Genomic DNA, 576,716 nt, shown 5'->3' on the forward strand with positions numbered 1-576,716 from the left:
TCGTATAATATGCTCCCTGTTGTTATAATGAAATTGTTTCACAGCAGAACTGTCAAACCGTGCGTCAATAAATTCTCTCATAAAAAAAAATTAACTTTATTGACATCGCGATAATTTTGTATTTCCGAGCAGTGTGAGAAAAGGAATATTTATTAATTGACTCATGCCATATACATAATATATCCGCTGTATTATATAACAAACATATGTATAACTAACATAAACTTGTTATGCCTACTACTAGGTTAGGTCGAGTTAGTAAGTCTTTTGTTGGGCGATGTATATGCTTCTACAATATGATCCCAGAAAATGTACAAAACAAATGTGTTACGAAATTTAAAAGAATTGTTAAAAAACGTTTGTGTGGGAAAGGTTATTATAGCATAAACGATTTTCTTAATGACACCACGGACTGGGAATAAAGCGAACATCCTCAGGCTCTTTAATTAAAAATGTTTATTGTACGATATTACATTGTAATCCATATTTTATATTTAAAAAAAAAAGCCTGCTGAGTTTCTTGCGCCCATTCTTCTCAGGTGTGAGGCAGTCTCTTTTGAATGGGTGGTAGATTTTGACGTTCAATAAGTGATTTTAAATCCTATGTTGAATAAAAATATTTGAATTTGAATTTGAATTGTAAGCGCTGAATTTTTAGTTAGTGTATGATCGAGATTATTGCTATATTGTATTTATGGAATCAGTATCATAATAGCTAAATAGGTAAATGTATACACTTCTATAATAAAGTCCCAGCCACTGTTCAGGCATTATCTATAAATAAATTTAAAATATTTTTATAAAAAAATGGCTCTGTCGTAAATCCTATTACTCCACTGCTGAATATCCAAACGATCGGACAGCCTGGGACTAGATTGTGATTATTTTATAGCGATAGAAATGACTGTACAATATTGTATAATTTTATTGAAAAGAGCGCAAAAAAAGAATGCTGGGAGAGTTTCTTGCGCCGCTTTTTCTCTCTCAGAGCGCCATTTGTTTCCGAAGCGGTAGTAGTATCTAGTAGTTATTAGAAATGACTTCAAAAAGAATTCTAAAGGAATCAATTTTAATAAAATAAATGCCTTTTTATGCCTGCCTTTTTTAGTAGAATTACTCTCATTATATAAATATACACGTCCAATAAATTTATCAATTTACCCGATATCCGTAAATATGTCACTTATTAACTTTGGATGTTCAAAGTGTTAACTTTGTCAACCTCCTGGGCAACTTACAACCAGAGTAGGTACCTTAATTTGGTCTATTATTAATAATTTGACACCCAATTATTAGATTATTTTAGTTTAGTAGGTATTTATATTAGATCATGTTTAATTAGATTAAACACACACACATACTCACGCCTTGTTCCCGTCGGGGTAGGCAGAGACAATAGAATGCCATTTGCTTCTATCCTTACAAACCTCACGCGCTTCCTCTACATTCATTACTCTTTTCATACATGCTCGCCGGTTGCGGGAGCTTCCGACCTCTCCTTTTCTCAAAACGTCCCCAATTTGATCGCCGAATGTTCTACGAGGTCTCCCGCGACCGACTTGCCGACACACACTTGCCTTATATATTTGATGCGTCATTCTTTCTTCACTCATTCGCTCCACGTGTCCAAACCATTTAAGCATTCCTTTCAGTCCTTGTCACAACATCCTCTTTCAAACCACAGCGCGCTCGTATTACCGCATTCGGAATTCTATCAGTCAGTCTTACCCCACACATACTACGCAGTGATCGCATCTCAACTGCGTTAATTCTGCTTTCATGCTTCTTCTGCCATACCCAACTCTCACTTCCATACATTAACGTGGCGACAAGCACTCCATTATATACAGCCATTCGCGCTTCTATTGGCACATTCAGACCGTTCATTAAGGCATGCAGCGCTCCATTCACACAATTTCCCGCAGTCACTCTCCTTTCAATATCACCTTCATATCTTCCGTCTCTTGTAAACATGCTACCCGAATATACGAATTCTGTAACTAGATTACATTAACTAATTATGCGATTACTGGATAATTGTCGAAACGTATTCATAATTCATTAGGTATATGAAATGTCACAATTTATGTAACAAATAAATTTAGCTACAATGACTCTCTAACTAAATTTCATATGATCTTAAAATTATATTTTAAAGAATGATAATAAATTAATTACTAATTTTTATATAGAGTTTGTTGCATAATATTAAATAACTATTTGAATTAATTAATTAATGAATTCTTTATTAATACTAAAAACAAACCTCACAGAATAAAAAAGTAAAAAAGACTTACAGAGGTAAAAGAAAAATAAATAACAACAATTAACATAAAAAATTACAAAAAGTTAAAAAAATATAAATAAATGTTTAATATTATAGTGATTATCTCAATTTAAAAGTACTGTGTATCAGTTATTGCTATCAAAAGTAGCTGACTCAGCGTCATGTTGCATTGGTATAACATCAAAACAGTGCTGATTTTCAGCAGACCCCTGGTGACCCATTGAGTAACTACTATTGTTAAAAATATATTTTTTTTATTAAAGGTTCCATTAATATTTCTTTTTAAAAGACAATAATTTTAAATTTGGTACTAATAATAATCATGGTTATATCATACGAACTTGTTATTAAAAAATATTTTAAAAGTAAAGTAATATTAATGGTCTCCTAATATATATATATTAATGTCCTCATTTAAAATTAGTATTAATGTTATACTAAAATACCGTCAGTTTTGATTTTGAGTGAGGTTCTCACGACGGCGAACAGCGTGGCGTTGAAGAGCACGGTTCCATCCGAGTTGAGTGGCATGTTCATGGAGACGAGCCTCTTGCACGCCACCCGGTGAGGACACAGCTTACCAAAACCTGCAACCATTGCAAAAGTTGGGCGGTTTTTGGTAGGGGAAAATCTTATGGGTTCGCATCACTGACATGCTCATGTCTGGCGCGATAAATAAATAATGAAAAAAATAAATAAAAATATATGTAGTCAGACACTTTTTGGATGGGTGAAATCTCGAGAGTTCGCGTCACCGAAACGCTTAAATCAGTGTATCTGTAGCTATACGGCTGACGTATTGTGCAATATTATTGCTATGTATATCTGTGTGTGAGTGAAATTAAATGGATTTAGTGAAAAGAAATGCGTATATACTGTGCATTGTTGAAATAGTGTTTTTGTTTGATTAATATATTATTCAGAATAAGTTTTAAATACATAAATAAATTGAAATTCATATTTTCATTACTTTTAAACATTATGACATTTCAAATTTTAATACTAAAAGGTCTAAGATTTTACTTCTATCAGCACTCTCTGCAACTCCCAATTTTTGATAATATGTTCACAAATGGTGAGAGATTATTATGGCCTGAGTTTTATCAGGACCTTTTTATTTGCGCCAGATGCCTCCACAGAAAACGTATCTGCCGTTATTAATCGAACAATAGGAGTTCCGCTTAGGAGTTTCACAATACCATCTGTCATAATATTATGACATTTCATGTGTAAATTATTATGAGTGCGTTACTTTATTGCACTCTTTAGCCTGAGCTAGAAGTGGCGAAAATCACTTAAAAATAAAAATCGTATTTACAAATTCAAGTTCTTCAAATGCGGCATATTTTCAAAGGCCCATAACGTTTATGTTTTTTATCTGTAGTTGCAGCATGTGGTATGATTAATTATCTATTCCTATTCAAGTATGGAAAATACAATTCGGACTGTGTTATAATAATATTATTTACTTTGGTGCCAATCGCTGACAAAAAATTATTGTGAACAATTAAAGTTCACTTTAAGTTTATTGCTCATAAAACTATTCGTAATTGAGATATTTTAATTCTTCTAAATTTATACAATTCTTATTATTGGTAATTTATAAATTCCAATTTATATTATGATATATAGAATACCTTGTACTATACTTACCTAGAGGCGGGCTAATTTTTCGTAATAAAGTAACTACATCCAAATGTTTTATACGACCTTTTGCGTCTGGATCGTATTCGCTCCATAGCCTAAAAAGTTATGCAAAAAATTGTAAGTACTTGTGGAAAGATCAAAAGAAAAAATTGGAGAAACATATTATATATTAGTTTATTTTAAATTTAATTAAATGTATATTATTATAGAATTAGATTAAATATTTTCAAGGTATAGAAATTTCTCAAGTTACAATACCTAATAAATTCATCTAAGTGATGAGGCCCTAATATTGACCAGTCCCTGGTAAGGTAGTCAAAGTTGTCCATTATAACTGCGACAAACAAATTTATAATCTGAAATTCGAGAGAGAATCAATTAGTGTTGTTTTTTTAATTTTTATAACAATACAGTTTTAATAATATATATTTTTTTTATTATTAGTTAATCAGATCAAAAGGCATGCTGCTTTATTTCATTTATATAGGTTCTGTGCCAGTTCCAACCAGGTCTTATTATAAGCATCCACATCAGGACGCCATCGTTTTCGGGGTCTGCCTGAACGTCTATGCTCGTCCTGAGGCACCTTATTGTCTTGTAATGCTCCTAATTTTTTGAAATACTTAATTTTTTTATCGTTGATTAAATCATCGTCGTTAACAGCCTAATTTGTCGACAGCAGAGGACGTGTCTTTTCTCACGTCCCAATTGGATTTGTCATCTGGGTATACAGTACCGACTATTTTTCAGCAAAGTGTCCACTGTGACCTCAATAAGCTACCAGATTCATGGTAGCTGGGACTAATAAAAGGGCACTTATGATCTCCCTTTGTGTTATCACTTGCTACAATGCTTACCACGAGCTTGCCGCCGTTTTTTTGGTATTATTATACCAGAATAGAACAAAATATGTCTTTACGTCTACAAATATTCTTCATTCATTCTGTTTATTTCTGGTAGGTTGTTGAAGTAGTAAACACTAAGTATTTCGGACCAAGCATAATATTATCTTCCTTCAACATTATCTCAGAAAATGTTCAAAATATTACATTTGTATCGAAATATACTGTTAAAATACACCTGACTTTTAATAACTTCTCAGTCGGTCTGAACGAAGAAGCAGCCAAGGTTTTTATAACTTATGTATGTATGCAATGTAATAATACTGACAGAGGCTGAAATGTCGTTTCAGTTCTCTCTATTCATCCAATCAGAGCGCCTTTTATTTACCAATCGGTAACTGACAACAAAAATTATTCTGATGGAATCAATGTTGAAAAATCAAAAATTTTATCGGTCTTAAAATAACTAGTTAGCAAGGAGAATATAAATACAACTCACAAGAAAGGAACAAAGCACGTAAAAGGATATAAAGTAGGGGAAGGCCAGCACGCTCCCACAGGAGCCTGTGTCTTCGGTGTCCTCGCCTTCGTCGCTGTAGTTGTCGTCGCAGCGAACGTCGGGCTCCGGGGACACGCCCATCATTATGTCTTGCCACGCTTCGCCTATTACGTCACCACAATTTATTGAAGTTATACTTCTTTAGGCAAATTATGAAAAAATGATAAGAGTAAAATTTTAAGATGCGCGCGCATCACTGTAACACAAAAGTAACAGGTTGAAGTTGGTTCCTAAAATTTCCTGACGTTTGCGTCATTCGTTTTTTTTTATTACTTCGTCCATTATACAGGTAAAGGTTTTAAATCCGTACAGCCGTATTCATTATTTAATAATTAATTGTCAAAGCCATCGTTGCAAGATTTTTACAAAATTGTTCTTTATGAAAACGTAGAATAGCACGAGGAATAAATCATTTTAATGATTTTTGCTTCGTTATGCCAAAGACGTATAACTTCTTGCGTGCATATAATATAAGTACACACACACTTTTTTATATTGTTTATTGCGAAAAAGTGATACACACACACCTATACAGAGTAGGGATGGATAACTTATCAAACTATATATATATATATATATATATATTTTATAATACCGCTATCTTTTTTATCGAAAGGCGAGCACTTCGTTCACCTGACCACTGCCACTTAGAATGCTGACTTTGTAAAGCGCAAAATTCTGAGCGGCATCGCAATCGCGCTTATTACTTTGGGACATAAGATGTTAATTCTCAGTAGCCCCCTAATTTTACTATTGCTTGCTCCCTTCAAAATGAAACACAAAAATGTTTTTAAACCACTGCTTGATGGCAAAGAAAGGAGCCGTTGTAATCCATCTGGCCGATATATTTGGCAAGACGAAACAAACATACCTGTAGCAGAACGAAACAACACAAGGATAGCCTGGGGGAATGTCTGAAAGTGGTTATTTCTTGTTATCGGCGTGTCGTCATCTATTGCTATTTTACCAAACACCTGAAATGAAACAGGAACTTGTTTTAATTTAAATACTACAAATCAAAATACTATGAAGCGGTATTTTAAAATCTTCCCAAATCGGCAGAGCCCCAGGGAACTAGATTTATCAGATCTCATTTTGTTTAGAAGATGGTTTATTTTGCATGGTCTTATAGCTTGTTTCAGTAGCTTTCTGATACATTCACTCAAATCATCCAAATTATAAGCAATCTATTGCTACTCGTAAAATAATACACATTAACAGAACGCTGCGCGAGCGCCAAAATCGCGCCGATCTGAAACATATCCAAAGCGCGCCAGAAACAGGCGTATTTTCTTAAGAAGTGGGACATCTCAAGACGATATCAGTTCAGTTTAGTTAAACTGGATAGTATAATTAGTAAAGTAAATCCTGTAGATGAAACCATAACTGGAGAGTTGAATAAACGTACAAAGATTTATGGAGGATGCATATTAAAAAAATATGTTTATTTAGCGTTATATTACAGAAGACATTTAAAGCTAAATCATTGACTCATTTTATAGTTGGCACATTAATTAAAAAGATTCATAGTATTTTCTTTGATTAAAGCGAGTGTTACACATTTAAATAAAACACTTTTAAAGGATTAAAACGCGTGTAATTGTAACGGTAACCCCTGAAAACGAGATTTGGAAAGGTCTTGAAACTTCGGGTTAGCTAAAATAAAAATGTAACTTTTACGCAAACATCTGATGTAAAACCATAACAATTACACGCATTTTTATCCTTTAAAAGTGTTTTATATAAATACAAAGATTCATTAACAGTTGTATGACGCTTATACTGAAAAACTAGCTGCTGCTTGCGACGTCGCCTCCGTGGACGATATAATATTACGCCTGTATCTAACGTGATAATATAGATATAGAAATTAGAAGGGTGGACTATCCTCTATATTATTCAGCTTAATATTAAATTATTGTAAGAAGGAAATCGCAGATGGAACTGTTCCATTAAATATTTTTTTGGAAAATGTTTTAATATTTTATGGACTTAATTTTACTGACTTAAGCTACAAAATTAAAACGAAATACTATAAATTACCTGCATTCCAACGACAGCATAAATGAAAAACAGCATCAGGATAAGTAGGGCTACATAGGGCAAAGCTTGGAAGGATTTGATGAATGTCCACAGTAGCGTTCTGATGCCCTCTCCCCTTGAGAGAAGTTTCACGAGTCTCATAACACGGAACAGACGAAAGAAGTTTATTGAAGGTATTGAGCTTTCCTGCGAAAAATTAACTCTGATTAATGAGTTACCATGTTACAGATTCTTTGTTGTAAGTTTGTAAGAAATGTTTTGTATTAAATTAGTATTTAAAAATCTTGTTATGAGATTTTTTAATCAATTGTGATGGCGACAGATTTGTAAGTGATCGTTAAAATTTACATTACCGTGATGCTTCTTCATTTCTCTTTCTCTTATTATATATATTTCTCTTATTATTTTTTAATTGGGTACTCTAAATTACAAATTGAACCTTTATAAGAAAATTTTCTAAATGTAAAATACCCTTTTGAGGATCATAATTATTCTGGAATTTTAAAAAATATTTAGCTTTTGCAAATGTAGAAATCAAGATTATTGCATCAAAACTTTTCTACTTAGCTGTTTCAGTTTTGTTTTGTACATTTTTATAATTTAACTTCTCACATGTTTGTAACACAAGTGTTTCTATATATCTATCATATTGTTAAGCAATAGCATGTTTTCTAGCTGCAGTATTTATACCAGCTACTCGTATATGCTTGTGTTCGAGTGTTTGTGCTTTGTTCGAGTGGTTGTGCTTATCCGATATATCTACAATAAAGTTACTGTCCCATTTTTACATCTAAAGCTTGAAGATGAACAACAGCTAAAGCCTGCCTTCATTAGTAACATAAATATAGATTTGAGATTAAGAAGGAAGAAAGGACACTTAAACATTTAATATTATATATTCTTGTTAAAAATGGTAATTTGAAATAAAACCACTTACATTGAGAACTAGTACTGTAATGATGAGGAAACATCAATATTTAGAAATAGTTATATTTCAAACTTTCAAATAATTATGCAACTTGGCCAAATTATGTAAATCAACAATAAAATTTTCGAATTCGTATGGGATATAACTAATAATATGTACTGATTGCGTGTTAGGGTGTACATAATAAAGAGGTTTTAATGGCCAAGTTTCGTATTTATTAACTTACCTTAACAACATGCGTTCTTGCAAGTCCACTTCCCTGAAATCAACAGCCACCTTCAATCGCAGTAACTACAATAATTATTACAACATCTAAAGTATAAAATGCAATATTACTAGCTGTTGTTATAACAACATCGATATGTCCATGCGGGACAGTAACATGTCTTGAAGTGAATTGGTCTCTTAATATTTGTTTATTCTAGAGATCTCAGATATTTTATATTTTAACAATGGAGTTGTTTGAATTTGTTTACAGCAGTTTAAATCAAATACAAATAAAACAACATGTACTAGTGTTATTTCCAATTAGGTGCATTTGTCTTTATAAATTTAAATTTCTACTTGTTTTGCAATATTATGATTAGTTCTTGCGGGTTGCATTTTATTTGATAAGACCATTTCACAAAGAAGACGAATACGTGTTAGCTAAAGTGTAGATCTATTGTGCAGAGTGCGATTACCTGATTTTTAAGTTCGTTTACTTGAGATACAACGATGTCGATGATGCTACCTAGTACGATGATGAAGTCAAATGTGTTCCACGCGTCCCCAAAATAGTTCTAGAAAATGAAACAGAGATTGTATAATTATCAGAAATCATATTTGTTTATCATGCGGCAATAGGCATGATGCACTGACCTGTATAAATACCACTGGACTGGCTGTTCCATATGTTTGACAGTAACTTTTTTGTGCCAGTTTGAAGCGCCGCTCGCGAGGGTCTAGAGAACTAATAATGACGTATAATACAAATAGCTGCGAAGGAACGTACAATACTCTGAAGTACTTTTTGCATTTTGAATTAATTTCGTTAATTTTCCATGTTATTTATACTTCAAGAATCAATCGAATAAAGAAGACAATTAAGTTTCCCACCATCTATCGATGTTCGCTGAGGTCCTCATCACTAGTTTTAGTACCGCAGACTCTCGCTACATGACCAATAGCTCCAAAATGGCGAATATTTTGATATTACAGGCACCAAAGCACTTCGAAAGCCGCCATTCCAGTGGTATATAGAAGAGGTCAGTGGCATGATGATAGATTTTGTCATCTACTACGTTCATAAGTTTAGCAAACAACTTTATTTCAGTAATAAAATAAACTGTAATGCAAATTAATGTAATTTTATGGATCATACTTTTGTTACCAAGGAAAATGTGCGTAGGTGCCATTGTGACTCATTTTGACGAAACGTCTCAGACATCAATAACAACGCGTTACATTTGCTATGCATTTTTCAAGTGATGCATTGATGATAATTGAGGCGTGACGTATTTTATACTTTTTATTATATTGTATATCCTATAATATACTTAATTTAATTTTATAAAACTGAGTATTTTTTTTTCATATATATTTTTCTTGAAACCATTCATTCTTATAATTATTACTAATACCATCATCCCCATTGAGTTATTATCGGTAGCTTTATAAATTAATTTATTATGACCAAAATATACTTACTTTGAACCTAAAAGCGGCGAGCTTGAAGATAAATTCAAGCGCAAACACCGCAGTAAAGATCATATTGAGCAGATCAAGAGCTTTGCTGTACTCGGCGGGCTGGTTGTGGTACTTCATAGCAAGGGTGATTGTGTTGATCATGATGAGGACAAAGATGGCGTATTCAAACGGTTGAGATGTCACGAACCACCACACTTTGTATTGTATGCGATGCTTCGGTATATATCTGTACAATGAAAATTAATACACCCGCGTTACTTATTAATATCCATCTATCATCATCATCATCAGCGCGAAGACATCTACTGCTGGACAAAGGCCTCTCCCAAAGATTTCCACGACGATCGGTCCTGCGCCAACGTATTACGGTGATCATGACCAGATCGTCGGTCCATCTTGTGGGGGCCTACCAACACTGCATCTTCCGATACGTGGTCGCCATTCGAGAACTTAACTGTCCGAACGGCCATCTGTCTGTCGAACTATGTGCCCTGCCCACTGCCACTTCAGTTCCGCAATAATTTGGGCTATGTCGGTTACTTTGGTTCTCCTACGGATCTCCTCATTTCTTATTCCTTAAAACTATCAACCACCTTAAAGCCACCCCCCCCCCTTCCACCAGAATATGACAGCGGTACTCAAAGAGATTTTACCCCAGGTGGGTACCGGATCCACCAGAGTCGGAAAATCCCTCCCTAAGCATTCTCGCTCAAACTGCCCGTCGTATTCTGGGGAGGGCACAGAACCGCGCATGTCCGAGGACAAACGAGGCCGTAAGGTGTTGCAAGAGTATGTGGGCGGCGGTGATCACTTAACACCGGGTGACCCGTACGCTAGTCTGTCCTCCTAATCTTTGAAAAAACCGCACTGTAGAATATATTAATAAAACTTTGCTAAATATATAAAAATGACAGAATATAGTAATATTTGCCTCATTAGAACAGTGAGTTTATTAAGACATATAGAATACCGATTTCGAAAATAAATATTTACTAATAATCGCCAAAATAATTCTTTTTGGGAAATAAGTTTTGGAAGTTGATCCCAATCAACATTTAATCCCTATAAGGGAAGTGATTCGAGGGTCAACGACGAAAAGATCAACCTTTTCGTCGGGAGTGAAATTAAATCTTTGACTCTTTCTTGTACGAGATATGACATTGACAAACTCACCTTCTAATTGGTTTTGCTTTCAGTGCGAATTCAATACAGTTCCTTTGATTTTTATCTAATTCACAATTTTTATATTCTTGTTCCCCTTCATTTTGGAATGTTACTATGACGAAACCGACGAAAATATTAACCTAAAAAAAATAAAACGTGTATGAAGATACTTACATAAACTTGTTTTGTGTTTTGTGATTTTAAACATGATTTATGAGAAACTTACCATAAAGAAGGCAATTATAATTATGTAAATAATATAGTACGCAGCTACTATTGGACGGAAGTTAGTAATGGGGCCTCGATCTTCGGCATTCGAGTCTATTGACACGTATAACAACCTGAAAGTAGTTACTTTTCTTAAATTATTTCCTATATTTTTTTTTATTTCAAGAGAGAGAGCGTCGTAAATATGTCAGTCTCGATGAGCCTTACATCTTTGTGCCGTTTGGTGTCGAGACACTTGGCCCGTGGGCCCCGAGGCGCGGAGAATGTACAAAGTACTATCTTCTCACCTCAATAGGGGTACAAGCAACCAAGCTGCCAGCGCTTGGGCGCTGCCAGCTATTTCGGTCAGCGTATCAGCCTAGCTATCCAACGTGGAAATGCTGGCAGTATTCTTGGTATGCTTCCCCGTAGTGATAGTTTTAATTTTATGCAATCATAGTATTGTAAATAATATAATTAGAAGATTTGTTTTGTTTGAATAAATTAACTTTTATTTATTAAATGTTTCTGAATGTAATATAAAATAATTATATGTCTTTTCGGATTGAGTCATGGTTGGCAACTCAAAATAGCCTTCCTAACTGAATGGAAGGGGAGGGCCTATGAAAATATGTGCCTAGTTTTAAGTGTACAGATTGGCGTACAGCAAAGAAGCGTCACCTTTGAAACTCAAACCTTGACCAAGTTTTACGCTTAGGGGAAATGAGAAACAGATGTTAAAATATAACTGACGGAAATTTTATCCTCATTAACTAGACGATTGCCAGTGGTGGAAATATATATATCCTGCCTTCGTCGTAGAAGGCGGTGGAGCGTCTTAAAGCTAGTGCCTGGGTTGTGTATGTGTTGGTGTTGGTCGAAAGATCATTCTTCAGTCTGATGATGGATATTGTGTTTCGTTATGTTTGTCTTATTGTCGGTGTTCCGTTCGCGATGGCGCATTTCCAGTTCGGTAATGTGATTGATTCCCTCAACAAAATGTTATAAAAAAATTAAGAAAGTCAGAACTAACTATATCTACAACGCGACTTCTTCCGCGTGGAATTCGGTACGAAAAGTAACAAACACTTTGTCCATACTATATAATATTTCTAACTAACCCGACAGACGTTGTTCTGTACATAATAAATAAAATACTGTTTTTTTATGAATTTATCAATAATATTTTGTAATATCAAGAACTATTTCTTAAAATATGCTCCCAGTTGTTATACTTAATGCAATTTTTTGACAGCAGAGCAGAATTCTCTTAAAGAAAATATGTCCATACAAAACAAATATTGGAAATAAAAATAATTATGGGTCCTAAATTTAAATAAAAGCTATCCTTTCTCTAAAGTTAGACAAAACTGCACTCCATGTAATAATCCCCATTAAAATCCGTTCATTAGTTTAGGAATTCACTGAAAACAAACATCAGGACACTGGATTTATATATATTAAGATTAATACAAGGATCTAAATCCTTACAGAATCATCATTGTAACAAGAGTAACAGTTAAACAGAGTCACAGTTGTTCTTTTAATATTTAATACAGCTAATCGAAGCGATACTAACAAAAATGTTTAATAAATCTAATTGATATAGCAAATAATCATACCCTGGCCATCCTTCAAATGTAGAAACGGTAAAGAGAGTTAACATCCCTTTCATAACATTATCAAAATGAAAGTCATTTCTCTTCCACTCTCTATCTTTCACTACATAATTACGATTCTCAAACACTAAGAAGGTTCCCCTGAAATAAAAAAGTGTTATGATATCCATTGACGGATTAGTACTTAACTGGTAGACAACTGTGCGATACTTACTGGCATTCATCTTTTGTCATTTTAGAAATATCGTTACATTTATAAAATTTACCCTGAAAGAAACTTATGTCATCAGTACTGTAATTGTTAACACATCATATTATAAAATTTTATTACTTTAATAAAATTAGGCGTTATTGCAGAAATTTAATGAGTACTATTTAAAATGTTATGATGATGATGTTCCGCCTTTACACGAGGAGCTGTTGACTCGCCAAACGCTGGAACAAGAGTGAACACGTCGTGTCGAAGTGATTTTGTGAACTATTTATAAAGATCATCATTTATAACATTTTAAATTTAATTTTGTTGTTTTTGATTCATGCACAATTATTGCTGATATCATATACTGATATATATATAATTATCAATATTGCAATTATGCTGAGAGCTCCATTTAACAAAATTTTATTAATCGGTACCTGTTTCATGCAAATATTAATATTAAATATATGTAGAATAAATAATAGCGGCCTTACATATTAATTTGGTATAAAGTAATACCTGAGAATAAATCAAGAATATGCAAAATGTTTACAAATAGACATATTGCTTGTGATTGGTTTATTTGGACGTATAACGTTTCCCGCGTTTATTTGCAAGGCTGCTTGACATTCGGATCACGTCAGAATTATCATTGTATTGACAGTGCTGTCATCGATAGTCAACATTTTGCATATTCTTGGCTTATTCTTTTGTACAACTTTAGATTAAGGATTGGTCTCTTGCGTTCCAACTAGATACCGCACCACTTAAGTACAATAGTTTGTTTTTTTCTGCAACTATTAGACACTTATGTGCGTGGCATCTTGACTCTCAATGGCATCTTTAAAATAATAACATAACGCTTTGTGTTATTTTACATTGAAATTAATAAAATACAAAATACTAACTGATGATATGTAATTCCAGTGTCTTTTTTATTTCTTATAGTATTTTTTTACAAAGTTTTACTACGCAACCCGGCATTTTAGTTTCAATTATTAGCAAAGTTTAACATAACATATGGCACGTCAACGTCACACATTGTCGAGACTGGCTCGAGTACGCCCATTTGGGCGAAGTAAAAGTTGCCGGACTTTGCGACTACGCCTGCGGTATCTAGTTAGAGCAGGAATATAACTTTTTATCAAGTTTATTTGTTTAAAGGCGTGCAGTTACAATAAGCATATTCCAATAGATTTGATAACAATCTTACCTTAAATAACTGAACACCAACGACGGCGAACATAAATTGAAGTAAATATGTAACTAGCATTATATTACCTATCGTCTTAATAGCTACTATCACACATTTCACCACATACTGTTACAGGAATATTAGATGGGCATACGTTACCAGGGCAAAGGGAATCCAATCCGGGTAGCACGCGGCATCGGGACATAAGGGGAAAAGCAATCGACTCATTACACGGGCTTAAACCAGGACTATATTAACACAGGGGGCACAAATAGCAGCTACATATGTTGGTTACAGTACTTTGTTAGATTTTTTGTGAAAAATCTACTAAAACGCCAAGGTAGGGGGTTGGTTATGGCTGTGATTTCAATGGGATTTATTAGTCAGCTGCTATGTTCTATCCGGAGCTTTCAATACTACACCTTTGGGTCACACCGCAGAGTTAATTCCATGCTCCTTTTTAGCGCCAAAGCAGTTTGTTTCAAATGTTTTAATTTACTACAGTTTAACGTAACTCTATATTATGTATTATTAATAAAAGCGAAGTAAAGTTATTCCAAGTTTAAAACTTTATATCTAATCTTAGCTTTATCAGTATAGAATTACATGACAAGGAGAAGTTATTTTAAACTTGGAGTAATTTTATACCGCATTTATTAATAACACATTATAAGGGCATACGTCCAAAATATATTTAAACTGCATTGGCTGGATTAAGGTGTGTTAGCAAGTGCGCAAAACCGTCCAAACGCAATTCACTTAAGCGCCATGTACAATTTTTTTTTTCTTTTTTATCACTTGACTTAAAATATTTTAATGTAAAGCTTCAGTAAAATTGATTACAAATGTAACAAGCTTCATTTTATGGAAGTACGTCACACACAGTCGTACCTTCACTACTTTTTTTTTAATAATTTGAATCGTTGCACATGACGAAAAACCGTATCGTTTTGAAAGTATGCCCTTTGCATTTTGATATAGAAAATATAATTTAATTGCTAATAGTATTAAATCTTTTTAGATATTATTCAGATATTAGATTTTTGGAGTAGGAAAATGAGAAGCCTACAAGAAAATGAAAACACACACAAAATTAATATGCTTCAAACAGTCAGGACCAGCAATATTAAAAACACACAAGTAGAATAAATAAACAAATAAGTAGTGGAAGAAGTTTTTTAGTTATAGTGTAACATTAGAAATACCCAAAGGTGTATGTTGTGGGAAGGTTTGAAGTGACCGTTTCACACAAAAGGCAACGTGTAACTTGATTGTATCCAGTTTGTAGGAAGTGCCCCCTACCTTGAACATTTGAACTCCCATCACAGCAAACATGAACTGTAGTAATGACGTTACCAACAATATGTTGCCAATGGTTTTGATCGCAACGATCACGCATTGAACAACGTGCTATAAGATAAAAAATATTTCAGAAACATTGTTATGTAAACTAAAACTATTATTTTATAATGAATGATATTAATATACAGGCTGTCCCATAGTTATGGGACATGAAGGGAAAGTACCTTAAATATCGAAGATAGGCTATTATACTGAAAGAAGACTTTATGTTATTTTTAAAAGTTAGTAATTCTGCATTCAAAGATTTTCTAAAAATTACTTGCCTCGTCTGGGAATCGAACCGACTTAAATGCAAAAAAAATACACCGCTACTTTTATGATGCCAATCGAAAGAATGGCCAAAAACTAATAACTCTTCTCAAGTAACATAGTATTTTCAAAGAAAGTAGACAATTTAGTGGGTATTTTTTTGTAAATTAATTAATTAAATGCTCAAAATGTGATCCCTTTTGTCTTACGCAAATCGCCAATCTTTTAATGGGTCCGCTGCCTGTTGATTTTCTTATCATTTAATGGTGAATACTCGATATGATATGGCACAATTCTGTTTGTAACTCGCCCACGTTCTCTTATCGTTTTTTGTATAGCATATCTTTCACGTATCCCCAAAAGAAGAAATCTAATGGTGTAAGGTCCGGGGATCTGGCCGGCAATTTAATCGGTCCATTCGTACCAATCCAAGTAGGAAAACGTTCATTTAACGTTGTTCCTTTCTTTTAAAATACTATGTTACTTAAGAAGAGTTATTAGTTTTTGGCCATTCTTTCGATTGGCATTATAAAAGTAGGGGTGTTTTTTTTTTACATTTCAGTCGGTTCGATTCCCCGACGAGGCAAGAAATTTTTAGAAAATCTTTGAATGCAGAATTACTAACTTTTAAAAATAACATAAAGTCTTCTTTCAGTAAAATAGCCTATCTTCGATATTTCAGGTACTTTCCCTTCATGTCCCATAACTTTGGGACATCCTGTATATTTTATTTATAACATTTGTTATTTTTTTAAAGTGATAAACCTCACTTCTGGGATTAATTACACAAATTATATTTGAAAACAAAATTTATGAACGATGCGGGACTCGAACCTTCGACCTTCGCGTTCCGTGCGAGAGGTGCATATTTTTTTTATTTGAATTTTGTGTTTGTTATTATTAATTTTTGCTTTAGTGGTAATTGGCAAATTGAAGACTTAATGATTCTATTATCGGAAATTATGCTTCATGTTTTCAAAATTAAAGTTAATTTAAATTTAAAAATAATTTAATTATAATTATTTTTTTATATTATTTTTATTTAAAATCGCTAATAAAATGCTTGCATAATATCTTTATTTATTACAGTGTGTATTTTTATTTATCAATTTACATAAATTTTTTGGCTGACTCATGTAAGGCATGAAGTATTTGACGGTTGAGTATTTTTGTTTATTGAAACTAAAATAATTTGTAAAACGATAAATCTGTAAATGTTGATTTATAAGAGTGGTAAAATATTTCTTGTCACTTCTTCCTATTAAGGCTCAACTTTTTTCATAGAGATGGTAACTGGTAAAAAGAATATATTTTGGCATTCATAAGTGTCGATTTGATTTAAAGCTGAAGGTTTTCGTGGCAACATTTCACGGTCCTTCGCTGAAAAGGATTTTCTGTAACTGATGAACAAGTTACTATCCGAAGTGCTTCAATAGAACTGCAACATCGCTTCTGCCTTTGAAATGAAAAATAAATGCTTCTAAATGATTTATTATGAATAAAATTGATTTATTCAAAGGGCAGAAACTTTTCATAATAATTTTCTAAATCTTATTAAATAAGGATTTTTCCAACATATAATAAAATTTATTCCAATATATCTAATATTTCATTATTTAATTTCCTAAACTTGCGATGGACTAGCAAAATAATTAAAATAAAATATAAATACCCTAACAGCAAATGAAATTTACGAATATAATAACAAAAAAAATATCATGAATTCGATTATTTAGGGTCCGAAGCAACATGATTTCATTTTAAACATAAATATTGAAGTAACATCATCATAAAAATAATATTGTGGAACTGACCTTAAGACCTTTGGCCCTATTGATGGCCCTAAGCGGCCTCAGCACCCTGAACACTCGCAAAATCTTCACCACAGATATACTACCAGACCTGTCAACATACCACAATAGAAAAGTCAGACACTCACATAAAGAGTTTTGCTGACGAAAATATACCTTGAAATTATATGAGGTGTCTGAGAGAAGTGTGAGAAATGTACTAAAATATGGCAACAATGCCGGAGCATCAACGATTCGTCTCGTGGTACTACAACATAACAGTACATCGATACTTCAACGTACCCAACGGGATATGCAGAAGAAACAGTGTAGGGGTTAGCACACAGCCTTGGGGCAATCCAGCGTTCACGGGCTTCGGGTTCGAACAATAATCGTCGACAACGACTGTATGCTGCGCCCAGTGAAGAAGCTGGAGGTCCACTTGCATAAACTATGATGAAATGATGGAAGTTTTGAGGGATTGAAGTTGTACCATACACGATCAAAGGCCTCCGCTATATCCAGGTTAACTGCTAGGCCTTCTCCCTGTTTTCGATAACCACCGCCCTGTGTTAGGTATATCAGAAGATTGCCTGCCGACCAACCATGGTGAAAGCCATACTGTCGGTCGTTGATCAACTGGTGACCCTCTAGATATACCAAGAGCTGGGGTTAATTTTGCTCTCCATGATTTTGTATCCTGTAGTTTGCCGGCTCTGAATTGACTCATTTTTTGGATCGGATGGAAAAGGGCTAACTTCCATGAGTCAGGGACTACGATTTCCCTATTATTATGATCAACTGGCCGTCCGTCTGCGTCCGTGTGCGTATTGTATCTCATAAACCACTATAGTCAGTAATAAACCATGATGAATATTGGATATAAACCTATTTACAAAATAAGACAGACCGTGTTAGTGACTTACTTAAAGCTCATAGAGATAAGTGAGACGCAAACGACGAGCATGTCGAGTACGTTGAAGGCGGAGCGGAGGAAGGCACCCTCGTGCAGCACCAGGCCGTACGTGATCAGCTTCAGGAACAGCTCCAAGGTGAATATGCCCGTGAAGAATATGTCGAACTGACTCAGGAGCTGTGTAATTATTATTTACTATTTTAAACTTTCACACAATTTTGTAATTATAGTTCTGTACTATTTTTTTTTAAGTTAAGTCCCGAACTAGGCAATGGCCTTACAACAATACATTTAATACAAACCAGGATTTTAAATACATTTCAAGATCTATGACTTTTATAGTCATCGTACAAATGTTTGGACCATATCGGGGTTTGAAACCAAGACTCCTAACATATATGTCTGAGTTACTAGCCACTGGGCTATGGGGTCATCGTATTTTGAATCTTATTCAGTTGAACCCGAAAGTAGAAATGATGAAGATGAATAATTGAATAGCATAGTATCTCCAATGTGGTCTGCCTATATTGGCTTTTAACATGAAATAGCATTAACGTTTACAATATTTCAATATTTTTTAAGATTTCAGATAATATATCAACATCATGGTCACGGGTAACTGAAATTATCTTTTAGCAAAAAGATAGTAAATGGTAAATGTATAGATCTACCGTCATTTTCATTATTTTACGTTGTCAATTCTTTTTTTATAGTCACTACTAATGGCACAACACATTACACTTATGTATCAGTCGGAGTTTCGAGGAAATTTTACTATAGAAAAGGAGGACAAACTGGCGTACAGGTCACCTGGTGTTAAGTGATCACCGCCGCCCACATTCTCTTGTAACACCAGAGGAATCACAGGAACGTTAAGGAAGGTGTACGCGATTTTTTTTAAGGTACCCATGTCATAGGATTAAAATTGTTCGGTTCCTACACATTGACTAAGACTTATTTTGACAAGGTGCTATGTTAAAAAAATAAAGTCTTACATAGTTCCTGAACCCTTTCTGTGCAGCATCCAGCGGATCCTCTGCCGCCAGCATAGCAGAGGAGAACATGATGCACACCAAAATTATATTCCCGAACGTAGACGAAGATGACATCTTGTAGCAAAATACACGGAACCTGACATTATAAAAAATAATTCAATTGAAGTTTTATAAGGTGGATGTACTAGTGAAAAATAATATAAAATTTTGTAAGATTCAGACTTATTATTGCATGCTTGACTGTTAATAAAATAATTCAAACTCAAAGAAATACAAAATACTCATCAAATAATACTGCTGTTACTTTCAGATGTTAATTGCAAATCGAATTCAAGAAATAGGGATTGAAGTATTAAGTACAAACCAATTTTTGTCACAATCAAATTTTAATAGTATTGATTATCGTCTATAAATGTGGTTTCAGTGTTGATACTTCAATCCCTGCGGTTGAGTAAGCTTCGCACATACTATTGTAAAATAGGAAACGCAAAGAATGAGAAGATAATATTATTTGTAAGCGTGCAAGAAAACAAGATCATAGAAATATTTCAATCCTGCAGCTAAATTAAAACTAGCAGACAGAAATGCTAATTATTTCATAAAAAGACCTACGTCTTATTTCTACAAATTCTACTTAAAATAATTTCATGCTTTCTAAACTGTAACATTTAACAACAGTTGTAGTTATGGTAGTTTATGATGAAAACATTATACAATTTTGAAACCCAGCGAATAACCTCAAACGTTTAAACTGAATACATAGAATGAAAATTAAAGTATTGAATATGCCAATTACACAAAATATAATGTCAAATTCTTTACTAAGTCCATCATGATCAATGAAAGTTATCAGAATTGACTAATTTAGGCCAATTGATAAATATCACAATGTAAATAGAAAAATAATTTCTAACCCTGGTGCTGCTGGTAATAGAAATTCAACAGAAAAGTTATTTTCTTTGCAAAATTTGAATTAAAAACACTACTCAACTTTTTTTGACCATAATAGATAAGGGAATTAAAAAATAAATTAATACATGAAGAGGGAGCTTGGCTACGAACACAAAAATTGATGGGGTATAATTTACAATGAGATACATGATTTCGAATCACCTGTTTGTCGGTGAAAATACGAAGAAACTACTAGCATTCGGTATAGGCGGCGTTTGATTTGGCATATTCAGTTCTGACATCCTTCGAGGTCTAGCAGATACTAACTTGCCCTCTTCTTCTTCATCTTCATCTTTTGTACAAAGATGTCCAAAAATGTTAACTAAGATATCTATTAAATACTAATTTAATCTAAAGTCTATATAGAGTATTTCAATTAGCCTAATATAAAAAATCATTAAGTTGATTATCATAACAGTGCTATATAACGCAATTGCTTCGTGATAAATCGGAACAAAGAGAAATAGAAAAAATAAACGATTTTAAATAAATTTTAATAAAAGATATAGAAGGCATATTATGTGAATATTAAAGTACAAGTGCAGAGTTGAAAGCTATATAAGAAAGCAAGACACAAAAACAAACTAAAAGACAGATATGAAATTAAAAAAGATAACTCCGATCGCGAACCCTAACCTGTTGGTTTTGGAAAATATGAAGAATGAGGTAGCATCGGGAATCGGTTTCGCCGAGTCGTGAATATCTACTTCGGACAGACGGCGGGGCCGAGCGGATGATGTTGTCGGTTTTCTTTTCAGACGGGGCTCGTCTTCGAACTCTGTGTTCACTATTTTTCTATGGTTAGCTTTATATTAGGGTAGGCTCTGATTATTAAAGTAAATATTTTATCAGAAAACATTTTAGCAAAAATTTACTTTCTTAAAAACAACCTATTAATTTTTTTAAAAATAATATAGAAATCATACAAAATGAAGTAAAGTACTAATCAGCTTTGCTCAAACAGACAAGAAATAGTTTCATTGTAGCTTAAGCTTTTAATATGCCAATAAAAACGAATATCTCATTTTTATAATATCTCCAATAGCTACAAAACAGAAGCCTTGCCCCTAAATATTTATTTACTTCATTATTGATTAAGATTTTAAGCATTGTTTTAAATATACACGTACCTATATCATTTCTCTGATGGTTATCCATTATATCAATCTCATTTTGTTCCTGATCATATTCTAATTTTTCCTCAACCTCTTCATCTTCCTTTACCTCCTCTTCTTCGTATATTTCCTCTTGATTTTCTTCTGAACCTCTATCTGAATATTCTCTTTCAGAACTGTCCAAAAAATAATTTTACTACATATACTGTATACTACTAATAAGTTAAAATTATAATATTTCTGTGATTTGCTGAATTATTAGTTATTAAATATTTAATTTTTAAATCATTGATATTTCTTTTCTCTTTAAAGTGTGTTGTAATTTTAAGTGTGCCATAATAGTGCCATTTGGAAGTATACTAACTTCTCGCTAGTGTAAGCGTCTTCATCGTGTATATATTCATCGTCGGTGTCACCTTGTCCACCTTCTTGTTCAATGATGCTACCTTCTTTCTCCTCTGGAGCTTGCTAAAATTGATTGTTAGTGTTAAATTTTTATATAACATACCTGCGAGCCTACCATGAACTATAATTGCGATTCATTTGACGACCTAAATAGAACTTCTTTGCTATTTCATACCACGACATCATTTAAGCGATCGAATTTAGGTTGACGTCATATCAAGTAGGAAATTGAATCGCAAACTGATTTAATTCGTTCATTCATTCGTACCATGAGGTAATATTTCAACATAAACTGGAAAGCTTATGTGTCAAAGTGAGCGATTCGAAAAAGTTGCTACTTCCTTAGAGGAAAGTTAATTGTATTGTTTTAACTTTAACTTTTAAAAAATAGTGAAAACATATAGAAAAGGAAAATATTATTGATGAAAAATAAGATGAGAATACTTTATTGGACTTTTTTGTAAAACAAAATACTGAAAATAAAAAATTGAAAATACTAAAGACGAGGCAGACCGGCTATAGCCCGGGCCCCGGGCTATAGCCTGTTCGCAAGAACGAATAAAAATAAAGAATATATGTGCTTCTGTCAAATCAAACATCAATGGAGGTGCGTTAATAACTCGTTATTTTTACGAAAACACCTAAGCAAACATTTAATTTGTAATTCAATGAACTATATATATTTATATTACTATTAAATAAGTACAAAAAAGGGCTTAATGGTTTATAATTTGACGCTATAATGCGCAATTTTAAAATGTATTTTGAGTATTTTCTACGCAAAAAAACCGCAAAAATCATATCATTTTTTTTAGGTTTCAAAACGTAACGCATATAGTTCGAGTGGGAGTGACAAACTTATGCAACGCCTGTAGAGCGTCATCTCAATCTCACACCGCGGACCACAGACAAATTTATTTCGTTCATTCTTCATAAGGGATCCAAACGCCATTCAGTAAAAGGCACTTCATGGTACGAATTTCAGCGATTCAGTTTTGGTTCCTAAACTGAACTGCATCGGAATCGTTAATTAATAGTTGATGGTAATCCATCTGTTTTGTTACAAACTGCTGATATACTACTTTCGAGAATTATAACTTTATGAGCTAAAAATGCCAAAAGTATTTATGATTGCAATTTTTACTGATAACCCGATAAGTTATAATGAGATCTACTTACACCTTCCTCCTTTTCTATATTTGTGAGAGATTCAGCGTCAGCCAAGTTATCCACGGCGATGGCCAAGAACACATTGAGCAGAATGTCTGTTTCAAGTTCAGGAATAACAACAACTAAAATATCTAGATTAGTCTTAAACATAATATGGTATAAAATTAAAATTTTCATTATCCTTATTATGCAAGCCTCAGGGCTCAATTAAACAATATCACATATTGATTAAATAAAAAAAGGCATTTTGGATCTTTTAAGCTATTGCATAGCTTCTATCGTGGGCCTTGAGCGTGGAGACCGAATCCAGAAATTCCATAACGAAAATAACCTAACACCCCACATACTAGATGTATATAGATATTTCGCCACTGTCATTACAGTTACCGTGGACAGGAAACAGTTACCGGAACAATGGTTATCACATACACTTATTGTGCAGAAAGTCCCAGGTTCGAGCCTGGGGTACGTCCTGATTTTCTTTATTTTTTTTATCACGTTTTTTGATTTTTAGTATTAAGTATTTACATTTCTCCGAATCCAAAATTGGACGCATAATCGCACTTTACTGGAGTACACTGAAGAAGGGTCGAAAATACTTGGTACAAATGGTAATAAATTTCCACTTATTTAGGCTGGCGATTTCAACATCAACTTCGCTGATAAAAAATCAGAGCGGCTGACTACTTTTCTTTCGAAAATATTGAATTTGAAAATGAATAATGATCCACAAGAATCCACAACAAAATATGGGACCACCATTGACGCGGTATTTTCCAGATATTTAGAAGATATCAAGTCTGAAACTTATGTTTCTTATTCCAGTTACTATAAACCTATAGTTTCAATGATAGATATTACTGAATAGCCTACATGTATGGTAAGATAATAAAAAAATTTTGAACAATATTAACTTCTCATTTATTTAATAAAAGAACAAAAATTGTTTGTTTATCGGTCACCACGCTCAAAATGTGTAACTTGAATTGATATCAAAGAAAAAAAAAAGCAAAGAAAAAAAAATACTGCATAGATAAAATAAATAAATAATTATAATTGCATAAGTTGATAAAAAATGCTATGCAATAGCTTTACCGCGGCAGTCCCCGAGTGCCACAAGTCTTTTTACTTCATAAAAGGCTACCACCTTTACTCAGCCATTATTTAATTCCATGCCGATAGTAAATAATGCAGCCGCTATGAAAAACTAGTGCATTGAGGCCTTAATACAAAGTAAACGAAATATAGAGCTACGCAGAGATAATACAACAGTTTCAAAAGAGGAATAGCTCCCATTTTTAGTACAGCGCCGAAGCAGCGCTGTACTAAAAATGTTCACTCCAAAAGCGTAAAATCGTACCGGGGCGTAAGATCAGGTTATTTTCTTACGGCAAAATTTATTATTTTACAAAGGATACAATTACCACAAATAAAGAGTATGATAAAGTAAATACAGGCGACAATCCCGACTGTCCCGACGCCACCGTACGCCTTTATACCTTCATACATCACAGCGTTCCAGTCCTCACCAGTCAGAATCTTTAAACCAAGAAAGTCATTCATTTAAAATACATAATATTATATAATACTAGCTGACCCCGTACACGTTTTTTTTTTTTTTTTTATGGAATAGGAGGACAAACGAGCGTACGGGTCACCTGGTGTTAAGTGATCACCGCCGCCCACACTCTCCTGCAACACCAGAGGAATCACAAGAGCGTTGCCGGCCTTTAAGGAAGGTGTACGCGCTTTTCTTGAAGGTACCCATGTCGTATCGTCCCGGAAACACCGCACACGGAAGCTCATTCCACAGCTTCGTGGTACGAGGAAGAAAGCTCCTTGAAAACCGCACTGTGGAGGACCGCCACACATCCAGATGGTGGGGATGAAATCCTAACTTGTTGCGTGTCGTGCGAAGGTGGAATTCGGCGGCAGGAATCAGGTTGAACAGCTCTTCGGAACACTCCCCGTGATAGATGCGGTAGAAAACACACAATGAAGCGACGTCTCTACGCAACGCCAAATGATCCAGCCAATTCGAGCTGCTCTGCGTTGCACGCGGTCAAATGGATCGAGCTGATACTGGGGTGCGCCAGACCAGAGATGACAGCAATACTCCATGTGAGGCCGGACCTGCGCTTTGTAGAGCGCTAGAATGTGGGCCGGCTTGAAGTATTGCCGTGCTCTATTTATGACGCCCAGTTTCTTTGAAGCCAGTTTGGCTTTGCCCTCCAGATGGCCACGGAATTGGCAATTGCTCGAGATTTCGAGACCCAGTATTCCGATACTAGGCGAGGCTTTAAGGGAAGTGTTCTCGAAGAGCGGTGATACGGCAAATGGGGTTTTTAGTACGTAGTGGTAAACGCGCAAACTTGAGTCTTCTGGGGGTTAAATTGGACAAGGTTCAACTTACCCCATTCCGCGACCTTTTCGAGAGAGGACTCGATAGAAGACACAAGTTTCTCCCGGCACTGGTCGACGTTTTCCCGAGAGAGACCTGCATGGCCCGTGTATACGGCATCACCAGTGCTGTCGTCTGCATAGCAATGCATGTTGGCGGTGTCCAACATATCATTGATATGCAGAAGAAACAGCGTGGGAGATAGCACACAGCCTTGGGGAACTCCAGCGTTCACGGGCTTGGGATTCGAGCAATAACCGTCGATAACGACCTGTATGCTGCGCCCAGTGAGGAAGCTGGAGGTCCACTTGCATAAGCTCTCGGGAAGCCCAAATGATGGAAGTTTTGCGAGGAGCGCCTTGTGCCATACACGATCAAAGGCCTTCGCTATATCCAGACCAACTGCCAGGCCTTCCCCCTTGCTTTCAATAGCCGCCGCCCATCTATGTGTTAGGTATACCAGAAGATCGCCAGTCGACCGACCATTGCGAAAGCCGTACTGCCGGTCGTTGATCAACTGGTGACCCTCAAGGTATACCAAGAGCTGGCGGTTAATTATGCTCTCCATGATTTTGGAGAGTAGGGAGGTAATCGCAATAGGCCTGTAGTTTGCCGGATCCGAACTGTCTCCTTTTTTTGGGATCGGATGGACAAGGGCTGACTTCCATGAATCAGGGACTACGCCTTTTGAATAAGAGTGCCGGAATTAACGCGTTAGCACCGGCGTCAACTCAGGGGCACACGTTCTAAGCACGATTGGAGAAATGCCATCCGGCCCGCTCGACTTCCTGACGTCCAACGAAAACAGAGCTCGCCTAACAGTTTTCTGTCGGAACTGTACTTCAGGCATGGAGCTCTGACACCGCGGGATGGTCGGCGGTGTTTTTCCGTTGTCGTCAAGAGTCGAGTTGGAGGCAAAAAGAGTGCACACGAGATCGGCTTTCTCTTTTGCCGTATGGGCCAGGGTGTCATTCTTCATGTGCAACGGCGGCATGGACGGCTGGTTGAAGTTACCAAGAGCAGCTTTCGACAACGACCAGAACTTGCGTGTTCCGGTCGGGTAACTGGAAAGCTGCTCGCCAATTTTGACGACGTGCTTTGATTTCGCACGGGCGATTTGCCGCTTAAAAAATCTGGAGGCACGGTTATATTTCCTCTTCAGAACTTTGCAGTTCGGATCCTTTGAGCCCAGCGCCGCAACCCAAGTTCGATACGCCTGTTTTTTGCAGTCAGATGCTGCTTTAACTGACGCATCGAACCAGGGCTGTGATCTGCCACCGATCGGTACTACAGAGCTTGGTATAAAAATATCCATGCCCTGCAGTATCACATCGGCTACTGCAACGGCGCAGGCACTAGGATCATCCGAAGGGAAACAAACCCTGCCCCAAGGGTAGGATGCAAAAAAGGAACGCATCCTATCCCAATCTGCTGACTTGTAGTGCCAAACGCGGCGGGTCGCTGGTGGTCTGCGACGTTGGCGTCGGATAGGCACTACACTCCTGACCAGGCAATGGTCGGACGTTCCGAGAGGGGCGTCGACAGAGACCTGGTAACCATCGGGATGTGTAGTCAGCAGAAGATCTAATAAGGACGGCATGTGGCTATCCACATCCGGGAGCCGCGTCGGCGACTCAACCAATTGGGACAGACCATACGCCAATGCAAAATTATGCACAGATCGCCCTGCGTAGTCTGTGGTACGTGATCCAAGCCATTCGGCATTGTGCCCGTTGAAATCACCCAAGACTACAATTTCAGCGGAGGGGATCTGAGCAAGCACGTCATCAAATGCCGCTTGAACGCAGCCCATGAGGTGATCCGTTTCTGCGTTACCACTATGGGACCTGTAGACACACGCATAGATGCGGACGCGGTCCTCTTAATCTACGCGGAGCCAGAGAGTAGACAGGCCCCTACCCTCAAAATTGCCGAGACGGCGACAGCAGATATCCTCCCTAACGTACACACATACCCCGGCATGAGGCATGAAATTATGCTCAATTTTGTACCCGGGGTACGTTAAATATGACGTATCGCTAGGTCGAGATATCTGCGTCTCCGTAAGGAAACACAAGGCCAGCTGCGACGTCTCAAGGTGGTGGTGGACGGCGTTTAAGTTGGAGTGAATTCCCCGGATGTTACAAAAGTCCACATTAAGCGTGGAGCGGGGTGCCGTGGTGTTGCTGCCCTGTTTGTCCTGTGACATACACGGTACTGTGCCCTCCCCATATACGAAGGGCAGCCCGGGGAGGGATTCTCTGGCTCTACAAGAGCCGGTACCCTCCTGGGGTAATTTCTCTTTAAATACCGCTCTCATATTTTGTGGGGGGGGGGGGAATGGCCTCCGGTCCTCGACACTAACCTATGCGAAACATAGCGGCACTAGGCCGCTACTTCACGCCGGTATTCTGTGCGAGTGTGGTAAGTAGCCCGGACGAGTCTGGCCCGATTGTGCTGACGTCATGAGACAGCAGCGTGACTCTCCCACTTTCAAAAAGCCCGTAGTCGCCTCTTACGACACCCTTGGACCTGGGACTACCCTATTCTTTTTACGCCCCGGGGCAGCACACGTTGTATTACTATATAAGTAATAAAAAAATCATTTAATAAAATTTTTGGGGTATAAAAATAGATGGCGACAGATTCTCAAACCTACCAAATATATCGTACATAAAATTTATTGTACTACAATAATCATTATATTCGATTGCCATCTTGCAACTCGATTGCGTATGTGTGGATGGAATAGAATAATATTAAAATTGCGATACAAAAATAGGTGTTGATTACGATCAACATCTATTTTTGTCGGGTGAAAATTTGAAGTTGTATGTATTTTTTAATGCTGAATCATAATAATTAATTAAAAAAATTAGGGGTGGGTGACCCTTATCATGTAGGAGTATGAAAAATAGATGTTTGACGATTCTCAGATCTACCCGACACACGCTTCTCCCCATACCTATAAACTTCATCGATATTATAGTTGTTAAGTGGCCATTTGGCATTTGGACACAGATATAGTTTTAAGAAGAATGAGAGTTCTTCCAGTTTATCGACATGAAATATTTACCATCCCCTACCTGAAATACGGTCAGTAGCGCTTGCCAAAAACAATCGAAGTTGTGTCTGTCCTTTTCTTCCACGGGGTCATAGTTGAATTTCCCGCCGAACACCTGCATGCCCAGCAGTGCGAAGATCATGATGAAGAGGAACAGCAGTAGCAGCAGAGAGGCGATCGATTGAATGGAATTGAGCAGAGAGGCCACCAGGTTGGAGAGTGAGCGCCAATATCTGGTGACAGTATTCATATTAAATTTCCGAGGGGTCATTGTGGTTCCATGTCTAGGAAAAAGGCTCACTTAGTTTTCCGTCAGCTTACCAAGTCGGAAGTCGGAAGTCAGTCTTAAATTCCATAAACTTTTACCGAGACAAGATTGAATTGAAAGAATTGTTGGGAAAAAGATGATTACTCACAAGTACATCTCGTTTAGAAGCGTCAATGGCCAATAGGAACCATTGCTTTGTTGAGCCACGGGGCCCCTGTTCGGTCCTGGCCCACTACGTCCTAAGTGTTTTCGGTTTTTGAATTTATATGGTACAATAGAGTATTGGCAGTGTCTCATGCCATGAGGTATTAATGTATATTGCATGTCTTTCTTTCTCATAAAAGAAAACAAAACCTAAATATTCGCTCGGGTTAAAATTTTCGTAGCGACCTTTTGCCTTTTTACTATGGGTGAAACAATTAGTATTGAATATTCCGAAAATTGAATTTTAATTCGAAGTGTATAACCATATTCTGCTCGAATCACTTCAACACTTTTCATTCCATCACCATTCTTCCATCAGTCAGGTATAAAACTCTTAATGAATACATTTTGTCTAGAAAGGATGGATATTAAAAATTAAGTTTTTGTTTAGGTTGCGTCTAAATTCAAGTGACGTCTCAAATAAGTTTAGATCGTAAACATGTTACCCACTTTTAAAATTAAATGTAGTAACAAAAAATCATTTATTCATTCACATTTTTCAGAATCTACTTCCAGTTTGCCTTGCCCTTATAAGCTGATAGTGGTCCATAATACCATTCAGTATAAACTCACTTGGTAACCTTGAAGACTCTGAGCAGGCGAACGCAACGCAACACGGAGATACCCAGGGGTGGCATCACCTGTGACTTGGTGAGGATCATCTCGCTGATGGAACCGATCACCACGAAGCAGTCGAACCGGTTGAACAGCGACACAAAGTAACCCTGTAAAGTGAAATAAGTGGGCAAAAAAATACACGCGTTTCAATCATTTTATTTCGTCGACGAAGTTTGAGGTCAGAGCTCTTCCTGTATCTTCTACCGGATATACCACGGGAGTGCTCATAGGAGTTTTTAAGGTTTATGCAAAATCCACCCGCATTACGTTGAAATCTGGCATTTCAAAACAACGCGGCTTACTAAAAATTATTGTCTCGCATGGCTTCATTGTGGAATCACCTGCCTGCATATTGCCAATCTGAAACATTTCTTCGCCATTATGCCAAGCTGTCCCAAGATAAGTCATTCTTATCGCCTTATATTGGGACGCGTGAATTGCAATTTCCATACAAACTTCTATCGCTGGTAAGCTATACGTCGTCCCATTGACAGACAGCGTGTACGGATAACGTGAGTTACCGTCGATAAGTTTATTGGGAAAGAAAAGTCAACGATAGATACGATTTTTATCTCAAGTAAGAGATAGACTGTATATTGGGAACGGCCGTTAGACACTAATAATCACTTCCCGTAGGAAAACCCGTGCACTATTTTGTCATCCTATTGCTATAAATCTTCACGACATGATTAGAAAGTAAATTGGTTTGATTTTCACCTGTAGCCCCAGACTGTACATCTTGACGAACATCTCGAGAGTGAAGAGCGCTACAAATATTGCGTTCCCGTACTCTTGGAAATAGTCCAGCCACTCCGGTTGGCTGAAACAGACATCAGTAACAGTTCAGTATTGCATTATTGCTCTGACATTTTTAGTTTGTTTATTAAAATAATGGTACTTAGCAAATTTAATAAAACTATTAAAAACCATACGATACGATAACAATATTAATAGATTAAACCAAAATTTTGTAGATAAATTAATATTACATCCAAAAATTCAGGTATACAGTGGATAGGTCAGATATTCAGAAGCAAGAAAGACAGGATAATGTCTTAGACAAAACAAAAAGAAAAACGGAACACTTCCGAGATAGAAAGATATAAGGGCAACATGTTCAGCATCGAACAGTGATGAAAAGACCTTCTTATCACTCAGAAAGTTCCAAATGTGAAGGCCAACTAGCACGCCAGAAGAAACCGAAAATTGCAGACCATTGAACGGTGAAAAGCTTACAAGCAACTTATAACTATGAGCAAATACAGGGAAAGTGACAAGCTGGACGTAGAAATAATTAATGACTGCCAAACATCAGATTCAGAGACAAAGACTTGTTTCGCTTGGCACAAGAAAGGACGAAATTTGCTAAGCTGACGGCCAACCTCGAGTAGTGGTTTGACGCTTAAATAAAAAGAAGAAGATTATGAAAATTACGACCAGGCTTATTCAAAAAGGTAAAACATACAATATTAACCGCTGCAAACTGATTAAAGCTAAGATAGCCACGTATGATCAGGATTGTAAGTACAGGCTACAATTATGATAGCACTTACTGATGGTGCTCGCTCGCCAGCACCACGGTGTTGAGGAACACGAGCACAATGATGAGCCAGTAGAACGTCTGCGACTTGACAGCACGCCGGCACGCGCGCTTCATACGTCTATTCACCTGCAACATCATGATGACGTTACGTTACTCATGCTATGTGGAAAATATGTTAAAATTATTAAATCTATAGCAAATTAATATTTTGATTAATTAATTATATTAATAATTTCTAAAAAAACACGAGCACACGGTATAACAACACAAATGCAACCCACAAAGTTCAGAAGGTCTGTTTATTTATATTTTACGACTCCCGTCCGTAAAGAATAGTTGAGAATGTTTCAATGATCTTTCTATACTAGTCATTCAATATAATATATTCGTTATATTGCTTTCTCATGCTTTTAGTATGATTCAATACTAAAATTGTGAATCACTCAAAAGTAATGAATTAAAATGCATACATCCCATTATTATTTGAAACATCATTAACAATTAAGTTTTTGTTATTTTTTGCGTGTTTTTATATATGAAGTAAAATTTTAAATTCGTCGTACACTTTACTTTTAACATTACCTTATCAAAGTCCTGTTTCCACAGTTTGCCGACAGACACCTTCTGTTTATCTTCGCTCTCGAGACCCAAGTGATCAGTTGAATCATGCTCATTTGTAATTTGACCTGGAAGATATAAGTATCTTGATTTAGCTAGGACTTAGTAATCAATAGCAACTGCGAACAATTATCAAGTAAAATAGCATGTTGCTTTTAACAAATCATCAACCATTTAACACAACATATTTGAGTGTATAAGTTTGTGAGCTTTTGCGGCGTGCCCTTTGTAAATAGTTAGTGATGAATGAATATAATCTATGACAGGCTTAATATATTTACAATATGTTTAATATTTTGATATAATAAACATTTTTCATTTAAATTGAAAATGATTTTTGCAATGACTACCAGAAAACAACAAATACTTACCATAGTCCCTCTTCTGATCCACGACATCGTGCTGATCGGCAAGCGGCTCCAAATACTCCGCCTGCGTGATCCAGTCCAGGTAGCCCTTGAGGTCTTCCTCCAACTGCTGCTTCTCTCTCAGCTTCTGGAAATCTCCTCTGTTCTTTGCTTTCTCTCTTTCTTTTGAAAATTCTCTGAAAATACATTGGACAAAATCTATTACTTGAAAGAGTTTTGAAGGCTGGTAAAAATCCGTATTTTGAACAGCATGTAGGTAGTAATCGATTTGATGCGCCGCAGTTATCTATTCTCTTTTCAAATTTTTTTGTTATGGCAAGCTATAGTGCAGATGGTCGTGTGAAAATAGAGAGATACCTTTCGTTTTCTGTTGTCTCTTGCGCCGGTTAATAAACAAAATTGTCACTGAACAACACAGTTCGTACGCAATACGTATACATTATATTTTAATACTTCATCATTGGTCAACAACCTAATCGCATCGCATCAAGCTCTCTGTGTAACGCAAATCTTTTCTACAAACACCGAAAGGACAGTAACACGCACTTTAACACCAGGAGTTCGTAGAGACCATCCCTCCTCGGAATCTCAGGTATGTCTGTCTATATTTCGCCATACCTGATTTGCATTTTTAATCTCATATGTTTTCCTACGGACGCGCTAATACATCGACATTATTTCCATTTTTATCTTTGGCAGCAAGTGGTAAGGATACCTAATTTTACAAAACATTCGCTTCCATTATACTTTACTAACTGGCTGGCACACTTTACTCTGTCCAATAAAATGATAATAAAAGTGATGATTTTTATATAAATTTTTAAATAGTACTTGGAAATGCTTAATTAAAGTAAAGAGATAAGAATAATTTGCAAGTTGAGTGGTTATGTAGAAACAAAGATCGACAGAAATTTGTCAAAGTGGTACTTATTAATACTGCAACTTCTTTCAACATCTTAGAAACACATTAAAGAGACAGGTATTGATATAATAAAATAAATACGTACCCAGACAAAACACCGAGGATAAGATTCATAACAAAAAACGCCCCCAGTATGACCATAGATACGAAGTACACCCACTCCCAACTGTTTCCCATTGCGTCCTGAATCTGTGAATAATTTATTTTTACTAACATATAGAAAAAAATACATGAAAATTTATTGAAGTACGCGAAACTTTGCGGAAATTCATAACTGTCCAAATGTATAATGTAGACTCGCCAAACTCTGGCAGGAGACTCAAGATTTTGAGTCCTGAGGATGTCTCGTGTAGAGCGAAACACGTGTCGAATTGTTTAAAGACAAATATTGGCGGAATTAACACTAAAGAAAACTAAAATTTTGATATAATTCATAAAAATTATATGTTGAAGTTACTAAAAAAATCTTGCCCAATTGAGACAGTTGAGAGGGCTAGTTAGATATCATTTTCTTTGGCGTGTAAGCTTTCATATTCTTGCCACTGCTGAAGAGTATATAATATGACCTGCTCTTGGAACACTTGTCTTCGTCGACCTTTTAAACATTTATTTCTTTGATAATAATTGTATTTGTATCTTTAAACATACTATCCACTTTATACGACAGCTCATTCATTATATATATTTGGAAGACAGACAAAATGAGAGAGAGAAACTTATGGATAATGTGTCATTTGGAAATATCGAAGGCATTAGATATTTAGGTTGGCAGATACAGACAAGTAAATAAATAAAGATTATGGCTGAGATATTTTATACAGCTAGATAAGGTCTCTTGCTGTTAGACAACCGATAAAAAAGGCTAGAAATATCAGTTTAGTGTGCGTGATAAGCTACGTCTTACACTCGCGATTTATATGACACTACATGTTAGTGTGAGTGAATTGCTCAAAATAGAGGTTAGTTCTAAACTCAATCTTTTTCGACGTTTTCACAGCTGTCATAGTCTATCTAGACGTATAAATGATCTAAGGTTTATGGTATTAAGATGCTACTCACATTATACATGACATCAGTCCATCCTTCAAGAGTGATGCACTGGAACACGGTGAGCATGGATAGGCCGAAGTTATCAAAGTTGGTGATCCCGAAGTTGGGCCCGATCCACTTCTCGCGGCACTCCATATTGGCACCCAGCTTGGAGCAGTTGAAGCCATTGTCTGAGTCGCAGGGGTGCGGGTTGTCCATGATCTCACCTGGAGTACATTTACAACAGTACTAGAATACTCGCCAATCAAGCATATATAATTGTTTACACTATATTATACAATGTCGTATATTAGCTGTTTAACTACCGCAGATCGTACGTACATTATATTATCATATACTTGGTAATGAGGTAGAATTCATTTATTTGTCGTAGTAACTGCCTAACTAGATCAAATGTTGCATTGTCAACTTATTTTAACGACCCGTTCGAGAGAGATCGTACGTTGATGGTAACTGTATGAAAACATGTACAATGTGTGTATTCTTTAAAAATTCAATATTTTTCATTCGAGAATATACCGTCGGACATATTATGTCACCATCTATTGGGATATCAGTATGTGATTTTATTCTTTTAATTACGAAACTTTAGCGTGAGAGTTATCGGTGGCATTGCTGAACTATTCATAAAATTATTCTGACTAAAGCCTCATAGACACGGACTAGTTAAAACAATAAGGACTCCGCGTCATCTTACATAACAGTGAAGCACCAAAACAAGCCGATTAACGTGTAAATACATATCCCCACGTATACACTTACACTACTACAGGCCAATAGGAGGCCATTATGATCGTATATATTATAATTGTAATCGTCTGAGACAGCTCAGTTTGTGTCTCAATAAAATATTTAAAAAATACCGTCGTGCGTTGTGAAATTGTTAAAAAACAATATTACATAAGTATTTGTGGCCATATATGATTATTTAAGGTAGAAAAATTGTGTAACTAATATCACCCGTAACCGCACACACACTAGCACAACGGTGCTTCACTTGCTAATACCACGTCGCGGAGTCCTTCTTTTTTTACTCGTCCTTGTGCATAGCAAATCAAATGCTGGAACGCATATTGTATTAGCAACACATTCCAAGGAATCCTGTTATAAAAATCATGTCCTAATTTCCAATGCCAAAGGAAAACAAAATGTGGTTGCCCTAATTACAAGTGGAAGTAAACACTTATGGGATTACCCGAAGCGACCTACAAATTTAAGGATGTGGAGCCTAACACCGGTTAGGACGGTATCTAAGATAACAGGACCCTAAGTCAAGGAAAGTTAATAATTTATTTAAAGTTCTCATCATACCTGTTATTCGACTGTAGCAAGACTTGTGCATCTTTCCAGAGAACAGCTCCAAGCCGATGATGGCGTATATTATAATAACAAATATTACTAACAGTGCAATGTGTAGTAGTGGAACCATCGCTTTAAGAATTGAATTTAAAACTATTTGAAGACCTGCAACAAAGATAATAAGGTTAGAAGAAAACTCTACAAAACTACAAATTTCCTATAACGGAAGAGACGAGCAGGACGTTCAGCTTTGTGAGTGCCGTTTAGGATTCTTGAAAATCCCAAAAAAAACTGAGCAGCATTACAATTGCTCTCGTCACCTTGAGACATATGATGTTAAGTCTCATTTACCCATTAAATTCACTAGCTACGGCGCACTTCAGACCGAAAAACAACAATGCTTACACATTACTGTTTCATGACAAAAAAAGGGGCCGTTGTGGTACCCTTAATCTAGCCGGCATCCTGTACAAAGGAGCCTCCTACTGGTAGATAGTCCTCTCTGTTCACCATGTTTGTAAGCAGATCCTGCTTGGGATGATGACTGGTACATCTTGCTAACGGTAATTCTCTTATTAATGTTGTTTTCGTTTATATCCAATAAAAAAACTCCTTTAAATTAATATTAACAGCTATCGTATTTTATAACGTGTTTATGCAATATAAGCAAAGTGCAAATAGAAAATAAAATACTCAAATATTTCGAATTACCCCAGTAAGTCAAAAAGTTGATAGATTTATTTATTTTATGATAATAAAACTCGAACTCAAAACATTTGGATAATTATGGATTTCCGCAAAGTAACGCCTAATTCAAAAATATAATGACACCAAATCATCGAAATTTGGAATTTAAGAATCATAACATTTTAGAGCACCGACACGGAACGCCGGAGGTTGTGGGGTCGAGTCCCGCATCGTTCATAAAATTTTGTTTTTCAAATTTTATTTGTGTATTAATACTAGAAGTGAGGGTTATCACTTTAAAAAAAACATAACATATTGTTTAGATTTACAAGAGCGACATCTCAAGTCAATTTCCTAATATGCAAATATTGGGGTTGAGCAGGTTATCAACTGTAAAGTAGATCCTGTAGATGAAGCCACAACCTGAGAGTTGAACAAAGCAAACAGAATTTTATAACGAAGCGGTACTCGAACGGTTAGCTCAGTTGGTTAGAGCACCGGCACGGAACGCCGGAGGTCGTGGTTTCGAGTCCCGCATCGTTCATAAAATTTTGTTTTTCAAATTTTATTTGCATAACATTTTCATTTCTTTCAAGATCATAGGAACAATACTTACTTGGAACACCAGACACTAATCTTAACGGTCTCAATACCCTGAACGCTCGGAGAGCCTTCACATCGAAGGCATCTTTGAATATACTTGACAATACTGTGCTTACCATACTGAAAATAAACATATCTTATACATCATGTACATATATATAAATCAATAAAAAGTATGCTCAAATAGGATGTAAATACTACGTAATAAGAGGCGGGAGTGCCTGAGTAAAAATTTAAATTTAGTTTAGTATGAAACGTGCAGTAATTTGACATAAGTTTGAAATAGTAGTAATTACAGTATCGCGATTGGCCTCGAAGTATAATACGGCTAAGTTTGAAAGTGAACAGTTGCTTATAACGTCTCCTTTTTTACAAGACATTTCATACAATCGAGTGAATTGCTTTTTTCTTAGAGAGTTTCGCTAGCCTAAGCATGCTCATGTATGAATACAATGTTGTGTTAATATATAAAACCGATCGGAAAAGAACTGAAGACTGTTAAGCGAATATTCGATTTTTAATCACATAAATTACTTTCACGACACTACGTTATAATCTCTCACATATTTTAGTGATGTGTATCGACACAATATGAGTATCTTTATATATACAAGCATTGAACTCCTTCTTGTATTGTTATTAATCGCAATCACAGTCCACAATAGATAAGTCTAGATTCTTTGAGAAGTGATTTTTCGGTAATTGATACGCCCTGCCCATTACGATGCAGTGCCGCTCAGGATTCTTGAGAAACCCAAAAATTCTGAGCTGCACTACAATTGCGCTCGTCACCTTGAGACATAACATTTTGTCTCCCTTGCCCAGTAATTTTATTAGCTGCGGCGCCCTTCAGACCAAAACACAATAATGCTTACACATTACTGCTTCACGGCTGAAATAGGCGCCGTTGTAGTACACATAATCTAGCCAGCATCCTGTGCAAAGTAGTCTCCCATTGGTTGATTGATTATATATCTTTATTTAATTAATAACATGAATTTTACGATTGTGCATTAAAACTGTAAGTTAATTCTTAAATTTACAAATAATAACAATATTAGTGATTTTAATATCTGTATTTTACCCGGTGTTTGGACTAACTGTACTCACCCTATAACAACAATAGTAAAATCGAGCAAATTCCATCCATTCCGCAAGTAGGAACCGGGATGCATTGCGAAGCCGTAAGCTATGATCTTCATCACGCACTCTCCGGTGAAGATCACCAGAAATATGTACTCGATTTTTTCCTGCACACAAATAAACACAGCCATGTTAGAGAGGCATTAATTAGTAAGACGCATTAGCAAAATTTGAAGTTATTATGGAATCCTCAAAACTGTTTCACAGAATTTCAAACAGCGACTCGTCTCCCAGTTTCATTTAAATTATCAACATTCAATTTTGTAATTTTTCCGCTGATCCTTTAAGTTTTTCTGATGTTCTTTTCTGTAAACCTCAACATGGGTGTTGAGAAATTAAAAACAAAATAGAAAAAGAAGCATTCAAATCCGGTTGGTTATTTCTGAGTACGTGTTTAAAAATAATTTATTACTATATAGAAGAGCTATCACTTCCTATAAGTAAAATTTAGTTTGAATTAACATGAACATCATTTAATCTAGAAATTATGGAGTGTTCCTCGTGGACGTCGCGACGGGAAAAACAATCTCTTTTAAAACAAAAAGTTAAAAGTTTATTGTACTTCTGATTTCTGTTATCACTCTCACACAAATTACTTTGCCCCTTACCAGGCATAGTATGTACTATGAGTGCAAGAAAATAATATATTTAATACCATACAGTACATACTCAAACATATTATATAAATAAAGAAAACATCCACGAATCGAAAACAATTATCCATATTCATCACATACATGTTTCCATCGGGACATATGCTTTGGCCGGGATCCAAACCCAGAACCTCTAGGTCAGTGGCTGGCCACCCTGTGTGGTAACTAATCATTGGGTTATATGATTCGTCAATCCCTGTGCATCGGCCACTATATCAGTAATATTTCCCTTGGCCATCAACTAAAATGGCGCGTGTCTGATGAATGCTGAGTTTATTGTTAGAGTGCATCGTAGTGATGTATTTTGGCTCTAATACGACTCATTATTATTAATTTATTTATATCTTCTATGATAAACCAGAACTTTATCATAATAAAGTGTATCTTCATTCTTTTTTTAGTATGATTTCGGTGGTGTTATCCCGAGAATTTGCCGTACATTTCAAGATCAGGCTGGAATTATTAGAAAAAGGGATAGGTTTAGAGCACCAACAATTAAAAGGCTTACATAAAAAGTTTGATAGGATGATTATAAGAGAACAGGCAAATAGAAGTCGTGATTGTTTCATCCTTTGCAAAATAGCACACAAGACAAATGAATTTAAAGAGTAGGTAAATATTGCAACAAATGCAAATATTTTAGACAGAAAATTTCCTTCAAAGTAAATGAAGAATATGAATTTTTAGATGATTTATAATTTCGAATGTAGACCTAATACAAAATAAAGGAAGTGAAGAAAGATGGGCAGGAAATGATTCATAGTGAGAGTGTGGAAAAATGAATGACTCGTGAACTGGATTGTCATATGTGAACGCAAATGAAAGAAATCAGCACACAACATTGGATGACAATGTAGAAGAAGAAATAAATTGGCCAATGATTGGTTCAGATAAAAAACAACATAGTGTACACACACCATTTGACTTAGTTGGAATGTAGGTTATATTTAGACATTTGTTAACAAGAAACACCAAATTCATTAGCAGAATTACCTAAATTTGAAATATTAATATTTTATAAAGAATATTAGCACACGGCTGCCAGAATACATAGGGTAAGTGCTTCGTTATATAGTTGCGTTTTACACTGCAGAATATACAAATATTTTTTTATTTAAATAAAACATATTATACTTAGAAACATCATAGTCAGCGCGTATAGTAAACGTCAGTGAACATGAAAACTTATAGGAATACAAATCACCTTCCACACTTCACGCCGAGTACCAATCCACCTTTCGCTTAAGGTACTGTCGTAAACTATACTCTTGTGTAACTATGTCTATGTCTTCATGTATACCTATATTTTTTATCAAAAAATAGTTTAAACAATTTTTTCTCATGCACATTAAAAGCTTGGAAAACTTAATAAGGTATTGGTACAACACTGATATGAATCAAAGTTGATTTTTATACAACTATGCCCTTTGAAGGAAACCTCATTGTTTTGCAATTGATACAAACGATCATAATTTTCCTGAATTTCTCTAAGTGCTAAAGCTACATCCAGTTTGTTTATCTCGCTACAAGTTCAAACGTCAACACTTCATCTGTAAAATACTGCAAAATCCAAGACGAATTGGTCCAAGATCGCGAGCGGAGTTCATAATATTTAGTAACTCATCTATAATACCAGTCGAGTTACCTATTTCTGAAGAACACAATATACCTATGTTTTTTTTAATAATTTAAATGATACTTACTAAAACCCAATTAGTATAGTTGGAGTCCCCGCTGGGGTACGGCGTGTACACGGCCAGTGCTATGCAGTTTGCAAATATTGTAGTAAGTATCATCCACTCGAATGGTCTGTGCTATGAGTCAAGGTATCTATATATATCAAAAACATACATTTTAACAAATACATAATTAAAATTGACTTCACCATATATCTTTTGGGAGGACAATCATTTTACAAAAATACTTGAATTCATTGAGTTTCAGCTTGTATCTTCTTTTGCGATACAGAAGCTTAAAAATAAATGAATGTTTGGCAAATTGCTAACAATTTCAATTACAAAAATTTTTGTGAGTTGAATGTCGTAGCGTATTGAGAATAGTATGCAAGTGAATCATTCAACGCAGCCATCTACATTATTCTGATTCACCAGTGTTTTTCCCATCAATGACTAAATTGTGCCTCCTAAAAATCTTAAAAAATTTTATAAGCAAAATCTAAAAATACTACGTATCAATTAAACTAAATGTTACAGTTCATTGCCTAATGCGTAAGTATCCCTACTCTGTGCCAATACTAATTAGGAATTAATCAAGTCATAAATAGTTAATTGTAAAACGTTGAATAAATGTTTTAATGGATGTACTAAGTACATTAGCCAAATTGCATGCAGCAAATGCTTCTAAAGAAAAAATCAGATTCTTACAACTGAAGCGAGGTTAGCGCTTAAACGATAGGTCAGATGCATTAATGGTTGAAACGAAGTTAAAGTTGTCTTTTGAATTAATTTAAAGAAAGACGAAGGTAATTAATTACACTTTTTATGTGAGCTATTAATAATGGTGGTCTATTGCTACATCAATCTATTTATCTCTTATAGCGGTTATATTATATTGTTACCAAAAAAAGTGATTGCTGAAAATATTATCTGGCCCTATGAAGAAACTAAGTAAGCCCTAAACTAAGTAACTACAATAACAAGCTCAATCTGTAATTCAATTGCAAATTTAGATTACTTTGACAGGCGAGATCTTAAGCTTATCTCACAAGCTTAACCTGGACGCCGCCTAATTGAGAGTTTATATTGGAAGTGGTGCGCGCGATCTTGCGGGCACGCGCCAGCAGGAGTACCGGACGTGTTACTAACGCCGTTCCCGGACTCCTCCTATCGAGGCTCGGTGGTTTTAGTCGGTTCGATTCCGACAAACCACCCTACCGAAAACCCCGGTGGGTGACGGCCCGTGGGGATTCCACACGTATAAAAAAATGGTCCGTTAATTTCCACACTTAAAGGGCACTTAAAGCTTACTTACTAATTGTGATAGTAATCACGACCATCATGTTCACGAAGAATCCTTACACAAACAATGCATCGAATACACGATAATTTATATTTATACAGTTATTTATTTATTGTAAAATACTCTATTTGATTGAAAAGAGTGGCCGTTGAGTTTCTTATATGTACTTCTCGCGAGCTCAACTTTTTACGAACATATGGTAAATTCAGTAATTTAATAGAAATATTTGTAGTGACGATTCAAAAGCACTTAGTTTAATCCTAATTGAATAAAGTTTATTAGACTTTGACAATGACAGCCGTGATCCCAGAGATAATGTAACAATATCCATTTGTAAAGAGGCAAGATGCGTCACCATTGAATAGCCATGAAGATGCGATACGGAATGCCATTACATATAAATACTATTGTCATTATTGTTCTGTTACCAAACGTTGCGAAAATTGAAATGTTACCAACACGATAGATGCAAAATTAGCTCTCGAGTAACTGGTATAAATCGATTTATCATGCATGGATGATTTCGGCCGCTTCTGGCACGGCGCCATGATACGTTTGGCCGCGTTTGTTAACCCGCCATTGGGATATTTGATTTGTAGGTCAGAAATGCATTGTTCTAGCACCTACCAATTACGTTTATACACGATTGTATTACGTTTCTCATTTACACCTGTGTTCTCAGCTGTCGAGTTGCAAAGGCTGCTGCGAGTATTAGATGAAATTATTTTTCATTTTAACAAAACGAACTCAATCTTCTTTGAGTATTTTGTGTCGAAGATTAATATTGAGTATGTTTCTAAAACAAAGGCGAGTTATAATTAATGTACGACTACGTAAGAATTAAAACTGAAGAATCTTATCTAAGTACATTTCGATTTCAGTGATAAAATTGTACATTATAGTTATGCTAATTATCAGATCTTAATAACTCGTTATAATATTAATTTCTTATTATAATGGGTTCTACTCTTTCTTCTATTGTTGAATATGTAGAAAAAGATAAGCTAAGTTAGTGTTTACTACCTTAAATTATTTATTTACACAAAATATTTTTTCAAGATGCAACTTTTACATTTTGTTATTCTAATGTTTGACTTTTTCTGCACATTTGAGAATGTGGAGAAGATGATTTGAATGTGGTTTTCTTGGCACAATACCTACTGATCTATTATGGCCCAGAATTTGAGCTTGTTTTTAATTTAAGGGTCAATATCCGGACGACCGGGCCTTGCTCAGATTTTTAAGAATGTACAAAATTTGAACAAAAAAAAAACTAATAGGGCATCTGGATTTGAACCGGGGTCGTCTGCTTTCCAAACCACCCAATGTCCCATCTGAGCTATTATAGTCTTATTATAATGATATTGTAGCTGTTCTCATTAAAACACGGATGAAACTACATTATTTAAAATTTTAACCTAGCTAGATCGATTTATCGCCCCCGAAATGCCTTGTATACTAAATTTTATGAAAATCGTTGGAGCCATTTCTGAGATTCAGATTATATATATATTTATTTATTGATTTCTTATTAAGAAATTACATAGTATAGGTAACAAAATTATTGTACATACATAAACTCATTTGAGTTTTACCGTGTACAATAATGTCGTCGGAAGACATATAATATTATTTAAATTTAAAGTTTAATACTTAATTAACTACTTAAATTAAATTACTTTTTTTTAACAACTTAAAACTATATACAAATATTAATTATACAGAAAAGAAAAACAAAACAAAAGCATAAACATTTAGGTGCTAAGAAATTTTATGAACAACATTACAAACTACATAGCTTACAAATACCCTCAATATTAGCACTACAAGTATTGTTGCTTTATATACAGAGTGATATATATATATACAAGAATTGCTCGTTTAAAGATATAAGATTAATGACTATACCGGTATTTATTTATTATTTCGTTCGCAGTTTAATCGTAAATCCTATACCTTCTACTCTACACACACATCCTCCTGTGTTTAATTAACAGTTTTATTACGCGAGGATCGAAACGAGACGAACATAATAGTATAATAGTAATAACCACTTGTCTCATGCGGTGAAATTGTCAGTAAATAACAATAAAATTGAAACTTTGCTCTTTCAAATTAGTGTGCAATGTAGATAAATAAAGAAACAAACATCCTAAGCAAACTAAACATTCATAACTGTTTTTTAATGAATAGTTAATAAGAACTGCTGTAAGACCACGTAAAACACACAAAATATAACGTAGACTTAACAAAAGCTTTCGATATTAATAGCGCTGTGAAGAATGCTTCCACCTGCTGTAGCTCTAACACAAGCCGATATGTCTGTTAGACACAATAACAGTTTCTACTTTCAACGCAATTCTAAACATCAGATATCGAAATAAATTATAAATAATTACTCAAACTACGCACAACTCTAAACTAATATTGCTGATGGTTATATATGATGGCGGTGGAAATAATTACGCTGTGGTTTCAATATGTTTATGACTATACCTCGTTTTATATTTATGGGTGTTTGATATGCGTGGAATACAGCTGCTGTATCTTCTCAACGAAACAGTTATTATTGTTGATTACTGTGATAACATTATAATAGTTTTTTTTTAATTCTACAGAGTTTTAGCTATGTACAGTCTCAATTATCCGAGCTAGAGTAAATATGACAACTTCAAAGTACTTGTAAAAGTTAACTTGAATCCATACTTAATTTGAAATATGCAAATGTGATTTGATTTGTTTATTTGTAACGCTTTCATGCCTTAACTACACAACCGATAACCATGAGACCTTACGCTAACGGTGCCAGGGGTAAACAAAATAACAATCAGGGTAATTAAATTTTACCCCGAAAGTATTTAAGAGTTCCTGCGAGTACGTGACTTTAGCTCCAGTAATTATCATGAATTGCAAAAGAAAGTTATGAAAGGAAAGACTTTTTATGGTTCTCGGAATAGCGTGTAATGGCTATTTATGAAATTCAAGTTGGTTGCCGCACAAAATCCTTACTTATATTATACTAATCATGGTAACAACATGGATACCATTTCCAAGGATATTAGAGATGCAAAGATCGATTTTGAAATTTTATATCCGTAATATGACCGTACGAGTCTACGTTTGTTAAAACTTAAACCTATGTTATAAATGGATCTCCCATTTATAACATAGGTTTAAGTTTACCTACTCTATAAAACTCAAAGCAAACAGGTGCAATAGACAAGAAAATGTTTTGATAGCTAATACCGAAATGGAGTAGATTGGGATCCATTTTCTGGCAGCAGATTCTCGAAGCACAGAGACCACAAAATATTGTAGAGATAAGAACAATAAATAATAAAAAAACAGCGCAATGGCATTTTGCCAGAATATACGTAATTGACATAAATCTTCGGACAGCAATGAGGAAGTAATTTGCTATCTTAAACAATGTGGGAGCTTTTATACAAAATATTAATTATCATTAGTATGAGTTTGAAACAATATTTTGATAATTATTGTATGCCTCAGTTTATGTAACGTAAATGGTGCAGCTGCTGTACATATTTTGGGAATTCTGATTTAAAAAATCTTGACAAGTAATCTCTCTCTTGATGATAACCTGACACTGCCTAAAGAATTCAGAAGAAACCGAAATAAGTGGAAAACTTAATCTTTGCTGAATGGCTGATGAGCGTGTTTGCTTCCGATATTAATACAATATTTGTACTGCAGAAGAGGGCTATTCGCGCTATTTATTACCTAGGCCCTAAAAAATCATTGAAAGCAAAATTCAAAGAAATTAGCATCTTGACTGTTGCTTCTCAATATATTCTTGATTATATAATGTGTGTTCATAGGCGCATAACCATAATGTTCACACCAGGAACAGACATAAGCTTATATTGACTACTACTCGGCTAAGTCAAGTTAGTAAGTCTTTTGTGGGGTGATGTATATGCATTTACAACAAGATCCCAGAAAATGTTCAAACCAAAAGTATTACGTTATTCAAAAGAATTGTTAAGAAACGTTTGTTTGGTAAAAGGTCACCGTAACTGATGACCACAAATTATGTTCGATAACTGGAGTGGACTGCAGTAATAGTTAATTATAAAAAAAAGATGGTGATTCGAATGAGAACCTGTCGGTCAAAGCTAGGCAATGGTAAATAGAAATTTTCATCAACTTTCCTTGAACTCCCACTTAATTGCTCTGGTTTGGATTCCTGGGAGGTGCACGGCACGCAATTGTCGCGGATAAGAGTAGCACAAAGGGTATTGGCGCGAGATATCCAGAACAATATTACTCTGTAAACATATTTTTTTGATGAAAAAAATGCCCGCTGAGTTTGTTGCGCCCATTCTTGTCAGGTATGAGGCATTCGTTTTGGAATGGGTGGTAGTTTTTTGACTTTCAATAAGTAACTTCACATCCTATTTTGAATAAAAATATTTGAATTCGAATATAGTTAACCCGTGGTTTGCCATAGTCTGTACAGTCTGACCAAGACTTTTTTCGGAAGTTCTTATCGTAAAGCATGTGGTAATACCAAACAGATACCTGAAATTGTTTTTTATATTAAGTATTTAGTCTATATTATAAAAATATAATGCATCAATGTAAACAAATATTGGTATTTCTAAATAAATAAATAAATAATAAATTAGCCAATTCTTCATTATGAGGGCAGTTTGGCGCGGTAATTTTTATATATTTAGTTTTCTTGCTATGTAACGATTTTTTTTTTATATGAGAGGGGGCAAACGGGCAAGAGGCTCACGGGATGGGGAGAGGTGAGGCAACCGCCCATGGACATCCGCAACAACAGATGTGTCAAGAAATGCGTTGCCAGCCTTTAAGGTGAGAGTATGCTTTTTTCTTGAAGGTCCCTAAGTCGTATCTGTTCGGGAAGACCGCTGCCGGTAGTTGATTCCACAAAGCGGCTGTGCGAGGCAAGAAATTTCGGACAAAGCGCGGGGTTGTGGAATGCGGATGGTACTTTGCACGTAATGTCCGATGGTGAAATTCAGCCGCTGGAATCAACCCGAACAGCTCCTCTGAGCACTCCCCGTGATAAATGCGGTAGAAGATGCAGAGAGAACCCACATCTCTACGCAATGCTAGAGAATCAAGCCGATTATTATTGACCAGTACATACTCGAAGACCGATAGAACGTTGTTTATTTCAAAATGGGCCGTTTATACCTTGAAAACTGTAAACACACATTAAGACCAGTTAATCATCTCCAACTCAATATACTCTCCCTGTTTACGAAGCCTTGCTAAGTTACTAATTCTCCATTTCGCTCCAAATGTTTTAAGTAACTTTTCCATTTGTTGGCATTTAGCCAGACATTTTCGTATTTTTGTTTGTTGTCGTTATCTTTGGTCTGTGGTCTTTACAGATTTAGAATGTCAGTTTCGAAATATAAAATCAGTCAAGTGTAAGTAGAGCTCGCAAATGAATACTTCCTTACCATCGTGTAAGATGACACAGTATAATTCTAAATACTGTTTTTAATGTATAGGTACTTAATTTTAATTCGCACCCTTTGCGAAATTCGCCTATTAAGTTTTTATTATTTGTTATAAATGTAACAATAATTATTACACACTATTGACTATATCAACTTAAAACCTAAGTATATTTTCTGTTAATATTTGCTTATATTATATTATTATATTTATAATCTTGCCACAATTAATGTTACAGATAAAAATGCATATTTTGTTTTTATCTTTAAAAAAAACTTGTATTTTATAATCGAAATAACACAATCAATTAAATCACTGTTTCTATGGAAAATTTTGTATGTTTATTCTAATAACGAATGGTAAGTCATAAAAATAGAGAAGAGTGACCTATAATCCTTGTGAAATGGGAACGGCTGATAACTTTTTGAGTCTCCTAATTATAAGTCCTTCTGGGTGTATGTTTTGTGTCTATATAGCGATATAAAGTCCTTTAAGTGTTTTCATTATTAACACAATATCTGTAGGTTTATACTAAACTAATAAAAAAATATTTTTTACTCTAATTTAGATTCGCTTACCATTTAATGAGTATTTCAAATTATATGTTTTATTTTGAAATAAAAAGATTTAATACGGTGGAAATTGGATTGGATCGACAAGTTACTGGAACGAAATTATTTTATGTATAAAACAATATTTTCGAAGATCCATCACACAACGTGAATTGTTTCATTAAAAAGGATACTTCCATTCAACAATATCTATGCACAGCTTCCGTAAGGGATTCTTAAGCGTCAGACAAAACAATGCTCTCTTGGCTCTCTCCGGCTGTACTTTGAGGCCGCGACGAGGTGGTTTCCTTGGCGCCACGGGTACCTGGATGAGAGGACCTGTTCCATCTGGCTGTGTGGCTGTAGGTGTTGTTGTGGTTTCTTCAGCCTCTGTACTCATGATGATCTGAAATAAAACAATCCTTTAAATATTTATAAAATATTAAAAATTGTAAGCTATCGAGCAGTGAACCAGGTAGCACATAAGTTAAGTATCTAAAAATATATGTCTATAACTTAGATAATTTATACGTCTAGATAGAGTTTCTGTAAGACAACCCATGAAAATAGGCCAGGTATATTACTTTAGTGTGCGTGACAAACTACGTCTTACATTCGAAATTTTTATGACATTTTGTGGTAGTGCGCTTGCATTGCTCAAAATAGAGAGAGACTCTAAACTCAATTTTTTTCGACTTTTTCACATCTGTCATATCATCTAAGGTTTAAATCATCTTCCCCGTATTAAATTACGCAATTACTGTATTTTTTAAGAGATGATATACAAAGACAGATCATAACAGGGTTATTTTCAATGTTTTTTAATTTTTTGTACTAAATATTTGAGTCAATGTTAGATAATTCTCATTTTCATAGTTTTGTTTTTAAAATATATAGAAATCATAATTTCTGAGACTTATTGGAAACACAAATGGCGATATATTGGCCTCAAGTTTTAGCCTCTTTTTTCTCAGTTACATGACACAACGACCTACAGTCACAATGACACTTGACACTGTTAATAGATCTCTGAGAGTGTAACATGTTTGTGTGACGAAGTTACGATGAGGTAGTTTATACCATAAACTTAGTACCTATACTAGCGTAATAGACAAATTCTCTCCTCATTACGGCGAGACTACCACCAGTAGGAGGCTCCTTTGCACAGAAATTACTGGGCAAATGAGACTTAGCTCAAGGTGACGAGGGCAATTGTATTGCCGCTCAGGAGGTCTACTCGCAAAATTGACAACCATACATTCGGAACGATACGATAATACTCCGAATATATCGCAACTAACCTACTCTAACAAATGTTCGAATTCCTTATCGTTTATCGTTACCATAGACTAATATTATGATTTTTTTACGATGTTAGTGTGAATATACCTAAACATTATCTGTGCTTTGTCGCCGTGAAGTGTCAAAAGTCAAAACATAGTTTAGGCGCTAAGGGCCATGCCAGACTCTGCACCACCAATTTGGTATCATTTACACATAATGTAAATGTTAAAAAAATATGTAATGAATATAATATGACCATTTAAAATTGAATAAATAATACAAAACTCGCGGATAATAAAATGTAAAAAAAAGTAACTCAACCCTTCTCGTCGACTTCCTATTTCTCAGGCGGCCATTTGCATTATTTCTACGCATAAACGATCAACAAAATGACTTAAATAACTAAGTAGTAAAAAACTCCTCTTGAATAGTAAATCACATATAATTATTTTAATAATATTTATTAACTATGTATATTGTATCGCAAATATATCTACACAACTTGAAACGATAATAGCAACGACAGCCTAGAATGGTGTCGTTGAGATTATCGTAAAAGTGAAAGAAATTCGATTATTCGTTTCTGACATTTTCAACTAAGAGTAGGGTTAGGACCGATAATATCGAATAATGTTTCGTTCGTTCAATCATCGTTTCGACATTGAATACGACGTAACTAAGAGTACGATTCGACACGACTAATGCCACGATTTATCGAATATCGATTTTAGGAGTAGGCCCCCAGAATTTTGGGTTTTTCAAGAATCCTGAGCGGCACTGCATTGTCATGGGCAGGGTGTATAAATTACCATCACCTGAACGTCATGCTCGTCTCGTCACATATTTTCATCAAAAAAAAATGTTCATGTGTGCTAGTTTTACAGATGTCAATAGTTAGTGAAGTGTGTGTAGTATTTTGCTTTTAGAGAACCCCTACGACAAATATTTATAAACGGCGTCATATTCACATATACAATATTTTATTTTCTTATTTCTAACCCTTTTTTTTAATGTTTTAATCTTTAGAAAGAAGAGTGTTTACAGCGTATATAAACTGTAATTTTTAGTATTTTAGAGCATAATATGTGCTACGAAAATAACAAAAGTAATATTGATTTATCATTATTTACCTGTGAAATGATTCATCAGTTGGATTGCTACATGTAACAATACAATTTAATAGAGAATACGACACCATTATATATTTTATTTAATATACGTTAAAACGTGGTTAAAACACAGAACAATAAGCCAAAAACGCTAAGTTTTAAAAATTTCAACACGGTCCAATTTGACAGGGGACTAAAATGTTTCAAAACGGTTTCAAGGGGTTCATCTATTCCGTCTCTTTCTCACACCTAGGTTTTTATGTAAGGATAGTTTCACACATTATATACTAAGTTTGTGGTTTATACAGTCATTTATGAACAGGGTCGGCTTAGTTCTCAGCATATATATTTGTTTCAAGTATAATAACAACATAAAACTTGGATCAATTTTAAAATTGATCATTAGGACCGTTAAAATACACATTTCTCAATACCTCAAAGAAGCAAATATTTTAAATATGGATGCTCGTAGACGACTTCATTTAGCCACGCTTCTTTTTGGTATTATTAGGACAAAACGCCAAAATATTTATATAGTAAATTGGAATGGCTAGGTCAGCGCAGCCAGTTAAATTTTGAAACAAGCTCCGCATTCAATGTCCTGTCAGTCCCACTCCATCATTCCGCCTCCTTTAGAGGAAGTTTTAGGTACAGTGCCACCAAGTGCTGGAATGATATACCACCACCGTTTCGCAATCTGAAGACTGTTGGAACTTTCCAGAAAAAAGTTAAAAATCTCATCCTTTTGTCTATTTGAATTATTAAGTATCTGCTCACAAATTGTGTGCATAAGTCCTACATTGTTAGATATATCTTTTTAATAATACATAATGGGATCGAAGTTTTAGTTTGTTTCTGCAAATATTTCTAAAATTGCTATTATTTTAATATTTATGTATGTATGTATATTTATGTAATATTCTGAACAAGTAGAACCTAATTTCAAATTATCATCTTTAAAACTAATATTATGGAACCTTTAATAAAACTAAATTTATTTTTTAACAATAGTAGTTACTCAATGGGTCACCAGGGGTCTGCTGAAAATCAGCACTGTTTTGATATTATACCAATGCAGCATGACTCTGAGTCAGCTCTTTTGATAGCAATAACTGATACACAGTACTTTTAAATTAAGATAATCACTATAATATTATGCATACATTCATTTATTTTTTTATCATTTGTATATTTTTATGCTATAAGTTTTTCATTATTATTTTACCTATAAGTCTTTTTTAGTTGTATTATTCTGTGTGGTTTGTGTTTGTTATTAATAAAGTTTTAATTAATTCATTCAAAATTACAGAACACATAGTCTAAGCTTGTCACATAGTCTCGATTATTTTGTTTCTTCCACAAGAGACACAGTAGGAAGAATAGAAATAATTCTCACATTGAACTACCAATATACTGTATCTGATATGCGATTCAGTTAAGTATTTTATGTATGAAGATAATAATATGCTTTATTGCTTACAAAGAATAACAATACAATAAATGATACTGATATAATTTTACAAATACTTAACCTGCATATTATTTATATCTAGAATTTTTTATTTTATTACATTGTGGAGATGAGTATCTCTCTGACATTCACGGGTAACAGCCACAGATTTAGTGTGAAAATAAATTGAAATTGTATTCATAATATACACGTGCATTTGATAAAGCGAAGAAAAAAACGTGATGCAGTGAATCATTAGCTGTTCAAAATGATTCATTGCTCCACATTTCACGAAATAATATATTAAACTCTGCAATTCCTGATTTGTTCCAAGCGATGAACTTATGACGCAATTAATAGTCGTTCTTAGGTCTAAGTTATATTTATTTTTTATATTTTATTAATTTTAGTACAATTTTTTGATAAATATTCGTTTTATATATGTCTGTTTATATAAATCAAGAAGGGCTTCATCAATTTTAATGACAATTAATTTCAGGCACTAAATATACTAGCTGACCCGGCAAACGTTGTTTTGTCATATAAATTGTATTAATCTTTTCCTTGCTAGTTGAATTCATTAACAATCACATTTCTTTTATATTTTGTATAATTCACACAACAGTTTTATAAATTATAGCCTATTTGTTATTCTGGTGTATAAGCTATATTATTGTAAAGTTTCATCAAAATCTAATCAGTAGATTTTGTGTTAAAGAAGTTCAAACATACATCCAGACATACAAACTTTCACATTTATAATATTAGTAGGATAATAATATAGTAGAACGTGTTATTTATTAAAAATCTGTTCAAAGCATCACAGTGGTCATAAAACCAATCGGAATATTATTTCGTATTTTCACTTAACTTTTACGCTTTAAAACCCATGAAGACGAAATAAATACGAAATGTTACGGGAAGCATGCCACAATATATTTGAAAACCCAAATACAAATCGATTTAGGAATTTCTGAAATTAGTTCGCAGAAACAAACAGATATACCAATAAACCGATAAAAATACTATGAATTTCTTTTAACTCACTTAAAACATGAGTACAATGTTTTTTTGAATAAATATTAAATCGACAGACCAAAATACTTACAATTATATAATATTACATATAAATTTTTGGCACCGTCCTACTTATAAAGTCGCTTCTGCGAATAACATACGCCACGTTTCAAAAGAAATATTTTAAGAATTCATTCAAGTATGATTCATGAACTTTCCAATTCCATTGTCCGTTACTCATGATTTCAGGATGCTTGATATTTATTTTTAGTTTATTATGTATTATGAGTGAATGGATACCAAATATCTAAGTATCGCTATAAGACTGTGTATTCATAAAAAAACCGAAACCTAGCAGTGAAACTTTTTCCATTTTTGGTGCTTTTTAAGACATTTGACGCTTAAAAGGTGGCACAATTCGCGTTTTAACGTGTTAATACACGCTTTTTATTAGCTTCACCTGTATGTATATTTGTTTGTAACCTACAATTGGGTGAAATTTTGACCCAATTTAAACGGCCAGATTTCGTTCAAACTTCGTAGATTTATCGAGGACCGATGGCATTTATTTTATTTCAATTTACAATTTGATAAAATTATTTTATTTCAATTTACAAAATAAGATTTTTGTTAATTTATGTAAATTCTTCATTAAGGCAGGAATTGCTCTTCATTTTAAATTTCAACCATTATGTTTCCAACCAAAGCGTTCTGTTTATTTTTTTTTACTATTATCTTTACTAATATTATAAAGCTGCAGTGTTTGTTTGTTTGTTTGAATGCGCTAATCTCTGGTACTACTGGTCCGATTTGAATGATTCTTTCAGTGTTGGGTAGTCCATTTATCGAGGAAGGCTATAGGCTATGTTTTTTTTTCAAAATTAGGGATCCGGGATAAAATTGTTATTTTGTAATACAAGGTGTAAAATCGAAAACCTATTTTTGCGTGCGCTGCAAAAACTATTGACAATAGAACAAAATGATGTACAGGCTATAATATAGGCAATATTTTATTACTTATAAAACTATCGCGTGAATTATACTTTATATGGCAAAACAACGTTTGCCGGGTCAGCTAGTAATATATAATCCTAAATGTGATTTTGTTACGCTTTTAGCGTAGCGGGGTGTGATGAAATAGTTAATTAAATAATTTAGGTACAGTAGTACCTTTTTCAGAAACACACGAACACTTTATCAGTAGTTTTAATATTATACGTTACACATAGAAGGAGAATATTAAACACATATTCGAACACTGATACAATATAATACAATAATCATAATAAATAAATTAAAATAACATTAAACACATGGAAATACACACGAGATGAGATAACAGATTCAATGGCAAAAATCGAATGACAGATAATATTTAAATACTTGTTTTGTGTACCGAGTATACAGAATGTCCCAAAATTCAACGTCAAACTGAAACCAGACGATAGGCTGGACGGTAAACATCATGAGAAAAATCAGAAAAAATCCATCCCTTGTTCCTCAGTAATTACGGGCATTAAGCAATAAAATCAGATTTTCTTGATTTTTTAACTATTCTTTGGTTATTATGGTTAAGGTGTTTTATTTTTGTCCATTTCAAACGTGTCACCATAATTTTAAATAACATTTCTTTAATCACAATCAAAAATTATTATACAATTACTAGAAATAAGGGATTGCTTGCAACTAATTCTACTAGGCTTCATAAGATACATAATTCATACAATTCATAAGTTCCAACCACTGTTCAGGCATTATCTATAAATAAATTTAAATGTTTTATAAAAAAATGGCTCTGTCGTAAATCCTATTACTACACTGCTGAAAATCTAAATGATCGGACAGCCTGGGGCTAGATTGTGATTATTTTATAGCGATAGAAATGATTGTACAATATTGTATAATTTTATTGAAAAGAGCGCAAAAAAATAATGCTGGGAGAGTTTCTTGCGCCGCTTCTTCTCTCTCAGAGCTCTATTTGTTTCCGAAGCGTTAGTAGTATCTAGTAGTTATTAGAAATGACATCAAAAAGAATTATAAAGGAATCAATTTTGAGAAAATAAATGCCTTTTATGCCAATTGCCCCAAATTTTCTTAGAAATAACACTTTTCGCCGAACTATTAATTCAACGTTTTCAAAATATCTCGACTTTGACAGAGCCTCCTGAAAAAGAAATGTACTAGATTGTCTTGGCAAGTGTCTTAAAAAGTTGGCACCTTTCAACGGAATGCAGAAAATGGTACAACACTTTGCTAAAATGGTTTTGATTCGCATAAACTCTTTGATGGTCCTTAATTTAACGGCAAAATGATGAGAGAGATGGATTGTGGTGATTAATATTTGGGCTTCTGTCCTGTTACGGCATGACATTGAATTTGAGTCCCCAAATTCATGTCAATGATAAAATATTTTTACATCTATCCATCTTCATATCTAATTTCTTGTGTGGGTGTGTATGTCACTGAACTCCTCCTAGACAGCTGGACCGATTTTGATGAATTTTTTTATGTGAGTTCAAGGGGAATCGAGGATGGTTTAGATTCACAATTGAACTACCTCCTAAACGGCTGGACCGATTTTGATGATATTCTTGTGTGTTCCAGTGAATTTGAGATTGGTTTAGATTCTCAATTCCGCCCATATAATAGAATTCTCCTGCTCATGTGTATGTTAGTGAACTGCTCCTAACGGCTGGACCGATTTTTCAAATTTAAAACATGTGTACAGGACAACGTCTGTTGGGTCTACTAGTCTATATATATAAAAATGAATTGCTGTTCGTTAGTCTCGCTAAAACTCGAGAGCGGCTGGACCGATTTGGCTAGTTTTGGTCTTGAATTATTTGTGGAAGTCCAGAGAATGTTTAAAGGTGAATAAATAGGAAAATGCTGCTAAATTAAATAAAAACAACAAATTTGTTTTTCCTTTGATGTGTCCATACATAATTTCTATGAGAAAGTTTATTGACGCACGGTTTGACAGTTCTGCTGTGAAACAATTTCATTACGACAGCAGGGTGCATATTTTACAAAGTAATTTTTGATGTTATGATATATTATTGACAAATTCATATAAAAACATTATTTTATTTGTTATATACAGACCAACGTCTGTCGGGTCAGCTAGTATATGATAAAATACATTGACTGACAAAAGCCATCCTGCGTTTATATTCGCTATTAAAATGAGTATAGTAATATTATTTAATTATCAAGCTGTATAAAGCTTTCAAATTATACTAATGCGATTTAGTGCTAAGTATTAATAAATATTTAATGAATATTTAAATTAGTGTTAAGGTTATGCAAGCTTTCATGTAAGCCGGACATTTCATGAAGATCACAAATTGAAACAAACGAATGAATAAATATTTTTTTAAACAAAGTCTGTCGTTCAATTAATTTGAACTCCACTCTACTTATTAACGAATGAACGAATATTCCAAAGAACAAATGAATTAAGTCCGCCTGAATATTTAAATGTCTTTTATAAAACCTCGATCAATATAAAACTGTCACGGCGGTTATTTTGGACGACAGTTGTTTTCTTTACAACATTCAGCTTAAATTATGACTGCTAATGTCCATTCCACACGCCACCAGTGATACATTTCATTGGTAACGATCTACGTTATACGGCAGAACTACATCGGCCTGCGATATTACCCTGAAATTATTTACAGGGCCGTACTAGCACATCAGAATGTTTTTATTTTTATTCTATTGAACAATATTTTTGAAGTAATACTTCTTTAGGCGCGTTATGAAAAAATTATGAGAGTGAAATTTTAAGATGCGCGCGCATCACTGTTACACAAAAGTAACAGGGTGAAGTTGGGTCCTAAAAATTTCTGACGTTTGCGACATTCGTTATTGAGTGAAACTTCTTTAAATCGTTGTGATTTCAAACTGGATGCAACGGAAAAAACAACGGGTAAGAGACACAAATACAAAAATGTGTAGGATGAAGCCGGCAAAGATGGGACAGAAATATGCATACTATTGAAGTGAAAACTTCTTTATCATCGTTGTGATTTGAAAGTCGATGAAACGAAAAAGCGATAGTAAAAAGAGCAGTCACATCAATTCATAATATTTAGGAAGCATAATACAATGTTTTGGTACCAGGCGATCATAGTTAAAGAAGAGACTGTCTTAAGTATGGCGCGAGTATACCTTAACATATTCTGACTCCAAGCGCACGACGTATTACTACATAGACACCAGGAGAACATATTATATATATATATATATATATATATATATATATATATATATATATATATATATATATATATATATATATGTATATATTAGTGGTGGTAGGAGTGTCTTTCATAGCGGTTGAAATCATGTGTCATCCTAGCAATACGTACCAGGAATTCATATGCAGTTAGAGGTTCATGCACCATGCAGGTTTCACTTCTGACATGTGTACTTTGTACGCACGCAATGTTTTTTTTTGGTTTCTTCGACCATTATTATGATAGGCAAAGAGTTCAAGCCAATAATTAATTGTCAAAGCCATCGCTGCAAGATTTTTACAATATTGTTCTTTCTACAAACGTAGAATAGCACGAGGAATAAATAATTTTAATGATTTTTGCTTCGTTAGGCCAAAGCAGTATAACTTCTTGCGTGCATACATAAGTACACACATACTTTTTTTTATTAATAACATAACATAAATGTAAGGATATAAAATGTTTTGTATAAAATAATTATTGCTAATAAATGTTTAAGTTGAAATATTTAACTATTTATAATTATTATTATGTCGCCACTATTTCAAAAAGCACAAAAAATTTCCTGCACAGTGCGGTTTTCAAGGATCTTTCTTCCACGTATGACCAAGATATGGGATGAGCTTACTTGTGCGGTGTTACCAGGACGATACGACATAGATACCTTCAAAAAAAGCGCGTACACTTTTTTAAAGGGCTGGCAAGCTTCTTGATATTCCTCTCGTATTGCAGGAGAATGTGAGCGGCGGTGATCACTTAACATCAGATGACGGGTCACCTGTTGGTGAGTGATCACGCTCTTTGTTTGTCGTCTCTTCCATAATAAAAATATAATTATATAATTAGTAACATTATATCTATAAGTATGTGCTGGTATTTATTAAAAATTAAAGCTACTGATCAAAAACTTCAGAATCCACTTTTTGATTGTTAACTAATGGAGGCGTAGATGAACAAAACTACGATAATATAAATCAAATTTGATCTAATTTGTACTTGTTACAATGTTATGTTTTATGGGAGCTTATTTTTCGTGGCCTTCGATGCCCTGAGTCCGACCCTGGTATTAAAATATTTTGCTTTTTAAACGAGAGCCATAAAATTTATTGGAAAATTTAAATTATTATACCAATTCATGAACTAAATATTAAAAATATTGTATGTTATCCTAAATTATGTTACGTTATGTTACTAAGCTATGAGAAATAAATAGAGAAATATCTGTGAATTTGAAAGACACCTCATAGATGGCTTATATCTATCTTCACGTTGTTTTTAAGTAATGTGGAGCTCTGAGAAAGAGGAAACAGCGCGAGAAGCTCTTTCGACATTTTTAGGATTTTTGCTTATGGCAAAGCATGACAAAAACTTATAAAGAATCAACAATTTGGTACTGACTTCAAGCCCACTCTAAACAGCATATGCAATGCCAAATGGTATTGCGATCTCTGTATCTTCTTTCGCTTATATCACCACCAACTGAATTTTACTACCGGATATCAGTTAAAATTTCTAAATCACTCCCGCACTATATTCTGGCAATCCACAATTATACATTTCATAAATCATTAGCGCAGTCGCCGGCGAGTGTGTTCTTCTTAGCATTTCACCATCAATTCATTTCATCTTCATCATCATCTCTCTCCTTCCCACAAGCACACAGCCGGTCCGAGGTTCGAGTCTCCTTAGGAGATGCCTCGCGACTGTTGTTGCGTAGTCTTTGCGGCATCCACGGCCCACGACCCAGGTCACTGTAAAAGCCTTCAGGGCTGACAGCATAGTAAAGGTTTTTAGTCGGCCTATCGACTAACCCGCCCTACCCCTAGGGTGTCCGCGTGAGGCGTAAGCGAGTCCGACATATGCGCCCCGTTTCGGAGTCTTCAATACGTATATATATTTTTCTTCTCTCCAAAAAAAAATATGAACCATATTACGCCGGCACACGAAAGCCCAAGCGATACGACAAGCATAACCTCTATAGTCTAGAGCTTATATTAAGGATTGGTCTCCGCTGCGCATCAATTAGATACCGCAGGTGTAATCTCAAAGTGCGGCAACTATTTCTACGCCCAAGTGCGCGTACGCCAGTCTCGAACAATGTGTGACGTTGACGTGCCACATGTTCTGTTAAACTTTGCTAATAATTGAAACTAAAATCCCGGCTTGTATAGTAAATTTTTGTAAAAATAACACTATGTAGCGGCCAAATCCGCTACTTACTTCCGCACCGCCGCTTATGTTCTTGGACCACACGACATCACGCCACATCGTACGATCTATGACGACAGCCTACGTCACGGGTGGTGCGAGCTGCGAACCGGCTGCATCGCGTGCGCGTCCCCGCGCCCGCGCTCCCGCCGCACACCGCGGGCCCTGCGCCCGCCGCCACAGCTAGGCCTCCCGCGCCCGCGCCCCGCGCGTCGCATAAATACCAGAGGCGATCGCCCGCGCCACGCATTTCTGCACATTTATTTACCTCGCGCTCACAGCTTTCCGCTTGCTTTATTTTTGCTTTGTATAGACGCTCATTTCATTCTACATTTTGTAAAGTATTTCTTTTAATTAGTAGTAAATTCAACCTTTCATCTTTGACTCAATCTTTCATTCTTACTTCGCTTCAAACAAATATCATAGCATCCCTAGCTCAGCCAGGGGTAGTCATCGAGAAGTCGTAGGAGTAGAATACGTGCTACAGTGGTGACCCATCCGACAAGTGACACGATGACTGGCGCAGAACAACAACAAAAGGGATTAGGCGGTGGTCCAAGTACAAGTGACGGCGGAAATAACAGTGACGTATTTCGAGTGGGCGTACGGATACCACCCTTTTGGCCCGAGGAACCGGCTGTATGGTTTGCCCAAATTGAAGGTCAGTTCATTTTGTCTAATGTTACAAGTGACTCCACCAAGTTTTATTATGTCATTAGCCAATTAGACCATCAGTACGCAGCAGAAGTCAAAGATATCATTATTTCCCCGCCGGCTACAGACAAATACGAGAAATTAAAGTCGGAACTTATCAAGCGCCTCACAACGTCTAGAGAACGTAAAATTAAACAGTTGTTGATGCATGAAGACCTTGGTGATAGAAAGCCATCTCAATTTTTGCGTCATTTACAAAGCTTAGCAGGGAAGACAATACCAGAAGAGCTTATACGAACTATTTTGTCGAGTCGATTGCCAAATAATTTACAAACAATTGTCGCATTACAGAAGGACAGCGCCCTCGAAACCGTGGCAGATCTGGCGGACCACGTTCATGACATAGCACCGCCCGCAGTCGCTCAGGTAGCCAGATCAGCAACTGAACAGCCAGGTACTGCTTTTGAAATTATGTGTAACAAAGTAACAGAACTGACACGGCAGGTGGAGTCACTAATGCAGAGCCAGCAACGGCAGTCTCGATCCCGCTCCAATGACTTTAGGAACGAATACCGCACGTCACGATCCCGCTCTAATTCCCGATACCGACAGCAACCAGAAGACGATACACAATGCTGGTATCATTTCCAATTTGGCTCGAACGCAAAGAAGTGTGTCAAGCCCTGCACATTTCGTTCGGGAAATGCCAAGGGCAGCCACTAGTGGCCGAACACGTCTGCCCTACATCATCAGGCCGCCTTTTTATCACCGACCTTAACACAAAAGTACAATACCTTATCGACACAGGGTCTGACTTATGCGTTTATCCACGTTCTCGCATTCAAGAACATCGCACGAAGACGCAGTACGAGCTCTTTGCAGCAAACGGTACGGTGATATCAACATTCGGGTACGTTCACTTACAACTCAACCTAGGGTTGCGCCGCGTATTCAGTTGGCGTTTCGTGGTGGCAGACGTCTCCAAACCAATCATTGGCGTCGACTTCCTTAGCTTTTATAACCTGCTCGTCGACTGCCGCAATCACCGCCTGGTCGATGGGGTAACGTCACTGTCCGTCGCCGTACCACGCCAGCACCACAAGGAGGACATCTCATCAGTACGTACAACATCGCCAGGGGACTCGTTGTATAACGACATTGTACGAGAGTTTCCGAACATTACACGCCCAGCTGGTAAGCCAAGTGAACCAAAACACAACACGGTTCACCATATTAGGACGACGCCTGGCCCACCAGTATTTTGCCGCCCTCGTCGGTTAGATCCGGAGAGACTCACCATTGCCAAAAAGGAGTTGGAAGAGATGGTACAAAATGGTACAGCTCGGAGATCAGAGAGCCCCTGGTCCTCAGCACTGCACCTAGCACGTAAGAAAAACGACGGCTGGAGACCTTGTGGGGATTACAGAGCATTGAACGCTCGCACTATTCCAGACCGATACCCTGTGCGGCACATCCAGGACTTTGCGCACCAGCTGGCAGGCAAAAAAGTCTTTTCTACGGTGGACCTCGTTAAAGCATATAATCAGATCCCAGTCCATGCTGACGATATTCCTAAGACTGCCATTACCACGCCTTTCGGATTATTTGAATTCCCTTACATGACATTCGGACTTCGTAATGCTGCACAATCTTTCCAACGTTTTATGGATGAAGCACTTAGAGACCTAGACTTCTGTTTTGGGTACATTGATGACATCCTAATCTTCTCTGAATCTCCATTACAGCACCAGCAACACCTTCGCCAGCTATTTCAACGTTTGACAGATTACGGCATACTGATAAACACAGCGAAATGTGTATTTGGTAAGGATGAAGTAACTTTTCTTGGCTTCACAGTGTCCGCAGCAGGCGTTAAACCTTTGGAGGAGAAGGTCCAGGCAGTTCAAGACTACCCGCCACCCAAGACGGTAAAGGAGTTGAGGCGATTCCTAGGAGTCATCAACTTCTACCGAAGATTCATTCCTGGAGCAGCAGCAATACAAGCACCGCTTAATGCCTTACTAGCTGGACCGAAAACCAAAGGATCACACCCAGTCAACATGACTCTAGAGCTGCTAGAAGCATTTAAAAGATGTAAGTCTAGTCTTTCCCATGCCACACTCCTAGCACATCCAGATACCACAGCAGAGCTGGCGATACAGACTGACGCTTCGGACCACGCTATTGGAGCCGTACTGCAGCAAAGTAAGGGAAACACCTGGCAACCCCTCGCTTTTTTCTCCAGAAAACTCAGCCCTTCCCAAAAAAAGTACAGCCCTTACGACAGGGAATTATTGGCGATTTATGAAGCGATTCGTTATTTCAGATACATGGTTGAAGCGAGGACATTCACCATCTACACTGACCACAAGCCCATTACGTTTGCATTCAGCACTCAACGTGACAGCTGCTCACCTCGTCAGTTCCGGTACTTGGACTTCATCAGTCAATTCAGCACTGATATCAGGTATATCCCTGGGAGGGACAACACAGTAGCTGACAGCATGTCTCGGGTTGAAGAGATGACAACGCCCCTAGATTACCAGTCCCTCGCCCGTGCCCAGGATTCTGATGCTGAACTTCAAAACTTACTCGTAAGTGGGTCAGGCCTAAAATTAGAAAAGGTCATGCTAGAGAACTCTGATATTCAGGTATTCTGCGACACTTCTACTCAATACACCAGACCTTTTGTTACTTCAGCTTTCCGACGTCAGGTATTCAACACGTTACATAGTCTAAGTCATCCCGGAGCAAAAGCCACAGCGCAATTGGTAGCACAACGCTTCGTTTGGCCGGGTATTAAGAAGGACTGTCGACAATGGGCCAAAGAGTGTCAACAATGTCAGCGCAGTAAAATATCTCGCCACACATCAGCTCCATTAGCAAAGTTCACAATGCCTTCAGCTCGCTTCCGTCAGGTCCATATGGACATAATAGGTCCCTTACCTTCTTCTGTTGGTCACAGGTACTGCCTCACCATGATCGACCGCTTCACTCGATGGCCGGAGGCCATGCCCTTGCAGGACATCACTGCAGAATCCTGCGCTGCCGCCTTCGTAACTGGGTGGATTGCGCGGTTCGGTTGCCCCGAGAGCATCATAACCGACCGCGGCCGCCAGTTTGACAGCCAGCTGTTCAAGAGGGTCGCCGCGCTGGTAGGCGCCGACCACCGCACCACAACAGCTTATCATCCCGCAGCAAATGGCCTCGTAGAGAGGCTACACCGTCAGCTCAAGGCCGCTATAACCTGCCACACCAGTGCTCAATGGACGGAGGCATTACCTCTCGTGCTGCTGGGCATACGCAGCGCGTGCAAAGATGACCTGCAGGCGTCTACCGCGGAATTAGTCTACGGCGAGCCACTCCGCTTACCTGGACAGTTCCTTCAGCCCATACGGGACGACCACATCGACGTTACCGACTTCGCCAGCAGACTGAAACAGCACATCACTAAGCTGTCACCAACATCTACGTCATGGCACGGACAACGTACATTCTACGTGCCCAAAGACCTACAGCACTCCACTCACGTGTTCCTGCGCCAGGGTCCTGTAAAACGGCCGCTACAAGCCCCGTACACCGGACCCTACAAGGTACTACGTCGGGGCTCCAAGTCATTTGACATAGAAGTCCAGGGTAAGACGTCAACAGTAACGATCGACCGTCTCAAACCAGCATATATCGCAGATGACAACTTATCAGGAAAAGACACACAAACACAGACTGTACCTACACAAAAGGAAACTACGGAAGAAGAACACATCAGAACTACAAGAAGTGGACGAAGAGTCAAGTTTCCCGACTACTATCACCCGTAGTCACGGTCTCAGTGGGGGAGTACTTGTAGCGGCCAAATCCGCTACTTACTTCCGCACCGCCGCTTATGTTCTTGGACCACACGACATCACGCCACATCGTACGATCTATGACGACAGCCTACGTCACGGGTGGTGCGAGCTGCGAACCGGCTGCATCGCGTGCGCGTCCCCGCGCCCGCGCTCCCGCCGCACACCGCGGGCCCTGCGCCCGCCGCCACAGCTAGGCCTCCCGCGCCCGCGCCCCGCGCGTCGCATAAATACCAGAGGCGATCGCCCGCGCCACGCATTTCTGCACATTTATTTACCTCGCGCTCACAGCTTTCCGCTTGCTTTATTTTTGCTTTGTATAGACGCTCATTTCATTCTACATTTTGTAAAGTATTTCTTTTAATTAGTAGTAAATTCAACCTTTCATCTTTGACTCAATCTTTCATTCTTACTTCGCTTCAAACAAATATCATAGCATCCCTAGCTCAGCCAGGGGTAGTCATCGAGAAGTCGTAGGAGTAGAATACGTGCTACAACTACAAGAAATAAGAAAGGCACTGGGATCATATATTATCATCAGTAAGTATTTTGTATTTTATAAAATATAATAATAATAAAATATTTAATAAACTCCGTCCAAGCTTACGCGTATTACCCGTCCAACGATTTAAAAAGGATCTTTTTACATGGCTTATAGATAAATGTTTTTATTCCATAAATGAAATGTTGACACATTAGGTTCAATTAAATTGACTTTCTATATTAATTCTAGTCTTAAAATAATTACATTTAAAAATAATTATTATAATTTAAATTGACTTAAGTGCTTAAAATATAGAGTTTATTAATGTTAAACCAATTAAAATAATAACTAGAATTTTGTTAATAATAATTTTGCATGCCAGAAATGGCCGATAATATTGATACATGAAATCTATTTACACCCATTGTTACATGTTTTCTAGCAAAGTAAAGGATTTATTTATTTATAAATTCAAAGTAAAGCGAAGCGTAAGTTAGAAAATTTTGAAAGATGCCATCTACCCTCTAGAGTCTAGAGTATAATCTCACGACAAAGCCAGTTAACGTATATCTTGACATCTGGTGTTGCAGATGTGTATGGGCAGTGAATGTGCTCACTATCAAGTTAGCTCTTTGCGTTCTCTGTGTGATCTCCCACCCTAATACAAAAAAATATTTATTTTGATAATATGTTATAATTATTATGATGGTTACTCATTAAATATATTTCATTAATTTGGTACCGATAAAACATATCTATATACCAATATAAAGCTGCAGTGTTTGTTTGTTTGTTTGTTTGTTTGTTTGAACGCGCTAATCTCTGGTACTACTGGTCCGATTTGAATGATTCTTTCAGTGTTGGGTAGTCCATTTATCGAGGAAGGCTATAGGCTTTTTTTTATTAGGGATCCGTAATAAAATTGCTATTTTGTAACACAAGGTGTAAAATCAAAAACCTATTTTTGCGTGCGCTGCAAAAACTATTGACAATAGAACAAAATGGTGTACAATATATATATAGGCAATATTTTATTACTTATAAAACTATCGCGTGAATTATACTTTATATGGCAAAACAACGTTTGCCGGGTCAGCTAGTATTAATAATATATATTGTCTATGCGTTAAATAATAGATGTAGGTAATAGGTCCACAAGGGCGCCTATTTCTGCCGTGAAGCAGCAATGTGTAAGCATTACTGTGTTTCGATCTGAAGGGCGCCGTAATAATGAAATTACTGGGCAAATGAGACTTAACTTATATGTGAAGGTGACGAGCGCAATTGTAGTGCCGCTCAGAGGTTTTGGATTTTTCAAGAATCCTGAGCGGCACTGCATTGTTATGGTCAAGGTGTATCAATTACCATCAGTTGAACGTCCTGCTCGTCTCGTCCCGTACTGGCATAAAAATAATGTTTTACTGCAACATCGCGATAGTTTACTCCATTTAAAATAATTATACAGATAAAATATAAAATTAAAAGTATAATCAACTGGATGTGATCCGTTCCTCTACAGTGGAGATTTCAAGGAACTTTCTGCCACGTACAATCAAAGTGTGGAATGAGCTTCCGCGGTATTTCCGGGATAATACGATATGCGACTATAGCATCACATTTGGAGGTTCACACTTACAATGTTGAATGAACCACACGTTTGCTTCCAGACGCTGCAGTTTGGTCAAATTGATGTATAATTTCGTCTGCTCAGCCATTAGACCAGTGCTGAAGCCTTTGAAAATGATAAAAAGTGAAAAAAAAAATAATAGTAGTATGAAAACCATTGGAAATGGAACAGAATATAACAAAAATGAAAGGAAAATTAAATTACAGGCGATCTGGGTTGGGAAGTGGAAAAGGAGGGGGGGGGATCGATTAAGGGTAAAAAACGGTTTAACTCGACATAATTCACGACGAAATTTGGTGAAAATTTACCTTTTCATGTCCCAAATACACTGTAATTTATTAGAATATAAATATTTATTTTTTCACCTTATTTTGACTTAAATATTTAAACAGAACCCTTATTTCCAATTGAAAATTCACCCGTCAAAATATCAGTTTTTTTCAAAAAAATTGGTCTGTTTTCTGTTCGTCAAAATCTCTTTCCGATAGTGTAAAAAAATATATAAATTACAATGGTAAATATACGGAAAATATAAGCCCATCAAAAGGCATTTCATAGAGAATTAATATATGTTATTTCGTAGCAGCAATAATATGGATTACAATTAATCAAAACTATTTATAATTAATGTAAAAAGGATAATAATTTAGTGTAATGCTATCCATTTTTTTTCATTGTTATTATTTAATTTGAAATGATGACTACCTACTACACTGGCCTGCAAAAGTAAGTATCACGCTTTTCAAATTAAATTTATTTCTTAACTATAGAAGGTAGAGATTTAAGATTAAAAACGTTTTGTTGCAAATTTTATAGGCTTTAATTCTTAGAAACTAAAATTATACATTAGTGTAAAAAAAATCAACTAAAATGTATTACATGTTATTTAATTTTTAATAACTGGTATTGCCTGCTCGAGCTCTGATTACAGCTTCGAGCCGGTTTGGCATACTGAACACTAGGTTTCGGAGCCGATGTTGGGGAATATTCTCCCATTCTTCTACCAGGGCCTGCTTTAGTGCCCTGAGGGTAGTAGGTGGTGGTCTGCGATTTCTGACTAGCCTCCCAGGCGTGTCCAATCGGGTTGAGATCAGGACTTCTTGATGGCCAAGCCATCACGCTGATACCCACCTTCTGAATATACTCTTGTACGATATGAGCCGTGTGTGGCCGGGCATTATCATGCATCAGCATCGATCCATCAACCATATTTGCTAAATACGGCCCTGCATACTCAATGAGAATCTCTTGAGCATATCTTTGCCCAGTGAGGGTGCCATTTTCTATGGCTACTAGCTCTGTGCGACCTTCTGAAGATATGCCAGCCCATACATGTACACTGCCTCCACCGTATTGGACTCTTTCTGAGATGCAGGCTTGAAGGTATCGCTCACCAGGTCACCTGTAAACACTTCGCCTTCCATTAGAAGTGTAAAGGGAGAATCGAGACTCATTTGCAAACAAAATTCTTGACCATTCTTCTTCATCCCACTGCATGCGTTCACGGGCGTATCGCAGTCTCGCTACTCGATGCTGTCTCTCGAGTTTTGCGCCACTCGCTGGTCTTCGGGGTTTCAAATTTGCTTCAGCAAGTCTTCATCTCACTGTACTGTCACTAATGTAGTCCCTCCGGGTCTGAAGAAGCTGTTGCTGGACTTCAACTGCATTTTGGTGGCGATTTCTTAACACAGTGGAAATAATATAACGATCTTTTCGGGCACTGGTACACCTGGGTCTGCCATTACAAGGTCTCCTCAGATGGTGACCAGTTTCTTCGTACCTTCGCTTTACCTTCTGGACCGTTCGTACCGTCACACCCACCATTCTTGCAGTGCGACGCATACTGATGCCTAGTTCCAGAAAAGCCATGATCCTAGCACATTCTTCAACTGAAAGAGACATGATAAATAAATTTTATGTGCTTTTTTTTCATAAATTTTTAAAACAAGACCCATCGTTCTTGAAAAAAATTTAAAACAGAAAGAAAAATGTGAATGGTAAAATTGTAATTCGGAAACGTCCACTTTGAAAAAGGAATGGTTTTGTTTTTGAAGTTTTTTTTCAGCCAATTCTTAAAAGAAGGTTACCGACTATAAAGTTTTTATGTACAAAATTAAATTCTCTTTGGAGTCCTTTTTATTTCGAAAGTATATCTTGTGAACTTAAAACGTTATCCCAATTTTAAAAGTGTGATACTAACTTTTGAAGGCCAGTGTATATTAAGTTGACCCTTGTAACTTGTAACAGGTTTATTATCACTTTTGCTACATAGAAGCGTGTTTATTACCGCATTCTCACTTACGAAAAACATTTATGTTATGTAAAATTTAATTTATGAAATAAAATATTATGTACAAAGTGCCAGAAATCTAGTAATAATATCTAGAAATAGTACAAAACACATAACGGAACGGTTGTTTGAATATTAATGTTGTGTTCCTCGAAACAGTTAATGAATGACTGACAGAGTGACATTCTAATTAGTTAGCGAGCGCGGCCGGTGAAATATTGTCCGTACAAATTCTTTTAAATATTTTACGCGAGTTTGGTTTTATATATGTGCTAACAACTTATGATGTGGATCGTTTCACACGCCTGTCCACATATATTTAATTTTCGTTGACAGTTTCGGATCAAGAGCTCTCTAATCTAGTGTATCTCTGCGTATCGAACCCATATACTATTAAAATATCCTATTAGACATCTCTAACAGAGATACAGCAAGACAGAAAAAGTAAGCGAATCTAAATTCTTACTATAACCAATTTTAATTGACAGGTCGTAAACTGTCAGCCACGCTTGGAAATAACTGCTTAATATTTTGAATACACGTATAATCACTCGCTAACGCAGATATTGTCAACAGATAAATCGTGCTGTTAGGTCCCCTGTACACTAGTATATTAGAGAAGGAGGATTAGCGGGGCCCCCAGCTGTAGACCATCCTACCTCGGAATCTCAGGTATGTCGGCTTATTGTTTAGCCATAACAGATTTGCAATTTTAATAATATATGTTTTCCTACGCGCTAATACAATGAGATGAGTGCCGTGGTTACTAAAGATGCACACGTCTAAAAGGATTACAAAGAAAGAAAGCAAACAGATAGAATGGAAATATTTTTATTCACGATAGGGAGTGACAAAAACAGAACAATTGGTAAACGTCACGAAGTCACCCAATACTTAAAGGGCTATAACATGGGGAGAAGAACTGATATGAAACTCCTAGCCCATCTTTTGAATCATATATCAATCAACTTTAGGTGGCCTGTGGAGAACCCGACAAGAACTATGCATCATTATCCTCTATATAATCGACTATACTATAGTAAGCCTTCTTTATCAAAGAGGCTTTGATATATTCCTTGAATTTGTGCTGAGGTTGCCCTTGAATACTGTCTGGTATTTTATTGTAAAATTGAACACCTGTATAAGGTTAAGGAGCCCTTCATCATCATCATAATTATCATCATCAGCCGGAAGACGTTCACTGCTGGATAAAGGCCTCCTCAAAAGATTTCCACGACGATCGGTCCTGCGCTGCCCTCAGCCAACGTATTCCGGCGATCTTGACCAGATCGTCGGTTCATCTTGTCGGCCTACCAACACTGCATTTCTCCAGTACCTCAGCTGTGAGGAGCGGAAAGCCAGCTCAGCCCATACCTTTAAGCAGTAGACCTGCCAAAGAGAATGGGGCAAAGCTTCCTCCTATCCCCAACAGCCACGGCACGGAGAGTAAGAGCATGAACAAGAAGTGGGGCTCTAAATTCGCCTTCCCTCTTCCCAATCTAGGAGAGCCGAGTGGTTAAGATGACCCGGAAAGGTCTCAACGGTGCAGCCATCAATGAAGAATGAGAAATGGCGCTCTCAAACACATATCAGGATAGTGCGTCAAAAAGGGGAAGCCATAACACCCCCGCAAAAGCCAATACCAAAAAGACGCAGAATTTAGTCTAGCGTGGTTAACCCACGGAACAGCTTCTCATGTGCCGCTAGAACTACAAAAGTAGCTGTTGTGGGGAAGGACCACACTTCGAACAGCCTCACAAAGGAGGAACTAAGTAACATTGAGGAAACGCTGGTACTTGAGATCGTCAAATCTGAAGCTAGTGAGTCCATTAGGTTCAGTGGCATAATCTTCCGATTTGCAATGCGAACGCCTATTATATGGAACGGGGCAGCACCAAAACTAACAGGAGAGGTGAGTCGTTCCTTGAATTTATTCTTAAATGTAATCGAAAAATAGTGAACTTGGAAATACACCAACATTTGACACTACGGTTGAGAAGGAAGTTCTTGATGTGACTATTGCATCGCCTACCCTTTGCAATTAGATCACAAGATGGATGATATCCCCCGAACCCACTTTGCCAGATGACACAATCTTAAGTTTTGAAATTGAGGATCTGTGAGGTGAAAGTAAGAATGTTCATTTGTTTTTTTTTTTCAACAAACAGCGGGCCTACCATGAACTCTTATTGCAATTCAATTGAAAACCTAAAATGAACTGCTTTGCTATTTCGTACCAAGACGTGATTACAGCTATCTAATTTAGGTTGACGTCAAATCAACTGATTAAATTGCAATGATGTCAATTGAATATTGAAAATGATGTCAATTGAACCGAAACTGATTTAGTTCGTTCATTCATTCGTACCATGAGGTAATATTTCAACCTAAACTGGATAGCTTACATGTCAAAGTAAGCGATTAGAAAAAAGTTGCTACATCCTTAGAGGAAAGTGAATTGTATTGTTAATAACTTTTAAAAATAGTGAAAACATACAGAAAAGGAAAATTTTATTGATGAAAGATGAGATGAGAATTCTTTATTGGACTTTTTTGTAAAACAAAATACTGAAGATAAATACCAAAACTGAAAATACTAAAGGCGAGACAGTAAGGGCCCGGGCTATAGCCTGTTCGCAAGAACGAATTAAAAAAAATGTTCTCTGTGCTCCTGTCAAATAAACTATTAATGGAGGTGCGTTCATTACTCGTTATTTGTACGAAAACAACTAAGCAAACATTTAATTTGTAATTCAGAAAACTATATTTATTTATATTACTATTATTTAATAAGTATTAAATATATAATATTATATATATTATATTAATAAGTATTAAAAAGCGCAATTTTTAAATGTATTTATAGTATTTTCTACGCAAAAAAATTTGGGTTTCAAAACGCAACGCATATGGTTCGAGTAAGAGAGACAAACTTACGCAACGACTGTAGAGCATCATCTCTTTCCCACACCACAGACCACAGACAAATTCATTCTTCATAAGCGATCCAAACGCCATTCAATAAAAGGCACTTCATGGTACGAATTTTAGCGATTCAGTTTAGGTACCTAAACTGAACTGCATCGTAATCGCATGGCTTATTAAAAGTTGATGGTAGGCCCTCAGATATCTATTTGCAAGCCAGTTCGAAATTTAAATAAAACTTTGATAAGATACCATCTGGATTGTCATGTTTCACAGTAAAAGATCATTGCACTTTTAAATTACACGAAAGATATGAGTTAACTATGCAATTTATTTGGCCGCAACCGAAATATGGATTTTGATACAACTTTTCCCGACCGCTGCTCATGTCTATTTGGCCAGTACGGTTATCAAAATAATGCCAAATATCCAAGCATGCTTGAGAAAAGATTGTTAATTAACGATTTAAGTGTTGAAATTAACATTACATTTAATGACAAACGAAAAATACATTATATGTTGCCACGGACTAGTAAAAAAATAAGGACTCCGTGTCACCTTACAAAACAGTGTAGCACCAAAACAAGCCGATCAACGTGTAAATACATAGCCCCACGCACACACTTACACTACTACAGGCCGATTGGCGGCCTTTATGAGAATTGTCATCGTCTGTGACAGATCACTTTGCGTCTCAATAAAATATTTTAAAAATGCCGTCGTGCGTTGTGAAAAAGTGTAAAAAGATACTATATATAAGTATTTATGGCCATATAGGATTATTTAAGGGAGAAAAAATTGTGTAACTAGTATCCCCCGTAACCGCACACACACTAGCATAACGGTGCTTCACTTGCTAATATCACGGCGCGGAGTCCTTCTTTTTTTACTAGTCCGATTATGTTGCATAACCTTCTATTTATGTGTATATAATAAAGATTGAAAAGCGATGTAATAAAATGACGTATATAAGTAATTGAAACTCTTAACACGATTGATCGTGCGGATCGCAATCCGATTAAACAAACGAGATCAAACGAGTGCGGAGGAATTACTGTTTATCTTATGAAACACATTTAACGCTTCACAATTGTGTACTTGTAGCAATTCATGCGATACGTGCATGTAATTCAATGTTATGTGTAATTGGTAAAGTACTTTACGTTACTTCCCTTTTCTCTCAGTCTAAATTATTATACGGCAGGTAATTTACTTAAGAATTTACATTAGCTGAGACCTTTCTTAGATTTAATAATTCTGTCAGCCACCAGTGGCTCCTTTGCGCAGGAAGCCGGCTAGATAATGGGTACCATAACGGCCGTGAATTTGAAATTGCTGCCGTGAAGCAGTAATGTGTAAACATTACTGTGTTTTGTTCTGAAGGGCGCCATAGCTAGTGAAACTACTGGGCAAATGAGACTTAACATCTTATGTCTCAAGGTGACGAGCACAATTGTAGTACCGCTCAGAAGTTTGGGTTTTTCAAGAATTCTGAGCGGCACTGCATTGTAATGGGTAGGGCGTATCAATTGCCATCAGCTGAACGTCCTGCTCATCTGGGCCCTTAATCTTAAAAAAAAAATCTCAATCAGCATTTCAGTCGCACTAAAGATCAAACTCAAAAATCAGGGTTTCGTTCTCAACTTCATTATGTTCCAAAACGTCACCGTATATATCGTAAAAAAAATCTGGCAACTGAATGGAAAGGAAATTCTGTGTTGGACTGGTTTAATTTTTTGCTTATAATTGTTGTCGATTTTGTATACAAGACTTATTTTTGCGACATATATGGTAAGTACTTACGTAATTAATTAAGAACTAAAGTAAGAAGTAATCTATCTAAATCTTAGTACTTTTTTGTTTTTTTTTTTTTATGAAAATAAGTTACGAGACGAGCAGGACGTTCAGCTGATGGTAATTGATACGCCCTGCCCATTACAATGCAGTGCCACTCAGGATTCTTGAAAATCCTGATCAGCATTACAGCTGCGCTCGTCACCTTGAGACATAAGATTTTAAGTTTCATTTGCCCAGTAATATATAAAAAATATTCTATGTGCTCACAGTTTCAACATTTAAGGTTTTTTATAATTATTATGAATATTATGTTTTTTTTTTCAAAATTAGGGATCCGTAATAAAATTGCTATTTTGTAACACAAGGTGTAAAATCGAAAACCAATTTTTGCGTGCGCTGCAAAAACTATTGACAATAGAACAAAATGATGTACAGGCTATAATATAGGCAATATTTTATTACTTATAAAACTATCGCGTGAATTATACTTTATATGGCAAAACAACGTTTGCCGTGTCAGCTAGTGTATAGATATATACAAATATACAACCAGTAGAGTAGTTACATATACCTACCTATTTGTACTATTAAGAGTTTGTGTAGCAATCGGATCTCGACCTTTGTAACGTTCACTAAAATAGTAACGCATCTACACAACACATATATACAGCAATGATAAGACAGTTACAGATGGTTTTCATCTCATAAAGCTTTTGTTCGTCGTGGGCCAGATAGCCAGATGTCGATGATTATGTATTCGGAGCCCGTTCCAACTACTCTGTGAGTTTCTACATTGCGATCGAAGATACCAGGTTCTAGCCTAAAATTATGTGTGTGTAATCTTTACGCGCGATTGAAGTAAACCTTGATAAAAATTAACTTTAGGAATTAGTTACAGATACATATATATATTAAATTATATGTACATTAAATTAAACCGTGTTACCAACTAAGCACTCAGGTATTACTGAGGAGCTAGGAGCATTGTTAGATTTTATTTCTCGGATACGCTGACGATATAACTACGTCTTTGAGCAAAGTTGGCATTTTCTCTACCTAAAATAAAAAAATGCCTTTCTTAATATATACTAATATTATTTTATCAAGTGAGATTTTATATATTTTACAAAGTATGCTTTAATAGACCAGTGCCGAAGCCTTTGAAAATGATAAAAAGTGAAACAAAATAATAGAAGGATGAAACCCATTGTAAAAGGACGACTTTTTAGGCTAAAAAACGGTTTATCGATTTCCGGCAAAACTACAAGTCATAATATAAAGAGATCTACAACTTTTGTAATTACACTTTTTTCACATAACCTCAAAATTTAGGTGAAAAATTCAAAAAACCAAGTTCTTGGTTTTTTATTTATATGTTTTTCAAAAAAAAATTTTTTTTTCTACGAAATTTGGTGAAAACTTACCTTATTATGTCCCAAATACACTGTAATTTATTTGATTTACAATATTTATTTTTTCGCCTTATTTTAACTTAATATAAAAAAGCAGCCTAATTTTCAATCGAAAATTCTGACGTCAAAATATCAGCTTTTTTCAAAAAGTTTGGGGGCTTTTTGTTCGTTGTAATATCTACTTTCTGATGGTGTAAAAAAATATAAATTACAATTGTAAATGTTCGGAAAATTTAAGTCCAACAAAAGGCATTTCATAAAGAATTCATATCTGTTGTTTCGTAGCAGCAAAAATATGGATTAGAAAATCAATAAAATTGAAAAAAAAAGGTTAATTTAACACTGAATCATTATCCATTAAACTTCTTTAGTCGCGCCTAAAGAAGTTTTCCTTCAAAAATCTCCCGTTTTCCGTCAGTATAATCAGTTACAATGCTTATACAAAATTAATATCGGTTAGCCTAGATTTATACACTCGAAGTTGAAAGTTCAAAAAATTGCAGTTATTACAAAAATTACAAAATACCCGCCGTGCTTATTAAGTAATAATTGTTTTCTTTATAAAATGATATACAGGCGAGTCTAACATACCTAAAAATCCAAAGTTGTTCTGGAATTATGTTGACTCTAAAAGGAACCGTAAACACATACCCGAAAATATGAACTACCAAGGAAACTCATCCAACGTAATTGGGAGACAAAACTTGCGACTACTTCAATGAGTATTTTCACTCACTATCTGTTGAAGGCATCTATAGACGAACTCTCAGCAGTAAACAACTTCAACATGTGATCTATTAATTTTATTCCCGATTTCGTTTTTAAATATTTATGAAACTATGGTAATAAAGGTGCAGGGTATAATGGTATTCACTTTTATTATTGAACTAGTTGACCTGACAGACGTTGTTCTGCACATAATAAATAAAATACTGTTTTTTATGAATTTTCAAAAATATTTCCTAACATCAAGAATCATTTTGTAAAATATTTATAATAAAATCGTTTCACAGCAGAACTGTCAAACCGTGCGTCAATAAAATCTACCATTGAAAATATGTCCATACAAAACAAATATCTTTATATATATATATATATTTCTTGTGTACGTGTGTATGTCACTGAACTCCTCCTAGGCTGGACCGATTCTAATGAAACTTTCTGTGTGTATTGAAGTGGATTCGAGAATGGTTCACAATTGAACTACCTCCTCAACGGCTGGACCGATTTTGATGATATTTTTGTGTGTTCCAGTGAATTTGAGATTGGTGTGTGTCTTCAGGTGGATTCGAGAATGGTTATGATTTACAATTAAACTACCTCCTAAACGGCTGGACCGATTTTGATGATTTTTTTTATTTGTTTCAGTGAATTTGAGATTGGTTTAGATTCTCGATTCCGTCATATAATATAATTCTCCTGCTCATGTGTATTTAAGTGGACTCCTCCCACCGGATGGACCGATTTTTCAAATTTAAGACGTGTGTTCGAAATTTCCGACAGGACAACGTCTGTTGGGTCCACTAGTAATATATGAAAATCAATCGCTGTTCGTTAGTCTCGCTATATCTGAATAAATAGGAAAATGCTGCTAAATTAAATAAAAACAACAAATTTGTTTTTCCTTTGATGTGTCCATACATAATTTCTATGAGAGAATTTATTGACGCATGGTTTGACAGTTCTGCTGTGAAACAATTTCATTACGACAGCAGGGTGCATATTGTACGAAGTAATTTTTGATGTTATGATATATTATTGACAAATTCATATAAAACATTATTTTATTTATTATATACAGAACAACGTCTGTCGGGTCAGCTAGTAGGAAATAAATTAATTATGGGTCCCAAATCGAAATAAAACTAAGACTCAAATTGGACTAAACTGCACTCCATGAAGAATCCCCATTAAAATGCATTCATTAGTTTATGAGTTCACTCGAAACAAACATGAGGACACTGACTGATTTTTATATATTACTACCTGACCCAGCAAATGTTGCATCGCCATCTAAATAAAAAAAATAATTAATTAAAAATTTTGGAGCATAAAAGAGATGACGGCCAATTCTCAGATCTTCCAAATACTAAGGTGTTGATCGTAGACGGGTGAAAATTTGAAGTTGTATGTATTTTCAATGCTGAATCATAATAAAATACCATTTGTCAAAAAAATAATTTGGGATGTTGGCCGATTCTCAGACCTAACCGGTAAACACACCAATTCTCAAAAGAATTTAAGGAACCGTTTCGGAAGAGTAGAGGTAACAAACACCGGGACACGAGAATTTTATATATAAGATAAATGTGCAAAAACAGACAAAGAGCCATAGAGAGGAGTGCGTTGAATTTAAAATAATGAATTGATTATGAAGCTTATTAATAACAGCTATAGCGTTCGAAATATATAGATATAAGAGAGAAAACCAAAATAACTAATGTCACTTATGCTATAACAAAACTTACGGACACATCCCTCAGGGTACAGACAAATGGAGCAAAGGCGTAATAGACTTGTATCCCAAAGGAAACAGGGAGGACAATACAGGAGATGGTCAGGCAAACTAATGACGATAGCAGGTAAGATTTGATTTAGGATAGCTAAAGACAGAAAAGAGTGGAAGAAGTTGGAAAAGGGCCTTTGTCAAAAAACACACAGAAAAATATATAATACTAGCTGACTCGACAGACGTTGTTCTGTAGATAATAAAAAAAATACTGTTTTATAGCAATTTGCCAATAATATTACAAAACATCAAGAATTATTTCGTAAAATATTCTCCCTGGTGTTATAATGAAATTGTTTCACAGCGGGACTGTCAAACCGTGCGTCATTAAATTCTCTCCATACAAGTATGTCCATACAAAACAAATATTGAAAATAAAAATAATTTTGGGTCCCAAATCGGAATAAAAACTATCCTATCTCTCAAGTTGGACCAAACTGCACTCAATGAAGTAATCCCCATTAAAATCTGTTCATTAGTTTAGGAGTCTATCGAGGACAAACAACGTGTCACGTAATTAATATATATTATGATGTTAGTTCTACTATCTGAATAAGGCTTATATGATTATTATAAATGTGCAAAAGTGTTATCCATTCCCTGTCTCAGAAATAAATTCATTATTTTTAAAAAAGGTAATACTTAACTCGTAAGCATACATCCATATTCTGTGGTAATACTCAACTACTAGTCAGAAGCTATCAAGGTATTTTAATTATCCTCACTAGCCAAAATACTGGAAACAAATTGTACTGTCTAGTAAGGTACAGTAGTTAAGCATCATGCTGGGAGAGTTTCTTTCGCCATTTTTCTCTCTCAGAGCGCCATTTGTTTCCGAAGCGGTAGTAGAATCTAGTATATTAGAAATGACATTAAAAAGAATTCTAAAGGAATCAATTTTGAGAAAATAAATGCCTTTGATGCCTTCATCACATTTCTCCACAACAACGCGGCTTCTAATAAGATGAGAAGAGTGTAGATATTATAAGTAGTCTATAAGTTGCGCCTTCGTTTAGCTTCTATGAGATTCAATGTCAATGATAAATTTTTCCAGCTAATCATGTATATCGTTTCTTAAAAACTGTATGTTCTCTGAAATTAAATAGAACATTTAAAACTCTATCTGCTTATTAATCCAAACGATTATCAATGATATAGATAGTACTAAAAGTTCACATCAATCTGTTTCGATAAAATATTCATATAAACGCAGATGAAGCCATAAACAGGCACAGTTAAATAAACATAATTTATAAATTTATGCAATGGTATGATCTAACGAGATGAACGCTGATTACGTTGTCTAGACGATCTGTGTGGAGCTCGGCGCATCGTAGTCCGTGCGTCATGCTCGCGTAAACATTGGCCAAGTGCAAATCTGTGCGTAGATACGGCGGTCAATGTTGGAGATTGCCACAAAACTGTTCTGTGGAGATTGCAATGTTTTCTGATAGATATCAACGAACAATTGTATCTCGCATTGTGCTAAGTTGAATTAGTTTTTAATAGAAGACGAGGACAATGAGCGTACGCGTCTCTGAATCTTAATCAATAACTCATGTCTTAATCAATAGCACATGCTCTATTGCAAGACTTGATAAATTACAGAAGTGTTGTGGCCATTGTAATGGTTGTAAACTCTTTTTAAAAGGTAGCCATTTCTTTAAAGAAAATAATGGACGATATGAGCAGGACGTTCAGCTGATGGGAATTGATACGATCTGCCGATTACAATGCAGTGCCGCTCAGGATTATTGAAAAACCCAAAAATTGTGACCGGCTCGTCACCTTAAGACATAAGATGTCATGTCTCATTTGCCCAGTAATTTCACTAGCTACGGCGCCCTTCAGCCCGAAATACAATTATGCTTACCCATTACTGCTTCACGGCAGAAATAGGCGCCATTGTGGTACCCATCTAGTCGGCATCCTGTGCAAAGGAGCCTCTCACTGATAAAGAATTATAACTTATAACGAATTTAATTGCGGAAGAAGTCGCGGGCAGAAATAGCCATCATATATTATCATGGCCTATCCGATAGACAGCCACATTATCTTACTAACCAGTTGTAAAACGCTATCATTTAACAGACAGATCTACAAAAAAAAATTCAATTGGTGTCAGTGAGTCGTAAAATGTAAATTTATTACGAAATGGTTGAATCCAGTGGGAGGCTCTTTTGTACAGGATGCCGGCTAGATTGTGGTACGGCAACGGCGCCTATTACTGCCGTAAAGCAGCGTTATTGGCTTTCCGCCTGAGGGGTGCCGTAGCTAGTGAAATTACTGAGCAAATGAGACTTAAAATTTTATGTCTCGAGGCGCTATTGTATTGCCGCTCAGAACTTTTGTGTTTTTCAAGAATCCTAATCGGCACTGCATTGTAATGGGCAGGGCGTATCAAATACCATCAACTGAGCGTCCTTTAATTTCAAAAAAAAAATCATAAAAAAAGGTAAAAATAGGCACAACAAACAGATTTACATAGTAAGACAGAAAGATTTTGTGTGCCGTTCTATTGTAATAGATTTTATAACAGAACAAGATCAATCACATTATCTCACATATTATATGACTATAGTAAGTATTAATTTAAAACGCATTGATTCTCTACATAATAACAATTATAATTAAGAAAATTTCACAGTAGAAAAAGAACATGTGACATAAATAACCCCAATTCCTTTACAAAAACACGTATTTTATTTACCTACCATGTCGACTGCAGTTGACAGCAGCTGCGGAAAGATCAGCTCATTTTGTACATGAATTATAATCACATGATATACTATAGATACATTCCTATTTTTATTTTGGAAATAGTACCAATAATACAAAATATCTCTACTTTAATGCGAATACCCAAATTACTTGAAAGTTTCACTCAAATTCAAATATTTTTATTCAGAGTAGGATTCAAAATCACTTATTGAACGTCAAAAACTACCACCCATTCAAAATAGACTGCTTCAGACCTGAGAAGATTAGGCGCAAGAATCTCAAGAAACACATTCTTGTGAAGAAAATAGCAATTAATGAATTTCAAACTTCAAAAACAAGACTTTCTTAGAATTTACCTGCTTTTTATCCCCCTTTTAAGTTAAACTTTCCAACAAACTCACCTCTTATCTAACGCCCAGTACTTCCAAAATGTTATCAATTCCATGCGGCCGTGTCTACACTCTCAACGCCATCAGAGTTCAAGATGGTGTAAAACTTATAACAGGAATATTGGTCTTAAAAGATTTCTGGCTTGGTCCCCTGGAACAAAATAATTTTGAATTACTTTTAACGTTAAGACTATTTTGAGGTTTTGTAGAATTTTGCTCCAGGGAAATAAAAATAGAATGATGTAGGGTCACTTGGTTTTCCATCCATCTGCCATTCAAAACACTTTTTCACTGTCACGAGTTGAAAATAATGCCACATGCTTAAGCCTACGGTCTCTTAAAAAAAATTAAACTTAACTTTGAAGTGAATTACAAGATATTAACATCTTTGTGGCCATTTATCCAGCTTGTTAACTTTCACAATATAACCAATGTCTATTGTGTAATTTCTTGTGAATTCTGTCAATATTGGATACTGGTCTTCGTCATCACACATAAGCGGCAGTACCGCGTTCATAAATTGTATTAAATGAGCGTCACAAAACTTTAACCTAATCTAATAGCTAAGTGGGGTTGTAGTTATTAGTAAAGTACTTATTTCTTTTAGCAAGATATGACAAGTTGATAAAGTGGAAAGGTATATATGAATGGTATATGGGAATGGTCAAGAGGTCATAATGGGCAGCTTACTTCAAACTCAAGTTCGCGTTCAACATGAAAATTAGTGCCGACCAAAAAGCTCGAATTCACGACCAGTGCATCTTGCCCGTGCTTACGTATGAGGCTGAGACTTGGGTTTTTACTAAGGAGATCCTCCGTAAACTTCAGGTGGCTCAAAGGGCAATTGAGAGAAAACTGGTAAGAGTTACACTGAGAGACCGTAAAAGAAACGAATGGGTCAGAGAGCAGAGCAAATTGAGCGATGTAACCAAACGTGTTGCGAAATTGAAATTGGAGTGGGCTGGCCATGTTGCCCGCAAGCATGGCTCGTGGTGCAAGGCAGTGATAGAATGGAGACCGTGGGGTGAGAAACGCCCGAGAGGAATACCGCAGATGCGTTGGTACGACGATATCAAAAGACTTTGTTTGCAACAAAGTGGTTGGAAATAAGCTGAAGGAGGCCTACACCTTAGAGGTTGAAAAAGGCTAAAGAAGAAAGCAGAAGAAGATGACAAGTTGCCATATAAAAAACTCTTGTCTCTCTTGACTAGGCTACTGAAAGTTTTCTGTAAGATTCTGTAAGTTTGTATTTAATGTCGCCAAATATTCGCCTTTATTTTTTTAAAGTCTGACTATGTCTTAAATTTGAATTTGGAATAATCTTTTTTTATGTACCACAAGATTTCATAAATGTGCCATTAATATTCTCAAATGATTAAGACCTCTTTTAGGATTGTATTTTCTAAAGGGCCCTTTAGGAAAAATTGAAACCACCCGTTTTTTATATAAATGAGTTTATTTCGGAATCTTAACAAATCTATCTATATATATAAAAGAGAATGTATGTTTGTATGTTCCCTAATAACTCCTAAACTATTCGACCGATCTCAATGAAATCTTTTGTAATAGATTCGTTGAAGCTCAAGGAAGGTTTACATAATTATAATACATAATTTATGTTGCAAAACAACGTCTGTCAGGTCAGCTAGTCTAAAATAGGAATTGACACTATTCTTCGTTGCCTATCTTGGGTTATTTTAATATTCGTGTTCGGCCTAGAGTGTGACCGGATAATCGTAATTCGTTTAAATTATTATTCATGACATTTTTACCAAAAGAGTCCATTCCATAAAATACAAGCTAGTACCGAATTTGATAAAGCGACAACAAATATCACTCAAGATTCCTTGAAACATCACCTAATATTTACTTGAAAACAAAAGAGATTGTATTTCGTTCATCTATACTAATATTATAAAGCTGCAGTGTTTGTTTGTTTGTTTGTTTGTTTGTTTGAACGCGCTAATCTCTGGTACTACTGGTCCGATTTGAATGATTCTTTCAGTGTTGGGTAGTCCATTTATCGAGGAAGGCTATAGGCTATGTTTTTTTTTCAAAATTAGGGATCCGTAATAAAATTGCTATTTTGTAACACAAGGTGTAAAATCGAAAACCTATTTTTGCGTGCGCTGCAAAAACTATTGACAAAATGATGTACAGGCTATATAACATAGGCAATATTTTATTACTTATAAAACTATCGCGTGAATTATACTTTATATGGCAAAACAACGATTGCCGGGTCAGCTAGTCGTTATCTAGGGTCTTATCACAATAAGGGACTATCCATGGATATATGTTACACATTAACGCTGTAGGCCTTGGCCACATATTGTAAGAACAATAGCGAACGAAAGTTTTTCCTTATCTTTATTCGCATCGTCACATATATTGTTTCTCTTTAACACCAATCGTCATCCCATCCTCCCTATCTTTTAGCCGTTTTGTATCACAGTTTAGTAAGTAAGTAAGTTCACAGTAAAGTGGAATAATATAGCATTTTTTTCTAGTATAAATATATTCTTTAATACGTTTATCTTGACTTGTTTAGTAGGTTTTGTTAATTTCTTAATTTCATTACATTATAGAATGGCTGTTTTATAACTTATACTTATTTTATGTGACTATTTCACACATAATTTAGCATGCGGTATTCACCTTGCCTATGCCGGCTACATTATGGGTACCAAAATGGAGCCTATTGCTGCCGTGAAGTAGTAATGTGTAAGCATTACCGTGTTTCGGTCTGAAGAGCGCCGTAGCTAGTGAAATTACTGAGCAAATGACCTTAACATCTTATGTCTCAAGGTGACGAGCGCCGCTCAGAATTTTTTCGGGTTTATCAAGAATCCTGAGCGGCACTGCATTGTAATGGACAGGCCGTATCAATTACCATTAGCTGAACGTCCTGCTTGTCTCGTCCCTTTTTTTTATAAAATAAAAAGATAACTCAGACAAAACTAATTTAGAAACACGTTTTTGTTTTATTTCCAACTACTTTCAATGGTTAAGATTTTCACGACGGCTTTTGACAAATTAATTATAACAGCTTTTTTATTGAGAATAAAATAGCTTATTCATTGAAACATCATTTCTAATTTTAATAATCATTGTAAATAAATGCTTACACGGAACCTAAACCAAACAACTGTTGATCAGATTCAGCTAATGTAGAAAACTTAGATTGGGGATTGTTGTCCGCTGCGCTCCAACTAGATACCTACCGCAGGCATAATCGAAAAGTGCGGCAACCAATACTAGTGGGTGCACTCGAGCCAGTGGGCCCACCATGTGTACGTTGACGTGCCACTAGTTCTGTTAAACTTTGCTAACAATTGAAACTAAATGGCGAGTTGAGTAGGAAAATATTAAAAAAATAATACTACCAGAAACAAGAAAGACACTGGGATCACATCGGTAAGTAGGTATTTTTTTAATTTCAATGTAAAATAACACGAAGCGTATATAAGTTACGCAATTTGAAAAAATGCCATTGAGTGTCAAAATGCCACGCACACAAGCATCTTTAGAAATACCAATACACACTACAATATAAAGTTGCCGTAGATAGCAAAATAGCAAGTCACTAACCGATAGCTCAAATCAAAATTGTAACTGTTAATGCAATAAAATATATAGCTACCTATCCATAAAGTTGTGGACAGCGTAAGGTGTACGCTGTCCACAGGATATCATCCTTACCATCTGGATGTGTGGCGGTCCTCCACAGTGCGGTTTTCAAGGAGCTCTCTTCCACGTACTACAAAGCTGTGGAATGAGCTTCCTTGTGCGGTGTTTCCGGGACGATACGACATGGGTACTTTCAAAAAAAGCGCGTACACCTTCTTTAAAGGCCGGCAACGCTCTTGTGATTCCTCTGGTGTTGCAAGAGAATGTGGGCGGCGGTGATCACTTAACACCAGGTGACCCGAACGCTCGTATGTCCTCCTATTCCATAAAAAATAACATATATTGTTTTATTGCTCGGATAGCCACGTTAAATAAATAAACACAGGAAGAATCACAGCAGGGAGCTGTGCCACTGAAACAATTCACATTTTAAAGGATAAAAGATTTTTTTTTTAATTCGGGCAGTTGATTTAAGTTTTACCGGGCATATACAATCACAAATTCCTAAATATTTCTTGATAATATTATCATGGACTAGTAATCCATCTCGGTATAACGTCTTATTATTTCTGCCTGAGTGGGAGGTCCCCTCATCAATAAAAACTGCCGCCTCTGCAAGCCGGACTGATAAGATTTAAAAGCAAATTCAACGATCTGTGAGGGCACGCCTCGACGAACTTCAATAATGCTGACGAGTACATAATAAAACATGAGTTTGCAGTTCTTTAAGATATTCCATACTATTACTAAAGCTCATAATATTTCATTTGTATTCAAATTCAAATTCAAAAACACTTTTTTCATGCAGGTCACGGAAATGACACGAATATGAATGTGAAAAAAAAAATATTGTTTCTTATTGAATTTACCGCTACTTCGTAAAGGGTTGAGCTAATGAGAAGAAGTAGCAAGAAACTCATTGCCACTCTTTTAAGTCAAGATTTACATTTTAATTGTTTTACAAATCGTTTCAATTACAATATATGCAAAGTGACGCAAAAAAAATACTCAAATGTCAAAAACTGAAAGGCTTACACGAGTAAGTCAAAAAAAAGTGTAAATTAATACTTATAAACACAAGAGTTATTGAGTATAGTAGATGCATTAATCCACACATACCGTAAATAAATAGAGAGGCATTATGTGAGCATTTCATAAAATAAAATATATAATAACTTTAACTTTAATAATAACAAAAAACACATCAAGCAGACCTCACGGTAACAATATCATCCAGCCACCACGAGTAGCACCCGTTCACGAGCATGACTGAGCATTGTAAAAAGTTAAACTAAATTTAGTTCAAATTCAAATGTTTTTATTTAAAATAGTACGTAACATCACTTAAAGTCAAAACTACCACCCATTTATAAAAAAATGCCTCAGACCTGGGACATTTTTATGATGATCTGTGGTATCATTAAGAAAGTCATTAATGTTATTGCCACACAAGCGTTTTTTAACAACTCTTTTGAATAACGTAACACTTTTGTTTTGAACATTTTCTGGGATCTTGTTGTAAATACATATACGTGGGTAACACTGAAAATTTTTTGAAGTGGCCAGTTAGCATTGCTAATGAAAAGTTTTTTTTAATTTCATTTTTAGAGCTCTTTGGTAACCCAATGTAAGTATATTACATTCATTTGTCATTTGTTTTTATGGGTTAGCGGCAAATATAAGACTCTTGTTACACGTGAAAAAGAACGCGAGAAAATATTCGGTCAATGATTTATTATGACTTTCGTTGTGGGCTGTGTGTGGCACGACAGTTGTGCTAGAAGATAGAAGGACAGTTACTCCAGACTTGGTATGTCAATTGCTGTTTGCCTGTTATCTTGGAAAAAATTCGACAGCAGCGCCCTCAAAGCAGGATCCTCCTTCACCACGACAATGCTTCAGCGCACTCCGCAAAACGGATTGTTGAATATTTGACTATGGCAGGTGTCGAGATAATGAGTCATCCGCCATACAGTCCTGACCTAGCGCTCTGCGACTTTTATTTATTCCCAAGAACTAAAAATAAAATTCTAGGTATTCGCTTTACGAGCCCTGTAGATGCGGTGAAAGCGTACGAAAATGCCATAGAAAGGACCCCTAAGGAAGAATGGGCCCACTGCTTTTCTCAGTGGTTCCATCGAATGCGACGATGTGTAGAGGAACGCAGATTACTTCTAAAAACAATAAAAGTATTGGCAACTTCCTACATTAAACCGTTATTCATTTTCTAAACATTTTCAGTGTTACTAAGTACCCCCCACAAAATACTTATTAACTCGATTTAGCAAATTCACTTATGTGCCTATGAACATACATTACATTATCAATAAAGAAGTAATATTGAGCAGCAACAGTCAATAAATAGACAAACTAACAAAAAAAAGCTGTAAATCGTGATATACATGTTCAAGAAAGACCATTTTTGGGCCCAGTAGTAACAGAAAAAAATATTCTATATTATATTGCGTATTCTTTTTTCTATATTACTTAAATCAAAATGACAAAAAAATGTAAATTTTACACTTACTAAATATAAAAAAAATATTCTTGTGATGTACAATAAATGTTTTTTGTTGGAATCGTGCAATTTATAACATAAAATGGCTGAAGAGGCAAAATTACGAGTAGTTAGTGGGAGACTAAGTAGAGGTAACCATGGTCTACCAGTGGGAGGCTCCTTTGAACCGGATGCCGGCTTGATTATGGGTACCACAACGGCGCCTATTTCTGCCGTGAAGCAGTAATGTGTAATAATATTACTTGTAATAAGTTGGTAGGTACCGAATAGTGACGTGGTTTTTACTTAACTACATAGTAAATATATTATTAGCTCTATGCAATATTATAAAACGTATTTTTGCATATAATTAGTCATGAGATCCTGTATAAATTGATAAATACAAAATATTAGATCAAATAACACAAATTCATTAACATAACCTAACTTTCGTTTAGTGCCAATACCTTGATTATGCAACTGTCAAGAAAAAAAATTTAAACCACTCCTAAACTAATATTTTTATCTAGCTAATGACTCTAATTTAAACATAGTGACGGTTCACAAAAAAAAATTGCGCGTTGATGTAAGAGAGATGGGCAGTCTCCTTTCACCTTAATTTCCAATCAATAAGATAAAAAAATTGTGAAATCGAAAATGTGTATCAAGGCTTGCATGGGAAAAATTTTAGTAAAACTCAGATAGGAACTGGAAGATGTACCTATAAAATATATTACACTAGCTGCCCCGACAGACGTTGTTCTGTAGATAGTAAAAAAACAACTATTTTATATTTCAAAACATCAAAAATTATTTCGTAAATATGCTCCCTGTTGTTAGAATGAAATTGTTTCACAGCGGAACTATCAAACCGTGCGTCACTAAATTCTCTCATAGAAAATATGTCCATACAAAACAAATATTGAAAATAAAAATATTTATGGGTCCCAAATCGAAATAAAAACTACCCTATCTCTCAAGTTGGACCAAACTGCACTCCATGAAGTAATCACCATTAAAATCCGTTCATTAGTTTAGGAGTCCATTGAGGACAAACATTGTGACACGAGATTTATATATATTAAGATTTGAAATTCACTTTAGAAAAAATTTAACAGTACTCATTCAAATCATCATCTACCAGAGTTACGACCTCATTTACGATTACAAATTACTTTCAATCAAAGATTGTTCATCCAAACAGATTACGTAAACGGTCGCTCGATAAAAGCTATCGAAATTGTACAGAGTTATCTAAAAATCATGAAAGGTTTGAGTATAAACAGACACGTGGGATCTATCAGGTGCGTGCTCGATTATCAGTCGGCCATTGTTTAACTAAACGCAGTCAAAGTAAACTGTCGTAAGCACAATAGCCGAGTGCTAGTTCTTCTAACATAAAACATTACCTACCAAGTTGGGATCAATGCTGATATTACATTTTTTTATGAAAATAAGGGACGAGACGAGCAGGACTTAATACGCTGTACCCATTACAATTACAACGCTCAGGATTCTTGAAAAACCCAAAAATTCTGAGCGGCACTACAATTGAGGTCGTCACGTTGAGACATGAGATGTTAAGTCTCATTTGCCCAGTAATTTCACTAGCTACGGCGCCCTTCAGACCGAAACACAGTAAGTCTTGCACATAACTGCTTCACGGCAGATATAGGCACCGTTGTGGTACCCATCTAGCCGGCATCCTGTGCAAAGGAGCCTCCCACTGGTACACTGCCACGAGTTTGAGTTAGACTAATATAGCTTAAGATTAATATTCAAGATTTAGTCTAGCAAGTATTTGAATAATCTTATAAGTATATTATAAAATCTCGGGATCATTTTAAGAATCGAAATGCATAGTCATAATCTTTGTAAGTCAGCCTTCGATGAACTTTTGATCACATCTACTACGACAGAACAGATCGTCTTTTGGCCCTGACACAAAATGAGTTCGGGATTTTGGCTACAAGCGCTGCCTTCTGCGCCGAATGTAACGTTACTTGATAATATAACATTGTCAACATGCGTATCACTCCGGCTACGAATAAAATTAAATGAACCAAATCAATACTGATGTGGCGTGCAAGATGCTCTTGGATGTCGTTGGCTATCCTGCCCCAAAATAAAATCGGCAGGCCGTACTAGTCGTCACGCTAGCATCAATAAAGTCATCCGCAAATTTTCACAAATGTTAAAAAATAGGCATATATTTTCTCCAAATTGATTCCTTTAGAATTCTTTTTGATGTGATTTCTAATAACTACTAGATACTACTACCGCTTCGGAAACAAATGGCGTTCTGAGAGAGAAGAAGCGTCGCAAGAAACTCTTCCAGCATTCTTTTTTTGCGCTGTTTTCAATAAAAATATACAATATTGTACAATCATTTCTATCGCTATAAAATAATCATAATCTAGTCCCAGGCGGTCCGATCATTCAGATATATATATTTATAGATAATGCCTGAACAGTGTCCGGAACTTTATTATAGAAGTGTATACATTTACCCTTAAAGCTATTATGTATCTTATGAAGCCTACTAGAATTAGTTACAAGAAATCCCTTATTTCTAGTGTTATAATAATGAAAATCACTATTAAGAGCAAAAAGGTGACGATTTTTGTGAACGTATATTAAATTTTCATAAATGTACTGACAATGAACAGTCATAATGATTTTTTTCTTTTAATTTTTCTTTGAGAGACTGTCTATAATCTAGCTAATATAAAGCACAAACAGCTCTTGATTAGTGTTGGTTTTTGGTTTCATAATCTTAATCGTAAGTAATAGCTGGTTAATATTAATAACTTCAAACCAGATCTCAGCTCTATTATGCCAATAAAGAGGTTAAACTTACATGACACATTAAAAAACGACGTTTTCAAATATATCGTGGGTAAAATATATCAAGTCTTGCTATAAATACTGAAACAATGAAAAAGCAATTTTCGTAGGAACACTACGTGGACAACCAGAATTTTTTCTGTCACAAATAGAGGAGGTCTCATTGTACATATTAAAAGCCCGGTACACAAACATTTTACTAATACCAAGCGTATGGAGAGTTTTAAAAATTGCATTTGGCTCCATACCTGCTTTGTATAATGCAATCACAGCGATTCGGTTCTCTTTATCACCCCACTCCATTTTAATATCGCAAGATACGTTGTATTGGCGCCAAAATGAGAAAACTCAATGAACAATCATATAAAAATGACAGATTCCAAATTCAAATATAATATTTTGTTTATTTTTAATTGTAACTGTATTTATGGCCAGACTAAATGTATAAAACTGCCGTGTTTATATGCACCCTCAGGGGTGATTTTTTAAACAACATTTAACATAGAAATCAGGTATGTTACACATAACACGAAAATAATAACACAGGTGGACAGAAGTTCCTCATTTTTTGAAGTCTGTTTCAGTCGGTCAATAAAGATATACGGAATTGTAAGCAAACGATATTAAAATGCAATATTGCGCGGTCTCGCTCGACTCGAGAGGCTCGAGACAAGAGGGCGCGAGGTCGGGCCAATCACCCACCTCCCGTCTCCCGTCTCCCGGCACCGCTAGCGAGCCGGCCTGTTGTCGTGTTTCTCTGTACGAGGGTTCGTGAAGTGCTGCTTCATATCAGCTGGAAGAGTGCCTGGATCGGTGCTCGATACATTGTCTATTTGGCTAATTGGTGGAGACGCTTCCATACTGCATCAGTATGTATGTAAAGAATTATGCAGCGCTATTGATTTAAGATATTGTAAGCTTGTTGGTATGTTGCCGTATAAATTACTTTATGGATTTATATTCGAACTTGAACTGAGGAAAATGCGGGAAGCACGCACCGCTGACTACTACGGGCGTAACATGGTTGATTTTTCGATTTTCGACACAAATAATATGTTGCTGATTTTTACGATTAAAAATAAATATTATAATAATAAATATATTCTTTATTTCGACCAACAAAGGATCATAATGTAAACCTAGTGTTAGTACAAGATATCTTAAAATCTAAACCTTCCTAATCTAGGACAGGACCTAGTTGTCAGCACATGTTTCAAACAGCAGTGGTTCAGGTACTGACAATCGAACCTGTGAGAAAATGCCCTCAGAATACCATTGGGGCTAGCCCGGACCCTACTCAACAGGGACGTACACCGCTTACGTATATATACTTATACTAGTGGACCCGACAGACGTTGTCCCGTACACACGTCTTAAATTTGAAAAATCAGTCCAGCCGTTAGGAGGAGTTCACTAACATACACATGTGCAGGAGAATTATATTATATGGACGGATTCTCAATAGAATCTAAATCAATCTCAAATTCACTGGAACACACAAAAAGTCATCAAAATCGGTCTAGCCGTTTAGGAGGTAGTTCAATTGCGAATCTAAACCATTCTCGAATCCAGCTGAAGACACACACCAATCTCAAATTCACTGGAACACACAAAAAAATCATCAAAATAGGTCCAGCCGTTTAGGAGGTAGTTCAATTGTGAATCTAAACCATCCTCGAATCCACCTGAAGAAACACAGAAAGTTTCATCAGAATCGGTCCAGCCGTCTAGGAGGAGTTCAGTGACATACACACGCACACAAGAAATATATATATAAAGATTAAAACCAATCATTAGACCTTTATATAATTACGTTAAGAAGAAAAAAGATTTCGTAGCTAATATTATAAAGTATATTATATTTGAGTTTCTTACTCCTAATTCCCTAACAATTCAATCGATCTTCGAAAAATCCCTCAAACACATTACTGACCACGTTCCCTGTAGGAAACAGAAAATAATATACAGAGTTGGATATAAATATATCCTTTTCTTTTATCCACAAATTCTCAGATTTACTTATAATCATTATTTTTTACGAATAATGGGATGGGATGGCGTTGAATCCCACCCCACTTATTAAAGATGGGTACTATTCGAGAGAACTGCAGTCTACTATACTAATCTTGTGAAACTTGATTCATAGAACCAGAACTTATTTTGAGATAGTATACTTCTGTATAAAATTGCACGACAAATTAGTGTCAGGATGCTCTTAATAAACTCTGCTACTTTTTATACTTACTTAGGGGGTGAAAGGAATGACTGTTCACTGAATGAATTGCTGTTCGTTAGTCTCGCTAAAACTCGAGAACGGCTGGACCGATTTGGCTTATTTTGGTGTTGAATTATTTGTGGAAGTCCAGGGAAGGTTTAAAAGGTGAAAAAAATAGAAAAATGCTGCTACATTAAATAAAAACAACAAATTTGACGGGTCCATACATAATTTCTATGAGAGAATTTATTGACGCACGGTTTGACAGTTCTGCTGGGAAACAATTTCATTACGACAGCAGGGTGCATATTTTACAAAGTAATTTCTGATGTTATGATATATTATTGACAAAATCAAATAAAAACATAATTTTATTTATTATATACAGAACAACGTCTGTCGGATCAGCTAGTTTGTAATTATTTTAACCCCTTAACGACTGCTCGCCTGTGTCATCCGCGGAAGAACTCAAAACTATAATAGAATTATAAACGCAGGGAAAGCTATGTAAATAATTTGACTTCTTCGGTAATTAAGTCACGGCTCTACCGACTAAAACATCCTATAGGCTGTCAGCCCTGTACGCTTTTACAGCGACATAGGGGCCAATGTTGTGTCGTATTTGAGGCCTCCACGGCCCACATCCTATTTGGCTAACTCAAATTAACACCTTATTTCGTGGCAGTAATGTTCAAAGTTTATTGTATACGCTCATTAGAAGTTGGAACGCGAACACGAGGCAAGAACACTTTGTTTAAGCAATTGCAATGTAATTATTTGGCAAAATGATTAAAAACTTCAAGTTAGTTACACAACTTTGATTTAGAGGGTCACTTACTTGAAATGCGACAATCTATTCTTTTAGTTTGGATATACTGTTATTTGGATAGTTTTTCACTAAACACTTTGTCATTGCGTGGCGTTGTATTCAAAGCGCGGTCGAAACGCAACTGAACGAAAACTCTGCCTTATAGACGTAGCGTAGGCAGAGTTTTGCTTCAGACAATTTTTGAGTGTGCCTCTAGTTGTTTATTTTACGTCAATGTTAAGTGCACTAAGTTCTGTGCAACATCGCAATGGCTCTCATTACTTTGACACATATGATGTTAAGTCTAATTAGCCCAGTAATTTCACTATCTAAGCGCCTTTCAAACTGAAACAAAATAATGCTGCTCCACGACGAAAAAAATCGCCGCTGTGGTATCCATATAGCTTCTTGTACAAAGAAGCCTCCTAATCTATACTAATATTATAAAGCTGCAGTGTATGTTTGTTTGAACGCGCTAATCTCTGGTACTACTGGTCCGATTTGAATGATTCTTTCAGTGTTGGGTAGTCCATTTATCGAGGAAGGCTATAGGCTATATTTTTTCAAAATTAGGGATAAAATTGCTATTTTGTAACACAAGGTGTAAAATCGAAAACCTATTTTTGCGTGCGCTGCAAAAACTATTGACAACAGAACAAAATGATGTACAGCCTATAATATAGGCAATATTTTATTACTTATAAAACTATCGCGTGAATTATACTTTATATGGCAAAACAACGTTTGCCGGGTCAGCTAGTGTTAAAATAATAACATTTGATCACACACGCTGACTCAGCAAACGTTGTATTGCCATATTATATAGTAATAAAAAAAAACAATTATTAAATTTTTTGAGGTAAAAAAACAGATGACGTCCGATTTTCAGACCTGCCAAATGTAATACATAAAATTTATCGTACTACAGTTATCATTATATTCGATTGCCATCTTGCAAATCTATTGCGTATCCGTGAATGGAATATAATAATATTGAAATCGCGATACAGAAATAGGTGTTGATCGTAGACGGGTGAAAATTTGAAGTTGTGTGTATTTTTTAAAGCAAAATCATAACAAAACCCTGACCCTAATCATTTAGGGCTATGAAATAGAAGTTGACCAATTCTCAGACCTACCCGATATACACACAAATTTTCAAACAAATTGGTTTAGCCGTTTCAGAGGAATTTGGTAACAAACACCGGGACACGAGAATTTTATATTTAAGACTAGCTGACCCAGCAAACGTTGTATTGCCGATATTAAAATCGCGATACAAAACTAACTGTTGATCGTAGATGGGTGAAAATTTGAAGTTGTATGTATTTTTAATGCTGACTCATAATCAGACAAATTTAAAAAAAAATGTCAAAAAAAATAAAAAATAAATTGGCGTGGACCACCCTTAACATATAGGGGGACGAAAAATAGATGTTGTCCGATTCTCAGACCTACCCAATATGCACTCAAAATTTCTTGAGAATCGGTCAAACTGTTTCGAAGGAGTTTAACAACAAACACCGCGACATGAGAATTTTATATATAAGATTTAAATAAACATGCTATTTTTGAAAGCCATCGTTACTATTGTAACCTTTGTTTACTCGCAATAAGAAAGACTGTTTACTTCCTGACAACAACGCACTCAACCAATATTAATAAGTGACCTATTTGCTTGCTCCAATGGTCCTTCGATCTGCGAACTTCCTCTTGCTTACAGGTGGCGTCTCTATCTGTTTAATTTAATAATTTTTGTTTTGAACATGAGTTGCGCTCTCATAAAGAAAAAGTGTGTGTGTACTTTTATGTATGCACGCAAAAAGTTATACTTATTTGGCCTAACGAATCAAAAATCATTAAAGTGATTTTTTCCTCGTGCTATTCTACGTTTTTAGAAAGAACAATTTCGTAAAAGTCCTGCAAAGATGGCTTTGACAATTAATTATTAAATAATGAATATGGCTGTATGGGCTTGAACCCTTTGCCTGTCCTAATAATGGACGAAGTAGACAAAAAAAAATAAGGAATGTTACAATCGTCAGAATTTTTTAGGAACCAACTTCAACCTGTTACTTTTGTGTTACAGTGATGCGCGCGCATCTTAAAATTCCACTCTCATCACTCTTTCATCGCCTAAAGAAGTATAACTTCAAAAAGGGAACTCTAATCGGATCACTTCGTTATTCACCTGTCCGTCTGTCAAGTCGGGTCAAGTACGGGTCGAAACATCCTACAAGATATGTATGTGGTTTTAAATACTCCTTTAAAAATAACATTTTCTCATTTTCGTGGCGGCCATTTTAATATTCAAGATCTTGAGTTTTATTGTTATTGAAACACACTTTCTTAAAAGCTCTGTACCAAGTATTAAGATTTCCGTACCCGAATATAAATCTGTCGCAATCTGCAAAGAGGCCTTTGGTCTGCTATGAGCTTAAATCGGTTAAAACTTAATATTCAATACGTCTTGTATTTGCCATTTTTTAGTTAATGATTTATAGACAAGTATTTTAATAGGCAAGCAAATTACTATAAGCCTTGAGTAAACATTAAATACTTCATCGAACTTAAAAAGGCACTTTTAATTATTTGTATGTTGCAGTTTTTCTTGCAAACGAATAATTTTTGTGCTAGGTCAATCACTAATATTCTACTTCTCGTTTAGTTTTTACTTGGTCTTGCATTTCGAAAAAATACGACTTTTGGACGAGATGGCTTGCTAGAACTTCTATTTGGCAAAAACACTAAATGGCAGAATTAGCACTTGGCTGTCTTTATTTTATGGAAAAGGAGGACAAACGGGTCACCTGGTGTTAAATGATCAATGCCACCCACATTCTCCTGCAACACCAGCGGAAGCACAGGAGAGTTTCCCGCCTTTTAGGAAGATGTACGCGCTTTTTTTGAAGGTACCCATGTCCTATCGTCCCGGAAGAACGCACAAAGAAGCTCATTCCACATCTTTGTAGTTCGTGGAAGTAAATGTAGCGCTAGGTGGTAAGATGTGTGTCATTATTAGTATGTACAAATATTTGGGTTTTTGAATAATCTTGAGCAGCGCTGCATTTTAATGGGCATGGCGTTTCAATAACCATCAGCTGAACGCCCTGCTCGTCTCGTCCTTAATTTTCATAAAAAAAAAGTAATGGGACAATAAACTCTCCTGGAGTGTTATTCAAGGCAATTTTTTTTGCCTTAAATAACACTCCAATAAAACAAACATCCATTTTCATCATATAAATGCTTGCACCTACCGGTATTCGAACCATATACATATGCTTCATAAGAGATTGAATATATTCTTAATAGGACAAATCATGATCAAATCACAAAATATATTTTCTTCGCAAAAGCTTTCTCTGACCCTTCTTGATTGAGTCTCCAAGCAACAGGGACGATAGAACCTTGTGTCTTGATCTGATTATGAGATTATTATCTCTAACAAAATATTGTTCCAAAAATAATTAAATACGTAATAGAAATATGTTAACAACACGACAAACTTAATACAGCTAAGCTATAAAAGTAAATATTATCTACAATTTCAACTTTTAGAAAATTTTAGTGTATCTATATATACAGGATGTCCCAAAGTTATGGGACATGAAGGGAAAGTACCTTAAATATCGAAGATAGGCTATTTTACTGAAGGAAGACTTTATATTATTTTAAAAGTTAGTACTTCTGCATTCAAAGATTTTCTAAACATTACTTGCCTCGTCTGGGAATCGAACTGAATGAAATGTAAAAAAAATACACCCCTACTTATATAATGCCAATCGAAAGAATGGCCAAAAACTAATAACTCTTCTTAAGTAACATAGTATTTTAAAAGAAAGGAACAACGTAAAATGAACGTTTTCCTACTTGGATTGGTACGAATGGACCGATTAGATGGCCGGCCAGATCCCCGGACCTTACACCATTAGATTTCTACTTTTGGGGATATGTGAAAGATATGCTGTACAAAAAGCGATACGAGAACGTGGGCGAGTTACAAACAGAATAGTGCCATATCATATCGAGTATTCACCATAAAATGATAAGAAAATCAACAGGCAGCGGACTAATTAAAAGATTGGCGATTTGCGTAAGACAAGAGGGATCATTTTGAGCATTTAATTAATTAATTTACAAAAAATACCCACTTAATTGACTACTTTCTTTTAAAATACTATGTTACTTAAGAAGAGTTATTAGTTCTTGGCCATTCTTTCGATTGGCATCATAAGAGTAGGGGTGTTTTTTTTTACATTTAAGTAAGAGTATTCACTCGAATTTTTTTTATTCGCTTACGTAAAATAAAAAATATATACCGGTACATTGAAAATTTTGTAAATTATTCCGTTTAGAGTTAATTCCCGTAATTTTTAAATTCACTTTATCAGTGTTTTGCCAATACCTAGCATAAGCATTCTCAGTAGCTGTTGATTCGCCAATCCCTGGAACGTTAGATCAGCATTCTCATAATCACTCTCGTTCTAAAAAATTATTAGCAATTTCAATAGGATTTCCAGAAAATGACGTCGTAGTTTTATCAATCTGTTACACTGTCTGCACACACTGTTAACAAAAAGACTACATACAGTTTTTTACAATGAAAAGAAGGGACGAGACGAGCAGGACGTTCAGCTGATCGTAATTGATACGTCCTGCCCATTACAATGCAGTGCCGCTCAAGATTATTGAAAAACCCAAAAATTCTGATAGCCACTACAACTGCGCTCGTCATTTTGAGACATAAGATTACCCAGTAATTTCATTAGCTACGGCGCCCTTCAGTCCGAAACACAATAATGTTTACACATTACTGCTTAACGGCAGGAATAGGCGCCGTTGTGATACCCATAATCTAGCCGGCATCCTGTGCAAAGGAGCCTCCCACTGGTGAACCTCCATCAAATATATAAAAATTTTATAAAGTATATACCAAAACCTTCATCGAGAAACCACGCTATCCATTGGTGAAAACACAGGAAAATCGGTGTGGTAGCTTTTGAGATTATCGCGAACAGACAGATAGACAGACGCGGCGGAAGATTTTATAATGTGTAGTGTTGATCGAATAATAGACCCAAGCTCACAGAATTAGTACTTTCTACTTCATATTGTAAGAGTAGCCAACAGTAGCATTGACAAGTGACACAGAATGTATATAATTAATGATCGTCGCGTCCCTGCCGCATCACGTCTTGTTTTCTATCCTACATCGATATATAAATATATATTCATTACTAGCTGACCCGACAGACATTGTTCTGTATATAATAAATAAAATAATGTTTTTATATGAATTTGTCAATAATATATCATAACATCAAAAATTACTTCGTAAAATATGCACCCTGCTGTCGTAATGAAATTGTTTCACAGCAGAACTGTCAAACCGTGCGTCAATAAATTCTCTCATAGAAATTATGTATGGACGCATCAAAGGAAAAACAAATTTGTTGTTTTTATATAATTTAGCAGCATTTTCCTATTTATTATTATTTACTTCCACAAATAATTCAACCAAAATTAGCCAAATCGGTCCAGCCGTTCTCGAGTTTTAGCGAGACTAACGAACAGCAATTCATTTTTATATATATAAGATAGAAGATAGATTATATAATTTGATTCGTAATTATTACAAGCGTGTTTTAAATATATAGTAACATTTTCGCCTTTTTATGCAGTAATGTGTAAATATTAACTGTGTTTCGGTCTGAAGGGCGCTGTAGCTAGTGAAATTACTGGGCAAATGAGAGTTAACATCTTATGTCTCAAGGTGATGAGCGCAATTGTAGTGCCACTCAGAATTTTTGGGTTTTTCAAGAATCCTGAGCGGCACTGCATTGTAATGGTTAGGGCGTATCAATTACCATCACCTGAACGTCCTGCTCGTCTCGTCCCTTTATTTTCATTAAAAAAAAACAATATACACTTCCAATTCCATTGGTAATTAATTTATTACAAGTATTAAATATAAAGTAATCGTATTTTATTATTGAAAGAATTAATTCCCAAATTTCTGATTCCTTATTGTTTCTAATTATAGTTACCTATTCTCTTTGTATCAATCAAGTTATCAAACATTCTATTGACTAAAAAGGTCTTAGTTACCAGGTCATAAAATCCAAAAAAAAAAAATCAAACATTTTACATCAATACAAATTTTATCATTGCAATTTTTATTATGCTTCAAATAAAAATTTGTCAATAATATCGTACATTGATATTATTATTTCAGCGTATTTAATTTCAACTTAGAGTATCGCTACTTAAATTATAATTTGGGCGAGCAAATAACGTACACTCCATAGATAATTATTTATTTTATCAAAACTATAATATTTTTGTTTTCTTAGCTTATTTATAATAATAAATTATTCGCAATTAATATTTAGTATTGCAGTTCTAAACACGCTTCAGTTTTAAAGTTAGTATTGTCTTTTCTACGCGTTACTACATAATAGATGTATTCTTTGGCGTTACCAGCGGCATGCCTTGAATTTTTTAAATGTAAATACACAAGTAGAATATGGTTATACTTACGAGGTACTGTAGGAATAATTAAAACTAAACACACACCCACACACATTTACTATCACTATTTACAAGTCCATCTCATCACAAACACCATATTGCTGTTGTACAGAGAACGCGCGCGAAACAGCTTTATTATCGCGATAATTTAAATATGGAACACGCCTTGAATTTTATTTTTTTATTTTTTACAGAGTCGATGGGCTTGAGACAGGCGGTGTGGAGATAGTAGCGCGCGCATCGAAGGAGTGGAGCCAGTGTTGCCTGCTCCGTACTTATAATTAAATAAATTTAAATATAGCTATTAATATCAACGAGCATTAACTATGTATTTATACATTAATATTTTTTTCTAAAAGTGTATGCTAATTTTAAATATTATTAAATATAATGAATGATATGAAAAGCATTTCATGGACTCAATATTTTTAATTTACACAAAAGAATACTAATCCAATATTAAAACTTATTTATGTGTTGAATAATCCTAAAAAAACTCACAACTGTTTTTTTGTTGACTAATTGCATAAAAATATAACGAAGAAACCGTAATTGTGGTGAGTGAGAGACAACTGAACGTCTTACAATGGCCTGAAAATAATAATAATAATATTGACACACTCTAACACAAATTATCTAAAGCCCCAAACTAGGCATCGCCTGTTCTATGGCCACAAGACAACGATATATTAAATACACTATACATACTTAAACATACATTAATACTTATAAACATCCATGACTCGGAAACAAACATTCATCATATAAATGTTTGCACCTACCGGGATTCGAACCCGGGACCTCTAAGCTCAGTAGGCAGGGTTACTAACCAATGGGCTATAGGTGTCGTCGAATCAAGTTCTATATATTTATATTTGAGCATATAGTTATGGTAAACTAAAACCATATCCAATACAGAAACAAAACCTAAAAATTAAAGTGCCTATAAATATGTATGTATATCTATATATTAAACATATATTTTCATAGATAATTCTTTTTAATTTTTAAATAACCTCATATTTTTATTACAATCCGTTATAGCGCTGTTTTTAACAGATAAGCCTCGTTTATTCACTTAATTTGATCAATTATTGTATTACAACTGATTTCAATTAAAAGAAAAAATAAGACATTCTCCCCAAATTTCGGCAAAAATGTTTCTAGTCTGATTACACCGCGCCACACTTCAGCCTGTAAGAAGGATGCGCGCGCATCTCGCGTCCACAGCTAACATCACTCGACACTATGTGGCCTCATTTTGATGCAATGAATTATTTTGGAAATGGCAACGCACTGCAATACGCACGGTTGTTTTATTTCTCGTTATATTGAACAATGGGAGATTCCGTAAATGATCTGCAATTGGGTCATACTGTATAAACAACCTGTAAACAAATATGTGTGCCGGATACATATTATAATTATTAAATTTTATTGCTTCAAATCATTATTTACACTTACTTTGTTTTAGAAGGTTTTTATTTTGGTTTTGTTTTTAAGTCTTGTTTATTCTAGATTTCAACTTCCATATCCGCCCATTCTCATACCACAATTAATTTAAATTTAAAGTTTAACTGAATGACTCTTGTTGCTACGATTAGAATTGTATATTAAATATATTAATGAATGGTAACTACGCCATTCTACATGAAACGAAATTCTTCTCTGGATACGTCTTATCTTATCTTATGTCTTTAAACGAGCAATTCTTGTATATATATAATCTGAATCTCGGAAACGGCTCCAACGATTTTCATAAAATTTAGTATACGGCGGAATTCGGGGACGATAAATCGATCTAGCTAGGTTTCAATTTTAAAAATGTAGTTTTATCCGTGTTTTAATGAGAAACAGCTACAATAACATTAGAATACAAAGGTAAACCACTATACACAAGACTATAATAGCTCACATGGGACATTGGGTGATCCGGAAAGCAGAAGACCCCGGTTCGAATCCAGGTGACGAATAAGTTTTTGTTTTGTTCAAGTTATGTACATTCTTAAAAATCCGAGAAAGGCTCGGTCGTCCGATATTGATAATTTAAGCTTTACCTATATAGATACATAACGGAATCTATCAACGTAATTTCGCCACATTTAATTCATCCGATTTACATAATTCGGGTCACTTCCTGTTCTTTTGATGCCATTCTTACACAAAAGAAAATGAATGGTCTAAACAAAGATGTTTTAATAGTTAAAGAGAGTTCTTCCTACAACGATATAAAGTTCCCTAGAATGGGTAAATTAAAAGACATCTAAGAGATATAAATCCGTTTTTTTTTTTGAAAATATAAGTATTTAAAAATTTTTCATTTTGGATTAATCTAATAGCGCGTATTTTTTTGGAAGTTGTCTACTAATTTTTTAATTACTATTGAACAAACTCTTAAGCATCTTCTGCTTCAATCATAAGGCAAGTCTTACCCTCTAATGCCATGCGTCACAAATTATTTATCAGAGCATCATCCTCTCCCCTATTATCACCTTTTCCTGGTTTTTGGGAAGTGCACCGCTTGGGGGTGACTATACATAATAGGATCCAAATGGGATGCGACCTAAAGATATAGAGCACATGATGGAAACTGGGACTTTTGGAAGACAAAAGGATATGATGATTTCCTACTTAAATAGACATATTTTAGAAAAGGTCTTTTTGATAAATTGTTAAAACAAGGGTTTATACAGGGTTCGATTTTTGGACCCTTTTTATTACGCATCTAAGTAGAAGACTTACCTGATATAATATAGCCAGGTATAAAGTATTTTGTTCATTTATAAATTTCCAAAGTCAGTAGTATTTCACAATAATTAAATTTAAAGAAATAATAACAACTTCATTAAATATAACTTTTTGTCAGAATATTCAGCTCATATTTTATTATAATTATGTTTTACCCTGCATTGCACGCTAAAGGGAGTGATAAATCACTATCATACTTTATTGCCTCTTTACGTTAGAATTGGCTCATTTTGATCTTTAAAATTCAACACAATATAAATAATTAATAATTGAAATTGATCATCATTAATCAACTTACCAGAGAGAATAAATTCAGCACCTCTTCACAACAGAACTCCCAAAACACTGACGAACACTGAATACTTTCTGAATACTTCGGTAGATAAAAACAATGATTCACATCAGCGAGAATCCCGTCGGAACGAACACGACACTTACACACATTTCTTTATGATTACTCCACTAATTTAAATTTATATAAAGCAAGCACGGCATGCGCGGCTCGCGGCTAAATAGTGATGTTATAAATACACTTCCGTTGTCGATATATTTGGATTGTCAAAGAGCATTAATTACTAGAACTGAACTGAATGCTATTCATAGCGCGATTTAATATCAAAAACTTGCTGAACGGAAAATAATATAACAAACGGGAAATGTTAATTGATTTAATAATAATTATTCTAATTAATATTGTATTAATGTGAATGTGCATTTAATTGTTACCCTTTCAAGAATTAAATATTCAACCTATCATCATGAAATTTTGCACACACGTTGACAAGAGTACATGTATCTATGGTGTATATTGTTCCGAAAACTTAAGGGCTCCGAAATATTAAGACCTCCATTTTTTGTACTAACATTCTTTTTAATAATACAACAGAGCTGTACATACCTGTAAGAAAGCTATTTTGTTCATAAAGTTCATTTTATATTGTTATTATTTTTGTTTAGCTTAGAATGAATAGCTTGTTGGTGTGTCTATAATAAAAAAATAAATAAATATCAAACGCTATATGAATTTAAGCGGCTTTGCGGGTTCAGAACTGGGAATATTACAATTTTTCTGCGCCTGGGTTATGTATTTCTATTTTAATGTTAATATTTAGTTAATTAATGAAACAACGCATAAAGTTCGCAAAAGTCGTATAGTGCGGCTTGTATGTCTGTTTCTGAATTTTTATTTATTATCTATATTTTTTTTATCTTACATAAGACGGGTAATTTAACCCGGTAGACGGGTTCTCTTTCCCAAAATATGCCGAGGTGATTTGTAATGACCAGGTTTCATTTAGTATGAGTTATTTTGTTTGTAATAAAGAGATAATCTGTATAACTTATAACTTTGACGTTAGATAGATACTAAGTACCACATTTACACTAAAATGAGTTCTGAATTTGAATTTGACTTTAAAGTTTAAATAAACATCGATTGCCAGCACATCACTAACGATATAACGGACGATTGTCACCGGGCAGGTGATCTTTGATAGTAATCAAGTAAACCTTCTGAAAAATATATATAGGCTATAAGTATATTACCTTTTGTGTGTTATTTAAGTCTCTCTTATATTTTTCTTAATAAATCCTTACAATTTAACGTCTATTCTATCCCGAACCCCTAGCTCGTAAAATTATAATTACAAAAAATAATAATAAATTGATCACTGAGTTTCTTGTGGCTTCTACTGAACTGAGTCGCGATAGTGAAGCCATAGTCAATGTAGTACATAAGCCTGACAATTCAAAGAGATTACATTAATGTTATTGAATAAATAAATTTTGGGTGATTTTATTTCTAACGCATGACTTGCATTGGTCGGCCTTGGTAAAACATTCAGTTTTATGGATGACAATGCTAGTACTCGTGACAGACTGGTGATGTGGAAACCTGTATGCTAGAGAGGATTTTTTCTTTATTATTGGCCAACTCGAAGCTCCATAAGCATCTACAGAACCTTCCCAAATGAGTAAGATAATATTCACTAGTGGGAGGCTCCACGGCACAGGATGCCGGCTAGATTAAGGGTACCATAACGGCGCCTATTTCTGCCGTGAAGCAGTAATGTGTAAGCATTACTTTGTTTTGATCTAAAGGGCGCCGTAGCTAGTAAAATTACTGGGCAAATGAGACTTAGCATCTTATGTTTTAATGACGAGCGCAGTTGCAGTGCCGCTCAGTATTTTTGGGGTTTTTCAAGAATCCTGAGCGGCACTGCATTGTAATGGGCAGGGCGTATCAATTCCCTTCAGCTGAAAAATCTGCTCGTCTCTTCTCTTATTTTCCAAAAAAAAAACTCCACACTAAACTTTATCAGCTGGTTTATTAAAAAACTAGCAACACCTACTGCAACACCTATTTACGTGTTACATTTTTACCTGACGAACACGGACGAGTAAAAAAATAAGGACTCCGTGTCACGTTACATAACAGTGAGGCACCAAAACAAGCCGGTAAACGTGTAAATATATAGCCCGACGCACACATTTACACTAATACAAGCCGATCGGCCGCCATTATGAGATTTGCCATCGTCTGTGACAGATCAGTTTGCGTCGCAATAAAATATTTTAAGAATGCCGTCGTGGGTTGTGAAAAAGTGTAAAAACAATAATCTAAAAGTATTTGTGGATATATGATTATGTAAGGGAGAAAAAATTGTGTAACTGGTATACCCCGTAACCGTACACACACTAGCATTAAGGTGCTTCACTTGCTAATATCACGGCGCGGAGTCCTTCTTTTTTACTTGTCCGTGCTGACCAACAGTTTTATTTATTTGAAGAGGGTGGCTATTTGACTAGTCTCGGTGAGTCCTAGTAACACCGCGTTCAGAATTGAACTATTGTGTTCGCCACTCATACTTATAGCTCGTTGTCAATCCCCGCCGCCTTTACGAACCGTCTTCTTGACGCGAGTATTACAAACCTGGGAGCAGGATGTAGTCGCCAAAGATGGTGTTACGCTTATGCATTAGTGGACCTCAATCGCAGAGGAGTTGAAGAGGCGTTTCATCAGCCTCTAGGCAAAATCTGCAAGTTTTATCAAAATGACGGTGCTTGTTTAGGCGACAGTGCAGTTAGCATCCTGGTAAGTATGTATAGATGAAATGAACGAGAAATAATGTTAATATTTCTCGTTCATTTCATCAAAATATTATGATAAAATTGTCATAAACTCCACATTACTAATTTAAAATATTCTAGATATATATAACTAGAAACCAGTAAAAGAAAATTTAAAACTAAACTGAAGAAATATTTATTGTGAACAGCCTTAAAATTAAAATTACTTTATTTTTATTATTTTTATCAATATTTGTTATTTACACTTGTATAAAATCAATGTTCTAATAAGCATTAATGTATTACAAGAGACTTGATCCTGCAGACAAACTGTCCAAACAGTTTGCGGAACTATGTTAGCTTTTAAGATTCTTTATGTAAATGATTTATAGTATAAAAAAACAATGTCTAAGATTTACTTTTAATAACAATTAAATTTGTAATTTGCCTGTTACTTTACGTAGATGTCAGTTTTTTTTGCAATTCATTGCAGAAATATTCTATTCATATAAAAAGAGTCGAAGCAAACATTGCAGTTTTGCAAACAACTACCACAGATCACTATACCATTCTTCTGGCACTCTCAAAAATTAATATAAGTTCTCCTGTAAGCAAAACTAAGACAACTCTAAATATTGAACAAGCATTAGAACAACTAAAAAATGCTAATCTCGCAGAACTTTTAAATTGTCACGATCCAGAAATAGCTATTAATAGATTGATATACCTTCTCACTGAAATAATAAGAGATAATACATTGGTTAAGAACATCCCATCAAGATATCGAATAATCAAACCGTGGATTACACCAGGAATTCTGAGATGTATAAGAAATAGAAATCGATTACAACTAAACTTAGTAGAAGTAAATAAAATAATATACACTAGATACAGAAATTACTGTAACAAATTAATAAAAACAATAAAAAAAAAATATGAAAAGGAACTTTTAACAAAAACACTTAAAAATCCTAAATTACTATGGAAAACTATCAAGCAAATCACATACACTAGTAACGAAAAAAATCAGAATATTGAGTTAAACAATTTAAAAGAAACTGTTATAAAATCGGCGGATTATATCAATAAATATTTTATTAATATAGGTAAAGAACTTGCATTGCAAATCAAATCTAAGACTAAACATGTTACCCCCTCTTCTGAAACTCTAACACACTATCCTAACTCAATTGTTCTTCTCCCGACAGATACAGATGAGGTTGCCAGCACACTGATGAATCTAAAATCGAATCGTGCTCCTGGATGGGATAATAACCCAACCTCATTTTTGAAAACAGCTAAAACTGACATCGTACCCATCATTACACATGTAATTAACTTATGCTTTGAAAAAGGTGTGTTCCCTAACGTACTAAATCAGTTACTCTCCCTGTATATAAGGGTGGGGATAGAAGTGCTGTTGGTAACTACAGACCTATCTCATTATTGCCTGTCTTATCCAAAATTTTAGAAAAGCTCATAAATAAAAGACTTCTAAACTATCTAGATAAATTCAATATACTGTCAGAACATCAATATGGTTTTCGACGAGGTAGGTCAACTGAAGATGCAGTATGCGCACTTTCCTCACTAGTTGTTGAGAAAGTTGACAAACATAAAAAATGTATTTCAGTTTTTCTAGATCTCAAGAAAGCTTTTGACACCGTCTCTCTCCCCATTCTTATACATAAACTAGAAGCTATTGGTATTAGAGGAACACAGCTACACCTATTCAGTGAGTATCTTTCTGAACGTAAGCAAAAAGTAAAACTAGGTGACTGCACCAGCGAATACGAGTCAGTATCATACGGCGTACCACAGGGCAGCGTTCTTGGCCCAACCCTATTTTTAATATATATAAATGACTTATGTGATATGAAGCTCAAGAACGCAAACATCTTCTCGTATGCCGATGACACTGCGATAGTATTCACTGGTGACTCGTGGGACAGTGTAGGGAAATATACTGAGGTGGGTTTTCGTGAAATTTACACTTAGTTAAATATGAATCTACTTACTCTAAATGCAGATAAGACCAACTACATGTGCTACAGTTTATATAACGATGCCCAAGATGCTAGAGATTTCAAAATACAAATTCACGACTGCGTTAATATCGTACATTGTAACTGCCCATACATTCAGAAAGTTTTTCAAACTAAATATCTCGGTATCATATTAGATCAGAAACTTTCTTGGCATCCCAAATAGACTACATAATGCAGAGGTTGAGAAAACTAACCTGGATTTTTAAATCATTAAGATACGTAGTACCGAGGGTGCCGGCTGGCCCCAAATTGGAAGACAAAGATCTCCTGAAAGAGATCTATACATCGTTGGTACAAACTGTACTAACGTATTGTATAACGATCTGGGGTGGGGCCACTAAAACAAAATTCCTTGAACTTGAACGAACACAACGTAATCTTATTAAAACAATGTACTTTAAAAAACGCAGATTTCCCACAAATAGCTTATATAAAGAAACTAAAATACCTACAATTAGAAAACTATATATCACAAACACTATTACAAGAAAGCATAAATCCCTCGCTTATGACCCTAAAATCCTGCAAAAAAGAAGAAAACACATTGTGGCAGTAGTTCCTAAGTCAAACTCAACTTTTGCTGATAGACAGTTCAATAAGCGCTCTGCCAAATTATATAATTTAATAAATAAAGAAGTACAGATATATTCAAAAAACATATATGAATGTAAAAAACTTACATCTAACTGGTTAGAACCCAAATCCTATGACTGGGTAGAACAGTTGCTGAGTAGCTAGTTGTGGATGCTACTAGTATATTTATATAAATGAACACACACGCGCGCACACACGCACACACACACACACACACACACACACACACACACACTTGCACACTAAACACTCATTTCCCTTCTTTCCCCTTTCTCTGATCATGTTTATTTTATATATAGTAGTAACGTAACGTATACGTTACGTTATACCATTATAATGGTAGAACTTTCATAAATAGTTTTAAAGTACATATTATTTCATTTGTGTAATTTGCATTGTAATAAAAAAAAGGTCAAAATTATATTTTTATTAGTTAACTTTTACATGTATGAATAACTCTTAATTATAATGTAATTTTGTTTGTTATAAAAAAAGGTTAAAGAGCGGTGACACACAGGCGATAAGCTTAACGGGAGACACCTGCCCCTAGTTTTTAAGTACTTTATTATTATTATTCATTCTTCACATGGAATTGGTATTTTCTTTTTGTTACAACATGTCATTCAAACATGAATCCTCTTTCAAGATGTCTTAAGGAAAAATAAAACTCAAATAAAGGACATTCTTTTTGGCATTCAATCAAAAACCCAGTGTAACATCATCAGAAAAATCAAAAAAACAAACCCGTAAGTATTTAATTATTTAATTGAGATTGTAATTAAATTGTATTATTTAACCATTATAAAAATTATATTTAATTATTAAATATTGTAGTTGTATTGAGAACTGAGATCCCACTTATAAAACATGTTAAGTTTCATAGTATAATATTAATGTACTTACTTCCCCAATATATATAAATCTTGACCCAAATCGATGGTTTTGCAATTATTTGATAATCAACTGATTATTATAATATTATTACAAGCCTAATATTATATCATTTTCACCGGTTGTAGACATAATATAATGTTTACAAAGACTTACAAACTAAGAAAATTATTCCCTTCAGCTTATTAAATACTTCCTTACTTGACGTCTGTGTGATGTACCATCTACGTAGATGGTATTCGAGTCTAGATGATAAAGATATATCTGGACTCTGGAGATACTATTATATAAAGATTTACTTTTCTTATCTGGAGAAGGTATTTTAGCTTAAACGAAACCAAAGCAAAGCACATAACTCGTATTGAATTTAAGATGTTTAAACCTTACATTCAAAGGATCAAAACAGTTGTTTGGATAGTAACAGTTATTCCGAAACGAGGTCTGCAGTAGGAATTTTGCAGGACATGGTGTCAGGATAGGAGGATGGATATCGTGAGCAGTGCTCTCCTGATTTTTACAGCCATCCTTAGTTTCATCAGCGGTGCCAGAAGCTGCACTAGAAAAATTTACATTGCCTGCAGGAAGCCAGCTCCTTGTGGAAAGTAATTCAGGTGAGCTGTTCCTTTAAGTATCAAGAGCGATACAATAAAATTTATACAAAAACAAAAAAATAACGTCTATATAGAAAGTTACAAGGTAACTAATACGAGTAAATAACTAATGCATTTTCAACTGTCGAAGATAAAGAGATTTATTAAGTTTTATCCCCTATTCTTCGGACCTTACAGTTACTTCTTACGTTAAATTTCAATGCTATTTATAAATGGGCTATAGCCCTTGCTAAAATTATCATTAAAATCAGCTTTTCAAAGTAAATTGGTGAACAAAAGTCGAATTTTGAGAGAATGAAATTGCCTTCCTTTTTTGATGTCGGTTGAAGTATATGCCTGATGTAAGAATAGGTTTGAAGTAATTGCGTAGGCGTAAAAAGATAATGATATAAGGCAAGAACGAAGCTTAAGGCAACACACACGCGAGCGGTCCTCCCGCCGGTCTTAAGCGGTGTTCCAGCTGCAGAATGACAGTCGTATACTGTATACTATACTACACTAACTGCGTTACGCGGAAAAGCGGAAAACAGACAGAGACTGGAGAAATTAGATGGCACTTTTTTAGTAACCAAGTTTTATCAAATGAGTTCGTAAACATTCGAGAGTTCACAAACAAAAACAGAATTCTATAGTAAGAGAAGAATTTGTGGGGGTTTTCTCAGTGTACAACCCGAAGTAAAACAATATTTATTAAAATTGTTCTACTTAAACATTGTGCTTTATTAATTTTTTATAATGCTATTAATAGCTGCGAGGGGAATGATAATTGGCAGATACATATTGAGCTATAAACATAAAAACAGCGATAAACCGCAATCCGTGTAGTTTGATGGTCTGCAACAGCATGGATTGTCGCGCTTGGAGAACCGCTTGAAAGTATCAGCCTAAGTGATAGAAATTGGTAACGCTATTTGGAAGAAAAATTACTCACACCGACAGAAACATCGAAATAAAGGAATAGATATTTAAACCATACATCTCTTCATGTTTAAAAAAACTAATTTCATTCAAGGCATTGGAAATACGCATGACAAAGCGAGAAACAAACCAAATACGAAACATAATATTATTCTTTACTTTCGACATCAAATCTCTTTAACGCGACCCTAAGGTGTAACTTCAATAGGGCAGAAATGCGTGAGGCATAAGTAGTTCCATTTAATTGAAATGTCAAATTAAAAAATATTTAAATATATTAATTTTACAAATTATTTATTATTTGTCTTCTGCAGCCTTTTTTCGTGGACTTTATCATTCAAGCTTTTTTCGTATTTAATTTTGTATATTGGCAAATGTTTCTCTAAAATATATCTCTATATGATCTATATCTGTCACCCCGAATATAAAATTATATATTATATAATTGCATAATTAATTATTATACTTTCAACAGATCCAAAAATGGCCAAAGTAAGCTGGGTGTTTCTTTATTTTGTTATATTTGCCCTGTTCTCCATATTTGCCACAACAAGTGCCTGTTGCAAGAAGAAAATACCATGTAGTGGCAGAGCACCCTGTAGACGTGGTCCATACAGAGAATAGACGGAAATAATGAATCCAGAAAAAATCAAAAATGGCAAAAATTTAAACAAGAGCTATTTCAAATAATATAACGATGGATTCTGCAAAGTGCTTGTAACATATATCAGTTAAATAAACGTCTTGAAATAAAACAGGTATTTTGTTTCTACTTGAGTATAATAAATAAAGTTTTAGAAAACTAGATCAGGTTACTGCACAGCAAATTCGAAGCCTTCGCTCGTTTTTTTTAGCCACCACGATAATTCTTGCAAAATGTTTAGCAAACATGACCTTTAAATATTATACTCCATAGTAATACTTACCTTCATATAAGAAAACTATTGATTTGGGTCGAGCTCCACCTTTTCTAGTTTAGTACTTTTTAATGGTTTTTCGATTGATTTCAGATTGGTGGTTGATTCAAATCAATATTTTTCGTTTCAGAAACAAAGCAGCATGTGGATGTAACAGACTGGTGCCACACTTGGATCACTTTCTGATTATTGTGTAGTAGGTATAGTTAATTTTATTTAGGCTTTTTACTATGGGGAGGAGGCCAAAAACACATACATACGGGTCACCTGATGGTATATGGTAATCACCGCAGCCCAGATGATCTAGTAACACCAGAGAAATCACTAGAGCGTTTCCGACCTTATAAAGCACCGAATAAAGATACATATTTTGATTTAGACTATCGTTGTAGAAAACATGCTCTCCTAAGATTATTAAATAATTAAAAGTTTTGGGGTATAAAAATATATGCAACCAATTCTCAGATCTACCAAATATATCGTACTACAATTATTATTGTATTCGATTGCCATCTTGCAACCCTATAGCAGATTTGTTGATGGAACAATAATATAAAAATCGCGATACAAAAATAGTTATACATCGTAGAAGGGTGAAAATTTTAAGTTGTATATATTTTTCAATGCAACTTCATTCATACATCATTCTAACATCATAATAAAATTAAAATAAAAGAATTTTCAAAAAAAAATATTTAGGCGTTATTTTTCATACCCCTAAATGGTAAGGGTCACCCTTAGATGTTGGCCGATTCTCAGACCTACCCGACATGCACACAAAATTTCATACAAATCGGTTCAGCCATTTCAGGGGAGTTTTGTAAGAAACACCGGGACACCGTGAATTTTATATATTCGTTTTTTTTTTTGGAAACAAATACAAATATATCCTTGGATACAAAATAGACATAGTCGGATAGAAATAAGAACATAAGGATATGGTCTCCTTTAACGGTAGTAGTGTTGTACGAAATATATGATTTATGGCCAGGATATCTTTCTTGAGAGTAGGCCGCATATTGAATGTAGCTATTGTATCCATAGATCTATTATACTGAAGTAAAAGTGGGATAGTGCATGATTGTGTCCCTGATCTCTGACGGTGACTTACGGTGATGGTGGCGCCAAGAATACGCTTTTTACACATGGATTGTTAAGGAGCGCATTTGTTTTATAATATTCTAGCTGACCCAGCAAACGTTGTATTGCTGATATTAAAATCGCGATACAAAACTGTTGATCGTAGATGGGTGAAAATTTTAAGTTGTATGTATTTTTTAATGCTGACTCAAAATCAAACAAATTTAAAAAAAAAATCGTGTGGACTACCGTTAGCATTTAGGATGTTAAATGAATTATAAAAATGTAAAATGAATTATACTTATTGCATGCATAATAGGAACTAGGACTTAATGCGAAATTATGAAGGTTAACAACAAGGTGAACAGATACTCAAAGAGTAGATCGAAGCATAACTAATGGCCGTTTTCAATAACCTATCTACCCTTAGTTTAACTTACGGATACAGTGCTGTCACCGTTTAATGACAAGATCTTATATATCTATAGTTATGTCCAATACAGTTATAGTCCAATGCTATCTGTCAATAGGTTATTGAAATGTGAGTAAGCGTAAAAGGATAGATTTGTCTAAGTCTAGTAAGTTAAACTAAGGATAGATAGTGTATTGAAACTGTATTTTACGGCCGTAAATTAGCAAAAGCTGTGACGATATGGTCAAGTAAGTTTGAAAATGATCTCAAAAGAATTTTTACGACAGAAAATTAAGAGTAGCTCAAAAGTAAAGTGCTACATAGAGAAACACCGCACCATATATTTGTACGTAGAAGAAAGATTGTTAACAAGCGCTTAACGAAATATCAATGTATGTGATCGGTGATGTAATGTAAACAAGGCGTGAAAGTTAATTACATAGACTGTATTCAATGTACCATGACTATGTAAATATGATTTTTTTTATGAAAATAAGGCACGAGACGAGCAGGACGTTCAGCTGATGGCAATTGATATGCCCTGCCCATTACAATGCAGTGCCGCTCAGGATTTTTGAAAACCCCAAAAATTCTGAGCTGCACTACAGTTGCGCTCGTAACCTTGAGCCATAGTATGTTAAGTCTCATTTGCCCAGTAATTTTACTAGCTAAGGCGCCCTTCAGACTGAAACAGTAATATTTACACATTACTGCTTCACGACAGATATAGGCGCCGTTGTGGTACCCATAACCTCAATGCTGACTCAAAATCAAACAAATTTAAAAAAAAAATCGTGTGGACTACCGTTAGCATTTAGGATGTTAAATGAATTATAAAAATGTAAAATGAATTATACTTATTGCATGCATAATAGGAACTAGGACTTAATGCGAAATTATGAAGGTTAACAACAAGGTGAACAGATACTCAAAGAGTAGATCGAAGCATAACTAATGGCCGTTTTCAATAACCTATCTACCCTTAGTTTAACTTACGGATACAGTGCTGTCACCGTTTAATGACAAGATCTTATATATCTATAGTTATGTCCAATACAGTTATAGTCCAATGCTATCTGTCAATAGGTTATTGAAATGTGAGTAAGCGTAAAAGGATAGATTTGTCTAAGTCTAGTAAGTTAAACTAAGGATAGATAGTGTATTGAAACTGTATTTTACGGCCGTAAATTAGCAAAAGCTGTGACGATATGGTCAAGTAAGTTTGAAAATGATCTCAAAAGAATTTTTACGACAGAAAATTAAGAGTAGCTCAAAAGTAAAGTGCTACATAGAGAAACACCGCACCATATATTTGTACGTAGAAGAAAGATTGTTAACAAGCGCTTAACGAAATATCAATGTATGTGATCGGTGATGTAATGTAAACAAGGCGTGAAAGTTAATTACATAGACTGTATTCAATGTACCATGACTATGTAAATATGATTTTTTTTATGAAAATAAGGCACGAGACGAGCAGGACGTTCAGCTGATGGCAATTGATATGCCCTGCCCATTACAATGCAGTGCCGCTCAGGATTTTTGAAAACCCCAAAAATTCTGAGCTGCACTACAGTTGCGCTCGTAACCTTGAGCCATAGTATGTTAAGTCTCATTTGCCCAGTAATTTTACTAGCTAAGGCGCCCTTCAGACTGAAACAGTAATATTTACACATTACTGCTTCACGACAGATATAGGCGCCGTTGTGGTACCCATAACCTAGCCGGCATCCTGTGCAAAGCATCCTCTCACTGGTGATCGAGTTTATAAAGCTTATAATTTGACATTACTGCAGCAGACTGAGCAAATGTGAATGGAAGTATCAGAAAAGGTTGGTTTTAGTGGACATTCCGCGGTCGAACCTGAAATATAGGTACCTACACACTGAATTGGAATCTGATGAAGATTATGCATGAAAGGCTTGTTGCAAGAAGTAGCCATTAAAGTCAGGCCGGTGGCATGTGTAATAAATTATTATTAACACCCATGCTTTAAATCCTCTATTAAGGATTCTAAAACAGTTAACGTTTTAATGTTGACAATAGCCAACATTAAAACACCCAATGTCCTAATAACCATTACATCATCCAAACGAGTGTTGTAATGAAATTCAGTACAACATTATATCATCCGTTTTCATTACAACACTCGTTTGTATGATGCAATGTTTACTAGGACTGGCATTTTTAATGTTAGCAGTAAGCTAACTGTTTCAGAATCTCTTATAGAGGATTCATATTATTATGGGTGTAGATAAAGTCTTGTATGCAACTGTTGACAATTAGGTATTAAAACACTCATACGATACTATTATACCATATTCGTGTTTTAATACCCCTTATTACACAACAGTTGCATAAATAACTATTAAGGTGATTCACAAGTAGAGAACATAAGGCGCATTACAGGCTTGCGAGTTGTAAAGCTGGCCCATTGCAGTTCATTAAACATCGTATCATCTGAGATATTCAAATAACATAATCGTAACCCAGGCATGGATAAACCTTCCGTTATCGGCAAGTGCCTCCGCGCCGCGGTATGCCATAGATCGGCGCGATTTAGGCGCGCGCGCAGCGACCTGTTAACGCGTATTATTATTAGGATGATATGAGAGAATGTATAAGAAAGCTATTGAAACAAGCCATACGACCATGAAAAATAAACTTATAGACAAAATGGGGGTTAGAACTTGGTCATGGCGTAGTGTGCCGTACGGCACTTTCGATTTTGGTGTATATGAAAGATCTAGTTCCAAAGGGCACTTCCCGATATTGGAAGGTAAAAGTATCAGATAGCCTTGTGCCACATGGCAATGCTCCTACTAAGGCTTTCGTTTCCAGATCATTGTATCATGCGCACGTGGCGAACTCTGTTCTTATTGACCCTGCTAGCGGTGTTACTGCAATCAGTTGCAGCGTGTAAGAAGACGGTGACCTGCCGCGCTGGTAACGTTCCCTGCAGAAAGTAGAGGTAAATCGATTAATTCAATGTTATTATTGTAATGGACGCGCTTATTATGAATGTCTTACGTTACTCATCAACGCTTGCTTTAAGCTTACTAGATGGTAGTTGAGACCCCCATTATTTATAAGGGTTCCGTATCTGAAAACCGGAACCCTTACAGGATCACTTTGTTTTTCGTCTGTCCATCCGTCAAGATAGGATAATCCTTATCTCAGAGAAATTTGGGGAGAAAGTAAAACCGTCTTATACTATAAGTATAGGGAAAAGTCTGAAAACTATACATCTCTATTTAAATAATAAAAAGGCACGGCGGTCAAATGTGCTTCAAGCTTAAACAGATTTTTAATTATTTTTATGATGTATGGTTTTCGATTTATGACAAATAATGAAAAAAAAGCTTTTCCATTTTCATAAGTATAGATACGGTCCGGCTTTTTACTAGAGATGCAATATTTATTTAACCTTAGAATGGACTACCGTATACACAACCTGACTGCCCAATAATGTTCAAATTCAAATTCAAATATTTTTATTCTAAATAGGATGTCACATCACTTATTGAAAGTCAAAAAACTACCACCCATTCCAAAATAAATGCCTCAGACCTGAGAAGAATGGGCGCAACAAACTCAGCGGGCTTTGTGTAACCAGTTTTCAATTTCTACTGTGTGTTAGCTAGTGGTTTTATATTTACAATACTAAGCACGTAATTCCAAGCGCAGCTGACTCTTTACGACTTATCAATTAAAATTGGCTACAGTCACAATATACTCGCATTCATTTTATATCTTGCTGTATCCGTTAGCGATGTTTTTCTCTCCCGCACTTTGTCTATAAGATAGTAGTACCTGAACGACCGAGCCTTGCTCGGATTTTTAAGAAGGTACAAAACTTGAACAAAAAAAACCTAATAGGACATCTGGATTCGAACCGGTCTTCTGCTTTCGGGGTCAGTCAATGTTCCATCTGAGCTACATAAGTCTTGTATATAGTGGCGAAATTCACCTTTGTATTCTAATGTTATTGTAGTGGTTTCTCATTAAACACAGATAAAACTACATTTTTAAAAATTGAAACCTAGCTAGATCAATTTCACGCCCCCGAAACTACTGTATACTAAAATTTCATTCAAATTGGTGCCGTTCCCGAGATTCAGATTATATACGTATTTATGTACAAGAATTGCTCATTTAAAGATAATATAAGATAATTGTAAGTATATGGATTTTATATTAGTTGTTGTTCCGTGTCAAGACTACAGGGTTTGGTAAACACAAGATTAATTCCGCAAATAATTTATTGCACGTCAAGTCCGCAAGACACTTCTCATTGGGCACCATTAATTTGTTACAAACCGATACAGTTCACCAATAAATAATAATCCCCGCAGTTATATCGCTTGTAGTGTAACAATATTACTAACCGGAGAATAGATCATTTGGAATCATAATCATAACAGAATGGAGTCTCTTATAAAAATATTGACAACCCATATAGCCGAGTGGTAGTGCCTTGCATACTTAGCTAAAGGTCCCGGATTCAAATCCCGGTAGGTGCAAACGTAATTTGACGAATACGGATGTTTTTATGTATTTTTTTTTATTTATTTTTTTATATGAGACGGGGCAAAAGGGCAAGACGCTCACGGGATGGGGGAGGTGAGGCAACCGCCCATGGACATCCGCAACAACAGGTGCGTCAAGTGGAATTCGGCCGCTGGAATCAACCCGAACAGCTCCTCTGAGCACTCCCCGTGATAAATGCGGTAGAAGATGCAGACAGAACCCACATCTCTACGCAATGCTAGAGAATCAAGCCGATTGGAGATGACTTGATCGTCGATGATTCGAGCCGCTCTTCGTTGTACGCGGTCAAATGGAAGAAGCTGGTACTGGGGAGCACCCGCCCCGAGGTGAGAACAGTACTCCATGTGAGGCCGAATTTGCGCCTTATAAAGTTGCAGGCGGTGGCTTTTAGTGAAGTAGTGTCTCGCCTTACTAAGTACACCAAGCTTTTTTGAGGCCAGTAAGTGACCACGGAACTGAACGTCGCTCGATATATCGACGCCAAGTATGCCAATACAGGCTGTGGCAGTTAGAGGAGTGTTCTCGAATCGAGGGGATACGACAAAGGGAGACTTTTTAGTGGTGAACGCACAAAATTTTGTCTTCTTGGGGTTGAATTGGACTAAATTTTGTCGGCCCCATTCCGAGACTTTGCAAAGCATAGTCTCGATTGCAGACACAAGTTTGTTCCGGTTCTCGTCGACGCTATCCCGGGACATGTTGGCACGGTCGGTGTAGGAAGCACACCCTGTGCTGTCGTCCGCATAGCAATGAATATTGCTGATTTGCAGCATATCATTGATATGCAGAAGAAACAAAAAAAAAACTTCAAAAAAAGCGCGTACACCTTCCTTAAAGGCCGGCAACGCTCCTGTGATTCCTCTGGTGTTGCAGGGGAGTGTCGGTGGCGGTGGTCACTTAACAACAGGTGACCCGTACGCTCGTTTGTCCTCCTATTCCACAAAAAAAAAATGCCCGCTCGATTTGTGAATGTCCAAGGTGAGAAGCGCCTTAAGCACGGCGCCATGCCGGATTTTTACCTCCGGCATGTATGACTCGTACCGCGGAATATGCGGTGGTGGTGCACCTTGGTCATCTAGAGTCGAGTTGGACGCGAAGAGGGAGCCCAGGAGATCAGCTTTCTCTTTCGCGTCATGGGCCATCATCCCTGTGCAGTGGCGGAATGGCTGGCTGGCAGAAGTTTCCTTGGACAGCCTTGGCGAGCGACCAGAACGCACGAGTTCCCGAGGGAATGCGTGCAAGTCTGCCAATTCTGCCAATGTGCTTCCACTTCCCGTCAGCAATAACTCTTGTGAAGGACCTGGAGGCATGATTGAAGTGTTTTTTAAGTTCGCTGGAATTTACATCCTTAGATACCACCGCATTGGCCCAAGCCTAGCTAAGATAGCACTCCTGCTTTCGGCAAGAAGCCATTTTGCAGGAGCGGTCAAACCATGGTTGGGACCTGCCACCGATAGGCACAGAGGAGGATGGAATGAAGAGTTCCATACCTTGCAGTACCACATCAGCAACAGCGTCAGCAGCGGCATCTGGATCTCCCAGCGAAAAACAGATTTGCCTCCACGGGGAGGATGCAAAAAAGCACCACATCTCGTCCCACTCTGCTGACCTTTAGTGCCACACGCGGCGACAGCCTAAGGATCGTGGCCGTGTTAGGCGCGTGATTGGCACGGTGCTCCGGATCAGGCAGTGGTCCAACGATCCCAGAGAAGGGTCAACAGAAACTAGGTAGCCGTCCCGATGTGAGGTCAACAGAAGGTCCAACAGTGAAGGTGTATGATCTTGCACATCTGGGATTCGCGTTGGCGCAATAACCAGTTGCGTCGGACCATATGCTAAGGCGAAGTCGTGAACAGATCTCCCTGCATGATCGGTGGTACGTGAGCCTAGCCATTCGGCGTGGTGGGCGTTAAAATCGCCAAGAAACACGATCTCTGCAGTGGGGATCTGCTCCAACACGGAATCTGTAGCCATTTGGATGTGTTCGAGGAGCCGGTCAGTCTCTGCGTTACCGCTATGGGACCTATACAGGCATGCGTAGATTCGCGGATGGTCATCGCAGTCTACACGCAGCCAGATGATGGATAGGTCCTGTCCTTCAAGAAAACTCAGGGGTCGAGAACAGACATCCTCCCTGACGTAAACGCACACTCCAGCCCGTGGTATAAAGGAGTGTTCCAAATTATATCCGGGTATGAGAGGTAAGATGAATCAGCTAAGGAGGATATCTGTGTCTCGATTAAAAAGAGCAGGGCCGGCTTCGCCGTCTCCAGATGAAAGTGGACGGCATTTAAATTTGTGCGAAGCCCCTGATGTTGCAAAAGTCCACAGCGAGTGTGGACGAGGGTGGTTTGAGCCTCCAACTCTGTTTGCCCGAGTCAGCGCAGATTTGCCCCCTCCAGAATACGTGGAGCAGCCTGGGCAACCACTATTAGGTACAGGCCCTAATTGTGGACGCCCAGAGACGGATTCTCCAGGGCTGCATAGCCTGGTACCGTCCTGGAGTAGTCTATTTTTAGTCCGTGCTGCCATTTGTATTTGGGAGGGGGGTGTAGGCCTCCGGATACCCCACTCACCGGACGAAACATAGCGGCATAGCCGCTATTTCACGCCGGTTTCGAGTGGGGGAGTGGTATTTCTCCGGGCGTGCCGGCCCAATTCGGTTGAGTCCGTGAGGACCGAACTTGGCACTACCACTCCGATTGACATATATTTTATATTATTATAAATAAGTATTATAAATAAATCGTTGTCTTGCACCCATAGTACAAGCTATTCCTAGTAAGTAAATACGTAAGTAATATCTTTATTTATTGACAAGGGGGTAATACATTGTAGATATTGTAAATACATTTTAGCTCTCCAAGTCGTGCCCATTATTGAGCATACAATTATTATCACAAAAGAAATTTGAACACATCATTAAATAACGTTAATTTCAATTAATCGCATCATGAAGTAACAATAAGACTGATCACAATATTACAAAAGTCATAGTTAAGTTAAAAATTATGTTCAAATCAAATAAAATCAAAATAATTTATTGCAAGTCACATTTCACATTTTACACTAATGTACCTACATTAGTAGGTAGACAATTTGTGACGCCCTGCAAAGGCGGGCACAGCAATGTTATACATAAAATAAATTACATTTTATATTATTATATAAATTACAATTACAGACTATAATTATAACTAATTCTCACATTTAGTGTAATTAAAAAAATTGCGTAAATCGTAGAAGCATTTTGAAACTAAAAAATTTTTAAGATGTCTTTTAAATAGAGGCTTCTCTTGATTTATAATATCGTTTCGGATGTGATTATAATTTTTTATTGCCATGTGATGAGGGCTCGATGACACTAATGACACATTTGTTTGGGGAATTTTCAATTTGTTTAAATTTCTATTATTTCGCTTGTTATTTGGTAGTGTTGAGTATAAGTCCGAATGTTTTTTAACAAATTTACATGCTTCTAGGATGTAAATTGAAGTAAGAGTAAAATATGGTCTACATGAATCCATCTGCTGAATATTTCTAAAATTCTGATACATTTTTTGTGTTGAATCTCTTATTTCACTACAGTTTCCCCATATTAATATTCCATATGATAATCTAGAATGTGCATATGCATAATAAGCAGCAAGGGCAGATTTGAAATCTGTTACGCGTTTTAGTTGTTTAAAATACGTTGTTCCTAAATACATATTTGTCAATGTTACCTCAAACTTTGTGATTTTCTTTTAAAAATTCACTTATTTTATAATAAGATTTAAATATGCGCTAAATAAATTTTAAGTTAAGGTATGTTTAAACTAGTTTCGGGCATGATAATTTGTGTTAAAATGTGTCAATATATAACTATCAGTGGAATGGAGATAGAGCTGATTCAAGAAGTATTTGTGCTTTTGGTGACTCTCCTGCTCTCATACCTGGAGTCTTGCCTGGCGTGCACGCGTCACCGCTACGTCAACTGCGACGATACCAACCCCATGTGCGCTAACTCCACTAAATAGGTGAGAAAACTTTATGTACTACGATATATGATAATTGCTATATAAACCACTTATTTTATCACAATTTGAGCAATGCCAGGGTGCTGGGAGTAGGTAACCTACGCAAACAATCACTCCGTATGGAAATCATGGAGGTAGGCTCGTAGGGTTAAGCTGGAGGCGCACTTATTAAACGGTGAAACTTTGTTGCTATACGGAAACTAAATACGACGAGACGCTTCGAGAAAAGTGAGATAGTTACTCGCTTCCTTTGTATTCCAATGGTGTAACAAACCGCTTTACAAATGAGCATAAAAATGGTTATGCAAAAATGGCGCGCTGAGAGAGATGACGGCGCAAGAAACTCCAACATTTGTTCTTATTTGCGCAATTTTTATAAATTACAATTTGTGATAACTAAATAGAATTGACGTGGTGAAAGGGATTTACACGGGTTATCCCCGTGTGTTTTTTTAGGGACGAGCAGGACGTTTTACTGATGGTAATTCATACGCGCTGCCCATTTCAATGCAGTGCCGCTCAGGATTCTTGAAAAACCTAATTATTCTGAGCGGCACTACAATTGCGTTCGTCACCTTGAGACATAAGATGTTAAGTCTCATTGCCAATTGAAACACAATAATGCTTCAAGGCAGAAATATATTTTTTTAAATAAAAGATCACCAATTGTTTATTGGCGTGCATTGTTCCAGTAATATGCCTGAAGTCACGGTCTTTGTGCTAGTTTTCCTCCACATCGCGCTGTCAGTCCTGGAGTCATACGGCTGCAGACAGACTAGGAAGCACTGCTTCAACAGCACGTGCAAACCGTGCAACCAGTTTGGAGGTCCAAAAGCGAGGGCTGATAATACACAGGTATGGAATACAAAATTCTCTCTTGGTGGTTGTCAAAGTCAAAATATTTTATTGACATAAAATCAAAAGATTGCTCGTCAACGTCAATACACTATCGTCAATATTTATTACACAAATGCTTAAACATTACATATTTTTAAAATAATGCAATGCAGTAAAACAAAACAAGGTTGAACCATAAAATCCGTACAAAAAACAACTATCACACTATTCAATTCCATATTGTAATATCGTTTACGTAATCTTCAAAACTGTAATAAGCCTTCGAAAGTCTTCGTTTAATAAAAGATTTAAATTTATTTATTGATAATTCATATACATTTTTTGGTAATTTATTGCAAAATTTAATACATGCAAAGGAATTGTTTATTTTACAGAGCCTAGTAGGGTTGTTTTGTTTGTTGTTTCTCCATTACCAGTTATAATTGTGTCTCTGTTGCAACACCGGGATAGAAAAAATAATGTTACCTTTATTGGATGTCTTTTAAATTTGCCTGGGCCACATTTTATGTAACTAATATTACAAATAGTGACAAATAAATATTTAAATTAGTGTTAAGAAACTAAAATGGCGCTGGGCAGGTCATGCAATAAGGGACAGTAAAGGAAAATGGACAAAAAATGGTATTGAATGGTGTCATAGACACGGGAAAAGAAATAGAAGAAAACAAATAATCAGATGGGAAGTTGATTTGAGAATGGTGGCAGGACCCACCTGGAGAAGAACTGCTATGGATAGACAGACATGGAAGGATCTGGAGGAGGCCTATGTCGGAATACAAGCGCACAATGAAGAAACTAGAGAGTAAAACAATTACAGTGTTAATGAACCTACTGTATTTTTTGCAAGTAAAGGCTTTCATTCATTCATTCAATATCAGAGCGAGGAAGGATTTGTATTTTTGTTTGTACAAAACGAAAAACCAATCGATCGATTAAAAAAATACTAGTACAATGATATTATGTGTGTAAATGATACAATAAGTAATAACACGGAATGTATTATATTTTGAAAAATTAAATTACCTGCGTAAATTGCAATAATATAAAATTACCTACGTAATTGTAGCCCATGTCTGCAATACTGTTCACTGCAAAGCGTAACATGTTTCACGTTACACAATTATATTCGGCTAGGACAAAGTAATTGTTAGTCACAAAAAATATATGTTATATTCATAATAAATTATTTTCTTTCAAGATGTAAAAAGCACTCAAATGGCGCTAAAGAATTTTCTAATATGTCTGCTGCTCTTCTTCTTGTGGACCCTCGCAGCTGCCTGCAAACGCAAGAATAACTGCCCCAAGTATTGCTTACCTTGTACCTATAGAGGGCCCATTTTTGAGGTCATCTATCCGAAACAGGTGTGATTTCTGATATTATCATATTAAACAACTGCTTTGTGTAAAACTTTTTATCTAATATATAAAATTCTCGTGTCGCGGTGTTTGTTACCAAACTCCTTCGAAACAGCTGAACCTATTTGTATTTTTTTTATATGGAATAGGAGGACAAACGAGCGTACAGGTCACCTGGTGTTAAGTTATCACCGCCGCCCACATTCTCTCAATTCAGTATAAAATATTTGGGTAGGCCTGAGAATCAGCCAACATCTATTTGTCATACCCCTAAATGAAAAGGGTGACCCACCCCCAATTTTTTTTGACAATTTATTTTATTTTATTATGATTTCACATTAAAAAATAGATACAACTTCAAATTTTCACCCTTCTACAATCAACCCCTGTTTTTAAATTGCGATTTTTATATTAAGTACTCTGTTCCATTAACAGATCCGCGGGTTGCAAGATGGCAATCGAATATAATAATTATTATAGTACGATAAATTTCATGTACAATATATTTGGTAGGTCTGAGAATCGGTCATCATCTATTTTTTTATACTTACCCCAAAAATTTTAATTTATGGTTTTTTTATTACCATATGAGGCAATACAACATTTGCTGGGTCAGCTAGTTATGTATAAAATTAAATACACAAAATCATACACATAATCGTAAAATACAGATATTTTTAGACCAGACTCAACTTATCCAGCTGGAAATAATAGTTTTGCAGCGTTTGGTGTTCAGTGATCCGCCTCTGTATGGTGATAAGTGTGATACATAGTATGGTGTGATCCTTCTTATAAACTCATTGTTATCAAATCAAATCAAATCAAAATCACTTTATTAATGTAGAACATGGAAATGACACTTATGAATGTTTAAAAAAACAGTTTTTTTTTTCTTGTGAATCTACTGCTACTTCGTAAATGGCTTGAGCTGATGAGAAGAGATAGCAAGAAACTCATTGCCACTCTTTTAAATCATGATTAACATTTTTATCGTTTCATTTGTGAAGTGGGTATGTAACTTTTTGTGTGTGTGTGTGTGTATAAGTGTTAGAGTCAAGGACAAGTGTGTTAAGGACTACGTCCGATCCGAATCCGATCCGTACCCGTGAAAATACTGTCCGGTGTAGTCGTAGAACTATTTCAAAGGTTGACGGACAGAAATTGGATGACGGAAGCCGGATCTAGTGCGTTAACTACCATTGAAATAGTTCCACGACTAGATTGTGTTTTCACGGGTACGGATCGGATTGATTCGGATCGGACGTAGTGCGAACGCGTTCTTAGGGTGTGATAATATTGCAAATAAAAGATCGGTGTTGCAAAAGTTCGACTTAAATGAAAATTAATTAAGTTTTATTTGTTTTTTCTTTTTGGAAAGGTCATGATTTTGAAATGTTATTCTTGTTGTGTACTACAAAACTTTAATATGTTTTTTTTTTCAATTTGTATAAGTAATATAAATTCAGTAAAAATTTAATTTTATAAACGCAACAACAACACTACAATATAGTTCTACTAAACCAAATTTTATCAAATAATGCGCATAAATTATTAAATACAATTTGATAAATTTTATTTTAAAAATCAAATAAACTTTATTCAATGAGGCCTAAAATAAGCGCTTTTGAATCGTCACTATAAATATTTCTTTTAAATTACTGAATCTACCCTATGTTCGGAAAAAGTAGAGCTCGTGAGAAGAACATATAAGAAACTCAACAGCCGCTCTTTTCAATCAATAAAGTATTTTACAATGGCTGTTATATACAAAACATATTAGTTTGTAAGGTGCTGAATCCAATATATTAATCGTGTTAATTTAAAGCGTTTTAAATATCAATTATTTCATAAAATGTAATACTCGTAAGAACTGTATAAATAAAAAAATATAAATTATCGTATATTAGATGCATCAACCTTTAGAGCTTGAATTTATTGTTTGTTTAAGGATGCTTCGTGAACATGATGGTCGTGTTTACAGTCACAATTAGTAATCGCATCCAACGAATACAATGATTTATTAACTATTTGAGTAGTTTAGTTTGATTATAGTGTCACAAAATGTTTACAAAAGTAGATGTTCACTAATTTGATTTATATACCTAATACAAACAGAAACAAATTATGCGGTGGTAACCAGTGGCGTAACTATACCATCTTGGGCCCGTGGCAAATTCTTTTGATGATCATTTTAATAAACTTCGAGATTTTGAGCGTACTCAATTACAGGTTGTATATGTCCTACTATTGGCCACCTCTCTTAGGCGAGAGGGAATGGTCTGTACTCCCCACGCTAGCCCAATGCGTATCTATCTTAGACTTCACATCCATCCATAGAACATAATATCTCAATACATTTATCATCTATTCGCTAGCTTTTCGAATCAACATATTTTTGTTTAGGTTGTTTGTAAATTGTATTATAGGCTTTAGTTGTCTCACTTTGGATTTTAAGCAGAAATTAATATAAAAATATACTCTTCAATTCAAATAGGCAAAATACATATAAATATACATATAGTACAGTACTCAGGTACAATGTAAAATATATTTTTGAACTCGCGGCCTCTTGGGCCGGGCCCTCTTCGGTCGGGCATTTTGCCAGCCCTGCCACCCTATCGTTACGCCACTGGTGGTAACCTCTTGTCCACTCCTGCACTCTCCTTTGAATCCAGTATTAGGAAAGTGATTGCTTTCCTTTTCTGCCATTCGGATTCAGTCATTTTATAAGCACTACACAGTATAAAACAAAGTCGATTCCCGCTGTGTCCCTATGTATTGCTTAGATCTATAAAACTACGTAATGGATGCGTTTTTTTACCAGTGCTTATTTACGCAACGATTTTAAGCGATACAGCATTAATCCTTATACAATTAGGTACCTTTATCTACACCCATGCTTTAAATCCTCTATTAAAGATTCTGAAACAGTTAGCTTATTGCCAACATTAAAACACCCAATGTTCTAATAACCATTACATCATCCAAACGAGTGTTGTAATGTTGAACTGAATTTCATAACAACACTCCTATGTTTTTTTTTTTCGATTCCTTCATGCGCAAAGAGTTTCAACAGACAGCCACATTTTTATTGTTCAATGCGTGGTATCTGTATGAATTTCAAAAAAAGAATATTTTCGTTTACCCGCGTTTCACATTACCAGAACGTCGCGCGCCGTAAAAAAATGGGTTATTCGAATCCCCGCCATTTTTCTTTTTTACAAAAAATGAGCGATTCATTTTAAACGCTGCAAAAGAACATTATATTCGAGTAAATTTTATTTATTGCACTATACAAAATGTAAATTACTACTACAATAAATAATTATTGTTTCATTAATACTTAGTTTATTTGTATATAATCAGTAATGAATGATATTAGGTTACTACTAGGACTGATGTTTTAATGTAAGCAGTTCGCTAACTGTTTCAGAATCTTTAAGAGGATTAATATTCTGGGTGTAGTTCACTCATGTGATACTATTATCACATTCCAAATCCACATTCGTGTTTTAATACCCCTTATTACACAACAGTTGCATAAATAACTATAAATGCATTAAATATAAGTATGTAGATAATTATGGCCCTCTACAACATGTAATTTAAGTGAATATTTAAAAGATATTACAGGTTTAAAATGCAGGAACATATCGGTTGCGGCGGTACCGGCCGGTAAAGCATTAGAATGTATAATATCATAGTATTTATGAAGTATCATCAAGTTTTTAAGGTATTGCAGTCTACGAAACTTATTTTTGTACGTTATTGTCGTTTATTGTGAAGATATAAATAGTGGGATCACTTGGAAATGACATTATATTCATTTAATTTATACTATTAACTTTTCACAGAACGAAGTCTATCCGGAATTACAATTTTAGACTTCCAAATCGTGACTACAATTTCGAACAAAATCGTCACACTTGACTTTATAGAAATCAACTAGATGGCGTTGTACTGTATGCATAAAAAACTGCAAGTGAATCATATTTCTTTGTTCCAGAAAAACAAAACAATACTGATTGGATCTTACGAATGAATATAATAAAATATAAAATGTGGAACGTTAATTAATAATAAAGATTTAATACAAAACTACTGGTTTTAATTTAAACTACAAAATTATTTACTAATTAAGCGGATAAGATTTTTTTATGAAAATAAGGGACGCGACGAGCAGGACGTTCAGCTTATGGTTATTGATACGCACTGCCAATTAATGTAATGTAAACAGTGACGCTCAGGACTCTTTGAAAACCCAAAAATTCTGAGCGGCACTACAATTGCGCTCGTCACTTTGAGACGTCAGATGTTAAGTCTCATTTGCCCACAAATTTTACCAGCTACGGTGCCGTTACAGGCGGTTACGGTACCCATAGTCTAGCCGGCATCTTGTGCAAAGGAGCCTCCCATACAAACTATGATTGAACATATGAGTGAATATCTATGAAAAATCTGAAAAGATCAATATATTGTAAGGAATCACACTCGAAATCTACCAACTGTGGAAGCAGATTGTCCTTGAGATGTTATTATAGTCATAGCGTAACATAAGCTCACCGGAAACTGTAGACGTTTAAAATTAATTAGAAAAAAAATATTAGATAAATCTCGGTATGAAAACACTATAATTTGTGTTGGAAACTAAGAAATGCATGGATATCCTATAGGTACGTTACTGAAAGTCAATTTTGAATTTATTTTTATCCATAGAACCTGTTGGAATTAATGAAATATATATTCAATCAAATCAAAATCACTTTATTCATCTAGGTCAAGGAAATGACACTTATGAAAAGACCGCCGTAAGGTTGAAAAACCTAATCCTACTTCAGATTTACAAAAATATTTAAAATGAACTTTAGTCTTTTTGAAACAAATCATACGCCCGTAACCCAATTCTTTTGCTGCCTCTTGATAATGCCACCAGTAAGTTCATATCACGCCTATCCAACACAGTGTTGCCAGATACGAAAGTTGAAAATGCGGTAGCGGTACTTTAAAAATGCGGATTTTCAACAAAAAAAGCGGATCTTCTTGTTTAAACATTATATATTATAGGTACATTGTCGATTGTTCTTTCTTCAGAAGCTTTATTTTTTTATATGTTTATTCATACCAGGACAAGAGATTTTATAAATTAAAGGGAATATGTCAGTGATCATGAAAAAATGTGAATGTTTAAAAGGAATTTTATTCTTATTCCTTATTCGATGGAAAACCCATCCTCAGCATTGTCTCCCGACTCTTCGACCTCTGCTTTTGGAATGTTGTAAATCTGTTTGACAGTCATCTTTGCCAACATGTTTGGAGAACCTTTAAAATTTTTGGAACAGCCTTAATTTTTTGTTACAACCTGGTCCGCCAAATGTACTCCATTGACTGTTGGTGTAATTAGACGATTTCGCTTTTCTGTTTTTATATTATTTATTTTTGAGAATTTCCTCTCATAATCTGCATTTGAAACAGGTACTGACAGAGCTGTGAGCGCGAAGTTAGGAAGATTTGTGAACAGCCGTTCACCAATTTCGTCTTTCACTATTCAATCCATAAGTCACCATTTTATCGGGTACTACTGTTACAACAGTCTTTTCAGATTGGAAGTATTCATTCAATCGAGTTAATTTTCAACTTGTTCAAAGTTGAACATGACATGGAACTAACTAGTCTCAAAAAAGCGGAACCGCGTCAGTTAAAAGCGGAAGGTGGATCCATTATCAAGAAAGCGGTGTAAAAAGTGGAAAAGCGGTACAGCTGGCAACGCTGATCCAACACGACCCTTCTAGAATGAATAACACAGAGTAGTTCTAACTAGAAGTGTTCGTTAATCAATAAACAGTTTTATATTCCTTAACGAACTGTTTTTCTTCAACGAAAAAACCTGTTGAACATCATAAGCTAATAAATTCAATCATTGTCTTCGCCCATAACTCGCAATAAATTGAAGCATAATTCCGACCCTTTTGCACCTATCCCTTTCTCAGTTGCACTAAAACAGCTTAATTCAAAACAGTTGATGAATTCTTGATATTATATTGACGAAATAGCTACTAAGTATAAATTAAATTTGGCAATGTTATTAATATAATATGAACCTGATAAAAACCTAAATTATTAATAAATGCATTAACCGATTTTTCAAAACCCGTTGACGATTTAACAATTTTTTCAACCTATTGACCATTGACAAAAAACAGTTAAATTAAATTAATTTGAAAACCTCAATGCTAATAGTTAATGCATTTAACCGATTTTTCAAAACCCGTTGACGATTTAACAATTTTTTCAACCTGTTGACCATTGACAAAATTCATTGGCTTTATATTGTCTAAAATAAAACACAAAGTAACATAATTCCAATATATTTTATTTACACTCCTTACATATTCATACTAATTAAACATAGAAATAATAATTATAAAAATAATATCTACTAGATCAAAGGCCTAGCGCATGCTGGAGACAATTATTGTATCGATACAAAACATATATACCCTATACAATAAAATCTTAATTAATGTTCATTTCATTTTCGTAATAAGTCTATCCACGCACGCCATACAAGAAGGTATCACATTAGTTTTAAAACTGCTTGTTTAACCTATTTTAACTGTCAAACTAGGCCTTCCTGTCAAACGTCATTTTAACTTGACAGATAGTGAAAAGGTAAGACAGGTGATGAATGACTCTGTAAATATTTACTGCTAATATCAGCCACATTAGAAAGTTTCCTAACGTCTTATATTTTATTCAAAGCCCAATAAATATTCTATAGATCTATATATTCAGCGACATCTAGCGATTTTGGACCAAGCACCACTTTAATTGTACAAAAAGGTCTTCCATTCATCAACCCCGTGGGTTTGAATCACATTGATTTGCTCTGTATAATTAAGTTTAACCTTATGATGACCATGAAAGAGTTTCAAACAAAATATATAAGATCTCATAACCGCGCACCACATATACCCACATACATTTTATATTATAAATACATTTATATAGCAGACAATTCAATTCGACGATATAATATAATACATGCTTCATAATTATATTTTTGTTGAGTAAAATGCTGTAATAAGAAGAACAAAAAAGGTAATGAAAACCACTTTAGTTATTGCTGCAATTTAATTTAAAAATCTTAAGTAACACCACCAAAACCGCTCCAGTACTAATAAAAAAATGCATTTAGTTTTAGCATCGGATAGTTTGTAGGGATTTCGACATTTGATTCGGAGAAACTTTAATACATATTCACAGAAAATATCTACCTACACTAATTACATTTATATTTTTATTATAAGGACAATTATTAAATTTGGCAGTGATCCTACTTGTCAGCTAGTTGGATCCAACACTTAATATTAAAATCGACATTTTTTAACAATATTCCCATTTTGTTTGTTAAAAAGGAATTTAGATAAGTTCTATTTTAACGACCAAAACAGACTTACTTAATATTTATATATATATATAAGGGCGTGTGTACACTGCTATTGTATTCATACAAACACTATAATACAGTGCAATAATGTACACATATTAGAATAGATTTTTTTTATTAACTTACAGCGACCATAATAATTATTGATGATGTAAATAATTAGAAATCATTAATATTTTAATACTTTGAATTGAAACAACCAAAGAGTTATTCCGCCTCTCACAGATTGATGACTAACCTTTGTATGGGAAGAAAATGACACTTAAGCTAAGGATATATCTTATATAATTTATACGTCTAGATAGTCTATTGCTGTTAGAGAACCGATAAAAACAGACCAGGAATATTAGTTTAGTGTGCGTGAATTGCTCAAAATTAGTTCTAAATTCAATTTTTTTCGCCGTTTTTACATATTTCATAGTCTATATAGGCGTATAAGTGATCTAAAGATATAATATAGGTTTTGAAACATAGCAACGTTTAAAAATAACGTTTCAGTGATGTTCTGGAGCGGCGACACGTTTGAGGCTAAAGCAGGTCTCGGATCTCCTTGTGCACGTGGCACAGGAAGTCCACGTATGACGCGCTGCCGTCCACGCCGCGGTCCTCCACCAGGAAGTGCCGCAGCACCGCCTCCAGCTTGTCGTGCTGCCGCATCACCGTCAGCTGCGACACGCGCGATAATAAACAATCATTGAGAGGAAAATTTAAAGAAATTAACATAATATTGACTCCTCAATATACACAATGAGGGAAGTTGCTAGAAACTGTAATAACCCTAATGTTAACACAAGGATAATAAACTAATAATGCCTACTACTTGGCTAAGTCGAGTTAGTTAGTCTATGGGGGGCGTTGTATATGCTCTTACAACAAGACCCTACAAAATGTTCAAAACAAATTCAAAAGAATTGTTAAAAAAAAACGTTTGTATGGTAAAGGTTACAATAACATAAATTACTTTCTGAATGATACCACAGATTGGGAATGGAGCGACAGGCTATTAAATAATAAGTTTAATTGTTCGATACCACGATTTATGAAAAAAAAAAAGAAGCCCGATGAGTTTGTTACGTCATCACATCACAACTTATTTGGAATAAAATATTTGAATTTGATAAACAACACTTAGGCTGGGTTGCATAATAATTAGCTGTTATAGTTAAGGTTTAAGTCAAATTTAACGTTAACAGGAAAGCTGACTTTAACTTAGACTGCGGAATATGTTGCACCATCGTTTTCCTTGACAGAGTTAAAGTTAAAAAGTGAAATATCAAGTAAATATCGAATATTTATTAAAAAACTTTTAACAGGTCGCTATTTAAATATTTAACATTAACAATAGCTTTGACCGACGAAAATTGGACGGTTAAGGTTAAAGTTATGACGTTATCTAAACAATGTCAAATGGTGCAACCCATGTTATTTTTAACCGGTACTTTAACATGCTTGTTGTTGCTATTTAACGTAGTTGGAGCAACCCAGCTTAAGTCGAACAATTACTGACAACTGCAAAATAAACAAACATCTACGTACTACGAGGCATAATGACGAACGAAATCTGTGACCGAGTCGATCAACGTGACTTCATTGTTCGTCTTCTTCCGCATTTATCACGGGCAGAGTTTCGAAGAGATGTTTGACCTGATTTCTGCCGCCCAAATCTACCTTCGCACAAGACAAACTTCGACGTCATCCAGAACGATGTTTCCAGAACTATTAAACACAGGTAGGTCTTCCAAAAAGGCGGCAACGCTCCAGTAATTCCTCTGGTGTAATAAGAGAGTGTGAGGGGCGAGTATCATTTACCATCAGGTGATCCTTACGCCCTTTTGTCCTTTTATTACATAATATAATGTTAAACTATCAATTTATATACCATAGTTCCTATATTATGCTGATATTATATACTCCACAATGTTAGAAACTGATTTTTTTTAATACAACGCAATCAATGAATACGAACACAGCTATATGACAATGACGAGGAAATAAACACTAGAGGAAATTTACCATTGATCTTGCGAGAGATTTTATTAAGGCGCCTCACAAGACAAGATAAACAAAACACATGGAAAATAAATAACTTCAGAAATTGTTTCTTAAATTAGACAGTTATTCCAATCCACACAAAGCCCTTTTATCGTTGTACCCTCAACTCCAGCATGACCCAAGCCCCAAGTCCACCACCAACAAACACTATTAGCATTCAATAATGAGTCTTATATATGAGATGTAAGAACCTTCCAAATACAATGCTTCCATTCCCATTTTTCTAGGATTTAGAAAGCGCTCCCATTGTCGCCATATCACAGTATGACCAACGGCAAAAGTTCACAGTATTTTTGAAAGAAAAATGTCACAATTTCAACTTAAAAACCAACAACACCCCACATTTAAATCCATGACACGATTACCCGTTACCCTCAAACGCAATAAAAATAAAATCATGCGTATCCTGAAAAAGGCTAAATCGTAATTTGAATAAGCACATTTTGCGTGGGAATTCCCAAAGAACCTGGGAATTCCAACCAACTCCTGTGCCCCAGCCAAGCTCAGAAACACCCCCAATAGAACATACATCATCTTTTGCACTGTCTTATGTATCTCCATCAGGTATTCGATATAAGACAAGGTTCCGTCGCAGCCCCGATCCTCGAGCAATAGCTTTCTGAACGCGCCCTCCGCTTTCTCACCCTGCAGTACTACTTGAAGCTAGGTGCGAGAGAGAGAGAGAGAGAGATAAAATGAGCAGCATGCAAATACGACCAACACAATATTATAATGGGCGTGCAATATAATATTAAAGATTATTAATATAAACTGTCTTATTCATAACTACTTAGCGGAGATTTATAACATCGCTAATATACGCTTGTCAAAAAATGGTATTCATAATCGCATATTAGAGTTAAAACGCTCATTATCTCTTCGATAAAGTTGACGTGACTTATAGTAGCTAGAACCCTATTTTAAGCACTCGAACGCAAAAAAAAACATGGCCGACATCGATCAGCTGTTCGCTAAATAATGTGACAAATAGCATCCCGCTCAAAGTTGTTGGATATCCGTCATTGATTGATAATTGACAGATTTCAAAACTTTGAAGTTTGAAATTATTTTGACATCGACGTTTAAAACTGACTAACCATATTGACATTGAAACGATGTCTGTTTCCATTGACAGTTCCTCATTAAATTAATTAAAATCATGTTTTTTTTTGTACGAAATGGCAACATTGCGTACTATAGAGACGTATTAGTTATGGAGGAGATTTATCTAACGAATATGGATAAGGAATTTTATCGAACGTTCGATAGGCTTAAAACACGTTTTAACTTATATAGCTTTATACCTTCGGAAAGCGTTTTATTATGAATAAGGCAGTAAGTATTTAAAGACATGTGTTAAATAATTACAATATTGAATTAATAGTTCTTATGGCATGTTGCTTAAAACAGTTTGTTTGTGTGTGTTGCGCGAATGTAACCACGCCTTAATAAATTATGTGCTACATTGGATACCACAGCGGCGTGTTTATCAGCCGGTAAGCAGTAGTGTACGAGCTATAAGGCTTATAAAATAATATACTCCTACCAAGTATGTGTCCTATTATCTTTTTATATAAATTACGACAGACGTTGTTAGTCCGCTATGAACCCCTAAAGTACTGAGCCGATTTTTTTCTAACTTAGCACACTGTATGAAGTTTGATCCGATTTGAGAGATAGGAAAGTTGTGACTCTTAATATTTTATTTCTGTACGAATAATTCTATGAGATAATTTTTTGACGCATATGGTTGAAAAATAAATAATATAAATTCCTGCAATAGATGAAACAATTTCATAAAGTAACAAAAATCTTATTTTGTAATTGAAAAATGGAATGATTTTATCGAATTAATGTATTGTCATCGGTCCTCGACAAATCTACGAAGTTCAAACGAAATCTGGCCGTTTAAAGTGGGTCAAAATCGCGTTCAAATGAGTCGGTTACAAACAAATATACATACAGGTGAAGCTAATAAAAAGCGCGTAAAAACAGGGTAAAACGAAATAATTATTGTAAGGATTGAAATTTGATATGAAATTTTATAGTTGTGAAGCGAAGTGCACCCACAAGCACGACTATAAACGACTATGGCTGCCGCGTGCTGTATAACAACAACACAACCAGTGGGAGGCTCCTTCGCACAGGAAGCCGGCTTGATTATGGGTACCACAACGGCGCCTATTTCTGCCGTGAAGCAGTAATGTGTAAGCATTACTGTGTTTCGGTCTGAAGGGCGCCGTAGCTAGTGAAATTATTGGGGCTTAAATGAGGCTTAACATCTTATGTCTCAAGGTGATGAGCGCAATTGTAGTGCCGCTCAGAATTTTTGGGTTTTTCGGGAATCCTGAGCGGCACTGCGTTGTAATGGGCATGGCGTATCAATTACCATCAGCTGAACGTCCTGCTCGTCTCGTCCGTTATTATCATAACACAAATAGATTGTTTATTGTTGTTAAGGCCAGAATTAATCCTATAAGGAAACAAAAAGTTTTATCGAAACTACTGTCGATTTTAAAAGTTAAGTTTCCTCTTTCACATATAATAAAAGAAAACTTGAAGTTTAGCGCTTATCACCGACATTAAATAAATGCCGTAAATTCGTCACAGAGGGTGGCTCGATCAAAATGCTAGCTGTGAATTCGAAATGAAGCCCTCATTAATTGCTCAGACTTCAATAAAAAATACATTATATAAGTTTTTATTATACTTATATTAACGATAGACTATTTGACGTTTGAGTATGTTTGTTGCATCACTTTACATATTAATATCCGGACAACCGAGCCTTGCTCGGATTTTCAAGAATGTACAAACTTGAATTTAAAAAAAAACTAATAGGACATCTGGATTCGAACCGGGTCTTCTGCTTTCCGGATCACCCAATGTCCCATCTGAGCTACTATAGTCTTGTATATAGTGTCGAAATTTACCTTTGTATTCTAAAGTTATTGTAGCTGTTTCTCATTAAAACGGATAAAACTACATTTTTTTAAATTGAAACCTAGCTAGATCGATTTATCGCCCCCGAAACCCCCTATATACTAAATTTTATGAAAATCGTTGGAGCCGATTCCGAGATTCCAATTATATATATATATATATATACAAGAATTGCTCATTTAAAGATATAAGATATTGTAATTGAAATGATTTGTAAAACGGTGAAAATGTAAATCTCGATTTAAAAGAGTGGCAATGAGTTTCTTGGTACTTCTTCTCATTAGCTCAACCCTCTACGAAGTAGCGGTAGATTCAATAAGAAAAAAAAAATTTTTTGACACTTATAAGTGTCATTTCCGTGACCTACATGAATGAAGTGATTTTGATTTGATTTGATTGATTTGATTTGACAGAACGTAATACGGGACCAGACTAGGTGCTCCAATGAATTAGGCCGTAACTAAGTAACGTGCGTACATAAGTCCACTAACATTTTTTTTATTACTTAGATAGCGACGAAATTAAAAGACATGTGTTTCGCCCATTAGGAGCTGTAGAACACATTCAAAATTGTTTCATATATCAATAATATATAGAAAATCATGTGCACTAAACTCACAAAGGAATGATAAAGAAAACAAACTACAAATTATGCGTGCGTGTGTTAGTAAAAGACAGTACAAGACGTGTGTTAAAAAATTTACTACTCTACTGAAAGTGTGAAGACCACGAGAAATTAAACCTTTTCTATGTAATTAATAACCGCGAAGTAAAAATTATTCCAATTTTAAAACTTTTTGTCTTTATCTTATTTTTTTTTTCATGGAGAGATAATTTTAAGCTTGGAGAAACTTTTCATTGCGTTTATTAATAAGAAAGATAATAGTTAGTTTAGTGAAAATACTAAGAGTAAACAAAAAAAACACTTTTTTCCTTTGTTTTCTTTTTATCTAATAATCTCCATGTCTGTAGTATCATGATTTGTTTATGACAATAAGGGACGAGACGAGCAGGACGTTCAGATGATGGTAATTGATACGCCTTGCCCATTATAATGCAGTACCGCCCAGGATTCTTGAAAAATCCAAACATTCTGAGCGGCACTACAATTGGGCTCGTCACCTTTAGACATAATGATGTTGAGTCTTATTTGCCCAGTCATTTCAGTAGCTACGGTGCCCTTTAGAGTTCAGATTGAAACATAATAATGCTTACACATGTCTGCTTGATGTGTTAACAAGTGCTACCAACGTCATGAACTACCATAAGATATCCCAATTTATAACTACATTTATTTAACTACTGTTAATATTTAACTACTATTTAATATAACTATCACTATAAATAGCTATAATTGCATATAATATTTAGATCTTTAGTTAACTTAATTCGTGTAAGTTAGTAGGCACTATAGTGCCAACTAAGAGTTGGTAGCATCATCACGGTAGACGGTCATGCCTTATATAACCCAGAGCGCTAAGTTCGAGAAGGCATTACTTATTGAGAATTGTAAGGGGACACTATGCTCAAATTGTAATACTACGTGTGGAAACTTGAAAATGTAGATTTATTACGTGCGTTTAAATTACCAACCCCTTCTACACACATTACTGCTTCACGGTAGAAATAAGCGCAGTCGTGGTAAAATCTAGCCAGGATTGTATAGATAGATATCATCCCCACCATCTGGATGTGTGTCGGTTCTCCACAGTGCGGTTTTCAAGGAGCTTTCTTCCACGTACTACAAAGCTGTGGAATCAGCTACCTTGTGCGGTGTTTCCGAGACGATTCGACATGGGTACCTTCAAAAAAGCGCGTACTCCTTTCTTAAAGGCCGGCAACGCTACTGTGATCACTTAACACCCGGTGACCCGTACGCTCGGTATGTCAGGTCTAGGTATGTAAGGTGTCTCACCCTCATGGCGGAGCGTCGCCTGCGTGTTGCGTCCCGCAGCACGTCCCGCACGGCCTCGCTCGTGTCGTTGTCCCGCGCGGGCAGCTCCGTCACGCTCGTGTCGAGGGCGTGAGGTCCGTCCACTCCGAACACGTCCCTCACCCAGTCACCTGCCGCCTGGGACCCCACCCACACCAGCATGTGCACGCCGTTCTCTGCGCAAAATACAATATTACATTTGTGTGTTTGTTTTAATTAGCAGAATAATAGTAGATTTTACAACGAGTGCACAAAACGAACCATTTTTGTCCGAGACTTTTAGCAGCCCGAGCCGAAGGCCAGGGCTGATAGTAATGTCGTGGATAAATTGGTTTTGTGGACGAGTTATAAACTCTGCTTTTCATTTCGATTGCGAGGAAATAAAACATTAGTAAAACATGGACATTTTTAACAATTTTAGCAAATTTGAAGAAATTAACAAACACACGAAAAAACAAGACCTGTTTCACACCGCTTCTTTTTTAAGCTTACGACATTGATATTAGGCTTGGGCTCCAGACCTATACAGCCTACTATTTAATTAATTTTGTAATACATATATTTTCTATTTATTAAATAACCTACTGTATTTATTTATATTTAATAAAAAAAAAAGACAAAGGAAACGACACTTCAAAGTCCTTACTAAATTTGATTGGATGCTATTACTATTCGATATTATGTGAACAAAAACAATAAATTATGCTATTATAACTATTCAAATGTCTTGGAAATATAATCTAGATGTATTATAAGAATAGCAACTTACCTCATATTGGGTAAAGCTTACAACTTGAAACGAAAAAACATTTTTTTTATATGCCAATTTCCCATAGTCTTTATTCTAATTTGTACAGAATTTAACAGACTTCAAATTAATTCAAAGAAACATAGCACTTTCTTCTTTCTTACGTTAACTTTTATATGCCATTATCTTTGTACAGAATTTAACGGACTTTTATTCTATTATTATTATTAATTTCAAAGGAAAATAGATCTTTCCAATAACAAAATAAGGCAAGATATCGAATGAGATCGTGTGGCTTTCCTTGAATTGCTTGCCGAATTGGACCGGTGGAGCACTAAAAGTTTAATGAATATTTACGTCCAGACGAAATGAGATTTATCTGAATGATACTACAGCAGAATTGAATGTGACAGTCAAACAAACAAAAATATGTTTATTTCGTAGGTAAATTGCATTGCACTTGAAACATGCCATTTTTTTCTTACAGCTCGTTCGGAAGGCAGATTTCCATAGAGAAGAAAGAGCAAGAAACTCTAAGGTTGCTCTTTTCAAAACTGAATATTACAGATTCTTATTTTCAAATTAATTTTACAAATCATTTCAATTACAATATAAACAAAGTGATGCAACAAAATACACAAACGTCAATTACTAAATGCCTTACACAAGTAAGTAAAAAAAAATGTAAATTAATAAGTAAAAAAAGTGTGTGTCAGCTCCGACGCATGACTGAAGTTTACTCCTCAAGAACGATTGTCTTTGAACAGGTCTAAACAAAATCAAGTCCAACGGAGTCGGTTGCAAAACAGACATACAGCAGAAGCTAATAAAATCGTATTACTCAAAAATCAAATAAAACCTTAACGCTCAAAATATGTCAGGAAATGCCCAAACACAACTCCTGTTAAAAACGGAACTCAAAATTCCAATTTTAAAAGGTCCATCAAGTTTGTCACACCTAAATAGGTAGCTTAAGCGTGTATGCTGGCTACACACAGGTATACACACACACACAACTGAAAAGTAAAAGTTGCGCGAGAAATGATGCGCACCAAAAACGTTACTATCCCATTTGATGAGTAGGTTTTACTCTCCATATTTTCTCATACCGGGCGCATTATATGAAGATCGATTGTTAAGGAGTAAACTCCAACTGGTCGGTTGACTCACCCAGCAGGTAGACGCCGCGCTCGTTCATCTTGTCGATGGACGCTCGCAGCGGCGTGGGCTGCTCGTGCGGCAGCGAGTGGAGCGGCAGCAGGCGCGGGTACGTGTACACCACGGACAGACCCACGTCGGCCGTGAGCGCGCGGTACTGGGCGCACGACCGGTCGTCGCACGTCAGGTCGGGCCCTTACACAAATTAAATTTATAATTATTAACAGTCAAATTGACTCAGCATCCTTGTTGATTCGAATACAATTTATAATACCGCGAATCTCCTCTTGTCTTAAAATTATTTATCTATCCCCTTATAAAACCAATACTTTTGTGAGGCAGTTGGTGAAATGGATATATATACAAAAATATAAGAAAATAATAGGCGATCGAATAGGCGAGAAAAAAAAATTATTAACTCCTAACATTTCAATCAATTACGGTAATGTACATCTATTTCTCTCATAATTTCTTTCTACATTATTGTTTGGCCTCATTTATAGATAAAAGTACCTCACGTGGAGTGTTCCAACTTTTATTTATGAAAATAAGGAAGACGAGCAGGACGTTACGCTCTACCCATAACAATGCAGTGCCGCTCGGGATTCTTGAAAAGCCCAAAAATTCTGAGTGGCACTACAATTGCGTTCGTCACCTTGAGACATAAGTTACCCATAATGTAGCCGGTGTCCTGTACAAAGGAGCCAGGAAGTGGTACAACTTACCGCCAGCGATGGCGTCGGATCGCAGCAGACAGCTGGTGTAGAGCGGCAGCAGCTTCATGGACTCTGGCAGCACCAGCTGGCCCACGGACGACGGCGAGGCACAGTGGCGCCGGTACGCGGCCAGCGAGCGAGCACAGCGCCCCGTCAACCCGTCACGGATCGCACGCGGCGGAGTCTCGCGACTGGCCCACACGGCTGAAATATTACAACGCTTTACATTTAACAATATTTCTACGTGCGCGGCTTTTAATATTTGTGATTTGAATGAAGTCTTACTTTTTTTATGGAGGACAAACGAGCGTTCGGGTCACCTATTGTTAAGTAATCACCGCCGCCCACAATCTCTTGCAACACCAGAGGAATCACATGAGCGTTGCCGGCCTTTAAAGAAGGTGTACGCGCTTTTTTTGAAAGTACCCATGTCGTATCGTTCCGGAAACACCGCACAAGGAAGCTCATTCCAAAGCTTTGTAGTACGTGAAAGAGAGCTCCTTGAAAACCGCACTGTGGAGGACCGCCACACATCCAGATGATAAGGATTATATCCTAACTTGTGGCGTGTAGTGAGAAGGTGGAATTCGGCGGCAGGAATCAGGTTAAACAGCTCTTCGGAACACTCCCCGTGATAAATGCGGTAGAAGACACACAATGAACCGACGTCTCTACGCAACGCCAAGTAATCCAGCCGTTCACAGAGCACTGAGACCCCCGACAATTCGAGCTACTCTGCGTTGCACGCGGTCAAATGGATCGAGCTGATACTGAGGTGCGCCAGACCAGAGATGACAGCAATACTCCATATCTGGCCGGACCTGCGCTTTGTACAGCGCTAGTATGTGGGCCGGCTTGAAGTATTGCCGTGCTCTATTAATGACGCCCAGTTTCTTTGAAGCCAATTTGGCTTTGCCTTCCAGATGACCACGAAATTGGCAATCGCTCGAGATTTCGGGACCCAATATTCCGATACTAAGCGAGGCTTTGAGGCAAGTGTTGTCAAAGAGCGGTGATACGACAAATGGGGTTTTTTACCTACCTTTTTTACGCCTGAAACACAGGATTACCTAGTTCAGGCACAGTGTTAAATAGCTTTGAAGTAAGACTTGTATTATAATTCTAATTTTGTAATTTAACAATATTAATAAATAAATTGAATTGAATTGAATAAAACAGCTATTAAATTTATCACTGCGTCTTTAATAACAGCCGCACAATAATTTCATACACAAAATAATATAATAATAATAATAAATAGCCTCATTTATTCCTTAATAAATAGGTACATTCAGATTAATATTCCGAAGACACAACATCATATTCCGTTGTGAAAGAGTGTCCCCGGATCGTTTAAATCTTTATCTACACAAATGCTTTAAATCCTCAATTAAACATTCTGAAACAGTTACCTCATTGCCAACATTAAAATACCCAATGTTCTAATAACCATTACATCATCCAAAAGAGTTTTGTAATGTTGTACTGAATTTCATAACAACACTCCATGTTTTTTTTTCGATCCCTTCATGCGCAAAGAGTTTCAACAGACAGCCACATTCTTATTACTCGGTGCGTGGTATCTATATGAATTCCAAAAAAGAACATTTTCGTTTACATGCGTTCCACACTACCAGAACGTCGCGCGCCGTAAAAAAGTAGGTTATTCGAATCCCCGCCATTTTTCTTCGATATTTTTATTGTTTTGTTTACAAAAAATGTATACTATTTGTATTTTTGTTTGAAGGGCAGCTAGTTGTAATAGGAGCTAGTGAAATTACTGTACTAACATGACTTAAGATTATATCTATTAAGAAGATGGACGCAATCACGGCTATAAAGTATTGGAGGTATCACTTTATAATCAGAGGAAAGTTTTGCTCATCTCGAAATTTCCTGTTATAAAACTTTAAAACAAAATATTGACACAATCGAAACATGTCATTAAAACCTGTACAGTGGTTTTATTTATATCGCGACACGTTATTGTTATCTGAGTATTATTTGACGCGAAAAATTATACCAGTTATTTCTTGGTCCGTCCCCTACCGCGCGTTATAAGTGTAGGGGATATATTATCAGTTGTATATTTTACTATATTTTAAATTTCTTTATTTGCCCTCTTTTATATTCTGTTTGAAATCAAACATCTAAACTAGTCCTAATTGAGATCAAATTATTAATATTATACCAGAATACTAGAAATCAAACATTTTTGGTCCTTCGAGCCGGATCTTCAAACCAATGATGACTTTCAATTAGTCTAATGACATACTCTTTTGTCCTGGTTGTTCATTCACACAAGCACCTCAGCTATGTTTTGGCCAGCGAGCAGCCTGATCATTATATACGACATGTGTACCTTGCTTGGTGAGGAAGTTGACGAGCACGTCGAGCTCTGCGGAGCGGTACACGTCAGCCAGCTGGTGCGCCACGGCCAGCGCCAGGTTGAGCACGCGCAGGCGCCGCTGGCCCGAGCGGTGCGTGTACAGCAGCGCCACCTGGATGTACACACCGTCCTCACTCGTCAACTTGTCGTCGTGCTTTATTTCAACACCTATCGCCTTGTCTGCGTCTGTAACGTACCAACCACTTCCATAACACTTATATCATTCATATTATGTAATATACATATTACCCCTTAAAGTGGCGTTTGAAATCACGGGTCTACATAAAAGTTTGTATTTACAATCATACTGATAGACACTAGATTGTACTTGTGGCTTGCTAGTTTTATAACTATGTAATTGTTATTAAAACTAGGCTCTAGTATATTAATTAGTGTCTTCATCTTAAGCTACCTAACATGTTACAGGTAATAAGAAAGTGTTCTATTATGTTTATTCCAATCAAATAAGTAAACGTACCGACAGCAGCTAGCTCGACGTCAGTGGTGTTGGACATGAAGAAGTGTCCGTAGAAGTCGGTGGCACGCACGCCGGTGGAGGTGCGCACGCGCATCACCGCGTCGTGCGCGTTGTTCCGGCTCACCACGCGCTGAACGTCGCGGCACAGACGCTCGCCGTCGGTATCAGCCTTAAGCGAAACAGAAGGTATAATTAAAATTTCGAAGAAAACCCCATCAGTAGGCTGTCACATTTTAGTGTTATCTAAAAGTTTTACTTTACCTTGTTTGTTGTTGGATTGCGATAACTTCACTGTTATAAAAAAGGCGAGGGCGAAATAAGTCACAAAGGAAGATATCGTTGTACAATTTAAAGCACGATGTTCTCTTTACATACTTTCCTAACAGATACAGTTTTTCTAGTGTTTTTTTTTATTATTGTATTGTAAGGTTATTGTAGGAAAATCTACTCACGAATCGCTATACTGCGCTACTACTGCCATTCACTATCTTATAATTATTGAACTGTGAGGAGAGTCCACTTTTTTTATTGCGATGGCGGAATTGTTTGGTAATATTCTGTTCTATATATACAGGGCTAGCCTTTTATCACAAAGCATCGCTTATAGTGTTTAGCTTGAATTCGAATATCTTGTGCTAAGACTTTGCAACAAAATATAGATAATATAAAAGATAATCAAAGGCGTATACAAGTGTAATAGCGGCAATAATAATATAAAATATAAAAATTTCGGTTTATGAGATACAGGCCGCTGACTGATATAGACATCCTATTGGTTACAATAATGTAGCAGATATTGGGAGGCTCCTTTGCACAGGATGCCGGCTAGATTATGGGTATCACAACGGCGCCTATTTCTGCCGTGATGCAGTAATGTGTGAGCATCATTGTGTTTCGGTCTCAAAGGTTGCCGTAGCTAGTGAAATTACGGGGCAAATGAGACTTAACATCTTATGTCTGAAGGTGACGAGTGCAATTGTAGTGCCGCTCAGAATTTTTGGGTTTTTCCAGAATACTGACTACTTAGCGGCACTGCATTGTAATGGGCAGCGCGTCAAATACCATCAGCTGAACGTCCTGCTCATCTCGTCCCTTATTGTCGTAAAAAAAATATTGATAGGCTCACCGTGAAGTACGTGTACTTGTGCACCTGTCCGCCGGTGAGTCTCGCCAGCTGGCCTACGGTGGCCAGGTCGCCGTATGAGTTATTACAAATGAACAACTCAACACACACGCCGGCCGCCGAGCAGCTCTGACCCAGCTCGTTGTACGCCGTCGTCTGCGGACCTGATCAAACAATCGTATAAAATGCTAACTCTAATAGTTATTTATTTATTTATTGACACACCAACAGCATTACACACACAACATTAAAAATAATTATGGTCTAATAGGTACATAACCTTGTATGAATGCCAGTTACTGGTGCATACACCACTCTCATTGCAAGACATTCATTTAAATACAAAATACAACAACCTACAAATTTAACAAGGATTTTAAGCAAATAATAAAAAATAATAGATACAATATAACGAAGAAATAGTTTGTATGAACAACAACTAACATATTATTATTATTTACGAACAGAAATGTGCGATTAGTAATATAATAATAATATTGACACACTTTTACACATATTATCTTGACCCCAAACTAGGCAAAGCCTGTACTATGGGTACAAGATAACGATATATTTAATACAATATACTTCTAAAAACATATAAATATCTAAGACTCGGAAAAAAACAATCATATTCATCATATAAATGATTGCACCTACCGAGATTCGATCCGGGACTTGACACCTTATGTCTCAAGGTGACAAGCGCAGTTATAGTGCCGCACAGGATTTTTGGGTATTTCAAGAATCCTGAGCGGCACTGCATTGCAATGGGCAAGGGTATCAATTACCATCAGCTGAACATCCTGCTCGTCTCGACCCTTATTTTCATTAAAAAAAAACTCACTTAATATCTGTTTCTCCTTGTCAGTGCCGAGCAGTTTCCTGTCTTCCCTGTTGATCAGTTTCCCCGGCGCGTTGTACGTCGGCAACGACGTGTGGAACACGAGCAGCTGTCCGCTCGTCTCAGCGGCTTTCAACGCCTCCAGTCCTGCCTAACAATCACACAAACTCATATCTAGTACTTACTTGTCAACTAACTTAAAAGGCATAAAAGGCATTTATTTTCTCAAAATTGATTCCTTTAGAATTCGTTTTGATGTGATTTCTAATACACTAGATACTACTACCGCTTCGGAAACAAATGGCGTTTTGAGACAGAAGAAGCGGCGCAAGAAACTCTCCCAGCATTCTTGAATTGCGCTCTTTTTTAATAAAATAAACCATATTGTACTGTCATTGCTTTTGCAATAAAATAATCATAATCTAGTCTCATGTTCTCCGAGTCGGCGAAGCTCAACACCGACAAGAATGACTGAACGCTGTGGACGCCGTTTTTGAATTATATATTTGAGTGAAGTATGTTTGTATGAACAAAATAGCGGTTTTGGTAAATATGAAAACGGCCGTAAAGGCCCTACGCTTATTTGTGGCCATGTATTTCTTTCAATATTTAATGCCATTAAATTTAAATCAAGTAGACATTAGATCGAAGGCGTCTATGTAAAATTAAAAGTTTGAGATCATATTTGTAAATCAAGTACACGTTACATCGAAGGCGTCTATGTAATAGAAATGTTTGAGATCATATTTGTAAATCAAGTACACATTAGATCGAAGGCGTCTATATAAAGAAAAGTTTGAATCATATTTGTAAATCAAGTACACATTAGATCGAAGGCGTCTATGCAAAAGAAAAGTTTGAGATCATATTTGTAAGTCAAGTACACATTAGATCGAAGGCGTTTATGCAAAAGAAAAGTTTGAGATCATATTTGTAAGTCCAGTACACATTAGATCGAAGGCGTCTATGCAAAAGAAAAGTTTGAAATCATATTTGTAAATCAAGTGCACATTAGATCGAAGGCGTCTATGTAAAATAAAAAGTTTGAGATCATATTTGTAAGTCAAGTACACATTAGATCGAAGGCGTCTATGTAAAATAAAAAGTTTGAGATCATATTTGTAAGTCAAGTACACATTAGATCGAAGGCGTCTATGTAAAAGAAAAGTTTGAGATCATATTTGTAAGTCAAGTACACATAAGATCGAAGGCGTTTATAAAAAAGAAAAGTTTGAGATCATATTTGTAAGGCAAGTACACATTAGATCGAAGGCGTCTATGTAAAATAAAAAGTTTGAGATCATATTTGTAAGTCAAGTACACATTAGATCGAAGGCGTCTATGTAAAAAAAAAAGTTTGAGATCATATTTGTAAATCAAGTACACATTAGATTATTGAAGGCGTCTATGCAAAAGAAAAGTTTGAGATTATATTTGTGACGCTTGTACCTGCACGGCGGGTAGCAGCACTATCTCAGTCTGCTTATTGTCGGCGAACTGCGCCGGGATCTGCTGCAGGAGCGCTTCCAGCACGGCGGCGCTGCCTTCCGCATCCACCAGGAACCCTTCAACCAGCGGCACGAACATGTCAGCCACGTCACCCACCGACAGCATCTGTGGCTGCCCTAAACTGCCCTGAAATTAAATTTTATTATACTCTATGTGACTTTATGTTAATACTATGTGTAAGTTACGGAATTTCAACATGATATTTTTTATTTGAATACCTTTATTTATTTACGGTGTGATTCAACTACTGTACTAAATAACTTTTGTTTTGTATTAATTAACATTTACTTTTTTGACTTACTCGTGTAAGGCATTGACTATTTGACGTTTGAGTATGTTTGTTGCATCACTTTACATATTATATTGTAATTGAAATGATTTGTTAAACGATGAAAATGTAAATCTTGATTTAAAAGAGTGGCAATGAGTTTCTTGCTACTTCTTCTGATTATGAGCTCATCAGAAGAACCCTTCACGAAGAAGCAGTAGATTCAATAAGAATCTCAGTAAGAAAATTTTTTTTGACATTCATAAGTGTCATTTCCGTGACCGTGATTTTGATTTGATTTGATATTCATACACTTGCCCGACGTCCAAGTTGCTTGAAAATTAGCACACGTATTAAGGACCGATGACAATTTAATATTTTAATTACTTTGACCTTGTACAAAACGATCCGGGCGAAAAGGCTTTTTAGCATGTCAGTATACTCACTCTATGATGTATACGGATGTTCCGGATATCAGCGGAAATGCAAACAGTACTTTTTTTATGGAAAAGGAGGACAAACGAGTTCACCTGGTGTTAATTGATCACCGCCGCCCACATTCTCTCGCAACACCAGAGGAATCACAGGAGCGTGGCCGGCCTTTAAGAAAGCTCCACGCGCTTTTTTTTAAGGTACCCATGTCGTAACGTCCCGGAAACACCGCATTAGGAAGTTCATTCCACAGATTTGTAGTACGTGGAAGAGAGATCCTTGAAAATCGCACTGTGTAAGACCGCCACACATCCAGATGGTGGGGATGATATCCTAACTAGTGACGTGTCGTGCGAATGTGGAATCCGGCGGCAGGAATCAGGTGACACAGCTCTTCGTAACACTCCCCGTGATAAATGCGGTAGAAGACACACAATGAAGCGATGTCTCTACGCAACGCCAAGTGATCCAGCCATTCACAGAGCACTTGGTCCCCGACAATTCGAGCTACTCTGCGTTGCACGCGGTCAAATGGATCGAGCTGATACTGAGGTGCGCCAGACCAGAGATGACAGCAATACTCCATGTGTGGCCGGACCTGCGCTTTGTACAGCGCTAGAATAGAATTGAAGTATTGCCGTACTCTATTTATGACGCCCAGTTTCTTTCGTATACTCTTTTTTTATAGAGCAGTAAAAAGTATTAAAAAAGCGAAAAAAAGTAGATTATTGATATACAAAAGTATTGTTTTCAAATCTGTATACATTTTTATGAGGTTGACTGTACCAATGTACAATGAAATTTCTTACTTATTAGTGAGCATAGCTTCCTATTGCCCGTAGCAATATGAAAAGGCTGCAAGACTTCTGGGACAGTCTGGGCTGGTTGTAGTAAGCAGACAAACGGACAAGAACAATGGCCCAATCGAGGGTCTGAGTGCGTAAACAGCACAGTCAAACTAACTTCGACAAAACCCCTATGACACAAATTTCCTCTTACCGAAAGTTACCTAAAGATTTTCGTTCTCTTTCATTCGCTACTTATTCTATTTCGTGCTATAGCTGTATTATGCCGTGGTCCTGTCATGGAAGTTCACTCCACAAAGCTGTGGAATGATCTTCCTTATGCGGTGTTTCCGGGACGTTACGACATCTTACCTTCAGGGTACCTTCAAAAAAAGCGCGTGCAGCTTTCTTAAAGGCCGGCAACGCTCCTGTGATTCCCCTGGTTTTGCGTGAAAATGTGGGCGGCGGTGATCAATTAGCACCAGGTGAACCCTATGCTCGTTTGTCCTCCTTTTCCATAAAAAAAAGTACTGTTTGTATTTCCGCTGATATCCGGAACATTTCGGATCGGAGTTGGGTCACAGATCCTCTACAGTATTTAGTTACAAAAGAAACAATTTTACCTTAATGTTGTAGAAGTGTACGGTGGAGCTATATGTGATGAAGCCAACTCGGGTCATGCATTTCTGTGTATTTTCGTCCTTCGGCATTGACTGTAATATAAATATAAAAAGCCTCATTAGGTTTAAAGATATTTATTTCTCATTAAAAACATAATATTGTCACTTACATGAGAACATAAAAATATGATGTAATAATTTATCCGCCGTTCTTTAGATGTTCAGTACATACATATACATTATAGTACTTATTCTTGTTCACAAAATTTATGATTACACACTTTTACAGGTCACTGTCACATAACAAACAATTTCAGACATGTGTTTTATAAAAACTTTGTAACAATATAGTCTGATAACTCACGTTTAAATGTTTTTAGCGACTTAATCTTTTTGAGAGATGAAGGTAGACTATTAAAAAGTTGTGCGCCCTCGTAAATAAACATACGCTTGCCGTAATTTGTTCTTGTCTTAGGTAGTATCAAGTAGCTGGCTATTGATGTTATACTTCTTTAGGGGCGTTATGAAAAAAAATAAAGTGAAATTTCAAGATGCGTTCGCATCACTCTAACACAAAAGTTACAGGGTAAAGTTGATTCCTAAAATTTTCAGAGTTTTGCGACATTCGTTTTTTTTTTTTGGTTTTTTCGACCATTATTAGGATAGGCAAAGGGTTCAAGCCCATACAGCCGTATTCGTTATTTTATTATTAATTGTCAACGCCATCTTTGCAAGATTTTTACAATATTGTTCTTTCTACAAACGTAGAATATTTATTGCTTGAGGGTTATTCTCGAAGTACACAAAAATACGCTCACATCATTGTGTTCGCTATTGTATATTTTGTATCCATATTACATATTGTTAGTTGTACTTCATCCCCACGAAACAGGCAACACCTATTGTAGGGATCAGTATAATATCTAATCTTTGTTGCATCATTTTACATATTATATTGTAATTGAAATGATTTGTAAAGCAATGTAAACATAAATCTTGTTATAAAAGAGTGACAATGAGTTTCTTGCTATTTCTTCTTTACGAAGTAGTAATTCAATAAGAAAAATATTTTTTTTTACATTCATAAGATTACATTCATTCCATGACCTACGTGAATAAACTGATTTTGATTTGATTTGATTTAATCCATCTAAACATAACATTACACTTATTTTTTGGGAATTTGTTCAAAATTTACTTACCTAATTTGTTTACATAAATAGAAAGAAAGATAACTGTGCTTAAATATCGTAAGTGTTAAATAAATAGTTAAATGTTAATATTAATAATTGTAAGAAGGCTCTTCATAAGCACTTCAAAATATGTCCTATGAAGATACAGAAAAATTACTAATAGTGTTAAAATAAACATTATCTATATTTTATTTGTATTAGACATTGTTTACTTATATACTTACCCCCTTATTCAAAATGGTCCGCTAACTTTAAACAGCCGCTTAGGAGTGTTTTTTCTCATTTTGACTTAGGTTAATAGAAGAAGACAGAGTGAGAATTAGCAATGCTTTAAGTTAGCAGACTATTATGAATAAGGGGGTTAACCTGTAGATTAATTTATACCTTTTTACTTTATTAAGTTTTTCTTTTTTGTGATTATTTAGTTTCAATACCAGCTCTTTACGCCTAAAACACAGGATTACCTAGTTCAAGCACAGTGTTAACTAGCCTTTATGTAAGACTTATATTATTATTCGTAATTTGTAATTTAATAATATTTTAATAAATAAAAAAACAACAAGAGTTTACGAGTAGGAGACTTGTGATCACAGCCGCAGTAAGCTATATGTACCTGTATGATATCCATGATGTTGTTACATATGGTGTGTAGCAAACCGCTCTTCACTGAGTTGTAGGACACATCGATCACGAACACAACGGCAGGTGGGTTCGGCAGCGTGTTATTCTGTCCGTACAAAACACAACATTATCAATATATTTTAGTTGTACGGTCAGAAAAAAAATATTTATCTAATTATGTTTTCAATGTTAACAAAGCAGTGCAGAACAATGTGATTTCAGAAAATGAAAATAATAATAATAGAGCGTCGGGCATTTATTGTTGATATCACCGTTCCGTGTGATGATAACCTTGTGAAAGCTGAAATAGACAAATTGTCGAAGTACCTAGACTTAGCACACGAGGTTACTGACACGTGGGATGTTGATTCAACAATAATTGTCCCAATAGTCGTTTCCGTTAACGGTCTTATAGCAAAGAGCCTCGACCATCATTTCAAGAGGCTCTCACTTAATAACTGGATAAAGGGTCAGTTACAGAAAGCAGCTGTTTTGGGCTGGGAAAGGCACGCATCGTGCGGAAGTTCCTCAGTCTGTCGCCCCAACCACCGGCAGAATTGTCGTGAACCAACGCCGGCGGGACTCTATTTTTTATATTTATATTTGTAATATTGTTTTTTATAAATATGTTATATATATAAATGTAGAAAATAAGATGAAATTGTAATAAAGAGAATAATAATATTGACACACTTACACAAGTATCTTGCCCGAAAATAGGCATAGCCTGTGCTATGGGTACAAGACAAAGATATATTTAATACAATATACTTACTCAAACATACATAAATACATGTATCCATGACTCGGAAACAAACAATCCATATTTAAAATAAAATATTTACTATAACAATGTTAATGTGTAAGCTGATTCTAAAAGTTCTACACTCCTAAGGTCTAAGACTCTGTAAGGCTGTACCTCAAAGCCCTAAAGGCTAGACTACTAAATTTTTGAGTTTAAATAAAACACTTTTAAAGGATTAAAACGCGTGTAATTGAAACTGTGTTTTTACATTAGATTTTTACGTGAAAGTTACATTTTTATTTTTGCTAACCCGACGTTTCAATTGACCTTTCCAGATCTCGTTTTCAGGGATACCAGTCCCCCTGGTACTGTAACGTAAGGTAAAAACACAGTTACAATTACAGGCGTTTTAATCCTTTAAAAGTGTTTTATTTAAATGTGTAACACTCGCGTTAATCAAAGAGAATAATAAAATTTTGAATGTGTTACATCTATAACAATCTATCTGTATATATAAAAATGAATTGCTGTTCGTTAGTCTCGCTATAACTCGAGAACGGCTGGACCGATTTGGCTAATTTTGGTCTTGAATTATTTGTGGAAGTCCAGAGAAGGTTTAAAAGGTGAATAAATAGGAAAATGCAGCAAAATTAAATAAAAACATCAAATTTGTTTTTCCTTTGATGTAATTTCTATGAGAGAATTTATTGACGCATGGTTTGACAGTTCTGCTGTGAAACAATTTCATTACGACAGCAGGGTGCATATTTTACGAAGTAATTTTTGATGTTATGATATATTATTGCCAAATTCATATAAAAGCATTATTTTATTTATTATATACAGAACAGCGTCGGGTCAGCTAGTAAAAAATAAAAATCAAGAAGCGAACTCAAAAATACACAATTTCTTTAATGATGACCTTCGTGTGTGCTTCAACTGGAACGACTTTTACAAAAAATATTTTTTTTAACTTTAGCATGCACATTCAACCACGCTGAATATATTTCATAAAATACTCAATTTTATTTATTTGGAGAAATTATTATCAGACAGTAACTACAAGTTTGATTTAGTGTAAAAAAAGTAAGGGAAAAATTAATTTTATGAATCTCATTAAATTTTCGTTCAGCAAGTACAGTTTCCACTGAAGTTTTATTCAGGTTTGACTAAACCTGTGTAGTTCAAATAATAATAAGAATAAAAAAAACATATATTTATACACAATATATTACTTGTTTATTAAAATTTTTCATGTATTCATGTTTTTTTTAAATTGTAGGAAAACTATTTTTTAATAAAAGTATTCTTAAACACATCTACTGTGTGCCTATTTTGCAATGACTCATTCCAGGGATTATGCCTTTTTGAGCCTGTGTATGTTTGTGTGTGTGTGTGTATGTTTGTGAGTGTGTGTGTGTGTGTGTGTGAAGATTATCTCACGATGTTTCTTTCATATTATAAGCGTCAAATAAAAGTAGAATCAGAAAATTTAAAACAAGTTAGTAAGTGGCGATGAGGGGTAACGGCGTAGCGCCTGCGCCAACGAGGCTCTACACTCATTAATTTATTTCATGTTATCTACAGCGTCACAATTTGTATACAGCATTATTGTAATATAGAGTAGAAGAATAAGGTCAAACCTGATTGATTACAGTATACAGGTATTAAACAAAAGAAGTAACATTTATGATGTAACAAACCAGAATAAGGTAACTCACAATTACTATACTAAGCTACAATAGTCATCTATGCAACTGTTGTGTAATAGGGGTGTTTTAATACCTAATTATCAATAGTTGCATACAAGACTTTATCTACATCCATAATATGAATCCTCTATAAAAGATTCTGAAACAAAATGCCGGTTAGCTAGTAACGATTACATCATCCCAACGAGTGTTGTAATGTTGTACTGAATTGCATTACAACACTTGTTTGGATGATATAATGGTTATTAGAACATTGGGTGTTTTAATGTTGGCTAGTAAGCTAACTGCTTTAAAATCTTTAATAGTGGATTTAAAGCATGGGTGTAGATAAAGAATATAAACTTAACTATATAAGGTTACACATATGTGTGTGTGTGTGTGTGTGTGTGTGTGTATGTAAGAGTGTGATTTGTGTATTTCAGGGTGTATTTATCTTTATTATAGGTGCGAGCCAGACCTTGCAGATGCTCATGAGTAAACATTACTTGATCCATACGCTGTGAACCGTGATCCACACTCACCCGGCAGTACTCCTTGGTGGCCACTATCTCGTAGGCGCCTAACGCGAGCTCGGCTGGCGTACGGCCATACTGCTGCATCGTGTTGATATACTGCGTGTACTCCATTGGCACTGCAAGCAACGAACAAACAAACCGTTGAGTGGGTTGTCAACTAGCTCGGCCTCAACAAACAAGGAATGAAGAAGACTCTTCATCGTTCCGTGTTCTTCGCCCGTCTCTAGGAGCAAGGAGTTGGCAACGCGTCAATAGTCATATAGAATATGAATGCGTTGCAGGAAAATGAAGTGGTCACCGCGTACAAGTAGAGGGTGAATGTTTACCTTCTGTGGTAGCCTTGCAGAAGGAGCACTTGAAGTGTCTGCCTGAGTCGATGAACTTCATATTGGGACAGATGTAGGCCTTGCAGCGACTGCAGCGAACGGGGCCCATCGCAGACGAGCCGGTTAGCGCCGCGAAGTCTATCAACGGCGGCTCTTGTTCGCTGCCTACGGTCTCCGCCATTGGGGATATCTGCGAGCGTGGGGAAATATTTAATTAGAGCCATATTATCTGATATTTACCAGTGGGAGGCTCCTAGGTTGCCAACTAGATTATGGGTACCACAAGGGTGCCTATTTCTGCAGTAAAGCAGTAATGTGTAAACATTACGGAGTTTCGGTCTGAAGGGCGCCGTAGCATGTTAAATAACTGGGCAAATGACACAGCATCTTATGTCTCAAGCGACGAACACAATTATAGTGCCGCTCAGAATTTTTGGGTTTTTCAAGAATACTGACTACTGAGCTGGACTGCATTGTAATGGGCAGGGCGTATCAATTACCATCACCTGAACCTCCTGCTCGTCTCGTGACTTACTGTCAAAAAAAAATTAAGAAATGTTTTAGAGCTAGCATTCATTATGCAAACAGATTAGCTATGGAATAACCGTTTCCACATCTGTTTTCTCAGATCAATATAATATGACCGCAATCAAGGACAGAGTAACTAGGAATTTACTTACGGCCGTTTTCAATAACCTATCTATCCTTAGTTTAACTTACTAGAGGTAGACAAATCTATCCTTTTCGCTTACCTACATTTCAATAACCTATCGACAGATAGCATTGGACTATAACTAATAATATAGCTATATTGGACATAACTGTGGATAGATAAAATCTTGTCATTAAACGGTGATAACAATCTATCCGTAATTAGAGATACGTTATTGAAAACGGCCGTAGGTCCTCATTGTCACTTGCCATCAACCGAAATTAAAGAGAAAGTAAAGTATTCATTTAATCATCTCAGAACATTATATACATAGTAAAATTAACAAATTTAAAAATACGGCGTCACGAAAAGGACACCCACTCAGCATTTTTGGAATTGAAATAAGGATCACCCCAATTCCAACACTGATTTTCAGTAGGTACCTACCAAGTCGACCTGTTGACAGCAGCCGTACACAACACGGTTCCTTTATTTATAATAGGTCTTAAAAGTGACCGTCTACAAATATTACAAAAAGAGAAGAAACTAAACTAAATTAGATTGAATTCTAATGGGAGTTTTTTCATAATAAATAGGATATATTTTGCGGTTTTTTTTTATTATTATTATTATTTTTGTGCCTCTAAACACTTTTGTTTCTCTAATAGAAAAGATTAAAGTTTGTTTCAAACTTTTTTGATATTTAATAGGTGGCGGCAAATCGTTCCAGCATTTGGAGGCGTTGCATTTAAAGCTAAATCAAACAATCGCAAGATAATAAACTCACCACCAAGCAGAAGGGAATCGCGGTCTGCTTCAGTAGATCAGCCGTCACCGGCACACTGTACATCGAAGACCTGATGAACCTTGGACCTGCGGGTAGTTTGGTCAATTATCATGCTAATAACCTTTATTTTATATACCCCTGTCACACAGATGGATATCAAATACATTAGGGATCTTGGAAATAAGTTGGCTCTGTTGGTTGGTATTCATTTTTTTTATGGAAAAAGGAGGACAAACGAGAATGGGTCAGCAGGTGTTAAGTGATCACCGCCGCTCAAAGGAATGGAAAGGAATCACAGGACCGTTGCCGGCCTTTAAAGAAGGTGTACGCGCTTTTTTTTGAAGGTACCCATGTCGTATCGTCCCGGAAACACCGCACAAGGAAGCTCATTCGACAACTTTGTAGTACGTGGAAGAAAGCTCCTTGAAAAGCGCACAGTGGAGGACCGCCACACATCCAGATGATGGGGGTGATTTACTAATTTGTATATAATATCAATTTTACAATAAAATACCAGACAGCATACTAGGACTCACTGAGCAATAATTCTAGAAATATATTAAAGCTTCATTGCCAAGGAAGGCTTACTATATAGAGGATAATGGATGCATTGTTATTGTCTGGTTCTGCGCAGGTCACTTAAGATTGTGTAATATTATATTTAACAGGATAGGTTGGTATCTGATTAAAAGATGGGCTCTGAGTTTGTTATCAGTTCATCTCCCCATGACGTTTACCAAGTGTTTGTTTATATTTTATGTTATTGTTTCTCGTATGGTAACTGGTGATGGTAATGGTAGCTTCTTGGAACTTAGCTTGGCTTTGCTTACTAGTGCTATAATAATTTACTAGTTCTTCTTAATAACTAAAGAAAACACTATCATGGCATATCATCATTAAATTAACATTTCATTCAATCCAACATTATTAAAAAATTGCGTTTCCTATACACTCTTCTTAAACATTAATCATTTTTTTCTATGGAATAGGAGAACAAACGAGCGTACGGGTCACCTGGTGTCAACGGATCACCGCCGCCCACAATCTTTTTCAACACCAGAGGAATCACAGGAGCGTTGCCGGCCTTTAAGGAAGGAGTACGCGTTTTTTTTAAGGGTACCCATGTCGTATCGTCCCTTTATCGTTCATATCGTTATAATGGTATTTTACATATATATTATAGCTTAGATCTAAGCGTTGAGTTTTGTCATAGACAGCTCTACCGCGTGTAATTTTAAATAAATGTGACCATTCATTTTGGGCTTAAAACCTAAAATACCGGACAACGAAAAAAAATATTTTCAAACTATTAAGAATATTGTTAATAATAACTTCTTTATTGCCATACCAAACATTACAAAAATAAATTGAATAATTAGGCTACGCGATAACGGGCGATAGCGCCCTTACGGGTCACACATCACTAACAGCCGTTCCCAATATTCATTCTATCTCTTACTTGATATAAAAATCGTAACTATCGTTGACTTTTCTGTCCCAATAAACTTATCGACGGTAACACACCCTATCCGTGCACGGTGTCTGTCAATGGGACGACGTATAGCTTACCAGTGATATAAAGTTTGTATAGAAATTGCAATTCACGCGTCCCAATATAAGGCGATAAGAATGACTTATCGGGTATACTGGGACAGCTTCAGAATATTGACAGCTAATTACTGACACTAGATGGTAGTAATTAATCTCTATTTGTAGATAGTATATTGGGAACGGCCGTAAACAAACACCCATTCACAACCGGCGTAACGGACAATCCTAAGTACAGGGGCTGTCTAGCCGAGGATGAAATGGTCACTCATATAATCATAGAATGTGCTGGGGTCGCCAAACAACGAGCTAAAACTTTAGTAAATACAAGGTCGCTCCAGGAAGTCTGCGAACACCCCAGGAGTGTTCTAGATTTAATGAAAGAGCTAGGCTGGTTGGAATGACTAGCCAACACTGCACGCAAAATGGACCCAACTTAACCGTCTAATTGCGGAAACAGGAGCCCCTTACCAATACCAATAGGAAAAGGCTCAGCTTCATCTGACATGGTTTCATGGATTTATGTTTCCATGCAGCACTGTTTTTCAGCCATCCCCTCCTCCCTCAGATGTTGAGTGGGAGTGGATCTATTATGGCTCCCAGATTATTGGTTCTTGTTACCCTTGCAAGTGTATGTAAATGTGTGTTTGTGTGTGTGTGTTTGTTGTATAACATTATAGTGTAAATATTGTCCTTATCATTTGTTACTATAGCACTAAAAGAGTGGAACCGATACTTTAGCTGTTATAAGACATTTTTGTATTGCTATTCTCCCCATTTTGCCAACAATATTTTTACATCAATTAATGTGACCATTTCTTTTTCTTTGAAAAATGTATGAAAATATGCAACCTTCATTTCCTATTAGCATATACAGTATTGGGCTTAGAGTTAGTATATAGTATGAAATGTGAAAAAAAATGTGTCTCCTTTGTTCGTCTTCCGAAAAGACTTTTTTTACTGGATTTTTCCCCTTACTATTCCATACTAAGTCGGTGCGTGTGCCGGTTGTCTACAATACTCACTAGCATTTCCCCTGTCGTCAACGATGAAGTCTGTAGTGACGAGCGGCGGTACCAGCCCCTTGTCGTTGGTGACGAACACACCGCCGCGGTTCTGCTGGTCATCTAGCATCACTTGGATCTGCAATCCATTGAAGAATTGTTCACTATCATCAACGGTGTTTTACACTAAGATAACACAAGCATCATTGATGACATATGATCAGCCAGCACTTTATTAAGAATACGTCACCGCTTGAGTTATGTTTCTACAGATCGTCTATGGTGGACTCACTTCGGCATTGTGCGTAACTCACCCAACACTACGATTTCAGTTGAGGAGATCTGTTCAAGCACGCCACTAAGCGCCGATTGAACATAATGTATTAGACAATCCTTCCCTGATTATTTTTTATGGAAGAGGACAAAATTGAGCGCATGTGTCACCTGACGTTAAGTGATCACGGACGCCCATATTCTGCCGCAATACTAGAAGTTTTAGGCAAGAGTTCACGATTTAGTTAACCATGTCATATCGTCCTGTAAAGGAAACTAATTCCGTTCAGTTTGGTTGTACATGGAAGAAAATTCCTTCCATCCATATTGTGTGGATAGCATACAAGTTTGTGGCGTATCGTACATTACCAATTGGACCTGTAAATATAAATATCTCAATTATACCCAGGGTATTTTAAGTATCTGTTGTCGCTTGGGCGAGATATCTGCTTCTTCGTGAGGATGGTTACTCTATTATCAAGATCGTGGTGGACGGTACACGACCCTCACATAAAACAGTCCTTGGGGTGATCTTACGACACCTATAGCCTGGGTCGAACCTATTGATTTATTCCCCTAAGAAAATAAAGAAATGTAGAGCAGTACGTACCGGGCTCGGCATCTGGTCCGGGTCAAGTTTCTTCTGTGGCGGCTGTTGGTATTGCTGCCCGTAGCCGGCCTGCTGCGCGGGGAACGGGGGGGGATAGCCCGAACCGGGCGCGTAGCCCTGCTGCTGGCCCGCCACTCCTGAACAATGATTGGGGAATAAATGTATAATGGAGTATAACGATGGAAGAAACAAGGCAGGCATTCAATATTCTGACTGCTACAGCCCCATAAACAGTTTTATTGACAATGCAAAAACTCTGCCTAAAAATATCTAATAAAAGGAAACTATTCCGAAAAATTACATTAAATTAATTATTACTGGCAACATAAGCATTCTTACTATTTAATGAACATCATACGAACTTTGTACTTAATTTTACTGTTGCTGCGTGAAATAAAATTGATATTGAGTTATGCTTTAATACCTTTAAAAGGTTATTTATTCACCTGGGTACTGTGCATTTGAAGGCGGTCCATTATAACCACTTTGATTCTGTGCAGGATACTGTGGTTGTTGGGACAGCGGCGGCGGCATGTGTGGCATGCCGGGTAGAGACGGACTGTATTGATTGTATTGTGATGATGGAGGCATCCCTGGTTGTTGATGCAATCCAGGCTGCTGATGCATCCCTGGTTGAGGAGGCATTCCTGGTTGTGGCGGCATCCCTGGTTGAGGAGGCATTCCTGGTTGTGGCGGCATCCCTAGTTGAGGAGGCATCCCTGGTTGAGGAGGCATTCCTGGTTGAGGAGGCATTCCTGGTTGTGGCGGCATCCCTGGTTGAGGAGGCATTCCTTGTTGTGGCTGCATCCCTGGTTGAGAAGGCATCCCTTGTTGACGAGGCATTCCTGGTTGCGGTGGTAACCCCGGTTGAGGAGGCATTCCTGGTTGTGGGGGCATTCTAGTCTGCTGATGCAGTACTGGTTGAGGGGGCATTCCTGGTTGCGAGGGCATTCCTGGTTGCTGTGCCATTCGTTGTTGCAGTGGCATTCCTGGTTGTGGCGGCATTCCTTGTTGAGATGGTGTTGCTCGTTGAGGATGCAACCCTGGTATAGGGGGCAGACCTGATTGATTTGCCTTGGGTGGCATGTTGGCTTGAGGCGCATTCATAACAGGCTGTTGTATCAGTTGTTGAGGCATTCCTTGCTGTGAAGCCATCCCTGACTGAGGAAACATTCCTTGTTGTTGAGACATTGCCAGCTGTTGTGGCATTCCCGGTTTCATTCCCGTTTGTTGGGATGGCATGCCTTGATGAAGTGACTGTTGCTGAGGAGGCATTCCCGTTTGTGGTAGCATTCCTGGAGGCCTATTCAATCCTGGTTGAGATACTTCTCCTGATTGAGGAGCTGGCACAGATGGTGATTGCTGAAGCATATTTGGTTGATTTAATTGTGGAGGTAAGCCACTTTTCTGCATTGCAGGTTGCATACTAGGCTGAGAATGTGGGGGTAATGCTTGAGTGTAGTTTCCTGAATGTAGGCCTTGCTGTTCTGATGAAGGCATAGAATTTGCTTGGCTCTGCTGTCCCAACTGAGCTGCTTGTTTAGAAGCAGATGGTGGCCCAAACATAGCACTTGCCTGTGAAAACTGATTTTGATTTAGACCAGGTGTAGATTCACGACTTAATTGTCCAGGTCCTTGCTGTTGCATTCCACCTTGATTAGATTGGTTTTGACCAGGAATCTGTGGCATTCTCGACACATGCTCTGATTTATTAGCTATGTCAGGTTGATTTACAAAACCTGGTGAAGGTGATGGTTTTGAACTATGTGTTGAGTTATCTAAGCCAGGTCCTTGAGGTCCAGATGCAGATAATGGTGGCATTTGGCTATTTGTAGGGTGAAATTGCTGAGGAGCATCACCAATTGAAGGTCTACCAGGTTGCATTTGTTTAAAACCCGGTGGAACTTGCGCATTAAAATTTGAAGTTGGAGGAAACTGGCCAGGTGGAAGTTGAGATGATGGAATACTTTGGAAGCCTGGAGGACCATTTAATGTCATATTCTGCATTTTCTGGTTCATATCATTTTCTAGAGGTTTTCCCATGGGTCCACTTGGTGGCATTTGACTATATATATTGGCATTTGGAACCCCATTGTATTCTTGTGATGATGGAGGGAACCCCAAGGGATTACTTGGTGCATTGTTGTTTTGCCCAGGCGGAGAATATTGTGGATTCATCATACTGACTAATGGCACTGAATCTGCAATAAACAGAATAATGAATAATTAGATTTTAATCTTTTTATCATGAAATGGAATTTTAATGAAAGCTGGGTAAAGTCTCCTCCTCTTAACGACCACAGTCAGTTTATTTCTCCCCAAACAATAGCAAAACAATTTATAGACATAATCTTAAAATACCCTTTAGATCTTTCCAAATTTCTGAATTGACTTGACAGAGAAAATAAATTTTACATTTTAAAATTAAAAGAAACCAGTCCAGTGTCCTAATGTTGCACTTTCAGCAACAAAATGACAATTTATGTACAACATACAATTAATAGAAATAACATAGTATGAATTTATCTCAATCTGTTATAACAACATCAAACTTATATTAAGTTGTTAGTATCTTATAACAACACAAAAATATCAAATCACCCTACTTTCCAATTCTCTTGCGTTTTCTATACATTTTAAAAAATAATAAAAGTAATGTTAGTAGTGAGGTTTTCCTTTGATTTGCTAAAAAACTGTGGATAACAATCAGTGTTTTTTAATCAAGCCATGTCATATGCATTTACTTTGCTAAGCTCTGTTCATCTAAAAGCTAGTAAAGTTCCATGTTTGCATTGTGATACTTCATATATTTTCATGAGATTTGGTACATACTTTTATTTATAGAGTACTTTAAATATTTTTTCTTTAATAATAATATATAAATATTTATATTAACCGAAATATTTAACTGAATACATTGCTGGATGTATACAGTTAGCGCATGAGTTGAATACAGTCAGGGCCTGAGGTAAAGGGAGAGAGCATCTCCCGCAGATGTCCGTACGCCTCGACTCGCCCGCCTACAGTGTAGTGTTGTGCCGTGATTGACAATTATCGTACGCGGATGTTATCCCGGTATGTGCTGAGGTGGCCAACCAACGGGCAAAAATCTTAGTAAATACAACGTCACTCCAGAAAATTCCAGGAGTGTTCTGGACTTCTGGAGCTGGGCTGGTTGGAATGACTGGCCAACACTGCACGTAAAATGAACCCAACTGTGCGGTCTAATTGCGGAACCTGGAGCTCCTTACCTATACCAATCGTACACTTACCGTGTTGTTGCATTAAAAATGAGTAAAATATTGTTTTCATCATTTTAACCTAGTGTAAAATGGTAAAAAATTATTTTATTCACACACTCTTGATTATGGTCATCAATTATAAGTAGGTCACAGCACTATCATATTCCTGAACTCTGCATTCAACTTGTGCGCTATCTGTAGGTGTTTCATTCTTCATAATTAATAAAACATTACATATTTGTAGTGTATGTGATTTCACTATAGCCTAGAAACCTCAGCTAAAAGTTCATTGTCAAAGTCAACATACTTGTTGCAGTGTATGTGAGTGAGAGAGAAGGAAGCATTATGTCATCTCTAGTGCATGTGCGGTCATGATTCAGTCAGTCTGCTGTGAGCGACGGAAGTGATTAAGTGTGTATGTCTAAGAGCCGATAATATTGAAGGATATGCTACTATATTAACATCATCTTATCAGTAGAAGAAAAATCTCTTCGATACCTTTTCTGTATAGAGTGATAAAGTCCTGTATAGATTAGCCTCAAATTATAACATGAATGGTCAAACAAAACACCTTAATTCATTTTATTAGCTTAATAGTTAGATAAGGTATAACTATTTAACTTATATTGCAAATTACTTTTTAAAACATTTAAAAATTGCAATGATTTATTTTAATGATATTATAATTAAATTATAATCAAAAAGACAATAAGACAAACTAAAAATTCTAAGATTATTACTAAAGCAGGGAGCACAAAGTGTATAAGTGTGGTATACACATCAACAATCCAAAGTACAGCCCGTTCAAAATAACTTAATGATCTTAATAAGATATATGAAAAGCATGAGTAGTACAAACTGATTAATCTATACTAATATTATAAAGCTGCAGTGTTTGTTTGTTTGAACGCGCTAATCTCTGGTACTACTGGTCCGATTTGAATGATTCTTTCAGTGTTGGGTAGTCCATTTATCGAGGAAGGCTATAGGCTATGTTTTTTTTTGAAAATTAGGGATCCGTAATAAAATTGCTATTTTGTAACACAAGGTGTAAAATCGAAAACCTATTTTTGGGTGCGCTGCAAAAACTATTGACAATAGAACAAAATGATGTACAGGCTATAATATAGGCAATATTATATTACTTATAAAACTATCGCGTGAATTATACTTTATATGGCAAAACAATGTTTGCCGGGTCAGCTAGTAATTATATACGGAGTCTTAGATTATCTATGTCTAGATACCCTCTTGCTGTTAGACAACTGATGAAAACATGCCAGGAATATTAGTTTAGTGTGTGTGAGAAGCTATGTTTTACACTCGCGATTTGTATGAAATTTTGTGTTAGCGGTTGTGAATTGCTCTAAATAGAGGTTTTCAACATTTTCACAGCTACCATAGTATATATAGACATAATAATCTTAATATATATATTTCTTGTGTGTGTGTGTATCACTGAACACCTCCTAGACGGCTGGACCGATTTTGATGAAACTTTCTGTGTGTCTTCAGGTGGATTCGAGGAAGGTTTAGATTCGCAATTGAACTACCTCCTAAACGGCTGGACCGATTTTGATGATATTTTTGTGTGTTCCAGTGAATTTGAGATTGTTGTGTGTTCAGGTGGATTCGAGAATGGTTTAGATTCACAATTAAACTACCTCCAAAACGACTGGAATGATTTTGATGATTTTTTTGTTTGTTTCAATGAATTTGAGATTGGTTTAGATTCTCAATTCCGTCCATATTACATAATTCTCCTGCTCATGTGTATGTTAGTGAACTCCTCCTAACGGCTGGACCGATTTTTCAAATTTAAGATGTGTGTACAGGACAACGTCTGTTGGGGTCCACTAGTATATATAGATAAAAAAAAGAGAATGTATGTTTGTATGTTCCCTAATAACTCCTAAACTATTCAACTGATCTCAATGAAATTTTTTGTAATAGATTCATTGAAGCTCAAGGAAGGTTTACATATATAATTTATACGGCAAAACAACATTTGCTAGGTCAGCTAGTGATCTATGTGTATATATGGAGTATTTTGGAATATACATATGGAATCCAATCCAGGATATTATTTTAGTTGATACTGTCTTTGTTATGTATAAGAACAGTGTTAATTGTTCTTGGTTTTGGCTATACATTTAATTCTTATAAATTTAATTAAAATAAATAACTCCAGCTCAGACAGAAAAGAAATTTAATTGTATAGATCTCAAATGTGACTATACTAAAAAGTAAAATAATGTAAATTTATGCCATATCAAATAAAAATACCAACACTTATCCATTGTCGCTACATCTTATCTTTTTGTTTAATATTCCTGACATCTATCAAAATTACTAGCTATGGTAATAATAAAGCAATGCATAATTTTAACGGCTGCCTTTAATAAAACTACAGTAAACTAAGATCGGAATTCCCAATTACAATTTTCAAGAGGTTTAATGTTAGTAGGAATGTGTAATTATAAAATAATGGAGGGAATGCTGTAATAATTTTTATTTAAAATAATAGGTATAAGCATATAATTTTCTTAATATATTTTTGATGTAATTCCCATCAATATGCCTGCTCATTTTATGTTTATTGTTAAAAATTACTTAGAGAGTATTTAATAATCTTATTCCTGTGCTCACACTGAGTCGGTGTGTGTGAGGAATTATGTGTCTATAAAAGACGTTATGTCTAGGGATGATATGGATAAGTTTTATCATAAACACTTTTTAATTGTGGAACGAATGAAGCATTCTGATACAATGATAAATAAGTTTAAAAACATAGAGGGTCAAAATTTAGTTGAATTCGATAAAGCGTAGAAAGATAGATATTTATGTGCCGTAAAATTTATTTTATGATTTCATTACCTATAGCGTATGCGTATTAAGTGTTGAATAGTTATTGATAATCAAGTCAAATTTTTGGTTGATTTTTACCGAAAAAAACTATCTAACAAGAAAATACACTAACTACTTTGACAGCTGTACTCTAAAAAGAAAAACTGCTTAAAGTATATATTAAATAACAGTAGTCTGTGAATTTACAGCTATGAGAAATTTAAAGGAATTAATACTTACGCTTATTAAGTTGTATTTTAATAAATTATCACAATAAAAATATAAACAAGACCCACAATTTAGTTCGGGCCACGTATACTGACTGACAGATTTGTACTTTGACAGATCACAAGCCTATGTGGAACTTTTCCAACTGTCAACAGTTTGCGTAGAATGAAACGGACTGGAACATTATTTTTCTAAAATATTTTAATCAGTCCATATGAAATACGTACAGTAATATTCTTTTAAACTACGTAATCACGTTATATAAACCAATTAATCAATGAGGTAAAAATATCGAAGTATTTGTGAATTCCATAGATAAATACATAGCGCAACTGTATAAAGAAAACGTAAGCTTCTGACTTTTAACATCATTAGCGAGTACGTCACCAAGCATAAACTTTGACAAGTTTGAATATTTACGCTAAGATTTAAATACGCATAATAATCTATATCTATATCTATTCTATATAATATATAAAAATGAATTGCTGTTCGTTAGTCTCGCTAAAACTCGAGAATGGCTGGACCGATTTGGCTAATTTTGGTGTTGAATTATTTGTGGAAGTCCAGAGAAGGTTTAAAAGGTGAATAAATATTAAAATGCTCGGAATTATATAAAAACAACGATTTTGAATTTTCTTTGTTGAGTCATCAAATCAAATTAAAATAATAGTTTAAAATGAATAACTAATTAGATCATAACTGTGTGTGTCTGTCAATATCAAATTGAAACCTTATAAATAGCCAGTATTTCAGGAAAAATCGAAAATAATAACACTTATAATTTCATGCATACCGAGTATTTTTTTACTTGTTTTAATAAAAAAAAGGGTTCCCTATGTTTGTTATAAATTTATTATATACAAAAGTTTAGGTCTTTTATTTATCAATTGAGGCAGTACAAAGGCTGCCGGGCCAACTACTAGCTGTGTGTGTATTAATATTATGCTATCATCATAAATCATAATCACTGCCAAATTCAACTTAACTGCACACTGACAATGAAGAGGAGTACAAACTTAAAGTTAATCTGATAAAATAATGTATAAAATGTCTAAATCAAATTTCTTCTTATTCTCTGATGTTAAATCAATTATTGCTTCATCATTTCCAGAATAATGATTTACATCTTACCAAAGAATTTGGTGTTACCCAGAGTCGCTCAACAACTCGTGGTTATGCAGGTGATAACATGCATAATAATGTATTTAAGGCTTCTCGTCCCGCGATGCGCTCGGCAAATAAGGCTTTCGATTAGATATATTGAGGTAAATTTCACCATTAGTTACATGTTAGAAATATAGCATTTGACGTGAATGAAAAAAGTCTTCTGGATCAATCTTTAATATGGGGATTGTACAGGGTACACTTTAAGACCTTTTCTATTTTTTTATATCTATTAATACATAGTAATAATTATCTATTAGAGCTTATAATTTATCCTCCTCAATAAAGATAATAATCGAGTTTCGTTGTCTGCTGATGATACATATTTAAGGATGTAAGTCAATGTAAATTGGTATCCAACAAATAACGATTTAAACAATGCTCTTAGGAGAGTTGTACATTATATATTTTATGGAAGAGGAGGACAAGCGAGCATACGCGACCTGATGTTAAATAATCGCCGCATAAGCGTAGCCATAAGCTGCAGAAAGCTACTTGAAAATCGCACTGTGGATCCAGATTTAGAGTATAATATCTAATAAATGGCTTGTGATATGAAGGGCTAAATCGGCATCAGAAATAAAGTCAAATAGCTCTCCGGAACACTCTCACGCAAAGAAGCGACGGCTCTGCGTAATGCTCGTGATGGAGCGAGCTGTTTAGGGAGCACCGGATCACCGACTATAACCTTCATGGCCGGGAGAATATTATACGATGTAGCTAGGACTGTCACTGGCACAACAATGCATGTTGGAGACATACAACATATCATTGATATGCATAAGAAACCGTATAGGAGATAGTACACAGCCTAGGTGTAGGACGAATGTAGCATTTTTATTATTATAACGGGTACCCACGATATATATTTTATTTGCGGAGAGAAGTTCCTAACAAATTCCTGCCTTCTTTGCCTCCGCAGTTCCGGCGTGACCACATTTCATGTATTTGGATCGAAATATCGGCTTCAAATAAATAAAATATCTCATACTACCAACTAAAACAAAACTTTGTGTATTAATTATACGAGTACTTTCAGACTAAGACAGAACAGAAAAGTACATAGTACATTATACATAACATACAAACTAACTACTGTATTTGGAAGAAGTAATAAACATGTCTTGAATTTTCATATAAAATGCGAAGTAACTTTTCCCCAACCTATTTTAATATAAAATTTTAAATATAATTGCTTTTTCATCATAAAACGAAAAATTAGTTGAATTTCATATTGTCTGGTACTTAGATTAAGGATTGGTCTCCGCTGCGCTCCAACTAGATACCGCACTACGGTAAGATACTGTAGGGTTTGGTACTATTGGAGCTTCATGAGTTTTCACTTCTATCGTGTCCGTTTTTTATGGAATGTCAGGATAGACAAAAGTACATATAATCTGATTGAAATTAATGACCACCGCCTATACTGTATATTAATTAATATTAAAATTATTAATTATGTACAATTTATGTTAACAAATGACAGTAATGAAGTGTACGATGATGATAATAAATTATTAACGCTTATCGTTCAATATGTGGAATACAATTGCAGTCTGAAGGAAGGTTGGTTTCTTCGCTCTGAATTCAGGGCGTCGCGGCGCACGCCATCTGCGCATGTCAGAATAAATATTAACCTTATAGTGTTGTGCATTGTTTTTGTCGATACTTACAACAACACAATATTTTATTAATTTTGTTAAGATTTCTACAATAACTTATGAAAAATTGTCTCCGTTTTGAAGTCGATTAATAACACATAAAACACATTTCTGAAAGGCAGGCATATGCATGTAATTTTTTGGTATATTTATTTATTCGTCATATACGATCTACAATTGCAACAAGAACATATACGAATGTGTTTCAATTACAAATGCAAGTGCGTCATCTAAAAGTTTCAACAAGATAGATCTGAGGAAGAAAGTCTTTCGTTGGGTGATATATAATATGTTTTTTCGACATGATTCCAGAAAATGTATAACACAATTTAAATAATATGTTATGTTTTTAAAGTGATCACCCTCACTTCTAGGATTAATACACAAATAAAATTTGAAAAACAAAATTTTATAAACGATGCGGGATACGAACCCACGACCTCCGGCGTTCCGTGCCGGTGCTCTAACCAACTGAGCTAACCGTTCGAGTACCGCCTCGTTATAAAATTCTGTTTGCTTTGTTCAATTCTCATGTTGTGGCTTCATCTACAGGATCTACATTACAGTTGATAACCTGCTCAACCCCAATATGTGCATATTAAGAAATTGACTTGAGATGTCGCTCTTGTAAATCTAAACAATATGTTATGTTTTTAAAGTGATAACCCTCACTTCTAGGATTAATACACAAATAAAATTTTGCTTTTCAAATTTTATTTGTGTATAAAACAATTTGTGTTACGAAATTCAAAAGAATTGACAAAAAGCGTCTATGTTATATAGGTTACTTTAACATAATAAATAACTTTTTTAATAATTTCACACATTGGTAATGGATCGCCTTTGGGCTATTTAATTAACAAAATTTAATGTAATGATATTCTATTTAAAAGTAAAGCCTGCTGAGTTTTGCCTTTTGAGTTGATTTTTGAATATTTGAATTTAAAAATCCACCACCACCAGGAACGCTGCCAAATATACATACCCAATCATATAAAATAAAATACACAAACGCAATGATATTTTTGTTGCTCTAATCTCGTTTTAATACTACTGGTAGGTATACACGCCATATATACTATTCTATTAGAGAGAAAATTTAATTTTATATATGTCTGTTTGTATTAACCCGAAAACAACTCATTTTAAGCATTGTTTCACAATTCTGAATTGCATAATAAGTATACAAGGCAAAGGGCTTTACTTACCATATAAAAATAACGATGTAATTTACAAGAATTTCCTGTTAAAAATGAACAAATTTACTTCATAACTTTTTTATAAAACTCAGATTGAGCGAATTCAGTGCGAGTGACTAGAATTTATCAAAAAGATGTGTTTTAATCAAGTAAGGAGCTAACTTCTGTAAGTGACACTTTCGGGTGAACCTTGCGGTCGTAAATCGATAAAGTGGTGCGGAGTAGATGAAAGTCCGTAGGGTGCTTTTTATGGAAGACTAGGGCACCCGTGATAATCGCCGCTCATATTCTCCTGCAACACCAAAGGAATCACAGGAGCGTTGCCGGCCTTTAAGAAGAGTGTACGCATTTTTTTGAAAGCAACCATGTCGTATCATCCTGGAAACATCGCGAAAGGAAAATATTTCCATAGTTTTGTTGAACTAGGATAAAGTTCCTAATAAACCACACTTGTGATAATATCCAAGTTTATGGTGTACCGTTTGGTGTCATTTGGATTCAGGTGAAACAGGCCTTTCGAACACTCCACTTGAGAAATACAATAGACGACTCACAACGTTTATATAGCACTGGATCCTCGATAATTCAAGCAGCATTATTATTAAATATATTAGCGTAAACTAGGGTTATTTACTTATACTTACTCCAGACAAGAGCTCTGAGAGCAATACTGCAATGGAGTCCAGTGGCTGGACCTACTCTTTGTAGGGTGCTATAATTTGGGCTGCTAGGCTGAGATGGTTTGGACATGTCGAGAGAATGAAAGAAAAACGATTGACGAAGAAAGTGTATAAGGCCAGTGTGAATGTAAATGTTGGAAGGGGTAGACCTAGGCGGACGTTTCGAGATCAAATCAGCGACGTCTTGAAAAAAGGTCAGGTCAAGAGTACCCTAAACCCAACAGCATGTATGAAAGGAATAATGAAAGTGGACGAAGCGAAACAAGTATGTAAGTATCGTAGCAAGTGGAAAAAAGTGGTCTCTGCCTGCCCCTATGGGAAAGAGGCGTGATTTGTATGTATGTATAATTTGGGCCTAGGGTTACTCTATTTATGACCCAAAGATTCTTCGAAGCCAATTGGCAATTGCTCGAAATTTCGAGAACCCATATTATCCCGATATCTAATAAGCGAGGTATTAAGGGAAGTAAGTCGAAGAGCGGTAATAGTACAAATGGAATTATTTATTTGTTGAGGCACAAACTTAAGTCGTCGGGGGTTAAATTTAACGAGTAACCTTCCCAAGACAGGACTCAGAAGCCCAAATGATAGAAGTCTCAAAAGGACCGCCTTACGCTAAACAAGATCGAAGACATTCTTGCTTCCCCTCGCTTTCGATAGACATTTATGTGTTAGGTATCAGAAGAGCTATTCTAGAAGATAGTCAGCCGATCAACCATAGTGATTGTGCATATTTACGACTCATTAAATACTTCCTGTAAAATCTCTTTTTCCTGTAGTTATCGATACCAGCGATGGATACAACACTAGCGTGCGCTCTATCGATTACTACAACCACTAATTTTGTAACAGGTCCAGAATCCCAGCCCCTAACAATTGTAATAAATTCTTAAGATGTGTGAAATTCCGGTGACAGATTGTGATAGTGTTAGTAATATTCTAAGATGATGTAATTAGGTAACATTCAAGTAGTAATATGATAGAAAAATAAATATGCTTGCTGGAGGGAACGGAACAGGAGGTAGAAAAGTTAAAGGTGTGTGTATGTTTAATTAATATTTGTAATACTATAGATATTATAATCTACTCACATACACAAATAATCTTTGCCTCGTAATAATCACATTTCTTGAATAATATTATTCAGAAAAAAGTAGATAAAATGCAGGATATAATTTATAAATATGGATGATTCATTTATAGCGATACTCTATAATGCTGAGTATTTTTTTTAGTTATATTAAACTAATATGTTAAAGAAATTTTTTTAAACACTGTATCAAAAGACTACTTTTATTAAGAGGCTTATCGTCTTCTTATATCGTTGTTTGTTGATTTCTTTTCATTTTACTGTTCATACCTGTTAGAATGTGCGCAATTGACGATTTGAAGTTCGTGATAAATGAAAACTACGGTCAAAAAAACAAACCTAGATTTATTTATACATTCGAAACTTTTATTAGTTGCATAAAAAATGACTTGAACGGTATTCATAAAGGTATTGTATTTAAAATTTTTACTTTATTGGTCGTGAGAATTGGAGAAGTGTTAGATATATTATGTAGGTTTAATGACCATCAATTATGCAAAAGCTAACGCCTGAATGGATTATTATGGCAAAATATACTTAGTTAAAAAAAATTTTCAAAATAATGAAATTTGTAATATTTTCTTAGCTAAATATTTTTTATGAAAGATAACAATACTACATAGTTATTATTGTTAACGTTGAATTTAACCATTCATTTATGTAACCGCAATTAAATATTACTTCCCATAGCCATGACTAGATGGCTCTAGTACTGAAATGTACAATAGTTTTAAGACACACTATTGGTATTTAATGCAAATGTGTTAGTACTTAATTAAATATCGAATAAATTGACGCCTTACCCAAAGTGAACCTGCGGTGGATCGATTTTAGTGGAGTACTGACTTCCATTCCCCTGCACCCCCTCCGGCTTCCTACAATTATAATGAAATGATCAGTTCGTCGTACGTGGTTTTTGCATTTATTTAATTATTAGCATCTGAAGAATCACCAACTGTGAACCGGAGTCAAAGGTGCTATTCAAGAAAATTTAATCCCTCTTATAAAATTTGAAAAACAACAAAATTTTATGAAAGACGCGGGACTCGAACCCACGACCTCCGGCGTTCCGTGCCGGTGCTCTAACCAACTGAGCTAACCGTTCGAGTGACGTCTCGTTATAAAATCTTGTATGCTTTGTTCAACTCTCAAGGTTGTGTATTAATCCTAGAAGTGAGGGTTATCACTTTAAAAACATAACAAAATTTAATCCCATCACCACTTCTAAAAATATTTTGTGACTACTTCTTGACGCGTCAAATTCTATTTATATTTTTGTTTGCTTTTTCTTCCTGTCTTTCAATAATATAAACTTTAATATTCCAATAGCCAATACTAGCTGAAAATTCAATAGACTGAATTACCACTGCAGCAGTTCCCTCCAAAGACGATCTTAAATAATGAAATTTATTTATTTCATCAATGTCGTGATTGCTATGTATCAGACTTGTAAAAGTATCTCTAAATTCGAGCCAATTGTCATAAGAACCACTAAATTTAGGCAATTGAATTGTAGGCAATTTAACGATGTTGTTGAGGCTAGCACGAGTATGATTTGAACTTTGACCATCCTCATTAGCTTTGCTAAATGACGTTAACATTTCGTGTGCTGTAGCGAGTATTTTATAATACTGCGACTCGAATGAATTGCTTTCTATCATTTGTCCATCAGGATCACTAGTACACTCTAATCGCAACTGTACCTCGTCAAATTGTTCGTATAGGGATTCCAGTTTACCTATACGCAACTGTTACTCGCCTGCATCGGCAGCAGTCATTGAACTGGCAGTCAGGGTGCTCAAATAGCTGGTGAATGTCGTGAGACGACACAAGAAACTACCGAGTTCTTTTTCTTCGGACATTATGGGAGAACTAGTGCTTTGTCAACCTGGAACGTTATACAATGCAAATTACAATACAATTGTAAAATAAACTTTATTATTCCAATAGCCTTAGGGTGCTTGCTCCATTCCAAATGTTACCAATCATTTATGTTACCTTTACCACATAAACATTTTTTAACAGTTAACACATATAATGTATCGTCCAATAAAAGACTTACCTACGAACTCGATATAACCGTGTAGTAGACAACAGTTTATATGTAGGTAAATTATGTTTATTCCTAGTTATCAACCCACGCACATTACAAAACAGGATCATCCAGCCACCACATCGACCATATTTTAGGGAAGGGAAAAACCACCTTCTGCCTTTTATGCCTTTTAATGAAGCAAATAACAATAATTCATGTCTTTCTACATATTATGCAAAAGTCATCTCCACAATTAAAAAGTAACAGCGTGTAGCCCGGGTATCCTTTTTTTTTTTTTATATGGAATAGGAGGACAAACGAGCGTACGGGTCACCTGGTGTTAAGTGATCACCGCCGCCCACACTCTCCTGCAACACCAGAGGAATCACAAGAGCGTTGCCGGCCTTTAAGGAAGGTGTATGCGCTTTTCTTGAAGGTACCCATGTCGTATCGTCCCGGAAACACCGCACAAGGAAGCTCATTCCACAGCTCATTCTTTAAATATAGGTATATTATGCTATAGGTTTTTTTTTTGGGATAATAAGGGACGAAACGAGCAGGACGTTCAGCTGATGGTAATTGATACGCCCTGCCTATTACAATGCAGTGCCGCTCAGGATTCTTGAAAAACTCAAAAATTCTGAGCGGCACCACAATTGCGCTCGTCACCTTGAGACATAATATGTTAAGTCTCATTTGCCCAGTAATTTCACTAGCTACGGCGCCCTTCAGACCGAAACACAGTAATGCTTACACATTACTGCTTCACGGCAGAAATAGGCGCCGTTGTGGTACCCATAATCTAGCCGGCATCCGGTGCAAAGGAGCCTCCCACTATATAGCTGATGATGATCATTTTAATAATTAAATTGAACCTGTTAAGGTATTAATATTGTTAATCCGTTATTAGATGTAAGTCCTACAAAATAGTATTATTATAACCTAATTTTTTAAGTTCTGTGGATTTTGTGATCCTTTAAATAAATAAATAAATAAACGTTTATTTTGTTTCAGAGTTCAGAATGCTCGTGCTCACTCTGTGGTCAGTGCTCGCGGCCGCGCTGTGCTCGCCACAGAAGCCTAACCTTGACGCCATCTTGAATCGACGCACCGATGTCTACATCGCAGGGTTCTTCCCGTTCGGCAAGGGAGTCGAGAACTCTAATACTGGTATCTATCTGCGCTGATATTGTTTTAATTTCTGTTAAACATATAATCGAGTTTTTTATAAGAATAGACGAGGAATGTCCTGAGTCCAGTTTTACCAGTGGATGGTGGCTTTGCACAAGATGCCGGCTAGATTATAGGTTCCACAACGTCGTAAAGCAGTAATTTGTAATCATTGCTGTGTTTCGGTCTGAAGTGCGCCGTAGTTAGTGAAATTACTGAGCAAATGGGACTTAAAATCTTATGTCTCCCGGTGACGAGCGCAATTGTAGTGCCACTCAGAAATTTTGGGTTTTTCAAGAATTCTGAGAGGCACTGCACTGTAATGGGCAGGGCGTATCAATTACCATCAGCTGAACGTCCTGCTCGTCTCGACCCTTATTATCATAAAAAAAGATTTCTTCCTTGGTCCTCTTTAATTTACTCCAGGTCCTTCACAATATGATGTTAAATAATACGTCTGCTCATTGCAATGCAGTGCCTCAAGATTCTTCATTGAACCCAAATGTGGCCCGGCTTGAAGTATTGCCGTGCTCTATTAATGACGCCCAGTTTCTTTGAAGCCAATTTGGCTTTGCCCTCCAGATGGCAACGGAATTGGCAATCGCTCGAGATTCAGTATTCCGATACTAGGCGAGGCTTTTAGGGAAGTGTTGTCGAAGAGCGGTGATGCGACAAATGGGGTTTTTTTAGTGGTAAACGCGCAAACTTGAGTCTTCTGGGGGTTAAATTGGACAAGGTTCAATTTACCCCATTCCGCGACCTTCTCAAGAGAGGACTCGATAGGAGACACAAGTTTCTCCCGGCACTAGTCGACGATTTCCCGAGAGAGACACGTGCATGGCCCGTGTATACGGCATCATCAGTGCTGTCATCTGCATAGCAATGAATGTTGGAGGTGTCCAACATATCATTGATATGCAGAAGAAACAGCGTAGGAGATAGCACACAGCCTTGGGGCACTCCAGCATTCACGGGCTTCGGGTTCAAGCAATGTCCGTCGACAACGACCTGTATGCTGCGCCCAGTGAGGAAGCTGGAGGTCCACTTGCACAAGCTCGCGGGAAGCCCAAATGATGGAAGTTTAGAGAGGAGCGCCTTATGCCATACACGATCAAAGGCCTTCGCTATATCCAGGCTAACTGCCAGGCCTTCCCCCTTGCTTTCAATAGCCGCAGCCCATCTATGTGTTAGGTATACCAGAAGATCACCTGCCGACCGACCATGGCGAAACCCGTATTGTCGGTCGTTGATCAACTGGTGACCCTCTAGGTATACCAAGAGCTGACGGCTAATTATGCTCTCCATGATTTTGGAGAGCAGGGAGGTAATAGCAATAGGCCTGTAGTTTGCCGGATCCGAACTGTCTCCTTTTTTTTGGATCGGATGGACAAGGGCTGACTTCCATGAGTCAGGGACTACGCCTTTGGAATAAGAGTGCCGGAATAAACGCATTAGCACCGGCGTCAACTCAGGGGCACACGTTCTAAGCACGATTGGAGAAATGCCATCCGGCCCGCTCGACTTCCTAACGTCCAACGAAAACAGAGCTCGCCTAACAGTTTTCTGTCTGAACTGTACTTCAGGCATAGAGCTCTGACACCGCGGGATGGTCGGCGGTGTTTTTCCGTTGTCGTCAAGAGTCGAGTTGGAGGTGAAAAGAGCGCACAGGAGATCGGCTTTCTCTTTTGCCGTATGGGCCAGGGTGTCATTCCTCATGTGCAACGGCGGCATGGACGGCTGGCTGAAGTTACCAAGAGCAGCTTTCGACAACGACCAGAACTTGCGTGTTCCGGTCGGGTAACTGGAAAGCTGCTCGCCGATTTTGACGACGTGTTTTGACTTTGCACGGGCGATTTGCCGCTTAAAAAATCTGGAAGCACGGTTGTATTTCCTCTTAAGAACTATGCAGTTCGGATCCTTTGTGCCCAGCGCCGCAAGCCAAGTTCGATACGCCTGTTTTTTGCAGTCAGATGCTGCTTTAACTGACGCATCGAACCAGGGCTGTGATCTGCCACCGATCGGTACTGCAGAGCTTGGTATAAAAATATCCATGCCCTGTAGTATCACATCGGCTACTGCAACGGCGCAGGCACTAGGATCATCCGAAGGGAAACAAACCCTGCTCCAAGGGTAGGATGCAAAAAAGGAACGCATCCTATCCCAATCTGCTGACTTGTAGTGCCAAACGCGGCGGGTCGCAGGTGGTCTGCGACGTGGGCGTCGTATAGGCACTACACTCCTGACCAGGCAATGGTCGGACGTTCCGAGAGGGGCGTCTACAATGACCTGGTAACCATCGGGATGTGTAGTCAGCAGAAGATCTAATAAGGACGGCATGTGGTTATCCACATCCGGGAGCCGCGTTGGCGACTCAACCAATTGGGACAGATCATACGCCAATGCAAAATTATGCACAGATCGCCCTGCGTAGTCTGTGGTACGTGATCTAAGCCATTCGGCATTCGGACGCGGTCCTCTAAATCTACGCGGAGCCAGAGAGTGGACAGGTCCTTACCCTCAAAATTGACGAGTCGACAGCAGATATCCTCCCTAACGTACACACATACCCCGGCATGAGGCAAAAAATTGTGCTCAATTTTGTACCCGGGGTACGTGAAATATGACGTATCGCTAGGTCGAGATATCTGCGTCTCCGTAAGGAAACACAAGGCCGGCTTCGCCGTCTCAATGTGGTAGTGGACGGCGTTTAAGTTGGAGTGAATTCCCCTGATATTGCAAAAGTCCACGTTGAGTGTGGAGCGGGGTGCCGTGGTGTTACTGCCTCGTTTGTCCTTGATCATGCGCGGTACTGTGCCCTCCCCAGAATACGAAGGGCAGCCCGAGCTAGAGTGCTCGAGGAGGGATTCTCCGACTCTGGTAGAGCCGGTACCCTCCTGGGGTACTATCTCTTTAGGGACCGCTTTTATAATCTTTGTTGGGGAAGGGGGGGGGGGGGTTGGGGAAATGGCCTCCGGTCCTCGACACTAACCTATGCGAAACATAGCGGCACTAGGCCGCTACTTCACGCCGGTATTCTGTGCGAGTGTGGTAATTAACCCGGACGAGTCTGGCCCGATTGTGCTGACGTCAAAAGACGGCTGCGTGACTCTCCCACTTCTAAAAAGCCCTTAGTCGGCTCTTACGACACCCATGGGCCTGGGACTCACCTATTCTTTTTATGCCCCGGGGAAAGTACAGGGCAAATTAGTAATGTCACTAGCTACGCCGCTCTTGAAACCGAAACACAATATTTCTTGTACAATACTGTTTCACAGTAGATGACAGTGCGGGTTAGCGGCGTATTTTTCTTCCGTCTTCCAAGCTATGGAATAAAATTCCTGCGGCGCGTTTCCAGGTTGATACGACATCGGTACCATTAAAATATCCGACACACCTACCGGAAAGGTCGGCAACAATGATATGGTGATTCCCTGATTAGAATTTAATCACTTAAATCACTTAATAATAAGCTCCCCAGTGACATAAAAAATACATAATCCTTTCAAACCTATAAAAAACTCCTGAAACATTACATATTGAACAATTATCTAAATAATAAGTAATAATCCTATATTCTATTATATTAGATGTAAACCTATATATTTAATTAATTTATTTAGTGTCATACAAAAGATAAATATAAAATAAAATTATATCAAACTATACTTACCCCGACGCGGACGTGCCATGCCGTATTTACGAGTAGCTCTTAATGCATGTGTTGATCATAATGTTTACGCGGTTTTTTCATTTTTACCCACTTTATTTTGTATCGACTCGCAGTACTACGAATAAGATACCTATTTATATTGTTTTCTCATGTAAGTGAATATGTTCTGTTCTTAATGAGAATAAAGTTCTTTAACCATAAATATTGAAGGTATACCTTCACATTGAGAGGGAGGCCTCCAACAAAATTGATATGCAGACAGTGATGGCTATGAAGACTGGTGATGCCGTATACACGGGCCATGCAGGTCTCTCTCGGGAAATCGTCGACCAGTGCTGGGAGAAACTTATGTCTTCCATCGAGTCCTCTCTTGAGGAAGGCGTGGAATGGTGTAAAATAAGCCTTGTCCAATTTAACCCCCAGAAGGCTCAATTTTGCGCGATTACCACTAAAAATCCCATTCGTCGTACCACCGCTCTTCGACAACACTTCCCTTAAAGCCTTGCCTAGTATCGGAATAATTATGTGAAGGCAAATCAAATTGGCTTCGAAGAAGCTGAGCGTTGTAAATAGAGCACGGAAATACTTCGAGCCGGCCCACATTCTAGCGCTCTAGAAATCGCAGGTCCGGCTACATATGGAGTATTGCTGTCATCGATGGTGTGGCGCACCCCAGTATCAGCTCGAACAGCTCGTGCAATGGAGAGCTGCTCAAATTGTCGGGGATCCAGTGCTCTGTGAACGGCTAGATCACTTGGAGTTGCGTAGTTCCTGCCGCCGAATTACACCTTCGCACGACACCTTTAGCGGGTAGTGCGTACACATTTCTAATAGGCCGGCAACGCTCTTGTGTTTCCTCTGGTGTTGCAGAAGAGAATAAGGGCGGCGGTTATCATCAGGTGACCTGCTCGTTTGCTTTCCGCTTCCAAAAAATAAGTACAAGCGATATAGATTGGTAAAGATAGGCCTTAATAACTATGCAGGGAAGAATTATTGTCCCTACATAAACGAAAACAATTAGCAAAATGGATCCAATACGATATTAGATTAATATTATTGTATAGTGTTGTGCTGAGTACCAAAGCTATGCTAAAACCGCTGTAGGTCGAGGTGTGATGCCGAGCGTCAAGTTGGCCCTCGACCACGTAAACGAACACGACACCGTGCTCAGGAACTACCGCCTGCACATGTGGTGGAACGACACTGAGGTGAGTACACTGGTCGCGCAAAGATCTCGAATTTTTGTTGATATTAAACAAATAATATACAGGTCTGTACCGCTATGATTACTTTATAGCAATAACAATGAGATTACCATTATTATTAGAAATACTTCAAAAGATTAAACTACCAACTAAAAATATGCAACCACCAAAAAATCTATCATCATTTGAAAGGCACACTAAGCTTAATAGTTAAAAAAAAAGAATAAAATACGCTTTCCATGTTCCAAGTTAAGTAATGGTGATAGTATATTTTCATCGGTCATTTATCGTGTGCTAATTTTCAATTAAACCCGACGTTTTAATGTTTGTGAAAATTACGTTTAAATACTCTGTTACTTACATATATAGGCGAAGCACTTATTATGGAGCGTAAAATAAAATACAATAATTATTTTTGCCAGAAACTATTCAATCGTCTTCTAAATTTATCATTATTATCCAAATGTTATTATGAATTTTCATGAGTGTTAATTCCGTTAAAATTCAACACGTGTTCCGCTCGTACACGAGACATCCTCGGGAGATGTTGACTCGCCGAATACTGGCACTAGACTGTCTCATAAGATTTGAATGATTATGGATATCCGCAAAATAACGCCTAAATCAATAAAAAAAAGTACAATTATTATTACAAATTGTAAAGTTAGTTAATTAGTACCTTAACTACAGGAAAAACTAAACTTTATTAATTAAGTATATTACTTAATGATGTTTCTTATTCAGAAAGACTTGCAAAATAACTTGTAATGAAAATAAATAAAATAATAGGCTAAATATTGTTGTATGTTGGCCAGTGCAACGCGGCGGTGGGAGTGAAGTCGTTCTTCGATATGATGCACAGCGGGCCCCACAAGCTGATGCTGTTCGGAGCAGCCTGCACCCACGTCACCGACCCCATCGCCAAGGCTTCCAAGCATTGGCATCTCACCCAGGTAACCCGGCCGCAGACTCTTTATTGGTAGTGGTATCACCCATACAGATAATTATAATAATCATTCTCTAGCCACTTCGCCTTATGAACCGGCTTGTTTTGTTTATTTGATAAGTGAATAATTCAACTTTATTGCCTATAAATTAATGGCATAGACTTTAGAGCGCTGCCCATTTTAAGAACCTTTCCCTTAAGAACTTTTAGAAATAATTCCAACCATAGACTTAGAATATTCAAGAGGTGACAGTAGATTGCCTTACCTTTTCTATCTTGTGGTATCTGCATTGGAGATGTTCTTCTATCTCTCTCACGCCTTGTTTGTTTATACGCTACTACTACTCTATACTACGCTATAAAGTCGGGGGTATTTCAAATGCTAAATGAATGCGGTGTATTTGGTAACTACCGCAGCTCTCGTACGCGGACACGCACCCCATGTTCACTAAGGAGGCGTTCCCCAACTTCTTCCGGATCGTGCCCTCCGAGAATGCGTTCAACATCCCACGCATCCGTCTGCTGGAGCACTTCAACTGGACCAGGGTCGGCACTCTCTATCAGAACGAACCCAGATATGCCTTGGTGAGTACCCAAGACAATAATCACCACTCACTTTTCACAGTTTATGGGTAAAATTATATTTTTCGGTATCTTTCAAGCGCTTTTGCACTACCCATTAAATATACACATTATGAGAAGCAGAAACTACATTCAATGCCAAATGAAAAGAATCAGATTTATTTAATTCAAATTCTAAATATTTTTATTCAAAATAGGATGTGAAATCACTTATTGAAAGTCAAAAAAAACTACCACCCATTCCAAAATGAATGCCTCAGGCCTGAGAAGAATGGGCGCAACAAACTCAGTGGGCTTTTTTTTCATCAAAAATATGTTTTACAATTAAAGTAACATTTACAAAGTAACATTGTACAATTAAACTTATTATTTAATAGCCTGAGGGCGGTCGCTCCATTCCCAATCTGTGGTATCATTAAGAAAGTCATTTATGTTATGTTAGTAACCTTTACCACACAAACGTTTTTTAACAATTCTTTTGAATGACGTAATTCTTTTGTTTTGAACATTTTCTGGGATCTTGTTGTAAAAGCATATACATCGCCCCACAAGAGGAAGCACATACAAATATCGAATTCACAACCTATTTATTTTCGAAGTCGGTTAACAATATTTATTAATAAAACATTATCTAAAAATAAAAGATTAATAAAAGACACAAAGCAACAATAAAAGCTCAAGCTATTTAATTAATAAATTTTACTGTAACGAAATATAGTAAAAAATAATCCCATTCTATTCAAAATATAATAAAAATAGTTGAATGAAGCCTGAGAGAGGAGTATGATTGAGTTCTATAACTACTGACATTCAAAGGAAAACTAAAGTCTAATACTAACCCACAAAATTCAAATGAAGCATATTTCTCCACATAAACAACATACTTACTTTTGAACTAATTTAAAAAATGGCTGGTTTTCAGGCTCACAATCGTCTTCTAGCAGATCTTGACAATGGTAGTTTTGAGATTGCGGAGACACAGAGTTTCGCCACGGAAGTGCGGACTGCCTTGAACAAACTCAAGGAGAAGGATATCAGGATAATTCTGGGAAATTTTAACGAGACTTGGGCTACGAAGATCTTTTGTGAAGCTTACAAGTAAGATACTATTTTTATTTAAAATTAATAAAAAGTTATATAGACACCACACTTTATAGTTTAAGGCCCGACAGGATTATTATCCAGATCAATTGGTGGCTGCTGGATTTACTGCTATGATCCCGAAACCATAAATCAGTCTTTGTGGGTGTTTCATTCCGAGGAGTTGCCAACTAAAGTTAAGAGAGTTTGAAGCGTTGGAATAAAGATGGCCCCGTTCTTCAGGTCATTAAGCGATTATTGCTTTAGAGGATGGACAAACAGTTACTGCAGAGTGGTACACTAACAATTGTTCGCCACTTGTCTCAGAGAAAGTTCGGGAGAAACAACCTCGCAGTACGATCTATCTTCACCACGACAACGCCTCGTCACATACGTCAACTGGGACACCGGGCAAAGTGATTTTCACAGTGGTTCAATCGGATAAAAGATAAAAGCAACGTGTCTGTCGGTTTGTATGACAATTTACGCTTTCTTTTTGGTGTTTGTTAATTGGGGATGTCGTAATCAGATTGGATTCGGTGATGACTTGCATGCGTGGCGCCGCTACCCACAGTGTTCTGTGCTGCTACGAATACTTATATATCTTATAAGGATGTAAGATATCTCGTACATGGGTTTTCTCTATGTTATTTTTTGAATCTTGTGGAATGGTCATATTACTTATATAATTAATAGGTTGGAAATGTATGGACGAGCATACACCTGGCTGCTGCTGGGCACGTACAGCCACAAGTGGTGGCGCAGGGGATCACCTTGCCCTCAAGCGGAGCTCAGCACAGCTCTCGACACGGCCATACTAACTGATCTGCTCCCACTGTCCACCACTGGAGAAATGACTGTATCCGGAATTGTAAGTACATAGTATATTGACTCAACTTGGGCAATCGACAACTTGTCGCACTTGTTGCACATCCTATTTTGTATTACAAATGTGACGATTTATGTATTATTTCCGACTCCATATTCGGTTTTAAACTTTTGTAACTTAAATTATAATTTTATTTATAAAACTAAACTGTCAGACGCGTCAACCTCAATTCAGTTTTGATATTTCAAAATTTGCGTGTGCCAAGTATAACTTTGCGTGCGACGAGTAAACTTTTCGCACTCAATGCACGCACCTAATTTTAAAATGGTCAAACGGCTATTTTTCCACCGCAACAGCGAGCGCCAAGATACTACTTTTCCCGCATGAGTAATACAAAATATATTGTATTACAAATGACACGATTTATGTATTATTTCCGACTCCATATTCGTGCTTAAGCTTTTATAAATTATAATTTTATTAATTAAATTAAACTGTCAGACGCGTAAACCTCAATTCAGTTTTGATATTTCGCGTGTCGCGTAGCAACGCTTCGACGTACATAACGAGAGTTCTCAAACTTCATGTCGCGCAGTTTATCTAGCGTGTGCAAAGTATAATTTGCGTGCGATAAGTAATCTTTTCGCACTCAAACAACAGTTTCACCGTGCCAAGTACAATTTGCGTGCGATAAGTAAACTTTTCGCACTCAAACAACAGTTTCACCGTGCCAAGTATAATTTGCGTGCGATAAGTAAACTTTTCGCACTCAAACAACAGTTTCACCGTGCCAAGTATAATTTGCGTGTGACAAGTAAACTTTTCGCACTAAATAACAGTTTCATTGTGCCAAGTATAATTTGCGTCTGACAAGTAAACTTTTCACACTCAAACAACAGTTTCATTTACGAAAAAACTCACACGTAATTTTAAAATGGGCAAACGGCTCTTTTTCAACCGCAACAGCGAGCGGCAAGATACTACTTTTCCCGCATGAGTGATACAATATACTATTCCCGCATTAGTAATACAAACGAATTTCTAATTGTATCTCGTCTTGATGGCGTGAGTCGTGTAAGTAGTCGGATCGAATCCGACCCAAATTCCCATACGAAGGGATCCGTAGGTGCCGTTGTACAAGTCATAACTTTATGATTTTTTTTTCGAAATGCTTTTGTAAAAGAAGATTATGAGATTCACTTTTCAGATTCACTGTCAAAATGACAGCTGTTTATGATATCAGAGTTTTATAATAGGATTATGCTTTCTGGATCTATTTACTTGGTTACTTACTATTACATTGTCACACTTTAAATCTCCAGTTGACAAATAATTTCACAGAATAATGTACATAAAAAAAACTCGTTTAGTTGTTCCGAGATGGACAAGATAATATGAGCCGATGATCTAGTTAAGATTGCCGGAATAGGTTATGTGAGGGCAGCGCAGTACTGATCGTCATTGTGATCTTTGGGGGAGGCCTCTGTCCAGCAGTGGACGTCTTCCGGCTGAAATGATGATGAAAGTCTTAGTACGCACTATAGATTGTATGCAGCCTTAGGGTGCGACACTTTTATCCATTGACTCATAAGCAATCGTAACCATGTTTGTCTGTTGATGTTGACAAATAAGTACGCCGATAAGAATATTGTTAAAATAAGAAAGAGATCTTTCAATTATAGTCCACCACATTTCATTAATTCAAGTAATACATACCGTTGAATTTGCTTTCAGACTTCTAAGGATTACCAAGTGGAGTACGATAGAAGGAGAGGCATGGAATACTCTAGATTCCATGGATACACTTATGACGGTAACATTATCTCTTATCATTAGTCTGGAAATTATTACTCCCAATCTATTTGAGACACGAGAATACAACTAATAAATCTAGTACTTATACAATAATACATTATGTCATTGATAGTATTAGTATTTTATGGAATAGAAGAAAAACTTATTGTAATAGTTAGTGTTCATCATTACCCAACGTGTAGTTTTCGCTACCCAATTTTCAATTTACCCTCTGAGTAAAAAAGAGCATTGGATTATTAAGGGTTAATCTGTACTTATTATAAAATTATTATTGCTAAATCTGTTATTTGTTTGTCTTTTTTAAGGTATCTGGGCCATGGCTCTAGCGATTCAGATTGTTGCACATCGAGTGAAGATCAAATACAAAGAGAAAACAGTTCAGGACTTCCGCTACCGAGATAAGGAATGGGAGCAGCTATTCCTGGATGCTCTGAGTAACGTTACCTTCGAAGGAGTGACCGTAAAGTTCAATTTATAGCATTACTTTTATAATTAACCCTAAAACAATTTAGATGTACCCTTGAATATTCATTGGTAGGCATGTCCGAAAAAGTGCAATTTTATAAACTAAAAATTTAATTACTTTATATATTACTTACGTAATATTAATTTTATTTAATAGTGTGAAAGAAGGGTGCTACTTTAATAAATTTTACATACATAGACCATTAGACCCAGATTAAGCGTTACATGTTTTCGTTGGCTTTTACACTTTTTTTCAAGTTCTTTATTCTTCGTTACTTGTTGCGGACCCTTTTCAGTGCGTCCTCAGCGTATGGTGAAATAACCTTTCCCGATCTTTTCATTTGGAAATTTCTGCAACCATCCAGCCATCCCCTCTACATGACCGAAACTCTTTAACAATTGATCGTTGTATTTTTTACTGGAATGAAATATGGGAGTGATTTTTCACAGTGACACTATTTTAGATACCTTGGTAACGTAACCCTACCAAGACTTCAGAGTATTTATTTATTATCTCTGGTGTTGCTTACGTACATGGCCGTATGCCTCACCACTTCTCATCAGTTGAGGCTATTGGCCGTTTGACCCTTCGATAACGAAAGCTATTCCTTTACTCTCACTCACCTCTCTACACAAACCCTCTTTTGTTCCAGTGCTTTCTCGTCCTATAAGAGCTTCTTCTACGAAGTGGTCTGCTGACATGTCTATAATTTTTGGACTATATTGTTCAAATAACACAAGAATCAAAACAAGCACAATTAATTATTCTTGCTAGAAAAAATTGCTAACGTAAATATTTTGTGCACATATTCAGTTTATAAGTAAACAGGGACCAGTTCGTTTCTACGACAACGAGCGGAAGGCCTCCATACTGCTGAAGCAGTTCCAGGGTGATCTGGTCGGAGAGGTGAAGGTGGGGGAGTACTGCGCTGAACGCGACCATCTGGATCTAAGTAGCTGGGAACCATTCAAGTGGATCGGAAAGTAAGTTCTGCTGGCTATTAATATAGTTAAGTTTTATTTTGATATTAGTAGAGGTAAAGTAGTTTTTCATCTAAGTAGTTTAGTAGCTTTATGAGCTATGAATTAATCAAAACCCATTCTCCTCAAGGTCAGGGTAGATTCCCCTTTATCGTAGAATGAAAAAGTTTGACAAATAAAAAGATCTCATGCTATTTGTTCTAGAATAAGTTTGGTTGGTGTGATTTAACTCTAATATTTATTGCAAATTTTAAAATAAATTACCAATTCTGGAATTATTCTTTACAATATATATATTGTTTAATTTAAAATTTTTGATGCAGACCAATGCAACCTCTTCAGAGCCAGAAACATTATTCCTAAATAACGAATGATCATGATAATGTTAATTTCGTGTAATAATGTATAAATGATCCCTTACAGGAACCCCCCCAAGGACCGCACGCTGCGTCTCATCGAACATACGCAGGTCAACATCACCATCTACATCGTATTGGTCTCTTGCGCCTGTATCGGAATCCTACTCGCTACCGGCTTCCTCGCCATGAACATCCACTACAGAAACCAGAGGTACTACATCACACTTATCGTAAATAGGGTTGAATAAGGGCATCTACATATAAGGCCAACCGTCGCAGCTACTATAAAGCCAAAGCTGTCGACACCCGCCTGTGAACGCTGGAGTTGCCCAAGACTGTGTGCAATCTCTTGCACTGTTTTATGCGTTTTACTAAGACTTCTCTGTCCATCCATGCGTCTATCAGCAGGCTTTATCTCATATTCAGTTATACTTACACAGTTGAAAATTAACCGAGTGTGATTTACTATAGTCGATATAACATCAAAAATAAAACTATGATGGCGCACTCCAAAGGCTGGTATGCAAAATATGAAAGGTTTAAAATATTTTACAAAATTATTTCAATCTAACATAGTTGTTACACATTGTTATATAGTACCAGACCTTTCTTGGGCGAATAGGGGTCGCACTCGACATCCTTTCTATTTGAGAAAAGATGGCTTACAACAAAACAAATTACAGGTACATAAAGATGTCATCACCGCACCTCAACAACCTGATCATCATCGGTTGTATGCTCACCTACCTCAGTGTCATCTTTCTCGGACTGGACTCCAGTCTTAGCAGCATTGGTATGTATATTTAAAATTTTGATGTTAACATGCTCCTATTTACCATCAGTCAGTAGTCTTTAACAATTTATCAATCTTTCTTTGATCTTCAATCAAATGTTATTCTACAAATAATAAAATATTTGAAGTAAAATTTATTTCGACTACCAGCGAAGTCATATTGAATAATTTGACAAATACAAAACGGCTTTGAGATTTCTTTATAAAATTACCTTTAGAAAGTTAACCACTCCATAAATTAATAATTAAAATGAACACAAAAATAGAACTATTTGAATCTATGTAATCATTAAACGCAATTACATATTATTAAGACCATTTCATCATTATTACAATTTTAGTGCATCCTCGATAACATTTATGTTTGCCTTCATCCTTTCTATATCGGATATAAGGTAACTTACCACAGATAACATTTGCTCAAATAAAACATTACAAATTAGCAATTTGATATTGTTATTAAACAAGCACTTGAATTATTTGGCATGTCGCTAGCACTCGTCTCTCATTTCATCTCCATTGATTCATAGGTCTTTCTCAGGAACTAGAACGTGGAGGTAACAGCTTGTCCCCTTCCCTGGCTTTAGCTTTGATCCAAAATGGAACCCGCCAACCAAATCTTGGGAACTTGAGATCGCTTTTTTATTTATTATCATTATTTCTAAATGTATCCTCCTCATTCTTTGTGACGTTAATACAGACTGAGATATTTATCTATACAATATGCGAAATCTGAATCGCAATGTCTGTTTGAACAGTTGTTGGATTCTGAAACTTCTTGAGATTAAAGTGTAATTCAGCAATTTAAAATCATTCAAACCATAATATTTTTAGCTTTATATTATTTCAATTGAACGATTCGGGTCTAAATTGCCTTTGGTCATCAGCGTTAGCATCAATAGATAAAAAATCGTTCTTCACCCTGTGATTCGTGTGAAATGATTCTGAGAAAGACCTAGGCTACTCTCTAGGTCACCGGAGTCGACAGCATGTTTCCAATTTTTGGTTTAGATTACCTTTTTAAATCCATCTGCGAAGCTTTTTATGGTGTCTTGTGATTTCATGCTTTTTGTATTTTTCTTTTAGGCAACATAATATAGAGGTCATGCTTTTAAATGTTACATTTAAAGAAACTTTAAATAAATTTTAAACGTACTTCTTTATAATTTTTCCATTTCCTAAATATCCACATTTTTATCAAAACAACCATAGTAGATGGGTATAATATACTTAAATTAATATTCACATAATATTATTATATGTTTAATATTTTAAACTGGGTGGGGTTGCGTTTATCTCTTAAATTCTATATTTATAATTTATTATTAAAATTTTACAATTAAAAGTTTTAGCAGCTGAAGCCGAACTTTTTTCTTTTTAGTTTTGAGTTGAGTTGAATTTCTTCGACTATTGGAGGATTCAAGCTCTACCATAGTTGTGGAAATCCAAAATTACTAGCTCTTTCAGACATCTCAACAAAACCATTCCCAAAAAATAGTGTGTGAGAAATTCATCGTCTCGAACTCATTTATGGCCATAAAAAAGAAACTTACCTATATTATTTCGGGTGATAAAAAAGTTTAACTCATAAATTCCGTCGCGACAACGGACACCAGTTCGCATATTTCAGTAGAAATTATGAAATAAATTTTGACGCGGTAATAAAATATAATTTTCATGAGTACCAACTTTTACTTAATAATTATATATTACTTTCACAGCTACGTTAAGTAAATAAGAATAACACTAGGGTATTAAGTTCTCTGGGTATTCAAAACTTCATAGTTTTTAAAATAAATACATATTAATTAGCTTTAGAATTCATTCCATACCGAATTGTTTACATTTTGGTTTTGGGGAGCGCGCGGAAGCTGTCATTGCCCAGCTTTTGCTGACCCAGTAAACGTTGTATTGCCATATAAAGTAATTAAAAAAAATTGGGGTATAAAAAATAGATGCAATCGATTTTCAGATCTACTAAATACATCGTACTACAATTATTGTATTCGATTGGCATCTTGCAACCCTATAGCGGATTTGTGGTTGGAACAGAATAAAATAAAAATTGCGATACAAAAAAGTTGTAGATCGTAGAAGCGCGAAAATTTGAAGTTGTATGTTTTTTCAATGCTGAATCATAATAAAATAAAATCAAAAAATTTTGTCCAAAAATAAAAAAAAAAGGGTGAACAACCATTATTACTTAGGGGTATGAAAATGCAGATAGTAGCCGATTCTCAGACCTACTGAATATGCAAATAAAATTTGGTAAAAATCAGTAAAGCTGTGTCGGAGGAGTAAGATAACTAACATTGTGACACGAGAATTTTATATATATGAAGATATCGTGTAACGGTCCTATATTTGACGCTCACATGTAACGCTTAAATCTAACGCTTAGCTCGAGTAGACCGCCCGCACGCCGAGCTTCTCTTCAAAACAAACTTATCATTCGTCCGCTAATAATAAACATCTTATAGATTTATAAAGTAGTATTAAAGATTGGTATATGTTATGCTAATCAAATGATTTAAATTACCAAACCCTTAGATTGCGTTTTTAGCCTTGTTTCAATTATTTCATCTTTTCATGTATGTGTGTGTATATTAATACTTTCGTGGTTAACCCAATTTAGGTTTTGTAAGTCTGTCATCTATTTTACTGAATTTAAGGTAACAAATATCGGTTCTCATTATTATATTCTAGATGTATGAATTCCTGCAAAAACTCTTGAGTTTTGGGGCGTTTCGTATATACTGAGTTTACTTTCAGCAGAATATGGGGTACTAACTTTCTAACGTAGGTACTACAACAAACTTGTATGCTACTATAGTTGTAAATTTTAATCTCTAATCTTAAATGACATATTTCTGCATAATAATGAAGACAATTGTGATTTAAATAATATCTATACGCCCGTTCCTTGAAATCGACCAATTTCTTTAATATATTGACCTAATTATCTTTAATTAGGTGATACTTACGGAGAAGTGGTGTTGTATTATAGAGGCAAATTATCATTGATTTCGGCTTGACTTACGCGAACGCTTATCTAATCAAGTCCATTCACATTCCCAATTATTTAACAAACACCAAAACAATGATGTTGTCATGATAACAATGCTGTGTTGAATTTAATAAAAATAGGTTGAGATGAGATAGATCTGAAGAAGTAGGGGGCATAGCCGGTAAAGATTTAAAATATGTAATAAATAATATTCAACGTGAGGAGGAATCTTGAGTGTTGTACTACAGCAATGAACCCGACATATAAGGTGTATATAGATAGACTGGAAAGGGTACAAAAGAAGTTCATTGGTAGTTTATCGTACCTAGAAAGAATGTAATACTTGGGTAGTCTTAAATAATAAATTGTTCTGAATATTGCATTCACAGAACTGTAATTAATATGTATAACTCGTAATTTACTAACATATACAATATTTTTCTTGATTTCTTCGTATTCATTATTATTCTTGTAACACAAAGCATGCTGTTATTACCTTTAACTGTAGGAAAAGTAAGATTTTATAATTAATGCAATGTAAACATAAATACTGTGACTACTGTTTCTATGTTAGTGATCCATTATATAAATAAATCATGTTTGTTATGTTCAAAGCCGCCTTCCCATACATTTGCACGGCTCGGGCGTGGCTCCTGATGGCTGGCTTCAGTCTTGCGTTCGGCGCCATGTTCTCCAAGACCTGGCGAGTCCACTCCATCTTCACTGATGTCAAGTTGAACAAAAAAGTAAGTAGAGCTATAAATGAAAGCGGAGAACAGTGAGGCCTAGTTCGAGCCTAATAGAATATCTGACGATAGCTATGGTAAGCAGATTTAAATGGTACGCCAAGATTTTTGGACCCAATTTAGCCTTCTCGTCATCGTAACTACCGAACAGACCCTCGCTCGACATATAGATGCTACGTATGCCAATACAGGAAGTTACTTCAGTTACTTTTTAAAATTGTACTGAATTTAATGCAGCCGGCCACATTCCGAACACGGACTCAAATTCAGAGCCAAGTTTCTTCCGGTCGACGATATCCAGAGGGTGACAGCAATTATCTTAATTGAAAATTGACATTAAGAAATGTCATAACATTGATTTACAGTTTTTACTTTGCTATATATTCAATTGAATTGTTAATTTATTATTATTGTTTGGTTAAGTGATCTTCTGCAGTCCTTTTTTCCTGTCCAAAGCTACTCCAACCTTTTCAATTCTACTATTTCTTTCGTCACTTAATACCACATCACTCGACTTCTATCAGTTTTCTGATTTCTTGGATTTCAAAATTTTTTGTTTTGTTTTAAATGCATGTTTTTGTTCAATGTTAAATTTACAGGTGATAAAAGATTACCAGCTGTTTATGGTGGTTGGAGTGCTGTTGTGTATAGACCTGGCCATTATGACCACGTGGCAGGTTTCGGACCCCTTCTACCGAGCCACAAAGCAGATGGAGGCTTACGTAAGTTACCTTTGCCGCTAATCACATCATTAAAAATGGAACACTGACTCTTTATTTAAAATTACGATTATTTTCCAAAATTTTACGAAAAGAGTTCAGCTCGGCATGATCAGATAGCGGTGATACGCACATGGCTGATATTGTCCGAACCAATACGACTAACAGTCGTTCCCAATATACTATCTACAGATAGAGATAAATTACTACCTGCTACTGTCAGTAATTAGCCGTCAATAATCTGAAGCTGTCCCAATATACCCGATAAGTCATTTTTATCGCCTTATGTTGAGACGCGTAAATTTGCAATTTCCATACAAATTTCTATCACTGGTAAGCTATACGTCGTCCCAGTGTGTACGGATAAGGTGAGTTACCGTCGATATGTGTATTGGGACAGAAAAGTCAACGATAGTAACGATCTTTATCTCAAGTAAGCGATAGACTGAATATTGGGAGCGGCCGTTAGGGACCGACTTTTGAGTTAGTCCCAAAGTCAGATCGTTAAGCTAAGCCCTCATTTGAGCGACAGCTTTTTCTAGGCGAGAGAGATAGAAATTTTCAAGAATACAGTACTCTTGATAGCAACTTGAAAACACAAAAATCTCATATTTTCTACATGTGTATGGTCGGTTTAGTCGTCGTCCCTTGCCCGTATATTGCCTCACATAATAAATAGTTTTAAAGATGTTTAGAAATTATAATATAAACATTTGACAGCCGCACCCGACGAGCGAAGACATCGTGATAGTGCAAGAGAACGAGTACTGCCAGTCGGAGAGGATGTCGATATTCATCGGTGTCATTTATATCTATAAAGGACTTCTCTTGGTAAGTCACGAACTGGACAGATTAACAGCTTTTATGTGGTTTAGCTCGAGCATTTTACACAAGACACAATTATTGTAATGCAACTTTTCGCAAAGTATTTTCTCTAGAATCAAGAAACGCTTTAGTTTTTATCTATTGATGCAAATCCTTCACAGCATATATAATACCTTGATAAAAATAATTTCCACCTTCGCACGACACGCCACAAGTTAGGATTTCATCCCCACCATCTGGATGTGTGGCGGTCCTCCACAGTGCGGTTTTCAAGGAGCTTTCTCCCTCGTACTACAAAGCTATGGAATGAGCTTCCTTGTGCGGTGTTTCCGGGACAATACGACATGGGTACCTTCAAAAAAAGCGCGTACACCTTCCTTAAAGGCCGGCAACGCTCTTGTGATTCCTCTGGTGTTGCAAGAGAATGTGTGCGGCGGTGATCACTTAACACCAGGTGACCCGTACGCTCGTTTGTCCTCCTATTCCATAAAAAAAAAACATTTTATGAGTTGAGTTTAGTAGGAGATGTATTGTTTACGTGTATGTAGGTTCGAGAACGATCTTTATTTTACTAGATGAATGGTTAGTTATAACTGAGTAACATGGTTTGCATTTTATTAAAAAATTATAGAGACCTCTACGTAAATTACAATATTGTTTTTAATAATTTGCTTTCAAAACAGCAAGATGCAACGTTTTTTACTTCTTAAACTATCAAATTTTGCTTAAAATAAAATTTAAATTAATAATAAAAAATATACCACAGCTCGAGTTACGTGTACACCAATAAACAAACAAGTATTTTAAATTTGTAATACCTTCCAGGTGTTTGGCGCTTTCCTAGCGTGGGAGACCAGATCCGTATCAATCCCAGCGCTGAACGATTCCAAGCATATCGGTCTGTCTGTGTACAACGTGCTCATCATGTGCATCATGGGAGCTCCCATAGCTTTGGTAATGAATTTTATTTGTTATTTTATTATGGGTATAATATATAATAGTATTTACACTTGCCATGCACAGAGCCACATAATCTGCCCATCGGAACTGGTCACAGTCCTAACTCAACATTTTTTGGGATACGTTAAAAAAATTCTACAAATATTAATTAAAACTCAGTACATCTACGAAAAGTCCGGGATTTCATAATAATAGGTATTACAAAAAATAAATCCGCGATGCACAGCTGGTCTTAATATTGATTTAACGACAGCAGAACAGTAATGAATACAGAAGACACAGCGGTAGAAAGGAGTATCAAGAATATTAGAATGAAGGACAAGCAAAAATCAGAAAACATACGCACAAAAGAAAGTGATGCCATCCAGCATATGAAACGACTGAAGTAGATGTGGGCTGGACACGTGGTAAGTTCAATAGATGGACAATGGATGAAGGTGGACAGATGTGGTCATAATTTGGTAAGCACCATGCAACAGCCCGGGTACGTAATGATAAAGTTGGATGGATAAGATATATTAAAAATTGTTGAAGAAGACTGGAAATGAAAGCGAAGATAAGTATAAGATGGAAACTATTGGAGGAGGCCTATAAAAGTCAGGAGCCTTAACTATAAAACTTTTAAAATATATTATATGTTTTACAATTAATGTAGTTTAAGGACATTCGTAAAATTAAAAAATTATTTACAATTATAACATAATTTTGTCACACGGAGGTAACGATATTGGTCTATTGATATTCCACTTGGCTGCAGGTTCTGGCTGACCACAAGGACGCGCTGTTCGTGCTGATAGCAATCTTCATCATTTTCTGCACTACCGCCACACTCTGCCTCGTCTTCGTGCCTAAAGTAAGGATTCATGTACAATATTAATGAAATTTGTTCGAAAATTTTAAATTAGTTTATACTTTTTCTGGGACAGGAGTTTGATAATTTGAGATAGTTTATCTGTGTAGAGAATACACATGCTTCACAAAATATGACGAATCACAACAGAATTAGGTGACAATGAAGCTAGCTTATAAGTAGTCTTGTATCGTGCGCGTTGTTTTCAAACCATCACATATCCCAATGGAAGCAACACCGATGAAATTTTGATTCATAATTTACGTATAGTATTGTGGTGCCTATAAAACAATTGCAATTCTTAAGGTTTTATGTATGGCCACTATCAGGTATCTATTTAAGGAGTCTAGCCAAAATTGGACTCAATGTATCTAGCCTGCATAGATCCATTAAAGATAATAGTCTCGCAAAAGATCCCAGCATATCCATCTGATGTGTAAGCCTGCCTATTGGAAGCATAAATGCGATGGGCCCAAATATCTACAGACGACCTTCTGAACCCAATGAGAAATGAGAATTCTATACCTCCTAAGAGAAGTCTGGTCTCCCTAGAAGATAAGTCTTCTAAGATGTATTTTAGGAAGGCGTTAAGAGCCCTCTTAAGGATCTTCTCTTTCGGTTTCCACACCTCTAAAGCAGGAGAAATGAAAGTTATGTAAGAAATAGAAAGAGTGCATACAGAATATCCTTATAATGTAAACATAGAAAAGAATTGTGCGATAATCCGCAAGAATCATGTCAGCCTTCTTGATCTTCAATCGTGTCTGCAAAACTTAAAAACTATCAATGCATTTTTTTTTTTGGAAATCTTCTATGCCACTTGATTATCAATATTTAATATACATCATCATGATCAGCCGAAAGACGTCCACTGCTGGACAAAGGCCTCCCCCAAAGATTTCCACGACGATCGGTCCTGCGCTGCCCTTATTAAACGTATTCCGGCATCTTGACCAGATCGTCGGTCCATCTTGTGGGGGGCCTACCAACATTACGTCTTCCGGATCGTGGTCGCCATTCGAGGACTTTACAGCCCCAACGGCCATCTGTCCTTCAAGATACATCAATTAATTAAAAATTAATATTGTAGTTACTAGAACTTCGTCGCAACGGCCAACCCGGAGCTGCCGGCACCAGGATCCGGGCGACTCTGCGACCAGCCTCCACCACTGAGATGAAGTCACCAGGGCCCGACCTGGAGCGACGCCTCAAGGAACTCCGCCAGTACAACAACCGATACAGGAGGACTCTTCAGGCCAAAGAGAACGAGTTACAGGTGAGGTGTCGTTTAGACAATAGTTAACAGAATCTGATCTGAAGTTGAATGCTGCGTAATTAATTAATTATCATTTCAAAATAATGAACCTTAACATCACTAATAAGTTGTAAAACTGATTCAAAATATTTTTTTATTTTCTATTTCACAAACTGAGTACAGTAATTGTGACGTGACGACTCTTTTATAATTTATTTTCTTACCCCTTCCACCAACTGGTCCTTAGGTCACACAACGGGTGCTTCTTGTTGTTGTTGAATGGATGATCGTGATTTATTTATTCACAGTGTGTGTGAATTGAGACATCCATGTACTCATTAACAATATATGATCTACCCAATATAGTATCCGCATTTTGCTCCTTCCCTCTAAATAACTTTGAATAGTTATGAGATGAGCGCCAGGTCCCTTCTTACCCTCAGCTCCCTATAAAAGGCATAAATGGCATTTATTTTCTCAAAATTGATTCCTTTAGAATTCTTTTTGATGTCATTTCTAATATACCAGTGGGAGGCTCCATTGCACAGGATGCCGGCTAGATTATGGGTACCACAACGGCGCCTATTTCTGCCGTGAAGCAGTAATGTGTAAGCATTACTGTGTTTCGGTCTGAAGGGCGCCGTAGCTAGTGAAATTACTGGGCAAATGAGACTTAACATCTTATGTCTCAAGGTGACGAGCGCAATTGTGGTGCCGCTCAGAATTTTTGAGTTTTTCAAGAATCCTGAGCGGCACTGCATTGTAATGGGCAGGGCGTATCAATTACCATCAGCTGAACGTCCTGCTCGTATCATCCGTCTTTTCAAAAAAAAATATACAATATTGTACAGTCATTTCTATCGCTATAAAATAATCACAGTCCCAGGCTGTCCGATCATTTAGATATTCAGCTGTGGAGTAATAGGATTTACGACAAAGCCATTTTTTAATAAAACATTTAAATTTATTTATAGATAATGCCTGAACAGTGGCTGGGACTTTATTATAAAAGTTTATACATTTACCCTTAAAGCTATTATGTATCTTATGTAGCCTACTAGAATTAGTTACAAGCAATTCCTTATTTCTAGTGTTATAATAATAAAATCACTATTCAGAGCAGAAAGGTGACGATTTTTTTGAACGTATATTAAATTTTCATAAATGGACAATGACATATTTATTTATTAAAATTTTTCTTTGATAGACTGTTTATAACCAAGCTGATATATAGCACGAACTTTTATTTATTTTTTGAAAGAAGATTAATTCCTACTTTAATTTTAATTTTAGGTTGGGGGTATCAACCAGAACGAATTCAAGCTGGTTTATATTTATTATTTTACACTTTATTTGTTTCTTTACCTTTATTTTTAGGGATTTTTTATATTTTTAATAATATAAATACAATAATTATATATATATATATATAAATTTTTAAGATATGATTAACTCTTTTGTAGAACTAACACTATATCAATGTCAGCAGCATGACCCGATACATAAAATACCGTACGTCATGATGCTGTGAAAATAACTGAAGTACACTAATCTAGAGGTCGCAACATTCGTGTATTCTTTAATCTTTGTAACGGCATATTAATCGAATCTTCTTCAGATGCTTCTGAGTAAACTCGGTGACGATGCTGATCAGGTGATTCGAGACTCGAAGTCACCGGCAACACAACGTACAAAACTGCACCTCCCCAAGGAAAATATAAGCCATCCAGGTAAATGCATGCAAAGATAATTGAGAACAAGGATTATAACGAGAAGAGAACCTGGAAATAGGCGAGTTTCTAACAAACTTTAGTTGGACGATACGATAAATGAAAGGTCATTCGTTTCATGAGCCGGCAGCTGTGACGTGGAATCTTGTATCGGCACATGGGTCAGTAGTTTCGGGCAATCCACGAAGCCGAATCCCGAAGTATATTAAATCCAAGATTTTCCCACGAGCGCTTAACGATTCCATTTTAAAATAATAATCATTTTTTATACTTTGATAAATTTCTACATTTATTGTTTGCTAAAGATAGCTGTTACAAAAACTAGATTAGGTATTTCGATCAGATGAGCAAATTCTGAAGCAATCTTAACAAAAAGAGAAATGTGAAGTATTTTGTAACAACTCATTCGAGAACAACTTTTACTTCTTTTATGCATAGACTTACCTTCCCCCTTATTGATAATGGTCCGCTAACTTTAATCAGCCGCTAAGGAGTGTTTTTTCTCATTCTGAATTAGGTCAATAGAAGAAGACATAGCGAGAATTAGCAGACTATTATGAATAAGGGGGCTAGACTATACAATCTGGCAGCTCGATAATCCGTGACCAATTTTGTATTGTCAATGTGTGCGTGAGGTAAAGGATTAATATTCAAATTACGACGAAAAATTTTTATGACTTGTCAATTAAAATAGGTTATAGTTACCTTAATATGTAAATATCTATCCCTACTCTGTGCATATAGTAACAATTGATTCTCTTTCCTATTCTATCTTGCTGTATCTGTATATCTATCTATCTATACACTAGTATTGTAAGGGCCTCATTCACCATGTCCAAGTAAAGCTGTGATTAGTAACTTCTCAATTAACGTTAATTGGAAGCTACATGTTATGAGTATCTTTTGCCAATTTCACAAGCGAAAAGTATGTCTTGAGTAACTACTGATTGGTTAAGTGATTAATGAATCTATCGCACGTCATATTCGTTAAATTTTATTATATATCACACGGCATGCAGATTGTCATTTAGGATTTTGTTAAATGTTGAGTGTTCATTTCACTGTTTAGCGTCCGCTGTTTGTTTACCTTTGAAATTAGAAAGCATCTGGCAATAGTTTACAGTTTTTTTTATTTAGTGGTTACTTGTGTGAATATTATTATTATGGATAAAATTAAAAGAGAGAGAAGTGCATGCTTTACACAAGAGGGATATTTTGGTATTATTAAATAGAAATATTGTGATATCTTTGAATTTAAATATATGCATACTTGGTATTTGTTCAATGGAAGAATAATCTAACTCGTCCAATTGATGATCAATCAAATCGAATAAATCCATATCTAATAATTTATTTTTATGCTACCTCTGAAATTCGTTGAAAGATGCACAAAACAACAACTGATAATAATAGTATTCACTTAATATGTATATAATGCAACTGTCAAGTAACCGAGCTAATTGGCAGAAGATGCGGCAAGATAGTTACAGGACAGTTAATCTTAAGATTAGTGTTACTTTAAGGTCGTGAGATTCGCATGTTATGTTACTATTAACTTTACTCATTGATTAGCTTACTTGATAGTTTACTTGAAGGTGGTAAAAGAGGGCCTTAGTCTAAGGATTTATACCAATTGGTCACCACTGCCCCCTATGTTTGACGTACTGTAACTAGATAATGACCCGAGGCAAACGTCAGTCATTTCAGAAACGAGTGACATAACGTCGACATGCAGCTTGAGCGCGTCAGCCGGCGCAGACACCGAGTACATCAGCATGCAGACACAACTACCCACAGAAAAGTAAGTTTATATACAGAATTAAAAAAACTAGGTATATGTCAGTTAATAATAATAATATATTATCAACCTGAATGAAACCTCCTAAAAAAGCCTTACACAAAACACAATTACATCATCCACGTAGACAAAAAAATTTATCTAAAATGTTCATAAAATGAAATCTATTGGGCCAAACTATGTAAAATTTTTATGGGACCAAATTTCATCTATTCCACATCGAATTACGTAAATTGGATCATAAATCAAATTGAGAACCTCCTCCTTTTTGAAGTCGGTTAAAAATTGGTGAGAAATTCCTTGTTCAAGTGTCTCCTTAACCTGTTTCTAATAATTAGTATATGAGATTCTGGCTACGATATTGTCTGAAGTAATTCTAAAAGGTGACTTAATACGTAATACAATGATCATGTTTTGTCTCTTTTTGTGTATAGAGTCAGTTTTATTTAGTTAGTTAGTTAGTTAAGACAATAACAGCAATAGGTAATCTTGATAAAGCTTACGTGAGGTTAAGACATCATCTAGACGCACCAAAGTTTCTCAACGATTTGTGTGTAAAAATTTGACTACTTAATCAATTCAGCCACTTTTGCATAACAGAGTGACAAACATCTAAATATACATACTTACACATTTAAAACACTAGAGTAGGTAGGTATGAATATAATCGAACACCAATGTCTGTCTTTATTTAAACCTGCCTCATGCTACGAATGCAATACTTAAAGATTAATACTATACTTTTGGAAATACCTACATTTCACTTTAATAATACGTGGGTAATTATTTTTCCTTTGGGACTAAGTTAAAAGATCTGGGAGAACTAAGTTGGCAAGCGCCAACAATACAGGTTACCCATCCGAGTGACCCGTCGCAAAAATTTACCAGAACGGCTTATAGAATAGTCCCCATACACTTTTTTTTAAATAATGGATACACTCTTAAACAAATTATCTTGCCCCAAACTAGGCATAATCTGTACTATGGGTACAAAACAACTATATATTTACCAGTGGGAGGCTCCTTTGCACAGGAAGCCGGCTAGATTATGGGTACCACAAAGGCGCCTATTTCTGCCGTGAAGCAGTAATGTGTGAACATTATTGTGTTTCGTTCTGAAGGGCGCCGTAGCTAGTGAAATTACTGGGCAAACGAGACTTAACAACTAAACTATGAAAATAGAAAAAGAATGCTGGGAGAGTTTCTTGCGCCGCTTCTTCTCTCTCAGAGCGCCATTTGTTTCCGAAGCGGTAGTAGTATCTAGTAGTATAAGAAATGACATCAAAAAGAATTCTAAAGGAATCAATTTTGAGAAAATAAATGCCTTTTATGCCTTTTTATGTCTCAAGGTGACGAGCGCAATTGTAGTGCCGCTCAGATTTTTTGGGCTTTTCAAGAATCCTGTGCGGCACTGCATTGTAATGGGTAGGGCGTATCAAAGTCCCTTATTTTCATAAATAAATAAATAAACATCCATGACTCGGAAACAAACATTCATATTCATCATATAAATTATTGCACCTACCGGGATTTGAACCCGGGACCTCTAGCTCAGTAGGCATGGTCACTAACCACTGGACTATAGGGGTCGTCAAAAACACTGGAACAACTTTATTATGCAGTCGTAAGAATTCAGAATTTTTGTGAACAGACCTAAGCCATCCGCACCGCCTGAAGTCGTGAAAGAAGTAAAGGAACTGAAGAAGGAACAGACCAAGAACGTCTCCTTCAAGAACCATTTGGACTTCACCAGTCCACTTCCATCTTCGAAAGCTGTGCCGGAGAAAGATCAACTCGCAAAATTGCCGTATGGATGGAAGGCCCCAGAGGTATTTTTATTCTTTTATCGAGTGACAACTGAATGCTATTTTGTAATCTAAAGTGCAGTTCCCATAGATCTACACATAGCACCAAACGCTCTCGCATACATCCTTAAAAATGGAGTTGGATGAATGAATGGAGTCTCTCAGAAACATAACATTACAAAAATTTTATTTGCTATGTATGTACAGGAGCTGTCAGAACCTGTGAAGCCAGTGAAAATCCAGGAAGCAGCCAAAGCTGAAGCCAAGACGATATCGGTCTTGAAGTCCAGCGACACTCTCACCGCCAAGTCAATGCCGGCAAAAATACAAGAACCAATGTACACTAAAGCCGCACCGCCCAAAGTCAACAAGGTAAGGACTTATAAAGCATTTTTATGACAATTTAAAGCAGAATTTATAATGCTCTCTAATCTAGAATCTCAGTTTCAATTGTGAATTCAATTTTATTAACTTAATTTTTCATTTTTATATTTTATTGAAAAATATAATCTACAACCCATTTACATCTTTTTACCACTTTAATTTATGCATCTTACTATAGTTTTCATAGTGAGAGTAATAAATTGTATCTATATGGTCGCAAACGTAGGCAAAACACTCCATTATTATCAATAAACTTTTTGAATTTTAGATACTTATTATACCTCATTACTCATTGAGTGATTGATTGATTGTTTAATAATGCAGATGGTTTTGGCATTTATTTCCATCCACGAAGAAAGAAGAAAGAAAAAAAATGTCTATTTGGAACGAACAAACAAAACTGGAATATGATTTGTATATTTTACAAAGTGGTGCCAACTCACCTTGTTTGCTGGTTTGAAAACCGCTGGTCTTCAGTTGGGCCATTATGTGATGAGCGTCGCAACAAAGATATTTTAAAAAGTAAAAACTTATTTCAGCAAAGAAACGTATATGTATCTACCTAATTTAAAAAAATTACCGAATCTTTCTTGTTGATTTCTATGTGGTGTTACAGACGGGTTACTACGTTTATTTATAGTAGTAATAGTAAAAATATGTTTGTGTACACCACAGACTCCGGAACTACAGAAGAAGACGCGGATCCCTGATGGCACGAAGACTCCACCTCGCGAGTACAAGACCCGTGGGCACCGGCGGATGTCCAGCTCGGGCCACGTGCTCTCCGATATCATGAGGGTGGCCCAAGAAGACCTGGAGCCACCTCCGGGGTTGGAGAGAAAAGTAATAGGTAATACAATCTATTATACACAATATAATAATTTATACAATCATACATATCGCGAGTGTAAGACGTAGCTTTTCACGCACACGTAATAAACCTGGCCCGTTTTCATATGTTACCGAACAGCAAGAGGGTCTATCCACATTATTTAAGTGTTACTGTTAAAAAATAATAACCTCTAATAGAGTGAACATTTACCTATGAGCTCCGACATTTAGTGTATCTACTCAGCATTCTAAAAAAATGTTACTTCCATAATAGCTTTATTTCGTGTTAATTAATAAATGGATGAATTAGTAACTGAGTAACTAACTAAACGACACATTTTTTAACTTTTTAGTTTAAATTTCAAAGAGGCTGTAAAGCTTCGACTATTAAAATGGTGATAACACCGAGTTTTTATTTCAAATTAAATAATTTTTCCCAAGATCTCCAGTAGTAATATTCATGTCAATTCTTTAAAATGTCATTATTAATTTGTGTTAATAATTACTTACTATAATCGTAATAATTTAAAATATCCTTTTGTCATACCTGAAATATTATCCGCTTAACTAAATAAATAAATAATTTGTTCAGGTCAAGAAAGGGATCCACCGGTCCCAGTCGTTCCAAAACCCAAGCAAGAGGTGGAAGACATCTTAGACGTAGACGACTATTCGTCTATGGAGAGGAGGAAATCATGTACGTAGTAAAAAAAATCAATTTTGAAAAGCCGTTCTTTGTATTTTTTGAGTAATATTCGAACAGAGAAATACTTAATCCATTTGAATATTTTATTTCTATGTTTGAAGTACAAGAAGTTGTGTCCGCTTTCAGGCCAGAGGAAAGATTCCGAAAGGAGAAAGAAAGAGAACTACATTGTGGTGCAGAGTGACCTGTGGGACACCAACACCTTCCAGTACACATGCCAGAAGACTCCACCCTGTGAGTTCCTTCTTCAGGTTGCCTCTCCATTGCTGTAGAATCTTCTTCCACTCTGTCAATATTGGTCCGTTCCCAGATTTTAAGAAGCCAAGACTTCACTTGAAGTCATGGCATCCATCTGTTTTGCCCATCTTTATAAGTTTTTTTTAGTCCCATTATACCAATTTAGTCGTGAGTATATATTGGTTAAATTCAACCTAGGAATGAAGCTGTAAATTGTAAGGTTTATCTGTCTAATCTAAATCTTTATTTTAACTAAATAAAATCCCAGTTTACCAGCGGGAGGCTCCTTTGCACAGGATGCCGGCTAGATTATGGGTACCACAACGGTGCCTATTTCTGCCGTGAAACAGTAATGTGTAAGCATTATTGTGTTTCGGTCTGAAGGGCACCGTAGCTAGCGAAATTACTGGGTAAATGAGACTTAACATCTTACGCCTCAAGGTGACTAACGCAATTGTAATGCCGTTCAGAATTTTTGGGTTTATCAAGAATCCTGAGTGGCACTGCATTCTAATGTGCAGGGCTTATCAATTAGCATTAGCTGAACGTCCTGCTCGTCTCATCCCTTATTTACATAATAAAACAGTTATCTTTCAAAGGGAGCTTAAGGGGCTCGTTCCAATCTGGTATGTTTTTACGGTTTTATGCTTATGACGTTATTCATGCTTAGAATATAAGTACGCCACAATATTTGTCCCGATAGAAAACCAATTGATATGGTTGTATGTTATATTTCAGCCCACTCACCCATACAAAGAAGTGTGTCGGAGAAGAGTCGACAACAATCGCCGCATCATCACAGGTATGAAATTTGAGAAGCAAAATATAATATTAGGTAAATAAAAAATCTAAATTATAATAAATATATTTTCAATAAGAAGACTTCATTGAGATAATTTTTTTTCAGAGAAGCTGAAACTAAAACCGAAAGACGTGCTTCAAACTCTTCGATTAATCACAGTGAGTTCTTTAATGATTATAAAGTACCTAAGTATAAGGTTGGGGAAAATATTTCTTGGAATTTTATATGAAAACACCAGATATTTTGTTCTTTAAAGTTTGTTTACATTCAATTACAATATATATTAAGTATGTGGCATTTGGTTTTTTTTATGGAATAGGAGGACAAACGAGCGTACGGGTCACCTGTTGTTAAGTGATCACCGCCGCCCACAATCTCTTGCAACACCAGAGGAATCACAGGAGCATTGCCGGCCTTTAAGGAAGGTGTACACGCTTTTTTTGAAGTTACCCATGTCGTATCGTCCCGGAAACACCGCACAAGGAAGTTCATTCCACAGCTTTGTAGTACGTGGAAGAAAGCTCCTTGAAAACCGCACTGTGGAGGACCGCCACACATCCAGATGGTGATATCCTAACTTGTGGCGTGTCGTGCGAAGGTGGAATTCGGCGGCAGGAATCTGATTAAACAGCTCTTCGGAACACTCCCCGTGATAAATGCGGTAGAAGACACACAATGAAGTGACATCTCTCTCTCGACGCAACGCCAAGTGATCCAGCCGTTCACAGAGCACTGGGTCCCCGATAATTCGAGCTGCTCTACGTTGCTCGCGGTCAAATGGATCGAGCTGATAGTAAGTGTCACCCACACTCTCTTGCAGCAGAAGAGGAATGAGCGTTAAGTTGGTTCTTTTAGATATTCAAATTCAAATATTTTTGATCAAAATAGGATTCAAAATCACTTATTGAATGTCAATAACTACACCATTACTACTACTAGTACACCCATTCAAAATTAGTTTGTGGTATGCGCACTTTTTGACGGTACCTGTTAGTATCAACATGGCATCACGGCGTAAAGAATTTCGTTCCGTAGTTGGTGTTGAAAGAAAGTTTTGAAAGGAACTTTATCTCCCGGTGTGGAGGAACACCAAACATCCAAATCCAAACTTCAGGGCAGAGGCGTGATTGATCGTGTTGTAATGAATTTTTGTAGCGGGGAGTACCAGAGGCGGCACTCCGGAGGGATATCGGGACTCGGACACTCTGCGGATGTCTGACCGACTCTCTAAGGTTCGTTAATTTACTATTTTAAACGTAATTTCAAACGTTGTATTGCCAATTAAAGTAATAAAAAAAAAATTTTTGGGCTAAGTGTAAAAAATAGATGACAACCGATTGTCAGACCTACCAAATATATCGTACTACAATATTATATTCGATTGCCATCTTGCAACCCTATTGCGGATCTGTGGATGGAACAGATTAATGTAAAAATCGCGATACAAAAATAGGTGTTGATCGTAGACGGATGAAAATTTGAAGTTGTACTTATTTTGTAATGCTGAACCATAATAAAATAAAAATAAAAAAAATTGTCAAGTAATTTAATTAGGGGAGGGGGTCACCCTTATCATTTAGGGGTATCAAAAATAGATGTTGGCCGATTCTCAGACCTCCCCGATATGCACACAAATCGGTTAAGCCGTTTTGTAGGAGTTTGGTAACTAACACTATGGACGTGAATTTATCACACTTTGTATTGTTATTATTTTAAGCCAAATGAAATATTAAGCGAGCATGGTGTAAGTGTTTGTGTTGTGAACAGCGTCGGGGATCCGAGTTCCCGCAGCCCGTGAGCACCCCGCCCCACCAGGGCTCCACCAAGAGGAGGCAGTCCACGGCTCAGGTAATTCGTGTGGAGACGTACCAACGTTAATATGTAGGACGGCTACAGTGTGGCGCTACAACTAGATACAATGCCGACTAGCCCCCTTATTCATAATAGTCTACTAACTTAAAGCATTTCTAATTCTCACTCTGTCTTCTTCTATTAACCTAAGTCAAAATGAGAAAAAACACTCCTTAGCGGCTGTTTAAAATTATGCGGACCATTATGAATAAGGGGGTAAATATATAATATGTTTGATTGAAAATTACAATTATTTTGATTTTATGATTGTAGCTAAGTAGTTCTACTTCTACCTGTGTATTTATTTAATGTTGCGATTGTATTACGCTGTATAACGGGGTTATCATTTTAACCTAAACATAATATAGTAGGTAGTTTTCGAATTCATTCGCACTTGAATAATAATTATTGTCTTAGTATCGTGTAGGTACTTCGGTTGTCATTTTTTGCCAATATTATATCGCTTTAATAATATAACTCAAATACGGTATAAAAGATATGTCTTCTTCTTCGCGTGCCTCTCCGACTAGGGAAGGTTGGCGGTTAGCTTGGTAGTTTTAATTGTTTGTGTAAAATATATGTACGTATGTATAATAACACAGAACGAACGGAATTTAATTAATTAATTTAATTTGTAAAGAAGACGAAAGTGATAGTGTTTGAAAGAGATGAGGCAGTAACAGACTGTAATATCGTGGTTAGATATGAACAAATTGAACAGGTGAATGAGTTTGTGTATCTGGGTTCAAAGTTAACAAGAGATGGAAAGTGTTTGATCGATATTAAAAAAAGAGTGAATGCAAGGAACATGGTGAATGGAGCTTTGCACTCCTTTATAAGCAGTCGGAAGGTGTCTAATAAGGCTCGTTTGGCTGTGCATGAGAGGGTGTTGGTTCCGACACTCATGTACATAAATAGAGTTTCATAGATGTACTGTATATATTATTTATGTGTATAAGTACATGATACTTATTTTATTTAAAATTATCTAGATAAGGTATCAGGAAGATAAACCAGAGAGGATAGAGAGTGTCCCCAAAATAGAAGAATTATCAACAGTTAAGAAGGCCAGTGAGAAGATACCAGAGAAGATGGTTCGAGATGTCCAGGAGACGGAGTGTTGGAAACCAGATCCTGACACCATTAGAGTTGCTAAAGGTTTGAGAGAATTTTCTGACTATAATCTTTATAGGAAATGAGGAGATCCATAGCAGAAATAAAGTCATCGGCATACCCCGAATCATTGCCAAAGTGACTGAAGTGGCAGTGCGCAGGGCACATAGTTCGACGGGCAGATGGCCGTTGAGGCAGTAAAGTCCTCGAATGGCGACCACGTACCGGAAGACGCAGTGTTCGTAGGCCGACAAGATGGACCGACGATCTGGTCAAGATCGCTGGAATAGGTACTTTGGACGAGGGCAACGCAAGACCGATCGTCGTGGAAATCTTTAGGGGAGGCCTTTGTCCATCAGTGGATGACTTCCGACTTATGATGATGATGATACAGTTTATATGTACAACTTAGGAATTTTTCAGATGACGTTGAAAGGAGGGCTCTTATCTTTAATCTTTTTTAAGAACACAGCAACGTCTATCGAGTCGTAATAAGTAATTGAAATAACAATTTGTTAATTTGCGACAGTAAACCTATAAAGATATGCTATGCCGTCACAGGTCAGGAGTCTCCTGTGAAGCGTCTCCGCCAGGAAGGTGAGCCCCTGAAGCGAGCGCGAGGGACAGGTGACTCCCCGCGCCTCTCGCAGCCGCAGACCCGACCCGACCACCACAAAAGCAGCCCGAACGTCGCGTCGAGACACAAGTGTGGTAAGAGAGGAACTGCTAATGAATACTAACGACATAGTTTATAATATAACAAAGGAGACGTCCATGACACGCGGCAGCTGGCGTTACACTGGCATATAACTAAGGGCCAGGCCACAACATGACAACACTGCATTGCGGCGTGGTATCGCAAAAACAACATCGTAATATTTTACAAATGCAAATACGACTTGGTCATTGAACTAACTTTTAAATTCAAATAATTTATTCAAAATAGAAAATCAATTCAAAAAACGAAAGCTTTTTTTCACGTGTTATTTATTAAATTATTAACCAGTCAACATAATTCTTAGGGCCAGGCCGCCGTCGTAGATTTTTACAATGCGACGCCGCAAGGCCGTGTTGTGGCGGGGCCCTTATTGTAACAAATAGAAAATATACAGCCTGCCACAACATCATTACAAGAAAGTAAATAATAAGTTATGAACGCGAGGCTACTGACTCTTCATGAGCCAATAATACCTAGTACTTATCGGTAGATGAATCAATGATCCATCACACTCATTGTCTCACTGCGTCAAACCTGATTACCGTTATAATTAATTAAAAGACATCGGAAGTCGGTACATTCTGACTGATGCCGATGTGTTATATCCGCGCTAATGACTTGAAAAAAATGTATTCTTCATCTAAATTACTTCTTAAATGACCCTCTGCTACCCACTAGACACCAGCAGACCAGAGCAACGCAAGTCGTACACCCGCGGCGAGAGCAAGCGGCAGGAGTCGGCCGAGCGCAAGATCTTCACGGCCAGCTCGGAGTCGGAGTTATTCGAGTACGCCATCCTGCCCATCTTCCAGAAGCTGCTCACGGAGCGGCACAAGAGTCAACCCCAGGGCCTCAACCTGACCTACGGCATGAGCTGCCCGAACATCTCCATCAAGTGTGACATCGTGGAGTACTTGTAGGCTCTGCCAGTCGCCTCCTCCGATCACCAGATGGCATGGAGCGTCTACATACAATATGTTACTTCACTTTTGGTGACTCCCTTAAGCCTACAATTCAGTATTTCATATTTCTGGGTACCAGCTAAACTCCCAACTAATTCACCGGGATCAAAGTGCATAATGCTATTATTATTACTTTGGCCATTATTTCTGTATGTATAAAAATGTTTAACCTTGTGAATACGCATGTACATATTAGGTACACCTAAATTATTATGAAACCTTTTACATAAAACTTGTATTTTTTTTCATGACATACGTGTAGGAGTGTTAGGTTGGACAACTTTTTCTAGAAGATGTAAAGGATATCCGATTTAAGAGTGGGAAGTAAAAGAGTATCAACAGGCTATTAATTTATTTTTAAATGGTTTTTTTATACAACAAATCGTAACATATTATATGTATACACATAGTTGTATTAAAATATTTTCACGTGACTGTAAATGCATTCAGAAATGCCTGAGTTTTATGGTTTTGGGTACCCAGTATATTTAGTTTAGTAAATTGACTTTTCTTGTGTTTTGTAATGTGTATTCGCCGAAAATCTGTTAATGCATAAAAATATTTTTGCGTAGTCTTTTAGTGTGATATATTATAAAGGCTACCTAACTACGTAACAACGAGTATAATACACGTTGTTAGAGCACGGCTGGCAAACCTAAGGGGTACCTAAGATTAAGAAGAATTGAGTGCCATACCATGTCATATCTAATGTCTGCGTCACGTTAGCAGCTAGTAGTCAGTTCACCAAATATACTTGTGTTTTTAAGTGATTTTTAAGTTTATGAATGGACCTAACATAACTCAGATGATAGGCAGTCACTATGTAATACATTGGGATTATATCTATCACTATTTACTACCCTACAGCTTAATATATTTGAACCCTACTTACATACAATTGAATTAAATTGAATCGTTTCAAATATATATGTGTAAATATTTAGTAGTAACTAAAAGTTGAAAAAGTAACTAAAAGTTGCATCACTATGCACAGTGAAATATGCACAAAAACTTTTAAATTTAGCATACTAATGTAAATATCTATAATATTATGTAATTGGTGAACTAATAAGAAGTTATTTGTTGAAAAACAAGTTGATAACGAGTTGTTGTTTAGTAGTACAAAAACCCTGAGTTACTGTTATTGACTGTCAGAATTGATTTACGTAACCGTAATGTCAGTTCGAAATGCCTCTACCCAACCGTAATGAGGGTTCGAAATGCCTCTACGCAATTCGTAATGACAATTCTAAATGCCACAACCCAACCATAGTGACAGTGGAAAGTGAGAGCTTAATCAAATTTTAACCGTTTCATAGTCTAATATTATCTATTACTTGTGTAGCGTGCCATTAATGACTGCAGTTGGAAATTGTTGTTTCCCATTTTATTTCCTTACTTGGCGAAGCGTTTATATTAAATAGTAAACTTTGCCCTTGACTTAGCATTACCTATCGCCGGCACAAGAGAACACTGTGGCTTTCAGTATGTTATTATAAAGCACTCTGTGACTGTGGCTTCTTTTGCTCAAATTCTTGTATATGCAGTAGCAATGTTTCGTAAAAAGTGGGAACGTTACAAAGAACTTAGAATCTATAACGTTTTAAGCTTGGTCTTTCAATGTAAGGATCTTTCCTTAATTGGATTTAAAAAAATATTTATCATAATTATTAGATATATATATTAGTATATTAAGTAGATATTAACTTTAACAGAGTCATAAGTACCTAACATAATATTTTAGATTGTATATGTATTATATTACCTACTACATTGTGAACATTCTAGTCAATTGTTATCTACTTATTCGTAAAATTTATTGTTATTTTAAATTATAACATAAAACATTATTTGAGGGATGAATTACACTAAATTGAATAAAACTGTGAAAACTATTTTTAATGTTTTATTGTCGACGAGTTTTAATGTGGATCACTTTTATAATTTAATTGGTAAGTATATTTTTTTATGTCAATAAGGGACGAGACGAGCAAGACGTTCAGCTGATAGTAATTGATACGTCCTGCCCATTACGATGCAGTACCGCTAAGGATTCATGAAAAACCCAATAATTCTGAGCGGCTCTACAATTATTGCGCCCGTCTCCTTGAGACATAAGATGTTAAGTCTCGTTTGCCCACTATTTTCACTAATTCATAATATTTGAATGTTACATTACATACTTGCGTAAACCTGAAGATTTTTACTTTAAAACTTTACGGAAGGATATAGTATCCTTCCGTAAAGTTTTGACGCAATCGGATATGAAGGCGGCGCAATTACGAACACACATTAATATAAAAACTCCAAGTCCATTGATTAGGTACGTGAAACGTTTAGGTGGCGAGCTTCGAATTGCACCAGAACAAGAGTCTTGGTCAAAATATTACGATTTTTTTTCTGCAGTGTCCAAAATAAAAATGGTTCCAAATTAAGTATTAAATAAAAATATATTTATTTTTAATCTCTCATGATTATAGGGCGGGAAGTGGAACTCACTCTCGACCTCTCACTGTTACTCGAGCAAAATCACCTCACATATTCCACAAATCCCCAAATATATCTTACTTTGCGTATCGCGAGTTCCAAAATGTGATGAAAATATTAGCATTTTAGTAGAGGTGTGTCTCTGATCACTATCAAGCATCGGTTTGCGGATCAGATTCCCGAAAGATGTTATCCACGTGTGGATTATAATTTATTAAAATCTTCCGGTTTATTAAAATCACAGTTCATAATTAATATAGTAAATAGAAGCTGTAGTATCACCGATCATAAATTTGTAGATAACGCACTTCACTCTCCTTAGAGTTAAGTGCGAGCTGCACGTTTCACATCGTTTGTGAATCTTCCCAGTACTCTAAGCTATATTAACCTTCCAAAATCGGGAAGTGCCCTTTGGCACTAGATGCACACCAAAATCGAAAGTGCCGTACGGCACACTACGCCCTTACCCCCATTTCGTTTGTGAGATAGTTTATTTTGCATGGTCTGATGTCTTGTTTCAATAGCTTTCTTATACATTCTCTCAGGTCATCATAATTATAAGCAATCTTTTAATAAATGTAAAATAATACCCGTTGACAGGCCGCTGCGCGCGCGCCGAAATCACGTCGATCTTTGGCATACCGCGGCGCAGGGGCACTTGCCGATTACGGAATGTTAAGTCACGTTTGGCGGCACATAATGGTTGATAATTGGGAGGAGTGGGGCGGAAATCACAATAATTATTACTCTAATGATAATTAAGCCCACTTTACGATATGTTTTGGTCGCTTGTGATCGTAATATCGGAAATAAAAGAAGATTATATATAATAAAAAGCTTTATTAGAAAATAATAACAATGGGTAAAATTTCGCAACACAATACAAATAATACATCATAATCAAAGTAATCAAGCTCACACAGTTAATATGACAATTAGCAGGTAAATTAAAATTACACATCATTCGTAGATATTTCTCATAATAATTGTTTTGTAACAAACCGAAATCAGTTCGTTCGTTGTCACAACTTTGGGCACAGAAATATATTATATCCACTGTAGGGTTGCCTATTTCCAGGAAAAATAACTTACTTACTCTGTTAGGTAAAAGTAAGTAGTAGTTAAATGAGTTAGATTTCATAAGAAATTTTATTGGATATAAATCTGTTTCCCATGCTCAAATATATAGTAGAAATATATAGAGATAATTGTGTGTGATTTATTTATAAAAGTAACCAACCACATTAAATAAAATAAAAGATTAAAAGTTTAAATAATGCAAAATTGTGACGTTATTCTATCATTCATATGATTGGTATTCGCTTATAACAATTAGTAGTTAGGTAAAGCATCGTATCACAATATCACTACGTAAGGCCACAACCAACACACAAACGTTTCCAAACTAGCAAGCGAAATTCGCCCTTCGAGCTCTCAGCAACAACAGGGTATTCGATTGTTGACATCACAAGATATATAAAGATATTTTTTGACCACATATTAATATAAAATGTAAAAAAAAAACAAATTACATAAAAAATGACACTAAAATTACTTATCGTCCGAGTCAGAAGAACGCTACACTGAATCTAGTAAGTTCTGTTAGTGTTCGTCGCCGCCCATAACATTAAGGTACATTGCTACGTAAACTTGCAACGCCCCGGATATTGAGGGACTTAACGAATAAATTAAGAATCACACACTGACAAAATATGATCACCATAATATATTACATTTCAAACAACGGTATATTAAAAAAGACTAACCAATAAAACGTATATTTTGACCAATTAACATCCTTAATTATAGATGTCAGCTGATAAATTTTTCTTGTAATTAATAAGGCGTTATTAAAAAATGTTCTTTTTAAAATTTGTTTTTTAGTTTCAAGGTATAATAAATATCCATTGTTTAAGTTTGGTATCAGCTGATGGCCTCTTAATTAATTGATGTTCTCACTGCGACAGGTGACTGTTATATTAATGTTTACTGTACTATGACGTAACAAGCATGTGACCTAGCCGTTTAGACGATCTATACATAAATATAACATAAATTATCGACAAATATACTATAATTTGGAATAATAATCGCATGAAAGAGTATCTCTAAAAATAGTCAACTACCCTATTGTTAACAGAAGTAAAAATATTTGGAAGTCATTGTTAGACTAAAATATTTCGGCGTTTTGAATAAACAAATGTATTATGTAATTAAATATTAAATTGAAACGGTAACGTATGTGGTCGGAACGTAAACATACACACATTAAACACATCTAAGCAATATCATTAACACTCTCACAAAACTGTGTATCTATCTCCGGGAGCGCCACATCACAAGACACGCGGCCGTGTCGCGCTCGCTCGTGTGTTGGATGTTTATATTAACCTTAGTATGTCGTAAACTGTAACTTTTAAGCTCTTGCCTGTATAAAAACCACTGGATAGGCTGTTCCATATGTTTGACAGCAAATTTTTTGTGCCTATTTGAAGCGACACTCGCGAGCGTCCAGAGAACTAATTTTGTCGTATAATACAAATGGCGGCGAAGGAACGTACAATACTCTGAAGTATTTTTACATTTTGAATTAATTTCGTTCGTTTTCCGTGTTATTTATACTCAAAGAATCAATAAAGTACAGATTTTTTTTGTTAATAGTTTCCCATCATTTATCGATGTTTGCTGAGGTTGTCATCACTAGTTTTAGTACCGCAGACTCACGCTACATGGCCAACAGCGCCAAAATGGCGAATATCAAACAGGCACTAAAGCACTTTGATAACCGCCAGTCCAGTGGTATATAGTAGAGGTCAGTGGTGTAGTAAGAAACAAGTATAACTTTATGCAGAACCATCTAGAGGTGGCCATACAAATGCGCTTATTTTCGCAAAATGCGCGCCACAGAAACCGGAAGACCTAGTTTTGGTATGCCCTTCTCAAGGAATCGCCGGAATAGGGCAGCGCAGGAACGATAGTCGTGGCCATTTCTGGAGGAGGCGTTTGTCCAGCAGTGGACGTCTTCCGGCTGAGATGAATGGAAGCTGTGGTTGAGTGGATATTCTTAAAATACCAAATATAATATACTATACTATATTATTGATGTACTATATATGTTATTCTACTTTAGGCACGATTGGGATAGTATCGAAGTGTAATTATAGCTGTTAGACAAAATAGGCTTAGTATATTTATATTATTATTACTTTTAACTATAATTGTACATTTACCAAATAAATATTAAAGAGATTATTATCATTAGTCGCGCTACAACTATTTAATACAATTACAATACTCTATTCCTACCTATAAAGCACTTGTCGATGGCACTTCCGTTGTTAATCACACACTATTGACCAAAAATAAAATAAAATTCGTTGTAAATTATAATTCTAGGCGTAAATACATATATTATGACATGAAAAAAATTATATGACGTTAGGAATGAGCCTAAAAACTACTAATGTTGGGCTTATGAATTATTTGCTAGAAAATAAAAACCCGGATAGGAACGAAGTTCTTTATTATAGAAATATTAATTTTACTGATTTACTAAAAAAAAAATTATCAGAAATGTGTCAAATGTCAATAATTGTTCGATGTCAGTTATTTATATATAAATAATAAACAGCAAGATATAGTCGCGTAGCGACGCTTCGACGTACATGAAGAGAGTTACGTTCCGGACGTATATTCCCGGTTAGTGTACCCCTCCGCATCGTCCCATAAGGAACTTCGTTCCAAAAGTTTAAATGAGTTAAACAAAATTTCGAGAAATGACTTCACTTCTCACGGAACCCGGTCAAACCCGACAGTAAGTTATAACCTCAAAATCAAACATTTAAATACCCAATACTAAACGCATATTATATATATATAATATTTAACGAAATAATTAATGTTACAGATCAATTATAACTTTTCACATAAACGCTGTCTTACTAAAAGCTTTTAAAGCTGCCTTGATATTGGTTACAACCAAACATGCTCTACTTTTGGCTCAAAACAATTGAATTCACTCTTTTGTAATAAATTAATTACTACTATAAATATATTATTACCAATAGAACTATTAAATAAATAAGAAAGTTATTTTATATAATGAAACGTAAAATAAAATGCGGGTATACAGAAATAAAATGATCTAAAAAGTCTCAATTTAAAAAATATGCAATCAGAACTACAGCCGCTGGAACTGTCTCATGTTAATAAGATTTTATTACAATTTTCATATTATTATGAATTAATTTATTTATAGATTTCATATATCCATTAAGTCTACAGCATTTAACCCTCCATCAATGGCTTCAAATCGATTTTTAAAATCAATTCATATTGTCTAAGCCGGACTGGTTTAAGTAAGAAAATATACTTTATAAATGTTAATTACTATCTGAATAGATAAACAACATCTAATTGTTGGCGATGTTACCGACTATGTTATAATACAATAAGTTTTTTATTTATAATAATATCTTAATATTTTGTGATAAAATATAAGTACATTCTAGTATAATATATCTGTGTTATTTATTGTAGAGGTTAAAAGCTTACCAAAAATGGACGCCGAGAAGTTAGTGTGGGACAATAACTCAATATCACCTATCTCCCTTACTCTCATAATATAATGGGGTGTTTTAAAACTATTTTATTACATTTACAATTATTATTGACTGTAATTAAATAGGTAGTCAAATGTTTACATTTAAATTTGAGAGAATAAGCAAATACAATGCAATTAAAATAAGAATACAAACGTTAATAATCTATTTCTGTCAAATGTTACTTAAAAGTACGGTTCGCAAAAAAGTTATTTGCATATCATTATTAATTTATGTATGTTTAAGTAAGTATATTGTATTAAATATATCATTGTCTTGTACCCATAGTACAGGCTATATATGCTTAACTTGGGGCAAGATAATTTGTGTAAAAAGTGTGTCAATATTATTATTGTGTGATGTGTTTGTTATGTTTCCTTGTAATAGTAATAATAAATATTATTATATTATTATATCAATAATCATTACACTTGCATCAAATTTAAATAAAAACTTTAAATTGCCTGTATAATAATAAAGTCAAAATTGACAGCTATGACGTCACAATATGGCGCAAAGTCGGTCCTATTCTCATTTGAATCGCATTGTATAGCAATACATTATAGTGTAACTTCCTGTTTGTAGGGCTTTGTACGCACCAAACCAATGAAAACACTTATTAAGACTCCTCTGTCCGTCTGTCCGTTTGTCTGTCAGCAGGCTCTATCTCATATACGAATGACATAAGACGACAGCTGAATTTTTGACGGTGACATTTTGTTAATTGTGAATATTTAAAATGTTTAAATGAGACTATTTAAAAAGTACACAATATGTTATATCTTGTACGATGGTTGGAGCCCCATGTGCGGGCGTCCAACTCGTGGTATATATATCGGCCTGGTCTACACGTGGTACCACGGCGATCGTCTCACCCAGCGCAGACGGTATGCTCCCTGCTCCGTGCGGATCTTGATGGACGCGCCCTCCGCAGCCTTCACCGTCTCCTTCACCTGCCGACACCAACACACCAGTGTTAACGGGTTAATCTTAACAGTGAGCTATAGTAGGAGTTCCTTGTGTAAGCAGTACTGTGTATCAGTTTGAAGGGCGCCGTAGCTAGTGAAATTACTGGGCAAATGAGACTTAACATCTTATGTCTCAAGGTGACGAGCGCAATTGCAGTGCCGCTCAGAATTTTTGGGCTTTTCAAGAATCCTGAGCGGCACTGCATTGTAATGGGCAGGGCGTATAAATTACCATCAGCTGAACGTCCTGCTCGTCTCGTCCCTTATTTTCATAAAAAAAAATAACGAGAGAATCTTAACAATAATTAACATTATATTGGCACAATCGATCATATTAGTCGCATTGACACTGAGAATTAACTATTTCCAAAAGAAGAATAAACCTTACATCATTTTACGTCTATTGTTACTATAATCTTAGTTATAAATAAATTGCGACAGCTGTGAAAACATCGCAAAAAATTGAGGCTGACACTTAACCTCTATTTTTAGCAATGCACGCACACTAACACAAAGTAATGCATGATGTAATTAAGCAGAGTTTGGATGCTCATGGTTTTTGTTATTGAATCTATGTTATATAAATATTACCCAAAAACCTACGCAATAAAAAAATTTAAACTGAAAAAAATGTCAAATTGGGTCTGTACCTTGTTATGCACACTAAAATAATAAACCTGGCCTGTTTTCATCAGTTGTTTCGCAGCAAGATGCTCTATCTAGACGTATAAATTATCTAAGGCACGAAGAATCTGATCGGGGATGTACTAAAAATGTCGGGTAGTGTCAAAAAAGAAGATACTATTGAATGAAAGAACGAGGGGAACATAAGTCAAGGAAGAACAGGGGAATGTTGGTCCGGAATCTCTACTTGTAGTTGAGGTCCCACTCAGGGCGCGTGAGGGATTCAAAGAAATATAAGCTTGTAAGTCATCTGTAAGAGTGTACCCTATACTTTCCTCGGACGATACGACATGGGTACCTTCAAAAATAGCGCGTACACCTTCCTTAAAGGCCCGCAACGCTCCTGTGATTCCTCTGGTGTTGCAAGAGATTGTGGGCTGCGGTGATCACTTAACAACAGGTGACCCGTACGCTCGTTTGTCCTCCTATTCCATAAAAAAAAAAACTGTAAGAGAGATTACCTCTGCTCATGGTCTTTTGAAACACGACAAGAATCAGTTATAAGACCGTTACCCGGTGTGCCAATGGTTAAACTATTTGTTTTTATATTGGAGGGAAAAAACGACTCAGGCTTGCCTGATGGAAACCGCCCATGGACATCAGCAATATCAAAGGTTTAAAAATACTTGTCAACGTTTGAAGCCACAGAATACAAGAGTCCGCAGATGATTCAACATGGTGGACGTGATGACCGCTGATGAAATCAACTGCTCATATGAACCCTGTACAATCCATCCCAACATATCATTTATATCTTTATCTATATATAATGAAAATGGTCTTTAATCTGAGGCTCTTTCACGCCTTAACCACTATTCGTATCGACATGAAACTACCAGCATTCGATGCGAAATTTATCCTAGATGGTTTATGGCTACTATTTACTATATATTTTTTTATTGTATTTGTAATAAGATGAATAAAATTTAATTTATTTCCTTTTAAAATTCGCCCAGCGAAGCGTCTAGTAAAAGTCTAAATGTAAAGATGTTAGCGTTCTCGCTAAAACATTAAAAAAATCCCGCTTTAGTCTCAAGCATTTAGCAGTAAATTTATTTTTTTGTTTTGTGTGTTTGTTGTTGAGTTTGAATTAAATATTAGATACTGTATCTTACAGATAATGTTTCAACTTGGTTGTCGTACGGCCGTTCCCAATATACAGTCTATCTTACTTGAGATAAAAATCGTGACTATCGCTGACTTTTCCGGCCCAATAAACTTATCGACGGTAACTCACCTTATCCGTGCACGCTGTATGTCAATGGGACGACGTATAGCTTACCAGCGATATAAAGTTTGTATGGAAATTGCAATTCACGCGTCCCAATATATGGCGATAAGAATGACTTATAGGGTATATTGGGACAGCTTCAGATTATTATTATTATTAATTAGCTGTCAATACAGCTAATTAATTACTGACAGTAGAAGGTAGTAATTTTTCTCTATCTGTAGATAGTATTTTGGAAACGGCCGTTACTTTACAGTATAACTTACGCTTTGCATGAGATTCTGCGCGTTGCCGACCAGCATCTCAGTCGCCTCCTGGTCTTCTTCGCTTCCTGCACAAATTATACTTGTTATTATTATTATTTATACATCACCAGTGGGAGGCTCCTTTTCACAGGATGCCGGCTAGATTTTGAGCACCACAACGGCGCCTATTTCTGCCGTGAAGCAGTAATGTGTAAACATTATATGTGTTTCGGTCTGAAGGACGTCGTAGCTAGTGAAATTACTGGGCTAATGAGACTAAACATCTTATGTCTCAAGGTGACGAACGCAATCATTGTGCCGCTCAAAATTTTTGTTGTTTGGTGCCGTTCTCTGACGGACAAAATACTTATTTAAGTTTATGCAAATGTGAAAATGATTGATTTGAAAGCCGACATCTTGGTGTGAAATGTTTCTTTGATGCAGCACAATCTTATATTTTGTAGATCAAGGTGTCTACAACGTACCTGCGTAGTCCGCCATGCCGACTGCGGGCAGCGTGCAAAACAATGTATTCTCATATCATTATTACCTCAAGTGTGGGAATTATTACTAATAAAACTTTACTAAAATATCGATATTACACAATGTTCAGAAGCACTCATGGACATATGCAATACCTGCCTTATTGTAGGCCCTTGTTCATCATTAAATGTACTTTTTTACTAAAAGCCTTATTAACAAATTGACATCTGTAAAATCAGGCGTCAAGGGACGCGATGCCGGCCTTTAAAAGGCATAAAAGGCTTTTATTTTCTCAAAATTGATTCTTACTACCGCTTCGGAAACAAATGGCGCTCTGAGAGAGAAGAAGCGGCGCAAGAAACTCTCCCAGCATTATTTTTTTGCGCTCTTCTTAATAAAAATATACAATATGTACTTTCATTGCTATTGCTATAAAATAATTATAATCTAGTCCCAGGCTGTCCGATCACTTAGATATTCAGCTGTGGAGTAATAGGATTTACGATAGAGCCATTTTTTTATAAACCTTTTAATCGGTTCGGTAAAACTGTAGTCGGTTATTGAATCCACAAAGTGGCTGTGATAGGCAAGAAGTTTCTCGCAAAACGTGGAGATGTAGAATGCCAGACGTAAACATGTGGTCTTTAACAACTTACCTAAAAATTGATTTGTCATCAAGATCGCAGAAATAAAATATATCACTAAAAAAATGATATACCTAATGGTTAATGTGGTGCAGTATACATCTTATAATGACATATTATATAATATGATGACTTAAAATTATACCATACTTTAGGATAGAGATTTGCTTGGAAATTTGGCTTTAAAGGAAATGTCCGAGACCGATATTCCGCTTAGGTCTGGGATTTTTCCGAAAGAGTGATTCTGAAAAATCCCAGACCATAAGTGATTTCAAAATACAATTATGAATAAAAATATTTGAATCACTTATCTCCAGGTTAGTTGTGGTTAGATGCTGATGATCGGTGATAGAATACTCCCTGTGTTATTGAAGTTATACTTCTATAGGCGAGTTATGACAAAATGATGAGAGTGAAATTTTAAGATGCGCGCGCATCACTGTTACACAAAAGTAACAGGGTGAAGTTGGTTGCTAAAAGTATCTGATGTTTGCGTCATTCGTTATTATTTTTTGGTTTCTTCGTTCATTATTAGGACAGGCAATGGGTTCAAGCCCATACAGCTGTATTCATTATTTAATAATTAATTGTCAAGGCTATCTTTGCAAGATTTTTAATAAATTTCTAAAAATGCAGAATAGCACAAGGAATAAGGCATTTTAATGATTTTTGCTTCGTTAGGCAAAAGAAGTATACATGCTTATATGCTTATAAGCATGTAAGCTTGTATATGTAAAGAATATGGGCGCAAATCGCCACCTACCGTCAATTGTTTGCAACTATTGATATTTATGTTTTAGTTTATCGTTAAAATGAATATATTATTATAGATATATCTGAAATATATAAGATTTAAATACAAATAGGTATTTGTATACATAAAACTGTTATTTATTAAGGTCTAACTAATTTAATAGACACTGTTTTGACTGTTTGAAGATGTTTCATGTTTCATTTATTGTTATAACACTTAATTGAATGTGAAACTGTTCAAATTAATTTGTATTAGAATTAATATCGTTATTATGTATCAAACTTTATTATTTTATGCATTAAGTCTTTCTTAATTGTATTTCGAAACTTGCTTGCAGCGCCATTTTCTTACTTCGTAATGTTTGTTCAAATTAAATGAACAAACTATTATATAAATCATTTGAAGTTATATAAATTCACTAATACATTTATTGAGCTGTATGTGTTTGTGTTTTAAAAGAAGTTGTATCTACTCTGTTTCATCTATTGTACGGAAGCTTTAAAAGCGGTTGTTTTATGTAAAGACGGTTCATATCTATACTAGCAGTTGTGCTTCAATAAACTTAAAAAATATTAGTGTTGTATTTCTTAATGGTGGACCCTGGTCAAGGAAACCTTGGCGTAACGCCGACATTCACATACATTTTTAGAGATTATTATTATAGAGAGATAGATTTTAAAGAGAAATGAAGTGTACAGACAGTGGTAATACGGGTAGGTTACCTTGCGCGCCCAGCATGGTGGCCTTTACCGTTGACAGGATCTTGAGCTGTGTGCCGATGGTGGGAATGCGCTCGCACACTTGCAGCAGGTTCTGAAACACAACGTCTGGTTGATACACAATGTTTACTGGTGAGAAGCGAGCGAAGCATTTACGTTATGGTAAGTGATACGCCCTGCTACTATAAAATATTGAACTCAAATTTATTTGTGCGTTTGTGTACGCTAATTTTAGATACGACTTAACCAATTTGAATGCCGTTGTCATAGATAGCAAGTTTCTCGATATTATGTATTTGTTTAGGTAATTATTTCAAGAAACATAAAACTTAAAGTAGGACAGTTAGATTAGTTGGATATTTTTTACCAGTGGGAGCCTCCTTTACACAGAAGCCGGCTAGATTATGGGTACCATAACGGCGCCTATTTCTAGTAGCTAGTGAAATTACTGGGCAACTGAGAATTCACATCTTATGTCTCGAGGTGACGAGCGCAATTGTAGTGCCGCTCAGAATTTTTGGGTTTTCAATAATTCTGAACGGCACTGCATTGTAATGGGTAGGGCGTATCATCAGCTGAACGTCCTGCTCGTATCGTCCCTTATCTTCATTAAAAAAAAAGATAACATCACAATAATTTTATGACCCCCCACCCCTACGTAGTGTGATGCCACATATTTGGGACAAGGTCGCGGGCGGCCCCTGTTGACGCATGTGTGTGTATCACGTACCGTGCGGATCCGCTTGTCGGTACACTCGAGCGCCAGTTTCTTGGCGAGGCGTGTCACCTCCTCCGAGGCCTCGGCGATGGCCTTCGCCGTCGCGATCAGCTCCCGTTTGCTGCCTGCACACAAACATACACACACACTAATAACGTGTTATAATAAACAGATACCCTAGGCCTCTACCACTTAAACGCTGGAACAACTCTTCAGGTTTAAACCACTCTAAAGCACTGATAAGGGCATTCAACAGCAGCTATGCGAATGAAACCCTATCTTTGAACAGGAAAAATCTATGCACACTCACTAGGATGCTAACCGGGCACTGTCGCCTAAACAAGCACCTCAGTGTGGTCGGCATCAAAAGCGACAAAACTTGCAGATTCTGCCTTGAGGATGATGAAACGCCTATTCATCTACTCTGCGACTGCGGCTCACTAATGCATAAGCGTAACACAATCTTTGGCGACTACTTCGTGCCACCAGATAGTGATTGCAACACTCGCGTTAAGGAACTACTGCGGTTCGTAAAGGCGGCAGGGCTTGACGACGAGCTTTAGTATGAGTGGCGAACACAATAGTTCAATTTTGGACGCGGTGTTACTAGGAATCTTTAGGACTAGGAAATAGCCACCCTCTTCAAATAATAATAAAAAATGCCTGACACAAACATAGCGTATTAGATAGATTTTCAACCCGCCAACGCTTTGGGTCAGTACAAAAAATCCAGGAAACATATATACACAATTTTAACTGATAAAAATTAATTTATATGCAATAATAATAATTTTCACACACATTTCTACAAATTATTTTGCCGCAAACTAGGCATAGCCTGTACTATGTTTGCAAGACAACCATATATTTAATACAATATACTTGCATAAACATACATAAATACATATAAACATCCATACTCATCATAACACGATAGGTGCAAACATTTAGTTTTTACCTATCGTGATTCAAACCTGGGACCTCTAGCTCAGGCAGGCAGGGTCACTAACCACTGGGCTATATGGGTTGTTAAATGCAGCAATAACAATGGAAACATACTCGCTGTTTTTATCTATATATATATAAAAATGAATTGCTGTTCGTTAGTCTAGCTAAAACTCGAGAACGGCTGGACCGATTTGGCTAATTTGGGTCTTGAATTATTTGTGGAAGTCCAGAGAAGGTTTAAAAGGTCAATAATTATATGAAAATGCTCGGAATTAAATAAAAATAACAATTTTGTATTTACTTTGATGTGTCCCCCGTCGTTCAGAAATCAAATTGAAAAATAGTTTAAAATGAATAACTAATTAGAATCTTTATATCTTTCTAACTTTCTCAGGAGGTAAAAAACAAACTTTAATTTTAATTTCTTTTTTTTTCTTATTACTTTATATGGCAATACAACGTTTGCTGGGTCAGCTAGTAAATGATAAAATTATCGTCTACTTACGACGTCGTCATAGAACCACGGATCTCTTGCTTCAATCCTCGCCCGCCCTAATTCATAATATTATGTAGGTGTATTCGACGCTTTATAAGATCGGCAACGCTCTTGTGTTACAATAGAGCATGGGCTGCAATCACATACTGTAGTATATCCTTCAATATTATCGACTCTTAAGACACATGCGCCCACTCACTTCCGTCGCTCACAGCGGACTGACTGAATCACGACCGCACGTGCGCTAGAGATGACATACTGCTTGCTTCTCTTTCACTCACATACACTACAACGAGTACGTTGACTTTGACAACTAACTTTTAGCTGACGTTTCAAGGCTATAGTGAAATCACATACACTACACATACTATCAGCTGACGCGTATGTAATGCTCTTAAAAATTATGTCCTCTTACATAAAAAACACCAACCATTATTATTGTTAGTTATATAATATGTATTAATGGCCGGCAACGCTCTTGTGATTCCTCTGGTGTTGCAAGAGAATGTGGGCGGCGGTGATCACTTAACACCACGTGACCCGTTTGTCCTCCTATTCCACAAAAAATAATGTATATACCTCTATAATCATATATTTTCTTGGTTCAAGGACGCATGGGCGAGTTTATTACTACATAGTGACTAGCTCTAGAGGCTTTTGAAATCTATGACTATTTCTAGTAAGTATATTCTGACTTTGGAGAGTTTAATTATTCCGCTATTTGATAATTTATTATTTCGCAACTAGAATAATGACTTTTAATCGTATTTATTCTCCCAGCGTCACCTTAAGGGCTATATTTCACCGGGACACCACGGTGGCGTTACCAGTCGCCGCTACCAACAAAATGTATACAGCTCTATAGACTCATCTGGTGTCCGTTTGGTTGCGCGGCCAATTTGGTGGCGCAACCAGCTCGGACTCGTCATGACTCTGGTGTATGTATGGTATCCCGGTGAAATATAGCCCTAAGCGATATTGTATGTGTCGGAAACGCCTAGATTGTAGACAACGAGTGCGCAAGCAATCCGTATACAGGAACACTAACAGTAACAATGTTTATAGCAATAGTTGAATCGTTCAGCAACTCACCGCACAAATTGAAGAACACCTCTGTCCCGTGAAGCATAAAAAGACAACATTGACATACATAAAGCATCACTACATTATTTACAGAAGCAACCATGAGTAACCCCATACTATCAAATACTGTTCAGTGCAACATACACTCATGGACGGATTGAGCAAAACTCGAGAAAACGATTTGATTTTTCTTTTTGTAATTATTATAGTACGCACAGTATAAACCACATAACATAAATAATTGTTGGATTAAAAGAAAGTTTTAGAATGATTATTTCTCGAAAAGTAATTTAGTATTGCGTATGAAGTGTTTTTCTGCACTACAAAAATCATCTTAACTTTTTAAAATGACCTTTAATAAGTCAATTGAAACAATTTTGAACCATTATAATTTAATGGTTTAAAAATATGTTTCAAATTGCTCAGTATTATTTTATGAAAATCTCCTAGTGTTTTTGTTCATTTATGACTACTTTGTAATAAATAAAAGTTCTCAGTTCACGACATTCGTTTATTTTTCTTCGTCCATCGGACAGGCAAAAGGTCCGAGCCCATAGAATCATATCCGTTAATATTCAATAGCAACGTTATTGATATGTGTGATATTAATAATTTAATTAATATTATTCACTTATTTATTAATAAGACGGCTTTAATTAATGTAAGTATATATTTGATGTTATAAATTAAATCTTCTTGTCTTTCAACTTTAAAAGAATATTTGTTATATACTAGATATCCTAGAATAGGTGGGACAAACAAGGGCAAGAAAAATAACATATTTTGTCTATGAGCTTTCAGATAAGCAAAAATAGTATATATATATATATATATATATACATATATATATATATATATATATCTGTTAATTATTCCTAAAGTTAATTATAATTAAGTTTTACTTCAATCGCGCGTAAAGATTACACGCACACACTTTTTTAAGTTATGTCTTGTTTATCGTATTTCGACATGGTTTTATACACACTTTCTTTAGTGTTTCTCTACATTTGTCCATGACTGTATAGTATACTAATATAGAGGCGTGTCAAGGTCGAATTTGCAATAACAGATGATTATACAGTTCTTATAATCTATAAGCATTTTTAAGCATTGTATTAGAAATTGTCATGGCTTAAGAGGCCCAATAAGCTGGTTTTGAAGCAGTGATAGTTTGTTGTGTGTCGGCCAGGTTGTTGCGGTACCTTTGGAGTCGGAGCGCACCAGATCGGACAGCCGCGCCATGAGTACGGCCATACGCTTGGCGGCCGCGATGATCTCGTTGTCCTTCGACGACCACTCGCGTACTGCTGCGTGCAGGTTGTGAGCCGCCACCTGTGCAAAAAAAATTCAATTCAAATTCCAAATTTCTATATTTGATAGTAAATATATGTACAAAATTACTTATAATCTAGTTATGAAAGCAATTTACAACTAAGCCTTATATATGTTGGTATCAGAAAACTTATTTCTACAACCCTATCTGAAAAACTAATACATAAAGGTTTGTGGGGAGAAAATCCAGGAAACTGAGAAAACCTGGCTATTTGCTATCACTTAACCTAACTTAAGACTAATGACTACAACTTAAAACTAGGGTAAATAAATACATAGATATGTATACATAGATGTATAATATATAAGGGAGAGGACCGCGACTTGTGCTCACACGGAACCAGATTATACCAGTATACTACCAGGTGGCAGCACGGGTATTAGAGTCGTAGTTCACAATTTATTATATATGAACAAAATTAATTATAAATAATATGATTTAATTGCTCACAAACTTATTGCCATTATAGTTAAAATAAAAATTTAAACACTAATAAGATTATTTAATGGGTAGGATTTAATTTTGTTCATATGTGAAAATTATAGATAGGATAGAAGAGTATACAAAAAGGAGAAATCCTTTAATTTGAAATTTAAATGGACAGTTATTTTACTTTATAACCAACATACAAATAAACACTCATGATGTTTGCAAGTTACTTAAAAATAAGCGTGCAATGCGTCAAATATTCAGAATTTATAAAAACGTTCATAAAGAAAAACACTCCATACTCTAGTGTCAGAATATCATTGAATTATACGACATCATCGATTTGGTCCTTCGAGCCGTTGTTCATTTAAATAAATTAAAGGTCGAGGTTATTTACCAGGATGGGTTGGCTGGGGTGCGGCTGGCGGTCGAAGATGTCCTCGCCCTCGTCGTCCGTGTCGGGCGGCGGCGGACGAGGCGGTGCCAGCGACGGCGGCGGCGGTCGAGGGGGCGCGGGCTCGCTCACCCGCACACACGACACGGCGGGGGGCGGGGGCGCGGGCGGGGCTGCCGCGGGGGAGGGGGAGGGGGCACGGTGGTGCCCCGCCAGCGCCGCCTCCACGCCACTCGACGCCTTGAGTATCTGTACAACAATAATAATGCTTTGTAGAAAACATAATTCATCCGTGAAAGCTTACATCTCTCCTAATTGGTCAGGTCGTCAACGTTGCCTCATGAAATGTCTTATACCGCTCTTTCATGATATGTACTCAAAGACCTATTGGTATACTGGAGTCTGGTGAGGCAACCGCCCGTGGACATCCGCAACAACAGGTGTCAAGAGATGCATTGCCGGCCTTTAAGGTGGGAGTACGCTCTTTTCTTGAAGATCCCTAAGTCGTATCAGTTTGGGAAAACAGCAGCCGGTAATTGATTCCACAAAGTGGCTGTGCGAGGTAACAAATTTCTTACAAAAGCGCGGTTGTAGAATGCCAGACATCAACGTGATGCGGGTGGTATTCTGAATTTTGATCTACTATCGGAATTCGGTCGCTGGACATCTTTCTGTATACTCAACGCCAAAGAATCAAGCCGACCGGAGATGACTATATCGTCGATGATTCAAACCGCTCTTCATTGTATGTGGTCAAATGGACAAAACTGGTACTGGAGAAGGGCCATCTAGAGATGAGAACAGTACTTCATGTGAAGCCGAATTTGTGTCTTATATAGTTGCTGGAGGTGGCTATAGTGAAGTACTGTCTCGCCTTTCTAAGTACACATAGCGTTTCAGAGGCCAGTTTGGCCTTCTCTTCCAAGTGAGCACGGAACTGAACGTCACTAGATATATCGACACCAAGTATGATGTCATAAGTGATCTCGAATCGAGGGGATACGACGATGGGAGACTCTTGAGCGGTGAACGCACAAACTTGTGTCTTCTCCGAGTTGAATTGAACAAAATTTTGTAGGCCCCATTCAGAGACTTTACAAAGCATAGTCTCGATTTCAGACATCAGTTTGTGTCCCTTCTCGTCGACGCTATCCTGGAACATGTTAGTACGGCCGGTGTAGAAAGCATACCATGTGCTGTCGTATGCATGCAATGAATACTGTTGATTTGTAGCTTATCTTTGATATACAAAAGAAACAGTGTAGGGAACAGTACGCAGTCTTGCGGGACACCAGCGTTTATGGGTTTTAAGTCGGAACATGCACCGTTGGTAACAAATTTGATGTTCCGATCGGCCAAAAAGCTAGTGACCCATTAGCACATACTCTCGGGATGCCCATAGGATGGTAGTTTCGCTATAAGCGCTCTATGCCACACCCGATCGAAGGCCTTCGCTATGTCCAAACTCATACGCCAACGCGTCTGCCTTCGACTCAATCTGATTCTTCCATTCCATCACATACCACAAACTAAAAAATATCATCTTCACCACCTCGAATAGTGACGTTCCTCTAGAGTACGTTGTCTCTCTTCAACGTACTTTAAATTTAGAGATATCATGGCAAAAAATACATGAATACGCTTTCTTACATATAGTCCAATTGCTGTTTTAGATAACATGGCGGATTTCCGTATTTTATACTTCGTAACTGTGGTAATATTTCATTCAGTCATGCTGCCCACCTGGTCGTTGGCAGCCCGCCAGGCCGGCGCGGCAGAGTCGTCTCCCAACGCCAGGGTCTTGGCGTGTCTCACGGCGGGAGGTATCGCCTCCTGCAGTCGTTGCTGCGCACCCAACAGCGCGTGTGCGAACTCGCTGTCGTCCGTGTTCTCGCGCTCCGCCCCACCTACCAGCAGCACTCGGTTCGCCAGCCTGACCACACAACATAACATTATTGTTGCGGACGGACACCAGTTTTTTATTGTAAATAATATACAGTCCACTAGTTTGTTAGTTTAGGGCAAACGACAATTATGGGTACCACAACGGCGCCGATTTCTGCCGTGAATTAGGAATATATAAACATTACTGTGTTTCTATCTGAAAGGCGCCGTAGCTAGTAAAATTACTGGGCAAATGAGACTTAACATCTTATGTCTCAAGGTGACGAGCGCAATTGTAGTGCCGCTTAGAATTTTTGGGTTTTACAATAATCCTGAGCGGCACTGCATTTTATTGGGTAGGCCGATCAATTACCATCAGCTGAACGTCCTGCTCGCCTAGTCCATTATTTACAGTCCACAAATTTTTTAGGCTTAAATCTTAATGTGTTCCCATCCTAAGGCCCAGTAGGTGCCATTGATTGGTTCCTGTTCATCGTAATCTCTCTGAGAAGAAGAAATATTGTGTATATTTAAGCTCGTATGTGCAAAATAACGCATCGCTGAAAGCCGTTATCTTATTCCCACTGGAATAAGAAGTTCTAACAAAGACGGCTATAACGGTCCTCCGCCAATCAAAGCTTCCTACCGTCAACCCTTTAGCACCCGGGGCGTCAGTAATAATATTTCATAGAACGTCTCTAGGGCAGGTTCATATACAATCGATGTCCCAAAGCAGCATGTATGATGTACATTCATAGAACACGAATTGTTATTAAGTAGCTTAACATTTCCTTAGTGTTTAGCCTAGTATAGAGAATATTACATTTAATCATCAAACTACGTAGAGATCAACAGTTGTCCATGCTGCTTTACAAATTATGTTGCCGTAACAGTAATCAATATAAATGCTTGATTCTCGTTTCTTTTTATGACAGTAAGGGAGGAGACGAGCAGGACGTTCAGCTGATGGTAATTGATACGCCCTGCCCATAACTATGCAATGCCGCTCAGGATTCTAGAAAAACCCAAAAGTTCTGAGCGGCAATACAATTGCGCTCGTCACCCTGAGACATAAGATGTTAAGTCTCATTTTAACAGTAATTTCACCAGCTACAGACAGAAACTGAAAACTTCAGACCGAAACACAGTAATGCTTAAAAATTATTGCTTCACGGCAGAAATAGGCGCCGTTGTGGTACCCTCAATCTAGCCGGCACCCTGTGCAAAGGAGCTTCCCACTGGTTGTGCCCACCGTTTATAGGAAAGACACTGTATTTATCGTCTATATGTTTTGCGTTCGTGCCAATTGGAGGACCAAAAAAAATCTAGAAGTGTAACACTGGACAAGCGCTCACCTAGCGATAGCGGACATGTTATCAACCATCTTCTGCGAGTCGTTGTTCCTGATCGCCTGCTCACATAAGTACGTGTGTTTTTGCATCAGTTCTCCTAGAATTACACATACAGTCTTATTTAATATTTTCGAATATTCTAGCATCACCTCAGCAAACTTTCATGTTTTTCGATGGAATTTACAACGTTCAAACTTTGAATTACTCTTCTCACAGGACCTAGGAAAATAAATGAAGATTCACCGAAATAATCAATACTTTTAATGAATCGAAAGAGCTTAGTTAGATCAACTTATCTAAAATAAAGACATAAAAGGCAATTATTTCCCCAAATTGATTCCTTTAGAATTCTTATTGATGTCATTTCTATTATACTAGATACTACTACCGCTTCGGAAACAAATGGCGCTCTGAGGGAGAAGAAGCGGCGCAAGAAACTCTCCCAGCATTCTTTTAAACAAATATACAATATTGTACTGTCATTGCTATTGCTATAAAATAATCATAATCTAGTTCCAGGCTGTCCGTTCACTTAGATATTCAGCTGTGGAGTAGTAGAGTAAACGACAGAGCCATTTTTTAATAAACAAATGTAAAACAATAGACAATAATTGTTTGTGCAATATCTGTGAATGTGTCAATACCGGTAAGCATTTCTTTACAAATAATAATAAAAATACATTGGGATCCGTAACTGTGTCTAATAAAAATCTATCTAAACTATTTCAAAAATAAATATTTTATGCTGTCGTTAGTAAAGGAATATTGTCTTTTCAGTGCATGATTTTAAATTTCTTGAAAGCCAAATATGACAAGTCATTAATCAAACTTAACTTACTTAACTATGGACAAGTCATCATATAAAATACTAAAAGTGAAGGACGTAGAATTGATCCTTGTGGTACACCCACACCCATTCGCGCTTTGGGTTTAATAAGCCTTTAATAGCTCCAACAATTGTATTAGCTCAGAAAATCCATACCTTTCACAATATTTAAAATCAATGCTTAATTAAAAGTGAGTTACGTTATCAAATGCTATTCCCAATTCAGCTCAAGATAAATTGCAAAAATGCCCAAACATTATAACCGATAAACAAATACTACATGCACAAAAAAAGTTAATCTTTAAAAGTATATGAATGAAATAAATATGAAATAAAACATCACCTGCTGTTCTCACAAAATCAAGCGGGTCGAGAGCCTGGTCACACAAGTCCCTGCACTTGAGCACGACGTCCGAGTACTGGTTCTTCAGATTGTTGAAGTGTTCCTCTGCAACCTGAGTTAGGAAGTCGAGTGTTTAGCTTGCACTAAAGATTTATCCTTGATACAATTTAGGTTCTTGTTAAGCAAGGATTAATTTATAGCAAAATTATATAACCACAAACCTTGCTCTCCGGGTAATTAAGTCGAATTTTGCCCGCACATATTAGCTGAGGCGAGAGTTTCTCGACCTGAAATATAATGAGAAAATGGATATTATATCTAATCACTGTGTTCACTTGTCGCATCATAATATTGTAAATATAGTTACAAGATTTGTTTTGTCTGAGAAATAAAATGAAAGGAATCTAAATTTTTTTAAATAAATGCAAACAAATTTGTGCTTAGAAAATAGATTATATATATTAGCGGAATTTACACCAAATAAAAATCACAACATTTGGATAATTACGCATTTCCTCAAAATATCGGCAAATTCAATAAATTAAACAATTTAATAAAACAACATTTAATAACGTTTTAGGAAAAATGTGAAAGGCACAAAAACTCTTTAGAATTATATATCAACTATATTCTCAAATATATTTTCTGGCTATTATTTATTTATTTATTATGGAATAGGAGGACAAACCAGAGGAATCACAGGAGTGTTGCCGGCCTTTAAGGAAGGTGTACGTGCTTTTTTTGAAGGTACCCATGTCATATCGTCCTGGAAACACCGCACAAGGAAGTTAGTTGCACAGCTTTGTAGTACGTGGAAGAAAGCTTCTCGAAAATCGCACTGTGGAGGACCGCCACACATCCAGATAGTGGGGATGATATCCAAATCCAATTGTATTTTATATTATAAATATTTTGTGTCAATCATCTCGGTGGGGTGTTTGGCTCACCTCCCTTGCGGCGTGCAGCAGTGGATCTGCGACCCGCTTGTTGTGTCGCACGTTGGCCGCGACCATCTCTGCGGCCGCAGTCGCACGCTTGCTGAACGCCTCCAGAGCGTTGGCTTTCTCTTCAAACTTGCTCTCCCGACCTGGAGTACCTGTAAATTACAATCGGAATTTGAAATTTTGCCCGTATACCATGGCGACTATCAGTGTGCAAATACCGATTTCGACGTTTATATTAAACCATTGCCAACAGTAAAATAATATTTAAAATCTGCATGAAATTTGCGACACTTCATGCAGATTTTAAAATTACCTTACTTTATTACTAGAAATATTATAACGGCTACATCAGAAAAACGTGAGCGCACGTGCATGAAAAAAAAAATCTTTTTACAACTTATAGCGTAACAAAAATATGCAACTATTTATATTCGTATGATCATCATATTAATATTCATCATATTATATCGTAGTATATCATCATATTATCTTAATATTATAATTACTGAACTTGGCTGAATTATTTATTTATTTATTTATTAGGCACTTCAACAGAATACATATACATATAAACTTAACATAATTTACAATTCTAATATGCACACCTATAAAAGAAATGCACAGCATTGACTAATAATAATTTAAAGTAGGTGTTTTAAAATTAATTACATATAAAAGTTAATGTGAAAATTAAATTTAAATTACTAGGTTAGTTTATAGAATGACTTAAAAGTATGTTAGTATTTTATTCTTAAGTGAGCCATGTGAGTCATTGAATATATCTACATTTGGGTGTTTTCTAACAAGCATGTTATATTGTTCGCTAGCTCTGATAATTGGCGAATTCAGTCCTAAATTCGATTTTATAAGAGGTCTGCTAAATGTATTATGAATACTTTTACGTGGATACCTCGAAGGTACGGTGAAAGATATGACTGAATTAGGCTGACGTGGTAGGATTTAACCTAACATATTACAATAATTTATGGCAATACCAAGTAATTAGTTCCATAGTACCATGAACAACAAACTAGCACAGTTTTTGTCATGTGACATATATTTATTCTACCACCATGTGATGATGAAAAATGGCACGCGAATGGTGGACGCTTTCTACGCTTTTTAACCTTTATATACCCGCGCCGCGCGCGTATGTTTGAGAGACCAAAAGTTATAGACCAATATTTTGCGATATTAATTAAAGAAAAGACAATGATAGTGTAATCAGCTTTCTAGTACATGCCTAATCAAACACGACCTTTAAAATTGGTGTAAGGCGTGAACTCGCACTGGGGCCGTATTTGGGTGAATTAATGTGTGGGTGGGCCATTTGGTGCAACTTTGGCATTGGTTGACTTATTGTTAATAGTTTTTTTCCGTGACTTCAATGTATTTTTATGATCGATTGCATTTATTTGTAACTATTTTTTGATTCATTTACTATTATAGTTCATTATTTTTTGTAGGTGCTTTAAAAATCCGAACAAAAAAGCTGAAAGATGAGTTTCACTGGAACAGCTGTCGTTTAAACTCAATTACGCACATGTTTACAAAGAATAGAAAGGCAATTGATGGTCCAATATCATTAACAAACACACCAGGGGCATTGTAGCTTTTGAACCTCAAGAAAAAAACCTTAAGGCGAAGAGTAACTAGAAAACATACAAACAAGGTGTTTTTAGACAAGTTTTTTGGTGAAAATATAGCATTTCGAGCTATGAACACTACTTAATCCTGTTACACAAATACTTAAGTCTTATTTGTAGGTTTCTATTGCTTGGTGTTGGTTATAGTTTTCACTGCAGAGCCTTTTTGAACTACCACTTTTCCTTGCAGTTAAACAAGTTTTTTGGCATGGCATGATGCATTTTTTTAGTACAACTCTCAGAAAAATTATTCTTATAGCTTTACTTTTTTGTGTAGGTATTTTTATTCAGGTTAGTAATGAATAACGAGGATTGTAAGCATATAAAGTGTTTTCCACGCAAGAATTTTAAAAAATATTGGCTTTGTTATATAGATGGCGGGCCAGAAGCCGTGAACTCATTACGCTCAAGGTCGCTGGCATTTAGTGTCGCCGTAAAACACCAACATCACAACTGTATTACTTCCAAAAATATTTTTCTTGAGAACACGCGTTTATCGTTTGCTCTGATTGATTAACTAATAAACCTCTAGATTATTAGATTTGTCTTATTTGAGCCTACTTCAATATATAGAAGACATAAAAGGATATTATTCTTTTGTTTTGGAAGAATTTTGATTGTGACTTTTTCGTAGTATGCAAGAAATAATGATTTTATTTGGATGCCTCTTACTAAAGATTGTAAACCAATAATAAATATAAATAATTTAACCGTATATTGTTTTCTTCAATAAGAACATATTCCAACTTTAAATAAATCAAAGTTCATGTTAGGTTTTCGTTACCAAATCAAAACTAAAGCCTTTTAAAATTTCGTGACATAGAGCGCGGTTGTAAGTGGCTTTTATCTTGCATAAAATAATGAAATTATTCATACTCATACACTTGCATGCCACGAAACTTTTAGGAAAGTCTTCACTGTAGTACAACTGACTCGTAAGTAAATTATCATTACCAAACGATCGGTTGCAATGAATATTTTCGTGTTGAATGTGAATGAGAGTAGAAAAAATATTATTACGTAACAGTGAGAAAGGAGGAAGAAGTAAAAAATGGGAGGAAACGAAGCTAAGAAGCTATCCATGATTCCATGTGTGCCCGCCACGAGAACAAGCTACAGTATTGAAAAGGGGTGTATATATATATATATATATATATATTGCTTTTTGCTTTTTATGGTAATAAGATTTATTTACTTAAGGTACTAAATTAATCTATGACACGTTAAATAACTTTAATTGCTGGTTCTACTTGTAAGTACGCGGATCTCTACTATTAATTGGTTACAATGGTTAAAATGGTTAGTCGGACCAGTCCTGTAATGGTTATAGACCAATGGTTAATGGTAACTGGGACCGGTCCTGTAATGGTTATAGACGAATGGTTAATGGTAACTGGGACCGGCCCGATCAATGATTAAACGCGTACTGCTCTACTATGTATTGGTAATAATGGTTAAAATGGTTACTCGGACCGGTCCTGTAATGGTTACAGACGAATGGTTAATGGTAACTGGGACCGGCCCGATCAATGATTAAACGCGTACTGCTCTGCCATGTATTGGTAATAATAGTCAAAATGGTTACTCGGACCGGTCCTGTAATGGTTACAGACGAATGGTTAATGGTAACTGGGACCGGCCCGATCAATGATTAAACGCGTACTGCTCTGCCATGTATTGGTAATAATGGTCAAAATGGTTACTCGGACCGGTCCTGTAATGGTTATAGACGAATGGTTAATGGTAACTGGGACCGGCCCGATCAATGATTAAACGCGTACTGCTCTGCCATGTATTGGTAATAATAGTCAAAATGGTTACTCGGACCGGTCCTGTAATGGTTACAGACGAATGGTTAATGGTAACTGGGACCGGCCCGATCAATGATTAAACGCGTACTGCTCTGCCATGTATTGGTAATAATAGTCAAAATGGTTACTCGGACCGGTCCTGTAATGGTTACAGACGAATGGTTAATGGTAACTGGGACCGGCCCGATCAATGATTAAACGCGTACTGCTCTGCCATGTATTGGTAATAATGGTCAAAATGGTTACTCGGACCGGTCCTGTAATGGTTATAGACGAATGGTTAATGGTAACTGGGACCGGCCCGATCAATGATTAAACGCGTACTGCTCTGCCATGTATTGGTAATAATGGTCAAAATGGTTACTCGGACCGGTTCTGTAATGGTTATAGACGAATGGTTAATGGTTACTGGGACCGGCCTGATCAATGGTTATTCGGGTACTGTCTTACTGAAAGCAACACATGATTATAAATAATTAATTTTATCTACTAAGCAATGTTTGTAATGTTATGCTACAGTATTATAAAGTGGAGCGTACCAGGTGGCGCGTTGACGGCTTCGGCAAAGTGTCTGAGCGGCGCCGCCACGTCGATGAAGTCCTCCACCACGCGGTTCACTACGGCGTGTTGGACCGCGTCACGTAGAGCACGGAGCTTGCTCGTCAGCTCGCTGTCACACAACAGACAAATCAAATCAAATCAAGTCATTTATTTGCATAGATTAAGTGGGTACATTGGTGTTACATTATAATCATAGGCGCTAACAATCTGCCGGGTAGGCATGTAAAAATAATATTTTACAATAATTCTTACTGTAAGTTTACAGTATTACATACAACATAAAAACCACATTATTCATAAAAGTGTACGGTCTACTAACCATCATAATATTATTAAAATGTGAAAAATAAAAATGGTCAACTTTAAATATCTAAATTAACTTATTCTAATGACTATTAAATACTCTTTAACTGAATGATATTTCTTCGTCATTAAAAATTCCTTAATTTCATTTTTAAAAGAGTTAATATTAAGTTTTGGTCCGCTAATGACACGGCTAATATTTACTGTTAATGTTCAATTTGTATCACCTACGGTTACTCACTTATGGCCGTTTTCAATAACGTATCTCTAGTTACGGACATATTGCTATCACCGTTTAATGACAAGATCTTATCTATGAATAGTTATGTCCAATATATCTATAGTCCAATGATATCTGTCGATAGCTTATTGAAATGTAACTAAGCATAAAAGGATAGATTTGTCTACCTTTAGTAATACAAATGATTTAAGTTTTCTTTAGTGTGTTCGACACGTGTTTCGCCTCTACACGAGGCATCCTCAGGACGTGTTGTCTCGCCAAAATCTAGCACAACTGCCAGATTGCACAGAAATGTTCCAGGTTTTGGCGAGACAACACGTCCTGAGGATGCCTCGTGTAGAGGCGAAACACGTGTCGAATTGTTTTAAAAACAAATATTGGCGGAATTAACACTAAAGAAAACTTAAATCATTTGTATAATTATGGATTTCCGCAAAGTAACGCCTAATTCAATATTTTTTTTTTACCTTTAGTAAGTTAAACTAAGGATAGATAAGTTATTGAAAACTGCCGTTAAGCTATTGTCAAACATATAGTGAACTGAAAGTGTGAATAGCGTTTTCTTTTTGGTATGTATAATATAGTTGGAATCTAGTCGCATAGATAAGCAAAAGCAAACTAAATACGTGGCGAACTGAAAGACGTGTCACGCCAAGACAAACCAAATTCGAGGGCGTTCATTACACATCACTTACATAGAAAAATTAACAAATAAAAAATATGGCGTCACGAAATGGACACCCAGTCAGCACATTTGGAACTCAGCGCTCAACCTACCAAGTCGACCTGTTGACATCACCCGTGGACAACACGGTTCCTTTCGGTTTAGGTCTTAAGAGTGACCGTGAGTATTAAAAAGAAAAAAAAAACATTTTAAAGTGAAACTTTTATTACATCGTCTCAAACTTTTTCGTCTGTGTGTTGCATGTCGCGTGACGGTCCTATAGTTCGCAGCAGCTGACCGTGTATAGACTATCACTCATTTGTGCCAGTGCTCCACGTTATTTTATTGTTTTTGTCAGTGTTTAATGTAAATGTTGTTATTTATTAAAGTGAAATTTTTTAGTCTTCTTTTATTATTTCCCATTATCATTCCAATTTTCCAAGTATAAAATTAAGATTCATAAAGCGATTTTTATACCCTTAATGGAATATTATTCCAAATATTTTTAGTTAAATGTCTATAATGTGAAAAAAGTTTCACTTTTACCATGGTTTCATAAAACCACACAATCCTTTTTTTTATGAAGTGAAACATATTTTGAAAATATTTTTTATTAAGGCGCCACTTAATGCCAGCGACCTTGAGCGAAGTGAGTTCACGGCTCCTATGTAACAAAGTCAATATTTTCAATATTCTTGGGTCGAAAATGTAACATTTTAACAGGCGCAAACTGCTTAATTGCTTACAATCCTCATTATTGATTACTAATCTGAATAAATGTACCTACATAAAAAAGTAAAATCTATAAGATCAATTTTTATGATAGTAGTATACAAAACAAATGCATGATGCCGAGAAAAAACTTGTTTAAATGCAAAGAAAACTGGTAGTTCATAATAGCTCTGGAGTGCTAACTTTAACCAACAATAAGCATTAGCAACCTACAAGTAAGACTTAAGGGTATGTGTAACAGGATAAAGTAGTGTTCATAGCTCCAAATCCTATATTTTCATCATAAAACTTGTCTAAAAACACCTTGTTTGCATGTTTTCTGTTTACCCTTCGCCTTAAGACACGTTTGTACACACCGCGAGATCTCCCGCGCCCGCTCGCTGTTCCCCGCGCCGCTCACACACAGCTCCGCCAGCGAGTCGGACAGGCGCTGAACATCGCCGCACAGTTGCAGCACCTCGGCCTTCTGTCGCCCCGACAACTTGTCCGCGATCTGTTGGATACAATCAATGACGTTGTATACATATGGACATATCATTCGCAGTCTGATAACGGAACGGTAAAAGTGTGCTTAAAGACAATGTAAGCACACTTTTCTTCTTAGTCGTGAATGTGTGTCAATCAACAAGTCTAAGTGTGTGATAAAAAGTGCTTAAATAATACATTAACGACTCAAAAAAAGATGGTGTGACTTATCATCGGTAAGATTATTTTATTATAAAAGATTTATATGCAAAAAGCGGATGTAATTTAATAAAACGAATAATTTTTCATTAAATATGGTACAATGTTATTGACAAGCCCCCAGACAAGACCCTCTTGTCAGAATGGGACAGATGAAAGGACACAATCAGAAATGTATAGACATAGCAGTCGAAGGTTATTATGGTGTCATTTGTGGCATATGCCATATTTCGGCTTTGATTTTGTATGAGGTGCAGTGTCTATATGAATAGAACGTCATTGGATACAATATATAAAAAACGGTTTACGCAAACAAATAAAACCAGTCAAATTGGCACACGAAGGCTTCTACGTCCGCATTGTCGTTTCTAAAAGAAACAATAATCATTAAATATGCATGGTTTTAAATTTTATATTTCATACGAGCCTATAAATACGGCCGCACTGCCGACACTAGGGGCATCGGCCTCCAAGGCCACCACCCGGTTTCGCTGTAAGCGCCTTTAGGGCCATATTCCACTAACCATTATATCCACAGAGGAGGTTATTAGTTGGTAAGGGGGTGTTTACACTCAAGCCCGATATATGGCCCCGTTTCGGCGTCTTCAATACGTAAATCTATTTTCCTCCTACTTAAAAAAATCACTAGATGGATTCGTGCTTGAGCTCTTGGACGTCGTTACACTGCCCGTGGAATATACGAAGGTGATCTAATACTCGTTGCAGTTTTAATTTCGATGATACAATTATGAGTGATAAACGCACAACAGCAAGGCATCAATTGTGATATAAGCAATGCTGATGTCACATTTTTTAAGAACAATACGAGCCTTTTCACCTCATCATATATAATATGGTAAACCTTCAAGGGAGCATGGATTTATTACACACATTAGCAAGTTTATCAGAAAGAAGTCAGTTAAAACAGTGATATTAGTTACCCGCTGGCTCTGCGACACGATGCTGTTGATCGCCTTCTGACCTTCGAGACGGACGGCGGGCTCAGCAGCCGGGTGGAGCAGCCACTTGTGAGCGGTCTCCAACCTGTCACACGAACCGTTATTCAGAAACAGTCAAAGTCAAAAATATTTTATTGACATAAAATCAAAAGATTGCTCGTCAACGTCAATCACAAAATATACAATTCAGATACATACATATTAATTACACAAAAGTTTAAACATATACATACATATTTTTAAAATAATGCAATCGAGTAAAACAATACAAGGCTGAACCATAAAATCCATAAAAAACAACTATAATACTATTCAATTCCATATTGTAATATTGTCAACTGGTCAACCAAATCTTAACGGATAAGTCATCAGTGAGGTTGAAAATCACGGTAATTAACAAATTTAACTTGCACCTAATTTCATAGTCAATGCAGTATTCGAGACTTGGAGATAACGCCCCAACACTACTAAACCAACAGGTGAAACCACAGAGCCAACCGATTCATATCTACAAATCTTACCAAGTTTATTCAAATCTGCAGATGTGTTGTCTATTGAATCATCAGTTTACAATTACGACATAGAATAAACATTATACTTAACCGTTATCATAAAAAAAATCATAAATAAAATACATAATTCGCCTAAATAAATAAATTTTCCATAATATCATTTCGGAACAACCTGTAAGAAATCTAGAAGCCACGCCTACTTCGTGCCGTCTCATGCGACCATGTTACGGTGATTAAATTTTGTATTCAATTACTTTAAATTTAGATTTATTTTTTTAACGGTTAAGATTAGATAGCTCTACCTATGGTAGTTTACCTGGTTCAATGATTCGTGGACTGTAGTTTGCGGGATGAGTTACAGAGCGTAAACAAAAAATTGATAAAGGGAACAAGCGCATTAACCTGACATATCACAAGGGTTGCTGATGGAATGCTCGTGCGCACATTCACTTCACAATACTATAGATAAGCTATATATTAGTCAAATCACTACTACTATAATCTCATACTATCACTAGTAAATGCGGAGATTGAAACCACGCGGTCAGTGATGAATTTATTTGCGGTGCGAACAGCGGTGCCGTAGGATGCACGAATGACTTGTGGTTTTAACGGCGGCCGGCAGCTAACTGGCGATGGGGATAGAAAGAACGGTTAATCAAACAGTCGACAACGCGTCGACGGTTCGCGTATCTTCAGTCCCATGCGAAATTAAGCGGATATATTTAATTGTCCGCTTGCGGGAAAGAGATGGAAGATGAATTAGGATTATGATACTAGTTAATTGGCATTGTAGCGCCACGTTGTATACACTCCCAGTAGTGAAAGACATAATTTTTTAAGTTACAAATGATCCTAGTAAATGGTTTGCATGTAACACGTCAGACCCCTCACCGGTGCTGCACGCTGCGGCCGCCCTGCTCCTCCGCGCCGCGCACTCCCACTCCGACCACGCGCTCCACCTCTCGCAGCTCCCCGGACAGCGCGCTGCACAGTTGTCGGGCCTGCTCGTAATGTACAATAACTTTATCGTTGACAGACAATAATTATTTAATTAATTTACATTCTAAAATAAACGTAGCCTTAGCTACTCCTCTTATAAAGATAAAATAAGATCAGGTGGTGAAGTGGTCCTTCGAGCCGGATATGAGCCACTATTGGAAGGAGTGATTAATCATTCTGGCCATCCTTTACAAATCAAAATTTCAAATCTACAAAAATTCCTCGACGATATTTGAACATAAAAAAGCCTACAAACAAATGATATTAAAAAGGGAGAGATAAACCAAACACGTCAAACAGATACAACACATGAGAATAATGTTCATGGTTTAACCTAGGTCAAACACTGCATCAAGGTTTGGGACTTATTATTTGTGGCACAACTTGAATTATCTTCACAGTAAAGTTATTACCTTAGGATCCCGCCCTCTTCCATATTGCCTCTCGTCGCAGAGTAGATCCGCATTTATTTCTCCAGAGCTGAAAAATTTGATGAAGTTGTATTACTATTATGGAAATATATAAGATAACGATTTTAAACTTATAAATTGTGGCTTTATTTGGTTTCGAAGCGAAATATTTTAAATATTGATCTATCACTATCTCATTTAGCCTTGCTTAAGCTTGCAAATAACCTTGAATATCGCATTATGGATGACCACTCACTTTGATGATGATAAGTTTTTTAATTTTTCTATTCCTCTACTATATCTGTCAATTATACAGCCACGATCAGTAATATAAGTACATATTTATAAAGTACATACTTTATTGAGCCTTTGAAAAATTCTATAGTCTATGGCCAAAAAGCACAGTTGTTTTGGTGTCACACAACTAATTTTAGGCAATACGTAAGTACATACTATATTACATACATAACAGACACACATCACATCACAACCCACGCCACTCGTGTTTATTGACCCTCATTATACAACTGTTGCATAAAATGCTATAATATTATGTAAAATAATTTTAATTATGTTTATCTATAAACAATCACGATTCTTGTTCATTTTTGAATTTTTTGAGTGAGGCAGCTTAAGCAACAATTGTACGATAGTCGTAAAAAGTATATATTTATTTATTTATTTAGGTTCACCAACAGATTATACACTAATACTAGCTTATAAAAATAACAAAATAAGTATAAATTATGGTTTAAATCCAATTACAGGCAAACCAGCGTGCATTTTTGAGTTGCACAAGTGCGGGGTTGCAAGTTTACAATGAAAAAATATTGTATTATACTTTTATAATGTAGAAGTGAACAAGTGAAAAAAAAAAAATAAATTTTGGATATAAATCAAAACAAAGCATAAGTGATGTGGTTTCTGCGCATAAATTGCTGCAATATTTTTTTGTAACGCTGAGGAGAGGAGGAGTGGATGTCAACATGAGTAGTTTTGAAAAGATTATTGTGCTCCCGGCAGATCCTTTCTAAAACACTATTAGCACCGAGTTCAGTTCTATATAAATTGTTTGAAATTTGTGAAACGTGCACTTTCGCGTGTCACTGAAAATTTAATTTTGGCTAGGATATTGGGACAGTCTAATTTGTGATTTAAAATTTTGTATAGAAACATTTGATCATTCACCCAGCGACGATTTTCTAGTGACGTTATATTAAAGAAATACTGTTTTTTTTCAAGTACTGACAACAAAAAAAGAAAGCGTTTCTGGATTCTTTCGATTCTTTGGATAGGATCCTTATAGAATGGATTCCAAACGTTGGAGCCGTATTCTAATAAGCTACGAATTAGAGCAAAATAAACCATTTTAAGAGCTAAACATGATTTAAACGTTTTGCAATTACGCCAAACAAAGCCTAATAATTTGTAACATTTATTGATTGTTACATCTATGTGTGTATTGAAGGATAATTTCTTGTCTAAAATAATTTCAAGGTCTCTGATGTCATCCACTTCATCAAACAAAAGATTATTTAAAGAATATGAAGTATTAAGCGGTATTCGTTTCTTTGTAAATTTTATATGCTGAAATTTTTTAACATTAAGGGGCAATTTATTTTTAATAGACCATTGGGAAATACTGCTTAAGTCATTTTGAAGGAAAATCGAGTCTAACGGATTTTTAATAGCTTTATAAATCTTTAAGTCGTCAGCAAATAACGCAAATTTTGAAGATTTTATATGGTTACACAAGTCGTTAATAAATACTAAAAATAATATAGGACCTAGATGGGATCCCTGAGGGACTACAAATGGAGCCATGAATGGATCTGATTGATACCCGCAAACCACAACTTGTAGTTGTCTGTACGACAAAAACGACGAGAGCCAGGACAGTAAAGTTCCGTGAATGCCAGCGTTATGTAGTTTACTTATAAAAATTGAGTGGTTGACCCGATCGAAAGCTTTACTAACATCCATATATATTATCTTTTATTATTATTTTAATGAAAGCCCGTATGAACAACTATATCATATAAGAAATATTCACCAATTTAATATATTCTATCTCCTCAGCCGTCAAACGCTGCAGAACTTAATGCCTCTGCGATATTATGCTTATATCAATATTATAAAATTTTATTTAAATTGTGAAAAAGCGATGCCACTTGATAGAGCAACGTTAAAGTATGACAAAAATATGTAAATTTTTAACCTATAGAAGTTAACTTCTGTAATAGTAAAGTTTTTTGTTGTTGAATAATACATAGGTATTTGTTGTTTTACTATTACATAGCAATTTAAACTATCAAACCAATATTGCAATTTCCCAGTAGCGCACCGCGTCCGGCTCCTGCCACACTTCACTGTTTTTTTTTATGGAATAGGAGGACAAACGAGCGTACGGGTCACCTGTTGTTAAGTGATCACCGCCGCCCACAATCTCTTGCAACACCAGAGGAATCACAGGAGCGTTGCCGGCCTTTAAGGAAGGTGTACGCGCTTTTTTTGAAGGTACCCATGTCGTATCGTCCCTGAAACACCGTACAAGGAAGCTCATTCCACAGCTTTGTAGTACGTGGAAGAAAGGTCCTTGAAAACCGCACTGTGGAGGACCGCCACACATCCAGATGGTGAGGATGATATCCTAACTTGTGGCGTGTCGTGCGAAGGTGGAATTCGGCGGCAGGAATCAGGTTAAACAGCTCTTCGGAACACTCCCCGTGATAAATTCGGTAGAAGACACACAATGAAGCGACGTCTCTACGCAACGCCAAGTGATCCAGCCGTTCACAGAGCACTGGGTCCCCGACAATTCGAGCTGCTCTGCGTTGCACGCGGTCAAATGGATTGAGCTGATACTGGGGTGCACCAGACCAGAGATGACAGCAATACTCCATGTGTGGCCGGACCAGCGCTTTGTAGAGCGCTAGTATGTGGGCCGGCTTGAAGTATTGCCGTGCTCTATTAATGACGCCCAGCTTCTTTGAAGCCAATTTGGCTTTGCCTTCCAGATGACCACGAAATTGGCAATCGCTCGAGATTTCGACACCCAGTATTCCGATACTAGGCGAGGCTTTGAGGGAAGTGTTGTCGAGGAGCGGTGATACCTGCCACACTTCACTGGTTGTGTGTCGGTCAGTGGTCAGTGGTCAGTGTACGTACCGCACGGTGGCAGCGAGTGCGTCGGCGTGCGCGGGGGCGAGGTGGTCGGTGGCTCGCTGGCCCGCTGTCAGAACGGAGCGCAGCGCGCGTTCGCCCGCACTGTGCCGCAACGCGTCCGGCTCCTGCCGTCACACACAAATGTTACACTATTAGTTTACAGTTAGAATTAGATTTTTAAAAAAACGTTAGAATGTATTGTTGACACTGACCGCCAGGAAGCGGTGCGCGGCGGGCGCCTTGCTCTGCACGATGTCGTGGAGCGCACGCAGCACGGCCACGTTATCTTTCTCGCCGCCGTCCTCCACGTACGACGTCAGCTGCAGCACGCTGGAAAACTCACAGTGACACTTCGTATGGTCGACAGGATTGTAATGTACTTTATATCATATTATAACTTTGCGTCGAATTTATAAAAAACCGATTCGACACTCGTGCACGCGGCTTAGTTCATAACCATGTCACATATGGTTACTGTTAAATTTTTATATTTATATACATATATTTTTATATTATATTGTACAAATAAAATTTTATGAACGATGCGGGACTCAAATCCACGGACAAACCGTTCGAGTGACGTATCGTTATAAAATTTTGTTTGCTTTCTTAAACTCTCGTGGTTTCGTCGTTCATAACACTGTTTTCAAATTTTATTTGTGAATTAAGCCTAGAAGTGAGGGTTATCACTTTAAAAACATAACAAAATGGTTATATTATATTGTTACAAAATATACTGTAATTTTCTTAGCTTAGAACGTGAGTACGCCAAAGTGAAATCAAGAAGTTCCAATATGGTTTTTTATGACCACATACGTTTCCCGCCGCGTCAGTGTCATTCTGTCAACTTCCAGGACAATCAGTGCGCGAAATTTAATTGAAAAATGACTAACTGTACAGTGAAAGGGTGTCACAAAGCGTCTTAGATTAAAAATTCTGATAAGAAAATCACATTTCATACCTAAATGCTAAATTAAGCTAATACATTTGTCAAAACAAAACAGACGCCATTAAAAAAATATGTTGCCAGCTATGAAAGTACTATATACCCCGAGTTCCTCCGCTGGGATACTTTTTGTGTTTATTGGTAGATATTGATAGGAGGCTATACTGTACGACGCCACATGATGTGGCTTAAACTAAGCGCTTTGAATAGTCACTATAAATATTTCTTTTAAATTACTGAACATAATAATATATTCGGAAAAAGTTGAGCTCATGAGATATATCCAATCCGAGATTCCTGAGGGTGCAGAGATAAAAAAGGCATAAAAAGCCATTTATTTTCTCAAAATTGATTCCCTTAGAATTCTTTTTGATGTAATTTCTAATATACTAGATACTACTACCGCTTCGGAAACAAATGGCGCTCTGAGAGAGAAGCGCAAGAAACTCTCCCAGCATTCTTTTTTGCGCTCTTTTCAATAAAATTATACAATATTGCACAGTCATTTCTATCGCTATAAAATAATCACAATCTAGTCCCAGGCTGTCCGATCATTTAGATATTCAGCTGTGGAGTAATAGGATTTACGACAAAGCCATTTTTTTTATAAAACATTTCAATTTATTTATAGATAATGCCTGAACAGTGGCTGGGACTTTATTATAAAAGTGTATACATTTACCTTTAAAGCTATTATGTATCTTATGAAGCCTACTATAATTAGTTACAAGGAATCCCTTATTTCTAGTGTTATAATAATGAAAATCACTATTCAGAGCAAAGATGTGACGATTTTTGTGAACGTATATTAAATTTTCATAAATATACTGACAATGAACAGTCATAATATTTATTTCTTTAAATTTTTCTTTGAGAGACTGTCTATAACCAAGCACAAACAGCTCTCTTTTGCAGAGCAAACACTATATCAATGTCAGCAGCATGACCCCATAGTAAAATAATGTACGTCATGATGCTGTGAAAATAACTGAAGTACACTAATCTTAGCGGTCGCAACATTCGTCTACTCTTCTCTAATCTTTGTAACGGCATATGCCGCAGAGCTGAGTCTATCTGCTAGATGGGTAATATGTGGACCCCACTGAAGCTTTTTATCTAACGTGATACCCAAGAAGACCGTAGTGTCCACATGCTCCAATCTCTGGTCATTTATAAGTACGTTGGTTTGTACTTCCGCTGTTTTGGTGTAATGAACCGTAAACACTTTGTTTTTTTACTGTTTAGACTATTCGTCTCAAACCAACGCACTATCTTTGAGAGTGCATTGTTTACCTCGTCATCAATATCTGCACGTCGCCTCACTTTAAAAATAAGTGAAGTATCATCAGCAAACAATACAATCTCATGGCTATCATCTACCACAAACAATAGATCGTTAATATATATAAGAAACAAGAAAGGACCGAGAATAGAACCCTGTGGAACACCTATTCCCACAAGTTGACCCGAAGACCGTTTGCCATTTACATCGACTATCTGAACTCTTTCGCTTAAATATGATTTTAACAGATTTAAGGCTCTATTTTTCACTCCATAATGCTTTAGTTTTAGGAGTAAAGTTGTAAAAGAGTGGACGCAGTCAAATGCTTTGGACAAATCACAAAAAATGCCCAATGCATCCTGTGACTCTTCCCAGGCGTCAAAGATGTGCTCAATGAGTCTAGTACCCGCATTAATTGTTGATAAGCCCCTAGTGAAACCAAACTGATTTTTGTTCATTAATTTACAAAAATGCATTTCTAGCTGTTGAAGCAAAAGTTTTTCAAAAATTTTACTAAAAACAGGCAGCACTGAAATAGGTCTGAAATTAGCAGGGTCAAAAGAACTGCCCGATTTAAACAGAGGTATAACTTTGCTGTATTTATGTGGTCAGGGAACACACCCTCATCTATGCATTTATTAAATATTATTGCTAATTCAGGTGCTATAATGTCAAGTATGTATTTTACAATATTAGTCGAATGGCCCCATAGGTCTTTTGTATTTTTTAGGTTAATTAATTCGTAGATTTTTATTATATCGCTACCTGTAACATACTTAAATTTCAAATCAGTGGAAGATACTGGTGTATAATTTAAGCATATCATGTGCTGCTTTTGGTGAAGAGTTAAGGTCTTTGGTCGTGAAAATCGGGATGTCGGAGAAGTATTTATCAAATTCATTTGCAATTTCTATTTCCAAATTTATAACGCGATTATTAATATTTAAACAGATAGAGGTGTTACGGCAATTCGATCTACCAGTTTCATTGTTAATTATACTCCAAGTCGCTTTTACTTTATTATTACTGTTTTTAATTTTATCTGCAATGAAACGTGTTTTCTCTTCATGACAAACTACTTTAAAGAGCTTGGAGTATTTTTTACATATATTTTAAATTCTTCACTATTATTGTAATGTTTCTCTAAAGGTCATATAAGCGTTTACGACTTTTGTGGATACCCCTTGTTGCATTAAAACAATGTTTGTTGTTTACTGTTACCGTTACTGGAGTAAAAATCCTGTCAAATTCCTCACAGAAGGAATTGAAGACTAAGTTATAGTGAAAATTAGCAGTTTCACCACAGTGTAAAAATGGTATCGTATTTACCAAATTATTTCTAAACCTCTCAAGCCGGCTACCCGTAACTGGTATAATCGTCACCTTTTTTGGTCTGACATTGTCCAATCTTGTATTTACTTTTATAAGTTGCCCACTATGGTCGGACTGAAGATTATTAATTATGAGTTTACTAGTAATAATATAGGAATGAAAATGATCCCTATTTTTTCGTATTTCTTACAAAGTTACACTTCAAAAATTATTGCAACAATAATTGAATACGTGTTTTTATTATATTCCTAATTTATGTTTTATTTCTTCTTTCTTATTACATATAATCTGGTATTTCTCACAATTAACCGATTTAGGGAAATTTCTAGAATAGGAAGAGAATATATATAATGAATAATACGTTATAACCCATGCAATATATTAGGAGCTATCAGTTTATACTACTCACATAATTGTAAGAATTAAAGGGCAGTTAGAGTCAATTGACAACTATATCATGTTTCTCAAAGTTAGTCGACTTTGAATTTAAAAATTACAACTAAAATAAATATTAAATGCCTTTTAAATACACACTATGGTAATAATTTTGTAGCTCAATTTAAAGTTATTACACTAACTTCTTCGCTATATTTTAATCACCTTCCAAAAAATATTAGAGAGTTGCACAAAAACAGTAATGCATATAAAAATTTAAATAATGGCTAATAGATAAATGCGTCTATAGTTTACAAGAATACTAATATATAAAAGTAATTATTTGAGAGTGGTATCTAAAAAGAAACGTTTTTTCTTATATTGTATTATTGAATTATAAACAATATGTTATGTTTTTAAAGTGATAACTTCTAGGATTAATACACAAATAAAATTTGAAAAACAAAATTTTATGAACGATGCGGGATTCGAACCCACGACCTCCGGCGTTCCGTGCCGGTGCTCTAACCAACTGAGCTAACCGTTCGAGTACCACCTCGTTATAAAATTCTGTTTGCTTTGTTCAACTCTCAGGTTGTGGCTTTACCTACAGGATTATTGATTATTGAATTATGACTCTGTAATGTGTATTAATGACGCATAAATATAGTAATTGTAATATTAACAATCAAATATTATTTGTATGACGATTTATTGGCGAATTGTGCTCTATACCAATTGTTAAGAACTATGTTACCTCGATACAAGTTAATAAATTCAATTTCAAATTTCATTACGTTAAAACTATGGTATTGAGCCTAAGGGCTTACCGGATAATTTCATGAATCTCGTAGGCCATTTGGTGCGCTAAGAAGTTTCTATTTTCAGCGGCATCCTCAATACCCTTACCACCTGTCAATGAAACATCATCACAAATTTATGGTCAAATTAAACATTACTCATATCGAATAGAAATTACTTTTTAGAGATAATTTAAAAGGGTTAGATCTTTTTATTTATTTATTTTGAGACTTAAAAAAGTGAAAACCATTTACACCATAATTTATAGACCCAAGCATTAGACTAAAACTTAAGGCTGGTGATTGCAACTGGCAACCCAATTAGACCTAAGCCTGTGCTAGGGCTGTCCAAAAGTCCTCGGCCTAATTGTTAAAAAATAAAATAATAAAGTTTTCTAATTTAATCTAAAATTTTAATCTTATGAATTATTTACCTAACTAAACTTAATTGTTATTAGTTTTATTTGGATTATCATACATATATAAGAAACAATAAGAAAAGTCATAAAAAAAGAATGAATAAATATGATAAAGTGTCCGTGATAAATAGAAATAGCATTAGCATCAACAAATCTTGTCATAAAGACGTTTAAAGTTTTCAAAAGAGCAGACTAGCAAATATTTCTTCATATCCAACTTTATTTTTTTTTTTTCGAGAGGGGGAGAGATCGCGCTGATTGTTTTAACAATTAGTTTCTGCGATAGTGGGCTAGTCTACTTCTATTATAAGGTAAAATAAAGACAGAAAAAACAGTCAAAATACACCTATCTAAAACGGCAGCACAGGTTCAGCAATTTGTCTGGTGTTTGGAGAGTGTGGACGGCGGTAATCACTTACCATCAGGTGACCCGTATGCTCACCAGTTCTCCCATTGCGTAAAATATATGATACTGTCATTTCAAGTCAAAGTAAAGAAATTTCTTCATAATTGGCTGTAAAAGCACCACTACATTAGCGACACACTAAACAGAGAACCATAGATAGGGGGTGAGCATGACTCCGAATGTAAGACGGGATTCTTTTTTAGTTACAGGGCTTCGAATTAAAATGTCGAGATTTGACCGACGCCCAAGAACGCTGCCAGGGTATTAGGTACAGATGTCGCGCGAGTTGAATGCAGAGTTCAGGAATGCGGTAGTGCTGTGACCTAATTATAATAATTCATGACCATAAATGTGTGTCGATAAATTTAAACAGTGTTTCAAGTTGTCATTTTGATTCGAAGTCATTGTTCATAATATGCCACAATACCTCAGAGCGAGCAAACCATGTGCTTACGATGCTACGCCACAGAATACAGAGTACTGGTAACATCGAGAAAGTCGCAAGTCAAAGCTAATTACCAAAAAAAGTATATTTATAGCGTATAAGTGTTGAGACAGTTACGAGGTCACAATGGCTCAAGCGGAAGAACGGCTTTGAGTATGCATAATATGTGTGCCAGCATATATTTGCGGCTTGACCTTATTTGCGGCTAACGTAACTAGTCTTTTTATAGGCATGGTATGTTTTATTTTTAATTTTATTTAAGAATTGTTTTATTATTTGTGATTTTTAGCTGCAAATAAAATATTTTATTATTATTATATGTCAAAAACATTAGTCGCCATTTATCGTGCCTAGCGATGAATAAATAAAATATTTTTTAAAAACGGAACTCGTATCAGTCATAATTTAAAAAAACGCAACTTTAGTATTAACGTGCGGACAGAGGGGGGGAGATGCTCCCCCTTTTATCCACAGGCCCCGACTGTATTCAACTCACGCGCAAACTGTAAATAGATGTACGCTCTTTTTATGTCGTATCGACCCGATGAAACAGATTTATTATACACTTTGGTTATATGATATACATATCGGAATACTGGGTCTCGAAATCTCGAGCGATTGTCAATTCCGTTGCTATCTGGAGGGCAGAGCCAAATTGGCTTCGAAGAAGCTGTGTGTCATAAATAGAGCACGGCAATACTTCAAGCCGGCCCACATTCTAGCGCTCTACAAAGCGCAGGTCCGGCCACACATGGAGTATTGCTGTCATCTCTGGTCTGGCGCACCCCAGTATCAGCTCGATCCATTAGACCGCGTGCAACGCAGAGCAGCTCAGATTGTCGGGGACCCAGTGTGTGAACGGCTGGATCACTTGGCGTTGCGTACGTTTTCTACTGTATTTATCACGGGGAGTGTCCCAAAGAGCTGTTTCACCTTATTACTACTGCCGAATTCTACCGCTTTCTAGCCGACACGCCACAAATTAGGATATCATCTAGATTTGTGGCGGTCTTCCACAGTGCAGTTTTTAAGAAGCTTTCTTCCACGTACTACAAAGCTAAGGAATGAGCTTCCTTGTGCGGAGTTTCCGGGACGATACGATATGGGGTACCTTAAAAAAGAAGCGCGTACACGTTCCTTAAAGGCCGGCAGCGCTCCTGTGTTACCTCGGCTATTGCAAGAGAATGTGAGCGGCGTTGATCACTTAACACCAGGTGATCCGTACGCTCGTTTGCCCTCCTTTTCCATAAAAACAAAGCCGCGCGCTAGTTGATCGTATGTTGTGGTGTGTTTGATACCTTCGGACAGGATGTGTATGTACATCTTCATGGCACAGATGAGGACGGGCGCCAATCGCTTGACACTCTCCAGGCAGCGGGTCAGCAGCTCGCTGTGCGGCGGATGGGTCAGCTCTGTGGCACGTGACGCCACCTGCGGCACACAACCGGCGTATCACTCGGGGATATAGTAAATATATAATGAGAAACTGTTTATTTCAACAGGTTTCACAAAAAAAAAATATACGAGGCAGTTTATTCCATACAAATCTATATATATATCTCTTGAAAATGGTCTTTGTTTGAGGCTCGTTCACGCCTAAACCACTGATCGTATCGACATGAAACTACCACCATTTGATGCGAAATTTATCCAAAATGGTTTGTGGCTACTTATTTTTCGAATTTCCAACGTTCCTTCATTAATTAATTTCCTTCCTTTCAGGCGGAAACGGCTAGTATATGTGAAATGAAAATATTATATATCAATCTTCCAAATATCTCAAACTTAAGTAAACTCACGTACCTGTACAGTGATTCCCGTAGGGGTTTTTTTAGCATATAATTTATAAAGATAAATTCCATATGAAATTATAACAGTTTTACCTCATCAATACTGTGTAAATACTTTAAAGTAGTCTGACGTCTTGGCATACTATGATTTACCATTTTACCGTGTAGCTTGATGCTAGAAATATCTCGAATATATCACTTCACACGATACTAGAGGAACATTTACCAGCTGCATGGTGTCGGAAAATCGTGTCACTCGCTCTCAGAGAATAATTCACTCTCATCTTTTTCCCCAACACGTCATGAGATTAGAAATCACCTCTCGTGCAGCCTTCGACAGCGCCGGCGATATGTCCCTCAGGAACTGAACCAAGTCTTCCATGGTGTCGATCACCTCTGCCACGCCCAAGTAATCCAGCACCTGTAAAACAAGATCATATTTCTTAAATTCATCTTCCAACCACAACGCTTTATTTTCCAATTGATTTACATCTTGGAATAGGAGGGCAAACAAGCGAACATACCTAATGGTGATCACCGCTACCCATAGTCTACTGCAACACCAAATACAACAAATCCGTAGTGCCGGTCTGTAAGATACGCATGATGCACGCGCACATAATCGATATGAAAAACCAACCTTTCTACATTCCTTAACAATCTTCCTCACTTCAGATTCATCAAAACATAACAGCAATGCTGACGTTCCTTGGAGGATGCCTCGCGACCCTTCAATCAGCTTTTTCCTGAAACATAACAACAAAAAAAAAATAATTCATATTTTAATTGTTATTCTAGTGCAAAAACAAAAGTACCTCAAATTTTAAGTTTTAATGAGGGTAGTTTTATAAAAATAAGGGAAGAGACGAGCAGGACGTTGAGTTGATGGTAATTGATACGCCCTGCCCATTACAATGCAGGATTATGGAAAAACCCAAAAATTCAGAGCGGTACTACAATTACGCTCGTCACCTTGAGACATAAGATGTTTAGTCTCATTTGCCCAGTAATTTCACTAGCTACTAATACTTCACGACAGAAATAAGCGCCGTTGTGGTACCCATAATCTAACCGTCATCGTGTGCAAAGGAGCATCCCACTGGTATATGGTGGATACAATTTCGTAGTTCGCAACAATCCTTCCGAGTTTAATTGAACGTTACAAGACTTAAGCAAAAACAATCGGTAATTTATCGATTTTGCATTTGGAGTGCGGTTCTGAACATTATAAACATTTAACACATTGAAAATAATAATTCATTTAGAAACAATCTAGGTACTACCTTTCAATATAAAGAAGTACCATAAAATATTTATGTATACATTGCTCTTATGGGCTGATATTGAATTGAATATCTCTCACAACCATTTTTTTAAATATATAATTTTGGGTGGTAGAATAATACTCAATTAATAAATTCGAACGAGTCAACAAACCCCGAATTACGGACTTCATCAATCAATCAAATGGCATTATTTAAGATGTTATAATCCTCAAAACTAGAAGATTTCTTTTTTAATATTGACATAGTTTTACACAAATTATCTAGTCCCAAATATAGCACTAGATCTGCACTATAGATGCTAGAAAACGATATATTTAATACAATATACATACATATGCATTCCCCGTAATGATAGTTTTAATTGAATGTAGGTAATCATAGTATTGTAAATATAATAATTATAAGCTCGCCTTCCGCCCTGTCCAGCTGCGCACTAAGAGCCTAAGTCCGCAGTAAGAGGTGGGACGTTATCGCGAACCCACCACACTCACCCTGATGAAGAACCTCCGAATGGTCCGAAACTAGTCGGTACCGACACCGATCAAGCGTGAGTAAAGCCGTGTTTTGTTTGAATAAAAAATTATATATATACATAAACATATATATTATTTATAATCGCTTATAAAATGCTCACAGAATACCTTTATATATTTACGGTGTGTGTGGATGATGCAGCTACTGCACTCAATAACTTTTGTATTAATTTACATTTACTTTTTTGGCTTACTCTTGTAAGGCATTGACTATTTGACGTTTGAGTATGTTTGTTGCATCACTTTACATATTATATTGTAATTGAAATGATTTGTAAATCGAAGAAAATGTCATCAAAATCATGATATAAAAGATGTGCAATGAGTTTCTTCCTCTACTTCTTCTCATTAGCTCAGCCCTTTACATAAGTGTCATTTCCGTGACCTACATGATTAAAGTGATTTTGATTTGATTAAATACTTATAAAGAACCATTCATCATATGAATGTCTGCAAGTACTGGGAAACGAACCCGGAACGTCTAGCTCAGTAGGCAGTAATATTAATGACATGTCACCTGGCTGGTCCGGAGTAGGGATCCGCCCTCAGCATGTCGGAGGCCTGCTGCAGCAGCGTGGCGGCGCCCTCCACGCGATGTAGGGCGCCGGGCATGTCAGTGCGGAGCACCACGTCGTCGGATGACTCGATGGTCTCGTGACCCACCTGGAACCAAAACAACCGTCCAATGAAACTCGAGGACCAACAAGCGGGCAACCTGATGACAGTTGAGCATCATTTTTATGACAGTAAGGGATAAGACCTGCAAAACGTTCAGCTGATTCAGCTAATTGATACGCTGTACAATGCAGTGCCGTTCAGGATTCTTGAGAAGCCCAAAAATTCTGTGCGCCACTACAATTGCGTCACCTTGAGACTTAAGATGTAAAGTCACATTTGCCCAGTAATTTCACTAGCTAGCAGGCAGAAATAGGCGCCGTTGTGGTACCCATAATCTAGTCGACATCCTGTGCAAAGGAGCCTAGCACTGGTAAAACTGGTCTTGCTGCACCCAAAGGAATCACAAGAAATTGCCAATGTTTAGGGTTCAACCATTCAAGGTTTTAATGAAAGTTTGTCCTGCAAAAAAGTTGATGCCATACTTTGGTTTTAAGTGGTGATTTTACATTTTTTATATTGAATACACATTTATCTAAATTATAGGTTATGTATTGCATGTATTTATTGTTGTAACAGTAAATGAAATTAGAAATAGTTTCAATGATTTTCTTTGTATATTACACAGATAAACTTAATAAAATTTAAGTTTTTGCAATTGTATTTTTATCTATCTTCATCTTATATGTTAAAAAAAAAAGAATCTATTGCTCTGAAATAATGTTTTTGAAGTCGGTTGTTATTTTGTTAAATTTTATTTATATTTTTTGAGTTTTAGTGAATTTGAAGTACACTAACTAACAATTTATCTAAATGTGTGTAGATATACAAAATTTTTCAATGCAGCAATGAACGTAAGCGCTTTGCAATTTTATTACAGACAGTTAATTCTGCCACAGATCGCACCCTTACTGTATGGAGTTAAGGAGTCCCTGAGAGATTGATCATCATTTTTGACTACGACAATTACTTAACCATAATAACTATGTTATGGTAGACGACTTAAATATCCTAATAGCATAAAAAGATTCGGCCGAGTATCGTTAATTTGCTCCTAAGAATTGAAGAGTTCCGTTACTTTGTCATGGCTTCCATAATCAGAACCCAACCAAACTCTCACCAAACAACCAAACTCTCACCAAACTATCTTTGAAGTATATCCTTTCCAATAAAAAAAGGATCATCGAAATCGGTTGGCGCGATATTGAGTTATTCGTAAATTTATCATCCACATACGTATGCCATTGTCAGATCTGGACCAAATTACAATGGGACCACCGGGAAGCACCAGCTTTTCAAATAAAAATTATCATAATCGGTTAATCCAGTCGAAAGTTTTGAGGTAACAAACATAAAAAAGAACATACGGACAAATTGTGAACCTCCTCCTTTTTTGATGTCGGTTAAAATGAAATGAACTTCTTTGTGCGTTTTTTTAGGTAGATACAATATGAGTGGCTTAAAATAAAACGCGTACATCTTTCTAACAGGCTATCAACACTCCTGTGTTTCCTGCGGTGTGACAAGAGAATGTGGGCGGCGGTAATTACTGTCTGTCTTAGAGTCACCTGGTGGTAAGACCACTATAGTTATTCCTCGATGTTTTAGCTGCGCTCGCTGAAGGATTAGCATTTTTGACTTATTGGATACAATAAGAGTAAGATGTAATTAATTACCTTGACAAGGTTGTTGACAGCGAGCGAGACCGCCTGCACGGGCCGCGCCAGGTCTGGCATGGCGTTGCCATCTTCGGCTTCTTCGTGGAGGATCACCAGCCGAGATACCTGGAAAAATGAAAATATTACGCTATGCCAAGTTAAATGGAACCTTTTATTTCTAACTAAAGTGTGTGTAAATGTCTATTCTTAAGGCACTCTACACACTCCACCATTTTTATTTCAAGATTTGTTTATTATATTCGAAATTAAATGAGTTCACATTTTTGATAAGTTATTACGTAAGCACTTCAATGTAGAATTATTTGAAGTTTTCTTCAAGTTACATTGAAAATAATTCCAAATTTGTAATTGTAGATTATGGGAACCACAACGGCACCTTTTTCTGCCGTGAAGCAAAAATGTGTAAGCATTATTATGATTTGGTCTGAATGGCACTGTAGCTGTTGTTATTACTGGGCAAATGAAACTTGACATTTTAATTCTAAAATGTTTTATCCAATAAAGATAATTCAAATAGATTCCTAATAAGAAATTGTTCTTCACGGATTTTTTATGTCAAATATGGATATCTTTGACCATCCTTGTATTAATAATAGGTACTCCATTCCCGGACCGGGTTTTGTACCCGGCCTGGATATGGAAAGGGGCAGTCATTGAGTTTTTCGTAGGAAATTTCTTACTAGCAGCCCATAGTTCAGAAATGTAGATGCTCGCCCCCTATTACGTGGGAATTAAACATAGTGAAACGTGGGTGGAAAAAAATACACCTCTAACCCTTCAGGAATACAGATGTGAAACTGTGTAATGTTACGTAAGTTCTTATTTTGTTTATTTGTTTCGCAATAACAGGAAGTAAAAAATGAATGAATAAATACATAGACACGAGCCACATAGTGTGCATACTCCTCAATCATAGATTATTGTTTATGTTAAAGTTCATAGGTAGGTGACCTCATTCTGTTTATAAACAAAGGCCCCGCCTAAAACTGGCAGTCTTTTAAAGTTAAGGTTGTCTAAGAAAAGAAATTGAAAAATCATATTTTTATTTCGTAGGGAAGTTTTTTTCTTTTTATTTATTTATTTATTAAAACTTAAACATCACCATACTATTGCATATGACCCAAATAACTTACCATTGAAGGGATGTTATACCCTTTCTGGTTCACGTTGTATATGTATAAGAACTACTCGTGCTGATTGTTTTATATAGTAGGCTTAATACGTTACCAACTTATTTCTTTTTCTAGAAAAGGAAAGTAAACAGGTGATTGTAATGGCGAGTGTTTATAGCCTTCCGTGTTACTTTGAAACAACAGAGGAATTACACGAGCGCTTCATTAGACAAATACATACATATGTTAATACGGATACAGATAGCGAAACATAATTTGTGGTCCTCAAATAGGTCCCTGGCACATCCAATTCAATTGCATCAAATGTTACACACAAGCTGTCTTATAATATGATCTCCTGCAAATCGAACCCGCCTTATAGCCTAAACACATTGTCGGATTTGGTACGGTCAGACCATCGGACGGTCCGGTGGGTGAGGGTGCCTCGCACCAATTGGTCGGGCGTCGTACTCGGTACGGTTCGGGCGGTAATAGTAATAGTTTTGTGCGATTGACAATGCGACATACCAGCGAATATGGTCCGGTACCAGACCGCGTCCGATGGTTTGGCCTTACCAAATTCTGTGTTAAGGCTTTAAGATCTGTCTGTTTGGATAAGACAAGCTCGCGGTAATGCCCGCGAGTACCGACCGCTACATGTCCGTTCATGCTCATATAATAAGTGTAATTATATCCGAAGATCAAACATACAATCTCTGTGTATGAAATGTGTCTGTGTCTATGCTCTATTTTGATTACAGTAGTTCTGAGGCCAGATGCCGGCGGCTTCAATGTGTAGAGAGTAGGGACCATCATTATTAGTACTATCGAGCTAGGTCGTGCATAGGACATTCCTGACCTGATCGTCCAGACTCTAGATACATACGCTTTAAGAATTCTAATTTCCTCTTTCATTCAGTCTCTCATGTTTAATTTAGTTTGTAATAGGCACTCTCGTTATTGTGACCGCCTTTGGTCGTTTTGTGATATATTAAGACTAATATTATTTTCACTGTTATAAGCTGTGTTTGTAGCACTTGCTAAATTAAAGGTGCCTTAGTAACGGCAACAGAAATACTAGTCGAAACGCAGCCACGTGTACACTTGCTAGCTAGATCGGATTTTCTTATTAATATATTACAAATATTGTGGGTAAGTAAGCGTTGTTTTTTTATCAATTTATTTTTAATGGTAAACATTAAAAATAAGAATTTATCGTATAATATATTTGTACAACTCAATCAGACATGTTACATATCATTAAAATATATTAATCATTTGTCGTATCCCATTGATTCCAGATCCTAACTGCCACAATCTGTAAGGCCAAACTGGCCTCTAAAATACTTGGTGTACTAATTAAGGCGAGACAGCACTTAACTACCACCTTCATAAAAGGCCGGCAACGCTCTTGTGATTCCTCTGGTGTTGCAAGAGAATGTGGGCGGCGGTGTTCACTTAACACCAGGTTACACTCTTTTTCCATAAAAAAAATTCGCCCTCACATGGAGTTCACTGTTCTCACCTCTGGGCAGGCGCTTCCCAGTAACAGATTCTTCCATTTGACCGCATACAGCGAAGAGAGGCACGAATCATCGGGAAAAACATTTCATGCCCCTGGTTTTGCGAATGTTCATGAGTTGCCTCACCATTTCAGATCACGTGAGCCTCTTGCCCGTTTACCCCCTCTTATATACATAAAGATTGAATTTGTTAATTGAAGATGTTTCTATCTACTCTATAATTATGCTAGCTGACTCGACAGACGTTGTTCTGTAGATAATAAAAAATACTGTTTTTTAAGGAATTTCCCAATAATATTTCAAAACATCAAGCATCAAAACATAAAATATTCTCCCTGTTGTTATAATGAAATTGTTTCACAGCGGAACTGTCAAACGGGGCGTCATTAAATTCTCTCCATACAAATATGTCCATACAAAACAAATATTGAAAATAAAAATAATTTTGGGTCCCAAATCGAAATAAAAACTATCCTATCTCTCAAGTTGGACCAAACTGCACTCGATGAAATAATCCCCATTAAAATCCGTTCATTAGTTTAGGAGTCCATCGAGGACAAACAACGTGTCACCTAATTTATATATATTAAGATTAACTTATAGTTATTTATGCAACTGTTGTCAGTTCACAAACATAAGTTTCGATTGAGGATTTTCAAAGCGTATGCCTGACCTCACTAAAGACAATGGTAATTTGGACGAAACAGAAAAAAAACTAGTTTGTCCCCATTTATCTCAAAATGTGGATAATATGCAGTAACACAAAATGGCGTTTACGTAAGAATAATAGGATAGTAAGAAACAAACCATTCTGTTGTGACTGTTACAACTATTGCTGTGGAATGTTTATATAAACAGCGTGCGGTGAGGTTCAGTTAGCTCTAAGAATATCTTATCAGCCCGCGAGAACGTTCGCCATTCTAAGATAATGCACGTCGTATTGAAATAATTAATTATCTATGTAATATGCATAATGTTTAATCATATTGTAGGTAATATTACTATCATACATGCAGTGTTTTAAGAAAAAAAATATGTTCATTGTACTGCAAACATTGTTTTTACAATTTATGTAACAGAGATGCAGAGTTAACAAATAATAGTACAGAATTTTTTACTTTGTTCATCTGAGGATTTTTTTTTTGGAATAGGAGGACAAACGAGCATACGGGTCACCTGGTGTTAAGTGATCACCGCCGCCCACACTCTCTTGCAACACCAGAGCGTTGCCGGCCTTTAAGGTACGTGCTTTTCTTGAAGGTACCCATGTCGTATCGTCCCGGAAACACCGCACATGGAAGCTCATTCCACAGCTTCGTAGTACGAGGAAGAAAGCTCCTTGAAAACCGCACTGTGGAGGACCGCCACACATCCAGATGGTGGGGATGATATCGTAACTTGTGGCGTGTCGTGCGAAGGTGAAATTCGGCGGCAGGAATCAGGTTCAACAGCTCTTCGGAACACTCCCCGTGATAAATGCGGTAGAAGACACACAATGAAGCGACGTCTCTACGCAACGCCAAGTGATCCAGCCGTGCTAATAAGATTTAGTTTAAATCTTACCTACTCAGTTTTGTCGCTGCGGTTCACTAGTACCTATAAATTGATAAATTACACCCACTAAAATCTACTCGGACTACATATTGGGTGCCTCATAGGAACTACTGAGGTTTAAGCGCACGAATAAGACAGCAGGCGCAATTTTCGGCTGGTTTTTGTAAATGGTTGATAATACTTGTACTTATTAAATTGAGCCTATAAGATCAAGGACCATGTTGACAAGACTAAAAGCACTTTACCGCTTGCACAATGACAGAAAAATGATGTCTACTTCCATTGCCTGATTAGATACTTACCTAGGTGAAATGCTTAGATATAGGCTTTGATTGGAATAAAAGCGGCACGCGCGTTGCGTTGAGCGATTACCGATCGACTGCTCAAAGATTCCAAGAGCCCGTAGGTATGTTTTCGTACTTATATCTACGCTACCAAAGTTGTGGGTCATCTTCAAGGAGACATCCAAGTAGGTTAGGCAGGCTTTACATTTCTCTATTTACCGTGGTCTTGACATATCTACTCTCCTGTATTCTTCTACTTGTATCAACCCATCCATACTGCATGTTGTTTTAATTCGTAAGCCGTTAGTTTGATCGTAGATGATTCGAGACACTCATTGTTGTATGTGGACAAATGTAAAGAGCTCAGAACAGTTCATTATTTGAGGCCGACTTTCCACCTAATATAGTTGCAGTGGCTTGAGAACATCTAGCATTTTAGACGCCATTTCGAGCTTCATTTCCAGATGAAGGTAGTAATTTTAGCGACGCTAAGTATGCTCATATTTGCTGTGGCATTTGTGAGTGTTATCAAATCCAGAGGATATGACAAAAGAAGACAGTTTAGCAGTGAACACACAAAATTTTGTCTGTTTGGGATCATCGGCCGATGTAACAAGACAATTGCTAATCAACTGTTGTTCCTCCGAGTATCCCAAGGGCTGGTGGTTGTTATAGGTTCCAGCATTTTTGAGAAAAGGGGTGGTAATTGGGATGGGGCAGTAGTTGGATGGATCAGAGCATAGATACACCTTTTGAAAAGTTGGACCGATTTTGAGGGGACTATTGTGGCTTACATTGTAATGATTAACTAAGAAAAGTGACGAGAAGCGGCTTGTTATAAAGGCTAGAGTATTTTAAGAAGGTAGAGTATCCAAAACAAAACACTAAAAGGTAAAAAACGAAACATTTATAGCTACATTTCCATTGCGTAATGAGTCAACATATCGGCCTGGTATAATACCTACAAGATTTTGTCCGTGTATTTCCTTTGAAAATATAAAAACAAAAAGCAAATCTAAGTGACTCAATTGTATTATCGAGTATCCATAAACAAAAGCTCACCTATTAGCGTCTCTCTCGTGACTCAAATAGTGCCTTTGTAAATTCGCAGCCAGGTGCCGAATGTATTATTACTACTTGTCATGCGCTATTGATGACGTTATTAATTGGTGAAACCGTAAACATACAAATCCAGGGCCTTTCGTTAACATTTGTAATACTAAAAGCCTAAACACATGATCGGATTTGGTACGGCCGAACTAACCGGATGCGGTCTGGTAGCGGACCATATTCGAAGTGGTATGTTTCATGGTCCATCGCACAAAATTATTTTTATTACTGTCCGGACCGTACCGTACGACGTACGACGCACCAATTGATACGAGGCGCCCACCAGACCGTCCGAGGGTCCGGCCGTACCAAATCCGATCATGTGTTTAAGCTATAAGGAAAGGTCGCCAGCTTTGTAACTTGGCTTGGTAGCAATAACAGTCCATAAAAACCTTTATGAATTCAATGAGACCTGTCTTGTAAAGTATAATTACTATGCAAGTATTTTATGATACAAAAAACGGCACCACAATATTACTTGTAGATGTTGGTAAACATGCTTAACACAAAGCCTATACTGATAAAGCAGAATATAATATAGTACTAGTACTGATAGTGCTGTGCTCGTATGTATCTAGTTTAAGATAACAAATATATTGTTCGTGAACTGATACTTCGGCTGTACCTAAAAAATAACTCTTGAGATTTTTTGAAGTGAAACTTCTTTGGAATCATTGTGATTTCAAAATCGATGAAACGAAAAAGCCAGACGATAAAGACACAAACAGGTAAGTGTATAGGATTCAGACGGCGAGGGAATGATATAGGAAGTATTATACAGTGTTTGGAACCAGGCGATCATTGTTGAAGAAGAGATCGTCTTATGTATGACGCGAGTATACCTTAATATATTATGACGTCATGCGCACGACGTAGAGGCACCAGGAGAACATAAAAATGGTAGTGGTGATAGTAATGTCATTCATAGCGTTTGAAATCATGTGTCATCCAGCAACATGTACAGTTTAGAGGTTTAATGTAAATTTGGCACCCGTCCTCGAGCATGACGCAGGGAGCAGCCATCGCCTCCTTCGACCATAGTTTACCTTAATAAAGCAAGTATTTCTGTTACGTATAATGTAAAGAAGACTCGACAACATTCAGACACGTAAATAAATTATATCAAATTAGTCGTTGTTTCCATGTGGGCAGTAATGTATTCAATATTGAGTCACGTTCTATGATATGGCATGCAGCTGATATGGCAAAACAAGATTCCATAATCACATGTGAAACCATTATGTCAATGCCTTTATCAATCCTGCGAAGTTCTGTCACGAAACGATAAAATCAACTATTGAAAGTTAAATTAAGGATTGGTCTCCGCTGAGCTCAGACTAGATACATCAGACGTAGGCGCAAAATGCGGCAACGAATACCACGCCCAATTGGGCGTACTCGAGCCTAGAGCGCAGCGGAGACAAATCCGTAAACTAAGTTTACGCCATTATTGAAAAAGTGGAGTACGATTGGCGTATCAGTAGTTGCAACATCATTTTAAAACCGAGAACTGACCACAAAACAGTTTTGACAGGATACAATGGGTGCCACACGGACTCACTGAAAGAAACCAAGTCAACCCTGTACTCATTTTACGAATATTATTAATTGAGCCGTAATCAAACCGATTTTAAGAGATGGATAACTGGTGACGAAAATTGGATCACGTACGACAAGAACGTCAATAAAGGTCGTGACAAGGTCGGTCAGGCTTCACAGACTGTTTCAAACAACCCGGGTCTCGCAGTAAGGCGATGCTATGTTTTAGGTGGGATTGGTTCTTCTGCAAACACCTGATGAGATAATAATAATAATAATAATAATAATATATTTATTTGCAAAAAACATAGTATACAATGGTGTTTAAATTTAAATAAATAATAAGAGCTTACATGTTTTGCCAGCACTATTCCTAGCATGCAAATATTTAAACACAATGAATATAATCAGAATTTCATTTCCATAAAGTCCTTAATACTATAAAAATTATAATCATTTAGCCAACTATATAGCTTATTCTTGAATAATCTAGAATTTAAATTTTTTATGCTACTCGGTAACTTATTATAAATACGAACACAATTACATACACAACTTTTATTATATTTGGTAATTTTTGGAACATCATGAAGAACGAGTCTTTGTGGATCACGTCGTTTCCGCGGATTTAGATCATTAGCTGATTTAAACAATTCTTTATTTTTTTTTACAAACATACATATCTCGAAGATGTAAAGCGACGGCAAAGGTAACAATCCTAGTTTTTTAAATATTAATAATAATAAGATAAAAGCAAGAAGTTGAGAAAAAGCGGCCGGAATTGATCAATAGATGGGGTTTTCGCTGGGATGTGTATAATTGTTTTTATGGAAAAGGAGGAGAAACGAGCGTACGGGTCACCTGGTGTTAAGTGATCACCGCCACCCACATTCTCTTACAACATCAGAGGAGTCACAGGAGCGTTGCCGGCCTTTAAGGAAGGTGTTGGTGGCTTTTTTTAAGGTACGCATGTCGTATCGTCCCCGTCCCCGGAAAACCGCACAAGGAAGCTCATTCCATAGCTTTGCAGTACGGGGAAGAAAGCTCCTTGAAAACCGCTCAGTGGAGGACCGCCACACATCCAGATGGTGGGGATGATATCCTAACTTGTGGCATGTCGTTCAGATTTCGTTCAAACTTCGTAGATTTATCGAGGAGTGATGACGATACATTAATTTGATAAAATTATTCCATTTTTCAAGATAAGATTTTTGTTTATTTTTATTTTTCATTTATCGTTGAAAAGGCAGGATATGTTCCTTTTAAATTTCAACCTTTTTCTTTTCAACCAAACATGTTTTTAGTTATTTTAAAACACTTTTATTATTAATTACTAGCAGGTTAGATCTTCCTACTTAGGTAGTTATGAGATAAGCAGTAGCCTTCATAAAAAAGTAAGAATTATTCACTATCTTCAGTCAAATCAATCAATTCAACAAAATATATGGCTAAAAAACTGGATTATCTGTATATATATATATATATATGGTCAGCTAGTCTCTTATATATATATATATATATATATATATATATATATATATATATATAAGAGACTAGCTGACCCGACAGACGTTGTTCTGTATATAATAAATAAAATAATGTTTTTATATGAATTTGTCAATAATATATCATAACATCAAAAATTACTTCGTACAATATGCACCCTGCTGTCGTAATAAAATTGTTTCACAGCAGAACTGTCAAACCGTGCGTCAATAAATTCTCTCATAGAAATTATGTATAGACACATCAAAGGAAAAACAAATTTGTTGTTTTTATTTAATGTTGCAACATTTTCCTATTTATTCACCTTTTAAACCTTCTCTGGACTTCCACAAAAAAACAAAATAAATTTGGTAGGAATATTCTTTTCACAGAGTAGAGGTCAGCTAAGAACGGATTTTCCAAAATTTCATCCGCAAGAGTTTTTTTTATTATGAACAGAACAACGTCTGTCGGGTCAGCTAGTCTTAATATATATAAATCTCGTGTCACAATGTTTGTCCTCAATGGACTCCTAAACTAATGAACGGATTTCAATGGGGATTACTTCATGGAGTGCAGTTTAGTCCAACTTAAGAGATAGGATAGTTTTTATTTCGATTTGGGACCCATAATTATTTTTATTTCCAATATTTGTTTTGTTTGGACATATTTTCTGTGAGAGTATTTTTGACGCGCGGTTTGACAGTTCTGCTGTGAAACAATTTCATTATAACAACAAGGAGCATATTATTATATTACAATGAAAAATTATTGACAAATTCATCAAAAACGGTATTTTATTTATTATGTACAGAACAACGTCTGTCTGGTCAGCTAGTAATATATAAAATTCTCATGTCGCGGTGTTTGTAGTTAAACTCCTTCGAAACGGCTTGACCGATTCTCATGAAATTTTGAGTGCATATTGGGTAGGTCTGAGAATCGGACAACAACTATTTTTCATCCCCCTAAATGTCAGGGGTGGTCTACGCCAACTTTTTTTAATTTTTGTGTTTTTTTTAAATTTATTTAAAAAAAAACAGCATTAAAAATACATATACAACATCCCCTTAAATGTTAAGGGTGGTCCACGGCAATTTTTATTTTTTTGACATTTTTTTAAATTTGTTTGATTATGAGTCAGCATTAAAAAATACATACAACTTCAAATTTTCACCCATCTACGATCAACAGTTACTTTTGTATCGCGATTTTAATATCGGCAATACAACGTTTGCTGGGTCAGCTAGTGTAATATAATAACTATGTAGGTATATACGATGTACCTACTTAGTTTTACTTTAGTGATACGGTGGCGAGCGTATGTTACACTTTCGGGGATGTCGGTCGAAGACGCTTTATAGCCTAAACACATAGTCGGATTTGGTACGGTCGGACCATCGGACGGTCCGGTGGGTGTGGGCACCGCGAACCTATTGGTCCGCCGTCGTTCTCGCTACGGTCCGGATGGTAATACTAATAATCTTGTGCGATGGACAATGCGACATACCTACCATCTAATATAGTCCGGTACCGGACCGTGTCCGATGGTTCGGCAGGACCAAATCCGACAATGTGTTTAGGCTATTAGACCTATACAAATATATGATTCGACTTCGCAAAGGACACGTAGATAAGACTGTTACAGGTACACTAGCGCAAGAAATAAAGCAAGCAGCATAGCTTTTTTTAGTTCAGATTTAAATTCTGCTATATCTAGAAAATAGCCTATATTTTTTTTTATTAGAGCACCAGCATTCACATGAAACATTAGACTTAGTCTGACAGTAAAATCAACATTTCTTTACCTATTGTGACAATGACGTAATGAGTGGGCAGTTTGTTACGAAGGCGCCACAAGGCAGTAGGCACGTAAGGCGCCATATACGGTGCGCGTACGCAGCGCACCTAATTAGGACGAGGTTCATTCATGAACGCGACACCACTCACTGCCCACTAGCGTTCTATCACATTTTATACACATTTCGTGTTGCTAACGTGTTCTCATTGTTGCAGCACATGTAGATAATAAAACCGTTACAAATAAAAATGTACATACATTTAATACTTTTAGGGTGCCGTACCCAAAGGTTAAGAACAGAACCCTATTACTAACTACTATTACTCCTCTGTCCGTCCTTACATTGAAATTTTCACAGTTGATGAATTTATGTTGCCACTTTAACAAAAAATACTGAAAAACAGAATAAATTAAATATTTAAGGAGGCTCCCACACAACGAACGCATTTTAATAGATAATATGTAGTATGGAACCCTTTGTGGGCGAATGCTACTCGCACTTGGCCGGTTTTTTAAAGAATACAAAAAAGTAGTTCATAGAATTTTTTTCGATTGTTTGTATGTCCGGTTATTACGCAAATCTGATACATATTTGAGTGCTGTATGTTTGTTCGAAAACAATTTAGCGAATTCAGTAAACATGAAAACACTTCTCTTTTCCCATCCAGGGACCCCACCAAACTACAAGTACCTTGCTGTAGAACTACATTATTTCGGAAAAACTGTTTGTGTATGTGCATAAAAATCTAAATCACTTCCCAAAAATAATAAGAGAGGTATCGTCAAATAGGAATTTCTCATCTAAATTGAAAATATACCTTAGTAAAAACTGCTTATATTCATTAGACGAATATTTTCAACTAAAAACTTGACTATATACTATATAATACTGCTACTAATCTTTTGTTAAATTTATATTATTGTAAATAATGTTTTTTTTTTGTATTGTAAGAAATGTATTTTATAAAATTTGCACGTCATAAATGTGGCAAACATGTACTCAACAATATTTATGTAACATCAATCTAACATGTTTATGCAAATAAAAACTTTGACTTTGACTTTTGACTTTGAACAGATTTAGATTAGAAGATATATTTTTGAAGTTATACTTCTTTTGGCGCGTTATGAAAAAAATATGTAATGAAATTTTAAGATGCGTGCGCATCACAGTTACAAAAAAGTAACAGGTTGAAGTTGGTTCCTACAATTTTCTGACGTTTGCGTCATATGTTATTTTTTTTGGTCTCGTCCATCATTAGGACAGGCAAAGGGTTCAAGCCCATACAGCCGTATTAATTATTTTATAATTAAGTGTCAAAGCCATCTTTGCAGAATTTATACAAAATTGTTCTTTCTAAAAACGTAGAATAGCACGAGGAATAAATCATTTTAATGATTTTTGCTTCGTCAGGCCAAAGAAGTATAACTTCTTGCGTGCATACATAAGAACACACACACTTTTTTTTAGTTATAAGGAAGATAACGTCGCGGGCTGTAGCAAGTTTTGTGCAGATGTGTCCGTCAGCAGGCGATAAATGGGTTCAAACGTCCGGTGAGTAGAGCGCGCCGCTGGCCGCTGACTAGCGTGGGCGGGCCGTCTTCACTTTCAATCTATTATTACAAGACATTGCATCACGTTGACCGAGGTCGTAGCTGTTATTACGTGTCGATCATATCTCGAACCAACAATACCGTTCCCGCTGTCCCGTTATTGAAATAACACAGGTCAATTTTAAAAGTCAAAAAGCAGGTATTTTTTAATTTTTTTTATTTTATTTTAAATTTTTATCGAAATACATATTTTACAAAATGTGAACAAATAAGATACATTGTAAAAACCACAGAGGTTTGACCTCAATGTATTATCTAAGTTTACGCCTTATTTTAGTTTTTTACAAAATAAATATAATCTTAACATTAAATTCTGTACCTACATACAATTATTAATATCTATAGAAAGTAACAATTGGCTACAAGTACAATAATTACATACTAATACCTAATAGAAATCAACTACAGATAATATGTACCTTACCAATATTTATTTCAACACGAAGCAACCAAAAAACCAGATATTTCAAACATTTCGCAGGCATCCTATGATCATCTTATTAATTACAAATGCGATCAAAGATTACCTAGGAAATATTCTTTCAGTTTTTGTTTAATATTTTTATGGGTCACTGCATTGGACAGAAATGAGGGTAGTTGATTAATTAGGCGAGGAACAATATAGCTTGTGGTTCTCTCACCGTACAAGTTGTTAGCTCGCTCAGTGCGCAATAATTCGACAGTGAAGAATATCACAATATTAGGAAAGAACGAACCCGCTATATTTAAAAAATGTTTTCTACTTTTACATTCGGTTCTCAATAATGAGTTTCTAAACTTTTTTGAACTAAGTATAATTTATTCCCTTCTTTTTAGGGTTCCGTAGCCAAATGGCAAAAAACGGAACCCTTGTACAGGTTGGTGTTTTGGGAAGGCGGTGATTGCCAAGTCGGAAACTTCGAGACTTAGAGACAAGTCGTGTAAGAAGTCATGCCCTCGATTTATAAGAAACCAATAACTGCATCAACTTCAGTTTTTTAAATATTCTTAAACTAATGACAGAAATACTGAATTTCAAAGAAATTACAAAAATGCATAAAAAGCATTTATTTTCTCAAAATTAATTCCTTTAGAATTATTTGAGATGTCATTTCTAATATACTAGGTAGCTACTACAACAGCTTCGGAAACAATTGGCGCTCTGAGAGAGAAGAAGCGGCGCAAGAAACTCTCCCAGCATTCTTTTTTTTTCGCTCTTTTCAATAAACATATACAATTTTGTATAGTCATTTCTATCGCTATAAAACAATCATAATCTAGTCCCAGGCTGTCCGATCACTTAGATATTCAGCTGTGGAGTAGTAGGATTTACGACAGAGCTATTTTTAATAAAACAGCATATCCAAACTTAAAAATTTTTCAGGTATGTGCCCCTTTAAATAAATAAAATTGTGTAACTAACTTGACTTAAATGTTCTTGCCTCGTGTTCGCGACCGAGCTTCTAATGACCGTATACAATAGACTTTGAACATTACTGCCACGAATTAAGGTTTTAATTTGAATGAATGTTTTAATGTTATATGTAAAAGTGTATATATATTATGTACACACAATACCGCTCCGACAAATTTTGACTACCTTATAATAGGCGATTGGGAATCTAGTTGCTTACTGTAAGTCAATGATAAATACTTATAAATTACTAGCTGACCCGACAGACGTTGTTCTGAGGTTAATAAAAATACTGTTTTATAGGAATTTGCCAATAATATTTCAAAGCATCAAGAATTATTTCGTAAAAAATGCTCCCTGCTGTTATAATGAAATTGTTTCACAGCGGAACTCTCAAACCGTGCGTCACTAAATTCTCTCATAGAAAATATGACCATACAAAACAAATATTGAAAATAAAAATAATTATGGGTCCCAAATCGAAATAAAAATTATCCTATCTCTCAAGTTGGATCAAACTGTACTCCATGAAGTAATCCACATAAAAATGCGTTCATTAGTTTAGGAGTCCATCGCGGACAAACAACCTGTCACGTAATTTATATATATTAAGATTAACTTATAGTTATTTATGCAACTGTTGTGTAATAAGGGGTATTAAAACACGAATGTGGATTTATCACATGAGGCGAAGCCGAGTGTGATAATAGTATCACATGAGTGTTTTAATACCTAATTATCAACAGTCGCATACAAGACTTTATCTACACCAAAATATAAATCCTCTAAAAGATTCTGAAACAGTTAGCTTACTACTAACATTAAAACGGCCAGTACTAGTAGTAACCTAATATCATCCATTACTGATTATATACAAATAAAGTAAGTTTTAATGAAATAATAATTTATTTTAGTAGTAATTTACATTTTGTATAGTGCAATAATTAAAATTCACTAGAATATTATGTTCTTTTGGAAATTAATCGCTCATTTTTTGTAAACAAAACAAACACAATATCGAAGAAAAATGGGATTCGAATAACCTACTTTTTTTTTTACGGCGCGCGACGTTCTGGTAGTGTGGAACGCACGTAAACAAAAATGTTCTTTTTTTGAAATTCATACAGATGCCACGCATCGAGCAATAAGAATGTGGCTGTCTGTTAAAACTCTTTGAGCATGAAGGGAATGAAAAAAAAATAGGAGTGTTGTTATGAAATTCAGTACAACATTACAACACTTTTTTGGGTTATGTAATGGTTATTAGAACATTGGGTGTTTTAATGTTGTCAATAAGCTGTTTCAGAATCTTTAATAGAGGATTTAAAGCATAGGTGTAGATAAAAGTTGTTTCCGCAACTATACAATATTATGTAGTGATATCTATAGGGTAAACAGCCATTAAGACGTCATTTCCTCGTGATGTTATAGAGAAGGGCGCGGATGTGTCATGGTGATGGCTCGTGACATTCAAGGGTGCTCGGCTGACGCAGGGGTTGTGCCGCGCCCCGACACTGCGGTGCCCAACCCCAATCTTGAAGGGCACGGATATATTTTCGCTGAGTTTATTGCTATCTACCGTTATATTTGACGTCCCCTATAGCCCAGTGGTTAGTGTCCCTGCCTACTGAGCTAGAGGTCCCGGGATCGAATACCGGTAGGTGCAAACATTTACATGATGAATATGAATGTTTGTTTCCGAGTCATGGATGTTTATATTATGTATGTTTAAGTAAGTATATTGTATTGAAAATATCGTTGTCTTGTACCCATAGTACAGGCTATACCTAGTTTGTGGCAAGATAATTTGTGTAAGAGTGTGTCAATATTATATATCGACCTAAATATTTGTTAAATACAACTATTTTAATAATAAGTAGATACTGTTATTTAAGTCTCGGTTTGGGCACTACTTATTTCCGGTCCTACAGAGTGCGATTTTCAAAGAGCTTACTTTCACAAAGCTGTGGAATGAATTTCCTTGTACGGCGTTTTCGGGACGATACGACATGTGTACCTTCAACGCGCGTACACCTTCCTTAAAGCCGGCAACGATCCTGTGATTCCTCTGGTGCTGTAAGAGAATGTGGGTGGCGGTGAACAGGTGACCCGTACGTTCGTTTGTCCTCTTTTTCCATAAAAAAAAAAGATTTGAATCTAAAATTGACATTGAAAATATTTTTAACTGATTTAACTGATATTGATATAATTGATATACGGATGTTTACCTTGATTTTGTTTAGCAGGTATGACGAGTTACAGGATGTATTTTCTTGGTCAACGAGATGCAGCTTGAAGGTTGTTTAAGTACTATGTTATTTTTTAATATATTGTAAGTGGAAGCAAAAGGTGAAATGGCACCATAAGTCATCAAATATAGGGGTGAGTCACACACTGGCTGACACGTTCTTCATCAGCCGGAAGACGTCCACTGCTGGACAAAGGCCTCCCCCAAAGATCTGCTGACGATCGGTCCTGCGCTGCCTCCATTGCATGTATTCCGGCGATCTTGACGAGAACGTCGGTCCATATTGTGGGGAGCCTACCAACACTGCGTCATCTGTCCGTCAAACTATGTGCTAGTGCACTTATTGGCTGACACGTAGGACGAGCATAATCCCAACACCGCGGCTCTTTTAAGGTCCTATCCACACACAACGAACAACGTCAAACGAACGTTCTTCCTTCTCTTTCACTCACCTCACACATCCATACATATATGACAATAAAAAGCAATGATATCTTATAGCTTACCTGATTAATGACACTAAAAGTTAAAAAAAAACTACGTTGAACAAAACCGACCTCAAACGCTCAAAAATATAAAATAAATTAATAGAGATTTAATTTAATACACCTCTTATGTAAACCTTTAATATTAATAACATACTATTATTTGTATGTGCTCCCTATTAATAGGCTTGAAGTCTTATCACTTATTAGCGGGTAGTTAAAAAAAATTAGTATTTAATTAATCGAACTGTTTTGTAATCTAGTTTGTTTATTTGTAATCTTACTATTGTAAAAATCTGTGTTGTGTCTGAATAAATAAATAAATTTCAGAGAGTGTAAGCGGAGAGTACAGATTGATATATTTTTTTTTAATGTTACGGATTTGATGGAACGGCTCAATATTGCTGGTACCTACACTAATGGCGCCTCTTTACAATCGGAGATTACACACTGGACAGTGAGCGAAGCTAGTAACTAGGATTCATCATTTCAATCGGAAGACGTCCACTGCTGGACAAAGGCCTCCACCAAATATTGCCATGACGATCGGTCCTGCGCTGCCCTCATCCATCCTACTCCGGCGATCTTGACCAGATCGTCGGTCCATCTTGTGGGGGGCCTACCAACACTACGCCTTCCGGTACGTGGTCGCCATTGGAGGACTTTACTGCCCCAACGGCCATCTGTCCACCGAGCTATGTGCCCTGCCCACTGCCACTTCACTTTCATAATCGGCTATGTCGGTGACTTTGGTTCTCCTACGGATCTCCTCATTTCTAAATCGATCTCGCAGGGAAACTCCGAGCATAGCCCTCTCCGTTTCCCGCTGAGCCACAGCGAGCTTCCTCATAAGGCACATAGTTAGCGACGACTTGGATTACATAATATGTTTAATTTACTTGGATAGGTATATTAACTTTGTTCTATTAAGATGAATGCTCAGACACCACCATCTTCAAATTCAAATTCAAATATTTTTATTCGAAATAGGATGTGAAATCACTTATTGAAAGTCAAAAAAAAAACTACCACCCATTCCCAATTGAATGCCTCAGGCCTGAGAAGAATGGGCGCAACAAACTCAGCGGGCTTTTTTTTTCATCAAAAGTATGTTTTACAATTAAAGTAACATTTACAAAGTAACATTGTACAATTAAACTTATTATTTAATAGCCTGAGGGCGGTCGCTCCATTCCCAATCTGTGGTATCATTAAGAAAGTCATCCTCCTTCTTCCTTTCCATTTTTTTTTTGTTCAACTAAATAGACAAAATGATTGTACACTGGAACAAAATAAATGGTAGCTATAAACACACTAGATCCACGCCCACCTTGAAGGACTGCCGCTCAATAAATGATTACGGACGATCGTGTGGATGTCTTCACGATGATAAACGATTTACTTGCCGATGACAGACGATCATACAAGTAGCGATCATCGCCGATAGTGGAGAGGAGGCTTAACGTTAATACACTCCCCTAATTACTTCATAATTTGATGCGAATCGGACTTCTACAATCAAATTCAATTCAATATTAATTACATTAGTAGGTAGCTGGTATTCTCGAGATTTACCCCCTTATTCCTAATGGTCCGCTAACTTAAAACAGCGTTTAAGCAGTGTTTTTTCTCATTCTGACTTAGGTCAATAGAAGAAGACAGAGTGAGAATTAGCAATGCTTTAAGTTAGCAGACTATTATGAATAAGGGGGTTAGAATTTAACCAATACCGCAGGATTCATTACATTCATTCAATCATTGCAATTCAAATATTTTTTATTCGAAACAGGATATGGTATGTAATGATAATATTTTATTGAATATCAAAAACTACCACGCATTCGATTATAACTAATGGCTCATATAATAGGAAATTCAGCGGGATTCTTTTTTTTATATATCAGGGCTTTGTGCTATATATCAGCTTGGTTATAGACAGTCTCTCAAAGAAAAATTTAAATACATAAATATTATGACTGTTCATTGTCAGTACATTTATGAAAATTTAATATACGTTCACAAAAATTGTCACCTTTTTTCTCTTAATAGTGATTTTCTCTATTATAACACTAGAAATAAGGGATTGCTTGTAACTAATTCTAGTAGGCTTCATAGGATACATAATAACTTTAAGGGTAAATGTATACACTTCTATAATAATTCCCAGCCACTGTTCAGACATTATCTATAACTAAATTTTAATGTTTTATAAATTAAATGGCTCTGTCGTAAATCCTATTACTCCACTGCTGAATATCTAAATGATCGGACATATATGGGACTAGATTGTGATTATTTTATAGCGATAGAAATGACTGTACAATATTGTATATTTTTATTGAAAAGAGCGCAAAAAAAGAATGCTGGGAGAGTTTCCTGCGCCGCTTCTTCTCTCTCAGAGCGCCATTTATTTCCGAAGCGGTAGTAGTATCTATTATATTAGAAATGACATCAAAAAGAATTCTAAAGGAATCAATTTTGAGAAAATAAATGCATTTTATATAAAATTCCGTTACAATTAAACTTATAACTTATAATAGCCTGAGGGCGCTCCATTCCCAATCTGTAGGATTCTTAAATAGAAAGTTATGTTATAGAAATAAAAAGGTAAAATAAATGTGTTTTAAGAATTCTTTTGAATTTCGTGTTAGGTATATTTGTATGTTTTGAACATTTTCTGGGATCACGTTTTAAAGCATATAGGCCTACCTACTTCCATGTTACATCGCCCTACAAAAGGATTACAAAAACTCCTTAGCCGAGTAAGTAGTAACTAGGTGTAAAAAGCTTATGTTGGTTCAATATAATTATCACAATTTCTAGAAAAATCGCTTATTTGTCTATTTCGAATGAAAAAACAATTGAAAGTGTAAACAATCCAACGTTAATATTATTTTTAATCTCTTATGTCACGCCGCGGTCGCGTGACAAAAGATTCACTTTGAAATCTCGCACCAAAAAGGTGTTATTCTAATCTAGTAGTGTAACGATAGTTTGAAAATCGTTAATATTGGGATATTATTATTATGTCAAAACGTAAAATTATTTTTTTTTTACAGCAATCGAAATCCGATCTCGATCACACAAAGTCCGGAATTACTGAACTCGAGCGTCTCGTAAAAAACGCAACGAGTGGAGGCATTCCAGCATCCGGTGGCTGTGTAGGCCAAGGTCTCAGGCTGCGACACATCTCAAGGTCACATCTGCACTGCCTTCATTAAATCGGCTTGCAGTCATTATTGACTTTCTCATTAAAATAATACGCTACTTAGTTGTGAAGGCATGCAGTTACCAGAAAATTAATATGTTTTCTCTTTTGTGCTGTTAACCCATTGTGATTTTGATCATTTTGATCATTTGACGACCTGTATAGCCAAGTGGTTAGCGATCCTACCTACTAAGCTAGAGGTCCCGGGTTCGAATCCCTGTAGGTGCAAGCATTTATATGATGAATATGGATGTTTGTTTCCGATTCATGGATGTTTAAATGTATTTATGTATGTTTATATGTATGTTATATGAATTTATGTATGTTTAAGTAAGTATATTGTATTAAATATATCATTTTCTTGTAACCCAAGATAATTTGTGTAAAAAGTGTGTCAATATTATTATATTATGTTAATATTATTCTACATAATATATTCAAATATAAGTTTTTGATGATTAGATATACAATCTATATATATCTGCAAATAGAAAATATATTGTTTTTAATATAATAACTTAAAGTATAATATTAATTAAGTTAAAAAATATAGATATGTTTTTTAACTAAATTTACTCACTTAGATCAGGTGACCCTCTAGCATTTCATTCTCTTCCAAAAAAGATGGCGATGAGAGACCAGAAACTCAAAAACACAGACATAGATCCAAGTAGATAACGCCGTCTGTATGAAAATCAAGCGTGCCCTTTTTTTTTGTACCCGCTGTGACATCGTTAAAAATGCCAGTGCATCGAGCCTAACATTTAGCCACTCACCTCATCATTAGTTGACGTTTTCAGTACATCAATAGTCGGTATTGCTTATTTCTAAAATCGGCAGTTTTATAAATCATAATAAAATATTAAATATAATCGTCAAAGGAAGGGCATTGCTCCTCTTTTTGACAAGTAAAATACATACACTCACGGCATCTATTTGGATCCATGTCTGTGCTAAAAGCCTTACTTGGTTCAAGTTCTTTATAAGAAGAAAGTTTTGAAGAAGTTTATTTAATGTAATTGAATACTAATCGAAGGCCATAAACCAGGGCCTTGAATGAATAAGAAAATTCAGCACATTTATCAACCACATGATCTGCAGTCGCATAAAAAAGTTCTAAAGAAACAGTGTCAAATTTCAATAAATTTTAACAGTATAATAAAATCAAGATATGGAATTGTACAATGGCCACCATAAAAAATAAATAAAAATTTCTTTTATTAAAGTATATAAAATATATAGTGTGTTATACCATAGTTCAAGACAGTTTGGAATTCTTTATGTGAGAGTATAGTACACACCAGATTTACTGTATATTTGCATTAATGTCTAGAAATTTTGATAATGTATAATATAATATGGTATCTAATTAGAATTATTATTTTTTAAATGATCCAATGAGCAAATGAGTGAAGAAAGAATAACACTGATCAAATATATAACATATACGAGAGCTGACCCGACAGACGTTGTTCTGTATATAATAAATAAAATAATGTTTTAATATTAATGTGTCAATAATATATTATAACATCAAGAATTACTTCGTAAAATATGCACCCTGCTGTCGTAATGAAATTGTTTGACAGCAGACCTGTCAAACTGTGCATCAATAAATTCTCTCATAGAAATTATGTATGGGCACATCAAAGGAAAAACAAAATTGTTGTTTTTATTTAATTCCGAACATTTTTTTATATTTATTTACCTTCCTTTTAAACCTTCCCTGGGCTTCCACAAATAATTCAAGACCAAAATTAGCCAAATCGGACCAGCCATTCTCGTGTTTTAGCGAGACTAACGAACAGCAATTCATTTTTATATATATATAGATAATACAAGTGTGTATCATGAGAAACCTCATACAACATTATTGCCAAATTGGGGATGCTTTGCAAAAAGGAAGAGTAATGAATGTAGAGGAAGCATGTGAGGTTTGTATAGGTGACTCTGCCTACCCCTACGGGAAAAAGGTGTGAGAGTGTGTGTGTGTGTGATCTATACTAATCATGTGTAGTTGATTCAAGTGGTGTCATTATCATTACAGCATAATAACCCTACTTGAGTAGTAACTACTTAAGTGACACTAATAGTTGAGTTATAAATTCTTATTTTTTTGTTTGTTTGTATATCCTTACAGCACTAATAATTTATGGCACCATGGACATACAGTATTTAACATGAGAACCAGTAAATCAAATCATCTATAATTATAGAATAAATTGGTTAAATCATTTCAATATTAGATATCACAGATCATTAACCCATTATTGTTATGATAGCTTCATTATGTTCATCAAACATAAACTTGTTATGCCTACTACTCGGTTGGGTTGAGTTAGTAAATCTTTTGTTGGGCGATGAATATGCTTCTGCAATATGATCCCAGAAAATGTACAAAACAAATGTGTTACTAAATTTAAAAGAATTGTTAAGAAAACGTTTGTGTGGGAAAGATTATAGCATAAACAATTTTCTTAATGACACCACTTACTGGGAATAAAGGGAACACCCTCAGGCGCTTTAATTATAAATGTTTATTGTACGATATCACATTGTAATCCATATTTTATATTGAAAAAAAAAAAAGCCCGTTGAGTTCCTGTCTCTTTTGAATGGGTGGTAGTTTTAGACATTCAATAAGTGATTTTAAATCCTATTTTTAATAAAAATATTTGAATTTGTATAAAAAAAAATGAAGTTTATAGATGATGAGATGAGGTGTGCAGGTCACGATTTGTGAGTTGTATAAGGATTGGTTGTACTAATATATGAGGTGACAATAATAAACGACTCAACAGTTTGTTGGAGTGTGTTGTTAATAATAGATAAAATGGAACTGTGTGTAATAACAGGATACTTTAGATGCAAATGCTTTATATTCTATATTTGCATGTTGGTATGCTGTTTTTTTTTTCACAGCGTGAAAAAACTTAAGTGGAAATGGACGGGTCATATGATCAGAGGCCCAAACAAGTGGTCAAAGAAACTCACCCATTGGTACCCGAGAGATGCTAAAAGAAAGAGAGGCAGACAGATATAAGGTGGGAAGATGACATAAAGAAGGTTGCTGGACCAGTTTGGTGTAGAGAAGCGCGGGAGAGAGAGCACTGGAAGGTCCTAGAGGAGGCCTATGTCAGTGGACAAGCTAGATATATTATTAAAAAATAGAGGAAATAAAAAAATAAACATGTTAACTACATAACTAATATCTAGAAATAAAGGCTATCTGTATCTTTATGCTGATTTAAAATGTGGAAGAACATCCACCAAAGACAAGCCACGCTCAGGAAGTCATACAAAGGTACTGACTGAACAATCATTCACATTCATCAAATATCAATGAGTGTATAAATTGTTTTTTTTTTTTTTTTTTTTTTTGTTTTGGCTGCAGATATCTGCTGAAAGAGTCATAGTCGAGAGCCCGAAAATGATGTAAAATTACTTTGCATCAAACTCTCCATTTATTTATTTATTATTGATATCTTTTACTAAGATTTGTGATATAATGTCTCTTAAGCCTGGTGAACTTGATGCCACCCTTTCCGCTCAAAGACTTGGCTAGCTTGTTGACATGTGTTGTTAGTTTGTCATGGTATTTCAGGCTAGTTTGGGTTATTTCTTGCCGGACAGTTTTAATGCCGAGGTCTAGGTACATGTATTTGTTACTAATACACTGTGGGATACTGAACATGTTTCTTAATGTTTTGTTCTGAAATCTTTCTAGTATTTCGATATTACTATTACTGGCAGTCCCCCACAGCTTAAGCTAAATTGTTTATAGCTAAAGAAACAAGGATATTGACTGGTAGTGTGCATCACATCTACATGAATGTTTAGGAGTATAAACTTACCGCACACTATTAAGTTCCCAGAATGCTTACAGATACAGAAGCTGAGCATTTCTCGAGCTACTTTGAAACCATTACAATAAGATGCTCGATATGTCTTAGATAAATTAATAACCACAGATGAAACATAAACAAAAACCTAATAATACCATATCATTAGGCATGTTGTTCGGCTTGAAAGGTGAGCTAACTTTTCTGGGGTACTAAAGGTGTGGTAGGTAGTCATGATGGAATATCTCTACTATGGACCTACTGTCAGTGGCTTTTAATATGAAAAAGAAAAGAAAAAACTGTGAAACTAAATTCATGAGACAGAGTAAAGCAAACTAGCAAAAATTAATTTTTTCATCAAAATAATGCCCCGGCTGCTGACTTCAAAATGCTTAAGCATCCTCCACATATACCTCACCAATAGTGATTTCTATCAATTTCCAAGGTTGAAGAATTATTTGACAAGGCAGAGATTACGAGATGATGAAATTTTAGTCATTGTAATACACGAACTATTAAACGTTCAAAATGGAGTGTATTTAAAAAAAAGTAATTTTAATTTTAGAAACTAGGTCCAGATCTTGATTGCAAATTCCAATAATATTTGTCATCAATCAATTTGAAATGAGTTTCGACTCTTCAAGAGGCATCATCAGGAGATGTTGGCTCGACAAATTCTGGCACAAGACATTTACACTCAAGATAAGTCAAAATAATCTGGATTTTATTATGGATTTCCACAAAATAAAGCCTTATTCAATACATTTAAGAAACAAGATATTCAATTGGTAACATCACTAATATCTTAAATTGTGGTTATTTAAACACTAAGGTTTATAATCTTATTTTATTAATAAGAAGATATAAGATTATTAAAAATTGCTTACCGTATGTATTTTATTTAAAAGTATATTTATCTCTTTAATACATTTAATACAACTTTATTATTTAGCTTTGTATGTTTAAACATACAAAGATTTTGATGTTAACATCAGCAGAAGTTTATTGTATGGTGTAGTATTAGATTATAGTAATAGTCAATATAATGATTATCCATTATTATAATAAAAAAAAGTAAACTACATTAGTACCTAATGTAGTTTACTTTTTTTTATTATAATATATTAAATATTTTCACAAACTGTAATACTTATCACATAGAATGAATTAAAATAATTTAATGTTATTTTCAATGTATATTGTGTAAGTATAGTATAGGCCAGTATGAATTTACAAGTTATTATTTACAAGTTTAGTGTGAGCCACGCAAATATTAATCTACCTTCAATATTGAAACAAATTTTAGTTTGTTTATTTTATACCTAAGATTGGTTTATTTAAGTATAATTTAGGTTTTTATTAAATGTAAGCATTCTTCTCCGTTGGAAAGAGTGGTCTTCCCTAACACAGGTTCTGCAAACTTAAAAGGGAAGTCCATCAAATACTATTTACTAAAATGCTAAATAAATTAATTTTTGATTTGATGAATAAGTGGAAATAATGATTCCACTGTTTGGATGTATGAAGCCTTTGAACATATTGTGTCCAGGAATTCTACCGTCCGTCACTTGAAATTGCTGATTACCCTTGACGAACAATGTTTATTACTATTTGACCCAAATGTCTAATGTGTAAATAATATGTAAATGTTAAGGCTATTCTTCACTTCATGTAAATAATACTCGGACATCCTTGATTTTATGACATAATCATGTTATTTATAAAGTAAACTACATTATATTGTATGTATCATTAGAACACAATGTAATTATGAAGTAATTGTATTATTTTATGTGTACTTATGTTATGCAGCTAAGGTTCGTACTTAACACTTAATTGAATTAATTAGATGCATCGAAATGCTAACTGAAAATCAACAATAGCACCCTACGCTCGATTAAATTCTTTTTTTGAGTTAGATACACAAGTAATTAGCATAATTAACGAAACCTTGATGGCTTGGGTATTTTCCTAGAAACATAAAGCAAACAGCTCCGTAATATTAATATTAACAATATTAAGGGACAGTCTAAAAATATTATTTGACTCACCTGTTGAGCAACCGGCTCCAAAATACTTTCAATTATCTTAGTATGAAACACAGGCATGATTATACTCTTCTGATTACATTAGAACACAAATACAAATGATCATAGAAAGACAAACACTGTATAAAATTAGGTAGCACAAATGAAAAAGGAAACTAAACTCCAAAAATAATACAAAACATAAAAGCCAACACAACACAAGTTCCCCCGTATACGATTTTTGACTCACTGGCAAACTTCATTATTAACGATGACTCATTCATGATTCAGGACAGGTTCAGAAGACAGCTAATCCAAGACCAAGAGTCAAGACGTTGCAAAAGTTGCAACATTGACAAATGACAAGTAGGTAAGTTGGCGCTACATTGGAGGCACTTCTGGAGTTCTGATGAATAATTTATCTTAGAGTTTAAAATACATTCTTAGACCAAACTGTTAATGATTATAAATCTCAAAAAAATATGACGAAAGCTATATAACTTCATTATGTAGGAACAAAATAGATGAATACCGATAAATACTTTTATTTGTTTTAATGGTACGTATGTCATATTTTAGATGTTATTATTACTAAGTTATGTTCCATTGATCATTCAGTTCCATTTACTAGTTTAATGTACAAATGCGCCACCTATCGAGATTAGGAGTAAGTAAGTGACTGAGAAGAGTGAAAATTTAGAATTCTTTTAATATAATTAAACTGACATTGTATTGTTTGGCCAAAACAGTTTCTTTTCATTATTGAAGGTAACTTAATATGTTGAATCCCTAAGCTTTTTATATGTGGCAGTACAAGACTCCGTAATAAATTTGAAAAGTACTTCCCTACCAGTACCTACTCTTTGGCTGTCATAAGCCATGGGCTTTGGGCTGCGGCCATTGGCCAATGCTCATTGACTTATTGTCCAATAACGATTACTCATTATAGGCAACGGAACGCGTGCGTGAAGAATACGGGAAGAGCATAAATCATAATAAAAACAATAAGTACGTATTTGGTACTATGAATTCTTACATTTTGTTGTTAGCTAACTACATTTCAAAGAGTTAACATTAGTAGTGTATAGCTAATTCAAGTGCGAGATACCTTCGAGATTACTTTGTTTCTTATTATGTGTAAAAAATAATGATCCGATAAAGTCGTTCTCGTGCCGTAACAAAGTCGTCAGCTTATACAGCTGGGAGAAAATTTTAGATCACAATTCACGTCTAGCTGATAATATACCGTACCATTACGACTTGCTGACGACTGACGACATTATCGCAAAAATAATTATGCCTTTGCCTTTCAATAAAAATTTAGATTTAAAACTTTTGCATTTAGTTAGAGAAAATTCTGTACTCTACGACACAAAGCATAAAAAATATTTGGATTTTGATGCTAGGGAAGTTGTATGGCAGAAAATTGGAGACATTTTGCACCGACCCCGTAAGTACCTATACCTATTGCTTTTCCCTATTTCTAGGGAAATTTCAATTCCAATTGAAATTGTGATTTTGCTGATCGCCCTCTAATTAATAGATTGAAAGAATTATATCTTTGTATGATGTATATATATTTGCCACACAATGCATAGCACAAAACAAATGCTGATATTATTCTTCAATATTGAATTAATCATTTTTAATATGGAAAGATTCTAATAAATTTCATCAAAGTTTTAAAATCACTCAAGAGTAATATAGTAGTAAGAATAAAATATTATATTATTTATTTCTCATACTATTTACCTATTTCAGCCAACCTCTGCAAGTCGCGCTGGATAAATATGAGAGACATGATGCGTAGAAAGATCCGCGAGCGTCATCGTTACCCCAACCAGAGAAGATACAACTATAAATATGAGGAAGAAATGTCCTTCATGCTGCCATTCTTCAAAGACACACCACCTTGTGATTATTCAGACTATCTTGAAGAAGCAAGTACGTGTGAAGTGGAACTACCAGCTGAAGTGTTCGCTTCAAATCCAATGTTTGACAATGAAGCAAGTGAAGCGAAACCATTTACTAAACGAGATGAGCGAAAGGATTACCAAGAATTAAATCCAACCGATCCTTTAGATGGATTTCTGATAACGGTTGGTTCTACCTTACGGAAATTTACGCCATATTATTTGAATCACGCCAAGAGCAAAATATTTCAGATAGTGCAAGAGTATGAGTTGCAGCAAATTGTTAACAAAGATAATCAACCTAGTACAAGCTGTGATACAAATAGGTAGATGATCTGCATTTTATAAGATATGTCTGTTAAGTAGCATTGTACATTTCTTTAAAATAAAGGTTCCTGATTCATAAAATTTGTTTAGATGTTTTTTAAGTTTTATATCATTGTTATGTAAAGTTATACCCCCTTATTCATAATGATACTAAGAAATGATATTCTTTATAGTATGGGCCAATCATGGAATACATAATATGAGGTACCTAAATACGATATGTATAGTAATATGGTGATAATACATCGATTAAATATTATAACCACTACTTGATAGACAAGAATGCGGTAAATATTCTATACAAGGGTGGCAACACGGCCTTGTTAGTCTGAAGTTGCTTAGAGTAACCGATAACGATAATGATTGCCGAGTCACGACCCGACGTCGACAGCCGACTGCCGGGCGCCGCGCCGACACCCGACAGTCGTGCGACGTTGCCGCGGATATCGGTTGCCCGCTGCCATGACATTCTCTACACCTGAGAGATTCGATAAGAAGTTATTGCAACTTGTCAAAGAGAATCCGGTTCTCTACGACCACAATCATGCTAAATATATGGACTTTAACTCAAGGGAAGTCGCCTGGCAAAAGATCGGAGACGAGCTCAAACGACCTGGTATGTTTTACTTTTATTATAAACGATTCCAATGCAGCTATTGTACGTCGGAGCGAATGAGTGTGCCCCTACTTTGTGTTCGGAAGTCGATTCCACTTCTGATCGAGAAATTTTGAAAATATTTTTTAGCTTTTCTTTGTTTAATTTAAGGTTGTCTATTAAGTTATGTGAAAAATTTAATTCAAAACATAACATTGTTATTCCTATTAAAATAACTTATGTTTATAAAATTTTTGTTCACTAAGGTGATGTTTATGAAGTGTGTATGTATAAGTGTAGGCGAGTGAAGGTGTGGGTGATTTAGTGTTTTCGTGTTTCAGTTATACAATTGAATTTTCGTGTGAATTAAATATTGAGATTATATAAGTATGTTATACGTTTTAAAATACCTACTGTTCTGGGCATAATTTGTAGTTAGGTATTTGGAGGACGTGAAACAAGGCAGTGTGACGGTTTCTATATTCCGGTACGCTTAGATATATAGATTCCAATAATAATTCTGAACAGTCTATAAGGTTATTCCATAACATATGGAGTAACAGTAAATCGCTTTTTTCCGCCGTATGAACAGAGGAGAAATGAGAGTAATCCTTGAAGCACAAGAATCTAACAAACTTGTTCTGTATAGACTCAATTTTTTTATATGTACTGCATAGTGAGGCGACCAAACACATGCATAATCAATGATACTCCTTACGTACGTTGAGTACAGAGTTTTCATGCAAGTTATATTTGTATAAGATCTCATGTACGTTTGATAAATCTAAATCGCTTAAGAGCTTCATTAGTTATTGCAATGTGTTCATAGTTAATTTAGAGTCCAGTGTAATACCCAGGTCTCAAACTGACTTTACTTCTTTTATTAAGTCACCTATCTTCTACGTAAATTTATTCGGACATTTTTGCCTCGTGAATATTATTTTTTGGCATTTGTTGCCATTAATACATATGCGATTCTTGGTGTAATATACTGCCAGATTATTGAAATCCTTTTGTATGAGAGAGAGTCTGCAATCAGTGGCATAGTATTTTTTTTTATCATTTGCATACATCAAGAAGCTTGCGTAATTAATTTAAAATGTAAAAACTGTTAGAAATACTTACATCTTATTAATTATAGTCAATTTAAGTGAACTTATATGATAGATTACCTGATTTATAAATTGGTACCTATATTTTTACGATTTTTTTCACTCGATTGTCTTAAACCAATATGTTATAAACCAATAAGATCTTTTTATTCCTTTTTCTTTAATTTCAGCTGCTGATTGTAAAGTGAGATGGGTAAATATAAGGGATGTGTACAGACGTATTTTGAAACAAAAAATTAATAAACGAGGTCAGAAGAAATCATACAAATATGAGAGGGAAATGTCATTTATGCGACCTTATTATAAAGATATCAAAATAGTGATTGAAAAAGCAGAAACAGATGAAGAATGTGATCAAAACGACGAAGCTGACAACGACGATCGGTGCAGTGCTTACTCCGACGAACCTATCTTAAGACCGAAAATTGAGAAAGTATCTAAACGAGAAAGTAAAAGGAAGAAACATATGAAAGAGTTTGTGGATGTGGAGGATACTGTAATGCATTCGTACAACGAGCCGGGCATTCAGACCGAGTTTGATTCATCAGATCCAGTCGACGCTTTTCTTCTGAGCATCGGTGCAACATTGAAGTCGTTCTCACCTTATCATTTGAATGTTGCGAAAAGTAAAATATTCTCAATAGTGCAAGAACATGACTTGCAACAGATAGTACAGAAACAACAAGGCAATGAAATTGGACCTCAAGAAACAAAAATGATATCATCTTCAGAAATATTTATGCAATAAAATTTAAATTAAGCATCTATTATATTTTAAGAAAGGCTTACTTAAACTCTATTTCATCATTAGTATAGAAATTTTTAAGTTGTAATTTAAGTCTTTACTTCACATATTAACTGTATAGTATTGAGAATCAAGAATAAAAAAACTACAATATTATCCCCAAAGATATTCAATACGATAGATTGTATAGATGACTTTATGAAATATCAAATATCATTTAATTACGAGAACAGTTTTTAAGCTTCATCATTACTTGTAAAAGATAGCACTAGCCTAATTAGATTGTTGAGATGTAGAGAGGCTGGAGAGGGACTTTCGATCAAACTTTTTGTTATAATTTATTTATACCACATAACAATTATAAGGGACACAAAATTTTCATTGTACCTAAAATATAGAATAATGTGTGAAATACCTACCTAATAAATAATAGTTTGTTAATAAAAGCGATTATTTTATTATTATTAGAATCGAGTTGTGTTCGAGAATGTAGACTATAGTAATTGCTCCTATACAACATTTGAGAAGTCACGACCGATCAATAAAAACTACAATGACGCGGTCAGATGAAACTGTCGGATCGTGTTATGTTATTCTCGATGTAGGGAATGTAGACCAGTGCCGAAGACTTTGAAAATGATAAAAAGTGAAAAAAAAATAATAGTAGGATAAAACCAAATGGAAATGGAAGAGAATATAACAAAAATGAAAGGATAAATAAATTACGGGCAATCTTAGATCGGGAAGTGGAAAAAGGAGGGGGGGGGGGGGGGGGAAACGGTTTATCTCGATTTCAATTTCGAATTGTTGCCATATTGCCGCTCCTAAATAACATGCATGAATTCTCTATGAAACGCCTTTTGATAGGCTTAAATTTTGCGAACATTAACTATTATAATTTATATTTTTTTACACTATCGGAAAGTGGAGATTTTGACGAACAGAAAATAGAACTTTTTGAAACAGCTCATATTTTGACTGGTGAATTTTCGATTGAAAATAATTGTTCTTTTTCGAAATTTGAGACAAAATAAGGTGAAGAAATAAATATTTCTATTCTAATAAATTACAGTGTATTTGAGACATAAAAAGGTAAATTTTCATAAAATTTCGTAAAAAAAAAATATTTTGGAAAAGATGAAAATAAAAAACCAACAACTTGGTTATTTGAATTTATCACATAAATTTTGAGGTTATGTGAAAAAATTGTAAGAACAATTAATGTTGTAGATCTTTTTATTACCTAACTACATCTTTGCCATTTAACTTATTTCTATAGGACTTGCAGTTTTGCCGGAAATCGAGATAAACCGTTTTTTACCATTAATCACCCCCCTTTTCCACTTCCCGACCTCAGATCGCCCGTAATTTATTTTTCCTTTCATTTTTGTTATATTCTCTTCCATTTCCAATGGCTTTGATCCTACTATTATTTTTTTTATTTAAAAAATTATCGACACTGGTCTAATGGGTCACTTGTTCATCAACAAACTACCAAACTAGTAGGTGTAGGGCTCACCACATGGTAGATAATTAATTCCGTTTCTTACTTATTGAAGTTATTTTGGGTATGTTCTGATATGCACTGCGAGCACTGCACAGTGCTATCACTGTAGAAAAATTCGTTGCGTTATGAACTGCCAGTATACTGCCGCAGTACCCTCGGGAAATATATGACGTCATAAATCGCCGCCATATTCTACTGTGAGCACTGGCGTTTTCGAGGTAAGGTACTCGCAGTACTTTGATCACGTGATCAGTCAAATCCACTCGAGTGCCTAACGTTTTATATACAATACCTACAGTTTAATCCTAAATATTTTTAAATTGACAGTACTCCAACAACAGTTTTTTTTAATGAACTAGAAAACTTTAATACACTAATTTGAATGCTGTGTCAACAAATGCGGCTGACAGTATACGGGATATTCGTTCCGTTTTATATAGTAACCAGTATAACTGGCTATAAAGGAACGGCTTCACAGTATACTAAATTGACGTCATACTGTACAGTGGTCGCAGTGCATATCGGAACATACCCTTTAATTTCAAGCAATTGGGAGAAACACAGACTAAGGTCGACAGTCAAGTGTCGACATAGGTACCTAATAATTTTATGTAGGCACTCCGTACGATTCTGCACTTGCTTCTTAATTGTGATTTTACTATAGTAGATAAATACCTAGTTACTAATAGGTAGGTAGGTATTAATTATTATTATTTTGTTCCTTGTGCCTACCAGTCGTTGGCGAAACCCTTTGCAGTGTGTGCTATCTTTATTACCACCGACACGGAACGCCGGAGGTCGTGGGTTCGAATCCCGCATCGTTCATAAAATTTTGTTTTTCAAATTTTATTTGTGTATTAATCCTAGAAGTGAGGGTTATCACTTTAAAAACATAACATATTGTTTAGATTTACAAGAGCGACATCTCAAGTCAATTTCCTAATATGCAAATATTGGGATTGAGCAGGTTATCAACTGTAAAGTAGATCCTGTAGATGAAGCCACAAAAAGTGAGAGTGGAACAAAGCAAACATAATTTTATAACGAGGCGGTACTCGAACAGTTAGCTCAATTGGTTAGAGCACCGGCACGGAACGCCGGAGGTCGTGGGTTCGAGTCCCGCATCGTTCATAAAATTTTGTTTTTCAAATTTTATTTGTTTATTACCTACTTCAATTCCAAAAGTAGAAAGTCTATATGTTATTTCATTTTCGATCAATGCTTTTAAAATCCATTATATTATACTTTCTACTTACGTTCTTGAGCGACATCTATTTCTAGAATTACTTTGAATATTAAACATTTTTTACTTTCAGTATTAAGATAATAAATTGGCGATATCTTTTATCCTGACTGACAGACAGTTTTTTTATGTTAGACGAAGACAAACAAGCATACGGGTCACCTGGTGGTATGAGATCACCGCATCTATACTCTTTGTAACACCAGAGAAAATACAAGAGAAGGCCACGTCCAGTGAAGTTAAGGCGAGGTTTTCCCAACACTTTAGGAAAATATTGCGGGAACGTTAGATTCGGTAGGTGCGCATGGACACGGGCGTCGGGCATGGCTGAGAACGAACCGAGCGATGCGGGTCAACGACCGCCGACCCAGAATCACCGCGTATTACCGGAATTACTGTGACAATATTTTTTATGCATTTTTGAAGTAAATCGACGTATGAGAGTAATGTTATATTACGCGCAAAATTATGATTTCAACATTATGGATATCGTATCCGAGATTCTCGAAGGTGCAGATAACTAATTTGGGATCATTTTTGAAATCCAAGATGGCCGCCGCGCAAAATTATGATTTCAACAATATGGGTATCGTATCCAAGGTTCTCGAGGGCGCAGAGAACGAATTTGGAATCATTTTTGAAATCCAAGATGGCCGCCGCACAAAATTATGATTTCAGCAATATGGATATCGTGTCCGAGGTTCTCGAGGGTGCAGAGAACGATTGTGTGATCATTTTTGAAATCCAAGATGGCCGCCGCACTTAATTATGATTTCAGCAATATGGATATCGTGTCCGAGGTTCTCGAGGGTGCAGAGAACGATTTTGGGATCATTATTGCAATCTTACGTAATGTGAGCCCGAGAGACACGAACACAGTACCTTCCTTGACAGTGGTCACGGGCGTACTGCTGGCTTGAGCGAGCATGCAACCAAGGCGTCGCGTTTGGTTTATTACGAAAAAAATTAATATAAAATAATTTACAAAGGGTATTGATAAATCCCACAGTGAAAACTTATAAATACTAATAAACTATCGAATAAAATAAGTTTTGTGTTTATAGCTATCATAGTTTTATGATAATATAAACAATTCAAATAAAAAAGACTATTTTTCAAAAAATAAATGTATCGAGATTTTTTTACGAAGCAGCGATAATTTAGATAAAGAAATGAAGATAAACATGTCAAAAAATTGGAACCGTAGTATTTGTAGAAGTATTTTAAGTAGATTTTTAAAAATGTTGCTTTTTAGGACTATAGCGCCTTAATATCTTTTGTAGGTATAAGGGCTCAGGGGTACAGAGACCGATAATCGGACTCTCGGATAATAATTATGATATAAACATACTATACTAGTGGGAGGCTCCTTTGCACAGGAAGCCGGCTAGATTATGGGTACCACAACGGCGCCTATTTCTACCGTGAAGCAGTAATGTGTAAGCATTACTGTGTTTCGGTCCGAAGGGCGCCGTAGCTAGTGAAATTACTGGGCAAATGAGATTTGACATCTTATGTCTCAAGGTGACGAGCGCAATTTTAGTGCCGCTCAGAACTTTTTGATTTTTTGAGAATCCTGAGCGGCACTGCATTGTAATGGGCATGGCGTATCAATTACCATCAGCTGAACGTCCTGCTCGTCTCGTCCCTTATTATCATAAAAAAAAAGAAGCAATCATACAGACACCATATTCATCATATGTTTGTACCCATCGGGATTCGAACCCAAGACCTGTAGCTCGTTGATAGGGTTACTCGCACATTACTGCTTCAAGAAGAAAAGCCACCGTTGTGGAAGCCAACAAGCCTCCCACAACTTATTATTATTACAATGAATAAGTCATAATAATTGTCGCTATTTACACACCTTTAAAAAAAACCACAAGCTATTCGAAAAAATAATTTAATCTAGATACAATTAATACAGAAACATGAATAATAAAATAAAAAATACATATTATTTGATCTTGAACAATCTATTTGATAATTGTTTTAATATTGTAGGTATGATAGACATACAATATAATAGAATAACAAAGCGAGCTAGAGAGAAGAATACCTCTAACAAATATACAAAAGAATAGAATATACATATAGTTATATCTAATATATAAAATTCTCATGTCGTGGTGTTTGTTAGTTAAACTCCTTCGAAACGGCATGAGAATTCATGTAATTTTGAGTGCATATTGGGTAGGTCTGAGAATCGAACAACACCTATTTTTCATCCCCTTAAATGTTAAGGGTGGTCCACGGCAATTTTTATTTTTTTGTCATTTTTTTAAATTTGTTTGATTATGAGTCAGCATTAAAAAATACATACAACTTCAAATTTTCACCCATCTACGATCAACAGTTACTTTTGTATCGCGATTTTAATATCGGCAATACAACGTTTGCTGGGTCAGCTAGTATTAATATATATATAATAGGATAATAAAAAAAAACATAGAAAAGGTAAGTAAGCGAATCTATTGTTACTGTAATCGGTTTTAATTGACAAGTTGTAAGCAGTCAGCCACGTTTGCAATTAGATTCTTAGTAATTTCATTATTATAACACTAGCTAACGCACCATTGACAAATCAGGCTGTCAAGTTGTCAATACACTAGTATATTATTAGTCCACAAATAAAATTTGAAAAACAAAATTTTATGAACGATGCGGGATTCGAACCCACGACCTCCGCCGTTCCGTGCCGGTGCTCTAACCAACTGAGCCAACCGTTCGAGTACCGCCTCGTTATAAAATTCTGTTTGCTTTGTTCAACTCTCAGGTTGTGGCTTCATCTACAGGATCTACTTTACAGTTGATAACCTACTCAACCCCAATATTGTTTAGATTTACAAGAGCGACATCTCAAGTCAATTTCTCAAAAATTTGGGGTGATCAGGTTATCAACTGTACCTAAAGTAGATCCTGTAGATGAAGCCACAACCTGAGAGTTGAACAAAGCAAACAGAATTTTATAACGAGGTGGTACTCGAACGGTTGGCTCAGTTGGTTAGAGCACCGGCACGGAACGCCGCAGGTCGTGGGTTCGAATCCCGTATCGTTCATAAAATTTTGTTTTTTTAATTTTATTTGTGTATTAATCCTAGAAGTGAGGGTTATCACTTTAAAAACATAACATATTGTATTATTAGTCTATGTTAAGTACAATATAAACTCAGTAGAGGTATCTTCGCACCCATTTGATTCGCCTTCCTCGTTGAGACATGATCTTCACGGATGCACTTTCGGAATTCTTCACCACTTCTTGTATCTATAAAGTAAATTAATTGTCTGTCATCAAGAGATTGAGATTCACTTAACTGTAGGTGATTACTTGTATCCAGTATATTCACAAACTATACTACGAAAAATGGTCCCAACTACAACCCAAAGAAAAGTGTGTCTGTTCGACACTTCATGGTAGGTGATCACCTGATCATCATATTATTATAAAACACAATTGATCAAATTTTTATGGTTGGTACCTAGAAGATTCATCAACTCACAGTGAAAAGTGCAGCCAAGCGCTATGTATTTGTCAAAGTCAAATAATTTTTATTAAATAGGCTTAAACTAAGTGCTATTGAACTATCATTACAAAGAATATTTAATTAAATCACTGAATCTTTCATATCTTCGGAAAAAGTAGAGCTCGTGAGAAGAATATACAAGAAACTCTATGGCCATAATTTTAAATCAAATGTTTAGATTATTTTACAATAGCTGTAAATAAATATAACAAATTTGTTTGAAATTTCAAATTCAAATAATAGTATTCAAAAAAGGGTATGATATTAGATACTTATTGAAAGTCAATAACTAACACCCATTTGAAAAAGTATGTCTCAGACCTGAGAAGAACGAGCGCAAGAAACTCAGCGGGCTTCTATATTTAAATAAAAATATGGTTAAAAACCATTCCTAATCTGTACTATCATTAAGAAAGTCATTTATATTATGTAGTAACCTTTAGGATAGGATATGAAATTATAAAAAAAAATGAGCTGCTACTCCAGGACTCAATAATGTTGGGGCTACTGAAAACCAGTGCTACATTGGCGCCACGCCATTGCAGCTTATTACTGAGTTAGCTCCATTTGGCGAATTTCACTGTCGCCGAGTACCTACTTTTTCGTTTTTAGTAATAAATTGTATTATTTAATTGGTTTCATTAGTTATTTCTAAGATTTTATTACTAATTCTGGTTTGTTATTTAATAATTGTGTGGTGGTGGTTTGTTATCAATAAATTTTTATTCTATTCTAAATTATCCTAAAAATTTGGATTTTGAAATTTTTGAATTTGTAATAATATGCTGTAGAAATTACGAAGTACATAAAAAACTTAAGTTTAGCTTTGATTCAAGCAAACCCACAGCATGTAATATCTTAACTTACACTAATCATTAAATTCTGTGCATTGGCAACGAGAGTTGTCATCGCTTCTTTATCTTCTTCTCTTCCTGGAATTACAAAGATACAAATATATTATGGCTGTTTGGTTAAGAAAATTTATTGAAGTAGGCGTTAGAGCAATTAGAAATAATAAAACACAAAAATAACATGTTTACATTGTTGAATGAACAAACAAATTTGGTCCCTTCACCATTGTTACGTATCTCTTCCGGGGATAATACGTCAAAATAGCCGACCAATCACAGCAAGCGTCATTTCATGGGACGTGGGTTATACCCAATGACGAAGAGAGGTTTCCGGCTCATTTAATTCCGTCTCGTGCTAGAGTTTGGCGACTCAATATGTCCTGAGGATACCTCGTGTAGAGGCGATACACGTGTCGAATTGTATAAAGACAAATATTGGCGGAATTAACACTTAAGAAAACATTTGGATGTTTGCTTAAGACTAAGTCATTTATTTATTTATCAAGAAATAGAGATGAAGATATGTATTTATTTATCATAGCGAGTGTCAATAACACATAGCAAAAACACTAAACTCCGTGAGGCTACATCAGTTCGTAAAGGGGCTTTGATATTGGAAGAAGAACTTATAAGAAAGTCCCAGCCCATCTTTTACATCATATAAAATTCTTAGCCTACTTAATATTATAATATACAATTTTAGGTGGCCTGCGCAGATCCAGACAAAAACCATGCATCTTTATCCTGTATAGTGTATACTTGTATAATCTGCTATACTATAGTAACTCTTCTTTATCGTAATATATATTACTGACAGCATAAAATCATAGAGAGAGTATAGATGGAAGTGTAGGGAAAGATAAGCTAGCTGTGCATTCAACGACAAGTTGAAACATGTTTCTACTGATGAGAACAGTTTCAATTATTATGATTTTTTTTATATAAGAGGGGCAAACGGCAAAAGACTTAGGTGTTGGGAAGTGGTGAGGACACCGCCCATGGACTTCCACAACACCAGGGGTCATGAGATGCGTTGTTGACCTATAAGGTGGGAGTATGCTCTAAACTAGAAGATCCCTGAGTCGTGTCGATCCGGGAAAACGACAGCCGGTATTTGAGTCCACAGAGCGTCTGTGCGAGGGAAGAATTTCCTCGCGTGGTATTCCAGACGAAAACATGATGCGGATCATGTAAATATGGAAACAGGGATGCTTTACTTTTGGGCCGATTATAATATTATGCATAATAGTTTCTTTCATAGTTTGTATGTTATAGAAAGGAAATAAAGCAATACAAACCCATGTGCCCCAAAGAGGAACCCTTCACTGTGGTCAGCATCTTGAGCTGACCGCTCACCGTCGGTACCCGGTCACATACTTGCAGCAGGCTCTGTGGATATTAATTATTATTTTAATATATGTTGACAATCACGTTGGTAATCTGAATCTGATGAAATTTAACTCAGGTCAAACTCGCGAAAATAGGCCACAAAATATCTTGTACGAGGGGTTAAATTATATTAGAGAGCTCACATTTCTTATGCGCAGGTCGGAGCACTCGAGTGCCAGCTTGGTGGCGAGGGCAGCCACCTCGCGCGACTTGGCCACGATTGCCTTCGACGTGGCGATCAGTTCCACTTTATTATCTGAAACGAATGTAAACTTAGTTATGATCTACATCTTTGTGCCATTTAGTGTCCTGACATTTGGTACGTGGGTGCGGAAATTGTACAAGAGATCTACAAGTCTCCAGGAAGCCTAAAAAAATTGGCCCTAAAGAGCTACTAGAAATCCATGCGCTGATATTTCAGCCAATGTCTCAGCCCAGCCACCCCACGTTGAAATGCTGCGTATATTTTTAGTAAGTTAGTACACTTCAACGGAGAAATAGTTTTTTGCTACTTTTTATTACGTTATGTTTTGTTTACCATAGTTTTGTTGAAATAAAAAGATAGACTCTTTGAGGGTTTGAATTTGTGAGTTCCGAAGAGTAATTAGATCGTTTCCTCTGTAACTTCCAACGTAACCATTATAATATGCTGCTGATTTAAATTCGTCCTCACGTTCTGCTTGAGTGGTGTACCGCGTGCCTCCATAAAGCCTCTCAACTTTTTCTCCACGTCCAAGCAGTATTTCAATTATAGTTGAGTCATAATCTTGTTATCAAACTAGAATGAACTTCTTACGCACTATTTCCAGATATATTTGACGTTAAACAATACTCCTGTGATTCATCTGGTATTTTAATGGAATTCGATTTTCTAGATTTATGTTTCCTACTTAATCTGGTTTGTAATTATTAAAGTAAGATGAGATTGATCTTCTAGGTCAATTTTTGAGACATTAGCAGTTTCCGCTATGTGTCCGTGCAATTTTAAAATGTTTAGCAATAAAAATTCCGTCAGTTTACACTTTAGTGGTTAAGTGATACAGTTTGCAAGAATGCCCCACACAACCAATTTATGTCACCCGAACTGATCTCATCTCTAACAGACCTCTTATTTGGCAATGGTTTCCAAGTACCAGCAGGTGCGTTCGTCTAATATTATAAGGTTGAACCTACCATTGTCCATGTGTCGCGATAGTTGAGCCATGAGGACAGCGACCCGCTTGGCCGCGGCCACCACGTCGTTGTCGCGGGCGGACCAGTCGCGTACGGCGGCGTGCAGTCCGTGTGCTGCGGCCTTTATACACACAACGGGCGATACTCAATAGAAATTCATATTTATAATTATTAAAATAAATTTCGTTTATTTCAAATATTACATATACATTTTTAGTGGTTGAGACTTCCCAGTAAGTTGTCTTAGGACACTTGTATAATATCTCGCAATTCCTTAGCGGAAACATAATATTTGATTTTACAATTGACAATTTTTTTAGGCCTAAGTACCCACAAAACAATACCCTAAAATCATGATAATGTTCTACAATTTTATTTATTGGTTAATAAAATATAATACATAAGAACTTTAAGAGACCGTCACTGTCAGTAAGAATAATTTAAGTAGTAAATGAATTATTTAACGCATTAAATAATAAAGATATACCTTCTAATATATAATACTAAAAGAATACAATACATATACATTCTAGCTATTTGCACTTCTTCTCCAAGCCAAATACGCTGAGGCAGCGATACGTAATTGTGAAATTAATGCATTCGGTGATAATCCTGTATAGTTAGCCTATAGTCTGCGTGCGTGCGCGTGTGATTATATGTGTGTGTGAAATGTGAGAGCCACTTTCACATTTGCCTCTCTAAAGTAATACAAAAATAAGTTACTTACGTATATGGGCTGGTCCGGCTGCGGCTCTTGGTGGAAGATGTTCTCACCACCCAATACTGATTCCACCTCTCCAGTCTTACGTATAATCTGTCAATAAATTTGTAAATAATTCAAAAATTAAAAAAAAAAGGATTCAGCCACAGCCGACCATTTCCCTTTGAACAATTCTATACACGGAAAAAATTCTTGCTAGGAAGGTGCTAGTAGGAATTGCATACAATTCCTGACACTAGATATAACAGTCAAATACCAAGTTATGACCTGAGAAGACATAGAACATGGCTAAAATACAAATCTGAAGTGGCAGTCGGCAGGACACATAGTGCGACGGAGAGATGGCCGTTGGGACAGTAGAGTCCTCTACCTCGAATGGCGACCACCTACCGGAAGACACCGTGTTGGTAGGCCCTCCGCAAGATGGACCGACGGTCTGATCAAGATCGCCGGAATACGTTGGATGAGGGCAGCGAAGGAGGGGAACGAATTCTTTGGGGGAGACCTTTGTCCAGCAGTGGACGTCTTTCGGCTGATGATGACGAAAACACAAAGGTAGACCATTGCACAACGTTATTTACCATTTTACTACTAAATCAAGCAATATTTGAAGACTTGTAGTGTAGCTACTGAAAACTTTACGAGAAAATATTTTCGATTTCAATATATTGTTCTATTTTTTCCGGCACGTCGGTGAATTTCGTTTTGTACGGAGAACAGTGTTTCATATTATAAATCTTCTTCTCGATCCTAAAATGGCTAGTTTTTCTCTAACAGATTTGGTCAGCGCCCATGTATCGCTACCGTAAGGTAAATATGGAAAAGTACATAAAAGGCATTTATTTTCTCAAAATTGATTCCTTTTGAATTATTTTTGATGTCATTTCTAATAACTACTAGATACTACTTTGGATCAAATGGCGCTCTGAGAGAGAAGAAGCGACGCAAGAAACTCTCCCAGTATTCTTTTTTTGCGCTCTTTTCAAAAAAATATACAATATTGTACAGTCATTTCTATCGCTATAAAATAATCATAATCTAGTCCCAGGCTGTCCGATCATTTAGATATTCAGCAGTGGATTTATGACAGAGCCATTTTTTTATAAAACATTTCAATTCATTTATAGATAATGCCTGAACAGTGGCTGGGACTTTATTATACAACTGTATACATTTACCTTTAAAGCTATTATGTATCTTATGAAGCCTACTAGAATTAGTTACAAGAAATCCCTTATTTCTAGTGTTATAATATTATATGGTTTTGTGCCTCAAAGGTTTTCCTTTTCAATACCATGCTTAATGCTGATTCATTCTTGTAGAAACAATATTTTCTCCATCCCATGGCCATCTTCGTCTTAATTTCTTTTGAGCTTTGGTCATTGGTTAAAATAATTCTCCCGAGGTATATAGTGAGGGTGATCACTTGATATATCTAATAACAAATTGATTAGATTTGAAAGAGCGACATCTCAATTCAATTTTCTAATATGCAAATATTGGGGTTGAGCAGGTTATCAACTGTAAAGTAGATCCTACTACTACTACTAATAAATGAGCAGTCGAGTAAAAGGATAAACACTATTACAAAAGTCTTCCTGAATAAAAACGTTATAAGTTCTAATAAATTTAAACACAAGGTACCTCTAAAGTGATATCATTCCGCGGGGCGTGGCTCGCTGATTCAATACAAGCTTTGATGTTATTGAGAGTGTTACGAAGTTCCGCGTCCTTCTGGAAGTTAGCACTGGACATGCCAGCCTGCACCACACGGCTTCCCAGTCTAACAACACAAATAGTTAAGTAAGTAAGTATATTCATATCGACAAATGTGTCCAAAAAATCCTACGATATCCAAATACAATATCTTACTGATACAAACACTAAGCAAAATAAGTCATTAAAATTTAATATAATAATGTAAATTAAATTTATATATTGAATCCCAAAAGTGAGGGATATAACTTAAAAATATCAAACTGTTTAGATTTGAAAGAGCGACATCTCAATTCAATTTCCTAATATGCAAATATTGGGTTTGAGCAGGTTATCAACTGTAAAGTAGATCCTGCAGTTGGAGCTACAAATTGATAGTTGAACAAGACATACTAAAACTTCGGCCGATGCGTCACTCGGAAGGTTGGCTCAGTTGGTGAGAGGGCTCGGACAGAACCCATGAGGTGCGGGTTCGAGTCCCGCATCGTCCATGAACTTTGGTACAAATGAAATCACTTAAAATATCAAGCTGTTTATATTGATTTAATTATAGTTATGTAGCCTACACCAATTTTTATACAATGTTAGAACAACGAACATAAGAAAGGCAGCGGGTTCTTTTCAACAATTGCAGACTAATTAAATAATTATTCCATGCGACAGGTAGCAAACGCCCAATCGGAATGCCTGAGGCCCGGTTTCCAGCAAAGCGGAGAAGAGAGGAGATGCGTTTTGATAACCAATCAGATTTTGTTATTTCCACATCTCTTCTCCGCTTAGCTTCGGTGGAAATGGATCAAGCGGAGAGTAGAAGAGATGTCTCATTTAACTTTGATTTTGTGCCGCGTCGAGTAATCAAGCGGTGCAGTGGAGCGCAGATGCGTGCAATTTCTTTCTCTCTCGCTCGGCCTAAGGCGTGAATCGATTGTAAAGTGATATAACCATAGTAAAACATCAATTCTCTTGAACTTCGCAATACAATATTTATTTTGTTTATTTTCTGAGGACCAATAATTGGAAAAGCATGTGCTTCATCCAACAAAAGATTAACTTAAATCAAATATCACAAAACTGTCTTATTCACAAATGAAACTCACTTCATGATAGCCCGCGAGACATGCGTTGCTTGTTGTGGGTCGTTCTGTGCAGCTTCTTTGATTCGAGCCATTGTTTCACCTGGAAATTATTAAATTATTGCAAGAGGAGCAGCTTCTATTCCCTACATAGTTGCAATTCTCAATGGTATACCCTAATGTCTTGAACAATTCGCTCAATTTAATAATTTAGCACCTGATCAACGGCAACCTCAGCGCCTAACTGCAGAAGGGATGCTTTCCAAAACGAACACGACAATAAACAACAATTATTTAACAATTTTCGCCAAAATTCATTCCTTTCTAGAGCAAGCATGCGATATAAACAATATCATGTTACTCTAGAAAAGACTTGTTAACGTATTAAGTTTTGTATATCTCATAGCGATTTCGAGTTGCTTTCGAACAACTTACCAGTGGAAGGCTCCTTTGCTCCTGTGCAAAGGTGCCGGCTAGATTATGGGTACCTATTTATTACAACGGTACCTATTTCAACCATGAATCGTCAATTTGTTATTTAGTGCTGTAAGTTCATTTGTGTATTGTATTTTCCTAGCACTTCTAAATTATGTAAGGTTTAATCGCAAAGTAGGGATAGAAATATACGAAAGAACATTAGTATACTTTCTTTATGTTCTTACTATTTGTTCTCGCGCGAATGAGTTCTTAGGGGCCTACATGAAAATATAACATTTAGACATATTATTATTATTCTTAACAGTCGTTCCTTCATTGCTGAGGATCGTGACTCCGCTTAAGTTCGTCTACAGCTTTCCTCCATCTGCTTCGGTATGTCGCATGGTGGAGTGCGATGCTGATGGGTTGTTTAGTCTGCTCGGATATTTGGTCAGACCAGCGTCGTGGGCTCCGGCCTGTTGGTCTCTTCCCCTCAATTTTCCCGGTGACCATCAAACGTTCAAGGCTATCAGCACCGCATCGTGCAATGTGGCCAAAGTATCTCATGATCCGCTGCAGACATGTAGTGGATAGACGTGGACTGCTCCCTATTTTAAGATGTTTAAGGATCGAGGCGTTAGTGCGGTAAGCCGTCCATGGTATCCTTAGCATGCGGCGCCAGCACCACATCTTTATTATAATGGGAATTCTCTCAATTATTATTATAATGGGAATTAAATTCCTTTGTCTTCGCTTCGCCAGATTATTTGGACATTTTATGTTGTCCCTATTATCCATTATGTTTTATTTTTGTTTATTTATTCTTATAAAAGCTTAGAGCTGTGAGCACAATTTAAATGGGCGATCCAAAATATCATATAAAATTAAACTCATAAAAACTTAATTGCAAGACATTCACATAGAAATATATGCCTGGAAATATGTGCCTATACGTGCGCTTTTCTCGAAGACTTTTAAGAGATAGTTTAGATATTTTTGATTTCAAGTTCGTTTCGGTAATCAGCGTGTGCGGCGTGCATTTCATCTATACGTATTACTAATGCGTGTAATTCAATAGAATGCAAAAAAAAACAGTTCTACTATACCTGTCTATACTCTATGTGTTCTGGATAATCTCCGAAACATAGGACCCCCGCTCCGATCCTCGGCCGGCAAGGAACAAAATGTATTTGCCATTTTCGAATTAAAACGTAGTTTTTTTGATGCTTGGATATTCGATATAGATAGATAATTTATACGTCTATGAGGTTAGCAACCCTCTTGTGATTCCTCTAATATTGTTACAAGAAAGTTGACCCGTATGTATGCTCGTCTGTATACATCTATAAATATATATATATATGAAAATGGTCTTTGTTTGAGGCTCAATCACGCCTAAGCCACTGATCGTATTGACATGAAACTACCATCATTCGATGAGATATTTATCCTAGATGGTTTACGCCTACTTATTTTTTTTATTGTATTTGTAATAAGATGCATAAAGTTTAATTTTTTTCTTTTTAAAATTCGCCCAGCGAAGCGGGAGGGAACGGCTAGTCTTCCATAAAAAAAGATTGTCACATAGCTCTTATTCTATATAATGACATGCACATCTCTCAGATACTCTAAAGCTGAGATCTATAGAACGTACTGAGACTTTGCTCAGACTTAACTTACGCAAAACTTAGCTGAGTGTAGGCTTAATATATTATAGCTATAGCTTAATCTTTAATTTCGTTTTTATAGTCATTTGACAGCTGAAATCAAGCTGAGCTTAAGACAAGACAGCTCAATGGAAAAGTCAAGTTCGCGTTTTATAACACTCAGCAAAGTTTTTCGAAAGCAAAGTCTTAGATTATCTAAGTACGCTCTATAGATATGACCCTAAGTTACCAGCAGTCTGCGCAAACTCCATGGGATCCACGGCTCGGTCGCACAGCTCACGAACCCTCCCCAATGATGCTGCGTACTCCATCACCAGCTTCCTGTACTCTTCAATAGCGTCCTATAAGCAACGCGAAGTAAATTTATTCCAAATTTAAGACTTCTTGTTTCTATCTAACCTTTGTCACTACGTTTTATTAATTACATGTCAGGGAGAAGTAACTTTAAACTTGTGAGTAACTTTACACTGCGTTTATTAATAAGATAGCATGTGCTTACCTGTAAAATAAAGTTTACACAAAAGTAAGTACCTAAGTTCTACATGACATCATAAGTTATTTCTTTGAAAAAAGTCCTTTTAATTTTATATAGAATCTTACCAATGTCGATTACAGAGATGGGACGTAGTTCAGATAATAAATATACCTTTTGCCACACCTAACGTACTTCAGATAAAATATATTATTGAGGTTAAAGTATGGAGTGAATGAGTGAAGAAAGGATGACTTATCAAATATATAAGGTATGTGTGTGTGGGTAAGTCGGTCGCGGGAGACTTCGCAGGATATTCGTCGACCAAATTGGGGACGTGTTGAAAAAAGGTACCTAAGGTTTATTTATTTATTTAGAAATACCAACATTTGTTTAGATTGATGTGTTATATATTTATAATACAGACTAAATATAATGTACTTAATGTAACAAACAATTACAGGTATCTACCACATGCTTTAGTAAATATTAGTTTAAGAGGAAAAAAAACATTAAATAAAGATTCGAAGCACCCGCAACCGTGTATGAAAATAGTAATGAATGTAGAGGACGCGCGTGAGGTTTGTTAAGTAAGTTGCATTCTGTTGTCTCTGCCTACCCCGACGGCAAAAAGTATGTAAGTGTGTGTGTGTGTGTGTGTGTGTGTGTGTGTGTGTGTGTGCGTGTGCGTGTAAAGTATGGAGTTGCCGTTTACCGTTGCCGGTGTCATAAGAACGGCGACATAGAATAGGTGAAAAATTCACTCTCGAACAGAAGCTCGCCATGTTGACGTCAGTTACCTGGTCATCCGGCGCCTGGACGATACTCCTGTGAGCCGCTCGCACCAGGTTGGGCGCCAGCAGCTCAGTCTGAACACCAGATATGACCGTACTTTATACACATACATACTAGATGATTTATAGATGTTTTATAAGATATCGCCCATTGTGTGATCAAATTATTAATCAGGGCGCATTAAATATAATGCTAGTTGGCTAGCTGATGGTATATTAATTATTATTGTCATAAAAAAACCTAATAAAGAGTGAACGTAGTACATTATTTTTTTTAATAAATCTTGAAAAAACATAAAATTAATGTATTACTTATTTTTAAGGTGGTGCAACAGAAGAGATTGAGAAGTTCCACTTGGTACAAGCTCGTTGGTGTAAATTTGAGAAAATAAATGCCTTTTGCATTTATTCTAAAAATAACCAAGTTTAGGCAACTATGACCACTATTATATTAACTTCAGAATGAGTTTTTCAGATTACTTAGCCCGAAAGTATGTACAGTGATATATTTTCATTAAATAATAATTTACTAAACAATTACATTTCTTTGCAAGAATTGATTCTTATTAATAGCAAAACTCGTTAAGTAAGTAAATATACATTATAAATGATTCAATACGCTAGTTTTTAAGACATTTCTTTCACAGGATGGAATGATATGAAACGACATGATCGCTTGGGAAAGACTAATATAAAGTAGGTATATTGTGAGACCTGGTGGCTGGACACCAGGATCTGGTCGCGCATGGGGTTGGTGCTGGTGGCAGACACGAAGCGCGCTGTACTCGACACTCGACTCAGCTGCGCCAGAAGATCTGCTATCTTCTTGTCCAGGAGGTAGGCGCGAGTTTTTTCATCTTCTACAAAAGAAAAACTGCTTAATTCCATCATCATCATCATCAGCCGGAACACGTCCACTGCTGGAGAAAGGCCTCCCCAAAAGATTTCCACGACGATCGGCCCTGTGCTGCCCTTATCCAACGTATTCCGGCGATCTTGACCAGATCATCAGACCATGTTGTAGGGGGCCTACCAACACTGCGTCTTCCGGTACCTGGTCACCATTCGAGGACTTTACTGCCCCAACGGCTAACTATGTGCCCTGCCCACTGCCACTTCAGTTTCGCAATCATTCGGCCTGTGTCGGTGATTTTGGTTCTCCTATGGATCTCCTCATTTCTGAATCTATCTCGCAGGGAAAATTCGCGCATTAGTCCATGGGCCTAACAAAAACATACCGATTTCAGATTATTAAGTGTTGATATTAAGAAAATAAAAAAGTTTACCAATAAACTGCCTGTATGATATACACAATACACGTGTTTTTATCCACAGTATTTTATTTAAATTTAAATTTTAATATGACTGTGATCGATGTGATTATTACTGTGATTTACTTACTGGTTTCAGTTCTAAGAACGTCTACATCTTGCATTGGCTGTTCTTCTAAGAAATCTTCAATGACCCGCGTAACCACACCTCGTTCTAACATTTTCTTTAAATCCTTCAGCCGATCTTGCAGAAGGCTGTAATAATGAATAATTTTAATACAAATTATCATGATCCAAATTATTGAACACTATATACGTACTTCATCATCCATTTATAAAACATCCATGACTCGGAAACAAACATCCATAAACAGCTTTTATTCAAGAAAGAAGAGATCTAACTTGCGTACCTACGAAACTCCTGATATTATAAGACCACCCCATTAACCATAATATTGTGGAACCAAAACATCGGTACCTACACACATTCATGCAAAACACATGACAGTCTCACCGGTCAACGAACGTGTCAAAAAACACTAATATTTTCGGAGCAACATCTGAACTCACCTAGCCTTCTCACTGTTGTATTTTTTGGTGCAGTCCCCGAGCAGTTGTCGTGCTTCTTCTGCCACGTGTCTCAACTCCTCGCCGTCTGAACCCGATGTACTCTGGGAGATCTGCGAATTATGTTAAATGTTGAATTCATCACCAGGTTTCCCTATAGTTGTTGCAAATGGATTGCAGCATCCTCATGGGGCATACCATTCAGGATGTCGTTGACGGTTGCTGCTAAGACTCTAAGCCTGTAAAAATATTTCTTCTATATATCAATGATAACACACCGACATAGTCCAAATGATTGCGAAACTGAAGTGGCAGTGGGCAGGGCACATAGTTCGACGGACAGATGGCCGTTGGGGCAATAAAGTCCTCGAATGACCACGTACCGGAAGACGCAGTGTTGGTAGGCCCCCAACAAGACTGACCGACGATCTGGTCAAGATCACCAGAATACGTCGTGGAAATCTTTGGGGAAGGCCTTTGTCCAGCAGTGGACGTCATCCGGCTAATGATAATACCTATGATAATATAATATGATATGATACGGAGTGGGGCGGGTCCTTCCTGAAAATATGGTCGAGGGAGGTGATGGTTGGTAATGGTGATGTTTGTAAGAGCGCCGCAGCTAGTGAAATTACTTTACTAATGCGATTTAACATCTTATTTCTCAAATTGACAACTACGACAACGTAACCGCTCAGAATTTTGGCAGGCCGTATCACTTTCCATCACGTGAACATTTCGCACATACACATGAACGTTTTCCTCGTCTCGTATTTTTTTATGATAAAAAGCCATTAGTCAATGATATTCTAAATATTCAATTTACAACAACGCAATTAAAATGAATTTTGTACAAAGATAGACAAAGTTTCCAAGTCGATACGACCCCTAATAATTTCACCCAGTTCTGTTATGTTTCAAATTGGTTTCAATGCGTAACTTAGCATTGCAATGAAATTTTGTTTTTGGAGAAAGAGAAATAAATCGGGGCTTTCACTCCTAAGCATGCCTGGCGTTGCTCATTCTCTGGTGTATGATTTAATATCAACAGCACACTTATCGTCAGGTAACTAAAATCCTCAGCGCTTTCTTGTTCAGCAGTGGATATATTTACCGAGTCACTCATGTCAATGATGCTTTCAGCAGCTTCGATGGCAGCGGTTTTAACATCCTCCTTACACGCTGGTCTTCTAAGCCATTGGTTCACAAAATCTATTCTGTAATCAAAGAATATGGGCAGTTTTTTTAATGGTAGCTATGAGCTGAGTATGAGGGTTACTTGATTTATTTATTGGAAATCCAAAAACTTATACTGAAATTAATTTAGTTATTCAAATGTGAGAGAATGAGTTTACAGTACTTTTGAGTATAAATTTTACAAAGATATACACTCAAGGAATCTCACAATATGTGCATAATTATGGATTTTCGCAAAATAACACCAAATTCAATATTTTTTTTATTAATATAGTTTTTAGGCTGCGGAAGAGAATTATTCGTGAAATATATCAGCTTAGTGACTGTCATTTCAAATGAAATTTTAAAACAAAATTTTATGTACGATGCGGGACTCGAACCCGCGACTAATTGGTTGACGCATACTTAATAGTAAGTTTGTATTATCGGTTTCTTCTCTTTAAATGTGTTAGACTTCATAGAAACACAATCTGTCACTAAAAGTATGATCCCTTACTCACATATTGGATTTCACGTCAAAATGCAAAATTATATTCGCACCACGTTCATATCTGGTGTTCCATTACCGCGCACTATTTGCTTCGTACAGCCACATGGTGAAATTAACAGTCGCAGTATCTTCAGACCGATACGACATCAAGTGTGAAGCATACTCTACCTTTGAGAACTGGCAACTTTCCTCATGACCCTGGTAATGCAGATGTCGATAGGTGGCTTGTTTTAACATTCCATAAGGTGGGCTACTTGTCCGTTTAGCAATCGAATATATTTACATACTCCTCAAAGTAAGGGTCACAACCAAAACATAGGTAGGAACATTTACACTCCCGGCTTAAGAGCTACGAATAAATACTCACTGAGTTTCTAGTTTGCTTTTTATCGGAGCATCCGTATCCTGAAACAAAAAGGAATCTACTACAGTTTTCGTTAACTACAATAAAACACCAAAAAAAGTCCGTAATCTAAATTATGGTAATTTTTTTTATATACTTTACTAACAAGTTATAAATTTTTATGGATATCAAACAACTGCGTCTCTCTCAACGATATGACATCTCAGACCGCCTAAAATTCGGCTAACCAAAAAACTAGCAAAAGCGTTTGTAGTATAAATGGAACGGTATGTGATGTTATTGAAATAAATAAAAAATACTTTTCAATAGAGAGAGCTGCGTAAAAATATTCAACGTCTTAAATCCAATAATTAATCCACCATAAAGAAGGTACTTAAAGAAAAAGCGGGTAAAAGGCATAAAGGCATTTATTTTCTCAAAATTGATTCCTTTAGAATTCTTTTTGATGTCATTTCTTATACTACTAGATACTACTACCGCTTCGGAAACAAATGGCGCTCTGAGAGAGAAGAAGCGGCGCGGTAGTGATTGTAAAACCAGTGGGAGGCTTTTGCACCGGATGCTGGCTAGATTATGGGTACCACAACGGCTCCTATTTCTGCCGTGAAGCAGTAATGTGTAAGCATTACTGTGTTTCGATGTGAAGCGCGCAGTAGGTAGTGAAATTACTGGGCAAATGAGACTCGACATCTTATATCTCAAGGTGACGAGCGCAGTTGTAGTGCCGCTCAGAAATTTGGGTGTTTCAATAACCTTGGGCGGCCCTGCATTGTAAAGGGCAGGGCGTATCAATTCTCGTGTCACAATGTTCGTTCCCGTACTCCTCCGAAACGGCTTGAACGATTCTCATGAAATTTTGTGAGCATATTGAGTAGGTCTGAGAATCGGCCAACATCTATTTTTCATACCCCTAAATGTTATGGGTGGTCCACACGAATTTTTTTTTTGAAATTTTTTGACATTTTTTTTTAAATTAGTTGGATTATGAGTCAGCATTAAAAAATACATACAACTTCAAATTTTCACCCATCTACGATCAACAGTTACTTTTGTATCGCGATTTTAATATCTGCAATACAACGTTTACTGGGTCAGCTAGTACATTATATAGATATGATTCAACCTATTATGAAGCAATAAATTAATTTTCAAAAAGTGTTATAATGGGAAATTCAAATACTTGAAAAGTGACGATGTTTTGTGAAACTTTTTAGTTTGGTTTTTATTTTTCCTTTATATATTTTCTTTTATTAAATGGCAATTAAAAAAGGAATGTTAAACTTCTAAAAACTGTTATAGTTCCTGGGAAAGTCAAATACTTCAAAAGCGATTTCATTTTGTGAATCTTTTTCGTTTAGTTTTTATTTTATTCTTTTTTACATTTCTCTCTGCCCTGTTGGGCCGTGCAGTTTCACCTGTGAATATTTTTTTGAAATTAAATACTTTTTATGGTTTATGTAAAATAAATAGGCATATAATAGGGATCTCCGACTTTTTAATATCTCGGGATTAGTACGTTCCAACAAACAAGCAAACGAAAAATTTCTTCTGCCGTACGGCATATATTCAGTTTACATTGAACCGTAGTAATTTGAAACAAACCTGCTTGGCTGACTTCAAATCTTCTTTCCGGTGTAATCTGACTCCTTTGTCCCTGAAGTAACGGAAACAATATATTACATTAAAATTAGGTAGAAAAAAATCTAGAAGCTTAATAATATTGTAATACAGAGGTCCTTTCAAACTGAGTATGAGTCGGGACATCACTGCGAACTTACTGCACACACCCTGATGATGGACCTCCGAATGGTCCCAAACTAATCTTGGTTCCAACTCCGACAAACCGTGGATAAAGCCGTTTTATACAAATAAAGTTAGTAATGTCCAAATAAAATTTGAAAAACAAAATTTTATGAACGATGCGGGATTCAAACCCAATTAATTTTTTTGCTTATACACTAATAAAATGCTAATATGCAAATATTGGGGTTGAGCAGGTTATCAACTGTAAAGTAGACCCTGTAGATGAAGCCACAACCTGAGAGTTGAACAAAGCAAACAGAATTTTATAACGAGGCGGTACTCCAACGGTTGGCTCAGTTGGTTAGAGCACCGGCACGGAACGCCGGAGGTCGTGGGTTCGAATCCCGCATCGTTCATAAAATTTAGTTCTTTAAATTTTATTTGTGTATTAATCCTAGAAGTGAGGGTTATCACTTTAAAAACATAACAAATTGTTAATAATGTCTCACGACGACGAGTTTTAAAAAAATTAAACTGGCCTTGATGAATGTTAACGTCTATCTTGTAGTGTTAATATAATAATAATAATGATGGTTCAGGTACTGACAATCGAACCTGTGCAAAAATGCCCTCAGAATACCATTTGGGCTAGCACGGATTCTACGCAACAAGTACACCGCTTACGCATAGTCGCGTAAAACATTTGATTTTGGAGGCACTTAGAAGTATCCTCGATACTACTCTCGGTCGACACAGGAGGAATTAATAGATTAAAGGATCGATCAACTTTAACGCTATGTTTCTTAAGGGTACCCATAAGATTAGTTTTGTAAACACGGCAATCCTGAGAATTTATTATAAATTCGAAAATTGAATATTAAAATCTTGATGAGTATAAGAACATCTGTCTATATACCTGACACTTTGGAGTAGGGTCTCATAAGCTTTGATCACGTCACCAGCACCAAACACCACCCATGTTAGGAGCTCGTCATCTGCGGCGCCAACTCTATCGACGAGCCGGCTAGTAGTATTTATTAAATCTCTAAAAATAAAATTATTATATTGTTAATAAAAGACATAAAAGCATAAAATGCATTTAATTTCTTAAAATTGATTCCATTAGAATTTATTTTGATGTCAGTTTAAACACTACTACCGGTATGGAAACAGATGACGCTCTGAGAGAGAAGAAACAGAAATAATAGTCAAATTTTATAGAGGTGATATTTAAAAATTATAATAGCAGGAAAATTATTTGTAGATGAGTTAACATTTCTTGCAAAAGAGTGATACAATTCAATTACCATAAAAAATTAACGCGTTTGGTCTCTAGCTAGATAAAAACTGACTTGCATGCGTCGATTGAAAGTCACATTACTTAGATGCCCTGTTTTATTTTGCAGTCGGGAAAAAAAACTCAGTAGGAAAATGATTTAATTATGCGTAATACTGTTGATATGACACTATTTCACAAATGCCTTTATTTCCAATTAGTCTTATAAATATCCTATGTTCATCATCCCTGACCTAAGACTACATACTAAATTTTATCAAACTCAGATTTAAATAAAAAAAAACCCATATGGGTCGCATTTTAAAATTATTGGGAAACGTTGTAGCTGATCGTACTGAGCTAATTAATAATTAATTAATTAACGTTATGTATAAATATACAAACCAAATAACAACTTACCTGACGTTACCCATAACCTCAATAGCATCTTTGTCTTTATCGTAATCTTGGCGTACAGACGGTCGGCGTATGTGAGTGATGGTTATCTTCAGCCTATTTATTGCGTCCATCAATCTCATTGTTTTGAATATGATTTCTTTTTCCTTAAAATTTCAGTTAGTTATTAACAAAATTGTGTAGTTTTTCTAAAACACTTATAGAACTTTAAATTTTTGATATTTGCCACATCAGAGCTTAATTTAAATAAAGTAATCTTAACCTCTCCAATAATATTCAAAACAACACTACCTACTACGTGAGATCTTGCTTTTTTTACACAAGCATCCTTACGTATACACAAACAATGAACTTACACTATTAAGTCATTTCTCTGATATTTATGCCCTTTCCCAACTGGTTTCTCATATAAATCTAAATTTCTCCAAAAAGATCTTTCGATTTTGGCTCAATATTAATTAATTGGATTAGATAAAGGTTAAAAGTTTGGAATAGATAAAAGGAAAGGATTTAATATTATTTGCATTGTGTTTAAATATTCAAAACGACTTACCTCATATTTGGAACCGACGGATCGTTCCAAATCATCAAAAACTTTATGTACAGTGGCTGCAGCTGATTTTATCTTGTTATCGTCATCATCATTAACTTTCTTTGATGTTTCTTCTACCATTTCTTGTATAAGTTTGGAGTGAACTTTTAAATTTGTTGCCAAACCTTTCACCTGTTATAGATCATAATTAAAAGTATTATTTTGAAAATGAAAAATATTATTTGAAAGGTTTAATATACCATAACATCATTTGAATTTGTCATGACTTCAAATCCTATTTTGCTAAAAAATATTATTTTTTACCTCGTCACTAAGACTGCTGGTACAAATAATTTTGGAGCAAACTTCATTCATGTTGTCCAGAGTTCTGCAGAATCGTTTTGTATCAGGAAGACCACGTTCAGCAACATCGAGATCATCTTTACAAAGCGATAACTGAAAATATTATAATAATTTTATTTATGTTTTTATTGAACTTCTTTGCTAGTTGCTAGGTGCTGTACTCGTCATCAGACATCTACATTGGCTCATCCCTGTCAGCTTCTCTGTTTGGTAACACTTACGAAGTAAGCACAATGTGCCGAATTCTGAGCAGCGCTGCACACAGCTGAGGTGACGTAGCGGAGACTGGTGCTGCACTCGTCACGAGACATCTGCATGGACTCATCATTGCGCACCTTCTCTGTTGGGAAAATTGTAATAGCAATAATTCAAATCAAATCAAAATCACTTTATTCATGTAGGTCACGGAAATGACACTAATAAATGTCAAAAATTTACTTTTCTTGTTAAATTTATCGCCACTTCGTAAAGGGTTGATCTAATGAGAAGAAGTGGCAAGAAACTTATTGCCACTCTTACTAAATTTTTTAGATCACTTTAGTTAATAGTATAATATATTCCTGACGCATTCTTCTACATGGCGTAGTGAACTGTGTGATATTTCAGTTCCATATGGCACAAATACCTTCAAATGAGCGTGATTAAGCGTAACTTTAATTGTTTGCAACACTCCTGTAATTCGTCTGGTGTGGCAACAGAGTATGGAGGATGGAGAAATATAATAGTTTACTGCAGCTAAAGATTCTCGCTTCATACAAGCCAGAAACAATGGAGCCATTTTTCAATAGATGTCTCATTATTTTAATTGAATTATATAATAAAGTCGGGAAAGTGACTTATGAAAGCACAACTCACTGATTATTTCTTGCTGGCTCTGAATCATGTCCAAGCTGTCAGCATAGTTGAGTGCGCTTGAGGGTTCCTCTGTTCGTAGGAACATCTCCTGACTTTGTAGAGTTCTTTTCATATCGCCACACTCCCTTTGAATTTTGTCCAGTGGTGATGTTGCCCTTGCCTATTTAAATATCATTATTAGTTAGTCTATTTAAACATATTTTTATGTATAAAAACATAATTTTATTCATATACCTATCAATGTTGTTGGTCGAGCAACATTAGAATACCAGTTGAGTTTTCGAGGGATCCACAGCATACGGTGCATGGTGTATCACTTTTATAGAGTTTTGTTAGTGCTAGGATATATTTTATAAGCCATAAAACAACAAGGAACCACCGATCATAAACTAGAAGCTATAGAATGGGTTGTGCGTTTTTTGGCCTCAGAATTTTAATTTGCCGAAGCTTGGCATAAGACAATGCATGACAGTACTCTATCTGATCAGCACCACTCCGCTACAGATGATGAATAAAATTGAAGAGCTTATATCTAAACATATGTCAGCGCTAATGTTATTACGAGAACAGATAAAATTAAGATTAAAAAAATTATGAGTGCAACAGAAAAAGGCGAAAAATTTACCTAACGATGTGAGGTTATGTAAGGAGCTGGCCTAGAGTGGATGAAAATAGCGAGACAAAAAAGAGCTGGAAAGAGTTTAGATGAGACCTAGCTAAGTCGAAGGACTAACCGTTGACAAAGCACAATGATTATTTAGTTAGGGATATAGAATTGTAAGCATTATTAACATCACAAAACTTGTATGGAAATTCAAAGAGGTAACGTTGCCAGCTTTGTGGAAATAATTTGGTTTGTTAAATTTTCAGTGAAATTTCCCAGATTTAAACCATTTTATAATAAGAATAAAGCATTAACGATTAATTTTAAAATGTTGCTCCTCTTACCAGCTTGTTTGTTGCATCTATCAACGCACGACAAGCGTCGTAAAGTCGACTTCTATATGCGCCACCAGGCGAAACCTAAAATTAACACAGTATATAATATCTCTAATAATACCTACTAATTATATTTATTTATTCGTATTTATTTATTATGTATGTATTATTATGTATTATTATTATGTAGTTTATTCGGTGTCTCATGGCTGAAGAATTTTTGTCATGGGAAGTGACAGACCCTCGGATGACTGCCCGACTGACTGATGATGATGAATCTGCCCATTAGAGTGCCCGTCCCGTCGAATATTAAATTATCTCGATATTTTTTCGGCTATTGAGGGTTGTGTAAAAAGGCACTTAATTATGTGGTCAAAATAAAGACGTTTATGCATTGATTAATGAAAACATTTAATTTTGATAAACATTAAAAATCATTTTTTAATTAACCTGCTAAAGATTTCCATTGAAAAAAAAGCTATTTATAAAAAATATGCTACAACTTCTTTTGTTTAAACTGTTCTGTTTGCCCTGTTCTTCCCCGGGCGAAAATAATGCCAAGAGATTTAACCCCGAGTATTGTAGTTTAGGCCACCCATCGTGATCTGGGAAAGGCTAAGTGCCACTTTATACCGAGGACAAACTTTACGCTTTATGTGGATGTTTGAAATATTCGGGTAATCTACTTCAACCTAAGCACCATCCACCACTACTTTGAGACGGAGCAGTCGGCCTTGTTTACCATACCCCAGGTATAAAATTGAGCATATTTTTTTGCCTCATGCCGGGGTATGTGTGTTCAATAAGATGGACATCAGACATCCAGCAGATTCTGCTGTAACCACCTAGGCTATTTGTTGGGCAGGGAGTAGTCTAGTTTCTGGCGGCGCGTATATTTTGAAGACCATGGTCGCATCTACGCGTGTTTCTTCAGAACCCATAGTGGTTACGCAGAAACTTATCATCTTATCGGCTACATTTACTGTTGTACTAAATTGACTGTTGTTTCTTAGTTTATAGGTAAAATTTTGACAAATTGCCATTTTTTTAATATTTGAATTAATACAGTCAATGGTTTCTAGAATAATTAACAGATAACTTAATTGCTTACCAGATCAATATTTTTGGAAGTATTCAGCAAGTTGTATGTAGCAGTTGAAACGTCTGCTGTTGCTTCTCTGATAAATTTGGCGGTTATCACATCCTGTGGGAAAAATTAAGAATTGGTAAAATATAAAAAAATGTATATAGTTGGAAAAATTTGATGAGCAAAGTGAGGAAAACGATAAAGAATAAGAAGAAAAGTCTATATACACCAGAGGCCTCAACTGTTATTGTTATAGTATGAAATCTAAGGGAAAAAGGCTTAAAATATTGTAGAAATTACTAACTAGATGAGGCACTAACAATACCTTATCAACTTGTAGGAATGTTGCAGCAGACGTAAGCTCTGTCGCAGTGGTTGCTAATTCATGCAGTCGGCTTCGCAGTAGCTCTGGTTTCAAATCCTTAACTACAAGATCCCGAACGATTGCATTGAGCTTTTGTATTTGTTCGCCTATCTTTTTAGTTACATCTCTGTGAAAATATATAGATAGATATAGATATATAAAACAATTTTGTGTGATAATTTCCTGTAACATTAGATATAAATGTTGGCATTGTGATCATCATAAAGTTAACACTCAATCTAAACTTGTTATGAGTGGATGTCGAGCATGCAACTTTATAGAATAAATAGAGTATATAACATACTCCACCCAGTTTAGGCCCAGAATAGGTGGGATAAGTACATAACTGACTGAGAATGACTTTGGTCTATGATCTTTCAGATAAGCAAAAAAAGTGAAGTAAATTTTCGACGGATTTTTTGTTATTGAGCTTATTTGAAATATGGGAAAGGGTGCGTTGGTTGTATAGTTGCTATTACCCTAAAATATATTCAAAGGACACGTTTTTTTTCTCTGGGTTTGTTTATTTTTGACTAGATGTTTCCTAACTTATTCTTTTGTTAAATCATGTTAATAAGAATTTAAAGTACTTTATTTCTTTATTTTTCTCTTGCATATTTATTTGTTCTAAATTAGATTGGCATATAGTGTAAAAAAGTGGATTGATTTGTTTGACTATCTTAAAAACTTGCCCAATTATTGAGGATTCTAAAACGGTATCATTTGTAAACAGTTCTTGCACAAAAGTATGAAAAAATTTCACTTTTACTCTAAAGGTTTGCATTTTGTTGTAATTTCAATGCACCCTTTCATGTCAGTAAAGGTTTATCTTTACTAATTTAATAAAACAAAATTACAAATCCTTTCTTTGAATCGAAGAAATAAAGAATATTCTCGTGTGACGAACTAAACTAATAGTGACGGTTTCCTGAGGAGCTTGGGTTATGCTTGCTCGTAACTGCACTTTAGTATTAAAAGGTTTTAACATTCTTTTGAATTTCGTAATATATTTGTTTTGAACATTTTCTGGGACTCGACTCAGCCGAGTAGTGTAGGTATTATAAGTTTATGTCTGTTCCTGGTATTATCATTATGGTTATGACAGTTTCTAATAAATTCACTTATGTGCATATGTACGAGTACATACATAAGATTATCAAGAATATTCGAATATACCTTATCCTTTAAATCACCTCCATTAAATAAATTGAAAGTATTTAAATCACCTTGGCGGACACAATATTGGTCCAAGCCTGCCTATCCAACGCCCCAATCAAACATCCGTTTTACCTACTTTTTTTTTGCTTATCTGAAAGCTTGATTCCCAAAGCCAAAGATATTCCCATTTGCCCTTGTCCCACAATTCTGGGACACCCAGTAAAGAGTATAAGCTACATTTCAAAAGTACCTTACAATTAATGTTGTTTAGTGATCACGGTGAAATAGTACGTGGAATTGAAACTGTGATAATTCATCTATGGACAAATAATATTATTTCGATCGGCCTATACTTACGTATTAAGATACTTCTTCTCATCTATGCTATCTGCTAACATCAATTCAATAGCATCTCCATTCAAAATATTATTGTCGCTACCTCCGTTTGACTTACTATTATAGCTTTCGATCTCCTGAAATTTAATTAAACATTCATGTTAATTACAATCTCCAACGAAAAGAGATGTGAAACAAGAGAAGCCATCGTCAATCCTGCACTACTTCATTTCTAGCAGTTACTTATTGAAAATTCTTCGGCTTCTTCCCAACTGTATATGGAAGCCTGTCTGAGCCGTTCGGAGTTCTGAGAGCAAAAGCTGTGATAAAATTATAGAACAACTAGTATTAGGTATACCTTTACTATTTCCCGTGTGACGTCATCGACGTCGTCACTGCGTTCTTCCTGCCAGGTGGCCACTCTCCTACCTCGTTCAAATGTTTGCTTCTTCAGCATATTTGTTAATTTCTCCAGGTGTTCTTTAAGTCTACAATCAATTTCATGATACCAGGTCAATTTTCTTATAGCTTCAGCCACAGAAATGATGATGTAAATTTCTAAGACGAAGGCTCTTGACAAGAATGTGGATAGAAAGACAATAAAGTGATGGTTTTGGTTCCCATTTTTCCCTTTCAGGGTAGGTACCGACCAACGGAAATCCTATTACTTAGACTCCACTGTCTGTCCGTCAGTGGATTGTATTTCATATGTTTCAATAGTGCGATAGGTTGGGAATTACTATGGCGGTTTCCAATACACAAATAAAATTCCTTTTAAATATATATTTATAAAAACATCGTGTTATATTTAGTAGATGGCTTATTTTGTACGAAAGTATGGAACATCGACTAAGAGTTCGACTCGCCTGGTTTTCCCTATTTGTGATGTGCAACTCTAAAGAGCTGTACTTGAGTCAAGTTTCCTACAGTTGAATTCGTCAGTAAAGTTATGTCCACTGCTAAAAATATATCGCAATGTTGCCCCACAGAAATATTCCCTATAATGGTTTATCTTACTTACTTTAATCGATTCACCTGGTCTCCCGGAGTAACATCCCTCAATCTAATTGCATACTGAACAAGCATGTTAACCACATCTCCACTTCTGCCAACGACTCCACTACATAGTGCTAACTTTGCATCATTAACTGCTTGGCTTTGTTCCTCACTCACACTTTGCTATAACAGTAGAGAGCAATGTTTAATCAGTCATTGAAAAGGGCATGATGAGGTCGGCAGAGACGATGGATGAAATTGCCTTAATTACAAAAAAATATAAAGCGAATGTGAGTGAAGGTAAGGGGAGAAGTTGCAATCAGATCGGCGTATGAAGTATTATAAAGAGACAAAGTGAAGAGTTCGTAGAATTATGATCGCATGCAAGATTGATGCGACTAGAGTTAAAAATATCTTCATACGATTCCTGAAGACATGCGTGATTGCATGTATCTGTAGTGGCTAGCGATAGTATAAAATAATTATATAGATAATTTCAACCATATCTAAATATTTCTCGGACGTGCCCTAACCACCACTGTTCCGCCCCGAACCCGCTACGGTTTAGCATAATTCATATATAAATTGTGTTGCTATTAATCAAATCTTAGCTTAACAACAGGTCTTTGTGAGCGCCTTTTGCTCTATAAATATTGTAGGATTTGATTACTCAGGTTCTTCCTCCAGAAGGTGTCAAAATGCGTAATCCGTGATCAAATTTATATTATCATTAACTTCACTTGGTCACACATTACGAACTGAGACGGCTTCTGCAATACGGACCTTGGAATAAAAGACTGTTTGTAGAATACAATTATAGCATTGTAGTCTGTATACCACGAATTAACTAGAACCTCTATTTAATTAACTTCTAATATTTGGCCGACATAATATTAACATTTTACAATTAACCAGTCCTGTTTCACTGAGAAACCTTTTCTACCAAATATGAACATGCTTCGTTCTCGTATGTTAATACGAGGGTTTTCAACTTTAATTTACGATGTGATTACGATTTGTACGGCGACTATCCCATACCGTCAGGTGCCCAATACAGTATTACTAACATAAATAAATAAAAAATAAGTCCCTTTAGGTTAAATATTAAATACGAATGACAATTCATTTATTATATCACGTTTACTAGCCCTTACGTCAATTCCAGCAATATTTCCATCATTTGCAGTCATCAGTTCAATTTTCTTTTCAAAGTCCGTCAGATTCTGAATGTTTTCATCAAAGGCTACACTTGCCGCTGACGAGATACTACTCTTTGTAGCAAACCTGCAAGGAAAATTTGCTATCAATTTTTTGTTTAAACATTGAACAAGTTTTTAAGATAGCGATGCGATGTATGCGATTTGATGTCAAGTTCCTTGAATTATATATTATTATATTAAATATATTATATTTAATATATTTAGTGTACAAAACTATTTTCTTAATGTTTTATAAATGTGATGATTATATCCTAATTATAATCGAAATAATTTGTGAACATCTATTAAGATCTAAGACTCGTACGAACTAACTTTTCACTGGAATTCGACCCTTCTCTCACTTTTTTGCTTTGAGAGCACAGTACTGAAAGCATGGTACAGTATTGGATCGTGCAAGATATTTTTCCCTTAAATAATAGTTTACGAGTATCTAATAATTATATTACACCGTAGGCGCTGTATACCTACTAATAAATATAGAAAACATTGGGAAAAATTTGAAGATCTTTGTAGGTTTAACAACATTCTTACAACATCTACCGAAACCTCTAGTTGATCTTCGCTACGTACTTATCTTTTTTAATTATTATCTTAAAGTTTCATAGTATCATAATATAGAATATTTTAAATTATATCTGCACCAACAAACCTTAAAATGTCACAAGCATCAGCTAGAACTGCAACTTTCTCGTTCAAAATATTTCTTGAATTATCATCAACAATTAAGTCCATTGACTTCTCTATATTTTGTACTCTATCACTACATTGCTGAAATGCAAAAACATTTTCGATTATGACCTTTTTTGACAACAGTAAAAACTAAAGGACCTTATGATTTGTTAAAAACAGCTTGAAAGGTTAAAATTAGACAACAAAAAAAAATTGCAAAAAAAGAAATTTCATCGCCGGCGCATCATTGGTAAGATGTAAGATTCGAGTAAGATTACATGCCATGAAATGAGGCCTGTTTTCGTCCCGTTATAGAATTGGGATCCTTTTGCGAAAATATTATAAGAGAATTTGCTATTTTTTTAAAGTGATAACTTCTCTTCTAGGATTCGATAATGAAGCCACAATCTGAGATTTGAACAAGACATAATATCAAGATGTATGAACGTAATGTCACTCGAACGGTTAGCTCAGTGGACGAGCGCCCGCATGGAAGGCGAAAGTTCGCGGGTTCGGGTCATTCATAAATTTAATTTGTGTAATTAATCCCATCAATTGAGGTTATCTCTTTAAAAAAATAACAAATTGTTTGATTTGAAAAACCGACATCTCAAGTCAATTTCCTAATATATAGATATTGTGGTTGAGCAGGTTATCATCTGTAAAGTAGATACTGTAGATGAAGTCACAACCTGAGAGTTGAAAAAGATATATCCAAGATTTATGAACGTGACGTCACTCGAACGGTTGGCTCAGTGGAAGAGCGCTCGCACGGAACGCAAGGGTTCGAGTCCCGCATCGTTCATAAATTTTGTTTTCAATAGCATAAGAGAGCAAGCGAGTATTTTAAAAGCAATTTTTTAACCCTCACAATTACAATAAAAAATATTACTTCACATTTAGTTCCTGTTCTAGGCTTCAAATATTATAGATAACAAAATGACGGGAACCTTGGCGAAGTTCTCAATGAGCAGCATGTCGTCGATGAGAGTATCATCAGCTCTAGGGTCAATCGGGTTGGAAAGTTCTTCAGCATCACTGCAAATGTTCCGACATTCCTCTCTGATATTCTGAAATAATTAGTAAGTTACAGATACACACTATACCGTCCTGAACTTTAGAATGGCATGACTCGGCAACTCAGTTGCCTATTACTAGTCCTTCTCGACAACGGAAATGATATCAATATAGTACTTCAATGACAATTTATATTGTGTGAGCGTTGTCGCAGTTTTTACTCAAAAAATTATCTAACTATAAGTTTTTTGTTAGGTATTATTATGAGTTCGTAAAATTCCTTCGTAAATAAATAGTTCCTCATATTTATTTGCCTTTTATAGTGATTCTAGCTTATTTTTTAAGTTTGAGAAAGTAGTTACAGTTTCTTATGAAACTTCCTAAATTATTATTTACAAGTTTCGATCAAACAAGTCGGATCGGACTACAAATTCATATTGTATATAATATCACACGTGTCATTAATATGTATTTTTTATGAAAATAAAAAACGAGAAGAGCGGGACGTTCAGTTGTTGGTAATTGTAACGTCCTGCCCATTACAATGCAGTGCCACTCAGGATTCCAAAAAATTTTAGCAGCACTACAACTACGCTCGTCACCTTGAGATATAAGTTTTCAAGTCTCATTTGTCCAGTAATTTCACTAGCTACGGCACCCTTCAGACCGAAACACAGTAAAACTTACATATTACTGCTTCACGGCAGAAATAGGCGCCGTTGTGGTACCCATGATCATGGTAAAATGTTTTGAATAATATATGTTTTATATGTGAGCGCCGCACTATAACAGACTGTGTAACTTTAAAGAAGATATGTACTGGTGAGCTGAATTCTGAGCTCCTCAGTCTCGTAGGCTTTCACGTCCCAGCCAGGTCTCTTCGCTCATGCATTACTTTTGAACTATCGTCCCCAAGAACAAACATCGGGTTCCGCGCGCCATTACACAGAATGTCTTGTATTTACTTGTAATCTTATAAGAATTGTTTTCTTGACATTGATATATTTTTGTTCTCCCTGCGGCGTTCAGACACGATTCAGAATTAAAATTGAAATCGTTGTTATCGTTTTCCGAAGTTTCATTTAATTTGTTTGATCTTTTGTAAGTTAGTGAGTAAAAGTGGGAGGCCGGCTAGACTATGGGTACCACAACGTCGTCTATTTCTGGCGTTAAGCAGTAATGTGTAAACATAACTGTGTTTCGGTCTGAAGGGCGCCGTAGCTAGGAAATACTGGGCAAATGAGACTTAATATCTTATGTCTCAAGGTGACGAGCGCAATTGTAGTGCCGCTCAGAATTTTTGGCCATTTCAAGAATCCTGAGCAGCACTGCAATGTAATGTATTGGGCAGGACGTATCAATTACCTTCAGCTGAATGTCCTGCTCGTCTTGTCCCGTATTTTCATAAAAAAAAGTTATTTCTGTGAATGTTTGTGTTAGGACATATTATATATTGTTCAGTTCTTGTGATGTGTTTGTTATGTTTCCTTGTAATAATAAAAAAACTAACTTTACAACTTTATTAAAATAATACAAACTTTTGAATAAAACAGAACAGTATAATACTACACCCTTATTGGTTTCCCTCCAACGTTGTCATTGATTGAAGACAACGTAGTTGAAAGATCCTCAGCTGCCGACGTAACATTGTTGATATAGTCCTGTGATATGATAAAATTACATATTATTGTAATTTATATATATATATACATATATATAAAATAATTGCTGTTCGTTAGTCCCGCTAAAACTCGAGAACGGCTGGACCGATTTGGCTAATGTTGGTATTGAATTATTTGTGGAAGTCCAGGGAAGGTTTAAAAGGTGAATAAATAGGAAAATGCTGCTAAATTAAATAAAAACAACAAATTTGTTTTTCGTTTGATGTGTCCATACAAAATTTCTATGAGAGAATTTATTGACGCACGGTTTGACAGTTCTGCTGTGAAACAATTTCATTACGACAGCAGGGTGCATATTTTACGTTGTAATTTTTGATGTTATGATATATTATTGACAAATTCATATAAAAACATTATTTTATTTATTATATACAGACCAACGTCTGTCGGGTCAGCTAGTAAATACATAAAATACTAAACAGACTGACCAATTAACATTCATCCACCAGTCATTTCGACACATTTTTTGGGGACCCCTCAGCTTGATTTACAAGCGTAGACTTGAAACCTATCAATAGGTAGCACATATAAATAATAGTATTTTATTAATGTTAAAGATTTGCTTAAGAGGTGTATAAATAATAATAATATTAAATTTTTAGTTATTTGATACTTTACAGTTTTTGGTTTTTTTAACGTAGATTTTATATAAAGGGTCTTTCATTAAGGGCTTCCTATCTTCAAATTTAAATAAAACAAAATTTGTGTTAGATATCATCAACAATTTTTATTCGTTTGAAAGGCCTATCGATGCCATTATGTGTGGAATATAACATCGTTCAAATGTCCGCCCCGGCTTCTCTGGGTGGCGCGCATCCGAAATGTCCAATTTTCCATGACGCTGGTGCATAAATCAGGCTGAATTGACCGATGGCATGGGTTATCTTGGCTTTGAGGGCCGCTGTGGTTTGTGGCTTATTTGCATAGACTTGCGACTTAAGAAAACCCCACAAGAAATAGTCTAATGGGGTCAAATCGCACGATCTCGGTGGCCAGTTCACTTCATCTCCACGTGAGATGACCATGTCATCGAACCGCTCATGCAGAATGTCCAATGTGGCATGAGCTGTGTGGCACGTAGCGCCGTCCTGTTGAAACCACATGTCGTTGGTGTCCATATCATCCAATTCAGGCCAAAAGAAGTTGGTAATCATCGACCTATAGCGCTCTCCGTTTACGGTGATGGCCTGGCCAACGTCGTTTTCAAAGAAATATGGACCGATGATGCCGCCAGCCCAAAATCCACACCAAAACAGTGACTTTTTCGGGATGCATTGGACGCTCTTGGATCTCATGTGGATTTGTATCGGCCCAAATTCGACAAATTTGTTTGTTCACGTACCCATTCTTCCAGAAATGGGCCTCATCGCTGAAGATGATTTTTCGATGAAAATTAGGGTCAGTTGCCAACTGCTCCAGAGCCCATTCAGCGAACACAAGTCTTTGTCTATGGTTGTTTACCTTCAGCTGGGTCAGTTGAATTTTGTACGGGTGCAGGCCCAAGTCACGACGCAAAATTCGCCAAGTTGTGGTCTGTGAAAGGCCGAGTTCTTGTGAGCGACGCGAAATCGCCTGCCTCGGATTCTCCTGCATGCTCTCACGGACAGCGGCGATGTTTTCGGTAGATCTTGCGTTTCGTCGACGTACGGGTGTTGGTTGATCGTTTATTGAACCAGTGGACTCAAATTTATCCACCAAACTGCGAATAGTCCTCTCGGTAGGACGATTATGGCGCCCGTAAAATGGGCGAAGCGCGCGGAACGATGCCCGAACAGAACACCCATTTTGATAAAACAATTTTATCATTTGCACGTGTTGTTGAACGCTATATCCATTCATGGTGATTTGGCAAAACAGACTGAATAAATGACAGCCAATTTGACAGATGAAGCTTCAACAAGATGGCCGCTATCAACTGTAAAAGTTGGGAAGTCCCTATTGAAAGACCCTATATATCTTAATATATATAAATCTCGTGTCACAATGTTTGTCCTTAATGGACTCCTAAACTAATGAACGGATTTCAATGGGGATTACTTCATGGAGTGCAGTTTAGTCCAACTTAAGAGATAGGATAATTTTTATTTCGATTTGGGACCCATAATTATTTTTATTTCCAATAATTGTTTTGTTTGGACATATTTTCTGTGAGAGTATTTTTGACGCGCGGTTTGACAGTTCTGCTGTGAAACAATTTCATTATAACAACAAGGAGCATATTATTATGTTACAATGAAAAATTATTGACAAATTCATCAAAAACGGTATTTTATTTATTATGTACAGAACAACGTCTGTCTGGTCAGCTAGTATATATATATATATAATAACATCAAAACCCGGGTTTTGATGTTATGATGATCAAAATAAATACTTGGGGGTAGTCGGTGGATGTTTACGTATCATCTACAAAAACCTTTGGAATTTGATACAAGTATAGGCGGCGGTCCATAATTTTTTGGGCAATCTCCTTTGCGTAACAAACCGTAAACTTGGAAGTCACAAAATTTCAAAAGAAATCTGCCAATTTTGAAAAGTTTTCAACATTTAAAAATTTTTTTTTTGATAAAATTCTATTTTAATAAAAAAAACAAACCAATTTTTAATAATCTATGTATATAGAGTTACTAGAAAGCAACTTATTTCGGCCAACGGTTCCTAGATATCCAACGCAGAAAGCTGCCAGTATTCTTGGTACACTTAGCATTGACTACATAAAATTATATTGTTCTAAATATCATAAGCATTTTTATGTTTAGAATATAATAAAAATTTACAAGGACAAAGCCGGGTCGGGTGACTAGTTTAATATTTAGTTCATATTGTAAGCGTTATCGGGATTTGTCTGGCTTAAGGCTAAATAATTCGGGTGAAGGTGTGACACTCATCAGCCGGAAGACGTCCACTGCTGGACAAAGGTTTCCCAAAGATTGCGCTGCCCTCATCCAACACATTCCGGCGATCTTGACCATACCATCGGACCATCTTGTGGGGGGCCTACCAACACTGCGTCTTCCGGTACGTGGTCGCCATTCGAGGACCTTACTGCCCCTGCCATCTGTCCGCCGAACTATGTGCCCTGCCCACTGCCACTTCAGTTTCGCAATCATTTGGACTATGTCGATAACTGTGCTTCGCCTACGGATCTTCTCATTTCTGATTCTTAAGGAAAATTCCGAGCAAAGCCCTCTCCATTGCCTCATAAGGCCTTCTCATTCTTATGAGTAACAGTTATTAATATTAATTAAATACTATGCAACCTGCAAGTCGACGATATTGCTCTGTTCATTCCCGGAGTGGTCCCGGTGAGACAGCAGGCAGATCTGTTGCAGATTATGAAGGGCGTTCTCCATACCCACTCGTATCCGGGAATCCTCCAGAATTCAAAATATATTTTAATAAATATATCTTATCACAAATTACTAAGAATTAAGAAGGGTAAATTATACAGTACAGTCGTGAGCAAAAGTTTGGAATCACTTACGTCGTTAGTCCTTCACTTAATCTGGGATAGCTTCTTAAATACTGGCTTGATTTTAATGAATTAATTTTTATGATAAGTAATTAAAAATTTATTTAGTAAGCAAGATAGCGCGGAACCAATTTCAAGTAAGTGATTCCAAACTTTTGCTCGCGACTGTATAATTTCTTCGCATTTCGCAGTTCTTTATATTTATAGCGCTTATTAATAAGTGTATGGGGCTTCACATTTATTCACAATACATTTTATTTGAATACAGCTCTTAAGCTGAGATTTTCAGAGCCTACTTAGGCTTTACTTAGACTTCACTTACGTAAAACTTAGCTGAAGGTTAGCTTAGCATAATCTTTGAGTTTTTGAGCTGAGTTTTTTTTTATGAAAATAAGGGACGAGTCGAACGGGACGTTCAGTTGATGGTAATTGATACGCCCAGCCCATTACAATGTAGTGCCGCACAGCAGGATTCTTGAAAATTACAAAAATTCTGAGTGGCACTACAATTGTGCTCGTCACTTTGAGACATAAGATGGTAAGTCTCATTTGCCTAGTAATTTCACTATCTACGGCGCCCTTCGACGGAAACACAATAATGCTTACACATTACTGCTTCATGGCAGAAATAGCCGCCGTTGTGGTACCCATAATCTAGCCGGCATTCTGTGCAAAGGAGCCCACTGGTAAAAAATCTTAGGTAAAACTTAGAATAATCTTTGATTTAGTTTTTATAGTCATTTGACAGCTGAGGTTATGCTGAGCTTAAGCTAAGACAGCCAAATGCAAAAGTCAAGTACGCGATTTATCACACTTGGCGAAGTAAAGTGTAAGCAGTCTAAGTACGATCTATAGATCTCAGCCTTAAGGCTAGGGACCGAGCCAACGGCCTTGAATCTTGGAATCAAGCGGTGCTAGATTACCCTCTCGCTCGCACAAGACCGCCATAGTTTTAATTCAGAATTAGAAGCATTTTTAATATGCTTTTATTAACTTTATGACGACCTGTATAGCCGAGTGGTTAGCGATCCTACCTACTAAGCTAGAGTACCCGGGTTCGAATCCCGGTAGGTGCAAGCATTTATATGATGAATATGGATGTTTGTTTCCGAGTCATGGATGTTTAATTGTATTTATGTATGTTTAAGTAAGTATATTATATTAAATATATCGTTATCTTGTAACCCATAACATATGCTTAACTTGGGGCAAGATAATTTGTGTAAAAAAAAGTGTGTCAATATATATTAACTTTATACGTATGTTAGTACGTAACGCAATCGTTGAACATGCTTTTGACCCCCTTTAAAACGTCGGATTAACTCGAAATGGCATACTTATTAAGGACCGATGAGAATTCAATATAACAAAAAAATAAATAAAGAATAGTTTATTACAAAGATTAAACAATTTTCTTTACGGAAATAACAAAACTATGTGATGTTAAATTGTATTGGTAAATTTAATGATTAGCAAGGCTCCAACGGTACGAGCTACAGGAACTTTGTTGATATTTTCGCAATGTCTATTAAAGATAGAAATGTAAAGAAAAAATGAATTTTCTTCTCATATTCTTAGACATATAATTATTTTTGTAAAGATGAATAATAATAATAAAGCTTTATTTAAACTGTTAAGAAATGAATTCAATTATGCGCTACTTTGGCTATTTCTCGGGCTAGTGGCCTTAATGATATGCAGCTATTAATTATATAGTAAATGCAATATTATATAGTTCTTTTAAGTACTTCTATAATTTACTTTATCTTGTAGCTTGGAGCACCAAATGCCAAAACAAAACCAATGAGGTTAGGATCATTTTGTTTCGTGAATTCTTTTTCAATTGTTTTATATATCACTGGAAAAAGTATGTACTCTCTCTTTGAAGGCCGACATCGTTCTTGTGTTGCTTTTGTTGGAATGATAAGTGTCTTAATAAATATTAAGTCTTAAATAATGTTGGTTGGTTTTCGTGGAAATTAATAATTTTACACTACAACAGAGTTAAAATTATCCCAAATACATTTACGCAATAACCTAAAAATATCTCCTCAATTCAATTTCCAAGTTTTATTTTTATCTTAATTACCATTGGATTTCTCCTGCACTTCGCATTTGCTTGATCCAAGGCTAAAATAGCTGCTTTTAATTTATTTCTAAAAGTTTCCTTCTGTTCACGAATTTCAGAGCCAATTGTGTCATCACTAATATGTGCCTGAAAATAAAAATAATGAGTCATAAATTAGTAGATATATTCTGAAACCGTTTGATGAATCACAATGGACATTTATTTACATTTAAGGGGAAGATTTTTCTATATATTTACTATGTCGAAAATTTGTTGATATAAGCCCCATTATATTTTCGTTACTAAACTAACTTTCTTTTGCTTTATACTGTGTGTCTTCTACCGCATTTATCACGGAGAGTGTTCCGAAGAGCTGTTTCACCCGATTCCTACAGCCGAATTCCACCTTCGCACGACCCGCCACAAGTTAGGATATCATCCCCAGTATCTAGATGTGTGGCGGTCCTCCACAGTGCGGTTTTCAAGGAGCTTTCTTCCACGTACTACAAAGCTGTGGAATGAACTTGCTTGTGCGGTGTTTCTGGGACGATACGACCTTGGGTATCTTCAAAAAGCGCGTTCACCTTCCTTAAAGGCCGGCAACGCTCCTGTGATACCTCTGGTGTTGCAAGAGAATATGGGCGGCGGTGATCACTTAACACACTTACGCTTGTTTGTCCTTCTTTTCCATAAAAAAAAACTGTTACATGCATTTAGTATTACATTTTCATAACACTTACAAACTTTTGATTTCTTCTCTGGTTATAAAATTCAATTACACTCCATATTTTTTATCCACAGACGGACAGACAGATCCAGACACGACCTCAGATGATTTAGTCTGTGTTTAAATTTTAGTGTTATAATTGAAATGTGAGTCTTAAGTTTAGTCAGATCGCAAATATTTAAGACCAGAACGTTATTTATTGTCCTACTTTACTTGTGATATTTTCCTACTTTCCTACTTCTTAAGTATTTAGTAACTAAATAAAAAAAATAACATCATAAAAACTGCAAGGGTGTTAGTTAATACATTGATAAAATAATAATAAGATAAAATGTTTACCGAAAGTCGCTGTAATATTTTGGATGCTAGTTGTCTGAGTGGATTTTCTTCAATAGTAAAGACACCATCTTCTTTGTCTGCAGATCTATTCTCTCGTTCGTTTGCATTTCGATTAGCCTGGGTTTCAAAGATAGATTTACTTGTAAACGCTTATTATGTTAAAAGTACTCCATGTTTTTACTTTTATATTACAGAGTAAGAGAGAGAGAGAGAGAAAGAGAGAGAGAGAGATATATATATATATTAAAACAAAAGTATGTGTGTCAGCTCCGACGCACGACTGGAGTTTACTCCTCAAGACAGATTGTCTTTGAACAGGTACTAAATAAAACCAAGTCCAATGGAGTCCGTTTCAAACAGACATACAGCAGAAGCTAATAAAAGCGTTTTAATTAAAATATCAAATATATCCTTAATGCTCAAAATATGTCAGGAAATGCCCAAACACAATTCCTGTTAAAAGCGGAACTCAAAATACTGTGTGTAGACTATACTGTGTATGGTGGCCGCACACAAGTATACACACACACACACAACTGTAAAGTGAAAGGTGCGCGAGAAATGATGCGCACCAAAAATGTTACTATCCCATTTGATGAGTAGGTTTTCCTCTCCATATTTTTCTCATACCGGGCGCCTCCTTCTATGAAAATCAATTCTTAAGGAATAAACTCCAAAAATTCTGCAATAACAAATGTCCAGAGGTGCGCTGAAGGTCTTTAAGAAAGAGAGGTCACCTTCCTTAAAGGCCGGCAACGCTCCTGTGATTCCTCTGGTGTTGCAAGAGATTGTGGGCGGCGGTGATCACTTAACAACAGGTGACCCGTACGCTCGTTTGTCCTCCTATTCCATAAAAAAAAGAGTGGTGAGTGTTAAATATATGACATCAAAGCAAAAAGTTTCTTGCAAAGCGATGAGGGTGAATTTTGAGATTCATTTGATGCAATAATTACTTCAGAATAGTACGAAATATTACTTTCATCTATTGTGATATTTATATGACATTTATCATTTTGTGTAGCTTAACAAACATTTAACGTTTTTTGCAAAGCGATGAGGGTGAATTTTGAGATTCATTTTATGCAATAATTACTTCAGAATAGTACGAAATATTACTTTTATCTATTGTGATATTTATATGACATTTATCATTTTGTGTAGCTTAACAAACATTTAACGTTTCTTGCAAAGCGATGAGGGTGAATTTTGAGATTCATTTTATGCAATAATTACTTCAGAATAGTACGAAATATTACTTTCATCTATTGTGATATTTATATGACATTTATCATTTTGTGTAGCTTAACAAACATTTAACGTTTTTTGCAAAGCGATGAGGGTGAATTTTGAGATTCATTTTATGCAATAATTACTTCAGAATAGTACGAAATATTACTTTTATCTATTGTGATATTTATATGACATTTATCATTTTGTGTAGCTTAACAAACATTTAACGTTTTTTTACTTACTTGATTTGGTTCACTTGCGAGGTCGCTTTGCAGTTGCATGGATTGTCTTAATTCATATTCTGAAAATGTATATTATTAAATATATAATATAAACTTCAGATGTTCAAAGTGAGTTTATGAATCTCACTAAATAGGGTATTTCAGTCATCGAATTCATAACGGATTTTCAATAACATAATGACAATTTAATAAATTTTGATGATTGATTATTACAATATTATCAGATTCAAGAGTTGAAGTCTGGGTTTTAATCTCGTGCTCAAATTACGGAGTATCCAATACATCGATTATTCGGCACGGGACTTTTCTCATTTCTAACACAACCAATGAAGTAATATATAAATTAATTTGTGAGACCTTCGATTAAGGATTGGTCATCGCTGTACTCCAACTAGATACCGCACTACCTAAGAACAATAGCTTTTTTATTACGGAAACTATTAGATGCATGTGTGCGTGGCATCTTGACATTCAATTTCAAATATTGTAACATACGTTTCGTGTTATTTTACATTGAAATTAATAAAATACTTGCTGATGTTATATAATCCCAGTGTCTTTCTTACTTCTTGTAGTATTATTTTTACAAAGTTTTACTACGCAACCCGGCATTTTAGTTTAGTTATTAGCAAAGTTCGAGACTGGCTGAGTACACCCACTTAGGCGTAGCATTAGCGGAATTTTGCGACTACGCTTGCGGTATCTAGTTGGAGCGCAGCGGAGACCAATCTTTAATCTAAGTGTGAGTCATTGATTCCCCTTAATGACTGCACTACGTCACATTGATGCAATGTCATAGTAGTCAAAATCTACGGTAATTTCTGGCTTGGTATATTGATTTGAAAAAAACAATAAATGCAGTTTTAATTTTTATCAAAATCGGGCCCGAGACTGCATAAAGTGCTTTTCGCTACCCTCATAGTTTCGCATTTAGCCAACCAGCTAACTAAAGTGAAACCATATTACATAAATTTTGAATATGTAACTTTCTATAATTCATAATTATTTAATATAGGTAGTTATTAATTACACTTGGTAGCCTTTGAAAGATAATCTTATTATATGAGGTCTCCTGCCCACAAAAATGTTTTTTTTACTTCAAGTTTTGCGACTCATCATGGCATTGGTGAAAAAAAATATGCATTGTGGATTGCTTGTCAGTATTTGGTAATATTTACAACTTACCAGGCATGATGCACGTCTTCTTCAAGTTATCCAGATCTATCATGAGAAGCTGATGATCCTTGTCGAGCTGTCCTCCGATCTGGTGGTGCACTCCTTGCACTAGTGGTGACCAGATCAACTGCAGCGCTTGAGCGGAAGTTGCGACGTTGTCACCTGCGGTTGTTAATGCTGTTTGGCACCTAAGATCGTCAATACTAGAAGCTGTAACCTGTTTAAAAGAAAATAGAATTAATGGAATTATAATTCGGTACCAACAGCAGTAGTTGATCTGTCTCGTATGAACCCAGATTATTGATATTTTAAAGGTATTCATATTAAAGTTTTTTGATAGGTAATTTAAAATGAGCGTTTCGATAATAATTCACGATGTAAGCAGTATTAATAAAACACTAGTCAAAGTTACTAGTGTTCTAGATACAACAGTATTTGATCAAAATTTACCATGTTTGTTTAGATTTCAAAAAAATATCAGTGTCAATGTAATGGTTAAAAAGTTCCATTGCAGTTATACTAGATTCATAATGTACCAGTTGTAATATGTTATATACAATATAAAAGCTGGTAACTGAAATACCTGGGCATTGGTAAGCAGAACCTGTGCAGCATCAGCTAACTTGGTGCCTGCGCGGTCGAGATGGTCTGATGCGTCGTTGTTGATAATCTCAGCCAGCCGGGACACCCGGGACAGCATCAGGGATGTTCGCTCACAAGCCGATCGTGCTATGTTCAACACCTAGTTTACAAAGAATTTATTGAAAAATTGCAAAGTCCGTTGTACTTTGACTGTAAATACAAATGAATTAATGCAGAGTTTTCAAGATTGAAAAAGAAATTAAGTCATGTATGGGATGAAAATAGCACTATAGATAGCTTAAACAAAAAATAAACGTTAGTTCTCTCAAAAAAATAAAAGCTAACGAGAATGATCAAATTTAGAAATACATTTTTAAAGCAACTAACCTTAAGGGATTATTAATTGATTTGTACTCACTTGAGCTTCCTTGGCACTGTTTCGTCTACTAAAAATGTAAAACAGTTTTCCAGAACAATTTGCATACTTTGCCGCCGCCTCTTGGAGTTCCTGGAATATTTAAGATGAAATAGAATATAGAAAAGAAGAAAAAAAGAATGATAGAATAGAAGAAGAAGAAGATATAATTGATGATTTTAGGAGGTAACACTACAAAATTAATAGATAATTGTAGGATTGAAACTACAAAGATGATTTTGATAATAATAATGATTGTAGAGTAAATAACACAAAATTAATAAATGATTGCAGGGTTAAAAAAGCAAAAACTAAGAAACAGTACGTTAAAACAGGAATTAATGATTGACTTGTTACAACTGTAAAACCAATAGATTACTGTAGTGTTAAATCTGCAATATAAAATACACTTGGAGTGTTGAAATTGCAAAACTTATTGCAACATTAGACTGCAAGAACAATACTGCAAAAATTACACATTGTTTTTCTGAACTTATTATTTATAATTTGTCGCAAGTATTACATGGACATGTTTAACAAGAATATCTTTTACAATTTTGTACTATAAGTATTTTATCCCATTCAAATTCTCCAAAAGACAATCAGAACAGCAGAACTTTTAAGAATGGCAGAAGAAAGTAGTTAAAATAGTGACATTTAAGTATTGTAATATATTTTAGGATATTATAATAGGAGCCATATTCCAGAAGATTTCTGAATACATAATCCGATCATGATCTTTTGTCACATTGACAAAATATAATTGATCATGAGTGATGGAGATATCACTTGGCTTTCTTCAACCAATAATAAAATATTAAAATAAATCAACGAAATAAGTAATATTTCATAATCAATAAATTTTTGTTTTATTTATCAATCTGCACATACCTCGATGTTACCGCTCACGATGCAAGAACAAATTTGGTGATTGGCTTCACACAGTAACTTCGCTTCATCTAACACCGCTTGTAACGTAGGTTCATCTACATACTTGTGCATTGAGAGTGCTCCTACAAATGTTTTAATTATTAAATAGTTTTTACAATTGAGTCGACAATTTAGGCCCCAGTTGAAGTTAGAGGCTTACTATAGTCACGAGTTACTAAATACTAATTTCTGCAGATCATTAATTAAGGAACAAAGTTGCAAAGATGCAGTACATTAGGTATAGAAAAAACCTTGTTCATTTGAATATTTTTTTATTTTTAAGCTACTTAACCGTATTTATAAACAAATAAATTCAAAAAATAAAGTATATGTAAAATAATAGAAATTTTCAAACAAAGAAATTATACATTTAGAAAACAAAACTTTTATCACCCTTACGTGGGCGTTATTACTTACCTATGAGTTCTGGCAGCTACAGCCGGCGCGGCGTAGAAGATGGATGTGTCAATGCCTATGCTATCTTGCGGCTACTAGATTACTTACAGGATGTTCCGAAATGATATTATGGAAGATTGATTTATTTTAATTGAATTATGTATTTTTATCTTTGAATTTTTTTTTTATGATTACAGTTAAGTAGCTCTGATGTGTGTTCATTTATTGTCCCCATTGTAGCACCACGATATATTATAGATAGGTCAATTTCATATCACACTTTTAGAAATAAATATTTAAATTTTAACTCAATAAAGCATTGCTTAAACTTTTTAGTAAATAATTAGGGAAGTGTTAATAAATTAAACAAAAGCTTTAAAACATATCTTAAATACTAAACATGTTTAGTATAGCGCGGACTTATGGAATTTTTCTATGTTAACTACAGTGCAGTATTTATTCCTTGCATGTAAAACATTTGACTGTTATTTCAAATGTAGGTACATTTGTACATCAATTATTGTAAGAGCGTTCAAACAGTAGCAACAGCACAGATATATTAATAAACTTCCATAATATGGGTATCTCATTTTAAGGGTTTGCTGAGAAGAATAAGCAAAAAACATAACGAGAAAAAATTTAAATAAAAAACTTTTTAAGGGATTGTAACTGTTTTTACATAAGATTTTGCGTTAAAGTCACATTTTTATTTTAGTTAGCCCAGTTCTCGTTTTCAGGGGGACTGCAAGTGAAATAAGTCAAGATTGTCATAGTTGTCATTAAAAAAACAAGCCATCATGTATTTAATATAAAAATAGATTTAATGACTTGTAGCGCAATTAAAAAGTTTTAGTTGATTTACAGCTTTCACAGGCGCGAAATAATGAAAGAAAAACACATACCTTCAACAATTTCGGGTGTTAATTGTGAAATATCATTTACTTTGTCTTCCAGTTGCATAGAATCTACAGTATCCAGATCTAAAAATAGACAATTTAGACAATTAGCTTCAACTAATAATCAACTTCATTTAGTATACAATTGGTTTTCAACTATAGGAAACAAATTATTTCAAAAAAAAATCTTAATTCGTACTTTAGACAAAAAATGTGCCTCAAAATCGAGCGTCAAGAAATATTTAACGATTACATTATTTTAAACTTTTGTTTGCACTATTATAAAAACTGGCAGAAATTAAGCAATGCTCGATTCGACTACTGAAGGCAAGATTCGTTCCTTCCAAATTGTTTACACCAGAAATTTTCAAAAAAACTCAAAAATGTATCATAAGTGTATCTTTATATCTGTGTATGTATAAGTGTTTTTATTCTAAATCTATAGTTATAGTTAGACTGAGCAAATTTCTTTCTATAATATGTGGAAGCTTGTAATTGGCTTTTAGAAACATGTTCACTATTGTTTATATCGTAAATGTTGCTGTAAGCTCCCCAAATAAAATAAAAATAAAATTGCCTAACCTCGTTATAAGACCGCCCTGTTAATGAACGGTAAACATCGAATGTTGGATAATCTAGATATTATAAATGTTGACTCACTTGACATCGCTTGCACTAACAACGCTACTGTTTGGTTTAATTGTGAAAGTTTATCAAAGAGTTTTCTTGTTGTTGGTTCTAAACTTGTAGTCTCGAAGCAGCCATTGTCCTGAAAGAAGATTCAAAGTTTAACACTTTTGGACGAATTTACTATAAGCAGATGGGTGTGTGGTTATTATTATATTTTTAAATTTTGTAACAGATTTGATTTGTACATTTTCTGGGATCATATTGTAGATGCATATACATTGCCCAATAAAAGATTTAATTACTAGACTTAACCGAGTAGTAGGCATAACAAGTTTATGTTTGTTCCTCGTGTTAACATTACGATTGTCACAGTTTCTAGCAAATTCCTCAATGTGCTTATGAACATATAGAACATTATCAAGAATATATTGAGAAGCAACAGTCAAAATGTTTAGTTCTTAAAATTTTTCTCTTAATGATTATTTAGGACCTAGATTATAAATAGCGCGAATAGCCCTCTTCAGCATCACAAAGATGGTATCAATATCGGCCGCATTGCCCCATAACAATATAATAACATAGGATATAATACGAAAATTTAGTTTATTTGCCATATAGAATCGTAAATAGCTCAGTATCAGACAGGAGATATCACCTACCACTTAGGGCTATTATTATCTACCATGATAACAAAAGCAAGAGAAAATAGATTAAAAGCAAAAGCAACTAGAATATTTTTATAGCATGAGGTAAGAAACGTAAATATAAGACTTCCTTTTGTCACGTTCCTGACAAACGTCCCATGTTTTTTTATTCACTCACATCAACTCTTTTAAAACTAGATCCTAAGTTCTAATTACCTTTGTCATAGAAGACATAATTTCAACTTCAGGTTCCGGAAGATCATCCAGTTTGTCTTTTTTACACAGAGCTATCGTTTCTTTCATTTTATTCTTGGTTTCACCAACAGTTGATAGTAAACTCTCGTTAAATAACGAGTTGGTGTCTGTAACGATATCATTATTGTAATCAATTGTATAACTATAAATATTTAAAACATAGAGCACTTGTAGAACTCACAAACAGATAAACAAACACCCCAAAGAACCTCATTTAAAAAAGCAGACATGTTACAAACTAACCTGTCTCGGGTACAACTCGCGGTTGCTCGGTTTGCTACTCGATAGACCCAGAACTAATGGAATGTATAAAGTTCATCACATTTAAGAACCTAATCATAATAAATCACGACTTCACGGATCAAATACATGATTAAATCTATATAGAAGCTTCTCAATTAGTCATCAGAGTATAATGTCAACTTAATCTAAGGACATGTTAAGGCGAAGGGTAAACACAAAACACACAAACAAGGTGTTTTTAGACAAGTTTTGTGGTGAAAATATAGCATTTGGAGCTATGACCACTACTTTATCATGTTACACATACCCTTAAATCTCACTTGTAGGTTGCTACTGCTTGCTGTTGGTTAAAGTTAATACTTCAGAGCTATTATGAAGTACCAGTTTTCTTTGCAGTTAAACAAGTTTTTTCTCGGCATGATGCATTTGTTTAGTATACTACTTTCATGAAAGTTGTTCTTTTAGCTTTTAATTTTTTTGTGTTGATATATTTATTCAGATTAGTAATCAATAATGAGTATTATAAGCAATTAAACTGTTTGCGCCTGTTAAAACGTTTCGACGCAAGAATTTTGAAAATATTGGCTTTGTTACCTAGGAGTCGTGAACTCATATCGCTCAAGGTCGCCGGCATTTAGTGTCGCCTTAAGCCGGCGTTTCTTTAATAAGTATTAAGATAGTAGTTAAAAGTAGTACTGTAATGACACAGAATCTTTACTTGTATATTAACTGTTTTAATTGTGTAATTATTTTTAATTGTGCATTGTATTTTAGAAGTATACTTTAGTGTTTATTAGTATCGTTGAATTTAATTATTCTGTCACTATTGCCTCATAGTTATGTAACTTAACATATAAGGTAGCTAATAGCTGTTGGTCTTCCTAATTAAAAAAAATGATTTGGTGAGATGTTTGATATGTAGGAGTAACAGAGCAATTTTTTTGTTGAATAAGGTATCAAAACTGTCTAATTGATATTAAAACTCGTTCTAATATAATCTCTGCCTCAAGGTTTTGAGTTGTTTATTTATGATTATCCATTCTTAGTTTAAACAACGTTTCTTACCATCTCCATATCTGCAGGCTTTTCTTATCTTGGCTAAGGTAGCTTGAACCCTGTTTGAGTCTTTACAAATCTGCTGCACGAGACTTTGATGCTTTGCAATATTCCCATAGGGCAAGTAAAGATCGCCTAGATCCTTGATCAGATTATCGAAGAGATCAGTGTAGGATAGCAACGCGGTCTTACACTGAGGGTCTGATATGCTAGGTGATGTTATCTGACGAAAATGAAGAATTATAATGTTAAAAATTAAATCAAGAATAGGTAACAGTAGGCATACACAGCATGATTTTGCGAATCACGTGTTGATTTCCGGCCATTTTCACCAGTGGTAGGCTCTTTTGTATAGGCTGCCGGCTAGGTTATGGGTACCACAACGGCGCCTATTTCTGCCGTGAAGCAGTAATGTGGTAACATTACTGCGTTTCGGTCTGAAGGGCGTAGCGGATACTGCATTGTAATGGGCATGGCGTATCAATTACCATCAGCTCAACGTCCTGTTCGTCTCGTCCCTTATTTTCATAAAAGAAAATTAAGAATGTAGCCATGAAAAGAAAAAAACTGTTTCAAACAAAACAAGCCATGCACACCAATCTTAAGTCTGAATAAACTCACCTGAGCCGCTGTTAGTAGATCTTGAGCAACATCAACAATATTTGCCCCGCGTTCGTCAAGGTGAAATCCTTCTTCACCAGCCGTTTCTTTTGCAAGTTGATATATTTTAGACAACATCTTCGACGCAAGTTCGCACGTAACTTTCACTAAATCTAGTATCTGCACAACATATATTAATTTAAATTTAGAAAAGTAACGTCAAATATTTTATTTTTAATCTTTACAAATATATGAATATATATTATATTGAAGTATATAAGAGAACTTAAATGACAAAACACGTATAGGAACAAATACATAACGAAAGCGCAATAACAATAGTGCGTCTGTCATTTACTTGTTATTGTTTGATGCAAAAGAGATTATTAGGTGACGATGATCATGAAAAAATTTTGACATCATAAGTGTATTTTTATTATCTAAGAGCGCTTTGCACTACGTCCGATGCTAATCTGATCTGTACCCGTAAAAACACGGTGCGAAGTAGTCGTAGAATTATTTCTATGGTAGTTTACGCACTAGAGCCGGCTTCCGTCAACCGTAGAAATAGTTGTACGACTACACTGGAAAGTATTTTCACGGGTACGGCTTCAGTCATCCGATTTCTTTCCGTCAACCGTAGAAATAGTTCTGTATATATGTATACGTAAATGTATTTTCCTCCTCTAAAAAACAATAATGCCCTCTATAAGATTACTAATCCCTATCACTGCGTCAGTTTATAACTCACTAACGTAAACAAAAACTAATGAATTTGTTAATATTTATTTTTTATTATAATTCATATTGTTGTCAAAATTTACCTGATTTTCTCGTTTCGGGTTTCCTCGACGGTTGAATATGTAGTAAAGTTTACCCGAACTGTTCGCATATTCTGTAGCGGCTTGATTGATCGCCTAGAAATCGTTAGAAAAAAATTGCCCACTTGTTATTTAATTATACTTTCTTTTCTTAATATAAAAATAACAAATGCATTTTGGTATGTTTTATATATCCTTAAATTTTTTGTAATTGTTATTACATATACGAATTTAATATACGTTAACAAAAATCGTCACCTTTATGCTCTTAATAGTGATTTTCATTATAATAACACTAGAAAGAAGGGATTGCTTGTAACTAATACTAGTAGGCTTCATAAGATACATAATAGCTTTAAGGGTAAATGTATACACTTTTATAATAAAGTCCCAGCCACTGTTCAGACATTATCTATAAATAAATTTAAATGTTTTATTAAAAAATGGCTCTGTTTTAAGTCCTACTACTCCACAGCTGAATATCTAAGTGATCCAAACAGCCTGGGACTAGATAATGATTATTTTATAGCAATAGAAATGACAGTACAATAATGTATATTTGATTAAAAAGAGCGCAAAAAAGAATGCTAGGAGAGTTTCTTGCACCACTTCATCTCTCTCAGAGCGCCATTTGTTTGCAAAGCGGTAGTAGTGCCTATTATATTAGAAATAACATCAAAAATAATTCTAAAGGAATCAATTTTGAGACAATAAATGCCTTTTATACCTTTTTTACACTTTAGTCACACTTCCGCAAAATAAACAATAAGCCTTCTGATATGACATTATATTACTAACTAACAACCTAAATAATTAATTCTCTATTGATTATAGGTACCTTTTTATTGTTATCTTCAACTGCATTGAAAACATTCTTAGCCGCAGCTACTAATATTTTAGTTTCATCTATTACTGGCAACTCTTCTAGTTCATGATCTGATTGTGTTTCCAGCCATTTAACATCTGCAAACATTTTCAAATCAATAAATTACAAAAACCATATTCGATTATTCCAAATTATCTCATAGCTTTTTACATCATCATCATCAACGTAGGGAATGATCAACAAATTTGAAAAATTATACATTGAGCAAAATAAGATAAAGTGAATAGGTTTACCAACTACTGTTAAGAAGAAGTGCTTAAACTGTAAGCTTAAACAATTAAAACTCATAGTATTACTTGCTGTTACCCGCGACTTCGTGCGCGTACAATAGTTACTTTGGGTAGTATTTTTTATTTTTTAATATATTCACTTCGCAAATAATACTAAACAAACTGCTGTGGTGAATCGATTTTACAAGCTACCCACTATAGAACTTTCATCCACCCTTTTCATCTAAATTTTGTGCTAGAACAATTAATATTTATTTATTTCTTATCAACTGCCTAAATACAAAGTTTTATGGTGTTTCATGGTACTTTCGTGATACCACCCCTATTCAGGCATTATCTATAAATAAATTTAAATGTTTTATAAAAAAATTGCTCTGTCGTAAATCCTACTACTCCACAGCTGAATATCTAAGTGATCCGACAGTGTGGGACTAGATTATGATTATTTTATAGCAATAGCAATTACAGTACAATATTGTATATTTCATTAAAAATACCGCAAAAAAAAAGAATGCTGGGAGAGTCTCTTGCGCCGCTTCTTCTCTACATTGTAATTATTCCGTAAAATATTTTTAATAAATTTTTTCACCTCGCACTATTTCCGGAAGTAGCTCAGCAATAGTATTAACAGCATAATTAGTCGCCTCATCTGAAGTTTCTAAAACAATAAGCACCCTCATAAATAAAAGTTAGTATTCATTGTCACTTTACCAGTGGGAGGCTCCTTTGCACAGGATGCCAGCTAGATTATGGGTACAACAACGGCGCCTGTAATGTGTAAACATTACTGAGTTTCGGTCTGAAGGGCGCCGTTGCTAGTGAAATTACTGGGCAAACGAGACTTAACATCTTACGTCTCAAGGTGACGAGCGCAATTTTAGTGCCGCTCAGAATTTTTGGGTTTTTCAAGAATCCTGAGTGGCACTGCATTGTCATGGGTAGGGCATATCAATTACCATCAGCTGAACGTGCTGCTCGTCTCGCCCCTTCTTTTCATAAAAAAAACTCACACTAAGTGGTTCCTTGTAGTCTGATGAAACAAATGAATTAATCAATAAAGTATGAGCTTAAGAGAAAACCTTATAAATTATTTTGGAAACTGTGTCTAGTGACTAGCGCCCCGCTAAGTATTTGGAGATTGTATGATACTGAGGATAGTTCTGGAGATAGGCTATTACTAGCATCATTCTTTTCTACTCTAAATATTATTTCACTCTTTGAATGCGTGTTTTTTTATCCACGCACAACAATATGGATAATTTTCTTCGACAGTACTTTAAGTGTTGCAGATGAATGAAAAGGGGTGGTGATCAAGTACCATCAAGGCTATATCTATTTATTAATACACGAAAACCTTAGATCCCTTTTTAAGAATGTTGCCGGGCTTGGGGTACAGTATATTTTGTGATGCTGAAGTTATTTAGATTTATGTAAAAATTACAGAGAGAAGAAAAATGAACAATTTAATAAAATCATTTAGTCTTAGATTGAGGATTGGTATCCGCTGCGCTCCAACAGGGCTCCACAGGCGTACGTGACGTGCCACATGTTCTGTAAAACTTTGCAAATTATTTGTAATAGGTTGCGTAGTAAAACTTTGTAAAAATAATACTACAAGAAATAAGAAAGACATTGGGATCACATATCATCAGTAAGTATTTTGTATTTTATTAATTTCAATGTAAAACAAGAAGCGTATATATGCTTCAAAGTCAAGATGTCAAGATGCCACGCACACAAGCATCTTTACAAGTACAATATAAAGTTGCCGTAATAAAAAGTTATTGTTCTTAGGTAGTACGGTATTTAGTTGTAGCGCAGCGGAGAATAATCCTTAATCTAAGTGAAAAACTATGAATTATGGATGACTTACAACATAAGAACGACCTCTTGTACATTTAACTGGTTGTACACCTGCACTGCATCTGCATATAACGTTCTGCACCAATATGTCAATAAAATATTAGATTTAGGAGAAATATAAAACTTACCTGAATTACTCAATAATAAACAAGAAATAGCCGCATTTAACTGTGCAATCTTATGCGACAAATTATATTTAGTCGTTTCTAGGTTCGCTACATTTTCAGGAACCTGAAATAATAAATTTAATTAATAATTGGTAGCTTTTATTACGTTGCACATACGAAATACAAATACAAAATGTATATTTTCTTTATCAAGTATGTACATAACTGAATATTCATGATTGGAGACTCCTTTAATGCACTATAGCGCCTGTGTTAGAAGACTCCGCTGTTCGATAGTTTATTAATACTTATAACATTACTTACAGACAATCAAACATATTCTTATTACTAAGAAATAAATCTAAAGTATGTATACTAAGAAATAAAATGTATTTGTGCGTTGTTGTGTTGTGAGTGATAAGTAAGGTGTGAGAGGTATTGTACCTGTGAAGTGTATGTGAGTCAAAATTTATAACATACTAGTGGACCCGACAGACGTTGTCCTGTACACACGTCTTAAATTTGAAAAATCGGTCCAGCCGTTAGGAGGAGTTCACTAACATACACATGAGCAGGAGAATTATATTATATGGACGGAATTGAGAATCTAAACCAATTTCAAATTCACACAAATATGTGTTCCAACACAAAAAAAATCATCAAAATCCGTCCAGCGGTTTAGGAAGAGTTCAGTGACAAAAGACGCACGAAAGAAATAATTATATAAGAAAGAAAATATAAGAACGAAAGAAATATCATATGTTAAGATTTATACATTACAATTAATAAGTTTTCAAATTCAACTTACAGAATCTTTATATTCTTCCATGTTGTTATCTAATAACTGCAGTTCAGCATCCAAAATTGCATTTTTTGTTTTAGATAGAGTTTTTATAAACTTAATGCGTTTAGATTTTGTATCATCGTGAACATTAAGTTTCATTTCATTTACTGAAAAATATATCAAAACAAATTTATACACATTTTTATGGTATTCATGGCTCATGATATCAATTTTATTATAGTTAATTAATAAGTTATTTAAATAAGTGATTAAATAATGAAAGTATTACCGTTTTCTAGTTGAGCGATGGCTTTAAATTTGTCTAAAGCATCCAAAAGATCTGTAGACTTATAATCCAAGCGATTCCCGTAGTTATTTTGTCCGGAGCTCTCTACCAATGGCCTATATAAGGCACCAAGTGCCTGAACTGAGGATGAGAGGTTTGTGCAGGCAGTCAATAAGTTTCTTTGACAGTTGGACTCGTCTATTGAAGGTGCTACAAGCTATAACAGGAAGTAATTTTAATGTTCATGTATAATAATATCAACAACGGGATCAGATGAAATTGTCACTCTTCTTTCCGTCATTAGGGTTCACTCCCCATTGAAAAAATGGAAAGTCGTCCGCAGTTGAACACACTTTCTTGGCCTTTTAAGAGGGTGTGTCCACTTTGTTTTAAGTTACGCAAACATATTGGCTTGGAAAATTATGTTATAGAAAGTTACTTGTATGACGAACTTCAGGTCTTGCGCATCTCGACATTTTTTCTGATAAAAAAAAAACTCCGCACAGTGGAGGAATGCCACAGGTGCCGAGGTGTTAAGAATGATATTAAAGTTTGTAACGTGCCAACTGAACATACACGATAAAACATATTGCTCTGTCTGAGAAAAAGTTATTTCAAGTTAAGAAAGACTTGGCTCAACCTTTATTTTGTTGCATTGTTTTCGTGTGTGGCGTAAATATAAAAACTTTTCTCAGAAAAAAATACTGATAGCTTGAAATATTGCAATTTAAAGTCTCTTCAATTTGACTAACAGCCGTTTTTTTAACTGCTGACTTTGAAGACTTTATACGTTATGTAAAACCAACCAAGGGAATATTTTTGTTTTGTTATCTTATGTTACCATCATTCAAGTCAGATTAAGTTTAAGACTTGAGTTTTCTGCAAAAATAATAATTTTGTGTATGTAATAGTTTGAAACTCACCCAGGCACAGCTAAGTAGCTCCTGGGTTGCATCAGCACATTTAATACCAGCTACATCAAGATCCTGCGCTTGGGGATCATCGGCCACTCTGTTTGTCAGCTCGCTGACTTCCATCAGTAGAGCAGATGCCTTGTTTCCTATCTCTTTAGATTTATCTATTATCTGAAATAGTATTTTGATCAATCATTTGAGAGCCTGCTAAAAGTACCAAGCGTGAGGTAACTGCTGCTAACTGATAAATTTTTTATTACTTACTTCATTTTCTTTATCAAATATATTTCCACGATTAAATACAAAGATTAATTTCCTTGCATTTTCGCCATAATCTTTTATAGTTTCTTGTATTTCCTGAAAAAATTGCGATTATTAATTATATCAGTAATCACGAGCATCAAGCTCTAATGCATCGAATATACGATAATTTATATTTATACAGTTAATTATTTATTTTAAAATACTCTATTTGATTGAAAAGAGCGGCCGAGCTCTACTTTTCCTGAACATCTGGTAGATTCAGTAACTTAAAACAAATACTTGTAGTGACGATTCAAAAGCATTTAATTTAAGCCTAATTGAATAAAGTTTATTTGACTTTGGTCTCTTCACTATTATTAACGTCTGTAAAATTTTTGTACAATACCGTGGCATTATTATCCTCTAGCGCATCACAAACTTTCTCTGTGTTGCCCAACAAAACTCGAATTTCATTCCAGATAGCCGTTTCTTCGCCATCTAGTTGTTTCAAATATCTTGCATCTGTAAGATATATTTTTTATATATTAACTTTTATTTGATATAATTTAGTCATTCGTATGTGTATTTTAAAATTGTTTGTTACTTTCTTCTTCTTCGTTTTTCTTCTTCTTCTTCTCTTTTTTCGTTCTGTAAAATTGATTTTTATTTATGCAATAAGCAATTTTTTATATACAAGCTTCTCATGGAAATGCCGCAAATGAATACTAAGAAAATACTGCAATTGTATAGTAAGAAAGGCTGCATATACACCTACTGCTCCTTAGATTAAGGATTGGTCCCCGCTGAGCTCCAACAAGATACCGCAGGCGTAGTTAGTTGCAAAGTGCGCCAAATAATACTACGCCCAAGTGGGCGTACTCGCGCCGGTCTCAAACAATGTGTGAAGTGGAGGTGCCACATGTTCTGTTAAACATTGCTAATAATTGAAACGAAAATGCCGGGTTGCGTAGTAAAACTTTGTAAAAATAATACTACAAGAAATAAGAAAGACACTATTTTGTATTTTATTAATTTCAATGTAAAGTAGCACGAAGCGTATGTTACAAAATTTTAAAGATTCCATTGAGTGTCAAGATACCACGCAAACAAGCATATTTATAAATAGCCAATCAACACTTCACTATAAAGTTGCCGTAATAAAAGAGCTCTTAGGTAGTGCGGTAAATAGTCGGAGAGCAGCGGACACCAATCCTTAATCTAAGATATTTATCAATAAATTGAATCCGGCGATCCATAAATAATACACAAGCCCTAACACCCTATTTCGTTTTGGTATAAAATGAAACTTTCATTCATTCATTCATACACTCAAGCCTTGTTCCCGTCAGGGTACGAAGAGACAATAGAATGCCACTTGCTTCTATCCTTACAAACCTCACGCACTTCCTCTACATTCATTACTCTTTTCACAATGCTCGCCGGTTGTGGGTGCTTCGGACCTTTCCTTTTCTCAAAACGTCCCCAATTTGGTCGAAATGACTTGCCCACACACACTTGCCTTATATTAGATGCGTCATTCTTTCTTCACTCATTCGCTCCACGTGTCCAAACCATCTCAGCATTCCTTTTTCAGTCCTTGTCACAACATCTTCTTTCAAAACACAGCGCGCTCGTATTACTGCATTCGGAATTCTATCAATCAGTCTCACCCCACACATACTACGCAGTGATCGCATCAAAACTGCGTTAATTCTGCTTTTATGCTTCTTCTGCCATACCCAACTCTCACTTCCATACATTAACGTGAAACTTTCAAGTTTAATATTAAAAAGCAGCTAAAGGGTTTATTATGTGAAGAAGTATACAGTTAATAATAACGAAACAGCTGATTCAATCCATCTTTTTTATTATTTATTGTTCCATATCTCACCTTGCACTATACTTGGTATAAGTTCAGTAACAGCAATACACGCGTCATTCCTAAAATCTTTATTAGTATCTGTAATAAATCAAATAAAAATTAATAAATGATTTACATGGTTATTTCTAGATCAGTGCGCAAGAAAAATCTATTAAAGTAGGAAACTATGATTTCATTTCTTATAAATTTTTATGTCGGTCTTCAATAGATTGTCACTCAATACGGTAGGTATAGGCATGTGAATTTATTTCCCAGTTAAAATATGTATGTTAGAAAATTATGCTTATTAATATAATAGGTTTGTTTGCGCTAATAATAATTTGCATGGATTTTAAGTTCTAATGAGTAGCTATGTATAGAGGAAACAAAGAAATAAATAGATCATTTAGAGAAAAATTTAAAAGTGACACAAAAATGTTTAGTTAGTGGATTTTTCGCCACAAAATACAGTGAAATTTGCTAATCGGAAATCAGCAATACCAATAATTCGATGTTTTCACAAGAACCTACACTTTTCTTATGAATTATTCAAAAACTCTGCTATTGTCATTAATCTTGTTTTTTTTAATTTCTTTTGGTGTTTACACCTGTTTCCTTTTATCTACTTGACATTAAAATTTTCTATTATTTTACATTCACCCTGGTTTCTAAATAATATTTGTGCCTCATTTGTTTATTATTGATACATTAAGAATAATATTTTGTTTGGCGTCTTTATAGCTGTACAAAAGCACAGTCTAGTACTGTAAAGTACCCCAGTGTAAAAAAGCTCGATGCTTGCATTTTCAAATAAATAAAAACATATGAGAAAAGGATCGTTTTGCATACCGCTTTTTCAAAAATAAATGCAGTTGTAAAATACTGTTTAATCTAGTCTAATAAGATCAGTGAACTAGCCTAATTAATCATAAATTACCTGAACTTGTCAGAATCATAGAAGATACAAGTGCATTCAGATGTGCAATTTTCTTCGACAAATTGTATTTCAGTGTTTCTTTGTCTACATTCAAACTTGTCTCCTGAAAAATAGAATAAGTCTAAAATTATTTAACTATTAAGAGAAAATTTTCACTCTTAGCTTCCTTAAAAAGAACTAGGAATCTACAAATACTATTTCTGTTAACCTTCCGAAATCGGTAGTGCCAAAACCGAAAGTGCCGTACGGCATCCTAGTTCCTCACCAAGTGTCAGAACGTACGTATGCCATATTATGATTAAAAGATGCGATATTTTGCATGGTCTTATAGCTTGTTTTAAAGGCTTTCTGATACATTTCTTCGAATCATCTTAATTACAAGCAATCTATTTCTACACGTGAAATAATACGCATTGACAGACCGCTGCGCAAGCGCTAAAATCGAGGCATACCGCTCGATCAGAGTATCCCGGACCGGAAAGGAAAATCATATTCACTATAGAATATATAATATCTTTGACTGAAGAAATCGTATGTTATTCTCTTTACGAAGAAGAAGATGTTGTAGATTCAGTACATTGGATGAAATGAAAAACAATTGATGATTCTAGTAGTGTCCCTCATAATGGTACATGATCTTCCAAATAATTTTTTTTATATATATATTATTTACAACAATTATATTAATTTATTCCCGCTGTGAGTATGTAATGCTCCAAGTATGAGTTGAAATTTTCCAAGAGAAGCAGACAGAGTAGCAGTAGTAGTACGAACAAACACTTTACTAAAATATTACTAACCACCACATTAATACTTGTTTCATTTAAAAGCTGGGCAGCATCAGATATAGCTTTCTTTGTTTTAGATAGATTAGCGACAAACTTAATCCGCTCAGTTCGGAACTGTTCTTCGACTTTAATGTCTTCTTCATCTGCCCCATTATCTAAAATCAATATATTTTTAATATAACTTTACAATAGTCAAGGCAATTTAACGGTCTGTGGCCGATACATACAGTAACACGTACACTATACCTACATACATTTACACAACACATAACTGTTATTACTATCTATTTACTATTTATTATTACTAATTATTATTATCTATAATATATATTGTCTTACACTACAATAACTACAATATTAATATTCACAAACATACAAATTAATATTAACAATAATCCCACATATAATATTCAGTATTGTGCAGTGGAAATCCACCGCTTGTAACCGGTGAATATTGCGCCTGCGCAGAACGAATATCGTTCAACGACCCGCGCCCGCGCCGGTACAGTAGTCGTGTCTTGATCATTCGCCGCGAAGCCCGTGTCGCTTGTCTATAATATTTACCTACTTCGCAACTGTCGTGTCGTAATATCTGTACCTCTAATTACTGTGTTTTCTCCTTCTTTCTATATTGTAATGGTTAACTTCATGTGTATCAGTCTACTTAATGTGTGTGTGAATTGTTAAAGTATATTAAACTGTCATAGTGTTAGAATTGAATTAGTTTTATTAAATCGCCATCAATACCACCATATCACTACTGATAGCCACCCAACGACCATAGGTCTATCTCACCAATAAAGAATATTTAGATCCTCTTTATTTCATAACTTTTACCAAAATTCCATTCTTAGGGTTTAATTTTTTTATTATATTTTGGCGCTATTATGGGGCTTCTAAATGTAGGTGATCAAGTAAGCACCCCTTTATCTATTTATTAATTGTGACAATCTAAAGGTATTTGATTAAGTTGTATGGATATTAATTTACTAACAAAAATATTAAATGATTCTATGTTGTCTGTCCTATTTATGTGTCTCATACATGTCTTCAGGTTGTACTAATAAGGTTTAAAGTAAGTCTGTTTTTCTAACTGGAGTATATCGTATAGCAATTCAAAAAATAAATATGTATAACCTGACATATGTACAAGCTATTTTAAACTTACCATCTGCGGTATCAGAATAACCATTTAATTTCTCCAAAGCTTCTAATAATTCCATTGATTTTTTATCCAAGCGTTTTCCATAAGCACTCCTAGAATCTTTTACCAGCGGCTCATATGTAGTACCGAGTTCTCGTACTGATGAAGCAAGATTTGTGCATGCAGCAGACAATACTTTTCGGCAGTGTGGATCTTTTATTGTTGGGGCTATCAGCTGTAAAAGTTTACAGAGTTCGAAAGATTACTACAAAGCTTTGGAAAATGTAATTATTAAATTGTCAATACACAAATAATATAATATTGTATTGAGTAGGTATATACCTAGTCTGGCCATAAGTTCTGTTACAAATAAAAATATTGTTCTATGACGTAATGTAATCTTAATAAAACTAATATGTATAAATTTATTGCAGTTTCAAAAATAAATTACAAGGAATTATATTCATCTAGCTGATCCGATAGAAGTTGTTCTGTTCATAAAAAAAATCTTGCGGATGGAATTTTAGAAAATCCGTTCTTAGCTGACCTCTACTCGGTGAAAAGAATATTCCTACCAAATTTCAAGTCCTTTGCTCTAATGGTTCCAGAGATATCGTGATGAGTGACGGTATACGTGGAATTCTCTTAGATATATATATTGATAATTTGGCTTTAAAGCAAGCATTTGATCTGTCCACGAATAAATGGAATTACGCACTGTTTCCATGGGAAATGTAGTCACTGCTTATACTAGAGATTTTTTATGCGATTCTATGTAGGCGTGTCGTTTAGAGCAGATCATATCTTCTAAAACTAACCATTATTCGTACTCCAATAGGTTCAGGTTTGAGCATGACGAGAGCCAGTCAAAATAATTGATAGTGAAAATGATGTAAGATGACAAGCAACTTAACAATAAAGATGTTTTTGTATTTGTTATTCCTCTAAATCATACCCCAGTCATGCAACGAATGACTCGGTTTCTCACTTTCTACTCCACTATCTCCTTTTTTAGATTTTTCTACCTAAACAAATTGAATACCTGTGCACAGGTTACAAGTTCTTGTGCAGCATCAGCACAATTGACACCAGCTGCGTCAAGATCTTGCACTCGAGGATCCTCGGTAATGATGTCTGTAAGCTCATTTACATCCATCAAGAGATTGGATGTCTTATGACCAATATCTCTCGCTTGTTCAATTACCTGAAATATTTTTTTTATAAAATGTAAATACATCAAAGTTTCAACAGATGAAACTGTATAGCAAAACCTATTTTCTTCGCTTCATGCTAGTGAATTCACTAAAAATCAATTTAAATATGTACTACTATTATTGTAACATCTATTTGGAAAATCACAACCTCACGTTAAGACTTAAGTTGTGAAAAGGAAACACATACACCATTCTCTCTATCTACTACGATGTTTCTATCCCCACGGTTGAATATATATAAAAGTTTTCTGGCTTCTTCTCCATATTCATTTGCAGCTTCTTGTATTATCTATAATTAAACATAGTCATTCATTATTTGTCTTCTTTTGATTATATGAAAACTTGAACTAAATAATTTAATTAATTTTATACAATCATTAATTACCATATCATCACTATTTTCTACAGCACTACAAACATCTTTAGTTTTACACAGTAATAATTTAATATCACACAGGATAGGCTCTTCTCCAACTAATTGTTCAAGGTTTCTGGCATCTGTAAGTTTAATAAATACTTTACCTTTATGCTTAAGAACAAATGAAACCAAGATCAGAGTAAAGATGTTGGGAAAATCCACTTGCCACATAATGTTTTTTATTTATTAGACTATTAGACTCTTATGGGCATTATTACCATCGCCTTCATTCTCTTATGACTATAATATGTCTTATTATTCTATAGTTCTTTGCACCAATAACGCGAGATTACCATGTCTATATTAACGTGTATGGTATTTATCTAATTTCACATTACTCATGATTTGTCGACCTGTAGGCAATAATGGCAAAAGTATATTTTCTTACCTTGTACTATCTGTGGTATAAGATTACTTAATGTTGTACAAGCTTCGTTCCTTGCGTTATGGTCAGAGGTATCTAGAAAATAATAAAAGTATAACTCAAATTTAGAATTACTTCCGTCTCTTGTATTTAAAATCTTCTACAGACTTCTCAGGTCATATTTTGTCTTCGTATTTAATAAAGAAAGACAATCTCACAGCTTTTAACTTACCTAAACCAGGAAGTAACATTGAAGATATAAGCGCATTTAAATGTGCAATCTTCTGAAATAGTTTCAATTTAAGAGAGTCCGCGTTCTCATGTTCTTGCAAGTCCTGCAATAGCGAAATTGTTTACGTTATCAATATTTCAGATTAGACGTTAGATTGAATAATTAATGACTTTTTATCTTTCAAAATTAATCAAACAATAACTACATTATTATTGTTATTTTCTTGCAATTGTTTTTCTGCTTCTGAGATTGTTCTCTTAGTTCTAGAAAGAGTTGCTTTAAATTTAATGCGTCCAGATTTTTGTTCCTCGTCAAGCTGGTCATCTGTATTGTTTTCTCGATTGACTGAAATTTATCGTTAATAATTTATCAAAGAGCGAATGATACCAGAAAGTACCATATATACTCGCAATATTTTACTGTTGGAGATTATACATAACAAGAGCTAAGTTAAGAGCACTAAATGGGCATGAATGAAAAAGATGACGGCAGTTGGTTGTGTGGTGATTATGGAACAGAATGCATTTCGTTTTCCAAGTAATTCTACTTTCCCCTTTTAGTCTCAAAATGAAACTGGAGGAATTCACACACATAAGTGTCTTTTTGCTGTTGGGGTAGGCAGGGACAACAGAATGCCACTTGCTTCTATTCTTACAAACCTCACACACATAAGTGTCTTTTTGCCGTTGGGGTAGGCAGAGACAACAGAATGCCACTTGCTTCTATTCTTACAAACCTCACGCGCTTCTTCTACATTCATTACCCTTTTCATACATGCCGCAATTATTCATTGAGCGAAAAATCTACTCGTCCAGACTCTAGACACACTGTTATGTGCTAAAGTCCCCGTAATTTGTTACGGTGGCTTTATATTTATCCAATTTAAATACTGATAAATATTAAATTCTTATCATCTTGTATGAAGCTTTCCTGTTTCTTGGAAATTGCAAAAACATAGTCGTCTGAAATATCCATGAAGATAATTCGAATTATTGAATTACCTAAGGTCTTCTCAACCATACTTAAAGTCAAATGTGTAATATACTAGGCGAATTAATCAAATGTGAAATTTAAATTTTATTTCGCTTTATCATGTTGTTGAGTATGATAAGTTTTCAAATTAGCCCCATGCCTTTTACTACTTTTCCATGTTTTGTACTTACAAGGTATCTTACGCACAACTTACCATCGGTAGCTGCTGTTAATTTATCTAAAGCATTGGCAAGATCCATTGCTTTATCTGCAAGTCGTTGTTCATAGTAATGTCGTCCAGAATCTTCTACCAAAGGCTTGCACGTGGCAATGAGATGCTGAGCTGTTGACGAAAGGTTCTCGCACGCAGCAGATAATGCACTTTGACAATGGGGTTCGCTGATTGATGGTGCTGTTATCTGTAATAATGAGTTCAATTTAACAAAGTGTTTTGCTACTCTTTTCATTTTAAAACATGATTCGTATGTATTAAAGAAAATAATATTATGTAAATATAATGATTTTAAGATAATTGAAACTTTGATAGGTTTTAATAATGTATTTCCTTCAAACTAATGTTTTTTTACATAATGATATTATTAGGAATAGTATCGCATTACATTTCAATGTTATTATTTAATCAATTAATGAAAGCGAAGAACTGTCAGATGGTTTGATTTATGAGGACTGAGTAATTTGACAAATTAACATTTGTTTAATGCCTATTACAACTTCAACTTAGTAAAAACACATATAATACCCCCTGTATTGCACAAACTTGTAAAAACTTAAGCTGTTGCCAAAGAAATAAAGTTAATAATCACGACAAAATAAAAGACACGAAGAACTATATGCTTATACTTAAATAATTTGTAAGTTCTAAGTATGTCGTCCACGTAAATATATGTAATATTAATTTAAGTAAAAATAAAGCAATCACCCGGGCATTAGTGAGAAGTTTTTGTGCTACATCAGCGCATTTAATACAGGCTGCATCGAGGTCGGCAACTCGAGCATCATCACCAAGAACACTACCTAGGTCGTTGGCCTGCATGATTAGAGCAGCATTTTTTTCCGCTAGACTATTGGCTAGATCGATAATCTAAAAACAGTGTTAAAATAAAATTAAACGATTCATAAATTACACCCAATTTACTTTTGACGTCTTGTAAACATCACTCCTTAGATTAATGATTACTCTCCGCTGCGCACTAGATACCGCAGTACCTAAGAATGTGTGTGCCATCTTGACACTTAATGTCATCTTTCAAATTTTGTAACATACGCTTCGTGTTTTTTATACAAAATACTTACTGATGATATGTGATCTCAGTGTCTTTCTTATTTATAATAATATTTCTTGTAGTATTATTTTTACGAAGTTTTACTACGCAACCCGGCATTTTAGTTTCCATTATTAGTAAAGTTTAACAGTACATGTGGCACGTCAACGTCAGACATTGTTCGAGACTGGCTCTCGCTATTCAACCACGCCTGCGGAATCTAGTTGGAGCACAGCGGAGACCAATCCTTAATCTATATGTCACTTCGATGTTTCTAGAGAACATCCATACGTAATTATAACTTGACAGCAAATAATTGCTGGCATGAATAAAAATATATTAAAAATACGTTAATTCTCGACTCACCTCACCTTCTTTGTCAACCATCGCTGCTCTGTTTTTCCGATTAAACATGTAAATAAGTTTCCTTGATTGTTCACCGTAAGCATTACCAGCTTCACAGATTTTCTAAAAATATAATATAAATTGTTAAGTTTAAATAATTTTAATGATATAATTTTTCTGGCATTCATCATGTTGGGATTGCATTTAAGAAAGCTTAAAATTGTTTAGATATTGATGGTTGTATGTTGAGAATAAACAAATCTTAAACCAAATTATTTTTTTTATGACGATAAGGGACGAGACCAGCTGATGGTATTCGATACGCCCTGCTTATTACGATGCAGATCTGCTCAGGATTCTTGAAAGAACCAAAATTTCTGAGCGGCACAACAATTGCGCTCGTCTCCTTGAGACATAAGATGTTAAGTCTTGTTTGCCCAGTAATTTCACTAGCTACGGCCGAAAACACAGTAATGCTTACACACTTCTGTTTCAAGACAGAAATAGGCGACATTGTGGTACCCATGATCTAGCTGCCATCCTGTGCAAGGGAGCCTCCCACTAGTCACCAAATTGAAATTTTACATGGCTAGATACTTTGAATAGTTTCTGATAGCAATATTTTTTCTTAATAAGCATGACCTGGATCGAAATTAGTTCCACATAAAGAAACTCTTCATTGCTTAAACTATCTATTAATATATACGAAATGTTTGATCTCCCTTCATATACCAAATGAAAATAAGCAAAGCAAAAAGATAAGATTTTGTAAACAGTATTTTATCCAATATTCAAAATATTTAAATGTTTAATAAATTTCTTCCACGTTTCAATCAATTATGAAATATTCATCAAAAGAAATCATTCTACACTGTTAGACAACCAAGAATATACAGCACAACACATACACACACAAAAACCCATTTTCTTTATCAATACTGAAAAAATACTTTTAAATGTTATTTCTTGCAAAAATGCATAAATTGTATCACGTGTTATTCTAAAATCTTAGGCTAAAGTTCTGGTAATCTGTAACGCAGGGTCAACCTATTTTACACAACAGATCCTTACAAACACAAACTGTTAAAAATATTATTACATATCTTCTCTTACACGGCCTTACAAATAAGCTTTGTATAAAGTTATGCCTGATAATAAGCCAAGAAAATGCAAATGTTTACAAATAGACATTTTGCTGCCGCGTATATTGGAGCGAAGTGAGGTAAACTAAGTCTGTGTACAATAATAAAACAAAATTAATGCAAACAAAAACAATAAAAATAATCTTTTGGAATTTGGCGCCATATTTAAACATGAGGAATTAGCGCCTTATTTGGTCACATGAGAAACTTGTGCTGATTTGCAAATTCAATAAATAAGAACCTGGCAGTCGAATCACTCTCGATTGATAGCAGTGTTACAATTAAAACTTATTGAGATTTGATCAATCGGCAAGTCGAAATTGAAAATTCTGTCTCGATAATAACCTAGAAAGTTACGAAAGCTTTCAATGAGTTCAAAAAATTTTAAAATCGGTCCAAAAATGGCCGAGAAACAATTTAACACAGACATCAATTGGAGTCTTCGCTTCGCTCAATAAGTTTATTCGGACGTAATGTTTCTCGTGTTTGCAAGACTGTTTTAGATTCGGAAAACTTCAGATTAATCATTCTATTGACAGTTTTATAGTCATCAATTTGCATTATTACACACTTTTTATTAGCTTCACCTGTATGTATGTTTGTTTGTTTGTAACCGACACATTTGGGCGCGATTTCGACCCACTTTAAACGGCCAGATTTCGTTCAATCTTCGTAGATTTATCTAGGACCGATGACAATACATTAATTTGATAAAATTATTCCATTTTTCAATTTGAAAAATAAGATTTTTGTTAATTTATGAAATTTTTTCATGAATCGTCGATAAGACAGGAATTGATATTCATTTTAAATTTCAACCATTATCTTTTCAACTAAAGCGTGTTTTTAAGTTTATTTTAACTATTTTTATCTTGTTTTATTCTCAGGAATAACTTTATGCCAAGTTTACTTGTTATCGAATTATATTTCTATTATAGAATATAATATAATTTATATAATACAGTTTCCAAGTTTACCTCACTAGTTTCGTTTCCGTTCAATCTGCACAGTCCAGCTAATTTATTCAACAATTGTTGTAGTTCATGCGTTACTGTAGCCTTCGAGTTTTCATTGGTGAGATTCTGGATATCTGAAAAACATAATCTTTATATATACAATTCTTCTGTACGTGTGTTGACAGTGAACTCCTCCTAAACGGCTGGATCAATTTTGATGATTTTTTTGTATGTTCCAGTGAATTTGAGATTGGTTTAGATTCTCAATTCAGTCCATATATTTCTCTTGCCCATTTGTGTGGTAGTGAACTCTACCTAACGGCTGGACCGGTTTTTTAAATTTAAGACGTTTTTACAGGACAACGTCTGTCGGGTCCGTTAATATATTATAATATTAGTATACTTTCGTTACAATTATTAAATGTGATTGATTTACATGTTGTAAGTTTCTTGAGGGTTTATTTTTTGAGGCCCCAAGCCTTTTGTGCTATGAATTTGTTTGTGAATAACAACTACGATTATCTTGTTAACTCGTGAATTCATCATGTACATCTTAAAGATCTGATTTTGGTGATTCTGTTATTTTTGCTCACATTGAGTTAATTAGAGTTAAACTTTAGATTAAGAATTGGTCTCCGCTGTGCTACAACTAGATACCGCACTACCTAAGAACAATAGCTACATTATTGCGGCATTAGATGCTTGTGTGCGTGGCATCTTGACACTCAATGGCATCTTTAAAATTTTGTGTTATTTTTCATTGAAATTAATTAAAAAAAATTACTGATGATATGTGATCCCAGTTTCTTTCTTATTTCTTGTAGTATTATTTTTACAAAGTTTTACTACGCAACCCGGCATTTTAGTTTCAATTATTAGCAAAGTTTAACAGAACATGTGGCACGTCAACGTCACACATTGTTGGAACAGGCTTGAATACGCCCACTTGGGCGTAGTAAAAGTTGCCATAAACTTTGCGACTACACCTGCAGTATCTAGTTGGAGCACAGGGGACCAATCCTTAATCTAAGATTTTATTTTAAGAAACAATTATTAATATATATGTATGACGCGTTACCTTGCATTAACTCTGGAACATATTCCTTGAAGGTGGACATACACGCCACAGCTTGAGAATAATCGACATTATTAGAATCTGAAATTTTGAAATTATCAGCTTATTATTCCAATATTTTATCTTTACTATCATCATCACTATGGACATAATAATCATGAATCGTATTATAATCATCTGTGTCCCAGAAGGCAGAAAACCCACTTGCCATATCAAGACATTTATATATTTATGAAAATAAGGAACGAGATGAGCAGGACGTTCTGCTGATGGTAATTGATACGCCCATTACAATGCAGTGCCGCTCAGGATTCTTGCAAAACGCAAAAATACTTAGCGGCACTACAATTGCGCTCGTCACCTTGAGACATAAGATGTTAAGTCTCATTTGCCCAGTAATTTCACTAGCCACGGCGCCCTTCAGATCGAAACAAAGTAGTGTTTACACATTACTGCTTTACGGAAAAAATAGGCACCGTTGTGGTACCCATAATCTAGCCAGCATCCTGTGCAAAGGAGCCTTCCACTGGTAAAGACATAATATTCTCTAGATTTTATGTCTCGCAATAACTTTTTGATGCAATACAGTATTCTAGGTACTTTTTTTTATTTTATTAGATTACCAACAATAATATATCAACTTACATTAAAAATTGATTTGCACTTACATACTAATTCTATGTTGGTTATTCTAATTAGGTACATTCAACATTTTCAAAAAGAAAAAAATAAGTAACTTTAATCTTACTTCATAGTATTTTTTTGATTTTTGATTATTAGATATTTCGGTATCGATATATGATGGACGGATTTTTCATCCAACATAACGCTGGCAGTCCTTAAGGACCGTCACAAAACGGTCCTTTAGGACTGCCAGCGTTTACTTGTTTTTTTTTTTAATTAATAGCCGCCTATGCTCTATTGCCACAAGACAGGGTTGTGGTCGGTTTTCAACATAAAATTGAAGTTCATTCCCCAATCTGAGGAAAGTTTCTCGGGAATGGCACCAAGAAGGACGCCACATCAATTTGGTTATGATGTTAATATTGAATGTTAACACCAGGAACAAACATTAACTTATAATGCTTACTACTCGGCTAAGTCGAGTAAGTAAGACTTTTGTGGGGCGTTGTATATGCTTTTACAACAAGATTCGAGCTAATGTTCAAAACAAAATGTATAACGAAATTCAAAAGACTTGTTAAAAAACGTTTGAGTGGTAAAGGTTATTATAACATTAATGACTTTCTTAATGATACCACTGTATGGAAATTGAACCGCCTTCAGGCTATTAAATAATAAATATACTGTACCATTTTACATTGTTATCATATTTTTATATAAAAATAAAAGCCCGTTGAGTGTGTTTCGCCCGTTCTTCTCGGGTCTTAGTTTTTGACTTTTAATAAGCGATTTTATATCCTACTATAAATAAACATATTTGAATTTCACATTTACCTGTATGGGTATTTATCAGAGACGCCACCGCTCCGTTCAGCACACCAATTTTATTCATGACATTATTCTCAACCGCCTCAATATTTACTGCTCCTGTAGATGTTTCGACTTCCTGGAAAATATAACTTACGTAATATATTCTATATAAATAAATACTCCACTGAAAAGCGGAGAGGAGAAAAGCAGGCAAAAAACTAGGAGTGGGACGCAACTTGTACGTCACAAGTGAAAGTTGCAAAACAAGCGAAAAATATGCATCACTTAATAATATGTACATGTATTTACATTCAGCCCTAATCTTTGAGTCCGTTGGCATGAACAGTCATTCGAGGGTTGTCCAAGTGCCTTTTAAATTATATAGATGAATCGAGATATGGTACCCACTATTGTCAGATAATAAGATTGGCCATCTAGAGAGGTAACGCTTGACATTAAATTTAAATTAAATATAAATTATCTCCTCTTTTTATTGTAGATTAATCAAAAGGTATTTCAGGTAGTAAATACTAGTAACGTACATGTCCTAGAGCTGTGTAAGCCTTCTCAATGGCGTTGTGCGCCTGTTCAGCTGACGCTGCAAAGGACAGCCGGCGGAGCGAGGCTTCGGTCTTCTCGTCAGCTATGAAACTGGATCTTGATCGCTACAAAACAAATTGCAAAAATATGAGTTGAATTCAGTTTGATGGTAAGTACATCACTTGAAAACGCTAGAGATAATAGCCCAGAGCTAGTAGACAAAGTTAAATTTCCTAGAAGCATTTACAAGTAAAGTTGTTATATATTTAAGAGTAGGCACTTTTTTGTCTTGACCAGGGGCGTGCATTGGTTTACTAGCAAGGTAGGCATTGTGGATCTAACTTGTCGTAGTTGAGCCTGTAGGTTGCTTACCGTAGGTATTTAGGAAAATTTATGATTGGGGGTTCAATAGAAGTTTGGTTATAAAATAACGGAACCAAATTAAACTGAATTAACTTTAACACTATATTTATTTAGGCTCATAATAAGGTAGGCACTGCATAATTGCCTATATACAATGCACGCCCCTAGCACAGTAGACATATGTGTCTACTATGCCCCTAGTCTTGACAGACATGTCAATATTCCAGTGGTTTCGTTTTATAATTATTACTAGCCGTTCCCGCCCGCTTCGATAAGCGAATTTTAAAAGGAAATAAATTAAACAACAAAAAAATAAGTAGCCATAAACTATTTAGGATAAATTTCGCATCGAATGGTGGTAGTCTCATGTCGATACGATCAGTGGTTTAGGCGTGAAAGAGCCTCAACTAAAGACCATTTTATTTCATTCACCTAACTTAACCTAACCTAACCTAACCTAACCTAACCTAACCTAACCTAACCTAACACAAATCAATAATTACTGCTACATTTTATTTGGCCAACAATAAAGCCATACCTACATTCGTAGACATTCTTTCGACTTTTTTTTCGACCAACTCATATTATATACACTTGGTATTTGTTGCTGGAACGAATAGTTAGCTTCATTTAATATTATGCTACCCGAATGTAAATTATTCTTTAAAGACAATGAGTTTTACCCACTTCCAAGTATGAGTTTTTTATGACTTAGTATCTGATTTTAATTTTGTTAATAAGTTTATTTGGTTTTGTTTATAAATTAGAAAGATGTAATCAGTCGACATTACTGCCGTTGAAATTATTATATTAAATAGATAATAATATTTTTTACGAATTAGTTTTTAAAGATTAAAACCAAAATAATTATTGAATGTTAACAAGAAATTTCGAAATAAGGAAATAATGTTAGCTTTATGCTAAAATTAATCATATACACGTGTATTAATATGAAAAAATAAAATAATTTACGAAGTGAAATAAAAAAATATAAAAAAAAAATATAATCTTATGTTCGCGTAAATAAATTCAAATAATATATACCAGAAGCCATCCACTTCGTCCTTTTGTCTTTGTATCCAGAGATAAGAACATTTGCATCGATAAGTCAGCAATTTCTTTCGCAGTGTTTCTCGCTTTTGCCACTTTTTCTGGAGTATTCTAAAAAGCACAAAGAATTACTGCGTTATGTTTTCAATCTGCAGGGCGATTATGGGTACCACAACGGCGCCTATTTCTGCCGTGAAGCAGTAATGTGTAAGCATTACTGTGTTTCAGTGTGAAGGGCGCCGTAGCTAGTGAAAGTACTGGGCAAATGAGACTTAACATCTTATGTCTCAAGGTGAAGAGCGCAGTAATTGTAGTGCCGCTCAGAATTTTTGGGTTTTTCAAGAATCCTGAGCGGCACTGCATTATAATTTGTAGGGTGTATCAATTACCATCATTTGAACGTCCTGTTCGTCTCGTCCCTTATTTTCATAAAAAAACCACCCAATAGATATGAATAAAACATTATTTGATGATAGCACTATCGCATTATAACTATATATAACTTTTAAATGTATTTTTTAACATTTGACAGTATTTAACGGGGCGAACACCATTATTCAAGCACTTTTTTAGTATCTAAACGTAATAGCAAGCTATAATATACAGGTTGCTTTAAGATATTTAATTCTTACTAGCTGACCCGGCAGACTTCGTACTGCCGCAATGGATAAATTAAAGGCATAAACTTTGGTATAAAATAAAGTTAAAACAAACGAAATGTATGCTTTCTTTGTTAAAACAAATAAAAAATGCTCGGTATGAATGTAATTTTATTATTTTTTTCGAACACATGATGTTGCCTACTTACAAAACAGAGTTTTGATATTAAGGTTTTAATTTGATATTGACAGACACACACAGTTATGTCACAGTTTGTTAATAAATTTAAAGCTTTCTGATAAACTATATTTTTTGTTTTGTTTTGTGGTGCGGTTAGGTTCAGATATTTTATTTTTTGACAAAACTTAAGATTTATCTATCTACATATAGTTTGTTGTCAAAATATGTCAAATGAAATAGTTTGCGTTCAGATATTTAAATTGTGATAAAACTTAAGATTTATCAATCTACTTATAAATAATCTGATAATATTATGTTTATTTTTTACCTCCTGAGAAAGTAGGAAAGATATAAAAATTCTAATAAGTTATTCATTTTAAACTATTATTTTAATTTGATTTTTGTACGACGGGGTAACATCAAAGTCGTAGTTTTTATTCATTTCCAAGCATTTTCATATTTATTTTACCTTTTAAACCTTCTCGGGACTTCCACAATTAATTTAAGACCAAAATTAGCCAAATCTGTCCAGCCGTTCTCGAGTTTTAGCGAGACTAACGAACAGCAATTCATTTATATATATATATAAGATTACTATTTTTATGCTTGAAAAATATGACAGAAAGTTAAAATATATCTAACTTTAACTAATTCTAAGTAGTTATAATCTTTAAATATTTATTTACCGTAGATTACTTATAATCCTTAAATATATATTTATTTACACCACAATACTTGTATTTTCATGTATTCTGATGAAAAGTATATATATATTATATATTACAAGCAATTGTTGAGATTCTTGCCAACTCTAATTAAAAACTAGTTGAATGAAATATTTAAATTTGATGCTGTAAATAAACCTTACAAAATTTGTTGATTGCTGTTTCTGGCACCCATTTTCCACTTTTACGAGAGTCCTGATGCTCTGGCCAGTACATTCATTGCACAACTGTGACCCAGGTTTATGCTGATAATGACTTACAATATCTCCGCTCCTCACAGCTTGAGACAGAGTGTTGACGTGAGCACACAACAGGTCGAGCTCGGCCAGGATCTGCGCAGCGTTCTCTTGGTCGGTGGCCTTTGATCGAATACCTTTTGAAACATTTGGGTTTAAGTAAACTTTATTGCCATTTATACATTATTGTCACCTATATCTAATATCTTTAAATGAGCAATTCTTGTATATATATATATATATATATATATTCTGAATCTCGGAAACGGCTCCAACGATTTTAATAAAATTTAGTATAGAGGTAGTTTCGGGGGCGAGAAATCGATCTAGCTAGGTTTCAATTTAAAAAAATGTAGTTTTATCCGTGTTTTAATGAGAAACAGCTACAATAACATTACAATACAAAGGTAAATTTCGCTACTAGATACAAGACTATAATAGCTCATTGGGTGATCCGGAAAGCAGAAGACCCCGGTTCGAATCCAGATGTCCAATTAGTTTTTTTTTTGTTCAAGTTTTGTACATTCCTAAAAATCCGAGCAAGGCTCGGTCGTCCGGATGTACACAAATTATATAAATAAATAACCTCATTTATTCCTTAATATATACATTCAGATTACAATGTCTTATTAACGATTACATTATTATTGTATTAATTATTAACTATATCATATATATTTATCTATCATATTATTTCATGTATGATTTTTTGTATATTTTATAAATTATATTTTCAACTCGAACTTAATAATCAGATTAATATTATTTTAATTTTATGTACAAAACAGTTCTTTTTAACAGTACTATCTATAATTTTTTACATATATGATTTCAATTTTCAGGCCGGGTCAGTAATATAATAATAATATTAATTCACTTTTTCACAAACTATCTTGCCCCAAACTAGGCATAGCCTGTACTATGGGTACAAGACAACGATATATTTAATACAATATATTTACTTAAACATACATCGGAACAAACTCGGAAACAAACATCCGTATTCATATAAATGATTGTACCTACCGGGATTCGAACCCGAGTCCTCTAGCTTAGTAGTCAGGGTCACTAATCATTAGGCTATATGGGTCGTCGACAATACTTACAACAAGAGAGGGAAAACCATCAGAAATCGATCAAAAAAACTTCATTAAGGATAATATAGCACAATTGGGTTGTGCTATATCCCGTTACTAGAATATTTCATAATTCTGAAGTTTCTGTATGTCTTCGCATTGTCGATTAAAAAGAAGTTAAAGTTCTTTTTTAAATTGAACTCTCCCATAGTTCCTCTCCATAGTTAGCTCTACCTAACGACAATTCAATAATAGGACTAGCTCTCAAAGTCACATTTCTGGAGATATGAAAGAGAAGAGTGTCTTCGTGAGAATTCTTCTTTTTAATATCTTCTGAATTAGTAATTTGGTAGTATATTGAAAGTATTTCGTATGTATGAAAAGTAACTTTGATGGTTTATCTTGACAATCTCATGTCAACAACAGCTAATTGGGATCTATCAGCGCCTATCGAAATACGCCCTTACGCTCTTTCCACATAAGCCAACCATCCGAACGCCACATGATTATTCGTAAATCTTGGCATGTTTGTTGAAATCTCGGGTATTGGCACATTATTTTTTGTAAAAATTAAATTTATATATGTAAACCTAGAAGTGCAGGAGAGCACTGAAAAATATCAATTTTAGATAAGTAAGAGCGAAATCTCACGTCAATTTCATATTTAGCAATTATTAAGGTGAAGCAAATTGTCAACTGTAAAGTACACCTGTAGATTGGGCCACAACTCGAGACTTGGTCATATCAGACATCTGTTCGATTTGGGTTTGCATCGATTTCATACTCTTGCGATTGTTGCCACTCTAATAACGGGCTGGCCAATTTTTGGTCTTCTAGACCATTTTTTTCAACAAAGATAATAATATTCCATACATAATATATTATACCTTTAACCATAGCGGGCAGTTCCCTTTCCATATCATCAACTATCTGTTTCAAATCATCAATGTTGTACTCATCTTCTGAAAATGTAAAAAAAAATCGTATGTAAAGTATCCAATTATTTAAAGAACATTGTATCATGTTCTCTATTTTAAAAGCATAATATGTCGTGTGTCATAAATCTCACAATTTTTGGTAATATTTCATTAAAAAGGTGATATGTTTTAGATTCCTTAATCATCTAAATTGTACATTTAAAAATAAATGAAAATGATAATTAATTAGGGTAACACAAAAAAATCATATCACATTTCAGTCTTGATTCTTATCCAATACAATGACTGAATCGCCACATCAACGGAACCCTTGCTGTGTTGAGCTTTAGAACTTGCATGATATAATTTTAATTATGGCTAAATATTAAACATTGATATAACAGCTTTACGTGATGCATATGTAACTACATATAAACACAGCTCATAAGTTCGCGCCTGACGGATAACTAAAGAAGAGATAGGAAAATGCCGGTTGATTTTTTAAGATAAGTATTCCAATTAACCGATCTTTAAGATGGTAAGGCTTAATCAGCATTTAATAGTGATTAAAACTACATAAAAGAGCGAGGAAACTTTGTTTGTTGACGACCTGACAGCTTGAGAAAAAAAATTTTAACAAAAAAACAACCGAATTCAAATACACTATTCCAAACCAATATAATATATAATATGCATTAAAAAGTATAAAAATAATTGTGTATATTTATATTTATACAATCTAATTAATTAATCTAATTCTAGTTACGATTATTGTTATTTTTGAAATCGGTGTCCTTCCGCCGCGACCCGCTCTCGCTTCTCGCCTCCTCACAACTCAAGCACATCTCACCTATAAATGATGACACCGACTCCAAAAATATCAATATGGTTTACTCATGGATGCCATTGTCAGGGGACCACACGGGAAGCACCAGCGTTCAAATAAAACAAGAATTATCAAAATCGGCTCACCCAGTCGAAAGTTTCGAGGTAATAACAAACATAAAAAAAACATAGCGATGAATTGAGAACCTCCTCCTTTTTTGAAGTCGGTTAAAAAGATATATAACAGCTTAAAAAATGGCTCTGGCGTATATCTTACTGCTCTCAATGCTCTAATATTGTATATTTTATTTTAAAGAGCGCAAAGCAAGAATGCTGGAAGAGTTTCTTGCACCGCTTCTTCTCTCTCAGAGCGCAATTTGTTTCCGAAGCGGTAGTAGAGTAGAAATGACATGATAAAGAATTCTAAAGGAATCAATTTTGAGAAAATAAATGCCTTTTATGCCTTTATACTCTGTGACCGATTTGGATTTATCAATTTGTGCATTTGCTAGTTTAATATTCAAATTCTAAGGAGATAAACGTGACTGTTGACGACTTGTTAATTAAAATGCAGTACAATAGATACAAGTTACAGTAACAAGAGATTCTCTTTCCTTTTCTATCTTGGTGTATCTCCGTTAGAGATGTTCTCTCTTGCTCCTTTTGTAGTAAGTGTATTATTACGGGCATCTCGTAAGTGATCTCTCAAAATATAATTTTTTAACACGGACTAGTAAAAAAATTACTTACATAACAGTGTAGCACCGGAACAAGCCGATTAACGTGTAAATACATAGCTCCACGCACACACTTACACTACTACAAGCCGATAGGCGGCGACTACTACAAGACGTAGCCTGTCACGCACACTAAACTAATATTCCTGGCCATATAAATTGTCTAAGAAAAAAAACATACAAACTAGTCTTTACCTGATAGAAGGGTGACAGTTTTAACAGAGAATGAATTTATGCGATTTAATCTCTTCTCACAGCTTAATGGTACTTCCGTCGCATTATCTTCTTTCTGAAAGCAATATCAGCATTAAAAAAGATAGAAACCATTTAAATTTAAATGTTCTTTTTTTACCTACGAGTATGTAAGTATAATGGGAGTAATTCGTTTTTGTCAAGAACAATTTTTAATTCATATAATAACAAAAAAATATGCGCACAAAAGCTCCAACCTAGATATGACCTATATTAAATAATCACTTAGTTCTCTCTCAGCGACAAATAACAGCACCGTTTTCAGACTACTTCTGGTCAGTATCAGACGAATTAGTTCTGGAAAGTCCGGGTCTGGACTTATTTTGTCCAAGGACGTAAGCGATAAGAGTTTCAATTTGTAAAATATAGATTGCATTGGGACGCATATATCAGAAATCGAAAAAAGCACGTTGGGTATTGAATCAATACTAATTATTTTTGATGTTGCTGATTTTATTAATTGTGTGATACTTACAGTCCCTCTTTGACTATGATCCACTCTATTTGTAGTAACAACTTCGTGTACAGTAATTAATCTTGTACCTTCTTTTCCTATTTGTGCTGTAATCAATTATTTAATATAACAATTAAAAGTAAGTGGATATTAATTAGTTTGTGTTAAGAACGGCCAACCCATCATATTTTTGATATAGTTCGTCGTAAGTGATTATGGCGTTTTAGCGAATCTATCTTAAAAGAAAATTAATGATAGTCTCGTGTATTGTATCTAGGATTCTATCGAAGCAGAAAATACAAATTTCCAGAAACAAATTCAGAGTCACCCTATAAATATATTTTGCTGCTTTAATGCACAAATGTTACCTGAACTTTGGACATTAATAATGTACTCATAAATTGTAAAAGTAAAGAAAACATTTGGATGGAAATATCGCGCATGTCATGGAGATTCCATTTCAGAATTTCACATATTTGTAAGGATTACTCTACGTTATTCCTGGAAGAAGTTTTATGGAATATCTGCAGACTATTTTTCGTTCTTTGTATGGAACAACATACTTTTCGACAATGTTGATTGACGATAGGGAAGGGTATTTTACAGACAGCGGAAGCAAAGTCAATGGAGTGTGAGATAAATGCGTATAATCTTAGAGTGTCTCCGATAGCTGAAGATCACCTTCATTTACCTCCAGCATTATAACTCCGCAATCTGAAGTTCAAAGCAAAAGAGTTGCTGGCACTCAACAACATTATATAATATTAGTTGGAATGGAAGCAATCAATTGTTTAGGGTTGGGCGTACTCATTACATGAAAATACTTGAATTTAAAAAGTACAATGCGGTAATGCTGCCAGTATTCTTGGTACGCTTCCACGTAATGATAGATCTAATAGTAGTCATAGTATTGTAAATATAGTTATAAGATTTGTTTTGTTTGAATAATAAATTTATAAAGTTGTATAGTTAATACCCCGAAATTGACACGTGTTTAACTAAACCTAATTCAATTCGGCAACTGATAACCAAATCATACTGTCTCCCCTAAGTATAGATATATGGTATCAATAAGATTAATATAAACTTTAATTATGTTATTATTATAAACTGTAATTATATTTTATAATTAATGTAAACTTCTTGCTGTATCTTGAACCACGTTGAAATTTCTAAAAAAATGTAGTTATTATAATTAGATACTTATTCTATACTTAGCACTAATATAATAGAATATAAAATCTCGTAACTCTCTAGTAATATTTTTAATCTACACCCATGCTTTAAATCCTTTATTAAAGATTCTAAAACAGTTAGCTTATTGCCAACATTTTAACACCCAATGACTTAATAACCATTACATCATCCAAACGAGTGTTGTAATGAAATTCAGTACTAAATTATATCATCCGTTGTCATAATAACACTCCTTTGGATGATATTATGGTTACTAGGACTTTGTTTTTTAATGTTAGCAGTAAGCTAACTGTTTCAGAATCTTTTATAGAGGATTTATATTATGGGTGTAGATAAAGTCTTGTATGCAACTGTTCTTAATTTGGTATTAAAACACTCGTGTGATACTATTATCACACACCCACATTCGTGTTTTAGTACTCCTTGTTACACAACACTTGCAGAAATACCTATAAACTAATTACAATCATTTATGTGAAAACCATTAAATGGCTTTTGGTTATACAAATAGATGTCAACATAATAAATAGCTGTAAGTTTTCTTAAAAAATAAATAAATAATATTTTGCCATTAATATATTGCCTTATAAGCAACGACAGTGTAGGGTGAGTAATATTGTATCTTAAATCCAACGGAATATTTTTTAAATAATAGAATACCTCATAAATCAGAACGTTTTAAAAATACCCATGATTCTGTCGATGTTAATGAAATTGTAAGCCATTAAATAGGCTTGTTGTTTACCTTGTTCGACAGATATTATCTGACTGGGCCCTGTATATGACTGCTCCACTACCTTTAATGGTCCTACATTTTGGATTATGTTGCCTCTGTAACAAATAATTAAAGTTAATGAAAGCAATAACAAACTAAAAATCCAACAAGATTCTATTTTGAAAGTTAAGTATTGGTAGATTGACAGGTTACGGTTATAATCTTGTAAAAAACGGAGATAGCCGAAATCCACTACGTTTTAAGTAACTGCTTTCAAACTTACCCGGCTTATACTTCGTCGCTATAATATTGTAATTTCAATATCAAACTTATGCCAAATAACTGCACGTTTCATAAACTAAATTTCAATTTTTACTTAGGCAGTCCCGCCATCAGTCTTATAACGTAGTATTTACATCCTCTTTGGTTACCTTATACTTCTATGTCTCCTTCTGAAGATTAGAATAGACGAACCTGATGTTAAGTGATCACTACCATACTCTCTTGCATCACAGGAATTACAGGAGCTTTTAAGTGGTTTGTACGCGCTTCTATTGAAGACACACATTTCGTGTCGTCCTTGAAACACCTCACAAGGAAGCTCATTCCAATATTTGGTAGTACCACTTGGTTAAAAGTTCCTTGATGACCTCACTTTGGAGGAATGCCACACATCCAGATGGTGATGATGATGATTCTTGTAGTGTGTAACGTGTAAAGTCAAATATGTACGACGGTAATGATGGCTGGTCCATGCGTCAACTCGTAAATGAATCGATGTTTACAGTTTCAGCAAGCTTACATTATATTTTATACAATGTATGTAAAGTGATGCAAAAAATGTTTTGACTTACTTGTGTAAGTAAAAAATAAATAAGAGATTAATCTACAAAAAAAAAAACTCATAAGAATAACGAGTGTAGTATGAATTGCTCGTACTGACGAATTCGAGCATTTCTCACTATTTGATATCCTCGCTCCAAACCATTACGTCGGGAGTACCTCAGGGCTCAGTTCTATCCCCGACCCTCTTCTCACTCTTCACGAGAGACTCCCCGAAGCCTCAGAAGGTGCATATTGCACAATACATGGACGATATGGCTCTTAATTATGCGCTACTAGGGCCGACTCGCGACTAATATAAGAGTGCTTTAGTCACCATTGATGAACTAGGAGAAACTGGTTCAGAAAATGGCGGATTAAAGTCAATCCCACATAGAATGCAACGGTACTCTTTGGTAATACTAATAAAATAAAATCTATGGCAAGTATGAATTGCTCGAGACGAAGTCGTTCATTTGTCACAATATGTTAGCTAGCATTGCCTTGATAAAGTTTTCAAGCCCATACGAATTTTATAAATACAGGACGAAATACAGTAAAACTCAATGATCCTTACGAGTTCGCACACTTTAGTATAATAGACTTATTAGTAACATAAATTTAATAGATATCTGATAGCACCTGGAAATTGCTACCATTTCCTCAGTCATGACATCTCCATCAGTGTGCTTGACGTGGTATGGTCCTGCGAGCCGCTTTCTAATAATATCTATGTATCCTTGTAAAATATCTTTAATACGATAAGCTTCATTCGTCTTTACTGCATATTCCTTATCACTGAAATTATATCAAAACATAGTTTAGGCTAAGTAAGACATTTTATGATATTTAGTAAGCAATTTGTTATTTTTAAAGTGATATCCCTCACTTCTGGGATGGATTACAAGATGAAGCCACAACCTGAGAGTTGAACAAAGTATACAAGATTTTACCAACGATACGTCACTCGAACCGTATGCTCAGTTATGGAGAGTGCTCCCACGGAACGTGAAAAGTCACAAGTTCGAGTCCCGCAACGTTCATAAAATTTTGTTTTAAAATTTTATTAATGGAATTAATCCCAGAAGTGAGGGTTATCACTTTAAAAAATATAAAAAATAGTTTACATTACTTTCTCATATGAAGAAAGTTTATATTAAAAGTATAATTGAACAACAGTTATAGAGGTTCTAAATATACATGCACCATAGCTTAAGTAATGTAGTTTCATCGAAAATCATCTAAAATTAAATAAAACCTACCTGTAGTCCCCAAAGTCAAGAGTAAATGATTCTCCCGCAGCACGGAAACTTTTCACATGAGTTAGTGGCCATACTTGTAAGATCTCCTTGCTTTCTTCACACAGTCGCAGAATCGACTCAGAGTTAATGCCCAACAGACGCGGCACCAGCTTCTTTTTACCTTTAAGTTTTTCCTGCAAGACAAATTTCATCTTTATCGTTTAGGTTTAGTTTCATACTATTTTACTTTCCGAGACTACATTTTGGCAGAAATATGGAAAAATGGCTAAACACCTTGGGAAACAAAAATGCTTTTAATAATAATTCAATAAAAGAGTTATTACTTATTACCGATTTGAAATTGCTAGAGACAATCATATGTATTTAAGTCCCAGTCTAATAATTTGACGCACATTGGTCATTTTTTCAGAAGGTGTCTCAATACGTCAAATATGATCAAGTAAGTTTGGTCATAGTCTTCATTACTCTACATAAACTAGAACCCAAATTTGATTGGCACTGCATTACGCTAGTCATTTTGAGATATTAGATCTTGTCTCGTTATTACAGTAGTTTCACTAGCTACGGTGCCGTAAAGCAAAACATAAGTAGTGTAGTACCTCTACGCTACTGCCTACGGCACAAAATGGCACCGCTGTCGTATCTAAGCATCTTGTGCTTAGAAAAGTAATGGTGGTAGCATGTCTTGGTGTGTAATTTAAGTGTAAATGCTAGTTTGAATGACTAAAAGACGTTCCCTTAATGGGTATGAATCAATAATAAATGGCAAATAAATCTATATCTTCTAATAAATAAGGAGGCGATATTTTTTTTTCGTATTATAACTGGGATAAAATGCGCCGTATATTAGAGATGGTTTAAATATATGTGTTGGCGATTAATTATCCATTACCTATATTTTGTTGCAATACAAATAATTCACTCAATGTCATTTCATGACATAATGTGACAATTCATGCCATGAGCGAGCGCGGGATAATTTATACGGAAAAACAACGATTGCCGTCTAAGCACTTATAGAGACACTAGTGGACCCAACAGACGTTGTCCTGTCGGAAATTTCGGACACACGTCTTAAATTTGAAAAATCGGTCCAGCCGTTAGGAGCAGTTCACTAACATACACATGAGCAGGAGAATTATATTATATGGGCGGAATTGAGAATCTAAACCAATCTCAAATTCACTGAAACAAACAAAAAAGTCATCAAAATCAGTCCAGCCGTTTAGGAGGTAATTTCGAATAAACCTGAAGACACACACCATTCTCAAATTCACTGGAACACATAAAAATATCATCAAAATCGGTCCAACCGACATACACACAGAAAGTTTCATTAGAATCGGTCCAGCCGTCTAGGAGGAGTTCAGTGACATACACACGCACACAAGAATTATATATATAAAGATAAGGAAATTCTTTCTTAAACTTTTGCGCGCAGTAAGACGATTGTCAACACGGTAAGGAACACGAAACCTTTACATCTTTGATGTAGAAATAATCACCTTCACAAGAAAAAATGTAACTCCATAAGTGGGTAACGCTCTAGCACTTTTAATATATAAATGTTTAGCCTCCAGGTCGCTTAATCCAATGTGTTTTGAATGATTCTTGTAAACTTTTTTCTCGATTCCCCTTGATGCATATTGTGCAGGAAGAAATTCTCGTAGGCTGAAATAACAATTAAAAAAAAATTAATAACATGATAATTTATCAGAACTCATTTTACAAAAACAATTAGAAAATATTATTTTATACCTTCGCGTTAAGTGCGTTGGTATTCATGTGGCAACCGGGCCGAGACTGTATATTAATCTGTATATAAATAGGCCGATAAACCAAAGTGAGGTGTCGGAAAAAAATAAGACGTCTGGTAGCTTTCAACGCAAAACGCTGTCTAAACCCTTACACATATAACAAAATAATGTATGGTGGGAGTGTGTATCTTTTATAGGTCTACAGAAATCTCTTGAGCATTACATTCTACACTGGCCTTCAAAAGTAAGAATCACACTTTTAAAATTGGGATAACGTTTTAAGTTCACAAGATATACTTTCGAAATAAAAAGGACTCCAAAGAAAATTTAATTTTGTACATAAAAACTTTATAGTCGGTAACCTTCTTTCAAGAATTGGCTGAAAAAAAACTTCAAAAACAAAACCATTCCTTTTTCAAAGTGGACGTTTCCGAATTATAATTTTACCATTCACATTTTTCTTTCTGTTTTAAATTTTTTTCAAGATCGATGGGTCTTGTTTTAAAAATTTATGCTAAAAAGCACATAACATTTATTTGATCATGCCTCTTTCAGTTGAAGAATGTGCTCATGGCTTAGGATCATGGCTTTTCTGGAACTAGGCATCAGTATCCGTCGCTCTGCAAGAATGGTGGGTGTGACGGTACGAACGGTCCAGAAGGTAAAGCGAAGGTACGAAGAGACTGGACACCATCTGAGGAGACCTTGTAATGGCAGACCCAGGTGTAAGAAATCGCCACCAAAATGTAGTTGAAGTCCAGCAACAGCTACTTCAGACCCGGAGGGATTACATTATACTACATTAGTGACAGTACAGTGAGAAGACTTGCTGAAGCAAATTTGAAACCCCGAAGAACAGCGAGTGGCCCAAAACTCGTGAGACAGCATCGAGTAGCGAGACTGCGATACGCCCGTGAACACATGCAGTGGGATGAAGAAGAATGCTCAAGAATTTTGTTTGCAGATGAGTCTCGATTCTCCCTTTACACTTCTTATGGAAGGCGAAGTGTTTACAGGCGACCTGATGAACCGATACCTTCAAGCCTGCATCTCAGAAAAATGTATGGGCTGGCATATCTTCAGAAGGTCGCACAGAGCTAGTAGCCATAGAAAATGGCACCCTCACTGGGCAAAGATATGCTCAAGAGATTCTCAATGAGTATGCAGGGCCGTATTTAGCAAATATGGGTGATGGATCGATGCTGATGCATGATAATGCCCAGCCACACACGGCTCATATCGTACAAGAGTATATTCAGGAGGTCGATATCAGCGTGATGGCTTGGCCATCAAGAAGTCTTGATCTCAACCCGATTGAACACGCCTGGGATGAGCTTGAGAAGCTAGTCAGAAATCGCAGACCACCACCTACTACCCTCAGGGCACTAAAGCAGGCCCTGGTAGAAGAATGGGAGAATATTCCCCAACATCGGGTCCGAAACCTAGTGTTAAGTATGCCAAACCGGCACGAAGCTGTAATCAGAGCTCGAGGAGGCAATACCAGTTATTAAAAATTAAATAACATGTAATACATTTCAGTTGAATTTTTTTACACTAAACTAAAAATGTCTATTTTCATTGTTTTATCTTTTTTAAGTTAAAAATGTTACTAATGTATTATTTTAGTTTCAAAGAATTAAAGACTATAAAATTTGCAACAAAACGTTTTCAATCTTAAATCTCTACCTTCTATAGTTAAGAAAAAAAATTAATTTGAAAAGTGTGATACTTACTTTTGCAGGCCAGTGTATATCCATTTTAATACATTACAAAATTGACAATTATAAAGCGGCAACGTAATAGTCAGATGTTTCTATTTATGCAACTGTTGTATAATAAGGGGTATTAAAACACAAAATATGTTGGTTGTGGTGATAATAGTATCACATGAGTGTTTAATTATCAACAGTTGCATACAAGACTTTATCTACACCCAGAATATGAATCCTCTATAAAATATTCTGAAACAGTTAGCTTACTGCTAACATTAAAAAAAGAAAGTCCTAGTATCCATAATATCATCCAAAGGAGTGTTATTATGAAAACGGATGATATATTGTTGTACTGACTTTCATTACAACACTCGTTTGGATGATATAATGGTTATTAGGACATTGGGTGTTTTAATGTTGGCAAAAAGGTAACTGTTTTAAAATCTTTAATAGAGGATTTGAAGCATGGGTGTAAATAAAAGCTGCTTACACAAGCACAGATTATTAAATCATTCAGATATACGTTATTAAACATATCCGATGACTTTAGACTACATTTTTGCCGCATACTTACATATTTTTTTTCTATTGACAGAACAGCGTCTGTCAGGTCAGCTAAAATAAGATAAGAATAAAAAACTTACTCCTCGATAAAGCCTTGCTTGTGTTTGCTCTCATTGGAGTCCCCGTATTGTATTTGACACTGTAAGCCCGCAAATTCAACAGCTGAAATAAACATTTATAGTAAGTAGCACATAAAACTAAATTACAGTTAAATAACTAGGTGTGCAGAATTGTTCCGGACAGTACTTCCACCAGGCTTAGGCACCACCTTCACGAGCGAGTGCTTTTTTCGCCACGGCAGTAATAAGGTAGATATGTCTAGTGGCTGGGTGCGTGAAATACACTAACGTATTGTAAGAGGTGGCCTGATGATGTGATTGAATACGCTGGAAAAGATTGGCTAATATTGGGCAAAGACCGTATTGTGTGGAAGAAAATGGAGGAGGCCTTCACCCAAAGAATGGCCCTCTTTTTCTTTTATGCTACTAATTAAAACATTACTTATTAAGAAAGAGATAAAAACAAACATTAAACTTTTTCTCTTTTTCTTATAATATTAGGGTTAAGTTAAGTTTACTAACAATAATTATAAGTTTTTCAACTTTAAATTTAGTTTAATTTATTTATGTATTTTAGTATGGGAATAAAAGGCTTTTTTGGATTGCCACGAATTTGGCAATGTCAGATTCTTCGCGATGAACTCGCCCGTGGAGGTAGCACCTTATTTCCACTGCATAACAGAGGTACAGTTATACCGATGACGTGTTCCGGGTTAAAGAGTGTGGGTTATATGTTAAGTCCCATAATCTAGCCGGCATCCTGTGCAAAGGAGCCTTTCACTGCTAAAACTAACTAACTCAATAGTGCCTAACTACTACCTGTGCAAAGGAGTAGAGGCCCGCTGACAGAAATACGGACAGATAGCCCTGCGGATTGACAGCACAGTCTTAGGAATAGGGTTCTTGTTTACCCTTTAAGAAGGGAATCATAATATAATTTTCAATTTTATGAGCACTAAAGTACCTTTATCTTCCGTGACAATCTGTCGACCATCCAGTATGGCATCTCTGGTCTGTACGTACAGTAGGTTGAGCTGCACCGGGTCTCTCGAATCAATATTTCTATCAGAGTAGTAGAGTCTCCGTTTGAAGAGAAGAGTATCTTTCGGATCGACTCCCAACTCCCTTAAAGTTTTTTTCTTATCTAACCACTCCACTGAAAAAACAGTCAATATGAAACAATAAAAAAAAATTACGAATAATTTATGTTTTTGTATTAGAAATTGATGAGAAAGAAAGTAAAATGTTTATTTCTATCGTATTGTACCCACAAACACCACGTTTAAGAAATTAAACAAACAAAATTGAGGAAAATTATTTTTTATACGTTATAAAGTTTAAACATTTTTTTATTAGTTTCTGTCTGTCTGTCTGTCCAGGATGTATATTACCAAATTATTAATAATTAGTGTGTAGGGACCACTCACAAGTGTGAAGTAAGATCAAAAAGAATTCTTTAGGATCAATTTTGAGAAAATAAATGCTTTTTTAATACCATGATCATCAGTCTTCAATATCTTGCTTAGTTGTTCCAGCTGAGCATCTTTCTCACGAACTTGGGCCTTCCTCTTCAGTGTTAGAGTTCCTGTTGCAGGCTTTATCTCTTCTTCTACAACATCTTCACGGCACTAGAAAATACCAAAAAAGGTGACTATTACGCAGTACTGTAGAAAATGTGAAATAAGGTAGGAATAACAAATAAAAATTCTTTGAAGTTTTGTTTTACAGTGTTAGACGTCATTCTCTTGGTAAGTGCTAGATGCCTGAAAAATAGTTTAGAAGGTAGTATTGTTTACGGTTGACACTTCACTTGTATTCAAAGTTAAAAGAAGCCAAGATTTAAATGACAAAGTAAAAAATATTTTTATCTGATATCTTGAACTAGCGCCAAAAAGTCACAGCTATTATTCATTTTTTATTAGTTTTCAGTTTTTTTTTCTAAACTTATTCGTTTTTCAGGAAGTATCTTTTAAATCGTGTTTTGATTTTCGTGGTATTACATTTCTTGCAGCTCTTTGGGCAGTTCGTTAAAGTTTCGCGCATGTTATGATAAACAGTGCAATTAAGAGTTTGAAAAGTATGTAGAGTATATTTCTAATCTTACCAATCCATATTCTTCGTAGTTACTAATGCGTATTTTCTTGCAAATCTCAATCATGAGCTCCCCGATATTCTTGGACTCATCCACCAACAACGTATTGACAGAACCTGGTGTTTGACATCAGAAAATAAAGATATAAAATTTACTAACGCCATTATATTAGAAATGATTGAAGAATATAATACACTCATCTTCTAAATGATCAACGTAAATTGTATAGTAACATGTTCTATAGCAAATCATGAAAACCTTATTGTGTTTTTTTGGGTAAGTTCACAGTTCTTTTTAGCACTCGACTTCTAAAGAGTAAAGGACAATTTCCTGAATACATAGACAAGTGTATATAAATATGTATAGTATATTTTTTTGCTTAAACTGTAGATATTTTACATGTCATCATAATCATTATCAGCTGGAACACGTCCACTGCTGGACAAAAGCCTCCCCCAAAGATTTCCACGGCAATCGGTCCTGTGCTGCCCTCATCCATCGTATTCCGGCGATCTTGACCAGATCGTCGGTCCATCTTGTGGGGGGCCTACCAACACTGCGTCTTCCGGTACGTGGTCGCCATTCGAGAACTTTACTGCCCCAGCGGTCATCTGTCCGTCGATCTTTGTGCCCTCCCCACGGCCACTTCAGTCTCACAATCAATTGGACTATATCGGTGACTATTTTACATTTAAGTTATATAAATTTTGTAAACTATCTGGCAATTTGGTTATTGCAGTGTCAAGTTATTTCTAACATTCTTGTACAATCTTGTACAAAATCTATAGAAATATAGTTGCTTTAACTCTGTTAGAATTAGAATATTTCATGTTACCATAAATCTTTTTATATTAAAATTAAAAAAAAAACAAATCAATCCTAAGTGAAAGTTACATTTACCGCAGGCCTAATAATAGTTACCGTTGGACCGTCTCCTCAACCATCATCCCTTTTAACTAGGTTGTTTGGGTATTTATTTTGAGCACTATCAAAATAATGATGACGGTAACAAAAATATTATACACGAATGTTAAAACTTTAGTTAGTTTATTAGTTAAACTTTATTAGTTTTAAATGCACAAATGTGCAGCGATTTTTCCTTTCACGATATTTTCAGACCGATATGACCTGATAAAAAATTCTCGAAAAAGTGTGCACACTCACCTAAATGGCCGACGATGCTCATGTGATAACTCTGATGTTGATCATACACCATGCGTATATTCCACAAGAACCACAAAGTATTCAGGGACTAGCAGTAAACTCCAAATACAATAACAAACTATTCCCTAGAGTGCTATTCAGTCAGCTACTTGTACTCGGATATGCGCGGTTCAATGCCTTCCCCAGAATACGACTGGCAGCCCGAGTGAGAATGCGGGGAGGGATTCTTGGGCACCCTCCTGGGGTACTATATCTTTTACGACCGCTTTTATAATCTTGTTGGGGGGGATTGCGACTGGTCCTCGGCACTAACCTATGCGAAACATAGCGGCACTAGGCCGCTATTTCACGGCGGTATTCTTTGTGAGTGTGGTAATTAACCTGGACGAGTCTGGCCCGATTGTGCTGACGTCATAAGACGGCAGCGTGACTCTCCCACTTCTAAAAAGCCCTGAGTCGCTTCTTACGACACCCTTGGGCCTGGGACTCCCCTATTCCTTTAACGCCCCGGGGAAGCACAGGGCAAAGCTACAGTGCCTTTCAGAAACAGAATACGCCCCTTCACTGTATCCTAGTTTCATTTGCTAGTTTGTCGCATTTAAAGCTATTAATAATCAACAACACCGTATAACCGTCTAGTAATCGAACTCGGAGCGTTCTCATCTTCTCCATATACAGCAATGGGTCCGCGTCCCTTAACATGTAGTACTGCAACTCCCGCTGATCCTCCAACCACACACCACTGCTCTCGTCGTCAGCTGATGTCAAGAAGAAGCCATATTCTGCGCATTAAAGAAACATTTTATAATAATATCTACTAAGATAAGTAGAGTATATATGTTTTGCTATTATTCAAATAGAATAATAAATAAGTAAATTTTTTATGAAAATAAGGGACTAGACGATCAAGCCGTTCAGCTGATTGTAATTGATACGCCCAGTGGCGTTTAGGATTCTTGACAAACCCGAAAATTCTGAGCGGTACTACAAATTGCGCTCGTCACCTTGAGACATAAGATGTTTGTCTCAAGGCGCAATGACGAGCGCAGTTGTAAATTTGGGTTTTCCAAGAATCCTGAGCGGCACTGCATTGTAATGGGTAGGGCGTATCAAGTATGAACAAGCTGAACGTCTCGCTCGTCTCGTCCCTTTTTTCATAATAAAAAAACAGTGAGACGGACGGACTAAAAATTATTCAAATGTTATGTAGGTACCTCTATCCTGTACCAGTGTAGGTATCTTGTCTCTTACGATGCCGTGCGCCTCCCTCACCGTGGTCGAGGTGTCAAACATAATTGTCCTGGTGACCATTCCTCCGTCCAGAATTATTTTCAATGATAGTGGCGCCATCTTGTCTAAAAGTCAAAAAAGAACATACATTAAATAATACACGTAACAAAACACAACATCAGCGATAATCAGGTCTGTTTGTTTCTGATCCATTAACCCTTTTAAGGGTGTAAATTTGAAAAAAATCTTTTGCTATAAAGTATTTAAAATTTCACTCTTCATTCTTTAAATATTAACTCTTTAAATAACAGCCAATCACATATTTAATCCAGAAATCCCTTTCCAGTGCCGACTTACACGTCTTAAGAAATATTTGGTTAAAATTCCTAGTCTGGCCCAGTGATTGAAGTTGTTCGTTACTGTCAAGACATGTAATTATTTATATACAAGCTGACCCGACAGACTTTGTACTGTACATAATAAATAAAATACTGTTTTTTATGTATTTGTCAATAATTTTTCATAACATGAAGAATTATTTCGTAACGTATGCTCCTTGTTGTTATAATGAAATTGTTTCACAGCAGAACTGTCAAATCGTGCTTCAATAAATTCTCTCACTGAAAATATGTCCATACAAAACAAATATTGGAAAGAAAAATAAATATAGGTCCCAAATCGAAATAAAAACTATCCTATCTCTCAAGTTGGACTAAACTGCACTCCATGAAGTAATCCCCATTAAAATCCGTTCATTAGTTTAGGAGTCCATCGCGGACAAACAACGTGTCACGTAATATATATTAACTTATATATATTAAGATATACATATGAGTAATGGATTTAATATTTATTTACGTCTTGTGTAGTGATAAGTTCAACATAATTAGGTCAATCGGTTCAATAAATAAGGCGCAATCAATTTCTTCATTGATATAATAAAAAGTATTTTAACTGACACAAATATAATTAAAAAACACTGTATTGGTGTGTTGTGTAAAAAAGTAAGTATAGTTAATATTGCGGTATTTGTCGTAACAAGGAAAACAAACTATGAATTCAAGCAACATAATTCGCCCAGAAGGAATTTTTAGGATAGATGTATGAAATAATTGAGTTTTAAGCATCGACTTCGTTTATGTAACCATAGTTATTTAGGTGCTCAAGGGGCAGATGAACCCAAAGCTATGTATCATCGCAACTAACTGTTTAAGACATAACTTAGGAGGATACATTCAACATAGAACTAAAGAAATATACAAAAGAACAAAATAAAATTTAACCGGAATGCGCATGGCTTAACCGCGTGATAAGAGATAGAGAGAAGAAAGAGATAGATATGACAATATTAATCAATTTGATTGAAAAAATTAACATACAGCTTATTTAATACTGTAAAAGTCTGCTAATTTTAATTGTTACTTCAGATATACAATTTTATTTTAACTTATGAGTAATCGGTCTATTTTATAAGTATTTTGGTAATCACAAACCTGCCAGCAAAATGGTAGTTTTTTGAAGGAAGACCCTTAAAGATCCGCACATACTCTAGTATAATAACTCTAGTTGCGAGTTTCCGAGAGATTCAACAGCATTCAGTTATTACGCGCTATAAAATAATTAGTTTCAAATTACCGCATTTTGCGGTAGACCGGCTATAGCTACAGTTAACATTACAGTAGTTGTTACAAGTTGCTTGTTTCGCCATCCGGAAATCATTATAGATACCCATCCCCATATACATTTTATATATTCCCATCATTCGAGTGGTACAGAACTAAATTAACATTGGTTCTACTATATCAAGTACTGGAGAATGTGGCGACGAGATCGGACGACGGTGCGCCATCACCAGGACTGCAGTGGAACGACTGGGAAAGATTTGGAGGGACAGGAGGATTACCAAGACGACTAAAGTCAGATTGATGAAATGCCTTGTGTTTCCAATCTTTCTCTATGGAGCCGCAAATTGGTCTCGAGATTGCAGGACCGCCGTAATATCGATGCATTAGAGATGTGGTGCTGGATAAAGGTCCCGTGGACGGCATTTCCCACCAATGTATCCATCCTCAAAGAGCTTCGTATTAAAGACAGACTATCGTCAATTGTGCAACTAAGAATACTGAAGTTCTTTGGTCACGTCTCTAAAAATGAGAACTCGATAGAGAGACTGGTAGGTCAGGGCCAGGTGGAAGGCAAGAGAGCACGCGGTCGATCGCCAACCCGCTGGATAGACGCCATCACAAAGGCTACTGAGTCCACCATTGTCCATTGTACTCGCAACGCCTCTAACCGTCAGAAATGGAAGCACATTGCCAGGAGATCTACCCTCAGAAACGATATCGACCCACCGAACACCCCACCGTGTACCTCGTCAGCGCAACCACGACCATTCTAACAAGAGTGTCCGACAAAGAAGATCATTCGAGTTCCATTTCCTCTCCGACCCTTGCAGCGCTAGTGTTATTGTACTTACTACATGTGCTGTTTTTTTGAGATACATAGTCACACTAAGTATTAACCACGATTTGAAATATGTATTAGAATCGCGGGTACGATAAACTGGGCCTATTTTGCAACTGGCAAGCTTTAACAAAAAATCTTAAAAGTTGATAGTTTGTTCAATTATAGACGTTTTGCGGAGCGTCTTAAAATCCAGATAAACACATTCACATAATCTCTTTCATCGAAAGGGTTTGTCAAACATCACCCCAATTTAATTTGCCGCGATTCTTTCATTGCCTACTACTACTTTAAATAGATAACATTATACCTATCACATAGTTTTTCTTAATTTAATTAAAATAAGATTTATATGTATTTTCATTTGTAATGAGTAAAGGAAAGTACTTGAATGAATTAAACATTTGTATTTTACAAAACTAACTCTGGAGAACTCATCGTAAGTGTATCGTTATCCAAAATGCTATCGAAATCATTAACCAACATTAAAATTTAGTTAAACCAAGCATTGAAAGTTAAAGAAAGAGCAAAGCACGTTTTATTTAAATAATAAACAATATCGTAAGCTAAAAATTGAATTTAATAATTTATGTAATTACTATTGTATATTAATATTTGGTGTTGATAACAATAATATATTTTGCGCTGGTCACCTTGTATAATCCAAGTTTCTGCTCGCTATTGCATTATCTGCAATACAGATAACGAAAAATATGGTCTAGTCGTACTCACGTACAACGTTTGTGCCATCATCTATCTTATTATTATTATCATAAATAAAATTGGAGTATCTGTGTGTTATACTGAAATAACCGTTTCTACTACATGTCTGTCTGTCTGTCTGTCTGTTTTTTTATGGAAAAGGAGGACAAACGAGCGTACGGGTCACCTGATCACCACCACACCAGAGGAATTACAGGAGCGTTGCCGACCTTTAAGGAAGGTTTTTACGCGCTTTTTTGAAGGTATGGTAGCATAGTAGAAGGTATTTTATGGTGGGAATGATATCCTAACTTGTGGCGTGTCGTGCGAAGATGGATTTCGCGCGGCAGGAATCAGTTTAAACAGCTCTTCGGAACACTCCCCGTGATAAATGCGGTAGAAGACACACAGTTAAGCCACATCTCTACGAAATGCCAAGTGATCCAGCCGTTCACAGAGCACTGGGCTCACGACAATTCGAGCTGCTCTACGTTGCACGCGGTCAAATGGAACGAGCTGATACTGGGGTGCGCCAGATCAGAGATGATAGCAATACTCCATGTGTGGCCGGACCTGCGCTTTGTAGAGGCTAGAATGTGGGCTGACTTGAAGTATTGCCATGCTCTATTAATGAAGTCCAGGTTCTTTGAAGACAATTTGGCTTTGCCCAACAGATGACCACGGAATTGGCAATCGCTCGAGATTTCGAGTACCAGTATTCCGATACTAGGCGAGGCTTTAAGGGAAGTGTTGTCGAAGAGCGGTGATCCGACAAATGTTTTTTTTTAGTGGTAAACGCACAAACTTGAGTCTTCTGGGGATTACATTGGACAAGGTTCAATTCACCCCATTCCGCGACCTTCTCAAGACAGGACTCGATAGAACACACAAGTTTCTCCCGGCACTGGTTGACGATTTCCCTAAAGAGAGACCTACATGGACCGTGTGTAAGGCATCACCAGTGCTGTCATCTGCATAGTAATGTATGTTGGAGGTGTCCAATATATCATTGATATTCAGAAGAAACAGTGTGGGAGATAGCAAACAGCCTTGGGGCACTCCAGCGTTCACGGGCTTCGTGTTCGAGCAATATCCGTCGACAACGACCTGTATGCTGCGCCTAGTGAGAAAGCTGGAGGTCCACTTGCATAAGCTCTCGGGAAGCCCAAATGATGGAAGTTTTGAGAGGAGCGCCTTATGCCATACACGATCAAAGGCCTTCGTTATATTCAGGCTAACTGCCAGGCCTTCCCCCTTGCTTTCAATAGCCGCCGCCCATCTATGGGTTAGGTATACCAGAAGATCACCTGCCAACCGACCATGGCGAAAGCCGTACTGTCGGTCGTTGATCAACTGGTGACCCTCTAGGTATACCAAGAGCTGGCGGTTAATTATGCTCTGCATGATTTTGGAGAGCAGGGAGGTAATAGCAATAGGCCTGTAGTTTGCGGGATCCGAACTGTCTTCTTTTTTTGGATTGGATGAACAAGGGCTGACTTCCATGAGTAAGGGACTACGCCTTTTGAATGAGAGTGCCGGAATAAACGCGTTTGCACGGGTGTCAACTCAGGGGCACAATTCGAAGCACGATTGTAGAAATGCCATCCTGCCCGTTCGTCTTCTTGACGTCCAACGAATACAGAGCTCGCCGAACAGTTTTCTGTCTGAACTGTACTTCAGGTATTAAGCTCTGACACCGCGGGATGGTCGGCGGTGTTTTGTCGTTGTCGTCAAGAGTCGAGTTGGAGGCGAAAAGAGCGCACAGTAGATCGGATTTCTCTTTTGCCGTATGGGCCAAGGTGTGATTCCCCATGTGCAACGGCCGCAGGGACGACTGGGTGAAGTTACCAAGAGCAGCTTTTGATAACGACCAGAATTTGCGTGTTCCAGTCGGGTAACTGGAAAGCTGCTCGCCGATTTTGACAACGTGCTTTGATTTCGCCCTGGCGAATTGCCGCTTAAATATTCTACAGGCACGGTTATATTTCCCCTTTAGAACTTTGCAGTTCGGATCCTTTAAGCCTAGCGCCGCAACGCTTGACAGACGCATCGAACCAGGGCTGTGATCTGCCATCGATCGGTACTACAGAGCTCGGTTTAAAAATATCCATGCCCTACAGTATCACATCGGCTACTGCAACGGCACAGGCACTGGGATCATCCGAAGGGAAACAAACCTTGCCCCAAGTGTAGGATGGAAAAAACATGGAACGCATCCTAATCTGCTGACTTGTAGTGCCAAACGCAGCGGGTCGCTGGAGGTCTGCGACGTGGCGTTGGATAGGCACTACACTCCTGACCAAGCAATGGTCGGACGTTCCAAGCGGGACGCCCCGCTTGATAGAGACTTGGTAACTATCAGGATGTGTAGTGAGCAGCAGATCCAATAAGGACAGCGTGTGGCTGTCCACATCCGGGAGCCGCATCGGCCACTCAACCAATTGGGACAGACCATACGCCAATGCGAAACTATGCACACATCGCCTTGCGTAGTCTGTGGTACGTGATCCATGCCATTCGGCATTGTGCCCGTTGAAATCACCCAAGACTACGATTTCAGCGGAGGGGACCTGCGCAAGCACGTCGTCAATTGGCACTTGAATGCAGCCCAAGAGATGATCGGTTTCTGCGTTACCACTATGGGACCTGTAGACACACGCATAGATGCGGACGCGGTCCTCTAAATCTACGCGAAGCCAGAGAGTAGACAGGTCCCTACACTCAAAATTGCCGAGACGGCAACTGCAGATATCCTCCCTAACGTACACACATACCCCGGCATGAGGTAAAAAATATGACGTATCGTTAGGTCGAGATATCTGCGTCTCCGTAAAGAAACACAAGGCCGGCTGCGCCGCCTCAAGGTGGTGGTGGACGGCGTTTAAATTGGAGTGAATTCTCCTGATGTTACAAAAGTCCACATTTAGCGTGGAGCGAGGTGCCATGGTTATGCTGTTCCGTTTGTCCTTTGACATGCGCGGTACTGTGCCCTTCCCAGAATACGAGGGGCAGCTCGAGCGAGAATGCTCGGGGATGGATATTCCCCGGCTCTGGTAGAGCCGCTACCCTCCTGGGGTATTATCTCTTGATGGACCGCTTTCATAATCTTGTTGGGGGAGGGGGGGGGATGCCCTCCAGTCCCCGACACTAACCTATGCGAAACATAGCGGCAATAGGCTGCTACTTCACGCCGGTATTCTGTGCTAGATTGGTAAGTAACCGGACGAGTCTGGCCCGATTGTGTTGACGTCATAAGACGGCAGCGTGTCTCTCCCACATATAAAAAGCCCGTAGTCGCCTCTTACGACATCCTTGGGACTAGGCCTCTTCATTCTTTTTGCGCCCCGGGGAAGCACAGTGTCTGTCTGTTTGTTCCGGCTAATCTCTGAAATGGCTGCACCGATTTTGACGGGACTTTTATTGGCTGGTATCTGATATCATAAGCAGTAACTTAGGCCACGTTTATTTTAGAAAAATAAAGTAATGTTGTAATGTCCAAGAAACGGTCTAACTCTAAAAATAATTTATATCGCAAGACAATGTTTACCGGGTCACCTATTATTATATATAACAAATTGTACTTTAAATACTTTTGTTTAAGAATAGTTCAAATATTATATTGTACAACAATACGACAAATTTGAGTTTGAATCTTAAATAAATAAATAAAATAATGATGATTTAAATTTCAAACCCGGAAATCCGGGAATTACTCCGCGTTAAAAAAATAAACAATGAGATCCGGTGCGTTCCAAAACTCGTTTTAGCCTAGCGTATTATCTCATTGTCACAAAAAATTATTATCTTAATTGTTTCTCTTACAACTTATAACACTTATAACGCTAGTCGAGGTGAAAAGTTGTATGTTTCAAATGAGGGCAAATTTTTTTTGTCCCGTGCCTTTAAATCACTCACTACCTCAGTAGTCTATACTAGAATCGCTTAGCTCGTGATTTGCTCACTTATTATTTAAAAATATTATCTACCTTCCTCAATTTATACTATTAAATGGAGAGCCGGTTTTATTGTTTGGTTAATTGCGAAAACTACTGAACCGTTCGGAATAAGACTTATACCAAAAGATTAAGTATCTATATATTATGTTGATAATGCCTTATCCGGAACCCTTATTTTTTTTACTGAGATGAGGTGACGTGGGGAACTTAATTTTTAGTATTATGGCAACGATAGCGGTGCCGGATCACATAATTGTTTTATATTTAGATCTCTTTTAACACTGACCGGTAAAATAAAATATAATTCGTCCAGTGTGCCTCCTCGAAAACAAAAGAAGAAAACGAATATTTTTTCTCGCAGAGTGAGCAAAACTGACTTTTGCTTCTGGTCTAAGCAATGCAGCAAAGGCACCATTATTGAGGTGGAGACGTGAAAACATATTTATAAATATACGTGGCATTCATTCCTGTTGGTTACGTTTCTAGTAAGGAACTTTTGTTTTTTTTTTTTTTTTGATTGTTACAGGCTTAAAATATAACATAATGTATAGTAAAATTAAATAAATCACTTACGTACCGACGTATCGCGTCCAATGCACGCACTAATTAAATGTCCTGTTATCCTCTTTGTTTACTGACTCATCGATCAATTCGGCTTATCAATTGTTTTCCTTATTAGCAAGTTTAATTTATTTATAACTATTGTCCGTAAATTAATGCCACAGATGAATTATTTGTACAGAGAAGAGATAACAATTATGGTTCATCTTTTAGTCATCGGCGTGATTTTTTGGCTTGCCATGACTTTTCTTTGCTGTCTGATATTAAGTGTTGTTGATATAAAAGAAGATTTCGCATATTTCTCTAATTCTAAATTATCCTGTACGTATATTCGCTTTCAAACTGCATCAAACTTTTTTCGATCTGAGTTTAGCTCATTTTTGAATCGAATTTTCGGCATACATCCTCTCATGGCATGCTCTCATTCAACTAATATGTGTCTCGGTCAAAGCTCACCTTCGACTACCAGTAACCAGAAAGTAGTTTTCAGTTATTTAGTAGTGCTTCCTAATTACTTATTAGCAGCTTGACTTGTCCATATTGCGAAGTTATAGTATTCAGTTGTTTTGAATATTTTCCTATTCGCTTACATTAACGAATTACTTATTAGTAGCTTAGCTTGCCGACGATCCGATAGCGAGGCAGCTTTCATTTGTTTAACGGCTTTTCCATTTCTAATACGCTTACTATTTTCCTAAAAGAAGCTTAGCTTGCCATTTACATTAGCATGTTTGAGTAGCAACGTAGAAGTTTTCAGTTGTTTTACGGTTGTTCCTTTTCGCTGACGCTTTCGAGTTACCTATTGTCAACTAAATGAGCCATTTTGTAGTTTTGTGTTGTTTCAGGGTTTCTTCCTTGGACTGACGCTATAGGCATTTCAGTCATTATTCCAGACGCCAGAATTTGTTTCCTAAAATAGTGCTATCACGCCAATATCCACATCAAAATAGCGGTACGCTTGTACTATGCTCTGGTTTAAAGGGGATCACGAAGAAATTACTGATACCGTAGTAATAGTAGTTGGAATGGATTAGGACTAATTCTAATTCTATATTTTACGGACAGGTATATCTGTTTCACCTTTTAGGTGCAATATCTGCTTGACACATACTCCAAAGTAATTATAAAGATCACATTGACTATAAGAGACAAAACACTAACAACTAGTTACGGTTATAAATTTTTTATAGCCCATCTATAACTTCATTCAATAAGACATAGGTATGATAATAACTAAAATAAAAAACACTCTGTAGCAGAATAAGTGTATTCTCTTATCTTCCGAACTAATTATATATAATTGTTAGGTTGGTACAGTGTTGGCCTCACTCGATTTTTTTAAAAGTATATATATACGTGTTTATGGGGTCACTGTGTCTGCTCTGTTTTGTATAAAACCCTTTACATTTAGTTTGTTGACTATTTAGGAGAAGATTATTCATGTTAAAGTCACGAACAGCCTCTGATAGTGCCTTGATCACCTTATCATGAATATACTTCACTTTTCAAATAAGGGAAGTATCAGTAAACAATACATCGTCGTGACTATCGTCTTCTATAAAAGGTAAGTCGGTTATATATATGAAAAATAGGAAAGGACTGATGTAATAACCCTGTGGAACACCTAATTATACAAGTTTTTCTACAGACCGTCTGCCGGTTACATTGACTAAGTAAGCCCTTTATTTTAAATATGATTTCAACAAATTTAAAGCTGTATTCTTATTTCGTAATGGTTAAGTTTTAGGGTCAAGTAAAGTTAAATGGTGAACGCAATCAACTGCTTTTGAGTAAATCGCAGAAATTGTTTAAGCATTCTTGTGGTTATATTATATTATATTTAACTCATCCTCTTCTTCAAATGGCTCAATGGACCCTATTATTGTGTGTATTGTTTATAAGAATTTACTGAATCCCAATTGATTATTAGTTTATAGCTTAAAAATTGCATTTGTACCTGCTGTAGCAATAGATTTACAAAATTTTTACTAAAAACAGACTCCACTGAAATTTCTCTAAAATTGATAAGGTCAAAGGACAACCTTATATTATCTAGAAGTTAATATTATATTATCAACGATGTTCTTAAGAATGTAAATAAAATATTATTCCTTAACATCTTTAGTAAATTTTAAGTTTATTCATTTGAATATTTTCATGAAGACGCTACTAACATGCTTAAATTAAAATCAACTGAATATTCTGGAACATTGTATTTTTTCATACGAATTCGAGGCTTTGGTACTGACAATTCAGATTTCCAGTTTCCTAGTATCCTATTAGTGCTCACATATTTTTTATTCCGTTATTTAAATCTGTCACATATTTGATTGAAGTTTGGAAGATACGGCGTTCATCAACTATTCGTTGAATTCATGTATTGGAACATCATAGAGACATGTTTTATTAATTTATTACCAGCACTAGCTGAACCCGGCTTCACTTCCCTGTTGTTCATCTTGTAATGTAAGTAAAAAAATTGCTATTTTCTCGATGTGAATGACAAAATAATCTTCCTGTTTTCATTATTGATTTTTGAGAATAGCAACGAACGGCACATTATATTTATCATATATGTCTTTCTGTATTTATCTACTCATGTTGCATCAGAACGTGCATATTCCACTACAAGTAACCCGTCGTGCATTTTTTTTGCAGTAGCTTTTTAGCCTACAACCAAGAAGTATTTTTTTAAATATAACTGGTGACAGATTCAATTGTTTCCTTAAAGAGTGTGTTTTTGTTTAAAAAACTAATGCAATCATACCTAACATCAAACAAATAAATGTATCCTATAGGATATCTATAGATAGAGATTATAATTATCATAAAGTTGAACACATTTGAACAATAAATCATGGTATATTTGGCATCAAACTAATATAACTGATGTTTCACTGATATTTTTACCTTATTTCAAACGGTTTGCTCACGGCTAACTGAAGTCATTAGCGAGTAGTAAATAGTTAGAGATAAATCGATCTACCTTCTTTATCACTCTTGTATTTCGCCGAAAGCAACTTGATCACGGCAGTTTTATAATTATAGTACAAGAGAGGGTAACTGATACTTTACTTCGTTGGCTTCTTCACAAATCTTACAACACCTGGTGTCTGTACAGGTGCTACATACTTCAGGTCCGATAGAGTTCAAAATCTTTTTTTTAGTTGAAATACCTGTGTTTGTAATCTCAACCTTGATATCTAGTGTCGTTTAATTGAGGTTACTTGTTGGTTGTGTAGCTGGATCTAAAAACTTGTAACTCCAACTCCAAAAGATGTTGGGCAATTGCAATTGAAAACTCAAACTTAGGTTCTCATGTTAGAGGAGTCCAAATTTGAAAAAAATGGTGATAGAATGATATTATATAAATGTCCTGTAGTTCTTGTTTATAACTATCATGATTTTGAACAATATTAACAGTAAATATTTGGCATCACACTAACGTAACCAATGTCTCGTCGATATTTTAATCTTATTTAAAACGTGTTGTTACCATCGCGCTCTAGGCATTCGCACCGCATTACTATGCCACAATTCAAAATATCACCTTCACCACCCGGATTTGTGGCGTTTCCGCACAGTGCGGTTTTTAAGGAAATTTCTTCCACGTACAAGCAAGCTGTGGAATGAGCTTCCTTGTGTGGTGTTTCCAAGACGATACAACCTCCGAAAAAGCGCGGATAATTCAAAACGGGCGGCAAAGCTCCTGTCATTCTTCTTGTGTTGCCAGATAGTGTAGATGGCGGTGATCACTTAACATCAGGTGACCCGAAGGCTCGCTAGTTCTCCTCTTGCATAAAAAGGCCTTTAGACCATATATACACGATACATTCAAGACTGCTTAATTATGTGACAAATAGGTAAAAACTAACGGTCATTCCCAATATTCAGTCTATCTCCGGTTGTGGCCTACTTGAGATAAAAATCGTAACTATCGTTGACTTTTCTATCTCAATAAACATATCGACGGTAATTTACCTTATCCGTACACGCTGTCTGTCAATGGGAGAACGTATAGCTTACCAGCGATAGAAGTTTGTATGGGAATTGCAATTCACACGTCCCAATATAAGGCGATAAGAATGACTTATCGGGTATATTGGGTTCAGATTATTGACAGCTAATTACTGACAGTAGAAGGCAGTTATTTATCCGCCTTGGCCGATAGTGTATTTAAAAAGGTTAAACAGTACCTGCACTTACCTAAAGACACTTTTAGTGTAAGTGTCACTTTGGATTGGTTTCCTCAAGTGAAACAAATTTATAGGCTTAATTGAATTTAAAGTTATTGCAAGAGAGTACAGACGGCGATTATCTCATACCATCAAATGATTCGTACGCTCGTATTTCCTTATCTTACATAAAAAATACGGGTTGCACTCCGGGAGTGCCTTAACATTAAGTTTGTGCATTTTGGAATGGTTTGGGAAGTTTTTTGCACAAATTGCTTTATTTATCAGTGTAAAAGTACTAGCATTTATGTGTTTAAATAAAATATTCATTTATATGCTATCGTTCACAAAAATGACAATTTATATTACATGAAAAATTTAATACTTCAGAAATATTACAATTATTATACATTATAAAGACTATCTCTCAGAAAAACAAACTTTCATCCATAATTTCAACGACTGTCTTACGATTTTTCGATCAGTACACGCGAGTTTAACATTTTATACCCATTCCAAGAAAACTGCTCAACTCCGCTAAGGAAGTTTTCACTTCAAAACCAAACACGGTTCACGATCTTTAATACTGAGGACCGATTGATGAGTGAGATATATTTTATATTGTATTCAAATACGGAGACTATATATAAAACTCCGCAAAAATAATAGGCGAGGTAAAGATTTTTATTTTCTTTCCATTTGGATGTTAATAAGGATAATAGAGATTGAAATACATTAATGAGACGAGCAGGACGTTCAGGTGATGGTGATACGCCCTGCCTTTTACGATGCAGTCCCGCTCCGGATTCTTGAAAAGCCCAAAAATTCTGAGCGGCACTACAATTACGCTCGTCACCTTGAGATATGAGATGTTAAGTCTCAGTTGCCCAGTAATTTCCCTAGCTACGGTGCCCTTCAGACCGAAACACAGTAATGCTTACACATTACTGCTTCACGGTAGAAATAGTCGCCGTTGTGGTATCTAGCCGGCATCATCGGCACTGATAAACATCACTTATTATAGCAGTCAAAATTTATTTTCGATGTAAATTCGAACAAGAAATGTCTCAGACCTGAGAACTACAGATGCAAGAAGCCACGCAGTCGAAAGAGCGGTCTAAAACTAAAAAAAATAATAGAATAGATAAAAAATAAAACAATATTTTAATAACATACTTCATTTTAATACAAGCGAAATTAACTTATGAAACAAAACTTTGGCATAAATAAAGACCCTATATACAATTAATTAATAGTAAATTATAAAAATAGAGCGTAGTTAGTATTGAGAATATAATACGGCTGGTCCTTCCATGTTATGTAAGCACCGTCATGCTCTGAAGTTAGGGTCTCTTCACATAACTAGGAGTATTTTATAATTAATTAATGTGTTGACTTATTCTTACTTCCTCTTAGCCTGGAAAAAACAAACATAATATTATGATAAAAACTAAAAGATGACATTAGTTATGAGAATATTTTGATTTTTCTTTTCGGTTATGGTTCACATAATAGTGTATCAAAAACCCCGTTATTTCAACGTACTTGAACATAACGCAATCAACTAGTCAGTGATAAAATTCCCGCATCATATATTCATATATATTATAAGTGTACAATGACGTCTGTTACCATACTGTAGTACGTAATAGAGAGAGATCGTAGGAGTAGGTAGAGATAACCTCAATATTTTTGCACGTACTAACATAACTGTACTGACATCTTAATTCGCACAACTGTTTAGTACTTCGCTGATTTGGACATCGTAAGACTTACATCCATATCAACTCAACATTTTGTAACGCACCTCAGATTTTGTTAAAATCCTCTCTACTGTTTATAATAAGAGATGACGAGATGAACAGGACGTTCTCGTGATAGTCAGTGATATAGCCTACCCACTTTAATGCAGTGCCGCTTAGGATTCTTGTCAAACCAATAAATTCTGTGCGGTGGGACTCGTCACCTTAGACCATAAGATGTTAAGTCCCAGTTGTTTCTTCATCTACATATTTAAACGTCTACATAGAGGCCAGGCTAACTACTAGTGTGCATGACAAGCTACGTTTTACACTCGCGATACGTAAGTTACTTTGTTATAGTATGCGTGTGTTTCTGTAAATAGAGGTTAGCAGTTCGCCGCAATTTTTTTTCGATATGTTCTTCTCATCTGCCATAGTCTATCTTGACGTATTAATTATCTAGGCTGAAACGCAAATATTTGCTTAACGGCTATAAAAGACACTGCCGTGGTACCCATTTTGCTGGTACAAAAAACGCCATACCAACTCAGCATAGATTTAACTTTTTTTTTTATAAGAATACGGGACGAGACGAGCAGGACGTTTAGCTGATGGTAATTGATTCGCCCTACCCGTTACAATGCAGTGCTGCTCAGGATTAATGAAAAGCCCGAAAATTCTGAGCGGCACTACAATTGCTCTCGTCACCTTGAGACATAAGATGTTAAGTCTCATTTGCCCAGAAATTTCACTAGCTACGGCGCCCTTCAGACCGAAACACAGTAATATTTATACATTACTGCTTCATGGCAGAAATAGGCGCCGTTGTGGTACACATAATCTAGCCAGCATCCTGTGCAAAGGTGCCTCTCATTGGTAAATTCTAATTAATAACTTCAAACTATTGTCAACTCACCAACTCCTTCCTGTCCTTGGCGACACAAACGGAGCGCACGCGGAAGGGGTCGACGTAGGTGCAGGTGCACTGCTGCACGGAGCTGTACTGCAGCATGCGGCTGGTGATGGATGCGGCTGCCGTCTGCAAGAACTGCTTCCGCTGCCCGGCGTTCAGCCCGCTGTAAACGCTTGCGGAGAACGTGTAGCCATCGGTCTGTAGGCATAACAATCCGATTATTTATTTATTTTCAAAGCGAAGGTGTTTTCATATATCAGGTAAATTATTAAGAGATTTCAAAATCGTTGATCTGTTGAAATTTCTATTAGATTACAAAGGGTTTTTTAAGAATAAGTCCTGCTTTCAAGAATTCCATTTTTCAAAACGATAAAGAGAAGCTGTTTTAAGATTAATTTGATGTAAGCCCGTACAAACACGCAAAATTAAACAGGGTTGGAAGACACGACTAAAAATTTATCTAAAATATGGATTAACGTAGAGAATCTCGTACATTTATCATCTTATTTTAATTAGATTATTATTAGGTTATACATTTTCTTCACCTTCCTCTATCATCAAAAAGCCCAATCTAATTTTATCCTCAATTGCTAAACTGATGCAATATCGTGGTTCGTCAAATTAATTTTAGGAAATATATTACAGACTGGCATCCCAAAAAGCTAAAAAGGACACGACTGGGACAATATAGGAGATAGTCAGACGAACTAAGAACGATAGCAGGCAAGACATGGTCTAGGATAGGTAAAGGATAAAAAATAGTGGAAGAAGATGGAAGAGGCCTTTGTCAATAGATACACAGATAGTGATAGATACTAAGTTAAGGATAGTAAATATATATTATGTAAATTCTACTATTTGAATAAAAGCTGATACTATATTATTAAATTAATTTTACAATCATAGGGATAAAGCTAGCAATAATGTAACAAATAACCAAACGTAATATTAATACTCCAAGAATATACAGGGAAAAACGCACGTTAAAGAAATCCTAACAAATATTATAAAAGCAGGGCTACAAAAATGGCACAGACTGAATGGATTAATGTTGAAATTTTAATATGAGAGACAGCGCATTTATTGCAAATGAAGACGGGGGAAATATGGGTGCGGGAGTTTGTTTCTACGCAACTATGCACAAAAGATGTGGTTTCTTGGTGCGCAGAATGAAGGGCAGCACTAACAGCATCCTGAAGATGATTGGTAGCAGGTTAACCGGCAAATGTTATGACTAACGTAATAGTGTGGATTGATGCATGTACTGTACTCAATAACTCTTGTGTTTATAAGTATTAATTTACTTTTTTGACTTACTCGTGTAAGCCTTTCAGTTTTTGACATTTGAGTAATTTTATTGCGTCACTTTGCATATATTGTAATTGAAATGATTTGTAAAACAATGAAAATGTAAATCTTGATTTAAAAGAGTGGCAATGAGTTTCTTGTTACTTCTTCTCATTAGCTCAACCCTTAACGAAGAAGCGGTAAATTCAATAAGAAAAAATATTTTTTTTTGACGTTCATAAGTGTCATTTCCGTAATCACTTTACTCATGTAGGTCACATGAATAAAGTGATTTTGAATTTGAATTTAGTAATAAGTAGTTAGTTAAGATTAGGTTTAGTACTAACGTAGTTTTTTAGTCTAACTAAAATGATATTTTTTAGTCTGTAGTCTGTATTTTTTTTAATATATTCTCCTCGCGATATCAACTTCCTTACATTGACATTACGATATATTGTACTGCTGTAAAATTTTGCCACCTCTTCATACATTTACTAATTATAGACAATGGCTTGATTGAGAAGAATAATAAAGGTGATCATAAGGTATTATTACGAGTAACTCTACGAAAGCCTTGCATCGAGAGATAGTAATTTTGGAAACAATTGGAATAAAAATTTGCAGCAAATTTTCAATTCACAGAATCTTGTTTGTTTTCAATCTAACATCAATATCCTTTTAAATAATATCAATAAAATGATTATCATTGTCTCTATGTTTTGATATATATTTGTTTTTGTAAAAGTTAGAGTACAAAATTTGTTGACGTAGGCGTTACTTTGCGGAAATCCTTAGACTCGTGCTAGAATTTGCCGAGTCAACATGTCCTGAGGATGATGCCTCGTGTAGATGCGAAACACGTGTCGAATTGTTTAAAGACAAATATTGGCGGAATTAGCACTAAAGAAAACTGAAAACATTTGGATAATGTTAGAGTACTTCAAAGAGAATTTAAAAGGCTATATCATGTTAGCTTCAAATAGAAACATAGTATACCTACAAATCCGATACAGAATATTCCCTTCAAGTTCAATTTCCAAAAATCTATTACGATTAACATTTGGACGAGGAAATAGTCAAGATCTTGAGAAAGTTAACTATTAATTACAATTTCCACGGTCACAAAAAGCGAAAGAGATATAAGAATACTAATTGGTAACATCAGATAAAACTGTATATAGTAGGTATGTGTGCTTAATGTTCATCACCTCTTGTGAGTAGTTGATGCATCCATTGTTGTCACCAACATCGAGGCTGGCTCTCTGTGTCTCCGTGTCTTTCTGTTTTTTATCACCCAGCAGCAATACACCGGTTTTGGAGAAACCTTGAAATTTATTAATTGGTTAGTCATATTTTTTTTTAATTTCAATTATTATGAAACTTTCACATAAGGTACTTGTGTAAACGTACATTTTTATTATTTGTTTATTTACTTCGAAACGCCAATAAATTTTGACACAAATTGAAATTGAATAATCTCCTAAAACGCATTTTATGATGTTTTTATAATTGAATTGTTTTATTGGTTGTTTGATAACAATTAACTCTTTTTATTTCATGCTCATTTTTTTTGTCGTTCTGTTTTCAGAGCACTAGTTCTCGTGAAAATCTGGCAAGGCTAAAGTTCAAACATCAACGAATACTAACAGATATTCAATATACGAGATAAAATTAGAACGATTTTAATTAAATTTGCAGCGATATTTCTGATTCCAGATCTCCCTGATTTGTCATTGATGATTTTATTATTCAGAGTAGGCAAGAGACGAGGAACGATTACATTAATATTTCTTGATACACCAAAGAACAACTTTTTTACTATTTTCCACAATATTAAGTTAAAATAATATTTATTTGGCAGACTAGAATAATATACAAATGTAGATTTTTATGAATAAAGTCGCGTTTTTTTCTCAACAGTTTTGTGTCTTCGTATGGAATATATAGTCAATTGACATTTCATAGATTTTTTTTAATGATTTATGATATATTCATATTCATTTATTTGCTATTAGATAGGGTGGTACAAATTTGGCCTTACAATAGCTTAAAGTATCTCCTATTTAGCCATTACATTAGCATACAAACTTGGTCTTGGGCAAAATGTTTTTTACAATATAAATTAATTTATTTTATATAAAACAAAATTATAATTTTATACAACACAAAAAAAAATATTAAAGTCAAGATAAGAATAATCCACTTATATAGATACTTACCAACGACAGGTTTTCCATTGATTGGCGCGAAAGTGTTGGTGTCGGCGACCAACGAGACACTGTATGCGTTGTTTCTCATCCATAACTTGTTAGATAATGTACGTATAGATTCAACCTGTAATTAAAAATGAACTAGTAAAGCTACTGTTTCAAGATTTTAGAAAATTTATTGAAGTTGGCGTTGCTTTGCGGAAATCCATAAATATCCAAGTGTTTTAAGTTTCATTTAGTGTTAATTATTCGTGTAGAGGCGAAACACGTGTCAAATTGTTTATAGACAAATATTGGCGGAAATAACACTTAAGAACACAAAAAAATCTACACTAGCACACTTCTTCTTTTTTAAAAGACTTTTAAACGAAGAGCTAGTCATATTGAGCTGCCAATAGTTACAAGTGATTATGGAAAACATATAACAATGATAATAACTTTTAAGAAGCTCAGATATATAACAACCTACGCTTAGAAATAAGAAATTTCAAAACGTTCACTTCATTTAAAGCGAGTTTTCAAAGGCATATACAATAATTATGAAACGTTTCAATAACATAAGTGGGTTGTTTTGTGTTTTTAATCGACTTCAAAAAAGGAGGAGTTTCTCAATTTGTCGGTTTGTTTTTTTCATGTTTGTTGCCTCATAAAATAATTGCGTTTTTTTACACAATCCAATTAATTAATATAATTCTAGTTACGATATTTGCTATTTTTGGAATCGGTTTCATTTCTTTCCAAGTTCTGAATCTTGTCTTTAAGATGGTTTATTTTGCATGGTCTTACAGCTTGTTTCAATAGCTTTCTGATAAATTCACTCAAATCAACCTAATTATAAGCAATCTATTGCTACTTGTAAAATAATACACATTGACAGAACGCTGCACGAGCGCTAAAATCGAGCCGATTCTCTTAGGCTATAGAGTATAGATCATTGGAGTTAATAGTCTATCAGAATTATGGATTTATAAAAATACTAAATGGTTAGAGGTTTTCATCTAGTTAATATGGGTATTAAAATGCTTATATTATTTTAGATGAAGGTACTTACAAAGAAGAATTGCGGAATGCATTGTCCGCCAATGGAGCTGATGAAGTGTTTCACGGCGCCCGGTCGGAGTGGCAGGTCCATGATTGAGTAGTATGAAGCCATCACGTTTGTGGCACCTGTCGTAAGTTTTATTCATTCATATTATTCATATCATCATGTTAGTACACACAGTATTACCACTAGCTAATATTATTAATACATTTTTGTCAGCCAATTAATTTTGCAATCAATTAAGTGATATTTGAAAGCCATTTAGCTGTTTTACGATAAAAAAATTATATATCTAACTGTATAAAATCACTACATATTATAAAACGAAGTCCTCCACCGCGTTCTCTGTCTGTTCTCGATAAACTCAAAAACTAATTCACGGATTTCATGCTGTTTTCACCAATGGATAGCGTGGTTCTCGTCGAAGGTTTTAATATATAATTTGTTAAGTTTTTGTATACATTGATGATTGATTGATGATTTTTGTTGGAGTTGTCGGAAAAAAGCCGTCTGGCAGCTTTCAACGAAAACGCTGTCTAAACCATTTGGGATATAACATAATAATGTTTGGTAGAATTGTGTATCTTATAATATAGGTTTTTTTAAGGAATAGGAGGACAAACGAGCGTACGGATCACCTGGTGTTAAGTGATCACCGCCGCCCACATTCTCTTGCAACACCAGGGGAATCACAAGAGCGTTGCCGGCCTTTAAGGAAGGTGTACGCGCTTTTTTAGAAGGTACCCATGTCGTATCGTCTCGGAAACACCGCACAAGGAAGCTCATTCCACAGCTTTGTAGTACGAGGAAGGAAGCTCCTTGAAAACAGCAATGTGGAGGATCTAACTTGTGGCGTGCCGTGCGACGGTGGAATTCGGCGGCAGAAATCACGTTAAACAGCTCTTCGGAACATGATATGATAAATGCGGTAGAGAACACACAATGAAGCGACGTCTCTACGCAACGCCAAATGATCCAGCCGCACAGCACTGGTCACAGTCACACACACTCACAGAGCACTGGGTCCCCGACAATTCGAGCTGCTCTGCGTTGCACGCGGTCAAATGGATCGAGCTGATACTGGGGTGCGCAAGACCAGAGATGACAGCAATACTCCATGTGTGGCCGGACCTGCGCTTTGTAGAGCGCTAGAATGTGGGCCGGCTTGAAGTATTGCCGTGCTCTATTAATGACGCCAAGTTTCTTCGAAGCCAATTTGGCTTTGCTCTCCAGATGGCCGCGGAATTGGCAATCGCTCGAGATATCGAGACCCAGTATTCCGATATAGCTCTATAGAAAAGTCCGTGATTGTCTATCTCATAAGGATAACATACTATATCGATTTTAATACTTAAAAATTTATCAATTATAACTTGGTTGGGTAAAAGCTGTTTACAGAAACTCGATATTAATCTTTATCATTTTATTACTATTTAGTACATGTTATAAAATTATTCAGAAATGCGTTTAAATTTCATTTCTAACTCAATAACTTTTAATACACATTTTTTTTATAGACATAATAGCGTCTCTCGGGTCAGCTAGTATATAATATATATAAAACAAATATGTACTTTGTAATTACATACGATTATAAAAAAAATATTATAAGATTGTAGAGAGTAAGAAAACTTAATATAAATAAATTACATGTCACGTTGTTTGTCCGCGATGGACTCCTAAACTTATGAACGGATTTTAATGGGGATTTCTTCATGGAGTACAGTTTAGTTCAAGAGATAGATAAGATAGTTTTTATTTCGATTTGGGACCCAAATTTATTTTTATTTTCAATGGTTGTTTTGTATGAACATAATATTTTCTATGAGAGAATATAGTGACGCACGGTTTGACAGTTCCACGGTGAAACGATTTCTTTATAACAACAGGGAGCATTTTTTACGAAATAATTCTTGATGTTTTGAAATATTATTGGCAAATTCCTATAAAACAGCATATTTTTTATTATCTACAGAACAACATCTGCCGGGTCATCTAGTAGAATATTTATTTTCTTACAATATTTATTTATATATCTATCTTAGGGACTTTCAAAAATCTACTATTTATTGTATATATGTCGAATATCAGCAATCTATCCCAATGTAGTTGCCACAAAAAATCCTTCTGTGGTATTTAATAATAGATTGAATAATATTTACTATGCTTGACCACATAATCCTAGAGCTCTTTCCGAGCCTTCAAACAAAAATACATATCTTGAAAACAATTGCTACTAAAATTTATTTGAATAATATAATCGTTGTTGTTGTTAAAAAGTAGATGGCTCTGAAATAAATTATTGACTTACCCAATTTAATAGAAAGTGCATCAACGACATCAATGACAACTTCCTGCAACCAGTTCAGCCTTTCAATGCCGGTGATCACCTTGAATTTCTTAAAGTTCTCGTATCTGCTTTCGTCGTCAAACTGTACTTTTGCCTTTTGCAGTTTCACTAATAAAAGATTTTTAATGTCAAAATAGGATATTTACATTTACATTTTTATTTTTTATATGCCAATACGGGACGAGACGAGCAGGACGTTCAACTGATGATAATTGATACGCTCTGCCCATTACAATGCAGCCGCCTTTCAGTATTATCGAAAAACCCTAAAACTGAGCGGCACTACAATTGCGTCATCTTGAGGCATAAGATGTTAAGTCTTATTTGCCCAGTAATTACACTAGCTACCGCGCCCTTCAAACTGAAACACAGTAATGCTTACACATTACAGCTTCACGGCAGAAATAGGCGCCGTTGTGGTACCCATAATCTAGCCGGCGTCCTGTGCAAAGGAGCCTCCCACTGGTAAACATCACTTATGATAGCAGTCAAAATTTATTTTCGACGTAAATTTGAATTAGAAATATCTCAGACCTGAGAACAATGGATGCAAGAAACCACGCAGTTGAATGAGTGTTCTATTAGTTTTAAATACCGAATTGGGTTACTTTTAGATTTATTCATTAAATAGTCTCGACAATCGCTGCATCCCCAAGATATTTAGATATTCGGCTAAGTAATTAACTTTATTTAACAAGAATAATGTTCTATATCTCCATAAGAATTTGCTAGAAACTGTGACAATCATAATGTTAACACGAGGAACCAACATAAACTTGTTTTGCCTACTGGTTAAGTCGAGTTAGTAAGTCTTTTATTGGACGATGTTTATGCTTCTACAATATGATACCAGAATATGTACAAAACAAATGTGTTACGAAATTTATAAGAATTGTTAAAAATGTTTGTGTGGGAAAGGTATATACTATAGCATAAATGATTTCCTTAATGATACCACAGACTGGGAATGAAGCGAAGACACTCAGGCTCTTTTATTATAAATGTTTCTTGTACAATATTACATTGTAATCCATATTTTTATAAAGAGTTCTTCTCAGGTCTGAGACAGTCTGTTTTGAATGGATGGTAGTTTTTGACGTTCAATAAGTTTTTGAATCCTATTTTGAATAAAAATATTTCAATTTGAATTTCAATAGCTTTTAAAACTGCCATACCATTATATCGAACCAGTAATATATTGCTTAAAATACTAAAATCCATTTCTAATATTACAAGTTAAACTTAAACTTACAGTCAGTGTCGTAGAGGATGGGGTAGGGGTATTTAGAGGTGATGCCGACCAGGTACACCTTGATGTCGGAGATCCGCTTGGCCTTCAGACCATCAATCACCTGCGATACCAGCGGTACAACTAGTTCCTTGTAGTTCTTTTCATTTGCCTGCAAAAAAGGAAATAAGTAGTAAATATAGTATATTTCATTACGAGTGCGGAAAACCTGTCATTGCAAAGAGTTCCGACCAATGTCTACCCAAGCCGAGGCGCAGCCGATGGTGAGGGTTGACAGTTGACAATTTATATATTCACTGCATCCCTAAGCGTGAGCTGTGTCGTGCCAAAACGAATAGTTTCTGGAGCCCTGTTACCAAAATCAAAATCGGGTAAAGGATCGTACATTTTCCTATTATGAAAGTGTTTCGGATCCGAAGATCAATATGGAGTTCGAGTTTTAGACATTTTACGGTACTATTCGGATCCGAAGTCCTTTGGCAATAGGATTTAATTCGAAGTTTTTCTTTCGTTTCCGACTGACACTTCGGCTTTCGATTTTGGTAAGTAATAGACCTCCTGCGCATTTTTCAAGGGGTTAATTTTTTCCTGTTTCGATTCGACTGACAAAAGTGGCAATAGGTAAATAGTGCCGTTCTTAAAAGATGGAGGTTAATCATTAGGTTTACAAAAAAATCTATAATAAACAGTCCAAGAACTCCTTAGTAAACTCGAGAAAAGCTGAACCAGAAATAGCTAAGTTCAATAAATGCAGAAGTTGATGTCGAAACCCAGAGGCGATGACGTTATTAGCCAGAATCAAACAAGTAATCCAGTGCTCAAAACCACTCCATCCAGGCTAGCATGCGCAACGCGAGATATGTCGCGACGCGAGAGGCAAAAGTTGCGACATCGGTTAATTTCTCGTTTACCCTAACATAGCACACTAGGAGTGATATAATTCTCATCGAAGACTTGGCCTGTCGCGTAGACTAACCGATGTTGCCGTATCAAAAGAATAAATGGTATTCTTACTTTGCAACACCGATTTCGTTCATTCTATTTTTATCTATATCTATTTTAATGACAATTGTTACTGAATTTTAGTTACTCTGAAAGGAAAGGGCTGGTTACTTTGAGTGGAATGTTAGGCTTTGGCACTAGTGATTTTCCCGTTATTTCAACGAGAAAATGTACTTCCTGGTGGAGATTTCATGGATTCCAAAGAAAACTTATATTCTAACATATAGCGGCTATTTTAACTGAGTGTTTTATGCAATTTGAAACTGATTATCATGAATGGTTCAACAGTCCCCATAGTTTAGTACATCTTTATTCAGAGAGTAGTTAGTCATTGTTCCGATTAGTAATCCATTGTCTGATTTCTGTTTCAAGAGAGCACCTCATCATAGGAAAGTATAGCAAAGCCTTTGAGGAATGTCTTCGAAAATTTACTAGTATTATTGGTATCTTAGGATTACGTTACTGAGTAAAAAACTTTTGTAATCTTAAGAAAGTAATATACGATAGACAGCTGGCACTCACCTTGGTAACCTCAACTCCGACAATGATATCAGCTTGCTTGGCGGGCAGTTTGATTTCGTAAGTGTCACCCACTTCTTGAGGTTTGTCTCCATCCGTGCACCTCACGCAGTTAGGAGGCAGCACCGCCGGCAGGAGGCCAGTGAGGGCCAGGGCAGCGTAGCCTCGTCCTAGGTCACAAGCTTGGTGGAGAGCTTCCTCGCCTTCACCCGATGCGGCGTGAATACAGGCTTGTCTATAGTAAACAAGTAATATTACTGTTTAATTTTTTATTTACTTATAAGTCGTTGAATATTTGTTCTTAGAACAGCGGTTCTACAGCCTTCATATTATCTTAGGATACATTTTATATTCATATTTATAACATAAAATTATTATACAATACAAATATGTGAACTTCCTTTGCACAGGATGCCAGCTAGATTAAGGGTACCACAACGGCACCTATTTCTGCTGTGAAGCAGTAATGTGTAAACTTCACTGTGTTTCGGTCTGAAGGGCGCCGTAGCTAGTGAAATTACAGGGCAAATGAGACTTAACATCTTAGTCCTCAAGGTGACGAGCACATTGTAGTGCTGCTCAAAATTTTAGGGCTTTTCAAGAATCTTGAGTGGCATTGCATTATAATGGGCAGGGCGTATCAATTACCATTAGCTGAACGTTCTACTCGTCTCATCCCGTATTTTCATAAAAATAATAAATAATTCATTACAACTCCTCTTTTTTGGAATTCTGTTTGTTAAAATATGCTTCATGGTAACTCACCTGAATGGAGATACATCAAGCAACAATGAGAGCGGTCTAAGAGGTGAGCTGCCTCCGAAGACGGCCTCGCAGGCGGGTGGGAGTGCCATGTGCATCTGATGGTGAGAGTGCTCAGGAGTCTTCACCGCGGCGCAGCTGGCAGTGAAACGATAAGCGTTGCCGAAGTCGCTCTCAGATGTTACAATCTGCAAGAGTATATTAATATTATCATTGAGAAGCAGTGGAACTAACTATATTTGCAAATTCAATCGGGACAAATTCAAATAATTTATTCAATATTTTGGATGTTATATCACTCATTGAAAGTCAAAAACTACCATCTATTCCAAAAAGAATGCCTCAGACCTAAGAAGAATGGGCGCAACAAACTCAGCGGACTTTCATTTCATCAAAAGATATGGTTACAAAGTAATATTGTACACACACAAACGTTTTTTAACATATCTTTTGAATATCGTAATACTTTTGTTTTGAACATTTCTGGGATCTTGCTGTAAAAGCATATACATCGCCCTACAAAAGACTTACTAACTCGACTTAGCCGAGTAGTTGGTATAAAAAGTTAATGTTTGTTCCTCGTGTTAACATAATGATTATCACAGTTTCTAGCAAATTCTCAATGTAGTTATGGACAGTATCACAACTATATTAATTGCTACCACAATGTACCGATGCACTTGCATTTGTAATGAGTTATATATATAGCATACGAGTACGCGACATTCCGTCTTTAAATCTTTTTCACATTATACTAAACTAATTTGAAGAAGGACAAACTTTCTATATCTTTAAAGTCATATATTAAAAGTTAGGTGTTTAAAGACTTACCTTTCCATTTGGTAGTCTGAAGTCATCGTAAGGCTCATTGTTACCATCTCCCAGAAGACCACGAAGTTTGCCCAAATAGAAACCGTTCACTTCAATGTAACACACCTGAAATTATTTTTTATTTATTTTATACCAATAGCTCTAAAAATTTAAATGATACTTAAGATAATCACAGAGAGCCTATTATAGGTTTCCACAATTAGTGCTAGAGTAGAAAAATGGAACTGACAACGTGAACGTATACAATTCGAAAATTACAATTAAAGTTAAAGTTAATGTACCAACTTAATACTTTTATTTTATTTTATTTATTTATTATATACAGAAACTTTATCACTTAATATTAGATCATATTTGGTCCCTACACTAGGCGTAGCCTGTCCTGTAGGCACCCAATTTACATTCTATGGTTAACAATATGAACCGAAAGGTCAAAAAGTGCACTCTGTATGTGTGTGTGTGTGTCTGTGTGTGTGTGTGTTTGTATGTGGGTGGGTGTGAGTGAGTGTGAGTATCTGATTAATCATGCTACAAAGTATTAACATTATATTATGAATGCTAAGCTATCACTTTAAGAATAGCTTCCATGTCTGCATAAATGAGTGTGTGTAACTATCTCTGTATTTTAAATTTGACCTGATGGACCGAGCAATTTTAATAGAACATTTTAAATTTACCTTTTTGTATATATATGTATGTAAAAATGGGCTAAATCTACTTGCAAATGTTGTAGGGTTATTAGTAAAGTATTTGTAGGTTAAGGTACGTCTTACCGAGTCTACGCTGTATCGTATTATGTCAGATGACGCTCAGAATTTTGAATATAATCAAGAGTTCTGGCAGTATATCTGGAAATCTATGTCAAAATGGTTTTGGATTACAGTTCAAGCTCCCAAACTAGAAATAATTTAGGTATATGAGATTTTTGGGCCTATTTGCTGTATTTTGCTTTCAGCTATTTTCATGTACTTTTGTATTTTGTTACAATAGTTTGCTTGACTAATGTATTAATAATAATAAGTGAAAATATTATTCTATAACAATTATTAATTCAAATAATTGTAATAAAATATAAAACTTCTTTTGGGTACCACAACGGCGCCTATTTCTGCCGTGAAGCAGTAATGTGTAAGCATTATTGTGTTTCGGTCTGAAGGGCGCCGTAGCTAGTGCAATTACTGGGCAAATGAGACATTTTTTGTCTCAAGATGCCGAGCGCAGTTAAAATTACCGAAAAGTACTGCTCAGAATTTTTGGGTTTTTAATTTTAATAATCTTGAGCGGGCGGCCCTGCATTGTAATGGGCAGGGTTTTTCAGTTACCATCAGCTGAAGGTCCTGTTCAGCTCGTCCCTTAATTTCATAACAAAAAACTTTTAAATTGAACAAACCTCAAGTTTGCTGGTACATAATGCCATCAGTCCATACTGTGTGCCAAGTCCAATTCTTCCGTTTGCTTGTTTGAATGCAAACGAATCTTGTTCAATGATTGGGAAGCCGTGGTTGGCACTGTTCAAAGCTGCCTGAAATATGAAAATATATTCTTGTACTAATTGATAGATTATCTTTGGTCATTGGACCAAGCGGTGGGCTTACTGGATGGTGATCACTTCTAAAAATAACAAAATTAATAATGTGTCGCTAGTTAAATGTTTTTTAACCTCGAATAAGTACGAGCAAGTCTTTAATTAATAACGAAGAAGAGCACAATAAAAAAATGGCGTTTCAGTACAACACCAATTATATCTTTTATGGAATAGGAGGATAAACGAGCGTACGGTACGAGCGTAATCACAGGAACGTTGCTCGCCTTTAAGGAGGTTGTACGCGCTTTTTTTGATGACCCATGTCGTATCTTCCCGGAAACACTGCACATGGAAGCTCATTCCACAGCATTGTAGTACGTGGAAGAAAGCTCCATGAAAACCGCACTGTGGAGGAACGCCATACATCCAGATGGTGAGGGATGATATTCTAAATTGTGGCGTGTCGTGCGAAGATTGATTTCGCGGCAGGGAACCAGGTTAAACAGCTCTTCAGAACACTCCCCGTGATAAATGCGGTAGAAGACACACAATGAAGCGACGTCTCTACGCAACGCCAAGTGATCCAGCCGTTCACAAAGCACTGGGTCCCCGACAATTCGAGCTGCTCTGGGTTGCACACGGTCAAATGGATCGAGCTGATACTGGGGAGCACCAGACCGGAGATGACATGCAATTTTGGGCATTTATTCCTTACGAAGGAAACCACTAAAAAATGATGCAAAGAAAATAACCAATTACCTGTCCATTATCCTTGAGCTCAATGATAACACCGTTCTTATCTTCAAGCACTAAAGCCTTGGGGTTGCCGTTCTGCATCTGCATGGCCAGTGTGAAGTTCCTGTCGACGTGGTCGTGGGCAAGGATGTACCGGCACGTGCCAGGGAAGGTCAGGTGACGACCGTCGAATGTGAAGATGTGCTGTCCATTGACAACCACAGCACGAACTGCAGCAAATAAGAGGGTATGGGTATCGAAACGGTATAAGATAATAGCATATAGTAGCAAAAATTCCAAGATTTTTTCCAACTTGTAACATTTAGGTAAGCAGTAATGTGTAAGCATTACTGTGTTTCCGAAAGAAGGGCGCCGTAGCTAGTGAAATTACTGGGCAAACGAGACTTTACATCTTATGTCTCAAGGAGACGAGCGCAATTGTAGTGCCGCTCAGAATTTTTGGGGTTTTTCAAGAATCATGAGCGACACTGCATTGTAATGGGCAAGGCGTAGGGCAGTTACCATCAGCTGAACGTCCTGCTCGTCTCGTCCCTTATTGTCATAGAAAAAAATAACTCAAGCGAAAATTTAAATGCTTTTATGTTCTTAAATTTTGTCTAAAAAGCATTTCTTACCATACTACGTAAAATAAATTCATTGTGTGAAAATTTTGAAACAAGAAGTTCTATTAGTAATAACCACAAATTCTATTAATAACAAAATTCTGTTAGTAATTAAACATTTTGTACGAGTGTATAAGCAAGTAAAAACGTGTACGCGCAGGTAAATATACCTCTTCGCATAGCAATAGCATGAAGCTATTTACATCCCATGACAATAGCATGATGCTATTTACATCCCATGACAATAGCATGATGCTATTTACATCGCATGACAACAGCATGATGCTATTTACATGCGGTGTGTTCATGCATGCATCCACAAATCGTTATGGCGCAACTAGGACACCAATCATGTTCTATTGTAGCAATACCTATACGTAACTATATTTTTTAATGAAATATAATAGTAACTTACGTTGAGGTGGTATTTCATCATATGGATTCAAAGAGCGTGGTCGGTAGGCGTTGAAAAGAGCAAGTGGGTTGGGAATATCTCCTTGAATCAGTTGAGTCACCCAGCTCCAAGCGACTGACCCACCAAAACTTGGTAACGCTAGCGCACCCGGGTTTGATAATGATGGCTGGTAAAAAAAATCAATTGTTAATACTCGATTTCCCTGTGGGTCTACTCACGTAAAATAAATTTGTGTTTATATAAAAATACATATGGCGTCGTGGTTCTATATTAGGTACATGTAGGTACCACAAAATAATATGTTTAATATTAGGTATTTACAAGCAGTTTAGGAGTGCAAGTTTATTTGGTATTAATATTGAAATTCATATACTGCTACATACAGATTTCGAATACTCTTTTGAATGTAAAGCACCAATAGAATCTCTAACTTTTGTAATATTTTAATTTATGTATGAATTTTTCTTTTATTATTTCTATTATCGACATTTTAATAAGCGCTCAGTTTCTTTATAAATTAATTTTTATAGGGAAACCATAATTTTTATCTGCAATAGCTTGCCTTGATTATATTTTTCGACTTACGAGAACAGTCAATCAAATGATTATATAATTCAGTACAAGAAGGGCCCACACCATCGCACACAATATATTATCTAGAACTTTTTACATGCTTTTGAAATGGATTTTTTTTTGTGTGAAAATTAGCCAGATTGGATTTCCCCAATCTTATTTTTTATTATAGTGTGGTATATTGTTATGGCTGCAGTTGTAATAGATATGTATTAATATAGTGTGAACATTTCAGTCGTATATGTGTCACGTGTCACGTATACTGTTTTGACAGACTAACGGATGATCCATGGAGTTTTAAGTATTTTATGGAAAAGAAGGACAAACGAGCGTAGGGATCACTTGATGTTAAGTGATCACCCCCACCTACAATCTCTTCCAACACCAGAGGAATCACAGAAGCGATGCCGACCGCTTAGGAAGGTGTACTGGCTTTTTTTAAAGGTATCCACGTCCCGTTACTTACGCAAATGCGCAAAAAAAGTATGCTGGGGGAGTTTCTTGCGTCTCTTCTTCTCTCTCAGACCGCCATTTGCTTACGAAGCGGTAGTAGTATTTAGTATATTAGAAATGACATCAATTTTGAGAAAATAAATGCCTTTTACTCCGTTACAACGCACAAAGAATCTCATTCCACAGCTTTATAGTACGTGGAAGAATTTTCCTTGAAAACCGCACTGTGGAGGACCGCCACACATCCAGATGGGGGAGGGGGGGGGGGGGGGGTGATATCCTAACTTGTAGTGTAATGGAGTTCCCGCTTAACTTGTAATGCTTAACTCTTACTCAACCCCAGAAATAAGAAATAAGAAAAAATTATTCCATGCCACAGACATAAAAATACAATTTGTATTCCTAATCCTAACTTAGCTAAATATGCTGTGTGGCAAAAGAAAAGGCCGATGCTCAGCTTGTGCTGTATACCAATACTGGCTGCAGCGCTGATTTTCAGCATCATCAGCAAGAAAAAAAAACATATTAAAACACGTACATGTCTGCCATCTTTCATATAAAAATAATTAATCATATTTCATATAAGAGTGAATTAGATTTACCATTGCAAATATTGGCACAGATGTGATTCCCAGTTGGTTGAGATTGGTTCTTACAAACTGAAGTACAGACGTAACGGCTGTTACAAGTTTCTCGTAGACCTTCTTCAGCTCAGCTTGTTCATCGATCTTCTCTTGACGTACTTTCTGAAATTAAAAAATAATTATTTCTTTCAAGAAATATCAGCAGCTATTTACACAAAATAAAAATACAATATTTTACATATTATATTGTAATTGAAATCATTTGTTAATCGATGGAAATGTATATCTTGATATAAAAGAGTGGCAATGAGTTTTTTTGCTATTTCTTCTCATTAGGGTTGAGCCCTTTACGAAGTAGCGGTAGATTCAATAAGAAAAATTTTTTTTTTTGACATTCATAAGTGTCATTTCCGTGACGTACATGAAAAAAGTGATTTTTGATTTGATTTAAATAAAAACTTAGAGCACTAATAGTCAGTAAAAGTTGTAAGAAGCAAAATTATAAAAAGTAAACATGTAATACTAATATTCATACAATATTTTCCAACCTGCGCTGAATTAACGCTCTGAACACAACCTTGCATTCAAATCCTGTATATGTTTAGATAATATAGTGAAACTAGATTTTTAGAATTAGTGCAAACATCACTTTTATGAGTTACTAGTTGAACCGACAGACGTTGTTCTGTATATAATAAAAAAAATAATGTTTTTTATGAATTTGTCAATAATATTACAAAACATCAAGAATTATTTCGTAAAATATGCTCCCTGTTTTTGTAATGAAATTGTTTCACAGCAGAACTGTCAAACCGTGCGAATAATTCTAAATAAATTCTCTTATAGAAAATATATCCATACAAAACAAATATCGGGGACACATCAAAGGAAAAACAAAATTGTTGTTTTTATTTAATTCCGAACACTTTCATATTTATTCATTTATAATTCAAGACCAAAATTAGCCAAATCGGTCCAGCCGTTCTCGAGTTTTAGCGCGACTAACGAACAGCAATTCATTTTTATATATATAGATTACAGCGATTTCTCACGTGCTATCGTTAACCTTATAATTTGGAAGTTTCTCTATACTATCCTTAACGTTTCTTATGTAAAGAAAACTTTAAAGTATATCATTTTAATGTATGAAGCGGCATAAACTCACAAATGCTGCTTCCTTACCGACTAATAGCGTCTCTCCTAGTCGTCCTCTTTTAACTCATATGTCTACTAAATAGCACTAAGAATAAAGCTTTTTAAGGTTTTTTTTTGTAACGTTAAAGAAATATAACTTCTTTCGTACCACTGGCGACCTTCTTGTACATAATAACACATACACTTTCTTATGATAGTTTGGTATTGCGGTTATTTTGCACACCATTCTTGCACAAGTCCCCCAATATTCAGACCGTTGCAAGCGTAACTAGCGCTTCTAGCATTTCTATTACATTCTTATTTAGACTTCTATCGAGTAGACCATGTCATGATTATTTCCATTCCTGGTACTATCAAAGTACGAGACGATGTAGTGGGCGGACTCATTTAAATTGCACATTTTTATCTTCTAATATAGGTCTAGGTGGGCCAATTACCCTATTCTACTACTATTTCAAGGACGATGATTTTGATTTATGCCTTATTGTTATTATACATACCACTGTGATGTATTGGAACAGGGCATCTGTGAATTCTCTGAGCTCTTCAGTTGGAAGCAGGGGCCGGATAGCTTGTTGGGCATCGTAGAGGATCACCAGTGCCTGTTCGGGTATCGCCAGCTCTGACCACTGTATCAACAAACGACATTAATATCCCTTCTTATTAAATGTTTCTCAGCACATGAGTTATGGTGGTGATTAAAAAAACCCCTAAAGAGCTTTGCCCCGAATATTAGACGGAGTAGGAGGCTCAGCTAATGATAAGTGAAAACCAGTATCCGTAGACTGTTTTTAAGAATTATCTCATGGTAAGTGATCATCACACCTTATGCTTTCTTGAAACACACATGAATTATAGGAGCGTTGTCAGACTTTTAGAAAAGTACCATAATGGACACGCAAGGCAGGGAATTTGAATTATTGTTTGGTTCTACGAGAATAATGTTCCATGAAAATCACACTGTTGAGGAACGCCACACATCCAGATAGTAAGACATAGTTTGTGGTGTATGGTGAAATTCGACATCTTCAGTACCAGAGATCCTACAAAACTGGTAATTGAAGTTAGAGAATGAGAGAATGCTAGAAGCTTAAAAGTTTCTAAGTCGTGCGAGAATATAAATTGCGAGGAGCGGACTAAAGACGTAGCTGATTTCACAAACTGATTGTGTGACTTGAGAAGTATCTTAAAAGCGTCAGCGTGCTACAAATGAAATTTCTCATTTAAAAATGTGTTGTAGTAGGATATATAGATATGATTTCAAGCAGCAAATTTGGGGCAAACCGATATTATTGCTTTAATTAAGCAGTGGATTACTACTGTCAAGCATTAGCATGACAGATTGTTGCTAGTTGAAGGTTTGCTGATTGCCAGATTAAGGACTACTTCTGAGTTTTACCGGAATCCCAAGAGTAATTTAGGTCAAAAGATCAGCTTAGTTACCCACCACTAAAATGCTGACAGTATTCTTGGTAGACTAGAGCAGCGTAGTGATAGTGTACCTATGAACCAAGTCAAGGGAGTATAGAGTTTAAAATGGCGGCGCTGTATATCTCACACTCTATTGCTCTGTATACTCACACTAGAGTACAGCGTGCAAAAAAATCAGTACCAAATTAATGAGACAAAATATTTAGTTCAATCGAAGAACGAAATTATTGTAGGCGAAAGTATTAATTTGATGCTCTATTGAGTAGACTTAAGATACTTTTTATAGCATGTAAGTAAATTATTATATAAGAATATTAATTTTTGAGTGTTCAACTGATTATCAACTCACCTTTTCTTTGATCATGGCTATCAGAGGCATGTCCTTGATCTGTTGTGAAATCTCAGAGAATATTTGTGATGACCGTATGCGCCATTCCTTGATCTGGGCTAAGATAATGCGAGTTATATCTGTGAATGAGAAAAAATAATGTAAATGTCAAAGAAATTTTATCTTCTCTTTGAAGTAGTAGAGATCAAATCACTAATTATATCAGTGGTTGACATATAATTAAGATTACCGGTTGTGTATAAGAGGTAAATAAACAATATAGCTGAGTTAGAGTAGTATTTTCGTCTTCTTTATAGTGTATTAATTATCACGCTTGCAAATTTAAATCGAATTGGTAACGTAAGATAAAATGCAGTTTTAAATTATATGAATGAATGACAATGGAGCAAAGGAGGTCACAAAGTTTGTCTAATGATATTTAAATCAAACGAGTTTTGGTTTTTATTGCTTGAGCATATCTTTGTTATTCCTATATTTTATGTAAATAGTTATATCTTGCCTATTTCTTTATGAAAATAAGGGCCTAGACTAGCAGGACGTTCAGCTGATGGTAAATGATACGCCCTACCCATTACGTTGCAATGCCGCTCAGAATTCTTGTAAAACGCATAAATTCTGAGCGGCACTACAATTGCGTTCGTTACCTTGAGACATAAGGTGTTAAGTCTCATTTGCCCAGTAATTTCACCAACTACGGCGCCCTTCAGACCGAAACACAGTAATGTTTACTTTTTGTTGTGGTACCCATGATCTAGCCGGCTTCCTGTGCAAAAGAGCCTCCTACTGGTAGATCTGACTGTACTGTGTACTAAATGATTCATGTGAATCGTTAATTATTATCCGATTAATATCATAATCTAAAAATGTGTATCAATTTACTTGAGTGAGAGTTAAATGTTAGATCCGACCATTTGGGATTTACCTCTAAAGATTTCAGTAATCGTGTTGAGCAGCTCTTGTAATTCCGGCTTATGTTTCTCAAAGAAGTCAATAGCTAATGCAGAGATGTGTGCCACGGCATCAATGACACCGTTCAAGTATTGTTGGATAGCTGTCGCTAAGTTCTCGTACAACTGTTTCAATTGGGGCTCGATCTACGGAATAACAAAAATTATGTTAAAGATATCTTGTAGGTACATTTTGTCCACAGAGTTTCTTATGTTTGATTTCATTTGAATATATTTATTCCATAATTTCAATAATTATTAAATACTTATACTTTTAATCGCAATCTAGTACCTATGCTTCCCTAATAGAAGTCTTGGTGAGATTATTTATCGTACTGAAACACAAAACATTATGCGTTCTTTATACAAATGGATAAGTTACTATAATATATCCAACTACAATCCTTACCTGTTTCTCATACATTTCGCATATCTTTTTAGAGACATCTGCAAAGGCTCCAATAAATTTGTCTACAATAGGCTTGGTTGTCGTCACTACATCGTCGATTATTTTAGCAATGACTTGTACAATTGTATGTCTGAAATAAATATTAAAGATATAATTGATGAATAAATATTAAAGCACATCATAACTATTATTTGATTAATATTTATAACTTTAAAATATGATCAGAACAACAGACCAAATTTTATATTCTTATGAATATAAAATATCGGTTATGTTATAATAAAAACACATCAGAAATCCCAATTTTCAGCACTTAAAATATTTCATTAAACCACAAAACATTTTAATGAGGCACTAACTAATCTATGGCTTTTTATTTCTATTTATCTATAAATTCCACTTTGCAACTAATTTATTATTTGAAAAACCATCGAAAATATAACTATTAGCGCTTATTAAAGTTTACTTTAGTTTGAAAACTTTTGGCAAACCCTCATTCCTCAACGCTTAGTTTTCAATAATGGCAAAAACATCTTTTAACCTCGGGTTATCTGCTCTTGCTGTCACATAAGATTAGGTAAGTAAAAATCCAATAGGTATTAAGAAGAGTACTAGGACCTCAGCAGTTAGACGAAGGTGAAGTTGACTGTAAAACTTGGGAGTTTGTAGTATATGACGTCATTACAGACATTGCCATTGCTGAGACACTAGAAAGTAGCTTTGAGCTTGTTCGCGGTCCATTGATTAAAGTAAACTCACAATGCGTCCGAGAGTTCTTTGATAGTCTTGTCATCAGTTATCTCTTGAATGATCTTCTGGATGTCGTCTCTGTATGCCTGTTCCAACTCATTTAACTTCGGTTCAACACGTTTGAGGATCTGTTTCAATTCGTTGCTGTTTTTCTCACCCAACTGATTAATTTTGGTGAAGAGATTATTAACATCCGTTTGGAAGGCATTCTGTAAAAATATTTCACTTTTTATTCATGTTTATCGTTATGTACAATATTGTGATTGTATAATTTAGAAATTATATGATTTTATTATGAAAGTGAAAAATGAAAATATTCTTACAAAGAAGTGGTTGTAGTTATCCTTAGACATTCCGTAATCCGATTTGATGAGACTATCTTGTAAGAAGACGGCTCCGTGGATGATGTTCTTCTTGGTTCCTGGTAGTACGATGTCAACTGAAACGTCTACTCGCTTCTCAGGGTCCAAATGTCCGATAATAGACAGCTTGCGTTCTTGCTCATCTAAGTATAAAATTAAAGATATTTACTATATTTCTGGCAACTGTAGACTAAAATATCTTAGAGGTTAGAAAATATTTTGTCGATTCAAAGATAAAAAAAACCTTGCAACGTTCTGAACGACTATAGTTCCATTCACATTTATTTCGAATTTCCATCTCTTTTGATCTTTTTAGATATATAGATATAGAGGGAAATCATATGGGTGCCAACTTAACTGAGATGAAAACATTTGGAAAATGAGAGAACCCATTTAATGAGGTCAGCAACATCAAAGGTATTAGAGAGACAGCGAGACTTTGAGGTGGGAATATGCTGTAAAAAGATACATAAATCGTATCGGTTTGGGACTACTGTAGCTAGGAGCTGAAGCCGCCAAACATCATCTGCGAATTTCAAGGTCGTAGTTTGGCAGACTACAACGTGATGTGGGTTGAAATATCGCACTTTCTAATTTAATTTAATTGTTTTCTTGTGGTGGATTTTTTTACCACAGTAGCTGAAAATTCCATCCCGACACTAATCTTTTATAATATTATTATCAGGGCGGCCTAAAAGGGGTCAGAGTCTCCAGCCCATTAGAACAATTGATAAAACAATAAATCATTAGTCAGATGTGAATCATTCCACAGAAAGCACATACCACTATATCCTGTAGTGAATTCATAGTATGCGAAGTCTTTCACAACCGCGTACATTGTCACAGGTTTGCCATCTAGCAGCTTGAAACGGACATCGGCTTGTTGTAGGTTCTCCTTCATGACTGTCGATCCTTCAAGCTCTAACACTTTCACTATTGGTGACTCAATCTGGAAATGATAATAATTTGTGATAAGCATTTTAATGCATGCGAGGATTACTGTGAAGATTTTTTATACTGGATCAACTTTTTCCAAACTGCTTACCATAATCTTAACGTGAGTTGGACTGCCTTCGAAATCAAATGCAGCTTTACGATCCTGCAGAAATAAAAATGTATGTATAAATGAAATTATAATAACGTGACACAATCTCAACAAGCCTTAAAAGACAAAGCTTGAGACATCATTGCATCACAGGTATCTATCTTCTTTGGGCAGACAGCCACTATCTAACGAAACTAGAAGATATTAATGATGTATAATACGTTCTTACTAATACGAGGGAGTTTATTATAATAAAACCCATAATCATTGATTGCTTTTCTACAAAATTATTAAAAATAAAATTTACTTTCAGTTGCTTTATGGGCTAGATCTTAGTAATATTTCAATCCATTAAATGCTTTTGCACTTCAATAACCGGTCGATAGATGTTATCAAAGAGAATTGAACCATGGATGTTATGACATTATGCTGATCTGTATTTTAACCCTTGAGATTTTAAGACGAATATAGGCAATTAAGAATTTTAAGATTGATATTTACGTAAATGTGACGGATAAGCGTTATTGAAGTAATTAGATATTGAAGTGCAGGATTCAGGACAGATTGTCAGATGAGAAAAAGTCTCGATTCAAAAACGTATATTGAATGCGGTCATAAAAGTTGCAATTGTGGCAAAACTTACTTGTCCAAGAATAGGGTGGGAAATAAGAGCAAGTGTTGACATTTTCACAGAGCTTTCGCTGGGTCGCTCGAACTCAGCCTTGGCGCGAGCCAAAGCTTCCTGTAAAATATAAAATGGTAAATGTTACAGAAAAATATTTAGTCTGGTCTTAGTTAAGTTGATTTCAAGATTGATTGATTGAAGCGCGGTGAATGTACAAAGTACTATCTACGCACCTCAATGGATACGACTAGCTATCCAACGCGGAAATGCTACCAGTATTTTTGGTACACTTCCCCGTAATGATATATATTTTACATATAGTTATTCTCATTGTTTTGTATAAACATGAATTCATTGATTGTACCTGTGGGAGGCTCCTTTGCACAGTGTGCCGGCTAGTTTATGGGTACCACAACGGCGCCTATTTCTGCCGTGAAGCAGTAATGTGTAAATATTACTGCGTTTAGGTCAGAAGGGCGCCGCTAGTGAAATTACTGGGCAAATGAGACTTAACATCTTATGTCTCAAGATGACGAGCGCAATTGTAGTGCCGCTCAAAATTTTTGGGTTTTTCAAGAATTCTGAGCGGTACTGCATTGTAATGGGCAAGGCGTATCAATTACTATCAGCTGAGCGTCCTGTTAGTCTCGTCCCTTATTTTTATAAAAAAAACATAAATCTTATATAGAAATTTTCATCAAATAAAATCCGACAGAGCCAATCAACGTTATTTTTACGATTTAAAAAAACAGTAAAAGACGTTTCTCACCTTTCTCAATTTGGGATGGCTAAATCCAACCTCAGCTACACCTTGTACACTCTTGTCGCTAGTGATTAAGTCTACCATGAACCGAGCAGCAGTCTTAGTATCGGGTTTGTTCTTGTCAGCAAACAGCTTCACCTCTCCGCTTATGGGGAACGGTAATGTCTTATCAGTGGGGTATACAAGTTGTGTTTCAATGGCAACCACGCGTTTTGCAAGTGCGATTGTAAGACCAGCTGGGAATTCTGCAAAATAAGTTTAAAAAAAATTCAATATTTTCTCCAAATAGATTCCTATTGACATTCAAATAATTATTAGCACTTTGAAAAGAAAATAGCAAAAAATAACTTACTGCCAGGTACAGGCTTGCTGTACATATTAAGGTGAATTTTGTCAGTTTCCCGGTTGACATGGAGATTGAGCAGGTATTGGGGCAGTGACTTGTCGGAGACCTCATGCGTGGCTTCTAGACCGAACTCTGTTGCAAAGCCGAGCTTGCGGAGGTCGAAGCCGACGTTGAATACGTGTTGAAGGACGCCAGGCTCTGAAAACAATAGTTGGACTTAATTAACAAGGAAAAATTAACAAAAGACACAATACATTGTCTGTATCTTTGTGGCGCTTTATAAAAGAATATCATTGATCTGTTTTTATAATTCATACATTAATCGAATTTTCTAAGTTTTATCTCACACTTTTTATGAGAAAGTCTTGGGGATCTTTATGGGAATTGATACGTTCTGCTGAATGTTTTACTGCAAGGATTCTTGAAAAATCCAAAATTTTAAGTTAGAAGATTAGAAGTTTCATTAGGCCAGTAGATTCACTAGCTTCTTCAGGCTACCTTTCGGTACGTGGTCGCCATAGGTATTTACAATTAATATCATTTTTATTTTATTTGGCGGTTCACAAATCTTGCTATGGGAGCGGATTAGATCGCCGCTTGAAACATTGCATGTAATTATTTATTGTTCATTTAAAAAATATGCGGCAAGGTATCAAGCCTGGCTTTAGTTATTAGGCTAATGCGAAAATTATCGTCACAATGACATTGTTCAATTATTCTTAACCACTCATCTTTTAATTCGAGGCTGAGAACCGTTCAAAAATCTAAGTCTAAGTCTCTTTTTGCTACTTCTTCTTCTCCTTTCTGATTTGATCATTTAGTTCAAGCTTAACTTAACCTATTTTTGTACATATGTATATTTTTTAAGACAAATATATATATATATATAATATAATATAATTACGGTTCATGTTCAACTTGGAGTGTAGCTCGGCGTGGGCGCACTGCTTCTTCTCTTCGCAGTACACATAAGAGCTCTTGTACTCCAGGTTGGTGATTCTTGACTCAGCAACGTGGTTACTCTCACCAACAGCAATATTGATGAACGTCTATTCAACATACGAATTTCATATTAATATTTATGTTATATGGAAGAAAATCGATTATACTGATAACTTGATAATGGGTACGTCATTATTTAAACTACAGAGAGGAGGACGTGTTAAAGCTTGCCTTATGAGATGTTATAATTTACAACAGCTCCTGTGTATTGTACCAAACTTTGAACATTGATAACGAAGCTCGCAGTGAGACAGCAGCTACTCGTAAACCAATCCTCATCATATGTTCCATAAAAACTAGAGACCACACACGTTTTAACTCTACGAACCCACATTTAGTAAATCTCTGACATCTTCCAAACTTGCCGGACCAGGCCCGAACCGACTACCATTTTTACGCGATTTGGACAATTTTTCATGGTGAAACATTATACAGATACAGAAAAGAACCATTATATCATCCTTATTGTAGATACATGGGAGGTACAGATCTCAGAATTGTTAATGCCCCTGAGCATCCCTTGAACTCAAACATTCTTAGGTTTCTAGGTTCCTCGGTTCTAAGTTATAACTAAACATAATTTATATTATACCTCCATTCCTTGTTCTGCGCCTTCAGTAAGGATAGTTCTAATGAATTTGAAATTGGCTGGCTTCTGGGTGTCACGGACTTTCAGAGTACCCGATCCTTCGATGATGACCTTTGTATCTTCTTCCTTTTTGATAAAGGATGTACTGTAAGTGGAAAAAAATATTATATAATAGAAATTTCATATGGCCAGTCATGTCAAAGATAAAACAAAAATGATACTGTACACAATATGTTTTAATATACTTGACACAAACAACGGACTTCACTGTATCGTAAAATTTTATATTCATAAAATTTTAAAGATTGTTGCTATCTTGATTTATTATTCAAATTTCAAAATTTAATAGTTCTCAAATACAAACGGGAAGAAAATTTCATAAATGGTCATGTTTTTAGCGCTTCACCTGTATGTAGGTTTGGTTGTAACCGACTCATTTGGACGCGAATTTGACCCACTTTAAACGGCTAGATTTTGTTCAAATTTCGTAGATTTATCGAGGATCGATGCCAATACATTAATTCGATAAAATTATTCCATTTTTCAATTTGCAAAATAAGATTTTTGTTAATTTATATAATTTTCATCTATCGTCTTTTAAGGCAGGAATTGGTGTTAATTTTAAATTTCAAAATAAATTTTCAATGTTTTAGTTCGTTTTTCTATTAAAGCGTGTTTTTTAGTTTTTTTTAATTAGAAATTGTAACAATACGAGCTCGATGTCTTATTTGTAATACAGTGTCGCTCTGGATTCCAGAAAAACAAAAACTTTGAGTGGCACTACCATTGCTCTTGTGACTTTCAGATTTGTGATGTTTAGTCTTACTAGCCAAATAATTTCTCTGTTTATTTTAATGTGCTAGAAAATGGCCTGTTTAGGATTCAATATAGTATGGGGGTTTATCTAAGTCTACAGTAAAAAGGTTTAAGACATAGTGTGATAGATCTCTAGAAATTAAATACCTTCCGCTGACAACGTTTTTGCCATCGTTGACAGCTTCAAATTCAAGACGTTTTCCACTTCCTGAATCCTTAGTATTGATATCTATCTTGTAATTTTTCAAGCCCAAATTTTCCGAGTTTCCTTCGAATTTCACGAACAAGTCCTTTTCGAATCCAACTTCAAACGCTACGTCCAGATCTAATTTCCGGAAGTTGAGCATCTTAAGTTCAACACGGCTGTGCTTACTTCTTACACCTGTTCCTTTCAAATATATTCTGGAAAGCAGATAACGGTCACATTATTATATCTTGTAAATTACATTATATTTTCTAATTACTCTCAGTTTATTGATATTGTTTAAAAATTAAGAAGATTCAAGACTAATAGCTTACTGAATAGAAAATTAAAACAATTTTATGGAAAATCTATTATTTAGTAAGACGGACGATTTGCTCTTAATATGTAGGTGATAAGAAGGCTTAACCATTACACTCTAAAAAGTTGTGAGAAATCAATAAATAACAATTTTTCCTTAAGCGTACAGTTCAGCAAAGCAGTACTTTATCAGAAAAGTGGTAGAATATTAGACGTAAGGGCATAATTATTATTTCATAATAGATCAGGTAAAAGGGCAGCAAGTGCCTAAACCATCTAAGAGTAATTTGAGTAAGCACTTTATGATATTTTATTTCTTTTTTATGGAAGCGGTAGACAAACGAGCATTACAAACTGGTCCCTTGATAGATGGACTGGTCGCTGAGTTTCTTGCGCACGCTCTTCTCAAGTCTGAGGCATACTTCCTCGAATGGGTGGTAGTTTTAGACTTTCAATAAGTGATATTTAATCTTATCTATCTATATATATAAAAATGAATTGCTGTTTGTTAGTCTCGCTAAAACTCGAGAACGGCTGGACCGATTTGACTAATTTTGGTCTTGAATTATTTGTGGAAGTCCAGAGAAGGTTTAAAAGGTGAAAAAATAAGAAAATGCTCGGAAAAAAAATAAAAATTTGTTTTTCCTTTGATATGTCCCCCGTCGTTCAGAAATCAAACATATTTTCTATGAGACAATTTATTGACGGACGGTTTGGCAGGTCCGCTGTGAAACAATTTTATTATGTCATAAAAAACATTATTTTATTAATTATATACAGAACAACGTCTGTCTGGTCAGCTAGTTTTGAATAAAAAAATTTCAAGTTTCATCAATATAGATTGATTGGTAGGTGGGGAGTGAGGATCGAACCAGGGACTCAGTGGTGAACTGTCAGCAGTTTACCTGGTGCGCCACCGAAGCATGTTCATTTTATATTAAAATAAATCAAATATACGAGTGTGTTACCTGGTGATCTTCGGGGATGCTGGGCTGGTGTACTTGAAGTCGAACATCGGTGACGAATATATCAGAACCATGACGTTTTCAGATTTGTACACACGACCATCTAAGTCAACTACCAACCAGCTGTTGTAAGTGCTGGGCTCAGAGCTCTGTAAATAATATTTGTTAATGAATTACTTCGGTTGCACAATAACTATAGTTCAGTAACACCAACAAGTCTGTGAAATCGACAGGCTATGCTATCCAGCAATATAGCTGACGGCTGTTTGTTTTACTAATTCTAAGTCAGAATACATCTGATAGCTCAGCCTAACATCTTTTTAGTATTTTTATCGTAATTGATTCCTGTCTCTTCATCGCTATTTCGGGTAGTAAAGCATGACGAATTTACTTTTCAATTTAATATCCATAAATTTGTAATTATATTATGATATTATTGATATTTTTAGTCTCGTCAAAATTAGGCATTTTCTATGCCAAATGATGACTGCCAAGATAAAAGGTTTATTGTTAATCACAGCTTCATTTGATCTAACTCCAGCTAGTGTAGCAATTCATTGACAATCACAATGTAGTCATACAAAAGCTTGTAAAATATTAAAAATATCCGTAAAAAGATCGAGTTAAAATATAAATTTATTCTTATTCTTAAAATTGTCATTCTTCTTTAATAAAATAAACTCCGTAACTTTCAAGTAAAATCATATTTTGAAAGTTGAAATCTAAACATAGAATAAATCAAGTTAACATAGTGTTTATGACATGTTGCGTGTAAAAATGTGTATTGATAAAGCTGGCTGAAATAGCAATTTGCAATAGAGCAACCTTCTATTTGGCCGCAACTTGCTAAAAAAAAAATACTATGTATTCTACAAATGATTTAAGTTTTCTTTAGTGTTAATTTCGCCAATATTTGTTTTTAAAACAATTCGACACGTGTTTCGCCTCTACACGAGGCATCCTCAGGACGTGTTGTCTAGCCAAAATCTGGCACGAGACTGAATCAAATGAGCCGGAAGCCGCTGTTTTACACCAAAAAAAAAATACTATGTATTCTACAAATGATTTAAGTTTTCTTTAGTGTTAATTTCGCCAATATTTGTTTTTAAAACAATTCGACACGTGTTTCGCCTCTACACGAGGCATCCTCAGGACGTGTTGTCTAGCCAAAATCTGGCACGAGAAATGACGCGCTGTGATTGGTCGGCTGTTGTGACGTATTACCCCCGGAAGAGACACGTAACAAAGGTGATGGGACTAAATTTGTTTGTTCATTCAACAATGTAAACATGTTATTTTTGTGTTTTATTATTTCTAATTGCTCTAACACATTTAAGCGAAATCCTTTTTCACATGTATGTAAAATATTAAAATTATTATTTATTCCGAGTGAGTGACCGATTTGTATAATTATGGATTTCCGCAAAGTAACGCCTAATTCAATAATTTTGTTTTACTATGTATTTTGTCATTCTGCCAGGATTTTTGTTGGAAACCCAAGGGTTGGCTCTGAGATCATTTATACGTCTAGATAGACAGCTATGAAAACGTGGAAAAATATTGTGTTTGACAGTTAACCTCTATTTTGACCAATGCACGCACACTAACACAAAGTGGCATACAAGGAAGGTGAAGAAACTATTGTTGTAACTTCCTGCAGAGTCACAAAGAAAAACGTATTCGATACTGATGTATAATTTCGCCTGTTCGGCTATACCTGCCGAAGAAAATTTATTGAAGTAGGCGTTACTTTGCGGAAATCCATAATTATACAAATGATTTAAGTTTTCTTTAGTGTTAATTACGCCAATATTTGTTTTTAAACAATTCTACACGTATTTCGCCTCTACACGAGGCATCCACGTTGCAGTCTCGTGCCAGATTTTGGCGAGACAACACGTCCTGATGATGAAGTTGTTGAAGGAGAAGTTGACCAAGCTTCAGCGTCAGGCAGCCCAAAACGTTTGGTTCAATCAACAGTGTAAACATCCAAAAATACGTATTCGATAATTTGATTGTGCGTGGAACAAAGTATAGAAACTAGTGCGAAGATGGAATTCTGCGTTATACTAATTCATTAATTTGCTTCTGACCAGATCATGTTCAATATCTTTTTAATTCAGTGTCATCTTTTACACCTTCCAAAATTTTCCATTTACTTGGATATTTATTATGTTGTGTGCCTTAATCTGTGTTGTTATTACAGAATAATACAATGGCTGAAAAAATGTTTTAGCGGAAATAGTTTTTGTTCCTTTTTTTTCGGAAAGAAAATTTGTAATTTTTTATGAGAATTCAATTATTTAACTGACCCTTGAATGTTATGATTAGGCACCATACCAGCTTTATAACTTATTAGGAATGACTTAATTTGTACACTCAAACGTCTGAAGGTATTTACGAAGTAATGTCGAAAGATAGAAAGTGTATTGCAATTGTAAGTGACTTATCGTCGGTCTTCCGCTAAGCTAGAAAATTTAAGCCGTTAAGGCGAAGAGTAAGCAGAAAACACGCAAACAAGGTGTTTTTAGACAAGTTTTGTGGTGAAAATATAGCATTTGGAGCTATAAACACTACATTATCCTATTACACTTACCCTTAAGTCTTACTTGTTGGTTGCTAATGCTTGCTGTTAGTTAAACTTAACACTCCAGAGCTATTATGAACTACCAGTTTTGTTTTTTGTTTGCAGTTAAACAAGTTTTGTTTGTTTTTGGAGCTATAAACACTACATTATCCTATTACACTTACCCTTAAGTCTTACTTGTTGGTTGCTAATGCTTGCTGTTAGTTAAACTTAACACTCCAGAGCTATTATGAACTACCAGTTTTGTTTTTTGTTTGCAGTTAAACAAGTTTTTTCTCGGCACGATGCATTTGTTTAGTATACTGCTCTCATAAAAGTTGTTCTTATAGCTTTTATTTTTTTGTGTTGGTACATTTATTAAGATTAGTAATCAATAAAGAGGATTGTAAGCAATAAAATTGTTTGCGCCTGTGAAAATGTTAAATTTTCGACGCAAGAATTTTGAAAATATTGGCTTTGTTACATAGGAGCCGTGAACTCATATCGCTCAGGGTCGCCGGCATTTAGTGTCGCCTTAATGCGCCTAGCATATATACGCCCTGAATGCTAACAGTCGATTGATATCAATGGTCAAAATAAAAGTTTAATGTTTACCTCTGTACGTAGATGTAAGTCGATTTTCTTGAACTTTTCATTCTGTGGTGCGTTGGCGAACACTTTCATCTCATACTGGCGTTGAGATCCGGTTCCTTTCAACGATAGTTCCGCACTCTTTCCCTTGCCATACTGCGCCTTTAAGTCTACCTCTCCAGTCTTTATTTCTCCTGAAATTGTTTTATGATAACTTGAAATGCCATATAATTAGTGTAAAATTTTGAATATAGATTCTTCGCAGATTTATTTATATTAGAGTCGTTCCTAAATAATACAATTTTACAAAAAAGAAAGACAATTTAACACTAATAATAATTTTTATAACTGGTATTAAATAGACGTTATGGCATCTGGTAAGTTTTCGTTCACTGCATTATTGCTCTTAAAATTGTAATAAACCTAAAAGTTCGCAGTGAATTGGTTAATTCAAAGACAGATGCTAATGAATACTATCTTAAAAGATCCAGATAAATCTGTACTTGGTAAATATGTATTATTTTAAAAGTTCGTTGAGAATCAGTTGTACTGTTTAAAAGATAGCATTATATTTTGAGAAAAGCTTGTTCTTACAGATATGATTTAAATTTCCTAGCAAAAATATTATTTGAGTTTCAATTTAAAATGTACCTTCAAAATCTGCTTTGTAGCCAACATCGAATATGAGTGGGTCATTGTGCGGGACTATCACCTTCAACTTGGTGTTACCACCCGTGTTGTCAAATTTACCACTGCCATCAATCTTGTACAAGTCTCCGTTTATTTGCAGTGACTCAATCAATGTTACCTGTAATAAAAATATTATATAAAAACTGATTTTATTTTCTGAAATATGTTACATATTAAAAGTCAAATATGTTTTTTTGTTTAAGCACCTTGTCTTCATAGAAATAAAATAATTGATGTAGATATAACTTTTTAAGTAAGTTAAACTAAGGATATATAGGTTATTGAAAACGGCGGTAAATCCGCATCGTAGCTAAAGTATGGTACAGCAAAAATTGAAATTTTTTAGATACCTCTTGTTCCTTGTTCTCAGGGTGCAGGTAGAGCATCGTTGACACCCACTTGATGTCGTGGGCAGTCTCGAGTGGAAGCCTAAGCGTCCATGTGACATCATTCAAATACCTGCAAAGATGTTTATGATTTATTTGGTTTTATGAAAATAAGGGACTAGACGTGAGTAGGACATTCGGCTGGTAATTGATAAGCCTTGCCCATTACAATGCAGTGCCGCTCAGGATTCTTGAAAAACCCAATAATTCTGAGGGACACTACAATTGCGCTCGTCACCTCGAGACATAAGACGTTAAGTCTCATTTGCCCAGTTATTTCACTAGCTACGGCGCCCTTCAGACCTAAACACAATAATGTTTACACATTACTGCTTCACGGCAGAAATAGGCGCCGTTGTGGTAAACATAATCTAGCCGGCATCCTGTGCAAAGAAGCAAAGAACTGGTACTGGTAATTTATTACCTTTAGCTTTTAAAACCAAAACGGATTAATTAAAACTGTATGCACTTATAAAATGAGGTTTTCATTACTACTATAATTTTAAATAGAATAATAATCTTAATGATAATAAAGCTGCGAATGACCTCGTAACTATAGGTTTGATTTCTATTATACCTTCAACTTTCGTATAAGCACTAGAATGACCTGACGTTATTTTTACGTCCCCATCTTATCGTGCGCGAATTTCACCGTTATTAAAATTAAAAGTCAAGATGTTTGTAATACTCGTAGTTGGCGCTTTAATGGAACACTTCCCAATATTATTTTATGAAGAAGGGGTATCCAATGTCTAAGTTTCGATAATAAGATCATGTTTTTTGCTAATAAGAGATCAGAGTTTAACCCACAAAGATAATAGGTATAAAGGGTCCCATTGTTATTAAAATTTAATATAACAGTTTATTAGATGTATTATATTACGATAATTGAGTTGCATTTATTAAAAACAGGCTGTGACATAAGGATACGTAATACCTCCATTTTTTTTATGGAAAAGGAGGATAAACGAGCGTACGGGTCACCTGGTGTTAAGTGATCACTCTCACCCACATTCTCTAACAACACCATAGGAATCACAGAAGACTTGCCGGTATTTAAGGAAGGTGTATGCACTTTTTTGAAGGTACCCATGTCGTATCGTTCTGGAAAAACTGCACAAGGAAGTTCATTCCACAGCTCGCCACATTATCAACAAAAGTTGAATTTTGATGGAAAGAAATGGCAACCATCATATTGCCACTTCTATAGTTTTGATATAACATCGCTTTAATGATATAATAGCGCAATAAACTTAATTTAGAATCTTACTTCTTTTCACCGTTCGTTGGGAAGTGGCTGACCCAAGTCCCGACTAGTTCTGTGAACAGATCGTCTCCGTAGCTCGCCTTCAGGTGGCTCTTGTCATTATTCAGAATCACCTGGTCTACGTATGTGGTGGTAAAGTCTATTACTGCACGTTTAGGCACCATGCTACCTGACACATCAGCCTAAAAAGTATTAACTTCAAATTATTTTGTTCCTATTATAAAACTTATATACACATAACCTTTTAAACAAAAATTTGTCTTTTGTGTTTTGGGCCAGTTCTTATCATTTCCATTATGTATGGGTAAATTCTGAATATCGTTTAAATTAAGAATAAAATATTTAAATTTGAACAACTTATATACTAGAAGTGCATATACCGCACTCTGGCATTTTGAATTAATTACTATAAGTTTTTTTTTGGTAAACAATATCATATTCTAATATCCTAATATTATATACAGTACTAAGATGTACCTAATGAAAATGAAATCAAAATTAAATTAATAATTTTACTCAAAGTTATGTTATAAGTAATATGACGTAGTTATCCAATTATCAACGTCACGGAAAAGTAGTGGAAGTGTAGCAACCAATGACGTTCTATACATAACGTCATTGGTAACAACCAATTAAAATATAATAGTTTAACTTAGAGCTTTTACTGTATAAAAATAAAATAAATAAATATATATAGGTAATGTAAGGATCAGGTTTTTTTTCATCAGATAATTTTAATCTTTTCCAAATTAGCATTATGCCTACCTTGAAAGATGCATCATATTTATCTCCATTAGGTGCGTTCTTGAATGCGAAATTACCAATCAAATCTTTGCCATCCTTGATTTTGATTTCAACAGATCCGTCAATGTCGAACTTCTCATCGAAATCAGTGTCAGTTATTTTGGCTTTTACAGTGATAGTTGAAGCTGGACTGCCTCGTTTAGGCGAATCGGATAAGATTACTTCGTCTTTTCCATTAAACAACTGTAATTTAGCAACAACAAATAAAAAACTTATATATCATTTAAAATAATATTTTATCTGCGCTTTTTTGTGCATCGCAAATATGAAACAATAATTTATGCAAAACAATAATTAGTGAATTGTCTATTCGTCCATAGTTGACGGCGAATTGCTAAAATGGATTAAGGGTTTCTGAAAGATTAGTGATTTGACGATCGTTATTTTAACCATTAAAATTTTTATTTCGTATTATAAGGTATCTTTAAATTGGTAAATATATTATGATAATCTGTTTCAGATGAAAGCGTTAGAATTATTCTTGTTGTTTTTTCAATTAAATTTTTAAAATAGGCAACTCTATAAATAGACAACTTACACCATTCTTAGCTACAACGCCTCTGTTAAATTTAACAGAGAGACATCTTTCAGTAGGCAAGACTAGTTCTACGCTGCCGGATGCTTTCTCAAAGTTCGAGGGCTCATCAGCGTTTATGTTGAGTTCAGAAGTCTTACCAGCGTATTCCAATTTGTTCCTAGAAAACATTATTAATTTAAAAAAAAAGGTTATGAATATAATTTTAATTGTGATTGTAATCAAGGTCTTTGGTGGTTCAAGAAACCAGACCATTGTATTTTTTATAGCTGTGGTTGTTCACAGTAACGCCTGCATTTCTTTTCGTGTATCTAATAAAGTGACATTAAAATGGCTTTTATTACTCAGGAAAGGAATATTAGATTAAGTCTATGTACTTACTTTGATTCGATAAGTTTCTCTGTCTTCTTGTTGTTTGTGATGAAATGAATTTTATCATTGTTATCTTTTTCAAAATTGAGGTAAATTGTAAAATCACCGTTAAAAACTGGTTCCTTGGCAACGAATGTCACATCACTCTTAATTTTTCGTTGAGCCTGGATTGGTAAAATAGATTCATGAAATTTTTCTAACACACAATTTAGATAAAAATTAAAAATTTGTTGGTGTTTTTTTCTTAGTAATTAAGACGCTAAAGCATACTCTGTTACTTATTATTTGTACCCCTATAGCTGCTAGACTAACGGCAACGCTTTGGTATTATAAAAGTGCAAGATTTTGGGATCACCCATTATCAAATGTAACTTACCTTTTCATTTTTGGTTATATTGCCAGTTACTTTTAGAGTAATTGATGCCACAATCTTATACAAAAATTATCTTATTATTACCAGTTACTGTTGTTGCCAACCATTAAGAGATGGGAAGGAAAATATTATATTTTTCTCGTCTGTGAAGCATTACCGGCACCTATTGGGTTAAAAGACAAAAAGCTTACCTTCTTGAATTCAACAATAACGGCGCCATTGCCTTTTCCATTGCTATCTGCCACCTGATACTGTCCATTAGCACTGATTGTGTCTTTAAGATTAAACTTCAGTTGACCAGATGGGTTTGCACCCCGATTTATTTTAGCAAGGAAATCAACCAGAACATTGTCTTTTCCTTTAGCCACATTTGCGTGCGATGAAAAGAGGTTAACATTGTCGATGACGCCGACATCAAAGCTAAAATATATTTGTATATATTAGAAAGTAAAAGTATTGAAAAAGATTAAAATAACGAAAACCAAAATATACTGTTTATGCAAGATTTGAGTGTATAACAGAATTTTTTTTTGTATAAAACCTCTTTATAATTATATTTCTATGTCTTGCTGCATCGTTAATTGTAATAAGTATGTAACTTACTTGATATCTTCTTTCAAATTAGAACTAGCAATCTTCAGATGACCAACCGCACCGATATTTAAATCATTTTCCTTCATTCTATGCAATACAACACCAGATAATTCGTATCTGCCCATATTTTTGAACTCAATATAATTTTCTAAATTAGATTTGTCCGCCGAAACGATGTCTCTCTTCATGAAGACTTCGACGCTCTGTTTATCCGCACTTGTCTGCAGTTTGACTCTGTAGTCATTAGCATTCTTGATGTGTGTTCGAGCATCGAGATCAAAATGGAACTTCCTCTCAACATACAGAGCTAGTACTTCAAGATCAACCTTTTTGGGGTCATATTCTAAGTCAAATTGTAATTTTAATGGCACAGCGTGGATCTCAACTGAAATAATTAAGATTATAAATTATTTATAATAATTTGCAGAGCAATTTTATAAATACTTACAATACACTATTCGAACTTGATTAGAATCACTACTACAGGTATCATTTTATTTTTCGGTACAGGATATTTCGAAGCATTAAAAAAGTGAAAAAGAAGTTAAATCTATCTAGATACCTATATATCCTGCTAACTTACTAAAAACTTCAATCATCAAGAGTTGAAATAGCGTTGAAATACCATGGAAAATCTATAAATCTCTTAATCAATAATATCTCGTTTAATACTGTTAATAGAATATTAAAAAAATATTACTATCAAACGATTACTCACATTTGTTCTTAGTGATGACATTTGAAGCATCAGCCCATTTGAGAAGCTGATTGAAAGTCACTCTATTCTCATTACTACGAGGGTTGTCTCCGTAGAACAGGTCTACATCGTTATGTATGAGCTGAAAGTATTTAAAATAACAATCATCATCAGTTGAATTATTTACTAGTGCGTATTTTTGCTCAATACAAAAAAATATTATGCAACTTACGTTCTTCGTGTTCTCAAAGTGGCCATTAAGTTTGAAGTTAATAAATGGATTAAGGGTGTTTTGGAAGTCGAGCTTGACGTCACTGCCCCTTAAGGAACCGCTGAAGATCAAGTTGTGCTGGCCTTTCTTTGCCTTTAAGTCCATTTCGATTGCTTTCGGCTCGCGCTTGTAGTGGCCTTCAATACTCACAGCCTCATTGTTTTGAGGCAGATTTACCTAAAAAATATTGAAGTTAGAATAATAATATTAATTTTGCTTTGTTTTGAACTGTATTCAGCATACTAATGTGTATATTACAGGAAGACGTTTTCCTGATAGTAAGGTTATATGTTCAGGATTCTTGAAAATGAAATTCTAGCAAAAGTTGTCTTTTATATCTACTACTAAATAATAATTAATTCTCAATAGCTCACTAATATCACTCATTTAGGCACCCTTCAAAATCGAAACATAAGGCTTGCCCACCGCAGTGGTGGAGTTCTCGGCAAACTAAAGCAGCGCTTTAGTTTGCCTCTTAAGCAGCATTCGTACCTATTTGTTCTACCAAGGGTGTAACCATGAACAAGTTAATGTTGGTATAGAAAAATATTTTATAGTTTTTAATATTACTATTTTACTCTTTTTTATTTATAGATAGAATTTTAAAGGTATACCTTGATTCCTTCAAGTGTGTATTTAACAGCAGGTCCATTGGTTTCTTGGATAAGTTGACCTTCAACTTTAAGACTTTGTTTTCCGTTTTCTGGCATTTCATATTCCAATACAGGCTTCCAAATCTTTCTTCTGTCATTACCTTGGGCAGTGAACCCAATCTTTCCATAGTATTGCATTTGATCCATTTTAGCTTTGACTAGTAAAGCCTGTTCGGTTGGTTTGGTGAATACTGAGATTTGACCAAAGACTGATTTGATTGGAGATTCTAGATTGAGTAGAATAGTCCTCTCTTCAGGGTTGTTAACGTATTCACCAGACACTTGGCTGCGTCTGTTTTGTGAACCTAAAGAGCAAATTTTTCATATGTTTATTATAATAGTACACAGTTAATAAGATTTCAGAAAAGATACCACTATTTAAGAACAGTTTTTTGCATATTAAAATGCCACAAAATATGTTCTTTTCTTTTGTCACTGCGCCAATATTTTATGCTCATTCAAAACTAAATCCAATTGGTATTTTATACTCTCTAAGTGTAAGTGTATAAAATATCCTTACCTTCAGCGTCAAAGAGTAATTCAAAACTGCTTCTGCCCTTATTGTTATCATTACGCAGAACTCCTTTGATGTGGTAGCCTCGTAGGTCGTTCTTTTCTAAAGCAACCCTTATCTTCGATGGTCCAACTACAGGGTACTTAGCTAAGAATTTCGCAATCGATTCTTGAGCTTCAGGACCTGTGCGAAAATTTAAATATAAAGTAAGTGTTAATTGATGTATATTTTTACTAAGATTATCGTCGTGTACTATGTGAGTTAGAGAAACACGACATTGTTTCTGTTTATAACGGTATGATATCTTTTCAAATCGAATTTTTGAGGGGTAATTCCTCGGCTACATAATTCACCAAGACATTTTGAATTCTCTAATAAACTTTGTAATTCAGTAAATTCAGCCAACAATGAAACAAAATACACTCACTGAATAAAAAACTGTTACCTGTGAATGTGAATGGTACTGAGAAATCTCCGCACAACGTCAGCCCCAACATTCCAGATAATTGATCAAAACATCCCGAGTATTCCTTCTTGTCTAGATCCACTTTGATTGGAGTTTGCTTCTCTGGATGTCCAAGCTCAGCAGAGAAGAATACCAGCTCGTTGGAAGCTGATAGTATTTCTTGTTTATCAACAGGTAAGCCTAATTGGAGATCGAAACCTTGACCGTTCTCAACACTCTTTGCAATCACATGAGCTCCAGTTGATGAGTGAAGGTTCAGAATTCCTTTCAAACCAGTTCCAACTGAATAGGCATCAACCATCATCACCATTGTGAGCTCAACATCATAACTTGGTACAACTTTGATATCTACTTTAGCGTTCTCTGGAGATTTGAAGAGTTGTTTCAGGTCAATGTTCGTAGAGAAATCAACACGACCAGTAGCTGCTCCCACGACGTCTAATTTAAGTGGAAGACCAATCGATGTGGGGTAGGATAGTTCAGCGTCCAAGAACAACATATGTGCTCGTACTTCTTGCTGCAAAATATTCAGGATTTAAGTATGACAAACGATAAGTTTATGAGGAACATGGAACATATACATGAACATGATTGTCAGCTACATTTTCAATTAAATCAATAAATTTAAGAAAATACGACATTTGTTTAAAAGAAATGAGGAGATCCGTAGGAGAACCAAAGTTACCAACATAGCCCAAATAATTGCGAAACTTAAGTGGCAGTGGGCTGGGCACATAGGCACACAGGGCACTCTACGTACAGATGGCCGTTGGGGCAGTAAAGTCCTCGAATGGCGACCACATACCGGAAGACGCAGTGTTGGTATGCCCCTCACAAGATTGACCGGCAATCTGGTCAAGATCAACGGAATACTTTGGATGAGAGCAGCGCAGGACCGATCGTCGGGGAAATCTTTTGGGAGGCCTTTGTCCAGCAGTGGAAGCTTTCCGGCTGATGATGATGACGAGATTGATCATCGAACTGTTCTTTGACTGTCAGTAAATTTTTATTAAATAATAGCAAATGTAAATATTAAATAAAATCCGTTTCTGCAACTGGCACACAATAGTCTCCATCGTGACATGTCACACAATAAGACAAATCTATTTATAAAATTTTAAAAATTTAGTTTTCAAACATATTTATAATATTGATAATTGTATTTAAACTGCAACATATTCAATATTCCAACTAACACTTAAGTCCGGTGATAGTAACAATACAACTACGTTTCAATGATTCAAAATATTGAGCAGCTATTTTTTGAAATTCGGCTAAAACTAGATATGCCAGTTTAAAATTCACTACACTATTCCAATTGAAACAAATGAATACGTAAGAAATGAATTAAGTCTGAATAATCATTTACCTGGAAATGCTTGATCTTGTTCATTCCATCGTTAACCAGCTTGAGAAGTTGATCAAGGGCTTTGTTGAAGTCGAAGCCCTGGTCATCTCCAAGAGAGAGGAATACTGCATCGGTACCGAACAACTTCAAGTAGACATCCAAGTCCAGCTCATTGTTGTATGGTGTAGATTCTGCTTTGATCTAATTAATAGAAAAAAGTTAAATAGAGTAAGTTATACTTAACTCATTAAAATTACAGAAAATATACTCTTTTCTGAGACGATTTTCTTTATCGGTCTTGGCGGATGCTTATAACAGGCTCGTTACTAAATCATACCATAATTAAAACAGGTTAGGTTTGTCTAACTTATCTCATTCATACTAATATGGATCTATAATACCGATATGATTACGATCATCACATAGATTATTTGAAAACAAAAAAAGCTCCATAGATCACTTATTATGATGCGAAAAGCAGGAAATGTACTAAAATTTCAATGGATTAAGGATTGCGATTTAATATCGACATAGGTCATGTGTCTTTACAATAAATTATTTACTTACTTGCTTATCAAAGTGATCAATTTCTGACTTAACGGAACGTCGGCCTCTCAGGCTGCCGTCAACTTTATTTAAAGCCTCCTGTCCTTTCTTCATGAGCTCATCGTAGATATCTTGTGGCTTGCGTGTGCGCAACATTCCCTTAGGGCCCATAAAGTGTTCCAGTACACGGTCGAGGTTTCCTTGACGACCACCCACCTATAATCATATTTTATTTACATAAAACTACTAGTAAGACATCGAAATATATTACAAATATATTAATGCTGGGTTTACTGTGATTTTCAATTCTTGTAGTAGGAAATTTGATTTTATACTTTATATATTGGCTATGTTAGACTTTAAAATCAGCAACAAGATTATACAATTAATATAATTTTTTTTATTAATCTTATCTGAACGCTACTATTAATAAATTTGTCTGTTCATTGAATGGTTATTTTTTGTTTAAATCAAATCAAAATCACTTTATTCATGTAGGTCACGGAAATGACACTTATGAATGTCAAAAAAAAATTTTTTCTTATTGAAGCTACCGCTACTTCGTAAAGGGCTGAGCTAATGAGAAGAAGTGGCAAGAAACTCATTGCCACTCTTTTAAATCAAGATTTACATTTTCATCGTTTTACAAATCGTTTCAATTACAATATAATATGTAAAGTGATGCAACAAACATACTCAAACGTCAAATAGTCAATGTCTTACACGAGCAAGTCAAAAGGTAAATGTAAATTAATACAAAAGTTATTGAGTACAGTAGCTGCATCATCCATACACACCGTAAATAAATAAAGGTATTCTGAGAGCATTTTATAAGGGATTATAATATATAAAAATACTAGCTGACCCAGCAAACGTTGTATTGCCGATATTAAAATCGCGATACAAAAGTAACTGTTGATCGTAGATGGGTGAAAATTTTAAGTTGTATATATTTTTTAATGTTGACTCATAATCCAACAAATTTAAAAAAAAATGTCAAAAAAATTCAAAAAAAAATATCGTGTGGACCAACTTAACATTTAGGGGTATGAAAAATAGATGTTGGCCGATTCTCAGACCTACTCAATATGCTCACAAAATTTTATGAGAATCGGTCAAGCCGTTTCGGAGGAGTACGGGAACGAACATTGTGACACGAGAATTTTATATATAAGATATATCACAGTTAAATTTACCTCAAATATGTTAACATTATGGCCGAACACCTCGGCAGTTAGATTGAAATTAACAGATCTTGGCAAGAAAGAGTCTTGCGAGTAGATCACAGTCTCCTCTAAGCTACCTCCAGCGCCGAGAGCGTCAATGTTGTAAGAGAACTCACGGTAGAAGGAGTATTTTCTGAAAAAAAAAATATTTTACTAAAATTAGTTTTCATATCTTTATTAGGAACTTAAATTTAGATTCAGAGGTCATAATTATTTTTTCAATGTAGCTTATTTATAAAATCTATTTTTTTTATGAAAATAAGGGCTCGTCTCGAGCAGGACGTTCAGCTGACGGTAATTGATACGCCCTGCCCACTCAGGATTCTTGAAAAACCCCAATAATTCTGAGCGGCACTACAACTACGCTCGTCACCTTGAGACATAAGATGTAAAGTCTCATTTGCCCAGTAATTTCACTAGCAACGGCGCCCTTCAGACCGAAACACAGTAATGCTTACATATAACTGCTTCACGGCAGAAATAGGCGCTGTTGTGGTACCCACAATCTAGCCGGCATCCTCAGCAAAGGAGCCTCCCACTGGTATATGATCAATATAAGTGTACGGGTCACCTGATATTATCTAAGTGTTTTAATTTATTCAAATATTTTCAATCAATTAAAAAACTTGGACAATGTTGACCTATTCTGCTCTGACGTGGAATCAGCTAAAAGAATTTTGGCTAATTGTAACTAAGGGCTAGATCGTAAATAGGATTGTATTGTATATAAACTAGTTTATAAGTTTGAAATCTCGCAAATGATCTAGACTTAAGTGTGAAGCATTGTAATTTTTAGTTGATTTTTTTAATTGTGGAGGCTCATAAATGGCCTTTACTAAGTAACATTTAAATTTAACTCTGTATTATGGCTGTCAGTCAGTATAAATTAATATATAAATTATACCACCGCCTATATACCACCTGATGCGTAGGAGCTTTGCCACCCGTAGGTATCCGATGTGTCGACCTTGAAACACTGCGCTAGGCAGTTTACGAACATTTGAAAATTAACAGCATTAACTGTGTGTAAATTTTTTAACAAGGCGAGATTACCATAAATATGATATTTAAGTAATACCTGTCGTCCACTTTGAATCTGGATGGAGTGCCGATCTGTCCGTAGTGTTGTCTGGCGAGCACTTTGTCAGGGTTGTTGGAGGCTCGAATGTGACGTAACGATGTGGTGATGAATCGACCCACTATGGAAACAACAATTAATTTTGTATATTTCATGAAGGTGAAGCCGCGTTAACATACATTGACTTTGTAGTTGTGGCGCAAAGATTCGGCATTAAGGAATTATATTATGCAGACAATTCATAGACATACTTTGATAATTAATAACATGGTCTTTGGGTCGCAAATAAAATTGCGTGCCTTAAGCGAGATGAAGTATATTCAACTGGGCCCTAAAAATCAAAATTCTAGCGTTTTATATTATCACAATTACATTTTACATAATATATAAGATATAAAAAGCACATCATCAGAAGATAGATGATTGTTGAACTTATTAAAATCTTTTTTAAATGGTTTGGTCACTTATGGCGTGGATTTGGAGTCCGCATAGCGAAGTACACAGTAACTTCTGAAAATATTTTTTTTTGTAATGCTACTCTATTATGCATATACCAGAGAAACTATATAGGAAGTAAATGTGTAGTCGGACATTTGACATTGGATTCCTAACTTCCAGGATGTACGGATAGACAAAAACTCTCACTTTGAATAATCTTGTCTTTTTTTTTTATGAAAATAAGGGACATTGATAAGCCTTGCCTATTACAATGCACAGCAGCTCAGGATGCTTTAAAAACCCAAAAATTCTGAGCGGTACTACAATTGCGCTCGTCACCTTGAGACATAAGATGTAAAGTCTCATTTGTCCAATAATTTCACTAGTTCCGTAGCTAGTTGCCGTCAACTACAGACTGAAATACAGTAATGTTTACACGTCACTGCTCGGCAGAAATAGGCTCCTTTGTGGTACCCATAAACTAGCCGATATCTTGTGCAATCCTTTGTACCACCTCCCACTGGTCTTTCACGTACCTTGATGAACTGGCTCGGAGTCCAGTAAGCTCTTGATCTCGTTAGCAGACTTTCCACATGGACACGCGATCACGGCCAGGTATGCTTTGATCCTGATCTCAGAGTCGATTTGCCGGTTCTTCATGATGGCTATTCCAGTTTTCTTTATCTAAAAAAAGTATAATTTCAATATGGTACAGTTTCATGTTTGACATGCAGAATATATCTGAGTGAACTCGTATGAACCACGTCTGAGTTCACTTTGACCAAGCGAGGTTTTCGCTTAATCCATAGAAAAATTATGATTATTGTTTGGTGGTCAATTATGAAAATCATAACATCTTCCTTAGATTCGGTCAAGCAATAACAACAGATGTCTGTTTTACTGAAATTCGAACAATGATAGTTATTGTGAAATTAAGCACCATTCATTGCCTCAATTCATAGTATTAGCTGTAGAAGGATGTTTTTTTTTTGCAAATTTTCTTATAATGTGCTCCTAATTTTTTGGTATATTTTAGGATAAACGAGCGTCACCTAATGTTAAGTGATCACTACCATCTATATTTTCTGAGACACCATAGTAATCACAGGAGCATTGCTGGCCGCATGAAAAAAGGTCCTGGAAACGAGACGCAAGCTCATTTGATAGTTTGGTTGCACGTGGCAGAAAGTTCCTTGACAACCGCATTGTAGAGAAACGCAATGAATTCAGATAGCTAGTTTGTGAAGTGTGGTGCGAAGGTGGAGTTTGGCGGCAGGAATCAGGTCAAACAGTTCTTCGGAACACTCCCCGTGATAATGTCGTAAAAGATATTATATGTCTTGTGACGTCTCTACGCAATGCCAGGTGATGTAATCGTTCACAGAGCACTAGTGTGTGTAGTTTCTTGTTTAATTTGGTAAAGTAATTACCAGTAAGGATCCCAGCTGTTGGATATCTAATTGATGGACATCGAATGTAAAACTTCAGTTATAATTTTATACAGTTCCAGTCCTATAAGTAATTTATGCAAAAATGTAATGCTTTCGATAAGAGATAGTAATACAATAAATTGAGTTACCAGATAGAATAATTTTCATTTATGTATTACTTACTTTAGCTGAGCATGGATCAGCTTGGAATGCTTCAAGGGCTGCAACTCGTACCCTGGCTTTCACTCCGTTATCATTGGCACAATGAGTCAGTTTGTCCACTAAGCTGTCCTCCAAGTGGCGAATGTTTCGAATACCCTTTAATACTGCTATTACCTATAATATGAAACGAAACAATATTATTCAGAAGCTGGCTGTGTGGTTTTCTATTCTAGCTTACGTAGGTATTAAAATTAGTGTATTTTTAGTACTGCAATTCATGTTAATTGATTTTACTCTCGATCGATTGAATTTACTCTCGATTAATAATTTTGTACAATATTGTATTTACGTACTTAACCATTGTAACTAAGTAAACTATATTATGTCTTCAGTAAATATATTTTAAGTTTTTTCAATTAGACATCTATCACATATAAGGCGTATGAAAAAATGGTAAATAAAGTGAAAATTGCTAAAATATTTCTTCTGATAAATAGATTTAAACTTGAATAAATATATTAATTGATTGCAATTACGAAAAAACTAACACATATTTTGTTCTAATGTAATACCTACTTAAACTGTTGTTATTATAAAAAATATTATTTTTGTTCAAACAAATTGGGACGATTAAACTAATAATGTACGTGGTAAAATTGCAAAAAAATATCTGAAAAATTGTATGTATATGGGATGTAATATGTTATATGGGGATTAACCCAATAAAATGTAACTTAGATAAGTCTTTGAATGTTAGATAATATATAACTTAAAACTCACATAATCTTCTTCAGTTTTGGTTTTTGACTTGCAGTTTTGCAGCTTGGCCGCGAACTTCTTGCTGAGGGCGATGATACCTTCAGTCTTGGAGGAATGGCATTCATGAGCTTTGCAATAAGCGCCGGCCAGAGCTCCGACTCCCAGATACACCTCCTTCGGTATATTTGGCATGTCCAACAAAGTCTACAAATTACGAAACAAATGATTAAATATACGAGACTACCAGATCTGTAAAAAGTTTCGAAATTTGTCAGGATTAATAATATTTTCAAATAACTGTTATAAAGCAGCTATGTCAACTTTTGATCTCAAAGCTATGATTTCTACATTTATGTCCAATTGCCTGGGAGCACCGTATTTTACTTCCAAATTAGCATCTTTGCAAATTAAACAGATATTATATTTTCGGATCATAAACATAAAAGGATATTTAAATTTTATTATAATAAATCATTTTATGCTCCATATTGACGTAGTTGTTGTAAGAAATCGGTATTCAATCTGTGTGTACTATAGTATAATATACGTGGTGGTAGTTGGTGCTGGGACTGCTGCTTCGACTGCCGAAGACAGCAAGCGTCGCAAATATGTTGGTCTCAGTGAGTCATACTTTGTGCCGTTTGGTATCGAGAAACATGGCCCGCGGAGCCCAGAGGCGCGGAGAATATTCAAAATCGCAATATCTTCGCGCTTCAATAAGTCTACTGGAAACGCACGCGCTGGCAGCTATTTCGGTCAACGGATCAGCATTGCTATCCAACGCGGTAATGCTGCATGTATTCTTGGTACGCTTCCACGTAATGATAGTATTCATTTTATGTAGTCATAGTATTGTTAATATAGTTATGAGAATTGTTTTGTTAGAATAATAAATAAACTTATATATACGTGTATATAATTAATTTACTTACGGTAGCAGATTTGACGGTATCACTGCTGACATGGTTAGCGTTGCCCAGGGAGAGGAAGACGAGCTTCTCCTCGATCGGGTTCAGCTGTTTGTTCTTGAGGAGTTGGACTGATGCTTCAATACTGAATCCTGTGCCGGTGCGGAGAAGAGCATCCAGGAACACCCGTCTATAATTATTGAATTTATGAGCAGGTTTATAAAAGGTTTACGTGGTCATGTGAATAAGTTTAAGGAAAATAAAAATAAATAGCTGTGAGTTATTCTTATATCGGTACACTATATAATATTCTCAACATTTTTTTATGTTTTAAAGTGACAACCCTCACTCCTGGGATTAATTACACAAATAAAACTGAAAACAAAATTTTTGTTCAAAATTGATACAAGCATAGCATACAAGATTTTATAAGCGATACGCCACTCAAACGGTTGGCTCAGTTGGAAGGAGCACTCGCACGGAATGCGAGAGGTCGCGGGTTCGAGCCCCGCATCGTTCATAAAATTTTGTTTTCAATTTTATTTGTGTACACTATATATTATTATATTGGTTACACTAGTCAAGCCGACTGAAAGAAACGTGATCAGTGGACTAATCACACGCCAGTTTTTAAATGTTTTAGCTTCAGTAGAAATTTGAATCTTTGGGGGACTAAAATGAATAAGGTTTATTTAACTCTAGGCCGCTGCATTAAGAGGAAAACATAAGCTACTTTTCCAAACAAACATTCTCGACTGATTTCTAATGTTTTAAAAACAGAGGTCTCAATAAATTGCCGTCGGAATAGCAATTTTATGTTTGAGTCATCCAATGTAATATTAATATTCAGTTCATGAAACTATTCTATATTGGCATTAAGTAGTGTTATTGTTTACGAGTCACTAATATCGATATCTAATAATATTTTACTTACTTTTCTAAGTTGTTGCCTTTTACTTGTCCCCAAACCTTCATTAAATCTTCCTTGTTCGTACCTCTCATGACCTAAGTAAAATAAGTATATTAATTGTCATTCGTTTAAAATATGGTATAGAAGAAATTTATGTTAGATTAATTATTTCAAAGCTATATTAAATGAAAAAAATAGCTTTAAATTAATAAAAGTTAAACTCATGAATTCAAAACATACCCTGACAAGATGCGCGAAGACGCCCGCAGATTTGGATCCTGCTTCAGTTCCTAGATGCTTGCTGGTTTCCTTAACGGCAGTCAGTACGGTTTGAGAGTTGCTGTGTTCCGCGCGACCCCGGTGCGGGATCTCGAACATTATAGTGCGGCTCTCCGGGCAGTTACCTTCAAAAATTATAAAAGACTTTACTGACAGCTCAGCGGAAATTCCCCAGGTTATTTAGTAGTAGTTTCGTATCTGTTGTTCTTGTCTTGGCCACTGCCTAATGCTGCCACATATATGTCTACTGCCAAGTACACTGTTGTTATATGTGCGGGTGCCATTGTAAGTACAAAGTAAGTAGTCCAGTGGGAGGCTCCTTTGCACCGGATGCCGGCTAGATTATGGGTACCACAGCGGCGCCAATTTCTGCCGTGAAGCAGTAATGTGAAAGCATTCTGTGTTTCGGTCCAACGGGTGCTAGTGAAATTACCAGGCTTGACATCTTATGTCTCAATATGATGATCGCAGTTGTATTGCTGTTCAAAATTATTCGGTTTGTTAATAATCCTCAGTGGCACTCCATTGTAATGGGTAGGGTGTATCAATTACCATCAGCTGAACGTTTTGCTCGTCTCGTCCCTTAATTTAAAAAAAAAAGTAGTAGTAAAGGAACAAATTTCATTTTCACTATTAGTCGCCTGACTGGAAAAGCAGCGTCCATCTATTATAGCTAATTGAATTGCCATCTCTCCTTAGTTTAAGGTGAGCAAACTAATCTTTCCGACAGTTCTTTCCATATTAAAAAATATTTCGTAAGGTAAGATTATAAAGTGTATGTACCCGCATTTCCTCCGCCTTGTTTTGTTCCAGACAATGTCAGCTTAGTGTTGACGGAGGCTCTGGCACCATTTTCTCCAGCTGAGAACGGCCGGTACAAATACTCTTCAGATGCCGATACCTTCTCCGGTACACCATTGTTCACCTTTGATTCTACTGTCAGGCTGGATTGTAGGATTTGGGTGTTTTTGATTTCCTGTAGGGATTAAGAATAGGTTTAAAGACAAAATACCTAAAGACTATTTTGCTTGTCGTCAGTGTAAACTATTTGCTGGAACCTTGGTGAAATGTTCTTATCAGTCAATCATAAAAGGTTTAATTTTCACATCAGATTTATAGTTAAAAATGATTCATTAACAAATCCACAAAATTCACGCATAATAGATTATTCAAGAGAATAAACTAACTTACAAAAAAGTAGGTTAGCAGTTTAGAACTTAACTTTATGCTTGCATCAAATTGTTAAATTTGGTTACAATCTTTTAATTTTTGACTTTCGTATAATAAACAATTAATTGAAACATATTATAATTAGTATCAAGCCTGCATATTTGTAAATCTTTCTTCTTGGCTCAAAAGTGTTACAAAGCAACGGACCATCATCAAAAATATAACAATGTGATAGGTTGGTATTTATGCCTGATTGTGAAGATCTCAGAATATAATTACGATAAAATTTGAATAACGTACGATAAAGTACGAATACTACAACGCATTTCTGTAGACTGCTGAACTTTGTCAGAAGACTGTTAACTACAGTAAGTATTAACTGAATACATAAATGATCAAAAGCGGAAAGCTAAAATCTGCCAGATGATATGCTTGTTAGCTTCCATATTCAATGTTAAATTTGTTCAATTAAAGGAGTAACTTTTATTTTATTTTATTTTGGCAGCAAACAGTCATGCACAAAAAAAATTCTTACTCTAATTCTTAATAGATAAGGGACCTTAAGTGCCCACAAATTGTAATGAAGTTAATAATAATTAATGTAATAGAAAAAACAAACATTAATTGCTTTTTGTAAACAAATCGTTAATTAATGCTTTTTTGAAGATTCTTATATTAGTTGTAAAGGGATCCAAGTGAGACATTTGATTATTGTATAGTTTCAAACAGCGATTTAATTCTTTTGACAGCGAATAAATAATGTAGCATCAGTAACTTACAGCGGTGGGGTTATAGATGGCTGTAACGAGATCATTCTTGTTTTGTTCCCGGTGGGCACAGCGTGATAGATCACGTCTCCTGTGAACCAGCACTGAACCTCCTTCTTGAGACGAGGACACGTCCGTGGGGCACACGCCAAATACGTCAATCTACAAATTGGGAAAACAAATTATTGAGTTATCATACAGTTGGTCTCTGTTATTGTTCATTTTTGTCTAACTCTGGGCAAAGATAGTTATGATATTTTATGATATAATAAAAAAAATTGCAAACATAATTATATTTACAATGTACTACTCGTTTTGATTGTTTTTATTACAATGAGTTTGTTATTAAGAAATAAAAATTCTTAAATTACACTTTTAGTAGTGACATATCACTGAAAACATTTCGACACCATTTATGAATTTTAATACTTTAAGTAAGACTAACTGCTGCCCATTTAAGAAGATTTTTTCTAGTATTGACCCTTGTTCTGCGTAAAACAAAAACAAATCCATCCCATGGGAACCGTACATTTTTTCGGAATCAAATATTGCCTATACTCCACTACCATTACCAGACTTTACTAATGGGAGGCTCCTTTGCACATGATGCCAGCTAGATTATGGGTACCACAACGGCGCCTATTTTTACCGTGAAGCAGTAATGTGTAAGCATTATCGTGTTGCGGTCTGAAGGGCGCCGCAGCTAGTGAAATTACTGGGCAAATGAGACTTAACATACTATGTCTCAAGGTGACGAGCGCAATTGTAGTCCTGCTCAGAATTTTTGGGTTTTTTTAAGAATCCTGAGCGGCACTGCATTGTAATGGGCAGGGCTTATCAATTACCGTCCTCTGAACCTCCAGCTCGTCTTGTCCCTTATTTTCATAAAAAAAATCATTAAGACTATTTACTATCTATCTCTGTGCCATTTGCCTCAATTAGAATTCAGCGTGGCATAATTAGTAGGTTCAGTTTTACCTGTGTTGATGGTTTCTGTTCTGTCTGCAGCATTGAGATAATGGCCCTCTTGATGTTAAGAGAAGCACGGTTGTCGTCTTCTTCTGCACAGATTTCTGGACCGACTCTTCCATCTTGCAATGAGAAGCGCACTACCTTATCGATGCCCCTCGGTGCTTGGTATTTCTGTAACAATTTCAAAGTTATATTCACAGTTATTTTACAATTAACATCTTACTGATTTAGGTTTTTCTGTAAAAATGTCTCTTATCTTTTACTTCAAAGATTTATTCTTTAAATGTTACATTTTATAGTTTAAAAGCTTTTTATCGATTTCATTGAGATTTGGCAGTTATTCTATAATATCATTATCTCTCTCATTTATTGGAAGAAGTGGATAAGCCAGCTTGCTAGTGACCTAATATTGTTTTTTTGAATCTAGCAAAACTAACGATCAACGAAACATTAAAAAGTACATAAAACATTTACACTTATATAATAATTCTAAGTCGGTTATCCTAACAGAGTTGCATACAACATTTTTTCTAATGTAAAATTCAATAATACTAGTGCACCTGGTTAAGGTTGTTTTGGATACATAAAAATATACTCATTATGATTTAAGGAATTTGGTAAAGCCAAAATGCATATCAAAATTATATATATGGCAATTTTTTGACATTTGAGGGCATGATGAAAATATTATAATTATCACCATCATCACATCCAACGTATTACGGCGATCTTGACCAGATCGGCGGTCCATCTTGTGGAGGGCCTACCAACACCTCGTCTTCCGGTACGTAGTCGCCATTCGAGGACTTTACTGCCCCAACGGCCATTTGTCCGTCGAACTATGTGCCCAACCCACTGCCCATTCAGTTTCGCAATCATTTAGGCTATGTCGGTGGCTTTGGTTCTTCTACGGATTTCCTCATTTCTATTTCGATCTAACAGGAAAACTCCATGAAAATATCAATGTAGTCTTCATTGATAAAAGACTCAAGTTAAATTTTGCAATAACTTTACTATTACTGAGTAATCACTACCCAACGTATTCTCCTGCAACACCAAAGGAGGTCACTGGAGGAGCAAAGCTGGCTTTTAAGGTTGTACCCGCTTTATTGAAGATAAGCTTGAACGTCGCAAGGCAGTTCTTTTGGCAGGATGGTTGTACGCAGAAGAAAGCTCTTTGATAATTGCACTGTCTGTGGACTTCACACAACCATGTAATGATGATGTATATGATAATTTGGTCTTGTGGAGAGTGATGTCTGTGGATCACTTTTCGTGATATTCTTACTACATACCTTGCCATCCGGTCCAGAAATTGCCAATGCGGTGACTTTGAGAGAATGCGCACAATTTCCCAAAGCCGTGACTGACACTTGACCAAAGATCTTCACATTCGTCTCCTGTCTCTCAGCTCCTGAGAGGTAGACCGAGACAGTACCTTCTACTCCATAATTGTATGTGTGTCCATTGAGAAAACTAGGAGATGATGAAGCTAAAGAAATAAGATAGCATTAGTTATGACTGATACAAAAAAAAATTTTCACAGTGAAAAACAGATTTTAAATGAACTTAATTCTCACTTTAGGTTTTTGTAGGTTTTATTTTACCAAACGAGCGTGGTCACCTGGTGAAAAGTGATCATTGCTAGCCTAGTCCTCTTGAAACATAAGCGTTTCTTTCCTTTTAAGTGTAAATGCGGTCTATGAAGGTACCTGATTTTACGACGAATTGTATCGAACCTAATTTAGGAAAACTATGTAAGGGATTTAATATGATTTCTTTATTATTTATTTGACAAAAGTTAATTTATATATAAACACATAAGTTCAAATAAAATACCTTTTTTTATTTATTTGACAAAAGTTAATTTATATATAAACACATAAGTTCAAATAAAATACCTTTTTAATGATCAAAACGCGTGTAACTATGTGCTTACATCAGGTTTTTGTGTAAAAGTTACATTTCTACTATTATTTTAACTAACCTGACGTCTTGTGACCTTTTCAGAGAACGTTTTCAGGGGGATTGTTACTCGGCTCGTACACAGTTACAATTAAACAAGTTTAAAAAAAAGAATAAAAAAAAAATTTTGTTTTTCAAACACTCGTTAGTTAGGTAATTGGTCTATAAAAATTTTTAGTTAAATCTTATTTATATGCTGTATAATCAGATAGTTGAATTGTTATACCGATTGCAATACCAGTTTGACATAATAATATTTTTTTTTTGCGCGGTGTTTTAATATTCTCCGCTTAAAATAGTCGTATCATAGCTGCTTATAACATAACCATAGACCATTCAAATTGTTTTCAAGATATACTTGATAACAGCTGTAATTATTGTTTTCACTTTCAAATGTATATTTCCGTCTATAATAGGTTTCTGTTTCATATTTCTAACATTATATTATATAAAAAGAAGTATCTGGAATGCAGCTTTAATTCATTTCATTGTTTAGTTACCGAACGTTATGAGATATATTATATAATTACTTTATCAATACAAAACATCATTAGTAAGATATACATTGACAAACAGTGACAATGATATAATAAATAAACATATAAATCAAATAAATACTTACACCCTTTACACGCTAATGAGCATTTATCTGAAACAAATAAATCATTTGTTAATAATGAATAGTCCAGATGTAAATAACCTATTAATTTATACACAAAGTTATTAGTGATAATGCTGAATGATAAACAATGAATTTGAAGAAAAATATTGGTTTTATAATGACGAGTTTTATGTATTTAATACATTGATATTTAATTATAGCTGATAAACAAGGTAGGTAAATAACTTGTTTAGCAAATTATGTTGTTGATTTTTTATGGAAGAGGAGAACAGATTAGCCTACGGGTCACTTGATGTTAAGTGATCACTGTCGCCCACAGTCGGCCCTGAAGACGGAGCTAAGCCTCGGGGACCTGGAGTCTTTTATTTGGTCAGTCCATCTAGTAGGAGATCGACCTCGGGCTCGCTTGACATTTGTGTTCCCAACTACGATCAATTTCTCCAGGCTCTCATTACCACTTCGCATTGTGGCTAAAATACGAAAGAATTCGTTGGTGACATATCGTGGACAGACGGGTTTTTATCTTGAGCTGTTAGAGGATCGACACATTTGTTCGTTTGGCCCTCCAAGGTATCCTAAGCACTCACCTCCAACACCACATCTCCATCATAGATCGCCTGCCTCTGTCGAGCCCGTATTGTCCACGAGTCCACGCCAGAAAAATATCAAGGCACATACTAACCGGATCTTTATGTTAATAGTGATTCCCCTAGCGTTTACATTTAGAATATTAGTGAAGACAATACGATAATGGTGATCGAATCACTTCCTATGATGTTACAAATAGCATTTGACAAGTTGAAGTAGTTGACCATGTAATTGATAATGATACCGACCGCTGTATTGGTCGAAGGCCTCCCCCAAAGATCTCCACGACGATCGGTCCTGCGCTACCCTCATCCAACATATTCCGGCGATCTTGACCAGATCATTGGTCCATCTTGTGGGGGGCCTACCACCACTGTGTCTTCCGGTATGTGGTCGCCATTTGAGGACTTTACTGCCTCAACGACTACCTTTCCGCTGAAGTATGTGTCACTTCAGTTTCACAACCACCTAGGCTATGCCGGTGACTTTGGTTCACTTACGGATCTTCTCATTTCTGATTCGATCCTATCCTCCCCATTAAAGCATCATAATCATTTTAAGTTCAAGGACTTAAAGGACTTTCTATTACTCCATTTGAAAAAACCAATGCTGATTTTTTATATAGCTAAGAAATAGTATAGTTATTATAAGTAAATAATTCAAATATAGTTATTTAATAAGCTAAGCTGAAGCCTAGCTGTGGTACTTCTATAAGTAAGTCTCTATTGACTTAGTATACTTAAGAATTCATTTCTTAGCATAAGCGTCGCTTGTTTTTATTATCCTGGTGGTCCTAGTATGGACATGAAGCAAACGTTTTGTGAGTATTATATTGTCATTATTTCTTGACACTAAGAGCCTTGAGCATATTCAAGATTATAAGTTTCAAACGGTTAGTGTTAAAAGCGGTGGTATGTTTTTTTATGAAAATAAGGGACGAGACGAGCAGGACGTTCAGTTGATGGTAATTGATACGCCCTGCCCATTACAATGCAGTGCCGCTCAAGATTATTGAAAAACCCAAAAATTCTGTGCGGCACTACAGCTACGCTCGTCACCTTGAGACATAAAATGTCAAGTCTCATTTGCATAGTAAATTCACTAGCTACGGCGGACTTTAGACCGAAACACAGCAATGCTTACACATTGCTGCATCACGGCAGAAGTAGGCGCCGTTGTGGTACCCACAATCTAGCCGATATTTGGTGTTAAAGAGCCTCCCACTGGTGATCCCAAATATTGAAACATTTCGTAATTTGAAATGTTATAAAAAAGAGACTTTATCTCTTTTGTTTTATTATATTTTTATATGAAATTGCGAATCAATATATATTGGTAATCAAAGTAGCAAATATATTTCTAAAAGACAGAGAAGTATTAAAGTTTACATTTTACAGGATTTTCAAGTATTCTAAGCATAAACTTAGTTCTTATTTAAGTTCATTTGGACATGGAAGACATAACTGTTATCAATGTGAGTGATAGCTCATTAACTTCCACTATTTATAATGACAAATAGCAAACTCAGTACAAGTTGCGGAGTTTATCAATACGTGTAGGGTCAGAATAAACATAAAGATAGCGAAGTAGTCAACAATGTATTAGATCCGTTTGAAGTCCGGGTCATCGGTTTGCAAACATGTGAATCATACAATTAACAGTTTTATTACACAATCATTACTTATATTAAATAGGAGTCTAACTTAGTTTAAGGATTGGTCTTAGTTTAAGAACAATAACTTATTTATTACGGCAACTATTAGATGCTTGTGTGCGTCACAGCTTGATACCAGTGGGAGGCTCCTTTGCAAAGGAAAAGGGCTAGATTATGGGTACCACAACGGCACCTTTTTCTACCGTGAAGCAGTTATGTTTAAGCATTACTGTGTTTCGGTCTGAAAGGCGCCGTAGCTAGTGAAACTAACTCTCAAATTGACGCGCGCCAGAATTTTTGGGATTTTCAAGAATCCTAAACGACACTGCAGTGTAATGGGTAGGGCGTATCAATTACCATCAGCTGAATCTCTTGCTCGTCTCGTCTCTTATTTTCATAAAAAAAAATATTTTAACTAGGTTTCTAACTTAGAATAAGGATTGGTCGCTCCAACTAGATAGTGCACTACCTAACAACAATAGCTTGATTACGGCAACTATTAGATGCTTGTGTGCGTCACATTTTGACACTCAATGGTATGAAACCATCATCAAATTACATACGCTTCGTTATTATTATTTTACAGCACTATTTTACATAGAAATTAATAAAATACAAAATACTTACTGATGATATTATGTGATCCCAGTGTCTTTCCTATTTCTTGTAGTATTATTTATACAAAGTGTTCCTAAGCAACCCGGTATTTTGGTATCAATTATTAGCAAAGTTTAACAGAACATGTGGCACGTCAACGTCGCACATTGTTCGAGACTGGCTCGAGTACACCCACTTGGACGTAGTATTAGTTTCCGCAGTTTGCGACTACGCCTGCGGTATCTAGTTTGAGCGCAGCGGAGACCAATCCCTAAATATAACCATAACTTGCAAAAGTATGGATGGTTTTATGTTTCTTCAAGCGCAATTCAATTATATTTACAACTAGGTATATAGACTTCCCACGCAACGTACTTGAGAAATTAAGAGTCAAGTGTTTTATTATTGTAGAGACGGTTGAAAGAAGAGAGAGAGGAGGAAAAACGGGCGTACGGGTCACCTGGTGTTAAGTGATCACCACCGCCCACATTTTCTTCCAAGACCAGAGGAATCACAGAAGCGTTCAGTGCCTTTAAGGAAGATACCACATATAGATGTAGTTTGAAATTTGTAAGAATACATCACTATAACATGGGGTACACCTTCTATAAATCCCACGAAAAAGCTTGAATAAAAATTCAAAATCATTCAAGAAATTGTTCGAATCCTAAAGTTTTTTCATTCTAAAATGTTGAGGCCCGATTAAATAAATATTATCAAGTAGTTATTTCAGAACATTTTTAAAACATACGGCCATTTTATAGATTAACTTGAACATGAAAATGATTATTAAATAGTTTTATTTAGCTTTCCCTCTTGGTTTTTGGCCACAATATTGGGTTAAAATGTTGATAGATTAATCTGATGTGCACCAAAGTGAAAATCTTTTGTTCTGATGTAATACAATTACGTATAAAAAATTACGTGTAAAAAGCTGTGGTAAATTTTACTCTTACTTAAGTCAGTTAAGCTTATTTGTATCGTAGTCTTGAAATGTAATATGAAATGTGAAACGACTACTTTTGATTAAAAATTTGCTTGGAATTTAATTGCCTATATTTGAATCATTCGACAATACAATTCGACTCGATTGGATTTAATATGAGCGCTACGCATACTGAGCGAGACGTATAAATCTAATTCAATCTCTACAAATAAAGACAGATATACCATCCACAGAGAAAATCATCAAGATGGTTTTGTGAGGCCATTTTTTTTTAGTTATTGTAATGACAAAGCTGTAATAAATAAATATATAAAAGCCTGGAACCTTTCAAATCCGAATCCTATACGTACTTGCCCAGTTTTTATATATTGTAAAGACCACAGTTTGTCCGTTCTTGTGAAATATGACATTATCATTGACAGATAACAGAGTAGATATAAGATTCCGCTTTTCTTTATACGTAAAACCTCTTGGGAATAAATGAGTCCTCATCTGCCTTAATAATCATTACTTCAAGGAATACATCCTCAAACAGTTAAATGAGAAATAGTATTTCAATATAAAAATAAATAAAGAATATTTTTTTTCTCTCAGTGTTTCGGGTCATCGCTCATAACTCGAACGATATGATTGAAGCCCTGTATTATGAGAGCGTACAGTCTGGGGTGCTCTAACAACCAATTACCCAATTTGTATTAACAACAAGGGGACTCGAACGTTCTCAGCGCAATATAAACTCTACTTATGACTCTACCAATCACATTCCGACAAACAAAATTTTCTCTATTACCGAAATTTAAATAAGAATACTTCTCCAATAGTACTTCTTCTCGGAAATAAAACTTAATGTATTTGAAGTTAAAATTAAGCTTGGTATAATTTTACTGTTTCGTAGCGAAGCCTTACTAAATTATTATTTAAAATTGATAAGTACATTAATCAGCAAGGGAGAAAGATACGGTGTAATTTTTTGTACGAGATCAACTCGAGGACCTCAAAACACCCAAGTAGAAGAAGTACTTTACCCGAGTGATATATCGTGCTTTATAATAAACCTACAATATTATCTTAATGTTGTAAAAATTATTATTATTATTATTTTTTCGCTGTCAAAATAATCAATTTCATTAAGAAATTACGATTTAACCACGTTAGAAATGGATCTTCATACAAATTGTCTGTCAACTTAACTACGTAAATAATAAATATATGTTCATACAAAGATTTCTCTGTGTCCTTAGCCACGTTATTAATGGGTTTTCATACAACTTCTTTGTCCGCTAAACCATGTAAAAAATGGATTTTCATACAACTACTCTGTCCGCTAAGCCACGTTAGTAATGGATTTACATACAATTAGATTATCTTTATTTAAAAAAAACCTAATGTGCATCCACAGCTCGGTTGTATTATTTTTTTATTTCGCATTTCACGTAAAATTGATATACATTTAATGCTAAAAAGATATTCGTTTTATATGCTAATATGTAATGTAAATTAAAATAAATAAGTTGCAGCGCCATCTTGTGGCTAGTTGTACCAAATTGTATAGTTCCATAAAAATATTAGTGTTTTTGTATTAGTAAAAGTTTAAGTTAGTTTTAAAGTAAAAATTGTTTCTAATTCATGAAAATCTAGCTGAAATAATAGAAATCCATTCACCCCATAATTATTTCGAAATATTGCGGGCACAAACATAAAATAGCTGCATTTTCAGAAAGCATGTAAAAGAAAATGTTTAATTTTTATTTGCATAGCCGCCATTTTGAAATACGCCATCTTGTTTTTTATAGTTGTATATTGACAGCGAGGTAGTAGGTTTCTATAACGTTACGGAAAGCTTAAAAATGTACATGTACTCTTTTGTATCACCAGAGGTATCGACGTTGCCGCCCTTTCAGGAATAGGCGTCCGTTTGGTTGAAACAAAAACATCCAACATATATAATTAGGTAATAATCATTTTTTTTCGGCTTAAACTTAACCTTTCATGAAGGAGAAAAATATATCGTTGATAAAGAGGTCACATGATAATGGTGAATGTTATCGACGGTTAGACTGGTCATTGTCAAGGCGAATTAAGTGTTAGGGGTTTCAAATTGTTCTTTTTTAATAGCGAATTAGTTTGATTTTGAGGAAATAATGGTAGCATAATGGCGGAAAGAAACGAATATCTAAGTACAAACTAACAGAACACACGCGATGGGGAACGATTTCAAAGATTCTGAAGGTATAGCTTATAGTGTGAAGTTATGACAATATTGGATAAATTTTGATTCATTTAAGATTACCAATTTGAAGGTTTTTTCATAGCTGGAATAGACTACAGAGTTGAGAATATCGTTTTGATTTCAACTCGATACCTCCACGCGTTCCCGAGATTTAAAGGTTCTTGACAGACAAACGGACAACAAAGTGATTTATTACGGGTTCCATTTTTCATATTGTGGTACGCAAAACTAAAAAATTAAGATTTGTGTTGTCACGACATTTTTAATTTACATATCACTCTTTGACATACGGTTTATGTAAAAGTGTATTGTCAAAGAGTGATATTTTATTTAATAGCCTCTAGATTATCTGATTTTATGGAACAGGAAAATGAAAGAGTTCAGGTGATGATTACTTGCTATTAGCATTGCCAGACTTTCAAAACATAATATATGCTTCTTTGAACTACCACTATCTACTACTCCACAGCTGAAAATCTATGTGATCCGACAGCCTGGGACTAGATTATGATTATTTTACAGCAATAGCAATGACAATACAATATTGTATATTTGATTAAAAAGAGCGCAAAAAAAATTCTGGAAAATTTCTTGCGACGCTTCTCTCTCAGAGCGCCATTTGTTTCCGAAGCGGTAGTAGTATCTAGTGTATTAGAAATAACATCAAAAGTAATTGTAAAGCAATCAATTTTAAATAAATAAATGCCTTTTATGGTTTTTATCACTGAAAGATTTACAAGGATACTGATTGTAATTTAAATGTAGTAGGGAAACAGTCTTTCGATATATTTGTGTGCAAGTGCCAACCCTATTTCAAGACAATAATAATATCAAATGGGTATACAGCACGAATTTATACCTTAAATCTTTAAGAATAAAGCATGAAATTGAACGTAGCAGTATGATATTGACATTCGATAGCTCTATCTTCAGGTTAAAGTTGAGCTTTATCATTGTTGTTGGTATCGGAGTTACCAACTCCACGAATATAATATGATATTTTTGCAACCGCTTTGTTTTTAAGTAAGTAAGCTTCTCACTTAAGACATAAAAAAATCTTGATCATAACTCCTCTTTGGTCGAATATCAAGATGGAGAAAGCGGTAAATTCGGCTTCACTTGAAAAGCTGTGGATCTACCAGCATACAAGTGGGAGGATCCTTTGCACGGAATGCCGGCTACATTATGGGTACCACAACGGCGCCTATTTCTGCCGTGAAGCAGTAATGTGTAAGCATTACTGTGTTTCGGTATGGATGGCGCCGTAGCTAGTGAAATTACTGGACAAATGAGATTTGAAATCTTATGTCTCAAGGTGATTAGCGCAGTGTTAGTGCCGCTCAGAATTTTTGGGTTTTTCAATAATCTTGAGCGGCACTCCATTGTAATGGGCAGTGCGTATCAACTACCATCAGCTGAACGTGCTGCTGGTCTCGTCCCTTATTTTCATAAAAAGGGGGGGGGGGGTTTGCTTACGTGCATACTAAAGCATGTCATAGGGGTCGTCCATTCGCCCTAAATACGTGTGATAAAAATGTATTATCCTCCTGTCAAACATAAAATTGACAAAAAATACCTATCGAATTGAGGATCTCCTCAATTTGACGTCGGTTAAAACATGATCACTCAAAAAGTACCCCCATTACTCAAGCCGCATACCTAAATCAAGGGTCTCTTTTAGGCTCAAAATCTATACCCATTGAAAAATTCCACAATATTAAACTTTTATGATTTTTTCCAAATGATTAAAGGTATTACAGACTTCGGTCGTTGCTATACGTACGTTTAAATAAACAGCCCATGAATAACTTTTAAAAATTAACTATCTTTCTTAAAGGAAACTCTAGAAGCATAACCGAAACGTGAGTGAAGAACATAACGTCAAAAATTTGCTTTTTTACGGATAGCTTAGTTATGATTTATACGAGAGATTAATACTTACCAAATTTATGTAGCTTCCATTGAACCCTAACATAACGTAATAAATAAATGTTACAGCAAGAGTACTGAAATTTAACTTTATTAGAAAAAATCGGCAGGAAACCATTTCCTGTCCTCAGGGGTTTTAAAAATTTGGACATAACTTTATTTTAAACTATTTGATTAATATCATCATTCTACTTCACTCGTATTTGGTCTTAATACTCTTTTAAACATTCGTAGACGTAAGATGAAATAAGGCGACATACGGTACGCTACTGTTCATACTTCACAAAGAAGTGGACCCGACATTTCATGCTGGTCTAAGTTTTAACCAAATCCAGAAGTTTGGCTTGGTAATACTTTGCAGACCAGAGATGAATACTCTATGTGTGGTCACTAAGCAAAGCTCTAAAAATGCGCTTAGTATGAAAATGATAACACACACAAAATGGAATTTTTCTCTCTCAGCATTACAGTTTATACAATAAAAATTTATAATAAAAGCCAATCTTTAATAAACATACCTGATAGAGCCGGTCTCCATAAAACCGTCAGCAGTAATATAACACTAAAGCCTAAACTATTTCCCCCCATAATGCTGGGGATTTGATTCACTTAATCAGTCTCTTTAATACTGCGCCCGATCGCCACCGCGTCCGAACGACAAATGCATGACCATCCGCCGACATCTCTTTATATAGATGCACCGATTCTAAGGCCAATTCAAATTCAAAATTATCTAAGTTTGTTTACATTAATGCAAACTGTTTGTTTAGGTGGTAACAAAGGCCAATGGGTTGGCTTTTTCCGAATGATTACAATGATTGAAGATCGTTAGTAATGTACACGGGTGTGTTGGAAGGCATTGTTATTTAAGAACTATTATAGATTAACATTTACTTCTTTTGTAAGCGAGAGCATCAAACAACTTAATCATTAAGTAATACCTTTCAAAAAATCGCGTTTAAGTTTAATGTGTAAACATGACTGTGTTTCGAGTGAAGGGCGCCGTAGCTAGTGGAATTACTGGGCAAATGAGACTTAACATCTTAAGTCTCAAGGTGACGAGCGCAATTGTGGTGCCACTCAGAACTTTAAGGTTTTTGAAGAATCCTGAGCGGCACTACATTGTAATGGGCTGGTCGTATCAATTACCATCAGCTGAACATCCTGTTCGTCTCGTCCCTTACTTTCATAAGAAATAAGTATATTAAATAACACCTTCCAAAAATTAACGTTTAAGGAAAATTCCGTGAAAAAAAACAGATTTTTCGTTCGCTTGTTTCAAGAATTGGGGGCGGTAATCACATACTATAAGCATCAGGTTTAAGTACGCTCACTTAACATAAATACTCAACTTAGTTACTAAGATTATTTTATTTATCCTGAAATCTACGCATCATAAAATTCGACTTCCTATATCTCAAGTTATCCAGAACTTCTTGCCAAGTTGCATTTTAATACTACTGTTAAATGTCTTTAACAGCATGATTAACTAAGATTCCGACACTAACTTAAACTGTAATAACTTTAACAATCTATTAAATAGTGTTAAAAAACTAGATCTCTTCTCTTCAAGCATAGACTCTGCTAGACGTACATTATCCAACGAATTATTTGCTAAAAATAACCCATTGTTCAGGCATTATATATAAATAAATTTATATGTTCTATTAAAAAATGGCTCTGTCGTAAATCCTACTTCTCCACGGCTGAATATCTAAGTGATCGGACATCCTGGGACTAGATATGATTATTTTATAGCAATTGAAATGACAAAACTATATTGTATATTTGATTAAAAAGAGCGCTAAAATTCTGAGAGAGTTTCTTGCGCCGCTTTTTCTCTCTCAGAGCGCCATTTGTTTCCGAAGCGGTTGTAGTGTCTAGTATATTAGAAATGACATTAAAATGAATACTAAAGGAATCAATTTTGAGAACATAAATACCCTTTATGCCTTTTAATAGTAATAACTCTACATACTCTCAGTCATTGCTAAGTTAAAGTTATTAACTTTAACGTAAATCGGAATGCTTAAATCTAATATATAAAATTCTCGTGGTATGGTGTTAAACTTTGAACTCTATCGATTCTCATGAAATTTTGAGTGCATATTGGGTTGGTCTGAGAATCGAACAACATCTATTTTTCATCCCCCTAAATGTTAAGTTAAGGTAGCCCACACGAATTTTTTTTTGACATTTTTTTTTAAATTTGATTATGAGTCAGCATTAAAAAATACATACAACTTCAAATTTTCACCCATCTACGATCAACAGTTACTTTTGTATCGCGATTTTAATATCGGCAATACAACGTTTGATGGGTCAGCTAGTAGTACATATAATATGCTTACGTTTTCAGATGAATTTTAAATGATTCTGCACTAGTACTAACTGTAGGAATCTATTATTGGCTGTTTATATTTTGTTAACTATCATTTAAGTTTTTATAGTTGTTGGTTTTCCTAGTTAATAAAATAAATGAAATAAAGAAAAAAAATTGTGATTTTCATATATATCATCATCATCATCAGCCAGAAAACGTTAACTGCTGGAGACAAAGGCCTCCCCCAAAGAACTCCACTACGATCGGTGCCATCATCTAACGTATTCCGGCGAACTTGACCCTATCGTCGGTCTATCTTGTGGGGGGCTTACCAACACTGCGTCTTCCGGTACATGGTCGCTTTTTTTTTCCGTTATTTAGACCTGCGATCAGTCCTCAAGACTATAATCAGGTGAGTTGCAAGAGGTTGAGGTTTGGCGAGGTGGAGCCACTGCCCCATCTCCCCTTAATTAAGTAGCACATCGGCTCTCTTGAGTCTTCTAATCGGATTTTGCTGCAAGAGCATACCGGATAGCGGGTTTGGGTGAGTTGTCAAACGAGCCTTATAGTTGATTGAGTATCGGTTTACTTCGTCAAATATGGTTGGGATTTCCAGATACTCATGGATTTCCGAGTTTTGGATTCCATATGTCCAGATCAGTTTTATTATGGAGAAATATACCCTAAGTTTGTTAGATAGCGATAGGGCAGACTATCTACCTAGAAGCCAGAGTAGGTTTTTGAATCTAAAGTTGATTTCGTTGCGCTTCGTTATGGTCGCCATTTGAGGATATTTCTGCCCCACCGGCCGTCTGTCCGTCGAACTTTGTTACCTGCCCACTGCCACTTCAGTTTCGCAATCATTTGGGCTATGTTGGTGACTTTGGTTACTACGGATCTCCTCATTTCTGATTCAATATCGCAAGGAAACTCAAATTTAGAGTAAACAAGTAAACAATATTATTTGTAGCACCTTCTCGGAAAACACTATCGTATTGATATTGAAACAAATAAGCCAAAAGAATTTATAAATCGATTTCAAATGTGTTCTTCAAATAACACTGGCTAGATATAAAATACACAAAGATTACACAAAAATATTTGTAAAAGCTAAATAAATAAAAATGTTGTAATTTACTTAAAATATAATCATTTGCATTCCTTTTAATAAGGGACGAAACGAGCAGGACGTTCAGCTGATGGTAATTGATATGCCCTGCCGTGCATTAAGTGTGTTTGTTTTTCAAGAATCCCCATTACAATAATGGGGATTCTTGAAAAACACAAAAGTTCTGAGTGGCACTAGAATTGCGCTCATCACCTTAGTTAGATGATAAGTCTCATTTGCCCAGTAGTTTATCTAGCTACGGTGCCCTTCAGATCGAAACACAATAATGCTTACGAATTACTGCGTCACAGCAGAAATGGACGCCGTTGTGGTTCCCATAATTTAGCTGGCATCCTGTCTAAAGGAGCCTCCCACTTCAAATAATACCTAAAACATACACAGGCCTAGAATAGTCGTAGCAGGTGCCTACTACGTCATATCTGCTACGTCAGCCATTATTCCAGAAAAGCGAAGGTGTTTGGTTATGTATGGAACATGACGCATCTCTCAAAACTGGTCATCTCTCTTCGCGATATCATTTGAGTTTCCCGAGAGGTCATGCAAGTGGACCACCAGCTTCCTCAATGTGAGCAGCATTCAGAACCTTGTCTGTTTAAAAATTTCATTGCAATTAGGCTCGTTACCTTTAGGCATGCAATGTTTTCTTTTGAGACCATAAAGATTAGGCTCCCAAAAAAAAATCTAGCAATGACCCCGGCCATCTGCTCCCCGACACTGCAAGATCGCATCGCGCCTATCGGAGCGCCCTTCGTCCGCGCCAAAAGGAAAGCATAAGTCCCGAAACTTATTCAATTAATTATGGCAATACTATAAGGAATACAGGCATACTGCAAGGAATAAAGGCTTGATTTTTTATTTATTATAATACCTCAATAAATAATAGTAGTGTTGTATACAAGGATGCTTTTAAGAATAAACATTGTACTGCAGTGCAAGTGTCGCACGTGTTAGATAACGCACATCCGCAAATGATGGAGATAATTAATTGCAATTTTGTAATTTATTAAAACATTTACTTGCCTCAACTATCGTAACAGGATCTACTAAGTTTTAACTAGTTTTTTTTTTAGTATTTTCCTTTGTGACACATTTCAGTAATACATTTTTTACATTTACATGTACTACATCCACTTTGACCCACCAAAAGTTTTTGCAAAAGAGAATAGATTTCTCCCAAGAAGGTACGTGAAGCCATTAATTAAAGAGCACCCAAATTTAAACAGTGAAGACGGGCTAAAATTATCTTACACCTGGGATCCAAAATTCTCAAAGTTAAAACCCAAAGCTTATACATTCAAAAAACGAAGAGGACACTGTCCATAAATTTTGGCAAAAACCTACAGGAACTATCAACACCGAGGCAATAAATGCCGCTTATCTTTATAATGACCACTATCTTGGCTCCTGTCAACCGCAGTACCCCTGAAAACGTGCTCTGAAAAGACCACGAAACATAAGATTAGCTAGAATAATGATAACACAGTAACTTTTACGCAAAAAATAATGTAAAAACACAGTAATAATTACACGTGTCTTAATCCATTAAGAAGTGATTTAAATAAATGTGATTTTTTATTTGCTATAGCAATCATATTGAAGTTTCTCAATTAAAGTTGATCGCCAAAGTTTTAAACAAAAGCGGTCTGGGAATTGAAAAAAACAAGTTAGATTTAGATCCAAAGTCAAACAAAAGTAAACTATATTCAAATATATGCTTTTGGAACGCTATTTTAATATTTTTTTATTACTGAAAATATAGAGTTCCTAAGAAGAACATACAAAAATCTCAACGGATACTCTTTTATATAGAGTACTTTACAATAGTTGTATTATCATTGTTGATTTAAGCCTATATTTACTTTAAATAACTCAAATTAGTATATTATTCAATTAAAAAAAAAAATAACTCCCGTAGTCCCGTAGTGCAGTAGAAGTGAAAACTCTAACATTTACGTTATAAATTTTTGAATATTTGAAATGGTTATGGAATAATTTCGCACGAATGGTTTTACTTATCAGTATAAAAGTACTAGCATGTATGTGGTTAAATTCAATATTAATTTACAGCGCTATTGTACCCAAAAATTAATATTTATATGACATAAAAAATTAATCACTTCACAACTATTATAATTATTTTGCATTGAAAAGTTTATCAGAAAAATCAATTTTCATCCATAACTTCAACGGCCATACTTTCACCATCTTCATTACCAGCATCATCATAGCCAATTTCTATAACTGATACAAAGGGTTTATAATAGCTGAAGTAAAAAACAAAATAATAATAAAAAAAAAATTCAAAAATGACTGTGTGTGGTAATGAGTGCTGAGTTACTTTTCTTGAGATATTTTATTAACACACTTTTAAGTAAATTATCTTCCCCCAAATTAGCCTTTATAACGGGTGCAAAAACAATGATATATTTAATCCGTTTGATTTTGACTTTCAAAAAGTTCAAAATTCAAATTCAAATATTTTTATTCAAAATAGGATTTAAAATCACTTATTGAACGTCAAAAACTACCACCCATTCAAAAGAGACTGCCTCAGACCTGAGAAGAATGGGCGCAAGAAACTCAGCGGGCTTTCTTTTAATATAAAATATGGATTACAATGTAATATCGTACAATAAACATTTATAATTAAAGAGCCTGAGGGTGTTCACTTTATTCCCAGTCCGTGGTGTCATTAAGAAAATCGTTTATGCTATAGTAACCTTTCCCACACAAACGTTTTTTAACAATTCTTTTAAATTTCGTAACACATTTGTTTTTGTACATTTTCTGGGATCATATTGTAGAAGCATATACATCGCCCAACAAAAGACTTACTAACTCGACCCAACCGAGTAGTAGGCATAACAAATTTATGTTTGTTCCTTGTGTTAACATTATGAATATCACAGTTTCTAGAAAATTCCTCAATGTGCTTATGAACATGCAGAATATAGTGATTTCGAATCCTATTTGGAAAAAAAATAATTGCATGAGAAATCAATATAGATACTTAAACGTACATTAATACATGTAAATAAACATCCATGACTTGAAAACACTAAGACATACAATACATTTATCATGACGACCTGTATATCCGAGTGGTTAGCGAGCCTACCTACTAAGCTAGAGGTCCCGGGCTCGAATCCCGGTAGGTGCAAGCATTTATATGATGAATATGGATGTTTGTTTCCGAGTCATGGATGTTTAAATGTATTTATGTATGTTTATATGAATTTATGTATGTTTAAGTAAGTATATTGTATTAAATATATCGTTGTCTTGTAACCCATAACACAGGCTATATATGCTTAACTTGGGGCAAGATAATTTGTGTAGAAAGTCTGTCAATATTGTGTCCATATTATCATGTAAACGTTAGCACCCACCGTGATTCGAACCTGTGACATAGCTCAATAGCCAGGTTCAATAACCACTGGGCTATATATACTTTATTGCATTCAAGTTAGTTGAAATTTGAGTAATTCGTTGCAGGACTGTCCAAAAACTGTACTTAAAATAATCTGTGAAATTATAATGCTGTAAATATTGATGTAAATGAGTTTTTCATCACTTCTTTTCAGTAAAGCTCAACTTTTATGAAGTGTCGGTAAATGGTAAAAATTTATATTTTAACATTCATAAGTGTTTTTGTATTTATAATTTCTTCTGCAGTCCCCGTGAAAAAGAGATGTGGAAAGGTCGGGTTAACTAAAATAAAAATGTAACTTTTATGCAAAAATCTAATATAAAAACACAGTTACAATTACACGCGTTTTAATCCTTTAAAAGTGTTTTTTTTTTTATTACTTTTGAGTTAATACTCAAGCTGTGAGTTTTATTGCCCATTCTAGTGTCCTTCATTCAACAATTTTGACTATATTACTCGTATATCGTGTCATTAAACCGCATTAATATTGTTATGTATATGTTATAGAGTTGATAAAATTATTTATTGAAAGAGGCCATTGATCTTTGGCTTGTATGAGACGCAAGAGTAAAGAATAATATTATTATATGATGTCTGAACTTTAGAAAATAATTTAACCTTTCAAAACTATATGTATGCCTAAAAGGCGAATAGAGCTTACACAAAAAATATCACAAATGAATTTTAGAGTAAACATAATTAAAATAAACAAAATTAATAACAGCATTTCCAAATTGAAATTGATATTCAAATATTTTTATTCAAAATAGGATGTCACTTATTGAAAGTCAAAAACTACCACCCATTCTATAACGAATGCCTCAGACCTGAGAAAAATGGGCGCAACACTGCGGGGTTTTTTTTTCATCAAAAAAAATATGTTTATAAAGTAATATTGTACCATTAAACTTATTATGTAATAGCCTGAGGGCGGTCGCTCCATCCCCAATTTGTGGTATCATTAAGAAAGCCATTTATGTTATAGTAACCTCTACCACACAAACGTTTTTAACAATTATTTTGAATAACGTATCACTTTTGTTTTGAACATTTTCTGGGATCTTGTTGTAAAAGCATACACTTCCTGGTGTTAACATTATGACTATGACAGTTTCTAGCAAATTCACCTACGTGCCTATGAACTTATATTAAATAATCCAGAATATATTGAGAAGCAAAAGTCAAGATGTTAATTTCTAAGCTTCTTTTATTCTTCTAAAGCTCTCAATGATTCCTTAGAACCTAGGTTATAAATAGCGCGAATAACCCTCTTCTGCAGCACAAAATATATTGTATTAATATACCAAAGGACATAATACTATAACTAAAGTATACTAGTCAAGCCGTATCTATGTCAGTTAATTGTCTAATCTTTTTAACCGCAACCAAACTCAAGTGTCTATACACAAATACATTATCAGCCACGAGGCTGACGCCGAGGGTTCGGCGATTTGACATAAATTAAAAAAAATATGTAATAAATTAAAAATTTGATCAATCCTCGAATATTGATTTCAATTAAATCTTCACTGCATAAAACAAATAAGAAAACAGGGGAACTTTAAGAGGTTTGAAAATAATCTAAAACGATTTAAATGCGTCCAGGAAACGACTTAGTTGTCTACATACTTAAGAAATAACATCTTTAATACTGTAAAAGAAAATCAAGCGAAAGAAAACAAATAACAACACAGACTCTCTTATATGGATATCGCATAGTTGGTTTTGAAATATATATAATACTAGCTGACCCGACAGACGTTGTTCTGTATATAATAAATAAAAATATGTTTTTTATGAATCTGTCAATAATACATCATAAAATCAAGAATTAATTCGTAAAATATGCACCCTGCTGTCGTAATGAAATTCTTTCACAGCAGAACTGTCAAACCGTGCGTCAATAAATTCTCTCATAGAAATTATGTATGGACACATCAAAGGAAAAACAAATTTGTTGTTTTTATTTAATTTAGCAGCATTTTCCTATTTATTCACCTTTTAAACCTTCTCTGGAATTCCACAAATAGTTCAAGACCAAAATTAGCCAAATCGGTACAGCCGTACTCGAGTTTTAGCGAGACTAACGAACAGCAATTCATTTTTATATAATATATAGATTAGCAGCATTTTCCTATTTATTCACCTTTTAAACCTACTCTGGACTTCCACAAATAGTTCACGACCAAAATTAGCCAAATCGGTCTAGCCGTTCTCGAGTTTTAGCGAGACTAACGAACAGCAATTCATTTTAATATATATAGATTGTAAGCTGTCTGCATTATATTTATTCTGTTATACCTTGTAAAAAAAATGGGACCAGTGGCAGGCTCCTTTGCACCAAAACTGCGCCTGTTTCTGCCGTGAAGCAGTAATGTGTAAGTATTAATGTGTTTCGGTCTGAAGGGCGCCGTCGCTAGTGAAATTATTGGGCAAACGAGACTTAACATCTTATGTCTCAAGGTGACGAGCGCAATTGTAGGGCCATTCAGAATTTTTGGGGTTTTTAAACAATCCTGAGCAGCACTGCATTGAAATAGGCAGGGCGTATCAATTACTATCAGCTAATCGTCGTGCTCGTCTTGTCCTTCAAAATTCAGTCTAAATTGTTTGTTAATAAATATTTTATAATACTAGCTGACCCAGCAAACGTTGTATTGCCATATAAAGTAATTAAAAAAAAACTTTTTTGGGTATAAATAATAGATGCAACCGATTGTCAGACCTCCCAAATAATTCGTACTACAATGATTGTATTCGATTGCCATCTTGCAATCCAATAGCGGATTTGTGGATGGAACAGAAATAAAAATCGCGATACAAAAATAGTTTTATATTGTAGAAGGGCTAAAATTTGAAGTTGAATGTATTTTTTAATGCTGAATCATAATGAAATAAAATAAAACCCGAGACACGAGAATTTTATATATTAGAAAGATAAATAAACCGCGTTCTGGAAGAGAAGAAACAGCGCAGGTAACTCTCCCACTTATAATTTTTTGCTCTCTCTTAATAATACTACGATCACATACTTAAGTCATTGCAGACAATAATAATAATAATCACAATTTAGTAGTATAACTATCCAAATGTTGTAATTTTTATTGAGTGCAAATTCGGCAAAGTTTTGTCTTTACACGTGACACGTGTTGCGCCTCTACACGAGGCATCCTTACGAGGTGTCGACTCGCTAAATTCTTGCAATTTATTTAAAGACAACATCGCCTTAACAGTAAATTCTAATAGAATATACGTGAAGATTTTTTAAAATCGAATATGCAATCTATGAACCAAGGAACAGAGGACACCTCAATGAATTAATAAAATAATATTATAAAAGAATTGTGTTCCTAATTAGTTCAACAATCATCAACAAAGGTTCAAAGTGTACCGATAACAGAAAAGGTAAATGCTCTCCTTATCTCGATGATATTGGCTGGTTGAGTTTGTCATCATAACGAGGCGCGAAGCTGTGCAAACCTCCTTGTATATTGAGCAATAATATGCAATCATTCCGCACTAAAGTACAATTTATGCGTTCAATGTATGTAATAAATTACTAAATAATTGTAATAATAATAAATTATTTGAATGGCTCATTACTGCCACAGATAAAAGCACTGATGCCCCGGTTCGGTTCTCCACGTAGCAATGTGCTTCCGGTCTTGAAAAAAAAAATCATATATTGCATATCTGCTTACTTTTTTTTTATGGAATAGGAGGACAAACGAGCGTACGGGTCACCTGGTGTTAAGTGATCACCGCCGCCCACATTCTCTTGTAACACCAGAGGAATCACAAGACCGTTGCCGGCCTTTAAGAAAGGTGAACGCGCTTTTTTTGAAGGTACCCATGTCGTATCGTACCGGAAACACCGCACAAGGAAGCTCATTCCACAGCTTTGTAGTACGTGGAAGAAAGCTCCTTGAAAACCGCACTTACTATCAAATTAAAAGAAAATAATAGCAATTTAGGCCTATGATTCCTCTGGTGTTGAAAGAGAGTGTGGGCGGTGGTGATCACTTAACGCCAGGTGACCTACGCTCGTTTGTCCTACGTTTCTAAAAAATAAAAAGCAGACAGCCGGTCCGAGGTTCGAGTCTCCTTAAGAGACGCTCCGCGACTGTTTCTGTGTAGGAATTGCAGCCTCTACGTCTTATGTCGCTATAAAAGCATTTTTTTATGATAATAAGGGGTGAGGGGAACAGGACGGTGTGCCACTTAGAATTCTAGAAAAACCCAAAAATTCTGAGTGGCACTACAACTGCGCTCTTCACCTTGAGATAGAAGATGTTAAGTCTCATTTGCAAAGTAATTTCACTAGCTATGGCACCCTTCAGACCGAAACACAGTAATGCTTATACATTACTGATTCACGGCAGAAATAAGCGCCGTCGTAGTACCTATAATGAGAATTCTTGTCATCACGGTTTCCAGGACGATAAGACAAAAAAACTGCATGCACCTTTCTAAAAGGCAATGCTCCTGTGATTCCACTGGTGTTAAGAGAGTACGGACGGTGGTGGTCAGTTAACATCAAGTGACCCGTACGCTCGTTTGTCCCCTTCTCCATAAAAAAATCTATGTATTGGGAGATAAAAACTTATATTATGCTAACAACTAATTTACATCCCGTTTTTGGGGGAAAATCTAGCAAAGTAGGAAAAACCAAGCTTGCTTTTGGTCTTTGAATTCATATTTACGTTAATTCGCTTTATTATGTAGAGGACGCTCTTTTGATTCCTCTCTTGTAACAAGACAGTATGGAGCGTGGTTATCACAAAGTATCAGGTATGTCTCACCAATGTTTTCTCGTCCTCTTCCATAAAAAAGAGGAATTCTTTTAATGTCATTTTTATGGTCAAGATTGACCAAGATATAGATATATCCTCACTTGTTGGGAGGTTGATGTCCCTGCCCATAAGTCATAAAGACCTAGCCAAGTCAGAGATAAGTCTTCAATATGTAATCCTAAGTAATCGAACTCACTTCTTTTGTCGTTGAAGTAAACAACCAAGGCATTTATCATAACATCGAACTTGGCTCTCATTTAGATCTCACTTTTTTTGTCATTGTACGAGGGCTGCACTAAAAGTATCGGGAATCAAGGAAGTGACACAATATTACTATTTAAAAATGCATTTATTGCTTTTTGAAGTATTCTCCGCGAAATTTGACACATTTTTCCATACGATGGAACCAATCATTGAAGCAACCATTCCATTCGGAAGTTGGGGTCTCCAAAATGGCCGTTTTGTAGGCATCCACAGCTTCTTCAGGTGATGAAAATCTCTGACCACGCAATTTATTCTTAATTTTAGTGAAAGTATAGAAATCATTAGGGCTTAGGTCGAGGCTGTACGGCGGATCGTCTAATAATTCTATGTTTTCTTGCTCTAAAAACTCTTTTGATCTATGCGCGGTGTGAGAACTCGCATTGTCGATGAAGTAAACAACCAAGGCATTTATCATAACATCGACGATGATGCGGCGGTTGCAGTTCTCTTTACGGAGTTCAGAAACGACCTGTGGCAAACAAATGCTAGCATACTATTCTGAATTAACCGTTCTTTATCCCTCAAGAGGAATAGGCGCAACATGGCCGGTTTTGGAGACAAACGTGGCCACCATTTTTTTTGCAACATTCTATGAACGAACAATTTTTGTTGGCTTTAACTCATTTTCGAACACCCAAACTCGTGACTGGTTTTTGTTTCGGGTTCGTACGCGTATATCCAGGATTCGTCACCTGATACGATGTTGTATACAGCATTTGAGGATCCTGAGTTGAATGTTTCAAGCGTTCTGACGCACCAAGTAACGTGAGCCGCTTTTTGCTCTTCACAGAGCAAAATGTGGTATCCATCGGGAAAACAACTTTTTTACACCTAATTGTTCATGCAAGATTAATTGTATTTAACTCATGCCAAAGTCTTAAGTTGCATGAATTTCGCGGTATGTCACATGTCGATCTTCCTCAATCAGCTTACGCACAGCATCAAGGTTTTCTTTGGTGACTGCACTTTTTGGACGACCTTGACGGGGATCATCACTGAGCCTGACACGTCCACGTTGAAATTCAGCAAACCAGCGATAAATTGTGGTTTTGGATGGGGCTTCATCACCAAATGCAGAAATCATCCGGTCAACACACTGTTTTTGTGTTAAACCACTTCGAAAGTCATATTAAATTATCGCTCTAGAATTTTCTCGAGTCAATTCCATTTTCTCAACGACTAAACAAGTTTGAAAAGACCTTGTGACAAGACCGAGAATCTTTTTTTAAATAAATAGATGGTATTCGATTTTTAAAACCAAGGTGTTATCAATTAAAAAGATTATAATATGACAGGAACAGTGGAAATATTCCATTCCCGATACTGTTAGTGCAGCCCGCGTAGTAAGCAACCAAGGCATTTATCATAATATCGAACTTGGCTCTCATTTAGATATCACTTCTTTTGTTATTGAAGTAAACAACCAAAGATATATTATAATATCGAAATTTTTCTTTGGTTCCACTTGTAGGTTAGCCAACGAAGTAAGGGGGTACATAACTTTCCGCCCGTCCCTCACCTCCTCCCCTCTCGGAGGTGTCGCCTGCGGTCGTTACGTCAACACCTCAACGTGGCTATGCTGCTGCCATCCGCCAGCAACCAAGAAAGCGGACAGTGCTGAGGACAGAAAGTGGAAGCGGGCACGCCCGCAAGGATGGCTTCATTAAGGTAGAGCGGAAGAAGAGGAAGCCTCCTAGTCATAATCAATGTGGCACAGCACCGATAGGACAGAACCAGCTTCTGCGTCCCGTAGTCCCAGCGACGTATATCTACGTCTCCCGCTTTCACCACACCACCAAGGCCTCCGACATTGTTCAGTACTTGGTGGAGAAGACAAGGTTCCGGTTGGGGGTCGAAAAGTTGGTGACGCGACACGCAGTAGACTTTAACTCTTTTGTTGTTCGCGTCCCGACAGAACATATATCGACCTTCCTGGACGTGAAGCTGTGGCCGAAGGGGGTCGTGTTCCGCAAGTATCGCGGACGTCGCCGACCGCCGGAAGTTACCTAACCCGCGCCTCACATCGCCGCGAAAATGTGACGTAGATTTAAGTTTTAAATATATGTATGTTAGATTATAAGGTATTTATTTTATGGGCCTTGTAGCCTGAAATAAAATTATTATTATTATATATAATTATATTTTTATTAGCTGAGGCCAGATCAGATTTAAAATCGTGTAAAAAAAATAAATGGCTGCTCGTGTATGGAATCGCTCGAGATTTTGAGATCCAGTTTTCTGGTGTGGTGATACGTCAATTTAAACTGGTTGACACGCAGAATTCAATTGTCTATGGTGTCTATGGTTAGGTTGAACAATGCCCATTTACACTACTCCGCGGCCTGCATAAGATGGATTTGATAGAAGATTATAGTTTTTTCGGTCACTGCATGACGATGTCCCAAACTAAACCAGAAAGGGCGTTGTATATGACATCTTCTGTCGTTAGCAAAATAATACATTTTGGTGTATGTATATGGCTAGCTTGATATGCTAAGAGCTGGCGGTTCATCATAGTCTCTGTAGCAAAAGGCTTATACTGAGCCGGATCTGAGCTGTCACCTTTTTGATGGGATAGACAAGGGCTGACTCCTTTGAGTTTGCGACCACACTTTTAAGGAACGAGTGCAGAAAAAAATTCATTAGCAATGCGATTCCATCTTTCACTTTGGTGCCACACTTGACACACTTATGTATAACAAGGAATATGTTATGTATCTGTAATAAAGTCGAAACCTACACTTCAAACAGAAACAGAATAATACAAGTGCCGCCATGTTTTGTGATCGAAATAGGTGTTGTGCCAGTTTTGTCCCAGATGAACTTTTAATGTATAGTTAGATCTACTGCTGCAACGTACAGGAAACCTATGAAAAGACATCGTTTAGTGCTACTAGGACGATATGACAATATTTGTAATATAGAACTTATGTTCTCAAAAATTAAAAAAAAAGCTGAAAAAATACCAACAAAGCAGCATGTAACATGATGTATTATTTTTGTATTTGGAACATTAAATCAATAACAATATGTATACCGTTAACAATTTTAACGTTTTTAACGTTTAAGATTGAACTTTTCATATTTAAAAATATTTTTTTACTTTTAGTAACCATATTTTCAGTTTTTCTAGAATATAATAAACAAATATCGAACAGAAACTAAATAAAGTTCAAATAAATATTATAATTCATTTCATCCATAAAAGTAGTGAGAAACTGTGGGCAGGGCACATAGTTCGACGGACAGATGGCCAGTGGGGCAGAAAAGTCCACGAATGGCGACCACCTACCGGAAGACGCAGTGTTGGTAGGCCGACAAGATGGACGAACGATCTGGTCAAGGTCGCCGAAATACGTTGGATGAGGGCAACTCAGGATCGAACGACGTGGAGGTCTTTGGGGGAGGCCTATGGCATTTTTTTCATTTTCATTTTGGTAATGGAACTCTTTGTCAATATTATTGTGTATTTTTTTCTTCATTTGTCGCCTGTTTTGAGATTTAGCGGAAAATCTAAAATTCGCTAGCAATTTTTTTTATTTTATTGAAGTAGGCGTTACTCTGCGAAAATCCAAGACTATCCATACGTTTTAAGTTTTCTTTAGTGTTAATTCCGCCAATATTTCTCTTCAAGTCATTCGACACGTGTTCCGCCCCTATACGAAGGATCCTCAGGACATGTTGACTCGCCAAACACTGGCACGAGAATTAACGCTAGGCGAAATTAACACTAAAGGAAAACTCAAAACATTTGGATTTTTTTTAGTTTTATTTTTATTATTGTGTTACTTTGAATGTCACTTAAATGACATCAAAAGAAAAACATATATATTATCGTTAAAGGCCAAAACGATGAAGCTTCATCTCGTGCCACTGTTAAGAATTTTTTTAATGAGTTTAAACGTAGTCGCACCAATCTCATCGTTGATCTGCGAGAGGCACAGCCTTCTACGGCGAAGACTGAAGATAACATCAGTGTTATGTGACGTGTTATAGAGAAACATAAAAGTGTGCCTATAGTGTACCTATCAGCAGATTTAGAAGAGCTTACGCATCGGTATGAGTCAAGTGTAAAGAATCCTCTATGAACATTATGCGGTCAGGAAGCTTTGACCCCGGTGGATACCTCACAGTTTCATCGAGGTCTTAAGACTCTGTCATGTTGGCGTCATGAAATTTTATCTTATTATTTGTCATTGCTAGGAATTTTTAATAATAATTACTCTTTTTATGTTTGATCTTGTTTTTAAGTTTAGTTTAGTAGTACATTGTTTTTAAGTTTAGTTAAGTAGTTAATTGTTGTAAGTTTAATTATCATAGTAATACTGTAATTCAGGCGAGGTGTCGCCCTTGAGGTTCATGTGTCACGCGGGGGTCACAGAAAATCAGCGTTGCAGCACACTTGTGTTGAAACACATGCTGAGTGGCTCCTTTTTAAACACCACACGTTTTTATATTTGTATATTTTTGAGTTTCTTCTTTTTGTTATTTGTGTGTGTGTTAAAATAAATGTTTTTTCTTTCTTTCTTTCAAATGGTTGAAAGATTTAATGAAGGTAACTCAAATATTGTGTTAGAAATACTGGATTTAATGTTATGACAAATTATTGAATTAGGCTATTTTTTGCGGAAATCCATTGGTACCCAAATGCTGGTTGGTTGTTCAGTTTTGGCTTTCACCAATTCGACAATTTCGAGTTTACTCTAATGATACCGTAACGAACTAAAGTGCAGACAGGTCGAAACGTGGGAAAAAAGATGGTGGCCTCGTTCGTCGAAGGAACGCGACAATTGCTTTTGAGTATCGAACAGTTTGTACAGAATGGTACACTAATAGTTGTTGCCCACTTGTGTTGGAAAAAGTTCCGGCGAAACGACCTCGTCGCACACCGCCAGGCAACTATTGACAATTTGGAATTACTAAGGACTCATCGCCTCACACCTTGCGATTTTTATTTATTCCTGAAAATAAAAGCTGTGGCTGAGTTTTAAAAGGTCATCGGTGGTTTTTTTTAACGATAATAAGAAACAAGACGAGCAGGACGTTCAGCTGATGGATTTGCTAATTGATACGGCCTGCCCATTACAATGCAGTGCCGCTCAGGATTCTCGAAAAACCCAAAACTAATTGCGCGTTACCTTGATACATAAGATGTTAAGTCACATTTGTCCAGTAATTTCACTATCTACGGCGTTCTTCAGACCGAAACACAGCAATGTTTCCGCATTAGGTACTGCTTCACGGCAGAAATAGGCGCCTTTGGGGTTCCCATAATCTAGCCGGCATCCTGTGGAAAAGATCCTCCCACTGGTAGAGAATAGAGGTAGATATTGATTGTAAACATATTTTTACTAAAAAAATTGCGCACTGAGTTTCTTGCGCCCGTTCGTCTCAGGCACTCTCAGTCGAAATGATTAGTTGGTAGTATAAGGTGGTATTTTATGACGTATAATAAGAAATTTTAAATTCTACATTGAACAATAATATTTTATTTTGAATTTGAACAAAATTATTAACTGTGGTTTCCACCCATTTCGAGAGATCCGTTTTAATTGAAAATTTGCATTTCAATAAAGAACCATGCAATATTTGATTACTTATGCTTTTTATCTTAATAAGGAATACCAAGATAATTTTAAATAGTGAATTTACTGGGCAAATGAGACTTAACATCTTATCTCAAGATGACGAGCGCAATTGTAGTGCCGCTCAGATTTTTTGGGTTTTTCAAGAATCCTGAGCGGCACTGCATTGTAATGGATAGGGCGAATCAATTATCATTAGCTGAACGTCCTGATCGTCTCGTCCCTTAATTTCATAAAAATAATCTAATAATAATAATAATAAACATTTAACATTAAATAGCATAAGAATATTCGCTCCATTCTCAGTCCGTAGTATCATTAACAAAATCATTTATCTATACCATATAACAATACATACCTTTACACAAATGTTTAACAGTTAACATTTTTTTTTCAATTTTGTAACACATTCGTCTTGTACATTTCTGGGATCATGTTGTAAAAGCATATTATACATCGCCAAATAATAAACTTACTAATTCGACTTAACCGAGTAGTGGGCATAACAAGCTTATGTTTGTTCCTCGTGTTAACATAATGATTGTCGCAGTTTGTAGTATATCCATAATACATTTGAAAAGCGATTCAAGATAGTATTTTATTTATGTCGCCAGTTAAAATAATTTCTTAATAATATAATTATATAAAACACGAATTTGAATTGAATATATAAACAGTAAGATGAAGTTATCTAGAACTCTTACTTGATAGCCCATATCTCGTGATCTTGACCTCGCTGGCTTCAATACTAACCATCTTACTGTGCTATACACACATACAGTAACGTTTTACTTATTGGAATTTTACATGAGATTATATAACATGGTTAAGTTTTTACAAAAACCGGGACTTTTCCCGTGTAAATTTTGGCGTATGATGATAATTAATATGTAAATTTCTTACAAAATATTCGGAATTATTTTCTTAACTGGCTTACACATTTATTATAAAGTATTTTATTCAATACATTATACAATATTAATATTATGAAGAATCGTTATTAGGTGTACCAGGAGCATTTATTTTCCTTGTAAGAATTGTGTGTGATTTCTAAGGGATTCTCTTGAATTCAGATTATAGTAGTTATCAGTTATTTTTTTATTTTTCTGATAGCAAAACCAGCACTGAGTTGCAGCACCTCCCTGAAGTTTTCGTCTTTTACAATTCCGAGAAACGAAGTAGAAAATTAATGTTTTAATGGTTTCCCATTTAAAGACCAACCATAAGTTTTGACAAAAGAAAATATATTTCTCCCAAGACTGGTACGTGAACCCATTGAAATTAAAAAACACCCAAATTGAAATAGAGAAGATGGGCTTAAATTTTCTAAAACTTGGGATCCAATAATCTCTAAACTAAAACCCAAAACTACATACATACCTACCAAAAAAGAAGAGGACACTGTCAGTAAATATTGCGAAAAGCTCCAGCAAATACCATCTCCGAGGCAACAAATAGCGGTAACCTCATAATGACAACTATGAAAATAACTATATTGACTAATTTCAATCAGTCCCCCTGAAAACGTAATCTAGTAAAGTCACAAAACGTCGGGTTAACAAAAATAAATTTTATTAAAAAATGTAAAAATTACGCAAAATTTAATGCATACACGCAATTACAATAACACGCGTTTCAATTCTTTAAAATGTGTTATATTTCAAATTTGTAACACTCGCTCTAATCAAAGAATTTGCGTTTTCGTTTTGCCCATTGAATATTTATCATACTCCTTCATTGATACTATTTTTTATATTTGGTTGAAATAGTTCAATACATTTTGTTTTCCTGGCATTGAGTGGCAAATTATTCACCCTGAACCATTTGTATATTATGTTTAAAGAATAATCTTACATTCCTTCGAGGCTACAAATGGCAAATCGTTAATGAAGATGAGGAATGAGTAAGGTTCTAAGATTGAACCCTGAGGCACGACCATCCTCACTACAGCTCCTGATGAAGTTTTATTATTAATTACTGCTGTCTGGATTCTATTAGCTCAGTATAAAGTAATAAAATCAAATGTCTTTTATTTTATAGCATGATGTTTGAGTATACGGATAAGATAATAGAACGATCTACGCAATCAAATGTTTACGAAAAATCACAGAATATTCCTGGTACCCACCAGGGTCTAATTTCTGTCCCCTGACTTAAAAATGGCATAACTTTACTTTAGATAATCTGGAAAAATCATAATTGTGGATCAAAATTTGTAATTACCGTGGCTTCTTTAATACCTACTCACAGATATGGTCCATACATCAGAATATTTTTTTTACATTTAATGAGTAAAATATATTTCATAGACGTAACATACTTATTTCATTAGTAGTAACAAAACTTTAAAGTTTTGATTCTGCTTATTCAGAACTTTAGTTTAAACTAGTTGAAATCTGAACAGGAATATTAGAAAAAGTTACAAAATTTCAGCAATATCTCTTCTATTTGCGATGATCTTTTTAATACAAATCGAGTCTTTATTTGTTTTATTTTAACCTGTTTCCCTATTTATTATTGCCCAACTCGTTCTTACTTTATTATTTGAATAAATTATGAGGTCGCAAATATGGATATGTTAGACCTCCTCATATTTTTTTTAAATATCTTAGAATAGTTACCTACGTACATCTTCTTTCAACGTTGGATCGTTGTTCAATTTTATAAGCTCATAGAATTCATAAAAAAGATTAAATACTGCTGTAGCCTAGTCAGTGAATTTTTAAATTTTTCTTTTAAAATATCGACAAATTATTTATGCGGTAAAATAAAAAAGTAAACAAAATTATATTTGATAGAGCATTTTATTCGATCTTTGTTGTGAATCCACAAATAATTTAATTATTTTATACAAATTAATTGCCCACAGAGAACAGATGTCAGTTGAATATTTTTTTATTACTTCTATAGCTAACTGCAGACCTATTCCTATAACATAAAAATTTTTCGCTTTACCTTCAACAATCATGCATAGGACATTTACCTCACTACAAGACCGCCAGGTGATCAACCTTTACTTGGTCTTATTGCATGTAAATGACGGGCGCCCATCTAACGGAAATTTCCATCCTTTGAGCCTCTTTAGAGTATTTTCAACTGGATCACCAACTTCCCGTGTGCAACTGCAGACATGCAGGTCGCATTTGATAGTTATCGCATAAACGCTAACAATAAGTTGAACCTTCTTCTTCTTCTTCAGTCGTTATCTCTGCTCACCATTTTTGGTAATTGCATGGATTTTATTAAGTGATCCATTTTGTAAATCTTCTGAGACGATGACAAGGCACCATACTGCTCTTGGAATCTGGAATTTAGAATTAAATGGTTAATTATCAGGTTCTTTTGCTCACAGTACTATAATAATATTATATATGACGGCTCATTCTTATTCAATATCCAAAAAATAATAGTTAGTAGTTTTCACTACAATATAAGGTACTGTAAGAAAAAACAAGAAAACGTAACAACATAAGTGAACACATATGTTTACTTCAGTGTATGCTTCACTGTCAAATTTTCGTATAGGATCACCTTAGAGGCAATCGTCTGTACAACTACATTTTGTAGTTGCATATTAAATGTACTACTACAAAATATTTTGTTCTATACAAGTGAAGTGTATACTATCAATATATAATACCAAAGAAAACATAAGGGCCAACCTTATTGGCCTTGAATAAACATACCTACCGTTCACACTTTTATGTATGAATTGTAACAATTTAAAAATATGTGGTTATTTTCGAGTAAAAATAACATCGTTCGAATTTCAAATATCACTCCAAATTTTTTGAGAGCTTATTTGAAGTATCATGTCTCATTGAAAAATGGATTCTGCGATCTGATTTTATGATTTCAAATGTGGACTTAAACCAGACGAGTCATTTCATCGACTTTAATAAATAGAGTTTCTTTTTTATGGAATAGGAGGACAAACGAGCGTATGGGTCACCTGGTGTTAAGTGATCACCGCCGGCCACATTCTCTTGCAACACCAGAGGAATCACAAGAGCGTTGCCGGCCCTTAAGAAAGGTGTACGCGCTTTTTTTTAAGGTACCCATCGAATCGTCCCGGAAACACCGCACAAGGAAGCTCATTCCACAGCTTCGTAGTACGTGGAAGGAAGCTCCTTGAAAACCGCATTGTGGAGGACCGCCACACATCCAGATGGTGGGGATGATATCCTAACTTGTGGCGTGTCGTGCGAAGGTGGAATTCGGCGGCTGGAATCAGGTTAAACAGCTCTTCGGAACACTCTCCGTGATAAATGCGGTAGAAGACACACAATGAAGCGACGTCTCTACGCAACGCCAAGTGGTCCAGCCGTTAAGGGAAGTGTTGTCGAAGGAGTTTATGAATAAAGGCCCTTCTAAACCGTTGGTATCACGAATTTAAGGGCGGTCGATGGAGTTATCCTCCAAGGAAGGAAATGGTCATACTTCGACAGCTGCTACCAAGACAAATGTGCTTGCAGTGAATAATTTAATTCAAGTAAACAAACGAATTAAATACGTAGAAATTCAGCATATATTGCAGATTGCATCGGGAACCGGTCACTAAAATCTATACAAGCACATTTGCGTGAGGATGAGAAAGAGGAAGGATAGTTTCGTGCTGGGCGCAACCTCACCAAAGCTCACAAGCTGGCCCGTTTGGAATGGTGCCGTTAGGTGATCAATGTATATTAAGCAGAATTGTCTCGGTGTATTTATAATATTAGGACATGTGCCGGAATAAATGAAGATGAATCCTAGATTTATCGATCCCAAAACAAATCGTTAGTCAACAGTTTGGCTGTTCCAAATCGAAACCAATTTTTTTGTGTCGATGCCATTACAAAGTCAAAGCTGCATTAACGCTGAATGGTATAACAACATAATGCCTGACAGAAGTATTTACTGCCATGAGCGACAGGCGACTGAATACCGGGCTCTACGAACTATTGCTACACCACGACAATTCACACGCGATCAATCTCAGCGTTAAAAACAAGGGACTTCCTGGATACCACACCGGTTGAAGTCACGAGTTACCCTCCTCACAGTCATGGTCTAGCACGTGTGACTTTTTTCATTTCGTAAATTATAAAAATGTACTGAATGGGATTCCGTTTTCGTCGCAGGAAAATGACTAAACGCATTGAAAAGGCCATAGAAGAGGTATCTGCGGTAGACTGGAAAAAGTGTTTCGAAAACTGTTTTAGAGGCATGAGACTTTGTATAGAGTCTAGTGGTGTAGAGTGCTTTGAAATGATTTAATAAAATTATTTTTCCATATTATAAGGTGATTTTTTGTTCATGAAAATTTTTTGAGCGCCCCACATATGGATCTAAACATCGAAATTCGCGTGGAGCTGGATCGATTGTAAATATGCATCAAACATTTTTATTAAAGTTCCGGACGAACACTGTTATTGTTGTTGTTAATTCTAGTATTAATAAACATCTACCAAAGTGTTCAAAAATTATGTATAAATATAACAATAGCTATTCACAAATCAGTGTTGAAGCAGTTCAAGTATTTAAGACCCATTAAGGCATTTGTGTGGAGGCATTTACTTGTGGAAAGCATCTATAAACTGGATGATGAAGCACATGTGCAAGTATATTATTTTTGGTGGAAGGGCACCGTAGCCAGTGAAATTACTGGGCGGATGAGACTTTACATCATGTGTCTTTAAGTGACACGCGCAATACTTTTACTTAAAACGAAAATTGCATTCATCCTAGCAATTTTCTTTCTTTCTGGATGGTAGGAATATCCCAAAACTCAAATAGGACCAAAACTTTTACCAGTGGGAGGCTCCTTTGCAGAAGATGACGGCTAGTTTATGGGTACCACAACGGAGTCTATTTCTGCCGTGAAGCAGCAATGTGTAAATATTACTATGTTCCGGTCTGAAGGGCGCAGTAGCTAATGAAATTACTGGGCAAATGAGATTTATCTTATGTTTCAAGGTGATGCACGCAATTATAGTGCCGCTCAGAATTTTTGGGTTTTTCATTAATGCTGAGCGGCACTGCATTGTAATGGGCAAGGCGTATTAATTACCATCAGCTGAACGTCCTGCTCGTTTCGCTACTTATTTTCATAAAAAACTACCGTATATATAGCCTGGTGGATATACCTATATAAGCACGGATTATCGGAAGCGATTATTGATGCGTAAATTTTACGGCAGCCTAGTTAAGTGTAATCAGGTTAGGTCGTTGATGTATAAGAAAAATAAAAAAAAACGAAAAATCCTTTACAAGTAGTGTCATTGAAATATCAACATAAATATTTATTAACAATATATTTCTATGTCTACGTTCTCCAACAGCCTCAGACTCATACAGCCAGTAACATTTAGCTAATTGGATTAATTTTCGGCCTTTCTGCAGACAGACCGAATCTAGATCAAGCAAACTAATCCAAATATATCTCAGGCAATAAATCATAGACGAAAAAGCCTTGCGAAAAAATGGACATGATAATGACACACAATTTGTGTAAATTTCAGTGTCTTACACACATATTATGGTTTAAGTTTGTATAACTGTTTACAGAGCAATTTAGTTATTCTATTATTTTTTTTAACTTCCAAGAAACGCTCCGTTTCTGACAATGCCAGGTAATTGCGATGACCCAATGATACACTTAAAAATGTCACTTCTTCTTCATCATATAATTTTATATTGTCAATGTTATTTACTAATGTCACAACGTTACATTGGCTCTTGTTTCTCTTTTTTTATTCAATTTGTATATTATTTATTGTTAAATTTTTGAAGGGAAAAATAGTTTTTTTTTTTAACTCAAATCATAATGTGCGTGGCTTGAGATTTATTATATTTAGAAGGTGCGCAAAATACACTTTCAAAGTCAAACACATAATAATTATAAACTTTATTCAAATAGGCATAAAGTTTTCAGAATCTGCATAATGTTTATTTTTTTTTATTATCGAATTAAGCATTTGATTATATAAAGTAAGGCTCGTGGGAAGGACATACAAGAAACTCAACGACTCTTTCAAATCAATGAGTATTTTACAATAGCTGTAAAATACTTACGTGATATTTACAACCAACACTTACGTAACGTTTTTAATCTCAAATATTTCATAAAAATTATAATATCAAAATATTTAGTTTGTTATGTAAGGTTTAAAAGTACCATCAGCATAAATTGATTATTTGTTTTGTTCATCTAATCAATTAAGTAATTTTGTAAGACGACGATTGACAATGTTTGTGTATTGTCTCAACATCTTAGTAAATATAATATGTTTTTCTTATTAAACTTTTGACATTGTTTGAATTTTATTGTTAATTGGATTTTATTTTAATACATATTTTATTTTTATTTGAAAACAATATTATTTTTTGTGTATATAATATTTTAGGCCGTACTTATTAACAATAAATAAATAAATAAGGAATAATTTGACCGTGCAAAATTATTTCCTATATTATTACGTTGTTGACATAAATTAAGTATAACAGGGGTCCTAAAATTGACCTTTGAAGATCCCCGTATAAAGTGATAAATGCTTAATTTGATGATTATCATGACAATATCATGTCGTTGACCCAAATGAAGTTTAACAGATGCCTAGATTGGCTATTTAAGGTAATAAAAGTGAATGGCTGACAATTTGAATGCTTTTGCTAAGGTTGATAAAATACATAGAGTCATATTTTTCAGTCAATACTTGCTTTTATTTTAGTTACTTAATTTATATATAAAGCGGAAATTGTACTATATTGAGATCTTAACCCATATTGGTAGTTTGCGAGAAAGTTAATTGAGGGTAGTTTTGTAATCATTTCTATTATATTATTTTATTATGCATGCGGAATCCGTAGATAGTTGATTATTGAGTAATTTTCAGATTATCTGGAATGATGCCGAGAAGTAAGTTAAGAAATCTAGTTTTTTGTGTCTTTCTGGTCTTCACTCGTAGGTTTATTTGAATTGATAGGGATGTGTAACATTAGTATTGGTATCTACCTACCGCCTTGTATAAATACTTATAATTTTTAACTCCATGTTCAATCATTCGTTTCCTTGAAGCTTTAAACTTTTTTTTCATTTCAACTATATTTACCGATGATCCAGTGTCCCATGTTTCAGATTTCATCTGCAAATTTCATCTGGTTTTTTTATGGAACCACGATATGGACCGTGTATAATTTATCACTTTAATTTTATTAACAACTATATAACCAGTTTCGTGTTCTTGATCTTTATATAACTAGTGCCTCTGGTGCCAATAGGTTGGTGGTAAAGTCTCCGAAAAACAATGGTATTCTAGTACACCTGCTTTGACAATGTTGTTTGCACTTTTGCTGCTATATTGAAGCTCGCGTAGATAATAAAGATGGAAAGTGGAAAGGGATTGACGACTTTCTTCGAGCAACAGTGGAGAAAAAGATTTACAATTTAGAGAAGAGAGCGATTGAGGAGATACTAGTTGTACAAAAAATTTTAACAGCTCATGGTGGAAATCAAGTGCACAACAATATACTTAAAACGGAGCTTCTCAACTTTATACATGCTCACATACTTGGTTTAAAAAAATCATTAGAATATAATTGTCTAATCTAATCAGATTAAAGGCCCGCTTGATGCCGATTTTTTGAAATTTATCCCAGCTTCTAACCACGTCTTCGTTCTCATTCAATTGATATCGCACTCCCTCGGGCACTCTTAAAAATTAGTAATTAAAAAACAAATATAAGTTATATATATAAAAATTAAAAACAAACTCAGTCTCTGTAAAATTGTAACTGAAGCCAAGTTTAAAAACCAAACGTAAAGCACTCCATACATCACACTCACAACGCTTGCCAGTCACTGCACTGCACAGTGCACACAATACGAGCATGTAACTAGATACTTGTAAACAAATAAACAAGTGTGTCAGATTTAACTGAAGGAGAACTCTGAGAGCAGTTCGGAGTTTTCATATTCGTGCGTTCGACCTGAATTACGATGTACTTGTCCATAAGGAATGTTCAGATTTTGTAAACAGTTATACTTAGTTGACTATATTTGACATTTTATTTGAAGTAAAGTAAACCATGCATTCATTACAACAAAAATATTTTATATACATAGTAAACCTATATTTTACTATAGCACCGCGACGCGATTGTTTGCTGAATTTGAGAGAGGTCGGGTTTCTTAACATGACGAATTCGTGAAGGGCGGGCTTCAACTGCTGTCAACCAAAATAATGTGGCTAATGTTAAGCGGCTAATTGAAGAAAATTATTACCGCGGATTACCTATGAGACAATTCGAGGATTATGGGGGATTGGTATGAGACAAATTCAGAAAATTTTACACGAAGAATTGATTGTTCAGAAACTTTGTTGTCGTTGGATCATGAACTGACAGCGGAGTAGAGGCGGTCTCGCGTTGAATGGTACTCGACCACGGACATTTTAATGCTGTTTATGACATTAACACTCCTGTGTTAATGTCATACGATACGTGAACCCGAAAAAATCAGGAATCTTGTGAATGGGTGTTTGAAAATGAGAACAGGCCAACAAAAATGAGGCAGGCGAGAAACGTTGGTAAAAAATGATCGCATTTTTTTCTCAGCACAATTCCACTTGAAGATCAAAAAAGTGTTAATGGCGAGTGGTATTCTACAAATTGTTTACCCAGGGTGCTTCAAAAAGTTCGCGAAAGACGACCAAAACGCCACGTTCTCCTCATCATAACAACGCTTCTTCACACACGGCCAAAAAAAACTAAGTCATTTTTAGCTTTCGAAAAAGTACAACTCGTCACCCATCCTGCACAAAGCCCCAACCTAGTAACCTTCCCCAAAATCAAAGATTCACTTTTACCTATTCTGAAGAGGCAGTAGATAGCATTCAATCAGCACGCAGAAAACATGCCTACAGATCTGTGGTCCTCCTGTTTTAAACATGGTTCGATCGCATGAAAAAATGTTTAAAATGTAAAGGAGAGTATTTTGAAAAGAAATAAACATAATATTTTAGGTATAAAATGTTGATTTTTTAAGTAACGCAAAACTTTTAGTGAGACCTACGTATTTCCGAAAGTCTCAAACGATATCTTTCATGAGTTTATGAATTGAATTGAGATACACCAGATATCAGTCTAGACAGACATCTGATGCTCTGTAGGATCGCATTGACCTTTCAGTTACGCAAGCCTAAAGCATAATTAAATCTCAATTTGTTTGGTAAGGAGCAGAATATCCAGGGCGCGGTTTGGACGGGTGAGCGACCGAGCAGCCGGCCCACTGCTACGCATCGGCTGGCGGGCGTCCAACAACTTGCATAAGCTATTCTACTAAAGGACGTCTATCGTCGCAATAAAAACTCCAACGAACAATGAGATTTTTTGTAAATGCGAACCACTTATAAGCCATTGTTATTTTTTGTGCAGTAATGCGGCCTCCACACAACGCAGTAATACAGAAACTGTAACGAGCCCGTAGCTCAAGTAGGACATCGTTTAGATGTTGATTAGTCTTAGTAGACATCAATCGACCACTTTGCTACTACGTAAGGCTACCTTGGCCCAAAAAACCCAGAAAAAGAAGAGTTGTTTTACCTGATTCCTGCCGCCGAAATCCACCTTCGCACGACACGCCACATATTATGATATCATCCCCACCATCTGGATGTGTGGCTGTCCTAGACAGTGCGGTTTTCAAGGAGCTTTCTTCCACGTACTACAAAGCTGTGGAATGAGCTTCCTTGTGCGATGTTTCCGGGACGATACAACATGGGTACCTTCAAAAAACTCCTCGTGATTCCTCTGGTGTTGCAAGAGAATGTGGGCGGTGGTGATCACATAACACCAGGTGACCCGTACGCTAGTTTGTCCTCCTTTTCCATAAAAAAATCAAAGAGCTGGACACACCGCAAAAGTAATTTCATTACACAAAATTATGCGAATAATTAATAATATGCGGTATATGGTTGACTTACATGTCATAATTCATTTTCTTCTGCTTCTTTATTTGCAGTCTCATCGCAAGCAAGTTTTATAATCTGAAATTCGAAAACAATAACATTAATTACTTTAATTGAAAATACAACAGTTGCAAATAATATGTCGTATTTATACTCCAATTCAATCACGCCTGGTTTCTACATCCTGATTTACTTTCAAGCTTCTTTCTGCTCGCATCAACCCTTTCATGCAACTCCTGATATTCTTGTTACTTGTGAATTATCGTGATCACTCTCTTGAGAAAGAAAATCAAGTCTTGGCTCGAGAGTGGAAGAGGTAAAAATTTCTTCAGTTAATCCGTTTTATTCATACTTTTTGGAATTAATTTTAAATGTAAGTAAAACACGAGGAACTTGACTGTCATGGCATTTTGTCTATAAGGGGAATATTCCCAAGTATTTTTTTAAGTTTAGTTTATTAAACGCTTTAACCTGTGCAACGGAATTTTTCAAATGAATAACTATAACCCACACGTTTTAAAAATCTGCACACGTATCATGGACTGATGCTATAACATACCATTTGCCTGAAACAAATAGATTCTATACAATGTCCTCCTTACTACAATTCATTTAATACTGTTTTGAAAATAAAACAGAAGAATTAATTTCATAAGCGATACAAAGTATGTGTTATGTGTATTTGAATTTTATCTAGATTTTATACATTGGAGATTGCCTCCATATTTAATAATAAGTTACAACTTTTTTTATTAAGATTGCCAATAAAGCGTGTTTTTTACTTTTAATAATTATAATTTATTTTAAATAATTATATAATTACTATATAATATTAATATATTATACATTGCAGACGCTAATACCACCTAATACTCACCCAATTTTGGTTTCAGTTGTGGATTTCACACATATTGCACCACATTGTTTGCCATTTTATGTACCCTGCAACTCCAGTAAATAAAATCATACAATAGAATTTAAATCAGAAAAGTTAATTGAGTCTTATATTTAAACGGATTATAAGATTATAAAAATTTATTTTATTTATTAGAAAAAATAATTTGATTCTAAGTCTCCATGTGTAGGAGTAAGTTTTATTTTTAGTTGATTGATATAATGATATATAATGGTTGATAGAATATATCGTAAAATATTTACAATCAACATAATAGAGCCCATTATTTTAAGTTGCATTAACGGAACTCAACAAAATATAGTACATGAAGATAATCTGTATTGGTTAGAAGTGTTCAGCTATACCTGGAAGAAATAAAATAAAATAAAGACATTGATTATCCTTTCAAACAAAAAAATTTCAACAATAACTGTGGTTATATAAAACAAAAGTTTGTATAAAATTGGATCATCTCAATATTTAGAACAACGTGTACACTTATTATAAAACTTAAGAATTATAAAGTGACAGAAAAATCTTAAGAGGTGTAAAGCTTAACAGCAGAGTGAGATGCAGTAAGTGTGTAAATAACATAAAAGATAGAATGCTATATTGTGATAGAAGTAATAATTAGGATTGGAAAAAGAAGAACTAGGAGTAGCACAAGACGTAGTTTACTAAAAGACCAACAAAATTTTAAATAACACTTTAAAAACCTTGATTTAATGTTGAAAAGGTAAAAAAGGTGTTAAAAAAAACAAAAATTTAAAAAACGGGATGAAATCGAGTTTATCTCTTCGTTTAAGATGATCCTATCATACATAAAAATCCAACTAAAGTTAATTATTACACTGCAAATCTGCCCCAAGAAAAACCAGCCAGCTTTTCAAGAGGCATTTCAACAGTGACAAATGATTATCCTTGAGTCAACAACTATCTAAGATATTCTATTACCGTTTACAATATAGTGAAAATGTTGTCAAGAACTATTTTTAAATATTGCAACCTTTAAAAATATTATGAACAACGATCGTATTGAAGCAGTACTACTAATTTTAAAATATATATTGCACACAGTATATGGCTTGCAGACTCGTAATACCTATCATGTAAATATACAAACAAGTGTAATGATCACTCTGTAAATGCATCTAATTAATGTTGGTCAACGAGGTAAGGTTTTCAAAATATATTGAGTTTGTAAAGATGATTTAGCTAAAGATAAAACGGGTAAGTGGTACAGCTGAGAGGAAGTAACAAAGCCCGCGGATGCACAATTTACATATTATTCAATACCAGATTGCATTGATGGCCATGAAGTAGTACTATTTTCTAAGCAAGAATGTCTCTAAGTCATATCGGCTAGGAAATACTGCAACTGGCAGATGAATCTACAAAATTCTTGCGAAACACGCTGTTTTGACTTTTCTTGTACATAATATATATAATATGTTTGGAGTTAGTAACCTCTGTGTGCAATGGCGATGACCTCTCTCATACTGTGCTCCTGGGGAGGCGGCTCCTGGTGGGGGTCAGCAGCTCTGGCCAGGATCTGACGCACGACGTCACGAGGCGGTGTCCCGGACGGCATCGGCCTCGATGTTAAACCTAACTGTAAACACATCATTACATATTGATTTATCTACACCCATGCTTTAAAACCTCTAATAAAGATTCTAAAACAGTTAGCTTATTGCCAACATTAAAACACCGAATGTTCTAATAACCATTACATCATCCAAACAAGTGTTGTAATGAAATTCAGTACAACATTATATCATTCGTTTTCATAGTAACACTCCTTTGGATGATATTATGGTTACGATGGTAGCGATTTTAGGATTCCATGCTCAGTTTTCTATCTATCACACTTATGGTAAATATATGTTTGCTTATAGACAATCGCAGGTTACAATATCTTTGATTATGTGTAATTAGTGTGATATTATATAGTCACTGTATATTCTGTTCAGGGTAACAGGGTTCTGTAACCAGATAATCTCCGTGAGTTTTTCAAGAATCCTGAGCGACACTCCATTTTAATAGGCATGGCTTATCGACTACCATAAGCTGAACGTCCTGCTCGTCTGGTCCCTGATTTTCATGAAAAAATATCTCAAAACTTGTAAGAGTGCTTGAGGGACCGCGACATGAATTTAATGAAAATGAAGTCTTGGTGAGAAGTTAGTAATAAATGTCAGAAAAATCGACAGCAAGCCGGCCTTTAGATTAGAAAAATATATTATATTTTAATGATTTTTTTTAATGAAAATGGGCGAGACGAGCGACCTGCCCATAACAATGCAGTGCCACTGAAGATTCTTAAAGAACCCAAAAATTCTGAGCGGCACTACAAATGCGCTCGCCACCTTGAGACAAAATGCTAAGTCTCATTTGCCCAGTAATCTCACTAGCTACGACGCCTTTTAGACCGAAACACAGTAGTTAAGTGATTTATGTAAACCAATTATAAGACCAACTATGTGACCATGTATTAAATTCTGGCAAAAAGTACCAACTCGAGATTCACATTGACATTGTGTTTCCAAGTTGAGAAATTCCATCTATTGTTAAATCAAATCAAATCAAAATCAGTTTATTCACGTAGGTCACGGAAATGACACTTATGAATGTAAAAAAAATATATTTTATTTATTGAATCTACCGCTACTTCGTAAAGGGTTGAGTTAATGAGAAGAAGTAGCAAGAAACTCATTGCCACTCTTTTATATCAAGATTTACATTTAAGTACATCGATTTACAAATCATTTCAAATTACAACATAATATGTAAAATTTAAAATGATGCAACAGACACTCTCAAACGTCAAATAGTCAATGTCTTACACGAGTAAGTCAAAAACGTAATTCTAAATTAATACAAAAGTTATTGAGTACAGTAGCTGCATCATCCACATACACCATAAATTTTTTAAGCACCTTTTTATACACTAAGCATTTTTTATACACCAGCATTTTATAAGCTATTATAAATAAATAAATATGTATATATCCATACATATATATACACACAATATCGTTTAAGAATCTGAAACCGAGTCTCCGGCAACAGGATCATCCTGCCACCACGAGCAGTGCCCGTTCACGAGCATTACACATGAGCCAGCCATCGCCTCCCTCAACTATATTTTAGGGAAGGGGACGACCCGTCCCATGTCGCCGCCATATGCAACTGATTTCCAGCCGTTCGTCTCGTCCCTTATTTTCATAAATAGATACCTTTGCTAATATCTGTGTCTTGATGTGGTGTATGCGCGCCGGGTGGAGTGGCGGCGCTGCGGGGAGGTGGGCGGCGGCGCGCGGCCGGCCCGGCGCAAGCGCGAGCGCCGCACACACCAGGAGGCAGGCGCGCATCGGCGCCTAGCCCAGCACGCTCAGCCCGCGCCATCGGCACCGCGCCCGCGGGACATCACGCGACCTGCAGTCAGTCACACCCTGTACAGTCTACAGCCATAGGTTCTCAACGTGGGCGATAACGCCCCCTTGTGGGCGGGGGGCAGTAGAAGACCCAGAGGAAATTAGGGGGCATTGAGATGGCGCAGATGGGTCGAGGGTAGATTAAAAAATATAGTCTAAAAAGGCAAAAAAATACACGAAAATACTCAGCAAAATAAGGTTGAGAAACTATGGTCTACACGAACAATACCTTCGAGCGTTCAAAACTAGGAACAGAAATATGACATCACGCAACCTGTGGTCAGTCATACCCTGTACAGTCTACACGTACAATACCTGCGAGCGTTCAAAACTAGGAACGGAAATATGACATATGAAGTCTTGTGCGCGCAAAATGAGCATTTCACAACACCCGTGATCTGTAGGTTTTAAGAACGAACACAAAAGGGCGCGTTCTCAGCTCAATGGCGGAAACAGACGTACTTGGGAGGTACGTAGTGAATGCGCGGTGTGAGCGCGATATGAGTCCACGCTTGCAGCGAACATGCAATGAAAGGTAGAACGATTCATAATATCATGTTATGTTTCACCAGTCTGTACGCACCTCTAAAGTGTCACCCCTCCAAATACAATATTTTTGTTATTTATGAATTGATATTTGCAACACAGGGTTTTAGTGAGTAAAACCATTCATAAATGGAATTATTGCTACTAAATATGTAAAATCTATGAAATTTCGGCTTTAAGCAAACAAAATGTTTGTTTGTTTAAAGAGTTGAATCGTCTTTATATTAATATATCGTCGTACATATATAATCCGTATATTGAAGGTATCTCTTTCTTTAGTAAAATAAATATCTTTTAAATTTTAACTGCAGTCCCGAATGAACTCCAGGTGCCTCCAAATGTCGCGGAAAGGCGCCAATCTTGACATTGAATTCCGATAAATTTTGTTAGATCATTTGCTCAACACTTATAAATATTGATGATAAAATGGAGGCCTAACCTATATCAAGAATTTTTTGCTTATAAACCTAAAAGCCCCGTGATTTTTTTGTAGTCGAATATATTTAAGAAGATTTAAATATTCTTCTTTTATTGTGTTTTTGTTTGCGGGTCCTTTTTAGAGCATTGGTATGTTCTAAATAAATAAAACAACAAAAACACTTTTGATTGATTGATTTGTTTGGATTTGATTTGTTTTCGCATTTATAAGGACAAAATGAAGATTACGATGATAAAATTACTGCCAAAAACGAATGTAAAATAGAACAGTGAAGGTGAAAATGTTAATGTAAATTTTTGATATTGCAACGATTTGTTTTTGACGGACTACGACGAATAGAAACGGACCTAAAATTTCACCTTGTACCATACACGTCGTTGACGTTAAATAATTGTGTCCTAAATGCCCTCTTTTTGTTATTTTTCTTCATGGTATGGCATATTTATTTTTGTTATAGCGGTATGTATTTGTAAGTTAGCCTTGACAACGTGTACAAAATCCCATGATAAGATGATGATGACGAATGAAAAAATTATAAAATTTTAATTTATGGTACCTAATTCACATACTCTAAAAAATTGAAACAAAATTATTACATTTTGAATTATTATTGTATTTAGTCACTTTTCATAATTATGTTTACTTTTATATTTTAGAATTATTGTGAACTTTTGTTATTTTGGAAAAATAAACTCATTAAACCTATTAAAACAAAACTAAAATTAAAACGTAATAATCACTACATAGTATAAAACAAAGTCGCTTCCCGCTGTCTGTACCTATTTATGCTTAGATTTTTAAAAGTACGCAATGGACTTTGATGTGGTCTTAATATGTTATAATAATAATAATGAAGCTTTATTTGATTCCATGCAAAAATAACAATTGTTTAAGTTACTATCTCTATCTCTGGTTTTGTATGGACTCTTTTGGGTAAAAGCCTCCTCCAAAGAACTCCATTTAGTTATGGTTTTTGCAGTCTCTATCCAACTTTGCCCCGCCACCGCCACTATTTCATCTGTCCACCTACCACAAGGCCTGCCTCTCTTTCTAATGCCTCGAGGGCCGGACCATTTAATTATTCTGTGTGTTCATCTGTCGTCAGAGTATCTGGTCACGTGCCCTGCCCACTTCCATTTTCTTTTAAGGGAGAAAGTAAGTGCACCGGTTATTTTAGGTTTGCCTCGGATGTCTGCGTTTTCGTTTTTAATATGTTAGTTAAAGTTAAATAGTTATAATATGAATAATAAACACATTTTTTGCGCTTACAACCTCTACGAGACATATCAAAATAATTAACTACTATATTGTAAAAAATAAAAAGGTCTACAAAAAAGTTTGGGTTGTATACGTCTATCACTTAAGAACAACCCACACTAATCATATTTTATCCTTTACTTTTTACGAGATGTAATGACCTATTTGGATATGTGTATAAGTATGAGTCATGGATGTTTAAATGTATTTAGGTATGTTTATATGATTTTATGTATGTTTAAGTAAATATATTGTATTAAATATATCATTGTCTTGTAAACCATAACACAGGATATATGCTTAACTTGGGGCAAGATAATTTGTGTAAAAAAGTGTGCCAATATTATTATTATTATTATTTACGAAGCGATTTTAAGCAATACAGCGTTAATTAAATACGTTTTTCATTTAATATAGAACATTATGGCTTTTTACAACATGTAATTTAGATGAATATTTTCGAAGATATTACAGATTTAAAATTCTGGGATATAGCGGTTGCGGCGGTACCGGCTGGGAAAGCATTAGAGTGAGTATCATCAAGTTTATAAAGTATTGCAGTCTACGAAACATATTTTTGTATGATATCGTTATGTATTATTTAGATATAAATAACGGGATCACTCGGAAATAACTGTATATTTATTTTATTTTTACTATTAACTTAACAGAACGAAGTATGTCCGTGCAGCTAGTGGTACTATAAGAGAAAATATTTCTGAAGTAGCTTTGTATCTTTATACAGACAGATTACAGTTTATAGTAGTCATATTATCTAAAACAACAATTATAGTCAAGGAGATAACTGTTTGACAAGAGGTAGAAAGTTTTGTATTCGAGTACAAAACTTCAGCTTAATCGCGAGCCAAGACCCAGGAAAGTATAAAGTTACTAATTTATGTAATGTTTATCGATGTCTGTGACCTAATTCAGTAGTTTGAAACATCAATCATGTACAAACCTAGTTAAGTTATTGTTTATTTATTTGTAATTGATCTTTATGTAGTTTTGTGTGCCAAATTAGAACTATTTATTAACATTGATTTAATCTATACAGTCGTGGTTGAAGGATTATTAACAGGATCCATATTATTATGAGTATCTAATAAACTACAGAAATTAGCTGAAATTTTACTACGTGGGTCATACAGAATGTTTCTGGACTGGCCTTAAGCACTCCAAAAGTAATCAAAATTTTAGTATGTGTGATTGTAATATAATGTTTTAAAGTGTGGCATCGTTTTGCAAATTGTGTGGCGGAAGCGATAATCTTAAAAATATTTATACACACTTTGATTTATTACAGTTATCTCTGTTTGTTAAATTAACACGAAAGTTGCTAGAGACTTCAAAGTCGTCCTACATTACGACAGCGGGTCCTCAATTTCCATAAGTATTGAATAAGTTTTAAACGCCACAAACACAGAACTCATGACACATCCATACTCCGGTAATTGCAGCTTCAAAGTTTAGACATACCTAATTTATAGTGAATTTATAAGACTTGAAAAGGCGGTGTAATGTATTTCAAGAGGCCATTTAAGATGAATCTTAGGAAGACTAAAACAACTGATTATTGTACCTTATGGTTCCATGGAATGCAAAAGTGTGTACATACTTATTTCTTAAACATGTGCCATTATTAATGATAATCCAAGCCCTGTGCTCCCCAGGGCGTTAAAAGGAATAGGGGAGTCCCAGGCGCAAGGATGTCGCAAGAGGCGACTAAGGTCAATTTAGAAGTGGGAGAGTCACACGTGCTGTCTTATGACGGGCCGCATTCTAGCGGTCTACATAGTGCCGGTCCGGAAACATACGGAGTATTGCTGTCATCTCTCTCTGGTCTGGCGTACCCTAGTATCAGCTCGATCCATTTGACCGCGTGCAATGCAGAGCCAGGGACCCAGTGTTCTGTGAACGAATGGATTACTTGGCGTTGCGTAGGGAAGTCGCTACAGTGTGTGTCTTCTTCCGCATTTATCACATGTGTTCCTAAGAGCTGTTTCACCAGATTCCTGCCGCAGAATTCCAGAAGGAGCTTTCTTCTACGTACTACAAATCTGTGGAATGAGCTTCCTTGTGCGGTGTTTCCGAGACGATACGACATGGGTACCTTCAAAAAAAGTAAACCCTCCTTAAAGGCCGGCAACGCTACTGTGATTCAAAAAATTACAATAATCGTAACTATAATTAGATTGTATAAAAATACGCAATTATTTTTATGTTTTTAGTGCTTAATATATCTATTGTTTTGGAATAGTATATTTGAAGTCGGTTGTTTTTTTGTTAAAAATTTTCGTACCAGATATTTATTTCGACTTTTTTACATCTAACATTAGATCAAAAGCATTATTAGAAAGGAGATTCTCAAATTGAGGCCAAAATGTGCAATGAAAATTTCACGGGTCTCGATAGGCAGAAGTAGCTTTACCTCTGAAAACTTGGGTATAATTAAAGTTGGCAATAAATCACATAAAACATTTTGTTGTGCATACAACTTAGACAGATATTATCGAGGCTTTAATTTTTAATAAATTACCATAACGTTGAGGGTTACCCTCCGTTTGGTTTAATAGAAAGGTTATTAGCGTTTTATTAAAAAATGACACTATTATGTAATCGAATTACTTTTTGCCCGTGAGCATTGGTATTAATTTTAGTTAAAGAAATAAAATGCAGTTCATTCGCACATTAAACCTTCAGAAATTTAGAGACATTGCATATTTTTTTCAGTTTTACGTGTATACAAATAACAATTTGTCAATCTATACTAATATTGTAAAGCTGCAGTGTTTGTTTGTTTGTTTGAACGCGCTAATCTCTGGTACTACTGGTCCGATTTGATTGATTCTTTCAGTGTTGGGTAGTCCATTTATCGAGGAAGGCTATAGGCTATGTTTTTTTTTTCAAAATTAGGGATCCGTAATAATATTGCTATTTTGTAACACAAGGTGTAAAATCGAAAACCTATTTTTGCGTGCGCTGCAAAAACTATTGACAATAGAACAAAATGATGTACAGGCAATATTTTATTATTTATAAAACTATCGCGTGAATTATACTTTATATGGCAAAACAACGTTTGCCGGGTCAGCTATAGATAGATAAAACTTTTTATGAACTATGCGGGACTGGACCCGCGACCTCTCGCGCTCCGTGCTAGCGCTCTTTCCAATTTATATTCAAACAGAAATTCGCAATGATTTTTATTGAAAAAAAACTTACGGTAGCGCTTTAGAATCATTATTACATTTAACATTTAATGGATTAAATCTACCGTTATTATGTTAAAACATAAGAAAACTTACCGGGCATTCTTTCAAAGTATAAATAATTGCATTTTATAATGCAAATATACAACAACAGCAATCATCATAACCAATTGGAAAGCTTTTAGATATTTAGAGCCTAAATTTATTGTTTTGTGAGAAAATGTTAATTATAATACCATGTATTAAGACGACAAGACATAATTATGAAATAGCCAAATGGTAAATCAGACGGGACAACCAACTAACGTCACTGTTAAATGCAAAATTTCACCAGTGGGAGGCTCCTTTGCACAGTATACCGGCTAGATTGTGGGTACCACAACAGCGCCTATTTCTACCGTGAAGCAGTAATTTGTAAACATTACTGTGTTTCGGTGTGAAGGACGCCGTAGCTAGTGAAATTACTGCGAAAATGAGACTTATCATCTTGTATCTCAAGGCGACGAGCGCAATTTTAGTTCCACTCAGAGTTTTTGGGTTTTACAAGAATCTTGAGTGGCACTGCATTGTTATGTGCATATCAATTACCATCAGTTGAACGTCCTGGTCATCTCGTCCCTTATTGAAATAAAAAAAAGACGTGTGGCACTCGGGGGGGACTGCCGCGGTAAAGCTATTGCATAGCATTTTTTATCAACTTATGCAATTATAATTATTTATTTATGCAGTATTTTGTTTTTGATAAATTAATTTAAAAAAAAGCAAACGGGAAGTGAGTAAAATTTAACTTGCAAGATTTGATTACAGACAGACAACGGGACAGGTAAAACTAAATAAAAATGCTTGGCATAATAATAAAGATTAATAAAACGTGATAAAAAAAATAAAGAAATAAAAAAAAAACAAGGTGTACCCCAGGCTCGAACCTGGGATCATCTGCACAAAAAAGCATACGTGATAACCGCTGTTTTACGGCAACTGTAATGACCGTGCCGAAATATCTATATACATCTAGTAAGTAAGTTTTAGGATATTTTTGTTACGGAATTTCTGGATTCGGTCTCCACGCTCAAGGCCCGCGATCGAAGCTATTGCATAGCTTCGATCGCGGGCAGCTTAAAACATAGATTGGAAGTTTCGGCCGAAAAAATAAAAAAAATAAAATAAAAAAATTAAGCGTCCAAACCAATATCCAAGCGAATATCGAAGTCATCTCAATTACCCAAAAGACTCTCCCATTATCTTGAGAGAAGAAGTGCCAGGGTATAGGGCTCAGCCCTGACACCCTCCTTCCGCCCTCACACAGGGGGTGAGAAGAAAACTCGACGACGGCTGAAGTTCATGAATGTCACCAGTACTTGAATTTCTAATAAAAACTTGAGGGTGACCACTTACCACCATGTGAGCCTTTAATATTCACGTTCATTGATAATTGTTATAAAAATAATAAAAAGTACATATATCGCTCTCGGTTATACCTTAAAACGCAAACCGTAATTGTTGTCGTGGTAGATGATTATAGGTAATACTAGAGGTGAACTTTCACCTGATAAAAGAGAAAGTTGGGTGACAGAACGTGTTGGGGTGAATTTGATTTATCGCGCCAAATTAACAAGAGGGGAAATGCGGAAAATTATTTCTAATAGTTTGTCGAGACTGTTTCCTGATTATTTTAAATCTTTCGTTTTTAATACAACCGGCGCCCGGGACATCACCGGGGTAGCTTTATTTTAAATGGTAACCTAACCGTTGAATCGTACTATATCTAAACAATTGTTTTATTTTTAAAGGGTTATCCCTCACCTCTGGGATTAATTGTACAATTTAAATCTGTTACGATAATTTATGAACGATGCGGGACTCGAACCTACTACCTATCGGGTTCCCTCCGACCGTTCTTACCAACTGAGCCTACCGTTAGAGTCACGCATGGTTCGTATATCTTAGTAAGTCTTGTTCAACTCTCAGGTAGTCTGCATACACAGGATCTACTTTACAGTAGATAATCTGTTCAGTTAAGTCCGCAAAATCGATTAAATTGTAAATAATAGAGATTAGAGTATGAAATTGCCGTTTATTGTAATAGGTACTTCGAGTTGACATAGAACCTTCATGGTGTGAGATTTTTGAGTGAAACTTTTGCACATGGTACTTAAGTAGGTAGTTCTTCTTTTAAAAATGTGCAACATTCGATTATCGACTTTTAGTTGTTTTATATGCTGTTATATATAAGCTGAATGAAGCTTAGACAAGAAAGATAATTCGAAAGAAAATTCGAGTGATTTTTTAATACGAGTTCCGACGCGGACCTAACGCGGCAGACACAGCTCGCAATATCAATGTTGCGTTTGGAGAGGGGAATGCTAAAGAATGCACATTGCGATTTTGGTTTAAATGTTTTCATGATGGAAACTTTGATTTGAGGAACCAACCACGTGGAAGACCGCCACAGGTGAATAACAATGAATTGAAAGAGATGGTAGAAGCCGATCCGAGCCAAACTACCCAGGAATTAGCGACATGGCTTAAAGTTGCTTTACCAACAATATTGACTCATTTGCGTCTCATCTGTGATCTGCAGAAAGAAACGCGTGTTGAAACTTGTGTTGCCTTGTTGAATTGATACAGAAATGAAGGAATATTGGATCGAATTGTGACATGCGATGAAAAGTGTATTTTTTTTTTATGATAATAAGGGACGAGACGAGCAGGACGCTCAGCTGATGGTAATTGATACGCCATGCCCATTACAACGCAGTGCCGCTTAGGATTCTCAAAAAACCCAAAAATTCTGAGCGGCACTACAATTGCGCTAGTCACCTTGAGACATAAGATGTTAAGCCTCATTTGCCCAGTAATTTCACTAGCTACAGCCCGTCAGACCGAAACACAGTAATGCTTACACATTACTGCTTCACGGCAGAAATAGGCACCGTTGTGGTACCCATAATCTAGCCGGCAATTCTTTACGATAACCATAAGCTTGACTATGTTAAGTCTATTTTGTCCAGTAATTTCACTAGCTACGGCGCGCTTCAGACCGAAACACAATAATGTTTACACATTACTGCTTCACGGCAGAAATAGACGCATTTTAAGTTTCTTTCACTTTTTCCTCATTTTCTTCAATATGAGGCATTTTTTTAAAGGGTACATTGTAACTTGAATAAAAATATATTATCATTTTCAATTTGATGTATAGATTCAAAAGAAAGTATCGAAACAATAGCACGAAGTAATTCTAAGCGAGCTTACTTACTTAGTCTAAGATTTCTGAAATGCTTTGGAATAGATAGAACAATAGAATGGTTTATGAATAGACAAAGAGATGATCTAAATTTATTGGGATGAATTTGTCTCGATGGAAAAATAGTGGAATCGGAAAATTTATTTTTATTATGATTAAAAACGAAGCACTAAAGACATTTAATAGTATTATAAATCAATGATTGGTGCGGTTCTTAAAAATAAAAAGTAGTCAAGTGAGAGTATGGCATGAAATATTTCGTGCCAGCATACAAGAAAAACTGTTTCGTATGTTAGAGTAGGAATGATTAACTAATAGATTACGATAGCGCAACGAACTGTCGTTTACATTTTATATAAGGACTGTTAAAAGGGGATTGTAGGTTACGGCGTCAGTTTGTAAATGATCCAAACAGAAAAAAAATGAGCAGCGGTCCATTATTAAACGGGCGGGGCTGATCATCTACGGTGATAACTGATATTCAATCATTTATATCTGTGATATAGCAAAGTCAAGTAAATAAACTTTATTCAATTAGACTTAAATTGAGCATTTTTGAATCGGCAATATAAATATATTTCTTTAGAATGACTGAATTTACCATATTTTCGAAAAAAGAAGAGAAGAACATACAAGAAAGTCAACGGCCACTCTTTTCAATCAAATAGAGTATTATACAATGTCTGTAATATACAAAACAAATTAGTTTGAAAGGTGCTGTATTCAATATATGAATCGTGTTTAAATAATATAAATTATTGCATAAAAAGTAACAATGAATAAACTGTATAAATATAAATTATCGTATATGGGATGCATCAACCTTTAGAGCTTGAATTCATTGTTTGTGTAAGGATGCTTCGTGAACCAGAAGATCGTTAGGTATTACTGTCATAATAAGTAATTGAATCCAACAAATACAATGGTTTATTAACTATAGAGGTCGACCTGGCACCACAAGCAGCACCCGTTCACGAGTTGACGTACGGACCAGTCATCCCTTCGCACATAAAACATTTGAATTAGCATGATCAGTAATGTATATTTTTGAGTGTTGGTTACATCGTAATACAATTATTTTACTGTATTCATCAATTTCATAGAAATATTAGAACTTTTCAAACGTTAAGTACTGAATATTATCAACCCCCAATTATATAACATACTAACTCCTTTTTAACATTGTTAAAAAGTTTTTTGGTTACTTACTTAGTTTAGTTTCTTAAGTTATTTTTTATTTTTCCTTTTCGTAATGTAATCGTATTTCTAAAAACTCACCAAAGGCCCGAGCAGCAAAAATACTCAAGCAGCATTGTATTTTTTTAAGCAAAGTTGAATTTTAAAATTCTTAATTACTAACGAGATTCTAGTAAAAAAAAATTACTAAAAAGCTATTACTTACTTTACGATCACGAGGCAACGTTTTTGTCTTCAAAGTTCTTATACAAGAAGAGACAATTATTTTCGCCTAGATACATAAATTTTTGTGCTTAACGCCATTGTCTGTCAATAATGATACATCTACACCATATTTCGAACCATAGACTTGGAATTCTGTGCCAGTTAAATATTCAAAATATTAAGGAGCTAATTCCAAACGTGGTTCTATCTCCATTAGAGATAATCTTTTCTCTTGCACGTTCGTTCATCTAAGCGGTAGCATATTGTAAGTCTGTATACGAAAGTGGGCAGGAACAAAGTTATAATAATTTAAATATAATTCATAATCACCACTGACGCTCCTCTTGCGGCGGTCATCGACTTTATTCATAATACGGGAGCTGTATCTCTGTTTAAACGTGTGTATCCAGTGGGAGGCTCCTTTGCACAGGATGCCAGCTAGATTAAAGGTACTACAACGGCGCCTATTTCTGCCATGAAGCAGTAATGTGTAAGCATTAGGTACTGTTCTTCGGTCTGAAGGGCGCCGTAGCTAGTGAAATTACTGGGCAATTGAGGCTTAACATCTTATGTCTCAAGGTGACGAGCGCAATTGTAGTGCCGCTCAGAACTTTTGGGTCTTTCAAGAATCCTGATCAGCACTGCATTGTAATCGGCGTATCAATTGCCATCGGCTTAGCGTCCCGCTCGTCTCGTCCTTTATTTTCATAAAAAAATCTATCATTGAAAAGAGTGGTCGTTGAATTTCTTGAATATTCATCTTACGAGCTCTACTTTTTACGAACATAATATGGTAGATTCATTAATTTAAAATAAATATTTATAGGGACGATTCAGAAGCGCTTAATTTAAGCTATAAAAGCTCATAAAGTTTATTTGACTTTGACTTTGACTATTCATACTCTGTGCGTTCTGTGACAGATCGGTCCTGTCAAAGTGAACTTTGTTTTTGTTAATAATATAAAAAGGTGTTTTTTTTTTTACTAGTATGTAACTAATATAACAATGCTATGTATATTAATTAGCCTTCTGCACTTCTTCTGTGTGTTAAGTTCACTATCACAAAACTTATACTACCCCGTGTCTGACATTTTTAAAAAGCGGTCTTAAGTTTTCGCAATTCTAAATTAGAATTATTATAATAATAGAGAAAAATTTTACATATAATAAATAATTTTGTTTGTAATTAATAAATTCAGAAGTAGATAACCTTTTTAAAAATTCTTTAACGAAAAGATTTAAATACAATCTTATAATAACTGATCAATAATAAACAATTTAAATTATAATAACTTATAAAAAGAGTGTCCAACAAAAATTACAATAACGTTAAAATGGGTAAATATTGTTGTCAATATTAATTTGCAACTCTTTGCTGTTGAAGACAGTAAGGCGTTCCGGTTTTTACTTACGAAACTATCAAATTCATCTAACGGCCGTTCCCAATATACTATCTACAGATAGAGATAAATTACTACCTTGTACTATCAGTAGCTGTCAATAATCTGAAGCTGTCCCAATATACCCGAAAAGCCATTCTTATCGCCTTATATTGGGACGCGTCAATTGCAATTTCCATACAAACGTCTATCGCTGGTAAGTTATACGTCGTCCCCTTGATAGACAGCGTGTACAGATAAGGTGAGTTACCGTCAATAAGTTTATTGGGAAAGAAAAGTCACCGATAGTTTTTTATCTCAAGTAAGAGAAAGGCTGAATATTGGGAACGGCCATTGAACGAAGTCACGGCAAGTAACTAGTAATGTATAATACGTCAAATTGGAAATTAATTTAAAAAATGTACAGAATATGACTATTGTAGGTACTCACGTTTAAATTTTATGAATATCCAATAAATTCACTATCTGAAATTGAAGAACACGCAACTTTAATAAACTTCTATGGCTATCGTAATGAGCCTGCGAAGGATCAGCTCTTGTTCGAAGCTCAAAGGAAAGTGATAAAATATTGCCAGAACATTAAATATAATATAGGTTCACCCACGTATACAACAAATATAATTATTTGGCTCACGGATATCGCAAGAATGGAAGACGCTTCTATATCAATAGATGACGAAAAAAGCCTTAACCATTTAGAAATGGTATATCAAACAGAACAGAACTCATCTTACCAAATAACGTGATTGGTTTGTGAACTTTTTTTTAATGTATGTTTGTTACTCTTATGAAAAATGTTACATAAGAAATATTTGAGATTTAAAAATCTCTATATATCATACATTATATACCATCTTTGAATTTTGAATAAAATTTGTAACCGTGTCTTTAAATATTTTTTTTATGTCGTTTATCATATAAATTTTATTCAATTATATATTTTGCACTAGCTTTTCATATTAGGCAAAACCATGCCCATTATATTATGACAATGAATAAGAGCAAAATGTAATAAACATTAATGTTCTTATCATTAAACATTTTTGAATGAAATATTTTACTAGCGCTTCTAGATAAATTAGCAGTTGTATCCTTGTAACCCTATGGCTTCGAACCGTGTGGGCGATTCTCGTTATAGACAACAAATTTGCGAAAGTGTATTTCAGAAAATACTCCGAATATGAAACTTTTCAGATTAAACTAACATAAGACTTCAAGCCTTTCTTCTTAACAGGTTTCAATATAATAAGTCGTCACACCTCACAAAACGATCTATAGCGTAGCGTAGTGTGATACGAGACTGATCCCGTCACAGCGCACCCGTCACTTTGAGACTAACGAAACCCTCTTCAAACAGAACCTTAACAGTACAACGGATAGTTATTTTTGCGGCTGGTATATTTTTTAATAACATAAGTAATGATGGTTCGTGCGAGAGGGAAGTACGCAGGAGAATTGGCATGGCTAAGAGCGCTATGTCTCAGCTTGGAAGAATCTGGAGAGATCGCAACATTACCGTAAAAACTAAGACCAAACTGGTACGGACCCTAGTCTTCTCGATATTTTCGTACGGTACGCTGAAACTTGGACACTGAAAGCTGCAGACCGCAAACGCAGTGACGCCTTTGAGATGTGGTGCTGGAGAAAGATCCTCCGTATCCCCTGGACAGCATTTCGATCTGATCTCTCCATACTGCGTGAACTCAGGATCTCCTCGCGATTGTCTTCCGAATGTCTGCGCAGAGTTTTAGAATACTTCGGTCACATCGCAAGTAAGGACGATGGAAACCTTGAGAGGCTCATTGTGGTCGGCAAAATAGATGGGAAGAGGCCTCATGGACGCAGTCCAACACGATGGTCTGACCAGATCCGCTCCGCCCTTGACTCTACGGTTCACAATGCCTTTCACACCGCCAGAGACAGGAATAGATGGAGAGCGATCACACGTGAGAAAGTGATACAGAGGGCTGGTCACGACCCTCAGTACTGAGGATTACGACGCAGGGAGATATTTTCTAGGAACATAATTGATTTTACTCGCACGGCCGCTTTGTGGATAGACAGACTGCCGACAGTATTTCTGGACCTCATTGGGAAGGTCCCAACGATTCTAGGTGACGAGTAGTGAACGAGAGATATCGCTTTCATCACGAACGTGTTGCAATAGGTGATATTTGTCCCGTTTGAAATGATATTGTTGAACTGTTTGAAATAAAATATTGTTGTCATTGGAAACAACAAGAACGTGTCGAGATCGTATTGCATGTTTCCACAGAGGGTTGGTAGCTTACTGAGATATTTTTGAAACAAAGGGTTGTATATAATTATAATTATTTAACAATAAAGTGTCTTTCGTATTTGAAACATTAGTCGAAGGAAAAACCGTGCTATCGTACAAGATTTATCAACACATTTTGGAACTACACCTCGAGGTTACTAATATGGATTATTTCCCTTCAAGTACAAATTTCCGTACTGTAAAACGTACCAAGATGATAAAATACGCCTGAATTAAAACATAATGAACATACTTGTATTCAACATAAAATAATTTACATAGCCTGTGCTTATTTCGTGTGAAAATAATGATCTTTCATTTTTCGTTGCTTAAGGTTTAATAAGATTTATCTGATTCAACTATTTCCTTCACGGTTGCTGTAATTCTAAGATTATTTTTATACCTATTTTCCCACATTCAGTGCCAATATCAACGTGTTTATATTCATGTATACCGTATCTTCTCCTACAAAGGAAACATTATTTGAATATATTACAATAGGATTTCCTCAAAATAATGCATGATACAATTAAAGGAATTCTTCGATGCTTTGATCGTGAAAAGCGAATTGATGGCAGAAGATTAGCTAAACATTATCCATTGGGGAGAGTGAATAATTCCGTTAAACATGAATTCGTAGGAAAGCTTACCACTGTCGACGTAAAGTTACGAAATACATTTACGGCCCTTTTCAATAACCTCTCTATCCTTAGTTTAACTTACTAGAGGTAGACAAATCTATCCTTTTACGCTTACTTACTTTTCAATAACCTATCGACAGATAGCATTGGACTATTGGCCGTTCCCAATATTCTATCTACAGATAGAGATAAATTGCTACATTCTACTGTCAGTAATTAGCTGTCAATAATCTGAAGGTGAGAAAATATACCCGATAAGTCATTCTTATTGCCTTATATTGGGACGCGTGAATTGAAATTTCCATACAAACTTCCATCGCTGGTAAGCTATACGTCGTCTCATTGACAGACAGCGGGTACGGATAAGGTGTCACTCACCTTATCCGATGATAAGGTGTCACTCACCTTATCCGTCGATAAGTTTATTGGGACACAAAGGTCTAAGGATAAGATCTTGTCATTAAACGGAGACGGCAAAGTATCCGTAAATTAAACTAAGGGTAGATAGGTTATTGAAAACGGCCGTTAATCACTCATTCTGAAATCAAAATATTAGAATTACAGTTGACTCTCAAAATGGATTCATAAGGAATACATGAATGTATACTAATACGAGAGTGTAAACTTTACTAATTGACGATGATAATTTTTCCACAGTTTAATATAAATATAACTAGTCTGGCCATAAATTGAATTAGAATTTGGAACGTTTACACAAGAAAGTTTGATAATTTCCCGAGATTTCGTGAATTTATTTCAAGGTTAATATTAAATCTCAATAACGGAATGAGGAGTCAAAGAACAGAACTGAAGTGATTGCCTTGCACAAAATGGGTATTGATCCGTCTATCATTTTTAAGAAATTTTAAAAGTTTCACTCGTATGTTCGCATAGGTTTCTTACTATCGAAAGATATACCATCACATCCTGTGTCGAAAACCATTTCAATTTAAAAAAAAATAAAAATTATCTCGAGAAAAGAAGATTTCTGCTAGGAGTAGTAGTAGTAGAGTAGGAGTAGGAGAGTACGTCACGTTTTATCAAGAAATACCTGAAGCTAGGTACTTATGGTCGATACAGGACATGCTCGAATCAATCCCTACAGTATATAATACTTGTTCTGGTACGTAGATGGAAAGTATAAAAAAAACTTTTCACTGACGGAATATTTTTCACAATTGAAGAGGCCAACAACAAGCAACATGTCAAAGTGTACGCTCAAGGCCCTCCAAAAAAGCCTCAAAAGTGCTCGGAATAGTGCAACGAGGTAATCATCCTGCGTCAATCATGATTTGGTATCTTATATTGATGAATTTCCATGTTCTATACTTTAGATAAGGGTAATTGCTAATTTTGTTTAAAAACCCGAGACAATTGCAAAAATAGAAACAAATTTGAAATAATTGGATCACATTAGGGTTTTATCTTAAAAAATATGAATGTGGATAATGATGCCTAGATGAGCGACCTCTTGTAATAAATAAATTTGAAAGCATTCGAAGGTTTATACCAATGATTATAAATGAGTTAGTAGAATGCTATTCATAAAAACTTTATTTCGCTTTTCTATAAACGATGTTTTTTTAATAGGGGTCGTCGATCTGCTATTTCATCGCTCATTAAGATCATTGTGCCAATAATCATCCGTCTTTTATGGCTCTTTATTCTACGCAACTAACACGCCGGATAATATCTCTTACAATTATGTCTATAATTTATTGTAACGTGAATGAAGCACGCCCACATAATGCTATTTTAGTAATTATTTACCGGATTTCTTAGGAAATTTGGTGATTACTTGGAAAAAGAGATTATTCCTCTTTCGTTTTTATTTCGGAGGTAATAACGTTGGTATTTTGGTATCGTATCGTACGTGACAATATGTATTCATTTCCACTCAATTACTTTAGATTACTTTTTAAAAATATTATCGGGCAAGGAGTAGGTTTTAGTCTAAAGTTAACATTGCAGAAACCTACGAGATATAACATTGTAACTTGTATTAAAAATGGAATTCATTATTTGAGTCATTGCTTACTTTCATTTTAAAATTGTATTACAAATGATTGAATGGTAAGAACCTGCTCAGTCGTATTGCGATAAAGGTCCCTTACAAGTATCCGAGAGTTAAGTTATCTAAAATTTTCTATACCCCACCGTGCAGATAGAACCTAGGCTTACAGTCCCCGGCCAAGCGCATTTTTGAGGAGTACAATTTAATAAATGGTCGCATTGAGTTGGACGTGTTTCATGAATCTTTATATAGTTTTCAGCTAAAGATTTGGAAGCATTTAAGAATTTTGTTTATATTATTGTTGTTGCACAGTACAGACACGTTACCCTGTATGTATAAAACTAGTTTATAAGGATAATACGTGTAATGTGGTTGTACTTAATAAATAAATAAATGATGATGTTGTCGTCATAATCCTGTTTATGACACCAAAAAACATCAAAAGGGGAAAGGATTAATAAAAAGATCTCATTAATGTTTTATCTTTAAAAAATAAGAAGTATAGTTTTGACCTAGATGAGTGAACTCTTGTAATAAATAATGCACAATCTACAAGTACTGGAGATATTTATAAACTAAAAGGCAATACGTGCTATTTACACTGCATGTTACATTTGTGTACTTTTGTTTGTAGCCCTGTAACAATTTATAAGTTAGAGTCCTGTCACCTGTATTAAGTTCGAATAAAATAATCTTTACACTTTGTAAAGAATATCTTAGACACTTTTACACTTAGTATAGAATGTCTTTGAATTAAAAAACCCAATTAAATAATGTAGATTTACAAAGATGAAAAATTGATCGCGATGATCATATACAGATGATTTACATTCAGTCGAAAGTTAATTGATGCAGATAGTGAATCAGTACTGTATTATTTTTTTTAAATTACAACATATCGCACGTACATTGTCAAAACCAATATTATAATTTCACTAGTGGTATTATAATTAACCGATAGATTGTAAATAGACTTTATTTCTTACAATTTAACGGCCTGGTTAGTAACATTATAAATTCGCGGATACACTATAGTGATATTGTAAGACAATGATATTTTGACAATTTTACTGGTCTTACTTTATGAGCCCGTCGCTGATTATTTAGTTATACATTAGTATAATCAACTAATTGTTATTTAATTGAATCGTAGGTCCCAAATACAAATTTAGTCTGTTTACCACAATGTAAGAGTCGAGCGTAGCGGGCCGCTATAAAGGCCGGCGAGTGCCAGAACCGAAACTGCCCTTGTTCACTAGTTGATCTCAAAAACAAATTTAAATAATAATAAATTGTTTGTACAGTACCTACCCGTATTAATAGGCTCAGCCAAAAAAAACTAACTGATAGAGAAAACCGCAACAAAATCTGTTAGGGATTTAACACAGAAAGGGACTTTCTTATAGTTTACAAAGTGTTGCAACAAAATTACTCCACGTTCCGACTTACTAAATTAAAACAAAAAAAAAAAACAAAAAAAATTTGTTAAGAATACAGTTATTGCACAAACTTATAGAGTGTAAATAAGTATTGGTTAACATTGTAATGTGAAATGATTTTTAAGGAAAAGAAAACATAAAGTTTTTATTAGCAACAGAGGTAAAGTTCGCTTTGACAGGATCCACCAGCTATCGAAAGTTTCGCCCGTTCCATGTGAACGACCATGACCATGACAGTCCCCATGACGCCTTTACCGCAGCGAGTGGGAGGCTCCTTTGCACAGGAAGCCGGCTAGATTATGGGAACCACAACGGTGGCTATTCCTGCCGTGAAGCAGAAATCTGGAAACATTACAGTGTTTCGGTCTGAAGGGCGCCGTAGCTAGTGAAATTACTGGGCAAATGAGACTTAACATCTCATGTCTCAAGGTGACGAGCCCATTTTTGTAGTGCTGCTCAGTATTTATGCGCTTTTCAAGAATCCTGAGTGGCACTGCATTGTAATGAGCGTGGCGTATCAATTACCATCAGCTGAACGTCCTGCTCGTCTCGTCCCTTATTTTCATAAAAAAAACTTTCCTCGAAATAATTTAAAAACATACGAACCACCCCACAGCGTGATTAAAGATTGGTACATCATTGCTTTTAATTAGTATTGGAGAGAAGTGTTAAAAAATAACTTGTAAAGTTATACCTAAATATTATATTACCAGTGAAATGATTAAAGTTTGGTACTTTAAGTTTTGATACACAGAAACACGACTTATTGTTAACGATTCTTGAGAAATTGTATTCTTTAGTTTGTGCACAATTGTAAAGCTTTACAGCTGTATTGAAACTAGGGCGAATATAACGCGCTCTATTTGCAGTTCGATGTGCTTTTTTCTTTTCCTTTGTAATCAAGACGCTATTCACGCTATTTATAATCTAAGTCCTAAAGAATCATTAAGAGAAAATTTTAAAGAAAGTAACATTTTAATTGTTGCCTCTCAATACTCGTATATTCGTGATAATGTAGTGTCATAGGCACACTAGCGATTTGTTAGAAACTGTGGTATTTTATTTATTTAAGAAAATCCAGTTACAGTTGCACTAAAAAAAATCTTTACATTTGTCAGTATCTAATAAACTGTAAGTGCAACTGAATAACGTAAGTGAATATCTAGGTAACACTGAAAATGTTTAGAAAATGAAAAACGGCTTAATGTAGAAAAGTTGCCAATACTTTTAGTGTTTTTCGAAGTAATCTTCTTTCCTCTCTACACATCGTCGCATTCGATGGAACCACTGAGAAAAGCAGTGGGCCCATTCTTCCTTAGGGGTCTCTTCTATGGCATTTTTGTACGCTTTCACCGCATCTTCAGGGCTCGTAAAGCGAATACCTAGAATTTTATCTTTAGTTCTTGGGAATAAATAAAAGTCGCAGGGCGCCAGGTCAGGACTATATGGCGGATGACTCATTATCTCGACACCTGCCATAGTCAAATATTCAAGAGTCCGTTTTGCTGAGTGCGCTGAAGCATTGTCGTGGTGGAGGAGGATCCTGCTTCGAGGGCGCTGGTGTCGAATTTTTTCTAAGACAACAGGCAAACAGCGACTGACAACTGTTGCGAAATGACGTTTCCGACCAAAGAATGAGGCAATCCTCTTTTTTCCTTGACTTCTTGCTTTCTTTACTTTAGTTGGCCGATCCTCGATAGGAAACACCCACTGAGCTGACTGTATTTTGGTTTCGGGTTCGTAGTAATATATCCAGCTTTCATCACCTGTGACGATGTCAAACACAGTATTTGAGTCACCGCCGTTGAACTTATCTTACATTTGGCGACACTAGTTCATAGGAAGGTGTTTCTGGTCGTCGGTTAAAGTATGGGGAATCCATCTGGTACAAAGCTTCCTGACGCCTAAATGTTCGTGTACTATTTTTAGAATTTGACTCATACCAATACCTAGGCTTACCCGTATCTGCTGATAGGTCACTCTCTTATCTTCCTCTATCATGCGTCGCACAGCACTGATGTTATCTTAAGTAGTCGCTGTTAAAGGACATCCCTCACGCGGATCATCATGGAGATTGCTACGTCCACGCTTAATCTCGTTAAACCAATTGTAAATAGTGGCACGAGATAGGGCTTCATTACGAAATGCTAATCGCAGCCTATCATAGCTATGTTGTTGAGTAAGCCCACAACGAAAGTCATAATAAATCATTGACCGAAAATTTTCTCGCGTTAGGTTCATTTTCACGTGTAACAAGAGTTTTAGATTTGCCGCCAATTTACAAAAACAAATAACAAATGAATGCAATATATTACATTAGGTTACCAAAGAGTTCTAAAATTGACATTAAAAAAAAAGTTTTTATTATCAATGTTTCTAACTGGCCAGTTCTAAACATTTTCAGTGTTACCGTTGTAGTTCAAAAATGCATTAACTATTTCCGACAAAATACTCTATAAATAATTAAAGAGTCTATTCCAAAAATACTGCTTTATCGATCCTGATATTACTTCCCATTTAAATAGTTTCCTAAAAATCAAACATCAAAATTAGTATCTTTATATCCTTGACTCTTGGTCGTGTTTCAAAGTACTTTACAATCAATAAACATTTAACCTTATGTGAACGTTTTATTTAGGAAACTGTCGAGCGCTGGGTTGTGATATATGGCTGCCAAGATTTACAATCCCTGAAAGAGGGGTGTGGTAGTAAGGCGGGTATGTTTTATTGAGAGCATTTCTAATTTTACACTTAGTTTCTTATAAAAGTGAATTATGTTCGACTTTGTCGGTCGCTGATTATATATATCCTATTTATTTGCACATGGATCGCAAAAATCTCAATTAAAATGCTCTTAGTAGTAATTTTCATTAAGTATTCTAATTTATAACACTAGAAATAAGGGAGTGCTTGTACTAATTCTAGTAGGCTTTATAAGATATATAACAGCTTTAAGGGTTAATGTATAACTGAATAATCTAAGAGATCGGAGAGCCTGGGACTAGATTATGATTATTTTAATACCAATATCAATGACAGTGCAATATTATATATTTTTTAAAGAGTGCGAAAAAATATTGCTGGGAGAGTTTCTTGCGCCTCTACTTCTCTCTTAGACCGCCTTTTGTTTCCAAAGTGGTAGTTGTATTAGAAAAGACATCGAAAATTATTGTAAGGGTATCAATTTTGAGAAAAGAAATGCCTTTTTCTTCTTTACAAGATTGTTACTGAGTGTAATAAAATAAAACTTTGTGTAAATTTAAAATATTTGACCCAAATTACGGGTTTTTCACAATTTTATCAAAGGGTGATTTTAAGCTCAAGCACATAATATTTATCTCCTATATTGCAATTCAATATTACTATGCAATTGGTACAAATTTGTAAATTGAACATTATAGTAATGTATCCTGGAAACTTAAGCAACTTATTAAACATTCTCCGAAAATTGGGCTTACCCCAATCAATCTAAACTTTAACAGCATATAGGTATTTATTATGAAATTTCCTCACCTTTTGGATCTTTTTTTTTTATTTCTCAAATTAAATTAGTTTCTGAGATACCTACAAAAAACCAATCCCCTAGCTTTGTTTTTTACAAATCGAATGGAGAACTCTGTAATTTTTTTTCCGAGAGTAATGAGAAAAGTAAAATAAAATTTGTCGATTTGTAAATGTTGTACTAGTGTAGTCCACTTGTTGACTACGAGTTTAAAAGCCACAAGCACGATAGCGTACATTTTTGCAAAAAAACTTTGAATAACAATGACAGCGTTAATTAGGGGTAAGTACTCGTAGCAAAGCCTTATTTTGCTACGATATTGAAATCATAAGTAAGTAGTTTGGCTAATGCGATGCCATATCATATTGTGGTAATGTTTTGGCTGGCAGTATCGATAGAAGAACAATATTGATCGAACTATTAATAGCTGGCCCAGTATTAAACCCAAGCATACATAATATAAATCAAAATTGATACGTGGGTTTCCAAAGTCGCACCGTAATTATTCAAGACTACTAATTTGTTTGTTTTTAACCGACTTCAAAAAGGAGGAGGTTCTCAATTCGATCGTTATTTTTTTATGTATGTACATCGATTACGCTGAGGTTTATGATTCAATTTATGTAATTCAACTTTATTTCGATGCGGAATAGATGCCATTTGGGCCTATAAAAATTTTACATACATAGTTTAGCCCAGTAGTTTAGGAAAAGTGGCCAAGCGCAGGATTTTATTCTGCAACACCTGCAAACGGTGCAACGAATACGATGCTTGCATAGTACATAATCGGATGTACGATGACTTTGTATATCGTCACTTTGTATCTGAGCGATAGCTTGCTCCGCTTGTTCAGAAGCGAATATATCCGACCGAGAATGAACTGGATGACCCACTGAGTTACAGGTCCCAAAGTCCGGTAGGTGTAAATATTTGTAGGATGATTATTGATTTTTATAAGTTTTTAAAGTGAAAACTTCTTTAGTATCATTGTGATTTGAAATTCGATCAAAAATCCCAACAGTTAAAAGAGCAGATAATTAAATTCAAAAGATTATTAAACGTGGGAGAAATTGAGATAGGAAGCATTATACAGTATTTTCATACCAGGCGATCATAGTTGAAGAAAAGATTATCATATGTATGACGCGAGTATAGCTTAATATATTCTAACGTCATGCGCACGACGTATTACTTACAAAGACACCAGGAGAACATAAATATGGTAGCGGCAATGGTAGCGATGATAGTTAAGACCTTTTATAGTGGTTGAAATCATGTGTCATTCTAGCAACATGTACCAGGACGTCATATGCAGTTAAGAGGTTCATGCACAATGCAGGTTTCACTTCTGACATGTGTACTTTGTACGAACGCCATTTATTAATGTATATTAAAGTATGTATATCGCAATATTATATTACAACAATATACATTGCTGTTTTCCACACTTAATACATGCTATACCTAGTTTGGGGAAAGATAACTTATATGAAGGTGTGCCAATATTAATTAAAACTAAAAATTCTTAAACTAGAGACAAGGTTCTAGTAGAAAATATATTATCCCCTAAATATTCCTCAATGGAAGGGCAATGCCGATAATTGTTGCAAAATATCAGATCATGGCAACACAGACCGCAGTAGCTGCTGATGTTTTAAGTATGACTAGACGAACACTTTTACGACGACGATCTTTAACACGACACGACACGATCTTTAAACACGAAAAACATTTAACTAAAATCGAGCATACTGGGTGCAGAGTAGGGTGCCGTTCGCCACGCTCGGGTTTGGTGTATCTAAAAAACTTAATGCCCTGGGCCTCTGCCGATTTGGGAAGGGTAATCAAAATAGTATAGGCAGCTATCGCTTAAGTACATTACATATGTATATATATACTACTAGCTATTACTCGCGACTACATCCGCGTGGAACAATTACTTTGTGAAGCATTTATTTTATTTTTTTAATATACTTTGCAAATAATATATTATATACAAGCTGCTGTGGTTAATACATTTTTATAAAATACAAATTATAGAACTTTCATACCCCTTTTACATCCCCACACAGAACAAATGTTTATTTAGGAATTTCTTATCAAATGCCTCAATACAAACTTCCATGATGTCATTTTCAATAATGACGATTTTCCATACAAACTTGCACCCCTATTTCAACCCCTCCTAGTCTTTTATTTGCTATAAAATGTAGCCAATGTATATATGTATGTCCTTTCCCAAGCAGCTCTAGTCTATCTCTGTAGTAAATTTTATCAAAATCAGTCCAGTGGTTTAGACGTGTCTACTCCAAATGTCACGAAGGGCTGCTGAAAACCAGTGTTGTGTTGGTGTCTACTGCACTGACCAACAATGTACTGAGTTAGCACCTTTTAGCAGGGAATCACGAGCCGCACAGTTTTTTTTATTTAATATGATTTTTATTTTTATTTTATAATTTTAATAATTTAGTATTTTAAGATTGTAATTAGTTGTAAATTTAAGGTTTTTTATTGCTAATCAAGTGTTTCTATTCAATTCTATTCTAACAAACAAACTTATATTCACATTTATAATATAAGTAGGTTTATAATTATTTATGTTCCGGACTAGGAGTTAATATAATTGATATATCTTCCCCGTTAAAGTTCTGTTTCCGGCCTTCCGACCTACGGAGATGAAGCTTCGTCAAGATCTGCGTTCAGTCAGCTCACCCAAACATGAGACAGCTCCCTCCCGATCCACGCCCCCGAGCCGCGCCCCCCTACCCCCAGAGCCCAGACCGGTCGGCGCCGGGCAAGGTTGTGTCGGGGTTAAGGACTAGCTAGTATCCAAGTATCTAACCCAGTCTGCTATCAGCGGTCATCTGCTTCAAGTCACCCAATAGGCCGAATGATAAATACAAGAAGCAATTATTATAATCCTATAAATTTGGAGATAAGCCGGAAATAAATTGAATCGTATTCAAATATCTCAAGAACATAACTAATACCCATAATATACCCAATCTTTCCATAGTATACATGTTCAAATCAAAATCACATTCATGTAGCACACGCAAACACTTAAGAATGTCAAAAAATGCTCTGTTTTTTATATCTACCGCCACTTCGGAAAGGGTTGAGGCTAATGAGAAGGAGTAGCAAGAAACTTAGTGCCACTCGTTCAAATAAACATTTACAGCTTCATAAAGTGATGCAACAAATATACTCGAACGTCAAATACTCCACGCCTTACAACGAGTAAGTCAAAAAAGTAAATGTAAATTAATACAAAATTAAAGTTATTGAGTACAGTAGATGCATCAATCTACACACACCGTAACTAAATGAAAGTATTTTGCGAGCATTTTTTAAGCCCAATACGAAGTCAAAGTCAAAAATCTTTAGTCACTGTAAAACTTTATAAGTTATTTAGTGCAAGTCAGGATGGAGTACAAAATTTACAAATAGCATTCAAATGAGTATACAATATTCATTAACAAAATTTAGAACATTAATTCCAACTATCTTTATCATTCAAATAATCTTTCACATTATAATAGGCCTTAGATGTTAATTTATTTTTTACGATAAATTTAAATTTTTTAATAGGTAATATTTTAATTTCATTTGAGAGTTTATTATAAAACATAACACAATCCACTTTAAAAGATTTAGCAATTTTACGGAGCCCTGTAGATGGAATTGGGAGTTTATGTTTGTTTCGAGTATTATATAGCAAAACTAAAATAGGCAAACACACCCCGAATGGGTCTATTCGGGGTGTGTTATAAGATGTTATATTATATTGACAAGCATAGTTTTTTCTATAGTAGTCATTATTCATCCATTTAAAGTGTACGTAAGTTAACAAGTGGAACTTGTATACTTCTAAGCACTGCCATCAATAATTATTTAACTGTTTGTTTACAAAGCAATTTTTTTTTTAATTTCTCATAGTTATTATATTTGCTTTTAATAATATTATAAAATAAGGTATAAACCTTTTTATAATAAAGCCGCTGAGGTGCGACCTTACCTCTCAAGCAAGCTCATTCCACAGTTTGGCCACAGAACGCCACACATCAAGATGTTGAAGATGATGAAAGTTGTAGTATGTTTAACGTGACATCCGATAACATTATCTGTAAAAAATGCGGTAGAACACTCAATGATTCTACTCTACCCCAAGTGATGATGAAGTGAACAGTTCAAAGAGCATTGCGAGGCCTAATAATTCAAGTAGCCCTTTGTTTCACCCAATCAAATGGTAGAAGTTTATACAGGGGTGAGACACCAGACAGAGAAGAGCAATACTCTATATGTAGCAGGACCTACGCTAGTTCTAATGCAGGCTGGCTTAAGTATCGCCCTGCTCTATTTATGATCCCAAATTTCTTCGATTTGTCTTCGCTTTCAAGATGACCAGGAAATTGGTAATCGCTGGAGATTTTGACACCCAATATACCAATAAAGGGCGAGGCATTAAAGGTGCTGTTATCAAAGCGTGGTGATACGACATCCGGCTTTTTAGAGGTTACCTCTCAAATTTGAATCTGGGAGTTAAAATTGAAAAGGTTTATTTTACCATTCTACTTTCTCAAGAGAGTACTCGAGAGAAGATAAAAGTTTGTATCTAGATGTTGAATATAATTAATGTTTCTTGAGCAGCCCAATTATGGGTTTTAGCTCCATGACAGTTTCTATAAGTTGGTTACCCTTCGCGTTTGGGACCGTAATAATGAAATTAGCCAGTCCAAAGGGTGTTATTGCATTATGCCACAGCTTTGGTTCTGTTTGATGTGAAGCATGTTGGCAACATTGGCACACTTTAGCAAAATCAACCAGCTTGCCATCACAGAAAACAGTATGAAGCTCTCTCACGCGTATTTATTTATGATTATAAGGTGCGAGACGAGTACGACGTTCAGCTGATGGTAATTGATATGTCCTACCCATTACAACGCAGTGCCGCTCAGGGTTCTTGAAAATAATACAAAATTCTGAGCGGCACCATAATTACGCTCATCGCCTTGAGACATATTAAGATGTAAAGACTCATTTGCCCAGTAATTTCACTAGCTACGGCGCCTTTCAGACCGAGAGGCAATAATACTTAGACATTACTGCTTCACAGCAGAAAAAGGCGCCGCCGTGGTTACGGTAATCTAGGCGGCATACTGTGAAAAGAAGCCTTCCCATTGGTGAATAATAATTCCATGTAATTCGCCCGGGACGATCTATGGATCAATTATTCAAATTGTAATAATTTACAAAAGTAATAAAATATACTACATGAAAAATAATCTATTGTTAATTTTGCTCTATTGTTTTTTGGGTTTATTATTTTTAAATTTAAATATTAACTAACATTTTCACATATAACGGGCGACCAATTCCTTTTTTATGTGTGTGTTTTTATGTCACTAAGATTGTAATTGTAACGGCCCGATGATTCCACTTTTTATTCATTGGAGTATTTTTGTTATAAGCTCCAATAAAAAATATCCTTATTATTAAATTGGATTTTATTTCAGTATATCCCATAACGTCAGAGAAACAAATTACGAATGTCCACAATATGAAGACCTATCAATTCGCAGGAACATTTTTGAATTCCCCACAGGCATGTTTTACCGGATGCCGGCTAGATTAAGGGTACCACAACGGCGCCTATTTCTGCCGTGAAGCAGTACTGTGTTTCGGGCTCAAGGGCGCCGTACCTAGTGAAATGACTGGGCAAATGAGACTTGACATCGTATGTCTCAAGGTGACGAGCGCAGTTGTAGTGCCGATCAGAATTTTTGGAATTTTCAATAATCTTGAGTGGCACTACATTGTAATGGGCAGGCCGTACCAAATAGCATTAGCTGAACGTCCTGCTCGTCACGTAGGTGCAGGAGAAGCGACCTACCGCTGTTTTGAAGTACTATTAAATTTTTGTGTAATCGATCGTAGTATTGGGCACTTAACTTCAACAATATTAATATGATAATACAACGTTGATAGGTCGTGGAGTCAAACCACTTTGATTGCATCCGAAAATACATTTAGCTCTCAGATAATTTTAAAAGTCTTTGACCTGGCTCTTTTATCATCTTATTATTATTAAGTCAATTAACTTGAGACATCAAGTGCGATCAGAGGTCGATAAGATGCAAAAAGTGCTTAATGTGGATGAATAGATTTAATTTATTATTCCAACGGATCCGCCTAGCTATCCAACGGAAAGGTTGCCACACTATCCTTGCTACCACACTTGTAGTGATAGTTTTAACTTTATGTAATCATATTAAGTATTATTAATATCGTTATAAGTATTGTTTTGATTTGGATGTAATATTTTATTAAGATTAATATTTTTTAGATACTCAGCTGCCAAAACATTGTTTTCCACATGTTTTTTTTTTGCCGTAGACTGATTTAAAACTGTTATTGCAATATATCCGATCAGAGTCATCGGATCTTTCTATACATATAAAGATGTTTATTTAATTATTTTATTAATTAGGTCTCCCAACTGACAGACTATGTTAGTCTATAGCTTCCAAATGTAATACTAACTTATTGACTAGAATGTAACCCCAATTATAGGCAAACTAATAATTAAATAGTACGTAAATTATGTGATAAAAATCATAAATAATAATGGGAATCTAAATTATCTATACTTTATAAAATTATATTACTGCAAATATAAGAAAAGAGGAAGCCTAATTTTGTTATTGCAAGCCTGAATCTATATACCTAATGCAGTCCGGAATGTGGGCAATGAGATTGAATGAATGTCAACTTTCTCATATTTGTAGCAGCCGCTATGCTCTAGACAGATTCTTAGAATCACACTATGATAACCAATGTTAGTTCCAAAATGTTTCGCGATAAAGGGATGAAAAGTAACAGGCTACACACAGCAAGAAGGAACGGTATAATTGCTACCAAAAAACCGTTCAAGATCTGATAGAAAAATTTGGCCGTCTATCCACCGGAGATCTGTAAGTGAATTAATTTAATTTAATAAAGCTTTGGTATAAAAGGAACTGCTCTTAATCTTCTGATTTCATATTCATATGAAATCTCTATGGATTTATCTCAGTATAGGGGGTACCACAAGGGTCTATTTTTGCACCGTTCCTCTTCCATATTTACATAACTGATCCTAACCATATAAAAAACACAAGAGAGTATTATTTGCGGAAGCCACTTAACTCATATTAAAACTAAAAAGAAACCAGGCTATGACGAAGAAAATGGTGTTCTGTCTGAAATCGTGAGCTAGTTTAGCGCTAATAACCTAGTGTATTTTACTTTTTCAACTCATTCAATGTGGCGCTGATAACGAGGAGTCCAAATGCTATAATAGTATTCATGTGCATAATAAACAAGCTAAAGAGCGATGTTATAAAAAAAATACCTTAAAGATTCTAACTTATTCTAACTTATTATAAAATTTGTTGATAATATGGTCGAGGTGGACTCTTAAACATATACTAGATTATAATACCTAGCTATCTAATACGGCAAACATCCCATGTTTACAAATATAAAATTATTCTCAAAGAAACTACGCTTTCGCTTCAAGTTTCATCATGCGAACAGCTAAACTATGGGATTATCTTCTCGCGTCCGTCGTTGTACAATAATTTAATCTGAGTGTTTTCAAGGCCAGCATAAGTAGAAATTTACTGAGTACGCGTGCTAGATGCTCGTTCTACATTATCGATACGTAAGTATCCTATATATCCCTACTCTGTGGTTATACATTCAGATTCCTGAAGGCTTAAGTAGTAAACAGATTATGAAAATTATAATCAATCAAGGTAATGCAAGTAAAACACTAGATTAATAATCTGATAGTAGTACTCCCTAATCTATGTCGTTTTTTTTTATGACAGTAAGGGACGAGACAAGCAGGACATTCAGCTGATGGTAATTAATATGCCCTGCCCATAACAATGCAATGCCGCTCAGGATTCTTAAAAAACCTAAAAATTCTGAGTGGCACTATTGCGCTCGTCACATTGAGCCATAAGATTTTAAGTCTCATTTGCGCAGTAATTTCACTAGCTACAGCGCCCTTCAGACCGAAACACAGTAATGCTTAAGCATAACTGCTTCACGGCAGAAATAGGCGCCGTTGTGGTACCCATAATCTAGCCGGCATCCTGTGCAAAGGAGCCTCCCACTGGTCGATACTCATCAAGTGAAATTGAGGAGAAACACATCATACGCGGGGCACACTGAAATGATCGGGAATAGAATATTTCGGATTGAGTTACAGTAAAATCTTTTATAGAATTTGAACGCAGATCGGTTACCGCTGAGTGGTATATCACGAAGTTTGAAGACCCAGAAGCAGCTGTGGAAGCGTACAAATCAGCCATTTTGTCAACATCAACTTCAGACTGAAATTACTGTTTTAATGATTGGTTTGCACGAATGGAAAAGTGCATTTAGTTGAACGGAGAATATTTAGAAAAACAATAAAATACAATTTAGCTATACCGTGCATGTGGTTTTTCTTATTCCCGATCATTTCAGTGTGCCCCTTCTAACACTTATATAAACTATGAAACCCATAGTCTCATCAAATTTGTTACTATTTAAATCAAATAAAATGAATGTTTGTTCCGATTTTAGATTTTATGTATTATTGATTTTTAGATGATATTATAAAAGTTAAGAATTCCTAACGTTTTACGAATCAGCCAATAAAAACTTTTGTTTTAAAAGTAGTTCATTTTTAATGGTTTTCCTGTTGATTTGCTTTTCACTTAACATCTACAGGTATCAGAAACTTTTAGATTTTCAATTTAAATAAATACAAGGAGAATAAAGATGTGATTCTTTTGAAGATTCCTTTTTCTTTAGTAGGTAAAAATGTTAAAAACAAAAATGACGATATTCAATTCTTTTTTTTGTTGTTATGCTATAGCATATAGATGAATATAAGATATTTATAAAATAAATATATAACTGGTTTATATTCAAGTCTCTCGTAATAATTTCTAGCAACGTCCACCAACCAAATGTTGCTATTCTATTTTTAAATGATTATCTACGTTTTTTTAAATTATATTATGTGAAAATTTATTGAAGTAAATCCATAATTATCCAAATGTTTTGAGTTTTCTTTGTCAGAGTTTGGCAAGTCAACATGTCCTAGGATGCCTCGTGTAGAGGCGAAACACGTGTCGAATTGTTAAAAGACAAATATTGGCAGAATTAAAACTAAAGAAAACTTAAAACATTTGGATTATATTATGTGGTTAAAGTCAGTATTTTTTGGAAAAAGTTTTTTGTTTAACAATTTCAGGTTACGAATATGTGTAGTGAATCAAGTTCACATATAGGTTTAAAAGTATAATAAGTTCAATTTGCTTAAATACAACAACAATATACTAAGGGAATTCATAGAAAGACTGCCTCTTATGACCTTTACAATAATCCCAAACTCGAACACACGGTTTCATTACCAAGCAGTCACAAAGCTTCATTTTTGTGAAAAAGGAGTTAAGACTTCGCCAAAAGCGTAACGTGATGTTTTTTTTTTACTTTTTTACGTTTGTTGACTCAGACTTTTCGACCGGGTGAACCGATTTGATAATTTTATTTATCTGAAAGCTGGTGCGTACTGCGTGCTCCCATTACAATGTGTGGTCGAATAAATTCAACGACTGTCTTACGATTTTTCGATCAGGTCACGTGTCCTGAAGCAACTTTACATTTTATACCCATCCCAAGAAAAGTGTTCAACGCCGCCAAATAAGTTTTAACTTCAATATTCTTTAGACTTTTCAGCACGACTGCATCTGGTTACATATTACGAATGACCCAGAACATTGTCTTCCTTCGAAGCCTGCTAGCAAGTCAACGTTCCGAACTTTATAAGAGCTGAAGACTGACCCTCGTCTAGCCCAGATCTGAACTCTTTTGAACAATATATGGTCAGTTTTAGAAGATGGCCTGCTCTAAGCGGCACGCCGACATCGAGTCGCGTTAGTTTGTAGAAACATCAGTTACAATTTCTTACAAAATTTATTTATAAGAAATAAGTCACGCTTACCGAGGCAGGATCTATTTATCAGCTCCGTGTTAATATTCTAAGTAGGAAACTCTAAGTTACGGTTTCGATTTTCGCTATTTCCTCGTCCAAAACTTAAACAATTTTTAATATTAAAAATAAAAAAATTAAAAAATTTTGAATATTAACATGGAAAAATTACCGCTAGTGGTTCATCTTAAGCAAATAAAAGCTCTATTCTTCTATTCAATATATAAAGTCTGGCTTCCCTAATTGTTTGGAGCTGTATACAAGGTATAGTTATCTATCGATATATTATGTATTATAAGAGGCTCCAAATGAAACTTTAAATGGAATTTTACAGGAGTTAGCGGATGAGAGTATTAAGGCAGGCCTTTCAATGAATTTAACAAAAACAAAAATAATGACAAATTCTGCACAAACAGTGCAAATAACAGTTAATAACGAGCAAATAGAATACGTTCAGGAATATATATACTTAGGGCAGTTAATATCTAATGAAGAATGTATGCAAAAAGAAATAGAAAGAAGAATAGTTTATACGTGGAAACGATACTGGTTACTTAATTCAGTTATGAAGAATAAAGAAATGCCTATGAAAGACAAAAGGAAAGTATTTAATACGTGCATACTACCATGCTTATTGTACGGTTGTCAGACATGGGCATTGACAGAGCAACTAGCCAACAAAATTAAAATTTGTCAGAATGGAATAGAAAGAAGCACAATAGGAGTAAAAAGAAAGGATCGTGTGAAATTAAAAGCAATTAAAAAAAAAGACAAATTTTAAGAATGCATACAAAACATTCAAACAATTAAAATGGAAATGGACAGGACATATGATAAGAGAAAAGACAGAGAAATGGGCAAGACTAATAACTGAATGGCAACCACTAGATAGCAAAAGAAATAGAGGTAGACAGCCTATGAGATGGGAAGACGATATCAAGAAAATAGCGGGGCAACTATGGACTCGTATAGCAAAAGATAGGACAGAATGGAAATCTTTGGAGGAGGCCTATGTCGGAAGACAAGCTGTACCACAGTAAAAAACCGTTTGCCGATAGCATTTAGAGGCACTTTTTTTTACTATTTTAGTACCTAGTATGTAAAATTTGTACAGTAATAAAGGCTTTTTTATTTTATTATTTTATTTTTAAGAGGCTCCAAATATAGATAAATTATAACATTTCAATGGCAGCAAATTACCCGAAACGTAAAAGTATAGCTGCTTTGATTACGAATTAGTTTCTTGCGTCGAATTTTATGTCTTTTTGAGTAATATTATCTAATTATGGCAACTATGTTATTAGTAGTAGCACACGTAGTATTAAATTCTATCTCTTATTTGTTATAAACATTAACAAGGTCACGTATATTTTGATATCCTGTCAGTATATCTATCTTTATACGTACTCGTATAAACCTCAATAAAAACGATGTGGTAATCGTAAGTGTTTCTGTACATGACAATGAAAAAATTATGACAAAGACAATTAAACAATATGTTATGTTTTGTAAAGTGATAACCCACACTTCTAGGACAAATGCAGAAATAAAATTTAAAAAACAAAATTTTATGAACGATGCGGGATTTGAACGCACAACCTCCGGCGTTCCGTGTCGGTGCTCTAACCAACTGAGCTAACCGTTCGAGTACCGCCTCGTTATAAAATTCTGTTTGCTTTGTGCAACTCTCAGGTTGTGGCTTCATCTACAGGATCCACTTTACAGTTGATACCAATCAACCCCAATATTTGCATATTATAAAATTGACTATTGAGAGTTGAACAAAGCCGGCACGGAACGCCGGAGGTCGTGGGTTTGAATCCCGCATCGTTTATAAAATTTTGTTTTTCAAATTTTGTTTGTACAAATATAACTGTTAGACCCTAGAACAAAAGTGTTTTATGTTATCCTATTGAATTTATAAGTTTAGATTTAATGAATTTATTTTATTTACTTTTTCACATTTGTTGGAAAGATTTGATTTTTACGATTGATCCTATCGATTAATACCATTAAAGTACTTAAAAAGAATATTATATTTTGTAATCTAGCTAGTTCGATTCAGCGAATTTTTAAAATATTAGAATGTTATCTAAGATTGTAAAAAAAGATGGTGTATAAGTTGAAAAAAATATCAAATCAAATTAAATCAAAGTCACTTTATTCATTTACTTAAAAGAAATGACACTTATGATTTATGAATGTCTAAAGTTTATATTATAGGCACATAAATGAATTTGCTAGAGACTGTCATTACCATAATGTTAACAGGTAGGCAGGAGCAGGTACAAATTTATAATGCCTACTACTCGGTTAAGTCGAGTAAGTAAGTCTTTTGTGGAGCAATGTATATGATTTTACAACAATATCCCACAAAATGTTCAAAACAAAAGTTACGATATTCAAAAGAATTGTTAAAAAACGTTTGTATGATAAAGGTTACTATAACATAAATGACTTTCTTAATGATGCCACAGATTGGGAATAGACCGCCTTCAAATAAGTTTAATTGTACAACATTAATTTTGTAAACATATTTTTTTGATGAAAATAAAAGCCTACTGAGTTTGTTGCGCCCATTCCTCCCAGGTCTGAGGCATTCTGAGTGGAGTGAATAATAGAGCCCTAAATCGGTTCTAATCATATTTAAGCGAAAGAGTTCAGATAGTCAATATAAATGGCAAACGGTCTTCGGGTAAACCTGTGGGAATAGGTGTTCCACAGGGTTCTATTCTCGGTCCTTTCTTGATTCTTATATATATTAACGATCTACCGTTTGTGGTAGATGATAGCCATGAGATTAAGATAAAACAGTAAAAACACAAATTGTTTACGGTTCATTACACCAAAGATAGCGGAGGTACAAACCAACGTACTTATAAATGAACAGAGATTGGAAATTGTGGAAACGACGGTCTTCTTGGGTATCACGTTAGATAAAAAGCTTCAGTGGGGTCCACATATTGCCCATCTAGCAGATAGACTCAGCTCTGCGGCATATGCCGTTAGAAAGATTAGAGAGTACACGAATGTTGCAACCGCTAGATTAGTGTACTTCAGTTATTTTCACAGCATTGCTATAGTGTTTGCTCTGCAAAAGAGAGCTGTTTGTGCTATATATAAATATATAAGAAATAAATATTATGACTGTTGATTGTCAGTACATTTATGAAAATTTAATTTACGTTCACAAAAATCGTCACCTTGACGTGATTTTCATTATTATAGCACTAGAAATAATGGATGCTTGTAACTAATTCTAGTAGGCTTCATAAGATAATTAACAGCTTTTATGGTAAATGTATACAATTTTATAATAAAGTCCCAGCCACTGTTCAGGCATTATATAAATAAATTTAAATGTTTTATAAAAAAAATGGCTCTGTCGTAAATCCTATTACTCCACAGCTGAATATCGAAATGATCGGACAGCCTGGGACTAGATTGTGATTATTTTATAGCGATAGAAATGACTGTACAATATTGTATATTTTTATTGAAAAGAGCGCAAAAAAAAAGGAATGCTGGGAGAGTTTCTGTCGCCGCTTCTTCTCTCTCAGCGCGCCATTTGTTTCCGAAGCGGTATTAGTATCTAGTATAATAGAAATGACATCAAAAAGAATTCTAAAGGAATCAATTTTGAGAAAAATAAATGCCTTTTAATGCCTTTTTGGAATGGGTGGTAGTTTTTGACTTTCAAAAAGTGATGTCAATTTTTAATAAAAATATTTTAATTTGAATTTGATATATATCTTTTTACCATTTACCACCATTTCAGAAAAGGTTGAACTTTAGTGAGAAGGGTAATAAACTAATTATCACAGGGTGTTAGTACCAAAATTTTTGGACAATGCTTGACTCAAACCCGCGCCTCTCAGGGTCCGTCTTCGGAGTTATATGTTTTATATATTTAAATAAAATTTGACAAAAGAAAATTCTTATAGCTAGCATCAGAAAACCACACGGGTTTCTAATATATGCAAACAAAGAATTAAATCTAGGTACGTTAACTACAGAACATTAGTGCCAGTTAAAAATATTGTGTACATATATTTATTTTAAGTGACTTAAAAAGTATGATTTCAGTATTTTCCTAATATTACGTGGATTTATACGGTCCCTTACATCAGTGGGTAATTCATTTAATTTGACTGAATCTGATAACATTAAAATATATATACAAATGACTTAAGTTTTCTTTAGTGTTAATTCCGCCAATATTTATTTGACACCTGTCTGACAGATTTCGGCGAGACAACAAGTCCTAAGGATGCCTCGTGTAGAGGCGAAACACGTGTCGAATTGTTTAAAAACAAATATTGGCGGAATTAACACCAAAGAAAACTTAAATCATTTGTATAATTATGGATTTCCGCAAAGTAATAACTTCAATAAATTTTATTAACTACAGTATTTTAATGTATTTGTAAGTATCGCACAGATAAGTCTGGGTAATAATCATATTAAAGAGCCTATTAAGTTCAGATTTGACAACCCCAAGCTCTAGCAGACGGTTTAGTATACATCATATTACTTGATCCGCTTATGATGGCGAGAGAGGCTGGCATTCATAAAAATATCGTAAACTATACTCGTAAAGCGGTGATCGTAAACATCGAAAAAACTGTATTGTTTATGTATTGTTTGTGGTTCTGTTTTATAGTTGTATTGAGGTGATTTAGCTGGATTTCATCCGTTGCAACAAAGAGTATGATACTCTGTATATTTTGTTATTATGAAAATATGGGACGGGGCAAGCAGGACGTTCAGCTGCTGGTAATTGATATGCCCATTTCAATGCAGTGCTACTCAGGATTATTGAAAAACCCAAAAATTCTGAGCGGCACTACAACTGCGCTTGTCACCTTAAGACATAAGATTTCAAGTCTCATTTGCCCAGTAATTTCACTAGCTACGGCGCCCTTTAGATCTAAACAAAGTAATGCTTACACATTACTGCTTCATGACAGTAATAGGCGCCGCTGTGGTACCCATAATGTAGCCCGCATCCGATCCAAAAAACCTCTTGAAATATTATTTACGGTATACATCTTATACATTTCTTAAATTTAATTAAATCTTATACCAGTGCATTCAAATCATAAAAATGTAAATAAGAAAATAATAGAAACGGATTTGAGTCGTAATATCGTGTCGGACGACTGTGGCTATAAACATACTTTACATTGCCACGTACGCTTGAAACGCTTCAGATGTTGAGGGATGTATGCAGCAATGGTGTGCAAAATAACCCAAAGTTTTTCTTGAGTGTTAATTCCGCTAAGTTTCGTTTTTCACCAATTCGACACGTGTTTTACCTCTACACGAGACATCTTCAGGAGATGTGGATTCTATGGAGTTTTATTGTATTCTTATAACGGGGATATAAACGCGCAAGACGTTCCCTGATGAGGAGAGGTGAGGCAACCGCCCGTGAACATCCAAACAACAGGGGTCAAGACAAGCGGCCATATTAGTGACGTTAGGTCACACTTCAAACATCCATATATAAATTCCATAGATTTTTTTTTTAATTTTATTAAATTTTTCTTCACCTTAGAACCTTTACTTCAGTATATTTTATTTAATTGGAAGTTTGCAAAAAGGTAACAGTGGCTGATAGGAGGTAATAGGTTTTGCAGCGTAACCGACTATAGGAGGCGGCGCTGAAGCGCTGCCAAGTATGTTTTAAGCGTACAGCAAAGAGACCCATGGTCTAGCTGTACGCTAGGAAAGCGAAAAACAGATATTAAAGGCAATTATAACGGAACTATGACCTACTATACGCTTTCGCCGGAGAAGGCGGTGTAATGTCCTAACTCTAGTGCAAGGGTTGTGTATACATGAGGCACACTAAAAGTTTTGCACTTCTAGCTAATCGGAACTATTTGAATTTCGAATGTTATATTTTTTGAAACGTTGCAATCTTTTTTGTAATTAAAAATAACAATTGGCGGGAAATCATTTGTCAATTGTTTTTTATCACACATCACATTTCTAGAACGCAACGAAAATGGAATTAAGTCAAACTGATTTTAGAGCGATGATTTTTTTTTAATTTTAAAAGTTCTCTGTCTGCAAGACTGTGCCGCTCGTCTTCAAAATGCTTTTGGGAGTGAAGCACCATGCTTGAGCACTGTGAGGCGATGGTTTGCTGAATTTGAGAGAGGTCGAATTTCTTTACTTGACGAATTTCGTGAAGGGCAGCTTTCATCTGCCGTCAACAAAAATAATGTGGCTACTGTTAAGCGGCTAATTGAAGAAAACCCGGGGATTACCTATGAGACAATTCGAGGACTATTGCGGATTACTATGAGCCAAATTCAGAAAATTTTACACGAAGAATTGTAAGTTCGGAAACTTTGTTGTCGTTGGATCCCTCATTAAATGACAGCGGAGCAGAAGCGGGCTCGACTGGAATGGTGCTCACAAATGCTAATGAAGTACGACCACGGACATTCTAATGCTGTTTATGACATTGTCACAGGAGACGAAACGTGGATTTATTGTTTTGATCCCGAAAAAAAGTAGCAATCTTGTGAATGAGAACAGGCCAACAAAAATGAGGCAGTCGAGAAACGTTTGAAAAAATATGATGGCATTTTTATTCTCAGTTACGGGTCCCATCTGCACAATTCCACTTGAAGATCAAAAAGAATCTTAATTGAGTATTATTCTACCATTTGTTTACCCAGGGTGTTAAAAAAAATTCGCGAAAGACGACCAAAAAGGCGCGTTCTCCTACATCATGACAACGCTTCTTCACACACGGCGAACAAAGCTTAGTCATTTTAAGCTTCCGAAAAAGTACAACACGTCACCCATCCTGCACATAGCCCCGACCTAGCATCCTATGATATCTGTATTTTCTCCAAAGTCAAAGATTTGATGAGAGGTTTCACTTTTACCAATTCCGAAGAGGCAGTGACAGGGTTCAATCAGCACGTAGAATGCCTTCAGATGTGTGGTTCCCCTGTTTAAAAAAATGGTTCGATCGCATGAAAAATTGTTTAAAATGTAAAGGAGAGTATTTTGAAAAGCAATAAACATAATATTTTGGTTATTACATGTTGTTTTTTTTAGTTACGCAAAACTTTTAGTGTGTCCTACGTATCTTGGTATCTGTATCGGTTTTTTTGTTCACGTTGTTGATTTCATCATCGGGACGGGATCGACTAAGACGTGTGAAGGTCATAGTATGTGTTTCAAATTCGGATGCGGTTTCCCCAAGTCGCATGCCTCCTTACCAATTTGTTAGGGGGGGGAGCGGGCTGAATTCTCTTTTGAAATGGTGGGCAGCTCAATATCATAATAAAATCATCTGTGTTACCTTATATCGACTTTGGGTGCTTGTTAGATGTAACTTAAATCGAACCGGATTTTGTTACTCAACTTGTAAATATGCCATTGAGTGTCACACAATGACTAGTCAATGAAATATAAAAGTACAAAAGTGATTTAAATATAAATGTTATGGAATGGCCATATAAGAATTTAGATTATAGAAATTGGCCGTAAAGGAGCTTGATCACTATGGGCAAAATTTACCAAAGTAATTTATACGTGAACATGAATTTATTTTAGAGGTATGGGAGTATAAAAACGATTGTATTGAAACTGTACTAAAAAATTATAAAAAAATATTTTTATAACTCTGAAAGAATTTTACTTAAATATTAATACTAAACGATACACTTCTACATTTAGAAAGCAAACCTAAAAAACCAGTCAGGTTCAATCATTTTCAAACGAAGGGAGTAAATTACATTTTTATTTCTTAAGTCGGAATCTTGATTATATTATATATATATTGCTGAAGCGGAAATAGTAACACAGATTTTGTCAAAATTTCATGCGGCTTACGAAACATATAGAGGGATGGACCAAACAGTACGTCATATTAAAAAAGTGTGTATACCTTAATGTGCAAAATCCTGGAATACTATTCCCGAAACTTAAAAATATAAATTGCTCCATTAAAGTCTAATAGTGAATAAGTTTCCCAAATAAACGCGGGCGAGCTGCAGTTAGTAATCATAAAATAAATCATTTCACTTCTGACAGAGAACACATCACAAGATATTTATTTTGTAAACGCTAAAAACGAATTTCTCAATGTAAATAGTAAGTGTACTATGCCAAATCGGGTGAAGGATTTCAAAGTTTTTCACAAAAATAAACCGGGGTGAACCCTGCGGAGCGATGCCAACGTTGAGTGTTATTTTGTATGTTGTGTGCACTGTGCAAGCGTCACTAGTGCACGCACATACTCTCATCCGTAGGGCTGTAAGCTTATAGTTATTTTCTCTTAAAATTTATGACATTCTAAAGGGAAAATTTACTCTGTATGTTTCGAACTTATTTCAAATTAAACTTTCTTGCCTTCACTGCCTTGTTTTTTTAATGATAATAAGGTACGAGACGAGCAGGACGTTCAGCTGATGGTAATTGATACGCTTTGCCCATTCCAATGCAGTGCCGCTCAGGATTCTTAAAAAACCCAAAAATTCTGTGTGGTATTACAATTGCGCTCGTCACCTTGAGACTTAGGATGTTAAGTCTCATTTGCCCAGTAATTTCACTAGCTACGGCGCCCTTCAAACCGAAACACAGTAATGTTTACACATTACTACTTCACGCCAAAAATAGGCACCGTTGTAGTATCCATAAACTAGCCGGCATCCTGTGCAAAGGAGCCTCGTACTGGTACTCCCACCCACTTGTTTGTTTAGTTTCGTCTAAAGTATTTCAAAATAATACAAAATCGAGGCTTTGTATTTTTTTCCTTATTGCACTTTAATGAAGATATTATTTTGAGTATAAAAATCTGTGATACACTGAGTACTAAATAGGTATAAACAAACGCGACAGTTGATAGCTAAGAGATAATAAATAAACTATATAAATAAAAATTAATGTTGTTAAGCGCAAAACTCGAGAACGGAGCAACCAATACGGCAATTTTTTTTAAGGTAACTTACGGTAAATGGAAGGTTTAAATAAAAAAAAATATATAAATTGCGTGGAAAAGAAAACATGACTGCTAGTTTTTATATGAAAAGAGCAGTGTTGTAGATGTAAGTTGTATAATATAGTATTAGTCTATCTATATAAAAAAAAATACCATTGAATATTCAACTCAATGAAACACCGACCTGCAACATTTCGAAAAACACAGCAATGGCAAATGTTTTGCAGAAATGTAAGTTGATATTGAGCGATGTATGCGCGATGGCACATAAAAAGTCTTTGGAGGTATAAGATGGAACTATGAAAAATCTGTGAAACTATCAAAACCAATTTGGTGAAGCAATGATTTTATCAGCAGGAGATTTCCGTCAAACATTATCAGTGATTCCACGGTGACACGGTCAATGCAAGCGGATGAATTAAAGCAAGAATATGCGTGTGGAATTGTAAAATGATCGATCTGGAGATATATTTTCTAAACAACTCAAAGACCTTTTTTTATGCTAGAGTAGGATACTGGTAACCTGATGTAAAGTGATCACCAGTGCCCACATTATCTTGCAACACCAGAGGATCACAGGAGAAGGATATACCTGCGTTTTAGAAAGGCGTAAGCGCTTTTTTAGAAGGTACCCTGCCGTATCGACCTGGCAACACCACACAAGAAAACTTTCAAAGTCGGTTGTACGTAGAAGTAAGTTCCTTGAAAACCGCAGTATGAGGAGGAACGCCACACATCCAGATGGTGGGGATGATATCCTAATTTGTGACGTGTCGTGGCGATGCGGATGAAATCAGGTCAAACAGCGCTTCTGAACACTCCCCGTAATAAATGCGGTACAGGACACATAATAAAGCGACGTCTCTACGCAACGACAATGATGTAGCGGTTCACAGAGCACTGGATCCTCAACAATTCGAGCAGCTCAGCACGTGGTCAAATGGTTCGAGTTCATACTGGGATGCGCCAGACTCGTATTCAATACTCCATAATATGTGGCCGGACCTGCGGTTTGTTGAGCGCTAGAATGTGGGCCTGCTTGAAGTATTGCCGTGTTCTATTTGTGATGCCCAGCTACTTCGAAGCCAATTTGGCTTTACCGCCGAATCTGCAATCGCTCGAGATTTCGAGAACCAGTCCAGGCATTAAGGTAAGTGTTCTCAAAGAGCGGTGATACGACGTATGGGATTTTTATAATGGTCATTCGCGAAGTGAGTATTCTGGGGGTTAAGTTGGACAAAGTTTATTTTACCCCATTCCGCGACCTTCTCAAGAGAGGACTCGATAGAAGACACAAGTTTTTTTCCGACAGTAGCCTGAGCATGCTCCTTGTATGAATTGTCATATATAATTTAATATAATTGATTTATTTACCGACTTCAAAAAGGAGGATGTTATCAATTCGATCGGTATTTTTTTTATGTATGTACACCGATTACTCTGCGATTTATGATCTGATTTACGTTATTCTTCTTTTGCTTAGTGCGAATTAGATGCCATTGGATCTCATAAAAATTTTACATTGTTTGGCCTAGTTTTCATTTTATGAAAATTTATATGAAAATTTTCTTCTACCTGGATGGCATAATTGTTTTCTGTGTACGACTTTTTTTTGGAGTTTTCATTCAGGTTGATTATATATTATTACTGACACTAAAACGTAAAAAATAAAAATAAACTAGGTTTACAAAAGCCAACTTCAAAAACTGAAAAGTATCAAATAAATAAAAAATTTATTTAAAACACCTCTTATACAAACCTTCACCTTGAATATTAATAAAGCCAAATGTAATAAAGGTACCTACACGTTCGGTACGTTTCTACGTCAAAAAATATAGGATTTGGATAAGTAATAACCAATACAATATCATATACACAATATTAAATACAAAACCTTCTCCGAAACACGCTGCGTCTATTTGTGTAAGTATTATTCGAATCAGTTCAGTAGTTTTCGCTGCATAACCGAAGGCAAAAACCGGCAAAAATGAGAATTACGATTAGTGAATTGCCCTTGAAATTTCATAAAAGTAGATTTGAACGTTGTAGTGACCCTATGTTGATTATTTCGTACGTTTTTAAAAAGGCTACACAAAAAACTTATGCGTTCAATTACCACGAGTAGCAATTTCACCCAGATTTTATCACATACCAGTGGGAGGCTCCTTTGCACAGGATGCCGGCTAGATTATGGGTACCACAACGGCACCTATTTCTGCCGTAAAGCAGTAATGTGGAAACATTACTGTGTTTCGGTCTGAAGGGCGCCGTAGCTAGTGATATTACTGGGCAAATGAGACTATTTCTGCAGTGAAACAGTAATGTATAAACATTACTGTGTTTCGGTCTGAAGGGCGCCGTAGCTAGTGATATTACTGGGCAAATGAGACTTAATATCTTATGTCTCAAGGTTACAAGCGCAATTGTAGTGCCGCTCAGAATTTTTGTTTTTTTTCGAGAATCCTGAGCGGCACAGCATTATAATGGGTAGGGAATATCAATTATCATCAGCTGAACGTCCTGCTCGTCTCGTACCTTATTTTCATTAAAAAAAATACATATCTTCTGAGTTGTGCCTGCAGTAAGTGGAGACCATCACATAGCATATGGATTATGATTATGATTCTAGATGTTTATATCGAGCAAGACATTTGGCATCGAAGCTCGGGAACTGCAGTCATAAATAACGCGATGCAACTTGTTACAAAATGTGAAAAATATGTAAATGTACGATGTGCTTTATCAAAAAATACATATAAATATGTAATTATATGAGTTTTTGTTGAAAGTTTAAGGATTTCATAAGCTATTTAGATAGATCATGTTATTATTTGCGTCGTGGCTCAATTGATCTGATCAAATTTTCAATGATATGCCTCCACTCGTCTGTCACAGTGTGTTCTGTATGGTCTTTTTTTTGTCAATGTGTTCTAAAGATAAACTGAATCGCCGACTACGTATTTATATGATAAGTACCTACCATAACGGCGCCTTTTTCTGCCTTGATGTGTAAGTTTTATTGTGTTTCGGTCTGAAGGGCGCTGTAGTAGTTGTACACTGGGCAAATGAAACCAAACATTTTATGTCGCAAGATGACGAGCGCAATTATAGTGCCGATCAGAATTTATGGGTTTTTCAAGAATCCTGAGCGGCACTGTATTTTAATGAGCAGGGCGTATTAATTACCATCAGCTGTACGTTCTGCTCGTCTCGTCCCCTTACTGTCATTAAAATAAAATAATTCCGGAATACTGACTGATGTGTAATATAAATCATCAGACAACCACAATGTAGTGTCAAAAAAGAATGTTAGGTTCAAACCTTAAATATTTAAAATAACAATTCTAAAAAAAATACTGGTATGTATATTTTTGATAAAATTTACTTTTATTTCAACTTTGATTTTTGGGTCTTCGGGGCCGAAAAACTTAAAAAAAAGTCTATTAGAGGAAATCGCGGTTTTTCACTAGTTCTTTCACTGAGTTGAGGTTTAGTGCCATGCGAGTAGGACACTCGGTCCTCCAATCCATCATTTTTTTTTTCACAAGAGTAGGTAGATATTACCGAGCTTCGGTTCTGTTTAACCGACTTCATTTTCATTGTCAAGCTCATGTCCTTGACATTCTTCCCCAGCTTCCTGTTTTTCCCCAGCCCTACCCATTACAATGCAGTGCCGCTAAGGATTCTTGAAAAACGCAAAAAGTCTGAGCAGCACTACAACTGCGCTCGTCACCTTGAGACGTAAGATGTTAAGTCTCATTTGCTCAGTAATTTGCTGGCATCCTGTGCAAAGGAGCCTCCTACTGTAGTCACAAACTACTCAACAGACTTTATATCTTAACAAAATAAAAAAATAAAATTTATAAATTAAAATTTTGCTTTTAGACACGATTTTTAGGCTTGCTATAAAAGCTAAGTTAAAATAAAGGAGTACTCGCTGATTCTTCTCCTTAAAATGACCAGTATTTCATTAACAAGTACTCTCTAAGCGTATAAATAAAATAGAATTTCTGTATGGTCAAAGTAAAATCTTTCAATAAATGCTGTAGTTCTTTACACAGTAAATACCTGTATCAGAATACAAAAACTTATCTGTTTATATAAGCTAATCTAAACATCGGGTAAATATTTCGTACATTGTATGGATAAATGTGATTTTTTTTTAGACAAGTGGAAGGGCCCGTGAATTTAAACGTATTAACTTAACTTTTTTTCTATGAACCGCATTCAAATTAGCTTCGCCATTACTGATATGAGCTTGTAACAAACAGAAAATTGCAAAAAATAATAATATAGAGGCTCTCCCTTAATAACTGGATAAAGGGTCAGTTACAGAAAGCAGCTGTTTTGGGCTGGGAAAGGCACGCAACGTGCGGAAGTTCCTCAGTCTGTCGCCCCAACCACCGGCGGAATTGTCGTGAACCAACGCCGGCCGGACTCTATTTTTTATATCTATATTTGTAATATTGTTTTTTGTAAATATGTTATATATATAAATTTAGAAAATAAGATGAAATTGTAATAAAGAGAATAATAATATTGACACACTTTTATGTAATTGCTAATACAAATGCATCAAGAATAATATTTTTTGTGTATCTGAATTGTTACATTCAGAAAGATAATTAAATTCTATCTACATTCAGAGGGTAAGTCGTATTAATCATTAGTATGTTTAAACTTAATAATAAATAATGAAATATATGCAGCGAAGTTGTTGAACTGATACTTTATACATTAACATATAAATGTAATGTAATATAATAATCTATCTATATATATAAAAATGAATTGCTGTTCGTTAGTCTCGCTAAAACTCGAGAACGGCTGGACCGATTTGGCTAATTTTGGTCTTGAATTATTTGTGGAAGTCCAGAGGAGGTTTAAAAGGTGAATAAATAGGAAAATGCTGCTTAACTAAAAAAAAAACAACTTATTTGTTTTTCCTTTGATGTGTCCATACATAATTTTCTATGAGAGAATTTATTGACGCATGGTTTGACAGTTCTGCTGTGAAACAATTTCATAACGACAGCAGGCTACATACTCTACGAAGTAATTTTTGATGTTATGATATATTGTTGACAAATTCATATAAAAACATTATTTTATTTATTATATACAGAACAACGTCTGTCGGGTCAGCTAGTCAGCTGTCAATATAATAATCTATATATATATAAAAATGAATTGCTGTTCGTTAGTCTCGCTAGAACTCGATAACGGCTGGACCGATTTGGCTAATTTTGGTCTTGAATTATTTGTGGAAGTCCAGAGGAGGTGTAAAAGGTGAATAAATGTGAAAATATTTTGAATTAAATAAAAACAACAATTTTGTTTTTTCTTTAATATGTCCCCGTCATACAGTAATCAAGTTGAAAGAATAGTTTAAAATGAATAACTAATTAGAATCTTTGTATCTTTCTAACTTTCTCAGGAGGTAAAAAACAAACTTTTAATTTTAGCTACCTATAGTTATTTAACTTTGTTAGTTAACTGATTTACTACAATTAGCTAGTAGCTAGTAATAAATATAAATCTCTCTCTACCTGTTAACCGAATAGCATTACACATGTCATATGTAATTTTGTTGGGACAGTTGTCAAGACAAGCATATATTCATAAGTAAGAAATGTTCTTAAGGGAATGTAATATAATTATTTTCAACGATTTGAATATAAAATATTTGGTTTAAATGATAAAATATTTGCCATTTCAAATTATAAATTTATTCAGCAGTTTTCGCACGAAAAATGATTGATTTTGATTTAATTGTACGAAAGACTGAACAAATCATAGTTAAGAAAAATCAATATAAAGATTAATTAATATGTTTTTGATTGCTATAAATTTTGGGGCGTTTAATTATATTTTAAATTATTCTTAGTAATAAATTTTTAGGTATCTTTAAGTACGAAAGCTCATTTAAAAGAAGTAACACATAAATTGTAAAAAATGTAGTTTTTACAAATAAAAGTTATGATCGCTGTGCAGATTGAGATCTATTTTACATTACTTAGTTTAAGTTGGAGTGGCTGGAACAACTTTCATGTTACTTCCACTTTGATAATACACTTGTTGTTCATTCCTATCTCATCTCAGATCCAAACGTAAATTATGCCATTCCGAACTTTAACAGTTTTGGGAATCAGTGTTTTTGTTAAGGATTGGTTCGTAACGCTCCGTATCATATTATGTACGGTCGATACCGATAAAGTTTCAGGAAAAAGTCATAATGCTCTTTTTTTCCTTTATGGAGTAGGAGGGCAAACGAGCGTACGGGTCACCTGGTGTTAAGTGTTCACCGCCGCCCACATTCTCTTGCAACACCATAGGAATCACAAGAGCGTTGCCGGCCTTTACGGAAGGTGTACGCGCTTTTTTTGTAGGTACCCATGTCGTATCGTCCCGGAAACACCGCACAAGGAAGCTCATTCCACAGCTTCGTAGTACGAGGAAGAAAGCTCCTTGAAAACCGCACTGTGGAGGACCGCCACACATCCAGATGGTGGGGATGATATCCTAACTTGTGGCGTGTCGTGCGAAGGTGGAAGGTGCGAAGGTGCTCATTACTTTTTCAAAATTATTTCGCTGAAAATTATTCTTGGTGCCCATTGAATCGTTACCACAGCTTTTTAAGGCGCTCTGAGAGAGAAGAAAATATACAAGAAAATCTCCCAATATTCTTCTTTGTGTTCTTTTAATGATAATGCCTTAGATAAGTGTGATCAGTTACCAGTCCCCCAGAACACCAGTTACCAGTACTACAGAAATTTTAATTTATCCCCGAAACTACGAAAAATGCATGAATAGTTTAACTTATAGATTACAATAAAATTAAAAAATATGATTTCCAATTCAATAAGATTTCAACTGTACTGTGCCTGTATGGTTTTTATGTAAATTAAAAATTTTTTTCTTTTTTGTTTACATTAAACATAATATAGTAGGTAATATTATTGTAACTATCAAATAACTTTAATTAAGTAAAGGAATATTCACAGAAGTTATTTTCAAGATAGCTGTTATAATTACTTATTGTATCCTGTATGTATTTTGGGTTGTTTGGAAGAGATCGCTTCAAGCGATAAGACCGCCCAGTGCGTATACTTCAAGTAGCTTAAGATCTTTTTTTTATTATGTAAATTTTTTATTTTTAAGTCTGTATGGTATGCAATAAAGTGTCTATCTATCTATATTTTAGTCATGTGCGCCAATGCCGAAATCTTCAGCGGCGGCGTGGAGGTAAAAATTGGTCGGCATTCAAAGCAATCAAAGTCCAACCATAATCTAATATGTAACATTGAAGTACGTAAGGGTAGACTGTACGTTTTTGAAAGCATAAATCACTTAGAAACTCGCTTTTATTTTACTCAGCTCCCGAACAATAATTCATCATTATTTTGTCTGGCAATTTTTAAACAAACCATTCATCATGTACAACAATTGATCTAGTGCTAATATTCGTTTCCCATACAACAACTTTTTTTTGCCAATTTTTTTCCATAAAAAACTTCTTTTTAATGAAGATTGTAACACGCTAATAGCAATAAATTTTATTTGGGTTTTCATTAACGTAAGTTTATTAATTTGTTATCTTTTTAAAATGATAACCCTCATTTCTGAGTATTAATACACAAATAAAATTTGAAAACAGAATTTTAGAAACGCCGGAGTGCTCAATTGGAAGAGCACTCACACGCGAACTTGCAACGCGAGAGGTCGTGGTTTCAAGTCCCGCGTCGATCATAAAATTATGTTGTCAAATTTTATTTGTGTAATTTAATTATTTTCCGAGGATATTTTGACAAGCTTAAATTTTACTGTTATTCGTTATAAAATGTAAATAAACACTCCCTGCAGGGCGCTTAAGAGGGGGATACGCGCAGAAGGTACTTTGTTTATTAGCACCCGTGTGTTCAGCCGCCAATCGCACCGTTTACGCCGGTTTTTGTAGCCGGTCAGTGGCGTTGAGTCTTGATCGGTTGCGGCAGTCATCGGCACGGTGCGGCGCACACCTCTAATATACAGGGTGTCCCAAAGTTATGGGACATGAAGGGAAAGTACCTTAAATATCGAAGATAGGCTATTTTACTTAAAGAAGACTTTGTGTTATTTTTAAAAGTTAGTACTTCTGCATTCAAAGATTTTCTTAAAAATTACTTGCCTCATCTGGGAATCGAACCGACTGAAATGTAAAAAAAAACACCCCTACTTTTATAATGCCAATCGAAAGAATGGCCAAAAACTAATCCTATCTTCGATATTTAAGGTACTTTCCCTGCATGTCCCATAACATTGGGACACCTGTATATCTAATGTAGAGGCAAATATTTTTTATATTATTTTATAATAATAGGTTTTTTATGAAAAAAAGACGAGCAGAACGTTCACCTGGTGGTCATTGATACGCCTTGCCCATTATTATACTTGAAAAAAAAATCTGAGCGGCACCACAATAATTGCGCTTGTCTCCTTGAGACAAGATGTTAAGTCTCGTTTGCCCAGTAATTTCACTAGCTACGGCTATAGGTATATAGGTAATGTAATAGAATTATAATTTGGGAGATAACTCTTACTAACATAAGGATTGATGGATTTAAATGATTGAAAATGTTTGAAACGTCAGTAGCGCAAAAGGCAGAACCTTGGACTCTCGTCACGATGCCTCTGGTTCGATCCTCGCCTGGGCGCCTACTCCTAAAATCGATATTCGATATATCGTGGCATTAGTCGTGTAAAATAATTATATGTGATTTACTATTCAACAGGATTTATTTACTACAAAGTAATTTAAGTCATTTTGTTAATCGTTTATGCATAGAAAGTAATGCAAATGGCCGCCTGAGAAATAGGAAGTCGACGAGAATGGTTGAGGTACTTTTTTTTTTTCATTTTATTTTCCGCAGGTTTTGTAATATTTCTTAAATTTTAAAAGCTCATATTATATTCGTTACATAATTTTTGAATATTTACATTTTGTGTAAATGATGCAAATTTGTAGTGCAGAGTCTAAGTAAAGGTGCAGAGGCATGGTTCTAAGCGCCTAAGCTATGTTTTGACTTTTGACACTTAACAGCGAAATGGCACAGATTATACATGGTTTGCGCATAATTGATTCTCTCTAACATAGTAAAAAAATCAAAATATTAGTCTATGGTTACGATGTTTTTACGATACACGATATGGAATACGAACATTTGTTAGAGTAGGGTAGGTGCGATATATTTGTGTTATTATTAAGGCCGGCAACGCTCTTGTGATTCCTCTGGTGTTGCAGGAGAGTGTGGGCGGCGGTGATCACTTAACACCAGGTGACCCGTACGCTCGTTTGTCCTCCTATTCCATAAAAAAAAAAAAAAAAAAAAATTGTATCGTTCCGAATATATCGTTGTCGATTTTGCGAGGAGACGTATTGGCACGTATCGATGTGTTTTGGTTTTGAAATTATACAGATAATAAGTAAATTCATTCGACGCTAAGCCTTATAAATAAGGTTGGCAATACTCTAGTGATACCTCTAGTGTGAGAGTACACATTGATCACATGCAGGTTATCCAGTGAGTTTGTTTGTATTTCTCCTCCTCTATTAAAAAAAACTAAAAGATTCGCTTCTATGCGCTTTCGGAAAATGAATGTGTTTTGTCTCATAATAACAGAATAAATTAAAAAATATTTACTTATTGCAGATATCTTCGTCATTAACTGTTCTTAAGTAATACTGTCAGTTATTGTATATTAGTATAATAACACTCGCTGACCCAGCAAACGTTGTATTACCTATATTAAAATCGCGATACAAAAGTAACTGTTGATCGTAGATTGAAAGAAAATTTGAAGTTGTATGTATTTTTTAAGGCTGACTCATAATCAAACAAATAAAAAAAAACAAAAATAAATTTCGTGTGGACCACCCTTAACATTTAGGGAGATGAAAAATAGATGTTATCCGATTCTCAGACCTACCCAATACGCACTCAAAATTTCATGAGAATCGGTCAAGCCGTTTCGGAGGAGTTCAAAGTTTAACACCATGACACAAAAATTTTATATATTAGATATAAACAACCTAAATGAAAACTCCTAAAAAAGCCGTACACAAAATTAATTATAATATCATCTACGAAGACAAAAAAATTCCTAAGAAATGTTCATAAAATGAAAACTACGGGGCCAAATTATGTAAAAATTTTATGGGACTAAATGGCATCTATTCCGCATAGAAATAAAGAACAATTACGTAAACCGGATCCTAAATTTCAGAGTAATCGGTGTACATACATAAAAAAAAATACCGATCGAATTGAGAAGCTCCTCTTTTTTGGAGTCGGTTAAAAAAAAAAATAACGTGTCAGTAAATTTCAATAAACATTTCATTATCTTTTTGTTTTAAACGTTACATGACTTTATCGCAAAGAAATAAATCTTCAACTTAAGATCAGATACTCGAACCATTATCAAATATCCCTCCAATTTTGTCCCCATTTTGAAGCAAACATAAATACCGAATATCATTTGTAAACAGAAATTCCAGCATTGCTATAATGTGTTCAGTCTAGACCAAAGTAAATTCTAGATAAGGGTTTTTTGCAAAGGTCACCCATTTGACATTGTTACATCCTCCCTACTTGGGTGCCTAATATTCAAGTAATCGACATTGTACGTGACATGATCTCACTATGATCTTATAAATCAGAATAGATTTTAACTAGGCAATAATCGCGAAATACTATTGTATTGTTTATGCTGAACACTGTATTTTAATTGCTAAATTATAATAAAACACAAAATTATGTAAGAATACATATGGTGGTGGTATGTGATCACCGCCATTCATACTCTCTTGTGCCTTACAGGCACACGATTCTGTGTGCCTCAATCTCAAATCGGACGATCTCAAGCTAAGACTAAAAAAATATTTGATTTATATAATATCAGTAACTCGCCGAATGAAATTGACTTCATTAGACTTTTTGGCATTACTAGAAGGAGTGTTTATACATCTGTTATAGAATCCAAAATCGAACACGAATTGTAATAGAAATTGGTAATAAAATTTAGCTAAGTCGTTTAATTTTCGTATTTAAAACCTTAGTTCAAGATACATAATAGTATACATCAAAAAAGCGACGGTTTTTACGTTGAAGTGTGTACCATAAATGCCATTTGCTCGCTCCATGTTGAAAATAAAATATTTGTAAAATGAAGTCTTCGACAATATGTCTATTACGTTTGGAATTCAACCATATTGCTGTTTGTGGCCGGCCCTACAACATAGTAGTTTTTATTGCTTTGATGCAATTTACTTGACGATTAATTGGATTTTCTTAGTATCTATATATATTATTGTAGTATCTCTATCGTTTTTTAGCAAATTTTCGATTGCAACTGCAACATAGCTAAGAAGTTCTATCTTCTCTAAATGTAGTGGTATTACATAGAAATTCATTTCTGTTTGAGTATATACAATAAAAAATTTAAATCATAAGGTAATCCTACATGCATGGTTTTTTACTTTTTAAGCATAACAATTATGTCTATTCATCTGTCCGTTTCCCAGCCGATTGTTTATCATAGACTGCAATAGTTAGTCTTCTGAAAGATTTACAGAATTGGTAATTGCCGCTCAAGCAAAGCGTAGTAAGCATCAAGAAGGCGAATTTCAAAATGGCTGCCATTAAGTCAATAATATATTTTAATAATTGTAAGTATTTAAAGAGTTCAAAGCGTCATATAATGTACGCTTCTACGGATACCTTCATATGCCAAGTCCGATTTGAGGTGTGTCCAATACATTCTATAATTTTATTTTTATGATAATATAACGAGACGAGCAGGACGTTCAGCTGATGGTAATTGATACGCCAAGCCCATAACAATGCAGTGCCGCTCAGGATTCTCAAAAAACCCAAAAAATCTGAGCGGCACTACAATTGCGCTCTTCACCTTGAGACACAAGATGTTAAGCCTCATTTGTCCAGTAATTTCACTAGCTACGGCGCCCTTCAGACCGAAACACAGTAATGCTTACACATTACTGCTTCACGGCAGAAATAGGCGCCGTTGTGGTACCCATAGTCCAGCCGGCTTCCTGTGCAAAGGAGCCTCCCAATGGTACAACAACATTGAACAAGAAACATTGGTGAGAAAACTTGAAAGCGGTATCAGAAATATACCATCATAATTATAATACATAACATATTGATACCTACCTCTACTGTGGATTTTTATTGAGTTAGAGGTTTATTAAATAACGAATCAATTAATCATTATGATTGTTATAAATTAGTTCATTAGCTTATTATTTACCTTACTATTAATGACTATCTCTCAGATCGCGCGGAATGCCTTAGATAGGCGCGATCTTGGCGCTCCCGCAACAGTTCTCTCCATGCGCGTTATTATTGGTGCAACAATAGAGTTGAGTAGCAATTGAGTGACACACTTGTCTAAAGGCTAATGAAACAAGCTATAAGCGTATATAGGGTACGGGTCACCTGGTGTTAAGTGATCACCGCCGCCCACATTCTCTTGCAACAGCAGAGGAATCACAAGAGCGTTGCCGGCCTATAAGGAAGGTGTACGCGCTTTTTTTGCAGGCACCCATGTCGTATTGTCCCAGAAACATCGCACAAGGAAGCTCATACCACAGCTTCTTAGTACGAGGAAGAAAGCTCCTTGAAAACCGCACTGTGGAGGACCGCCACACATCCAGATGGTGGGGATGATATCCTAACTTGTGGCGTGTCGTGCGAAGGTGGAATTATTACTTATTTATAGTGAGTTTTTTTTTACACAGACCTTTATCTCGACACTAAGTGGAAAATTTGTTATAATATTTTAAAATAAATGACTATTTCCAATAATAATTTCTTGTTTACTTTTTTAGTTTTTATATTTAGGTAATAAGATTTATATGTTCTTTCCAAAACAACAAAATATGCCTTTATAGTAATATTTTGGTGTATACCTAAGTGCAGGGACATATACATAAAATTGACGATCAACAGAAATTGCACGTGTTAGGGGCCGTTCATACTAAACTATTTTATGAATTTTTTACGTTTATTTATAATTATACGGTAGCAATAATAATCTCGATTATTTAAATAATATTAGATCCGAATGTTTAAATGTATTTATGTATGTTTAAGTAAGTATATTGTATTAAATATATCGTTGTCTTGCAACCCATAACACAGGCTATATATGCTTAATTTGGGGTAAGATAATTTGTGTAAAAGTATGTCAGTATTATTTTTATTATATTCCAAAATAAATAAACAATTAAAAACAGACAAGGGAAACGATCGAAACGATGTTTCAAAGTCCATATTAGTCGTTACTCAATATGAATACGTGCTATTTCAACTCGATAATTTATGGACAAATCCTATACATAATACTATTATAATTCTGTAAATGTCTTGGAAATATATTATAAAAATATCAATTTACTAAATATTGGGTATAAAACTCAAGCAAAACTTGGTGCACAAATATAAACTCAATAGCACCACTCGATAATAGAAGCTATTCTTGTTAAATTTAAGTTCTAAAATGCTGCATGCCTTGAGCCTAAATAATCATTTAATCTCTATCTCAATTTATTCTATAGTAAGTTTATATAAATTGATCATTTTATAAAATAAAATAAGACCTAAACCTGATCCCTTACTTACCCACGACCTATTCAATATGGTCGACCATAATTATTTGAGATCAAGTTGCATTATAATATATTTGTGTATGTTTATATTATATGCGATTTTTACTGAGCTCGGTATAAGCGTTCTTGAGTAATCGAAATAAAGTCTTACCCCTTTATTCATAATACTCTGCTAACTTAAAGCATTGCTAATTCTCACTCTGTCTTCTTCTATTGACCTAACTGAGAATGAGAAAAAATACTCCTAAGCGGCTGTTTAAAGTTGGCGGACCATTATGAATAAGGGGGTAATCATTAGCCTACATAATATTATATTCTATGAGAGTATAAAATGTTATCATACAAAAAATATAATATACCAATTCATTTCCTTCAATTAATTGCTATAAATAAAAAAAAATCTTATAATAATTAACATAATAAGTCATAACTAACATTATCATTCGAGACTTTTAAAACAAAAATAAAGATATGACATCAATTTGTGTGTGTGAGTGAAATAGTGTACGTGGATGTGTGTGCATATAAAAGCACCATTGTGCCATGCCATGTTCAAACAAATGCTCATTATAGAAATAGTACATCGTACATATTGTATTCACAATCAAACATACTTTGTGACTACAATCACATCAATAGATTAAATCCGAAAAAAACTAATAAAAGCGTCCATCTGAATAATAACCGTATTAAGTGTCCATCTGAACTTAAATTTTAAAAGAAATAGCTTCGAGGAACGCAATTTAATCAAAGGCAGGCTTTATGGTCGCCTCCAATATTGCCAGAGAATCCAGCTTGTTTATCGATTGCCAGTAATTTAGTTTTTACTGCGACGTTTATAGTCTGACCAACTAAATCACTCGGATTGCCGGATAATCAATCTAGTTTGCATTTTTGTAGTTCCGATTTTTCTATTAAGAAAATGTTTTATGTGGGTGAATTAGTTTACTCGAATGATATTAAAATGTGTATGCTGTTTGGCTTTGACGCCCGTTGGGAGCAGATATTCGATAAAAAAATCCCTGTTATTATTATAGTTATGCAAAGAAAGTTCAAAAATATAATATTTAATTAATGAATCGCCAATCGCATATGAAAGCAACTGTCAGTCTCATCTGGTACAATTTACCAGAGCAAACATGACTCTATACTTAAACAAGACCCCCATAGAGATCTTAATATTACATTTAAGTAAAAACAAATAAAACGCACCGTTAAAAGATACCATTTATAAAAACCATCTTTAATATAATTTATCTCCTGATAGTTACGAAGACAGCTAATACACTAATTTGTAATTGTTAACGTTTAGTTGATAATTAATTTTTCATTTCTCAAACTCGGAAAGTAATGTTGTTTTGATCTGATTATAGGGTGGAAAATGCCGTTTCCCTCCATAGAGAGGGAAAACTCATACAAATTACTTTCCACCTAAGGGCCGGAATGAAATTTAAAAATAGAACTGCTTTGAAGAGTTTTATGTAAAAAAGAACTAATTAGAAAAAATGCTGCGGCCATGTGACTTTCTAAACATCCAGTGTGAACTTAGCGCAAACTTCGGAATAAGCCGCAAAAATTTCGCGGTAAGTTCCATATTTGAAATTTAAAAAGTCGACATAAATTGGCGGGATACCAATCTGTGCTTAGTAGTTTTATTTTCCTCATATTTAAAATAAAAAGTAGAGTGTTTAACTCGGGTAAAAGTATCAATTCCTACTCTAAATACCTCGGGAATCGATTCTTTTGACCCTCGGTTAACAATCTACTATTTCATTTGCTATTTGATTACTATACTACTTTGTTTACGATACTGTCTATGATGTTATAACCCTAAGTGAAAATTGTTCCTTGTTAAGTACATAAGTTTTTTAATTTTGAGCGGCTAACATACATAGCTAAGCTATAGAGCTTAGCTTATATATAGATATAAGCACAGTATAAGTGTGTTTTATTGTATTTTAAGCTATAACTTATATATAAAGTTGTCGTGTCATGGTGTTAAGCATTGAACTCCTCCGAAACGGCTCGACCGATTCTCATGAAATTTTGAGTGCATATTGGGTAGGTCTGAGGATCGGACAACATCTATTTTTCATCCCCCTAAAAACATTTTGAGGACACACGATATTTTTTTTTTAATTTTATTGACATTTTTTTTTAAATTTGTTTGATTTGTTTGAAAAATACATACAACTTCAAATTTTCACCCATCTACGATCAACAGTTACTTTTGTATCGCGATTTTAATATCGGCAATACAACGTTTGCTGGGTCAGCTTACTAGCTGCTTAACTATTTTTCCAATATATTACTTTCTACTAAATGGGTTTGTTTTGATTCTAATGGTAATATATCACGTAAAAAATAAGCTGGTAAGAGACTTGAGTCATACATGTCACAATATACTTGAATATCTATCTATATATATAAAAATTAATTGCTGTTCGTTAGTCTCGCTAAAACTCGAGAACGGCGGGACCAATTTGGCTTATTTTGGTCTTGAATTATTTGTGGAAGTCCAGAGAAGGTTTAGAAGGTGAATAAATATGAAAATGCTGAAAAACAATTTTGTTTTTCCTTTGATGGGTCCCCGTCACTGAGAAATCAAATTGAAAGAATAGTTTGTATAAATGAATAACTAATTAGAATTTTTATATCTTTCCAACTTTCTCAGGAGGTAAAATATAAACTTAATTTTGGCTCAAATAAAATTTGAAATCAAATTTTTTTATGAACGATGAATCTTAAGTTTTGTCATAAGGAATAAAGATTTTTACAAGTACTAGCAACAAGAGCTTATTCATGTGTGTACGCGGACGAAGTCACGGGTATCAGCTAGTTATTAATAGAAGCCGTACTAGGCGTAGGCCTATGCGTAGTCATAATCTTTAATTAATAATGTAAAATACAAATAATAGAATACCGACTTCAACGTATGTTTTATCAACCAGGTAGATAAAATAAAAATAAATAATTTATACAACATTTTGAAGCTGGTAAATTACTTTTTTAGGGACCAATATAATTCGCGTAAGCATAACATTAATTCTAAAGATTCAATATACAGTCAGTTAAAGTTTGGTGATTCGTAGCAAACAGATTCGTAACATGCTCGTAGCACATAACAATCGTAGTAATTATTTGAACGTCGGCTTGCTGGTTGCGGCTACGGTGTTTCTTTGGTGAATACTTCGACCGTACTTAGTACTACGCTACTACCTAATAAGACTACATCAGCCTTTCTATATTCAAAATTCAAATTCAAATATTTTTATTCATTATAGAATATAAAATCAATTATTGAAAGTCAAAAACTACCACCCATTCAAAAAGAATGCTCAGACACACTCAGCGGGCTTTTTTTTTTCATAAAAATGGTTAATATCCTGAGGGCGGTCGCACTATTCCCAATCTGTGCTATCATTAAGAAAGTCATTTATGTTATAGTAGCCCTTACCACACAAACATTTTTTAATTCTTTTGAATATCGTAATACTTATGTTTTGCCCCACAAAACAATTACTCGACTTAGCCGAGAGTAGTAGACATTATAAGTTTATGTCTGTTCCCGGTGTTACCATTATGGTTATGACAGTTTCTAACAAATTTACTTATGTGCCTATGTACATACATTATATTATCATGAATATATTGAGAAGCAACAGTCAAGATGTTAATTTCTTTAAATTTTGTTCTCAATGATTCTTTAGGACCTAGGTTATAAATAGCGTGAATAGCCCTCTTCTGCAGCACAAATATTGTATTAATATCGGAAGCGTTGCCGGAAGTGTATAACTTATTGTATATTATTTAACTATTCATCTGTTCCTTCGCCCTTGTTTTAGAGGCCCTTTCTGTACTCTTTTGAGTTTTTTTTTTTTATTTTTGACTTGATGTCAATATAATTATACTATTTATTTAATTATATTATAAACTTTTTTTTTGTAGCCTACAAATCTCGCTTATTTAAGGAGTGGTATCATCTCACTTATTTTTATTAGAGTACTTAAAGTACACATTGTTTATATATAGTCGCTAATCTTACTATAAATGTTCTAATAATCTATAAAATACAAATTTGAATTTGGAAGTCTTTTTTTTTGTTAGAGACTTCGATATTATTCTTTTTTTTTAATTTTAAAATATGGAAAGGGGGGATAACAGGTTAACAGTGATTGAATTGCACAAAACGGGTATCGTCGGCCTCCGTGTCGTCGAAAATCATTCACCCAGCGCCGCAGTGATCTTCCATTCTATTTACTTTTTACTCCTCCCACCCACTCTCGCAATGCGGGTACATTGAGATTTCCTAATGTTATTTTTTTTCCCTATAACATATTAATCGTTATTTAAACATTAAACTTGAACCAACACTCACATTCACTCACACCACACAACCAATTCACCGTTTCAGTTACTCAATATGCATACGATATCATCTTTTATTTCTATTTAAGATTTTTTTTGTAAGTTTTTCTTAATTTTAATGTAGTATTTTACGTTTTTGTCTTAAACTACTTTGTCACATACTACTGTAGTGTTGTTAATATTCTTTTTATATATTCTTTTTGTTTCTATCTTGTTGTTATATTGAAGTAGGCGTTACTTTGCGGAAATCCATAATTATACAAATGATTTAAATTTTCTTTAGTGTTAATTCCGCCAATATTTGTTTTTACAATTCGACACGTGTTTCGCCTCTACACCAGGCATCCTCAGGACGTGTTGTCTCGCCAAAATCTGGCACGAGACTGAACAGCAGAAATAACACTAAAGAAAACTTTAATCATTTGTTTATCTATTCTGTATATTTTTTTTTAATATACATTTTGTTAGCTGTAAGGAATCATAAATAAATAAATTTCCATGATGTACGTAACGTACGCAGGAATCGGGTTAAACAGAACGGAACACTCCCCGTGATAAATGCGGTAGAAGACACACAATGAAGCGACGTCTCTACCCAACGCCAAGTGTCAAATGGATCGAGCTGATACTGGGGTGCGCCAGACCAGAGATGACAGCAATACTCCATGTATGACCGGACCTGCGCTTTGTAGAGCGCTAGAATGTGGGCCGGCGCATACTAGGCGAATCTTTAAGGGAAGTGTTGTCGAAGAGCGGTGATACGACAAATGGGGTTTGTTGTAAATATATGCTGGCAACTTTACCACTGAATCCAATTTTATTTAAAATATCATGAATTTAACTTTTATTAAGCGGAAACATTATTAATCTTTTAAAATGAAAGTGTTGTAAGATACATCTTATAACATTTTATAATTGGCTTTTGGCTATTTGCTATTCAATAATCAGTTCTACCACTTCTGAGATTAGCCGTAACAGACAGACTGAATATAATTACTTATATGTATTTTTTTATATAAAAATAAGGGACGAGACAAGCATGACGTTCAGCGAATGGCAATTGATACGCCCTGCCCATTACAATGCAGTGCCGCTCAGGGTTCTTGAAAGATCCTTGAAATTGATTCTGAGCGGCACTACAAGTGCGCTTGTCAACTTGAGACATAAGATATTAAGTCTGATTTAGCAATTTTACCAATCAGTGGATGAAATCGGATTTTATACCAATTTTTTCTCGTGGTAACGTCTTTTAAATTGTTGAACGCCGGGTGCACGTACGAAAAAGTATCCAGTTCCGAGCGTGCAAGCGAGAGCGAGGAACAAACGATAGAGAGGCACGATTTTTGATTATTAAAAAAAAGTAGCATCGTCGGTGAGTGCAGTAATAATAGGTTATGTTACAATTTTGACTGAAAATTATTATGACACATAATATAAACGATCGTATAAAAAAGTAAAACTTAAAATTATCGCCTGTAAGCTGACTTTACAGACATCAAATTTTTGTCACGTTAAGAATATATCCTAATGGTAAGGAATACGCTCTGATTATTCAATAGCTTTCAGACAAGTGATATCCCTCACTTCTGGGATAAAATTTATGGATGATGCGGGAACCCACTCTTGGGTTCTGTTCCAGGCATAACCTTAGAGTTGAACAAGACACTAAGATTTACGGTCAATGCGTCACTTGGACGGTTGGCTCAGTTGGTAAGAACACTCGGACAGAAGGTGCGAAATCGAGTCCGACATCGTCTATAAATTTTAGTACAAATTAAATTTGTTTAAGATGTTAAGTCTCGTTAGAAACAATATAATGCTTGCACATCACTACTTCAAGGCAGGAAAAGTCGCCGCTGTTAGACACTTGGTGTGGTATAATCGGGCTAATTTCCGCAACAACGCGTCTATTTTGCGTATGTTGGAATATATTTGTTATTTCTGCCATCCCAATTCCTCCAGAAACCATAGCATCCTCCTCTCCTTCCTAAAGACATCTGGGAGTGTGTGGGTACCAAGATGTTGAGCAGTTTCCTCTGCCACCATGCAGGCCCCCCACAGGGGCCTCTCAGTTATGCCCATATTAAATAGATGTTTATTATAAGGATTGTGCCCGGCTAGGGCCGCCGTTATCCGTCTGAGTTGGAGCTGTTAGACACTTAACTGTCATCCTGTGCAAAGAAGCCTGCCACTGATAAAAAAAAGAATTAAAGATAATATGATCAGTGATAATATCGGAGCTTTTTCCAGAACCATCTGTCGAGTTGAACCTTTTGAGATGGAACTCTAATTACATCATAACCTTCAATTCTTCTGTCAGTACACAGCCATCTGATAACTCAAGCAAAGTTAAACAAACACCCATCCATCAGTCCTGAAGGACTCATCGACTGCATGCTATTTTTTAACTTATCCCAATCGCTTTAGGCTGCTAATGGCGTGTGTTCTCATAGGAGATCTTGTCGCTCATTTTGCATAGGAGGAAAATATCATCGTAAATTCGTCACAGATATTGTTATGAGTGAACTAATAAAGGCGATTTATTGAATGTATTCTGATTGTTATCGACTAACTGTTTCAATATACTAGAAAAGAGAGCTGTTCGTGCGTTATATCAGCTTGGTTATAGACAGTATCTCAAAGAAAAATTTAAAGAAATAAATATTATGACTGTTCATTGTCAGTACATTTATCAAACTTTAATATACGTTCACAAAAATCGTCACCTTTTTGCTCTCAATAATGATTTTCATTATTATAACACTAGAAAAAGGGATTGCTTGTCACTAATTCTAGTAGGCTTCATAAGATGTATAATAGCTGTAAGAGTAAATTTATACACTTTTATAATAAAATCCCAGCCACTGTTCAGGCATTATCTATAAATAAATTTAAATGTTTTATTAAAAAATGGCTCTATCGTAAATCCCTCTCCTGCACAGCTGAATATATAAGTGATCCGACAGCCTGGGACTAGATTATGATTAATTTATAGCAATACGAGTGGCAAGAGTCGTCTCTCTCAGAGCACCATTTGTTTTCGTAGCGATAGTAGTGTTAAGTATATTAGAAATGACATCAAAAAGAATTCTAAAGGAATCAATTTTGAGAAAATAAATGCCTTTTTTTAGAGACATCCTTACTTGTGCAAATTTAGAAAACTTTTTGACCTAATTCCTTTGTCAACTTGCAGTGCTTCTATAGCTCGGCAAGGATGTACTAACAAACTAATTTTGACGGCATTTCTACGTACATATGACTATTTTATTTGTGTAATAATTCAGTGATAGGTAATGATTATGTCAAGTTTTTTTATGACATTAAGGGACGAGACGAGGGGGACGTTCAGCTAATGGTAATTGATACGCCCTGACCGTTACAATGCAGTGCCATTCATGTTGCTTGAAAAGCCCAAATATTCTGATCGGCTCTACAATTTGTTTAGTCTCATTTGCCAAGTAATCACGCAACACAGCGTAAAATAAACCCATAATCTAGAAAAGTCCGGTCCCGGGACTTACTTTTTGTCCATCTATTATTTTTAAAAACATAGAATAATAGGATAATATTACTATATATAATATACTATCAACTATTACTGTTCTATCCAAAGGTCTTCCTTTTCCTTACATCAACAATTCTTCATCAGAAATATTAAAAAACTTTGTCTCACCAAAACATTTTTCGTACAGAAACAAGCGAATGGATTCAACTTCATGAAACAAAAAAGAGTAGTATCATATCTTAGGGATAATAAAACTCATATTTTAACCGTTTATCCTCCTTACGCGTTGCCAGAGACTCGGAGCCAAATTTACCACAATAAAATAATTATTCTGCTTGATATTTAATTTTGGTAGTTATTACATAACCGATGTATTTTGTGAGCTGAAATTTTGTTATCGATTCTTAGGTTATATTTTTTTAAGGCTTACGTAGGTACCTACTTAATACATTTTTAACGTTTATATTATTTTAAAAGTATGCACAACGTTTTTAAGCAACTTACCAAAATAAAATTAATGTGTCGCGGTGTTTGTTACCAAACTCCTCCAAAACGGCTAAACCAATTTGTTTGAAACTTTGTGTATATATTGAGTATGTCTGAGAATCGGTCAAAATCTATTTTTCATACCCCTAAATATGCAAAATCGAACACGAGATCTACATACATGCGCAAACGCTAGAAGTAGCCGCCATTTTATGACCAGTGACACAAATAAAGAAAAATTGAAGGGTTTCAAAGCGAGTGACAGCTGCCAAAGCTTTCATTTTCGGGCCAACTAACAGATGGCACTACAGACTCTTCTGAAAACGTCACTTTAAGGCGTCTGTCCCACCCCTGCGTGGCACTCAGTAGTTTTATCTCCGAAGATTACTTAGCGGCCGTGTAAATCGTGTGCATGTGTGCGTGCGTCAATTCGGGCGATCTAGTGTGAAGTTAAAGTACTGTTCTGTGATACAACCATGTGTCCTAGCCGTATTTGGACATGTTACAATTATCATCACATGACTCTTTCTTTATAAATTAATTTTCTACATTGTTAAGGTGTCCCGCGTTCCAATCACTAGTTGTTCACGCTTCTTTTATATACTCATATATGTACACTTCTTTGTCAGCCTTTTATGTCAAGTAAACTATGATCAATAGATGCCTTCTGCGCCGATTAGTACGCTATGATATCATTGAAAGTATGATATTATCAGTATGAGAAACAACAGCAAGGAAAAAGATTAAATGAATCACATGAATGTCGATGTGACGTGCAAATGCTATGGAATATCACGGGCTGTCCTGTCTAAAATCTACAGGCCGTTTCAGTCATCAGACTTCCTTCAATGATGTCCTCTGCATAGGCACTTGCCACTCATAGAGTCAACATGATAGCAAGCGTCCTTATGACATGACTCTAGTCGTGCTTTGGGCACGGTGAAGGTCACTGGTATGAAGCGCAACTTGCGTTGACACTCTTCTGGCTCTTCAGTTGTTTCTATAGCTGCTGCATCAGATCTCATATCATGCTGAGGATAAATAAGTATGGAAAATAGATGCTCCTGGTCCACCTAAAAATAATTGTTTAAACTTATGAATGTATGGTTTACTACTTTACTTTTGGTTTATATAGAATCCACTGTAATTCCATAGAATCATTTGTAGGCAAAGCAATTGTGAGCATAAATTTTGTGGTTATCATGCGTAGGTACGTTTTTACATAGTTAGTCATGCTCGTCGCGTGCTCAAATATATATGGCAACAATGCGCTGATACATGCGTCAAATCGTGAACGGGTGCTGCTTGTGGTGCCAGGTCGACAGGTTATAGTTAATAAATCATTGTACTGGTTGGACCATCATTTTCACGAAGCATCCTTACTCAAGCAATGAATTCAAGCTCTAAAAGTTGATCCATTCAATATGCGATAATTTATTTCGATTCATATATTGGATGCAGAACCTTACAAACTAATTTGTTTTGTATATTACAGTCATTGTAAAATACTCTATTTGATTGAAAAGAGTGGCTGTTAAGTTTCTTGTATGTTCTTCTCCCTAGCTCAAGTTTTTCCGAACATATGGTTAATTCAGTAATTTAAAAGAAATATTTATAGTGACTATTCAAAAGCACTTAGTTTATGCCTAATTTAATAAAGTTTATTTCACTTTGACTTTATAGTTTTTACTATATGTATAAATCTTCAGTATTGTTAATAAAGTTAAAACGGTTTTAATATTATAATATAACCTATTTAGATTTTATTGCACAAAGTAAAGCGATCCTACCTACTAAGCTAGAGGTCCCGGGTTCGAATGCCGGTAGGTGCAAACATTTATATGATGAATATTGATGTTTGTTTCCGATGTTTAAATGTATTTATGTATGTTTATATGAATTTATGTATGTTTAAGTAAGTATATTGTATTAAATATATCATTGTCTTGTAACCCATAACACAGGCTGTATATGATTAACTTGGGGCAAGATAATTTGTGTAAAAAGTGTGTCAATATTATTATTATTACTATTATTATCAATACTTATGATAACCAACCAAAAAAAAATATGCCACTTAATAAAATTCTCATTTGAAAAAAATCTTTTGGAAGTAGAGTGCATCTTTGAACAAGTAATAATTTGATCAAAGTTGGCATCAGGTCGAGTTGGGCTGCCGCATTGGCCGTCTCCATTTGACGTATTCGTATCTGAGTCAAGGTACCCTTCACGGTCACACATCTGCATCAATATTGCCAGAAGATATTACTTAAGTTACGAGTAACATTCTTAAATGATACCAGTTTATTACTTATGTTGAAATATTTTTGGAAAAACTTTCGTTTAAAGCTAGGCAATCAAAAAAGATGAGAAAAGCTCACAGTTTCTTCATATTTTTATGATAATGAGGGACGAGACGAGCAGGACTTTCAGCTGATGGTAATTGATACGCCCTGCCCATTACAATGCAGTGCCGTTCAGGATTCTTGAAAAACTCTAAAATTCTGTGCGGCACTACAACTGCCCTCGTCACCTTCAGTAACTTCATTAGCTACGACGCCCTTCAGACCGAAACACAGTAATGCTTACAAATTACTGCTTCACGGCAGAAATAGGCACCGTTGTGGTACCCATAATCTAGCCGGCATCCTGTGCAAAGGAGCCTCCCACTGGTTTTCATCAAAAACTCACAGAATAATATTTGGTGCTATACAGGGAGACAGCAGGAATTAAAAACACGATTTAACCACAAATTGTACCACCTGTTAATTGATTTCAAAAAGTGTCTGTGCAAGACCCGTGATAAAGGCGGTAGAAGAGAGAACTCACATCTCTACGCAACGCCAAACAATTAAACCGATTGGAGATGACTTGATTGTCAATAAATTAAGCCTTTCATCGAATATAGCCTTAATCGAGAAATAATATGCTCATAATATAGTATTAGGCCAGAAATTCGTTAGCTGAATCATCAAACATTAGGACCCGTGCATTAAGCGCAGAAAAAGTCCAATTGGTTGCAGTCCCATGACGGTAGTACTGTTGGTATTTGATAGAATACTCTATTATTCCATAATATATCATTATCACATAAATGTATAATAATATATGTAATCACACTTCCTCTCTTTACTATTTGCGATACTTCTCTCCCCTTGATTCACTCGGCATTTGGGTAGTTTCCAGCTCGCTCAGTACGCTGACTATACGGCACCTCTACTTTTTACTTTATTTGTGCTGTGGCACCTTGTTTCTAGCAAAAATCAAGGTTTTGAGTGAATGTGTTAAAATTTATGCCTTATGTTAGCATGTTTGAATCGACTGATATAAAAATAGAATTTCTGCAACATCAGTTTTAACTTATTTTCTACGCATAACTGGGCAAGTAAGTTCCCTGACACAAAGTTGGACGTTGAAGAGAAGTTGAGATGAAAAGAAAAGTTGAGTTGTTTTTGACCTCTATTGCTTTTGTAAAACAAAAACAAATGATTAAAAAACATGATACTAATATACATCATGTTCTGATACTGCTGTTACTGCTAAGGGCAGTGACAAAATAATCTAACCCATTACTATCGTAGTGCACTGAAAAAAAGACTCTGGAGTATTCGTATGCGATTTCAATATCAATCTACTGCCCTAACAGCCTTAGATTCAATCCTGTCTTAAAGCAACGAACACGATACTTCAAGTATTCGCGATTATGCGGCAGAAATAGATGTGGAGGAAATGCTTACTCAGACATACAGTTAGTTACACTCCTTACATCTTCCTAAACTCCACTTGATAACACCTGATATTAATGAGTAGGATTTTATTATTTTATATAATATTCTTACCTCACGCAAACATCTTGTATTACTCCAATGAACGTTTCCCGGATGAAATAAGTGCAGGATCGTTAGAATCAATTAGTATTAGTAGATTAGTATCCGGCATTCGGAGCTCGTAACGGAAGAAGGAAAATCATTCGCTTGAGGAAAAGAGTGTTACGAGGAGATGGTCAATGTTTTACCAGATAACATGTCTTGTCTAAATTAGCACTCCATTTATGCTAGGGACACACCGGCTGACCGGCCGCTCTCGCATATGAGTGAGTAAATATTATGTGAGCAATTTATTTAGGAATTTAGGGGTCTCCTTGCGGTAAGTAATCACCCGTGCCCAATATATTAATGAAATATGCTTATTGTTCTCTGAAGTGAAAAAACTTGAAGTATTTTGTAATAGGTGTAGGGTTTATACAAAAAATAGCAGCGGTGACGAATCACTTTTTATATAAGTTTAATTCTCCAAATTAATGACTGCATGTGTAAAAATGGAATCGATAGATCTAGCTTGCTCAAATATATAGTGCTACACGATGACGCTAACCGTCCTAATAACCACGTCAACAAGATTCGGAGCAGTTATTTGAATAATTGCAGTATTTTAAAAACAAATTTAACGCAGATATTAGAATTTATTTTAAAATTAGATACGTCCATCAGGTTTCAGGGCTTCCCGAGAATTTTTGCAAGTGGACCTAGCACCTTTGCACTAGCCTCCTCACTGGGCGCAACCAACAGGTAGTTGACAATTATTGTTCGAAACAAAAGCCCCTGAACGTTGGAGTTCCCCAAAGCTGTGTGCAATCTGACAACAGTACTGGAGATGCAGTATATTGGCCATGCAAGTCTTTTTCGCAAACTAGTCGACCAGTGCCGGAAGAAACTTGTGGCTTCTAGTCGTCCCTTAAGATGTTTGCGGATTGGGATAGTATGAAACTTGTCCAACAAACCCCCAAGAAGACGCGCGTTTACGCGAATGGCTTCGAAGAAGCTGGGCGTTATAAATAGACCACGGTAATACTTCAAGCTGACCTATTTTCTAGCACCCTACAAAGCGCATGTCCGGCCTGATATGAAGTGCAATACTTCATATGAGGTCATATGTCACCTCTGGTCAGGTGCACCCCAGTATCAGCTCGAACCATTTAACCGCATGCAACACAAAGCTACTCGAACTGTAGGCGATCTGAGTGAATGGTTAAATCTGTTGCGGTTGCGTAAAGACGTCACTTCACTGTGTGTCTTCTACAGCATCTATCATGGGGAGGTTCCAAAAAGCTGACCCGATTCCTGCTGCCGAGTTCCATCTTCGCACAACACATCTTTGCCACCATCAGGATGTCTGGCGTACTTCTACCACGAGGCTTTCAAGTAAGTTTAGTGTAAGTAGTGCGGTGTTTCCAGCACGATACGACAAAAATACCGAAAAAATACACCTTTTTCAGTGGCCGGCAAGTATGCTAATGTGGCCTCTTCTTTCATGTAAAAATATATGAAACTTTAAACTCTAGTATAAACGTGGAAACTTTAATACCAACATTGTTATCACTCTAAAAATAGCCATTTATTATAAAATGAAACTGTTTTGGTATAATAAAATAAATATATTTATCATAATTTAAAATGATTAGTGAGTGTTATAACCAATTCAAATTCTTTCATTTAATGTCATAAATCATAAATCCTTTATTTTGCCAGAAATCATGTAACAATGGGTGTAAACAATTTTAATATTATTTATTATTTAAAATCAATGTAATCGGCCATTTGGCATGCAAAATTATTATTAAATATTAATAATTCATTATTAAATATATGACTTGTTGAAATTTTTCGCTTTTCACTTCAGGCTTCGAAATAAGAAAATTGTGATACGCGATTGGTATATCATATGGTGTGCCCACAGCTTGCCACTATGATTGTTATGCAAACTACCAAACTACCCTCACATGGCTGTCCTCATCAGAACCTCCTCGTTGCGTTCATATTTATATTATTTATGAATCCAAAGATCAGCCGCAGTTGTCGTCGTAGAGATGTTTCAACAATATAATGTAATGTTCGCAATTTAGGGATAGTATGACAATGATTTATGTTTGATGGCTGTTAACCTACATTTTGTTTTTTTCCTACTAGGATTCATGCTATATCATCCTAAAATAAAGAGATTGCAAGTTTAAAAAAATATTTGTAAAGAAAACTTACTTCAAGTAACATTAACTCAAAAGTGTTTGTTTTCTGTTCCAATTCTTTTTTTATGCTATAAACATGTACACGTGCCGTCACAAATTGTATTGGCAATTATAAATCTTATCGTACACTTAATGTATGCAAATATATAACAACCTCATTTTATGATAGTTATGTTTTATATCGTTAAAAATATACGCCTTTCTACTTCAGAGTATTACATGAATTTGTACTAAAAGAGAGCCACCTTGAAAACCCTTATTTGAAAAACCTTAAAACTCCTGTGGGTTAAATATGGGCAGCGGTGATTACTTACTTACAGTAAGGGACGAGTCGAGCAGGATGTTCAGCTAATGGTAATTGATGGGTAGGGCGCCCACTACAATGCAGAGCGGCTCAGGATTCTTGAAAAACTCAAAAATTCTGAGCAGCACTACAATTGCGCTCGTCCTTGAGATATAAGATGTTAAAACCGAAACACAAAAATGCTCACACATTATTGCTTCCCCATAATGTAGCCGTCATCCTATGCAAAGGTGTCTCCCACAGGTAATGTTGGTTTGATCATATATTTTTTTAAATATGTGATTATATCATTGGCCATGTATCCGCTCGAGAATAATGCTCTATTTCGATCAAATCAAGGAAACGCCATTCACAGCATAGCAAAGACCCCATTTTAAGTTTTCAATATTTGATTAAATTAATTACAAGAATATTAAAGTTAATTCAATTACTTTAAATATCCTGTTTGGATCGCAAGTTTATCTTTAATGAAATTGGAAGCCAACGTTGTGTACGCATAAGTTCAGAAAAAAATATATTTGAATAGTTAAAATCTGAGAAGTGAGGTAAATATAAAAACATAATTAATTTAGCTTTTAATGATACTAAGTGACGAGACGATCAAGACGATAAGAAGAAGAAGATACATTATACTCCATGCACATAATTATGCAATTCCACTGCATGTCCAAAATTATTATCAGATGGTGAATTAGTTTGTTACAATAAGATTCTAGGTATCAGTATCGCAGTGATATCAGTGGGCTCCCTTCAAATACAAACATAAATAATTCTTACATGCTAGTCTTGGCGGTAAAAAGAGACCTGACATTTATCCATACACCTGTGCAAAGGAGCCTCCCACCTGTTAAAGATGCATTGATTTACATAGATATCAATTTTAGTGAATTAATCATAGGCCTTTGCCCTCGAGTGTTTTACGTTCGGAGTTAAAGAAAGGGCGTGAGAAACCTGAACCCCGACTGGTCTTTTTTTTTAAGTCAAAGATGAGAGTAAATTATATTGCTTGTATACTTACGGCCGTTCCCAATATACTATCTGCAGATAGAGATAAATTACTATCTTCTACTATCAGTAATTAGCTGTCAATAATCTGAAGCTGTCCCAATACACCCGATAAGCCATTCTTATCGCCTTATATTATGACGCGTCAATTGCAATTTCCATACAAACTTCTATCGCTGGTATAGCTATACGTCATCCAATTGACAGACAGCGTGTACGGATAATTGATAATTGAGATAGTTTTCTAGACTAATAGAAATAGTTTAAACTTTCTATTTAAAGAAAATCTTTCCATTTACGCCAGCAAAATGTTTGATACCATAAAACGCAAGGGCCACAGAGCGATGAAATGAGACTATAATTTACAAAACTCTATTCGCTAGCTCTGAACAAACCATACTGTTTTAATGTTATGTTTTATTTGAAAATCGCAACAGACGCATCATGCACCCATAAAACGTATGCTCGTAAACTAACTCTGATATTGAATCCGAAAAGTAGATATAAAACTTTACGACATATTGCCGAGCGTTACTTTTTATGCTATATCTTATTTAATTATTATTGTTTTTATAACAATTATATTTTAAGAGATTTAGCTAAGATTTATTTGAATATTTCGTGGACGTGGTAACTAATATTGCAAAATGCGTATCTGGTATACCTATGTTTCAGCCGATCGATCAGATATAAAAATGTAGTACGCATAGATATAAAACTGTTGTGCCATGTGACTTTCATGCCTTACTATCTCAAGGACCAACAACAGTCGGAGACAGCTAAAAGTCTCAGACTTTATAGTTGCCTATACCGTCGGGTCATCCGAGGGGGGCGAAGGGAAGAGACGGGCCGCACGCAAATGATACGCGGGGAACGCGCCGCATCGATCCGGCATGTGCCGGCTACCCGCAGTTACCACCCAGTGGTACCCCCCTCCACTGCCCCGCGACCCCACCCCCCCGCCGCCTGTCCAACGCACACGGACGCGCGTGCACGCACACACCCACACGTCTAACGTGTTCTGCCAAATGATCCGTTCCGAATATTAAGTCGTCTACGTATATCGTTGCCGAAAACGGATAGTCATCTAAACTGGTAGGTACGGACTAGAATCTTACTCGTGCATTATATCTCATAAATTATGAAAGTTCCTGTTAATTCTAAAATATAGTCATAAATTATATTTTAATTAAACACTATAATTTAATATAATTTGACGCAAATCCTACACGATATCCAATTGGAATAATTAATGTAAAAACCACTAATGGATTTTATTTACTGTTGCTTGTTGTCACTGTTACGGGCATGTCCTTCGGCCCCTCATGGGGAGGTTAATTGAGCACAGAGCCACGTGGTAACAATTATTTACCTTAACCTATCCACGTGCGTTTCTATGATCGTGAATAGAGTACACATACATTTTACCATAAGTGCTTATGAATATAACTATATTATTTATATCTACGTATTTAAATGCACTTAACATCTATTCTACTTGTACTATACTGGCAAAGCATTGCAGAGAAGCTAACTTAAAAGAAAGAATTAAGATGGTAAATTTACAGACTTTCGGGTTTAATGTTTCTACTTCCTGGCAATATTCGAATTTAGTTCTTAATGCAGTGCTGCTAAGACCTAAATTACAACCAAAACACAGCATAATAAATGTACGTCAGACGCGACAGTAGACTCTATGTGGTTTTCGAGTAAAATGGATGTGGATTTTAGGACTATTATCTAAACATATGTGGTCAAGCGAAAGATTCATTAAGAAAGTAGTTTTATCCGCGTGAATTTAGAGTTCAAGTTTCAACCGAGTGATTTCACATACTATCACTACAGTTCTTTATAAAATTAGATATATCATTATATAATTCACCATCTAAATCATTGTAGGTCCTCCGTCTTATTGTTTAATTTATTACTTATTGTATGTCAAAATTTTTATCCCGATGCCATCCATCCATATAGTATGATATTTAAGAAAGCTAGAAATGTCTAGTACAACTAAAAGCATTGCCAAATGTAAATAAAGAAAAAGTGTAGCATTACAGCGGTCAGCGACGACACCCCCAAAAATTAGGGCACGTGACTTGCAAACACTGGAAGATTACAATTTTTAACTCACATTAGCCACAAACAGGAACAGTCCTAAAGAGTATTATCCTAGTATATATATAAAAAAAACACACAATCAACAACCCTTGACGATTTTACTGTTACTAATGCACGTTGCTCGCGAATTTCGATGCCACGGAGTCTTCATTTGGTTAACTAGTGCGTCATCGGAGCGTGCTCTCAGCGCGGCGGTCACGACTCGACTGAGGCGCCGCGGGTCCACCCCCGCGTGACCCGCGCCCCCGAGCTGCATCCTTCAAGCACTCCCTGATAATCGGGAGAAAATACAACACACAGTTGCAATTGGATCGCCGCATAGTGCTCTTTTTTGGCGATGATTCAGGCGGTAATTGCAAGCCTTCAGTGGCCAGTTTCTTGAACTCACGCGTTACAATACCCTTCACAGTTATTTTATTATAATTTTTCTTGATAGGTAAACTACATTAAATAATGAAATATCCTTCAATACGCTATATAACTACTGTACGTTTTATGTTATAATTTTTTTCACTTTTAAAAAAGAAATTATTACAATTATTCCAACTATTTCATAAATTATTTTTAAGAAACTAGTATGTAGATATATAGATAATACATATCTTTCTCCTGAGGCTAAGTTACAGTTACCACAATATTTATTTTTTAAATTCAACAAGGCTGAAGATTGCTCTACTTATTAATTGTAAGAGTTCAATGTTATTAAAATACAAATACAAATCTAACTGGTATAAAAGGGGAAGCCACTATAATACACATATTGGATTTCTATGATTAGGAAGAGACTTAATAATTCACAAACATAATATCTTCACTGTTTTTTTATTGGTCCAGTAAACGGGATATACTCTAAATATTAATTTAGGGCCTCCTTCTGGAAGTAAACACAGCATGCTTTTAAATGTGTTCTAGATTTTATATACAACTAAAAACAATAACTCAAGCTGAATGAACATAGATGAACACAATTCAACCCCACATTCCCCAAGCCAATAATCCGCTTTTTCTAGCAGAAGTCTTCTGAACCTAGGGACTTACGGATTGAATATGTCTACCTCCTGACAGACTTCATTATACAGAGGACAAATGCGATATAAACTAGAATGTTGACCATAATTTGTGCGTGTTGTGGGTAGCCTGAACGTTTTTCTATTATTAATACGGCTGCAATGCCGTGGGACAGTTAAATTTACATAATGTAGCATTGAAGCATGTTTTTATAAATAAAAGGGGCCAAGCCGTCGAGTAGCTCACCTGAAGAAGTGAAAACAGTCGCCGAAGGTCAAGATATGTGTTGCCGCCATCACAACACGTAACATTGTCAATTCGCTTTATACAGTCACAGACATTACCATGTTTTTATTATTTACCTGTTATAACCGTTGTATCTATATCATTCTGTGATTTAGTTAGGTTTAATCAAATGTTTGTCCACAAGATGGACCGACGATCTGGTCAAGATCGCCGCAATACGTTGGATGAGGGCAGCGCAGGACTGATCGCCGTGGAAATTTTTGGGGGAGGGCTTTGTCCAGCAGTGGTCGTCTTCCGGCTGATGATGATGATGAAGTGGATGAAGGCGATCAGCGCATATCTTTTTTTATGGTATTCCATTGGAGGACAAATGAGCGTACGGGTCACCTGGTGTTAAGTGATCACCGCCGCCCACATTCTCTTGCAACAGCAGAGGAATCACAGGAGCGTTGCCGACCTTTAAGGAATTTGTTAACCCATGTCGTATCGTCTTGGAAACACCGCACAAGAAAGCTCATTCCACAGCTTTGTACGTAGTACATGGAAGAGAGCTCCTTGAAAACCGCACTGTGGAGGACCGCGACAAATTCAGATGGTGGGAATGATATCCTAACTTGTGGCGTGTCGTGCGAAGGTGGAATTGGGCGACAGGAATCAGGTGAAACAGCTCTTCGGAACACTCCCCGTGATAAATGCGGTAGAAGACACACAAGACCTCCGGTCCTCGACACTAATCTATGCGAAACATAGCGGCACTAGGCCGCTACTTCATGCCGGTATTCTGTGCGATTCTATAATATAAATATAACTAATATTTAAGGTCCAATAAATAACATATATATATATATTTTTTGTTCATTTATATTCACTCATTAAAGAATAGTTCCACAGAGAAAACCTCTTATTGGCATATACACCAGCTATAACATACGAATAACATAATGTCTTTATTCTAACTTCAATGATTCGCAAATTGGGGCTAATACCTGCAATGTACCGTGCTTTACAGCCTTATATCTGTTAACGGTTGGTTCGTTACCAATGCGGCATGGGGAATTTTTTTTTTACATAAATAAGGGGCAAGACGAGCAGGACGTTCAGCTGTTGGTAATTGATACGCCATGCCCATTTCAATGTAGTGCCGCTCAGGATTATTGAAAAACCCAAAAATTCTGAGTGGCAAGACAATTCCACTCGTCACCTTGAGTCTCATTTGCCCAGTAATTTCACTAGCTGCGGCGCCCTTCAGACCGAAACACAGTAATGCTTACACATTACTACTTCACAGCAGAAATAGGCGCGGATTATTCTATATACCTACCAACCAATTATATTATGTTTAATATATTATGCAGGAAAAAAATTACTATTTCTGAAGCACGGTACCTACATCTACATTTGTAGTAAGTATATAAGTAATAAATTCCATTGTTGTTACTTGCTATAATGTTAAGTCATGTGTTTTTAACTTATTACAATAACTTTCTAAAACCGTAGCATCTGCAAGATATTGTTATTTAAAAATCTCAAAACATAAAATATGAGTAAGGGTGCACATATTATTAAGAAAAAGGTAGCCAGCTCAGCTTGGCTAAAACATTTTACGTTAAATCCAGAGAAACTGCGAACCAAATCCAATAACTTAAAACCACAAAAACAGTTAAAATGTTTAAGATTATTGATAGATATTTTCATCTGAGACTAGACAATATGAAATATGACCGCGTGTTGAACAAAAGCTACACCAGACATCGAGTGATGTCAACATCGTCTGGGTTGCTTCAGAAAGCCTCTAGCTTACAGTTCAGTGCTGATCATAGCCTAAATTATTTCAGTGCCTTGGATATTGGGCGTGATTGACGGCGGAGGTCAATGCTCCTGAATCCAACTAGATTGCGTTCCACACAACATAATGAGGTCTGAGAAATCTCTTCGTGTTATTCCAATAATCTATTATTGAGACGAATATAACGCCTGTCTGGCGTAATATTCAATTATGTTGGCAATATTTGTTGGTTGATTATAATTAAACTAGCTTCTGCCTGCGTCATTGTCCATGTGGAATTTATATGGAAGATATATAAGTATGTATAACTACAGTCCTCGAGAAGACCAGTGGGAGGCTCGTATGCACAGGATGCCAGATAGATTATGGGTACCACAACGCCGCCTATTTCTGCCGTGAAGCAGTAATTTGTAAGCACTACTGTGCTTCGGTGTGAAAAGCGCCGTAGCTAGTGAAATTACTGGGCAAATGAGACTTAACATCAGCTTATGTCTCAAGGTAACGAGCGCAACTCGAGTGCCGCTCAGAATTTTTGGGTTATTCAAAAATACTGAGTGGCACTGCATTGTAATGGGCATTGCGTATCAAATTTTTTTTTATAAGAGGCAACCGCCCATGGACATCCGCAACAACAGGTGTGTCAAGAAATGCGTTGCCGGCCTTTCAGGTGGGAGTATGCTTATGCCGTCTACGTGATGCGGATGGTACTTTGCACGTTATGTCCGGTGGTGGAATTCGGCCGCTGAAATCAATCCGAACAGCTCCTCTGAGCACTCCCCGTGATAAATGCGGTAGAAGATGGAGAGAGAACCCACATCTCTACACAATGCAAAAGAATTAAGCCGATCGGAGATGACTTGATCGTCGATGATTCGAGCCGCTCTTCGTTGTATGCGGTCAAATGGAAGAAGCTGGTACTGGGGAGCACCCGCCCAGAGGTGAGAACAGCACTCCATGTGAGGCCGAATTTGCGCTTTATAAAGTTGCAGGCGGTGGCTTTTAGTGAAGTACTGTCTTGCCTTACTGAGTACACCAAGTTTTTTAGAGGCCAGTTTGGCCTTCTCTTCCAAGTGACCACGGAACTGAACATCGCTTGATATATCGATGCAAAGTATACCAATACAGGCTGTGGCAGTTAGAGGAGTGATCTCGAATCGAGGGGATACGACAAAGGGAGACTTTTTAGTGGTGAACGCACAAACTTATGTCTTCTTGGGGTTGAATTGGACTAAATTTTGTCGGCCCCATTCCGAGACTTTGCAAAGCATAGCCTCGATTTCAGACACAAGTTTGTTCCGGTTCTCGTCGACGCTATCCCTGTGCTTGCGTCTGAATACTGCAATGAATACTGCTGATTTGCAGCATATCATTGATATGCAGAAGAAACAGTGTAGAGGATAGCACGCAGCCTTGCGGAACACCAGCGTTTATGGGTTTTAAGTCGGAGCATGCACCGTTGATAACAACCTTGATGCTCCGATCGGCCAGAAAGCTAGCGACCCATTTGCACAACTTCTCGGGAAGCCCGTAGGATGGCATTTACCATCAACTGAACGTCATGCTCGTCTCGTCCCTTATTTTCATTAAAACAAATTACTTTATGTCCGTAAAGGATCATACCATAAATCCAGTAAAGGAAATTTTTGCATAGCAACATCTTAGATGTTAAGCATGTTGGCATAATTCGCGATTTTCGACCCTAAACTGCTGTTATTAAGGTCTTCCTTACATTTATTTTTTTCAATGTAAGGAATATGTTCCAGTGAAGATTTAGGTCTTATTTCAATGTATTTGGGTCGAATTTACATATTCAGTAATGTCATGTCTGCGTCCTCTGAATGAACTATAGGCAGAATTATCTAACATACAAATATTTAAGGTCTGGTATTTAATTTGTCACAATAATGGCGCTAAGTTTATGTTTCTACACCCGAGGAGTAAATATAGATCACATTTCAGGGTCTACTGGCACAGTATTTGTATATATGTCAATGAAAGGCTTAAGAACAGAGTCAAAATTTTAAGGAATCTTATATATTTATTTAGATATAAACTTAGTATTTTCTTCCATTCCACGTTTTCAGGGACTGCAACTGCGACTAGTTGGAAAACGTGCTTCTGAAAAGGTCAAACCTCCAAAAGGTATTTTATTTAAATAGATACAAACTAGGACAGTAACCAATGATGTTCTATACATATAGACAAATCACGTCGCATAAAAACAAATCGGAAATATGGAACATGCCACAAATTACACCATAATGAGCTTTGACTGGTATGTGTGTACATTGCCGTATTTACTCCAGTTGTTTAAAATATTCTTGTTCGATAAGCAGCAATGTATAACATTTATTCAAATCAGGTTTGATTCGGACAGTTGACACACGACGAAGGAGAAAAGTGTGCTTACATTGTCTTTAAGCACACTTTTGCCGTTCCGCTATCACACTGCGTATAATATGTTCTTATATGTGTACATATGAACCTCTCATCGACTGATATCGATACTTGAGATGGCACCGTCAACATTAGGACAGTATTGCCACAATTGATTGAACAAAAACCGATAAGTATAATTTATAACAATATTTTTTTTATGAATGTAAGGGACGAGACGAGCAGGACGTTCAGCTGATGGTAATTAATACGCCTTGTTCATTTCAATGCTGTGCTGTTCAGGATTCTTGAAATACCCAACAATTCTGAGCAGCACTACAATTGTGCTCGTCACCTTTTTTTTTTTTTTTGAGAGGAGGACATACGGTTACGTATTTACGCCCCGGAACGGGGCGTAATATGTCGGACTCGAGTGTCCGCGTAAGCGGACACCCCATACCGACTAAAACCTCCTCTGTGCTGTTAGCAGCCCTGGCTTTCACAGCGAAGTAGGACGTGGGCCGTGGAGGCCGCAAAGACTACGCAACAACAGTCGCGGGGCGTCTCCTAAGGAGACTCGAACATCAGACCGGCTGTGTGCTTGTGGGAAGGAGAGAGAATGAAAATGAAGATGAAATGAAGATGAAAGATGAAAAGGTGATAAAGAACACACTCGCCGGCGAGTGTGGTGATGTTTTGTGTAATGTATGTAAGTGTGTATGTATGTGTTTATGATTGTATGTATGTGTGTTTGTATGTATGTACGTAGTGTAAATGTTTGTGTGCATGTATGTTTGTGTTTGTGTCTGTTTGTGGAGTGTGTTTGTAATTGTGTAAGTGGTGTATGTCAGTCCGTTAGTCAGTCCGTGTGTGAGTGAGTGTAGTGAAGCGATTACAGGACGAGGACTAACGTCTCGTCGGGTATCAAAACAATGTGTTGTGTATCTAGGGTGCGGGCCGCTGGCCATCGTCAGAGCGACGAGTGCCAGTGGTTTGCGGTGGTTGACCGCGCCTACGCCTGCGAAGGCGGTGTGTGCGTGTCTGTGTCGGTGTTTGTGTGGGTGTCGCGTTCGCGATGGTGATGTCGTCATCCGGGTCTACCGTTACGTGTCTGGGACGTCTTATTGGGTTGAGACTATGGTGAAGGGGGGTGTACCCGCATGCCTTCCTAACCAAGATGTTGGGATGGTTAGGCGCCTCGTCAAAGAAGCGTCGCGAGATCTCTTTAAAATGTTGAGCTATCGTCGGAAGCTCTAGGTCGCGGTGAAGGTCAACGTTTCGGATGAACCACGGGGCTCCGGTTGCCATGCGCGTGAATTTATTTTGAACTACTTGCAAACGACGTAAGTAGCTCGGTCGGGTGTGCGCGAAAACGACGCTTGCGTATGACAGTATGGGCCGTACGATGGTTTTGTACAGCGTCACTTTGTGTTTGAGCGGAAGTTTGCTTCACCCACACACAAGTGGATAAAGGCGACTGGGTCTCGTCACCTTAAAACATAAGATGTTAAGTCTTCATCATCAGCCGGAAGACGTCAACTGCTGGACAAAGGCCTCCCCCAAAGATTTCTACGACGATCGGTCCTGCACTGCCCTCATCCAACGTATTCCAGCGATCTTGACCAGATCGTCGGTCCATCTTGTGGGGGGCCTACCAACACTGCGTCTTTCGTTACGTGGTCACCATTCGAGGACTGTACTGCCCCAACGGCCATCTGTCCGTCGAACTATGTGCCCTGCCCACTGCCACTTCAGTTTCGCAATCGATTGGACTATGTCGGTTACTTTAGTTCTCCTACGGATCTCCTCATTCCTGATTCGATCCCGCAGGGAAACTCCAAGCATAGCCCTCTCCATTGCCCTCTGAGCGACCATGAGCTTTCTCAAAAGGCCCATAGTTAGAAACCACGTGTGCGTACCGTAAGTCATCACTGGCAACACACACTGGATGAAAACCTTCGTTTTCAGATACTGCGGTATTTGGGACGAGAAGATTTTACGGAGCTTCCCGAACGCTGCTCATCTGAGTTGGATTCGACGAGTGACCTCTTTCCCGAAATTGGACCTGCCTAACTGGATTGTTTGTCCGAGGTAGATGTACTCGTCGACAATTTCGAGGGTACAGTTCCCAATTGTTATGGGAGTAGGTGCGACAAGGACATTTGACATGATCTTCGTCTTGTCCATGTTCATTTTGAGACCTACTCCTTGGGAAACTGTATTGAGGCCATCGAGCATATGCCTTGTCTGACTCCCCGCTGCAGTCGGATAGGCTTCGAGATCTGATCCGGACTGACATTGTGGCGTTTCTATACATACACTTCAACGCTTCGATATATCGGTAATCAATGTGGCACCTCTGGAGAGACTGAAGCACCGCCCACGTCTCTATCGAATCAAAGGCTTTCTCATAGTCCACAAACGCCAAGCATCGTGGTTGGTTATACTCCTCTGTCTTCTGTATAACCTGCCGCAGCGTATGTATGCGGTCTATGGTGCTAAATCCTTTTCGGGATCCGACTTGTTCGAGAGGCTGGAAGTCGTCGAGCCTGCGCACGAGACGATTCGTGATAACCCTAGAAAACAGCTTATATACATGGCTCAGAAGTGATATGGGCCTATAGTTCTTCAAAAGCATTTTATCGCCCTTTTTGAAGAACAGCACCACTATACTTCTGTGCCATGCTTGCGGCATAAAGTCTTATTTGCCGAGTAATTCTACAAGCTACGGTGCCCTTCAGCCTTGCTGCAAGCATGGCACAGAAGTATAGTGGTGCTGTTCTTCAAAAAGGGCGATAAAATGCTTACACATTACTGCTTCGCGGCAGAAAATACCCATAATCTAGCCGGCATTCTGTGCAAAGGAGCCTCCTACTGGTACTTTTGTATGTACTTTTTTAACTAATATTTCGCATACCAGATTTTATTATTTCTTGTTGCCGTAGTTAAAATTATAGCTGTCTAACTATTACGGCTTATAAGATACAGTCCGGTGGCATTTAACAAGAATTGAACTGGTCACTAGCTTGTCTTGGGCGATATAGAAAAGTAAAAATGAAACGCCTAAGTGGATCCAATTGTTTCTTTTATTTCCGGTTCGTGAAATGTTTATGTTATTTTTGATGCATCGCAAATGATGACGCAGAAGATATTGATGTCATAGAGTGGCGTTGAGCTTCTTGCCACTTCTTCTTATTAAATCTCAACCCCCGTAGTTATGGTAACTGGTACTAAATCTTTTGACATTCAAAAGTCTAAGTTTTTGACCTCATTGAATGAATCTGATCTTATTAGATTTCAATGCAGATAGATTGCACATACAGTAATTTTTAACCTTACCTTAGTTACAAACAATATTGGCATTATTATTGGTACGATTAAGGCTCGCGGGTGTCAGAAATAATAAATCCTTCGAGAAAAGAGCTGAGGAATCTTGATGAGGCATTTCTTATTAACTTATCTGTCCAATAAAACATTTCAACGTATTTAATTTACTTTGCTTTGAGGCTGACTACTATTAGAACCCACTTATTTATCATACAAAAAAAATCTTTGAATACATTTGAATTGAGCGCCAAGTACGGTCAAGTCGCTCGGCCCGAAGATAATTTATTTGTTCATAAATATAATATATGCGGACGCATTGCCGCAACAACTATGATATATTTTAAAATAAATCTCTATAATTACCCTGGAACTTGAGCGCTGTAATCTTTCCCACATTTTAGCGAGATAATATCTGTTTTATACTATGTTCTACTTTTCTTGACTGCGATGCTCAATAATCTGGGTTGCTCAGATTTAAATCAGGCAAATTTTTATCATTGACATTCTGTGAACCCTAATTTATAATCAAATTATTAATGGACCATATTTTAATAAGTATCAACTAATCAGTCAAGTTATGGTACGGATATTCAGCGGGCTTTTATGGCCGATTATAACAAAATATGTTCTCACTAGTACTTATACAGCGTTTTAAGCTAATTTCTTCATCATTTCAGTAAAGAGTAAATGAAATTATTCTGTTTTTTAGTTCACTCAACCAAAATCATAAACTAGTTTTTCGGAATCTGGCTTGTCTGTGAAAGTCTTCAGTGAAAGAAATGTCAATGTTAATCTTCGAACCTGTGCACGAATATCTTATATACATGGCTCAGAATTGATATGGGTCTAAAGATCTTAAAAAGCGGTTTATCGCCCCTTTTAAAGAACAGCACCACTATATTTCTGTGCCATGTTTGCGGCGTTTCGCCCTCGAGGATGACGGAATTGAATAGCTTCTGGAGTCACAGCTACTTTGCCTCGAAAGGTAAAAGTCTACTCCATCCACATCCTTTCAGATAGCAAATCAGTACTACAAGCCCTACAAAGCCACACTATCACCTCTAAGCTAATATACAACTTTCACCAGTGTCTGAGGGAGTTATGCGAAAATAACAACCAAGTAACTCTTCAATGGATAAAGGGTCACAGTAACTTACGCGGGAATGATGCCGCTGATGAATTGGCCAAGAGGGGCTCAGCGATGACAGCAAAAGGACCAGAACCAACTATCCCTCTCCCGCCTACCTGGCTTGCGATGGTAATACGTCAACACACCAAGGAATTACATAATAAGTACTGGATGGAAGTGAGTGGGTGTAGACAAGCAAAAGAAGCTCTACCTCAAATAGACCCCAAGCTCTCTCGCAAGCTAGTAAAACTTCCGTGACCTAGGTTACGGAAAATAATTCATGTACTAACGGGTCAGGGCCCTTTTAACAAGCATCTGTTTAATATAGGTGTCACCGACAGTCCACTGTGCAGAGCCTGCATGGAGGCAGATGAAACAGCCGCACACGTCATTCTGGAGTGTAGGAGTGTGGCCACATACCGGGCCAAACACCTGGGGTCACCAAGGACTCTCCCCGAGGTCATGGGTGACATCAGAGGTTTGATACAATACCTTGAGGAGCTGGGGTGGCAAGATTAGCCGCCCTCCTCACCACGCAAAATAGGCGCGCTGTAGTCGTTGAGTTGCGGATAATAGCCCGTGATAACCTGTAACCTATAGCTTTCGGAGGAATTTAAGCACAGGAGTTGGTACTCCTGGAGCACCAGCTCTCAGAAGCTTGATTGTAATTCCACCATCACCCGGCGCCCTGTAGTTTTTAAGCTGTTTTAGTTTTTTTCGTTATTAAAATTAAAAAATATTTAATTCCACTATTTTTCTGCGGCCATTCATAAGAAATTTGAAAAAAGATTTGTTCTCAGTCATTGAAACTACAAGATTAACTTTTTAGTTACCTTATATTAGTATCTTAGTAAGGTATAGTTAATAACACTATGAAGTGACCACCAAACACTTATCTGCTTTCTATCGTATAGAATCCACCTTTCATTTCATCTCACAAGTGGCTCCAAAATCCCATTTCTATGCTGTTTCAACACCTTTCTTAACCTTTTATTTATATTTCATTTCAAATGGGTGTTATTGGCATGCTTACATTTCATCATTATTTGTCGTAATGGCTGCTCTTCCTCGTTGTTCATTCTTCAATCGAAGATTCCTCTATGAAAATCATTAAACCAAAAAGATTCAAGCCACTGTAGTTATTGATTCAAGGCAGCTCCTATATATCGACGATGAAGAGTAAAAGGAACTCCTAAAATCGATATTCGATATATCGTAGCATTAGTCGTGTCGAATCCTACTCTTAGCTACATCTTATTCAATGTCGAAACGATGACTGAACGAACGAAAGATTTTTCGATATTATCGGTCCTAATCCTACTCTTAGTTGAAAATGTCAAAGACGTATATTCGAATTCGACAAACAATCAATTGTCACTTTTACGATAACCAACTTGAAACGATAATAGCAACGACAGCCTAAAAGGTGTCGTTTCAAGTTGTATACATATATTTGCCATACAATATACATATATAACAAATAAAATTAAAATAATTATATGTGATTTTCTATTCAACAGGATTTTTTTACTACCAAGTAATTTAAGTCATTTTGTTGATAGTTTATGCGTAAAAAGTAATGCAAAATGCCGCCTCAGAAACAGAAAGTCGACGAGAAGGGTTGAGTTACCTTTTTTTATATTTATCCGCAAGTTTTTATGATTTATTCAATTTGAGGTGGTCATATTATATACATTACATAATTTTTGAATGTTTACATTTTGTGTAAATGATGCAAATTGGTAGTGCAGAGTCTGGCATGGTCCTTAGCGCCTAAATGATGTTTTGACTTTTGACAGCGACATAGCACAGATAATATTTAGTTTTTCAAGGTTTTCACATAATTCATTAACATATTACTGTAACATCGTAAAAAAATCAAAATATTAGTGTATGGTTACGATGTTGTTACGATAAACGATGTGGAATACGAACATTAATTGTTAGAGTATCGAGGTGCGATATATTCGGGTTATTATCGTATCGTACCGAATATATCGTTGTCGATTTTGCGAGTAGACCACAAGGTCTTCTTTGTTTAAGCGCAAAAGACTTCGCGGGAATCTTCATTTCTCACGATAAACTTTTATTTTCCTTATAGGATTTCGGTGAATTTTGGCTTTAACATTATTGAAAACCTGTTTATTATTGGAGGGAGGCTACCAGTGGGAGGCTCCTTTGCACTGGATGCCGGCTAAACTATGAATACCACAACGGCGCCTATTTCTGCCGTGAAGCATTAAAGAATTACTGTGTTTCGGTCTGACAGGCGCCGTAGCTAGTGAAATTACTGCGCAAATGAGACTTGAAAATATCTGTATCGTCTTTACTCACGATTCATCGGTGTGGGTACCGACTAGTTCTGGACCATTCGGAGGTGCTTCATCAGGGTGAGTGTCCACTACACTTTTGATGTTTGCGGTGACATCCTACTGAAACTAGTCAGCACCAACACCGATGAATCGTGAATGAAGCCGATTTAGGTAAATAGTGTTTTGAAAATGACCTACTTTACCATTGACTGTACCATTCCCACTTTCTGCAAAGCAATCACAGCAATTCTGTTTTAGAAACACAGCTGTTCTGTTTAGTTCGAAAAAAATATTTCAAGGGGCGGGAAATGATCGAAGTTTCTAATACAGTCAAAGTCAATGTCTAGTTATTATTAAAAATATATACAAAATAGCACAGTGTTAAGCCATGCTATAAAATTCAATATCCCAGTAGTGCTCCAAGCCTGGATAACCTGAACGCAATCTATCTTTCTTGCTTTCATTTCTACGCTTATAAATATTAACTACCTTGCAGCCGATTAGAGATGACAAAGTGGTCAATAAACATGAAAAACTGAGATTGGTCAACGCAATAAAATATTAAAAATATTATTTTTGACAATTTACATTACTAAGAATACTTCGCTCTAATAATTTTTGAGACTGGGTTGTGTCGCTATTACACCATTTGGAGTAAAATCGTTGGATGCGGCATTAGATACATAATATATTAACGCAATTGAAATAAAAATTATAATTAAAATGAGAATTCTTATGTAACCCATTGGCGATGCATACGGTTACACTCTGAATATACATGTCCCGGACATTTCACTTGAGAGCTGCTCGCCGATTTAAGCCACACTAGCACCAATTAGCTATTAAGCATATCAAAGGGTCAAACAGAGATTTACGTCTACAGAATTCTACGTTGCCCCATTACTGACATACTTGCCAGAATTCCTCCCACGTCTAACCTTTCATAAATGCTCTCTTGATCTTAGTACTCAATATCTCATTTTTTTAGATATATTTTGAATGTACGTCTACTATCTTTCTCAGCATTTACTTCTAAATTTGCCTTTTAAGGGACAAGGCCAATTTCTCTGTAGACGTCGGCATAGTTATAGATTTTATTGTACACGAATGTTATTTGGTGCTTAGCTCATAAAACTTTTATATTTCTTGTATTCTTTTAAAATCCTTCGCGTTTGATCTATGACCACTCCAGGGATGACGCTGTTGATTTCCTTCTCGCTAAAATCACTGACTTTCAAAAAAACAACTGACTTTTGACACAAAATTTGACTCGGAAATTGGAAAATAAACTTTAATCAATTTTTTTTTCGTCTTTATTTACCGTCAATAAATTTTTAACTTTTTCATACACGTTACAGTTTCTTATAGATATTCCGTCTCATTTTTTCTTTACTTCGATAAACCATTAATTCCCCTTAGAGGCAATTGATTTAATTTGTAACTTTTATAAGCTTTTTAGTTTTTCAACATTTAACAAACAGTTCTTTGATATTTTGAGCTAAAGAAATTTTTTTAAAACCATATATAGCTTAACCATATAAACCATATATACCATATCAGCAGACGTTACCTTAGTAACTGAAGTACCACATCCATTGATTTTCGCTACTCCACGGCGCCTGGAGTGTGTCCAATGAATAGGCAAGTGGTCCTGATAAGTCGGGTTCAACTACCCTCGCTGTAAAACTTAATATTACCCTCGTATTAGCTACTTAATAGTATTTACAAGTGTTCTGGCGGATTGCATGTTTCATTTTTTGTTTTGTATTTTTGTAACTGACGATTATGACAGACTTTTGGCGGTATTGTTATGTGGCAGCAGGTTTGAATTCTATTGAGTTTTGAGATGAAAAATGTTCCTTAAAATTTTTTGTATTCTTCATTGAAAAACATGGAGCCAAATTGTTTGTTGGTGGTAATAATTGCAAATTTTTAATTATTATAATTAATTTTTAGATTAAAAACATATACGCTCATAGAAGAAAAACACCATCAGCCACAAGTGGGACTGGCACGCAGCGGCAAAACGTGGAGGTATTTTTCTATTGCTTGTGTCAATATTTGATGCATATAACACAGGTTATAACCATCAAAATTAGACTGTCAGATGTATATCTTTATATATCTATATATATGAGCGGACCCGACAGACGTTGTCCTGTAAACACGTCTTAAATTTAAAAAATCGGTCAAGCCGTTTTGGGGGTTTCACTAACATATACATAGGCAGGAGAATTATAAATAGACTAAATTAAGAATCTAAGGCATTCTTAAATTCATTGGAACATACAAAAAAATCATCAAAATCGGTCCAGCCCTTTAGGAGGTACACCAATTGTGAATCCAAACCATCGTCGAATCATCTGACAACACACAAAAAATTTCATTCAAGTCGATTCTGCCGTCTAGGAGGAGTTTACTTTCAACACACGTATTATATATATAAAGATAAGAGATGTCCACCGATAATTAACTCATCACGAAATCCCAAAGCCTACAAACTTGGAATTTGGAAGGGAGGTTCTTTCTAGGACGAAGGTTTCAGCTAAGAAACGGAGTCAAGAAACTCTTCCCCTAAAGGGGTGAAAGGTGGGGTCGAAGGTAGCATGTAAGTCCTATATTTTTGAAGTTAGAGACGTAAAAATCGTAATTACGGTTACTCGCTAAATATAATGAAAATCTGTACTTATAAGTTATTTTGGAAAATCTTCCCTTAAGGGTGGATAAATAGGGGACGAAATTTTGGGAAAGTTTTAATTATTGTTAAATTGAGGTTTGGTTGGTTATTGTAGAGAGTAGGTATCACTAAGAAAAGATTTTACGAAAACCCTCCTAAGGGGGTGATATTGCGTTTGAAATGTTGGATGAAAGTCTTATGAAGTTCGGCCGTAGTGGTATTTATTGAATATAAAATTATTAAATAAAAAATTGTTATACTTAGTCATTTAGAAGAGGAATTGCCTGATGGAGGCAAGACTGCTTTCAAAGTACCTTTGAACCTGAACACGGCACAAGTGCTTCGATAAACCAAAATTATTTTACGGGATGAGTAGACCATAAGGTGGGCATTGAAGCTAAATTGGACTCTCCAAGATATAAGGAATTGTAACCGACTTATGGGCGAAGTCACGGTGCTATTGGCTGGTGAATTCAGTCCGACGTTGCCTGTTGTCTCACGAGGGACACCAGCAGATGAAATGAAGGCTTGCCTTAATTCATCAGTTCTATGGCTTAGGCCATAGTTAATATTTTGTCCTTAAAAGTAAATGTGGGTGTCTATCTTCAACATGATTCAAAGGCGGAGGAGTTTTCCAATTAGTTGCTAGACATTGGTGATGGAAATCTCACATCCTATATCCATACCTCAAAGTTGGCGCTCCAATTATTTAAATGCGTAATTCAAACACTCCAAAACTTTTCAATAGAAGCCACCATTTTTACTGGCGTCAACCAAGGGGAAACTGTCTTTATCCCTAGGATTCCCTTGATACGATCGGATTACCAATTTAAATTGAAACGTCTGCAATTTCAGGTTTACTATGCTATGCGATGACAATTGAAAAACGGAGGGCCAAGCTTTGAAATTAGCCGGTATATATCTCAGAAATGATTGTTTCTTGTATGGCCAGTTGTATTTGGCATGCTCCAGAGTCAATTCACCAGATTTTTCTTCAACCCGAAAGAAGAACATGAATTGTTGTTTACAGGGAAGTTTTAAAAAAATAGGGCTGTCAAATATATTTTTTCCACACCATCGGATTACCAATTGCAATTTGAAGATAGCAACAATTTCTGGTTAAGAAATTGTGCTACTCGATAATCTTATTTTAATAAAAAAGCAAATATCAAACATTGAAAACAGCCAGTGTACATCTCAGAAATTGTTTCTTTCACGATCAGGTTTTTCCTACGTGAAGGCTTATATCAATATGTAAGTTGAAATTTTGATTACGGGGAAGTTTCGGAAAAATAGAACTCTTTATTCCAAAAAAAAAATGAAATTGCGACCTCTTTAGGTATGAACTATGAAGTCCGGCTATTACTAGACGTAGGACATTTGTCGATAGGTTTGATTGTCCTTCCAGTAGGAAAATAATCTCATAGGAAATCAGAAATTATCCGCGGACGAAGTCACGGGCAACTGCTAGTTTAATATATTATTATGATGCGAGGAAGGCTGCCCGGTAGACTTTTGTTATGGAAATGTCATTTTAAAGGGACCATGTCTCATAATATAGGTAGCTCATCATTCAGTTGAGAGCTACTTTGTATTCTGAGTATGGCGATAATGAGAGTAGAGTAAATTAGCCTATTTATCATTTGAGGTATTTAAAATTTTTAATTTAATATAATACTTAATAATACCATAAAGTAGAAAATCTTAAAAAGACAGAAAAGTTGACTAAATAAGCACGTGTAATGGATACCTTAACAGCGCTTTTGCACTACGTCCGATGAGAGTCCGACTACGACGACTACGAATAGTCGTAGGATTATTTCAATGGCAATTAACGCACTAGATCTGGCTTCCGTTATCCGATTTCTTTCCGTCAACCGTTAATCTCCATTCCGGAGAAGATTATTGACGGACCGAAGTAGCCATAGTATTATTTGTAGGAACGATCGCGGACTGCGTCCGATCCGAATCCGTATTACAGCGATGTGTAGAGTTTTCCATCTTAATAAGTAAACAATAATAAATATTGTCTGATTAAGAACTGAGTTTTACTTACCTGAATGTGACTGCAAGCATTTCTTCTGGCGGTTTAGATTTTTTTTAATTCTGTGTCTTCTTGCAAAATATTATCTTTTATGTGACGTAAATTAAAATCGAAAGTGGTGGTACACACTCATTCGGTAGTACTTACTTACGTAATACTGCGTGGTGATTGTTAAAACCTCCTTTTAAACATGGGTCCACCAAGAGAGGGTGCACCCAGAATTCTTTACTTCTTCCGCACCTTCTTACATACAATAGCATTGCCAGAAGTTTACGCCGATTGAAAGGATTCAAGATCAACCACGTAAATGCTCGCTTTGTTTTCATTAACTTTATTGCGTGAATGTGTCAGTTTTTTTCCAAAATAAATGCACTTTCATTTCGAAACAAATAGGGATTTCTTGTTAAATAAGTTAACAAATCAGCTATTGGGTAATTAGCCTTTTTGTATGATATTCTTAGAGCGCTTTAGCACTATGTCCAATCAGAGTCCGATCGGTTCACTTAAAAGTACAGGTCTAGAAATATGTGGCTGAATTCAGATATTGCTTACGCACAAGTCTGATCTCTGATCCAATTCCAAGCAATACAGGGGCCACTTTTTGTCATACGGCAATTAATGTGAAGACACATCCCAAGAATTCACGTCGTTGATCATGAATCCTTTCAATCGGCGTAAACTTCTGGTAATGCTATTGTATGTACGAAAACGCAGAAGAGTAAAGAATTTTCTCTTGGTTGGCCTACGTTTAAAAGGAGCTTTTTACAATCACCACGTAATGTTACGTCAATACGACAGGAAATTTTCGATTTTATTTTACATCCCATAAAAAAAGACACAAAATTAAGCTAATGTATATCGCCAGAGGGAATGCACATTAAGTCACATTAAGGTAAGTAAAACACAGTTTTTAATCAGACAATATTTATAATTGTTTACTTATAAGTATTTATGAAGGTAGAACATAGTACACATCGTTGTAATTCGGATTCGGATCGGACGCAGTGCGCGATCGTTCTTACAAATAAATACTATGGCTGTTCCGGTCTGTTAGTATTCTTCTCTGGAATGGATATTAATGGTTGACGAAAATAAATCGGATGACGAAAACCGGATCTAGTGCGTTAGTTGCCATTGAAATAGTTCTACTCTACTCTGGACCGTTTTTTCACGGATACGGATCGAATTCGGATCGGACGTAGTGCGAAAGTGCTCTTAAGGTATCCAATATACACGGTTGTTTAGTGAACTTTTCTGTCTTTTTAAGTTTTTTTACTTTGTGGTATATTTACATAATATATTTTATTTAAAATACCTCAAATGATAAATAGGCTAATATACTCTGATTATCGCCATACTCAGATCTTAAAACTGAATACAAAGTAGCTGTAAACTGATGCTACCTATTTAATAAGTCATGATCAGTCTTCGGTTCTTGTCACCAGAATGCTAACTTGCAATAGTTCCTGTCTTGTGATCTGTACATTGACTTCCAGCCAAGCTTGGGTAGTGACCTGCCTTGTTACCAAGTCCGGTCTTGCTGGCAATTCTAAGGTACGTTTAAGAAAGGACTAGGTGGTTTCACAACACGCTATAAGACAGCTTGATAGACTTTGGCTGAAATCTCCACTTCTTTTACACAAAGAAGAACGAAGCTGTACGACTCCTTGAAGACACTTGTGAAGCTTCTTTGGAACTCTTAGCGTACACTTTGATCACTTTATTTGTTGTAGTGCTCTTCATTTGTCAAAAAAAAATGATAATTGTGACCAGATAAAGGATATAACTGAATTTTTATTAGTTCTAACAGAACGTGGCTGTCCCGGTCATTTATGTACTTTGATAGAGAATTTGTTGGTATACCTATACAGATAGTTATTGAGATTTCCCAAAACCTACTAAGTCGAGAGTACAAAATACTAATATAACACTGATATCTTTTGAAGTATCTTGGAAATGCCCATCGTCTCCAAGCCCTGTTCTTCTATGCCAGTAGCTTACTTAAAGAAAGAAGAAGTTTTGAAATTTTGATCGAATCTTTTATTAGATAATTTATGATGTTGGCAACACTCTTGTGCTTCCTCTGGTGTTATAAGAGAGTGAGAGATGAGCCGCAGTG

At 35.6% G+C, this 576,716-nt stretch overlaps 8 protein-coding genes and 2 long non-coding RNA genes across 20 annotated transcripts; 4 read left to right on the forward strand and 6 right to left on the reverse strand.

The window, feature by feature from the left end:
• Nucleotides 1-18,731: 18,731 nt before the first annotated feature.
• Nucleotides 18,732-98,478, reverse strand: LOC126970123 (muscle calcium channel subunit alpha-1-like). Its single transcript, XM_050815851.1, has 21 exons — nucleotides 98,263-98,478; nucleotides 79,738-79,876; nucleotides 47,955-48,166; nucleotides 40,477-40,582; nucleotides 38,088-38,227; nucleotides 36,991-37,097; nucleotides 35,700-35,852; nucleotides 34,398-34,594; nucleotides 33,424-33,527; nucleotides 32,420-32,592; nucleotides 32,013-32,116; nucleotides 31,441-31,556; nucleotides 30,605-30,707; nucleotides 29,843-29,994; nucleotides 28,820-29,030; nucleotides 24,751-24,871; nucleotides 23,342-23,427; nucleotides 22,122-22,225; nucleotides 21,773-21,933; nucleotides 19,692-19,827; nucleotides 18,732-18,873 (listed from the first exon to the last, which is right to left on the reverse strand). The coding sequence occupies exons 3-20, from the start codon at nucleotides 48,158-48,160 to the stop codon at nucleotides 19,775-19,777; spliced, it is 2,397 nt and encodes a 798-aa protein (XP_050671808.1). The 5' UTR covers nucleotides 48,161-48,166; nucleotides 79,738-79,876; nucleotides 98,263-98,478; the 3' UTR covers nucleotides 18,732-18,873; nucleotides 19,692-19,774.
• Nucleotides 98,479-107,333: 8,855 nt separating this feature from the next.
• Nucleotides 107,334-126,423, forward strand: LOC126970210 (uncharacterized). 6 transcript variants are annotated; one of them, XR_007730553.1, is made up of 9 exons: nucleotides 107,334-107,458; nucleotides 108,065-108,214; nucleotides 109,608-109,890; nucleotides 110,180-110,249; nucleotides 114,383-114,512; nucleotides 119,964-120,111; nucleotides 120,804-120,966; nucleotides 122,168-122,331; nucleotides 126,332-126,423. It is a non-coding gene; the product is annotated as an uncharacterized LOC126970210 (long non-coding RNA). The 6 variants fall into 6 exon arrangements; XR_007730552.1 differs by having other exon boundaries at nucleotides 110,180-110,245; XR_007730554.1 differs by having other exon boundaries at nucleotides 110,180-110,242.
• A 2,251-nt stretch (nucleotides 126,424-128,674) lies between these two features.
• Nucleotides 128,675-164,172, reverse strand: LOC126970129 (protein transport protein Sec24C). Of its 3 annotated transcripts, none has more exons than XM_050815861.1 (19): nucleotides 164,086-164,172; nucleotides 158,470-159,957; nucleotides 158,203-158,343; nucleotides 157,757-157,893; nucleotides 156,895-157,012; nucleotides 154,322-154,407; nucleotides 152,883-153,072; nucleotides 152,563-152,672; nucleotides 149,577-149,690; nucleotides 147,774-147,863; nucleotides 145,606-145,791; nucleotides 144,160-144,307; nucleotides 143,316-143,476; nucleotides 142,190-142,358; nucleotides 141,685-141,897; nucleotides 139,332-139,526; nucleotides 138,619-138,801; nucleotides 136,683-136,876; nucleotides 128,675-130,438 (listed from the first exon to the last, which is right to left on the reverse strand). In XM_050815861.1, the coding sequence occupies exons 2-19, from the start codon at nucleotides 159,935-159,937 to the stop codon at nucleotides 130,301-130,303; spliced, it is 4,041 nt and encodes a 1,346-aa protein (XP_050671818.1). In that variant the 5' UTR covers nucleotides 159,938-159,957; nucleotides 164,086-164,172; the 3' UTR covers nucleotides 128,675-130,300. The 3 variants fall into 3 exon arrangements, with proteins under 3 accessions (XP_050671818.1, XP_050671816.1, XP_050671817.1); XM_050815860.1 differs by adding an exon at nucleotides 132,354-132,487 and having other exon boundaries at nucleotides 130,289-130,438; nucleotides 158,203-159,957; XM_050815859.1 differs by having other exon boundaries at nucleotides 158,203-159,957.
• Nucleotides 164,173-169,629: 5,457 nt separating this feature from the next.
• On the forward strand, nucleotides 169,630-208,815 carry LOC126970128 (gamma-aminobutyric acid type B receptor subunit 2). Its single transcript, XM_050815857.1, has 32 exons — nucleotides 169,630-169,816; nucleotides 172,920-173,072; nucleotides 177,844-177,953; nucleotides 178,766-178,903; nucleotides 179,314-179,481; nucleotides 180,401-180,576; nucleotides 181,255-181,429; nucleotides 183,122-183,200; nucleotides 183,508-183,662; nucleotides 184,497-184,651; nucleotides 185,072-185,218; nucleotides 185,691-185,800; nucleotides 189,423-189,553; nucleotides 190,153-190,275; nucleotides 190,993-191,103; nucleotides 191,923-192,051; nucleotides 192,815-192,910; nucleotides 193,998-194,183; nucleotides 195,781-195,892; nucleotides 197,591-197,693; nucleotides 199,342-199,519; nucleotides 199,703-199,867; nucleotides 200,555-200,729; nucleotides 201,303-201,407; nucleotides 201,543-201,650; nucleotides 202,392-202,455; nucleotides 202,561-202,613; nucleotides 203,611-203,687; nucleotides 204,223-204,303; nucleotides 205,299-205,464; nucleotides 205,981-206,130; nucleotides 206,816-208,815. The coding sequence occupies exons 1-32, from the start codon at nucleotides 169,774-169,776 to the stop codon at nucleotides 207,055-207,057; spliced, it is 4,164 nt and encodes a 1,387-aa protein (XP_050671814.1). The 5' UTR covers nucleotides 169,630-169,773; the 3' UTR covers nucleotides 207,058-208,815.
• Nucleotides 208,816-210,406: 1,591 nt separating this feature from the next.
• On the reverse strand, nucleotides 210,407-280,753 carry LOC126970135 (vinculin). The gene is made up of 25 exons (XM_050815873.1): nucleotides 280,513-280,753; nucleotides 255,261-255,368; nucleotides 253,487-253,632; nucleotides 251,791-251,896; nucleotides 251,470-251,571; nucleotides 250,659-250,791; nucleotides 248,121-248,202; nucleotides 243,568-243,685; nucleotides 243,359-243,480; nucleotides 240,194-240,260; nucleotides 239,673-239,782; nucleotides 238,249-238,351; nucleotides 236,980-237,116; nucleotides 234,662-234,792; nucleotides 230,669-230,817; nucleotides 229,943-230,008; nucleotides 229,722-229,833; nucleotides 228,556-228,649; nucleotides 227,060-227,249; nucleotides 225,320-225,565; nucleotides 224,363-224,492; nucleotides 220,646-220,758; nucleotides 219,919-220,009; nucleotides 217,337-217,401; nucleotides 210,407-215,140 (listed from the first exon to the last, which is right to left on the reverse strand). The coding sequence occupies exons 1-25, from the start codon at nucleotides 280,567-280,569 to the stop codon at nucleotides 215,033-215,035; spliced, it is 2,886 nt and encodes a 961-aa protein (XP_050671830.1). The 5' UTR covers nucleotides 280,570-280,753; the 3' UTR covers nucleotides 210,407-215,032.
• A 628-nt stretch (nucleotides 280,754-281,381) lies between these two features.
• Nucleotides 281,382-282,809, forward strand: LOC126970196 (uncharacterized). Of its 2 annotated transcripts, none has more exons than XR_007730544.1 (2): nucleotides 281,382-281,496; nucleotides 282,250-282,399. XR_007730544.1 is itself a non-coding variant. In XM_050815979.1 (2 exons), exons 1-2 carry the CDS (start codon nucleotides 281,785-281,787, stop codon nucleotides 282,729-282,731), a joined length of 636 nt encoding a protein of 211 aa, XP_050671936.1. In that variant the 5' UTR covers nucleotides 281,509-281,784; the 3' UTR covers nucleotides 282,732-282,809. The 2 variants fall into 2 exon arrangements, 1 of the variants encoding a protein (XP_050671936.1); XM_050815979.1 differs by lacking the exon at nucleotides 281,382-281,496 and adding an exon at nucleotides 281,509-281,938 and having other exon boundaries at nucleotides 282,250-282,809.
• A 297-nt stretch (nucleotides 282,810-283,106) lies between these two features.
• Nucleotides 283,107-285,626, forward strand: LOC126970188 (uncharacterized). Its single transcript, XM_050815970.1, has 2 exons — nucleotides 283,107-283,344; nucleotides 284,606-285,626. Exons 1-2 carry the CDS (start codon nucleotides 283,191-283,193, stop codon nucleotides 285,181-285,183), a joined length of 732 nt encoding a protein of 243 aa, XP_050671927.1. The 5' UTR covers nucleotides 283,107-283,190; the 3' UTR covers nucleotides 285,184-285,626.
• A 4,191-nt stretch (nucleotides 285,627-289,817) lies between these two features.
• On the reverse strand, nucleotides 289,818-384,803 carry LOC126970120 (uncharacterized). 3 transcript variants are annotated; one of them, XM_050815847.1, is made up of 87 exons: nucleotides 384,694-384,803; nucleotides 376,984-377,124; nucleotides 376,402-376,551; nucleotides 374,618-374,721; nucleotides 374,009-374,141; nucleotides 373,478-373,669; nucleotides 372,535-372,616; nucleotides 369,927-370,092; nucleotides 368,422-368,594; nucleotides 367,802-367,957; nucleotides 366,368-366,453; nucleotides 364,447-364,532; nucleotides 363,915-364,008; nucleotides 362,128-362,202; nucleotides 360,189-360,301; nucleotides 358,418-358,534; nucleotides 357,013-357,135; nucleotides 356,495-356,606; nucleotides 355,040-355,117; nucleotides 353,983-354,095; nucleotides 351,885-351,986; nucleotides 351,176-351,337; nucleotides 350,450-350,654; nucleotides 349,469-349,608; nucleotides 349,264-349,366; nucleotides 349,056-349,127; nucleotides 348,635-348,747; nucleotides 348,437-348,538; nucleotides 348,078-348,239; nucleotides 347,060-347,270; nucleotides 345,904-346,046; nucleotides 345,104-345,206; nucleotides 344,197-344,265; nucleotides 342,712-342,827; nucleotides 342,327-342,419; nucleotides 342,072-342,233; nucleotides 341,152-341,365; nucleotides 340,887-341,029; nucleotides 340,100-340,202; nucleotides 338,698-338,766; nucleotides 337,831-337,955; nucleotides 336,996-337,088; nucleotides 336,193-336,351; nucleotides 335,581-335,794; nucleotides 334,234-334,379; nucleotides 333,404-333,512; nucleotides 332,750-332,827; nucleotides 331,413-331,534; nucleotides 330,525-330,614; nucleotides 330,108-330,266; nucleotides 329,534-329,741; nucleotides 328,349-328,407; nucleotides 326,877-326,993; nucleotides 325,832-325,957; nucleotides 323,531-323,644; nucleotides 320,160-320,249; nucleotides 318,522-318,641; nucleotides 317,552-317,670; nucleotides 316,837-316,966; nucleotides 315,708-315,865; nucleotides 315,045-315,174; nucleotides 314,708-314,823; nucleotides 313,154-313,319; nucleotides 312,853-312,945; nucleotides 311,751-311,825; nucleotides 310,803-310,962; nucleotides 310,169-310,287; nucleotides 309,909-310,040; nucleotides 309,606-309,776; nucleotides 309,056-309,198; nucleotides 308,276-308,404; nucleotides 307,219-307,270; nucleotides 305,620-305,657; nucleotides 304,680-304,782; nucleotides 303,569-303,678; nucleotides 303,129-303,253; nucleotides 302,442-302,587; nucleotides 301,734-301,802; nucleotides 300,691-300,802; nucleotides 298,402-298,480; nucleotides 297,233-297,371; nucleotides 295,595-295,681; nucleotides 294,868-294,988; nucleotides 293,838-293,950; nucleotides 293,604-293,694; nucleotides 292,322-292,386; nucleotides 289,818-291,195 (listed from the first exon to the last, which is right to left on the reverse strand). In XM_050815847.1, exons 2-87 carry the CDS (start codon nucleotides 377,117-377,119, stop codon nucleotides 291,100-291,102), a joined length of 10,392 nt encoding a protein of 3,463 aa, XP_050671804.1. In that variant the 5' UTR covers nucleotides 377,120-377,124; nucleotides 384,694-384,803; the 3' UTR covers nucleotides 289,818-291,099. The 3 variants fall into 3 exon arrangements, with proteins under 3 accessions (XP_050671804.1, XP_050671802.1, XP_050671805.1); XM_050815845.1 differs by having other exon boundaries at nucleotides 384,698-384,744; XM_050815848.1 differs by lacking the exon at nucleotides 358,418-358,534 and having other exon boundaries at nucleotides 384,698-384,744.
• Nucleotides 384,804-390,018: 5,215 nt separating this feature from the next.
• On the reverse strand, nucleotides 390,019-453,692 carry LOC126970121 (apolipophorins). The gene is made up of 59 exons (XM_050815849.1): nucleotides 453,549-453,692; nucleotides 445,087-445,113; nucleotides 443,795-443,991; nucleotides 442,506-442,670; nucleotides 441,540-441,689; nucleotides 440,374-440,566; nucleotides 439,552-439,715; nucleotides 439,336-439,406; nucleotides 438,426-438,591; nucleotides 437,515-437,697; nucleotides 436,756-436,908; nucleotides 435,679-435,826; nucleotides 434,705-434,825; nucleotides 433,597-433,759; nucleotides 432,422-432,616; nucleotides 431,876-432,055; nucleotides 430,486-431,023; nucleotides 430,047-430,223; nucleotides 429,488-429,831; nucleotides 428,835-429,050; nucleotides 428,624-428,744; nucleotides 427,915-428,290; nucleotides 427,503-427,731; nucleotides 426,948-427,102; nucleotides 426,570-426,726; nucleotides 425,993-426,214; nucleotides 425,231-425,409; nucleotides 423,925-424,033; nucleotides 423,536-423,692; nucleotides 422,909-423,078; nucleotides 419,731-419,876; nucleotides 418,408-418,662; nucleotides 417,448-417,589; nucleotides 416,758-416,902; nucleotides 415,860-416,051; nucleotides 415,514-415,752; nucleotides 414,763-414,861; nucleotides 414,120-414,173; nucleotides 413,858-414,023; nucleotides 413,036-413,217; nucleotides 412,722-412,921; nucleotides 411,963-412,092; nucleotides 411,529-411,700; nucleotides 410,607-410,725; nucleotides 409,327-409,455; nucleotides 407,690-407,833; nucleotides 406,062-406,227; nucleotides 405,048-405,253; nucleotides 404,154-404,285; nucleotides 402,764-402,868; nucleotides 401,936-402,120; nucleotides 401,174-401,405; nucleotides 399,653-399,800; nucleotides 398,362-398,508; nucleotides 396,060-396,175; nucleotides 395,018-395,132; nucleotides 394,007-394,122; nucleotides 391,515-391,709; nucleotides 390,019-390,273 (listed from the first exon to the last, which is right to left on the reverse strand). Exons 1-59 carry the CDS (start codon nucleotides 453,616-453,618, stop codon nucleotides 390,259-390,261), a joined length of 9,888 nt encoding a protein of 3,295 aa, XP_050671806.1. The 5' UTR covers nucleotides 453,619-453,692; the 3' UTR covers nucleotides 390,019-390,258.
• Nucleotides 453,693-473,359: 19,667 nt separating this feature from the next.
• LOC126970212 (uncharacterized) lies at nucleotides 473,360-483,859 on the reverse strand. The gene is made up of 3 exons (XR_007730563.1): nucleotides 482,381-483,859; nucleotides 481,519-481,581; nucleotides 473,360-473,858 (listed from the first exon to the last, which is right to left on the reverse strand). It is a non-coding gene; the product is annotated as an uncharacterized LOC126970212 (long non-coding RNA).
• Nucleotides 483,860-576,716: the final 92,857 nt, after the last annotated feature.

Source organism: Leptidea sinapis, chromosome 20 (genome assembly GCF_905404315.1).
Source record: "Leptidea sinapis chromosome 20, ilLepSina1.1, whole genome shotgun sequence".
Lineage (NCBI taxonomy): Eukaryota > Metazoa > Arthropoda > Insecta > Lepidoptera > Pieridae > Leptidea > Leptidea sinapis.

Coding starts and splice junctions, on each gene's coding strand:
- LOC126970123 (XM_050815851.1), bottom strand. CDS start 48,160: ATGAGTACAGAGGCTGAAGAAACCACAACAACACCTACAGCCACACAG. Junction 31,557..32,012: donor GGAAACAGGACTTTGATAAG/GTAATGTTAAAA, acceptor ATGATGTTGCAG/GTGAATAGACGTATGAAGCG. Junction 29,995..30,604: donor TGTACAGTCTGGGGCTACAG/GTGAAAATCAAA, acceptor TTCACTTTACAG/GGTTACTTTGTGTCGCTGTT.
- LOC126970129 (XM_050815859.1), bottom strand. CDS start 159,937: ATGATGAATCCACAATATTCTCCGCCTGGGCAAAACAACAATGCACCA. Junction 141,898..142,189: donor CGTCGAGCTAGCTGCTGTCG/GTACGTTTACTT, acceptor GGTACGTTACAG/ACGCAGACAAGGCGATAGGT. Junction 130,439..136,682: donor GGCGACGCTCCGCCATGAGG/GTGAGACACCTT, acceptor CGCGTGTCGCAG/CTGACGGTGATGCGGCAGCA.
- LOC126970128 (XM_050815857.1), top strand. CDS start 169,774: ATGCTTGCTGGAGGGAACGGAACAGGAGGTAGAAAAGTTAAAG. Junction 185,801..189,422: donor CTCCAGTCTTAGCAGCATTG/GTATGTATATTT, acceptor TTATGTTCAAAG/CCGCCTTCCCATACATTTGC. Junction 199,868..200,554: donor CACCGCCCAAAGTCAACAAG/GTAAGGACTTAT, acceptor TGTACACCACAG/ACTCCGGAACTACAGAAGAA.
- LOC126970135 (XM_050815873.1), bottom strand. CDS start 280,569: ATGCCTGTGTTTCATACTAAGATAATTGAAAGTATTTTGGAGCCGGTT. Junction 224,493..225,319: donor ACCCCAGCCAACCCATCCTG/GTAAATAACCTC, acceptor TTTTTTGCACAG/GTGGCGGCTCACAACCTGCA. Junction 220,010..220,645: donor CCGACAAGCGGATCCGCACG/GTACGTGATACA, acceptor GTTGTGTTTCAG/AACCTGCTGCAAGTGTGCGA.
- LOC126970196 (XM_050815979.1), top strand. CDS start 281,785: ATGCCTTTGCCTTTCAATAAAAATTTAGATTTAAAACTTTTGCATTTA. Junction 281,939..282,249: donor AGACATTTTGCACCGACCCC/GTAAGTACCTAT, acceptor TACCTATTTCAG/CCAACCTCTGCAAGTCGCGC.
- LOC126970188 (XM_050815970.1), top strand. CDS start 283,191: ATGACATTCTCTACACCTGAGAGATTCGATAAGAAGTTATTGCAACTT. Junction 283,345..284,605: donor AGACGAGCTCAAACGACCTG/GTATGTTTTACT, acceptor CTTTAATTTCAG/CTGCTGATTGTAAAGTGAGA.
- LOC126970120 (XM_050815847.1), bottom strand. CDS start 377,119: ATGGCGCCACTATCATTGAAAATAATTCTGGACGGAGGAATGGTCACC. Junction 364,009..364,446: donor ATCATAGTCAAAGAGGGACT/GTAAGTATCACA, acceptor TATTGCTTTCAG/AAAGAAGATAATGCGACGGA. Junction 315,866..316,836: donor GAAATATTGCTGGAATTGAC/GTAAGGGCTAGT, acceptor CTACTGTTATAG/CAAAGTGTGAGTGAGGAACA.
- LOC126970121 (XM_050815849.1), bottom strand. CDS start 453,618: ATGGGGGGAAATAGTTTAGGCTTTAGTGTTATATTACTGCTGACGGTT. Junction 402,869..404,153: donor TATGTACCAGCAAACTTGAG/GTTTGTTCAATT, acceptor AAATAATTTCAG/GTGTGTTACATTGAAGTGAA. Junction 399,801..401,173: donor TCGGAGTTGAGGTTACCAAG/GTGAGTGCCAGC, acceptor CCTTTTTTGCAG/GCAAATGAAAAGAACTACAA.